Genomic DNA, 576,716 nt, shown 5'->3' on the forward strand with positions numbered 1-576,716 from the left:
AAATATTCTGTCTAGTCTTTGCGCGCAGTGATAAGATAGGTAGTGCTGACTATTATCCCATTGTGATCCGTCATGCCTGTCTTCTCCCCACTGGTCAGTAGCCTGTTTAGCCCGGACCGCTTATTAGAGATGAACCATCCGGCTCCGCTGGAAGGCACCCCTAATAAGGACATGTTCATGAAGCATGGATTAATTACTATAGCCTATAGTGAGCTGTGGCATAAATATACGAAAAGGGATCGAGAAAGACAGTGGCCACTGAGAGGATCCTTTGATCTCGACAAAATAGAAACAGTAGAAATAGCCCTTCGTAGGAATGAAACAACACCTATTATGCTCGATAGTCTCGGCATGTGGCGCAAAGAAGCCGCACGACGAAGGGAAGGCGACGAATTCGGAGAAGGTGAAGGGACACGACGGACAACCCCCCAAACGTCTAGTAGGCAAAGGGAAGGGCCAGCGATGGCACAGTCTCGAGAAGTAGACATGAAAAGCGAACGGTGTAAAGGGATGTGCCGACAAGCCAACCCCGGAACACAACGACCCGAAGGTAATCCCCCGACATTACGCACAGGACGGACAGATTTAAAACAAAACCAATGTGCTTTCTGTAAATGTCTCGGGCACTGGAAAGCCCAATGTCCGACTTTGCAGAGCATAGGTAGGAATGGAGGGTCGACAGAAAGGACAGGCCGACAGAAAGGGAAAAGGCACGAAATAAAAACCAATCAGACTAGTACGGACAGGACAGATAGAACCACCCCGTTCGATTATGCTCGGTGGCACAGATTTCGTCAGACCAATTTTAACGACATGTTAGAGTTCTGGGACTGACTGCTCTCTGTTGCTCCCCCACTCTGAAAAACAAACACAACTGCAGGTCAGTGTAAACAACCCCCCGTTAGAGAAAAGACTCAAGAAAGCCAAGCGTCTATTATATAACTTAGGATTTAATTACGGTAAAACACATAACCAACAGTAAATAGAATAACTAGTAGAACTCTCTAAAAAGCAAACTTGACTAATAGGAAAAATACAAAACATATTATGCTCACTCCGGAAGTCCTCCAATGTAACAGTTCGATGGTCCCGCCCATCCGAAACACATAGCACGTGTGGGGCGGGGCCTGCCAGCAGCCATGAGCCAAAAGAGATCGCTGGCGAGAAGGTCCTGGAGGCTCCACCAAGCAGGCAATGAAATGGTCTTTCCATACTACCCTTCCAGGGATGGCGTCCCCCGGGCCGCGAGTAGGGAGGGGGCGGCTGCAAATGACCCCCTCCCTCGTATCTCCTGGTCCGGCCATCACGAATTCCTCCATCGAACGGATGCAGGGTGGGCAGGGAGGAAGAGGCGACGCGGACGAGCCTCTTCCACCTCCACAGGTAGGAGGCTTCCCTGCCCTGGTCCGGCGCCGATGTCCTCCAGCCGGGCGACGGCCATATACCTACGCTGCACAGGACACATAATGCCCGACTGGTATATTTTCTCAGCACAGGACATACAAGACCCGGCTGGTATACTTTCTCAGTACAGGACATACAATGTCCGACGGGCATATTTACGGAGCACCGGATGTACAGTGGTCCCCCAAGAGTCGGAATCAGGGGTGTAGGGTGGTCATCATGTGCGCCCCTGATTCCAAGAGACGGCGTAGGATGCGCCGGGAGAGGAAGGCGGCACGGACGAGCCTTTCTCACCTCCCCAGACGAAGGCTCCACTGCTGCACCCTGGCGCCCCGAACCAGAATGTCCTGCTCCAGCAGCATGATGCTCTGTCTTTCGCCATCACAAGAAGTTTCGTCCACTCCTGATGGATACGGCAAAGGTGACTGCCACAGGGTCTCAAAATGGCGTCTGGGCCCTCGAAAGGCGGGTCTAGGCCGCTGGAGTAACTTTGTCCGAAATTGCAACTCGGGCGCTTGCCCACCTGGGCGCAAGCCCCCACCATCGACAAACATCCCCTCGACTTTGAAGATTCTACCAAAGTCCCAAGAGCCCTCGGCCCCTTCAGGCTTCCGGTGAGGAACAGTTGCATTGATCTCAAATGAAATAACCACGGCACAGCAACAAGATGGCGGTGCTCTCGTGTCTGCATCAGCTTCCGTCTGAACCACCCAGGAACATTATGGGCTAACGAACTCGAGCAAGTTCCGGCTGAACATCAGCATGACCCGGTAAGAGAGACTCTACCCCCTCCCTCTCTTGATTGATGGTCCACACCACCAGCCCCTCTGTTAGCACAGTTTTCTTTTGAACTGCCGAAAGGGACTCTGGTCCAACCGCCAATTGTCGGGGTTATTTTGCCCCTGATGCTACTTCCGGACTAAACCGGCCTCGCCCAAAATGGCGCTGGTATCAATGGAAACTAACGGATGCCTCGTGGTGTTCCTTAGCTAATGAAACTTGATGTACTAAGATATATATATATATATACGAACCATTGCGCACTCGATGTTAAAGGGAGGAGGGTTCACTTGGCGAACATTTAAGAAGGGTTCCGTAAAATGTTGATTTCAATGAACAATTTATTTTTGATATTTGTTGTAACTGATACATAACGTCGCTCATGATGCACACCCGCGGTTTACATCTAGGAAATGTGATTACGATGAGCTTGACTGTGTTTCCATTTATGAACTGAAATGCCCCTGATTCCTTCGTCACGCAATGAAATGTTTTTGGTTACTTGCAAATAATTAATTAGACCTTTTTTACATGTTCTTGTGCTACAAAATAACCCCCTACTGTATGTGCTTCCATCGACGACATGTCAGGCCAAAATATGAATTGCGCTCTCACATTTTACGTACTGAATAATTCTACAAATAAAGGTCTTAAAAAGCTATGGATAGGCATCGCATACTTTTGTAAATGCGGGTATCGGTGGGAGGGTTTTTCTGTGCGCAACTGTTCTGCTCTTTTTTAAGGTTATCCGAGAAATGGTTGTTCGGCCCTGGGTTGATGGTCGAATCAAGGGTATGATACGCTGCCTCCAAGATATGCGACTAAGCTCAGGAACTGACGTATGAAGAAGGACCTCGACTTCTGAGAATGGGTAAAGTAAAACGGTGTGATTGATAAAATGTTATAAAGATATGGTGGTCGAAGGTACTAAGGTACAGGGTTGAACGAAGAACTGATATGCCTTAGAACATCACAGCTTTGGGAATGATTTAGGGATCCCGATGGCCGGATACATCTACAAAACCGGGTACCTCACGCTAGGCACCTCTGATTCCTCTTTTTAGCGTTTTCACTACACACGATCCTTAATGCCATCCTCGAACCTCCCCATGAACAACCTATCACATTGCCTGCCCCCATGACTTTAGGAAACCAGAACCCTAAGGGATTATATCCCGAAGAGATAAGTACGAGTATGTGGTAAGTAAAGGACTTTCGTGCCCATACATTTGATGTGTTCGAATGTTGTCCCCCTACCCCCCCCTTTTTCCCCCCCTTTTTCCCTCTGCAGGTCACATTAGAATCCCGATTAGAGTACCATAAGGGATCTGGAACCACGTCACGCCCGATGCATGAAGACGGACTAGCGCTGCAAAACGGCACAACAAGGACGCTCTACCCAATGCACGACCTTTTTACCTGATCTAATGCTCTTCTGTCCCAAAACTGCATGCTTTCTACCTCCTAACACAGACCCGAAACGTCTAAACGTTAGGTAACGCACTGAATAGCCCAAACAATACACGGTCATTCCCCATGTCACACGTGTACTGTTTGGCCTATTGTCTGTCTCTCTCTCTCTTACTCTCTCTCTCTCTCTCTCTCTCTCTCTCTCTCTCTCTCTCTCTCTCTCTCACTCACTCTTCCACCCCTCCACACTTTCCCTCTTCCTAGCAACTGGCACCTAATTGGCGAACCTGGTGCACCTCCTGATTGGCCCCAAATACCACAAGTATTTGCACAAATTTGTCCTAAATAAAATTGTATCGGTACCACGTTACTACCTCTCCTTTTCTACTAAAATATGGATGAAATTTAAATTGACCGATAGGAAAGGGACAGGTAAGACGACTAAGGTTCCCTAAATTTGACCCACTCGCAGGGAACTATTTGTCAGTGGCTTCTATGATAAAATGTGTCTGTGGTAATGCGACCATCCCCATTGAAAATTGTCTCCGTACCCCAAGCTGTAAGAAATGATCGAGACACCCCCATCTACCCAAAATGCCCCCAGTTTGGTATCAGCTGCCCTGAACGAGAACTTGAAAAACGCCCCTTGCTCCGATTCGCTGTGTTCCTAATCGTTTTTCATAAGATCCCACCTTCCCCGAGGATAAGTTTAATAATTATCGCAAACCACCCCCCGAGTTTTTGTAGTAACCAGGTTGCGAGGATTTATATAGAAAGCTAGAAAGATGTATGCAAAGTAAAAAAAATTAGATCGAAAATCGAAAGACCTTGTTGCTGTAAGCCTTGCTGAAAATAAGATGTTTTGATGTAATGAAGACTTGTTTAGCCTATGTTCATCCCTCAGAAGGATGCCTATCAGACTATGGTGAATAGCACGTTGCACTTTTTGTAAAATACAAGGCCCTGAAGACCAGCCTAGCCTTGCAAGACTCGTACTAGGGAAATGGGTCTCTGCCAGAAGAACTGACATCTACTATAATAGACATATGACCAATGAACGTAATAATCATCAAAGCGTCAAAGAATTAGCCAACAAAAGGAAGTTGTAAGGAATCCAGCAAATCCATCATCAATTGTTTATACGTTAGCCGCAAAAATCTCAAATGTAGCGAGTGCTTACCCCAGTTGCTTGGTGTTGGGAGAGAAAATAGATTTATGTAATTACCTTTTTCTGCAAAATCTCTAAAGACTGTCTTTTCAAACTCATTTAAGGGTATCACTGTCGGAGGAGAAAGAGACCGGATGTGGGAGCACGCGGCCTGACTGCGGATTGTGGAACATCAGCGACGGAGGCCGAGGCGAGACCACAGCAGTAAGGAGTCGCAGGACGGGGCACTGTTTCAAACAAAGCTAAGGAAAGGGCTGACCTGAAGCCCCTGCTCTATGATCAACGTGTGCCAGAAAGTCCCCGCTCTCTGAACATGGTTACGGACCCGCCTGTCGCAAACCCTCCGTCCCCCTGATCTGTTCCCGACTTGGCCTTGCTCCATCCCCTCCTCCTCCGACCTACCATAAGGACTGTTCACACCCGCACCTTTCCACCCGAACTTCCAAGTTCCTCCAAATCCTACTGAGCTACCCAGAGAAGAGTACTCCCTGCGTCAGAAGGGAGGGAGCTCCGACTAAGTAGACCACGAACTATGTTAAATCCCAGAACGGTGACCTAGAACTCCACCAAGGGTCGCCCCCGAAGAAAAGATAAACAAAGTCTGTGGTTCTGCCCGCTACCAAGCACCTTGAAGATGATGGAAGCAACAGGAAATGCCCACCACAGAGACTCAAGAAACGAACAGATCTCACAATTCTGGAACAATTGCATTTTCCATTGCAAAATCTATGCTCTGCATTACGGAAGAAGATGCACCTGCTCCAAAACCGTAACGCATTTCTCCTACGAGGTCTGACGAAAACCAAACAGAATGCACCCCTACCCGCAGACCCCCAACAACTCAATCCACATGAACATTTCTGTTGATAGGTAATCCAGGTGCTCAACAGTGCTGACGGAAGACGACAAAGGACAACGAGAACTCTGATATTTTTTTTACTGTATCTCCTTTCTCTCCCAATCACCATTGGACTGACTATGCACCCGCCGTATACAAAAAGGACTTACTTATATGATAACTTACCAGTTCTTATTCTATGATCCGTACCCAACGCCCTCGCTACGTAATTCTAGTCTGATATTGCATTACGATGACTTTTTCTGCAACCAACTTAACGATGAACCCGCCTACTAAATGATGAGATTTTTCAATATGATGTTTATAATGTGATGTTTATGTACAGTTCTTTCGCCTAAGTCCCCTCTCCCTTACTTATGATCGCTGCATATAGGTGTAGATAGGAAATAGGCCAGCAAGATGTCTTGGAAATGTTAAAGGGAGGACTGTGAAAAATAAATACAAACTTGGTGAACATTATCGGCGCCATCTTGCCCCTTTCCAAGCCCATTCGTGCGCGTAAGCGGCAGCCATTTTTGAGCACCATGGCCTCCCTGCCCCTCGCTGATAGCCAGCGCGTCTCTCTCTCTCTCTCTTAACCTCGCAAGCATTCCCCCGCACGCTGACAACCCCCGCTCTCTCATGCCTTGGGTCATAAACCCCTCTTCAGCGCAGCTTCACCACGGAATCCCATCCTGTTCCCAGCGCGACACTTCCCCTCATCCCTTTCATGGCCTCAGATCCTTCTGATGCAAACCCCCTTTTTCCTGTGTCCCCGTTTGTCTTCCTTGTTCCCAGGCCGCCACCTGGCTCTGCGGATACTGTTTATTACCCCGTACAGTAGGAAGCTTCCCCTCTCCATCAAAAGACCCCCGAACCGATCAAAGCCCCCACCCCATGAGATCCGATCAAACCCCATGCATTCCGTGAATTGGCGGAATGCCCTGCTGTGCGACAACCATCACCTGTTGTGACCGGGGTGGGGAATCCAACTGTAAATGTGTGTGGGAACGGGCCTGCAGGGGAGATTCCGAGGATGTTCTTTCTAATACTAAAGTGTTGCAAGAATGTGTTATGTGCAATAAAGGTCATAAACCCTAGTATAAGAGGCCAGGCCTCAGAGATGTGGTTAGAGCACCTCGTGACGATACTTGCTGTCTGAATTGATGTGTTCTCCTCCGGAGAGAATAAAATCCTCGTTTCCTGCCTTCCAGTCTCCAGCGCCTGCTTCTTCATTGATTAATATTGGTGGGTCATAGAGGCGATACCGCCGGGCAACATAAAAGGGTCTTTGGTTACCGGTTGTCTTTGGAACCCTTTTTAACAATCGCATCGTGGAGGAGTGCACGAAGCTGGCAGCGGCGCAGGTGCCTCCGTCCCCCGGACTCCCGGGGACGTCCGGCGGGTTGCCACCCGCCCCGAAGAGGCCTTGTAAGGAGGGGCCGTCGTCGGAGGCCCAAGGTGTGGACAGGGGCGCTTTTGAGCGTCTTCGAGATGCCTTCCTGGCTAAGGCGACAGCGGTGCCCCCTGCGCCCTTGGTGGACCCTAGTGCGTCGGGGGACGTGTCTACGGCCCCCGCCTCCCCGATCTACGACTCTCAGGACTCGGATGACGACGGGGAGTGAACCCGGTCTTGGCTTCCGGCGCCCTCTGCCAAGGAGATGCCCCGGGATGAGTCAGGCATGCTGGACCCGGACGAGATAGTCCACCCCCGCTCCGCGGCCTGGGCGCCGGGGGAGACGGTGGCGAAGTTTGTCGCGGGCAGGCTGCGCAAGCCCCTGGAGAAGGAAGCGAGGGGCTGCCTACGTGGGGAGTGTCCTCGGCCAACTTTGGAAGGGAAAGTGGCCATGACCCCGGAATTGGATCCCAAGATGGCCACCTTCTTAGCGAAATTTATGAAGGACCCCAGGAAAGGGATTGACCGGTCCTGGCGGGCCTGCCAGGACACATTGCTGGATGCGGTCGGGCCCGCCACGAAGATCCTCGACATGGCGGAGGAGGCTAGGGCGAATGGCACCGCCATTTCACCGGAGGTGCTCTCGAATTGGGCCCAGAGGGTGATTGTGTTCTTGGGCAACGCCAACTGTGCCCTGTCCACGGAGAGGCGGCGTTCGCTCCTAATCAAGCTGGACCCGAAGTTGGGGGACCTGGCCTCGTCGGAGGCGGGTGCTGTGGCCCAGGGAGGCCTCTTCGGCGAGCCCTTCATCAGGGAGCTGGGCAAGTTTGTGAATACGTTCACGTCGCTGGATAAGGCCCAATCTAGCATCAAGAGAGTGTTCCACCAGCGTTTCTCTGGAGGGGCCGGTCGCGGTAGGGGCCGCGCGACCGGCCGTGGTCAGCAGACCAACAACAGAGGACAAGGCTCCGGAAGAGGTCAATACCAGACCTCTGCCAACTATACAAACTTCTACCCCACCAGGGGACAGCGCTTCGGTGGCAGAGGGTTCAAGAAGAACTCCGGACAAGGCAATGCCCCCGGTAAGTGTACTTTGTTTGGACCAGGTTCCAATTGGGGGGCGGCTGGCAAGCTTTTACGAGGAGTGGGAATTGCTCACTGCCGACGCTTGGGTTTTGCAAACTGTACGAGGTTTCCATATCGAGTTTTACGACCAACCCACTCAAGCGAGGCCCCCGCGCCCGATGTGTTTTTCAAAGTCAGACGCGCGATTGATATACGGGGAGATCTCGGACTTGCTGCGCAAGGGAGCCACCCGTCTATCAACGCGCCACCCGCATGGGTTCCTCAGCAACGTCTTTTTAGTGGACAAGACGGATGGGGGCAAAAGACCTGTGATCAAACTCAAAGAGTTCAATGGGTGGTTGGTTTACCGGCACTTCAAGATGGAGGGTATCCACCTCCTTCGAGACGTGCTCCTCCCTCGGGATTGGATGGTGAGACTAGATCTCAAGGACGCCTACCTGGTCGTCCCCATCCACCCCCCTCATCGTCGTTTCCTACAATTCCTGTGGGACGACAGGGTGTTCGAATTCACCGCTCTGCCGTTCGGTCTTTCTTCGGCCCCGTGGTGCTTCACGAAAGTCCTCCACCCGGTAGTGGAGTTTCTCAGAAGTCAAGGGGTCCGTATGCTAGTGTACTTGGACGATATCCTCCTCATGGGGCAGTGCCCAGAGGTGCTGGCGGGCCAGCTGCGTCAAGCTGTCAGCCTGCTCCAGAGACTGGGGTTCGTGATCAACGGCTCCAAGTCGGTTTTGGTTCCCACTCAGCAGATCACCTTTTTAGGTTTCGTGGTGGACTCGGTACAGGCGGTCTTGAGCCTGCCGGGTCGGAAGGTCGCAAAGATACGACACCTGCTTCGGCAGACGATCGCGAGAGATCGCACGTCCCTGCGACATATCGCCAAGGTGGTGGGTCTTCTCTCGTCCTCCATCCAGGCGATTTTCCCAGGCCCGCTGCACTACAGGGCTCTCCAGCGCCTGAAGGCGCAGCATCTGCGCCGTGGGATGAGTTACGACCAGTGGGTTCCCCTCACGGACGAAGTGAAGGAGGAAATGTCATGGTGGCTGTCGCACATGGAGGCGTGGAATGGTCGGGCGATCTTCGGTTCGGCTCCGGACCTGATCATAGAGTCCGACGCCAGCAGGTCCGGCTGGGGCGCCAGATGCGGGGATTTTTCCACCGGAGGCGCCTGGTCTTCGGAAGAACAACAATTGCATATCAATTGTTTGGAGCTCCTTGCGGGCTCCTTCGCGGTTCGTTGTTGGACCAAAGATTCGGTCAGAGCTTGTGTCCTGTTACGGATGGACAATGTTTCAGCGGTCCGTTATGTGAACCATCTAGGAGGTCCTCGGTCCCGCGCCTTGGCGGACTTGGCGAAGGACTTTTGGGATTATTGCCTGTCCCGTCACATTGCGGTGACGGCGGAGTATCTGCCGGGTCAGTGCAATCAGGTGGCGGATTGGCATTCCAGACATCTCTGGGACGCCAGCCAGTGGAAGCTGGATCCGGAGGTTTTCCGGTGGCTGCACACCCTCTGGGGTCCCTTCTCGGTGGACCTCTTTGCGTCCCGTCTCGACCACCAGCTGCCGCGTTTCTTCAGCTGGAGGCCGGACCCTCTAGTGGAGGCCACGGACGCGTTCTTGCAGGATTGGAGTCGGGAACAACCGTTCGCGTTTCCCCTGTTCTCCATGATAATGCGTACGGCGGCCCAAATACGCCGCCAGGGAGCGGAGCTGGTGTTGATTACACCGCTCTGGAGGTCTCAAGTGTGGTTTCCGGTTCTTCTGGAACTTTCTTGGGATTTTCCAATCCTACTCCCCCTGTTTCCTCTACTCCTGACAAATCCGGATCAGGAACCGCATCCCCACGTCATGCAGAACTCTCTCCGACTTGTGGCGTGGAGGCTCTCAGGAGACGCTGGTCGCTCCCGGGCCTTTCGGGGTTGGCTGAGCACTTGCTCTCCAAAGCATGGGCCGATAGTACGGCGAAGCGTTACAGATCCGCTTGGCTTAAGTGGATGCGTTGGTGTTTACGAAGGGATCTGGATCACTTGGTCGCAGGCCTCGTTCCCGTGCTGAATTTCCTGGCACATTTGGCCGACAAGGGCCTGGCGTATAGGACGATCAATGCTATTCGATCGGCGATTTCGGCTGGCCATGACAACATCGATGGCCATCCAGTAGGGGAACATCCTTTTGGGTGCCGGCTTCTGCGGGCTATCCGCATCGCGCTGCCTCCGGAACCCAGGTACTCCGTCCTTTGGGATGTCAATTTGGTTCTGAATTTGTTCCTGTCATGGCCGGCCAATTCCTATCTGTCTCTTAAAGAGCTGTCGGCGAAGTTAGCCATGTTGTTATGTCTGGTTTCTTGTAGACGCGTCTCTGACGTGCGCGCGCTGGATGTCTCAGCTCGCATCTTTTCCCTGGATGGGGTTACTTTAACAGTAGGCCGACGCACGAAAACGTCGTCGCGTTCTATTTCATATCCAGCTTTTCTTGACACTCCTAAGTTGTGTGTCATGCAATGCCTCAAAGCATATGAGGACCTGACATTGGATCTGCGCCCTCCGGGTGAACGTCAGTTGTTGATTGCCCTGCGGAAGCCACACAAAGCTGTCTCCTCCCCCACTATTGCTCGGTGGGTGCGGTGGGTCATGCAGGAAGCGGGCATCAATACTTCTCTCTTTGGAGCACACTCCGCCAGGGGGGCCATGGCCTCTAAGGCATTCTCGGTGGGGGCTCGTCTGGAGGACCTAATGCGAGCGGCGGATTGGTCCTCGGATTCCACCTTCAAGAGGTTTTATTTTAAGCCGGTGGTGGATTTGGCCCAGTTGGTGGTAAGTAAGCTTTAAACTAGCATAATCTGAAGCCTCCGGTCCTGACATAGAATCAAAATTTGCCTAACTTACGAAACGGTAAGTTTCAATTCTATTAAGGACACGGAGGCGAGGATTATCCCACCCAAGCTACAGTGGTGTCTCTACCCACCCGTATGGCAGTAAGTAAAGCGTTTTCCTTTACGTTGTCGGTACTGTATTAATCACTGAATGCTCCTCGCCTTGTTGTCGCATTCCTGACCACCTCGCTGATGCTGTTCCTTTTTCGACAGGCAACGACGGTGCTAAACAGGACCAATGAGGCTCAAGCGTGATCTGCGCGAAGAAAGAGGAGGAAGACGATGAGAAGTCCGGTTATATAGTGATGATGGACAGAGTAGAAGGACTATGGACTATTGTTATGCAAAGAGACTCCTGGGAGTTGTTGTTGATTTGTTGAACATTACGTCAAGGCTTTATGTTTAAAGCATTTTTTTGTTCTTATTATATCTTTTCCTAAGCTGCTGTAGAGTCTTTATGTTAATAAAGCGAAGGAAGATATAGCATAATCCTCGCCTCCGTGTCCTTAATAGAATTGAAACTTACCGTTACGTAAGTTAGGCAAATTTCGATTCTTTTAAAGCAGACTTCTATATCCATGCCGCATTTGACTAAGCCTTATGCTAATTCCCTATATTTCAATGAGATGAAATTTTATTAATAACACTGACTGATTAATCACATTTTGCCTTTTGCAATGATCTTAAACCTAATAAACTGTAGTAGCCACGCTACACAGTAAGTGGATTAACTTCTTTAATTAATACTTCAGGACCAGAACAGCCTCCTCACAGCCCTCCTTCTCAGCTCCACATCCCAACACCCTAACCGTCCATCCCCACACTCTAAATGCCGCAAACCCCATCCACATTCTACCTATTCTCTGCGTATCCCCTTTCGGCTAAAAACAATAATAAACAAAATAAACTACAGTAGCATATTGGATGAAAACAAAATTAAGCAATATATATCAATCCAATGACAACTTATGTCATATTCATAAGTAAACAACTGCAGTCACATTCAAGTGTATCTAAGTGTTTAGAATGTCTTGGTATCCTTTTTGAACAACAGACAGTACAGTCTGATTCTTTAAATTCTTGAGGAATGGAAACCGGATCTACCCCGGAAGAACTAGGCCCCTGTGAATTAACTGGAATCTCATTGTAAACAACAGACACGGGTGAATCAGCCAGAGTAATCCTTACTTCACTACAAATCTCATCAACAACATGGTCATTCTCAGCATCATTATCGCACGTTATATCATCCTCAAACACTTGCGCGTAGTCACCAGCACTTCTTATAATACCATTAATGCACGGTGCCAGTCTACTTAAATGTCAGCACCTAGCATCTTTGATCCTCACAGAATTTTGAAGTGCCCGAATAACTTTTTGAGGATCATAATATGCACTGACACCTATGGGAACTTTATCAGGTTTCTTAATTTGGACCTAGTGTCCTACTTTTGGTTTTAAAAGTTTATCACAGTGTTTTTTGTCACAGTAGGTCTTGTATTCAGTATGTTTTTCCGGAGATAGTTCTGAACCTCCTCCACTGGCCAGTGAACTATATTACCAATTACCCAACCCGGCTTTCATTTTGACAAGGGTTTCCTGTCTCTCATAATCTCAAATGGGGAATAACCTGTGACAGCAACTTCCGTTGTTCTGTAGGACCATGCTGCTTTAATAACTTGTTGATCCCAATTTAAACCATTCTTAAGGGTAATTTGAATGGCACCTTTCAGAACTATTAAAACCCTCCAGCATTCCATTGCCACTAGGATTATACAGAGATGTGGTCCTATGAGTTGTGCCATGCCTTTCCACATCAATCTTTGCTTTAGTGAAGGTCAACTGGCCATTGTCACTCACAATATATGTAAGCACACCCTCACTTTGGAACAAATTATCCAAGAAACTAAAACAGACTCAGTGTCTCTTTTGTCAACCACTTTAACACATAGCTACCTTGAAAATGCATACATAACCACAATGGTGTACTTGTTTTGAACCCCAATGGGTCACATAATGTCTATTGTTATACCTTTCCATGGTGCTTCTGGCATACATACTGTGCCATGGGTGGTCTCAGAGTCTTGCTTGAAAATCCAGCGCCTGGTGAGCGTTTCCAGTTTTGATCTGTCCAACACGTGTTGAGCACTGTAATGTGTTCCGTAACATGGGAGCGTTTGGAGGACTGCTCCCTGCTTTTCTCTTGGGGCTAGCTAGCGCAAGGTGAGCATGTTGTCTCCCTACAGAGCATGTTGATCGCATGCGGGTGCCATAACAGGTATATCGAGCAGAGTCCCCCTTCAGCGCTCACCCCCTCTTACCTGGGGAAAGGGAGTCACGAGCCATGCGAGGACAAGGGTTGGCCCCACAAGGACAGGCTGTGCCAAGACCGTGGTGCAGCCAAGCTGACCCAAGCCTGTGAAAGTGCAATCCTACACGCCTTTGTTGTGGCCATTCCAGGCTGGGACCAGCTCCAGATAGCCGGTGCCTGCAGCAGCTGTGCCGCGCGGTTGCGGGCTGCTGACTTTCACTGTTTGATGCGGGGTACCCAGCGAGATTGTCCTGCTGCACCGAAGTGAGTGTGGGCCACCTGAGTTGGCACATACCTGGGGGCCACTTATTCCATGCTGGTGGCATTACGGGGTAAGTCCTCAATGGAGCCCCGATTGGAAACTTGTGTATGCACAGAAACATGGGACGTTGGGAGGAAAAGTACCCATGGAGGGAGATGGAACGATGACACGGAGGAGAACAATCAGCTGCTCCAGATAAGGCACAAACTCACAACCATGACTTAAGGCAAGCACTGCGTATAAATCCCATGCACTTGACCTATTGTGCCACTGGAGGTTACCCGACGTGGGGGGGGGGGGACGAGATAGGAGGGGGCTACCTGCCAGAGCCGCACCAGTGACCCCGCATGCCCCCGGACAAAGAAAATAGCCAACAACGCCTCTCCGTGGGAACACGGCCCACCTAAATCATCCCCACTCACCCCAGGCAAAGCAAACAGTCGAACGCCGGAGAACTCATCGACTCGACGCAAGACCGGACCTCTGGACGGTGACCAGAGTTGAAGATATAGAGTGTCCTGAAGTACAGCGCGACGACGTCCGGAGCGGCAAAGAGGCCTCCCTACTGGAGCAAGGGAGTAATGTACCCCTGGAGGCACCTCCCAGCCGCCCCGGACGTGCGTCAATGACACGCCTACCTCCTACCGGGCGAAGCCTGCCCGGGTGAGGAGTGGCTTGCTACAAGATGGGCGGGGGCAGCCCTCCGTGACTAGGGGCCCGCCCTCTTGATGGCCACTGCCTGGCCTCGGGCAAGCACATTCCAGGCTGGGACCAGCTCCAGATGGCCGGTGCCTGCAGCAGCTGTGCCGCGCGGTTGCGGGCTGCTGACTTTCACTGTTTGATGCGGGGTACCCAGCGAGATTATCCTGCTGCACCGAAGTGAGTGTGGGCCACCTGTGTTGGCACATACCTGGGGGGCGACTTATTCCATGCTGGTGGCATTACGGGGTAAGTCCTCAATGGAGCCCTGATTGGAAACTTGTCACATGTTAAAAAAAAGTCCTGATATTACCATATTCACCAGAGTAGACGTGCAGCGCCTCCTGTGTTACATAGTGCCCAGGAAATTACCACATAACCTGAGATAGGAGCACAGGTATTAGGTGCTCTATGATTTCAAGGTGCATAGGAGCCTAGGAGCGCTGTGCCCAAGGTTAGAATAGTAATATGTGGTGATTCCTGTGTTTTCATTCATTGTCTGCTGTATTTTATACCCTGATGCAATGATGCATATTGTTGTGGTGTTTTGAATGCTCAGCCATGGACAGTAGTGATGATTCATGTTCCATTAAGTGCTGCATTTCATGATCACAGGGATATATCGTTTTATGCCTTGCATAGTCAGAATAATGAGTAATCTATAGGGTGATGGTAGACTATGCACAGTAATGTTAACTTTCATGGTGTTTTTATGATGTGTCCAACATATAAATCTTTACTTAATTGCACTAACTGTGATGTTATGACAATTGCCTAGTTGGCAAAGGGATTTATGGTTTATGTGAGTGTGGTCTATGTGTTATATGCAATATATGAGATATTTTTATATAATACTGGGTGGAGTCTCTTTTGTGGTGTATTTATTGTGTCACTGCTGTGTGTATGTGTTGCGCAAATGCTTTACACTTTGCCTCTGGGATAAGCCTGACTGCTGTGCCAAGCTACGAAAGGGGTGAGCAGGGGTTATCTTGGGTGTGTGAACTCCCTTACCCTGACAAGAGTGTTGGGTTCTGCCTTGCTTAGGTGCATGCCCTAGCCAACCAGAAACCACATTTCTAACAGTTCAATTATTCCCACTTCTACTAACTGTAAAATTCCTTGGGTACTTAATTTCTAAGTAACATGGGTATAGTCCTAACATTATGAATTTTAGGAACACCATTTTCCTTTACCACTATCTTATGCTTAAAATCATTGAGCAATCCGATCTCTCCATTAAAGACCTCACAAAATAAGTCTCGCAAATGTTTCTCTCACAACCTTTGTTAGAGCCAGATGGTTTATGCTATAATAGCGATAGTAATGCAAAGGATACTTATGTTTTTCCTTTGCATATTTTTCTGATTTCCCTCTGCTGTGAATATTTGCATAGCAAAAAGCAGCGTTTACTTTAGCCGCCACATCCTGTTAAATAAGTCCACTGCCTGTTTAACAGCCTTAGCACACCTTCCTGGTAACTTTGCTTTCTTACAATAACTCACATCCTTTAGATCTGCATCACCACTCACCCATAACTGTTCCTGAATTGCAGGATTATACGTGTGCATGATGACCTGATCATGGAGCAACTCTTCCTGCAGAGCACCAAACCTGCAATCTAACGCCAATTTCTTTAAAGCTGTAAAGTATTCATCCACTGTTTACATTTCTTTCTGGAATCCTATTAAGGAATTTATGACATCTGATGCCAATGCAGACTTTAGTGAGAAATAATTATCTAGTTGTGTCAAAGCTTCTGTAAAACATTTCCATCCCCACTACTCTTTCCTTGATTGGCTGATTATAAATCCTTAAACCTTCCCGACCCAGTGAGTGTAACAACCTTTTTTCCTTTCTGCTGTTAGGGTTCCACCCAAATCAATAGTTGAAATGTAATTTAAAAATACTCCTTCCACTATAACCAGGGTACAGGGGATCATCAGAAACACACATAAACTCTTTTGGGGAGATTAACTGTTATTGTTGTATTTGCCATGGTGACAGAGGACTAGTCCTAAGGTTGATGGGAGATCCTCAATCTGTTGTTCACCACTGTAAAGTTATCTACCAAGGTATCTATAATATACAATATATGTGAAAATATTTCTGTTAAATCCACAATCAACAAACATCTATGAGTTGTACCAAGTGCAGCACAAATGAAAAGTTAGCACAGCAGTAAGTATCGGGTAGAGAATAAAGTCTCACCTCAGATAGGATAGGCAGAAATATTGGTCAAATCCAGTATGTATTAAATCCAATATGAGTTAATTCTTTGAACTTAGAGCGATAAAGAATAATATCTTCATGCTCCTCTATCAAGCGCAGCATGCATTTGAAAAATCTGCAAACCAAAATGGTTGAGATTTTACATGACCTGAGCAATTGCATAGACACATCAGCAGGTCACGCTAGGTTGCACGTAGGGATGACGTTCCAAGTCACGCTCCGAAGTCGCATACTGTGAACGAGCATTGTAGAACTCCTCCCTGTGTGTAGCAAGTCTTCCTCTAAAATCTCACATAGTGGTCTCATACAAGAGCAAATAGCTTCTCCAAAATTAGAATTACCATAAGTACTATGACCCGACCCACACGAGATGCAGCATGTGTCTACTTGCCTGAGCGATGACAAACTGCACAGATGAACATTGTAGATCGTCATCCGGGCTGTGTACACTAGCAGCCCATCATCAGAACCATAAGTGCTTAATTCCCTTATACTGGTTGTCCGGTCTCCTTCTCATTGCTTAAAGAATGTAGTACCCACACTACAAGGTAAGTGGATTACCTTATTTAATTAATACAACTGGACGAAAACAGCCTCCTCACCACTCTTCTTCCCCACTCCTCATCCCAAAGCACTAAACATCCATCCCCACATTCTAAAGTCCACAAACCTCCATCCACATTCTACCTATACACTACAAAACAATCAACTTTTATCAGTCTCAAAAAGGTTTGTTTAACTGGTCATGTGATTTCATTTATTTAGAAAAGTAATCTATTTAGCGGTATATTTCCTCATATATTTTTGAGGACATCACCACCTCCAATCCTGTGTTGGCCATTTATCATAGATTAGCTGATAAGATAGCACCAACAACAACATGCATCAGCAAACTTTACCAGTATTTATGAGCTAAAGGTGAAGAGTCTATAAACCTGTTTGGGATATAGAAAATCCAAAGGAGTAGAAAAACACATTTCAGAGAAACAACTTGAGAGCTTTGAGCCAATGAAGAACAAGTTGAAACATTGGAATGTTGAGAACTCCACTGAAGACAAAATAGAGTGGTTCATGGCCAATAGTTGCTGGTACAGACATGCTGCTGCAACATTACAATGCTTGTTTTTTTGTTTCTCCCATTTTAATTTAGAACATGTTACTCAGAATAAAGGGAAAGGTCTCATATTCAGACAACCCTCATATAGCCTTTAAGACTGAAGGAAATATGTTAAGATTGTCATTAATATGTATGAAATATTACATGAAATTAAAGGAAGGATGAAGGAAAATATTGTCAAATTAAACCATGACAGAACTGAAATCTTAATTCCTTTTAGAGAAGCTCCTTTGAAAGACCAGCCTTTCTGGCCTCCAAGTCTTAGGAAGAAGCCACAATCAATGCAATCTGTTAAGCTCCAAGGGGTTAAAGGTGATATTCAACTGAGCATGAATGAACACGTGAAGTAGAGAAATCTTGTTTCTTGCAGATTAATCTACGTTAAAATATCTTTTATCTGTTCAACTACAAGCACAAACTCCAGATTAGAAACACATTTGTTTCATCTAGATTGGGCTACTGAAATTCTATTTTCCTGAATTGCCAAGCAAGGATATGAAAAAATTACAGCTTGTCCAAAATGCTGCAGTAAGATTGGTTTGAAGGTCTCATTGATTTGACGCCATCTCCCCGCTTTGTTGACCCTCCACTGGCTACCAGTAAAACAGAGGATAGAATTTAGATAACTTTGTTTAGGGTATAACACTTTAAACAGCAATGAGAAACATTCTCTAGACATGGAATTACAGTGTTATGTCTCTGCTCAGTACTTGTTATGAATGTGTAAATTATAGTGTTACATAAGAAAACTTTATTTGCGAGAGTAGTCGAGCACTGGAACTTACAAAGCTTAGATTGATTAGACGGTGAGACTCAGTTGCTACTCACAGCGACTAAGCTTTAGACAGTTGAAATAGCCGCTCGACTTTAGCTGTGAAACTTCTACTATTGGCTACTGAGACTTCGCTTCACCACTGTTCAGGAAAATATAAACCGTCCTGGCTGAGCCCTCTTTTAATTTTTGAGTGAGGACGGTTCGGTGTTGTCTCTTTTAATACACCTAGGGCGGTGGGTAGGTGCAGGACCAGTCTTTGGCGAGGAGGAGGTTCCCTCGCCCCCTCCTGGAGCCGGTCAGACTCAGCAGCAGCTTTCCCCATCAGCGTCCCTTTCATCTCGCTGCTGCTCGCGCCTGCAAACAGCCTCACTCCGTCTGCAGGCATCCACCAGAAGCCCCCTCCCGCCTGCCGACGCCCTCCTGCCCCCCTCCCTCCCTCCCTCCCTCCAGCTACAGAGACACATACCTCAAGCCGCAGAAAAACTGTGCTCAGAAACGCAAACTCTCAGGGGCTAGGTTCTGACAAGAGTGATTGTAGGAGGGACGGGACGTTATTATTTTTACTTTTAGCGCGAGGCGCACACGCTAATTGCAACGTGGACAAAATTGCCTGTTTTCTCCTTTTACAAATATTGAAGCTCCTTAAACAGGTCTGTCAGTAGTCTTGTTGCATAGGTAAAGCTATTTAGCATTTTTGAGGATATTTTGTACGCAGTTGGTCTACGTTTTCCATATTTCGCTTTTTGATTCTTTGGGGGATCGCGTTTCTTCCAGGCTGTAAAGCATGGGGTGATTTTTGGCTTGTGTCTTCCAGCACACAATAAATTGGTGTTGAGATCGCCTCTGCATGGGATGAAGTGCCATGTCTATTCCCAAAATGTTACTGAAGGCTGCCCCTACTCACTACTACTCTGTACTACTCTCTACTATCTACTACTATATACTCTCTCCTCATTCTCTACTACTCGCTCTCTACTACTCTACTCTCTACTACTCACTCTCTACTACTCTCTCTCTACTACTCTCTCTCTACTACTCTCTCTACTACTCTCTCTACTACTCACTCTCTACTACTCACTCTCTACTACTCACTCATAACTACTCTATTACTCTCTCTCTACTACTCACCCTCTACTACTCACCCTCTACTACTCTCTCTACTACTCTCTCTACTACTCACTATCTACTACTCATTCTCTACTACTCTCTCTACTACTCACTCTCTACTACTCACTCTCTACTACTCTACAACTCACTCTCTACTACTCTCTCTAATACTCTCTCTCTACTACTCACTCTCTACTACTCTCTCTACTACTCTACAACTCACTCTCTACTACTCTCAAGTACTCACTCTCTACTACTCTCTCTGTACTACTCACTCTCTACTACTCTCTCTCTACTACTCTCTCTCTACTACTCTCTCTACTACTCACTCTCTACTACTCTCTCTCTACTACTCACTCTCTACTACTCACTCTCTACTCACTTTCTACAACTCACTCTCTACTCTCCACTACTCACTCTCTACTCTCTACCTCTCTGTACCTCTCTCTCTACTACTCTGTACCTCTCTCTCTACTACTCTCTACCTCTCTCTACCCGCATAAACAGAATTGCTTTAACTTAAACGAGGGCAAGACCTATTGTCTTTTAAATGCTTGTTTGTCTTCTTATGTGTCCATATGGCCATCTCTTTAAATAGTATTACCGCTAGTGCTACGAGATATAAAAGAGGTAGAGAAAAAGAAAAGGAACAAATATTCCTGTGTGTGTAAATGTGGATATAGGCAGATATGGCCCACCTTCCTTAAGTTGTTGTGCAAAAGCTCTTTACGTTGCTCTGAACTTTTCCTATGCAATCTGCAAGTTCATCCTGACAGAGAGAGATTCTTTTAGCATTAAAGAGAGGCAATGGAAAGAAAAACTCAGTTAGCTGTCACCCATGAGATTTCCAGAATGTGTATACTGAAAAGGAAAACAAGTATTGGCATAGCCAATAGGTCTCGCCTTTGGGACCTTATAAGTGTTTAGCCATGCAACATTTGATGTTGTTGCACCAAGGATATTGTGCTGGATAACTAAACATGCATAAGGTCCCAAAGGTGAGACCTATTGGCTATGCCAAGGGAAGCTAAACCCCCACTGTACATTCATCACGCATATGGCTATTCATTCTATGCCGAAGCAGAACATAACTTCTGTAACCCAGTGAGAGTGTGGTTCGTATGGGGGCAACCGGGAGCAAGTTAGACAGCATAGAGTATTGCACCAAATTGCATGACTGATTCCGGTCCAAGAAAGTTTGTGTGGGAAGTATCCCAATAAATATTGAAATGAGAGAGACAGAAACACAGAAATTGGGAGTAAGAGAATTAGTGAGCGGGAGAGAAAGACAGAGGGAGCGATAGAGAATGAATGACAAAGAAACTGAAACAAAAATATAAAGATGGAATTTGGTAATTAGATGAGAATATGAGAGGAGGAGGGAGAGAAAGAAAAACGGTGGGGTAAAGAGAGGAAGATGGAGGGGAGGAACAGCGAGATGCAACAATGTAAGAGACAGAGGCGGAAAATATTGAAGAGATAATGCTATGAGAGAGAAAGAGACCAAGAGATTGCAAGAAAGTGAACCAAACCGATGGTGGAGAAGACACAGATGTAAATGGGGAGTTGGATAGAGAGGAAGGGATAGTGAGGTGAGAGCGGTAGAAGGGGGGAAGTAAGAGAGAAAAGTACTTGATAGGAATGTAGAGCTTGGAGAGAGGTGTCAGCTAGAGAGGAATAATGAGATATTGAAGTAGTAGGAGAAAAAGAGATCAGTGGGAAGGGATATAGAAATAGGAAACCTGGAGGTGGGTGGAAGAAAAAGACAGTGAAATAAAGAGAAGGGAAGGAGAAACAGGTAAAGAGTGGAGGAGGAGGGAGTAGACGAGGGAGTGGGGGCTTAGGGAGGAAGAAATGCATGGAGAAGGACTGATAGGACAAGATAATGAATAATATAGAGACAGGAGAGAGATAGTGGAGGCGAACAAATGAAAGAAGGATCTTTCTCAGGTGGAGTTAGGTTTGAAACAAAAACCAAAAGAAGGAAAAGGAGAATAAAATACAGAGGGAGGTGTGGGCTGAGTGAGAGAGAGGAACGCTTATAGAGATGTGCAGACAGTTGGCAGAGGGAAAGGGAGAAGGGGAGAGTATCGTGGAGAGGCCAATGGAACTAAAGAGAGAGAATTTTGAGCAAAGGAGTAAGGGCAAGGTCTAAAGAAAATAGCGAGAGTAATAAAAAAAGAGGAAGAGAAAAGGTTAAACAGGGAGAGACTAAAGAAGAGTGGAAGACTGAGAGGGAAGGGCAGAGAAGCTAATTGGAGTGGATAGGATGGGGTAGAGAGAGAAGAGGGGATAAATCAAGAGTGAGGTGGAGTGAAACAGAGAGAGATGGAGAAAGAGTAAGGGAGAATGTGTCAGCAAAAAAAGGGAAAGGCGTAAAAAGGGTGAGAGAGAAGGTGGAGGAATGAGAAACCAAAGAGAGATAGAATGGGGAGAAAGACATGTAGAGTGACGTAAAAGAGAAAGGAAAAATAACAGAGACAACATGCATAAGAAAAAGTGGAGAGGTTTCATTAAATTTCAACTAAGAATAAAAATAAACTGATAACAGAATGTGACTCCAAGTGCAGAAGAGTTCCTTGTACAGAGATGTAACATGAATAATTGTTTTACTCAGTTGCTGTAAAATTAGTGAGCACACACACAGGGCGAGCAGACAGACAAGGTGCCAGTGATAATGAACTAGAAACAAAGTGCTCTGCAAATAATTAGGAGGGGAGGAGCTAGGGGTTAGCAGGGAAAGGAGAGATGCAGGGAAGGGTGGGGTGAGCGAGCATGAGTGTGCGTGAGGACAGCAAAAAATAATGATATGATATGAGAGATGTGTTTTAGGAAAAGTGTGCATACGGAAAGCAGCCTGTCAGAATATGGGCTTGACCTCCCCCTCCCTAATCATAGGTTTACTCATAGACAAAACTCGCCCATTCACTCACTCACTTCAGGCCAAGTCGTCCCCTCGCTCTGCCCCTGTCTGCGAAGTCCCCAAGACAGAGTCCGATATTACTCCTCTGACAGCAATGTATCCGAAGAGCACTTATTCCTTTCTGAGAGGGAGAGAGCTTGCTTTGCAGAAACTTCACTGCTCCTGAGTCTTTTTCGATATGAAAAAATTCAGATAACACATGAAAGCACTTTTTGATGACTGATGTGCAGGGTGCTCAGGCTGTTATCAAATCAGACAAACAGTGATAGGAAGCAATAGTGCGATAATTGCATAAGGTTGATATTGTAAGTACGCCCTCTTGTGCAATTCAACAACAGCATTTTTTCCCAAAAGTTCCAATTTAAAACATAGGGCATTAAATTCAAAATGTGTTGTCAATGTTTCAAACCAGTAAAAACTGGGAGACAGGGCATTTCCAAGCTAACATGTTCCAGCCCCAGTGCCCACAGGCCAAGTGCATGGCGATCAATGCGCTATGCAAAAACAACTTAATAAAACGCCACTTATTGGGGCGAAGTCGCCCTCTGTTGTGGCAGTGGCAGTAGCAGCAGGGTGCCAGACAACAGATGCGGTGGCAGGCCACCTTGCCCCTTTCTTAACACCTTGCCACCAACGCAAACAAACTTAGAGCGATGCCAACTCTGCACTGGCCATGAAAAGAGAGACGACAAGGAAGTGAGGAGAAAGAGCAAGATAATAGGAGACAAACATAGCAGCTAACGGGGAGGAAGTGAGGAAAAACCGGGAAGTGAGGGAGTGCCTGGAGGAAGCTGAGAGGGGAGAAAAGGACCCAAAAAAGAGAGGATGAGTTAGCAAGAGTAAAAAAGAGACATTTCAAAATAACTGAAAACGAAAGCGATGTTTTTGGACGAACGAAAGGTAATAAACATGGAACTACAGCAAAAAAGAAAATGAAAGGCTATAGCCTGTAGAGAGAGAAGGAGAAACTTGTGGAACTGGGAATTGCTGAAACTCGGTAGGAAGAAAAACACAGAGAGCGATAATAATAACAAGACGGCAAAAGTGAAAGCAGGGAGCGTTAATAACAAGACGGCAAAAGTGAAAGCAGGGGTGCGCGCGCGCGTGCCAGCACACACACGAGTGGTGCGCACCCAGCAGTGCCAAAAGTGAAAGTAATCAGCTCCAGATGGTGCCTCGGGCACTGAAAGCTTGCAGCTGTGGTGAACGCAAGCTTTAGGCCAGCAAAAGCTGGAGGGTAGCACTTTGAAAATTCACTTACTAAATGTCTCGCCTGAGACAGTACATGCGCTGGCTCAGGCGAGACCTAAAAAACAAATTGGGGCCAAGCACCAGCCGGTGACCGGTACAAAATCACTCACCCGGTTTGCCGCAGCCTTCCTGGACTGCGGTGGGACAGACCGCGTCCGTTGGTGGTTTCCACCACTCCTCCGACCGGACGTCTTCCTTCTCATTGTCCCAATCTTTTGGTTGGTTCTCTGTTGCTGTTGCGCTGCACTTTCTTTCTTCAGGATGTTGTCTGCCTGCCCCTTTCGCTGTCTCATCAGTTTTTTTATTTTGCTTGAATCCAGGTTCCCATTGTCTCCGATCTCCTCCTTCTCCTCCTCTGTCACTTCCTCTGCTCCATTTCTGCTTGTAACTCCTTCTCTTTCCAGCCAAGAAGAGTCCTCCCCAGTTTGTTTAGCTTTCTCTCTTTTTTTCCACTTCCCTTCCTACAGCTCCGATCAATTTGTCCTTCTTTTATTTTCAGGTCACCTGAAGGTGGTATGAACGGCATTGAGGGGCTACGTCCCTTCCTGCCAGATGAGCTTCTTTTACTTTCCCTCTCTCGTTCCTCACAATATGAAGAATAAAAACACATCAATATCAATTCTTCACCTCCCATTGACAGTAGGCTCTTCGTTGTAAGAGGTGAGGGCACTTAGGTCATTGAAAGAAGGGTTTGTGGGTGACACCGGAGGTGAAGACTGGAGCCAAGGGCATGTCATGGGGTAATGAGGGATAAGAGGCAGTGAGCAGCACTGGGTCATAGAGATATATTTCAGTGGGTCACAGAAGATGGCTATGTGACTCTTGAATTACTGCAAACATCTGCTTTTCTCTGTAAGTCCCAAATTAAACAAGTAAAGAAACTGTGAGAGTAGCACTGTCTAGTAGATGGGCTTGGAAGCCACCACACACACACGCAGGGAGAGAGAGCATCTGCTATTACCAGCAGCTCTTTGCAGCCAGGAAGAACGGTGGCACTTTCTATCATCTATAATTTTTCAACCCCAAAAACGGCCTCAAGGAAATGCAGTTCAGTGCCTTCAAGGGAGACTTGCACCCATCACTCCTGCCTCCAAACCTGTACTGCTGCATTTCACCCTGCATTCCAGCTTCGAACCATGCGTGCTCCCATCCTACCTCTGGACGAAATCCCTTTCTGCACCATACACCCCTCTGTGTACCCTGCACTGCCCTTTGCACTGCACCCTGTGCTCCTCTTTTGCACCCTGCATTCTCTCCTTTTCACCCTTTGTCCTCTCAGCTCTCCTTCCCCACACACCGCTCTGTCCTTACTTTCATTCTGATCTCCTCGTCTTTGCATTGTGCGCTTCCCCTCACAGCACCTGATGTTCGCGAAGCACACTGCATTCCCTTTTGCACCCCTTGTTGCCCCTCTTTGCACTATTCATTTCCCTCCCCACATACTGTGACCCCTCTCTTTGTAGCATGATTACCTCTTTTCACACTGCCCTGCCATTGTTCACATACGCTCCTCCTGCGTTGGTACATGGCGCCCTCTTGGTACCCTGTGCTCCCACTCTGTAGCCTGTGCTCCCCTTGAACCCTTCAATCTCTCCCTTCTGATAGTGTGAACAGCCGTGCATGATTCCTTAACCTAAGGAACAGTTACTGGAAAAACATTGGACATTCACAGCATGTACAGAGGCAGTGCAAGATTCCTTGTGTGGGGGAAATATCAATCCACCCATGTTATACCTCTTCTGGGAACTACTCTTTCCAACTACTTTTTATTATGCAAAAGTCAAAATGCTTGGCATTGGCTTTGCCTCCTTTCTCTGCATTCTAGTCCTTGTAGTTTTGTTTCTTTCCCCTCGAAATACTTTAGCACACTCAGCCCTTTCCATGCTAGCCAGAGGCTGAGACCTGTTCCCTGCAGGGCAGACACTCTGGTCGCAGGGGACTGAGCTGTACGTGTGACAACAGAACAGAAAGGCAGTTCTTGAGCATGTCTGACATAAGTGAGTGATGTCAATGATCTATCTAGGGAATTTTAAAGTTGTCAGATCTATCTGGGTGGCTTTGGTGGTGGAGGCGTAAGGCCCTCTCCTCCTATCCCCTGGATAAGCCAGAGGCTGCATCAGAGTGGGAGTATTGCTACTGGGCCAAGATGAGCAGCAGTCTCATGAATGAGGCCAGTGGTAAGCCGCCAACCAGTCCTTTTGCCTTGTCTCTTCGGTGGGGGGTTTCAGGGCAATGCATGTCAAAAGATGCCCATTGCCACGGAGGAGGAAGGGTTGCTGGCAGTCCGAGGCTGGCTATTGCAGGGCAGAGATGGACTGCAGCTATTTTTACATGAGGTAGCTTGAGTGGAGTGAGACACCCTAAATGTAAGTGAATGCAGGGGCAACGCAAGGTATTATAGGACCAGCCAGCCTGGGTGAAAGGGTTCGGGGTCCATGAGTGGCCTTAAGAACGAAGCTCAACTCTCTCAACCAAGAAGAAATAAAGAGAGGACCAGGGAGGCCAGGGATGGGGCAGAATGCCAAGCCCATTGGTAATTACAGAGCTAGGAGGAGCCTCCGGGGACTTTCCAGGGATAAAGAAAGCTAGGTTATTATCTGAAGAATTCACTGCAGGGTTTTTTACTCAGCATAGTGGGCAGGAAGAGACCCCCAGATTGATATTTCTAAACTGCCTAGAGACATGCGCCAGAGGCCACTGAAGAAAGTGCAGAAGGGTTGTGAGGAGGGGACGGAAGCAGGGCTGTTCACCTTTCTTCATTTCAAGATTTTAAGGTCTCACCTTTGGGCCTGATGCCGAAGAGGAGAGAGGTGAATTCCACATGATACAACATTTGTCATTCTCAGGGAGGAACTTGGTGCACAACAACCTAGGTAGAGGTGTTTGTTTGTGTCCTGGGTGTCATTGAACAGCGCTGGGCTCTTGCAGTGGGGCCCTAGCAGACAAAGCCGGAACTACATCAGCCTTCAGACTGCTGCCACTTCCTCTAGAAAGCTTTACAGTGAAGGACAACCCTTCTTTGATATATGGTTGCCATTGCAGTCGCCATTGATGAGATGACTTGAAGTCTGGGAGTACCACTGGCAGCAGAAAAGGGCTTGGAGTTTGGGGCTTTGTTTCAGGACAAATGGGCCTGGCAGAGTAGAAGGCAGAAGGGAATGGAAAGTCATTAACTTTAGGAGTGATATCTGACACTGGGAGCAACATCTACTGCTTAAGACTGTTCCCCATTGTGGTATCGGTGGAAATTATGACAGAGAAGCTAGCAAACAGAGCATTGCCTTTTGGTCAGAAAGAATGTTGATAGTTCAGGTACAATAACACTAGTGATATATCCATGCATTCTCAGGTTGCTCAGAGAGCTGATCCTCAGGAGTCTGAAAAAGAATATGGCATTAATGGCACCATTTATGGGAGGATGCAAGCAGTAACAGCTCCTGGAGGGAGTGCTGTGGGTGGTGGGTCAGGGCGGGGGAGTGGCAGGGTTGGAGATAGTAAACTCCGTCATTCGGCCGAACGAAGGTAAGTACATAAATAAATTAATAAAACGAATTACATTGCGCATGCTGCAACGCCAAATGGCGAAGCAGCGTGCGCAATGTAATTTGTTTTATTTATTTGTTTATTTATGTACTTACCTCCGTTCGGCCTTATGATGGAGTTTACTAACTCCCACCCTGCCCCTCCCCTGCCCCGCCTCAACACCCGCAACACTCCCTCCAGGAGCCGCTACGGGATACAAGAATGACGGATCACTGATACAGTATCCACCCAAAAAATATTGAGATAAAGAAATATTGTGACAAAAAAATTGATTACAAAAATATTGTTCCATATATTTATAATGGTAAATACAAAACATTTTAAAAATGTTGTTTCAAACTAATATTTTTAGAAAACATATACAAATGTATATATATATATATATATATATATATATATATATATATATATATATATATATATATATATATACATATATATATATATATATATATACATATATATATATATATTCCCATACAATCCAAAATTAGACGCGCACTCAGAGGTAGAGTGAAACAGTGTCGCTTTATTTGCTGTTACGCGTTTCGGAAGCCAAAACTCCCTTGCTCACACAGCAAGTCGTAAGCTCTCCACCAGTTACATACACATGGCGAGATAGCCATAGAAACAGGACTGCACACATTTCATTTTGGCTGACATTTTGGAGTGTACTTTTTGAAACTACTATTGTGCATAGTGTCTCGTGTTTACACAACCATTTGTTAATGAACGTGATTGAATCAATACTTCTTTGTACACATTTCATTCGCCACAGTGGCTGCTTGTACAGTCATTATATCTAAACCCCTCTTCTTTCGCCTAGTGGCTTAATAAGGGTGCAATGTCTCTGGATAAAGCTTTATCTTTAAAAACAAATTAAAGTGCAAAAAAACGTGAACTATAAGTGAAGAATTTAAGGTGAAGAATTTTCTACTTAGTGAAGAAGTCTTCTACTCTATTTTCGTGAATCTTCAGGGTGACAGGCTCAATTCCTCGTGAGGTGCAAGTGATCCCTAATATTTCATCTCGATTTCGCCTGTTAAAGTAAAACAAAAATTAAAATTACATTCTTATTCTCATTAAAACATTTTTTCATTTTTACCAGCTTAGATGTTTAAACCAACATTCCTACATTGTGACCACCTTTGTACTTGTACATTTGCAGGATTCTTATTACATTTCATGAGTCATATAAATGAACTATCAGTTCCTCATGGTCATTATGCCCATTCGGCTGTCTTGTTTCTAGTTCTAGAATCCATTTGGACTCTTTTTTCCTCAGTTGTATCTCTCTGTTACCCCCTCTTTGGTTGTATCTCACCTGTTCAATAGCAAAGTATGTTAACAGATTGCAGTTTGATCTGTGATACTGCGCAAAATGTCTTGCGACTGGGTATTGGGGGTCTTGATTGGTGATCGCCCTAAGGTGTTGCATCACCCTATTTTTGGCCATTACTGTGGTGCTGCCCACATATCTTTTTCTGCATGGACATTCTGAAAAAGATATGTGTTAACATACTTTGCTATTGAACAGGTGAGATACAACCAAAGAGGGGGTAACAGAGAGATACAACTGAGGAAAAAAGAGTCCAAATGGATTCTAGAACTAGAAACAAGACAGCCGAATGGGCATAATGACCATGAGGAACTGATAGTTCATTTATATGACTCATGAAATGTAATAAGAATCCTGCAAATGTACAAGTACAAAGGTGGTCACAATGTAGGGAGGTTTCACCGAAAAGAGCCGTGAGAAGTAAACATATATATATATATATATACATACATATATATATATGTATATATATATATATATGTATATATACACATATATATATATATATATATATCGTTTAAATTAGCACATCTAAAATATTTTAATACATAGCATTAATATAATATAAAAAACATAAGTGTAAATAATATGTAATATTCTATATAAAGATATGTCATAGAAACACGCATATATATATATATGTGTGTGTGTGTTCATATACATATATGTAACCCGATTATTAAAAATATATATTTTACATTGTATTACATTTTTGGGGATACTTTTTTAAATTAACCCTATAAAATGCATATATGTGTCCGTGAATATGCATATATATCCCATCCCATATGCTGAGAAACTACGGATGCAGAACTTTCCAGGCTGCAGGAGTGCACACCACCTGAATCAAGTCCAAGATGAGTTAGCCAGGAGAATCCTGGAAAGGGGCTACAGCCCTGAAGTAATTCAAGGGAAAAGACAGAAAGCCAACCACAAAACCAGGGCACAACTACTATTCACATACAAAAAGAGACAAGCAGAAGGCGAACAAGCAATCAGCTTGACCACAAACATCAGCACACAACATCAAGGGGTGAGGCAAATACTAAAAACACATCGGCATCTAATTGAAAGTGAACCAGTCATAGGACCTTCAATGCAAGATAGACCTTTAATTGCATTTGGCAAAGTCAAATCGCTGAGGGAACATTTAATTGTCAGTAGCTCTGAAATGTAGTCTGTCCAACAGTAGGGGAAGTACTTCACTTGAAACACATAACATATTTAAATAACCTTATTAATTTACAACAAATATAAAACTTTTTAAATGAACATTATTATTTAACCAAAATGAATTGTATATACAAAAATAAAACACAATTAACATGATTATTAAACATTTTAATATTTAATTCTGAACTAAAAATGGTTCTTTATTTATTACTTTCCACCTTATGCCCTTACATACTTAGCAGCCTACCTAACAATATAACTTAAATAAATAAGTAAAACACAATTATCATATTTAATAATCAATGTAAACATATTAATACATTGATAACTAATTGTTAATCAACTATTACATAATTAACTTTCCAACCTATAACTCTGCAAATATAATGATCACACAATTTACATAATTAATGGTCAATAGAAAATGGATAATAAGTGAATAACTCACTGGTAATAATTATTTAATTAACTTTCACCCTGTACCTCTACAAACCCAGCAACCTGCACCTAACATATACCTAAAGCTATAATTATTACACAATTGACATCATTAATGATCAATGAAATAATTAATAACAAATTACCATTAATTGTTAATTCATTATTACTTAATTAACTTCCCACCGCATACCTCTACAAACCCGGTAACCCGCTATGACACTCTAAATTAATAGTAGCAATTAAATAACAAATTATAAATCATTCAAAATGATAAACTATATTTAAAAATTGTTATAAAAATTATGCAAACAATAATAGCACATGAAATTATTATATTAACTTAAAACATAAATATTTAAAAAAACAAAGAAAGCTAGATAGACAGACAGACAGACAGACAGACAGACAGATAGACAGACAGACAGATAGATAGATAGATAGATAGATAGATAGATAGATAGATAGATAGATAGATAGATAGATAGATAGATAGATAGATAGATAGATAGATAGATAGATAGATAGATAGATAGATAGATAGATAGATAGATAGATAGATAGATAGATAGATAGATAGATATGTTTTCTTGGCCCCCTCTTGAGGAATCACCCTAAAACGTTCCAGACAGCAGCTGAAGTGAGTAGTAAACTAGTTTTAAAAATGTCATGCAGATTCAGTTAATGGTGCCAAACTTATTAGCAGAACAAAAAATGATTTTCCTGTGGAAGCTAACTATAACTACCTACTGGCAACCACCAAATAGGTTTTATATATATATATATATATATATATATATATATATATATATATATATATATATATATAATATCTCTCTCTCTCTCTCTGTATATATGCATATATATACCAGTGCATATGTAATCAAGGAGAGGATTGGCAGAAACGCATCATGACAGAATTGTACAAACAACTGGAGGAAGTGAAGCAGTGTATGTGCCGAAATTTTTGAGAAATAATGGGGGTTATTGATATCTATAAATGTATGCAAAAAAAGAGAGAACTCTGGGTAGTTCTCAAGTTTTGGTGGAAAGCAGCTCCTGTATAGAGCACCCTCAACACCAGCTGCACTCTAAATTTGCTCACTTCAAATGAATGCTTGCCTTTATTCATTGTTCACCCATACAGCTACTCACACAGCCACTGACACACAGATTCAGACACTCACACAGCCACTCAGATGACATGTGTTAGAAATACTATCACTCATTTATAGTACAGAAAGAATAGTAATTTAACTTATGCAGTAGTTTAGTAGCTATCTTTAAGTCTCAGAAATGCGTCCGACAATTACATCAACATTGTCCCAACACAGAAATGTTATTTAGAAAATCATATTCAAATGTATTCTTTTTTTATCACAAAATTCATCAAAAGAAAAACATCATCATTATATACATTGCATTTTCAAAGGAAGAACATCATCATTATATACATTGCATTTCATTCTATACAACAATATTCACAAAAGCCCCACACACACACTAACATAAAAAAATCAATTATTCATTCAAACAATTTCATACCAGACAACCAACAAGTTCAATCAAACCTCTCAGGCAAAACTCAACTACCATACACAACAATAAACAGAGAACCTATCTCTCCTTCTCAATATATCCAATTTTCCACAATTATATTCAATGGCAACATTTAAGAGCAGTGGCCCTCATGAAAGCCAAGTGACGTTTAGCACACTAGGCAGAAACATGTCGGCCCTATTAGCGACAGTAATTTTTTCATACTGTCTTTTGCACTGTTCCTGTTCTTTTAATTAGGGGATGTGTTTTGTTCCTAATAAAGAGTAGTTTTACACATCACCCTATTTTAGACTCACCACTTTTTTGTTACGTTGCACTGTTTTTTCACCACTCTCAACCATCACTAACTGGCCAACAATTGATGGTTCACAACACACTGTGGACCCGATCCAGTACTAACAACTTACTGTGTGGCATGGGGTCTAGATTATCTAAAGACCGGCCTGGTCACAGTGTGGACGACCAAATGATATGACTGATCACTTGGTTCATTTGATGGTTATCCATAATAAGCTGTCCTGGATTTTGGTGACCAGTTTGTGATCGCACTCTGTTCTTCTCACACATATGACTTACTCTCTCTCACTGTATTAAGAGGTGATTATAGCACTTACTGACATAGCATACTTCATGTCAGTTTGGCCAAACTTATTTGGCTGGTAGACCTTACAAGTTCTGTAAATAAAGTATGGCTAAACGCCTCGAGGTATATGTCCAGCGAATACCAAAGTCGAAGTCCCTGAAAGTCCTCTCAGACGATTATAGTAACAGAGTAGAACGGCGGGGAAGGGAGGGAGGCACCAGTTTTAAACCACCCTCACAATATCAGCCCGTCCGGAGAGAGTAGAGACCATTTCTCTAGCGAGGCACGGAATCCACAGAATAAGTATGTGAGGTCATAAGCAGTGCATTGCTGGGGTGCAGGTTATAGTTAGCTCAGGTAACTATAACTGCTGAATTTCACTGGTTTTGTCCAAGAAAATCTGAGCCCAGCTATAAGGGGAAGGAAAAAAATCAGGACCAATCAAAGGAGAATGTTGGAGTATCTTTATTGTCCCCATTGTGTCTCCATGTCCCTATGTGCACATGATGAACAATAAAAATGTACTGACCTTGTGACTGCAATTTGGGGATTTTTTGCGGTGGGCAAAATATGTGCCTGCCACAAAAATACTGCATACTTGTGCTTCCAAATGATTACAGGGTACGTAAGGGGCACACAAAGGTGTGAGGTGGCCCGCAGGCTAATTGGTAAGTAGGGGCGAGGGGCAGTTCAAAGGCAGGCTATAGAGGAATTAATCACCTCTGCTGCCTGCCTGTTGCTCACCCTCCCTTAAATGGCTCAATGGCAGCATATAGCCATTAAAGAGAGGGTGAACGCCCGATTTTTTTTTACATATTTTGCAGGCACTTTTGTAAAAAATGAGGCGTTTTAATAAAAGTGCCGATTTAGTAATTTTTTGGCAAATCGTGATATCCTGGGGGGAGTCTGTCTTCTGCATTCTAGATTTGCACATACACTAACAGTGAAGACCAAGAAGCCACAGGTCCCTGCATGCATGCAAAAGCGACAAACCCAGGGAGGGTTGAAGGTCCTCCTGGTGGCACGTGCTCATTTAGCAGCCATGGAATATCACCCTCCCTGCGCCGTGCCCCCAGCGACCTCTCATTTCCCACCCTGTGAGTGAGGCCCGAACTATGGCTGCTTCAGTCCATCGCTTGACATTCAGCCATTCTGAAGGGACAGAACAAAGTGCATTCCCTTACAGGGACCCCCTAGGGTGCGATTTGGACGGGGCAGTTTTGTGCTCCTTGTTAGTGATTTACAAGCAGTTAGTGTATGCGGGCTTGTAAATAGGATTTTAAGGGTAGTAATTATATCTGCGAGAGGAAGTAAGAGGCAGACGGGGCGAGGCGAGGCGTCACACGCGGCTGCCTGAGAACACCTGTCCTGTCCTGTGAGGCGGCCCGGAGAAGGAGGCTCTGAATAATGTACGAGGCGCGCCCTGTCTCGCCTCAGCGCCCACGAGCTGCCTTGTAGAGCAGGACGCAGCGTTCATCTGTCACTGACGTCATCGATATCACCCACCGTGTACCACCTGCAGTCTACCTCGTTACCCACAATGCAATAGGTTCACCCATTAAAGTCACACCCTGTAGTCCACCTGCACCATAAATGTCCACCATTAATGATCACGTTTCCACACCCACTTTTGACTTATCCCATCTCACCTGACTTTTCTCCCCTATCCGAACTGCTGAGTCTATGGGTTTATTTTGTTGCTTATCTATTTTTTTCTTAATTGTTAGCTATATTCTTCTACTTGTTCTATTCGAAAGCGCTCTGATGCACTTGGGCCAAGTTCAGGATATATAAAAACGCAAAAGTTAATAAATACCAATAAATTCCATGCACCATGTATCACTTGCACGTTTCTTTCACCTGCAGACATCTGCGTCGCATCATTTCCCACCTGCACACATCAATGTCCCTCACCTTCACCACCTGTTCCCAGGAAGCATAGACAGCATTGGAGGGTATGTGTGCATGCGCGTGAAGAGCAGAACACATCCACGCGCGTGCTGTTATTGGTTTGTTCATCATTTATCTCTCTTCCGCCTTCTCTTCACCCCTCGCTGCCCCTTGTTTCTTTTTTTGTCCTGCCTCTTTCCACCCTGCTAACTGCCCCTTACGTGTGCGCTGCGACTGGGCGTGTGTGCCAGTCAAAGGTGCACTCTCTAGCGGCGGCACGCGCACGCCTCTCGTGAACAGTAAGGTGGGTGTGCTGAGCGCAGCAGGGTGAGCACACACTATGGCGTTGAGTGCCATAAGGAACCCAGAATAGACTGGAGCAGGGAGGGTGAGAATAGAAGCGACGGAAGGGAGAAGAAAATCTTTCATGAATGAATTACAAGGAGGGACACCCAGGAGGATAGAGGGAGGGGAGGAGTCTGTGAGAGGAGGAGACTCATTCTCTGTGGTGCCTCACATACCTCTCTAGGCCGAGGCTCCCACACCCGCTTGGGCCCCGGGGCAGCTCCCTGCTCTTCATTTGTGGGAGGGTGGACACTGCCACTGCTCCTCATTCAGGGAGAGCAGGGAATTCCTCTGCTCCTCGTCATTAGGAGACATCTCAGTACCTCCTCCTCCCTCTTCCCTGTCCCAGTTCTTACCACATAAAGCAGTGGTTCTTAACCTTTTGAGTTCCGTGGGCCCCACCCACTCATGACTGGGACCCTGGGACTTCCACTGAATCATTATGGGGATCTGGGGGCCCCCAATGGGTCATTACTGAAACCCTAGGACTCCCACTGAATCATTATGGGGATCTAGGGACCCCCAATGGGTCATTACTGGGACCCTAGGACTCCCACTGAATCATTATGGGGATCTGGGCCCCCCAATGGGTCATTACTGGAACCCTAGGACTCCCACTGAATCATTAAGGGGATCTGGGGCCCCCCAATGGGTCAATACTAGAACCCTAGGACTCCCACTGAATCATTATGGGGATCTGGGGACCCCCAATGGGTCATTACTGGGACCCTAGGACTCCCACTGAATCATTATGGGGCTCTGGGGCCCCCAATGGGCCATTACTGGAACCATAGGACTCCCACTGAATCATTATGTGGATCTGGGCCCCCCAATGGGTCAATACTGGAACCCTAGGACTCCCACTGAATCATTATGGGGATCTGGGGACCCCCAATGGGCCATTACTGGGACCCTAGGACTCCCACTGAATCATTATGGGGATCTGGGGGGCCCCACTGGGTCATTACTGGAACCCTGGGACTCCCACTGAATCATTATGGGTATCTGGGGATCCCCAATTGGTCATTACTGGGACCCTGGGACTCCCACTGAATCATTATGGGGATCTGAGGACCCCCACTGGGTCATTACTGGAACACTGGGACTCCCACTGAATCATTATGAGGATCTGGGGACCCCCAATGGGCCATTACTGGGACCCTAGGACTCCCACTGAATCATTATGGGGATCTGGGGGGCCCCAATGGGTCATTACTGGGACCCTAGGACTCCCACTGAATCATTATGGGGCTCTGGGGCCCCCAATGGGTCATTACTGGAACCATAGGACTCCCACTGAATCATTATGTGGATCTGGGCCCCCCAATGGGTCAATACTGGAACCCTAGGACTCCCACTGAATCATTATGGGGATCTGGGGACCCCCAATGGGCCATTACTGGGACCCTAGGACTCCCACTGAATCATTATGGGGATCTGGGGGGCCCCACTGGGTCATTACTGGAACCCTGGGACTCCCACTGAATCATTATGGGTATCTGGGGATCCCCAATTGGTCATTACTGGGACCCTGGGACTCCCACTGAATCATTATGGGGATCTGAGGACCCCCACTGGGTCATTACTGGAACACTGGGACTCCCACTGAATCATTATGAGGATCTGGGGACCACAACTGGGTCATTACTGGGACCCTGGGACTCCCACTGAATCATTATGGGGATCTGGGGACCCCCACTGGAAGCCGGGGACTTCAGCCTAGGTGGTGAATTGAACGGGAAAACAATACACAAAAAAACAGAAACAAGCATTCATAAAACAAATACATGTGATGAAATATTGTATTTAATTCACACACAAATATTTAAAAAACATTAAAATATTCATTTTGTGGCAAGGTTTGAGCTGTTCTCAATTCAACTTAAGCCACTCATTGTCCATACTATTAACAGATGAACTTGCACTGCTCCCATGAACCAGTCCGTGGATACAAACTTAATTTTTAGCCCCCAATTTCAAATTCTGTCATATTTGCAGTATGTTTAAAATTTTTCAATTTTTAATGTTTCTTCCTTATTTATATACACTTTATTAATCTGTTATTATTATTTAATTTTCTAAGCAGTTGCAGGCCCCCTATTCAGTCTTCGCAGACTGGCAGGCTTCTTTGGATCACAGGATAAGAACCATTGCTATAAGTGAAACCCCCTCCCCCCAATTATCACTAAGCTTAAATACATATGTTTCCAATTCCTCCAATATGGCCCAATTTCTCCTTCACGTCATATGACACAAAACTGGAAGTCTGACGAACTATTTGTTTTTTTCTGCTGCAGGTATGGTTACTAGGTATAAGTGGTTCCTTTTTGATTTGAAACATAACAATATTTAGAGGGTCTGCTAAGCGACTCCATAAAAAGATTGAAAGTCCACAATGTAACAGGTCCTCTCGAGTGATTCATTGTATGAAGTTAGATTCTTGTGCCATGTCTCCTACAACTAACCTCAGTGCCGCACCTGCAGTTGCTGGGCCTTTGGCGGTGACACACTGTCAATTATGGATGATTTCACGGAAGGTGAACACCTCACAAAGAGCCTATTAATGAAATTCCTGTTTTCTGGACCTAAGTTATTTGGTGATCAACATAATTCCATGATCAAGAAATCAGCAAAGGATAAAAAGGTTTCGGCTCCAGTGAGACAAGCCTCAAGATGAAGATATGTTGATACCAGTAGAGAATGTGGACCAGGTTTTGAGTCCAAAATGGGAAATCAACTCTTTTGAGGAACGGGGCGTGCCATGAGAGAGTCCTACCTCTGAAAAAGCCCAGTTGCATCAGGCCAGCGGTGCAAATCAGAGTCCATCAATTATTTCATTACACAGACTGTTCTCCTAGTAAATGGATGGTTTCATTGTTTTCCTGGATGTCTGCAAGAGTTCAATTCAGGACAATTGGGCACTACAGAGAATCCAGAAAGGATAGCAAATAGAGTTGCATTCTCTTCCTCCTGAGTTTTGTTGTGTAATGCTTCTGCCAAGCAACGCAGAAAAATGTATGTTTTTAAAGAATTAAGTTGAAAAGCTATTGGACAAAAAATCAATTGTATGAGATCCTTTCCATCAGAGGTTAAAGGGAACATGCCCAGTCCCGTTTTTAATGCAGAAACCAAAGGGTGGGTACAGACCTGTGTTGGATTTAAAGACAGTGAGCTGTTTCTTTCGCTTTCAAAATGATAAGGCTGCAGCTTATAATGAATTCATAAACAAAAGAGACTTTTTGGCATCTTTAGACCTCATAGAATCTGCATGTACATCCAGCCTTGTAAACAGTCTTTCGATTCTATGTGCAGGAAGACCCTTATAATTTTCAAGGACTTCCCTTCGGTCTTTCCTTCATCACCTGAGCTCTTCAGTAGAGTGCGGGTGGGATATATTCACTCTAAATGAATACAATTATTTCCATACCTAGATAACTGGCGTATCTGTTCATCTTCTTTTTCCAAGTCACAAGTACATCTTAACGAGGTGTGCAGATTGTTATAACATCACGGACTGCTTCTAAACCACAACAAATTTCATCGGGTTCTTACACAAGAGCTGCAGTTCATGGGGGCCTATTCAAACAGATATTGGAAAAGTGGTTCTTCCCCAATTGAGAATAGAATTTGGAGACTGAGATAGGACTTGACAATACTTTTTTAGTCTTCTTCAGCCAGAGACTGGCTAAGAGTGCAGTCATGATCTTTCCATGGGCCAAGTTGCATTTGCATCCTCTGGTCAGTCAACTTCTCACACACTGGATGTCCAGATCGAAGGATTAAAGATCAGGAGATCCCAATGGGTGCAGAAAGGTGTCAGGCAATGCAGTGGTGTTTGAGGGAAGAGAATCTAGTAAGAGAATGTTCATTCAGATCTCTCTCATCAAAGGTATTAACTACGGATTCAAATAGGTTACGTTGGGTGCAGTTGTGAAGCTGGAAGTGCTGGCTCAGGGGGTGGAAGCCTCATCCAAATGGAGCGAACTAGAAGTGGTTCAGTTATCCCTTCAGCCCGTTACCCCTCAGATCTGTCATCAGGAAATCCAAGTGGGGCCAGCCAAGAGGACTGTAATGAGTTACATCAACCACCAGGGAGCTACAGAGTACTGTCATTGAATTTTCTAGCTCAGAAGATATGCCAAATGGTAGAGTCCAATCTGCTGTCTTTGAAAGCCAAGGACAGAGAGTTATGCTCAGTAGAGATATTCGTCAAAATCTCTGCAAATGGAGAAAGCCTGTGGTTTCCATTACTTCTTCAGCTGGTGGTTCTTCATCATAGGAGGGGGGTCACTGGATACATATTCATTGGAGACTCCCCAGTTGCCTCTAGCACTTCTACATCAGCTACAGCTGAGGACATTGTAATTGAAAGGCTGAATTTGGATTCTTAGAGCTAATCTTGTTGATTCAATGGCCATCTACTTTGACATTGTAAATTCAACACTGACAAGTGGTGTAGCAAAAGAGAGTCATCTTGATTTTTTGTTAGGGCCAGTTAAGTACCCCACCTTCACAGGCTCTACCAAATACCACCTTGCGCGCATCAGAGGCACTCTCAGCGCAGCATCCAAAATGGTCACAGGAATCTAATAATTTGATCACATCTCCCCGGCCCTGAAAGATCTGAGATGGCTCCCAACTGAAGCTCGCTGCAACTTCAAAACAGCCTGTCTTACCCACAAAGCCCTACACACCGAAAAACCAACCTACCTAGCCTCTAAGCTCAAAAGGGCAGGACAGACAAGAAACCCCAGAAGCTCAAATACCATGCTTCTCATTCCGCCCAAAACCCACAAACAAAAAACTCAGGCTCACTCCATTTCAAGCAATGCCCCTAAATCTGGAACTCCACACCAATACATATCAAGCCCAATTCCTCCTTCCCATGATTCAAGAGAGAGGTAAATTAATTAAGTAATTAATTAATTGTGGGTTTGTAATGCACTAGAATCGACTCCCGAAGGAGTATCTCCGCGCAGTAGACCGCTGGGAAACCCGTCCTGGCTTTCCTTGTGAGATGGTCCCTACTGGGTATCTCCAAGGTGAAACCAGGCATCCCCGGCGTATGTGGGGGGCCGTTGTGGAGATGAGGCAAGCTAATGCCCAGAGTTGCCAGGTGTGATCCCTGGTTAGAGTAGGCACCGAGGTGAGAATTATCGAGTCTGCTGACCCTGGTCCACGACCCTGCCGCGTCGGGAATTGAACCCTGGTCCCGGGCCGTCCTCTGCTCTCGGGTCTGCCGCCTCTAACCAGTGAACCACACCACTCCACACCAGTGACCCACACCACTCCAATGATCTTCTAATCAACCGGCATCTCAAATAAGGCATCATTAACTGCCCAGCGAGTCAAATTCTCCACCTTTAGCTGTCCCTAGACCTCCCCTGCAGCTTCTCCTCTCCTGTACTCAACCAAAGACTCGACTTGATCTGACCACCTGAGTTGATTTACCTCATCACCTCAATGTAAACATTTACTGAGTTGATTTATCCTGTTACCTTGATGTAAGTATTTGCTGATGTAAAGCGCTCTGATACTCTTAATAAATATATGAATAAATAATTCCTACACTTCCTTAAAGAGTGTTTTGATATAGGTCTGGTCATATCGACCTTGTGCACTCAATGGGTGGCTACAGGAGCGTTCAGAAATCCTGAATTTAAAACCGTGGCCCCTTTGGTTTTAAGATTGTTTCAGAGTTTTCTTCTTGAGATGCTGCTCTTTCGTAATCTAGCTCCAGCTTGGGATTTGCCTTTGGTATTGCGGACATTACAGGGACTACTGCCTTTTGCGCCATTAAACCAGGCGGGGTAGGAGTTTCTCTCTTCTTAATTGGCCCTTTTGGTTGCCATTTCCTCAGCCAGGAGAGTGGGCGAATTAGGGGCTAGCTATTTTGTCTTCAAAACCATCTTAAAGGCTTTTATCTTACAAACTGGTTCTTTACCCGGGTCCTCAATTTGTTCTTAAAGGTTCATCAGCCTTTTTTGTTCTGAACATTTGTTTTTGTATATACGTTGTCCCTCTCCAGACACTGTGAAGGTTAATGCGCTATACACTTTGGATGTGAGGAGAGCATAGAAAATTTATTTGGCTAGAACGGCTTCACTTGGAAAAAAACGGGTGCTTTGTCACTTTTCATTCTGCAGGTCAAGGGTTGAAATCCTCCATTGCTACCATAAGTAGATGGTCAAAGCTGGCTATCATTTCAACTTACGGAGCTCAGGGGGAAGCACCATCAAATGCGATCCAGGGAACGTCAACCAGCGGCATGTGGGCTTCCTGGGCTTCATTGAAAGGTGCTTCGCTGCAAGAAATGTATAGTGCAGCAACCTGACCTTACACTCATACTTTCATGAATTAGTACAGATTGGTAGTAAGATGAAGTGTATCAGCTGCTTTTAGTTCTTCGGTGTTAAGTTCTGTGGAATATCATTACTGAATGTAATCATGATTTTGTTTGACTAACATTTAATAAATTAATGTATCAGATTTCTTTCTTTTTCTTCATGAAGTTGAATGCACACTTTTGTATTAGCTTATAAGGTCAGGACTGTGACAAGGAATAGGTATAAGAAGGTAATGGCCTGTTCCTTACAGATAATCTTAATTATCAGAGTCCTGCTATTCCTAGGCATGGGCGGAAAATCCGTTCCGCTCGCGGATTTTGCGGATTTTCGGGAAATCCGCAATCCGCGAGATTCGCGAATCTCCCGCAAAATCCGCAAATCCGCGAGCAGCGGATTTTGCTCGCACTGCTCGCACTGTTCGCGTGAGTTCGCGCCCCGCGAATAAGTGCAAAATTGCAGAAATACGATCTTAGCAAAACTGAAAGTAACTACTTACCAGGTTCAAAAGTTCAGGCTCATCATTAGTAGCCATTTCCTGTAGTGCTTCCTGAGGGGCCCCTCCAGAGTTCAGTTGCCAGTTGAAACTATTATGTGACCCTGCTCTGAACATCAGAATAGTTACACATATGCCACAAAGGTCCTGAATTACAGCTAAGGGAGACAAGCAGGAGCCAGGCTGGAAGTTAAAATCCATTAATCAGCCCCTAATTCATTATTGTCAGTTGGGGCAGGGCAGGTGTTGTAACTAATTTTGCAACAATGAAAGCACTTAGCAAGTGCAAAAGATCACTAATCAGGGCGCACTAAGGAAGCAGGTGCCAGCTAAAAAAATATTCTGTGACACATTAATCAGCCCCAAATTAATTCAGGTCACTTGAGGCAGGGAAGGTGTGCTTTGCCGAAAATAATGTACACTGGACAACCAGAGGGTGTGGTGATGAAACAGAGGGTGGCATGGGTGGGCCAGAGGGGGGCATGAGTAGTCAGAGAGTGGCAGTGGTGACAGAGAGTGGCAGTGATGAAGAAGAGTGTCCCAAACAGGCTGGACACGTAGAAACAACAAGTTCGCAAAACTTGCGACTCGACAGGTAAGTTCGCAAATTGCGAAATTGTAAAAACCCTCGCGAACTGGCAGAAACACGGGCGAACACAAAAAAAAAAAATCCGCAAATTCGCGGGAATTCGCGGATTTTGCGGATTGCGAATCCGCAAATCCGCAAAATTCGCGAACGCGAGATCCGCAAAATTCGCTCATGCTTAGCTATTCCCCGTCACAGTCGTTGTTTTCCATCCCCCCCATCCGAAGTAGATAATCAGCTTCGGATGGCTTGGAAATAAAGGATATGAGGTCAGAAGACTTCCTGTTTTACGGGGAAAGGTGAACATATTGGGTGGATGAGAAACATATTTTTTTAAGCTTGGTAACTATTATGGTGGGAGGAAATTTCGCTCACAGGGTAAGGACTGAGATGGGGAGGAGTAGGACTTGGTTTCATGAACATTGGCGGTAAGTAACTGGTCAATCATGAAAAAAAGTTCTTCTCGTTCCTTTATTCTGCGAGGAAAGGAAGTGCTGGCTTTCTCATGCCACCTAATGCGGTCCCCGCCACTCTCCCCGTTGGTTAACATGTGATGGAGCTTAGAAGCGGTAGCTTCACTGCGCTTCAATCCTCCAGCTCATTCATGGAAGTGGACAAATCTCTTATGCTGCTCATTCTTCATTGGATAGGAGGCAGCACTCCTCTGTCTCCCTCCCAGGAGAGAAGGGGCAGCTCTTCTGATCCAAACCCCTGTGAGAGAGGAGGAAGACACATGCCTCGCCTTCTGATCAGGGCCGGACTGGCCATAGCGGGCCATGGGCAATCCCCCATTGCGCCGCACGGGTGGGGGCCGGTTTTGGGCCCCTGGGGGCTGTTTTTGTTACAGGGCCGTTTTTGCAGTATAGCTACAAAATCGGCCCTGTACCAAAATCGGCACCTCCAACCCCCCCCCCGAGTGGGGAGGGCGGGCGGCAGAGCACTTTATCAATGCGGGTTGTGGTTCCCAGTCCGGCCCTGCTTCTGATAAAAGAAGACCCCTCAAATTTAGTAAGGATGCAGCAGAGCATTGGCTCCTCGTTTCTGGGAGAGAAGGGGAAGCTTCTCAGCTCCTCACTCCTGGAAGCCAGGAAGCAGCTTTCCTGCTCCTCATTCTTGGTAGAAATGAGCAGTGTCATCTTAAGGATTTCTGAGCAGTGGTGTAGGAAGGGCGTTGCAGTGGGTGCGGGCTGCCCCGGGTGTCATTACTGAGGGGGGTGACAAAATGGCACTGAGGGGAGTGACAAAATGGCAAAAATATGTGTAACTATCTTTTTTTCCCTTATTTTAATAATTTCAATGTGGGCGGGAGGGGTTGACAAGAAATTTTCAGCACCGGGTACCACTTGACCTTGCTACCCCACTGTTTCTGAGGCCCCAGGCAATGCATGTTTTGGGGGCTTCGGATTGGAACAAGTTTGAATTTTAATACCTTTTATATGATAAAAACAAAAGGGCATGATGCCAAATTATATTACCCTTAAACTTTCCCACAAAAACAGCTGAAATATATCTTGCCCACGTCATACTAATCCTTACATTGCCTTGAATAGACAGAGAGAGACAGAGGGAAAGGCAGGAAGTAAAAGGTTCTGATCATAAATAAATAAAATTGAGACGAGTGATATCAACAGAGAATGATCACTTTACAAAAGGGGGGCTTTAGAAAGTGGGAGCCAAGTTCAATTGCCCACTTTGCCCATGTCTCAAAAGGCCTGTGGAAACGAGCCATAAACTCTATTTCTCATTCTCTCGGAGAGGAATGTGCCCCCTGCAACTCACACCCGGGAGAGGAGGCCTTTCCTTAGTCCTCCTTCTTGGGCTGCAGCGACCTTGCAGGTGTGTCCTGGAGGGATGCAGTGTGCAGCTCCCTCTCCTCAGGGTGGAATCCTTCCTCGCAGAGGGGTGGTGCTCCCGGGGATTCCTCCTCTGGTGGGAGGAGCCTGCCTTGGCAGTCATGTTTTCACCTCCTGCTCCCTCACAATCATTAGGCAGAGCCCGGGACCTGATTCGCTGGCTAAAAATGCTTCTCTAATCTGCGAGCTGATCTTTACCCCCTCCTCCTCCGCCGCCTCCTTCTCCTCCCCATCTGCTGTGACCTTCTCCGGCTCAGAGAGGAGGCAGGCTTCGGTGCCCGGGCAGCAGCTGGGTACGGCGGCGGCTGCAGGTGGCTCTGCTGGGCACACGGTGCTTCCACCTGGGAGCTTGGACCGTCGGTGTCCGCACCTGCGCCCCTGGGGACCCCGCATGGTGACGCCAGCAGGTGCCTCCGCGTCTCCAAGGTATGTTGTCTTGATGCTGGGCACCAGCCGGGCCCGGGGGTGTCCAGGGCACCCGGCTTCCATCCCAGGTACGCGCCGCGCCCCTCCACCCTGGGGCTCGGCAGCGCCCCCTGCCGGATCGGCTCAGGGGTGCTGGCTCCCTCTCACATTGGTGCATCCTCCCCAGTGACAGCCCTGCTCATTAGTAGTCAGGGCTCCTGGCAATCACCCAGGGTGTGTTGCCATCAGCTGGGCGTGCGATGCCAGCCTGGTGCATCTCGTGCGCCTGCCCCCTCCCAAGTCCCTTTGACGTCATTTGTAGTCAATGCTAACCACGCGGAGACCGACCGCATCCACCATTATTTCTCGCTCAGTATATGCATGTATGTTATGGCATGCCGTTTCAAGTTTTTCTTATGTGATGTTTCGCTGTAAGAGCATGCACTCGAATTAAGAGGTATTTGCAAGAGTTTCACCTCAAGCTCCAAAGATTCAAATTCTCACTTGTGAATGATATATTGTGCTCCCCGGAAGAGCTGTACTGGCGTCTGTACTAGAATACTGGTCTTGAAGTCCTGGTGCTCAGCCGCAGCCATTCTAAGAGCAGTGTGATGCCTCACCGTGGACACCAGAGCTGTGGTAAAAATGCCTCCCTGGAAAAACAGTACTGGGTCCTCAGTGCAACCTATAGAATGATGTTTACTGTGCCCACTGGTAGAACAGCACTGGCACATCACTGGAAGCACCAGAGTAGTGGCACTGGCATCACTGGGGAGACAGTGCGGTTCGCTCATTGAGCGTTCTGTAAGAACAGGAGAGTACAGTAGTAGCGTCTCGGTGTGACGACCAGGGGCGGCTGGTGACATTTGACAGTGGTGGGGCGTAAGCTAATTTGCATATTGCTGCCTAACTGGCGATTGCTACTGCGGTCACAACATTTGTTGACGTTTGTAATGAGCCACTGAGTCATAATGGAGTACAGAACTGCATTATTTACAAATAAAGTATTGCATTATGTAATTTGTAATAAGCTAAAGAACTGTAGTGTTTGTAATGAGGCACAGGGATGTGACATTTTAATGAGGTACAAAGCGTCATATTTGTAATGAGGAATTTTTATTGTGAGGCACAGTATATGTAATGCGGCACAGAGCCACTATATTTGAAACAAAAGAAGATACATCACTAGTCTAAATGCGGGCAGAAGGGCAGTAAAACGAGTCCCAGAAGGGCACCAAAACTAGTGTAAATGATGGCAGAAGGGCAGCAAAACGAGTCTCAGAAGGGCAGAAGGACAGCAAAACGAGTCTCAGAAGGGCTGCAAAACGAGTGTAAATGATCCAGAAAAACACATAAAAAGGGGGTTATGTACCAGGGCTATGTATTGACCAGCCAATCCTGGCGCTGTATGCAGCGCCAGGATTGGCTGGGGGGGCACCATGACTCCTCGCCCAGTCGCCCTGTGCAACCCTGGGGGCTGCGGCCCGCCCCCTGGTCCTCTCTCTAAGGGGGAATTCACAGGAAAACGATCTGCGCATGCGCGGGCATGTTTGTGCCCAAAAATACACTTGCGCAGCTGCAGCAGGCCCATCCCCCCCCCCTCCCACCTCCCCCTGCGCACTCCGGGAAAGTCGGGTGTCTCCCGGTTTCCCGGCCGGCAGGTAGCGCGTTTTTTTTAAATATCTGTATTTGGCTTTTAGTGACGACGCGGTGGGTCCATGGGGCTTAGTGGGGCTACACCCCTACGCCCCAATGGACCCACCGTGCCTGGTATTCGAGGCTAACTGGTGGAACAGCAGCGCTGCCTCGATGAGAGCGCAGGGAGAGCCAGGACTTTAACTAGGAAGGAAAAAACTGTGTGTGTGGGGGGGAGGGGTTCCTCAAAGGTGTGTGGTCGATGTAATTCAGGGCGTGGCTTATAAAAACATCTAAACGCAAACCCTTAGAATAGTGCACCCCTGACTGGTATTTTGCTGTTTCTATCATTGCATTCAGATATATAATATCGCAAGTAACATTACACCTTCAAGCCAGGACTGTTGGCGTTGTCAATGGTTGTTAGTTGTATAAGATAAATAAACTATGGCGTTGTTGTATAGAATATTGAAAATGCCTCAGTTTTGAAATGATGTGACATCAAAGGCAGTGAAGGGTAGTGTTGATGCAGAGTTACCGTTTTTTTCACCCTGAGGGTGAGGGCAAACATGAACAGCTCGATAGGCAGCCGTCTCAGCACCTGCTTCTTAGAACGGCCGATGCTGAGCACCAGCAGGACCCGGCCCGCTTAAAGCCCAGGGTACAGTGGTGCTGCTGCCTCGTTGAGAGTACCGACAGACCATTTCTAATCCTCATTGAAACGCATCTCACTGGAACGCCACTGGTGGGAACACTTGGAAGGAGTACTGTTGAGTGGATGAGAGAAGTGAGCGCGAGCAGTGCAGCGCCTACTCCGCACCGTGGCAGGAGTGCGCCAGGGCACTACAAAGGTGGGAAAAGAGAAACTATTCTGTGTAATAAAATGCTGGGCGTTCGAACTCAAAGGTTGTTTTCACGACAAGCGAGTGTATCTGTGGTCTGCAGCCGTGCACCGCCTGACGTAGGCTGTTGACTCCCTGACGTTGCACTTTGCAGCCTTGTGATTCGACTGTGCCGGGGGGGGGGGGGGGGGGGGGGGGACTGGACCCCAAAGCAATGTGCACACCCAAGGGCCACATAAATGCACAACTAGCAATCCTTGCAAGTGCAACTCGATTTTGTGATTCACTAAATGTATATGTTCTCTTGCAAAATTAATCACCCTGTAAAATTACACCAGGCTCATGTCAGTTCACGCAGAAGTAAATCAGCTGACAGGGGCCAGTTGTTCACTAGGTTATGGACAGGGCCACTCGAACTGACCGGCTGGGGAGGACCAAATAATGCGTCTGGCTTGACTAAATTATACGGCAACAAAAAGCAAATTATGCAGCAAAAGTGCCATATTTTGTGATGGTATCACGTCACTAATATGTCCTTCTTTTTTTACTCATGATAACACTGCCAGGGCACAGATTGCAACTCATTGGTACCTGTTAAGCACACCAAATAAACATCTTTTATTTAGCGCCAAGACACCCTTCTGGGTGAACGTGCGCTTTACAAATACACATGTTAAATGCTGCAATAAGCAACTGAAAGACTTATTGACTAGTCAATTTCTGTGAAGGTTTTTCATTACCCTGGATCACATGACACCGAATTTTAAGTCACTTTTTATCCGTTTGAGCTAGAAACACAATTTTTGGTAAAATCTACAGATTATGTAGCAGATGAATTGTGTGGCAAATGCGGCAAATCCATCATTATGCAAAAAAGGCAGCTGCTGCAAAATTGCAAAATTCCAGTGGCTCTTGTTATGGGGTTGAATCCATGAACATGGTTGGGGAATTATTCAAAGGGTACAAGTAAATAAGTTTTCATGATGGGAAAGAGAAGAATACCCCTAAAATGGGAAGGGGTGTAGGCGTAGAAGGTTTTCCTTGATGAAACATGTTTATACCGTGGAGGAAATAAACTTAGCAAGTGAAAAAGCAGGTACGTACTGTATTTACCCAATTTAAATATATAAACCTGCTACATTTCTGAAGGCACACATGTTCACCCAAGGTATTACTCCTGGAAAGCAAGCACTGGGATTCTGGGCCTATCATAAGAACGGTGGCTTGCACTGAATGTACAGGTAACCACGTGGGAGCACGTCTTACTTTCTTTGTGAATTGGGCCTCGGAGCTGAGGCCTGAAGAGGTGGGGCAGGCAGTCTAGAGTAACTTATGTCATTTCTTCAGAGAAAGAGTGACACCGCTGGAACCCGCTGTCCTGATAGATGTGCGGGGGAGGGCCCATGCCTGAGCTCCTGACATACATGCCAACATTTCAGAACAGGAAAGTGGGAGATAAAACGAAAATATTCAGGAGAATGTATTTCTCCTATTGACTTATATCGAAGGATAGACGAATTCAGGTGGGAGCCCACCAAAATCTAGGGGAACATGCATCATTTCGAATCTGCCTCTTTGCAACCGCAATTTCTGCATTTGGGATGCATCAGCCCAAATGCAAAAATCGCTATTTAGATAATCACAAAATTTGCAATTACTTACATTGTGATTGTACTTAGGGAATCACAAATTGCAATTCCCTAAATGCAGAGCAGCAAAAAAAATTTAAATTGTGATTTCGCTTTTAAGAAATGCAAATTACCATCAACTTAAAGTTGATGGTAATTTGCGAAAACTTTGAAAAATGCACAAAAGTGAATTTTTTAAAGTTCTATGTTGCACACAAACATGCCCTTGGGACATGTGTGTGTTTAATATGCTTTTTAATTGCACTCTCAGTTGTGCTTCAGGGTGTCCTTTTGGCACCCTTGCGTCCCTGAAATTGCATGCGCAATTTGCGAGTACCTATTTGGTACTGTAAGAAGGATGTGTCAGTACTTTACCACACAGGTACTGAATGATGTTTTAGAACCAAACAGATACCATATGAAGATTTAGACAGTATTGCACAGGGACTGAATGAAGTATGTGAGCTCTGCACAAGTACTGAGTAAAGGATGTGTCAGTACTGCCCAGGCACTGTATGAAGAATGTTTAAGTATCGAACAGTTAATAAATGAACAATGTGTCAGTACCGCACAGGTACTAAATGAAGGCTGTGTCAGTACTGCACACGTACCACATTAAGAATGTCTCACTATTGCACAGGTACCGTATGAAAAATGTGCCAGTACTGCACAGGTACCATATGAACAATGTGTCAGTATTGCAAGGGTAGCAAATGAAGGATGTGTCAGTATTGCACGGGCACATAATGACGTGTCAGTACTGCACAGGTACCACATGAAGAATCTGTCAGTATTGCACCGGTACCGAATGAAGGAACTGTCAGTACTGCACAGGTACCATATGAACAATATGTCAGTATTGCACGGGTAGCAAATGAAGGCAGTGTCAGTATCGCACAGGTACCGAATGAAGGAAGTGTCAGAACTGCACAGGTACCCAATGAAGGAAGTGTCAGTACTGCACAGGTACAGAATGACGTGTCAGTATTGCACAGGCACTGAATGAAGGATGTATCAGTACTGCACATGTACAGAATGATGTGTCAGTACTGCACAGGTACCACAAGAAGAATCTGTCAGTATCGCACAGGTACCGAATGAAAGAAGTGTCAGTCCTGCACAGGTACCATATGAAAAATGTGTCAGTATTGCACGGGTAGCGAATGAAGGATGTGTAAGCATCGTACAAGTCCCGAATGAAGGAAGTGTCAGTACTGCACAGGTACAGAATGAAGGACGCATCAGCACTGCACAGGTACCATATGAACAATGTGTCAGTATTGCACGGGCAGCGAATGTAGGATGTGTCAGAATAGCACGGGTACAAAATGAAGGATGTTTCAGTACTGCACAGTTACCATGTGATCCATGTGTCAGTATTTCATGGGTAGTGAATTAAGGTAGTGTCAGTACTACACAGGTACAGAATGAAGGATGTATCAGTACTGCACAGGTACCATATGAACAATGTGTCAGTATTGCACGGGTAGCGAATGAAGGATGTGTCAGTATCGCAAAGGTACTAAATGAAGGAAGTGTCAGTACTGCACAGGTACCGAATGAAGGAAGTATCAGTACTGTGCAGGTATCGTATGAACAATGTGTCAGTATTGTACGGATAGCGAATGAAGGACGTGTCAGTATTGCATGGGTACCAAATGAAGGATGTGTCAGTACTGCACAGTTACCATATGAACAACGTGTCAGTACTGCACATGTACTGTTTGAAAAATGTCTCAGTATCACACAGATACCGAATGAAGGTAGTCTCAGTACTGCACAGGTACCATATGAACAATATGTCAGTATTGCATGGGTATTGAATTAAGGACGTGTCAATATTGTACGGATACCAAATGAAGCATGTGTCAGTACTGCACTTGTACCGTATGAACAATGTGTCAGTATTGCCCGGGTAGCGAATGAAGGATGTGTCAGTACTGCACAGGTACTGAATAAAGGTTGTGTGAGTACTGCACATACCTTATATATTTATGTCCATGAACACTTGTTTGATCTGGGGGTCCTCCTCTGCTTTCATTTTCATAAGCTTATAAGTCGCTATTTAATTCTGCATATATTATAGAAGCAAGTGTATTTATCAGCAAGAGATGATCAAATATTGTTATTGCAAGAATTAACTGGAGTGCACCCGCATGGCACAAAAGCACGATTGTTTATAATATTTTGGGCAAGTATATATATTGCAGTCTTTCATAGTACAAGTGTGCACTAAGCAGAGAATAATGAAGTGTATGACGAATGTGTGTCACAGGAAACAACTGAATCGAGTCAGTAGGAGTCCACGTTGTGACCAAAAGCTGCTACTCTATGCAGTAGCGACTCGCATAGGTAAGAGTGCTGGGCATGGCGGGGTGGGAGTGATGGAGTAAAATTAAATAAATAAATAAAACCACTTACCTGGCGATGCGGCGAGCTCAAGGTAAGTGGTTTTATTCATTCATTTATTTATTTCATTTTATTTATCCCGTCGTCTGTCGACTTCCACCACCCCCACGTTGTCCCCGCCCCGCTTCCCCCCCCCGCTCTTACATGTGCAGGCGCTATTGACTCTATGGTTTCATTAATGCCACAGCAGCAGGTCTGTAGTGTCGTCGGTATCCTTTTCTAATCCTTCTGTCTTAGTAGTTTTGCCTACTTTGGGACCCAGCCGTATCACCTCAAGTACTGACCAAAGCATTTCATTTTTTACATGTCCAGGTTAATCTGTAAGTGTGCTATTTTCAATCTCGTACCATATCCTAGAGAGCAACTGAATATTTGTGTTCTTATTCCTTGCTTCGTTATACCAAAATACAGATGTATACATGGGGATTTGATTAGCAATGTGGTTACTAAACAGAATTGTTTTACATTTGCATATTTGGTTGTGGTGAACTGGCAGGCAAAGGGCACTTTTTAGGTTTCGCCTGGCGAACAGCTGCGCAAGCAGCGTTTCGCGCAGGCGAAAACTTTTGTTTACCAGTATGGACAAAAGTCCTGCCTCTCTGTTCCATTGGCTAGCTCCATAAATGGAGGCTAGCCATTGGAAGAGAGAGGCGTCCGTCATTCTGCGAGGCGACTCGTGGGCGTTCCTGAGATTTTTTCTCATCCAGCCCCTTTATTGCCGTCATTGCGGCGGTGGGCGGTTCCTATTTTTTTGGGGGGGGAAGGTTTGTTTTGGTCATTGCAAGCTGACTGCCGCCGGAAGAAGTCCATGTGAGTGCTTTTTCTTGCCTTTCTTGCCGTTCCCGCCCCCCCTCCCGCTGTCCGTGCCTTTCCCGCCCCCCCTCCCACTGTCCGTGCCTTACCTGCCCCCCTCCCGCTGTCTGTTCCGCCCCTCCTCCCGCTGTCCGTGCCTTTCCCGCCCCCCTCCCGCTGTCCGTGTGCCCATTAACCCACCTGCCTCCCGCTGTCTGTGTTTCTCCCGCCCCCCTTCCGCTGTCCGTGTTTCTTGACCCTGCCTCGCGACGAAAGGGCTGGCGGCTTTAAGGCGCCAACCGCTGAGTGGCTCTCCTAACTCACCACCCACCCAAGACCTGCTTGCACCTACTCGCCAACATATGAAAGTTACAGGTCTGTGTATCCTCATAGCTCCTCCTGGTGTAGCGCCTCGGCGCTAGAGCCTCGCCCTGGGCGCTCAGAAAAGCCGCCGCTCTGACACCGACCCTGCTTCCTACCCCAAAGAGCCTGCTCTGTCATTCACTTACCTCTGCCAGTCCTGCCAGGCCCTGGGGGGTCCTATTCACGTTCTGCGCTGTGAAGAGGCCGCCAAGAAGTTTAAGCGCTATATGAAAGCACCCTCCACCCCTGAAACACACCTGCTGCCCCGTGAGAGCCTTGCCCAGTTGTACGATTCTGCCAGGACGCCCAGTGCCAGTCTCTCCCCTCTGCGCCTTTCTTCCTCCTCTCTGCCTCCTCTTCCTCCACCCACTGTCTGTGTACTCCCTCTCCCCACCCCTCCCCCCACACCACACTGCCTCCCCTTCTCCCCCAGCAGGGGGCCTGGGGCTGGGTGGGGTGCAGTTGTAAGGTGCTTCTTACATTATCTAACATTTTGCTGCGTCTAGTTATTGTCAGAAGTCTCCAAACTCAAGGTTACAAAGAGGACTCCTGTCACCAAGGCCGACATCAGGGGGTTTGGTTTAACCACCCAGTGCATGCTGGGATCTGTAGTCCTGGTGCACTGGGGTTGATCCATTTCTGCTGTCACCCCTGAAAGCTCTGGTTTGTGAGAGTGAAGCCCAGGGGGCAGCATTGCTACCGTGGGTCCAGGGGGCCCCTGGAGTCCTTGCAGACTGGAGGAGGCCCCTGCCTCTCTGGGCCCTGAGAGGAAGGCCTGTTTGATTCGTGGCCCCCTTCCTCTCGTGTAGCTCCCCCTCCCCCATACCCTCACTCTTTTCTCCTTTCCTCCTTTTGCTTTGCGACCCCTCTCCCTTCTCCCTCTCCCATCCCTCCCTCCACTCCATCTTCTGCTCTCTCCCTCCCTCCCCCCCTCCCCTCCCCTCACACCTTCCTCCCCAGTGAAGGTCACTCGGCCGGGCCTCGAGCAGGTGACGTCACTCCTACCCTGCTTGAGGAGCATCTTAAATGTGCGCCCCCCGCTCCTTATGGGGGGGGGGGGTGTAAAATGTGCATTTCCCGCATTTAGCCAGCAGACAGCCGAGCGGGCGGAGCGCCTCATCCGGGCGTCGAGGCGCCTTCTAGGAAAGTCTGACCGTGCTATCCAAGAGCCAGCCAGAAAGCGCCCACTCCGACTGTACATGGGCCTCGCAGCGCTTTCTGCGGTCCGAGTGAGCATCCAACGTGGGCACAAGAGATCCCAACGGGCCGGAGCCTGATGCAACCGGGGAGGTCTGCTACAGGTAGGGTGATGCTGTGTTACAGGGAGTGATGCTGTGTTACAGGGAGTGATGCTGTGCTACCTGTATTGTGATGCTGTGTTACAGGTAGCGTGATGCTTTGTTACGTTGAGTGTGATGCTGTGTTACGTGGAGTGTGATGCTGTGTTACAGGGAGTGTGACGCTGTGTTACAGGGAGTGTGATGCTGTGTTACAGGGAGTGTGATGCTGTATTACAGGGAGTGTGATGCCGAGGAGGTTGCGCCTCTGTGCGTGCAATCCGATGTAGTGGGCAAGCCGACTGGGACCACAGTAATAGGACACTCCAGGCCAGGTGCACTGGAGAGAGGCACAGCCCCTAGCTTGCAGAGAGATGACACACTGCCGAGGGTGTACGCAGGAAGAGAGGCATTTTGGGGTGGGCTATCCATCAAGGACACGCTATTTCGAGCATGGTCACATTGATCCGTTTGAGTTCCCATTAGGGCTTGTTGCTGGGCACCACTTCTAGTAAAATACTTTTCCAGCTATCTTCAATGAGCTTTGATCTAGGCAGATGACTTGTAGTTTGAATTATCTCGGTGGTTTACAATGTTTAGTAAAACCGTGGCTGTGTGTATGTGGCTGGCTCTGTGTGTGTGTGTGCGGCTGGCTCTGGGTGTGTGTGTGGCTGGCTCTGTGTGTATGTGGCTGGCTCTGTGTGTGTGTGTGGCTGGCTCTGTGTGTGTGTGCGGCTGGCTCTGTGTGTGTGTGAGCGGCTGGCTCTGTGTGTGTGTTTGCGGCTGGCTGTGTGTGTGTGTGTGCTGCTGGCTCTGTGTGTGTGTGTGCGGCTGGCTCTGTGTGTGTGTGTGCGCGGCTGGCTCTGTGTGTGTGTGTGTGCGCGGCTGGCTGTGTGTGTGTGCGCGGCTGGCTGTGTGTGTGTGCGTGGCTGGCTGTGTGTGTGTGCGTGGCTGGCTGTGTGTGTGTGTGCGGCTGGCTGTGTGTGCGGCTGGCTCTGTGTGTGCGGCTGGCTCTGTGTGTGTGTGTGCGCGGCTGGCTCTGTGTGTGTGTGTGCGCGGCTGGCTCTTTGTGAGTGTGTGCGCGGCTGGCTCTGTGTGTGTGTGTGTGCGCGGCTGGCTGTGTGTGTGCGGGTGGCTGTGTGTGTGTGCGCGGCTGGTTGTGTGTGTGCGCGGCTGGCTGTGTGTGCGTGTGCGGCTGGCTGTGTGTGTGTGCGCGGCTGGCTGTGTGTGTGTGTGTGTGCGGCTGGCTGTGTGTGCGGCTGACTCTGTGTGTGCGGCTGGCTCTGTGTATGTGTGTGTGTGTGGCTCTGTGTGTATGTGTGGGTGCAAATGCAATAGGTCTCACATTTGCGAGAGATTAAGCTAATGGCAATGTAAATGACAATGCCATTTATTTATCTGTTTTCAAAACCAACACATAAATACAAATGTTGTCATTTACAATGCCAATAGCTCTAACTTTTCCAAAGGCGAAACCATTGCATTGTAAATGCTTGTCTTAGGGAGAGATGTTCATGTAATAGCTATGTTGGCTGCAAATGATTTTGAGTCTGTGTTTTTGCAGACCGCTTTTTCCATCTATGTTTTCACACTCAACTGTATCCCAGGCTTGTGTAACTGATACATTTTTTTTTTACTCTCTGTATATCCCTCTATGATCCTAATAGCCCAACTCAGATATTCATATCACATTCGAATGCAATTATAAATAAATCTACTTACTGACTCGGCTATGCAGCGAGTGCAAAGTAAGTGGTTTTTTTTTTTAATTTTGCTTTTCCTATCCCGTTGACTGCCCATTTCCCCCCACCCACCCTGCCCACCCCCGCCCCTCTCCGCCCCACAGATGTTACCTGCGCCGGCCACACCTGCAAAGTTCTCTGAATTATGCACATGGGATGCAGGAGTGAGGACCCAAGATGTTTGTCGAAGCTGCCCACGCTTGGTGCCATTGAGAATGTTAGGTGAAATGATGACTTGACAATCTGTCCAACAGCATTGACTCTATCCTGGCTTGTACCCCTGAGGCAGAGAGCTACACCATTAGTCAGTGACGGCTGCCTCTATATGGGGATGGGGGCAAGAAGGGGAGGCATGATATAAAAAAAAAAAAAAAAACGTATCTTCTTCGCCTATGCTGCTGCTGTACGTCTTCCCCGTAGTCCTCGCAGAGCACCGGAAGCATCCAGTCTCCTGGACTCTACCAGCCAATCACGATGCTGCAAGAGTAACGTCGTGATTGGTCTGAGCAGCCGAAAACGGCCGCTGAGGCAGTCACTGGTATGCTGGGCATGTTCTCCTCTGGGCTGTGCAACACAGCCCAGTGGTGAACATGCCATGTGCGCATGACTGTTTGGACGGCCCAAGAGGGTAAACCACTCCTGCTCCATCTGACGTGGGGGAGCCCAGCTGGAGTCGGAGTTCCGCTTAGAAAAATAAAGTGATATTACCGTTTTGTTATTCTCATTTTATTTCTATATTGCACTGCTCAACAAGCAGTGGGGCGACACTCCTCTGCCTTATCTGAGGAGCTGCCACTGCCATAGCCCACGTTGCGCTACTTCTTTAATGTCTCATCTCTGGGAGGCCTTCAGTCTTCTGGAACATGGCAGAAGTACAGCACCTTCCTTTGACCAGTTGGCTAGTTATTGTGCTTTACAAATGGTGTCTGTGGTTGGACTAAACTGCACTTCAAAAAAGAAGTGTAAGGCACTGTTAAATGGAGCAGAAGAGTGTATAAGTGAGGTTGACAGTAAACGTGTGCTACACAGGCCGCACTCTCGCTACAAGTTTGGTGCAAACACTGTGAGCCCAAAGGCCACACTCAGTAGAACTGGCAGATGGTCTGGAGCTCCCCACAGTTTGATCCAGAGAATACTGTATAGGAATGATGTACACACTAAGTAAAAATACATACATTTCTATTCATGAGGAGTGTCCATCACCACAGGGGATTGGAGAACAGAGGCAGCGAGTTGGCAAGTTCTTCTCCACGTTTCCTATTTCTGTGCTCTTTGTTTATAATCCATTCCACCAGCCCGGTGAGACCACTGGGCTTCCATGCAAGTAATTTAAAAAGGAAACAAGAGAGTGCGGTGAGCGCCCGCTGCAGGGATGGGTGCATAACATGTCAGCAGAAACCATGGGCAGGTTCATTTAGTCTTTGGAGGTAGGTGCAATGAGGAGTACTGCACTTAATTAGTACATTACAGTAAATCCTTGGTCTTCCCTGGTGTTAAATGTAGCCCCTGGTAGGCAGGGTCGACTGGCCTACCTCGAGCAGCCTGGGGCCGGATGCCCTTCGACCAGCCCTGTACATAGTGAACATGAGCTGTGCAGAGGCTCCTGTAGGGGGCAGCATTTGTTCACAAGGTGGCTGGTGGAAGGGGTTCTGCAAAACAAAAGGCCGTTTTAGTAACACGTTTATAGCTTAAGACTCAGAGATGCTATTGAGGAGGATTGTGCCAGGGCCCGGCGGTGGCATGTCAGCCCTGAGCCTGCAGAGGGCCAGCCCAAAGGCGGTAATGGGAGCACCAGGTTGAGTAGGCAGTGATCTTTCCTCTTCCCCTCCCCCCATTAGACCCACAGACTGAACGATGCGCGTGAGATGTCAAGAGTGGTGCTGATGAAAGTGCAGAACGGGAAACGGTGTCTACGGCAGCCGCGGCCGCAGCCCTCAGAGGATGTAGAAGCGAGGGCTTCTGGGACATTAGTGGAGGACCCACATATTGAATGAACCGGAGGGTATTTGTGTCAGGCCACGTGCACAGCAGGTGGAGGGGCCTCTTGCTGCAGCCACAGTAGGAGCACACGACTGGGAAACGAGGAGGCGAGTTACAGTGAAATAAATGCAGCGAGTTGTGACCAGAAAAACGTGTTTACCTAAAGCGACTCTCGACAGCAGAACCATAATAAATACACGCATTTGACTGATGAAAACCCGAAATTGATGAACTGGAGTTATCTGGTCGCGCTATGTGAGGCGCTACATACATTGTAAATTGGGGCGTGATCGTTGTGACACATAGCGCTGAACTAAATCGTCCAGCTGTAACTTTGATTTCTCCGAGGTTGTTGTAATTGTAATTGCATTTATATAGGGCTTACTACCACTGACGAGGTGTCAAATCTCTTTTCGGCGAGTAGCACGCTACTCCGGAACCCAAAAAGGATTAGTGGTATAGAGAAATATGAAAGTTATTTATTGAATTTCTTTTTTTAGAGTTTTATATAGCGCGAACTAGAGCTGAGACATCGGGCATCAGAGCGCTTCACATGAGCACCAGTTTAGTTGCAGAAGGACACATTCATTTTAGATGGGCATGGGGAGATTAAGTGATTTGCCCAGAATCACAGGATGTTGAGCGTTGTTGTGGAGACTCAACCCTGGTTCCCCAGCTTCGAGGTCGACCGCTCTAGCCGTAACGCTACATCCTCTTAAGCGGTGGATATGTGAATCTGTTATTTGGGTTATAAAGGATAGTGGAGGGATAGAAGATTATACGCATTTAACAGTATAGACAGGGTATAAAGCAAATTGTACCACGTTATGCAGTTTGTCCCAACATTTTAATTCAGGCCCCATGGCTGTCAAGTTTGATACCTATCAGCAAATCAAAACGGAGAGAGAGGACTAGATAAGCCAGTCCGAATCCCCAATTTAATATGTAAATATCAAAAAAGGACTAGCTTGGTTGTGTTTTACCAGTGGAGACTCAGTACGTATGACGGCAAACCATTTGGTTTGGTTGTTAAGCCCTCACCCACCGACCTAGTCGGTGGCATGCTTCATCATCGGGCCCACCACAGTAACGCCAAATGCGTCCCGGGTGTGCTTCGACTCCAGATTACTGAGGAGCTGGTATACTTCTCTGAGTGTGCTGTGAGGGGGTGTATAAGAAAGTGATTTAAAAGCTATGCTGTAGGTCCCAGTGCCCGAGGGTATACAGAACTTTAATAGCTGGGCCCACGCTAGCGTATAAAAAGGCAAGCGGACGCGATGGAGCGGGTTATGAACTCCCGCGTCCTATGTGGTCGACATGTTTCAGCCAGGCCTTTTCTTTATAAAACTGGCTTTCCTCAGGACCAATGAGAGTGTGGGTGAAAAAAATTAATATTAAGTGAAGTGTTTAAAAATGTGTCGCACACGCTAAGGTGCTATACGTGTGTGGAGGGGGGTTCCCTCCGCTTTACTGTACACAAAACATAAAGGACGAAGACAGACGTACATGGTAGAGTCAGGTAAGAATTAATTACCAAAAACACAACGTCCTGCCGGCAAGTTAAAGGTGAGTGAACGACCTCTATCGGCGGGAGTATAACGTGGCCATGAAAATGTATGGCGGCAGTGAAAATAAAGGGCGTTTTCTAAGCGAAGTGAAAAGTGGTGGACTAAACAGCGGAAGATAGTCAATGGGTGAGAATGGGTAACAATGTTTCCTCACACATGCTATTTGCTGTTAAAGCCTCAAAGGTCACCAGGCAGGGAAGAGCGGACCCTAAAAAGTTTATAGGGAGGCAGGAGTTAGAACCTGTTGGGAGAGAAGGTAGCTTACCTACTCCGACGTGAAGGATGGATCTCAGTACTTACGAGATTACCGGCCTCCGTGCTCCATGAACCTGTAGTCCTGCTGCGGTGTCCCGAGTGAGTTGAGATCAAGAGCACTCTGGTATTTATACTCGTTCAGAAAGGGCGGTACCTGCAGAGGGGTGGAGCAAGGGGTGTAGCTGCGCATATTGAGAGAACAGTGTCAAGTGCTCATGGGCTACGCATGCGCAGAAGTGTATGATTGTTTGTTAAGAAAGAGTAGCATAGTACAGAGGGACAGGGCCACGAGTCCAGACGGAAACAGGACTCAGCAATTCAGTGAATTCCATGGTATGGAATCGTTAAGTCCAAACAAGTGGGTGGAAAGGCGGTAAATCCACCGTTGTTCCTTGGTGTGAAGGGTTCTTTCATCGCAGTTGTCAAATTTCTCGATGACAGTCCACGTGAAGTCGTTAGGGGTATGGTTGTGTGACAGAAAATGTTCTGTCAGTTTACTGATATTTTTGCCGCACCTCATGGTGCTCCTGTGTTCGGTCATCCTTGTCCTTACTTTTCTGGTCGTCATCCCGACGTATCTTAGGCCACAATGACATGTTATTAAGTATACCAGGTTAGCAGAATTGCAATTGGTGAACTGCCGTTGCGTCCATATTTTGCCATCTTCGAGATTGAGGGTTTTCGATGAAGTGGTCAAATGGCGGACACTGCAGTTGTTGCAGGGTTGGTGTCCAGTCAATTTGGGCAGCCCCCATGCATTGAGGATAGTGTTGTCTGGGGGACGTTGGATTTTTCTTGGTCTTGTCGAGACCAACTGGTCCCTGAGGTTTTTAGCCCTTTTGAAGGCAAAGCGAGGGAGGTCCCACTTTCTGGTACCAGAGTTGATTATTTTCCAGTTCTTCCTGATGATACTGGACACCTGATTAGAGGCTGTGTTGTAAGTTGTAACGCAGGTCATCACAGGAGGTTCCATTGGTTTCGGTATGGTTTCCAGGAGTGCATCCCTGTTCAAATTGCGTGCTCGTTTACAGGTTTTAGAGATAATTCTAGTGGGATACCCACGGTCTTCCAGTTTGTGGACCAAGGCTCCCGACTGTAATTTGTAGTCCTGGATGTTACTGCAATTGCGCCTGATTCTTAAAAACTGGCCAAACGGGAGGTTTTCTCTGAGAGGCCTAGGGTGGAAGCTGTCAAAGCGTAGTAAGGAATTACGCGAGGTGGGTTTATAGTAGGTGGTGGTACTTAAACCATTGTTCTTTGCTGTGATATTGAGGTCCAGAAAAGCCAATTCAGTGTGACTGCTCGTGCATGTGAAGCGCAGGTAAGCATCCCGATCGTTAATCCACGTCAGGAACTGCTTCATATGGGAGGGCAACGAAGACACCCTGAAGCAGTTCCTGACGTGGATTAACGATCGGGATGCTTACCTGCGCTTCACATGCACGAGCAGTCACACTGAATTGGCTTTTCTGGACCTCAATATCACAGCAAAGAACAATGGTTTAAGTACCACCACCTACTATAAACCCACCTCGCGTAATTCCTTACTACGCTTTGACAGCTTCCACCCTAGGCCTCTCAGAGAAAACCTCCCGTTTGGCCAGTTTTTAAGAATCAGGCGCAATTGCAGTAACATCCAGGACTACAAATTACAGTCGGGAGCCTTGGTCCACAAACTGGAAGACCGTGGGTATCCCACTAGAATTATCTCTAAAACCTGTAAACGAGCACGCAATTTGAACAGGGATGCACTCCTGGAAACCATACCGAAACCAATGGAACCTCCTGTGATGACCTGCGTTACAACTTACAACACAGCCTCTAATCAGGTGTCCAGTATCATCAGGAAGAACTGGAAAATAATCAACTCTGGTACCAGAAAGTGGGACCTCCCTCGCTTTGCCTTCAAAAGGGCTAAAAACCTCAGGGACCAGTTGGTCTCGACAAGACCAAGAAAAATCCAACGTCCCCCAGACAACACTATCCTCAATGCATGGGGGCTGCCCAAATTGACTGGACACCAACCCTGCAACAACTGCAGTGTCTGCTATTTGACCACTTCATCGAAAACCCTCAATCTCGAAGATGGCAAAATATGGACGCAACGGCAGTTCACCAATTGCAATTCTGCTAACCTGGTATACTTAATAACATGTCATTGTGGCCTAAGATACGTCGGGATGACGACCAGAAAAGTAAGGACAAGGATGACCGAACACAGGAGCACCATGAGGTGCGGCAAAAATATCAGTAAACTGACAGAACATTTTCTGTCACACAACCATACCCCTAACGACTTCACGTGGACTGTCATCGAGAAATTTGACAACTGCGATGAAAGAACCCTTCACACCAAGGAACAACGGTGGATTTACCGCCTTTCCACCCACTTGTTTGGACTTAACGATTCCATACCATGGAATTCACTGAATTGCTGAGTCCTGTTTCCGTCTGGACTCGTGGCCCTGTCCCTCTGTACTATGCTACTCTTTCTTAACAAACAATCATACACTTCTGCGCATGCGTAGCCCATGAGCACTTGACACTGTTCTCTCAACATGCGCAGCTACACCCCTTGCTCCACCCCTTGCTCCACCCCTCTGCAGGTACCGCCCTTTCTGAACGAGTATAAATACCAGAGTGCTCTTGATCTCAACTCACTCGGGACACCGCAGCAGGACTACAGGTTCATGGAGCACGGAGGCCGGTAATCTCGTAAGTACTGAGATCCATCCTTCACGTCGGAGTAGGTAAGCTACCTTCTCTCCCAACAGGTTCTAACTCCTGCCTCCCTATAAACTTTTTAGGGTCCGCTCTTCCCTGCCTGGTGACCTTTGAGGCTTTAACAGCAAATAGCATGTGTGAGGAAACATTGTTACCCATTCTCACCCATTGACTATCTTCCGCTGTTTAGTCCACCACTTTTCACTTCGCTTAGAAAACGCCCTTTATTTTCACTGCCGCCATACATTTTCATGGCCACGTTATACTCCCGCCGATAGAGGTCGTTCACTCACCTTTAACTTGCCGGCAGGACGTTGTGTTTTTGGTAATTAATTCTTACCTGACTCTACCATGTACGTCTGTCTTCGTCCTTTATGTTTTGTGTACAGTAAAGCGGAGGGAACCCCCCTCCACACACGTATAGCACCTTAGCGTGTGCGACACATTTTTAAACACTTCACTTAATATTAATTTTTTTCACCCACACTCTCATTGGTCCTGAGGAAAGCCAGTTTTATAAAGAAAAGGCCTGGCTGAAACATGTCGACCACATAGGACGCGGGAGTTCATAACCCGCTCCATCGCGTCCGCTTGCCTTTTTATACGCTAGCGTGGGCCCAGCTATTAAAGTTCTGTATACCCTCGGGCACTGGGACCTACAGCATAGCTTTTAAATCACTTTCTTATACACCCCCTCACAGCACACTCAGAGAAGTATACCAGCTCCTCAGTAATCTGGAGTCGAAGCACACCCGGGACGCATTTGGCGTTACTGTGGTGGGCCCGATGATGAAGCATGCCACCGACTAGGTCGGTGGGTGAGGGCTTAACAACCAAACCAAATGGTTTGCCGTCATACGTACTGAGTCTCCACTGGTAAAACACAACCAAGCTAGTCCTTTTTTGATATTTACAAGTTTGATACCTAGCCACAAGCAGCGTTGAAGTTTTTAAAGAAAAGTTTGGCAACTGTGACCTTGAGTACTATTAGGGCGGGGTCAGCTTGTGTTGGGGCGCAGCCAGGTGTGGCAAAAAAACCGAAATATACTGTAACTGTTTTGCTGGCCTTTGATTCGTGAGTAAATATGTATAAAACGTAATGCATAAAGCTTCAATGAAAGCTAAATGCACCTTCCATTTTTCTGTGGGAAAAGCGTTTTTTTAGTAGGATAGTTCGATTGAGTAGTGTGATCAATTGAAATGTCTGTTAGTAGAACCGAATGGTCACTGATTTGAATCCTGGTCCGTGCACTGGAGAAATAATGACGTGTATTTATAGTGCTAAAAAGGTCCAAGTCTGTGATATTAAGCCCTGCAATTATGCAAATCATTACTTTGAAAAATGTATTACACACAGTATAAAGAAAGGTTATACACGGTATAAGTAGGCTGTTGCAAAAATATTGTGTTAAAATGTTTATAGTGTTTTCAAAACTTGTGTTTTTAATAAGTTGACTGTACCTAGCGAACGCCATTAAAAGGCCAAATTCCATATTCTATCAATTAAAGCATATGCTGACTGCCAAGCAGCCTTTAGATCTGCTGATTAACCAATTGCACATTTACATTTCTTGCAAGAGCAGGGACCCTGGAGAGAAGGCTTGCTTGTTCAGTTGCATTTCCCATCTGTCACTTCACAATAGAAGAGACCCTTCTTCCCTCCTTTCAATCTGTGGGAGCTCAACCATTCAGGGGAGGTTGTTTTTAATAAAAAAGTATGTGAATTGTTTTGATCAAATGAATACATCTTGGGTTTGTCGTTCTGCCATTCCCCTGTCCACTTCAACCTATCTTGATAAGACCTCATGGCACAACAAACCTGTTGAGTATATATATATAATCTTTATTGCTAGATTAATTAAAATCATTGCAAGCACATCTTGCAACTCCAAGAAAAACACATTTACATGACAAGCAAAACATCTTCTCATCACGTAATAATAAAAAAAACTGTCCCATAAATACAATTTAAAAACCTATCAATAAACCCAAATGTAACCACCATACATCCTTAATTACAGGATACTATTGCACATTTTACATTTTAAAGTGACGGCGTGCATTGCATACTATTTCCAAATACATGACGGAAAAATATTCTAACAAATAACCATTCATTTCCACTATGAAACACTACACATGTTATATTTAAAAGTACTAATAGTAATGTGCAGAAGTGACTAAAGCGGAGAAGTTTCTATTATACATTTCTTGCACAAATTACCTTTCAAAGTGCTAATGTGCAACAATTGCAACGACCATCATATCAAAACAATAAAAGTGCATTAATTGACTGTGATGGTAACCCAGCTATTCTTTAATTTCTAATTCACTCCCTCTCAACAAAAGTTATTAGGTGATAACATTTATGAGCCAATTAAAACTGTTAGTCACCAAAGCCATTCAAATAGTGGAGATCTGTCTTATTGTATTAAACATTTTTCAACTGCCATTATACATTTTACCAGTTGACATAATAATGGAACTGATTCACCAGACAATAACATGATTAAGGCCTGTCGAGCAGATCTCAGGCCACTCATCAAAAAGTACGGTCTCAAAACTAAATGTCTAAGATTTATCAGCTTGGGGCATACACATACTATATGTACTAGAGTTTCCTGTGGCCATCCACAAAATCTAAAGTTAGAATCTGGCCACTGCTTGATCCAAGATTTAGTGCCCTCCTTTGTTGGGTTTATTCCTATATGCAGCCTTAAAAATTTTATTTTAAACTTTGCAGATAAGAAAACATTCAGATACGCTGAACACACAGGTATTGGTATGAATTAATCACACACCATGCATAATTTTTCTCCATTAATGCATTTTTATACAATTTAAACGATTCAGCTTTGATATGCTTTTTAAAAATTAACTTATGATTGGGCATTTTCAAATTTTGCAGTGCACTTTGCAGGCTGATATCTTGTAGGGAAGTTAAAATATAAGATCTCCTTTTAGCCGCATAGACAGACTGGTCTATTTCTTGCCAACAAATATTCCCTAAAGATGACAGGGCTGAAGTTGACAATGCGACCATATATTTTATAAAAGCTCCCTTTGTTACCAGACTCTGTCTCTTGAGACTAAAGTCCAATCTTATTGCTGCTTGACACACTGACCTGGCAATCCAAAAAGTTGCTTTGAAGACATTGACAATCAATAGGCCCAGCACCTTCACATCTTTCCCTCTAGTAACGGGGGAACCCTAAATGAGGGTTGGTCGTAACTCGGCTTTGGTTACTTTAAGAATAAACTCATATGATTGACAGTTTAGTGTTTTTTTTAAACATTTAAAAGCATGAATCAAGGTCGCAGCCTTGGCCCTTAAATCCTTAAAATGAAATTTAAAAGACACACAATTGTCAACCATCACCCCTAAGTATCTATACGCTTTAACAATATCAATTGTACCTGCTCTGGCCTTCCAGGGATTAAACTTCTGTTTAACTACACCAATTTTCATCACTTTGTTAGGTCTCGCCTGAGCCACCGCATATGGTGCACTGTGAGACATTTAGTAACCAGCTTTTTAAAGTGCTACCAAAGACTTTTGCCAGCCTCCAGCGTACGGTTACGCGCGTGTGAATGTGCACAGGCCATCTGGCTTTTGTAATGGCTCATTAAGCCTTACAATGCTCCTCTACCCCCTCTGTCTCTCTGCTCTCACTACCCTCTCCCTTATCCCACTCACTCTTCATCGTCTTCATTTTCCTATCAGGCGCCATCTGTCTTAACTTTATGGCTTTCCTATGCCATGTGCACCACTCGCAGGCACCCTACACCCTACCCCCTCCCTCTTCGTCAGCTCCATTTTCCTATAAGGCACCATCTGTCTTTCCTTTATGGCTTTTCTATGCCGCGCGCACCACTCACAGGCACCCTTACAGTGCGCGATATTACTTTCACGCGCAGCCAATGCTTGTTCTATTTGCTAGCTTAATTCAGGTCTTTTGAGGGGTTCTTTGGCTTTCAATTTCACAAGGCAAGTCAACTAATATGATTCTGCAATAAACCTTTGCCAGAAATGTAGTGCATATGGTCGAGCAGGCTTTGCTGTCTCGAAAATAGTGGGAACCTTTCAACTCCTTTTTAAATGTGTTGTCCGTTTGTGACAGGAACTGGTTGCTTCATACCCCACTGGTTTACAAACATTCTTGGTAGTGTGGTCTTCTGTTTGTCCAAATTTAGCTTACTTAACGATGACCTCATTAAGAGGTAAACTCGTCTAATAAGCTTAGTGAAACTAAGGAGACTGGTGTTGGGTGATGTCATGGATCCTTTCGCTCCCTCGCTACGCTACGTGAAACTAGTGACATAGGATAAATAGGTTTCTCCATCACTTCTTACCTCCTGATGATGACCCTGTAAATCCCTTTAGGGACTCCTTTTGGAACCGTCAACACCTACTAGTGTGAAGTCTTTTTTTACAAAACAAACTTGTCTTCAAAGAACATATGGTCTACAAATTTGTTGAAATAACTACAGTATGCTCAACCAAAAATGTCAGATGAGTTGATATCTGTCTAGCATCTTTATTTTGTACTTGATCACGCAGTCGATCTTTTAGGCTTTTTTTCTCAGGAGCCCCTCATGATCACTCTTACCGTTAAGCACCCAAAAAAGTTTATATATATATATATATATTTTTTTTTACCAATGTCTCCCGTTGCAGTTAATATTTTTCTATTCATAATATATAGCAGTTATAATAGGGTCTCATCTTATAACACTGCTTTGTACATTAAGATGTTTTTTTTAGATTATTTTATTACTTAGTGGCTTCTCTCCTTTGGCAGAAATGTCAAACTTGTTATCTGAATTGGCAATGCATTGCTGGAATGACTCAAGAAACAAGCATCGGCATAGTCAATAAGTCTCGCTTTTGGGACCTTATTAGTATTTAGTTATGCAGCATAATATCCTTGGTGCAACAACACCAACTGTTGCATGGCTAAACACTTATAGGGTTCCAAATGTGAGACCTATTGGCTATGCCAATGCTTGTTTTATTAACATTCAGTTCAAGGCCATTCTGTTGTGTATAGTCATCAAAGTCAGTAATAAGTCTTTGTAGGCCGATAGGAGTATGACTCACAAGAATTGTGTCCTCGGCATACAGGACGTAACAAATTTGCACCCCCCCCCCCCCTCCCCATCCTAGGAACATGCCCATTAACAACATCCAAATGCTGAGAAAGATTTGATAAGAATAAATTAAATAATCAGGGGGCAAGCACACAACCCTGCTTTAGGCCATTTTATGTTCTAATCTTCCTTGATAAGGAATTGCCCTCTCCCCAGCTTAACTTGAATCCAAGTGTCAGTATACAGAAGAATAATAGCTTTCAACAATTTCTTTGATATGCCCCAATCTGACAGTTTTTTCCATAACAGGTTTCGTGGCACAGAGTCGAAGGCTGCCTTTAGGTCCATAGAAGCAATATATACATTTTGTTTATTCGTGATAAGACCTCATGGTACAGGAACAACACACCTGTTAATTGACCACACGCCATTATGGTGCCTTTCACCCATTTTTTCTGCCGCTGTCACAAAGCATTCTGGATCTCTTAGTTTCATTTTACCCACTATAATTATGGGCCTACAAGTTCAAAAATGCCAGTGCTGATGCCTGAAAGCCAGGACTGAATTACAACATTGCAGTGACATCTATGGAGCAATCAATAACACCATAAGAAGAGAACATGCATTAGAAAAGTCAATTGTTCTTCTTGCATTTTGCATCTTGGCTAACACCTTTCTAAAAATCCCACTGCAGTGAAAGAAAAGAAAACAAAAAAAGTTGCTACTAATAGGTCATACAGATAGGTCCGTTTTGAGAAGAGACCTTAAAACAGGTTGGAGTAATACCCAAGAAAATCTCATACCTTCTAAGTCTATCACAGTGCCACAATATGACATCCCACTGGTGGCAGTGCAGAGGAGTATGGTGGAGGAAGGCAGTGATGAGTGCAAACACAGAAGGGTTTTCCATCCATTTTTAGGTTTTTCTCGTACAGTACTTGAGCTGTGCTTGAGATATCTATTGTTTTTAATATACATTTAAAATGACCTCACATCTAGCCTCACCTCTCTTTCCTGGCTTTTAATTTGTTCCTGTGCGTGCCACTAACCTTTCCTCCATTTCTATTGACTGTAGCTTATTTTCATGCATTTACCAATGCTTTTTCTCATCTGCTTTTCTTTTCAGTTTACCACCTCCAAAATACTGTTAACATCCGCTTTGCTGGAACTATATTTTTATAAAGTTTTGCCTTTTACTCTTACAGCATATTTATATTACAATTTATCGTCCTGAGAGATTAAGTGATTTGCATAGAATCACAGGATATTGCGCAGTGCCGCCGAGACTCGGAGCGGAATCCCCAGCTCTCAAGTCAGCAGCTCTAGCTGCTGCGCCAGATTCTCTCCTCTGCCAAGCTATCTGTCAGGGAGCTCTTTCCTTCCATCGGAAGAGGATTCATGAAAGCAGCTCTTTATTCATTACATAGGCGAAACGGATGCATTACCAATGCTTGTTTTATCTGTATAAAGCCTGTCAGTGTTCACCACACAGTAAGAACTTACTGCATCCTCTGGTGCGGAGCCAGGGTCAATCAACCACTATGCATTCCAAAATAGACACAGAGGAGCACATTGTTAATACTCCAGCTTAGGGCTCTAGAGACAGCCCAAGATTTTGTTTTTCAAATTAAGTGTGATTCTCCTGCTAATTTTTGCTGACATAATAGCTTCAAATTTGGATTACAAGAGTAGGAGTGCAGCTCTGAAGTAACTAGGGTCAATAAAGTGAAAGCATAATGTCTGTGCAATGCCAGATGAACTCCTAAAGCACAAATGGCTGGTTTTACATTTCCATGTTTCCAAGGTTCATTAGTAACTAGCTGCTCCAGGAAACAAGACTACAAGTTCTAGAAAGTGGAGAGACCTGGTCTGGAGCAACAAGTTACACATGGACTTTGGAAACTTGGTAGGGCTGCTCAAGTATCACTAAGCCACTGGACCTCAACGTCCCTCTGCTCAAGAGCTGATGCACAACTCTCTGCTACCCCAAGCTCTCTAACAGGAAATGTTATGTTATGCTATATGTATTTATATCGCGCGCAGCTACTCAGGAATGTCTCAATGCGGTACCTTGCAAGAGAGTGGGAGTCAGACAGAGGAGTTTATACAAAGAGCAGTGCTTTCAGCCGTTTCCTGAACAGTTTAGCATCTTGGATACAGCGCAGTTCCAAAGTGAGTGCGTTCCAAGCCACAGCAGCCTTATAGGCCAAAGAGCTGCAGCCCATTCTCACCCGGCAGAAACATGGAATCACCGCGAGGAACTGTGCCATAGAATTCAGGTTTCTTGTGGGCACGTAGAATTTAAAACACTTCCTGAGATAGCCAGGGCCGGACTGATACAGGACTGTATGCACCATGGTATGGGCTTTAAATCTCACTCTTTCCGCAACCGGCAGCCAGTGGCGATCACGCTGATGTTGTCGTATGCTTGATCTTCGAGGGATATTCAGTAAAACCCTGGCTGCGGCATTCAGGATAGACTGAAGTTTTTTCAACTGGTACCCAGGAACGCCAACATAAAGAGCGTTCACGTAATCAATGCGCAACAGTATTATGGCGTGGGTCACCATCTCTTTGGCAGGCTGTGGTAGAAGTGGCAGAAACTTTCTAAGTGATCGTAGGGCACCAAAACATTGTCCTGCTATTTTTTCTTATCTGAGTGGTAAACCTGAGATCCTCATTAAACCAAATCCCCAGCTTTTTTACAGTTTGGCCCTCTGAATTGGGTAAAGGATATTCGGCCGGCCTGAGGGATTCTTTGAACTGAGAAGGAAAGGTACCGTACAAGAGGATTTCAGACTAATCCTCGTTGCACTTAAGCTCCGCAGCATGAAGCCATTTGAAAACGTCCGACAAGCAAGCTCTGGCCTGAACCGGAGAAGAGTCCTCTTTACTCCAAGTGAAGAGGATTGTAGGCGATGATCTTGGCCCCCATCTCCTCTGCCAGATAAATCAGAGGAGTCATATATTTAATAAAAAGGAGAGGGTTCAGAGTGGAGCCCTGAGGGACTCCGGTGGACAGAGCTTGTGGCGTAGAGGCGAACGGGGGCATCCAAACTTGCTGAGAGCGTTGGGCCAAAAATGAGCCAGGGCCTGTATGGGTAATGGAGACACACAGGCCCATAGAAAGCGATTTGAAGTCTTTTAGGAGCACTGGCTCAGCCAGTGAGTTCTGCATCCACACACTTCTGCCTTTGCTACAGTGGGGCGGGGTCTTGCCCCTGTTCTCAGAAGTAACTACTCTTCTGAAATTCCAGAAGAACCTACAAATTGCAGCCAATGAGTCCTTGTGAGTGCCCTTTAGCTTTGGTGTCAACTATAGATTCAGAGTGGATGGGTTGCCAGATTCTCTGAATAACCCCTGATATTTAATTTATGGTATGTGTATTTGTAAAGTGCACTGTCCCCAATGAGGATATCATAAGCAGGCGAGTGTGCCTAGCCTGGCTAGGGTAGGTTGGTTAATTGAAAAGCCACGTCTTCAGCTTCTTGGAGAATTCAAGGAAAGAAGAGGAGGCTCTGATGTGGAGTGAGAGGTCATTCCACGCTTTAGTAGGGATGGAATAGAATAATCACCCTCCTTATCTGGTTCTGTGCATGCATGGGATGTGTGTGAGCAGGAGTCCTGTGGAGCAAAGGTATCTGGGTGGTTGGTGGAAGGAGATGCAACTGTTCAGGTAGGTGAGGCCTAAGTTGTGTAGAACCTTGAATGAGTGTGTGAGGAGTTTGAATTGATCATATTTGTGTTTCGAGAGCCAGGCAGCCAGTGGAACTCCATGAGGTGTGGTGTGAAATGAGTGCTGTGTGGGAGGGTAAGGATGAGTCTGACTGCCAAGTTCTGGATGGTTTGCAGTCTTCTGAGGTTTGGTTTGCTGTATAGGGTGTTTTCGTATTTCAATTTGCTGGTGGCTAATTAGTTCCATTTAGAGTATATCTTAAGCAGACATTCTGAAAATCTGGCATGGATCTGATTCTAGGTGGGGCACCCTTGCCCTCAGATATGCACAACAGTGGCTTCCTTCCTATGTTTCATCTAAACATGGATGGGGTCCATTGCATGCCCTTGTGCTGCTTTGGCTTAGGACTCTGACCCTTATTTCAAGGTATCATCTCTGGCAGATTTACCTGAAAGGCTCGCCCTGTGATATCTCTCCCTGGATATCAGTGTACTTCTGAAATGAAACGGCAAAGAATGTGTACCTTCTGAGTGCGTGTGCTACAGGACGACCAGATGTCCTGAATTTAGCCGGACAGTCCTGTTCTTTCAAGAATTGTCCCGGCACATTTTTAAATATTAAATACATGTCCTAGTTTTTGAGAGAGGGTTGAATGAGCACGCACAGTTTCACAGTGCTGTGCAGGCTCATGTGTACACCGATCCTCTCATCGAGAGACACATAGTATTCTTTGTGAATGTCTCCTGCTGTCATTCACACAGCACAGCTGGAGTTAATGAGGGGGGAACCAGTGTCTACAAAACCAATCACCCAAGGCAGGGATCACACGCCTGCCCTTGAAGTAAAGCATGGGGGAGTGAGTCTTTCAATGACATGCAAGAAAGTGTAGTGTATGGTTGTCCCTTTTTTTGTTCTGGAAATCTTGCCACCCTATTGTGCTGTAGTCCTGTCTCAGTCACATGTTACACAGTAGCCTTGGAAATATCTTCTAAGACATGACATGATTCTATCACGCATGCATCCTCACAATCTCTGCGGGATCCTTCGGCTTTATTGCTGACTCGCTGTTAATCTCAAACACGATGTTAGCAACAAACGTGGGCATCTTTGGCACCTTTCCTTTGCATTTCTCTGGGTGCAAATGAAATCGTATGATGCACCTAATGACGCATGCGCAATTGTTAAACCCACACTTTACTGTTGGTTCATATTGTGGGATGCTCGTCTGCTCTTCAGTTTGGAACATGTAACTTTTCATATCTTTCTTTTGTTATGTGAGCTCTGTAGTGACCGGCTGGTCATGGTCAAGTGTTAAGAAGAGATGGGCTTCCACCATCCAATCCCTGAGGACTGGCTTCTACACTCACCCCACACTCATCCATCACACCCATCCATCACTGCTGTCACAGGACATGTGCCCCAGGCCAATTCCAGATACCCTAACTCTATGTCTCTGTCCTTTCTTCAGTGTATGGGGGACTGACATCTTATATTGGCAATGTGCGGGTGAGCCCCACGTGCGAGTGTGCAGCAGCCCTGTGGATGGGTGAGGGAGTGAAATGTAGCCAGTGTAGATGGCTCCCCTGCCAACAAGTTGCATGGGATGTAGCTGGAAGAGTGCCCGCTGACCCAAGGGGTATGAGGTGAGTACCTGGATGAGCAGCATGAGGTAGCTGCAGCGGTCCGCCGTTTAAGTGGCAAACCTGCCTAGAGAAGTACAGGTGCTGCAGTGGAGATCAGTGCAGCCCATGTGTAGAGAATGACTGCTGCAGCCCGGAAAGAGAAGTGGAGCCACTGCGTATCCCCTCCATCCCCTGAGATGAGGTGCATCACCCTGTCGTTACTCACCCGGTCCTGGTGAGTGAACAGCTGGCTTGAGGAGGTGTGGCTGCCATTGGCGAGGAGGTGGTATCGGTTGGCATCACTGTGGGTTCGAGAGCCAGAAGAAAGGTGGCCGCTCCTGACCCAAAGAGGGAATGCTCGTCTGCACCCCTAACCCATGTCCAGGCTGGTAGAGTACCAAGACCAAGCACCACAGGTTTCCCGACTGCAGCAGCCCATGAGGCGAGAGAGGCAGCCACAGAGGATTGGGAGGAATCGAGGTGCCAGAGGGTGACCGTCAGCTGGGCTGCGAGTGAGCCGTGCACAGTGCACCGAAGTAGTGAGAGGTGCACCAATACTAGGTGAGGCCCCTCCCCCACATCCATAGAGTCCTTGTGCGCAATAACCCTCCACTCACCGAGGGGCGGACAACTCTCCTGTGAGAATAGCTTCTGCCACTCTGGGAGTCACTGGAGCGCGAGCAGAGCTGCGGGCTGAAGGAGGACGTCCCGTGATGTGAGCCTGCTACGACTGCTGTGCTCCCAGCATCAAGAAAGGTGCCGGGTTGAAGGCGGGGCCATGCCAGCATGTTGGGAGGCTCCTGTGTGTGGAGTTTGTACTTTCGCCTTAAATGAAGACACTGGACTCTGGTTCTGTGTGCAGGGGTCATTTATTTAAACAACATATATCAGATCAGGAAGAGCGCCGGGCGTCTTTTCCAAACTGCGCTCCGGGCCGCTCTGATGCACGAACCGCTGTTCGCGCATGCGCACTATACTTCGTGCTCTAGTACGGGCGTGCTGCGTCACGCGCACCCCTGGGGAACTAGAGCGCTAACACTACATATCTCCCCTTTTTATACAACATTTTAATACAGTTCAAAGTTCAATCATCCTCTCATTCAAAGTCTCTGAGCTGTGCAGGTCTGACTACCACTCTTCCAGAACGTGTGCGTCTTACCGGTGTGGAGGCTTCTCGGACACCTTCCATTGCGGAACTCACCGCTTCTTCTCTCCGCTGACCCAGTTCACTTCTCTTGGGTGTCACACCTCTTCCTGCTGGTGTCTCCTCCACACTCGGCCTTTCCAGATCTTCTCTCTCCACGTGCACTCCTTCTCCCCCTTGGTCTTCACCATCTGATGTCCTTCCTTCTACATCACTCCTCTGTCTTTGATCTTGTGGGTCACTTCCTTCCTCCATGGGCCACTGCACAATTTTATTGATCTTTGCCATGCGATCCTGGGACCACACCTTTCCGTCACTGAGTAGCGCAGCTCTATCATACACTTCTTCCACTTGCAGGGGTGGGCTGTACTTGCTTTCTCCCTTCTTTCTCAGTACCGCCTGCTTGACTCTCACCCACTCCCCTCTCTCCAGAGCTGATTCTTTTACATTTCTTCTCCTGTTGTAATGCTCAGTGTACACTTTCTGGGCCTTCTCCAGATTGTGCTGGACTACAGCCGGTGACCATTTGCTGGTGATAGCTTTTTCTCTCCAAACTACATTGTCTTTCGTAAAAGGGTGCCTGCCTCTTAAGATTTGGAAGGGGCTATACCCTAAAAGTATTTTCTATTTCCATGTGTTGTGTATATCTGTCGTTTTCTACTGCTACCCATTACTCGTGTTTAATGGGGCACAGAGTAAACAATAGGCGCTCCTATGTAGTTGTGCAAGGTCAGGTTTTGGGTGGAACACAATTGAAAGCTGTGAAGTTCAGGCTGAATGCAGTGCCATTTTCTCACAGAACCTGTCTGTGGGTCATAAAGGGATTTATAAAACATGCTCATCTAATCCTTGGCCTCTCTTCAGAGTGTACAGAGCAATTGTCAGGTGTGCCAGTTGTAATTATGACAATACATGTGAAAATGTGTGATGGAGATAAACAGCTGTCATATTGAGAGGTTGAAAGTTAAACACAAATGCAGTGCATACACGTGTGTGGGTGCACTCAGGGCCGGCCTTATGCATGGGCGAGTTTGGCCCAGGCCAAATATTCTGAGGGGTGCGGCAGGGATCTGCCTGACTTACTGTCATGCAAACAGCAGCTCTTCCATCCCACTTGGTCTCACTCGGGTCCTGTTAAAGACTTTGTAATCAGCCCTTAATGTACCTCAGTGTAATTGTTAGCACCCCTTCAGCCCCCTGCCATCCTCCCATCTTCCTCACACCTGCTGCCATCACACCGCTATGACCCCCTCGACAAACACCAAATTTTATTTCCGTCTAGGGCGCTGTCCCAGCCAATCTGATTTAGGGCTGGACCTGAGGGTACTGTGTGTGGGAGAAATTGGTGAAGTGAAGGGGATGCGAGGAAGTGCATGCAGGAGAGATTGAAAAGCATGTGCTGCAAAGGAACGAGATGAGGTGTCTGAAATGCAGATGGAGTATTTCAGAAAGCTAGGAGGAGAAAAAGAGCATGCATTTCTAGAGTGGTGTGAAGAGGAGAACGGGAGTGACTGAGACACTCTGAATACATTTCAAATGATTGAGATAATGCAAAGACCTTACCCCTCGCCCAAACCATGGTATTGTTAATGCACAGTCTGCTTAAAAAGTTGAAATTACTTTGTGTGTGGGGATTGCAGGGGTTGGCTGGCACCGGCAGGGGGTTAGCCAGCTGTGGGAGTTGAATGCAGGGCCTGGCTGTAGGTGAGAGGTTAACATAGTTAAGTTTGGTAGTAACATTTTACGTTTTGTTTTTAAAAAAACCTAGACATTCATTGAAAAAAACAAAAGAGAGAATGACATTCGGTGAAAATGTCAGTTTGAATGTAACATTTTAAACTAAAAAGGTAATGAAATTCACCTGTCCTAGTTAACTCAAGAAACTATAACTCATTCACTCTCTATGCAATGCTTATGACCTCACATTTTACAACCCCCATAGCATATTCTATGACATTCTTCATAACATCACTGATGACAAAGGAAATTACATCATTGATGACAACACTGTACATGGTGGTGATGCCAGTTCTAGTTCCTTGAGTTAACTAAAATAGGTGAATATCAGTGTTTTTTCAGTTTAAAATGATACATTTAAACTGAAATTGTGACCTAACTATAACAGCACTTTAACCTTTCATTTTCAGTGAATATATATATATCCAGCCGCGGAGTATGCACCACCCCGTTATCCTTGGGGGTCATGAAAGTGAAACAGCAGCTGTACATGGGATCGAGGACGGGCCCACTTGCGGGGTCCATACAGGACTTCATTATGTGTTTTCCGCACCACACTTCCCATAATACACAGTCTCATTTGAGCCTCCCATCAGTGGATGTGTCATATGGAAAATGGAGAAGTGGGTTAGCGGTTGCGCACACTGCTTCCGTTAAAGCCCCTGAAGAAAAGCAGATGGAGCTTCGAAACGCATCGGGCAGATCCATTACGGAGCAGCATCTACAAGCGGATCCCCATCCTCACCTACACATAAATCAAGCTGCTGCTCGTGTGCTACTCAAAGGTGAAAAACCAGGAGCGACAATATATATATATATATTTTTTTTCACTATATATATATATATATATATATATATATATATATATATATATATATATATATATATTTTCACTATATATATATATATATATATATTCACTATATATATATGTGAACAAGGCTCTTTTCGAGCCGAAACGTTATGGCGACAAGCACGCATAAATAAATACATTTGCACCGGAGTCCAGGTCCGTGTCTGTGTTGATTGAAGCAGGCGATGCAAGCAGGCTACTGCAGTAATTTCACGGAGTTCGAGGATATATATATATATATATATATATATATATATATATATATATATATATATATATATATATATATATATATATATATATAAAATATATATTCACTAGGTATTATATATACATACGAGGTAGTCATAGTTAGGTCTGCTTTTCCATAGACAGAAAATTTTTTGGGTTGCTAATAACTTTGACCGTATTTGACAAATCGTCCACGTCAACTCCTTCTTGGAAGGTTTTGAGGTTATCCGTTAATCAGGGGCCGAGAATAAAGGGGTTCCAAAAACACAAAATTCCCATGCATTTTCCAAAGACTTCTTTAGGCAGGCCTACAGCAAAAACTGGTGAAAGGAATTACACCACATTCAGCGGAAAGTTGAATCTTTCTCCGCAAATTGTTCTTTTCTTGATTTGGTGTAATTCTAGTTTTTGAGTACTTAAGGGTTAAAAGGTTATTGTATATTTTGGCAGTTGCTCTTGCTAGAGGCTCTGATTTATAAATAAAGCATTCTGATTGGTCCAGGGAGCTTTAATTCCCTTGGGCCATCTTGCTTCTGTAGGAGTCAGACTTTTGCGAGAACGAGCACTCTGATTAGCTGCCAGGAGCATGAGAAAAATGTTGCTGGCAGCAATTACAGGACTCAGGGACTTAGTTGTTAGTTGTTAACCCCATGGCTGCTAAGGCAATTCCCCTCCTGTGCTGGGATTTGTTATATTTCATTGTTTTATGACGAGCTGGGCTCGTCATCAGTGTATGAGGAGGCTACACCATGACGAGCCCAGCTCGTCATCAGTGTGGAAGGGGTTAAAGAAAAGATATATGGGGGCAGGGAAAGGAACCATGACCTATAGGTTCCATGGGGGACCCAGTGTCGGAACTACGCAGAGCCCACTGTTTCTTGCGTGCACCTTTATGTATTTCAAACAGACGAATCACCACTTCAATCCAAAGTAGTTTACGGACACTGAACACGCATATCACCACATACGCGGGAGGTAAGAGACCGTCTTTTTTATTAACAATAAGATTAACCTCTATTATATACGTATCAGGTTTGATACACATTTGTTAAGATCGCCGCGTAAACCAGATCACTGCTTTAATAATATGCCGGCTTTTGAAACTCCTGTTTTTTTTTTTCAAAAACCTTTAACATCACGCCGATTTATATAACTCACTGTTACTGTTGGCAACACCGTCCTTTACTGCACGTTTTGCACACATTCTGATATTAATCACGGACTCGCTTTAATACTCCGGAACACGAGTTAGCTCGTTTTAAAGTTTACCATGACTTAATTTAAGTTCGCTCAAAAAGAGCACAGTAATGAGATAACATGGCTACTTAATACCCATTACAGCCCATTGAAAAACACTGGTGCACAGATGACGCTAACAGCTTGAAAAACACTGGTGCACAGATGATGCTAACAACTAACAATTCAGGAGGATATCCAGCCTCCTCAAACTTAATTTTGCTTACATTCGTTTATGTCTATATTTCCCCTGATGAAGGACTCATTCAGAGTCCGAAATGCATTGGGATGATGAAATATTCAATTGAAAACTACTTAGAACGTTCAAAAGATTTTGTACACATTTGGATAATCATGTGAAAATCGCGCTCAGCGACCAACCATAACTGCGCCCAGAGATACATTCTCTAAATTCAGAGAACGCTCAAACTCAAGCCCAAATAAACCCCATATGGGGCCAAAAAAGGAAATAATTGGCAATACAAGCAGGCTACTGCAGTAATCACACAAGACTCTCACAGGATCCAAAAAAATGTTGACTGTGCAGCATTTATTCATTATAAGCTCCAGGGAGCCTACCTTGGCCCCAGGGAGCCCACACCCACTGTCAATATGATTATTTATGAGTGGGGGGCTAAAGAACCTCCCTCCCTGTGCTCGTACAGGCCCCATGGATCCCAACTGCAGGTCAGACATTAACTTTTATGGGGTCGGTGGCCCCATGACCCCATCCCTGAGCCTCAAGAGACCCTGGGAAGCCCACCCCAAGGGCAATTTTGAATTTTACGGGCAAGGGACCCAGTTCCCAAGACTGAAAAGGACCCAGGAACCCCACCTCCGGGGCTGATTCCTTTAAGGGGGGGCTGTGCGCCCCCCTCCTGAGCCATTAATGGACCCAGGACCCCATGCCCCATGACCGTCTCACAGGATGTATCCCAGGGTGCCCACCCTGGGACATAGCTGATTCCGGGCCTGCAACTGTGCGAGCAAGGAAACCTGTGTTTGCCCTCAGTTGGATGGAGCATTTTTAAATCTCTAGCCAAGCAGGAGTAAACACCAAATCCAATCCCAGCTGGTGGGAGCTTCAAAAATGCTACTGCCCACTGGGAGCAGACTTTTCATCTGTTTCCCTGCCTGCACTGAAGTGGGCAGGGAAAAAGATAGAAATATTGCTCCCACCCGTAGGATGCAACATTATCAGCTGCTACTTGCGTATTGAGGCAATGCCGGCTTCCGCTCGATGCGAGGAGCCAGCTGGGGCTGCAGGGGTGGGCACCAAGGCATCCCCCTTTGGTATGGTGCTGGGGTATGGGGTCCCCGGGCTGAAAGTGGCCTAGGGCTGGGGACCTAGTGCTCCCCTCCTCCTTGAATACAGTGCTGGGCCCTGGGGGATAAGGTCCCCAGGGCCAAAATTATCCCAGGAAGGGCGCTGTTTGCCCCCCCACCCACTTGAATACAGTGCTGAGCCCCTTTAAAATGAGGCATGTCCTCCTGGATGGTGTCCCCGGGGCCGAAATCAGCCTGGGGAGGGGGACTGTGTTTCCCCCTCTCTCTTTACCCTACTTCCAGGCCCATGGTGTTGGGGTCTCCAGGGCTGAAATTGGAGATGTATGCCTGTCCCCCTCCCCCCTCAATATAGTGCCAGGCCCTGGGGGGTGTGGTCGCTAGGTCCAAGACCGACCTGGGGAGGGGGGCTGCATGCTCCCCTATCCATTGAATATAGGGCCAGGCCCGGGGGGATAGGGTCCCTAAAGCTGAAATTGGCCTGCAGGCTGCTGCAGTAATTTGACGGAGTTCGAGGATATATATATATATATATATATATATATATATATATATATATATATATATATATATATATATATATATATATATATATATATATATATATATATATATATATATATATATCCAAAACAGTCTCTCTCCTACCAGCAGGAAGAAAAAAGTGTGACACAGCTCCGGGGGAACAAAGGTTGCTTTTAATGATGTAAAAGCGCTGACAAATTAAAGGGTCCCTGAAACGCTAGGCAGACGCGTTTCATCCATAGTTGGAATCTTCAGTGCCCGTTTCAGGCTGTTACCAGACTGAAAAGGACCCAGGAACCCCACCTCCGGGGCTGATTCCTTTAAGAGAGGGGGCTGTGCGCACCTCTCCTGAGCCATTAATGGACCCAGGACCCCATGCCCCATGACCGTCTCACAGGATGTATCCCAGGGTGCCCACCCTGGGACATAGCTGATTCCGGGCCTGCAGCTGTGCGAGCAAGGAAACCTGTGTTTGCCCTCAGTTGGATGGAGCATTTTTAAATCTCTAGCCAAGCAGGAGTAAACACCAAATCCAATCCCAGCTGGTGGGAGCTTCAAAAATGCTACTGCCCACTGGGAGCAGACTTTTCATCTGTTTCCCTGCCTGCACTGAAGTGGGCAGGGAAAAAGATAGAAATATTGCTCCCACCCGCAGGAGGCAACATTATTAGCTGCTACTTGCGTATTGGAGCAATGCCGGCTTCCGCTCGATGCGAGGAGCCAGCTGGGGCTGCAGGGGTGGGCACCCAGGCATCCCCCTTTGTATGGTGCTGGGGTATGGGGTCCCCGGGCTGAAAGTGGCCTAGGGCTGGGGACCGAGTGCTCCCCTACTCCTTGAATACAGTGCTGGGCCCTGGGGGATAAGGTCCCCATGGCTAAAATTATCCCAGGAAGGGGGCTGTTTGCCCCCCACCCACTTGAATACAGTGCTGAGCCCCTTTAAAATGAGGCAGGTCCTCCTGGATGGTGTCCCCGGGGCCGAAATCAGCCTGGGGAGGGGGACTGTGTTTCCCCCTCTCTCTTTACCCTACTTCCAGGCCCAGGGTGTTGGGGTCTCCAGGGCTGAAATTGGCCCAGGGAGATGGATGCCTGTCCCCCTCCCCCCTCAATATAGTGCCAGGCCCTGGGGGGTGTGGTCGCTAGGTCCAAGGCCCACCTGGGGAGGGGGGCTGCATGCTCCCCTATCCATTGAATATAGGGCCAGGCCTGGGGGGATAGGGTCCCTGATGCTGAAATTGGCCTGGTGTGTGGGGTCTTGTGCCCCCCCTTCACCTTGAAAACGGCACCAGACCTTTGGGGATGTAATTTACGGGGCCAAAATCAGCCTGGGTGGGGGGACGGGCAGGGCTCCCAGGCCCTAGCAAGGCACAGGAAGGGGGCTTCATGGCCCCCTTCCCTTTTTACAAAAAATCCCCTGGGGGATGGGGTCCTCAGGATCTAATAACGCTCAGGATTTGGGACTTTCTTTAAAAGTAGCAAGTACTTTATTCAGCACACAGATAACTGCATCATACAAGGACAAATGTGTACATTGAGAAACAACAAGCAATGTAATACTGGCTTTGCACTATAAACAGGGCTCTAACTATTGGCGTTGACAAAAGCTGTTCATAATCAAGATGCCACGGCCTACAGACTTTGACAAAAGGTTTTTAATAATGATAGGCTGCTGCCTACTGGCTTTAGAAACAATTTTTCACAATACACCACACCCTGCCGCCAGACTCTGACAGGGTTTCTTCACAAACAATAAACCACTGCCTAATTATTGGCTTTATCAAAGGGCGTTTTACAATCAATCACCGCCGTATATTGGCTTTAACAACAGGGTGTATGTGGTTCACCAGACAAGAAAGAAGTTAGTGTTTTCTTTCCTAAAACTGCTCACAAGAGATCACAAGGGCTCCATCGAAGTGACCTTTAACACCTCTCTGTTGGACTGAGAAGGGCCCAGTATACCTCCGCAGGGTTTTAATTTTCAGGGGTGTGTGCACTGCAGAGCCACGCAGGGACATTTCCGTCTCAAGCATCACTCTTTGTGAAGGGGCTGGCTGGACAGAGATGCTGAGGTAGGAGGGGCTTGCATTGTCAAAGCTTTGACCTTGATCCGAGCCCCAGCAGTCAGCTCGTGAAGCCAGGGGAGTGGGCTCGGACATGTGATCCCATCTTCAAGGCTGTGAATCACGCGTGCTGCAGCCTTCTACATCTATTGCAGCTTTTGATTAGATTTGACAGGGAGGCTTGAAATTAGGGCATTAGCTAAATATGGAGTCTAAGGCTAGCACATTTAGAGGGCCATCATCACCCTTGAGACCAGTAGGCAGGATATGAAAAAGGCGAGTGTGCTGGTGGATGAAAACCCTACAAGCAGCGTGGGTAGCAGAGGCGAGAGATGATCCAGGAACAAGCATAGAACTGAGGTTCGAGGCCTCTTTATGCAGGGGTTGAGGTGTCAGGCTGAGACAGGTGTGTATGGTGGGAGTTTACCTGAGACACGCCTGCACCCAGGCCGGCATGCGCACCTTGGTCACTTGTAACCAACTGGAAGCCATCCAGACCCTAATAACATTCAGGCTGCCACTGTGCTTGATATATTGATTGCAGAGACCAGAGAGATGAAAGCTACAATTGAATGTCACCTGACATTATTAATAGAGAAGTGCTGGGCGATGGACCAGATAGACTGCGCAGGGAAACAAACTGAAAGGTTGAAGCGATAATCGAAGCCCTTCAGGAACACCATTATGGAGATTTTAGAGATTGAGCGTGAAAAGAACAATATTCATTTCCCTAACACTGGACAGCTTGCTGAATGCAGAGATTTCTAGTTTGTGACCCTTAGTTGTGCCCTCAGAGCTCCACTTTCTGCTATTCAAAAGAACTACTTTTCAATCATTCCGAAACATACTTGGGCAATTTATAACTTTCCCCTAATGTTCTAGGACTGGAGGTAGAATAGTAATGTTGACCCTGCAGTGTCTGCCCCGCCCATTGTTGCCCTGTGCGCAACACTGACCGGGGAGGGGAGAAGAATGGAAGAAGAGGCAAATATAATAGAACTGTTGAAATGGAAAAATGTCTTAAATTTGTCTTTAGTGAGTGCATTCGGCGAAACCACATTCCAAATATATTTTTGTGAGAGAGGAAAATATTGTCCTCTTTCTTTGCTCCATGACTGAAGGTGTGTAGGCAGAGGAACATGTGGCTTCTATTCATTGTTTCTGGAAGTATGCTGGTGCCTTCTCCATGACATGCCTGCTTTGGGAGCTCATGGAAGGATTACAAGCTGAGTATAGCTTTGTCAAGATCATTTGCCTTTGGAAATCCTTCCCTAAGGACTGGGCCTGGGTGACCTGCCTGGTTGTGAGCTGAGTTGTTGAGTTGAAGCATCTGTGGAGCTCTTCATGTCTGAAGCCAAGCAAGGATTGGCTGGTGATGCTCTGGACTTGTGTGAAGCACACTTTCCAATATGGTGTCAGTGAAATTTGAAGACAGTGCTAAAGGGGTAGGCTTGTGGCAGGAACAAGTCACCGAGTGGCGTAAATATTGAGGTTTTAATTTAGGGCCTGATTTAGAGTTTGGCGGGCTGGTTACTCCTGTCGCTAATGTGATGGATATCTCGTCCACCATATTACAAGTACCATAAGATATATTGGACGTGTAATAGGGTGGACAGCATATCCGTCACGTTTGTGATGGAGTAACCGGTCCTCCAAACTTTAAATCAGGCTCCTAGTCTCGTAATGTTTTAGTTCTCGGAATGGATGGCTCCCGAAGGGGCCCATGTCTCCTGTTTTCAAACTCTGTACTCAATTAGACTGGAGAAGAGAGCTTTCACTGCAGTGTTTGGACAAGATATTCTCTGTTTTTCTTTATAAAATCCATCTGTACTTTTTAGGACCCTCGTCTCCTATCAGTACCTTTTACTGTTTTTCCTTTTGTCCTAGAGCTTGGATTTCTTGAGAAGGCAGTCGTATCTATGATGCACGACTGCATTACTGAGATTATCCGACAGGTCCTCAGAGGTTCTATCCCTTTCAGGAAGAATCCTTAGACTCGCCCTGAAAATACCATCCTTTTTAGGTTACAGAACAACAAATGAGTGGTGAAAAGTATATGTAATAAGTGTCTGCAGCATTCAGAGGAGCACCCTTATGCAAAATGTGTGCACACATCAACTGTGGACTTGTGATTTCCTCAAACGGTGTCCGTTGATCCCTTTCTGCAATCGCTCCCTCCTGCAAGAATGATGGAAGCAGACTGAATGGGGTCTGACAAGAATCAGTTACCAAAATGGACCAATCCAGTCATTCCAACCCATTCTCTAGGTGTCCCACAGAATTGTATAATCCCCCGTATCATATCTAACAGGTCAAGAAGGTAGGGCTTAAAATGGAAGACACCACCCTAGCCAGCAAGTAAAGACATGCACTGGTGGCACAGGAAAGAAATAATTGACTAAATACTTCAGAGGATGTGGATATAGAACCTAGTGGGACATTCACAAACCTATTTAATTATGCTTAAATGGTGGGTCCTTTAATGACAGATGAGCTCTGAAACAATTTTGTGTTGCATCTCTAGATAATCAATAAACAAGAACAGGTTGAGGGTACATATGTGCCCAGCTGTTTGCAAAGGACCGGATATGGTTTGGTGAGGTCTCAGGGGTTATATAGCCCAATATATGTAATGAGGTTTCCTCAGGGCTCTGTAGGCCTGTACATAATGTGAGTCTTCTCCATGGTCCTATTCAACCATATATGTTTTGTGGTCTATTCAGGGTTGTATAGATGTATGTATGAAGTTAGGTCTCTGATGCATCTTCAGAGATAAACACAACGTGCGGCCTCCTCCTGCTCCTATGGACCAGTCCATGGTCTGACGTATCCTTCGTGCCAGAGTATGAGGTCACCTTAGCGTCCCCTTGGACATAAACATAGTAGAACATCTCCTTAATGTTCCTATGGTGCTGTACTTGCTGCAAGGATTCCTTTGGGTTTCCATACACCTGTGCATGACGTGAGGTCTCCTCAGCACCTCTATAGACCTGTACATAGCATGAGGGCACCTTTGCCTCTTTAATACCCATTACTGGTTTGAGGTCCCTGCAGCTGTGTATATAACACGTGGTCTATTAGTGCATTTATAGGCCTCTACATAGTGTGCTGTGTTTTTGGGGCTCCTGTATACCTTGTGAGGTGTGATGTTAATCCTATAGAAGTAAACACGTGCAATGAGCATGGAGGCAGTGGTAGACTTGCGGTGGTGGGTTTCCCCCCAAGGCTTCTGTTCTCCTTGCATGCTGCCTGCTTTTAATCACCTTACTTTGATTTTAGAGCTGTTTCTTCTACAACCCTTGGCTGGGCACTGTGTGCTCCTCCCACACACCTGTAGAAGCTGTGCTGGTTCTTGTGGTTCACTACAAAGGAAGTGGCTCCTTTCCCCTCTGAGGACCTCATCCCCTGGCACTCCATGGACAGGATCCTGCCTAGTGCCCCGGACATGGCTCCTGGCCCTGTTGACTCTGAGAACCATTGGTTCTGGATCCTGACTTCCTATCGAGAATGTCCTATATTCTGCATCCCCATAGAGGTGGCTTAGACTTCTCCGGCTCCCAAACCCTCTGCGCGCATGGCCCTTCTGAAGCTCCACAGGGGAGGTCTTCACTGGTTTCCTAAACATGGCTGAAGGTCTTCTCAATGGGGAGTCAGTGCGGGCATCATGCCCTCCTTATTGAGGCACTGAAGCCCCTGTACGGGGAATCAGGGGGGCCAGGACCCCCTCTACAGGACTGACTCTCCAAAGCAGGATCTTGAATCCCCACTGAGGTGGTCCTGGCCTCTGAAGAGGGGAAGAAGCTCCAAACTCTTGACTGAAAGGTCCTGCCTAAATGTAAGGGAGGGGAGCTCTGGCACGGTACTCGACACAGAGAGGTCCTGGCTCCGCGTACGAGTGGTCTTGCCCCTCCGGCTCTCCATAGAGAGGGTCCTGGCTCCTTCCCTCCTTATAAAAGGGTGTCTCCTCCTGTAGATGGGGTTCAAGCTCCTGGCCACCTGTAGAGATGCTCCATGCTCGTGATTCTGCATAAAGGGAGGGGTCCCAGGGTCCCTCCCGTAGCTCCTTGAGCTCCCCCGGACTCTCTTGACTCCTGAGCCAGGCCCAGCTTCTCTTACAGCTCATGATGTCTCCTCTAACTTCTCATAGAGGAGGAACATGACCCTATAGACGGGTCCTATCCAGTGTTTTAATTGGAAATATGGACGTGCAGGTAGGTACTCACTATTCACAGTACCTGTTTGCTCCTGAGAAGTAATGGTACTCTCCCATTAAATGTATTGTTGTAATGCTGACAGGAGCACATACTGTCCCTCTGAAATCGAAGAAATGCAGTAACTCAGCACTGGACAGGACCTGCCCATTTAAAGTACGGGTCCTATGACCTGAATCAACAGAGAAGGTACTGGCTCCTGCCTGCCCATATAGTGGGCACTTGACACCCCTTTTCCCTCACAGATGAGGGCCCTGGCTCCTGGCTTCCGATAGAGGGGCCCCTGCGTCCCTGACTCACCTCTTCCCTCACAGGTGAGGCCCCTGGCTCCTGACTTCCAATAGAGGGGCCCTTGCGTCCCTGACTCCCCTCTTCCCTCACAGGTGTCCCCCCCCCCCCCCCCCCCCCCCCCACAGGAGGGTCTGGCTTCCAGTATGCCAGGTCCAGAATATCCCCCTCTCAACGTTAAAAGAGCCGCAGAATCCTAATGCTCGGAGGGGGAGGGGCGAGTGTACCTGTCCGTGAAGCACAAGATGTTCTGGCAGCCACGGAACGCAGCCTCCCCCCGGCTCGCACCCCCTCTGCGGCACTCAACGCGTCGCCTCTTTCTTTAAGAGTGCAATCTTTCCCCAGATCATACTCCCTGGTTCACCCTTCTCTCTCCGTCTCCCTTTATCTCTCTCACACTCTGTCTTGTCCTTTCTCTCTCTTCTCTTCTCAACCCTGCTCCCTCGTATCACTTCCGCTCTCCTGTTGCCCACCTTTGCAGCTTACTTCTTTCTCTACTCCCTCTCCCCGTTACTTCTCCGAGATGTACCCTTCTGATGAATGTAGACGTTGTATAAACATAGGCAGCTTCTGACGCTCCTCCCAGTGCAGCTCGTCAGAGCCTCGCGCTCGGTTAGGACCCCCTGTCAGGTCCGCGCCTCTCTTGAGACGGAGGGCTCCCACCTCTCCTACGTTACCCCCTCCGTTGCCCTTGAGGAAGGATCTGCGCTCCATCAACGCCTTACCAAATATCACAGGCGAAAGCTGGGTGGGATCGGGTCGTCTTTGAGGTATGACATCGCTGGCGATGGAGTCGCCGGGAGGGACCAGCAGCTGGAAGGAAGCACGGGGGTCTTTCAGCACCGGCTCGCGCGGCGCTGTCCACGGTGCTGAACGACGGTCCTTGTAAGCTGTTAGCTCTGTGAGAGATCTTGGGCCATATGTATCAAGCCGTTTTTGAATCGCAAAGGCCGATTTTCGGCGTTTGCGACTCGCAAACGGCCGTTTTGTATGAAACATTCCCAAAATAAGGAGTTGCAAACTTGTGCGACTTCTTATTTTTCCATAGCATTTAGGGAATCGCAAATTTGCGATTCCTTAAATGCTATGTATGTAGTAATTTTAGCTTGCGAATTTTGTTTAAGAATTCGCAAATTACCACCAACTTTCAGTTGATGGTAACTTGCGAATTCTTCCAGAAATGCACAAATTGGCATTTTTAAAGGTGGCATATGATGCACACACATGCCCATAGGGCAAGTATGTGCGCCATATGCACACACATGTTATTTTCAGAGGTGCAGCAGGGTGTCTTTGAGACACCCCTGCACCCTTGCAATAATTCTCAAATTGCGATTAGCAAATTGCGAATTCGGAATTTGAGAATTATTTTGCATTCATTCCTATGAGCCCCCTGGCCCATAGGAATGCATAGGAAATTATTCCTTAATTGCGAATTCTCAAAATGCGAATTCGCAAATAAGGAAGCTTAAGGAATCGGAAATAAAAAGCGATTTTGTTCACACATACCATTTTGCATTTCCTAAATAGCGATTCCTTAAAATTCGCTATTTAGGAAATGCAAAATAGTTTGATGATACATATGGCCCCTAGGCCTCTATATAGCGCCTAGGGATTCCTGCATCCATTGGCGGAGACTGCGCCTCAGTAATCCAGCAGGAACTAAGTGTCGTGCCGCTGGGGGCAGTTATATAGCATTTTGTTTTGGGACCATGTGTGAAACTGGAAGGTAACCTCCTGGGTGTATTGGTAGTGGTCGTGCAGGCAGCGATGGTGTGGCGGGCCCGTGCTTTGGGGGTCTCTTGTTGACTTCTTGGCGCTCCCTCTGGTGAATAGTATACTCACAAAAGGAGGGAAACGCCTCACAGACCACCTGTGGCAGATTTTTAGGGTCTCTTAAGGAGCACCCGAAACCGAGGGAATGTGCAGACATCTCTGAGCAGCTGGAGGTTCTCGGGAAAAGGGGCGGAGTCGCGCAACAGCAAAGCAAGCAGACCCGGTCGGGCTTTAGGAGAACACTTGAGGCAAATAGTGGTTCCTCTCTGTTCTCTTCACGAAAATCTAGACAAGCAAGGAGGCAGGCTAGAAGCGAGAAAGAGTCCTTACACATGGACAAGCAACCCCTCTTGAGACAAATGTGGGGGAGTATCCAATGGCAGGGGTGGCGGGGGTAGGTATTCCCGGACACTGGCGCTGGAATGTCCTTGAATGTGGGTGGTGCTGGAACTGGGTACTCAGGTGTGTGTCGGAGACGCGGGCAATGGAGTGCACAAGCTTGATCGCCACAGCACTTTCTTTGTGAGGCCACACGGGGCCCAGTTCCTAGGAGGAGCTCGGTCCAGGCCGTCTGCTTCACAGCCAAAGGCAACTCGCTGGTTCACTCACCCTTACAGCTCTTTCCGTTCACTTGGCGAAGGAAGGCCCAGCTAGTTTCAGATTTCAGATAGGTAGGGCGGACGCGACGCAGCACGCAGAAGAGCAATGTTAGTGGGTTCTAGGGTCATTTTATTTATACCAATATAGGCCATACAAGCATATCAAACTAAATAAGAACAAGAAGGATTTCTTAAAATGTATAAGAAAACCTCACATTTTCGTCATATGACTTCGCAGAGTAGCAGAACATGGGCCAAGGATTAATCCGCAGGTTTAATCAATGTGCATTTTGCTCCAGGATTCAGCATTTTCTTTCAGACCCACTAACTTCCAATAGGAGTACACGAAAATACGTAGTCTGAACAAACTGTTGCATTACACCTGTCCTCAATGTTAAGAGATATACTAGAAACTGCAAAGTGGACTGCTACCCAACTCTAATTTTGAAGTTGTTATTCTTTCATTTTTATATAATGTAAATTCATTGGGCAACTTCAAAAATCGCAATGAACTAAAACAATTCTAATACCAGGAGAGACAAGAACAAATGTGAATGGAAAGGTAAAAAAATATTTATTGATAATGATATATTCAATATTCCAGTATTAAAATTAAAGCAGACCACATACACACCACATCATCTCATCATTCGTATTCAACAATCATAATATATACATATACAGGTGTGATCTACTCTTGAACAATTATCAGTCAAGACATTCTGTACATGTTCTGATATGTTATATCTTTTCAACACAATAATTGTTTCAATGTTTTCCATAGATGAGCCTTGTATGTAGGCTTTTAATAGAGAACTATGTCATGAAGCCACTGCGGTGGTTTCTACTCGCATTTCGGCATAAGAATGCCTTCGTCAGGAAAAGCCACCTCAGATACAGGTACTGTCTGTACATATAAACAGACCACAAATGTATACCATCTCTCCTGCCTGATCTTGATATTTTTAATATCTGAACATACTATAGATGAGATTTAAAAGTCCGTATTTGAATACCGTCACCTTTAAGGAAATTGTTCAAATTGATGAACAGAAAAAAGAAGAATAAAGAAAAAGAAGTGGAAAAACCCCATGATGCTAAGATCACCCAATCATGCAAGTGATAGTATAACCATCGCAGTAATATATTTGCATGCTGCTGTGGTTGAATTTTATTAAAAAATATATTAAAAGAATGTGAGAAAGTGCCCTGTGCGCAGACCCCTCTTCTGGCATTCCGAAAGGTTCTTATCAGATGTTCATTAAATAATTACCAATTGGTAAGGAAATTGTCTAGCCGGACCGGATTGCAGAAGAGAATGAAACGGGCGTCTTGTGTCCAAATGAAGCGTCACTGTGTTTTCTAAATACAATATGAGCAAAACATCAGATGTCCATTATGGTTTTAAGGCCAGGCCACGGATAGGTTAAAACATGCAAAGGCATATTTGCCATTTAGATAGTTAAAATCGTCTTAGAGGATGATTCCATAGGGATATATATATATTTTTTTCTCCCTTTGCTCTCCAGTTCAAAACCCATCCCATGATAGTTTTCTGCATGAGGGTAGAAAGACAGACAACCATTGTCTAAATGCTATTTCTACTGCTGACTGGTCCAAATTGATCCAGTTTATTACGTCAGCCATATTATACGGATAGGGCCCTTTCTCGATTGAATGCATAGGCATAGAACTACGAATAAGTTTAAAGTTCCTAAAGCGTAATAAGTAAATTTCACTTCACACCAGAGAGGACTGAAACGGATACTGAGCAACTGTTAAAAGTGTATAAAAGACCCAAATTGGTTGAAAGTGCAAAAGGTAATGACCCGTATTGACTGTTAAACATGGTGCTGCGGCAGCTGTTTTATTAATCTGTACCAATGTTAAGCAGCTGGTAAAAGTATATGAGAGACCAGAATTGGTAGAAGGTTCAAAAAAGCAATGACCAGTATTAACTATTAGGTGTGGTATATTGCAAATATGTACCACAGACCAAATATCGGCCTGGTTCTGAGACCTCAAAAAAAAGCAGAGCAACCCCAAAATCCACATTAGACACTATGTCTACACGATTCAAAACAGCAGGGAAATAGATTCCCCAACCTTTCCATGATAGGACTTCTGTAGGATTCAAATAGGAGTCCAAAGCAGTATGATACGAGCTGTGTACCTCGGGTGTTGAAAGATGCAACATGTGCGGAGTGGAGGGTCCGTATGATTCTGAACATAAGCCGCGTTCACTTTTGGTTTAAAATTCGGTCAGGAGGAAGTCATATCACTAGTCATGTACTTCTTCCGCCTGCCAAGGGGCATGTTGCAAACCTTTAGAACAGTGGTGGCCATGATTGAATGGTGAAGTTGGTCAAGAGTAGATCCAAAGTGTCATACGTTTTGATTCAAACGATTTTGAATTATTGGAGAGACCAGTAGTGATCCACATGGGAGAACGATGATGTAAAAAATGAGCTAACAATGAACATTTGACTTCGTCCATATTTCAATCTAGACCTATGGTAAAGAATGGTAATAACTAATACTGGATTGAACACCATGATAGACATGGAGAATAAATAACTGTATGTTTAGATGAAAGTTGATGTAAAAAACAATAAATGAATCATTGAAAAAAGTTGAAAAAATAGAGAGAGGGTGAAAGGTGAATGTGAAGACCTCGACATCACATTCTCCATGAGTGGAGCAAGAATCTCCATTTCAGATATATACATACCAATGGTGTATGCTTCACTATGTTATGTTATATTATTGACTCTTTTATCGCGCATGACTCACCCGGGGGCATCTCAGCGCTTACCAGAGAGGGGAAATAACCTGTGATTAGAGGTTCAGAACAACCAGGTTTTTAATTGTTTCCTAAAAGTCAGGTACGTTGGAGATTTTCGTAGCATTACTGGAAGGGAGTTCCAGTATTTTGGTGCTACAAATGAGAATGCTCTACCGCCTGTGCGGGTTAGCCGTATCCGGGGAATGTTTAGGAGGGCAAGAGCGTTTGATCTTAGGTTGCACTTACTAACGTGCTTGACCAGTTTGTCCCTAAAATATGCTGGACCTTCACCTCTTAAAGCTTTGAATGACAGACAGCATATTTTAAACATGGCGCGTTTTTGGATTGGCAGCTAGTGCAGTTGTCTGAGCAAGGGGAGGGATGGGGTTCCAGGGGGGCAATTCAGGACCATTCTGGCCGCAGTGTTCTGTATCACTTGTAGCTTTGTTAGGGAGGTGCTTCCTACCTCTGCTAATAGGGCATTCTCATAATCTAGCCTGCTGCCTATCATAGCCTGAACTACAGTTCTGCGGTGTTCCAGGGGTAGATAGGGAATAATTCTGCGTAGAAGGCGTAGATTGTAGTAACATGAGTCAGCAATATTTGTGACATTTTCCTTCATATCTAGTTTGACATCCAATTGGATTCCCAGGCTTTTTACTGAGATAAACATAAAAAGCACACAAAGGGACGTGCTAAATTTTTTTTCTCCCAAAAATCCTCGGACATATATCGGAGTTCAGAAAAATAAGAATTAACATGGGGGTGTATGCACCCTAGTTTCCAACAGGGCGCTAGAAGGATAGATGAACTGGTCTTAACTGTGCAAATTATCCATTATTGTACTGAATCGCTTGGTCCCATGGTATATCCAAATTTATTCCATGGGAGCAGGTGTCCGAAACAAAAATCCAGTACACTTCTCTGTGTTTCCATATTTCCACTGTGTCAGTACCTGTTCTGTTGTTAATCTTTTCTAAAATAATCCATCTAATGTCCTCAGGAGTGTGACCCATCTCGTGTTTAACCAGAGGTGCAACAGTTTTGTTAGTGCGGATGGCCGAACGATGCTCTGTCAAACGTGTGGAGAAGGGCCGCGAGGTCTCCCCTACGTAGCCCAACTCACATGGGCATAGAAGAAGGTATATCCAATTTTTGGTCTTGCAGTTGGTGAACATCTTCAGACTAATCTGTTGTGTTATATGTATACGTGTTGGTGACTATAGCCCCACTGCATTGTTGAGTATGAATGATGAGATGGATGTAGTGTGTATGTGATATGCTCTAATTTTAATGCTGGAACATAGAATATATCATTATCAATAAATCATTATTTCTGTACCTTTCCATTCACATTTGTTCTTATCTCTCCTAGTATGAGAGTTGTTTTGGTTCATTGCGATTTTTAAAGATGCCCTAGTAATTTACATTATGTATTATTTCCCTGCCTAGAGGAACTTCCTATTAGTAGCAGGGGGGCCTTTATCTTTACACGTATTCTTTCATTTTAATCAGTTATGAAAACTTAATGGCAGGATGTAATGTTCATCGCCCAAGGTAGTAAAAAAAAGGGATGTGTAACTTCTTTTAGCTACGTCTATGTTGCATGCTTCTTAGCATGCGGTGGGGAACAATGCTGTTGTAACAAGAGTACTACAAATGTATATTTAACTAAAACGAAAATGTATACTCTCACTGTAAAATACTGCCATTAAAATCCCGCAATAAAAATTTAATTACAAAAAAAAGTCCAATAAGAATACTTGGCAATGCCTTAAATTCAACACTCACCTCCTAATTTCTCTGCCCTGTATTTTTATCAGGTGTTGTAGCTGAAGTCCAGTCTGATCAGAGTTAATTATATTGTCATATCTACATACTCCCCTGCAGGCCTGAATGCCAGATTCATAACTTACACACTTTTCTGCATTCTTCATTCTTATCCAAATGTCATTACTCCTGATATGACATCTTCACTTAGAGTCAATCTCAACAGAATTATTTACAAATGAACATATCAGGAACAGCTTATTTGCATCGCTATATTATTTACAGTGTAGGAAATAGTATCCTCTCTTTAGAGGGACCAGATCTTTAAAGCCAAAAAAGGTACATTTCACAAAAATAGAAGCATGACCGCAATTTCACATCGCAGAGGGGCGCAGAATGACTTAACAGACACCAATCACCAACATAGCAAAAACAGGCACCAAGGCACTAATGAGCATAACTTAAATACAGCTTAGGCGCTAATTAAATTGATTTCTGAAAAGGCTGGTACCTATTCCTGCACTTGAACTCATAAAAGCTTGTTTAGCGGAGATTCTGAAAAACCCAGGAAAGTGCTTAATTTACTGAAATCTGCCGTGACAGAGAACCAAAAAATTGTCACTGTCCAGGCAAATCCGGGAAGCCTGGTCACCTTACCTCTCTTGCGATTATAATGCGATGTAGCTAGTCAGAATTCTCTTGTAATATGTAAAGATTATACTTGTCATAATAAGTTACACTCCAGTTTTAACCCCCATTTCATTCAGTGCTTCCAAATGATAACTTCAGTTCATTGCAGTGTTGGACGGGGCTCCCTCCTTCTCTTTGCTAAACCTTGATGAGTGTCTGTCAGGGTGAGCAAAGGTGTCCCTGACAAACACTCATCATGTCAGGATCAGACAGGTAACATCTTTACATGCTGAGGGCTGTCACATCATCAACCTGGCTGGAAAAGCCCTGTGAAATCTTCTCCCTGATGATACCGGAGAGCGTCACAGTTAGTCAGCCCTGAGTGCTTAAGGTTGTGGCCCCAAAATGGCAAGTGCTAACTTTTTGTCAGGGACGCCTCACACCCCTATTTCCTAACTCCTCACAGAGTGGGGTGGGATCAGCAAGTATTACTGACTCCCAGCTCTCTCTATGATGAGTTAGGGAAAGTCCTCCTCTCATTGGCTGACCCATGATAAGGTTAGCCAATGAGAGGAGGTAGAAGGATCTTCTGTTTTCCCTTCCCTCTCCACAGCCTCCAGCTACTTGCTACTTCCTGGACCTTAGTACATCTCCTTCCCACCAACTGCTGGTCCTGCTGTCACTGCCGCAACCTGGTTAAGTGCTTGGTTGAATGTTCGGATACGTATTTGTATGTTTTAATATATGTGTATTTGCGTGTGTGCTGTGAATGGGAGTATGCACATGTGTGTGTATCTTTCTGCTTATGAATAAGTAGGTTTGAGTATGTATGTATGCTTGTAAATGGATGGGTGTGAGTGTGTGAGTATGTGTGTGCACTTGTAAATCGATGGGTGTGAGTGTGTGCACTTGTGGATGCGTGGTTGTCAGTATGTGTATGGACTAGTGAAGGGATGGCTGTAAGTGTGTGTGCTTGTTGATGGGTGGGCATGAATGTGATTGGCTGTGCCTGCCTCGCTGCTCCTCCAACTTCTCCGCCATCCGTGGTTGACTGAATTTTCTTCAGATCTTTATGGTGCAGCACTTAACAACCATACCATAACAAACTCTTGACTTTAAATTCAATCTTTCCCTTAATGCTACAATTGAACTGTGGGCCATTTTAACATGTAATGTCCCTAGCACTCCAGCAACCATCCTTGCATGCTGTACAACAGAACAAACATTGTGGTAAAATGATAAGGTATTAGAAAAAACATCACCCTCAGGTAGCAATATTTTTATACCATTTCTAAAGGGTGATGATCAAGGCTTCAAGTGAAATTCAGCAGCTTAGTTTGGCTTTTTCTAAACACCATTGCTTTGGTTTTCCCTATGTTGGCATACATGTTGCAAACGGACAGTTGTTAGGTTGAAAAGGATCAAATCATCTGCATACTAGAACTTTGAATAGCCTTGTGGTGGAGTTTAGGTGGAAAATAGTATTCTTAATCCAGAGCTTTGGGTGTGCCTGCGAAATACGTCTGCCGGTGGTCCAACTAAAATGCTCCGTTCGTATCAGGAACACGACTATGCATTTCCTCCGGGCGATTAAATGCTCCTAAAATAAATTGAGTTTCCCCAGAGTTTATAGATTCTTCAGTACAGCGATTTATACCATATTCAGGTCTTGTAGGCAAACTTTGGGTGCCGCCAGTCATCCTCTCATGACCATAGTCAATTGTGTGCTTGACTAAACCCACATTGCACCCTCCACACAGGTCCATTGATATTTAACCAGTTTGGCTGTTTTTCCTGTCCTGAGGAAGACCCGTCATGACGCTTCACTAGACAAGTAATTCAGGGTCAAAACATCGTCAGGTCCAGTTATTCAGGTCTCTAGGTTGAAACTGTGAAAGACACTCCTACCCTAACAGAGACATTGTATTGACCAACTTACTGGCTGCATTAAGGAATTGCTTCTGTTGTAAATTTTGTACATAAAATGTTGTCTCGTCTTCACTCATGTATATATAATACTCAACACTTATGTCACTTGAGCGCGTTTTCCACCCTAACGTATCGCCACTTGATTTTTATTTGAATTTCATAGAGCCATATGAAATATTCAAAAATTCTTTTCAATAAGAGTAAAAGCTTTGCATATACTACTGTTTCTCTGTATGTTTCAGCTTATCTATCTTTGCAAATATTGCCATTTAAATTACTTGAATGATTTACTCTATAATATGTAAGCAATTATTCTTACCCAACAGAACCATTGTAGCTTTCTCGTATACTTACCCAGGTTCTGAGGGACACAGGGTTACCCCATTGTTGTTATAAATGCAAAATATGTAGCACGTAATAGGGCTGCTTATATGCAGCCTGTTCTGCTCTAGTTAAACTTCAGTCCATATATCACTATGGATTTCAACTATTAGTCATAAGTACTTCTGGTGCCTTCCATGCGTGCACTCGTCCTATAGATTTCAGGAAGAGACCGGCCTCCCTTTTTGTAGATGGGGATTCCATTGCTTCCTCTCAAAGGATCTATGATAGGATGACATTTCATAAGTGTATTTGCGAGTGTTTTTACCAGTGATGCCCATCTATTTGGTTGAAAGTCCAATATGTTAGCAGAATTCCCATCTAGGCCCAGGGCCGGGAGGAGTTGATGGATCTGATATATTCTTCTAATTAATTTGGAGCAGGATTACCACTAATACAGTTCCACCTTTAGATCCTTGCTCATTCATCCCAGTCTTTCCAGACACTTGCACATTTGTGAAATGTAATCTTGTATTTCATTGTTGAATTTATACATTGACTTTGTATCAGTAATTGGATTTGTTTCTTCAACCAGTTGTGCAGTGATCATTTTTTTTGTATAGGGGAATTCCCAATCGATTCACCAACATGTTTCGTGTTCCTATGCTTCAAAGCTGTTATCACCTCAGTCCATCATTTTTCCTTTTCCTCAAATTTGCTCTATCTCACTGCTCTCCAATATTGTTGTTTATGTTCCTTTAATAGAGTATCGCTCTCTCTCTTTCTCCCATTTCTCGAGTTTAAATGATTCTGCGTCTCGGTAATTTTCTAGCTTTGCTTTTACAAGGTATTCTCCCCCTTTGTTTCACATCCACATTTTTAATAACCGAGGTACCTTTTCCTAGAAGGGGATTTGTTAGGTGAGCATCAAAGATTTGATACAATTTTAACATGTTACCTGGGTTCATGCTCTTTATTTCCTCAATTACAATTACTCTCTTCCACATAAAGGTTTCACGAATGCAGATCAGTGTATCCTTTTCATGTTCTGTATCTTGAACAGGGGTTCTCCATTCCCAATATTCTGGGTCTTCTCTTCAATTGTCGCATGTGTATGCAATGGTCTAAGATCCCTTCTATCAAATGTACCTACTCTTAAATCAGCTATTAAAAATAAATATTGGTAAAGTTCACCACATAGTCTATCAAGAAAATGGATCAACCATTACTGAACATTATGTTGCCTGATTGATCATCTGGGCACCTTACCTTGACAGCTGTCAGATAACATCCATTGGGCTTCTCAATGCTTGGATCCATCATGCACACAGATATAGTATTGTGGTGTTTTCCCAATGATTCATGACTGAATTATGTCCCAGAGTCAAGTAATTTATAGTATTCTGGGAGAGAGGTTAAGAACTGTGACAGATGCCTTCGTAGAATGTGTTATGCTGAAAACATTCCATAACCTGAGCATTGCGTACCCTGCATCTGATAATGATGGCCTCACATCTGGAGAGATTGCCAAATATAGAACTCTGTGCAAATGTTCTGTTCCTTTTAGTGGAGAAGTGTGGCTCAATGGTTAGAGCGGCAGACCTTGATGCAGAGCGCTGGCCAGGGACCAGGGTTCGATTCCCGCCTCAGCGGGATCAGGCTTAAATTCCTCTGACTGGATATTCCCGCCTCGGCGGGATCGGGCTTAAATTCCTCTGACCGGATATTCTCGCCTCAGTGCCGAATCTAAGCATGGGCCCCACGCTGCAACTCTGGGCAATAGCTTGCTTAGTCTCCACAACGGCCCCCGATACACAAGGGATGCCTGGTTTCACCATGGGATGCCATGGAGTGGACACCTCACAAGGAAAAGCCAGGAGGGGTTCCCTTGTGGTAGGAGTACAAGCGCCGGGATGCTTACGGGTTACTGTTCGCGCTATACAAATACAACACATTTACTTTTGCTACTTTTGTCAGGGAGCAATATTTACAGACAAGGATTTGATTATGGGAGACTTCATTGGTACTCACCGGCCATTAGCATCTTTGGACCAGGCAAAGTTGCCCATTTGAGAGCCTGTATCAGTGCATTACAATGGTTGCCCTGTCAGGGTGCCCAGAAGCAGATGCTGCGCCACCACCAGAGGGAAGCAGGCCATGTTGATGGGAGACAAAGCAGTCATTTTCATGCCTGCTGAGCGCTCTCCACACTGTTGGACTGGAAAGCAGAAACTTTATGGAGCCACTTGGAATCCATTTGAAAAAAAAAAATGCCATCTAAGAATTTGCCTCTTTTATATGACTGTATGGTGGGGCCAAACCCACTCCATGTTTATGTTAAAGAATTGGTAACAACAGGCATTGTAGAGAGCGGTGCTGCCAAGGCAGACCAAAAAACAGGAAACACAACAGGTATCAAGGGGCAATGCAGCCCCACAACACTGTGTGCAGGAGGAAGGAAGGGAAGCGTGTGCCCCATGCTGTGGGTATACTGTGCCCCTTAGCGTGGAGCAGATGAGGATGTGGAAGTCCATCCCTGCAGTGCTGACACTGTAACCCCTAGAGTAGAGTTTATGGGAAAGGTCACTCCTTCTGTGCTGGCTGTGTGCTCCTGTGTATTTGGTGAGGAGAAGCTCCCTCTGTTGTGTGAACACTGTACCCCTTGGTGCTGATCAGAGGTTGGCGGTTGTAGACCCGCACAGTGATGAAAGGGGTTAGGACACATGAAAACCCACGGGCTATCCCTGGCCACTGAGTGTAGGATGGAAGGATCAGGGCCGGTCAGGAAACTAAAATCATTTCCTGAAAAAATGTTGAAATCATCCCCACACTACAGGAAGCTACTACAAAAATGGGGACACTGGGGCCTGGCTGGGTCACATGAGCCGAGCCTCCTCGCAAGCATCCCAGAAGCCTACCAGACGAGAGTCGGAGGGGTGCCATGGCCCGTCAAGCCCCGGGGAAGAGCAGAAGGAACCTCCTCATGCCGTGCTGGCATTGAGTCCATTATTATAGCGCAGAGGACCGACAGCACTACATACCTGGAGTGTCGACTCTGTGCTCTTGAGTAGAGGAGGGGAGGGTGAAGGAAACCCTGCTACCCTCATGACACTGTACCCCGTTAGGTAGCACATAGGTATGGGCGATATTCCCCTGAATTGCTGACACTGTGCCTGATAGTGTGAAACAGATAATGGGGTACAGGACACCCCTGCAGTGCTGACACTGTGCCTAATAGTGTGCAACAGAGACTGGCGTTCATAGTACCCCTGCAGTGTTGACACTGTGCCTGATAGTGTGTAAGAGAGATTGGGGTACAGGACACCCCTGCAGTTTTGACACTGTGCCTCATAGTTTGTAAGCGAGATTGGGGTACACAACACCCCTGCAACTCTGACACTGTGCCTCATAGTGTGTAAGAGATATTGGGGTACAGGACACCACTGCAGTGTTGACACTGTGCCTGACAGTGTGTAAGAGAGATGGGGGTACAGAACACTCCTACAGTGCTGACACTGTGCCTCATAGTGTGTAAGAGAGCCTGGGGTACAGATCACCCCTGCAGTGCTGACACTGTGCCTCAAAGTGTGTAAGAGAGATTGGGGTACAGGACACCCCTACAGTGCTGACACTGTGCCTAATAGTGTGTAAGAGAGACTGGGGTACAGGACACCCCTGCAGTGCTGACACTGTGTCTCATAGTGTGTAACAGAGATTGGGGTGCAGGACACCCCCGCAGTGCTGACACTGTACCTCACAGTGTGTAAAAGAAAATGGGGTTCGGGGCACCTCTACAGTGCTGACACTGTGCCTCATAGTCTGTAACAGAGTTTGGGGTGCAGGACACCCCTGCAGTGTTGACACTGTGCCTCACATTGCTTAACAGAGACTGGGGTTCAGTGCACCCCTCCAGTGCTGACACTGTGCCTCACAGTGTGTAAGAGAGACTGGGGTTCGGGGGACCCCTACAGTGCCTCATATTGTGTAACAGAGACTAGCATTCAGGACACCCCTGCATTGCTGACACTGTGCCCGTAAGTGTGTAAGAGAGATTGCGGTACAGAACACCCCTGCAGTGCTGACACTGTGCCTCATAGTGTGTAAGAGAGATTAGGGTACTGGACACCCCTGCAGTGCCGACACTGCCCTTCACAGTGTTTAGAGAGATTGGGGTACAGAACACCCCTGCAGTGCTGACACTGTGCCTCATAGTGTGTAAGAGAGATGGGGTACAGGACACCCCTGCAGTGCTGATACTGTCCCTCACAGTGTTTACAGAGATTGGGGTACAGGACACCCCTGCAGTGCTGACACTGTGCCTCAAAATGTGTAACAGAGATTGGGGTACGGGACACCCCTGCAGTGCTGACACTGTGCCTCATATTGTGTAAGAGAGATTGGGGTACAGGACACCCCTGCAGTGCTGACACTGTGCCTCATAGTGTGTAACAGAGATTGGGTTAGGGGACACCCCTGCAGTGCTGACACTGTGCCTCATAGTGTGTAACAGAGATTGGGGTACAGGACACCCCTGCTGTGCTGACACTGTGCCTCATAGTGTATAACAGAGATTGGGGTACAGGACACCTCTGCAGTGCTGACACTGTGCCTCACTGCGTGTAAGAGAGATTGGGGTACAGGACACCCCTGCAGTGCTGACACTGTGCCTCATAGTGTGTAAGAGAGATTGGGGTACGGGACACTCCTGCAGTGCTGACACTGTGCCTCATAGTGTGTAAGAGAGACTGGGGTACAGATCACCCCTTGCAGTGCTGACACTGTGCCTCATAGTGTGTAAAAGAGATTGGGGTTCGGGACACCCCTGCAGTGCTGACCCTGTGCCTCACAGCGTGTAAGAGAGATTGGGGTACAGGACACCCCTGCAGTGCTGACACTGTGCCTCATAGTGTGTAACAGAGGTTGGGGTACGGGACACCCCTGCAGTGCTGACACTGTGCCTCATAACGTGTAAGAGAGATTGGGGTACAGGACAGCCCTGCAGTGCTGACACTGTGCCTTATAGTGTGTAACAGAGATTGGGGTACGGGACACCCCTGCAGTGCTGACACTGTGCCTCATAGCGTGTAAGAGAGATTGGGGTACAGGACACCCCTGCAGTGCTGACACTGTGCCTCATAGTGTGTAACAGAGATTGGGGTACGGGACACCCCTGCAGTGCTGACCCTGTGCCTCATAGTGTGTAAGAGAGATTGGGGTTCAGTACACCCCTGGAGTGCTGACACTGTGCCTCATCGCGTGTAAGAGAGATTGGGGTTCAGGACACCCCTCCAGTGCTGACACTGTGCCTCATAGTGTGTAACAGAGATTGGGGTACAGGACAGCCCTGCAGTGCTGACACTGTGCCTCGTAGTGTGTAAGAGAGATTGGGGTACAGGACACCCCTGGAGTGCTGACCCTGTGCCTCATCCCGTGTAAGAGAGATTGGGGTTCAGGACACCCCTGCAGTGCTGACACTGTGCCTCATAGTGTGTAAGAGAGATTGGGGTAGAGGACACCCCTGCAGTGCTGACCCTGTGCCTCATAGTGTGTAAGAGAGATTGGGGTACAGGACACCCCTGCAGTGCTGACACGGTGCCTCATAGTGTGTAAGAGAGATTGGGGTTCCGGGCACCCCTGCAGTGCAGAGGGTAACATAGATTAGACAGCAGTGTTCCTCTGCAGTACTTAAGCTGCTGCATGCTGTCAGCTGTGCTCAGTTCATTTTTCTGACTGAACATCTCACGGTGCTGATGGTGTGAATGAGGAGAAGAATCTTGTGAGGGGCCTGCCCCCCAACCCCCACCCCTCCCCTTGTCCTCCACCCCCCGCCCTCGCCCACCGCATTGCATCCGCTCCTGGCCCTGGTGTCTCCAGCCAGGCGTGACTCTGTGGTCCAGTCCCTGATGGATTTCATCACAGATGAGTTGTCTGTGTTGGGGGGAGTGAAGTGCATGATGGGAAGCAGATTATTGATAATCTTGTGTTGAGAGAGGAGTGAAAATGTGTTCTGTGGTCTAATGTTGCAGAAACATTCCCTGCCCACGGAAATGACGGACACATTCCATGGCTTTGGGACTGGCAATGGGCATATTCATGCCTTTGGTACAGGTTGCACACACATCCATGCCTTTGGCACTCGCTATGGACGCATTCCACGCCTTTGATACTGGCTGCAGATACATTCATGCTTTAAATACCGGCTGCAGATACATCCATGCCTTTGATACCGGCTGCAGATGCATTCATGCTTTAAATACCGGCTGCAGATACATCCATGCCTTTGATACCGGCTGCAGATACATTCATGCTTTAAATACCGGCTGCAGATACATCCATGCCTTTGATACCGGCTGCAGATACATTCATGCTTTAAATACCGGCTGCAGATACATTCCTGCCTTTGATACCGGCTGCAGATACATTCATGCTTTAAATACCGGCTGCAGATACATCCATGCCTTTGATACTGGCTGCAGATACATTCATGCCTTTGATACTGGCTGCAGATACATTCATGCCTTTGATACCGGCTGCAGATACATTCCTGCCTCTGATACCGGCTGCAGATACATCCATGCCTTTGATACTGGCTGCAGATACATTCATGCCTTTGATACTGGCTGCACATACAGTCATGCCTTTGATACCGGCTGCAGATACATTCATGCCTTTGATACCGGCTGCAGATACAGTCATGCCTTTGATACCGGCTGCAGATACATTCCTGCCTTTGATACTGGCTGCAGATACATTCATGCCTTTGATACCGGCTGCAGATTCATTCATGCCTTTGATACCAGCTGCAGATACATTCATGCCTTTGATTCTGGCTGCAGATACATTCATGCCTTTGATACCGACTGCAGATACATTCATGCCTTTGACACTGGCTGCAGGCACATTTCATGCTTATGACACTGACTGCAGACAGATTCACACCTTTGATACTGGCTGGAGATACATTCATGCCTTTGATACCGGCTGCAGATACATTCATGCTTTAAATACCGGCTGCAGATACATCCATGCCTTTGATACCGGCTGCAGATACATTCATGCTTTAAATACCGGCTGCAGATACATCCATGCCTTTGATACCGGCTGCAGATACAGTCATGCCTTTGATACCGGCTGCAGATACATTCCTGCCTTTGATACTGGCTGCAGATACATTCATGCCTTTGATACCGGCTGCAGATTCATTCATGCCTTTGATACCAGCTGCAGATACATTCATGCCTTTGATTCTGGCTGCAGATACATTCATGCCTTTGATACCGACTGCAGATACATTCATGCCTTTGACACTGGCTGCAGGCACATTTCATGCTTATGACACTGACTGCAGACAGATTCACACCTTTGATACTGGCTGGAGATACATTCATGCCTTTGATACCGGCTGCAGATACATTCATGCTTTAAATACCGGCTGCAGATACATCCATGCCTTTGATACCGGCTGCAGATACATTCATGCTTTAAATACCGGCTGCAGATACATCCATGCCTTTGATACCGGCTGCAGATACATTCATGCTTTAAATACCGGCTGCAGATACATCCATGCCTTTGATACCGGCTGCAGATACATTCATGCCTTTGATACTGGCTGCAGATACAGTCATGCCTTTGATACCGGCTGCAGATACATTCATGCCTTTGATACCGGCTGCAGATACATTCATGCCTTTGATACCGGCTGCAGATACAATCATGCTTTAAATACCGGCTGCAGATACATCCATGCCTTTGATACCGGCTGCAGATACATTCATGCCTTTGATACTGGCTGCAGATACAGTCATGCCTTTGATACCGGCTGCAGATACATTCATGCCTTTGATACCGGCTGCAGATACAGTCATGCCTTTGATACCGGCTGCAGCTACATTCCTGCCTTTGATACTGGCTGCAGATACATTCGTGCCTTTGATACTGGCTGCAGATACATCCATGCCTTTGATTCTGGCTGCAGATATATTCATGCCTTTGATACTGGCTGCAGATACATTCATGCCTTTGATACCGGCTGCAGATACATTCATGCCTTTGACACTGGCTGCAGGCACATTTCTTGCTTATGATACTGGCTGCAGAAAGATTCAGGCCTTTGACACTGGCTGCAGACAGATTCATGCCTTTGGTACAGGCTGCAGAAAGATTCAGGCCTTTGATACTGACTGCAGACAGATTCAGGCCTTTGATACTGACTGCAGACAGATTCACACCTTTGATACTGGCTGGAGATACATTCATGCCTTTGACACTGGCTGCAGACAGATGCATGCCCTTGGCACTGGCTGCAGACACATTCCATGACATTTGATAGAGGCTGCAGGCACATTTCATGCCTTTGGTACATATTGTATACACATTATTCAAAGTTTGACTACTAGGTCCACCTGCTTCCTTAACCTGATGAAGCTCTGAATCGCACCCTACTAAAGGAATGCAAACATAGGGACCAAATGGGTTGGTATGTATGGCATGTACGAGTATGGTGAATGGAAATTTCATAATTGAATGCATGCAAATAGTATTCTTACAGGATCCTTGTGAGGTCCTGATGAAAGCCAGCTAGCCCGGAGAGGTATTTGTGTGATAGCTGAAACATGTTGAACCAGGGACACAGAGGATATTAATTTCCTCAGTGCATCCCCATCTGTTTTCAACACCTTCAGGTGCCCTTTGAAAATAAAATTAACCCTCAGAACTCTCTAGACTATTTTGAATCTGGGATCCCACACAATTACCAAAGAACTCCCTTGGTTACCAAGGTTGAGCCCGTCCAGATACTGATGGTGTCTGGACGGGTACTCTATGATGCAGTGGGTGAGAGTTCTTTTACCAAGGGCGAGGCTAGACGAGCCCGCCTTTAGGGGCCGCCCCCCCGGCCCACGCACCCCATTCGCAGAGTGTAGCCGGTCTTTCACCCTATGGGAGGCGACCGGGGAGAGGAAGTCCTTCCGGGGGGCGGTGACGCATTTCCGGCGCGGGCGGGGTCAGAGGCCGTGACCTATATAGGTCACATTCGCAATTCGGTCGGCCTCTTTCCTCGCCTGCGTACGGACCTGCTCGCACCTACTGCCCCCCCCCCTTCACCCCCAGGCTCGGTAGCCTGTTTTCTTTAAACTTTTTCTTTAAACTTTACGTATTGACCGGTCCCCGATCTGGTAGCATCCCCTGCCCCATAGTTGGCACGGTCCCCCCACTTCCCTCATGGTGTCGAAGGAGTTGCGGCAGCTGTTCGTGAAGGCGTGGAGGAGTGCGAGCAGGACCGGGCGGAATCGCGGTTGAGCAGAGTTGAGCGGCAGCGACCAGCGCGACAGGTAAGGGGTTGTAGCTCACGAGGCTGCGGGCTTGAGTGGGTTTCGGGGTTCGCCCTGCATTTTAGCCTTTCCGTTGGTGTCCCTGGAGTCTGTTCAGGCTGCGGCGTTTTTGTTTATAGGTACCCGCTGAGCTCTGACTCCCCTTACCTGCCGCCTGGGCGCGAGCTGCGAAGGCCGGAGGGGGTTGGCCGGAGCGGCGCTGCGGGGGTTATTCAGCGAGCGAGAGGTTCAATTGTTAGATTTTCCCGCGCGCGGACTCCGAGGGCACTATGCCACCCAAAGGCATGCACCAGAAGCAAAAGGGAAAAGACCCAGAGGTAGCACAGCTGCTCAAAGCGTTGCTCGCCAAATTCGATGGTGGCGAGGACAGTAGTGAGGAGGAGGGGGACGGGGAGCTTCCTGAGCCCGAGGCGGAGCCCGAGGCGGCCGTCGAGCGCCCGCGGAGGCCGGGTGTGCCCCCTAGGGCCGCTTTCCCCCCTCTAAATAAGAAACCTAGGGTTCAGAAGCAAGGCGGGCGGGGCAAGAGCAAGAAAGCGGGAGGTCGGTCTAAGACGTACCCTAAGGAGGTCCCACTCGAACCAGATGTGGTGATTGTACCACCCCCTAGGCACCCTGAATTACCGCCAGCTGCACCCGGAGCCCCCTGGGTAATCCGGGGACGCCCGCCCCTGTTGGCCCACCGGAGGACAGGACGGGGGCGATTTTGGAGGAGATTCGGGGAGCATTAGCGGCCCTTGCGCCGGTCCCGGTCACTGGGGGGGGGGTGTCCATCCACCTGACATAGTAGCACCAGTAGCGCCCATACCAGCGGTCCCATCGGCCCCCCAGCCTGCAGCACCAGTGACTCCTCTCCCTGGGGGTGCAGCTTCCGGCCCGCTCATCGAGATATTGGGGGCCCTTAAAGCATTGTCCTTAGTGCTTCCCCATCTGTTTTCAACACCTTCAGGTGCCCTTTGAAAATAAAATTAACCCTCAGAACTCTCTAGAATATTTTGAATCTGGGATCCCACACAATTACCAAAGAACTCCCTTGGTTACCAAGGTTGAGCCCGTCCAGATACTGATGGTGTCTGGACGGGTACTCTATGATGCAGTGGGTGAGAGTTCTTTTAACACCTTAGGGTGATCCCCTGAGACTGATATGGAGAGAAGGCTAAGCACGGTAGGAGTCCTCTCCTATTGTTTTTTGTACAGTAATGTAATGCTAATATTAATTTTCCTTTGCACCGCAGAAAATAATATTTTCCAAGGTGGTGCATTAAAACTGAAAAGGATTTCTAAATCTGTTATCAAATTCAGGGCCAGATGTAGGAAGGCAAATTGTGATTGCAAACACTGAAATTCTCAGAATTTCATCGTTTGCGATCGCAATTTGGCTGTGAGCAATGTAGGTAGGCAAATACCTGCACGCAAAATAAGGAATTGCAAAAATTGCGATTCCTTATTTTGTGCAAGCATTTAGAGAATTGCAATTTGCGATTCCCTAAATGCTATGCTGGTAGGCATAGCAAATTGCGATTTTGCCGTAAGAAATCGCAAAATACCACGACCTTCAAGTTGGTGGTATTTTGCAATTTCTTTTCAAATGAATTTTTGGAATTTTGCGATTTCATTTCAAATGAATTTTTGGCTTATTACAAAGTGACATGTGGCACACCTACATGCCCTTAGGGCATGTATGTGCGCCACATGTGCATACATGCACATTTCAGGGGTGCAACAGGGTGTCCTTTTGGAACCCTTGCATGCTTGAAATTGTGCCCGCAATTTGCAAGTAAATGTAAATGTAAATGTAGTTGAGCTTATATAGCGCACAGCTACCCGCAGTGGGTGTCCCGGCGCTTGCTTAGGGAACCCGTCCTGATATTCCCCTGTGTGATAGCCCCAGCGGGTATCCACAAGGTGAAAGTCAGGCATCCCGCCACGAGGGGCCGTTGTGGAGATTAAGCAAGCTATTGCCCAGAGTCGCAGAGTGTGAACCCGTGAGTCGAGAAGGCACCGGAGCGAGAATTATCAAATCCATGGAATTTTTAGCCCAAGACCCGCCGAGGCGGGGAATTGAACCCTGGTCCAGGACCGATCTCAGCTTCCGGGTCTGCCGCCTCTAACCCCTGAGCCACACTTCTCCACAAGTACCTATTGGTTACTCGCAAATTGCGGGCGCAAATCTTATTCATGAATGGGATGGGATTCCTTGATTGCCAATCTCAATTTGCGATTCGCAATTAAGGAATATTAAGGAATCGCAAATATTTTTGCGATTCCTACCTACATTCAATTTTGCGGGTCCTTAATAGCGATTCGGTAAAAATTGCTATTAAAGGTTCGCTAAATTAAATTTACCTACATTTGACCCTTAATGCTCTAATAAGGGTTAGACTAGAAATCAGGTAGTGTCCGAAGGTCTGGTTTGACAGGCCTGTGTGTCTGCTGTTTTTTTGGCTGTATGTGGGCCTGTTTTATGATTTGTTGGGCCCGTTTTTCTGTTGATTTCCCTGATATTACCACAAACACTGCCTGCAGCTAGCACAAATGAGTGCAGTAACCCATAGCTTGCAAAACACATATACAGCATATATCTTCACAAGTGTAAAACAACACCAGTTTGAAGACATGGACCACTTTTCTAGCTATCTAATTCACTAATGGAATCACTTTTATTTTGGTGCCTTTCACTATTTTCTGTCCCAGTACGACCATGGCAATGGTTCATTTATCTTTTTTATTTAAAATTGCAATATTAAGCATACAGTTGCTATTTTTAGACATAGATATGTTTTCATTTTGCATTTTTATTTTCGCTTACAAAAGTAACCATTATACTGCCTTGTCAAAGTCAGAGCTATTGACATTCCCAATGCTTGTTTTAGATAATCCACATGCCCTGTAAAACACACACAATTATCAAGGCCACTGAAGTTATACAATTGTGCTGTGATTTTCTCATATTTATAGATTTGCCATATTTGCCACATAATCTATCTTCTACACAGAATCTGCTGATTTTCACTAAATAAAATTGGTTGTAGCTAAAATGGTTCAAAAGTTACTAAAAATGTGACGACATGTTTTGCAGTCCAGTGGAAGGCACTTTCCAGAGATGGACTGGTCAACTTTATGTTGCCTAATTCTATATTTGGGCGTTAAACTGGTACCAATGAGGTGCAACCAATGCCCGACAGTTTTACCAAGTTTATAAATGAGAAAATAACAAAGTAATACTTTCACAAAATGTGGCACATTATGCCACATAGTTTGCCTTTTCTTGCTGCTTAATTTACTCAACCCTGCTGCATAGTGTGTCCCTCTCCTGCTGCCTAATTCTGGTGGCTATGGCTATTATGAATTGAAAGTTCTGCTGTATAACATTACTGTGCATTAATCTGGCAGTGAGTGGGTAAATCATACTTTGCTTCTTTAAAAATGCTGTTCATTAGTGTATTTATAGTGTTAGCTTTTCACATGTGCACTGAGTGGTTTTACTTAAAAGTGCCACCCCTTTATTGTACTGCCATCAGACCCATGCGGCAGGGCTGGCGCTAGGCCTGGGCAGCGTGGGCAGCTGCCCAGGGCCTCGCACCAGCATGGGGCCTCACACTGGTGATGTGTCCTTTTGGTTCCCTGGCGATCCATTTCAAAGAAAGGTGTCACCTTTCTTTGAAATGGAGGGGCCCCCCTCCCTTGGCCTCTCATGGATGGTATCTGGATACATAAGGGAGGGAGAGGCTCCCTTCAATTGAAAGGAGACCCGTTCACAGACACTGTGGGAGGCCCATTGTCCATCATTTTGGCGCCCCCATAGTTTTAACTTTTAGCCCACAAGCAATTCTTACACCTATCGGACTGAAGGTGTGAGAAATGCTTGTGGGCTCAAAGTTAAAACTGTGGGGGGCGACAAAATGATGGACAATGGGCCTCCCACAGTGTCTGTGAATTGTCTCCTTGCAAGGGGCCAATTATCTACATTAGAGGGACCTCACACATTTTCTTTTAGCCCAGGGCCTCGCAAATCCTAGAACCGGCCCTGCCATGCGGTACTCTCTGAAGACACAGTCCCTGTCCAGGGACCTGGAGGCACATTCCCAGAATGCTGTACTGTCTCCAGCTCTATGCCTGTTGAGCCTGGTTGAAGAGGCATTCCTTGCCTCCAATGGCTACCTACACATTGCATGCCCGTCCTCCTGTGGTCGGACCCAACCCCTGTCCATGGTACCGGGTGCAGACACATTCCTTGTGCCAGGGAGAAGCGTCCGTCTGTGAGGGCAGGCCATCAACTGCTGCAGACTTGTAGGAAGCATCTACCAGGCTGTCTAGTCGACTCCTTACTGACGCCACGGCCAGCATAGATGCAGGTACATCAGGGTGTTGCTGTGCTGTTTGCCCCACTGATGTCACTCGATGGCATACCACGCTTGCAGTGATATCACGAGCGAATGAGGGCCACACAGATGCATCTGCATAATGTATGCATCACAGTGTGCCTCCGCGAAAGACGCACTCACACCGGTTTTGCATTAAGATGTTTTCTTGGCCTTCTGCGTGAATGTGGTGGGTGGGCGGAGGGGGTGAGGTGTGCCGCGTCCAAAAGATCTGAGTCAGAACCTCCCGAAATAGCACCGCCAGGAGGGGCGTGCAGATGGTACACTCAGCAGAAAATGAGCACGCGCGCATCTGCGTCTATTCCAGGATTCCAGCTCCTGGAGGTTACACTGTGTCAATTCAAGGAGCTGTGGGAATAATGTATCAATTGCAAGGATCACGAGACCACTGTAGCCTTTTTTGGGGCTACTGTATCACCTGCAAGAGTCTGTGGAGTTATTGTAGCAATTTTGAGCAAGTGCTGGGTCATTGACAGGATGTAGAGATTTGCTGGTATTTATAGTATTATTGTACTGATGTAGGTCTGTGGTCTTTTCTTGGACATGAAGTTGTAGTGTATCCGCTCTACAGATGTAGAGGTCGCCTGAGTGACCAACCGCAACCACGTACCGCCACCAATCGCACCTCAACCACCTCTAGGTATTGGGCATCCGCGCTCACTCACCTTGACGCAGGGCTCTCCTGATGAAATTGGATTTTGTCTTGAGGTGCTTCTCGGAGTCTTGCAATCAAAGGCGTCTGGCTCCAGAGGATGAGTGCCTACATTCACTGATTGCTAATCCCTTGGGCCTGCGGTCCAGGAGGACTGCTGAGATTGTCAACCCCAATGTGTTTCTTCGATAAACAGAGACAGTAGAGATGAGGGGTTTGTGAGCGATGTTTCATCATCATGCCTTTTTCAATGTGATTTTACTCACGACCTGTGGAGGGTAAACCTCCCTGAGGCCTGTGCTCTGCAAACAATGATTGAGTCGGGCAGACCAGCCCAATTTTCCAAAGCAGTAATCCACATTGAATCGTTCCATCGCTGTGGCGCTAGATTCGTGTGTGAAAAAAGAACTAGCGTTCCCATGGTTTGCATTTGAAAGAAGGCTAACATTACTGTTGTTGAACGTGAAGCTGTAGTGTCAGTTCTTTGTCTGAAGTGAGACTTAAGTTTTCTTTCTTTCAGCTGATCTTTTTTTCTAAAAAGCAGATGCAAAGTATTGAACGTGAGATATTGTTCTGGGTGTGTCACAAACTGCACGTGATTCCCTCTGTTCCTCCTTCTTTTCAGCACTGGAGAGCCTAGGGCATGCATTAGCCTCGGATTCCATCAATCTCTAAGTATTTTCTGTTGTCCTCGGCATAGGGCCCGTCAACGGAAGCCAGGAGTTCCATTTATAGTGATTACAAGGCCCATAAAATGGTTACAGGTGGAGGATTGTGCAAACCCCTGAGAAGCTTGATGTTAGTGTTTGTGTGGGAGGTGTGTTCTGGCCTGTCGCCACTGCCTATGTCTGGTTGATGAGGAATAGCTGAAGACAGCAGACTGCCTGTGCAGACACCATGGTCAAAGCTTGACAAACAGTCAAACAAGATATCTAAAGCCACTGAGTGAAATGGTGCCCAATCCACTATCAATGGAAGGTAAAGATTCCACAGATCATCCCTGCTCAGCATCTTGTCCCCCACACACAGCAATGCCTGGTAATGGTATCTAGGTATTTGTGCTAGGCATAACAGTAATTGAGCTGGTTGGTATGAATAATTCCGATGGCAGGGCAGTAAACGATGGACCTGTAAAAAAGAGTAGGATTTAATAAGGAGTGCCCTTCACTCTCTGAAAGCAGGGATGTATTGTGAGATCCATAAAATGGGGGCAGATCTTCAGCCCACTCTGTAATCCATCAACCAGGTGCTCGACCCATTGGCATGCTGTAGGTTTTCCTCTCAGATGCTTCATGAGCAGTATGCTCTCATCAATGGATGAGGATTCACAGGGCTTTGCTGGACCTGTACTGAACATATATGCAGAAAAATGTGGCAATGCATTTACGGTGGAGCTCAGTTTAAAGTGACAGGAGATCACTGCTCATTAGAAACAATTTAAATTAGAAAAATAATCTTATTCATGTTTTAGTTATTGTTTTGCATACAACTGTTTATCATGAAGATTAATTTTGCAATTCTACCTCCTGCAATCTCAACTCAAGCAAACATTTGCCTGAACTAGTCTCTACATTCATTTCTATGTTGAATGAAATGAAATGAAATGATAATGAATTTTGTAAAGCGCAAAATAGCTGCCCGGGGGCGTCCTAGCGCTGAAAAACGAACAGGTGTTGCCTATAGGGCTGAGTCCAGGAAAGGTTACTTATTTATTGAACAGGAAGGTTTTTAAATTTTTCCTAAAGGAGGTGAGGTCAGAGTTGGACCTAAGGTGGAAGGGAAGACTGTTCCATAATTTGGCCGCATTCAGGGAAAAAGAGCGACCTCCTGATCTAGATCTTTTAACCTTTGGTACTACCGCTAGTAAGGCATTTGTGGATCGAAGTTGTATGCTGGGGAGGTAGGGGGTAATTAGGGGGCGACTAATCAGTGGCCCGGTTTCCCAGAAAGATTGATGGGCCACACAAAGGGATTTGAAGCTGATCCTGTCTTTCACCGGGAGCCAGTGTAATTTTTTCAGTCCGGCCTTCGCAGAGGTCCTGCGAGGGAGTTGGAACAGGGTTCGGGCCGCACAGTTCTGGATTACCTGCAACTTTTTAAGTGTGGAGTCAGGGGTCCCAAAGTAGAGCGCATTTCCAAAGTCCAGCCTGGCAAGTATCAGTCCCTGGACCACGATTTGTCTGGCCTCAAACTGTAATAATGGGAGAATTTTTTTCAGCACTCTAATGAGGCCAAAGCAGGTATCAGATAATACACAGGCCTGATGATTGAATGGTAGGGACTTGTCCAGCCAGATTCCCAGGCTCTTGATGGTATCTCTGGGGACTGGAGGGGTGCCCAGGCAGGTTGGCCAGATTTGATTAATCGTGGGTGGTGCTAGATGTCCCATCATCATGACCTCTGTCTTGTCTCCATTAAGTTTGAGACAAGACATGGTCATCCATCGATTAATCTCGCTCAGACATTTGGGCAGGTCCACTGTACCTCCAAGGTCTCCGGCCGGCGTGAGGGAGACCACCAGCTGGGTGTCGTCCGCGTAGGTAACGATCTTAATACCATACGGACGGACGACCCCAGCCAGTGGTCTCATGTAGACGTTAAACAACGTCGGACTCAATGAGGAGCCCTGCGGAACTCCACAGTTCAAGGGCTTGCTTGTGGAGATAGTTGCTCCCTCAAAGACCTGAAATTGCCTGCTGGAAAGAAAAGAGCGGATCCACTCCAATGCTCCTCCTTGTATCCCAATTTCCTTGAGGCGCTGCAACAAGATAGTGTGATTTACAGTGTCAACCCCATACAATGAGTATTTGATGAATCTCTTCACATTGATCAGAATTTTAGGAACTCTGTTCAAGAGAACATAGGAGCCTATACCCAAACGTCATGATTGCTGTTGCCAATGAAAGATTAGCTCTCACGGCTACTTGAATTCTGAGCTTGTTTCCTAAGCAAAAATACAAATGGAGAGATGTGACATGAAATAAAGTGACACGGGTTCCCTCTTTCACAGCAGTGAGCATCTAATGTTAACTATCCCTCCAATATAAGGAGGCCTTTTTATAGACATTTGCATACACGCACCAATGGAACACACATGATAGAAACCAAAACAGTAAAATCATTGCAGGTGGAAAGAGTCCTTATGAGACGGGCACAAGTGACCTTCTGAAAAAAGTATACGCAATGAAAACCTCCTTGTCGCTGATTTGACAATTTGGGAAACCTTGCTTACAGCTGGGAGCACAGGAGCGAGGATCAATAATCAGAAGTGGCACAGCCTGTATCACCATGATTCACATCGGAAAACGATACGGAGCTGGCTATCACTGTAATGTTAAGAGTACATTCAAGTGGTTTCTCACCGCATACAGATTGCCGTGGATTGGGATGCTTTGAAAGATAGCACTCAAGTCACTTGCACTAGTTCCTAAATTTCTTTACAAAAGCCAATAAAGAAAAAGATGGACATACACAGCTCTACCTGCTAGAATCAGGCTAGCATCCAGATATTTCTAAAACTCTGAGCTGAGAAAAGGTAGTGTGGACATCACGCATTCTGGCTGTATTACTGAAGGAAAGGGAAACTGAGCAACAAGACTGGCCAAATAATGGATAATGTGGGGGCAGCTTGTGAGAATACTTGTCAAACTTTATGAAGTGCTATATCAGGATGAATATGATTGCAGTCGTAAAGATCATAATAAATGTCTTCATGATGGTACCGCTCCCGTCTGCTACTGAAAAATAAGAGACCCAGAGTTACTAGGTACCTCCTCTGAAGTCATTGATGCTCTTTCTCAACTGCAGCAGAATATGAATTATACAAAACAGTGACAGTCCTCTTTTTACTAGTAATACTGAAAGCCAGTGAACTTGCTATCTAACAAAATCAGGTCACATTATGTTAGCTCAATGGAGCAGCATTTCCCCAAAAAATAGAATGGACTGCTGCTAAATTAATCTTTTTCCCAATGTTGCTTTTCCATCGGGGATAAAAAAAAGGCTGTACGAGCCATCATGGCCCTTGTAATTTAAGTTCACTTATCTCTCTATAAACGTCTACATATTTGGAAACAAAACTCTTGGGCTTCTAAGTAGGGAAAGCCCTCTACTCCATGTTGCCAAACGTCTGCAGACGCCCCTAGCAATGATCGTTCTTAATGCAGAGAAGGCATTTTACATGGTCATGCTAAGGTTTCTCTGGTATGATATGCAGACATATTACATGTGGTCAATTTAAGTATGATACACTTCATTTTCCAGAGAGCAAAGGGGGCCCTTTGCTGAGATTGCAGCAGGGTGCCCCCTCACCTCCTGCATTGTTTTATTACGTATGAAAGTAAAGTTTATTGAAATTAATATGCAAGAGCATTGTAAAAGATACAAACAATATTCATTGTGCATATAACCATAATAACAAATGCATAAATTGTAGAAAGTAGGACGTAAAAGAGGTACGTTTAATTGTATTTTTTATTTTGCCCCGCCACCCACCGCCTCCCCGCCATTCAAGATCCATGCCAGGCGCCACTGTTAAGTTGCCAGCGGTAGAATCTGTCCATTCTTGAGATCATTCTTGAGGTCACGTCTATCAAACCCTTCTTCGCTGATTCGTTAGGGTTAACAGATAATGATCTTCTGAGCTTTCAAGCTAAGTCCTCTAAATATCTCGCATTCAAAGTAAGCCGTGACGTAAACCATGATTCAGACACATGCCTCACACTTATTTTTTCAGGAAATCTTAAAAAGACACATTTGTTTTCATTTTTTGTTTGTGTGACTTCTCCTATAATTTATCAATTGGGTGTTTCATCTTCTTCTGTTAGTTATTAGTAGTCAAGCACAAGGTGCTGACATAGTTCAACATAGTGCCGCCTGCCCAGCTACAATAAGAGAATGGGGAGAGAACGTGGAATAATGACGAGGCCGGTCAACCTCGGAGCCAGGAACCGGGTTCGAGTTTCGGCAGGGACACCAAACATTCTGTGATTCTGGGCAAATCACGTCATCTCCCAGTGCCTGACAAAAATGAATGTGTCCGGCTGTAAGTAACTGGTGCTCATGTAAAGCGTTCTGATACCTTCAGGTCTAGATAGCGCTATATAAAATTCCACCCAAAAAATAAATAAATAAAATAAGGTACTTGCAGGACACCTTTCCAAAGATTGAGGAAAAGTGTAAATGTTCAGTCATTCCAACTCATGTATTCATAATCTTTAGCCATGAAACATAATATAGAAATAAAAATGATTATTGTTAATGTATTTATTTGCAGTGGTGTAAAAAAAGCCCCCACAGCACCTGTGGTGTGGGCCCCCGAGATCTGGATCCCCCTCCAGAACTGGCAGGCCTAGGGCTGAGAGCTTCAGACTTGGTCTGAGCATGGAAGGCCCCTTCACGTTTTGTAATGCCGCTGTTTATTTATTGTGTTGACCAGAGCCTAGACAGAAATCCTTTGACAGCTGATCATCACAATAGAGTTTCTTAAATGCTCTACAACGGAGGAGATGAGCTACCAATCTAAGCCTGAGTCTGAACAGATTTTGTCTATGAAATCAATTAATATTCGCCAGTTACTGTTTTGGGTCAAATCATAGAGGGCGCACTGCAACCTTAGGGGGCATGTATAACATCAGCTGTACTCTTGCCCAGCCATGGTGGGAATCAATTTATTTATTTTTACCTAAATTAGGCATCTGCCAGGTCTTCAGGAAATATTTTGTCCTTTGGGCAATCACATTTGCTTACAAATTGTAATTGTAATTGTATTTATATAGGGCATACTACCCCTGACGAGGTGCTGAAGCGCTTTTTAGCGAGTAGCATGCTACTCCGGAACCCAACATGGAGTAGTGGGTGATTAGTATATGGAAATATAAGTTGTTCATTTGGGCGGTAGACATGTGAGTCTTTTACTTGGATTGAATAGGATAAAGGAGAGATAGAGAAGGGAAGGGAATAGTCTAAAAAGTGTTACTTGGGAGATCATAGTAGTAAAATGAGGTTTGGGATGTGTCAAAGGAGGGAAGAGTCTACAAAGGGTTATTAGGGAGATCATAGTAGTACAATGAGGTTTGGGATGAGCCTGAGAGTGGAATAGGATTAGGTGTAAAGATAATACATATATAAATACATAACTACATGGAAAAGTATACATGTACATGGAAAATAATACAAAAAATATAAAGTTGTAATGTATAAAGTCACATATGTGGATGCATGAATAAATAGTTAGCAACTCAGGCTTTCAAGTGTTGCTGTACATAAACCTAATTTATTTATGTATTTCTATAATTTTATGTTTTCTTTTGGGAACTTATGTTTTTTTATTTGTTTTTTTTATTTTAGGAAATTGTGTTTTTTAAATTTATTTATTTTTCCTCAATTCTTTCATTAGTAAAGTGCTTACAGACACAAGTGTTATGATCATACTTACACATTGTGTTAGATAAAATAAAATAAAAGCAGAAACCCATAAGCATATGATTAATTAGCTTATATATCGTATTACACACTGTGATAGATCAAATAAAACAGTGACCCATAAGCATATAATTAAATAACATATGTAAACAATACATAAATGTAAATGTAGTTGAGCTTATATAGCGCACAGCTACCCGCAGTGGGTGTCCTGGCGCTTGCTTAGGGAACCCGTCCTGATATTCCCCTGTGTGATAGCCCCAGCGGGTATCCACAAGGTGAAAGTCAGGCATCCCGCCGCGAGGGGCCATTGTGGAGATTAAGCAAGCTATTGCCCAGAGTCGCAGAGTGTGAACCCGCGAGTCGAGAAGGCACCGGAGCGAGAATTATCAAGTCCGTGGAATTTTTAGCGCAAGACTCACCGAGGCGGGGAATTGAACCCTGGTCCAGGACCGATCTCAGCTTCCGGGTCTGCCGTCTCTAACCCCTGAGCCACACTTCTCCACATAAGCTATATACATGCTAAGCATTATTTATATATGTATATGTACTTATCTATAACCATAAGTAGTACATACATTTGTTAGGCAGACCTATAAGAATATGTTTTTAAATCCATAAGTAGTATGTACAAAGAAATGCACATATATCAATACATACATATAATCAATTTATACATGTTTGCATGCATATGCATACGTTGTACAGATGAGTATTCTGAATATAAGATCGTTATCCATGGATCTTATGTTTGGGGGCAATGAATTGCATAGTTTGGCTGCTTGAACAGAGAAATATGTACTGTCCTTAGTTTTATTTTCTTGTATGCTGGAGTTTGAGGTGAGGTGCCAATCTGGAGCCTAAATTCCTTTGTTGTATATATTTGGAGATTTTATTCCGGATTAAAAGTGGTCCTGTTCTATGTATTGCTTTGTGGGTAATATGAAGCAGCTTTAAGGTGGACCTTCTGGCTACTAGTAACCAATGTAGGGCCCCAAGGCTAGGGAGATGTGGGCTTGTGGGTTTACACGCAGGAGTAGTCTGGCAGCAGAGTTCTGAATTTGTTGCAGTTTTTTCATAGTTGATAAAGATGATCCATGATAGAGGCTGTTGGTTCTTTCTCCACAGCCTGTCTGCCTGAAGACTGGAAAAAAGCAATTGTACTGCCCATCAAGAAAAAACCCAATGTGAGCCAGGACACCCTAGAGAACCTCCGACCCATCTCTTTGCTACCCTACCTAGCTAAAGTTGCCGAAAAAATAGCCAACACTCAACTCATGGCCCACCTCGAATCTCACAATGCTCTACATAGCTCTCAGTCTGGTTTTAGGTCGGGCTACTCCACAGAGACAGCGCTCCTAAGAGCGACCGAAACTCTAAGGGAAGGAGCAGATGAGGGTAAGACCATGGCACTCATTATGCTGGACCTTAGTGCCGCATTTGACACTGTAGCACACTCCATCTTGCTGCAGTGTCTAAACAAAGCGGGGGTCACCAAGGAAGCATTGGGTTGGCTGAAAGCCTTTCTAACCAACCAGTGCTTTCAGGTTCAGAGAGGCAACTTTCTCTCGGACAGCATAGCCCTAGAACAGGGGGTACCTCAGGGCTCTGCCCTGAGTCCCACCCTGTTCAACCTCTATATGGCTCCGCTGGCAGAGGTGGTCCAATCGTACGGCGTAGAGCTAGTCTCCGACGCCGACGATACCCAACTGCTGATCTCCTTGTCCTAAGCTTCCTCCTTAGCTGCTGACAACTTCAAAACCTGTATGAGGGATCTTGCAGATTGGATGACCCAACACTGCCTCAAACTTAACGGCTCTAAAACTGAGGTGTTAATAATAGGAGGTAAGGACAATAGCTGGACCAAAGACTGGTGGCCACCCTGTCTGGGGCCTTTACCCACTCCTGGTAGGGAAGCGAAGAACTTAGGTGTCTGGGTGGATACCAAACTTTCGTTTGACAGCCATGTAAATAAAATTGTAGGAAAGTGTTTCAGGGTCATGAAAACCCTCAACCGCACCCTGGACCTCCTCCCCTTGGATGCCAGGCGTACCATGACCCAGGCACTAGTAACCTCTCGAATGGACTATGGCAACGTGCTTCTTCTAGGTACGTCGGAAAAGAACATCAGAAGACTGCAGGTATTACAAAACTCAGCAGCACGGCTAGTGCTGAGACTACCTAGAAGAGCTGCTCCTAAACCTATCCTGGCTACCCTTCGTTGGTTGCCTATTAGGAAGAGAATTCTATTCAAAGCACTTCTCATGTGCTACAGAATTATCTCTTATAAAGCACCGTCCTACCTGTCTGACCTAGCCGTTCCTTATGAGCCTAACAGAACCCTTCACTCCATGGGAATGGGCCTTCTCAAGATCCCTCGTATAAAAAAATCAAGAATGGGAGGTCGCTCTTTCCGTTCGTTGGCAGCAAACAAATGGAACTCCCTTCCCATCAATATTAGGTTAGCGAACAATGAAACCACTTTCAGAAAACTGTTAAAGACCTACCTATTTGCCCTTTAGCTCCTCGCCCTTTTCCTGTACTCTGACCCTTCTCCACAGTGCGGGGATACGCCGGGAGGCGTCACCAGGCGCTTTATAAGCCCCTTTATTATTATCAAGTACAGACCGTACACGAGAGATAGTAGCCTGGACCTTTTGTGGAAATCCTAAGTGGGGGAAGATGCATCGCTCAATTTTCATAGTAATGAAGCATGATCTTGCTAACTTATCCACTTGGGTGATCATGGATAGCTTGGAGTCTGTGGTGATTCCAAGAATTCTTACTTTCTTGGATACTTTAGTTGGAAATGGTTCCAGATCATTTGGCCAGGCACAGAGTGGGCCATGATGTTTCCAATCACTACATGTGAGTATTTCAGTTTTGGACGCATTCATTTTGAGATGGTTTCATGTCATCCATTGATCAACGTCTCTGAGGCAGCTGAAGATGTTTGAGTTTGCATCGTCGTTGTGACTTTCCAGTTTAAGAAGTATTTGCATGTCATCTGTGTAGTTATATCATCTGAGAGGAAGACTTCTTTATTATACTTGTTTCTCTTTTATCATGCTCTGGTTTTTGTCATTCTGCTGTGTTGCCACATATTTTACACAGAAAAAAGAAAACATTGCATTACTTCTTGCCAGTGCCCTAGAGATGGTAATGGGCTGTGCTATTAAGTGTGTGCAGTAGTTCATGTTTTACTTTATTTCTAGTTTTCTACATTTAACCTTAAGTTATCATCCACCTTCAGTAGTCCAAGGTGCTATTTGCTTCAGTAGTCAGTCTTATGGAATGAAGATTATTTCTGAGGGCAGAAACAATAAAAGCATCATTCGTCCTCCTACTGCCAGTTGTTTCAAAGACCTGAGCTTCCAGTCCTAATGTATCTAGGTCTTGTTTTGTTTTTTATTTTATTTTTTTTAATAAATTTGGCTGTCAGTTTCACCTGGGTGATTACATTTGTCATTGAAAGCGATTTTGGTTGTGGCCTGAGAAAGTCTTTCTAAAAAAGAAGGTGAAATTTAAATACAAAATTTTACTCAATAGGAAATCCAGGGTGTGAGTGAGTGTGAGTGAATGCTCAATGCTGGCTCTATGGCTGCGATTCAGGCGTAGTGTGATCATGACGGTGCTCTACTGCCCACTCATCAGGGAGAAGATGCGTGTGCCTTGCCTGCACTCGAGGAGGTTAAAGTTATCATCTTCAGATCAATCACATCGCTGGCAATTATTTCCGTTTCCTGGAGCTCTGTTGTCATTTATCAATATCAGGTGTGTTACTTTATGAGTTTCCGGGAGATGTGATGTTATTGTATCCATTTCAAGGACACGTGGGTTTGCATCTATGTCAGGGAGATAGATCCAAGGGTATGTTACTACTTGCAAGGAGATTGGGGATTATGGCTGCCCTAAACATGTGGCCTTATTATGGCTGCTCCCCCGAGTTGTGTGATTTTAGGAGTTTTCCGGAGAGATGAGGTTACTGCATCTGTTCACAGAGCTGCAGTGGCGTAGTAAGGTGGGTGGGGGCAGTCCGCACTGGGCTGCATGAGTTTTGGGGGCAGCGGCCCAGGATTTTCCCTGCGGTTGTCGTAGTGTGGCAAACAAATGCAGCAATTTTCAGCACCCTCCTTCACGCTCTTAACCCGCTGCCGGTGCCGGCAAAGCAGGGGCCGCCACAGGTGGCAAAAGGTCTAGCTACGCCACTGGAGAGCTGCTGGGAGTGTTGCCCATCAAGGGTGATGTGACAGCTATGAAAAGACAGCTGAAACCAGGAAGAAGTGAGAGAGAGGGGCGGTCAGTGCATGGACGAAGATATAGCCCGAGTCTGGTGGAACTTTATTGAGGCAGAAATGTTGTGGATTTTGTTGAATTGGATTTTAATCTCTGCAGCGTCGATATTAATTAAGAGGGATAAAAACGAGAGCTGCCATAATCCGAAGCGCTTCTCAGTCTATGGACCAGCACTTCAGATCCCACAAATGTAGTCTCTGCAGCTCTGGGGGAAGTGAAGGGATTAAGGGGCCTCTGAAGAGCTGTGAGAGGGACCCAGGATTGGAGTAGCAGGAGATGCTTCCAGTCAGGATCGATGTGCATTAAAAGAGACACGCGAAGACTCCGTTATTGGAGAAATGAGTTCTCCAGGTCCAGACCGGGGTGCCTTGAAAGAGTGGTGTGAGGTGCCAACTATTGAAGCAGCAGGGGCGTTTCTGACCAGGAATCCCGGTGCGCTGACAGAGTTGCGTGTCGACCAGTGATTGGAAAGTTCACAAGTTGACCTCGCACACCAAAAACAGTATAATAAACACGATATTAGTGCTTGATAAACATTTGTTTTGTGACAAAGATGGAATCCAACAGTTCTCCCAAGAAAATTTCAAGTCAGTTTTCTTCGTTTTATTCTTTCTTTTATTATTCAAAACTCGCAGATAAAAATAGCCTTTGAATAATAAAAGAAAGAATAAAACGAAGAAAACTGACTTGAAATTTTCTTGGGAGAACTGTTGGATTCCATCTTTGTCACAAAACAAATGTTTATCAAGCACTAATATTGTGTTTATTATACTGTTTTTGGTGTGCGAGGTCAACTTGTGAAGTTTGATGTACAGAACAAATTCTTATTTGTTCTATGTTGGGATCTAGGGGGTTGTATCCCAGACCATTTGCCCCCATATTATAGTAACAATAGGAACTTGACCCTCGGTGCGGCCCTCAAAGCCTCAATCCCCTTTTTTCTGTTTTGACGAGTGATTGGAAAGGCAGCAGGTTCTTCAGTTCAGGATTGAAGAGTGTGGACAGTTCTGTGAAAGGACCAAAGTAATAGAATTGCAGATGTGCTTCAGGCTGGGATTGAGGAACATTAAAAGTGCCTTGTGGTAGGTCTCAGTCCTGGACTACTTTAGCAGGATATGTGGCTGATTTGCTGATTTGTGCTTAGGCACCATTACTATATATAATAGCTGAGGATGCTGTAGGTCAGGACATAGGTGTATGGATATACCAAAAACAACAGGGTAAGTAGATATACTTTTAATAGGACCACATCCACCAACAATCAGGCAGTAACTGACAATCTTAAGGCGCTCAGTGTAGATATTCCATCCAGCTGGATTACCTCCCACAATAGATCAACACTGTGGTCGAATTACCCCACGTCTTCCTTTTGTACAAATAAAGCAAACAAATGCATAGCAGATAAACTGAGAGTAAATACAAAGCATAATAACAAGTCAAGTAAGAGTTATGGAAGAGAAACACAGACGAAAACCGCTAAAATCATCAACCCACCCACTGGTTAGAACAAAGAATGACTGTGTGCAAATAGAGAGGCCATATCAATTTGCGATAGACAATATTCATACAGGTATGCTGCTTTCTTACACGCCTTTTCATTTCCACCGAGTCCCTGAACCCTTGTCACACATCGGTTCAAGATCATTACCCCTCCTTAGGTCAAAAGGAGGAGCCTTGCAATGTGAAACTCTCTTTAAATTCCATATTTTACAATCTCCGGTTTTGACAGTATTATTAAAGAGTTTCACCACTTCTTGGGCTTGTTATGTTTAGACCCATTTGGCATTCCCACAGGAGCTTGGATTCTTACCCAATCTCCACCACAAACGTTCATAGTCTTCACATGTTTCTCGTCAAAATAATGTTCCCTCACTGCAGCCACCAACCTGGAAAGACATCCTCTAGCATAGTTCCTAAACCATGGTAAGTGCTCCACATTACAGGTATATTTCTGGAACTCAACAACCCACCTCCGAAATGCAGGCAGAATGCAAACATGTATTTTCAAGAATTTCCTTAAAAGGCTTATGATCTAAAGTATGATAAAGGCACGGCCCCAGAAGCCATTTTTAAACTTCCTGACTGCCCAACTAAATGCCAAAGTCTCTACCTCAATAACCAAGTAATTACATTTGGCTTCCTTCGGTACCTTCGAAGTACAAGCAATCACTCTTTCTAAATCATCTTTTTGGTCGCAGGACTGCAACAAGTCTCTTCCCACTTGCATTAGTGACCACAATGACATCCTTGCCTGGAACAAATGCCTTAAGATCAGGTGCTTTCACCAAACCCCCTTAGATCACATTGAATTCCTGATCCGCCTCCATGCTCTGTCTAAAAACGGAACCCTTCTCATACAGCTGAACCCTTCTGATACTATAATGAGTTTGGCTCTGAACTTAAACATAGCTAGGAATGACACCTCATCCTTACTCATAGGTGCCTTGAGATTGCAGATGGTGTCCACCAACTCTTACTTTGGTTTCACCCCATTGCCTGAAATAGTATGACCTGGATAAGAAATGTCCTCATGGCCAAACTCACATTTCTCAGCCCTCGGTGTTAAGCCAACTTTTCCCAGCCAATGCAAAACTTGATGCACACAATAGTTGTGCTCTTTCCAAGACTTGCTGATGATGACCATTCTGGAAGTGTGTTATTCCCACCATGTCACCCAACAAAACATTAACACACTTTGAAAAATGGATGCCACTTGCACCAACCCTATCAGCATCTTAAGAAACTTGTAAGAATCCGTAAGCGTAATAGACTCATCTTCAGTTAGCTTGAAGACACCAAAAACAGTAGGGTAAGTAGATAGGCTTTTAATAAGACTTCCCCCATCACAAAGGTGGCCTGTTATTATGGGTGTTGGGGCTCTGCTCCACCTCCCTTTACCAAAGCATGATGATGTCTGTCAGGGTCAGCAAAGGTCATTAAATCAGGGTCAGGCAGCTGGGTGCTCTACATGCTTTTGCTTGGCTGAAGAATTTACAGTCCTGCGGGCAGTGACCTCATCAGCACAGCGAAGTCCTGCGAGGACCTCCCCCTCATCATGAGGAAGAGTGTCACTGATATAGTCCTTCCCAGGAGCCTCTGGTTATGACCTAAAGTGCCCAGAGCTGACTATCAATGGTGCCTCATCACAAGTGGCCACACTCCACTCTGTAACAAGTAAGGAAATGACGCCTCTCATTGGCTGACCCATGTCAATGCCAGCCAATGAGAAGAGGTAGTGTGATCTTTTGCAAGTCCCTCCCTCCCAGAAACATTCAGGAACTTCTGAGGCCTTTGTGCTTCTTCTTCCTGCCAGAGTGTCACCTTCACGGCCGTGCTTGTTGAATGTTGGGTGCGTGTGTGTGCATGTATGAATGTATGTGTAGTTATGTGTGTACGCTAATAATGAGTCTGTGCGGGTGTAGATGCTTTTGAATGGTGGCTGTACACGCGCACGCTTGTGACTGGATGGGTGTGAGTGAGTCTGCATGTGGCATGACAGGTGTGAGTATGTGTGGGCGAAACTATGAAAGGGGAGAAAGACGCCGTCAACTGCCACCCCCCTGAGTCAAGATTGACATGCTGTGACAGGGCTCGGTCATGGTAAGGGTCTCAGTGCCGGGGTTGTATTGTATTGTATATTGGATTTGTATAGCGCCTGCAGGTGAGGAGTGGGGGGCAATAACAGAGCTGGGCTCAGTGGATGTCCGCAGTGCACCCCCTCTGCGACTGGTCTCGAAAGTCGGGGTGAGTAGCCCTGCCTCCCACTCCCCCCTCGCCCCCCCTTTTCCAGGCATTTTTCATTTATTGCAATTTTTGGCAAGAGCCCAGCAGGGTGTATTTTTGCATGTGTGCCTGTGACTCGGGATGGGGGGCTGTGCTGCTAGCTGGTTGCAGGCAGCGAGTATCCTCTTGTTGTCATGGAGACCAGCAGAAGGAGGTGGGCGGAAGGAGGGGGAAGGGTGGGGGTGACACGCGTGGAGGGGGCGGAGGGGGGTGTTTGCCTGCAGTCCGCGGTGCTGCTGCTGTATTCTGTGCTCAGACACGGAGCCAGTGAGAAGCCCCTGCTTTCTGCCCCTCAAGCCACCACACACCGCAGTAGGGGGGTTGTGCTCCAGGGATACCCCCGCCCGCGCCCCTCAGTGCATCACGGGAAGGGTCTGTGCCTGGGCTGGGCTGTCAAGGGCACCCGCAGGGCACCGAGAGGTAAGAGTGAGGGGTAACAGTGTGTCTGAGGCGATGGGTGAAGGGCGGCGAGGGCACCCTCTGTCTCTCGGATGACAGTCCGTGACTCTCCTTCCGTCCAAGTTATTGTTGCCAGCTGTCTCTCGGGAGTCGGCGGGTGTCTCTTTTAAGGCATCACTCGGTCTCTAGTGTGGTCCATTTTCTTACCAGCTGTCTCCCAGTTCGAGCCTCATGAGGTATTTATGTGAGCTGTCTCTGGGTGGCGTTGAGTGTCTCTCGCATCAGTGGGTCGCGGTTCCTTGGGGTGCAGCTGTCAACGGTCCCCAGACACCAGCTGGTGTGTGCCTCGGCAGGTCCCGATCTCAGATGTCTTCCATGGCCCTCGGTATGTCTCTCTGTATGCATCAGTTGCTCTCTCGCGATACACATTAAAACTAGCTGTCGTCCGGTTGGTGGCCCATATAAGACATTAATGTCGGCTGTCTCTCGCATCAATGGGTAGCCGTCCATAGACTGCCGACAATCTCTGCGACGACAGCTCGCGTTGCTGTGTACATCCGGGGGTCTCGGCTGTGAAGTATCGTTGCTCTTGCAGTACTCAATGTATGTCTCTGTGCATCAATGGGTCTCTCGCGATACATATTGATGGCAGCAGACCCTGTTACCAGCGGTATTTGAAGGCACCAGAATGTCTCTTCCTTCATCATCTGGTCTAATTTGGGAGATGCACCTACCAGCAGTCTTTAAATATGGCAGGATATCTCCCCCTCTCCACCTTTCTCTCCCCTTTAATCTCTCTCTCTCTCTCTCTCTCCGTCGCTCTGTCAGTCACTCTCTGAGAGTACAGTGGTCAGCTTTAGATGTGACGGGCTGCCTCTCTGTTTCCGGCGGTCTCTCAGAAGCATAGCTCTCAGCTGTCTTTGTAGGTATCTGTATGTCTCTGTCGGTTGTTCTCTGAGAGGGGCAGTCCCCTGCTGCCCCTCAAGTGGCACTGCGCCTGTCTCTTCGAGTCAGCTGCATTCTTTTGAGAGGCACAATTTTACCAGGTGTCTCTGTGAGTGTAATGGGCATGCTTCTATGTGAGCTGATAGCTTTATGTTATGTTTCTGTTGCGTTGTGTTGTTATTTTGGCTTGTAATGCATGTGGTGTCATGCTCTGCTATTTTAAGGTTAGTTTGGAGGCCCATATGTTACCACATGGTGTGCCTTACTGGATTCTCAAATACTACCCTCAGTTATGATATGGTGGGCGGTATTTTCTTATCTATATGTGACTTTGCGTTGTGATATGAGCTGCAGCAACAAATGATGGACGGAATGCTAAATAGATCAAACACTCACCCCTAGTCAAGAGATCTATGTTAAATCCATTGTTCTTTTGCTCACCATGCCACCCCAGTTCAGACCCAGCCATATGCAAGCCAGTCTTGACCCTGGTCCTCAGTCCAGCCCGAACTGCGGAGTGGTATGTGGCACAATTATGATAATCGTCAGAAGCTTCTGACAGCACAGTCCTTGCTGCAGCTCTTTGCATCTCCCTGGCTCCTCTGCCAGCAATGGCCGCCCCCATTTACTTGTCAACACATTAATGAAACGCGTCCTCGAGCTCCCATTAGGTTAGTTAATAATAACAATCATCGTTAAAGCGCAAGGAGCCAACCCAGTCAGTGCCTTCACGGTGTGCATGGGCATAGTGGATGTTATTAATAACACACTCATCCAGATCGCGTGTTCGCGGCCCACGCCAGGTCACCAGAAGCGAAACAATCTACTTATTTGCATGGTTACTCCAGGAGACTGCATTGAAAACACTCCCCAGTGACACTCGGCTCTTCATCACTCATACCTCAGTAACACTTGGATATATGTAAGGCGTCACTCCTCAGTGAGAGTGGGATCTGTATCACTGAGCGTAAAGGAACACTCCCCTGTAATTCCCGGCTATGTGTCACTGAGTGCGATGCATCACTCATGCTTGAGTGACACTTGGATATATGTAAGGCGTCACTCCTCAGTGAGAGAGGGTTCTGTATCACTGAGCGTAAAGGAACACTCCCCTGTAATTCCCGGCTATGTGTCACTGAGTGCGATGCATCACTCATGCTTGAGTGACACTTGGATATATGTAAGGCGTCACTCCTCAGTGAGAGTGGACTCTGTGTCACTGAGTGTAAGGGAATACTACCCTGTAATTCCCGGCTATGTGTCACTGAGTGCGATGCATCACTCACGCTTGAGTGACACTTGGATATATGTAAGGAATCACTCCTCAGTGAGAGTGGACTATGTATCACTGAGCGTAAGGGAACACTACCCTGTAATTCCCGGCTATGTGTCACTGAGTACGATGCATCACTCACGCCTCAGTGACACTTGGGTATATGTAAGGCGTCACTCCTCAGTGAGAGTGGGATCTGTGTCACTGAGCGTAAGGGAACACTCCCCTGTAATTCCCTGCTATGTGTCACTGAGTGCGATGCATCACTCATGCCTCAGTGACACTTGGATATATGTAAGGCGTCACTCCTCAGTGAGAGTGGGATCTGTATCACTGAGCGTAAGGGAACACTCCCCTGTAATTCCCGGCTATGTGTCACTGAGTGCGATGCATCACTCACGCTTGAGTGACACTTTTATGTATGTAAGACATCACTCCTCAGTGAGAGTGGACTCTGTGTCACTGAGTGCGATGCATCACTCACGCTTGAGTGACAGTGTGGCCTGTATCACTTAGTTTAAGACAACGCTCCTCGGCAACATTCGGTTCTGTATCACTGAAGTACGGTATCACTCCTGAGTGACACTGAGCGCTCTATCACTGAGTGTGTAGCATATTACTTCTCAGTGACACTGGGCTCTCTATCACTGAGTGTAAGGCAGCCCTCCTCAGTGACAGTGGGTTCTGTATAACTGAGTGTAAGGGAACACTCCTCGGTGACACCTGTCTTTGTACCACTGAACACGAGACATCCCTTGTAAAGATCCAAGGAAGCAGTTGTAGTTAAGATGATTTATTGAGCAGCACAGCATCCAGTCCTGACACAGCAGGACACAGGTTACAACTGACTAACAGTGGAGAATGCTGTATGAGCAAAGCTCTGTTAAGAATGCAGAGTTAAAAGGAAACACAGCATGGCTCATGCAGTTAAAGAGGTACAAGCATAAATAATATAGGCACTTAATAATAACAGGATATAACACACCTCCCTCATTAAATGAAAATAAAAGGAGTAAGGCTGGGAGGGCTACAGACCAAACAAAGGAAAGAGAAAAAACAGCTATACAAAATCTTGCAAAGAAACTGGTCTTCTTCTGATTCGCCTATCGTCTTTGATCCTTGAAGCTACAGAATCAGAAAATGAATCAGACCCACCATCAGAAATGTAACCTCTATCAGTAACAGCGTGAGGTTGGAATTTAGACACATCTTGAGTAGGACATTTAGCAACCCTGCTTGAGTTCCAAACCTTGCCATCCTGAGTAACAACTGAGTTACTGAAAACTCTTTTGATTTGAATAGGTCTGCCAAACTTACTCGTACCTTTGGTGACTAAGAAAGGTTTTAAGATTCTTACCCAATCCCCAACACACAATTCATGCTCTCTTGTTTTCCACTTCTTATTGTACCAAACTTCAGATTTACTTTGTTTCCCACTTACTCTCTTTGCAACTTCCTTGACATCTACATTATTTTGTACCAGAGCTTCACATTTTTCCTTGAACCACCAAGGGCACGTGTCTGACGCAGGATCCCTACCTTTGAGTAGTTTGAACGGACTAATCTCAGTAGTGCTATGGGGAGTTATACGATAAGTCCAAAGTTTCTGTCTGATACGGTTTAACCAATCCCCTTTCTCTTTGATGGCATCAGAGACAAAACCCTTTAAAACACGGTTGAAACGCTCAACCTGCCCGTTCTCATGTGGCTCGTAAAGAGATGTACACATGTGTTTGATGTTGCAGGATTGTAAGAACAATTTCATTTCAGCGGAGACTAACTGCACCCCATTATCAGAAACCAATACCGAAGGACAGCCTTCCCTAGCAAAAACTTCTTTAAAAAAAGAAATGACAACTTCAGAAGTGATTTTGGCTACAAATTTCACTTCTGGCCACTTAGAGTGGTAATCCACAATGACCAATGCAAAACGTGAACTTTCTGGCAACACTTGGAAGGGTCCTGAAATATCAAATGCTATCTTGCTCCACGGAAATTCTGGCCATTTCACTGTCTTAAGAGGTGGAACATGTAATTTTAACATCTTGTCGCTGTTACAGCACTCATTGCATTCTCTGACAGTACGGTCTATGAATCTATCCATTCCAGGCCACCAGAAATGTAACCTTATAATACGCTTCATGGCCGAGATTCCCGGATGGGTCTTGTGTGCTAATTTGAGAATAAGTTCTTGCACCCCACTTGGTGGAATACATTTTTCAGATTTGAAGAACAAATCCCCTTCACACCATAACTCTTCTGCTATGTTGTAAAATGGTAGCAGATCATATTCAACGTTATTCTTGCTGGGCCAACCTTCTAGAAGGTATTTCTTCAGCTTAACAAATTTCTCATCCTTATTCTGGCATTCTAACCAAAACTGTTCAGAAATATCTTGATACTGGGGAGATACTAAATCTGTCAATCCTAACACAAAATCAACTTCAGAAAGACTATTCACATTGTCTACTTTACTTTCACACGGAAGACGTGACAAACAGTCAGCAGTGACATTTTTCTTCCCTGGAATATATTCAACCTTAAAATTGTACTCCTGTAGCTTGGATGAAAGACGTGCAATCCTAGCTGTCGAATTCCAACCACCCCCGGCTGATAGGATATGCACCAAAGGTTTGTGGTCCGTTCTTAGAATAAACTCACTGCCCCAAATGTAAATCCTATAGTGTTCAATGGCCCACACACAAGCAAGCAACTCACGTTCAATAACCGCATATCTGCGTTCAGTTTCACTCAAAGTTCTGGAGGAGAAAGCTACGTTCCATTCTGCAACATCATCAGTTTGAGATAGCACACACCCAAGACCGTACAAACTTGCATCAGTGGTGATGATGCATTTTTTCCCAATTCTAAATGGTTTCAAAGTCGGGGAATTAACAATATCATGTTTGATATCTGTAAAAGCTTTTTCCTGTTCAGTTTCCCATACAAAATCGTTGCACTGTCTTAACAGTTTTCTTAAAGGTTCCATCTTGGTGGCAAAATTCACAACAAATTTACTATAGTATTCACACATCCCGGAGAAAGAGAGAAGTTGTTCCTTATTCTTTGGGGCTGGAGCACAGAGGATGGCCTCAACATTAGATTTTTTAGGAACAAGACCTTCCCCCGACAAGGTGTGACCTAAGTATTCCACCGACTTCCTAAAAAGTTTGCACTTGTGTGCTTTGAGGGTAAGGCCAGATTTTTCTAATCTTTTGCATACAATACTCAAATGTGAACTATGTTCGGCCTCATTTTTTGAGAAAATTAAGATGTCATCCTGAAAGCATTTTACGAATTTATCAAGGTCCCTAAAGATTTGAAACATAATACGTTGGAAAACGGAGGCAGCGGATGCTAATCCAAACGGCATCCTTCTATATTGAAATAGTCCCATAGGGGTAATGAAGGCTGTATATTTCTTGGAATCTTCAGTAAGCTCAATTTGATGATACGCAGATCTAAGGTCCAAGGTGGAAAAGATCTGCGCACCATCAAACAAGGAAACCAGCTCATTAATATTGGGGAGTGGATGACAGTCTATAACAATATTAGAGTTTAAAGCCCTCAAATCAATGCAGACCCTCAATTTCTGGTCAGGTTTGCGCACCAAAACGATGGGCGAAACCCACTCTGAAGATTCAATGGGCTCTATAATACTGTCCTTGAGTAGGTCATCCAACATTTCTTTTAGCTCATCCCTAACATTTAAAGGAACTCCCCTAAGCTTTTGTTTGACTGGGACAGCACCCTCCTTGAGAACAATTTTGTGTGCAAAATTTTCCAATCTTCCTAAACGGTCACAGAAAACTTTATTGAACTTTTCAGACCATGAAATAATTACATCATCCTTTCCATTAACATCAGAAACAGAGTTGATCATATCTTGTTCACTACAAAGAGAGATGGGATCCTTGGCACGTGGATTCAACGTGATGCCAAGTTCCCATTGATCATGCCAACCCAGAACATTGACTCCTTTGATAGCTATATAAAGCTTGATTTGAGCTGATCTACCTCTGAAACATAAAAGAACATCAAAGAAACCTTCAATATCGATAGTATTTCCATTGAAACTTTCAGCTAAAATGTCTGAAGGTTGTAAATCAGAAATATTGCAAACACTTGTTAACTTTTCGTTAAAATATTCTTTGGTAATAATTGTCCATGGAGATCCTGAATCTACCATAAGTTCAATAGCAATACCTGAGACATGAAAAGTACATTTGGGAGATTTCTTAGTGGTTGATCCAAGAATAGAAACAACATAGCCACGTTCAACTTCATGTTGTACTTCAACCACCCCAACAGAAGATACCTTTGAGGAAGAGGGAGTGACAGATCGTCCAGAACGAGGTTGAGAATTGTACCTCCTTTCTCTACATACGTTGCTGAAATGTCCTACCTTGTTACAAATATTACAAGTTCTGTTTATGGCAGGACAGCCCTGAAAAGAGGCTATATGTGATTTACTCCCACATCTGTAGCATAAAAGTGATGAACTATTAGAATCAAATCTTCTATTACCAATACCCACAGTATTTTTAAATTTAGATTGGAAAGGAACAACATTTTTTTCATCAACTTTGGATTTAACAATACACACTTCTTCTTCAGTGTTGGATTTAACAGAGTGAGAATTAGATGTTTGTTTCACAACAATATTCATCCATTTCTCTGACATTTCTGTAGACTTAGCAATAGCTATAGTTTCTTCCAGATTAGGATCACCTATACACCAAAGCTTATCTTGAATTTTTTTGTTTTTGACATGGACAATGATCTGATCGCGAATCATTTCATCTGCCATGGCACCAAAATTGCAATGTAAGGTTAATGCTCTTAGAGAAGTAAGAAAATCATCAAAGGATTCCTCTTGTTTTTGTGCTCTAGTATAAAATTTAAAACGATTCAACGCAATGTTAGCGGTAGGCTTAAAGCGTTTTTCCAACCTACCAAGAGCTTCAGTGTAAACATTCACAGAGTCACCACTACCACTAGGCGCAGCAAATGGAGGCAAGGTCCTAAAGATTTCCTGACCCTCAGAGCCTAAACAATGTAACAAAATACTTTTTTTTCTTTCTGAACCCATACGCTCTCCATCAATAGCTTTCATATAATTGAAAAACTCCTCTTTCCACCTTGACCAAGGCAACGGTGGATCGCCCTTGACTTGTAAAAATTTTGCAGGAGGATCAAACTGCATGTTGTTAATAGTAAAATAGAATAATAAATTGAACAAACGAATAAAATGATAAAATACAAAAAAAAAACACAAAATGTAAATATGCAGAAAAGGTAAAAGGTAAAATGTAACAGTACTTATGCCAATTGAAGTCAGCGTGGTCAGTAGCTTGTCAGTGGAGAAGAGGCGAAGCTGTGGTTTTAATAATGGTTGTGGAGCGCTTGGCGAGGTAAATAAACAGTGTGAACTGTAATTAAGAGAAACGCTAGTAAAAAGGGCTAAAAACTAGATAAAATCAAAAAGAAACGAAGCAAAACGATGACTGGAAAAGGTTCCTTCGTGAAAGTTGATCGCCGTGTGAAGTTGCTAGGCAACCAAGAAACAAAATGGAGGCACGTGATGTAGCGTGCGTGTAGACGTCCAAACAATGCGTGCGTGATGACGCGAAGACGTTGTTAGCAGATCCAGACCAATGATAGCGTGGCTGGTAACGCAGGGTGATGACGCGGAGGCGTTGCTGGAAGTTACGGCCCAATTGTAGCTGGTTGCTAAGGAGCGCGTAGAAAGCTGAAATGACTCCGACGATGTTCAAAGCGTCATCGCTAATTAACCAAGGCGATGACGTGTGCGCTGGCAACCAAAGCGTTGTCAAGGAATGAGGCAATGACGAGTGAATGTTGTCAAGGCAGCAGGAACACTCGTGAAGAAGTCGCGTTGTCAAGGCAGCAGAAACGCTCGTGAAGCGATCGCGCTATAAAGTACCAGCTTGAAAGATGCCAAAAGACATTTAAAGGTCAGAAAAGGAAAATAAATGCCACAAAAACATCCAAATTGCAGGGAAACGTTGGTAGAGACGTTGGTAGAAGCCAGTAGGTAGTGCAGGATGTCTTGGGTATTTTCAAAGCAGGCAGATCAGTAGAATTTTGTAAAAATAAGTAAATATATCCAAAAATGGGTTCAAACTCCGCTCCTGTGCTGTAGATGGCTGGAGTAAGGTTGTCCTCGTCGCCAATTTTGTAAAGATCCAAGGAAGCAGTTGTAGTTAAGATGATTTATTGAGCAGCACAGCATCCAGTCCTGACACAGCAGGACACAGGTTACAACTGACTAACAGTGGAGAATGCTGTATGAGCAAAGCTCTGTTAAGAATGCAGAGTTAAAAGGAAACACAGCATGGCTCATGCAGTTAAAGAGGTACAAGCATAAATAATATAGGCACTTAATAATAACAGGATATAACATCCCTCCTCAATGTTACTGGGTTTTAGATCATTGAGTGTAAGACATCGCTCTTCAGTGCACTCTCAGAAAGCACTTACTCAGTGACAGAGTAGGCATCACCCCTCAATGATAACGGGCTCAGAATTTTTGAGTGTAAGGATGAGTGATAGGATGTAGCCTAATGGCTAGGGCGTCAAGCTCAAATCTGGGGAACCGAGTTCGAGTCGCGGCAACGATGCTCCACATCCTGTGATTCTGGGCAAATCACTTCATCTCCCTCTGCCTAACAAAAAATGGATGTGTCTGTCTAGCGAAACTGGAGCTCATGTAAAGCGCTCTGATACCCGATACCTTCGGCTCAAGTTCCCACTATATAAAACTTTCTGAAAAAGAAAGAAAAAGAAAAGATCACTCCTCATGGAGACTGGGTTTTGGCATCACAGAGTGTAAGGTATCACTCCTTAGTGTCAATTTGTTATTTATCACAGAGTGTAAGCGCTCACTCCTCAGAGCCAGTGGGCTCTGTATCAAAGAGTGTAAGGTGTCACTCCTCAGTGTCACAGGCTCCTCATCCTGTGTCTGTGGGATCTGTATTACAGAGTGTAAGGCGTCGCTCCTCAGTGTTAATGGGCTCTGTATCACAAGGCGTTGCTCCTCCCTGTCAGTGGGCTCCGTATCACAGAGTGTAAGGCGTTGCTCCTCCCTGTCAGTGGGCTCTGTACCACAGAGTGTAAGGCGTTGCTCCTCCCTGTCAGTGGGCTCTGTACCACAGAGTGTAAGGCGTTGCTCCTCACTGTCAGTGGGCTCTGTATCACAGAGTGCAAGGCGTCTCTCCTCAGTGCCAATGGGCTCTGTACCACATAGTGTAAGGCGTCACTCCTCGTTGTCAATGGGCTCTGTATCACAGAGTGTAAGGCGTCACTCCTCAGTGTCAATGGGCTCTGTATCAAAGAGTGTAAGGTGTCACTCCTCAGTGTCACAGGCTCCTCATCCTGTGTCTGTGGGATCTGTATTACAGAGTGTAAGGCGTCGCTCCTCAGTGTTAATGGGCTCTGTATCACAAGGCGTTGCTCCTCCCTGTCAGTGGGCTCCGTATCACAGAGTGTAAGGCGTTGCTCCTCCCTGTCAGTGGGCTCTGTACCACAGAGTGTAAGGCGTTGCTCCTCACTGTCAGTGGGCTCTGTATCACAGAGTGCAAGGCGTCTCTCCTCAGTGCCAATGGGCTCTGTACCACATAGTGTAAGGCGTCACTCCTCGTTGTCAATGGGCTCTGTATCACAGAGTGTAAGGCGTTGCTCCTCACTGTCAGTGGGCTCTGTATCACAGAGTGTAAGGCGTTGCTCCTCCCTGTCAATGGGCTCTGTACCACATAGTGTAAGGCGTCACTCCTTGTTGTCAATGGGCTCTGTATCACAGAGTGTAAGGCGTTGCTCCTCCCTGTCAGTGGGCTCTGTACCACAGAGTGTAAGGCGTTGCTCCTCACTGTCAGTGGGCTCTGTATCACAGAGTGTAAGGCGTTGCTCCTCGTTGTCAATGGGCTCTGTATCACAGAGTGTAAGGCGTTGCTCCTCACTGTCAGTGGGCTCTGTATCACAGAGTGTAAGGCGTTGCTCCTCCCTGTCAATGGGCTCTGTACCACATAGTGTAAGGCGTCACTCCTCGTTGTCAATGGGCTCTGTATCACAGAGTGTAAGGCGTTGCTCCTCGTTGTCAGTGGCTTCTGTATCACAGTGTGTAAGGCGTCGCTCCTCAGTGTCAATGGGCTCTGTATCACACAGTGTAAGGAGTTGTGGGCTCCGTACCACAGAGTGTAAGGCGTTGCTCCTCACTGTCAGTGGGCTCCGTACCACAGAGTGTAAGGCATCACTCCTCAGTGTCAATGGGCTCTGTATCACAGAGTGTAAGGCGTTGCTCCTCTCTGTCAGTGGGCTCTGTGTCACAGAGTGTAAGGAGTTGTGGGCTCCGTACCACAGAGTGTAAGGCTTCGCTCCTCAGTGTTAATGGGCTCTGAATCACAAGGCGTTGCTCCTCCCTGTCAATGGGCTCTGTACCACAGAGTGTAAGGCGTTGCTCCTCAGTGTCAATGAGCTCTGTATCACACAGTGTAAGGAGTTGTGGGCTCCGTACCACAGAGTGTAAGGCGTTGCTCCTCACTGTCAGTGGGCTACGTACCACAGAGTGTAAGGCATCACTCCTCAGTGTCAATGGGCTCTGTATCACAGAGTGTAAGGCGTTGCTCCTCTCTGTCAATGGGCTCTGTATCACAGAGTGTAAGGCGTTGCTCCTCTCTGTCAGTGGGCTCTGTATCACAGAGTGTAAGGCGTTGCTCCTCACTGTCAGTGGGCTCTGTATCACAGAGTGTAAGGCGTTGCTCCTCACTGTCAGTGGGCTCTGTATCACAGAGTGTAAGGCGTTGCTCCTCCCTGTAGTGGGCTCTGTATCGCAGAGTGTAACACGTCACTCCTCGGTGTCAGTGGCTTCTGTATCATAGAGTGTAAGGCGTCACTCCTCAGTGTCAATGGGCTCTGTATCACAGATTGTAAGGCGTTGCTCCTCCCTGTAGTGGGCTCTGTATCACAGAGTGTAAGACGCCACTCCTCGGTGTCAGTGGCTTCTGTATCACAGAGTGTAAGGCGTTGCTCCTCACTGTCAGTGGGCTCTGTATCACAGAGTGTAAGGCGTTGCTCCTCCCTGTAGTGGGCTCTGTATCGCAGAGTGTAACACGTCACTCCTCGGTGTCAGTGGCTTCTGTATCATAGAGTGTAAGGCGTCACTCCTCAGTGTCAATGGGCTCTGTATCACAGAGTGTAAGGCGTTGCTCCTCCCTGTAGTGGGCTCTGTATCACAGAGTGTAAGACGTCACTCCTCGGTGTCAGTGGCTTCTGTATCATGGAGTGTAAAGCGTCACTACTCAGTGTCAAGGGGCTCTGTATCACAGAGTATAAGACGTCACTCATCGTTGTCAGTGGGCTCTGTATCACAGAGTGTAAGGCGTCACTCCTCAGTGTCAATGGGCTCTGTATCACAAAGTGTAAGGCGTCACTCCTCAGTGTCGATGGGCTCTGTATCACAGAGTATAAGGCGTTGCTCCTCACTGTCAGTGGGCTCTGTATCACAGAGTGTAAGGCGTCACTCCTCAGTGTCAATGGGCTCTGTATCACAGAGTGTAAGGCGTTGCTCCTCAGTGTCAATGGGCTCCGTACCACAGAGTGTAAGGCATTGCTCCTCAGTGTCAATGGGCTCTGTATCACAGAGTGTAAAGGCGTCGCTCCTCAGTGTCAATGGGCTCTGTATCACAGAGTGTAAGACGTCACTCCTCGGTGTCAGTGGCTTCTGTATCACAGAGTGTAAGGCGTCTCTCCTCAGTGCCAATGGGCTCTGTATCACAGAGTGTAAGGCGTCACTCCTCAGTGTCAATGGGCTCTGTATCACAGAGTGTAAGGCGTCACTCCTCAGTGTCAATGGGCTCTGTATCACAGAGTGTAAGGCGTCTCTCCTCAGTGCCAATGGGCTCTGTATCACAGAGTGTAAGGCGTCACTCCTCAGTGTCAATGGGCTCTGTATCACAGAGTATAAGACGTCACTCCTCGTTGTCAATGGGCTCTGTATCACAGAGTATAAGGCGTTGCTCCTCACTGTCAGTGGGCTCTGTATAACAGAGTGTAAGGCGTTGCTCCTCCCTGTAGTGGGCTCTGTATCACAGAGTGTAAGACGTCACTCCTCGGTGTCAGTGGCTTCTGTATCATAGAGTGTAAAGTGTGGCTCCTCAGTGCCAATGGGCTCTGTATCACACAGTGTAAGGAGTTGTGGGCTCCGTACCACAGAGTGTAAGGCATTGCTCCTCACTGTCAGTGGGCTCCGTACCACAGAGTGTAAGGCGTTGCTCCTCACTGTCAGTGGGCTCTGTATCACAGAGTGTAAGGCGTTGCTCCTCACTGTCAGTGGGCTCCGTACCACAGAATGTAAGGTGTTGCTCCTCAGTGTCAATGGGCTCTGTATCACAGAGTGTAAGGCGTTGCTCCTCACTGTCAGTGGGCTCTGTATCACAGAGTGTAAGGCGTTGCTCCTCAGTGTCAATGGGCTCCGTACCACAGAATGTAAGGTGTTGCTCCTCAGTGTCAATGGGCTCTGTATCACAGAGTGTAAGACGTCACTGCTCAGTGTCAGTGGCTTCTGTATCACAGAGTGTAAGACGTCTCTCCTCAGTGCCAATGAGCTCTGTATGACAGAGTGTAAGGCATCTCTCTTCAGTGTCAATGGGCTCTGCATGACAGAGTGTAAGGCCTCTCTCCTCAGTGTCAATGGGCTCCGTACCACAGAGTGTAAGGCGTTGCTCCTCACTGTCAGTGGGCTCTGTATCACAGAGTGTAAGGCGTCTCTCCTCAGTGTCAATGGGCTTCGTACCACAGAGTGTAAGGCGTTGCTCCTCACTGTCAGTGGGCTATGTACCACAGAGTGTAAGACGTCACTCCTCGGTGTCAGTGGCTTCTGTATCACAGAGTGTAAGGCGTCTCTCCTCAGTGCCAATGGGCTCTGTATCACAGAGTGTAAGGCGTTGCTCCTCAGTGTCAATGGGCTCCGTACCACAGAGTGTAAGGCGTTGCTCCTCACTGTCAGTGGGCTCTGTATCACAGAGTGTAAGACGTCACTCCTCGGTGTCAGTGGGCTCCGTACCACAGAGTGTAAGGCGTCTCTCCTCAGTGCCAATGGGCTCTGTATCACAGAGTGTAAAGGCGTCACTCATCAGTGTCAATGGGCTCTGTATCACAGAGTGTAAGACATTGCTCCTCACTGTCAGTGGGCTCTGTATCACAGAGTGTAAGGCGATGCTTCTCCCTGTAGTGGGCTCTGTATCAGAGAGTGTAAGACGTCACTCCTCGGTGTCAGTGGCTTCTGTATCATAGAGTGTAAAGCGTGGCTCCTCAGTGCCAATGGGCTCTGTATCACACAGTGTAAGGTGTTGCGGGCTCCGTATCACAGTGTGTAAGGCGTCGCTCCTCAGTGCCAATGGGCTCTGTATCACACAGTGTAAGGTAATGTGGGCTCTGTATCACAGTGTGTATGGCGTCGCTCCTCACTGTCAGTGGGCTCCGTACCACAGAGTGTAAGGCATCACTCCTCAGTGTCAATGGGCTCTGTATCACAGAGTGTAAGGCGTTGCTCCTCTCTGTCAGTGGGCTCTGTGTCACAGAGTGTAAGGAGTTGTGGGCTCCGTACCACAGAGTGTAAGGCTTCGCTCCTCAGTGTTAATGGGCTCTGAATCACAAGGCGTTGCTCCTCCCTGTCAATGGGCTCTGTACCACAGAGTGTAAGGCGTTGCTCCTCAGTGTCAATGAGCTCTGTATCACACAGTGTAAGGAGTTGTGGGCTCCGTACCACAGAGTGTAAGGCGTTGCTCCTCACTGTCAGTGGGCTACGTACCACAGAGTGTAAGGCATCACTCCTCAGTGTCAATGGGCTCTGTATCACAGAGTGTAAGGCGTTGCTCCTCTCTGTCAATGGGCTCTGTATCACAGAGTGTAAGGCGTTGCTCCTCTCTGTCAGTGGGCTCTGTATCACAGAGTGTAAGGCGTTGCTCCTCACTGTCAGTGGGCTCTGTATCACAGAGTGTAAGGCGTTGCTCCTCACTGTCAGTGGGCTCTGTATCACAGAGTGTAAGGCGTTGCTCCTCCCTGTAGTGGGCTCTGTATCGCAGAGTGTAACACGTCACTCCTCGGTGTCAGTGGCTTCTGTATCATAGAGTGTAAGGCGTCACTCCTCAGTGTCAATGGGCTCTGTATCACAGATTGTAAGGCGTTGCTCCTCCCTGTAGTGGGCTCTGTATCACAGAGTGTAAGACGCCACTCCTCGGTGTCAGTGGCTTCTGTATCACAGAGTGTAAGGCGTTGCTCCTCACTGTCAGTGGGCTCTGTATCACAGAGTGTAAGGCGTTGCTCCTCCCTGTAGTGGGCTCTGTATCGCAGAGTGTAACACGTCACTCCTCGGTGTCAGTGGCTTCTGTATCATAGAGTGTAAGGCGTCACTCCTCAGTGTCAATGGGCTCTGTATCACAGAGTGTAAGGCGTTGCTCCTCCCTGTAGTGGGCTCTGTATCACAGAGTGTAAGACGTCACTCCTCGGTGTCAGTGGCTTCTGTATCATGGAGTGTAAAGCGTCACTACTCAGTGTCAAGGGGCTCTGTATCACAGAGTATAAGACGTCACTCATCGTTGTCAGTGGGCTCTGTATCACAGAGTGTAAGGCGTCACTCCTCAGTGTCAATGGGCTCTGTATCACAAAGTGTAAGGCGTCACTCCTCAGTGTCGATGGGCTCTGTATCACAGAGTATAAGGCGTTGCTCCTCACTGTCAGTGGGCTCTGTATCACAGAGTGTAAGGCGTCACTCCTCAGTGTCAATGGGCTCTGTATCACAGAGTGTAAGGCGTTGCTCCTCAGTGTCAATGGGCTCCGTACCACAGAGTGTAAGGCATTGCTCCTCAGTGTCAATGGGCTCTGTATCACAGAGTGTAAAGGCGTCGCTCCTCAGTGTCAATGGGCTCTGTATCACAGAGTGTAAGACGTCACTCCTCGGTGTCAGTGGCTTCTGTATCACAGAGTGTAAGGCGTCTCTCCTCAGTGCCAATGGGCTCTGTATCACAGAGTGTAAGGCGTCACTCCTCAGTGTCAATGGGCTCTGTATCACAGAGTGTAAGGCGTCACTCCTCAGTGTCAATGGGCTCTGTATCACAGAGTGTAAGGCGTCTCTCCTCAGTGCCAATGGGCTCTGTATCACAGAGTGTAAGGCGTCACTCCTCAGTGTCAATGGGCTCTGTATCACAGAGTATAAGACGTCACTCCTCGTTGTCAATGGGCTCTGTATCACAGAGTATAAGGCGTTGCTCCTCACTGTCAGTGGGCTCTGTATAACAGAGTGTAAGGCGTTGCTCCTCCCTGTAGTGGGCTCTGTATCACAGAGTGTAAGACGTCACTCCTCGGTGTCAGTGGCTTCTGTATCATAGAGTGTAAAGTGTGGCTCCTCAGTGCCAATGGGCTCTGTATCACACAGTGTAAGGAGTTGTGGGCTCCGTACCACAGAGTGTAAGGCATTGCTCCTCACTGTCAGTGGGCTCCGTACCACAGAGTGTAAGGCGTTGCTCCTCACTGTCAGTGGGCTCTGTATCACAGAGTGTAAGGCGTTGCTCCTCACTGTCAGTGGGCTCCGTACCACAGAATGTAAGGTGTTGCTCCTCAGTGTCAATGGGCTCTGTATCACAGAGTGTAAGACGTCTCTCCTCAGTGCCAATGAGCTCTGTATGACAGAGTGTAAGGCATCTCTCTTCAGTGTCAATGGGCTCTGCATGACAGAGTGTAAGGCCTCTCTCCTCAGTGTCAATGGGCTCCGTACCACAGAGTGTAAGGCGTTGCTCCTCACTGTCAGTGGGCTCTGTATCACAGAGTGTAAGGCGTCTCTCCTCAGTGTCAATGGGCTTCGTACCACAGAGTGTAAGGCGTTGCTCCTCACTGTCAGTGGGCTATGTACCACAGAGTGTAAGACGTCACTCCTCGGTGTCAGTGGCTTCTGTATCACAGAGTGTAAGGCGTCTCTCCTCAGTGCCAATGGGCTCTGTATCACAGAGTGTAAGGCGTTGCTCCTCAGTGTCAATGGGCTCCGTACCACAGAGTGTAAGGCGTTGCTCCTCACTGTCAGTGGGCTCTGTATCACAGAGTGTAAGACGTCACTCCTCGGTGTCAGTGGGCTCCGTACCACAGAGTGTAAGGCGTCTCTCCTCAGTGCCAATGGGCTCTGTATCACAGAGTGTAAAGGCGTCACTCATCAGTGTCAATGGGCTCTGTATCACAGAGTGTAAGACATTGCTCCTCACTGTCAGTGGGCTCTGTATCACAGAGTGTAAGGCGATGCTTCTCCCTGTAGTGGGCTCTGTATCAGAGAGTGTAAGACGTCACTCCTCGGTGTCAGTGGCTTCTGTATCATAGAGTGTAAAGCGTGGCTCCTCAGTGCCAATGGGCTCTGTATCACACAGTGTAAGGTGTTGCGGGCTCCGTATCACAGTGTGTAAGGCGTCGCTCCTCAGTGCCAATGGGCTCTGTATCACACAGTGTAAGGTAATGTGGGCTCTGTATCACAGTGTGTATGGCGTCGCTCCTCAGTGTCAATGGGCTCCATACCACAGAGTGTAAGGCGTTGCTCCTCACTGTCAGTGGGCTTTGTATCACAGAGTGTAAGGCGTCACTCCTCAGTGTCAATGGGCTCTGTATCACAGAGTGTAAGACGTCACTCCTCGGTGTCAGTAGATTCTGTATCACAGAGTGTAAAGCGTCACTCCTCAGTGTCAATGGGGCTCTGTATCACAGAGTGTAAGGCGTTGCTCCTCACTGTCAGTGGGCTCTGTATCACAGAGTGTAAGACGTCACTCCTCAGTGTCAGTGGGCTCTGTATCACAGAGTGTAAGACGTCACTCCTCAGTGTCAATGGTCTCTGTATCACAGAGTGTAAGGCGTTGCTCCTCACTGTCAGTGGGCTCTGTATCACAGAGTGTAAGACGTCACTCCTCGGTGTCAGTTGCTTCTGTATCACAGAGTGTAAGGCGTCTCTCCTCAGTGCCAATGGGCTCTGTATCACAGAGTGTAAAGGCGTCGCTCCTCAGTGTCAATGGGCTCTGTATCACAGAGTGTAAGGCGTCACTCCTCGTTGTCAATGGGCTCTGTATCACAGAGTGTAAGGCATTGCTCCTCACTGTCAGTGGGCTCTGTATCACTGAGTGTAAGGCGTTGCTTCTCCCTGTAGTGGGCTCTGTATCACAGAGTGTAAGACGTCACTCCTCGGTGTCAGTGGCTTCTGTATCACAGAGTGTAAAGCGTCAGTCCTCAGTGTCAATGGGCTCTGTATCACAGAGTGTAAGGCGTTGCTCCTCACTGTCAGTGGGCTCTGTATCACAGAGTGTAAGGCGTTGCTCCTCAGTGTCAATGGGCTCCGTTCCACAGAGTGTAAGGCGTTGCTCCTCACTGTCAGTGGGCTCTGTATCACAGAGTGTAAGACGTCACTCCTCGGTGTCAGTGGGCTCCGTACCACAGAGTGTAAGGCGTCTCTCCTCAGTGCCAATGGGCTCTGTATCACAGAGTGTAAAGGCGTCACTCATCAGTGTCAATGGGCTCTGTATCACAGAGTGTAAGACATTGCTCCTCACTGTCAGTGGGCTCTGTATCACAGAGTGTAAGGCGTTGCTTCTCCCTGTAGTGGGCTCTGTATCAGAGAGTGTAAGACGTCACTCCTCGGTGTCAGTGGCTTCTGTATCATAGAGTGTAAAGCGTGGCTCCTCAGTGCCAATGGGCTCTGTATCACACAGTGTAAGGTGTTGCGGGCTCCGTATCACAGTGTGTAAGGCGTCGCTCCTCAGTGCCAATGGGCTCTGTATCACACAGTGTAAGGTAATGTGGGCTCTGTATCACAGTGTGTATGGCGTCGCTCCTCAGTGTCAATGGGCTCCATACCACAGAGTGTAAGGCGTTGCTCCTCACTGTCAGTGGGCTTTGTATCACAGAGTGTAAGGCGTCACTCCTCAGTGTCAATGGGCTCTGTATCACAGAGTGTAAGACGTCACTCCTCGGTGTCAGTAGATTCTGTATCACAGAGTGTAAAGCGTCACTCCTCAGTGTCAATGGGGCTCTGTATCACAGAGTGTAAGACGTCACTCCTCAGTGTCAATGGTCTCTGTATCACAGAGTGTAAGGCGTTGCTCCTCACTGTCAGTGGGCTCTGTATCACAGAGTGTAAGACGTCACTCCTCAGTGTCAGTGGGCTCTGTATCACAGAGTGTAAGACGTCACTCCTCAGTGTCAATGGTCTCTGTATCACAGAGTGTAAGGCGTTGCTCCTCACTGTCAGTGGGCTCTGTATCACAGAGTGTAAGACGTCACTCCTCGGTGTCAGTTGCTTCTGTATCACAGAGTGTAAGGCGTCTCTCCTCAGTGCCAATGGGCTCTGTATCACAGAGTGTAAAGGCGTCGCTCCTCAGTGTCAATGGGCTCTGTATCACAGAGTGTAAGGCGTCACTCCTCGTTGTCAATGGGCTCTGTATCACAGAGTGTAAGGCATTGCTCCTCACTGTCAGTGGGCTCTGTATCACTGAGTGTAAGGCGTTGCTTCTCCCTGTAGTGGGCTCTGTATCACAGAGTGTAAGACGTCACTCCTCGGTGTCAGTGGCTTCTGTATCACAGAGTGTAAAGCGTCAGTCCTCAGTGTCAATGGGCTCTGTATCACAGAGTGTAAGGCGTTGCTCCTCACTGTCAGTGGGCTCTGTATCACAGAGTGTAAGGCGTTGCTCCTCACTGTCAGTGGGCTCTGTATCACAGAGTGTAAGGCGTCTCTCCTCAGTGCCAATGGGCTCTGTATCACAGAGTGTAAGGCGTCTCTCCTCGGTGCCAATGGGCTCTGTATCACAGAGTGTAAAGGCGTCGCTCCTCAGTGTCAATGGGCTCTGTATCACAGAGTGTAGGACGTCACTCCTCGTTGTCAATGGGCTCTGTATCACAGAGTGTAAGGCGTTGCTCCTCACTGTCAGTGGGCTCTGTATCACAGAGTGTAAGGCGTTGCTTCTCCCTGTAGTGGGCTCTGTATCAGAGAGTGTAAGACGTCACTCCTCGGTGTCAGTGGCTTCTGTATCATAGAGTGTAAAGCGTGGCTCCTCAGTGCCAATGGGCTCTGTATCACACAGTGTAAGGTGTTGCGGGCTCCGTATCACAGTGTGTAAGGCGTCGCTCCTCAGTGCCAATGGGCTCTGTATCACACAGTGTAAGGTAATGTGGGCTCTGTATCACAGTGTGTATGGCGTCGCTCCTCAGTGTCAATGGGCTCCATACCACAGAGTGTAAGGCGTTGCTCCTCACTGTCAGTGGGCTTTGTATCACAGAGTGTAAGGCGTCACTCCTCAGTGTCAATGGGCTCTGTATCACAGAGTGTAAGACGTCACTCCTCGGTGTCAGTAGATTCTGTATCACAGAGTGTAAAGCGTCACTCCTCAGTGTCAATGGGGCTCTGTATCACAGAGTGTAAGGCGTTGCTCCTCACTGTCAGTGGGCTCTGTATCACAGAGTGTAAGACGTCACTCCTCAGTGTCAGTGGGCTCTGTATCACAGAGTGTAAGGCGTCACTCCTCAGTGTCAATGGTCTCTGTATCACAGAGTGTAAGGCGTTGCTCCTCACTGTCAGTGGGCTCTGTATCACAGAGTGTAAGACGTCACTCCTCGGTGTCAGTTGCTTCTGTATCACAGAGTGTAAGGCGTCTCTCCTCAGTGCCAATGGGCTCTGTATCACAGAGTGTAAAGGCGTCGCCCCTCAGTGTCAATGGGCTCTGTATCACAGAGTGTAAGGCGTCACTCCTCGTTGTCAATGGGCTCTGTATCACAGAGTGTAAGGCATTGCTCCTCACTGTCAGTGGGCTCTGTATCACTGAGTGTAAGGCGTTGCTTCTCCCTGTAGTGGGCTCTGTATCACAGAGTGTAAGACGTCACTCCTCGGTGTCAGTGGCTTCTGTATCACAGAGTGTAAAGCGTCAGTCCTCAGTGTCAATGGGCTCTGTATCACAGAGTGTAAGGCGTTGCTCCTCACTGTCAGTGGGCTCTGTATCACAGAGTGTAAGGCGTTGCTCGCTCCTCACTGTCAGTGGGCTCTGTATCACAGAGTGTAAGGCGTCTCTCCTCAGTGCCAATGGGCTCTGTATCACAGAGTGTAAGGCGTCTCTCCTCGGTGCCAATGGGCTCTGTATCACAGAGTGTAAAGGCGTCGCTCCTCAGTGTCAATGGGCTCTGTATCACAGAGTGTAAGACGGCACTCCTCGTTGTCAATGGGCTCTGTATCACAGAGTGTAAGGCGTTGCTCCTCACTGTCAGTGGGCTCTGTATCACAGAGTGTAAGGCGTTGCTCCTCAGTGCCAGTGGGCTCTGTATCACAGAGTGTAAGGCGTTGCTTCTCACTGTCAGTGGGCTCTGTATCACAGAGTGTAAGGCGTCCCTCCTCAGTGTCAGCGGGCTCTGTATCACAGAGTGTAAGGCGTTGTTCCTCAGTTCCCCTGGGTTCCAAATAACAGAATGTAAGGTGTTGATCCTCACTGTTTGTGGGCTCCAAATAACAGACTGTAAGGCGTCGCTCTTCAGTGTCATTGGGCTCTCAATAACTGACTTTAAGGCGTCGCTCCTCAGTGTCAGTGGGCTCCGAATAACTGACTGTAAGGCGTCGCTCCTCAGTGTCAATGGGCTCTGTATCACAGAGTGTAAGGTGTTGCTCCTCACTGTCAGTGGGCTCTGTATCACAGAGTGTAAGACGTCACTCCTCGGTGTCAGTGGCTTCTGTATCACAGAGTGTAAGGCCTTGCTCCTCACTGTCAGTTGGCTCTGTATCACAGAGTGTAAGGCGTTGCTTCTCACTGTCAGTGGGCTCTTTATCACAGAGTGTAAGGCGTCACTCCTCAGTGTCAGTGGGCTCTGTATCACAGAGTGTAAGGCATTGCTCCTCACTGTCAGTGGGCTCTGTATCACAGAGTGTAAGGCGTCACTCCTCAGTGTCAATGGGCTCTGTATCACAGAGTGTAAGGCGTTGCTCCTCACTGTCACTGGGCTCTGTATCACAGAGTGTAAGGCGTTGCTTCTCACTGTCAGTGGGCTCTGTATTACAGAGTGTAAGGCGTCACTCCTCAGTGTCAATGGTCTCTGTATCACAGAGTGTAAGGCGTTGCTCCTCACTGTCAGTGGGCTCTGTATCACAGAGTGTAAGGCGTTGCTTCTCACTGTCAGTGGCTTCTGTATCACAGAGTGTAAGGCGTCGCTTCTCAGTGTCAATGGGCTCTGTATCACAGAGTGTAAGGCGTTGCTTCTCACTGTCAGTGGGCTCTGTATCACAGAGTGTAAGGCGTCTCTCCTCACTGTCACTGGGCTCTGTATCACAGAGTGTAAGGCGTTGCTTCTCACTGTCAGTGGGCTCTGTATTACAGAGTGTAAGGCGTCACTCCTCAGTGTCAATGGTCTCTGTATCACAGAGTGTAAGGCGTTGCTCCTCACTGTCAGTGGGCTCTGTATCACAGAGTGTAAGGCGTTGCTTCTCACTGTCAGTGGGCTCTGTATCACAGAGTGTAAGGCGTCTCTCCTCACTGTCAGTGGGCTCTGTATCACAGAGTGTAAGGTGTTGTTCCTCAGTTCCCCTGGGTTCCAAATAACAGAATGTAAGGTGTTGCTCCTCACTGTTTGTGGGCTCCAAATAACAGACTGTAAGGCTTCGCTCCTCAGTGTCATTGGGCTCCGAATAACAGACTGTAAGGCGTCGCTCCTCAGTGTCAGTGGGCTCTGAATAACTGACTGTAAGGCGTCGCTCCTCAGTGTCAGTGGGCTCTGAATAACTGACTGTAAGGCGTCGCTCCTCAGTGTCATTGGGCTCTGAATAACAGACTGTAAGGCGTTGCTCCTCAGTGGACTCTGTATCACAGAGTGTAAGGCGTTGTTCCTCAGTGGACTCTGTATCACAGAGTGTAAGGTGTCGATCCTCAGTGTCTGTGCGCTCTGTATCACATAGTGTAAGGTGTCACTCTTCAGTGTCAGTGGGCTTCGAATACCAGACTGTAAGTCATCGCTCCTCAGTGTCAGTGGGCTCCGAATACCAGACTGTAAGTCATCGCTCCTCAGTGTCAGTGGGCTTCGAATACCAGACTATAAGTCATCGCTCCTCAGTGTCAGTGGGCTCCGAAAAGCATACTGTAAGGTGTCGCTCCTCAGTGTCAGTGGGCTCCGAATAACAGACTGTAAGGCATCGCTCCTCAGTGTCAGTGGACTCTGTATCACAGAGTGTAAGGTGTCCCTCCTCAGTGTCAGAAGGCTCTGTATCATAGAGTGGGAAGTGCCGCTCCTCAGTGTCAATGGGCTCTGTACCACAGAGTGTAAGGCGTCGCTCCTCAGTGTCTGTGGGCTCTGTATCACAGAGTGTAAGGTGTCGTTCCTCAGTGGGCTCCGTATCACAGAGTGTAAGGTGTCGTTCCTCAGTGGGCTCAGTATCACAGAGTGTAAGGCGTCGCTCCTCAGTGCCTGTGGGCTCCGAATAACAGACTGTAAGGCATAGCTCCTCAGTGTCAGTGGACTCTGTATCACAGAGTGTAAGGCGTCGATCCTCAATGTCTGTGGGCTCCAAATAACAGACTGTAAGGCATAGCTCCTCAGTGTCAGTGGACTCTGTATCACAGAGTGTAAGGTGTCGCTCCTCAGTGACAATGGGCTCTTTATCACGAGTGTAAGGCGTCACTCCTCAGTGTCAGTGGGCTCTCTGTCCTCAGTGTCAGTGGGCTCTGTATCACAGAGTGTAAGTGACCCTGAAGGGAGTACATTTCCATGACACTAGGGCCCGCACATTAGCAAATTATCGATATTTTTTCTGATTCTGTTCCCTGTTACTTGGACAGATATGTATTATTTCATTTATTAATCTGTGCCTTTTCTGGTAGGCAATATTGATTTTACATCTCACCGTTGACTTCAGAGAAAGCGTAGTTTACATTTTTATGAAGGTTGTGTTTCAATCTACAAGGGTGTCGTGTCATATGGGGGCAGGGCGAGCTGTGGTTGGTACACTTCTGGAATGAAAGCAGAGCCGGCTTCTAGTAGTGGGGTGTGAGGCATTGTCACGCCAATGGCGCTAGGCGGAAGAGTGTGCAGCGACCTAGCTTTAATGTCGGGTGTGCTACCATATTGGGCAGTTTCAGCGCTGAATGGGCCATAGAAGCATTCTCCAGTGGGCTGCGGCTTTTGGAAGCACATCCCGCCGCCATCAATTGGAGTGGGGGGGTGACTTATGTTGGGAGAGTAACATTTATCACGGCTGTTTCTCATGTTTCTGCACCCAGTTTGTTTATTATTCTTATTATTATATTTGTGCGGGTGACTCAAATAGTCCATCTTCAGGGGGTTGACTCAGGATGCTCTTTTTGTCAATGAGATACATGTGTTGCTATGGCAGTGCTTTGATTGTAAGGCTTAGGTGTTTGAAGGTTGGCCGTAACATCACAGGGAGCGAAATATGCCATCGGGGCTTGTGTCCAAACTTCTTGGCTCAAGGGGCTTGGGGAATAATGGTGGTACCCAGGGGTTTAAGTGGGAACAACTGGTGGTGCTCTAAAAGGGGCAGGACAAATTTCTTAAAGGGGTGTAGCCTATCTAATTAGGGGCCTGGTCTAAATCAAGATAACTAGCATTGTGTGCTTAAGAAAATCATGAAGTCGCATGCAGCAAAGGATAATAAAATAGGCAAAAAGGAATATTTATTAAGTATAAGCCATAAAATACCAAACACTTTAAAACATGTAAAACTTATTTACATTACTTAGAAATCTATTGTTGGATTTCCCAAAACCCTTGAAGATATTCACTGGGTCTATTTTGCTGGGGTTTCTCACAACAATTTTCTTCAGGAGACCTTCTACCTTTTGCCAGTCAACTCACAGCACACCAGAGTGGTGGGAGGAGTAGCACCTGGGTTTCAATAGGGCTGTGCCTGCCTGCCACAATGCTGGCTCCACCTCCTGCGGTGCGTCTGACGGCCCTGGCCCACACTCATAAAGGAAGAAGAGGTGCACTGGCAGAGTGCACCCATCTGCGTGTAGAGTACATACGGATGGGTCTATTCAGCCTTGTGCTGACTAAGCCAGCCTCCTGGAACCGCCCCCAGCCCCTGTCACTCACAAACCAGACAGTCAATACACAACCAGGAAAAAGAACACAGAAAGGCTGAACAGTTAAATAGCCACTTTCTAAAAGTGCTATTTCCAAACATAGAATTTAAAAACCGTCTTCACTAAAGGATGTGTTATTAAATTCTGAGTTCAGGGATACCAGAATCCATATCTCTATCTTGCCGTTATGGGAAGATACACAGGTAAACATGTTACACAGCATTCCCCATGTTATCCTATGGGCAAGATAGCCTTTCAATAGTGAAAAACGAAATTGGCAGTATTTCACTATCAAGACAAGTTACCCACACTAGTAACACCAAACAAAAAAATCCAGGACGTCTGGACACCCTACCGTTGAACTTTGAGGCCTGAAAATAGAGCCCCCTAGAGCCCCATTTCGAGGCCCCCCCAAAACAACTGGGGGGGGCTCAGACCTCCCACTTAAAACCCTGTTGGTACCCTGTGCCCCATCCCTCCCCCTTCCTTCTGATAGGCCTTTCTGGCTCCAGTGACCAGCCGTGTTGCTGCACTGTGAATAATGTGAAACCGTCACTGTCTGAATGTAAATGTGATACCACAAGGGCCACCCTGGATAGGTGTAAAGTCAGGGTAATAATGGAAACACACAGAGCGCGCGCACTCTTTCTCTCTTAGGAAAAACAGGAAAGACTAAGGGTCTGATTGCACAATTAGTTCAGGTTTATATTGGGGCATGTTCTAGACATTAAACGGTTTTGATGTCCACGGATTACAGAGATTTCTAGTAGCGCACATAATATTTAATGCAGTGGTGTAAGGCAAAATGATGGACCCCCTGCAAAATGTGATGAGAAGCCATGAGTTTCCCATGCCTCACAAATATTCATCGGCCTTGGGATGAATGTGGCCCCTAGAAGGGTTGGGGACCCCATGCCCCGCAGGGGCTGCGGGGCCTGTTTTACGCCCCTGATTTAATGATGAAGGTAACACAGTCCACAGTGCAATAAATTAATTTCCAGGTCCGTGTTCAACCCGTAGGACTGCTGGACTCCATGTAAGTCCAACCTGATCTGTTTATTTTTACAGACAGTGCTGTGCGCTCCTGCATCTGGCGCAGACAGACTTGACATTCCAGCAATATATCCATTTGTATATTAGATCATTATTAAATTCTTTAGGCATTCAGATTATTCATGGTATTTTATTTGAATAAATTCCTTCTTAAATCAAAGTGATAATACAGTTAATTCCTTAAGATTACAAGGGCATAAATATTAGAGGAGTTTAAGAACAGGGCCATAAATCCATGATATACTGCTCTGTGCATTTCACACTTGTGTTAGCAGCTAAACGGGAGTTGCTGTACAAGGAAGATCTGTGAGTAAAAAAGACAACATTTACCTTTCAAAGCCTCTGCTTGTTACCAATTCTAGAAAACAATTCAGTCTTTAGCCCAACCGACATGCATATTCTAGTAAGTTGTACGTTACATAGCCTACCTTCTCATGTTTAAATAAAATAGCGTCACTCTCTTATTGAGCAACGTTATTCAGCATTGTGCATTCATATTATTATGTATGCAGAATTTTGACACAAGATATCCAACGTAAACTGAAGTCAATGTTAACAGATCACTTTCAATGTCAGCATTCTACGATGGTCGACCTAATTATCTGAGCACATAATCGATTTTCGATTTATTAGCTCTTTATCAACGACGTTGCTTGTCCCTTATTGACTGATATTAATGTCCTGTATTATCCACAAGTGATGTCTCCCTTTGATAATTATCAAACATATGTCTAACATTCTATCACAGGTTTGAACAATTCACATACATGTAGTGGGAACCATCTGTTTGTGCACTCCAGCACATGCTATGGCGGAGAACCGTCCACGAGCTTCCATAGGGTCTGCAACAGCAAGTTCTGTCCCTTGTGCTGTCGATGCGCACATGCACATGGGGGTACACACAGTCCTGCCTCTTTCAGGGGGCAGTTTTTTCTCCTCTCGCACAGAGACTGCGCCCAGGAAAATAATGTCCCCTAGTCCAGACATCTACAGATTCTCTATTAGAACTGAAATACATTACCAATGCACATGAGTTCTTGGATTCTATCTATCCTGTCTTCTCTCCCTTTGGTAATGTTGTGAGCTTCAGCCTATAAATCCTTGAGCCAGTCCTGATGTGGCCCTCAAATGACAAAATAGGGGTGAAACCTGTCAAGAGTTTCATAAATCCCACTTACCACAGAGTCATAAACTGAGAAATCTGCTGTGATTGGATTTTGTTGATGAACTAATTCAACATGTTCAGCAAGAACACAGTGTTTGGATACCCTTGTTGATGGCAGGCTGCGCCCTACAAATTGGAGTTAATTCATTGATTTATATAGACCAGCTGTCTCCAACCAGTCCATTGTGTGCTAGCAGTATTTCTCAGACACCTTCAGAGTACTTCACAGCCTTGATTTGATTTTTAAATAAGCAAAGGGTCACATTTTTAGGTCTCGCCTGTCGATGCGCATGCGCATCGAGCAAGGCGAGAGTATTGGCACTTATCCGCTCTTTATCCACACTGCAAGGAATCGTGGCGATTCCTTGCAGTGCACGAGAAATTTAAGCTCAATGCGCATGCGCATTGAGCTTAAATGCGCGTGCACATGCCCCCAGCCGCCTGCCTTGCCTACTCTCTCTCACAGCCTCCCCCAGCTCCGCCCCCTCACTACTTGATTGCACGGCCGCTAGGCCGTGCCTCCCCTACTCTCCTCCCCCCTCCTCCTCTCCTCCCCTGCCTGCCTGCCGCTAGGCCGTGCCTCCCCTACTCTCCTCCCCCCTCCTCCTCCTACTCTCCTCCCCTGCCTGCCTGCCGTGTCGCACCTCTCCCCTCTCCGCCCCCTCCCCTGCCCGCCGTGTTACGGTGAAAGGCTTGTTTTGTTTGGCAGCATTTCTAACACGTTGGTCTGAGAGTCGCCAAAACCTACAGACACAGTCTTTTCCCAAAAATATGTATATCCTTATTATGACGAATTCCACTCTTAACCTGTGCTACCATGAAATACTGGTTATGCAAAACTTTGCCACTGGCGGGAGAAACTGAGCTATTTTCAGCTCTGAAAACGTTCCCTTTAATTTGCTTGGCTCCTTAAAGAAACTTTTTCATTGAAGCAGCAGAGCTCTGCAAAGCATGTGTGCCAGCTCTGCCCCTCACCCTCCCCGTTGTACTGAAGAGAACTTGAAGGCAGAGGTGAGTAAAGCCTGCTGGCTCAAATTAAGTTTATGACGTCCTAATTTGCTCGAGGCTCTGTGGCTTCCAGCCAAAGAGCCTTCACTTGGACACCGGCAGCAACTGCGGGTGACACACCACTTGCTGCTGTCCTCTTTTTCCTTTCAAGTCCGATCCACACCTGGGACAGAACCCCTGGTGATAATATATCTTCCCTCCCATCCTTGCAAATAGTACGCAAGGCTTCCCTCACAGCAGCTGTCGCTTCTGCCATTGTGCTGCAAATGACGCAATTAACATCTATAAGTGCAATAAATTTCCCTTTCACCAAAAAATGATCGCCTACTTCTTCCCTCACTGACGACTGCTGTGCGTTCTAAAGCCAGCGCCCAGACCGGCTCGCACTAAACAACGCCAGCCAATCGGCACCTACCTGTCCATAGAATGTGCTAATTTCCTGAAGCTGCCAGGGGTTGGACATTCACGAATGCCACACCCGGGAACCCTCAATATGGGAATTCTGTAACCTTTAGCTCTGCCTGCATCACCACCTCTTCTGTGGAACAGCCAATGGGGCGGGCCTGCAGAGCGGATATAAAGCCGCGAGTACATCGGTTTCCTTCCACCACATTTGCGTCCATTCAGGAACTAATACCCAGGGCTGCAAGCTCGGCACCAGTCGTGAGAACATTCCTCATCAGAGCCGGAGAGAGCAAATCTCTTCCTGGGAGCAACAGTCGCGACTTTTCACAAACGCAGCTTTGTTTCTGCCGATCTGCATTATTTTTGTGCCTCGGAGTGAGTAAGTGAACGTGATTAAATCAGGCGCTGTAATCACGCCCTATACGATGTTTGGTAGGATAGTGCCCTCAACCCCTCAGCCTCACCCTCACCCTCACCCTCACTCACCCTCACTCACCCTCACTCACCCTCAACCCCTCACCCACCCTCACCCTCAACCCCTCACCCTCAACCTCAACCCCTCACCCTCACTCACCCTCACCCTCACTCACCCTCAACCCCTCAACCTCAACCCCTCACCCTCACTCACCCTCACTCACCCTCACTCACCCTCACTCACCCTCACCCTCACTCATCCTCACCCTCACTCATCCTCACTCACCCTCACCCACCCTCAACCCCTCACCCTCACTCACCCTCACCCACCCTGAACCCCTCACCCCCTCACCCTCAACCCCTCACCCTCAACCCCTCACCCTCACTCACCCTCACTCACCCTCAACCACCCTCACCCTCACTCACCCTCAACCCCTCACCCTCACCCACCCTCACCCTCACTCACCCTCAACCCTCACTCACCCTCAACCCCTCACCCTCACTCACCCTCAACCCCTCACCCTCACCCACCCTCACCCTCACTCATCCTCACCCACCCTCAACCCCTCACCCTCACTCACCCTCACTCTCACTCACTCTCTCACCCTCACTCACCCTCAACGCCTCACCCTCACCCTCACTCACCCTCAACACCTCACCTTCACTAACCCTCACTCACCCTCAACCCCTCACCCTCAACCCCTCACCCCCTCACCCTCAATCCCTCACCCACACTCACCCACACTCACCCACACTCACCCTCACTCACACTCACACTCACCCACCCTCACTCACCCTCACCCTCACTCACCCTCACTCACCCTCACCCTCACTCACCCTCACTCACCCTCACCCTCACTCACCCTCAACCCCTCACCCTCACTCACCCTCAACCCCTCACCCACCCTCAACCCCTCACCCTCACTCACCCTCAACCCCTCACCCTCAACCCCTCACTCACCCTCACCCTCAACCCCTCAGCCTCACCCTCACCCTCACTCACCCTCACCCTCAACCCCTCAGCCTCACCCTCACTCACCCTCAACCCCTCACCCTCACTCACCCTCACTCACCCTCAACCTCATGCTAAAGATTTACAAAAAAAACCATAAACAATTCTAAAAGCACTAACTCTAATGCTGCGAGACCTATTGCATTTCTAATGCTTGTTCTTTTAAAGTTAAAGGAAGGCTGTGTTTACTTTCGATTATTATCACTAGGCTGCAAAATAGCGCGCCCTATGATGAAGCATGGCACCATCTAGTGTGTGAGGGCAGTATTGAAACACAAGGGGATCCCCCATTGTAGAATATTGAGCAACTCTCAATTAGACAATAGATCGTTTTTGAATACTCCTTTCTTTCTTTGGTGTGAATTAATGTTACAGTAGGGAGGACGAAGGGAACGGCGGTACCTCTCTCCCCCCTATGTTACTATGTTGCATGTGTGTTGATGTAAATAGCAGAGCCTGATAAGCAGCAGTGCTCAGTCAGATTTATAAGCCAGGCTGGGGCACAGAGGTGAAGAACTGAAGTATTTAACTCTTAACCACATGCGCGCTAGCGGTTTTCCCACTGTGCGCGGGGTTTTTGAAAAAAGCTCAGCTCGTCATGAGTGTACGAGAGGCGTAACTCATGACGAGCTGAGCTCATCATGAGCGTAGAAGGGGTTAAAGTCCTTGTAGACTCAATATTAGAGTGTGAGAACAAAAGTGTTTCTGAATACTTTTAAATTGGAGAAAATTAAAATGAAAAGTTACCTTAATGATTGACTCTTAATTTTAATTTTCTCCATTTCAAAGAGTCACATTTACAAGCAGAAGGCCTTTTGCTCCCAGTGGACAGTAGACACTGTGTCATATTTATAACGGAAAATGAGTAATTATTTTCAAATGGGAAAAAGTGTAAGTGATTTTTTTTTCTATAAAGCCTTAATGTCTTTCTTAACTGTCAGTTAAGCCAACTACATCCTAATGTTTTATGAAGCATGTTTCTTAACTTAAAATTTCTCCCATTTAAATAAATGCATTTTTGTGTAATAAATATGGCACCATGTCTACAGGCCACAGGGGGCGAGATGCTTGGTGTTTGTAAATGGGAGAACATTTAAATGATAAGTTTTATGGAATTCATATAAACAAATTAACTCTTCATTTTAATTTTCTCGACACAGTGCCATGTTTATAAGTAAAAAATACATCCATTATTTTTAGTGGGGAAAATTAAAAGAGCAGACATTTTTTCCAAATTCTGAACATTTTTGCAGAATATTTTTCTGTACTTTATATTTTGCCCATTTGTGTTATACATATAACGGTGCAAAACAAAAGGGGATGATGGACGGAGCGTTTGAGCAATTCAAACACTCACCCCCAGTCAACTGATCTGGGTTTAATCCATCACCATTCTTTAGCTCACTCAGCCACCCCAGTTCAGACATGGCCATATGCAAATCAGTCTGACCCTGTGCCTCATGGGAACAGTCCAGCCCGAACTGCCAAGCCATGACTTCCCGGGACCGGAAACAAGCATCCTGGGACCGGTTTCGGATTCATAATCCTCATCAGCCAGGCTATCTTGAATCCAGTGGCCAAGTGAGCAAGGGACTCGCGTCTGAGCATACCCTGCCAACTTAGGGTGAACAAAGCGAAACAAAGGGGGATGATGGATGGAGCGTTTGAGCAAATCAAACACTCACCCCGAGTCAACTGATCTGGGATTAATCCATCACCATTCTTTAGCTCACTCAGCCACCCCAGTTCAGACATGGCCATATGCAAATCAGTCTGACCCTGTGCCTCATGGGAACAGTCCAGCCCGAACTGTCAAGCCGTGTCTTCCCTGGACCGGAAACAAGCATCCTGGGACCGGTTTCGGATTCATAATCCTCATCAGCCAGGCTATCTTGAATCCAGTCTGAACCTGTGCCTCAATGGACTCACGTCTGAGCATACCCTGCCAAACGCTCCGTCCATCATCCCCTTTTGTTTCGCTTTGTTTGCATATGGCCATGTCTGAACTGGGGTGGCTAAGTGAGCTAAAGAATGGTGATGGATTAAACCCAGATCAGTTGACTGGGGGTGAGTGTTTGATTTGCTCAAACGCTCCGTCCATCATCCACTTTTGTTTCGCTTTATACATACATAACGGTGCCACATGATGTGAAAGGTTATTTTGTTCAAAACATAGTATCTAACTATGGATATTAGGCTTAAAGTCAATTAAGCTGGGTGACGGGGTGTCTGGTGACAATGCACGAGATGCTTGGCCTTCAGTAGCACATAATGATTTTCAGTGATGAGAAGTAGCTCTCACTACAGAAAAGGTTGGATACCCCTGATATAGACATCCAAAAGGCTCTTTCACTACAAACAGAGTACCTTTTTTTTAATATGTGAAATTTGTACAGCCAAGGATTTCATTTGAGAAGAAATGTACTGTTAATTTGAATGTGATAGAATTTTGAATTTGATAAAAGAGGCTTTGGAGAGAATAATAAAATAGATTTGGAGGATGATGTAATGAAGATTAGGAATTTGAGTTTAAAAAAAGTGCAGAAATATTCAGAGGAAGGGTTAACTCCTTTAAACAGTGGCTTGGCAATTCATTTAAAAAGCACTTTGCATCTCTGTACCCTTGGTCAGCGACGGCTCGTGGAGGGAGTTACGGTGGGGCAGGAGGGTGGGGAGGGGGAGGGGCAGGGTGGAGGTTGCTAAAAACCGGCATATGGATAATTGCAGGTAAGTAAACAATTTAATTAATAAAACGAATTTCGTAGTGCGCCTTGCATCGAATGCAGTGCGAGCTACGAAATTCGTTTTATTAATTAAATTGTTTACTTACCTGCAATTATCCATATGCCGGTTTTTAGCAACCTCCACCCTGCCCCTCCCCCTCCCCACCCTCCTGCCCCACCGTAACTCCCTCCACGAGCCGTCGCTGCCCTTGGTTCAATTTGTCTCAAAATAATTCCCCATGAAATTAGTATTGGTTTTTCTTTTGATTTATAAACATGACATATATCCAAAGCATACCAGTATTTGTGAATTATTTGCATACTATTTGGCTAACAATATATAGATTTACATAAATGTATTTTAGAGTGGATGGTACCATTCATGAAATGCCCTGGGGTTTAAATGCCTTTCACAATTTGGAGGCAGTTTAAGTTGCAGTCTATGACGCCAATGAAAATAATAGGAATTTGATGTTAAATAATCTAATTTATTGTTAGAGCCTATTACTGCTTGTCCAAAGGATTGTGGTAATTTTCTGTCTCTACTTGTGTTAATCAAAGTAAGGGATCACTGCTGAAAGCCATTATGCGCAAACACTTAAGTCATTCTTTTTGTCTTACTATCCATTTTACCATACTCATACATAACATAATATGAATGAAAGATGTATTTTTTCTGCAAGAGGCAAGGGGCAGTTGGGCTAAACTATAACACCAGCGTCTGCTGAATGGAGACGTCAAGAACCTGATTCCATGCTTTATTATTTTTCTGTCCTCAGAGTGCTTAGTGTAAATGCAATGAATAAAGACTAACTAGGCCTTTCTCATTCAAGTAGCATGCCATCTTCAAAAAAGCCAGTCACATAAAAAATTCAAATTCAGATGTCTTTCTACTAAAAGTGATGTATTAGTGATATCATTAATTTATCTCAATGTAAAGTAAATTAAGAGACCTAATAAAAGGCACTGCGATCTATGTATAGAAACAAACCTACCTAAGCCCTATAGAGGAATGCTTAATTATATTTTTCTTCTCTAGCATTTTACCTTAATTACATTATGCCACATTATAAAAAGATAAAGTCATCTTTCCTCTGGGTGTACCTTGAAATTTTTGGGAGGATAACCATGAGTTTATTTCTTGGGGAGCAACAAAGGGGTCCCAGTCTGGCCCTGGTTCAGAGCCATGGCCTGAAGGAAGGAGGTCACTAAATTAGTGTCTATAGTGGCATATTAATGGGGCATATGTGTTACGGTGAGAGGAGAAACAAGTTTATGTTTCAGAAATCGTCCTATGATATTTAAAAAACTGTGCTGACACCCAGCTGAAGTTTAAAGCAAATATATGAAATATGCTATCATTTCAGGTACTGGGTGTATTTAGAGGGTAAACTACATAGTTTAAGAGGTGCAGAAGGAGTTTGGGCTACCAGTGGGACATATTTAGACCTTAGGTTCTCTGACACACGTTGTTAGGGCCATATGGCCTAACAACAACCTTGTGCCGCCAACGGACAAAAGTCTGCAGATGTTCGTCACTTCTGGAACAACAGAAGGGGGCAGAATGCAGCAATATACAGAAAATGCTAATGGATATACATTACTATCCACATTGTGCAATCTTATTGTTATTTATCACAAAAGAGAAGGTGTTTGAAATATGCGAACTAGTGTAATATATTTGAAATTCAAGACAAATATGTAATTGTAAAGTGACTCTTGGGGGAAGAGCTTGTGTAGTAATGTTTGAGAGCCATAATAAAATATGTCAATTTTTTTTTTGTTCATTGCTTCTTCTTAATGTTTATTGTCCTCAGGGTACATGGCCCTGATGAAGACCTTTATTTAAGATGTGTCCCATCTGAGAAGGTCAAAGTGTGCTGCTTTGTACAACCATATATGGATGGTCCCCTAAATCAGAAGCAACACGAGAAATTTAGAAAGCAATCAGGGGTCCAGATAAAATGCACCCCTCTAGGGACTGCATGTATTGCAGATAAATTAGTCCATAATCTGAAATTAAATCATGTTTTCGGACAATTTTGCGTAGTTGCATCAGTTCCTGAACACATTTTGTGTATATTTATGTATTTTACAATTTTCTTTCACATTTTTTTAAAACAATATTTTCTGTTCCTAACATTAAGTATTTGTGTTTGATGGACTGTAGTCACTTAATGTGTTGCTGGTTAGAGCCTTTCTAATAGAGTAATGACACATTGACTAAATGGCCTGTGTATTCTATCATGAAAAGGGTATTGTTGATACTTATGGCATTGGGGGTACCTATTGATTTGAAAATATAATATGAAATGTATCATTTCTAAGAGAAACACAGGATTAGACTAAATACTCTGTACGCAAAAGGTGGTATTTTATCACCGCAAAGTACCTCTGTATGTGGGATTGACATGTAATAAAGTGACGTCTATGGTACACAGCCAAATTTGTTCTTTGTTGTCCAATTATATTTCTCAAGTTCATTGACAAAGCCTGTGGTATCCAGGACATATATTATAGCTTTTTTGCCTATTTTTTGTGTGGAGGTGTCCACATAGATACCTAGTGGTTCCTGTAAGGATGAGATTGCTGAAATGATGTGTCTCCAAGGACGTACTGAAGATTTTTTATGGATCTTGGAATTATTAATTGTGTAAGAAATGTGTTTAACTTTTTTTCTCCATAAATCAGTAGTTCTCTTTGTATGTTTGATAAATTTCTCATAAATTAATTTGTGAGATTACGGTCAAGCTCAATGTAAGTGTTGGTATCTTTCACATTTTCCTTGATATTGCTTTCCTAAAATGTTATGTCAATAATAACCAGCCCACCTCCTACAATTAATATTTCCGAAATGAATTAGGTTTCTTTATTTACCAATTCAATTCAATTTTTATTCATTATGATTTGGAATTCCGAAGAATTCCACATAAAAATACATCTTAAAAACACATTACATTCCATAAAAAATTGCAAAACTAAGTTTATCTTGTCATTTCATCTAAAACACAAATGAGCAAATCAGTAGCAGCCATTCTAGGGGTTTTCCAGTGCCAGAAAGATTGAACCATGAGTAGTCGGATTACCATACATGAATTCTTACAGACTTATACGGACTTATAATCTAATACTATCATAAAACATTCAGAATTCAAACTTATTGTAAAGTGCAAAGATTTAACATTTGCTATACAGTACTAGATAATGAACAAAATAAGCCTCTAATAAAAGATAATTTGTCTATTCACTAAACTGTACTGTAAAACCAGCAGCATTATGACAGTGCAAAGTAGTTCAATATTATAGACTCGCCTTTTTTAGCGTGAAGTACATGATAGATTAGCAGCAAAACAAGGAATTAGTAAGGTGTTTGACATCCTACAGAATGAGTGACTAGCAGCAAAAAATAGTTTGTAAGAGTGCACATGCTTGATTGTAAACATAGTCAATCGGCCTTAAAGACCGAGGGGTCAAGAAAGTGCAAATGCTCAGTGCAAATCCACATTTATTTACATAAATCTGAGTGACCTTTGTTAGGTCTCCTATTTAAGTATGTATGTAAATAAATTATAAGATATCACGGTTCCATTACTTTTAGAAGAAAGAAGTTCCAGTCTGAGTATGTAAATAGCCAGCTTTTTTGTATATGATGTGCTACTTGAATGAAAAAGACCTAGTACGTCTTTCACTCATGGCATTCCTGCTACGCAGTCTAAGGACAGAAAATGACTAGAAAATGGAAACTCATTTGTGGTGTCAGCATTCAATAGACCCCATTGTTAACATGTAGCCTGACCAGCCACTTCCCACTCCGAGAAGAAAGATGCTTGAAGTCTTCCTTTCATGTCACTTATCTTACAAATGCACATGGTAAAAAGGATAGTAGGATACACAGCATACAATGAACGACAGGTAATCATCACAAATCTTTGAAAAACAGAAATAGGTTTTAAAGATAATGAAGATTACCACCTAATCCCTTTTCTTTTCATTGTCATAATTGTTTGGAACTTAAATTGCCTTCAAATTGTGGCAGATATTTAAAACACAGGGCATTTCATGAATGATACCATTCACTATCAAGTAAATTGATGTAAACCCAGATATTGTTAGACAAATATTAAGCAAAATATTCACAAATACTCAAACGTGTATGCATCATGCTAACATGCTTATAAATCAAATCAGAGGGTATTTCTAAATTAGCATGAATTGAATTGAGACATTTTTGATAATCATCATGTGAGAAACATTAATTTGGCTAGAACAGGGCCTAAACATTAGTAAATAGGAACAAGCATAGCCTAGGATAAATATCTAATACCTCAAAAAAAATCAGTCGGCCATTGTTGAATTCTGTTATTGAAGGACATCTAATAACATTTACTTAACTTAACTGGCAATCAAATGTTTTCGGTGTACATAACAATATTAATGATGCCAAGCAATATTGCAAAGAAATATAGATGTGATGTTTTTCAATATGAACAAACGATTGAGAAGACAGCCTACAAAATATATAACTTGATGCACTTAGACTTGCTTGTGCATAAAACTGAATTGATTTCCAGAGCTGCTTAAGAACTTGTCATCTGCAAACATTTTGAAAGATACCAATCAATACTGCACAAAAATCAAGGTTTCATGTTTATTTCATTTAAACAGTTATTTGAGAAGCTAGCCAATGGGAAATACTATGTACTAGAATGTTCTTTGGGCAAGAGACTGAACTGATTTCTTAAACTAGTCCTAATCAAAGATTTTGAAGGAAATTATCTTTTTTTCCCAGCACATATATCCTTGATGAAGCACTATCAAATGTGTGAAATTCATAGAGAAACATATGATGTACCTATATGAATGTACTTAAACTCCTCTGAGAAACACCCTTTTTGCAGTAAATATTGAAAAACATTATCACGCTGATTAAAGAAGGAATATATTCAAATAAGATATCATAAGTTATCTCAGTGCTTAAAGACTTTCATTATGATCTAAGATACTTATGAAATATTAACATGAAACCCATATAAAATATATTGTAAGAATTCCAAGAAAATGCAGACTGGGGCAGATGCAAGTAAGTGTGCAGCATTATTCACTTTAAAAAAATCTATTTGTGTGTAAACTCCTTGTGCCCAAAGTGGAGGCATTGTTCTTGATGCACCCATACCAAGAATGTAACAACTTACGAGATCTACTGAATGTGATAAACACACAATAAAGTACAAGACAACAATGAATTAAGTATGAGAATTGCAGAATTGGATGCATTGTCAGTTGCAGTCTTGGAAGTGTAAGGGCCTTGATCATTCCAAGAGAATGATGTAGTCATTTTGACCCATTTAGAAAAAAATCAGTGTGTCGTCATCCATGAGTAGATGAAATCACTGTAAAGTATTCAATGTAGGTGTGACTAGGGGCTACCCAAACTGCAGAGAAAAACAGTGTTGAGAACTTCTTGTTTTGCCAGTAAATGTAAAAATATCTGGGTCACAAACTCCATGATAGTCTTGTGCTCGCATTGAGGCTGAATGAGGAATAACAGTAGGAGGGTTTATCCACTTCTCTTGTGCTGATGGAAACCCTGTCCATTCTAAATCATCTTCTAAAATGTTGAAACATGGATGCTATTTACAATTAAATGCTTAGATATTGCATCTTATGAAACCAGCAACATCGTACGATACTATGTGGATTGCTGAGAATTTCCATGTGTTGATGTGTTCTAACCAAGCACCTACCATTTGTCTTTATTTATGTCTACATCAATTTTTCACCTTTTGCAAGTACAGTGCTGCTGCACCATTGTACTGTACTTTGTGGAGCACCTGTGTTTGCTATTATTACATTTATTGTTAATACATTATATAGTACACTAACAGTGAACTATCTTGTATATGTCTATTGTTTACCCCCAGTGTCTTTATTGAATAATGAGACCTCTTCCTCCTATTCAAAATACTTGGGTTTAAACAGATCTCACAGATTCACAATTGCTTGTAACTATATTATATACCCAGATTCTGAGGAAGACAGGGATACACCATATTTGTAACATTCTACTCTTAGTGGTCATCTGACTTGCTAAATTGGTCCGATTCTGCATGATCGTCTTATCCTTGGTGACACATTTTTCTCCACTGGATGTCTTCAGGTATATGCCTACTACAGGAAACGCGGTCTGTTGCCAGTTCCTAGTCTTCCTAGTCTTTTTTACAGTAGACCTCTTGATAGAGTCCCCAGAGTGTGTATGATTTCCAGAATGGCTGTAGGGAAATGGTGGTGCCTGCCTGGTGGCTTGTTTTACGATTGGAGTGCTTGACAGGTCCATAGTAACCCAGGCCACTGGAATTATGTGGCAGCGGGGCCAAATTTATGCTGCAGGGTTGAGTAAATTATGCATCAAGAAAAGGCAAATTATGCGGCGAAATGTAGCAGGTTTTGTGATCGTATCACTTCAATTTTTTTGTTGTTTACTGCTAATCCTGGGGAATATTCCCTGTCCCCATCTTTTCTGCTAGTGGTTCTGCTGGAGGCTGATTTGTGAATATATCTCTGCAGGGGGTTGATTTACGAACAAGACATCAGATAAATAAGCGATTATGTTTCCACTGAAGAAGGGCCTCTTGATTTTAAACCTATCTTCTTAATGCCTGTTGCATGCACATAATACTGACAAACCAGGAGGGTGAAGTCTGACATTTTGTATTCTTTCATTTTCCTATTAACTTTCTCCTTAGAGACTGTATTTCATACCACCAATTGTTTTCGAGTGATCTATTCTTAGGGCTTCTATTGAGTCAATCTCGTTACAAGGAAGAGCACTAGAGAATTGGAACCAGTCCTCTAGATGAGGCCTCCCCAAAGATGAAAGCATTCATCGATGCATCCTTGCTCTTGTTGGTTCCACCTCTGTATACCATACCATCCCTGTTCTCTGTTGCTATCTCCTACTGATTGCAACAGAGACCTCTTCTTTTGGAGCTTCTCCACGGACCACCATGTTGTTAGTCTTGAGCAGAAAGGTGTGAACGCGTGGTTTGAAAACTATGGAGTAAATCTTTCATGAGACCTCATCAATCTCCATTGACACCTCATCTAAAAAACCAATTAGAGTTCTCCGATATGACCTTGCCTTGCTCAGTGATCCATGCTGCTTGGATGCTGCAACCAACATGTTTTAACATTCTCTGCAATCCTTTATCATCAATTTTCCACTCGCTGCAGGGTGACTGCACTGTAGTTGTAACATCCTTGTCTCACACCTTAGCTCTCTGTCTTGCTCCACCTGCCTTTGCAATGAATCTTTGACCAGGGTTTCCAGTGCTGGGGTTGGCACTTCTATGTTCTAATGATGTTTACAGTTCATTATCATGCACTCATTTGGTCTGCTCCACTTCGTTTTGCTAGCTCAGTTGACCTTGATTGATTGTGATCCTGTTCGGACACCCAGGCCTTTGTCACTTTTCTGTGGCACATTAGCATCCTTCTCTATATAAACTAAAAACATTGCTTTTTGCTCTTGCCATTCTGACTGCTTGCTGTTGTCCTCTCAGATTACCTCCTGTCATCACGTGTAGGTGTCTTCTTGTGTTTATCCGTTGTTTAAATTCTTCGACCTTACTTTGTTGGCCGCCTCCATTTGTTTAACTAGGGTTTCTCTATTGCACGCAGCTCCCCAGACAAGTCATAAGGTCCTGTGTACTGCAACAAGAGTGGAATGTCTTGAAGTGGAGGGGGGGGGGGGTTAATGCCTTGTCTGAAGATGCTGAGATTGTTCCGTTTCACAGTAATGGGGATTTTGAGCCCTGCTCTGGAACTCCTAAACAGGGAAGCTGTCCTACACTATTGTGAATGTGGAGCTTCGGAATGGATGTGAGGGTGGCTGCCAGGACACTACAAACTGTAACCATCCTCTTTGTAGAAAATCATACTTGCCTTTGGTGAATTTATCATTTGCATAAGGCAATTTATAAACTTCTCATATATACACTGAAAAGGCAAGACCATCACTCATTCTATTTAATCCAAGTAACAGCAGCTCAAAAACCAGGCAAAGAGCTGCACCTAGAAAAAGACAATAGAAGTCAGTGATCCATAAAGTGCAAAAAAGGTGGGGGGGAGTTACTACACACCACCCAACGTTTCACTGACATCTGTTAGCTTCTTCAAGGTTACATAACCAGAGACAATAGCTTGTTACCCATATGGCTAAACAACACTCAGAATTTTCCACTAAACAATATACAATCTATTTACATTGCCACATAGTGTAATATATATAAGGAAAAGTGTAATGGTAAAAAGAATATGTACAAATGGTTCTGTTTTATTATTATTATTGAATTATAAGCTGTTGTCGTAGGTTGAATGTATTTGTGAACATGATGGGTAGTCAGTGGTCTTCTATTTTGGTGTTCACTTATCATGCCCATGTAGCTGCAGTAAGTTGCACTTTCTGCAGGCTGCACAGTCTTTTTGTGAATATCTTTGCAACGATGTTGACATCAGTTGGTTTGGCCTTGCTAATGGGAAAGCCGGCAAATGTTATTCATCAAAAAATTCCTGGTTCTCCTTCAAGAGTTTAGCGTATGTGGCAGATTGTATGACCTTCTTGGCTTGATCTTCCATGGAGAGTGCAGGGATGTTTTATCTGTGCTTTGATGGGGATAGCTGTGTCCGCATGTGTATTTGTGTATTATAGTCAGAGTCAGTGCATGATTCTGTGTTTGGCATCCACCAGCATTGGATCTGTTTTTGCTTCATGTAGGCTAAGTCCGTTCTAATGCACCCTCATTGTAATCACATTGGAAGAATGGTGGGATCAATGACAGAATATTGGAAACAAAAATATAGTGTAGACAGATTATGGTGCCAAAAATATTTAGGGCCAACATATCAAGACGTTAAGTTCAAATAGGATTTACTCTTCTTAACTAAGTATATATATCATCAAGTTACATATTTGTGGAGTTATGTATAGTAAACCTTTGCTTACCTATAGAAACTTCCCTTCACAATGTTTTTGTCCTCGATATTCTTGACATGATATTTTGTCTCCACAAAAAGTTTCCTCTTATATTTTGTCTAAACACCGCAATGGTGTGTGTTCCATTAACTTTCAATGGTTGAACCTTGGCTGGGTGCTGCCCATATAATAATAATCATCATAATCTTCATCATCTCATAGTGATTGCTTAGGTCATTCTAATGCTGCTCTACAGCCGCTTCGGAGTGCTGCAATGGAACAGAAAATGTGAGGAGGAGACAGAGCAGAGGATTGCATCGAAGGGTAGGAAAGACAGGACAGCGAGCGAAAAAAAAGGGGCATTGCAGTGGTTGAAGGGGCAGGAAAGAGGGAAGGAGGCTATGAGAGAGAAGGCATAAACATAATGCTATATAATATTAAATAATAACAATAGAGGAAAAATGACAGTAATAACAATACTTTATGTAGCATATACCCCTCACTAAATTGCCTTCTACCAATAAATTATTATTATTATTATTTATTATTATTTGCTGTTTTATAACGCGCTCCATTACTCCAGAGTATCCTGGCGCGAAAAAGGAAAACAAGCAAGTGGCCATCTAAAGGAAAAATAACACTAATAAGCTGTTCTAAAAAGATGAGTTTTTAGTGCTTTCCTAAATGAAACAAAAATGACAGGTGTCACTGTGCATCTCACCAGCTCTCGGTGTATTGACCTTTGTTGACCATACGCTGAGGGCCCAACAGAACTGAAACTTGTGTGCAGCATGTTCTCCTCCGAACTCGGCTTCCCGAGGGCATAGGGATGGAATTGTAGAAAGCCCACCTTGGAAGGCCGAGGGCGAGAGAGCCCAGAGATTTTACAAACACTGGCAAAGATCCCACAAGATCCTTGTTATGTAGACCTCACAGAGGCAAACTAAAGAAGAGCCATTGAAAGTGTCCATGGAGCTCTCGGGGTGCAAGGATACAACTCATCAAAACAATAACCATAAAAGAATAAATAGTGTAAGATTCAAACCACGTTCATTAAAAGGAAATAATTATTACCCAAGTAGCACAAAGCATTACAACTAGATCATTGATAAAGTGATAACAGGCAAAAATAGCATTAACCATTTTCAATTAAATTAATCAGAAGCGAAGGTAAATGTGGAGGTTTTTGGAAACAATTGTTATCCTATGAGAAATTGTTAAAAATGACTTACCCAATGTTACAAAGAATTTTTAGATGGGACTAAGGCCGGAATGTACTGGTTTTATGACCTCCTTCATTCAGATGGACTCTGTAGTCTGCACCGTAAACAAAGTTACCTTATGACTTAGTCCTGTTTACAGAGTGTAAACATCACAAGAGGAAGGGTCTCGACGGTTTCAGCCTCTGAAAGCTCAGAGTTCTGAAAATCCCTAGGTCAAGCCACAACAGTGAAGAAAGGCCTTTGGAGGGAAAAGGTACCAGCCTGTGCATTTCCCGCGCACCATGTGATGGGTGGAAAAGTGAATGCGAAAGGGACACTGGGCCTGGTATACAGCAGCGATGACGTTTACAGATGGGAACACAGAAATAGAAGTATCTGAAACTGAGCAGGTCAGTCGCAGGAGCGGACACTGCAGTATGAGCTGCAGTGTCCTTTCCTGGGACTAGCCAGCGCAGCTGTGTCCTCCTTCACCAAGGTGAGAGCTGCTGTGTCCTCCTCTGAGACAAGTCCAGAGCTGCGGTGTATTGTGGGAAGAGCTCAGAACTGTTGTGCCCTTCCCTGGGAGGAGCTGAGAGTTGATGTACTCTAGCCTGAGAAGAGCTGAGAGCTTCTACTTGCTTCCCTGGGACAGGCTCACTGCTTGTGTACGCTTCCACTATAAGGGTTGTTGTGTCCCACCCATGGACATATCCGCAGCTGCGGTCTCTTTCCCCAGGACAAGCCAGAGCTGCACTGCCCTCCACAAGATATGCCCGGAGCTGCGCTGCCCTTCACGAGACATATCTAGAGCTGCGCTGCCCTTCCACGAGACATGCCTAGAGCTGCGCTGCCCTTCCACGAGACATGCCTAGAGCAGCCCTGCCCTTCCACGAGATATGCCTGAGCTGCGCTGCCCTTCCACGAGACATGTCTAGAGCTGCGCTGCCCTTCCACGAGACATGGCTAGAGCAGCCCTGCCCTTCCACGAGACATGCCTAGAGCTGCACTGCCCTTCCACGAGACATACCTAGAGCAGCCCTCCCCTTCCACGAGATATGCCCGGAGCTACGCTGCCCTTCAACGAGACATGCCTAGAGCAGCCCTGCCCTTCCGCGATATATGCCCGGAGCTGTGCTGCCGTTCCATGAGACATGCCTAGAACTGCGCTGCCCTTCCACGAGACATGCCTAGAGCTGCGCTGCCCTTCCACGAGACATACCTAGAGCAGCCCTGCCCTTCCACGAGATATGCCTAGAGCTGCGCTGCCCTTCCACGAGACATGCCTAAAGCTGCACTGCCCTTCCACGAGGCATGCCTAGAGCTGCGCTGCCCTTCCACGAGACATGCCTAGAGCTGCACTGCCCTTCCACGAGACATGCCCGGAGCTGCGCTGCACTTCACGAGACAAGCCTAGAGCTGCGCTGCCCTTCCACGAGACATGCCTAGAGCTGCGCTGCCCTTCCACGAGGCATGCCTAGAGCTGTGCTGCCCTTCCACGAGACATGCCTAGAGCTGCGCTGCCCTTCCACGAGACATGCCCGGAGCTGCGCTGCCCTTCCACGAGACATGCCTAGAGCTGTGCTGCCCTTCCACGAGACATGCCTAGAGCTGCGCTGCGCTTCCACGAGACAAGCCTAGTGCTGCGCTGCCCTTCCACGAGACATGCCTAGAGCTGCGCTGCCCTTCCACGAGACATGCCTAGAGCTGCGCTGCCCTTCCACGAGACATGCCCGGAGCTGCGCTGCCCTTCACGAGACATGCCTAGAGCTGCGCTGCCCTTCACGAGACATGCCTAGAGCTGCGCTGCCCTTCCACGAGACATGCCTAGAGCTACTGTGCTGTGCCTTAAGAAGAGCTGGCAGCAGCCGCCTCTTCCCTGGGATATAACCAGGGCTGCAGTGTCCTTATCTAGGGCAAGCCTCTGCTGTGGTGCCCTTCCCCTTGATATGACCGGTGCTGCAGTGTCCTTCTCTGAGAAGTCATGAGAGCTGCTGTGTCCTGTCCTGGAACATGCACAGAGCTGCAGTCTCCTCCCAGGACAACAGCTGTGAGCCCTGTTTCTGAACCCATGACATGCCCACTGTGGGGTCCTTTATGAGGGGAGAGGAGGCTGTTGCTCCGTCACTGAGAAGAGCTGAGCTCTACCACTCTGCCCTGGGCCCAGACTAGAGCCCCCCCCCGCTCATCCCTGAGAAGAGCTGAGCTCTACCACTCTGCCCTGGGTCCAGACTAGAGCCCCCCCGCTCATCCCTGAGAAGAGCTGAGCTCTACCACTCTGCCCTGGGTCCAGACTAGAGCCCCCCGCTCATCCCTCAGAAGAGCTGAGCTCTACCACTCTGCCCTGGGTCCAGACTAGAGCCCCCCGCTCATCCCTGAGAAGAGCTGAGCTCTACCACTCTGCCCTGGGTCCAGACTAGAGCCCCCGCTCATCCCTGAGAAGAGCTGAGCTCTACCACTCTGCCCTGGGTCCAGACTAGAGCCCCCCGCTCATCCCTCAGAAGAGCTGAGCTCTACCACTCTGCCCTGGGTCCAGACTAGAGCCCCCCGCTCATCCCTCAGAAGAGCTGAGCTCTACCACTCTGCCCTGGGTCCAGACTAGAGCCCCCGCTCATCCCTGAGAAGAGCTGAGCTCTACCACTCTGCCCTGGGTCCAGACTAGAGCCCCCGCTCATCCCTCAGAAGAGCTGAGCTCTACCACTCTGCCCTGGGTCCAGACTAGAGCCCCCCGCTCATCCCTGAGAAGAGCTGAGCTCTACCACTCTGCCCTGGGTCCAGACTAGAGCCCCCGCTCATCCCTGAGAAGAGCTGAGCTCTACCACTCTGCCCTGGGTCCAGACTAGAGCCCCCCGCTCATCCCTGAGAAGAGCTGAGCTCTACCACTCTGCCCTGGGTCCAGACTAGAGCCCCCCGCTCATCCCTGAGAAGAGCTGAGCTCTACCACTCTGCACTGGGTCCAGACTAGAGCTACTGACTCCTTCCTGAGAAGAGCTGAGACCTGCTGAGTCTTTCCGTGAAGGACGGATAGGGTTCGTTAAGGAATCATTGGCTGCAAGGTAAGATAAACCACATCAGAAGGGGTTGACTCTGTGGTTGAATCCATAGGCAGAAGAATGAATGTTTATCTCGCTTCTGGCATGAAGCGTGCCAGCAGAGCTCCTTCGAAGGACTGATCCTTCTGACGCAATGTGCTCTGGATCCGTCACGAACCCCTTCTTGGTCCCAAAAGCAAAAATACTCACGAAAGAGTCCTGTGTTGAGCATACTTGATTGTCTGTCTCACATGTATCTCTCATCTTTCACATGTATTTATTTTATGTTTGTATTTGAGTGGCTGTGCTTTGCTTTAGCAGACATGGGGTGTTGCTGTGTTTTAAATGTGGGTGCTGCCGGTCTCTTTGATAATATGAATTGGTCACATGCTTTCCTTTGGCGTTGGCATGTTCTAAGATGGCCGCTGAAGCGATTTGTGATAGAGGTGTCTTTCATTGCAGGGCAGCTGAGAAATGGCAGTCCACTGATGCACCACACTTCAAATTTTGATTTTCATATTACATTTTGATTTGCATACTCATATTTACTCTAGAGTGATTGGTCCATGTGACTTTCTTTTGCCAATAAACTTCTTGAAAATGGTATGTACAGTGAAGCAGTTGGACATTTTCTTGAAAGGAATTAGAAATTATAACAAATGATCTGTTTGATCTGTTTATACAAATGAATGTCATTTCTTATGTAATAGTGTTCCCATAGTTGATATCCAAAGATTCTGTGAATTGTATGTTACTTAATGATGTGATAATAGTGCCTTAAGGTATTTTTCAGTGCCCCGGAGCCTGATGAGGTCCACTCAAGACTTATAAAGGAGATAAGTGCAGGTATAGCCATGCGCATGTACTTAAAATGTAGGAATCCATCGGTGGCGGTTGCGCTCTTCAGGGACCTTTGAGCAATGCCCCACCATCTGAGAGCTGCAACATACACTATAATATATAGTATTAATTGCCCTATATTTACTTTAGGCCGAGTCTGTGCGACAACGTTGCAGTCATAGAGTACTGAAAGTACAGCCCGCCTCCTCGCACTTTTCAGGGGAGTGACGGGGGCTGCTGCAAGAACTCTAAGTGAGACCTAGACAGATACAGATTAGTCGTCAAACCTGTGTTTTGAGAACTATTTTGGAATTCATTATAAAGGAACAACTCCACTACAATCTGGAGAGCCAAGAGTTATTTAATGTGCATTAAGATGGTTTGGGGTTTAGAATATTCTGCCAAAATATGCTGCTGACCATAATAAGGAAAATAAAGGAAAATGCAGTTTTAAAGTTAAATACAATTTTACATACTTGGACTATTCAGCCACATTTTATACAGTGCCATATTAAAGATTACCATTTAAATTATACGAAATTGAATGTAGTGATGTGCTACATTGATCACTGGTTGAAAGGAAGGTCTTTGTGTGTAGTGTGGCTCACAGCTCACCCTCTGAGTGGGGGGTAGGATGCCTTGGTGGAAGTCACGCCCTTGAGTGCAGAGTAGTGAGCATTGGTTAAAGGCACATCCTCTGAGGGCGGAGTAGTTTGCAGTGGTTAAAAGCACGCCCCCTAAGTGCAGGGTAGCGTGTGAGGAAGGTGTGAGAAGGCGGCTAAGATATATAATGCCTTCCCAATAAAAACCTGCAAGTGAAAAGCTCAGAAATCAAGACGGAGAGAGCCTGTACAGGGGACAGGTTTAATTAATTTAAAATGCCTGAACTAGAGGAACTAAAAATAATTGCCAAAGGAATTCAATCTTTCTCCCCCCGAGATCCGACCCACCCAGAACAACTCTTGATGGGGGCAGATCACATTATGGCCTACATTCATGAGCTCATTAACATCTCCTACCAGAAGGGAGAAGTCCCCAGCAGCTGGAAACAAGCAATAGTACGCCCTCTGAAAAAGAAAACGTCAATAGATTCAGCAGTCTTCGAAAATTTGCGTCCAATCTCGCTGTTACCATTTGTCGCTAAGATTGCGGAAAAAATAGCTAATAAACAACTAACTAATCATATTCAGGTAAATGATCTATTACATCCCTCTCAGTCTGGCTTCAGAACAGCCCACTCGACAGAATCTGCTCAGCTCTGACACAATGAGATGCTGTGCGGGCGAGGGGCAGACGACAGCTATGATCCTACTGGATCTAAGTGCGGCGTTCAATACCGTCTCACATGGGCTGCTTCTGCAGAGACTAGAGGAATGCGGCATAGAAGGTACCGTACTACAATGGATGACATCCTTCCTATCGCTACAAAGTTTCCAAGTGTTACAGCAGTCACAACATTCTAAGAGTATCATGTTGCCTCAGGGAGCTCCTCAAGGGTCAATTTTGAGTCCCACACTATTCAACCTATATGTGGGACCACTGGTAGAATTAGTGGAAAAACATCAAGTCACCATCGTATCATACGCTGCTGATACTCAGTTAATTGTGACATTATCTGGAAACAATAAAATGAAAGCATCTAATCTCATCAGGTGCCTAGAAGAGGTAGCAGGTTGGATGTCCGATCATTGAGTAGGCAATGCACCAAGTATATGGCCTTCTGCATGGTGGCCAGAAGCTTTGGGACAAGTCCTAACGCCGAAATCGGAAGTAAAAAATGTGGGAGTCATGGTTCACCCTAAACTGTCTTTCGAGGCTCAGATTCAAAGGGTAGTGGGCAAATGCTTTGGAATCCTTAAAATCCTGAGGAACCTTTTGGACCTCCTACCACCAAATGCAAGGAAAACCATAGTGCATGCTTTGGTATTATCACAATTGGACTATGGTAATGTACTGTATTTGGGAGCTCCCAAAAGGGGGCTAGCCAAATTACAGGTGGTGCAGAATGCGGCTGCACAGCTTACATTGAATCTCCCTAGAAGAACATCCACAAGGAAAGCTCTGAAAGAACTGAACTAGCTGCTGGTGGAAGAAAGGGTCCTTTTTAAGTCTATGTGCTATTGCCACAAAAAACATGCAAAAAATGGACCCCGCTACCTACAACCCCTAATTTCTCAATATGTCCCAGGGCACAATTTATGATCAGAAGATAGGTCGCTAGTGAAAGTTCTGAGAATTCGGAGCCCGAGAATGGGGGCTCGGTCCTTCAGCTATCTGGCAGCAAAATACTGGAATGGGCTCCCAGAAATTGTAGTCCTCCGAGCACTCAATATTATCAAAAAAGAGAGTCTTTATGTAGTTGTCATTCTTTTAATGTCCACTCTTCATCCAAATCAAATCCAAATTTCCATCAAATGATTGCTTGCAGCCAACGCGCGTTTCGTCAAGTCCGTATAGGACAATTTGACTTCCTCAGGGCTAGCTAATGGTGATTATCTACCCTCGGACCATCCAAATGAAATTTTCTTAGAAATTTGGGTCAATTTCCTTCTCTACTCGTTCTTGATCATATAGTGGTAGGATTATTGTATGTATCTCCAGCGCGTCTATTTTTGTTCAACGTCCTCACTTGTAATCAGAATTTCAATGTATTATTCCAATCAATTCCTTATATTCCAGTATCTGTACATATGCGTTTATTTCACTTTATCTTCAAAATCCTCCGTGTTAGAAAGGATCAGTGACACGAGTCCGTGTCGTTAAGTCAGTATCGTACTTTTCTCAATCTGGCGTTCACGCGGAGGATTTTGAAGATAAAGTGAAATAAACGCATATGTACAGATACTGGAATATAATCCTCCGCGTGAACGCCAGATTGAGAAAAGTACGATACTGACTTAACGACACGGACTCGTGTCACTGATCCTTTCTAACACGGAGGATTTTGAAGATAAAGTTAAATAAACGCATATGTACAGATACTGGAATATAAGGAATTGATTGGAATAATACATTGAAATTCTGATTACAAGTGAGGACGTTGAACAAAAATAGACGCGCTGGAGATACATACAATAATCCTACCACTATATGATCAAGAACGAGTAGAGAAGGAAATTGACCCAAATTTCTAAGAAAATTTCATTTGGATGGTCCGAGGGTAGATAATCACCATTAGCTAGCCCTGAGGAAGTCAAATTGTCCTATACGGACTTGACGAAACGCGCGTTGGCTGCAAGCAATCATTTGATGGAAATTTGGATTTGATTTGGATGAAGAGTGGACATTAAAAGAATGACAACTACATAAAGACTCTCTTTTTTGATAATATTGAGTGCTCGGAGGACTACAATTACTGTTTGGACCTAGGTTTGCCTTGGGGACTGTGGTAACCAGCCCCCCATCTCTTCCTGAGCACCTACTTGATAATTTGTTCTGTTACATTAACCTTGACGTTGTGCTGTGCGCTCCTGATAGCCGTTACCAATGGGCTCCCAGAAACCATAAGAATGGAACTATGCGAAGGCCAATTTAGGAAGAAGCTAAAAACCTGGCTATTTTCCTCTGCATACTAAAGTACAGGAGAATCATAAGACTGCATCAGTTGGCACATTTTAGCTGAAGTGCCTAAAGTAGGTCCTATTTGTTAGTCTGCTTAGCGCGGGGACATGCCAGATGGCGTAACCATGCACTTTAGAAATGTTAAAATAAATAAATAAATAGTTAAAGGCACGCTCTCTGAGTGCCGAGTAGCGTGCAGTGGTAAAAGGCACGCCCTCTGAGTGTAAAGTAGCATGTATATGTTAAAGGCACGCCCTCTAAGTGTGGAGTAGCGTGCATTGCTAAAAGGTACCCCCTCTGAGTGTGGAATAATGTGCAGTAAGTAAAGGCACGCCCTCTAAGTGTGGAGTAGCGTGCATTGCTTAAAGGTACCCCCTCTGAGTGTGGAATAATGTGCGGTAAGTAAAGGCACGCCCTCTTAGTGTGGAGTAGCGTGCATTGCTTAAAGGAACGCCCTCTGAGTGTGGAGTAATGTGCAGTAATTACAGGTACACCCTCTGAGTGTGGAGTAGCGTGCATTTGTTAAAGGCACACAGTCTGAGTGCGGAGTAGCGTGCATTGCTTAAAGGAACGCCCTCTGAGTGTGGAGTAATGTGCAGTAATTACAGGTACACCCTCTGAGTGTGGAGTAGCGTGCATTTGTTAAAGGCACACAGTCTGAGTGCGGAGTAGTGTGTATTGGTTAAAGGCATGGCGTTTGAGTGCTGAGTAGCATGTATTGGTTAAAGGCACACCCTCTGCATGTGGAGTAGTGTGCATTGGTTAAAGGCATGATGTTTGAGTGCTGAATAGCATGCATTGGTTAAAGGCACACCCTCTGCATGTGGAGTAGCCTTCAGTGGTTAAAAGCATGTCCTCTGAGAGCGGAGTAGTGTGCGGTGGTTAAAAGCACACTCTGAGTACGGAGTAGCATGCGGTGAATAAAGGCACACCCTCTGAGTACGGAGTAGCGTGCAGTGATTAAAGGCACGCTTTCTGAGTGTGGAGTAGCGTCTAGTGATTAAAGGCACGCCCTCTGAGTGCGGAGTAGCGTGCGGTGATTAAAGGCACGCCCTCTTATCTTATCTTATCTTATCTTAGGGGATTCTTGTATAGCGCACTGACACCGAAAGGTTTCCTGGCGCTGGCTGAGTGCCAATGAGATGAAGAGACGGGGGTCTAGCCAGTCTGTGTGAAGAGGTGAGTTTTCAGGAGTTTTCTGAAAGCCAGAAGGGAATTGGCAGATTTAAGAGGGAGAGGCAACTGGTTCCAGAAGGCGGGGGCAAGGTAGGCAAATCTGCGACCGCCGTTTTTTTTTGTTTGGTAACAGGGACAGCTAGCAAAAGGCGATGGGAGGAACGAAGATTGCGTACCGGACGGTAAGGAATGACCAGTGATTTGAGAAAGGCAGGGGAGGTCCCGAACACAGCTTTGAAGGTCAGGCAGCCGATCTTAAATGCAGTCCTCTGCTCCACCGGCAACCAGTGGAGTCTGTGAAGCAGTGGTCTCGCGGATTGCCTCTTCGGGGTTTTATAGGCCAGCCTTGCTGCTTGATTCAGTACAATCTGGAGCCTATTAAGGAGGAATTTAGGTAGGCCGTAGTACAGGGAGTTTGAAAAATCCAGGCGGGAGAGCACCAGGGCAATCAGGACTTGTATCAGGGCCTCTGGTGTCAGGAGATGGGAAACTTTCCTGATTTTTCTGAGCTGGAACATACATGAGGACACAACCGCGCCAACCTGAGGCTTAAGAGAGAGCTCCGAGTCAATTATGACCCCGAGGCTCTTTGCTGACTTAGCCGGGACGGGCGGGGAGCCGAGCTCAGTTGGCCAGAACTGTGGGCCCCAGTGAGTGAGACTGTTTCCTGGAAGGATTAACTCAGTCTTCCCCGGGTTCAATTTAAGCTGGTGGGAGTTCATCCAATGTTGGATGTGTAGCATCACTGCTTGACAATCGAGGGCTGCATTCGGGGTGTTAAGCGGGAAAATGATTTGCAGATCGTCTGCATAGTTGAATACAGTGATATTCCACCTCTTCAAGGAAAAAATGAGCGGCTGAAGATAGAGATTAAAAAGCAGAGGGGACAGGGACGATCCCTGAGGCACTCCGCAGATGGATGGGACCTGTGCGGCTGTGAAGGGACCAAGCCGGACCGCCTGCATTCTGCCCGACAAGAAGGATTTGAGCCAAGCAGAGGCCAGGCCTCGGATGCCGGCTTGCTCGGCACGGTGGATAAGGATGTTGTGGTCCACCGTGTCGAACGCAGCCGACAGATCCAATAAAACGAGCGCCTGTGATGTTCCTTTATCGGCATTAGCTCTAAGCGTATCCATGACTGCCAAGATCACAGCCTCGGTGGAATGGGCTGGTCTGAACCCAGCCTGATTAGGTTCGAGAAAGTTGGAACGCTCGATGAATTCAGATAGGCAGCTAGTAACATGTGCCTCCAAGAGTTTGGATAGGTAGGGCAAGAGGGAGATAGGCCGATAGTTGGCGAGATCGTCCGGGTTAGCTCCAGGCTTCTTTAGTAAGGGCACAAGGACAGCCTCCTTGAAGGAATTAGGTACTACTCCTGCCTCCAATGAGGCGTTTAATAAAGGCAAGATGCAGTCCGGCATGGACAGGCAGATGTCGCGAAAGACAGAGGGGGGACAGCAATCATTAGGAGAGCCAGATTTGACTCGAGCAACAAGTTTTGCCAGAGTGCTGGGGTCGAGGGCAGGGAAAGAAAGCAAGGAGAGCGGGTTTTCAGGGGGGGAAGCTGGCATATCATCAGAAAGGACTGAAGGAATCGTATTCTTGATCTTGGCAATTTTTTCAATAAAGAAGTTATTTAATGCATTACAAGATTCTTGCGTCGGGGTCTGAGAAGGAAGGGTCCTTGCATCAGACGTAAGCTCCCTCATGATTGAAAAGATCTCCTGAGATTTGTTATGAGCAGTGAGAATCCTTTCCGAGATGTGAAGAGCTTTTGCTGCAATAATAGCATCTTTATATTTTTTTCTCGCAGCAATGTATAGCTCTCTGTCGATGGGCAGATAATTGCGTCTCCACCTACGCTCCGTTTAGCGCAGTTCGAGTTGCTGAGCTTTCAGGGTGGAGTTGAACCACTTGTGGGACTTACTGTGCCGGGAACGGGGGAAGCTGGAGGGAGGGGCAAAGCGATCACTGGCTTTGATGATCCAGCCAGTAAGATCTTCCTCCAGAGTGTGGACAGTCGCAGTTTTAGATAACGAAGGACGAGTCTCAGCCAAGAATGAGAGGAATGCCTGAGAGTCAAGAGTGCTCCATTTACGGGCAGTCCCACCGGCCATGGGAGGGACCTTAATGCAACCTCTGACTGTGATCACTGTGTCGATCAAGTAATGGTCAGACCAGATACAAGGGGTGATCACAGGATAGGAGAGAGTGAGATTATGAGTCCAGATGTGGTCTAAAATATGACCCCCAGTGTGAGTGGGGGAAGTGACGTGTTGGTTCATGTTGAAGCTGGTGAGGACTTCAAATAGCTCAGCCGCATGAGGGCCAGCTTCCCTGTCATTATACCAATAGTTGAAGTCGCCAAAGATGGCAACTCGAGCAGATGAAATAAGTAGATTGGCTAGCTGTTCACTGAGGGCAGCAGGGAACGAAGGCATAGGGTAGGGAGGGCAATAAAGAATGATGATGGTAAGAGCGCCCTCTCCGGTCTCTATCTTAATGATGAGATTGTCCACGTCAGTGAGAGTGAGAGAGGACGTGGAGGTAAATTTGAGCTCTTTACGGATGACAGCTGCCACCCCGCCACAGGCGCGGCCAGAAGGTCGGTTCGTATTGAGCAGGTAGTAGTCGGGGGCAGAGCAGCTAAGATGTCAGGGAGAGAGTCATCATTCAACCAGGTCTCGGTAAGTATGAGAATATCAGGTCTTTCATCGGTGAGGAGGAGGAAGAGATCAATCTGATGCTTGACCAGTGAGCGTGTATTTAAGTATAGGGCTCGGATACGTGTTTCAGTCACACTGGGATCGGATAACTGTTTAGTGCAAGGGGGGGGAAGAGGTACATACCGTGCAATACCGAGGGACGAGATAGTGTCTAATGTTCGCGGGGGTAGTGCGACAGATACACAATCCAGATCCCTAAGTACATGAGGGGAATAAACACAAGGGGGAGTGGCCTCCAGCGCCTCCTTAGCGCGGACGGGCGCAGACGGGCAGGACTCTGGCACGACTCCGGCACAGGTCCGGCGCGTCCGCTGCCCGCCTCCACTGCGCGGATGCATGACCGTCCCCTTATATGCGCGACTAGAGCGCGGGGGATTGGACACACACCCAATATGGCCGCCGCTTATCTGAACCTGGGACCAACTCCACAGCGTCTATACTCGGCTGGGAGTGGCCCAGGGCAATAAGGAAGAGGGGGAAGGAGTCAGCAGAGAGAGCTTATTAATTTAAGCTGATGGGGGGTTGTTGCAGCAAAGTTAAAAAAACGCTGATTTTTCTGTTTTAAAAATGCCTAATACAGTTAAAATGACACAGCAGCACAACCTCCCGGCTTCCGCCTCAGGAGGGACACAGATAGCACTCAATCAGTGTGAGTGCGGAGTAGCGTGCGGTGATTAAAGGCACGCCCTCTGAGTGCGGAGTAGCATGCGGTGATTAAAGGCACACCCTCTGAGTGCGGAGTAGCGTGCAGTGATTAAAGGCACGCCCTCTGAGTGCGGAGTAGCGTGCAGTGATTAAAGGCACGCCCTCTGAGTGCAGAGTGGCGTGCGGTGATTAAAGGCACGCCCCCTGAGTGCGGAGTAGCGTGCAGTGATTAAAGGCACGCCCTCTGAGTGCGGAGTAGCGTGCTGTGATTAAAGGCACGCCCTCTGAGTGCGGAGTGGCGTGCGCAACTGGTGCACAGGGATCTGTAAACGCTCAGAACATGACAAGGTCATTCGGTGATGGGTCTGGTTCAGTGGAAATGCGATGCCTGTATGGTGTAGAGACAGGCCAAGTGCAAATGAATGGGAATATATTTATTCATGAGAACACGCCATGGAAGATACCATTTGGAAAGGCGTGCACTGGGGCATGGTTATTTCTGCATTGAAAGCTAATGGGATGATGGTGTCACAGGGGTCATTTTGTTGCTGTGCGGAGCCTTATAAGGGACAACCTAAAAGCCTAGGGAAGTAATAGGGTTTGAATGTGCAGCATAATCTGAGCGCAGAGCTCATCAAGAAGCGGTGGGCTTCCTTTCCCCCACCCCCGTTCATTCCACTGTCAAAGGGCTAACGGCGTGCACGAGGCCCACCCATCATCCATCGCCTATTAACTATTGATCTGTGTGTCTGATAGAGAAGGGAGTCAGAGCCCCGCCTCACAACATTTCAGGTCACTCAGAGGTCAGGGACACCCTCTCTGTTGCAGAACAAGTGAGCTGTTAATTGGAAGCATTTAATTAAAATGCACCCTCTTAACTTGCCCACTACACCCCAGTTTGGACCCAGCCATATACAAATCAGTCTTGAGCCTGTGCCCCATGGGAACAGTCCAGACTGAACTGCCAGGCCAGGTCCTCCCTGGACCGAAAACAAGCATCCTGGGACCGGTTTCAGGGTATGTCAGCCTGTACTGGGGTGAATGTATGACATTGTTCTGCATTCTGTCCATCAATCGTTCTTTTTGCATTTGTCACCTCGAGTGGGACGTGTATGCCCAGACGTGGGTCCTGTGCTCTCCATGCCACTGGAGTCAAGCTATCCTGGCTGATGAGGGCTGAAAGCCAGAAACCGGTCCTAGGATGCTTGTTTCCAGTCCAGGGAGGACCTGGCCTGGCATTTGGGCTGGGCTTTTCCCATGGGCCCAGAGTCAAGACTGATTTGCAAATGGCTGGGTCCAAACTGGAATGGCATGGTGAGCAAACAAACGATGGATTTAGGCCCAGATCTCTGTACTGGGGTGAATGTATGACATTGTTCTGCATTCTGTCCATGAATCAGTTCTTTTTGCATGGGACTCCATTTGTGAACATGCGCATTTGAAAGCTGTTTTATGAACTCGGCCTTTGGCTACGTCATTTGTGTCACGACATTGAATTCTGAGTGATAAACACAACCATGGCTTTTGCAAGCTCACATTCGATGGGTAGGTTTCTTTTCTGTGGACTTACATTGTGATTGGCCAACTGCATGCCCTCGGGGGCGGGCGGGGGAAGGGTGTAAGTCAATTGTCCCCCGGATAGCTGTGATGTGCCCGGGAGCTGGTGCTTGAAATGAGCGGAGGTGTGCAGTGATCACTGCGCATTACCTGCACCCCAGTGTCACGCGTCACATCCGCTTCCACTTGTCAGCGCGCGCATTCCTTCCGATGAGAGAGAGCTTTGGTTTTGTGTCCTGGCCGTGAGAGTCGTTTATCATGTCTGTGGCGGCCCCGTGCTTTACAAATGATGGCTGTGCTCTGCTCCGCTGCTGAAGAGGCAGGCGACGACGACAGGAAGACGGTGCGGCGCAGGCCTTCCGAACCCATCACCGCAATAATGTATTTTACTTTAATTCCAGATCGATGAATGTGGAATTATTAGAATGACTTGTCACCGAGAGCGCTCGACAGGTTGACATGTCTCTTGGTGTCCTGGTGTGGTTGCCCACCATAATTGTACTCGTCTCGACTCGAGCTCGGTACCGCTGATGAGCAGGATACAAAGGACCTTGGCAGCAGACACCCATGCCACCTCGCCCCACCAGGTCAGGATAGCGCTTCATGCGTGTGGACGCTATGTGTCGCTTCCTCCCTAGATGTGGCAGGTGGTCCGTGGAACAACGACTAGATATCCCCAGTGTGGGGGGCCCTCTGGTCACATGTGAGGTCGGGTACCAAAGGAGAGAGGGGGGAGGCAGAAGCCGTATCGAGGGCAGTGTAAATAGCCAATATAGACAGGCCTAGCGGCTCTGTTCCTTTGCTTGTTCGACCTGTTCCTTCATCATCACACCGAGCTCCTAACCTCGTCTTTGCACAACTGGAACTGCCCTTGTGCAAATATGATGTGAGGCTTGGGAAACCTCCCGAGGCGACTTAAGGTGGATACTGAGCGTCTCCTGTTGCATGCACTCTCCACGGAGGTTGCTCCAGTGTAAATATGTGTGCCCACTCCCAGCACGCCCTTCGCCCCTGCCTGCGGGATTATTTCCAGCAAAAGGAATGCGTGCCTAATAAAACGATCTTCCTACAGTTCAGCCCGTCTCATTTGCGTACAAGTGTATTCCCTGCAGTTGTTGATTTTATTTGTTGTGGCTGTAAAGCACTGGAAGATGCCTCTGAGCGCTTTGGTTGGGATGCTACAAAGATCGCAGTCACGTGAGTAGTTCTGGAGGCCAGGACAGGAAGCCCTGTGCAGTGTGTGATTGTGAATCGCGCGACGACCACTGTGGCAGGTCTGCAACACCTTGACAATGGAACAAGGCCAAACAAGCATTGGCATAGCCAATAGGTCTCACCTTTGGGACCTTTTAAGTGTTTAGCCGTGCAACAGTTGATGTTGACCAAGGATATTGCGCTGGATAACTAAACACTTATAAGTTCCCAAAGGCGAGATTTATTGGCTATGCCAATGCTTGTTAGGTTACCCTGCAACAAGTGTCAAGTACACTACTACTAATAGACATACAGACACCATGCAAACAGAACACACACTTGCGGACACATATACAGTGTGTACAAGGGTTACTTGCTCACACAGGAAGGCAGGTCATGCATGAAGAGGTGAATGATCAATGAGTGCATATATGCAAGGATGGCTAGATGAATGTGACTGCAGGTGGATACATGGATGCTTAAATGAATGGTACAGTGGGACACATGGATGAATAGAAGAATGTATGGGTAGATGAAAGGATGAGTGTAAGTGGATGATTAGATAAACTGGGTGATGTATGCATAGGTGTGGGTATATGGTTAACGCAGTCCCCCAGCCCTCCTTGTACTCACTTGCTATTAAAGCATTCATGCACTATCCCATTCAGCCATCAACACATGGTCTACATGACTCATTCAACCATGCATACACTCACCTAACCACCCATGCACTCGCCCATCTATGCAATGACTCATACATCCATATGAACATGCAGTTATGCACCAATTCATCACTCATCAATCCTCTCACTCACACATCTGTTCATCCAAACACTGATTCATCTGCACATTCAACTACTCACAGACTTCACAACAACCAAACTCGCCAGTCTATAAAAAAATCACTTAACTTTTTTAAAGGTTTTCAAATCTACTGGCGTTGTCAGTACCTATTACTGGTTCCTACCATGGGAACGTTAAAATGCTTTGAGGCCCAAGTAATTATCTATAATTCTGGGCATTCCATTTTTTTAAAGATCACAAAAAAACTTGAAGTTAGTGAGGCAGGCTGTTCTTAATATTTGAAGCAGAGGAAAAAAGCCCGCAGAAAGACAGAATTTTCACTTCCCTTCGAGTGTCGCTGCGGCGTGTAGTGGATCTGCCACTGGTAGTGGCGTTTAGAGAAGTCTCTGACTTTCAACCACAAGGAAGGGACATGTTGATGGCACACCACGAGGCCAGCTGCACGCATGTAGCGGGGGTCGAGAAAATAATGGGGAAAACGAAAATCTGTTGTTAGACCCACAACTTCACCAGTAATCGGATCTACCAAAGCTGAGGATATCACAACTGCCTCTGTTATGTAAGTAAAATGAAGAAAAACAAATGTCTTGCTGCTAACCCGCTGAGAATTAAGGGCACGGAAATGACTTGGGTATATTGTACTGAATGTGATGGTGCCAGGGCAATGCTTTCCCTTTGGCTTGGGAGGGACAGCCTTTCAGGCTACTTGCATGTTATAGCAATGCATGAACACAGAAGACAAATGTTTGCATGTGTGACTTTATATCAATTATATTCACGGGGGAATGTCTGCGCCATCAATGCTTTAAAAAGTATAGAGGGTGGTGAAAATGGAAAAAGTGTTGGTTACTTTTAATAATGCACTTTTTGGTTAAGAAATGATGAGGGTGATATTCCAACTGTTTGGAACAAATGAAAACTCGCAAAACTGTATAGTGACATGAATTTTACATTTTATGTTATTATATTTTAGTACATATAGTGGGGCAGTAGTATTAAGATGTTTGAAATATACATTAATCAAATAGAAAAGCAAATTATTTTTTCTAAAGCAAGTAGCCTTTCGGTTTTTTATTCACCTTTAGATTAAACAACAATAACCAACCTGAGAAAACCTAAGAGCATAATGGGCCCGGAACGCTTTCCTCAGAAGGCAGGGCAGGGGAGTGGGCCCTTCGTGGTTTCTTAAGTTTGCACAATCTCCGTCTCTTCGCTTCAAAAGGATGTGGCCAAACCTTACACGAACATCTGGACTGATTAAGAGCTGAGGGAGAAAAACTGCACGAATTGACTGAAAACGTATATGTAAATTGATTTGAAACGACAGACGCTCATAACACATTTGCGGGCCTCATCCCAGCAGATGCACTGACTGCTGCAAAGTCTCTCTTGATGGCAAAGGTGATACCTGCACCGTAAGAAGTAGGGTCCCTCACAACAAACAGGCATTGCATGAGGGCACTGCCAACATGACACAGCAGAACAAAGACTAGATATCAGACAATATGAACCTCTTAAGCAGTTGGGAGACTGTAGATTGTAGCCAATTTAAACATATTTCGCTCATAAAGCAGCACTAATCGGTATTTTGAACATTACAAGGATTTTGAAAAGGACTAACTTGGTAACTATTCAGAAAAGGGGGTGGTGATGAACAGAGTGTCTGAATTAAGCAGACCACTCTTACCCAGTCCAAAGATTAGGGCTTGATCCATCACCGTTATTTATCTCACTGCACCATCCCAGCTCAGAACCTGGCTATATGCAAATCAGTCTGTCCCTGGCCCAGTGCATCATGGGAACAGGGCAGACTAAACTACCAAGCCAATTCTTCACCAGAAAGGAGACAAGCTACCGGGGACCTGTTTCTGGCATTTCAGCCTTCGTCGGCCCGGCTTGCTTGAATCCTGATGGTGCAGTGAGAAAGAGACTCATGTCTGAGTATACCCTGCCACACCTATAGTGGCCAAAAACGATTCAGAAAAGGGGGTGGTGATGAACAGAGTGTCTGAATTAAGCAGACCACTCTTACCCAGTCCAAAGATCAGGGCTTGATCCATCACCGTTATTTATCTCACTGCACCATCCCAGCTCAGAACCTGGCTATATGCAAATCAGTCTGTCCCTGGCCGAGTGCATCATGGGGACAGCGCAGACTAAACTACCAAGCCAATTCTTCACCAGAAAGGAGACAAGCTACCGGGGACCGGTTTCTGGCATTTCAGCCGTCGTCGGCCCGGCTTGCTTGAATCCTGATGGTGCAGTGAGAAAGGGACTCATGTCTGAGTATACCCTGCCACACCTATAGTGGCCAAAAACGATTCAGAAAAGGGGGTGGTGATGAACAGAGTGTATGAATTAAGCAGACCACTCTTACCCAGTCCAAAGATCAGGGCTTGATCCATCACCGTTATTTATCTCACTGCACCATCCCAGCTCAGAACCTGGCTATATGCAAATCAGTCTGTCCCTGGCCCAGTGCATCATGGGAAAAGGGCAGACTAAACTACCAAGCCAATTCTTCACCAGAAAGGAGACAAGCTACCGGGGACCGGTTTCTGGCATTTCAGCCGTCGTCGGCCCGGCTTGCTTGAATCCTGATGGTGCAGTGAGAAAGGGACTCATGTCTGAGTATACCCTACCACACCTATAGTGGCCAAAAACGATTCAGAAAAGGGGGTGGTGATGAACAGAGTGTCTGAATTAAGCAGACCACTCTTACCCAGTCCAAAGATCAGGGCTTGATCCATCACCGTTATTTATCTCACTGCACCATCCCAGCTCAGAACCTGGCTATATGCAAATAAGTCTGTCCCTGGCCCAGTGCATCATGGGAACAGGGCAGACTAAACTACCAAGCCAATTCTTCACCAGAAAGGAGGGAAGCTACCGGGGACCGGTTTCTGGCATTTCAGCCGTCTTCGGCCCGGCTTGCTTGAATCCTGATGGTGCAGTGAGAAAGGGACTCATGTCTGAGTATACCCTGCCACACCTGTAGTGGCCAAAAACGATTCAGAAAAGGGTGTGGTGATGAACAGAGTGTCTGAATTTAACAGACCACTCTTACCCAGTCCAAAGATCAGGGCTTGATTCATCACCGTTATTTATCTCACTGCACCATCCCAGCTCAGAACCTGGCTATATGCAATTGGCTTGGTAGTTTGGTTTGCCCTGTTCCCATGATGCACTGGGCCAGGGACAGACTAATTTGCATATAGCCAGGTTCTGAGCTGGGATGGTGCAGTGAGCTAAAAAACGGTGTTGGATTAAGCCCTGATCTCTTGACTGGGTGAAAGTATTCTGCTTAATTCAGAAACTCTGTCCTTCACCACCCCCTGTTGTTTAATTATTTTGTCCACCATAAGCGTGGAAGGGTATACTCAGACTTGAGTCCCTTGCTCATTGCACCATCAGGATTCAAGCAAGCCGGGCCGAAGACGGCTGAAATGCCAGAAACCGATCCCCGGTAGCTTGTTTCCTTCCCAGTGAAAGAATTGGCTTGGTAGTTTGGTTTGCCCTGTTCCCATGATGCACTGGGCCAGGGACAGACTAATTTGCATATAGCTAGGTTCTGAGCTGGGATGGTGCAGTGAGCTAAAAAACTGTATTGGATTAAGCCCTGATCTCTTGACTGGGTGAAAGTATTCTGCTTAATTCAGAAACTCTGTCCTTCACCACCCCCTGTTGTTTAATTATTTTGTCCACCATAAGCGTGGAAGGGTATACTCAGACGTGAGTCCCTTGCTCATTGCAACATCAGGATTCAAGCAAGTCGGGCCGAAGACGGCTGAAATGCCAGAAACCGGTCCCCGGTAGCTTGTTTCCTTCCCAGTGAAAGAATTGGCTTGGTAGTTTAGTTTGCCCTGTTCCCATGATGCACTGGGCCAGGGACAGACTAATTTGCATATAGCCAGGTTCTGAGCTGGGATGGTGCAGTGAGCTAAAAAACGGGATTGGATTAAGCCCTGATCTCTTGACTGGGTGAAAGTATTCTGCTTAATTCAGAAACTCTGTCCTTCACCACCCCCTGTTGTTTAATTATTTTGTCCACCATAAGCGTGGAAGGGTATACTCAGACGTGAGTCCCTTGCTCATTGCACCATCAGGATTCAAGCAAGCCGGGCCGAAGACGGCTGAAATGCCAGAAACCGGTCCCCGGTGGCTTGTTTCCTTCCCAGTGAAAAAATTGGCTAGGTAGTTTGGTTTGCCCTGTTCCCATGATGCACTGGGCCAGGGACAGACTAATTTCCATATAGCCAGGTTCTGAGCTGGGATGGTGCAGTGAGCTAAAAAAAACGGTGTTGGATTAAGCCCTGATCTCTTGACTGGGTGAAAGTATTCTGCCTAATTCAGAAACTCTGTCCTTCACCACCCCCTGTTGTTTAATTATTTTGTCCACCATAAGCATGGAAGGGTATACTCAGACGTGAGTCCCTTGCTCATTGCACCGTCAGTATTCAAGCAAGCCGGGCCGAAGACGGCTGAAATGTGAGAAACCGGTCCCTGGTAGCTTGTTTCTTTCCCAGTGAAAGAATTGGCTTGGTAGTTTGGTTTGCCCTGTTCCCATGATGCACTGGGCCAGGGACAGACTGATTTGCATATAGCCAGGTTCTGAGCTGGGATGGTGCAGTGAGCTAAAAAACGGTGTTGGATTAAGCCCTGATCTCTTCACTGGGTGAAAGTATTCTGCTTAATTCAGAAACTCTCTCCTTCACCACCCCCTGTTGTTTAAATATTTTGTCCACCATAAGCGTGGAAGGGTATACTCAGACGTGAGTCCCTTGCTCATTGCACCATCCGGATTCAAGCAAGCCGGGCCGAAGACGGCTGAAATGCCAGAAACCGGTCCCCGGTAGCTTGTTTCCTTCCCAGTGAAAGAATTGGCTTGATAGTTTGGTTTGCCCTGTTCCCATGATGTACTGGGCCAGGGACAGACTAATTTGCATATAGCCAGGTTCTGAGCTGGGATGGTGCAGTGAGCTAAAAAACGGTGTTGGATTAAGCCCTGATCTCTTGACTGGGTGAAAGTATTCTGCTTAATTCAGAAACTCTGTCCTTCACCACCCCCTGAGGTTTAATTATTTTGTCCACCATAAGCGTGGAAGGATATACTCAGACGTGAGTCCCTTGCTCATTGCACCATCAGGATTCAAGCAAGCCGGGCCGAAGACGGCTGAAATGCCAGAAACCAGTCCCCGGTAGCTTGTTTCCTTCCCAGTGAAAGAATTGGCTTGGTAGTTTGGTTTGCCCTGTTCCCATGATGCACTGGGCCAGGGACAGACTAATTTGCATATAGCTAGGTTCTGAGCTGGGATGGTGCAGTGAGCTAAAAAACTGTATTGGATTAAGCCCTGATCTCTTGACTGGGTGAAAGTATTCTGCTTAATTCAGAAACTCTGTCCTTCACCACCCCCTGTTGTTTAATTATTTTGTCCACCATAAGCGTGGAAGGGTATACTCAGACGTGAGTCCCTTGCTCATTGCACCATCAGGATTCAAGCAAGCCGGGCTGAAGACGGCTGAAATGCCAGAAACCGGTCCCCGGTGGCTTGTTTCCTTCCCAGTGAAAAAATTGGCTAGGTAGTTTGGTTTGCCCTGTTCCCATGATGCACTGGGCCAGGGACAGACTAATTTGCATATAGCCAGGTTCTGAGCTGGGATGGTGCAGTGAGCTAAAAAAACGGTGTTGGATTAAGCCCTGATCTCTTGACTGGGTGAAAGTATTCTGCCTAATTCAGAAACTCTGTCCTTCACCACCCCCTGTTGTTTAATTATTTTGTCCACCATAAGCGTGGAAGGGTATACTCAGACGTGAGTCCCTTGCTCATTGCACCGTCAGGATTCAAGCAAGCCGGGCCGAAGACGGCTGAAATGTGAGAAACCGGTCCCTGGTAGCTTGTTTCTTTCCCAGTGAAAGAATTGGCTTGGTAGTTTGGTTTGCCCTGTTCCCATGATGCACTGGGCCAGGGACAGACTAATTTGCATATAGCCAGGTTCTGAGCTGGGATTGTGCAGTGTGCTAAAAAACGGTGTTAGATTAAGCCCTGATCTCTTGACTGGGAGAAAGTATTCTGCTTAATTCAGAAACTCTGTCCTTCACCACCCCCTGTTGTTTAATTATTTTGTCCACCATAAGCTTGGAAGGGTATACTCAGACGTGAGTCCCTTGCTCATTGCACCATCAGGATTCAAGCAAGCCGGGCCGAAGACGGCTGAAATGCCAGAAACCGGTCCCCGGTAGCTTGTTTCCTTCCCAGTGAAAGAATTGGCTTGGTAGTTTGGTTTGCCCTGTTCCCATGATGCACTGGGCCACGGACAGGCTAATTTGCATATAGCCAGGTTCTGAGCTGGGATGGTGCAGTGAGCTAAAAAACGGTGTTGGATTAAGCCCTGATCTCTTGACTGGGTGAAAGTATTCTGCTTAATTCAGAAACTCTCTCCTTCACCACCCCCTGTTGTTTAAATATTTTGTCCACCATAAGCGTGGAAGGGTATACTCAGACGTGAGTCCCTTGCTCATTGCACCATCCGGATTCAAGCAAGCCGGGCCGAAGACGGCTGAAATGCCAGAAACCGGTCCCCAGTAGCTTGTTTCCTTCCCAGTGAAAGAATTGGCTTGATAGTTTGGTTTGCCCTGTTCCCATGATGTACTGGGCCAGGGACAGACTAATTTGCATATAGCCAGGTTCTGAGCTGGGATGGTGCAGTGAGCTAAAAAACGGTGTTGGATTAAGCCCTGATCTCTTGACTGGGTGAAAGTATTCTGCTTAATTCAGAAACTCTGTCCTTCACCCCCCCCCCTGTTGTTTTATTATTTTGTCCACCATAAGCGTGGAAGGGTATACTCAGACGTGAGTCCCTTGCTCATTGCACCATCAGGATTCAAGCAAGCCGGGCCGAAGATGGCTGAAATGCCAGAAACCGGTCCCCGGTAGCTTGTTTCCTTCCCAGTGAAAGAATTGGCTTGGTAGTTTGGTTTGCCCTGTTCCCATGATGCACTGGGCCAGGGACAGACTAATTTGCATATAGCCAGGTTCTGAGCTGGGATGGTGCAGTGAGCTAAAAAACTGTGTTGGATTAAGCCCTGATCTCTTGACTGGGTGTAAGTATTCTCCTTAATTCAGAAACTCTGTCCTTCACCACCCCCTGAGGTTTAATTATTTTGTCCACCATAAGCGTGGAAGGATATACTCAGACGTGAGTCCCTTGCTCATTGCACCATCAGGATTCAAGCAAGCCGGGCCGAAGACGGCTGAAATGCCAGAAACCAGTCCCCGGTAGCTTGTTTCCTTCCCAGTGAAAGAATTGGCTTGGTAGTTTGGTTTGCCCTGTTCCCATGATGCACTGGGCCAGGGACAGACTAATTTGCATATAGCCAGGTTCTGAGCTGGGATGGTGCAGTGAGCTAAAAAACGGTGTTGGATTAAGGCCTGATCTCTTGACTGGGTGAAAGTATTCTGCTTAATTCAGAAACTCTGTCCTTCACAACCCCCTGTTGTTTAATTATTTTGTCCACCATAAGCGTGGAAGGGTATACTCAGACGTGAGTCCCTTGCTCATTGCACCGTCAGGATTCAAGCAAGCCGGGCCGAAGACGGCTGAAATGTGAGAAACCGGTCCCTGGTAGCTTGTTTCTTTCCCAGTGAAAGAATTGGCTTGGTAGTTTGGTTTGCCCTGTTCCCATGATGCACTGGGCCAGGGACAGACTAATTTCCATATAGCCAGGTTCTGAGCTGGGATGGTGCAGTGAGCTAAAAAAAACGGTGTTGGATTAAGCCCTGATCTCTTGACTGGGTGAAAGTATTCTGCCTAATTCAGAAACTCTGTCCTTCACCACCCCCTGTTGTTTAATTATTTTGTCCACCATAAGCATGGAAGGGTATACTCAGACGTGAGTCCCTTGCTCATTGCACCGTCAGTATTCAAGCAAGCCGGGCCGAAGACGGCTGAAATGTGAGAAACCGGTCCCTGGTAGCTTGTTTCTTTCCCAGTGAAAGAATTGGCTTGGTAGTTTGGTTTGCCCTGTTCCCATGATGCACTGGGCCAGGGACAGACTGATTTGCATATAGCCAGGTTCTGAGCTGGGATGGTGCAGTGAGCTAAAAAACGGTGTTGGATTAAGCCCTGATCTCTTCACTGGGTGAAAGTATTCTGCTTAATTCAGAAACTCTCTCCTTCACCACCCCCTGTTGTTTAAATATTTTGTCCACCATAAGCGTGGAAGGGTATACTCAGACGTGAGTCCCTTGCTCATTGCACCATCCGGATTCAAGCAAGCCGGGCCGAAGACGGCTGAAATGCCAGAAACCGGTCCCCGGTAGCTTGTTTCCTTCCCAGTGAAAGAATTGGCTTGATAGTTTGGTTTGCCCTGTTCCCATGATGTACTGGGCCAGGGACAGACTAATTTGCATATAGCCAGGTTCTGAGCTGGGATGGTGCAGTGAGCTAAAAAACGGTGTTGGATTAAGCCCTGATCTCTTGACTGGGTGAAAGTATTCTGCTTAATTCAGAAACTCTGTCCTTCACCACCCCCTGAGGTTTAATTATTTTGTCCACCATAAGCGTGGAAGGATATACTCAGACGTGAGTCCCTTGCTCATTGCACCATCAGGATTCAAGCAAGCCGGGCCGAAGACGGCTGAAATGCCAGAAACCAGTCCCCGGTAGCTTGTTTCCTTCCCAGTGAAAGAATTGGCTTGGTAGTTTGGTTTGCCCTGTTCCCATGATGCACTGGGCCAGGGACAGACTAATTTGCATATAGCTAGGTTCTGAGCTGGGATGGTGCAGTGAGCTAAAAAACTGTATTGGATTAAGCCCTGATCTCTTGACTGGGTGAAAGTATTCTGCTTAATTCAGAAACTCTGTCCTTCACCACCCCCTGTTGTTTAATTATTTTGTCCACCATAAGCGTGGAAGGGTATACTCAGACGTGAGTCCCTTGCTCATTGCACCATCAGGATTCAAGCAAGCCGGGCTGAAGACGGCTGAAATGCCAGAAACCGGTCCCCGGTGGCTTGTTTCCTTCCCAGTGAAAAAATTGGCTAGGTAGTTTGGTTTGCCCTGTTCCCATGATGCACTGGGCCAGGGACAGACTAATTTGCATATAGCCAGGTTCTGAGCTGGGATGGTGCAGTGAGCTAAAAAAACGGTGTTGGATTAAGCCCTGATCTCTTGACTGGGTGAAAGTATTCTGCCTAATTCAGAAACTCTGTCCTTCACCACCCCCTGTTGTTTAATTATTTTGTCCACCATAAGCGTGGAAGGGTATACTCAGACGTGAGTCCCTTGCTCATTGCACCGTCAGGATTCAAGCAAGCCGGGCCGAAGACGGCTGAAATGTGAGAAACCGGTCCCTGGTAGCTTGTTTCTTTCCCAGTGAAAGAATTGGCTTGGTAGTTTGGTTTGCCCTGTTCCCATGATGCACTGGGCCAGGGACAGACTAATTTGCATATAGCCAGGTTCTGAGCTGGGATTGTGCAGTGTGCTAAAAAACGGTGTTAGATTAAGCCCTGATCTCTTGACTGGGAGAAAGTATTCTGCTTAATTCAGAAACTCTGTCCTTCACCACCCCCTGTTGTTTAATTATTTTGTCCACCATAAGCGTGGAAGGGTATACTCAGACGTGAGTCCCTTGCTCATTGCACCATCAGGATTCAAGCAAGCCGGGCCGAAGACGGCTGAAATGCCAGAAACCGGTCCCCGGTAGCTTGTTTCCTTCCCAGTGAAAGAATTGGCTTGGTAGTTTGGTTTGCCCTGTTCCCATGATGCACTGGGCCACGGACAGGCTAATTTGCATATAGCCAGGTTCTGAGCTGGGATGGTGCAGTGAGCTAAAAAACGGTGTTGGATTAAGCCCTGATCTCTTGACTGGGTGAAAGTATTCTGCTTAATTCAGAAACTCTCTCCTTCACCACCCCCTGTTGTTTAAATATTTTGTCCACCATAAGCGTGGAAGGGTATACTCAGACGTGAGTCCCTTGCTCATTGCACCATCCGGATTCAAGCAAGCCGGGCCGAAGACGGCTGAAATGCCAGAAACCGGTCCCCAGTAGCTTGTTTCCTTCCCAGTGAAAGAATTGGCTTGATAGTTTGGTTTGCCCTGTTCCCATGATGTACTGGGCCAGGGACAGACTAATTTGCATATAGCCAGGTTCTGAGCTGGGATGGTGCAGTGAGCTAAAAAACGGTGTTGGATTAAGCCCTGATCTCTTGACTGGGTGAAAGTATTCTGCTTAATTCAGAAACTCTGTCCTTCACCCCCCCCCCTGTTGTTTTATTATTTTGTCCACCATAAGCGTGGAAGGGTATACTCAGACGTGAGTCCCTTGCTCATTGCACCATCAGGATTCAAGCAAGCCGGGCCGAAGATGGCTGAAATGCCAGAAACCGGTCCCCGGTAGCTTGTTTCCTTCCCAGTGAAAGAATTGGCTTGGTAGTTTGGTTTGCCCTGTTCCCATGATGCACTGGGCCAGGGACAGACTAATTTGCATATAGCCAGGTTCTGAGCTGGGATGGTGCAGTGAGCTAAAAAACTGTGTTGGATTAAGCCCTGATCTCTTGACTGGGTGTAAGTATTCTCCTTAATTCAGAAACTCTGTCCTTCACCACCCCCTGAGGTTTAATTATTTTGTCCACCATAAGCGTGGAAGGATATACTCAGACGTGAGTCCCTTGCTCATTGCACCATCAGGATTCAAGCAAGCCGGGCCGAAGACGGCTGAAATGCCAGAAACCAGTCCCCGGTAGCTTGTTTCCTTCCCAGTGAAAGAATTGGCTTGGTAGTTTGGTTTGCCCTGTTCCCATGATGCACTGGGCCAGGGACAGACTAATTTGCATATAGCCAGGTTCTGAGCTGGGATGGTGCAGTGAGCTAAAAAACGGTGTTGGATTAAGGCCTGATCTCTTGACTGGGTGAAAGTATTCTGCTTAATTCAGAAACTCTGTCCTTCACAACCCCCTGTTGTTTAATTATTTTGTCCACCATAAGCGTGGAAGGGTATACTCAGACGTGAGTCCCTTGCTCATTGCACCGTCAGGATTCAAGCAAGCCGGGCCGAAGACGGCTGAAATGTGAGAAACCGGTCCCTGGTAGCTTGTTTCTTTCCCAGTGAAAGAATTGGCTTGGTAGTTTGGTTTGCCCTGTTCCCATGATGCACTGGGCCAGGGACAGACTAATTTGCATATAGCCAGGTTCTGAGCTGGGATGGTGCAGTGAGCTAAAAAATGGTGTTGGATTAAGGCCTGATCTCTTGACTGGGTGAAAGTATTCTGCTTAATTCAGAAACTCTGTCCTTCACAACCCCCTGTTGTTTAATTATTTTGTCCACCAGAAGCGTGGAAGGGTATACTCAGACGTGAGTCCCTTGCTCATTGCACCGTCAGGATTCAAGCAAGCCGGGCCGAAGACGGCTGAAATGTGAGAAACCGGTCCCTGGTAGCTTGTTTCTTTCCCAGTGAAAGAATTGGCTTGGTAGTTTGGTTTGCCTTGTTCCCATGATGCACTGGGCCAGGGACAGCCTAATTTGCATATAGCCAGGTTCTGAGCTGGGATGGTGCAGTGAGCTAAAAAACGGTGTTGGATTAAGCCCTGATCTCTTGACTGGGTGAAAGTATTCTGCTTAATTCAGAAACTCTGTCCTTCACCACCCCCTGTTGTTTAAATATTTTGTCCACCATAAGCGTGGAAGGGTATACTCAGACGTGAGTCCCTTGCTCATTGCACCATCAGGATTCAAGCAAGCCGGGCCGAAGACGGCTGAAATGCCAGAAACCGGTCCCCAGTAGCTTGTTTCCTTCCCAGTGAAAGAATTGGCTTGATAGTTTGGTTTGCCCTGTTCCCATGATGCACTGGGCCAGGGACAGACTAATTTGCATATAGCCAGGTTCTGAGCTGGGATGGTGCAGTGAGCTAAAAAACGGTGTTGGATTAAGCCCTGATCTCTTGACTGGGTGAAAGTATTCTGCTTAATTCAGAAACTCTGTCCTTCACCCCCCCTGTTGTTTATTTATTTTGTCCACCATAAGCGTGGAAGGGTATACTCAGACGTGAGTCCCTTGCTCATTGCACCATCAGGATTCAAGCAAGCCGGGCCGAAGATGGCTGAAATGCCAGAAACCGGTCCCCGGTAGCTTGTTTCCTTCCCAGTGAAAGAATTGGCTTGGTAGTTTGGTTTGCCCTGTTCCCATGATGCACTGGGCCAGGGACAGACTAATTTGCATATAGCCAGGTTCTGAGCTGGGATGGTGCAGTGAGCTAAAAAACTGTGTTGGATTAAGGCCTGATCTCTTGACTGGGTGAAAGTATTCTGCTTAATTCAGAAACTCTGTCCTTCACAACCCCCTGTTGTTTAATTATTTTGTCCACCATAAGCGTGGAAGGGTATACTCAGACGTGAGTCCCTTGCTCATTGCACCATCAGGATTCAAGCAAGCCGGGCCGAAGACGGCTGAAATGCCAGAAACCGGTCCCCGGTAGCTTGTTTCCTTCCCAGTGAAAGAATTGGCTTGGTAGTTTGGTTTGCCCTGTTCCCATGATGCACTGGGCCAGGGACAGACTAATTTGCATATAGCCAGGTTCTGAGCTGGGATGGTGCAGTGAGCTAAAAAACGGTGTTGGATTAAGCCCTGATCTCTTGACTGGGTGAACGTATTCTGCTTAATTCAGAAACTCTGTCCTTCACCGCCCCCTGTTGTTTAATTAACTTGGTAACTAATCAGTTGTGGCTACTTTTGTCTGCCACCTTTCACTGTGTTAAAGGCAGACTTCCTGCGCACCTGGTGTGAACATTCTTTTTTAAATCCAAGTTGTAGCAGTGTCTGCTGCTGCGGGTTTGTTTAAACCTGCCTCGAACGGCACAGTGTAACTTGGCGGTTTGACCGCTCCTTCCTTCCACGTGTCTGAAGCAGACAAGCCCAGGTACGCTTAAGAGGCAGCAAACCGGCGAGCGTCTGAGGCACTGCTCAGAAAATGGCGCCGTCCAGCTCAAAGCAACCATGTGTTTGAAGACACAAAGGGGGATCTAAGTCACAGAAGAGGTAAAACAAGCGTTGGCCGCGCGAAAGGTGTTGCTGGTTTAAGTGTATGGAGGGTCGCATCCGTAATTACGGATCTAAGCTTGTTCAGCATTGGGAAGACATCAAAGCAGACCCGCGCACGTACCATTAAAAACAAGCATTAGCGTGCACAGTTCTACATTGCTCTGTCAAATGAACGGTCACAAATAAACTTACATGAAACAATATGCGCAGCCAGGAGACACACTCTGCGGTGGGGAGGGGCAAGCAAGACAGAGAGGCACGCGATGATAGGGCGCTGAAAGTTGCTGGCTGGGTGCATGCTTGTGCGCGTGACCGCAACCGCTAGGCCAGCAAAAGTTGTGGTAGCACTTTTAAAAGCCCTGTTTACTAAATCTCTCGCAGAGCAGCACATGCGCTGGCTCAGCGAGACCTAAAAATTGCTTCACTGTGGGTCTGGTCTTGGGCATGTGACTAGAACATAAGTGATGTGTATAAAGTGGCAGCTGTGCCCGCCTTATACTTAATGTCAACTAGAATAATAGAGGTGTGATTTTTTTTTTCATATAGCAAAAACTGTTTATCCACTTTTGTCCTTTTCACCCATTGTGTGGATAAAGTCCGGTTTTAAGGAAAGGGTGACTTTTTGGAAAGGTCCACGTACCTGCACCTTTTCACAGATTGTACCCAATTCAAGTATGTGTATCTTCAGAGTATGTGCACGCACAAGGCTTAGGGGAGTATGAAATGGGCATCATTTTGTAAGTACTTGAAAAAGATCACCCCAAATTGCAACCTAATCAAGATGCCACCAGACATTCCACACATTGTGCAGAAAACGTGCTCTTTTTGGTCCAGTTTCCCCAGTCCTATCATGAACTCCATAAGAACATTTTGCACCGTGGAAGAAGCTCCCATGAATATCACCATTTTTCTGGCTGGTTTAGTTTCATATAAAATATTAAAAATTTGAGTGGAAAGACTCCTCCTTTCCAGGAACTGACTCCGTAACACCATGCTGAGATTGTTACTGACATTTCTGATGTTGTTCAAGAAGAACTATGAACAGAGCAGTACTGTGACTTGCCTTAAGTTAAGTCTGGCTATCACTGTTCTTTCTTAATCATTCAAGAACCTTTGCATTTTTCCCAGGATTCTCAGGCCGCAGTGGAAACTCTTGGTTGCTAAGTCCGCTTAACGTGAGCAGTGGTCAAGCGTCGAAAGGATGTCTACTTCACTATCCTATTCACCATCTTACTTTACATATTGTTTTGGTGTGCTTTGGAGGGCCTGGCCTTTCTTCTCACCCAGTTCATAGCGCTTCAAGAGCGGCTGGCTGGTGGACTAGGACAGTAGGGATGGTGCAAGTGAAGATGGCAGCTTAGAAGATAAGTAGAAGGGGCGTTTAAAGCTTCAAAATAGGGCTGTGCTTAATGGTAAATTGAAAAGGCAGAGGTGTTGGCATTAACAATGAGATGAGTAGGGGCATGGATCCACAGGAAACAATGGAAGGTGTTGTATGGTACGGCTGGGAATGAGCCACCACAAGCACTTGTTTCTTGTCACTGCCCGGAGGAGGAGGAGTCTTGATCCTAAACTTGTTTTCATTTCTGAGATCTGGCTCCTCTATCTTATCTAGGTTGGGCATTGCTCTACCCTTCTCCAGCCCTGCTGCACCTTCCCTCACACCCTCTGTCAGGGCATCAGTGGCTGCAGAGGAGGATGAGATATGGGTCACAGAGTGTTTATTAATGCCACCAGTAGAAGTGGTTATATGGGATCCAAGAGAGCAAGGGGCGGCTCGGATAGTGTCAAGTCCATGCCCCAGCACTTCTCATGATTGTACATCAGAAAACCATTAGCAATAATGTCGCCTGCAAGAAATGTTGTGGCCTAAATACAATTTACAAAAATGTCATCATATTGTGTGTAGACATTTTTTTATTAAATCTAATGTGACAATATTTTTGTAATTGATATTTAAGATTCAATATTTAATTCAGATGATATTTTAGTTGCGATATTCTGCTTCTCTCCATTCCTCTTCAGAAACAAGTTGAGGATGAAAGCATGAGGGCTATGGGTGTTCAGACCGTCACCACTCCAATTTGATTACTCATAATGAAAAGAGGGCTAACATTCTCAGATGAGAAGCAATAACTACAGCACGAGTGCAGCGCTATGAAGGCCACACACTTCTCTGCAGTCAGTCTTTTTTGTTTTTAAAATTCTCTCTTCTATTCAACACTATGAGAAGACTAGGCGGTACAGAGTGCACCTCTAAGACTGCAGGGGTCACAATTTTTCACAGCATATGGTTCAATCGTTCAGTCACTAAAGCTAAGGGAACAGGAAAAACACCCCATAAACAGAGGGGCAACAATGCAAAGGTGCATCATAGAGAAACAGGCTCCATCAGTAATAGCTCAACTCAGACCTAAGGAAAATGCCCTAATCCAAGCGAGGGATGAGGGGACGATAGGAACACTTGCAGTGAAGTCCACTCAAATGTGTGATGTCAGTCAGAGGCGAGACACCTTGTCAAGTAGCCCCCCTTAGACCCAATGGCTCATGATATCTAAACATAAAAGTGCGCATGTATTTGTCGGTGCAGTGTCAATATCGAGAAGTGATCTTCTCCAAGGCAGCAATATTCAAAACTTTAAATCACAGTAGGTCAACCAACCGAACTCGGGTGTTTTTCTGTTATGTTCCAAAGTAAGTTGGGCCGCTAGTAAGAGTTGGGTCTTCAGGAAGCTCATGGTATTTGCACTGTATATCATTGTTAGCAACAGCCTGGAAAAAAAACTAGTGGCATATGTATACTAAGTTGGGCATTTTACTTGTGTAGTGGAAATGTGTCACTATAAAGAAATACACGGATTCTAGTTATGAAAAACTATTAAAAAGGAAAATTACAAAATGTATTTTAGGTCACACTAACAGCAATCAATAAATAAAATAATGTTTTTGCTATCATTAGGAGAGAGATGTTGAAAAATGAAGATATAAGGTTTTTTAAAATTGTTAAGGGGTGCTAATAAGGATAGGACTAGGTGTGAGTAGGCCCAGTGTTAGAATTCGGCTACGTCTTCCCAATTATGGTTCAAATTAGGTTAGGAGTTAAAGATAGGATTATAATTATGTTAGGGGTAGAATGTAGTTCAGGGTAAGGATTAATGTAATACAGTTTGGAATAGGTTTAGGGTATGCTTAAATTTAATAGTGCAAAGTTAATTCCAAATGCATTTTCTTCAGAACATAATTTGTTATAAAAGTTTAATTATGGTAGTTGTATAATTTTAATTAAAACACCAGTTTTGATGAGGGTTCCTAAAGTCTTCTTTATAATAGTATTATCCTTTCCAACTCAGAACTATACTGTCTGCCAGGGTAGTTCCTCTGGGAAGCTGTTGTTTCTCAAACACTAAGCAGTGTTCAATGCTTGCCTCAACAATCCAATTGAGTACAGCAGCAATTGGTAGTATTTCAGAGCAGGATAGTAAAACTTCTAAAGAAATTAAAAGAGACAATGGTATTTGTGAATTCTTTAAATAATGTATTTACAACAGTTCAGTGACAATGTCATGCTAGTTTCATTCAATCCATTGCCCAGCCTGCCTTACCGCTTTGTTGTTTTTAGGGATTGAAATTGCACTTGTGCCAGATTTCACTTTTCAATTCAATTTTCCATCTTTCTAGTTATTTAGTAATAGTAAAGTTTGTTCACGTGATTTGTTATTTTTTGTACTTTTTTGTGGATTTTGGCTTATGTAATTGTCATTTGAGTTCTATTTTTCAGCTTACCTCCCTGTTTTTGTGATAATACATAAGAATGCCCGTTTTACATCTCAATCCGTGCTTCTTAAGGTTAAATATTATTTATGAATGGTATTTCTGATAAATCCATTTGACACATTCTCTGACAAATTTATATACGGTCCCCTTTATAATGTGTACCTTTTCTCCTGTGTTACATTGCATTATGCTCTTTCCTCTTTTATGCAGTTACAAACTGCATATTACCATTTTTTCTTTAAGAAATTATCGTATCATGTTCAATTAAATTGTTAAGTTTTCTTTTCCAATAATTAATAATATTTCAGGTTTCCTATATTCTTTGGCCTGCTTAAGGACAGGGTTCAGTTCTCTGCTTTCTCTGTGTGATGGTTTGGAGCTAATTTGCCTTTAGTTCTTTAAATTAGTTTGAGACTAACGGCCAGATTCATCAAGGTAAGGAATTGCGAGTCCTTCATAGGGAATTTTAAGGATTCGCTATTAAGGACTCGCAAAACGGGATTCATGTAGGAATCGCAATTGAATTTGCGATTCCCACTGATTCCTCATTTGCGAGTAGCTAATTGCTAATCGCAAATAAGGAATAACTCCCGATTCATTCCTATGGGCCTAAAGGCCCATAGGAATGAATCAGAAGTTATTCCTTATTTGCGATTAGCAATTAGCTAATCGCAAATAAGGAAGCGATTTCAAGGGTGCCAGGGGTGTCCAAAGGACACCCTGTAGCACCCCTGAAATGTAATCTACATTGGTGTTGCACACACACATGTCCAAAAGACATGTGTGTGTGTAACATGCAACTTAGAAAAATGCATTTAAATGCATTTTTCTAAGTTTTCGCTATTTACCACGAGGTTTGACCTCGCGGTAAATAGCGGCCCAAAATTGTGATTTGGCAATTTTAAAATGGTTCATGAATTGCATTCGCAAATGTGCGAATTCTTTAATAGCAAATTTTGCATTTGGGATGATGAATCCCAAATGCAAAAATTGCACTCGCAAAGGGCCAGATTCTCAGAATCTGGCCCTTTTCGAGCGCAATTAAGCTTGATGAATCTGGCCGTAAGAGTACATGTCATAGTCCGGCTTCCATCACAGAGTAGAATTGACTTCACTAATGTGAGGATTATTTTCTGATACTAGTAGGTCCCTCAAAATGTGAATGTTTTTATTTTTATTTTTTTGCCTGTTATTATGATCTTTCCTTATAGAATGAGGAATATGATTTGTACTGGGCGATACTTCATTTACCCATCAGGTTCTATTGCACTGATTTCACTATGAGTTTTCTCTGCCGCTAGACTTTAGTCTGTTTTTGTTCTATCAATGACATTCTCTTGCTCCTTCTCTTCTTTGTTGGAAATAGCTGGTTTGAGGGTGCCTTCATCTTGGTCGTCTCTGATTTCAATACCTTCCTTTACACATTTCTTGTTTCTGCTTGAGAGGATGACTTTCTTAAACATTACTGGTATACTTAGTATGTTTTTTTAATACATAGTTGTTGGTCTACTTGTCTAGAAGTTATTAATTCATCATTTATTTTTCATGGCGAGTTTGTAAGTAGTATTAAGATACCTGGTACTTTATCAGGAGCACTGTAGAAACCGATATTCTTTTGAAAAAACAGGTCATTCATGACCTGTGTCATTGTCCTTTTTAAGAGTTCTCATAAGAATGGTCCATTTTACCTCATTTTATCTCGGCATCTTTCAAACCCTGTAACTTTTTAATCCCATGAACTTGGCAAAGAACAGATTTTGAGACACTTAATGTGTAAATTCAAAAGAAACTTTATATCTTTCTTTTTGATTTTAGTTAAATGTTCAACTTTTCCTTCTTTCTGTGTTCGCTTTGTGCTGCTAATATACATCTTTACACATAAATGCTACTTCAACCCTTGTTGGCTCAAAGTCGCACTTTCAGCAAGGAATATTGTAATGGTCTCTAGAAGGTCTTGAGGCGCTTTCCTTTCACCGTCGCATCCACCCAATCTGTGAGCAGAGCCTGAGCGTTTCTGAAGTCCTGTGTGCAATTCTCAAAGAAGCCGATAAATATTTCATTCTTATCTTCTGTGCATTATATGGGCCTCATTTTACATCGCCCGAACGAATGGCTCAACTCAGCATCAGGAATTGAGTACGTTTGTGGTCTTGGTGTTTTCTGTCATGTCAAGTGCAAGCTGTACACCTCCCCTTTTCACTCTTCTTTTAAAGTCCTCACCTACGGAGTGCTACTGAGAGCACCTCTCCAGCTTGATTGGTTTAAACTTTACTTCACTCCTATGATGTCATTGGTCAAATCATTTGGTTTCTCTGTAGTGTCATACTCCACTGACACCCTGTTTGTTGTTTATTTTAATGATGACCTGAGAGACATTCTTGCTAATGTGACCTCTTCCATGTCAGTTGTTGCCATTTGGATGCAACATAGCTCTTTGAAAGTAGACCCAGACAAGACCGAGGTATGCATTTTTGGAGGACCTCCGTCAGTATAGTGATCTGCAATGTGGCATATGGAATTGGGCTCTCACCTGGTCAGATTTCCATCAGCCGGATTCTCAGAGTTGTCTTTGATAACTCTTTTCGGGTCAAATTGCCAGGGTCTAATTTGCCAGCTTTTTCACCTGTACATTCTTAGTAAAATGGTCATTCAAACTATTATTATATCTACAATATAAAGAATAGACTACTGTAAATGTCTTTACGTAGGGTTCACTGCCTTTCTAATTCTAACAGCTGATCCGGAATGTGGCTGCTCACATCATGCGTAGCATTTCTTTTTGTTCCTTAATTTTTGGGCAGTTAGCCTCTCTGCACTGCTTCCTGCTTAATCTTCTGGGCCCTTTCCCATGCTTATGGCTATTTATGACACTGGCCCTGTTTATATATAGATGCTCTTCTCAAGTTACATGCTAGAACCCTGCGTACGAGGTCTGCTAAACATCTTCAGGTGCCAAGGATTAAAAGGGCCCTGCCGTGTTGCATGGTCATTCTTTCTTGCTACGGCCAAGTACTGGAATGAACTTTTACCGAAATATCCTGACTACATCTGATGATCCTAAGTTTTGCCAAATGATTAGGACTTGGTTGTTTCCATATAATTAGTTTCACCCCTCTGTAGTGCCAGGATACTCGCTTGAGAATATCAGTGCATTTATTAAATGATTTTCATTCATTCTTGGAACTGGAGGATCTTAGGAACTTGAAGGAATTTAGAAAGAGGTGATTAAAGGTTTCTCCTGACCTGTACAGTGCTCTGTTGCCTTTTGGCTTGGTACAAGCTATACAAATACCACATAAATACATACATTACTCTTATTATGATACATGTACAGTTATATCTTCTGACTTTGATCAAGGGTGAGTTCCAATGGAGGGGAGAAGCTTCTTTAAAATCACCCCTACAAAACAGTCCAGAAAGTGGAAAATACAGCTGAGTGGAACTCTATGGGCTTCAATGTGTGTAAAATGTGCAGAAGGTGCACCTCAGTTCACAGCGTAGATCTTCACACTGTGAGCGCCCTGGCTGATTAGCTTATCAGTCTTGGAAGAAAGTTTTTTCAAGTCACAAATGAATGTACTTTATCACTTATATTGTTGTCAGTCCCCATTGTTTTTCAAGCTTATCCAAATCCTTTTCTTCGGGGGGACAATGCAATACACGTTCACAGTACTCAAATTGCATTTGAATTGATATGCATATGATTTATATACAGTTTCAAACAAATTAATGTAATAGTTAATTTAAATAATACTCTAACTCTACTGATTTTCCAAATCAACATACACGCATCTTTGTGCTTTGTAGAAAGCACTCTAAATCACAGCACCCAGTGGCGTTCCTTGGTGTATTCTGGACTAAAAAGACTTTTATAATTTTAAACTGATACCGTCCATCAAAGTCTTTTATCCATTTCAAATATTGAACAATGCAACTTTATTACACCATCAATGCCACCGTTTTGCTCTTTTTGATTTGTTTATATCTATTGTTTCATTTATGCAACCTTAACTATCTTCCAATAACTATCCGATTTGAAAAGGGTTAGTTTCTCTTTTATATTTATATTTACAGTATCATCAAACAGGTTGTTAATGTATAATTTAACACTGTTATTAATGGAAACAGTAAATCTAAAAACGGAATCGGGCGTCCCCACAACAAAGAAACACACAAGTTGAGTATTTTACTCAAGGACCAGCATGCCGTTATTCCGGCGGGAAAGGTAAAGTTACAAGATTTAAAATATGATCTCTAAAAGCGTACTTCAACTGGGGAGGCAAAATCTATGGATTAACATTCTTGTATATCTGCAGTTACCAAGTCTTTAGTGAGTGGCATATTTAGGAATATATATTTAATTCAAACAAAAGCATTAGATTCTACGAGAATGAATAACACAGATAAAACAATTTAGAGTAATTAAAAAGATATTTTCCACACCATGAATTCCGTAAACCTCTGTTATACATTTATTGCATTTCAAAACAAAGTTGATCATAATACAGTATACAAATTTTTAAAAAACATGATTATACATTTCATAAAAACAATTTAAAACAAGAATCACAAGTCGACGCGGCGTTTTGGTATTCTGTATGACTACCTTCTTCAGGACTGATTCTTAAATCAGGATATGTTGCTTTCAAGTCACTCCTTTATGGATAGGAAGTCCGTTCTTTAATATCGGATTCGGCCTCCCTGCTCCTGTTTCCTGGCAGTCTGTCCACACGTCCTTCAGCTGGTATGATCCGAGCCGTCAAGAGCACTTAAAGGAGTGACTTGAAAGCAACATATCCTGGAAATTGCGCCAGTCAGCTAATGTTGAATGGGTCATTGATGAAACCCATGACTAAGAATACGGTGGCTCCTCCTGGCAGTCCAAGACCAAGCTAATTTACCTTGAAAATCAGTAACATCACAACTGAGAATTAGAATCCAGAAAAAAAGCCAAGTAACTTGAAGGCAACAGGGTGCAGAACTGAAGCACACTGTGTCCAGTGGGATAACTTGCCCCACCTGATTTAAGAATCAGTCCTGAAGAAGGTAGTCATACAGAATACCGAAACGCCGCGTCGACTTGTGATTCTTTGTTTTAAATTGTTTTTATGAAATGTATAATCATGTTTTTTTAAAATTTGTATACTGTATTATGATCAACTTTGTTTTGAAATGCAATAAATGTATAACAGAGGTTTACGGAATTCATGGTGTGAAAAATATCTTTTTAATTACTCTAAATTGTTTTATCTGTGTTATTCATTCTCGTAGAATCTAATGCTTTTGTTTGAATTAAATATATATCCCTAAATATGCCACTCACTAAAGACTTGGTAACTGCAGATATACAGGAATGTTAATCCATAGATTTTGCCTCCCCAGTTGAAGTACGCTTTTAGAGATTATATTTTAAATCTTGTAACTTTACCTTTCCCGCCGGAATAACGGCATGCTGGTCCTTGAGTAAAATACTCAACTTGTGTGTTTCTTTGTTGTGGGGACGCCCGAGTCCGTTTTTAGATTTACTATCCCCCCAGTCCCCAATCAGCCTGTGCGGGGTCCTCCTTTAATTTCGTAATTAATGGAAACAGGCCTGTGACATGTTCAATATTTTCATATCTTCATGATATTTTCGAATTTATCTTTTTATGACAACCTAAGTCTTTAATTCAAAAAGCAGTAAGCAAGATCTGATCGTGATCTGATGTTCAGTAGAAATAAATTGTAAATATTTTTCAAACTTTTGATGACTACCATTCATCTTATATATTTTATAACAAAGGAGACCCCAAGAATGTTTGAGAACCTGAGGTAATAAACCTTATTGTAAAAAATGTGGTTCACTGTGGATAATAAATCATGTAGACAAAAGGTCTGGTCTATGTAAAGTTTTTTGCCAGACAATTGGTTAATCCACTAGGACAAATATAGAAGTAGGCACAAAACTAGTATTTAAATTGCAACTCCTTTATTCATTGGGTACTGTAGGTAGAAGAATATATGAAGCATATCAGTCACATAATGTAAAACGAGATCCAGTGCTCACATTTAGTTGAAAGAGCGTGCAATGATAAGTGTGTGATAAAAAACATGCATCAACTAACAAAAACAGAAAGTATGACTCCTTTGGTTATTTTTATATAGTCAAAAAGGAGTCCGCATGCTTATCGTCGACGACGTGTCAACCTCTATAGATATGAGGTCATCATCAGGACAAAGGGTGTGAGCACCAAGTATTTAAAGAAAAGAGAGAAACGTCAAAAACAAATGCTAGTTACAGAGGGCCTACATACTCCATATATAAAAGTTCATTTAAATCTTGCCTGGGGATGAGTAGGTTATTACTCCTATGACTGGGATAGTCCCAGTATGGAGGACACCCTGAGATGGGCCATCAGTTAGCCTGAAAAGAAAGAAATGCGATTAACCTATTTTATGAGTCCCTGTATGGATGCAGCAGAGGGAAGCAGAGGTATTGTGGGTGGGGGAATTGGAAGGGAAAAGAGGAAAAAGGAAAATGGGAAGATAGGAAGGGAGTGAAGGGATTAAGGAAGTATGTAGTGAGGGACGGTCAGTAGTGCCCTGTCACAAAAGAACATTAATTTTAATCTCCTGCAGATTGAAAACTGTGTGCTGCAGGGGATGTAGTGAACATATTCAACCCACAAGAATGATTTTAGGCTCATGGAGACGACTCAAAGGAAATATATACTCTTAAAATCAGATTAAACCTGGGTGCTGAAACAATGTAATGACAGCAAGATTAGTATTTCCTAAAAATGCCAGCGGTGCAATGAAAGTGTGTTAAAAACAATCTTCTACTCACTTGAGGCTGGTACGATGCTGCCTGCGTGAAATTTCTTATTAAGGATATATGCGAGGCAAGCGTATCAATCCTGTAGCTCTGTCTGCAGGGCTCGATAAAGAAAACTGGGGGGAAGTAAAAAGTGAGATGAGAATTACTAAGTCTCCACAAGCAGGTGGAAAGCATGAGAGCAGGGGCCGACGGTGTGGTTAGGTTGTGGGATTCTTAAATAGACTTACTTACCCCAGTGGCCTAAAGCCTACTGTAAGACACCCAATCGTGGTGTTGACCGAAGTCTTCTGGCTTGGTATTGGCTTGAATGGCAAGGGCGCCACGGTTGGTGAAGACTTCCAGATATAGATTCCACTGCGCATGCGCATATGTGGATCAGGGCAATTAAGCTAGAGCTTGAGCCTGCAAATCAATACAGCTGCACGAAGAAGGCAATAGTTTTGATGGGCTCAATTTTAGAAATAAAGATCTAATAGTCAGAAAAGATTATTTGGGCACCGCTTCTAGAGCGCAAGCCTGCTACTCAGTGCAGCTGTACGAAGAAGGCAACATTATCATTTAGGAGAGTAAATTACATACTCGTGGTGGGTATGGCACCCCAGTGAAGGTCTTACTCAGGGCAAGTTGCCAATGTCTATAGTTGAATGGGCCAATATTTAATTACTAAGCGTTATCCGAATACGAGGAAGAAAATGGAGTATACTAGTAGTGACGTGTGAAGAAAGGTGAGCATCTTCAGTGAATTGTGATCTGCCCCAAATATCAAAAAAGTTTCACCAATGTTAGGGAAAAGCCTAAGCACACACAGTTTAAACTGATATAATGAGCTGGAACTGATCTCCTGAAAGGGTTATTGCCCCAGTTGATGGACCCTTGAAAAAAATAATTCCATATTTAAATATAATTCAAACAATATGAAAATATTGATTCCTTCTTTATGTTGAAATATTTGTTCACATTATTCGTGCAAATTCTTGGGACCCCAGAGGCTCTGGGGGAGCCTTCTTTGTTTCAAGAGGCCACTTGGAGGGCTTCCAAAGCCCATGTGTAGATGCAGAATAAACTCAGCAACAAGCTTGCGCTTGGCAGAAAAGAAGCCAACGGTGCGGCTTCTTGTAAAATACATTTATATTCCCTTATAGTTAGAAGGGGCGCAGATAATAAAGTTGTATTCCTGAGCTTCTACGCAAGACTAAATCATTATCTGTGGAGAATAGCATTTTTAATAGGTTCTTGTGAATGTGTATACTTTTCATTCTTAAGAAACCCATGTACTCTGCAAAGCGTTTGGGATCCCTTTCATATCAATGCGCTTTAAAATAAAAAAAATGCAGCCACCGAGTGTGCTGCATAAGGCCACATCAGGTCCCCTTTATTGCTGCATAATTTAGTTAAGCCTGCCCCTTGATTGAATCCTTCACGACCAAATCATTCCAGTGGCCCTGATTGCATGGCATTGGCGCTGGGTTGGACCCTGTCAGGTGTTGAGAGGGTGAATTCGTTGTAAAGCAGCCAAAAGTTGAGTAGATTTGAGCCTGCCTGCATGCCCTCAGAGCTCTGTGTGCCAACTGTTCATCAGTAGGTGGTGCCTTCGTGGGTCGGAGGAGGCGGCAACTGCGAACAAGGAAACCCTGCTCCATTCCTTCACACTGAAGGGGACGACGCCTTTAACTTTATGCAGAACAAGTAAGTGTTCGAGGACCCTCACTCTTCACCCATTGCGAGCCCCACGCCGCGAGAAGCCCCTCTCTCGGGCCCATTGGATTGAAATAGCTTTAGCCCCTTGACTTGATGAAAATGATAGTTTTCCTATTAAAACATTAACTTTGCGGCCAGAATCTTTCTTCATACTGCCTGGGTGGACTATTGGCCCCTGATGTCGCTCGTTTATGAGGCCTGGGGCCGATACTCCGTGCAGAGTCCACACCGCTGGAGCAGCTCAGATAGCGGGAGGGAGGGCAGGGAGCGGAGGCAGGAGCCGGGAGCAGGATTCTAACTCATAGAACAACTGACTGTGACCAGACCTGAACAACATCAAAAACTAACGGTGTGACTCACTTGTATACGTACAGCTGCGGCAAGTTTACTCAGAGTATCCCTGAGTGACATTCCTCCAGATAGCATGGCTGCCCCGCCTGACATGGCAAACAGGTGATTCTCAGAGGGGGTGTAAGGCGAGGAAGTGGCGTGCTGTGTTGCCGGATATACGCGTATACCTCCCGGAAGTGACTCCACTCCTTGTGAATGATTATACACAGACTGCTCCCTGTGTTTTTGAGGACAGAGGGGCTCTGTTGCAAATAACAGATCTTGCTCTTTAAGGACTCCTTGCCCTGTGCTGCGACCCAGAGCTGGTCTGGGACGTGTTTTGAGAGCTCCGGGTCTTGCACTGAAAACTTCATTACTGTAAATTGCACAGCAGTGCAGACTTCAAGGCGCCCTGTAAAGAAAGCAGGCCCTGTAACGAGAGCAGCATTCTCCTATCCTGTGTCACAGAGCTAGATTGACTTCAGACATTGTGCCATGAGTGGTGTTGTTTTATTCCTGTCACAGAGCTGCTCTGATCTGTTTCTGTTTGGACTGCACCCTGTGCTGTAAGTGGGTTCTACTATCTTGTCACAGAGTTGATCAGGGATGGTATATTAAGGGGAGACTGCAGACCCTGCGGATAATCTCAGGATTTCTTGCCTGGCCCTTAAAGGCTTCTACATCCTACAATTGGCAGTTTGGCCATCTCTTTAGACAGTCCCTAGGAATCTGGTCTGAACGACCAGTGTAACCATACCATGGGGAAGAGATGCTTCTGCTTGGTTTGCCTTGTGCTTTTTCTGTTCATAAAGTGATATTTTCAAGTTATGGAAGAATTCTCCTAGTTGTATGCAGCGAGTAACTCACAGGAATAACTATAAACTCTATGTTGTACTTAATAGAGTCACTGAGTTTATCCCTCATCAACTTTCGGCAGACAAATTTCTCAGCTGCAAGAACAAACACAAAAAGATGCGGTGGTGGTGAGGATAGTGTCTCACTTGGACTTTTACTCAGACCCTAGGACCTACTAAATGTCACACCCACATTTATGATTTCAGCTGACCATTGTCTGTCATGGGAGATTTGGTTAAATTGTTGAAGGACTTGCAACGTTCATTAAGGTGAGGATCAGTATGAAATATCTGTCTTAAAGGTAACTACTATCTGAGAGCTTTGAACATTGGTTTCGAAAAGCTTCCTGCAATGCCCCAGATTTTACCAACTTGCTAAAAAACATTCCTTCGTTCTTCTATTTTTATTGAGAATTCATTGATACAAAACAGATGCAGCAGCAGAAAATGTTTTGTTTACAGTAAATACACATAGTACTGACGAGGGTGTATTACCTAGTAAAACATTCCAATGAGATGCCATTCACTATGATAGAGAAAATTTGTTTTTGCAAGTTTTGAATGATGGGTCTAAGAAGAGCGCTCCCATATGTACACATGAACGGTGTGTCGATTGAATTCAGGAACTGCAAGGAGTTTTTGAGTTCAGACATGATTGAACATTGCTTAGAGATCTGAAATATCTCCTTCACAAGTAGACAGTTGCAAGACGTCTGCCTTCATAGCCAGCGGTGGACTGCTACTGTATCCTTGTCACTTCCGAATTGTGCATGCTTCAGCACATAATGTTTGTTTACAGCCTCAGTGACGTTTGTTAGACCTTTTCCCAGATCCTTAAATTGCAGGAGCCACCTATTAATACCTAAGATCTGTAGATTTGTTTACAGCTTCAGTGACGTTTGTTAGCCCTTTTCTCAGCTCCTTAAGTTGCAGGAGCCACCTATTAATACCTAAGATCTGTAGATTTGTTTACAGCTTCAGTGGCGTTTGTTAGCCCTTTTCTCAGCTCCTTAAGTTGCAGGAGCCACCTATTAATACCTAAGATCTGTAAATTTGTTTACAGCTTCAGTGGCGTTTGTTAGCCCTTTTCTCAGCTCCTTAAGTTGCAGGAGCCACCTATTAATACCTAAGATCTGTAGATTTGTTTACAGCTTCAGTGGCGTTTGTTAGCCCTTTTCTCAGCTCCTTAAGTTGCAGGAGCCACCTATTAATGTCGAAGGCCAACTGTAGGTGTTTCCTATTGACCAGGATGCTGGGTGCTTTCTCTAAGAAATTTTGGCTTCCGAAGACTTCTTGTCCTTTTTATTGAATCTTGGGACTATGTATTATAATGCTTCTGTTGTCATGTCCTCTCTTGCTTTTAACTTTCATTTAATTTGCTCTTTGACATTCTGAAAAACCACGTGGTTTTATTTTTTTTCATAACTGAATAAACCAAAAAAGGGAATTGAATTAAAACATAAGAACTAACTAAAATTAGAGTAAAGGTGAAATGATGAAAAGGAACAATGGCGCGTTTCAAGCCTTTGTGCAACATTCCGTCCGTCATCTTGTGTGTTTTGCTGTTCGCCCTATGTGGGAAGACTATGCCCAGAAGTGGGTCCCGTGCTCACTACGCCACTGGAGTCAAGCTATCCTGGCTGATGAAGGCTGATAGCCAGAAACCAGTCCTAGGATGCTTGATTCCGGTCCAGGGAAGACATGGCTTGGCAGTTCGGTCTGGACTGTTCCCATGAGGCACAGGGTCAAGACTGATTTGCAATTGGCTGAACTGGGGTGGCTTGGTGAGCAAAATAACGATGGATTAAACCGAGATCTGTGACTGGGGTGAATGTTTTGCCATTGTGCAACATTCCGTCCATCATCTTGTGTGTTTTGGTTTCAAACCTTTAGCCATATCCATTCAGTAAATTAGCTTTAGGGTTAGGGCCCTGTTGTGATGGTTACAGACTGATCAGGTTGCTGTTGTGCAGTTGGTTTCAGAGGTAAACCTCTCCTAGGAAACAATGGCCAATGTTCTCATACCTCGGGGATTCGTTAGAGGACTCAAAGTCTTTGAAAGTGCCAGGAGGAGCATAGTGGATGGAAGTATGAAAGCCTCATGGTGACCCTTAAGGAGCACACACAGCGTCACCCCACTTCCACTTATTTACGAGAAACAAGATAAAGGCAAGTTAAAGGCATGTAACACTGAATACTAGTTAGTTCCAATTATCTAAATCCCTCCTGGGGGAATATTTTAGATAATCCAGGTCATTAGACCACCTTCCTGGTACTGGGACTGCAGTGGAGGTTCCTCCATAGAAGTGCCACTCCAGACAGGCACACACCCACACACATCCTACCTGCAGAAAGCATTCGAAATAAAAAGATTGTATTACTATTTTATTTTTCACTGTGCGGAACGGAAGGCGGGGGCGGGGAGGGCAGTGTGTCATTGCTGCTGATTGGCAGCAATGAGGAGTGGCCACTGCAATTTGAAGTGCGCGTGTCAGTTTGGCCAGCTATCTTGCTATAGCCAGCCCGACATGGGCAGTTCCAACTTCTCCAACGGTGGAGGGCAGGCACAGGCCTCCAGTGCCTATTATAAACAGCATGATAGAAGCTCCTGTATTAGTTATGTTGGGAATGGGGTTCTACTTTAGGACCCACGCTCAGATGTCCTCGTACATTTTTAATTGCTCGTTTCCCCACGGGGCTCTTCTCAGCACTATCCACAACCTAATTAGGCGCTTTACAGCCGAAGGACCCCTGGCAACAGGACGATATCTCTATCAACATCTGCACCAACTCACCTCTAGATAAACACAGGTAAATGCCCTTTTCCAAACCATGTGCATCACTCCTTCAGCATAATCAACTGGAGGGGATGCACTTTGCTTAGAGGCCCTACACACGTTTATTATTTCACATAGTCATTAATTCAGGTCTATGGGAAGAAGAAATGCTGTAGGTGAGTCATGAAGGCCTGTCTGCCTGCCTTTAGGGGTGTGTTCGAATGAGACCACATGCTCTCAGCATGCCAAACACGCCTGATGTAGCTGACATTAACATTTTATGACCATCGATGGTCAACCAGTCCCCTCTCACAAGCTCCTGAAGAACCTCGTTAAAACATGAACGCATGCAGTGCCTCCCTGTGCAAAGTGTGTGCTGTGAGGGACATGAATGGGGTCCCCGTGCTCGGAACAGCAGCGGATGGTCCTTCCGGCTTCAGAGTTCTGGGTCAGCAGTAGTGCCTGGCTCAGACTCCACTGGTCTGAAGCTTGTTTGTGCATGATCCTTGGCATTCCCCACCCCAGCACCCTGAGACCCTCACGGGTGAGTTGTGCGCTTTACAAATGATATGATTGATTGATTGATTGGCACAATCCTACTGAACAAGATGCATAAGCGATGAGTGGCACTTGGAAGCAAGGAAGCTCCTTTACATTGCCCTGGCCTGGAACCAGTGCTCTGAAGTCGGTATATTCAGCATTGCTGGAGAGGGGGGACTGCAGGTTTTGTTGCCAGCATTTATGAGCATCTGAGTAACACAGCCAGAAGAAATTTCACATCAGATCTCAGACAAACAGACTTCAGAGAGGACTAAATTATTCACACAATACCTGTGACCTTGCACCTCTTCCCGCAGATCAAAGCGCAATACAAAGTACTGTAGCCGATGAGTCACACAACATCATCGCATAATAGGATTTTAGCGCTGCCACTCTCACACTGTGTCAGCGCTTTGAAGTGGCCGATAGCGACATGTAGGGCTTTATAAAACTACCTCTGTATGAAATGACCCCCTCAAAAAGCAGGACAAAAGCCGAAGTGTGTTCTAGATGTAAGCACGGTCCTTTAAATGTAAACATGCATTTCAATATCAACTAATTTCCTTCTCCATGCAACATCATTAAATATATAGCATTATCATAAGGCTGTTTTCGGTAGCACCAAAAAGCCGAGACCTGAGACAATCAATCTGCTATTCTTGCTGCCGGAGAGCCCTGCTGTTCAGGTACCTCTCTCCTCCGACATATTACTGAGTGCTGCAGTCACCCACATTAATCAGTCCATGCCATCCACCCCACCAAGAGCACACCAGGGCAAAATGAGCAACCACCATGACGAAATATGGCAGTCACCCAACCTAGCCACCCTCACCAACTTGCCAGGGAACGTGACACCATGAAACCTTCTTAATCTGTTGGCGCCACTGGAAGCAACATCACATGATATTTTCTGCTGAGTTCTTCACAGGAAGTGATGTCAAATTACGCTTCGCTCTGATGACATCACCTGTGCTTAAAAAATCTATAATACCTGCCATATCAATCAAATATGTCAAAGTTACTAAAGATAAAAGGGGCCCTTATAGTGACTCAATGTAAGTTAAAAAGCACACCAACACATAGCAGAAAAGAGATGCTGGCTAGAGGGACCTTAAGCGACCTGTGCGGCGGCGCAGTCCACTCTGTGCTTTGCGCCACATGGATAGAGAGTGCAGTAGTACTGGAGCAAGGGCACTACATGAAGAGATGGCAAACCGAGGGTGCTCCACGTGCAGATGCATTGAGGGGAGAAAAATGTCAGCATTTTTAACATGTAATTGTAACTTGAAAACGTTCAGGTCAGTGATTTAGTTCCTGTTTACATTGTATGTGTTAATCTTGCATAATTGCATTCCCTAATAGTGTTAGCTATTTTAAGGATGCTGTTCCTGTATTTTTCTCATGTCTCACATTAGCTTGTTCATATCTTGAACTGAGTGGCACCAATGAAGTGCTCTAGAGTGGAGGGCACTGCGAGTTTCTCACAGTGCCTGTCAAATAGTGAAAAGGGTGTTCAGAAATATTGATGGCCGTCCAATCCTGGCCTCTCAGCAGAGTGCACAGGGCAGTGGTCACATGTTCCAGTCGTCATTTTGATTCTGTGCATATGGGTTTGATGGGGGTACGCTTTTTCAAAATAACGACACAGCAAAAGTAAAAGAACGTTTAGTGAATGCTTGCTACTCATAAATCATCCCTAATTTTTACGCCTCACCACTTTCAAATGTCACCAGCCACCACTGCCTTGCATTAAACTACTTGGACACACATCTCTTGACATTTCAGAAAGTTCCCAGTCCACTGGGATACAGGGATAGCATGTTGACCTATCGTTAGGTTTAGATGGCTGAAAAACGTTAAAAAGTGGATATCCCTAGAATCATTCGTCTCAATTGAAAAAGTTAAGTGGTTGCATTCTGGAAGGGGTGCCAGTGACATTACTGTCAGGGTTAAGGACCCTATAGACATTAGCATCCTGCAGCGGAGCACAGTAGGTGCCAGTCACATGAGGCCATTGTCCAGGGTTAACTCATTTGCCATTGGAAGAAGGTAGTCCTTGCTCTAATTGAATGATCTAATTCAATCTCTGATTGGCCAAAGTCACACAATGCAGTGACCAGCTGTGGATACGTGTGCCCAGAGGCTGAGTGGTTGCTGAAAGTCTGCACAGCAGCATCAGGGGGGGCACCTGATATTGCTCAAGGGCACTCACCCTGGACCCATGCTACTGGGAGGGAACATTCATACCCACCACCCTGGATGGTGTTCACCAGTGTCCGCAATAAGCCACCTGAGAGAAGCTGGTCGTTTTGGGGGCTGCCCTTGTTTCAAAGATATTTTTCTCACCTTGCAGACTGTGCATCAGCCTGAAAACTTGTCATCAAGCCTGCCTTTCTGGGCCTGTGTTGGACACCCCTGGCATAGGAAGCTTGTCTTTGTAGGGTGAGACTTCCCTTCAGTAAGCAGTGCGTGACAGAATGCAAGCAGTGACTGCTCCGCTGTACACATTCAATAGAGAGAGACAGGAGTCAGGCCCTGTGTGTTCAGATGACATAGTTAGAGTTGCTGAAGGGATGAAGCTGTTTATCGTCTTCGTTTTCTGTCACTTCAGTAAATAAACTGGAGAGGAGAAAGGACACGTCTGACCTATTTCCACGGCAGGAAGGCGTCCTTGTACCGAGGAGAGGACGAACATTGAACTTGTCCTTCGGCTCATCGGGAGTCCTAGTGGGCCGGGCTTGGCGGCTGGGGCAGTGGTCCTGCTTGAGCAAGAGTGGTGGTTATGTTGAAGGTGGTGTTGTGGTCGCTTTGGACTCACAAATATTCACAAACTGAACCAAGAAATATTTGACACTTTTTGCACGTCTAGTGGAGGGTGCATGTGTGTTCTCCAGGTGAAATGCTGAACACTCTCTCAATGGAAGCGGACGAGCCAAGGCGGTGACTTCTATCAGTTTCCAACCACTCTCTGCTGTTTGTCTGTCCGGTGGTTCATGGGTCGCCTTCATGATGTCATGTACTGGTGAACACTCGCTGGATCCTGTCCGCAGTCAGTCTCATGCTCAGGAATCAACCTGCTTCTAATGTGACATTTCTTAACACCCTTTAGTTTTGTGCCTGTAGTCTCACTTTGTCAAGTACTTGTTACAAAAGTGACCAATTGTATATACGTGGAGTTGATAAAACTTTGTGGCAAGGTTGAGCCTCGTGACGAGAGGGTGAGTCACTGATAGACTCGGACCTGGACACTTCGGTTGTAATCCCTAAAGTGCCTAGGGCCGACTGTCCATCAGTTATGCCGCCTCGTCACAGAGTGGGGTGGGTCAGCAAGTCGCAACCACATTCCACTCTGTGACAAGCAAGGGAAGGTTATCCTCCCATTGGCTGACCCATGATGAGGTGAATAGGCGGCCGGATCTTCCATTAGTCCCTTCCCCGAAGCCTCCAGGATCCAAGGAGGCTTCTCTCCTGCCACCCAATGTCATGGCCGTGGCCCAGGAAGCTTTTTTAAATGTTTGTTGCATGTGTCTATGTATGAATATATGTGTATAGATGCATACGTCCTGAGAATGGGTATGTGCATGTATGTGCTTGTGTATGGTGGGTTTATGTGTGCGCTTGTGAATGGATGTATGTGAGCATGCGCGCATGTGGATGGGTTAGTGTGAGTACAAGTGTGAGCGCATCTGTGGCCCATTGCACTGTTTAGGCACATTACCGCCTACCACTGAGGCTGTATCAAAAGGTTTTACCCATTCTGTGTCTATGAAGAAATGTGTTGATATATAGTGGCCCAGATTCTCCTGAGCAGGCAACAGTATGCTAATGAAATGTAGCTCTGTGGTCTCGGGGTAAATAATCTTTATTTTGTTAGTGGAATATAGGGAATGCGTGCTGCCGAGGACACATGACCACACATGAAGTGATTTGGAGCTCTATGACTTTCTCCTAGTTATTGCCTTTTTATGCACGGCCATTACTCGCGAGGAATTAATTAGATGTCTGTCTCCATTTGTTGTAAGATATCTAGAAGGACTGAAAGCAAACCAGTAGCCTCTGGGTGAAGTGTCGTAGCTGATGAATGACTGGGTGCATTTTGCGCCAGAAAAGTAGGGATAAAATACTATCTTTCTTTCTTTCTGTTTTTTGTAATACCTCTCTTCTTAGATTGTCTCTTTTCTGAATCCCAAAGACTCCACCCAGAGGAGGAGAGTAAGGTGTTTTTAAGTTCGATATTTTAATTCTCCCTTTTTTCACATCTTATTGAGATTAGTACAAATCGATAATGAAAATGTGTTCAATGTTATGGGGGTTTCACTTTGTGTTAAAAGATTCCTTGCTACAGTTTCTTCTGGTGAGTGAGTGAGTGAGTAAGTAAGTGAGTGAGTGAGTGAGTGACCAAAGGTCTGTGCAGAATCATACTGTTAATACAATCGAATCAGCCCCTACTTCCAGGCGTGTGTTTGTGGTGAGCGGCTCAGCTTACACTTGCTGCTGCTATTTATAGTTGTGTGAGGACGTTCTTGGGTGTGGTAGGTCTGGCTAGTGATTGCGCTCAAAATCAGTTAATGTAGTTAGAGGATGGGTTTGTACAGACATTCTGCAGATAACAATGTTGCCATCAATTGTAGTGTCACGTGTTTGCATATCATTAGGAGGTGCTTCTTCTGTCTTGTTCAGTGAATGTGTCAATTGAAGGGGTAGACTCCCATAGGTCCAACCCATTCAATAGATTGAGTTTGTGCACCGCAATATAGTTCGACTATAATCACTCATGTTTGGGCAACGAGGAGAGATATTGGGAAGTGTCTCATTAGAGTTCATGTATGATTTTTGTGATATTCATTTGTTTGCAGCTGTGCTTAATTTGTAAAATAATAAGTGCCAAGGCACTGACCAAGAGGACTGCAGCTGGCACCACCCATTGCCCCTGTCATCACTGCCAATCACGATACCAAAACAACAAGTAATCATCTCTGTTGCCTGCCAGTGCGACAGTTCAAATTATTGCAGGTCTCAAAGCTGAAGGAATGACTGGGGAGGCAGGTATTATTTATTCTTAATGTATTTTTTATTCATAAACAACCACTGTTCTGATGATGTCTAAATTAGATGAACAGTGCCACCATATGGTAGACTGTCATAACTGCGGTGTTGACAATTTAGTGCAGGTGCCGAGTACTGGAAACCTATTAAGTGCTGGGGCGAAGCACCAGAAACCAACAGCTCAAATGTGGTGTATTTGAGTAATCACAAGTGAAGACAGCTGACTAGGTGTGACAGGATTCATGCCTGATTTTTTGAACGTCTTCAAATCAAAAAAGCCAGTGATCAAACGTTGAAAATCCAAAAGTATACTTTAACAAACCTCAAGAGACTCTCGGCAGCGCACTAAAAACCTTTACTAATATGCAGAATCGCTCCTGAGGCGGAAGCCGGGAGCTAGGCCCCCGATCCTCCTATTGATTTGTTAATTATTCTGTACATTGTTTGTTTTTACGCCTCTACCAGAAAAACTACCAAATTTTAAATAATCAAATTTTTAAAACGTTACTGTGTTTACCCAACTTGCGCTGTGTATTTAATTGCACTGGCTCACTGCTGAGGGTGTAATACAGCTCGTGTCTAGTTCACCGAGGGCTGACACTGCCTACCTGGAGGGCGACGAGTGTGGACGCCATCTTTGGGGTAGGGGACGGTTGGCGCTCTAGCGGCCGGGCGAGTTAAGGCCCAATCACTATAAAGCTCGCCAGCGCCCAGAACCGGTAAAACCTTTACTAATATGCAGAATCGCTCCTGAGGCGGAAGCCTGGAGCTAGGCCCCCGATCCTCCTATTGATTTGTTAATTATTCTGTACATTGTTTGTTTTTACGCCTCTACCAGAAAAACTACCAAATTTTAAATAATCCAATTTTTAAAACGTTACTGTGTTTACCCAACTTGCGCTGTGTATTTAATTGCACTGGCTCACTGCTGAGGGTGTAATACAGCTCGTGTCTAGTTCACCGAGGGCTGACACTGCCTACCTGGAGGGCGACGAGTGTGGACGCCATCTTTGGGGTAGGGGACGGTTGGCGCTCTAGCGGTCGGGCGAGTTAAGGCCCGATCGCCATAAAATGAAGACCTCACTTCGCCCGCGCAGCGGGCGGGCGCAGCAGGTGCGCCGTTGGCGCGCCTGAGGCGCGCCAGAGGCAAGCCCGTCTGGGCCCGACCAGGCCCAGGGCCCGTTATTATGCCCGTGGTTCCTTCGGTACCCCCGGCCTACTCCAGTAAAGATCTCATAGCCCTACGATACACCATGTGTCAGTGCGATCACCAGTTGGTGAGGACTGACCCGTTATTCAGTCGCTGTCTCCTCTGCCCCGATTCTCCATCCGAAGATTCCACTGGCAATAAAGCTTGTAAAACCCTGAGGATGGCACTGCTAAATTGTAGATCCTTGCCTAAACATGCGGTTGAGATCAATCTGTTGATTGAAGAAAGCCGCCTGGATCTGCTCTTTCTTACAGAAACATGGTTATCCCCTCACTCAGAGTTCGATGTCATCTCCGCCCTTCCCACTGGCTTTCTAGTCCAAAACCTGAATAGAAGCGAAGGAATAGGAGGAGGTCTCGCCATAATCTACCGAGACTTCTTGACTTGTAGACTTGAGAACGGTGGCATCTCAGACGCAGAGAGCGCCTGTTTCAGCATTCAACTAACTCCTACACAATCTCTCTCTGGAATCCTGATCTACCGCCCTCCTGGCAGCATTAAGCACTTTGTCGATTCCTTATTAGAAGTCACCCTGGCAGCAGCCACCCGGGCCTCTAATTTCCTGGTACTCGGAGATCTTAATCTCCACATCGACGACCCTAACGACAAAGCTGCGGTTGAACTTCTGCTAAATTTTAAAACCTTCGAACTTCATCTTCTCAATAAGGAAGCTACCCATAACAAAGGGCATTTGTTAGATCCCGTCTTTTCTAACAACACCCAGTTTTTAGCCACTTCACCTCTGCCCCTTCCATGGTCCGATCATTTTTTAGTGCCCTTTTTCTGGGAAGTACGACTGGAAGTGTCCAACGCCCCCCCACTGCGTATTCTCCAAAGAGCCTGGCCGAAACTCTCAGTGGAAAAACTGAAAGCTGCCCTTGAACAATCTGTCCCCGAATCAGTACCCGAAGTTCTGCTTGCAGACCAGAACTTTCAGAATTGGCTCAACAACTCCCTGGACCTGGTTCTGCCCCGAAAAATGGTTACGAAAAAGAGCAGCACTTTTAAATCCCCTTGGTATACCACCGCATTGAGAGATCTTAAGAAATCCTGTAAAAAGGCAGAACGTATTTGGAGGAAGGACTGGGCCCATAGTAGTAAAACCTCCTACCAGGCGGCCTTGAGACTTTATAAAGACGCACGACAAACGACCAAGGCCTCCTTCTTCGAAGAAAAAATAAGACTTGCAGCCAACTCCTCCAGGGAAACTTTTAAAATACTCACTCAGCTGACCAAAATCCCAGCGCCAATCACTACACAAAACGACCTCACATCAAGATGTGACCAGTTAGCAGAGTTTTTTGACCAAAAAATACAGAAAATACTAGACAGCCTCCCTCAAACTGGTTCTCCCCTGATGTCCGATCCCTTTCCCCCTCCCACTTCAGGACCCTTACTCGAGTCGTTCTCGTGTATCACCAGGGAAGATTTTTGCTCGACACTAACCAACATTAAAAGTGGCTCACCTTCTGACCCAGCTCCCATGCATGTTCTCAAGCAAATCATGAACACCATCTCCCCTCTCGCCACTGATCTATTGAGCTCCTCACTCACCACTGGCATTGTCCCCCCGAGCTGGAAACAGGCAAAAATCAAAGCCCTCCTAAAAAAACCAGGACTAGATCCTGCTGACCTGGCGAATTTCCGCCCTATTTCATTGCTGCCTGGACTAGGAAAAATCGCCGAAAAGTTAGTGAATCGGCAGCTCTCTGGATTCCTCGAGAGCAACGACCTGCTGGGCCACTCCCAAACGGGATTTCGCCCCGGGCAGGGCACAGACACTGCCCTCATAGTGGTGGCAGAAGAGGCTAGGTGCATCTTAGATTCAGGGGGATCAGCAGCTCTGATCCTCCTGGATCTGAGCGCTGCATTCGATACCGTAGACCACACTACCCTGATACACCGCCTCTCCAAACTGGGCATTGTAGGGTCCGCCCTTAAGTGGCTGAAATCTTTTCTCGACAATCGGTCCTTTAGGATATGGGAGAATGGCACCATGTCAAAATCCACTCCTCTTCAATGTGGGGTTCCTCAGGGATCCTCCCTGAGCCCCACATTGTTCAATGTCTATATGGCTCCGCTGGAAGATGTAGTAGCCCCCTTTGGGATTAAATCTATTAGCTATGCCGACGACACACAACTCGTCGTCTCTGTCTCAACAAGGGGGATGCCCCCACAACCTCTCGAGCTGCCTTTCGGCAATCTTTTCCTGGATGACAGACTCCAAACTGAAACTTAACGGAGCCAAAACTGAGATAATGCTCCTAGGTCATCACCTCACATCTATGCCTTCCGAGCTCTGGCCCCCCTGTATGGGGGACTTGCCCCCAGCAAAGGAGAAAATCAAAAGCCTCGGGGTCTGGTTCGAACCCCAACTAACTTTCAGGACCCATGCTCAGAAAGTCGCAGGCAGCTGCTTCGGTCTGTTGCGTTCAGTGCGGAAAGTGCTCCCACTCCTGCCCTTCCATTCTAAGAAGCTCCTAATCCAAGGTCTAATACTATCAAGACTTGATTATGGTAATGCTCTCCTTCTAGCTGCACCGAAAGGAACAATTAACACCCTGCAGCGGGTACAGAATGCGGCAGCCAGAATGCTCCTGGGGGCTCCTAGAAGGGCCTCGGCCAAACCACTACTTAGATCCCTGCATTGGCTCCCCATCCAGGAGCGAATCGCATTCAAAACTCTGTGTATCGCTCACAGGACACTTCAAGGCAAAGGTCCTCCCGCCCTAAGAAAACTGATCTGTCCCTATAAATCTCCAAGGACCCTCCGCTCTGACGGAGAGAACCTGGTCTTCGTTCCTAGAGTGAGAAAAGCCCGGACCGGAGGACGCCGGTTTTCCCTGAATGCAGCAAAACACTGGAACGCCCTCCCTAGGGAAATCCGGATGGAAGTCTCCTATCTAAAGTTCAGAAAATTGCTTAAAACTTTTCTCTTTCCCAAAACTGAATAAACCCTGTTCCCTTCTTTTTGCCCTCAGGGCCTTTCTGTTTTTTTTCTGTTAAGGTAGCGCTGGGACGTTCAAGGGCAACCACGCGCTCTATAAATCTAATTTCATTTCATTTCATTTCACTACTAAGGATGGCTATACGCGTGATACTTGGTCATCTCTACTCTGCCTCCCCTCTGCCACCCATCCTAAAAGGGAGGTGAGCGGAACCCTTTGGCCGTCCGACTATCCTCCATTCAGTACCCAGTTTATGCCACATCTGCTCCTCTCCTGACGTCCACCTGTGTGCACGTATGTGTGGGTATTTGTAGAACCCGAGCCTGGCTGGAGAGCGGCTGAGCACTGAACAGAGGCAGGAGCCGGAGTTATGATTCAGGATCATTGCCCTGAATAGAGATGCCCATGCATGGTGAGGGCTCTTGGGTGGAGACAGGGTCTGAATTGCAGAGCCGTTTGGGGCAGGTCTGATGCTGATGCGGATTTTGTTGCAGATTCGGGAGCACAGATGGAGAAGCAATGTTTTACAGTTTTCACTTTTTTGCATTTTGTTGTTTCCAGCCTGAGCTACAGTCTTCCGTTCGTATGGCATTTTTCTGTCAACGGCATCGCTTCTTGGAATAACTCTTGAACTGACTTCTCTTTAAGGAGCTTGCTTTCACTCATCAACTAATTTTCAGCTGAGGGAGTTGCATCTTTGCTGTTATTACCTCCAAATGGACTTCTGCTTTTGGTTCCCTTTCTGCGTGGGTCCTAGTTTCCTTAAATGTGTCACTAAGCTCGTGCCATTGCCACACTAGCCCCACTCATGGCTGGAAAGACAGGCTCAACGTTTGTGATGACTTCTTCTCACAAACGTAGTAAAACCCGGCTATAAAGCATTGCTTCTGCTCACGGGCGCTGCCCACGATAGGAGGCTATGGACATCTGTGGGACGCAAGGACCTTTGCTCTGCTCGTGTAATGCACTCAGAGGTGTATACGGGCTGGCCCGGATCCGGCAGATTACAAGGCTTGCAAACAGAGGCCGCCACATCCCCCAAGCAGTAGAAATAATCCAACCAACGGCAAATCCGCTTCTACAAATAGACCGAGCCGCACAGAATTGCACTCTGATCTTTCAGCTGCACGGGCTGTGAATTCCCGCCCTCCGCACGTGTTCGATAATAATCAAAGGCGGTGGACCAGGGACCGCTGGGCAACATCTGCTGTCCGTGCGGCGTCTTGGAGCACTTGCCCGGCCGTGGACTGGTGGCCCAATAGTCTGATAGTTAACCACATAGTGCAGGAAGAGCTTGGACCGATTAACTTGTCTAGTACCATGCACCGGTACACATCAAGTCCTTCATTTAGACCTGCTTAATCTGCCCTCCGTGTATACTTTGATTTTTTTTATTTTATTTTTTATTTGAAAAGTTTTATATAGCGCTGGCTAGACCCGGAGGTATCAGAGCACTTTACATGAGGTAGGACATTGCATAGAACATTGTTACATCAGATTACAGTTACAGTTACCAGTGTGTGCTTGGTAGAGAAACGTGAGCATACATATTAATATAGGAAATTAGAGTGTAGCATATCCAAAACATACGTCATAGGGAAATGGGGAAAGGTAAAAATGGGGGAGGAAAGCAAACAGGGTCAGGTAGAGCTGAAGGGGGAAAGAACTCCAGGGGGAACAAAGAATGTCAAAGTAGTCGAAGAATGAGAGATATAGAACTGAGAAGAAACCGTGAAGAATGTCGTCTCATAGGTTAGTTTAGGTTGATACAATTGCTTCTCACAGTTAAGCAGAAGCACCACCAGAGAACTATTGAGAGAGAAAATTTTTGGTTATTGTTGATAGTTTATGCACCAAAAAAGTTAATGTGGATTTCGTAGCTAGACTGAGGAAGAGTTATTTTGAGAATTAGTTTTCTCTGGAACTGTGTGAGCTGTCACTTATCAGCTTTTTTGAGTGCTGACCTATTCACATTTACTGATATCCTTCGAAAACAAATGGGACACTTTACTCCCCACGTGTTTACAACTCGTTCCATTACCCCGCATTTCTTACTCCGCAAAATCTTTTACATCGCAGGGCTTTACAACGCAATCCATTACAACAAATTGTCCATTACAACACAATTTACTATTCTAACTCCACCGGGGCATTGTAATGGGGAATGCGCTGTAAAGGTTTGCAGTATAGAGTGCTGCGTTGTAAAAGATTTTGCGGAGTACAAAAGGCCGGGTAATGGATTGCGTTGTAACGTAGTCGTTGTAAATGATGTTTACCTTCGAACACTGTCTTCCTCTCTTCAGTGTCCTCCTCTAGCTCTATGAAAGGTTTTTTTCCAGGTGGTCCTTGGGATAACGCTCTCCTCTGCAGCAAGTCAGGCTTGCCCACTCTGCTTGTTGTGTTCGCGCAGTTTGGGTGGCTATTTACCAGCCACACTTTTTCAGATCGCCAGCTGCTCCTGAGCCCAATGCACCTGGCATTAATGTAAAGTTTTATCTTAGGAATTTGACCTCTAATTACCTTTTTCAAATGGTAGAGGCGCGAAACAAATGAAAGGACATCACCGTCAGAGACTAGACAATATGTGCATTGTTCACATGATCACCTAATAGCGTCGGACATCTTTTGCCCTTGTCAAAGCCCAGTTATACAACCAGGGCTGGACTGGGAATGCAAACTGGCCTGGCAATGGTATCAGAGCAGTCGCAGGGGGTTGAGGGAGGAGAAGCGGTGCGCGTGGAAAACACTGCAGCGGCTTTTGTTACATTGGGCCGATATTGCAGCTATGCTGCAAAACTGACCTCCGGTAACAAAAACGGCCCCCCTAGGAGTCCAAAACAGGCCCCCACCTTGGTGGCACACCGGGGAAACGGCTGTTGCCCTCTACGGCCAGTCCGGCCTGTATGCAACTGTGTTCCTACTTTTATCTGAAGCTCTACTAGGCTCAAGGTGCAAGGCTTCCTTTGTTGTTATCAGTGTTTCAGAAACGCACCTCGGTCGGTACAACGCGGGGATGACATGGCCAGCCTAGAAATAAAATCATTACGTAGTCGTTTTTGAACATCTGCAAAGGGTGAATTGGTTTGGTTAGCTAGAATAAAACCCATTCATTATCCCAGCAGACTTCCCACGCGTTATCCCCCTCCTGACTGGGCCTTCATGGATGCAGCGCGTCATACCCCGGCATCCGACCAGCTGCTCTCCTGCAAGGGTCCCTGGATGCACCCAGTTGCCCTGTGGCTGCTGCGGAAGCATGTCTCCAAGGGAAGTCAGCCTTTTTGCCGAATGACCATAATGAAGAGAGCTCGGAGGCCGAAACTAGGTGGACAAAACTCCATATTAGAGAAGTGTCCAAATGACGAAATATCTTTCCCACGAAAATGCTTATATTTTTGTGAAAAAGCTATGGACCTACAATAAGGTCGCAGCAGTCTTAGCAGCAGGAGGTCAACACTGCGTGGTTACAGGGAAGTGGGTAAAAGAAACGGTGGGCAAAAAAGGAAAGCGTAGAAGAGGTGGTGCATGGGGAACCATCCTTATTAAAAAACAGTGGATAAGGGGAGTGAAAAGAATGCATACTATTGCTTTATTTATTTGAAATTAAAATGAAAACAGGAAATGTATTAAAAGCAAAAGGGCCTACAATGTAGGCCTTATTTTTTTCTTGCCTGACTTCAATGTTCTTCTATTACATGCGTTAGCAAACAAAATCTAGTACTGTTGGCTTTGCCAGTGCTTGTTTCAGTATTCCGGATGAGCACTTTACGTAACTAAACCCTCTTTAGTACTACATTGGGTTTCCCTCTTGCTGAGTTTTTTAAACTGCATCCATGATATTTCCCTGATACTTGCCAGAGACTGGCTCTGTGGCTTGCTCGTCACCATCGGCCTATGGACAGCGCTCAGTCCGCCTTCCACATGGATGGCACTCTATGCTTTCATGTTGTCTGACATTTGATGGCTGGCCCTACCTGCTTTTAGGAATTCTGACATTGGGTGTATGTTTTCATGAAATCGGTCACCACCCTTTACCCCAAGCTAGTGCCAATGTGGGTCAGGAGTGCCGGCTCAGTCAGGCAATATTCTCAGTCCTCAGTGCACGAGTTCCTGATTTTGCATGTTGCAGCTTGTAAGGGGATCTAGAGGCATGCAGTCTCAGTCCCTGAAACCTAGAGCAAAGCATTGATTCAGCTTCTAGAGCTCCATATGCTGGTGCAGGAGAGGGGAAGTTGTGGTGCGTAAGGACTTGTTCTCCCTCCTCCGAGGCTCTTACCGAGAAGCACCTTAGCATTGTATATTGCCTGCTCCAGGGGCCATATCACACAACGTGCCCCGAAGTGGAATGGGCATCTGCATTCACTTTGCGAACTGCCCGGGGAACTTGGGTATTATAGAGGGGGCTGGAGATGATTGTTTGGCTGGTTCTGTAATACGGAAAGCGCTGGCACACATACAGAGCCAGCGCTTTCTCAAGAGGGCATTCCCTCATTTGCTTGGGGGTGTGGCCCAATGCAAATGAGGGAATCCCTTTGCCTCTGCACCCGTGCTGTATTATTAATGTGGACACAGAGTCAAAGAAACTGTAATGAGACACCACCTAAAAGGTGGCACACTGTCAGCGCTCTCCCTGACAGCAACTCTCATTAAGGGAGATTGGGGGTCCCATGGACCTCCTAGACATCCTCTTGCAGGCAGGTGCAGTAACTCTCTGCACCCACCTGCACGGGGATCTCTAATCCCTCTTAGAAGTGCAGGCACGTTGCCGCCTGCACAGTGAAACATGGAGCGGCTGCTTCAAAGCAGCTCATTTTTTCACCTGAATGTGCTGCTCCAACGGCAACGTGAGTTCTCAGCTGCCCTCGGGTCAGCGCTTTCTATGCAATAGGGCAAACCCTCCCTGTTTGCGCCCAGCGCACCTGTTTCAAGGTGCACCGGGCGCAAACAGGGAAAGTACGCCCTATACATAGTAAGGTCCCTGATGTAACAGGGTAAAAGGCCCAAAAACAGACCCTCACCTCGCCTGAGCATGAGATAATCCAGCCCAGACAAATCCCATCCTGGAAATACCACAAGCTGGCTAGAAACAGAAGCTGCTTGATCAGAGAGATTCCATGTAATAGACAGTGTATGTAATTCAAGCATATCTTGTGAGTCCAAGTGTCACTTGAGATATAACTAAAGAGCTTATACCTATTAATTCAAAGAAAGTTCACTAATATCCACATTATGAGTTGAATCGGCTATAGTGGACAGCCCAGTGTCTCTGGGCTTAGAATTACAGTGTCCACAATTGCTGGTTGTTAACTCTAGGCCCAGAGATGCACCTGCTGAAACCACAGCAGGGACAGGGCAGAGGGCAGAAGCACAACCCAGCCTCGCCCTACATCTTCAGCACCATGGGGGGAGGGGGGGTGCTTCTCCTTCTCCTACTCCCTACCCCCTAAACTGCAATGTCAGGTACCAATATGGTCCCGGAGGCCAGTAGGTGTGGCCTGGGCAGACAGGACCCCTCCACGCCAATACCTGCATGCTGGCACAAGCTACGCTGCCTTAAAAATCCTGAACCTCCGTTGTCAGCAGACTAATCTGCCTATGATTACCTACCAACCCGCGCACAGCTGGGATGGCGGGTGTGATTCCTCAGACAGCAAAACGAGGAAGCCCTTGGCTAAGGGCAGAAAAACATCAGAAAAGGGCCTAGCATTCCTAGCTCCTTTCTGAAACCATATATTTACCAGATTTTGGGGTGGTATGCTGTCCGGAATCACTAGAGCATAAGTGTGGACACCTGATCCTTTTCCCCACCACTACGTGAGAGATAATTTCAGGATCCTGAGATATCTGATGCTTCCTTCTGGCAGTGTACTTAGTGGGGCATCAGCACACTTGAACTCAACTGCAAAATCACCCGTGCCTTTCTCTGTCCCATTGTCTGTTGCTAATGCCATATTTTTAGGGTTGTGACAGCGCATGAATATGCGCTCTCGATAGCGAGACTCTATTTTATATAATTTAGGGTTTGCAACCCGCCCATTGCTTACCATTTGTTGGAGTCTATGCCACTCTGCTTTGCGGCATCCTAATGGCCAGCAAGGCAATGCATCACTTCCATTACTTTCTCTGCCGCATGGAACAAGTGCAGATTGATCCAATTTAATTGATGTCCATTCATTGATCGCGCCTTGATTGTAGTGCTACTTTTTACACATGCTGCTGCTTTCCCCTCCTACCCATCAAGTCTCCATGTTGCTATCCCCTTCGCCCCATCCCTCAGTGCTTTCTTGGTCATACACCGCCCCAACCCCTCCCCCTAGTCCTTGCTCTTACACCCGAAAATACAAAGCACTTTGACATGGCACCAGTGCTGGCCACGTCATAACGCTTTTCTGATAACTATAATTTTAGCCATGCTGCTGTACAACATGGCTAATAGGTATTGACCCAGACAATAGCTCTTATGTAGCCGAAACCTATTGGCTTTATCAATGCTTGTTTTGTTTTGGAAGGGGGGACTGAAGATCCTCGTCCATGCCCTTGAAGGAGAGGGCTTCATCACCTCAAGCCTTATTTTTTCTCGCTTCTACAGTTTTTGAAAGGGTGGCGGTTGGATCAAGGATGAATTAAAACCATCACGGTGTGAATAAAGCATGGTTTGGTGGTGGCAGATCACAGTTTTCGACTTCTGCTTATCTGCATTTGTGTAGCAGTCCATCACTACCCGCAGAGGACTCTATATCGGTCTTGTGTGCATTTATCGCACTCCAAGGCACTACTACAAACACCAGTGGAAAAAAAAGTGCCTTTTCATTTGCACATTTTTTTGTGCATATGTCATACCCAATGGCGTTAATAGCAGAAACGGCTGCTACTGAATTCAAGTGGTGGGGAGAAGGTTAACGGAGGAGACGGGGGGTGACGGCGACAAATAAAAAACAAAAATTACGCCTACTTGAAACGGCCGGCCGCCGCCTCTCCTCCGTTCTCCAGCCTCTTCCTTCTTCCTGCAGTCCCCGCCAGCAGCAGGAAGAATCCGGATCCCAGGTTCCCTTGAGCCAATCACAATGCTGCAATGCAGTGTTGTGATTAGTCTGAGCGCCGTGGATCAACGCTCTGATGGGGAATGGGAGGCTTTACTCGTTCCTCACGGTGGGGAAGATGCAAAGTGCGCATGACTATTTGGCTGGCCCGAGAGGGCTGGTCAAGTAGTCATGCCCACTGAAGGACTAATTGCAAAGGAAAACTAAACTGATAATAACGATAGTTATTATCAGTTTAATTTTCCTTGTGTCCAGTGGGGTGAGGCTCTTCCGTCATAGCGGAGAAGCAGCCACTGGTAAACAGTAATCATTCGAAATGTAAGTTTTACACCAGAAAAAATCACGAGTACATTGCATTTAATAATTTTTACTTTGTTTACACAATAAGAAATACTCCACACTGGCATCCACAATATCACATGTGAAAGCAGGCCGCTCAAAAAACTCCCTTCTGTTTATTTAGCTCATAAACCACAACAAAGGTCAACATCAGTATGTTTTGCTTTTGTAACAGGTTATTCCTCCAGCAGCATTTAATCGTTCCGCGCCTTTATTCCACATGTAAAATTGTTTCTTATTAGCAGCAAGCAGGTTAAATAAGTTTAACAACGCTCTCAGAATCCAGAATCGAGTTCTTCCATTGCTGCTGTGGTGCCAGATTATTTCAGCCGTAGGGGCTGAAGCAGAAGTAATATGTGCTTCCTTCATTCTTAGACTTTCACACAGCCATGCAATCGTGAGAAAAGGACTTCCAAGATTTGCTTACGAAAGAAAAGGTTTCCTTAGCGAAGCACCACCCACAATCAATGTTCAAAAGAGGAGGGCCAAAGGGTTTAACGTCAGAATGGGCAGTTAAAAATAGATTCTTGTGATGGCGACGGGTCATTGAAGCACTAGGTCTTACGCGGAGCAGGAAAGCTTGTATAAAACACACAGTCTGTATAGCAGTGCTTTAAATGGGCTGGTACTGTCCGGTACTGAGTACCGGCACTTTTTTTTTGAGTGGGAGAGTACCTGCACTTCTCAAGAGTCATACTTTTAATTGGAGAGTACCGGCACTTCTCAGAAACAAGCAGGTACTCTGTTAGAGAGTACCTGCACTTCTATTTTTCCATTTCAAGCACTGCTGTACAGTATTTACACTGCTGGTCAATGAAAGACCCAGTACAACCACAGATTGTAACCAGTGCCCATTTTGGCATTGCAAGTCACAGGAGCAGAGAATGCTCCTCCCAGCTCCCATATCTTTGCTGTCACTGACACAACTCACGACTTCCTCATGTCACTTTAGCAAGCCCCCCACTCCCACCCGAATATATGACTGAGCATTTCACCACATTGCAAACTGCGTCTTTGACCATGTTTATGTTCGCACTGAGAGGGTGGGCACTGACAAAGCCAATAGGTGTCTGTTCTGTTTTCATGATGATGATGATATGCATTGTCAGTTCAGTGTAGCCGCGGGGATAATTACTCCTACACAGTTGGTACTATGTTCTTACCGCAGACACAAAACACACCCTGGAAATAGTGTATTGTGAGGTCAGTGCAGCCAGACACAGACTGTAAACAATGCATAATTCACAAGGTGCTCTTACTACAGTCAGGCATAGGCCGCACCCATTGGAATAGTGCTCCCTAACACATACACTCTGTAAAAACTGCACTATTTGTATCATGTGCCTAACGCAACCCCACACACACAATACACACTGCAGTTTGTACATCGTATTGTCACATGCCCAATGCAGCCAGACATGTACACAAATATTGTAAATGCTGCACTACATGTATCATGTGCTATTAGCAGCTGGATACAGATTCAAACCAATGCAGGATGTGTATCGAGCGCATTGCACAACCGCACTCACACACAGATACAAACTATAAATACTGCATTGTTTGTGTCATATACTTTAAAGTTATACATAAAGTGTAAACTGAAGGAACACTATTTGAATTATGTGTTTAATTCAGCCAAGCGCACATAAATCCTGTAAAGAAAAGCAGTGCCATAGCCAAAAGGTCTCACCTCAGCGCTATTGGCTGAAACAAATTTTAAAAAGCGCTATGACACGGTCAGGGCTAATGTATTTTTTTTAGAAATTAAAAATGCATTAGCGCTGGATGCATCATGGTCCTTTTTCAGTTATTATTTTTAGCCATTCTGCATATCAACCACGCTGCTATAAAGCATGGCTACAAATCACTGCCAAACTCAGCAATGTCCATGTTGTACAGCAGGAGCAAAGGGCAATGGCATTGACAAGACCTAATGGCTATGCCAATGCTTGTTTTTTCAATATTCTGCTTCTTCGTTCCAGTGCCTCTCCTCATCTGTCCTCAACCACTCTACCCCCTCTTGATAGGCCTCCTATTCTCTTTCATGGTTACTGCGGTCACCATTTTGTGTTGACTGCCACAGCTTTGCTTCTTTTCCTTCTCTTTATCTGTCACATACATCTACTCTCTCCACAAAGGCTCTCCATTCCCCTTGACGTGTAACTTAGCCACTATGATGTGTCAGTGGAGCCCTGCCACTCCTCCGTGTGTTCCCCATTTCCTCTGTACATTCTTCGCTCTTCTATCTCGCTCTATTCAGGTGGTCTCAAGCCTGAAGAAGGGCACTGGCAGAAGGCATGGGTAGGCAGATGTTTTCAGCACCACCCCCACCCTTTTCAATTGCTTGAAGCAGACTTGTCTTTCAAAATTCTGCCCCTAACTCTTCAGCTGAGATTCTGTCACTCAGTGACAAAAACTGCATGTCTGCAATGTGTGGGACTCGTATTAAAATGGTGAGATTATTAGTTTAACACATTTACATTTTTATATGGAACGGTTCTACTCTTGTAATATGAATTAGTGCACTTTACAGTATAACAACCATATGATCCAAAGAGTAAAACGTCCAATTGCGTGAGTCTGTGCTCTAAAAAGTGAAACTCACTCTGAATGAGTGAGACTACAGACCCAGGATTAACGCATCCGCTGCAGGAGACGGTGCACCAATGTGTGGGGCTCACCCCAGTTGATTGAGACTATGTCCCTAGAAGCACTACGGGTGTACTCTGCTGTCCCTGTGTCTCTGGTGACACATCTTGTGATCTGTCACCTCTGGTGCTTGCTGTTTTCCTGTATGCTCCCTCGATACTGTTCTCTGTGCAGTTAATGCAGCTCTTTACTGTGGCAGGCTTCTGCTTCCCCAAGCAGCACCGGCACTAATCTAGCAGCACAGAAAGCTTGCTACATTTTTAATATATATATAGTGCTTCATAGTGTTCTTCTGCATTTTCTAAGTGCTTTACCTAACACCCAAAATAATGCTCCTTAAAATGAATCAGCCTTTCCAGGATTAGAGCAGGTAATGGTGGTCAGCGTTTAAGGCACTGTGCCATCTTTAACTATGCTATATTTATTAATTTAATATGTAACTGCTCGAATAGAGGTAGTGTGCAAAAGACAGTGTCAGCACATACACTATAGTACATCATACGTTTGGCATAGGAACTGTGTATCTTGAGCTCTCCATACAAAAAGTAAAGCGTGAGATCCGCACATGGACTGTAAAGCATCAGATAAGCAAAAAGACCGCAAACGATGAGTTCTGCATAGGGCCTGTAAACCTTGCGTTCTCCATAGATACTGTAAAGCATGAGAACAGCACAGGGACTGTAAAGTATGAGTACTGCATATGGACAGTGAAGCATAAGTTCTCCATAGGGATTGTAAACCATGTTTTTCCTAAAGGGACTGTAAGACATGAGCTCACCATAGCAGTTTCGTTGTTGTCGCCGTTGGTTGACATTGTTTAATGAAAGTTTGCAGAGCAAGTTTCAAGGAAACAAAGATTAGGTGCACAATATTTTGGAACACTGTATCCTTCAACATTGACTAAACCAAAAACTAATACATAGGAATCTGTTCCTACTAAGTTTTGGCGGATATTAACCTTTTTACCCACTCCAGACGTCTATCGGAGTTTTTACGGGAAAAGGGGTCTGTGTGAAAAGCACGACTGAGTTACTCTAGTATCTAGCGTTAAATTACCAAACGTTGGGCGCCATGTAGTGTAGTTCATATATTCCCAATAGGCTCTGCACATTGGAATAACATAAACAATAGTTTAGACGTAGGACTGAGGTCGACTAGGTCTCTATTGAATATGTTAGACTTAATTGTGTGTGCCAGCTAGCTCAGAGGTCAGTAAAAACTTTCTCGAGTAAACAAGAAGGTGTTTAGCTTTCCTGAATAGACAAGAAGGAATTAGTTTCTGACAACCGCATAAACATGACAACTTTGCTCCCTCAGAGATGCAGAGAAATAGAGAGACAGGCGTTTTCAATAAAAGGGTTATTTATTGAGCAGTCTTCTTTCTCATGCAAGAGAAATGAATTTCCACAATTGCAATACTTGTCATAAAGTAAAGTGCGTACAGTAAAAGGAGTATTATGAAATAATACTGTAAAAGCATTTATATGGTTTCTAAGCCATAAGATACTTAAAATTGATAAAATACGTCCAACAATAAAATTATGACTAAACGTACTCAACTGGTGTTTCTAAGATACGCCTACCGCAATGTACCTGACCTAAGCCTAGTACAGGGAAGGAGTAGATGAGTTACAGTTTTTGCCAAGAATCTGAATCAAGAATTCTCTGTGGGTCTAATCAGCTCCGTACCTTGGGTATAGAATGAAGGAGGTCTTGTATCTCTCTCTCAGGACTCGATCTCCCAGCAACCCGCGAGGGTGTCAGGGAAACACTGGAGCTGGATTTACTCGGCAGGAGAAAAGACAGCGTCTCTCTCGGTGCGTCAGCAGGGAGGGTCAGCTTCCTTCGGCACTCGCATCAGCAGGGCGTCGGGCAAGTAGATAGCCGATCTGCTCCAAACCACTGTATGTTGCTTAAGGCAGATGTTGGTATATTTATACCTGGAAGGTGCCGAGTTTGACGTAAGGTTGGACATAAGACGTCACTAAGAACTGGCAGTTCTTTCAGGACTCCAGGAGTTCTAGGACAAATCAAAACAGAAGCAGGGGGAATTCCCGGGCTGCTGGAGGGTTGGTTTGTTTAAAAACGCGTTGTGCTTTCTAGGAGTCTATGGGAGTAGCTTTGCCGTATTTGGACTGCATTGGCTATGACTTAATATGGATATGATTCTTATGCCTTTATAAGGATATGATTTGTTATAACCACATAAGGGCATAAATCGGGAATGTCTTAATTAGGGTCCTAGATACATTCACAACACTGTAAACCATGCATCCTCTGTTGAGCAGGAAAATCATGAGTTCTCCATAGATATCATAAGCCACGAGTTCCCAGTAAGGACCATAAACCATGAGTTTTCCATAAATATATAAAAAACATGACTTCTCTGTAGATGCTGTAGATCATGAGTTGTCCTCAGAACTTGTAAAGAATGAGTCTTTGATGGAGATCATAAACCTTGAGTTCTGTCTGGTACTCACAGTACATAACCTCCACATGCATAATATGCTTTAGGTAAAAACAATTTTCCAATGGGGTTTGTAAATTAGGATCTGTAAATCTCTGTATGATGCGTGAGTTCTTCACAATGATCGTTAGTTCAGAGTTTGTCACAGGGTTGTATACACATGCGTATAGATAAAAGGATGGACAGGACCTATCAAACCTGAGATTCACAAATCTGATATTTTCAGTGAGAAGTGATATTTACACTGGAAACATTTCTCCACCAGGAGCACAGTAGCCTGGCGGACACTTTGGACTGAAAAGGGTCTTCCCGCACAAAACTTCACCTCAAGTCAAGACGTTGCGACCAAGAACCCTTACCTTTGGCGCATGCATGGTCTGGGGTTTGCAAAACTCCCTCGCTTAGCTTTTACTGACTTGTATGAGAGGGGAGAAGGATTCCCATATTTTCCATTTCTTGGGATGTGGATCTTCTCAATTTGATTGCCACAAAACCAATGCACATTGGGACATGCTTCGCACTACAATCACACTGTGTTCTGCGCTTCCCAACATATCTTTCTGAATGTAGTATTCTTCTCACAGGAGATCAATAGGCAAGCTCAGTGGTTGTTAACCTTCTGACCTCTGTGGACCCCAGTTTATCAATACTGGAAGATCGGGTCCCCAGGCTAAGCAATGATGATTTGAAACACAAAACAATACACAAATGATAAAATATTATATTTAATTCACAAATATGAAAAAAATCATACTTTTACGAGGAAGGGTGGGGCTTTTCTAAATTCAATTAAGCCTATTCTGTTTGATGAATATGCCTGTCATATAATTCAATCTGAGGATAGCAACTTACTTTTTAGCCTCCTTTTTCAAATCCCTTCACATTTACAGAACGTTTTAAAATGTTCAATTTTCAATGCTGTTTGTTTATTTATATACACTTTAGTATCTGTTTATATTATTTTATTTTCGAAGCAGCAGTGGACCTCCTGGGTAGGCATGGCGGACCACCAATGGTCCCTGGACCACAGGTTGAGAATTGCTGTTGCATTGCAATTGACCGAACAACAGGCGTCGCTCTAACGGAGGTGTAAAGCTGCCCCTTTGCTTTTAAAGTGTGGGCCTACCGTAGGCTGTGCTGTAAAAATATTAGCCACGTGTCAGAGGGTCACTGCTATAAGCTGGTGACTTCTGTGAATTCGAACACAACCCCTGCTGCATAGTGTGCAGTTTATGTTTTGGGTTTAAAACTATGAGAGTTGTAGCCCTCTTGTACCTCGTTGCATTTGTTGCTCCCTTCCATGCAGCAGTGTGACCTGTAGTTGGCACATACTCTCACTCTTCCCTCCTCTCAGCTTTCTCATAACCTTCAAGCCGTGTTGCTTCCATGAGTCTCACATCTTTCTGCATACTCTTATTCTTGGCCAGACTCAATTGCCATAATGGCGTTATATACGACTCTCCGCCTGAGACTCATCATTTTACGATTGAACCAGTAACTTTTGTTCCAAACCCCTTGGATGATCTCACTCCCGTAGACCCCCGGACTTTTAGCCTTCACCTCTCTTCCTCCACCAGCACCCCTTCCTTCTTTAGTGCAGTCTTTTTTCTCTTTCCAGGCTTGGCGATAAGACTTGCATAACTGGAGCGGTGACACATTGCCATCATTAACCCGTGCTTAAAAGGAGCACGACATTTCCTCATATTTAATTACCTCTGACAATTCCCCGAGTTGGACTTAATAATTGTGTTTATTTACTATGCGGGGGCGGATCCCAGAAGGCTCTAAGCCATATTACACACAGATGCTGGGAACTGGCCAGGGCTGCGGATCCAGAGAGGCAGATGGAGGGAGGGAGGACCACGTGTAGGTGCGTAGCTGGGTGTGCACGTTTTCAGTGGATGTGCAGGTGCCTGGCGCAAAATCTCTTCTTAAGCCATCCTGCAATAGACCCTAATGCAAGCGACTCAATGGGATCTTACGTTCCACTATTGGGTAGTTACAGCCAGCCAAACATTGGGTGCAGTGGGCTCCTCACGCCCAATGGGCCACTCTGTGACTGCACCTGTTCTACAGAGGGCTACAGCCCCGTCCTTTATTCGTGTAGATTTACAGGGCTGTGGTAGGAGCTCTGTATTGTGCCGTATTGTTTTATAGTTGCATTTAGTCGTTCGTACACCTGGCAAGGCTGGTGAACTTTATGTGGTAAATCGGAGAGGGAGATTGGGTGCGGTGTGAATGTGATGTGTGGTTCTTGAAAAGGAATATGATAGATACAAGAGTGAAATGAATGCTTGGTTCAAGCAGAATAAGTATATACTATGTGTAATTGAAGAAAGGTAGATGAACGTAGTTGATTCCGGTTATAAGTGGAATATGGTGGATGCTCGGTAAAGTGGAGTGTAATAGATGCTGAATGTGGTGAATGAAGTGTGCACTTGAGGTGTGTTAGAAGCATGTTCTGAAAAGAATTTGTTAGATGTTAAGTGCGAGTGTAGTATGGTGGATGGAGTGTGGGACAATGTGGTTTGTGAAAGCAGGTCGGTAGACGATGAGTTTAGGTGGAGTGTGGTGGATGCTGGGTGTATATGGAGTGAGGTGGATGGTTGGTATCTGTGAAGTGGGCTGAGTGCTGAGCTGAGGCTTACGACGCGCTAGGTATGTATAGTACCCTACTGGACACTGACAGGCAGCTATCATCCCAGCTTTTAATTACCCGTGTGACAGTGGTGGAGACTCTGCATGCCCAGACAGAAACACTTTGCATGCTTCCGAGAATGTACGCTTATAGGGGTCCAGGGAGGCAAAGAAGCAGACACCTGAAGTTAGGGCTCTGCAATGTCCGAATGGGGTACCCCTACCTGTTTATACATGCACCTGCTAGGCCAGTCAAAGGTTGATATGAATATGAACCGGAGCATTTGGCCACTGTACCGACCTTTGGAATAATTCTTCTCCAAGGTTGATTGTACCATACATGTTGTGGGCACTATATTATGCAGAAAATACTAATAATGTATGTGGATTCATGTATGATAAAATGTTAATAAAAACATGTTTTTAAAAAAAGTGTGCGGTGAGTGTGAATTTAGTAGATGCCTGGAGTTTGCAGTGTGTAGATGTTTGGTGTGTATACTGTTTGGTAGATGGTTGGTGTAAGTGGAGTGCAGTTGATTTGGTACCTGGTGTGAGTAGAGTAAAATGAATGCTAGGTGTGATCAGTGTGTGCTAAGTGCTGAGCATGAGTGGAGTGTGGTAGATGCTCGATGTAAGGGGAGGATGGTAGCTGATGGATCTAAGTGGAGTTTGATAGATGAAGTTGTAAGTGGAGAATGATAGATATTAGGTAAAAGTCAATAGTACGTATGTGAAGTGGTAGGCTCTTTGTTTTTGGAGTATGCTAGTTTCTGGGTGTGAACAGAACAAGGGAAGTGTGTGGTAGTATTCACGATTCTTGTAACGTGACCTACATTATTCTAATCATGTTGACGGTGTGGCTTTAGTATCACAACGTAATTAAGTACATTTGTAATAACAAATGTGGGGTTTCTGTGGATGGTGAGAGAAGTGTGGGAAGTGTGTCAGCTGTGTGTGTTATAGCTGGTGCGGTAAGTGGGTGTTGTCTGGTGGAGTGTGGCAAATGTGTAATGTGGTACAACTGTCATGGTCGCAGTGTGATACTTGCAGGACGTGAGAAGAGTATGAGAGATGTGTGTGTGGTAAGTGTAGCATGTGGGTGAAGGATGGTAGGCCAAGAGTGGGTGGGCATGGTAAATATGGGCTTCGGCAGGAGTGTGCTGGGCCCAGGGGCTTTGCAGTACACAATGTGAATGTCCAAGATGTGAAGATCTAATTCTACCTTTTATATTTGGTTTGATCATACACATATATAATCTACAAACTGCAGGCAACGCTTGAAAGAGTTTCATTCAGTGAAATACTAGCCAAGTATTCTGCAAAACAAAGTTTGATCAGTAGATTTTGCATTAGTGCAATAGATCCCATGTTTGATACATGTGCGGTATGTAGATTGTCTGTTTTGAGTATAACAGTCATAGAGTAAGATTGCAACATTCCATAACCGCTGAGTAACCCTCTAGTTAGCATTCAATTCCATCCATTTTCAGCTTGTTTAAGTCATTACAGCAGCGATGGGCCGTCATCAGTGTTCACCGATCCTCCCAACATTACCTGTATTAATTATGGAAGGGATATGAGCATGATGGGTTGTAGGGGTAGCGGCTGTCTGTGAGGGAAAGGGAAATCTGGATAAAAACCCACAATAGCGAGAATGCGCCCTGCCCCAGACTGGGATTCTAGCAGTGCGCTGTGTAAGGTGAGCAGAGCAGTAACATGTGAGGGTATCATGCCACTTTTCCGGGTTTGCTGAGAGGTGGAATACAGCACAGTCTCGCGCACGAAACACTAGCCAGAACGACTTTGGGCTGTTTTGTTCCTTTGGGCCACTCAGATCAGACAAACATCTTGTGCCTATGCGAATATTATTAGCCCATCAGAACCGCACGAGATATGGGGCCTCTTCCACCTGCAGGCCGAAAGTGTTACCATTTTGGAATTTTGCAATTAGAACTGAGGAAGTGTAACGTTTATTCCTGGTCTAGTGCACCCTTATCCTCTCTAGGTTGCTGGAGTATTCATTGACCTTCACGTAGGACCTCGTGACTACAAGTATTTGGGTTGTTGCAATGCAGCCACTGTTGAAGAGTGGAACATCAAAGAGGTGATGGCAAATAAATAAAGTGAAAACTATGGCAAGCTTGCAAAGGCCAGACCTGATGGCCTTGCAAATGCTTGTTTTAAATTATTTTTGCAAGGGCCCAGCATCTGCAAAGACTAGCGTGCTGCTCGCTTCATTTAGTTTGCGCCACATACCATACCATCAACAACTACTTTCTCAACTTTCTCCTCACCTTGTTTCTTTATTTTCTTTCCTTTAAAAAAATAATACTTATTGGGAGGACCTGGCAGATTTACACTGGAACCACGTTTGTCGCTTTTAGTTTGTGTGGTTTCGTTCTTAATTAACATTTCCTAATAGGTCTTCCATCTCTCAGTCTTGAAACAGCAAATACAAAAGTCAAATCCAGGTGACGACGTGCATACACCTGCATGCTTATACACCGGTGGCCATCTTGGAATACGTTTTAAGTGATGTAAAACAGCATTAGCATAGCCATTAGTGCAATGCCTTAACTTTGTCAGTTCTTCTTCATGTATCTGTTCACTAATACCATTTCCTAATACAAGTATATCTCACCTTCGGAGCCCCTACACCTGTAACAATGTGTGTTCTACATCTCCTACTTCTGAATTTTTTGTTTAATTTTTGTGGGGTTTAATAATATGTTTTTAATTTGGGTTTGTGAAAAACATAAGCTATTTTTGTTATCTAGCTTTGTGATTGAAGGCCTCTTTTAATTCCCCGTAGACATTGTGTCTTCACACAGCTCTTTGCTGCCCCCACTCAGAAGCTGGTCCAAAAGAGAGATTGGGTCAGACTGTCAGTCCTGGCATATCCCAGGCATGTTTTAGGACTCATTCATGTTCTTCCTCACTTGCCTAGGGGACTCGAAGGGCTTGTTTTAGCCCGACAGCATTTGGTAAACCTGCTCCCAGGGTGGCCAGTGTAGTAGCGGAGCCCATTATTACACGTTTTTTCTTCACTGCTTCTACCAGTACATGCAAGTGAAGAAAAAACTGTGACCTTCAAGCGGGAGCCATTTTGTGAGTGATGTGGTGATCGATGGACCAAATGGCTTCGGTTACCCTTTTTCATGAACGTGGCCGCCATCTCCCAGGTCTGCTAGAGGGCTCTCTGGACTCTACAGGGCTCAAGGTTAATCAACTGATCCTTGTAAATCGCTGACTTGGTTCTTTGTGGTGTTGGCTTGCTGCAGTTAATATTTGTTGCTTGGTCATCATATTCTCTCTCTCTTTTATCCCCACCCTCTCACAAGCGAAGCACAGCAATAAATACCGCTGTACTAGCATCCCATCCACTGCAACATGGCGGCTGGTATGCACGTTTTTCATTTGAAAGCTGGAAGGCAGCTCCCACTATGACTAATGATACTGATGTAAGAGGATAGAGAGATGCGTTGATCACTTTGCTGGCTGAGTATTGTTTTGCTTATGAAAAATAAAGTGATTCACTGCTTAGGCCTTTTAGGATTTCACATAGATTTCGACTATTTAACTAGATGCAGAAATATAATAGTGGTTTAGCTAGGGATGTTGACTCTATCTCAGATAATCTGATAAAACAGAGATAAAGCACATAAACAGAATTGGGGACGGTATTAAACCTCATGTCTAGATGACGCAATGTGTCCCTAAATGTCACCCAAACGCAATATGAACAAGCATTGGCAATGCCAATAGGTCTCGCATTTGCGAGAGCTATTAGCACTGTAAATTACAATGTCTTTTGCCCATGTGTAACGCAGTGGAGTGGAATTATGTGGGGTTGATTAGAATTGTACGTTGTAGAATTCTGTAGCATAGAATTGTGTGGATCGATGTGTGTAGTGGAATTATGTGGTATGGTGTGAAGTGGAATTATGTGGATAGTAATGTGGTTTTGAGTGTGCTATAATTATGTTAAGTGGGATTGTGTGTCATGCAGGGGAATTATGTGTAATTACATTTTGTTTTGTGTAGTGGTATGTTGTGTAGTTTAAATATGTGGTATGCTGTTCAATTTGGCATGATGTGGTATTCTGTGGTGTGAATTGGATGTATGTGGCGTGTTGTGTAAATGTGTTGTTGAGATGAATTATGTGGTTTGTTGCCAAATTATGTGGTGCCAGTGCTTTAAATGGGCCGGTACTCACCGGTACTGAGTGCCAGCACTTCCTAATTTTCAGGCCCTCAGTACCGGCACTTTTCTTGGATCAGGGAGAGTACCGGTAACCTCATCGAGGGCACAGCAGGCTCCGGTTAGGTATGTCCTCCAGCTCAGGGCAGACACAGTTCAGTGCCCTTTTGTATAGTCGCTCCTGGAGATTCCAGCAGCGGCCACTTGAACGGCCCCAGACTGCAGGGGTCTGAGAGGGCTTGCTTGCGTCATGCTGTGATCAACAGGACAGGGTCTTGACAGACTCTGCACTGTTGATCAGGTGCACAAAGGTAATGCTGCAGGGCTCCAGGAATGAGCTCCAGAACAACTGGTAAATGGATTTGGTTGAGGGTAAGTTAAGATGAACATAGAAGGAAGGGGGAGGGATGAATGTATAGAAGTGAGGTGACAGGTGAAGTTAGGATTGACACTTTTTTCACATAAAAATACCAGATGTTGTGTTCTGAAATCATGAATAGGCGTTGAAATGGTATTTTAACACAAATTTGTGTAGAGTCAAAAATCCTGTGCATTTCTTGTTAACTTTAATAATCGTTTAAACATACATATTTATATGTCTATGTGCTTACTGACCTGTTTGTGCCTATTTTTGTGTGAGAGAAAAGAGAGAGAAAGAGGGAGAGAATCAGGACACTCTCAGGAGATATTTTAAAGGGATTGGGTGGAATGCGTTTGTGTTCATCTCAGCTTGTTTCGCTCTCTGTGTGTGTGCACACTTGAGAATATATAGTAGTGTGCCAAAGAACAATAAATAACATATGGCATTAAAAGCAGCAAATATAAAAAAAACAAGGAAATGTTAACATATCATCCTGTTTGGCTTTCATTTTGTGTAATGAGTTAACCTGATTTGTTTACATAAACACATTTCTCATGCGTTTTTGATATATGCTACAACTGGTACAGAAGTCATTATGTATCATCATATCTTGCCCTTAGCCCCGACCCTAGCCCCGCCCATTTGCCACACCTCTAACTCATTTTAATGAGTACTTGCACTTATTTTTCCCATTTAAAGCACTGTGTGGTGCGGAATGGAAATGTGTGGAGTAGAATTGTGTTGCATTGAACTGTGTTGCGTTGCGTGAAATTATGCTGATTGGAATTATGTGGCATGATGAGGAGTGTATTTATGTGCATTGTTGCTGTGGGGCAGGATCCAGTATCCTAGAGTGGAGTGGGAGGAGTAGATTATCACAGACTGTATTTGTTGGAATAGAGTATCATAGAGTGAAGTAGGGGAGTAAAGTTGAGTAGAGGGGAGCAGAATTCAGTTGCAGGGAGTGCCTTAGAGTGCAGTGTTGTAGAGTGGCGTGGAGTGGGATGGAATAGGGTGGAGTTGGTTGGAGTGGATTTAGGTAGTGGGGTGGATTTGATTGGGGTATAGTGGGTTGGAATGGAATGGGTGGACTGGATGGGGTAGATTGGATTGTAGTGGGGTGGATTGAAATCGGGTGAGGTGGACTGGATTGAGGTGGATTGGAGTGGGGTAGATTATATTGGTTTGGGGTGGGGTGTGTTGGATTGGGGTGGCGTGAATTAGAGTAGGACGGTTTGTTTTAGATTTTAGTGAGACATTTTGCAGTGGGGCGGATTGCAGTGGGGAAGATTGAAGTGGAGCAGATTGGAGTGCGTGTGGAGCAAAAGTGTATTTGGAAGCTTAGAAAGAACAAAGTTAAATATGAAGGATGATCAAATGAATATTATTCTTTGGTAAACCAAAGGGTTTCTTGAGACTTACTGTTGATAGGGTCTGTGATATAAACTGAAGGGTTATCAATCTATGTTAAAATGTTATGAGGGAGCTATCTGTCAGCTTCTGGACGCTTCTCTGCCTGTATGAGGTGTGGGAGTGTGCCCAATACATCCAGAGTAATTTGAAGAACCTCTTCTTTCTGTTACAATTGCTAGTTAATAGATTTTGATTGTGTAAATTGTGGTCTCTCTGTAGCGGATGGGACTTTTTATAAGCAACAGCCACATCATTGTATGGATATCTCCAGTGATGAGAAACTGACTTGGTCTTGGTCCTTGATATCACATATCAGTGCGTCTATCTAGCTATACTAATATAATAAAAAGAGAGCCCAAACGTTTGAGGCGGGTAATCTCAGGAAACACAGCACCAATCACAACACCCAATACAGCGTTGGAAAGGGCAGTTGCAGCAGAAGGACATAGGCTATGTAGACGCCCACCATATACATTTAAAAGGTAAAAGAACCGTGATAGCAAAGTAGTCCCTTGTGGGCGTGTCTGCGTTGTGCTGTGGGCGTGTGCTGGGGGGCGTGACAAAAGCTGGGGGCGTGTGGTACTTCCGCCCTTCATGCCATGTCTCATATCGTATTCTGTGGGCGTGTGCTGGGGGCGTAGGCGTGTGCAGGGCGCAGGATTATGGAAAAAAGCGAGCTTTGTGTCCAATATTTCATTGGTTTTTCTTCCCAGGTTCTGTACATTCCAGCTCCGGGTGTACACCCTGCTCCCTTTAAATACCCCTGCACCCCATAATCATAACCCACCCTTACTCCTTAAAATACCTCAACACCCTTAAACACTAAACCATCTTAACCCTATAAATATACCCTGTACCCCAAAACCCAAACCTATCCATAAACCCTAAAAATACCCCTGTACCCCAAAACCCAAACCTAGCCCTAAACCCTCTAAATACCCCTGTACCTCAAAACCCAAACCTACCCCTGAACCCTAAAATTACCCCTGTACCCTAAAACCCAAATCTAGCCCTGAACCCTAAAAATACCCCTGTACCCCAAAACCCAAACCTACCCCTGAACCCTAAAATACCCCTGTACCCCAAAACCCAAACCTAGCCATGAGCCCTTAAAAAACCCCTGTACCCCAAAACCCAAACCTACACCTGAACCTTAAAAATACCCCTGTACCCCAAAACCCAAACCTAGCCCTGAACCATAAAAATATCCCTGTACCCCAAAACCCAAACCTACCCCTGAACCCTAAAATACCCCTGTACCCCAAAACCCAAACCTATCCCTGAACCCTAAAAATACCCCTGTACCCCAAAACCCAAACCTAGCCCTGAACCCTTAAAATACCCCTGTACCCCAAAACCCAAACCTGCCCATGAACCCTAAAAATACCACTATACCCCAAAACCCAAACCTAGCCTTGAATCCTAAAAATACCCCTGTGCCTCAAAACCCACACCTATCCCTAAACCTTAAAACTACCCCTGTACCCCATAACCCAAAACGATATCTGAACCCTTAAAGTACCCAAACACCCCAAAACATATACCTTAGTATCCCAAAACATATACCCCCTATACCCATACTTACCTTATCCAAACATTTAAAAAAAGCATGCTTTTACCATTCATGCATTTACAACGAATTTAGTTGTAAATGTATGCGTGGTAAAAGTATATAAAATGTAATGCCATGCGCTATAATGGCATTGCGGAGTCATGGTACTTTCGTAATGAAAGTATGCGGAGTGATGGTATGCGGAAATAAAGTTGTGGAATAATGGGTGTTTACCCTCCCCGGGTAAGTACATTGGTGGCACGGCGGCCCACATCTCCAGCAACATACTCATATTTTTTCACCACCGATTTGAAAAATGCACAGGTTTCTCTCATTGATGGCCAGCACCGACATACACTTTTAGACACACCTCCTGCCACAAGTTCTAGAATTGCGAACGAGCATGGGAGCTACGTTCGAATCGCGGCATCAGCTCAACATCCTGTGATTCCAGGCAAACCGCTTTGTCTTCCCGTGCTTACCACAAATTAATGTGTTCTTCTGTAATGTAAATTGTGCTCATGCCATGTTGTCGAGTTCGCGCTATATAATATTGCAAGGAAAAATAAAGTAGGGAAACTCGAGTTCACACACTACTGAACGCGCACTCTTAAGTGCATCAGCAGTGCACTGTGAGTCGGAGCATTTCACAGGCCTGTCACAGATAAGAAATGCTATCAAGACGAAATCCTACAAAACAATATACTACTGGCAGCAATTCATGGAACAGGGAAGAAAACTATTGATGAATTGGAAAACTGATCAAACCATATCCAGTACGTGTGTATTTTGTGGATAACCTTCAAACAAACCAAATGATCAGTCCTATCACTTGGTCGTCCACACTGTGACCTGGCGGGTCCTTAGATCATCTAGACCATATGCCACACAGTCATCGTAAGTACTGGATGCGGTCCACAGTGTACTTCCAATTGTTAGTCTGATTATGAAGGTCAGTAAAGAGTGGTGAAAATGCAGTGCAACATACAAAAAAGTGAGTCTAAAATAGGGTGATATGTCTAAACAGATACTTTAATAGAAACCAGGCACATCTTCTAATTAAAAAATAGGAACAGCGCAAACGACAGTATGGGGCAACAAGTCCCATGGCTTTCGTCAGGGCCACTGCTCTAAGAAGTTGCTACTGTTTTATGTGTTGAGAACAATATTATATCTGACAAATCATTGAAAACAAATACAAGAGTAGGGACGATACAACCTGCCCCTACTCTTGTATTCGTTTTCACTGATTTGTCAGATATATTATTGTTCTCAACACATAAAACAGTAGCAACTTCTTAGAGCAGTGGCCCTGACGAAAGCCATGGGACGTGTTGCCCGGTAGGCAGAAACATGTTGGCCCCAATTGCGATAGTCATTTGTTCCATACCGTCGTTTGCGCTGTTCCTATTTTTTAATTAGGGGATGTGCCTGGTTTCTATTAAAGTATCTGTTTAGACATATCACCCTATTTTAGACTCACCACTTTTTTGTATGTTGCACTGTATTTTCACCACTCTTTACTGACCATCATAATCAGACTAACAATTGGAAGTACACTGTGGACCGCATCCAGTACTTACGATGACTGTGTGGCATATGGTCTAGAGGATCTAAGGACCCGCCAGGTCACAGTGTGGACGACCAAATGATAGGACTGATCATTTGGTTTGTTTGATGGTTATCCAAAAATACACACGTACTGGATCTGGTTTGATCAGTTTTCCAATTCATCACTAGTTTTCTTCCCTGTCTCTTTATACATTGTTACATGGTGACTGTAGCACCAACTTGGCATAGAGCTGGACCTGCGAGTTTTGCCAGCGATTTGCTTGGCTTATAGACCTCCTAGGTTCTTGTGTGTTATTCAATTGTTGTTACTGGGGAAGCGAACCAGTAGTAGGTCTTTAAACTTTTTTTCCCTTTGACCCTAACCTCCCTGTTTGTTTTTTCATACAGTAATAATTCATACCAGGACAACGTCGGGACGGGCTGCTAGTCACTTATAAAATCAAAGCATATGGAGCTGGGTGGATCAGGTGACAAATAGGAAAGAAGGTTGCAAATCCTTTGAGTAAGGAATAGCAGTGGGTTACTCAGTAGAAAAACACTGGAGCCTGCATTAGAAGCCTTTTGTTTGAGGGGGAGTGGGATATCTTCTTTGGCTTGGTATACAAATGGCACAATATTTCTAGATATTTTGTGATACTGCTCCATTAGCCAGACCCACATGAAATACAATACAAGCACACAGGGACACTCACTCAATTATGCAAGCACACACACAGACAAACAATCAATTAGTATTTGTAGAGCACACAATCACTCTGAAGTGTATCCAGGTGCTGCATGAGGTGGGGCTTCTTGAACAGCTAGGTCTTGAGGCCACTCCTGAATTTGGCGAGGAAGGTAGAGGTTTGAAGATAGATTGGGAGGTCGTTCCAGGCCTTGGCAGCGTAGTGGGAGAAGGACCGTCTTCCGTCTCAGGGACGGTGGCGAGGGCCAGTGAGGCAGACCGCAGGCGCCTGCAGGGCTGGTGGTAGGTCAGGTGGCTGTTCACGTATTTTGGTCCCGTTTTGTGGAGGGCTTTGTAGGCGTGCGCGAGCAGATTGAAGTGGCATCTCTTCTTGATGGGGAGCTAGTGCAGGCCACGGAGGTGGGAGGTGGTGTGGGATCATTTGGGCAGGTCCAGGATGATTCTTGTTGCTGTGTTCTGGATTGTTTGGAGGCGCTTGAGGAGGAAGGTGGTGGTGACAAGTCACACTACAGTTAGAATGCATTTAAAAGAGCACAATAATCCACACGCCTTTGATTGCTTTTGATTTGTTTGGTCATTCCAAACCCACGTAGTACCATTTGGAAACAATAGCCCTGCTGCTGCGCCCAGTGTTTCTTTGTCTGACTCTCATTTGCCGAACACGTGCAAGAGCTGGCTCCCTGCGCTGGTGGCGGCACACGGCATTTGTCCAATACAAAAGGCAACACCAGGGTTTCCAAACCGGTGACTCCTTCCTGCAGCCCGGTTAATTCTGTAATCACTGTTTTTGTTTGGTGCTCGCCTATAAATTGTGCTAATCAGCACACACACACATGCCCATGTACATACACATACTCTAAAGCACACACGCGCACACATACACAGATACACTTTAGCACAAAAGGACACGCACACAAAGACACAAACCCAAGCACACACAGACAAACACTTGCAGTGTGCAACTTTGCAAACCTCATTTTATGCACCTCAGAGGGAAGAAAAGCAGAGCTGGCCAAAAGTGCCTTCATTACTAGTATGAGCCCACTGAGATTATCACATCTATACCTGGCGGACAATAGTATCCACCGGTAAGGCATCTGGTTGGGTTACAGTGCTTGCTGTGGAGACACAACAGCTCTCAAATCCCAATGCATGTAAATGCACCAGATACTAAGGGCGCTCTCTGTAGAGCTGTGAGTAATCCTGCTCGGGGGTTTGAATGATGAAAAAGTTGATGGACCAGTTGCCTCCGAAGCAGCCGTTTAGACTCTTGTCCGAGTGCCGGCCTGGGCCCTGCTCTGAGTTTGCTTTGAGGAGGTCTTGGGCGGGGGATAAAGCAAAGTCACCAACAAGCCAGAGGCAGGCAGCAGCACAGAGCAGCCTGACTTTGCCCTGCTCGGTAACTCACAAATACTCAAGACTGAGCTGTGGTCAACGTGGGATAAGGGAAGAGATGAGCAGGTCTCTGCGCCGTGGGGAGGTGGGTCCATCACAGCGAAAGTGAAACCAATGGAACCCCCGGAAGTTACTGCAGTAACACTGGTTGCACTTACAACCCTCATGGTGGCAATTCTGGCCCAAGGTGGGATGTTGAAGTAGAAGATCAGCCGGCCTGGACACAGAAGTGGCACTCTGGGTCAACAGTGGTTTGCGAAACGTAGCCCGGAGCAGGGGTGCTCGGATCGAATATTCAACAAAAAGGATGGGGTAGGGGGTGGTGCGAAGGGGACAGCACACAAAGAAATGGTGGGTGAGAGGGGAAAGCAGTAACACTGGTGGCAAAAATTAGCTGCACATGTTCATCAGAACACAAGCCAAGGCAATTAAAAAAAGTAGTGTGCAAAGCGAACTGAAATTGCAGACTTGCTCCTCTGTTAAAACTAGAAGTAAAAAAACAAACTGAGTGCAAAGGAAATTTGTTTCTGTGTTTATTTTGTTTATGGAATTGCCCCTATATTCTTTAACATTTTATTTTCTTCAGTATAATAGATGATTGAGGTATGTGATATTTCCCATTTTCTGCATCTAAGTTGTTATAAATTCCTAGGGGTGCAGTTTCGGGGAGGTGTTTGGGGTGTTACACCCCCCCTAATACATGTATTTTTAGATATACAGTTGGCTGCAGGTGCTTTCGGTCGCGTATGGTGAAGTGTCTGCTGGATTTCACCTGGGATTTGTGCACACACACTGACAAAAACACACACACACTTGCTCTCATCTCTGTTTTGAAAGCCCTAAAAATGTTTCTTTAACAAAATATTGTTTCTCTCATTCTGTACTCCTATTAATCCGTCTTCCTCTCCCTTTCCACTGCCTCTTAAGCCTCTCTCATGTGCCCTGCTTGTCATATAATGTATAAGGTCAGTCAGAGCTGCAGCCCCGCCTTCCCCACAGGGCCGGACTGGGAACCAAAACCGGCCCCGGCAAAGTGCTCAGCCGCCGCCCCAGGGGAAGGTCGGAGCTCTTTGCAGGGCCCGGTTTTCGGCCGATTTTGTTGCAGGGCCGATTTTGCAGCTATGCTGCATAAACGGCCCTGTAACAAAAACGGCCCCCAGGGGCCCAAAACCGGCCCCCACCCTTGCGGCGCACCGGGGGATTGCCAGGTGCCCGCAACGGCCAGTCCGGCCCTGCTTCCCCATCACTAGCTGCCTTTCTCTGTGCTGAGCGGGGAAACTTCAGTAGAAACAGCGCTGGCGTGGAGTGCGCCGGCTGCGAACGCTCAGGGTAGTTTCGGCGTGCATTTTGTCTTGCGTCATTCTTGGCAGGAAACGGCACCTTCAAAACTTTAATACTGGCCACATATTTGCTGTTTTCGGTTTGGAGCAAACTTTTTTGCTGTATTTTAAGTTCCTCCTTAATACAAGTGTATATTTGGTCAGCTTTTCTATAGGTTGTCAGCAGACCTTGCCAGCCAGGCAGCCTCAGAGACACGATATTAAAGTTTCCAGGGATCGCCCTTAATGGCCACGTGGCTCTCAGCGATGGCTATTCATACAAATGCCAGCGATGATTTGGAATCCTGTTACAAAGTTGTGAAAGAATCTAACTACCAGCACCAAGACAATCTCTTCGCATCACAAAGCCTTGCCGCCTTGCGGCGGGCACAGGCCCGAGAGCTGTATCACTGTCCAGCTCTGCCCTGACCACCTCTAATTAAAATAATGGAGAAAAAAAAGCATAACTCCTTTCAAAAGAATCCTAAAAAGTCATGCTCTGGTAAAGGAAGTCCAACAACGAAAATGTGGGCTCGTCTTAAAAAATGCATTTTAAAGAAATAAATCTTCTGGAGTCAATATACAAATGATGAAGGTTTATTAAAATTATTCAAGAGTTTTACAGAAGGCAAAAATAATAGTCTATCAAATTGCATAAGGAATTAGCATAAGGCTCAAACAAATGCTGAAATTGTATGAGCCATAGTCAAGGCAAAAATATTCTAAGTACAAAGCTTCAGACAAGCCAACACGGGTTCATTCTCCAAAGTGAGGGAGTCTTAAGACTGTCTCACTTCCAAAATGCATCAATTTTATAGACAAGTCTACAATGGAAGTCACAGCATAGGATGAGCAAATGTAGCAATCAATTGACAAATCATAAAACAGAATTAAACAACACCACCTAGTACCACCCATAAAACACTAGCACCTACCTGAATATTAATGTCCTGTATTCTAGCCTAATGTCACCGGCGGTGGCAGTACACATCTAGTTACACAAACAATTAAAGTCTCAGAAATGAATAGCCTAATGTATCATAACCAGGAAGAGCCTTGAATGCAGTTAAAGGCTTTTCTCCGTAGATCTTCAGGAACAGCTTGTCAATACAGAGCATCAATGCACGTTTTGATTATGTGCGGTATCAGAAAGAGACAAATGAAAATACACATCCTGCCTGCATTAGAATCCAAGATGGAAGTTAGGTCTAGCAGCCCTGCCAAGAACCACGATTCAGAGGTTAGACTAACGCATTTCAGTGTAGGTGTCCGCAACACCACACTAAAATTAGTCACGCATTATAGTGCCCCTGTGACAACACTGCCATGAGGCGTGGTGCTAACGAGGCAGCACCAGCCAGCCTGTTAAAATTGTCTTGCAGATATGCGTATACCACTGCGCCTCTGTCTGTCGAATGTTAGCACTATGTCAGAGCTGAAATAATCATTAACCATACTGTGCACTCATTATAATTGAAAGGGTGGCCAGGGCTTTACAGATCAATCAGTCGTACCCCGCAAAGCCTGCCTCCGAGTCAACTTTGGGCGGGGTAATTCATAGAGCGGCGCCTTGCCTACAATTTCTTCACAGATAGGCCCCAGGTCGATAGAATGGTGGGCGCCAACTTTGCAGCACGTGCCATCAGTAGACAAGTAAGTGGTGCTTCTTGTGTTGTCTGACCCCTTACAGTGTTGTGGGGAGGGTCATTGAGCAGGGTGTTGTTTTGGAGGCTGCTGAGCCAATGCCGTCCTAAGCCCCCAACCAGTCTGGCCACATATTGCCACAGATTGTTGTAAAAAAAGTCAGCTTCATAGTGTTTGCCCTCCAATCACATGGGTTTGGGAACAGGTCACAGTGTTGGTCTATTCTCCTTATCCCGGGCCTTTTTTGGTCGGCCTAGCCCGCAAGTGTTAAATGCGACCTTGACCAGCCCTGTCAACAACTCAATTTTTGGCTTGTCATCCCCAACCCACAAAGAAGAATGGTGGCTGCACTGCAGAATCAGTCCAATGTGATGATGTGGCCAGCCAGCAGCAACATTTTGGCAGCAAGCGGTGATAAATGTGTACATTCTTCAGAGATCGGAAAACTGTGATCATTAAATTGAGTAATGCATATCAATTGCAACACTTTGAAATAACAACGTAGCGTAAAAATGTTTAACTACAAAATTAATTTCTAACTTACAGATCAAAGGGTAAATGCAGGCTGACACTGAGATAAGACAGTTGTTATTTGTTATAGATTACCAGCTGCATTTTTTTTAATGCTACTATAAAATATTATAGGAAGGTAAAGCACAGAAGTGAAGGGCGCAGGGCAACTTCACAAATCACAAAGGTACCCCATGTCAGGTGTGAGTGTTTTTTTAAATCTACATACTGCACCGCATTTACTAAAACAAGATTTTCATTTTGTACCATACATTTTCTTAATCCACTGCTCACTATAAAGTGTCGCTGAAGGTGTCACACATGAGATGTGAAACATCTTCAGATGTGAGACTCTCTTCAACATCTACATGGCCCTCCTTGCGGCCAATGTCAGAAGCCACAGACTCAAAATTGTCTCCTAAGCCTATGCCGATGACACCCAGCTGATTCTATCCCTCACAGACGAACCCATAATCGCCAAGACAGCTTCCTCAAGCTTAACTCAGAGAAGAGCTCTACCCCTCCACCTGGGATGACTGCTTGTGGTCCACAAGGCTAGGAACCCTCCGCCACCCCCACATCCACGTCCACATGCAAAATCTCAGCATTAACCTAGACTCCTCTCTCTCAATGAACTGCCAGATCAGCGCTGTTTCATCCTCCTGCTTCCACACACTCTGACTTAAGCATAAGATCTTCAAATGGATCCCGACCAGGTCTAGGTCCTTGTTCACAATCCGGCAAGGCACAGCGCGCAATTGGCGTCCAGTCATTATCTGACCGCAATCCGAAAGTGGCATCTCCGTACAAGCCGGGTTCATTGACACCGTGGCTAACCAGACGCAGAGACCACTTAACCCTCTGCCCCTTAACCAGCGCGATCCCAGGACTCCAAGTCTGTGAACCTGGACGCTCACCACACCCCTATTCAGGACCTTGATTTATTCTGTCCACTCAGGGATATCGAGAAACCAAGGTGGTGCACATCTTGCACACTAATCCGCGCCTATTGAAGCCCACAAGGAGCCTCAACGCTGGCCTTCTATCAAAGTTGACACTGCTGGGCCGTTCCAACAAACCATTACGCATCCTATAGCTTGGGCACCCTCCATTGAGGTATTGCAAATTCCTACAACCGGCTAAACAGCTGCCAACCCAAATCTAGTCCCACAAGCCGACACATGGGTGTATAAATTCTAATTCAGGCAATAATAATTCCCTAAGCCCTGAAGATGATCCCTATACATTGAGCACGGGTTCGAAACGTCGACTCCTTTGCGTAGACATACGTTTCACCCTATCATATTGTTGTATGTATGTTTTACTCCAGGACACACTGCCAATTTTGATCCAAAGTAGTGGCCTGATAGCTCACCTTGTTTGCCTGATATTTCCTTCACTTTACCACTTTCTCCTTCTTGTGTACGGCACAGAATTGTGCTCTACTGTAACTACAATGCTGTGTTGCTTATATGTATTCTTAAATTTGAATGATTTATCTGATTATTAAATTCCCTGTCCGGCTGGACTAGGGATTGAACTATATAGTAGCCTATTGTGGTCTATATAATATTTTCCTGTACCTATTCGTTTAAAGCTAAGGACCTTTTGTTCCTTTAAAACACTTGATACCCACGGTCCCTAGCCACCCATTGGGTTCCCCTTGTCTTTTCAAATGTCCTTCCTCAGTGTCATGTATTTTATTTTTTTGTGTGTGTTTTATATAGCACGAATAAGACCCATTCAGGGGAAGACCTGTGACCTCCATGTCCTCTGCAGGATCCGCTCTGCTGCTGGGCACAGGTACCCCAAAGGTGCCTACTGCTGAGTTGTCTTGGTGCTTCCCCATGGCTCTGCCCTCGCCCTCTCTGATGCCGGAGTCAGATGACAAGGCAAATACAAGTGGGCAAGGAATCCCCTCCCGTCCTGTCTGAGCCCCGCATGTGTCATTGAATTGCTTTTCCAACTCTGCACTGCACCGAGAACATATTTTCATAATACACTAATATGGCGAAACCGATTGCCATGGCCATTGCTTGCTAATCATTATTTTTGAAAACTCCAACTCAGTCCGAAGACTGTCAGTGAAAGTGGGTGAACTCTGGTTGCCATGGTAACCGGCAGTTTACAGTGAGCGGAGTGAGCCCCTCTTAAGGTATCTACGGCAGCTGTGGGCCTTCACGCCGCGATCCGCGCTCACTTACACTCCGCATATGTAAAACAATGTGCGGGAAGAAGGAATCACAGCGCGGATGTTTATGGGCAACTTTCACGCCGGCCCAATAATACTTGTCATTGTCACAACTGAGGTCATGGCAGCACCCAGGCACTGATCCGTGTTGTACAGGCGCTGCCTCTCCCAGAGTCTAACAATTCTTAAGACGTGGGAACGATGCCAGACCACCTAGTACAGAGGAGGAAACAAAGGTGTGATGTTTGCCAGTCCATTCATTGCCCTAAGCCTCGTGATCCCCGCTGGGCACCTCGACCCTGCTGCCCAAAAGTGTCCTCGCTCTGGTTAGCGCGGCTCCGCCTGCCAAGGCTCACAATGAGTGTGTGTATTTGTGTGTAAACCTGGTTATGTGAATGCCTGTATATGTACCTGCTTGAGTGAATGTGTGCATGTATGTGTGTGTGTGTGTGTGTGTGTTTGTCTGTCTTCGTGTGTAGACGTCTCCCTGTGTGCTTGCCTGTAAGCCTACATGCAAATCTCCACCCCATGTGCAAACGGGTGTGGCAATATTTGTAAACAAGGGCAACATGAAACTGACATAACAATTTGAAAAGGGGCACTGCCATGTGAAAACTACCATGAACATTTTCTGGGGCAATGTAGAAATTAATACATTGAAAGGAGTTTCTCTGGGGCAATGTACTGGTGTAATATGAAACTGGCTTGGCAGTTTTCAAAGTGTGGCATTATTTTTTAGTAGTGAGAAACTGCCACAACGTTGCAACACTGTAAGGCAATTTTCAGTGTAGGAACTGGTATCGCAGTGTTTCCTTAATTGGTACAATGTGACACATACATAAAAATGTCAAAGCTTGAACTGCAATGTAAAACGACAAGGCTATTTTATCTTGGAGTAAAAACCAGGCTCTGTAGTGTGGAAACTGGCAGACTGGCACCTGGAGCAGAATGTTGTGGTGCGCCAGGGGCATCCCAGCATGTTTTAGTTCCTCCCCTGGCAGACTGATACATTCTGTATCATACAGGGGATATGTCTGCAACATTGGGATATGGTGTGAGTACTATACATTAGCAGCACTTTTAATGTTGGCGGAAAACAGTGATGTGCAGTGCATTCCTCTGCACACTATTCAAACGGGTATGTTTTCTACTGGCGCATTTTCTATGAATGTCATTTTTCACCAGTAGATCAGTGGCAGACAGTGTCAGACCACACTTCGGTATGCAGCACAAATGTGTCTCCATTGTGTATCCAGCATTTTCACTGGTCAGTCACACATAGGATTGATGACGCATACAGTAGGCAACCATATAACACATACTTTTATAAGTTCATTTTCAGAACTGCAAACAAATCCTGTTGTTTTTAGAAGATTTTTTTAGAAATCATGCTGTAAAATACATCTTTTTGTCCAATTTTTCAAAACTTCTACCTCCCTACAAGCTTCTCTGGTGAAGTTCAGACGGGTCCCACCTCAGAACTACTTGTAACCAATATGACTTTGGAGATTGTTTAGTAAGTTGTGCCATTTTATTTTTTAAATGTTTCCAGGTAAAGGGTTAGACTTTTCCACTCTCATGTCAATAGGAGCCAATATTCATGCTCCAACTTTTAATTCTGGAGTGACAGCGCAGCTGTAGCTGCTTTTCTGCATATTCCTTTTAGGGGGAGTTTCAAGTTTGAAATTCCACTTGAAATCTTGTAAATTTATAATTTTGTGCATGTTTATTAGTTGTGTGTTCATTATAGGACTTTCCCTTTTTAGGTTGAGCCTAGAGCCAGCGCATAATGCGCTACTCTGCGAGACTTGTTGTGGTGGAGTAGCGGATAGAAGCCCCGCCCACTCTCCGCTCATTTGTGCCATTGGCTTGTGTCATTGTCTGTATTAAAAACTGGCTTCTGGTTCGTAAATAGACTTGTTAGTCCCTTCTAAGTACCGCCTCCTCTTCATTTGCTACCTCCCATGGTGACTGGCCTCTTTACTTTGGTTGTTACACAGTATGTGTTATTTGGACTTTGAGCACTATTTTCTTTAATGAGGTTCTTCTACTGCAGGTACGACATGCTTTTGGTGCCTTCTTTACCCCCACCCCTCCTGATGTTCATGCCTTCTTCCCCCGCCCGACCTCCGTCCTGTTGTCGGTGCCTTCTCCCCCCGCTGTCCGTGCCTTCTACCCCACTCCCCTGCACTCTTGTCCGTGCCTTCTCCTCAACCCCCCGCCCACCCTCCCATTATCCGTACCTTCTCCCCACCTCCCCTCCCTCCCGTTATCCGTACCTTCTCCCCACCTCCCCTCCCTCCCGTTATCCGTACCTTCTCCCCACCTCCCCTCCCTCCCGTTATCCGTACCTTCTCCCCACCTCCCCTCCCTCCCGTTATCCGTACCTTCTCCCCACCTCCTCTCCCTCCCGTTGTCGGTAATGCTAACCATTTGCAATGCAATAGGTCTTCCGTAAATGTGAGGCCTATCACATTGAAAATGCTTGTTTAAAGATGCACTGGCTGGACAATAATGCATTGTTATCTGTTGATGAGTTCGATTAGTAGCCTACATCACCTCCCTGAGTCAGCATCAGAATGCTTGGCTTATGAGATTCAGTGCTAAAAGAGGTACCTGGTTCTCGGCTATGTTCCCTGGAAGCTGCGAGGCACTGGTATGCTTCTAGGCAGCCCTTTAACTAAAACGTCTGCCACTGAACCCCTGAGGTAATACCATGAGCTCGTGCAATGCAAACAAATGATATACATCTAGCGCATTCGTTACGACCTCTCCCAAGTCCTACCTGCTGATAGGAGCTGTAACACTGTGCAATGCATTAGTAAACCTCCCCCCAGCTGTCTGAAGATATGAGCTCAGCAAAGCAAACCAATGGTATTTGTACTGTAGAAACAGACGTTCTTCCCCTCCAGCTCCCGAATCTCACAGATTATGATACAAGTTTCACAACCAATAGCAACATTACATTATTCCAGGCCATTAAAAAACAATGCGGTTGCCAAAGTAAAATATCATAATTTTCTTTATTTCAATGTAGCTTTGTGTAGCTTTATTCGTAAATCAGACTTAACATTAAAAAGGGGGGGTGTCTCGTCTTTGAAGTGAGGTATTTCCTCTGAACTTGAAATGGCTTCTGTTTAATATATGACTGAGACAAATTCACTGTCATTGACTTTCTGCAAATCTGTTTTCTTTCTTGGTTTGACAGACTGCAGTGAGTCACCTGTGCAGACACTGCCAGCATGGCTTCTCTCCCCTAAGGCAGCCTGGGGTCTCTACACAGATGCGTCCATAGTTGTATGAGTGATTGTGGATGTCCTGAAGTTTCCACTTACTGGGCTCACTATGATCTCCTTCAGGACTCGTGTACAGACACCCACTTAACACCCCGAGATCTCTTTACAGGCCCTTCTAATCAGAGCCCCACTCTGGTGGCCGGACACTTTCACCTCTTCTCAATCCGAAGATGCCATTTGTTAGTAAGGGAGAGCAGAGTGGGGTACTTCAGCTTCTTCTCTCTTTGATTAGCATTCTTCACAATCTAGTAAGAAAAACTGCGATTTTGAAGTGACTCAATGCACCATTTTGTAAACTATCTCCTTTAGTAGATTTTAAATGTTAGTTACTCATTAAAGGGCCTTTAGGTTTTTGGTGAATTCGATATAGACACGAGATGGGCTTTTTTAACCAGATATATAACAAGTGCACCAATATAATATCATATTATATGAACACATAAAGATCTTTTTTAACTTTGCTAAATGCTTTAATCATCATTTAATTTATGTGTCTGCCAAAGTTCAAGCATGTATGTGGAAGGTTGAGAATTAGATGAACCCGAGTTGATTGAAATAACAGTGACAAAACTGGAGCTTGGACGTTTTTGAGGTCTTCCATAGTTCCGCACCTCAGCCGAGGACATGTTATACTGAATTGCTCTGGTGTTGCCTGTATATTTAATTAACTGTTAGTGGATTAAACAGAGCATCCATTTAATAGCTGGTGAGCTATCTCAGCAAGGTAAGTGCTCACTGCTGAGTTTAATCCACAAGTTTGCATGGTGAAATGTTAGCACATTCCTTATTTTTCAACCATTGAAAAATGTTTGCTGTTGAGTTGGGTTATGCTAACATGTTAGTTACAGCTAGACCAAAGAGGAAAACGATGCTATCAAGAATAATATAAAAAAAAACGTACATTTAATCAGGGTGTGTAGAGTGCGGTAATCAATATTTGCAAAAACTTTCGGAGACATGTTACTGAATTCTGAATTAGCATTCAAATGGTACAATTAGTTCCAGTTTATAAGCAACATAGGATATAGCTATCAGCTTTTTGATGAGTTAAAAAAAATGTTTGATGGTCCCTCACCTCTGCCTACTACTCACTGTTGCTAACAGGCCTGGCCCGTGCAGGGCGTTATACTGGGGCGGTGACTTCAGGCGGGGGAGGGGCAGGGTGGGGGGTTTTAAAATGCAGAATATAGACCATTACAGGTAAGTAACGAAAAAAATTAATAAAACGAATTTCGTTGCCCGCGCTGCATCGCCAAATGTGATGCAGCGTAGGCAACGAAATTCGTTTTTTTTTTTTTTTCGTTACTTACCTGTAATGGTCCAAATTCCGCATTTTAAAACCCTCACCCTGCCCCTCACCCGCCAGACGTCACCGCCCCGGTATAACGCCCTGCACGGGCCGGGCCTGGTTGCTAACCTTCTGCACTCAGCTGAGAAAGTGTGCAAACAGACCGTCTGCTGCTACACACAGGCAAAACTAGATAGAGGGACCATTAGTCCCCAGTTTGAGAGGCCCAAGTACTGCATCTTCAGAACCAAAGGAGAAAGATCACCATTAACACAATTGAGGCCCAGCAACTACCAACTTCCCTGGACATCCTGACCTGGATTTCTCAAATCCATTAGGAAGGAGTTTTGTATTATGAATTCTGAGAAATACAAAAGGAAGGGTTAGTAGGAAGGAGCTTTTTATTGTGAACTCATGACAAATGTAATAGGAAGGGGACTTAGGGCCAGATGTATGACTTGATTTTGCAAGAGCAAACGGGTTTGAAAACCCGTTAGCGCATGCAAAATCACTGTTGGCCATGTACAATTCCTATTTGCATTCGCAATGTTTGTGTGAATGTTTTGTGACCGCAATTGCGGTCCCAAAACACTTGCAAATTACCACCCTCTTCAAGAGGGTGGTAATGCAGTCGCAATTTAGAAGCGGTCCCAATGGATATATTGGGTGTTTTATATAGCACGTACTGGACCCAAAGGTATCAGAGTGCTTTACATGAGCACCAGCTGCATTACAGACGGAGCAATGGTCCGAGTTCATATGCAACTCATGTACTGTATATAAACTGTGTCATATAAATCTGACACTCACCACATAATCATTTATCAATAATGCATTCACATTGAAACAATAAATCATTTTTAGAGAATTTTTGAAAAAAAATTTCTCTTACTATGCATTTATTGGTGCACAGTCAGTATTGACGCAATAATATTGTTTGCGAGATGTTGACTTATATCATATACTGTGAAACACACAGAGGTACTTTAAATGCAATTATATAAGCATTACATTTAGGAGTGCTCTCAATAGAAAGGGAAGGGAAAGTGTGAGGGTTGTGAGGGACCGGGTAAAGGTGGTGTGACTGGTTTAGAACATCACGTTAAAATCCAAAACGCCTTTACAATCAGCATATCCAAGGTTCCAACATTGCATCAAACATAGGTTAAAACAATCAATTTCTTTGTATCCTATGGTGTGCTGGAGTGGCGTTGTCTACGTTTCGACCCCCGAAGTACGCTAGAAGGGTGATTGCTGCCTCATGTTGGGGTCTTCATCAGGACAATGTGGAATGAGAGCATTAAAAGACGGTAGACATCTGCGCCGTCTATAGGTGGGCCGAGTCGGGCTCCAAGAGAGTTTCGAGACTGTTCCTTACACGTGTTGATACATTCCTTCAGGCATAAGTCCTGCTGTTAACAATCCTTGCACGCGCTTCCAGCGCCGGATGACGTCAGCGTTCTCTTCCGCCCACCAGCGGAGGCAGCCGTCTGCATTCTGCTGCTGCGTCATCCAAATTAGAGTCCAGTGACGTCACCGATAACGCCCGTGAATAGCCAAATCCTCGAATACTAAAACCAAACGCCTCCTTGTTTTGAATGCAGACTGTTTTTAACTTTTCAGGGTTCGGACTCGAGTTTCATTTTTGGCGCGTTACTCTTTTCGCAGTGCTCGTGCCGCGCATGAGCACTGCGAAAAGAGTAACGCGCCAAAAATGAAACTCGAGTCCGAACCCTGAAAAGTTAAAAACAGTCTGCATTCAAAACAAGGAGGCGTTTGGTTTTAGTATTCGAGGATTTGGCTATTCACGGGCGTTATCGGTGACGTCACTGGACTCTAATTTGGATGACGCAGCAGCAGAATGCAGACGGCTGCCTCCGCTGGTGGGCGGAAGAGAACGCTGACGTCATCCGGCGCTGGAAGCGCGTGCAAGGATTGTTAACAGCAGGACTTATGCCTGAAGGAATGTATCAACACGTGTAAGGAACAGTCTCGAAACTCTCTTGGAGCCCGACTCGGCCCACCTATAGACGGCGCAGATGTCTACCGTCTTTTAATGCTCTCATTCCACATTGTCCTGATGAAGACCCCAACATGAGGCAGCAATCACCCTTCTAGCGTACTTCGGGGGTCGAAACGTAGACAACGCCACTCCAGCACACCATAGGATACAAAGAAATTGATTGTTTTAACCTATGTTTGATGCAATGTTGGAACCTTGGATATGCTGATTGTAAAGGCGTTTTGGATTTTAACGTGATGTTCTAAACCAGTCACACCACCTTTACCCGGTCCCTCACAACCCTCACACTTTCCCTTCCCTTTCTATTGAGAGCACTCCTAAATGTAATGCTTATATAATTGCATTTAAAGTACCTCTGTGTGTTTCACAGTATATGATATAAGTCAACATCTCGCAAACAATATTATTGCGTCAATACTGACTGTGCACCAATAAATGCATAGTAAGAGAAATTTTTTTTCAAAAATTCTCTAAAAATGATTTATTGTTTCAATGTGAATGCATTATTGATAAATGATTATGTGGTGAGTGTCAGATTTATATGACACAGTTTATATACAGTACATGAGTTGCATATGAACTCGGACCATTGCTCTTTCGTATTGACATTTGGACCCCGGTCCTGGAGTTCTCAGGGTCTACCCCTTTACTACTCCTGCATTACAGACGGACACATTCATTTTTGTCAGGCACGGAGAGATTAAGTGAAAGTGATTTGCCCAGAATTGTAGGATGTTGAGCGTCCCTGATGAGACTGAAACCCGGTTTGGAGGCCGCTCCAGCCATTAGGCCACCTCCTCTCTTTCTATCATCTATCTTTGACAGGGTTAATTGCCCCTTGTGATATGTCTTTAGGGTATGAGATTTGCAACATGTTCAATCTCAAGGTTCCTAAAGGAGGGGTTCCAATTTGAAATTCCATATTAATTGTTGTAAATATTTGTCATTTTGAGTGTAATATTAAGTTATGTATACATTAAAGTAATTTTCCTTATTTAAAGAAAAAAATCATTAGTCAGACCTTGATTTTTTTCTGTTATTTTTGTGTGCCACTTAGTTTTCAATTTCTGAGACTGCTCTGTCTCTATGCTAATATATATTTTATAAATTAATTAATTGACTTGCTGACAGCGGATGCTATTCCAGCTGTGATTTTGCTGATGGATGCTGAGAAGGCTTTCAATCTTGTTAACTAGATACATTTCAGTTTTCAACCCAGTTTGCGAGATCTATCTAGCTAATATACCAAAGAGCCTTGGCGCAGATAGTAATTAATAACTTTCTGGCAGGCCAAATTTGCCTGAATTGTGACACTCGTCAAGGCTGTCTCATTTCTCCCTTATTAGTTGCCCTTGTTATTGAATACCTCGCACAATATATTTGCCTTAACCCTAAGATTGTATCACCTCTGCCTTCTGTTTCTAAAATAAAGCTCTGTGCGTGCGGATGATATGGCTCAGTTGTTAAACCTGACCATGGATAATATTAACAATGCTCTGGAAACTATAAAAGCTTTTACGAGTTTGATAGGGTTATAAAACGAGTAAGGAAAAAACAGAGTGCCTCTTGTTTAACACTACTGTGGAAGTCCTTCCCTCCGCTTTAAGGGAGAATTACAGAGCATGCCCGAAAAGCTATTTAGAATGTTATTATTCTGAGAAAATGACTGACGTATTTAATAAAGCCTTATAGCCAGCGTAGCCGGCCATACCTGCTATTAAAGGCCTGCTCCAGCATTGAAGGTATTTAGAATGTTATTATTCAGAGAAAATTACTGACGTATTTAATATAGCCTTATAGCCCACCGTAGCGGGCCATACCGGCTATTAAAGGCCCGCTCCAGCTCGGCTCGGGCCTTTAACAAGGGAGCAGGACTTTAATAACCGGTATAGCCCAGCTACAAAGGGCTATAAGGCTATTGGAACATTCTGCCACTAGAGGGCACAATGTTCTAACAAATAAACAAAGGTCTCTCGGAGCCCAAGGGGTTTTAAGTCCCTTCGGGCTCTGAGAGGCCTTTGTAAAACAACATTGGAATGTTGCTTTGCGGGTTTTTACTGGCCTGTAGAAGCTCAGAGCACTCCATTGTATTCAATAGAGTGCGCCACATTCCAATGTTCTAATAATAATTTGAAGTCATTGATGATCAGGGTTATTAAATATGGAAAGGACTGCCTTTATCAATTATAGGCCATAATGCATTATTTAAAATGTCAATTTTTTGTTTGTTTTTGTTTCTTTTTTGTTATCAAATCCCTATCAGCTGGACGCTTCTTTTTTTAGAAGATTGGGACAAGTACAGTCATCATTTGTATAGAATCAGAAAGGTCTGCATGTTAGACTTAGAATATTGCAAATGCCTAGGAATGAGGGAGGTCTCGGACTCCCGGATTTCCAAAAATATTACATGGACACTTTCATTTTACAGGTGCGTTGATCGTCCATGTTCAACAACTCGATCCTCCAACTGATGTTGAGGAGACTGGAGTTCACTGACATAGGATGGCCAATCTTAATCTCCAAATTACCTAAAAGAGTTAGATATCATTCTCTAAACCTTATTTGGTTTTTGAAGGATAAACTATTCCATTAATATGGAATTCCCAGAGTAAATTCTGAGATCCATTGAAATATTGTACGTTTCTCTCTCCTGCTTTGACCAATGCAACAATAGATAAATGGGTGGATTTATTAGTTTACAAGGTAGGGAATTTGTTTGATGGCGCTATAATGAAATCCCCCACAAAGCCCTGTACTGGTGAGCAAAACCTCATGAGCACTTGCACTTTCTTTTGTATTTCCAAATGAGGTCTATCTTCCACAATTTGCTGAGGGTGGATATCGATCCCTCCGGGGACCTAGTTAGACAGATGTTCAGAACTGATAAAGTAAATATAACTTTGAAATAGTGGTACAAAGGGCTGTAAAGTGGATCGGAAGACATTGTAGGAAAGATACACGAAAATGGGAAAGGTACACAGGATTAGGCTAAATGAAAAACAATGGGAAAAATACTTTGATTTCAGCTATTCTAGTCTTATTGTGTCAATTTTCATCCAATGATCTTTTTTAATGGCTGAATATTGTGCCTTAGACCCTGATTTTTTAATAAGGTATTACCAGCAGTGTCTAGAAATTGTACAAAGTGTGATCACGAAGGCGGGTGGTTACATATATTTTGTCTTGTTATCATTTAAAGACATTCTGGAAAGGGTATTTTCAGGTAGTAGGAAAAACAATTGGCATGAATGTTCCTCCTACTCCAAAGATGCCTCCAATGGGATTATTGGAGGATGAGAGACCAGAATATCATGGCACTGAGCACTTTATATGTATGGCAATGTTAGTACCAACTCTCTGATTATCTCTTATTGGAAGGCTTCAGCTGCCCCAAGGGTCAATGAGTGGAAAGAAAAAATGGAAGGTTAGCCAGAGCCATGAACGTCATTTGGGAGTATTACAATTTTAGACAGAGCACAGCACAAAATCTCTACTTCTCAGGATGTGAGCTGGAAGTTGCTTGACTTCGGATATCGTCTGAAGAAGGTTACTGAAGCTTCACCATATGGCTTCCACTCGTTTATCATAATGATCTTTCGGTTCACCGAGCGCAAGGCATATGACTTTTCTACTTTCTTTTGACTAATGAATCTTATCGGAATTACTTTGCGCCCTTGGTCATCTTCATACTAGAGAAGAAAAAAGTGTTTTTCGCTGTTTTACAATTATCACTACAAGCCTTGAGAAAGTCGTCTATCACCGAAACACATGTCAGCTGTTTGTTTGTTATACCGACGTGTCAACATTTTGGAGACCAAGATTACTGTATTCTCATTGTCATTTTCCATTGTTTTGTCTGGAATTAAATACATCACTGACTAATGATAGTCAACTAAGACTTTTTTGTGCTGTGCTCTGTCTAAAATTTTAATGGTCAATGTGTATAGAGGATTTTCCCCTATGTACTGAGTGGCACTGTGGATGGCAAAGTGCTTGACATTGAGCACACTAGAGGACATTTTGCGTTGTACAAATTGCAAACTAGACAGAGGTGCTGGCTTTTCTCTAAAACCTCTGCCATCACTCAACATATTACATCATTTGGGAGTAGTAAGGGGTCGCATTTGTGACCTCTACCTTGCTCCCTGCCACTCCTGCCACTTTCTTTGCAACGCCTGGCCTCATAGGAGATAACACCTTTGCCTCCTCTGGCCAGGGGTTGCAATGGAAGTGTCAGGAGTAGGAGGGAGCAAGCTAGAGGTCACAGCTGCGACCCCTGACTACCCCCAAATGACATCCATGGTCAGAGGGAAGCCTGGTAAAATGAAAGCCTATATTTCATGGCCAATATGGTAGGAAATGGAAATCTTGGGCTTGTGGTCTGCAGTGTCTACGATGCCTGGATTAACACGGCTAGTTCTTTAAATATGAAAGCACTTTAAAGAATTTTGAGCACTGTCACATTTTTGATGAAATGCACTTTACGTAAATAATAATTTTTGGGGGTAGATTTACAAGAAAGTAATGCATCTGTAGAGATGTGTAACTTTCCCTGCGCTACCCTGAGAAACCCTTGCGCCACCATGGATGCGCTGTATTTACAATACAGCGCACCATGGCGCAAGGATTGACAGATGCGTCAGGAATTCTGACGTATCTGTTGTCCCAAAAGTGACGCATTGCTGGAGTTGCTCATGAAATTGATGTAACTCCAGCAATGAGTCACTACAGAGAAGTGAGTCCCATTTAAAAAGCCTTGCTTCATTCCTTATGCCTGGCTCGTGCAGGCGTATGCATTTTGACCTAGCAAAGGCATAGAGTGACGCAGTGAAATGTTGTAAATTTCACTGCATCACTTCTACATGGCTTTTTGCGTGAGAATGCCCACCAGCATACATTATACCTAAGGCTTCCTGTTTTTCGTTTTTACTGATTTTTACAGATAAATACAGAAAGAAAACATTCATTTTCTTGTCAGTAATTATTTTTAAAGGAAGATAAAAACAGAAATTGGGTTGCTTTTTGAGTAATTGAGGGGAGAGGTGTGGTGCTGCTGCCAAGGCGACTGACGCTGGAATCTGGGGATCACGGTTCGATCCCCGGCGACGGCGACAGATTAGCCCAGCACCATGTGACTCCGGGCAATAGCTTGCTAAATCTTCCCGACGGCCCCCAGCGCCTGGAGAATCCTTACGGGTGATTGTTCATGCTTTACAAATGTGGATTATTATAATTCTAAATACTGTCTGCCAGGCCAATAGATGTGCGGATTGATTGATAAAGGGGTTAAAAAAGAAAGGAATTTTAGTAAAGAGGCTTTAACAGCAGTAGATTTGCACAAGGTTGATACTGAAATGTGCTTATTTTTTTCTAAGTGCACTGATTTATCTTCTGCAGGCGTTCACAGCACTGAAACCTGACAGACATTCAAGCATGAGTGCATATTTATCAGTTAAATATATATGTAATATAGTAATGTCAGCTTAATTTTTCCTCAAAACCCAAAATAAATATGGATAAAAACAGACGGAAATTGCAAAAAAATAAATACCATAAAACCGGGAGCCCTAATTATACCTAACGCAGGTATAATTTGACGCAGGGCTTTACAACGTGAAGCATCTCTCTAGATGCGTCACTTTGTAAATGGGCCGCAACCTTTAAGCCACCGCTGTGTCACAAAGTGACGCAAGGGGCTTGTAAATCTGCCCCTTTGTATTTATGAATGTTTGTTGCAAGGTCACTTTAATAGGGGGATGCTTACAGGAGTAACTTGGTGTTTAAGAGAGAAATTGTATAAAAAATGTATTTAGACTATATGAGGGATAAGAACGTATCCTATAAGCCAAATTGTGTACTGGGGTTTCGGTGTGGCTTTAGTTTATTTCTCAGGCTAGCCAGCAGATAATGCGTTTTGTGATGAATTCTCCTTTCCTGGAATGCTGTATAAAAATGAATAGAGATATTTTTACAAAATGGACCTTCTGACACAAATCTTTAGTTTGGGTGGTACTACAGACGTCACAATTTCATTGTGTACATTTTAAGATTATGTTTTGTATTTATTTGAAGGAAAAATTTACTCTTTCTTTTTAAAAGTAAAAACACTGGACATTGCGAAATTCTTTAACTTTTATTTAACCCCTTTAGTTCTTTAATTTATTTATTTGCTTTATTTTTCAACTACACTGTTGCTATTCAGTTTCTGATAAACAAAGTATTAGTGACATTGACTGTCCCCTTAAATATCAGGAATGCCTTATTTCGGTCACATGATTGATAACCAATAAACTTTTGAAGTTGACTGCAGATAAAACAGAGGTGTCAGCTTTAGGGAATCATCCGTAGACCTGGACATGTGTTTGGTAGCCAATGGCTCTCGACCCACTCCCAGCCCCTGATACTATGACCAAAAATGTTGGTGTTACAAGATTGCCTGTACATGCTTTTCCCTTTTGAAGAGTTCTATGAACATTCCTCTTTGCCTCCGTGTCGGGAGGAAAGGAGGAGGTTAGTGATCCTCATATCTATCCCATCCTGTTTGGATTATAGGAATGCAATTTTGCTTGGTTAACTTAAATATGTCATCTGTCGCTGTCAGATTGTGCAAAATGCAGCTGCGATGTATGTTACTTAATTTACTTCACCACTATCCTATTAAATCCCAGATGGACTTCCTTCTCAATTTGCCAGAGAATAAATGGCTCTGGTTTAGTGCATTTTGCATAGTACGCAAGGCACTTGCAGGCACTTGTTCTGAGCCTCTCACACTCTCGGATTCAGCTCTACGTGCCCTCTCCCATGCTTTGTTCCTCTTCTCATGCACTCTTGGTTGTGCCCATGTTCCATCACCTCAGAGAAGGTGGATGCTCCTTCCAACTCCGTTCTTTCTCCTGTTCCCTGAACACCTAAAATAAAAGTCTCTACTTAGGTGAGTCAAGGGGAGTGGTGTGCCTGTGAGAGTGCTCGGTACTCTGCTCTAAGGCCAAACCTGTAGGCATTACCAATGCTTGTTAAAAGTGTACTACAAACTGGCCCAAACACCCATTGCTAGACCTCTTAAAAGCTACAGGCTTGCTCACTTTCCATGAGTTTCTAAGAACTCAACAAGGATTGCAAGAAACCACACTGGGATAGTACCCCCTTAATGCGGTCCATGCATTTTCTAATACATTAACAGTTCAATTGCCTCGTTACAACCACTGCATGTCACAAAACTATCAGATGTGACTGCAAGTGACAACTTTGGAGCAATAAGAGCAAATAAAATAAAATAATATGTTCAACAATTGTTTGCCAGGTGTTTGGTTAGCACAAGCACAGTATAATTAACACTGAAGACTTCAGGAATCTCTTTTATGATGGAAATGTGAGAGCTAAGGGCTGGTGTGGCTGTGGCAACCCAAATATTATCACAGTGGTTGTATTTATTTATACCAGTTGAGGGATCATAATGTATCCTGCAACCAGCAGGCATGTAGATCACGCCCTGTCCAGTACAATGGCTCAGTGGGTTGAGTGCCATTGGATGAGGAAAGACCTCTGGGTAATCCGTTGGTGACAGCATGCCAACTCATCCTTTTGACATTGATTAATTTGTACCAATAATTTGGCCACATCTAAAATGTACCGTTTGTAAATGGTTATATTATAATAGTACACGTGTCTGCTGACTCTGGACTAACATTGTTAGAAATAAAAATCACAAGGTTGGCGTTGCACCAGTAATTAACTATTCCATTATTCATGTGAATTTCTTCATGCCCATGACTTATTGATGTCATCTAGTAGTAAGCCTAGGCATTTTTTACACGGAATATAACCATTTGGCAACGATCCAAATAGGCCATTTTAGTATTATGGCGCCATTTACAAATCAGCCATTCTTTTACCTCATTGTTTTTGTATCAGTTTGCCCGAACCCCCTTGGTGCTAAGATATATATATATATATATATAGTCCAAACTAATTCCAACTGTAAATTCATCGACGCTGGAGGTAAAAGGGTGCAGGGGTGCTGCAGCACCCCCAAAAATAATCAGCTTGGGCTTCTGAATGTGAATGAGAAATAAAGATTTCTTTAATTTTTTTGTTTTTCTTTCACATTTTCTATGTATTCAAAGGCAGAGGTCAACTGACAGACTCTGTCTTCTGACAAATTTCTGATGGAAACTGATGTCTACTTTTATTTCTCTGGCTGCAAAAGGAGAAGATTTTGTTAAAGTGACTTAATTGACAGTCTTGCTTGTGAACAGCAAGTGAAAGGAAAGGCCGCAGGCCCTCAGTTTTGTTTTTCTATTAACACGGAACAACATAGATACCTGTAAATGAACAATCCGCATATTTCAAAACATATCATCTTTTAGGAAAGAACAAATTAAGTACAGTTCTTTCAAATTCGGCAGTGAAGCAAAGATTTGAAAGGGATCGAAACAAATCCAGACACTTGACGTGGCAGTGCGCAATTAATAAAAATGAGCTGAAACCGGATTCCCACAAATTATCGTTGGTATGGTATGCAGCTATACCAGTAAACGACATGCCTACGCATATTTAGCTTCAAATCCCACAGAAACATGCTGTTTGTAATTGAGAGTGCGGTACCACACCAGTGTTTCAAAATGCACCACCAGTGCCATACCTCGCCCATACCACTCTCCTGCTGAATGGCTGTGGCAAACTTGCCTCACATGTTTTTTGTTTGACGCTTGGATTTCGCACAATTCCTCGGACTTCAGTGATATACCATTGATGGCAGCACCCCACTCTGAAAAGTGCTCCAGCACCACTGTGTAACCTGCACGGACCTTGTAAATTACCAAGATGATCAGTGCTCTGTAATGCAGAAGAGTGGTTTATGTGGGCACCGCACTCCAAGGTGACCAACGAGCCCCTGAAAAGGTACCTGGGGGAACTACCTTCTTCTAAATAATACCAAAAAGACCATTTTAATCTGTGCAGAGCATCTCATAGTTTGCTGAAGTGCATAAGAATTCATAAGCAAAGAAGACGCAAACTCAAGACGCATTTGGGTACCAAGATGCATTTAGAACGTAAACCCCAACCACGGACTAATTCAACAACCTTTAGCTCGCACAGGCTGTCATAGCTGCCTAGGACTTCGGATAAAAGATGAAGTGTAAACTGAAGTTGGTGCTTTACAGCAGGAGTAGAGTTCTTTCAGAAGGAAACAAATGTTCCTTAGTCTGACCTGCTCATATTACTATTGCTTTCGTACTCCCTCTCTCTGCGAATCTGATATCTACATTGCTCCCTGTCCCTCATCATAGCTCTTGTTGGCTCTCCGGGGGCACGTGAAGAGACCTGGTGCCCCCGGGGCATCAGTCTCACTCTTTGTTAGATTCCTTTGGGGGAATGACATGCACCTCTGAGGCCAGTAGCATAACACAAAATGATGTCCCCGAGGCTCGTCATTGACTCTACATCCTGTGATTCTGAGTAAATCACTTAAACACCCTGTACCTAAACAAACAAGCATCGGCAAAACCAATAGATCTCACCTTTGGGACCTATTGGCTTTGCCAATGGCTCTGTGCTGTACAGTACCCCTGTGTTGTGCAGCATGCCTTTTAAAACAGAAAAAGCCTGCTGTGTTGTTTTGCAGGCTTATACATCAAGCATAAGCGCCACTAGAATATGACGTTAATGTTGTTTTTCTGTTTGCAGATCTGAGTTGGATGGGTAAACCAAAAGCAAAGAGCTTGGCTGAGGGGTACATCATGGGGAAGGGGGGAGCTATGGGAGGGGCAACCCCATGGGTGAGGAGAAGCAGCAGTTGGGAGTGGGCGAAGAAATGAGGAGGAAACACAAAGTGCACCCAATGGAAAAAGAGGTGCTAGAAGTTATCTTAAAAGCCTCTACCCAATGGCGCAACAAGCGCTGCTCAGAAGCCGGCGGTTACTTGTTAAATTTTCTATCGAGTGCACCACAATAGTTTTCTAACTGGGTTGAATACCCAGAACACTAAATGGAAAATATAGCAAGTAATCTTAGATTTTCTACCTCAGATTTGATTTTAATTTAACTCATAATCATTTACAGGGCAAGTCGGAAATACTGCACACGTGTGAAGTATATGATAGGCACTAATTTAGAGCCCAGACTTGACTGCGCCCTGTCTATACACAGCATTAATTAATGGGAACATATTTAAATTTGGGAAAGTTAGCAAAAAGATTATATTTAACAGCTGTGGTACAGTATTTAGTAGAATGTCCCTTGTAGTAAATTGAATGGAAAAATGATGTTTCTTTTTTTGTGTGCACATTTTTTGTGAACATTTTTTGTAAAGCATTGTGCCTTGAATTCTGAATATAAAACATGTGAGCCTTGGGGCCTCATACATCGCAAATCGGGCTTAGCAATCTATATGCATTCATGTGGCTTCAACAAAAAATAATCGTTTTTAGTTCGAGCTTGGGCAGCACATGCGCTGCGAGCTATGCTGTATTGGAGTAAGGACTTGAAAGCCCCGCCCACTGTCCGCCCATATTTGTCATTGGCTTGTGTCATTGTCCTTCCTAAATTCTGGCTTCTGTTAGTCCCTCCTTAGTACCGCATTGTCTTCATTTGTAACCTCCCATGAGGACAGGCCCTTTTACTTTGGTTGATACACAGTACGTCTCATTTACTCTGCAAGCACTATTTTCTTTAATGGTATCTACTACTGGAGGCACTACATGCTTTCTTGCAACATGCAGCACACCAATGCTCGCTTTCACGGGGTGCTATTACAAAACAAGCATTTGGAATGCAATAGGTCTCGCATTTCCGAGAGTTCAAGCCATTAGCATTGTAAATGAAAATACCTTTTACTTATGTTACAATCCCAATAGCTCAAACATTGCAGATGCTTGTCTATATTGCATTTGTGAATGGACTTCTAGAGATGAAGACAACTATAAAAAAGAAAAGCGTTACTGTTAACACCCCCCCCCCCCCCCCCCCTCCCACTCGAACGTACATATTTATCGACATCACAAGCGTGATGACCTGGGTGGCCCTCCCAGGATTCAAACCTATGCCCTGCATGTAAAACTGATTTTGAACGCACGCACAGTGAGCACCTCAGGTGCTTCTATGTCAACATGTATATTTTATTCATGTTACTAAGTGAATGGCGGTATTTGCAAAGATGTGTTTTCATCTGTTAAGTAAAGGCTGCTTTGCCATTAGTAACTGGCGGCAGCGGGAGTGAGGAGATTTTCAGTGTGAGATAAAACTGTGCTTCTCTATGGAGAACTGGAGATGTTACATGACCGTTTCCAGGGTTATGCTTTCTTTTCATATGGACCCTGGGTAGAGACCAACTAAATGATCTTTAGCAGCTTCCTTATGGGATAAGCGGGTGCGGTAAAGAAACACGGGGGAGGGGTAAGTACCCAGAGTGAACAGGGAAGCAATACAGGGGGAAAAGGAGTAAGGATCAGGGGGCAACACCGAGGTTAGGGAGTGACAGGGGGTGAGTGGTTAGGAAAACGCAACATGGACAAAGGGGGCAAATGGTGAGAGAGACGAGAAAGATAGGGGAAGAAACCAACGAAAGAGCGCACAACCTGGGGGTGAAGCTCTCAGACGAAAAAGGAACAGGGGATAGCACGCAAACAGAAAGCACAGCAGGGGGAAACTAATACAAGGGAGACAGTAGTGAAGGAGGAGTATGGAGAGGGAGGGGTGAGGGAGAACAATATGGGTGCAGGTGAGGGGTACACAGAAGCACACTCCTGTGCTGGGAGGGAAAAAGAGCAACATAGACGGGAATATGGGAGATGGCCTGAAAACACAAACACTCATATGGAGTGCTAGAACACAAAGAAACAGTAGCTCCAAAAACAGGAGCAGTGGGTGGTCACAAGTACTTCGTCCAGGCTCCAGGGGAGGGTCAAACACAAGATGAGGACATGGCGCCTGATGCCGTGAAAAACGGGGATGAAGGAGAAGAGAGTGATGCTGAAGCTAACAAATGATAAGCTAAGGGCAGGATGTAATCCCACTAATTATAAACAAAATGTCTCTAAAAGACAGCGCATGCGTAGTCCATGCAAGAGCTAAAAACAAATGTGACCTTATGTGATGTAACTGGTGCTCATGTGAAGTGCTCCAATACCTTCTGGTTGAGTTGGCACTAGATAAAACTGCAAAAAAAAAATGATGATGATAATCATCTATGCTTCTAGAAGTGGAAACATGCTTCTTTCCTCCCCCTTCTTCTAGTGAAACCACATAGGTATGATCAAAGCAAGACGGAACCGCTTTGAGGTTTTCTGATAGGAAAGCTTCGAGATTTTCAAGAAGGAGTGAAGCTTGCACCCTTGATGTTTGTGCTGTTACTGTTTTGTGAATGTGCGGGGCACTTTCACTGCTACCATCAATGCTATACTTGTTCTGTGTGTTTGTGCAGGCAGTATACTCCACTGCTGCCTAGGTTGCAGTAATCCTATGCAGGTCTTAAAGTGGAAATATAGAAGCCCAGGTGCTCACTAGTTAGAGTGCCTGTTTGCCCCTTGGAAATGCTGGTACTCTCTTATTAAATATAGTACAGCACTGCTGAGAAGTGCAGGTACTCTCCTTTTCAAATTAAAGAAGTGCAGGTACTCAGTATCGGAGAGTACCTCCCCAATTTAAAGCACTGTTCTATTTTTGTGAGGGAAGCTTGTGCTGCAACAAATACCAGTGGAGGAAAGGGCATCATCTCAATGCACAGATGCACAAATATATAGGTGCTGTTGGCTTTTCTGCTGGAGTAGACCATTGAGCAGATGAGGCAACAGTCCTTTATTTCGGTATGCCAATGTCCATGTGGAACCTGTTCTGTGTGTGTGGTAGGAATGAGTGTATCTGCCTGTGGGCGAGGGAGGCTTGCAGTGACGCTAACCGAGGAAGGACTACACAGTGCTTGGAACACACACCAGTGACTGCAATGCGATATAAAGATTCTAAATAAAACATTTACAGCTGCTTATGCTGTATCTATGCTTTGCATGGTAGGGAAGCTTGGTAAAACATTTTCACTACAACATGCCAGAGCCAAACTATTGGCTTTGTCCATACTTAGTTCATCAGTAACGAGCTAATTAATATACCCTGGTTATATATCTTCACAGTGAAGGTGGCTCCGGCGGCCCAGAAGTAGGACAGAGCATCACCGGGGACTCCTATGAAGGGATGGCATTTATAAGGAGCATGGGCACGTGATGGGAGTTCTAATGTTTGCTGCAACTGTGAAATGATCTGTCGGGATCACAGTCCTCTTTGAAATGAAAAAGGCTCATGCTGTGTATTTTTGGTCCTTACTGTGGGGCTTTTAGGCGAAAAACGTCTGTATGAGCTGTGTGCATCTCATGTGACATCACAACTGTCTGATTTTATTATAATAGGGCAATTGTGAAGCAATGGTAAAACGTGTGATTAGGGTATTATACTAAATGGTTGACTTTTGTATAATTCATTAATTGGGATTGAAGGACGATGATCCAGTTACCCGTTACGTAGCCTCCCTGAAAATCCATCCATTCTAATGACCATATAATCACAGTGCAGCAAATTCTGGATTGTCGATAAGGCGTGGATTGACTTGAGTCCTCTTTGACTAGCATTAGCCAATTTGGCAATCTGATTTTACTCTTGTGTCATGACCTAATCCCGCTCTCTGGATTTTACATTTCCGCACTTCCTCCACTGATCTTCCCAAAGTCCTTGGCTTTTCATCCGTATAGTATTTTTCATCACTGCCGCCTCTTGCCTGCCATTTACTCACAATACCCGGAGGCTTCTGACTGCAGAGAACGTGATTCTAATATTAAGAAGGACAACTTGCGCAGTCTCGGTAGCGCTTTGCTTTAAGGCATTATTCCTTCCACCAATTGTACATTTGAGCTTACAATCCCAAGCATGTTAGATTTATTTTTTTCTTATTTTTATACAAATAAAAAAAGGTTTTCATCCTGCAAACTCGTAACTACTGTCATTTTAAATTTCTGAAATAGCTTGTCATCTTTTTGTGAGAGACTTGGACGTATTTCTTCAACCAAAGAGGGCCCTGAACGGGGCATGTATTTCATATTGAGATCTCACCAAATGAGGTGTACATAGCATTGCTTTGTGTAATGGCCTGTCTAAACCATGAATTTTTAAAAAATGCTAATGACCAATAATGCTTAAAATTAGATTGTCACATATGTTTGATTAAAGGAAGCTAGCCAAGCAAAATGCACATTTTCCTGAACAACAAAACAAACAAAAAATACACCATACAATGTCAGGAGTATACCTTTATGAAACAATGGGATGTTAAATTCAAGAATACATAGGTTCCTTCCATCGATGCCTCTAGTACAAATGAAGTAGAAAGAGGGGTTTGATTTCATTTTACACTAAAAATAGATACGGAAAAATGTGTTTATGTCTTTCAGTTGTCCTTCAGAACAACGACCTTCAAGAAATGGCCGGCACTATTTAGTGTGCGTGTGGGGGGGAGGTGCCAGTTCATTATAATTAATCTCCTTTTAGCAAGGAGGGGGAGATTACACTGCAAATTTCAGCTGGTAGAAACACAGGTTTCGCTTTTACCATGGGCACAAGAGCATGAGCGGGTCAATTTTTTTGCAGATTGTTTAATAATTCTGAATGTGTGGGAGTTGATGCCTCTCTTGTGTAGTATACTTTGCATACTCTGTTGTATAGTAAGACATACATGCTCTATGTCTGCTTCTTCAAGCGCCTTGAGACCCTCTGGGTATGTAGCGCGCTATATAAATCATTTGACTTGACTTGACTTGACTTGTATCATTTAGGATTGAGGTGTCTGGTGTTCCTCTGATTCAAAGTTTTCAGGGTGGTCACACTCAAGTCCTTTACCTTATATTTGGACCAGAAACGTGCTGGATGTCTCCCCAGCGGCACTCCTCGTGGCTCAATCAATCCTGTAGGTCCCTGTTGTAAATAGAATTAAGTAGGCAGCAGGACACGTCTTCTTGTAGTTAGATGTATTTATTAAGTTACAAGATAAGTTAATACACAGAGCAGAGAAACCCCACAGCTGACCAGACCAACTGCCAGGGCTGGAATCCTCAACACCGACAGAGAATGAGAGAACACTAAGAAAGGACTAAGACTACAGACAACCACATTACATGAAGAAACAATGTACAACACATCTCCCTCCTTTATAGAAAAGAAATAAAATAAAGCCAAAAACAGAGATTACAACACCAACCAAAAATGAGATACACAAAACTAATTAAGAACCACACGAGGTATCAGAAATAACACTAACACGAACGTAAAACAATAAGATAGAAGACATTTTATACAACACACTCCATCCCCCTTCCCTGGTGAAACCAAAACATGGTTTAGATGAGTGAAAAACAATGCAACAAGGAAAGGTGTTTACGCCCACAACCTCCCCAAACATGAGTACACCGGAGAGTAGGTACACTTTCCACACTGACCCCCAAAACTCACAATAAGTTAAACAAACCAGGTAGAATTGTAAGAGTTCACTTAGAGTACATCAGGGGTATTGACCCTTAAAACAAGAATGAGGCACTGAACGTCAGTACAACATAGAGTAAACCATGGGTACTGACTGGCCCCACACCCTCCTGAAAGAAGGGTACACCATTAGGTAAAAACAACGCCATTGGGTAAAAACACCGCCCTAGGAAAGCACAGCCACAACAGCTCTTCTTACACTTTTCAGAACGACCCCCAAAACACACAAACTACAACATTCCCTACATAGGGTATACCATAGGTATCAACATGCCCCACACCCTCCTCAAAGAAGGGTACACCATTGGGTAAAAACACCGCCCTAGGAAAGCACAGCCACAACAGCTCTTCTTACACTTTCCACAATGACACCCAAAACACACAGGTAGGTGTAGACATAAACCCTTGGGAGAAACACACCATACCCAAAGAAGGGTACACCATTGGGTAAAAGACACCGCCCTAGGAAAGTACAGCCACAACAGCTCTTCTTACACTTTCCACAATGACCCCCAAAACACACAAGTTCACACCCTGTGTAGGAAGGTGGCTACCTGACTATGGTTACCCCAGATTTTTTGCCCTGTGTTTAGCTGGTTTTCGACTTAGTTGGCCTGGTTCCCTGCTAATCAGGGCCCCAGGCTATCTGCTCTCTCTGTAAAATGGATTCCATGTACCCTAGGTGCATAACTAGATTGGCTTGGGTCACCTTATCAGCCCCTGTACAGAGCACTATAGGTGCCCAGGGCATAGGTGCATCCAAGGCCTACCAGGGGCTGCAGCATATCTTTTGCCACCCCTGGCTGGCTATCTAAATTGACACAACTGGCTGATCACTCAGCTGGGGCAAGTGGGTGTAATCACCCCTTGCTTAGATATAGTATACCTATATCTAAACCTATATCTGGACACATATATAGCCTGTAAGCCACTCCTATGGAAGGCCTCATCAATCCTGGAGGCAGAGTGCGTGGTTTTATGTGAGATGGTGCTCTGGCATGAGCTGAGCCTGTCTGCAGCTGTCGGGAACAACTCCCTAAGCTGATCCGGGATAATGCCATACCATATACTCTTAAGCGCATTATAATCCTCGCGGTTATATAGCAACTTTGGTTTGGCTTTATCAAAACATGTCGTGTAAGGTGTCATACGAATTGGAATACTATCCCCTCGCCAGTTCTGGCGACGGGGATAGCATTCCACCCTTCTAGAGGGAGAAGACATGTTACTTTACTGAAACGCGGTTGATTTAAAATGAGCCTCAGATCCACAAAATGGATGCCCCTGCCACAGACACGGGTCTGACCTCCTGCTGCTGACCGAAACCCGGCAGAGGAGGCCCGGACAAAGAGTTTCCTGTCACAGGGCGGTGTCAAACCACCCCAGACAGGAGATAGTGGATTGGAGTAGGGAGGTTTCAATGAAACCAGACACTGCCTGGGGAGCACAAGGCTGCCCCTTGCAGGATCCGGCCAAACCGGTTCTGGGGCCTCCCAGCCCCTGTCCCAGCGCGGCCAGGATCAAAGGAGAGGGGTGTAACCACCCCCTTCCTGGGTCCCACCCATAGGAGGGGACCTAGCAGGATGTCCAACCCCCTAGATTCGAATAAGAGGGGGAGCAGTCCCAACGGACCTCAGATCATCCTGAAGAAACATAAGAAACGAAATCTGGACCCTTCGACTTTCTACACGACGTGAGAAGACTGAAGAATCTCCCTTGTGGTCAAGGAGTGACCACCCTGTGCAAACAGGCACCATCCAGCCCTCGACCCTTGCTTTGTTGCAGTTCCCGCCGGAACTCGAGCGACAGAGATCGACGAGATCAAGCTTGCCTGCCTTCTACCTGCCCGATCCACAGTCCCTGCAGAGCTGAGACCCGTGGAGGCGACCGGAAGCGTGGGGCACGCCATCTTGAAAAGGCCACGAGACGCTGACCGTGCGGCCCACGAGTGACCCTCGAAGCTGTACACCGGGGTTTGAGAAGCCCCAGCCCCGAGCTCCACTTGCACCAAAGCTCACCCCTCCACACTCGCTGAGTGCTGCGTGGGGCCCTTCTGCTTGTGTGCGCTCGACGCGTTGGCCCGGTCACTTGCCAGCTGGCTTGTGGCCCCTGTGCCGACGAACTTTGAAATCCGACTTGCTTTTCTGGTTGCTCCAGATCTGCACCAGCTCCTGTGAAAAGGAGCCCCCACTCTGACCCTCCTGGTTCGAGTGATAAGCAATCTCCCGGTTCCGCGTGGATTGCTTTTGCCAAGTGCTGTTTGCTACAATCTTCAAGCCGACGGTGCTGACGGCGAGAGCCTACGTGGGACAGATCGTGACCTGCTCCTGGACGTCGCAGATGCCCCAGAGCCCACGTGACAGCGGAGAGAAGCCTATCGACAACCGCCTGATTGCGCCCGACATTGCCTGGTTCCGTCCTGGTTCCACCCTGGTCACTGCTGAGTGACCCAGACTCTGTCCCCTCTGCTTTCAGGTACTTTTCTACATCGATCCACCCTTGGATCGCACCGGACACTTCTGCTTCACAGCGCCTGCAGCTGCAACAGCTCCAAGCACCAAGAACCTGCGTGACAGAACCCGACGCCACTTCGACCCTGTGCACCCACGGCCTGTGGGTGAGGTAACTTTGCAACGCCGGTGTCTTTACACTGGTACACACCTCTAGGGTCTGTGTCTAAAGTTTTGTGTTCCTAGGTTCAGCGGAAGTATCTTTTTATTCACTTTTATTGACTTTTACGCACCATTGACAGTGCATTGGTGCGTGCCGCACTTTCCGTGCTGCACCCGTCTCCTGTGGGCTACTCCCGACTTCTTCATTGCTTGTCCTGACTGCTCCCAGCGAATCTCTAGGCCCTAGGCCTAACCATTGTTCGTAAAGTGTTACTTATACCACTTTTTTGATATATGGTCTGAGTGGCCACCCGCCCTCATCCATAAACGTGCAACTTTATATGTGTAACAGTGCTTTTGATTTAACGCTTGTGCCCCTTTCCTCATAAAGAGTACTGGGGAGTAATTTAGAAATAAATACATATATTTTTATAATATATACTTGTGTGGTGTCCTTTCATTTGATTACAGGATTGTATGTGGTAAAACAGCTCGCTTAACACGACCTCTTAAGTTAAGCCTTTAAGGCTGCTTAGTCCATGCTACCACTAGGATAGCTTGTCTACAAGGTTGACTTACAACCTGACATCTTTGGGGTTTGTTTGGACTGATAACCAGTGGTTCCAGAATTGGAAACACTACCTATCAGGCCAACTTCTCACATTGGTGTGCAGCGGTGCGGATTTGAGCTTGCTGTTTGTTTTACCATTGCAATCTTTATCAAATTGAAAGATCACATCAAGTACCTCTAGGTACATATAAATCAAAAGCTTAGCATATTAAGTTCTACTGAACTTAGTAGTTGTAGATTAAAGGGATTAGCACACCCTGACTACAACTCACTAGCAAGGTACAGTAGGAAACCACTTAGTGTAGGTAAGTGCACCACTTACACCTCACTAGCAGTCATGTCTGATACAGGTAGAGCCTCAGGCTCTGCTCCTGTAGAAGTTGATCCTATAGGGACAACATCCAGATATGACAACCTTAGCCACAAAGACCTGAGTGCCTTGTGCACAGCCAGGGGGCTAAAAAAGGGCAGAGGCCCTACCATTCCTTCCCTAATAGCTCTCCTAGAAAAGGATGATCTAGATAAGGTGAGTCAGGCTCCCTTAGATTCAGGTGAAGGGATAAACTCCCCTGAGAATGAGAATCTTCCAGAAGAAGAAGAGGAGGAGGAAGAGGAAGAGGAAGGCTCTGATGTAGAAGAGCCTGAAGATCAGGATCAGCAGGGAAACCAGGTACAGGTTGCCAGGCTTAACCAGGCCAACTTGGACCTACATGGGAATGGAGAGGGCCAGCACCACTCCAGATCTCATAACCAAATTCTCCCAGGTAATAGAAGGGAGAGATCTCTGTCAAGGGACTCTCACCTTTCTAGTGCCTCAAGAGAATCTCAAAGAGGAATGACTTCCTCCCAGAGAAAAGAGCATAGGGCCAGAATGAGGGCTGTCCAACTCCAGATAGAGAGGGAGGAGGTAGCTCTGGCTCAAGCTAAACTTACCTTGGCTCAAGCTAAACTTACCTTGGCTAGGGAACAGAAATTAAGTGGCTTAGATGCCACTGGTGGCAGCAAAATTCCTAAAGAGAAACCCAGGTCCTATGATAGTAGAAACCTGACAAAGATTGTGCCCCCCTATCAGGAAGGGGATGACATCCACAAATGGATGACTGCTCTGGAGAGAGCCTGCATGGTACAGCAGGTTCCTGAGGAACAGTGGGCAGCAATCTTATGGTACTCCTTTTCAGAGAAAGGGAGGGATAGGCTCCTCACTGTCAGACATGAGGATGCCAGCAATTACAAAGTCCTGAAGAGTGTTCTGATAGATGGGTTTGGCTTAACCACTGAACAGTACAGGTTAAAGTTCAGAGATACCCAGAAGACACAGACTCAGGACTGGACTGATTTTGTTGATTGTGCAACTAAGGCTCTGGAGGGTTGGCTGAATGGCAGCAAAGTACATGACTTTACAGGATTGTATAATTTGATTATGAGGGAGCAGATCCTTAGTAATTGTCAGAACCAGCTCTTACACCAGCACCTGGTGGACTCAGATTTGACCTCTCCCCAAGAATTGGGAAAGAGGGCAGATAAATGGGTCAGAACCAGGATTAGGCCTAAGAATCAGGACAATAACCAGAAGAAGGAGTCTACTAAGCCTCAAGATAAGGGTGGGGATAAAAGTAAAGAAAACACTTCCCCAGGGCCCCAAAACTCCAAGAAGGGGGGTGGGTCCCAAGACACTTCTTCAACAGAGAAAAAGCCTTATTGCCATGCCTGTAAACAGGTTGGGCATTACAAAACAGACAGCTGTTGTCCCAAGAATGGCAATAAAGAAAACATACCTCCAAAGCCAGCTCCAACACCTCCTGTTACTGTCAGCAGTAATCCCCCAGGAAGTGGGAGCACACCCAGGAATCTGGGTGGGTTTACTTTTGGAGCCCAAGGGGACCCTGGCCTATCCAGGTCTCCATCCCCAAATGATCTTGTCTATGAGACTGGCATGGGGTTTGCCAACTTCTCGGTTTGCCCAAATACCTTGAGCAAATATAGACAGGAACCCATCATCAATGGTTTGAAAGTTGAAGCTTTTAGAGACACAGGGGCTAGCATCACCATGGTGGCTGACTGTATAGTCCCCTCTAAGCAACTTTTACCAGGTGCCACATACCAGGTAACAAACATTGATGGTATCCAAACAAATCATCCCATGGCAGTAATAAGTCTCAGCTGGGGAGGTGTCATTGGCCCAAAGAGAGTGGCAGTGTCACCAAACTTGCCTGTAGACTGTCTACTGGGTAATGATTTGGAAATCTCAGCCTGGGCTGAGGTTGAACAGAAAATCCATTCTAGAATGGTAAATTCCAATGGAAAGGTTAGTGGGGCTGTACTGGCTATGGCCCCAATTCAAGATGTCCTTCCTGAAAAGGTTGGTAGGGCTGAGCAACTCTCTGCCCCATCTTTACCAGAAGCTCTTCCCAGACAGAATAGCAAAGCTGTTATGATAACAGCAGAAACCCAAACTGAGTCTCCTCCTGAAAAGGTTGGTGGGGCTGTGATGGCCACAGCCCAAACTCAAACAGATATGTGTGTTGTGAAGCCTGAAATGATGGATCACTCCACCCAAACTGAGAGCATGGAGGAGGAAGAGAAATCTCCCCCTCACCAGACAGTAGGACAGGATCAGCCTCCTCAGGGAACTGATCTTACCCCTGGTGAAGGAACTGCCCCAGAGGTTGTTAGGCCTGGCCTGACAGAGCCTCTGATGGCAGTGGACCCTTCTCAGGTGGGATCCAGTCTGGAGCAGGTAACCTGCCCCTCTCTACCTTGCCTCAGTCAGCCCAGGGCTGCAGAGGACAAGAAGGACAGTGAGACCCAGAGGGCCCCCTGTCAAATAAAGCACCCCCATCAACAGATTAGGGGCACCAAAACTAGTAGGCCTAGTAAGGTGAAAACTTTAAAAACTCCTGAGGGAGCCCCCTTAAAAACAGTTAGGGACCTCCCACAGATGGATTCTGTTGGGCACAGCCAAACCTGGGACCCAAAGGGCCCAAACCTGAACTGTCCCTCCAGCAAGCCGAACAGAGGGACCCAGCCTCCAGCTTTAGGTAGCCAGAGGTTGACCCTGAGAGCTCAGTGCAACTCAGTTGAAGAAAGAAAGGCACACATGGTGGAAGATAATTGGAGGAAGTTGAGCCCAAAAATAGTGGAGCCTCACTTCAATACTCCATATCCAAACCAGCCTTTAACTTTGCATAAACACACCCAAGGTAGTGATTCCCTATGGTGGAGACCCTCTAATACCCCTAGGGTGAGGGACTGCTTAGTGGACCATGAGACAGGGGGTACCCATGCTAGTGCAGGTACTTCCTTATATGGCCACTCAGGCAATAAAGGCTTACCTGGCCAAGGATAGCCTTATCTCCTTTCGTTTGGGGGGGGGTTATGTAGGAAGGTGGCTACCTGACTATGGTTACCCCAGATTTTTTGCCCTGTGTTTAGCTGGTTTTCGACTTAGTTGGCCTGGTTCCCTGCTAATCAGGGCCCCAGGCTATCTGCTCTCTCTGTAAAATGGATTCCATGTACCCTAGGTGCATAACTAGATTGGCTTGGGTCACCTTATCAGCCCCTGTACAGAGCACTATAGGTGCCCAGGGCATAGGTGCATCCAAGGCCTACCAGGGGCTGCAGCATATCTTTTGCCACCCCTGGCTGGCTATCTAAATTGACACAACTGGCTGATCACTCAGCTGGGGCAAGTGGGTGTAATCACCCCTTGCTTAGATATAGTATACCTATATCTAAACCTATATCTGGACACATATATAGCCTGTAAGCCACTCCTATGGAAGGCCTCATCAATCCTGGAGGCAGAGTGCGTGGTTTTATGTGAGATGGTGCTCTGGCATGAGCTGAGCCTGTCTGCAGCTGTCGGGAACAACTCCCTAAGCTGATCCGGGATAATGCCATACCATATACTCTTAAGCGCATTATAATCCTCGCGGTTATATAGCAACTTTGGTTTGGCTTTATCAAAACATGTCGTGTAAGGTGTCATACGAATTGGAATACTATCCCCTCGCCAGTTCTGGCGACGGGGATAGCATTCCACCCTTCTAGAGGGAGAAGACATGTTACTTTACTGAAACGCGGTTGATTTAAAATGAGCCTCAGATCCACAAAATGGATGCCCCTGCCACAGACACGGGTCTGACCTCCTGCTGCTGACCGAAACCCGGCAGAGGAGGCCCGGACAAAGAGTTTCCTGTCACAGGGCGGTGTCAAACCACCCCAGACAGGAGATAGTGGATTGGAGTAGGGAGGTTTCAATGAAACCAGACACTGCCTGGGGAGCACAAGGCTGCCCCTTGCAGGATCCGGCCAAACCGGTTCTGGGGCCTCCCAGCCCCTGTCCCAGCGCGGCCAGGATCAAAGGAGAGGGGTGTAACCACCCCCTTCCTGGGTCCCACCCATAGGAGGGGACCTAGCAGGATGTCCAACCCCCTAGATTCGAATAAGAGGGGGAGCAGTCCCAACGGACCTCAGATCATCCTGAAGAAACATAAGAAACGAAATCTGGACCCTTCGACTTTCTACACGACGTGAGAAGACTGAAGAATCTCCCTTGTGGTCAAGGAGTGACCACCCTGTGCAAACAGGCACCATCCAGCCCTCGACCCTTGCTTTGTTGCAGTTCCCGCCGGAACTCGAGCGACAGAGATCGACGAGATCAAGCTTGCCTGCCTTCTACCTGCCCGATCCACAGTCCCTGCAGAGCTGAGACCCGTGGAGGCGACCGGAAGCGTGGGGCACGCCATCTTGAAAAGGCCACGAGACGCTGACCGTGCGGCCCACGAGTGACCCTCGAAGCTGTACACCGGGGTTTGAGAAGCCCCAGCCCCGAGCTCCACTTGCACCAAAGCTCACCCCTCCACACTCGCTGAGTGCTGCGTGGGGCCCTTCTGCTTGTGTGCGCTCGACGCGTTGGCCCGGTCACTTGCCAGCTGGCTTGTGGCCCCTGTGCCGACGAACTTTGAAATCCGACTTGCTTTTCTGGTTGCTCCAGATCTGCACCAGCTCCTGTGAAAAGGAGCCCCCACTCTGACCCTCCTGGTTCGAGTGATAAGCAATCTCCCGGTTCCGCGTGGATTGCTTTTGCCAAGTGCTGTTTGCTACAATCTTCAAGCCGACGGTGCTGACGGCGAGAGCCTACGTGGGACAGATCGTGACCTGCTCCTGGACGTCGCAGATGCCCCAGAGCCCACGTGACAGCGGAGAGAAGCCTATCGACAACCGCCTGATTGCGCCCGACATTGCCTGGTTCCGTCCTGGTTCCACCCTGGTCACTGCTGAGTGACCCAGACTCTGTCCCCTCTGCTTTCAGGTACTTTTCTACATCGATCCACCCTTGGATCGCACCGGACACTTCTGCTTCACAGCGCCTGCAGCTGCAACAGCTCCAAGCACCAAGAACCTGCGTGACAGAACCCGACGCCACTTCGACCCTGTGCACCCACGGCCTGTGGGTGAGGTAACTTTGCAACGCCGGTGTCTTTACACTGGTACACACCTCTAGGGTCTGTGTCTAAAGTTTTGTGTTCCTAGGTTCAGCGGAAGTATCTTTTTATTCACTTTTATTGACTTTTACGCACCATTGACAGTGCATTGGTGCGCGCCGCACTTTCCGTGCTGCACCCGTCTCCTGTGGGCTACTCCCGACTTCTTCATTGCTTGTCCTGACTGCTCCCAGCGAATCTCTAGGCCCTAGGCCTAACCATTGTTCGTAAAGTGTTACTTATACCACTTTTTTGATATATGGTCTGAGTGGCCACCCGCCCTCATCCATAAACGTGCAACTTTATATGTGTAACAGTGCTTTTGATTTAACGCTTGTGCCCCTTTCCTCATAAAGAGTACTGGGGAGTAATTTAGAAATAAATACATATATTTTTATAATATATACTTGTGTGGTGTCCTTTCATTTGATTACAGGATTGTATGTGGTAAAACAGCTCGCTTAACACGACCTCTTAAGTTAAGCCTTTAAGGCTGCTTAGTCCATGCTACCACTAGGATAGCTTGTCTACAAGGTTGACTTACAACCTGACATCTTTGGGGTTTGTTTGGACTGATAACCAGTGGTTCCAGAATTGGAAACACTACCTATCAGGCCAACTTCTCACACCCTGGAACTAAAACTAACTAAAACTACAACATACCCTACATAGGTTAAACCATGGGTATTGACAGGCCCCACACCCTCCTCAAAGAAGGGTACACCATTGGGTAAGAACACTGCCCTAGGAAAGTACAGCCACAAAAACTCTTCTTACACTTTCCGCAACGACCCCCAAAACACACAAACTATAACATACCCTACATTGGGTATACCATGGGTATCAACAGGTCCCACACCCTCCTCAAAGAAGGGTACACCATTGGGTAAAAACACCGCCCTAGGAAAGCACAGCCACAACAGCTCTTCTTACCCTTTCCATAATGACACCCAAAACACACAATAGGTTAAACACCCCAGGTAAGATTATATAGGATCTCCTAGATAGAGTACATCAGGGGTATAACGATGCAGTGAAAAGTACCTTAAAATAATTGTCTCTGTTGCGAAGGCTCCTTAAGATATTTGTTTCTGTTGCTGATGGTTTAAGGGTGGTGAAATTCTCATTACTGGCAGCATTTTCCTTCAAACTGGGGCAAAGAGTAATTATCGATTCAAAACTCCGTGGCTGTAGCTTGCTCGGTGACGTGTAATTCTGTTAAAAGCATTAGATGACATGTCTCTTGCGGAGTTTCTAGTAGAGGGTTGGTCCGTTTTTCATGAGAGTTTGGCTGCACATTCTCACTGCGTTTCTTGCATTTTTGCTCATGAAAGCATTACACATTTCCTTTTTGAAGTTGCCAAAATAATTATTTCAATAATTGTAGCAGGGGCAGAGTCTTTTCGTATTATCCAATTACTCACAGTTGCTTATGCTTAAATACACACGTTCACCACTTGCGGCTTGTTATGTTGATTTTCTCATGAAAATTGCGAATTTTTTCAACCTTTCTTGCATACACCGGTTTCACACTTTTCCTCTTGTTACTTGCCACAGTTAGATGGGTTCTTTTTTTTGGTGAGGTACTACTCTGGTCTTCCTGGTCTTCTCCTTTGGTCTGCCTCTGGTCTGGTCAGCTCCAAACGTTGCCAAAATGTTGTAAATAGAATTAAGTAGGCAGCAGGACACGTCTTCTTGTAGTTAGATGTATTTATTAAGTTACAAGATAAGTTAAGACACAGAGCAGAGAAATCCCACAGCTGACCAGACCAACTGCCAGGGCTGGAATCCTCAACACCGACAGAGAATGAGAGAACACTAAGAAAGGACTAAGACTACAGACAACCACATTACATGAAGAAACAATGTACAACAGTCCCACACGCAATATCAAAAAAACGTATGTCAAAAATGGTCTAAATCATTGATGTAGACAGTGGTGGGGAGGCCGCCTCTTAACAGAAGGCCTGGAATGGTGTCCTGGCTCGAGGAAGCAAGTCTACCGGAAGTAGGCGTCTACTTCAGGAAGGAGAGACTTCTTGTTGGTTAGCACTGGGATGAGCCTAGGGCAAGCCCGTCTGTGGCCGATCCGAACCCCTGGTCCTCAGAGCATCGAGGTAGAAGCGAATGAGAACCTGCAGCACGTAGTTTAAAAAAAAAATGCCATGCCTTTAGGTGCATTAGGTTTAAAACCCCGCTATCAAGGAAATCTACAACAGAGTCAAATGTTTACAAGTGTGTATTGTGGATACATATTCTAACTGCTAAGTCCTGGATTGTGAGAGGCAGGAAGGCCCAGGGCTATTTGCACCACCTATGAAAATGCGATATCCCCGGGTCCGGAATTTAACAGGTGTAATAAATCGCACCTATCACGATTTACTCCCTCACCAATGAATGGGCCATAGATGCACACAGATGTTGGCGCTACCCGCACCAAAATCTATATCCTGAAATTTACTGGTTCAACCTGCCAAAGTTTATCTGGGGATAAATCCGAGTGGGCAGTTGCTATCAACCCCCTTAATTGGAAAGTTCGATAAACATTACACGCCTTGCGTTTCCAAACCCTCTGCAAAGCAAGTGTTGCATAATCGATGTGTAAGAATGATATATGACATGTGATAAACGTTTGATATGGCCTTAGCAATAAAAAAGGCCCGCTAGTGAAATGCAACCAATATCCTTGGGTTTCTAATAGTATAAACCCGGAAGGAGCGAAGGTCTGTATAAAAGAAGGTGTCGCCTGTAGGATATGTGTCAGGGAGAAACTTGCATTGGTGCCTCACGTATGCATCCTTTCGTGTTGAAAATTCTTGAGACAATATACGTTTGACTTTAGCAATGGTTATCTAGCATGCTTGGTCCCTTTTCTATTCAATATCTCATCGTTTCTATATGTTGCCGAAACTGTTTCTATTTTAATTAATGCTGTTGTTGTGTGTGACTGTTTCAGACAGCTCTCTCGTGCGTAATTTGCCCCATTCCAGTTCCCCCAGAAACCTTCGCGCGGCTGTATTCTATAAAGTGCGTTACCAACCCGAGGGGCATAAATGCCTGATGCGTCCCCCTGTCTGTGGCTGGGGAGGGGGCGGGGGCTTCCGCTGTCTGAATGTGTGACTTATTCTGATTGAAGTGAGATAATTTCAGACTCGCAACAAGGAATTGCTTCTAATAATACAAAAATAAAGCCAGAAGTTGTAGAGGGCATTAACTATCCTTTGCATCGTCTGCCATCCATCCTTTCATCCTGGGTTCCAGCAAATATTACTTCCCTTATTGTAGTCGTGATTTACTGTATTTTAGAGCTGGTTTAAACTAGGGCGTAGCTATCAATGGTACAGTAGGTGCAGTGGCACCCGGGTACAAAGGCCGAGGGCACCACTGAACCCAGAAAATGTATGCATCTAACTACACAGCCAACACCGCATCAAAGGGGCTCTTTGTGCTGGCGTGCACTGGGCTCGGGGAAGCCTTTGAACATTTTTGCCAGGACTGCTCGACCTCGGAAGTAACTTCCCTCTCTGGTGATTGCCACTGACATCCCCCACCACCGACCCTCCCCGGGTTCCTGGTCTGTGGACCCCATTGCCTCCTGGCTGCTCGACGCCCCCTCCTGCGCGGGCTGCCGCCGCCGAGCGTCCCTTGCCCGCCTTTGAGCTGCGCGTGCTCCACGCTCCGCTGGAGAGTTCCCGCGCGGTTACATAACCACGGCGTCGAGCTGTCAGGAGGGGCAAAGGTCACTGTGTCAGCGGCAGAGAGAGTAAGCTCAAAGGCACTGAACATGGAAGGGGAGCGTGTTCGGGGTGGGGGGGGGGGGGGGGGGGGGGGGGGGGGGGCTACAGAGTGTGACCGAACCACTGAGCGTGGCCGGTGCACGGGTGGCACGGGCGGGGTTACAAGGAGTGAAGGAAGGCCCTGAGAGGGGTGGGTCATAGAGGCTCACAGCACCTTTGTGCCTGGCAAGGACTCCAGAGCGACAACATGCGCTGAACTAGGGAGCGCAGAGGTTTAGGGGTGACAAAGCAACAGAGCAGGTATTGGGACCGGACAGGGACGCCTGGCGGAGGAGGGGATACCCAAGGCGGCCAGGCAAACTATCTGCCTTATGAAGGACAGTGGCGGAAAAGGACTGGGAAGCGAAACGGGGCCTCTGTGCTCAGTCAGAGGGCGCTACAGGGACTGGGCTATTGGGAAAGTAGTGCTAAAGAGGGACCCTAAGCTGGCTGCAGGCACGCAACGCCTATAGGGCCCAAAGGGCTCTGCTCCTTCCCCCCTCATGTGTGTCAGCCCGGGCTGAGACAACTTCCCAGGCACTCACAGATAGTTTTTGAGCTGCTGTAGGCTGGCTGGTCTGGCGTCCGTCTTATTGCTACCGCACGGTCCGCACCCGAGTACTTCACAGGTGTTTAAAAGGCCATTTACTTGTTAATGAGGCTTAGGGCCCCTGCATCTCCACTCTGACTATTGCTGGGAGAATTACCCTTGACCTTGATCTTCTGCTTGCCCATCATCTCTCCTCTCACCACCGAAGGACCCTTTCGCTGCTGTCACTGCCACTCCCCCCTCGGAACCCTCCTTACCCTCCAGGTATGCACTCATGGTCCAGAGTCCGCCACCTTATAGCCCCACTGCCTCCATGACCTCACAACTTTCCCTGAATTGCCTTCCCTTTATCAGTTGCCTCTCTGCTACTGCTACCGGAGCATCTTCATCTAACTTGTCCTAGTCAGTTTGGAGGTATTCAGCAAAACCATGTAATCCATCTAGCCAGAACCACCCACTACCCCCATCACATTTTCACAATGTGTCACACTGCTTTAGGACCAGCTATTACCAGCTTTTTACTAAATCACTGACATCTGTCCTTTTTTGGTCTCGCCTGGCGTTGCAGCGCAACGCCAGCGAGACTTATTGTCAGCGTGATGCCTCTCAAGAGAGACAGATCGGGGCACGCGCAGATTCTGGTCTGTGAACGCGCAGATTCTGGTCTGTGAATGCGCTTCCGCACACACGCGCACACACACACCGTCGCGCCCCCACCAGACACATATACACACACACATGCCGTCGTCCGCCCCCCCAAGACCCCCCCGTCGGCCCAACCGGAGAACAACAACGTGGGCAGCAGCCAGCTTGCTCTGCCCATTCAGCCAGCAATGGGCCGGCTCAGTCATCCGGGGACGAACAGTGACCAAGTCCACCCGTCGATAACTCTGACCACCCTGAGGAACCAGTACTCAGCGACCAGTACTCCTTACTCGCTCTTCCCCCTCAGAAGCGTGGGCAACGACAACTAGGCCTGCCTGGGTGGAGGTACGTTCCTCATACGCGACTCCCAGTTAATACACACACCACGGGCTCCAAAATGAGCAGTGTGCACCGAAGCATCTGCGGGCGTATTAGACAAAGGCGTGTGCGGAAAGCTTGTCTAATCAGTACTTCCGAATCATGTGCGGTGCGCCTGGATTGGCTAAAATGACTCCAATCCTAGATCACCTTACACAGTAGCAGAACCCCCCCCCCTCTAGTACTCCCAGACGACTCTCTCAGTATGTTTAGTTGTGGGATTGGTGGTATGCGACCCAGAGGTGCTGAAATTACGTTAAAAGATCAATAAGGGACATTAGGCTGAATTCACGGACCGACCGTGTAAGTACCGTACAGATGGACAGTTGACACGTGGTAGCAGTAAAGGCTGTGACTGGTGAGTAGAATTGACACTTGAGCATGGCTGACATCCCTCCCCAACCAACGTAACCCGCCAACAGCATGCATGTGTCCTTATGTTTTGGAGGCTTCTCTGGCATTCCTTCCTGTTAGCACCAAAATGTGCTTATAATGAAATTGACAGTAGCCTAATTTCCCTCGAATGTAACGGGCCCGGTTCTTAACATTTGCGCGTACTCTGTATTATGCACACCACAATCCTGCTTTCAGTACTTGGGGTTAAGGTACGGTTGATACGTTGTTCAGACTCGCCGAGGCACATATCCAGCCATGGGGTTTCATTTGACAAAGTAATGTGTTTTGGATGTTGTAATCGTGGATTGTTACTATTGAGCCAGATGCCATATGATCCTCATGATATATATCAGGACTGAAGCTCGGGTCTAGAAACAGCAGTGGCGCTGAAGGAGTCGGAAGCAGTAATGGCAGAGTATCCAGTGATACTGCAAACGTTTGAGGTGTATCTTGTCGGTGTTTTTATTGAGCCAAGAATATTCTGATGGCATGAACATGATTTGTTTTTTGCAGAATAGTGTTGGTGTATATCAATCAATCAATCAATCAAAAAATTTGTATTGCGCTCTACTCACCCGTGAGGGTCTCAAGGCGCTGGGGGGGGGGTCGCTACTGCTCGAACAGCCAGGTCTTGAGTTGTTTCCTGAAGGAGAGATGGTCCAGGGTCGTCCTTAGGTGAGTGGGGAGGGCGTTCCAAGTCTTGGCCGCCAGGTAGGAGAAGGATCTTCCTCCGATGGTGGATTTCCGGATTCAAGGGACGGAGGCAAGGGCAAGGCTGGCGGATCGGAGCTGGCGGGTGGGAGTGTAGAAAGTGAGGCGGCTGTTGAAGTACTTCGGGCCCGTGTCGTGGAGAGCCTTGTGTGCGTGGGTGAGGAGTCTGAACGTGATCCTCTTGTTGGCTGGGAGCCAGTGCAGGTCTTTCAGGTGGGTAGAGATGTGGTTGCGGCGAGGGATGTTCAGGATGCGTCAAGCTGAGTCGTTCTGGATGCGCTGGAGTCTCTTCTGGAGTTTGGTTGTAGTTCCCGCGTAGAGGGTGTTCCCGTAGTCCAGACGGCTGGTGATGAGGGCCTGGGTGACCTTCTTCCTGGTTTCGGTGGGGATCCACCGGAAGATCTTTCGGAGCATGCGCAGGGTGTTGAAGCAGGAAGATGAGGCGGCGCTTACTTGCTTGGTCATCATGAGGGAGGAGTCCAGGATGAAGCCTAGGTTGCGTGCGTGGTCTGTTGGTTTGGGTGCCGTGCCCAGGGCAGGGGGCCACCAGGAGTTGTCCCAGGCAGAGGGAGATGGTCCTAGGATGAGGACTTCCGTTTTGTCTGAGTTCAGTTTAAGGCGGCGGGTCTTCATCCATTCTGCGACGTCTTTCATTCCTTCCTGGAGGTTGGCTTTGGCAGTGGCAGGGTCGTTGGTGAGGGAGAGGATCAGTTGGGTGTCGTCGGCGTAGGAGATGATGTTGAGGTTGTGTTGGCGAGCGATGGCTGCGAGGGGGCTCATGTAGACGTTGAAGAGGGTGGGGCTGAGCGAGGATCCTTGCGGAACTCCGCAGATGACTTCGGAGGCCGCGGATCGGAACGGGGAAGGCGGATTCTCTGGGTTCTTCCGTTGAGGAACGAGATGATCCATTTCAGATCCGCTCCTTGGATTTTGGTGTTGCTGAGGTGCTGTATCAGGGTGTGGTGGCATACGGTGTCGAAGGCTGCTGAGAGGTCCAGGAGGATGAGGGCCGCAGTTTCCCCGTTGTCGAGCAGGGATCTGATGTCGTCGGTGGCTGCGATGAGGGCGGTCTCAGTGCTGTGGTTTACCCGGAAGCCGGACTGTGAGGGGTCGAGGGATCCATTGGTCTCGAGGAAGGCGGAGAGTTGTCTGTTGACGGTCTTTTCGATGACTTTGGCTGGGAAGGGGAGGAGCAAGATGGGGCGGAAGTTCTTGAGGTCCGTGGGGTCCGCAGTGGGTTTTTTCAGGAGGGCGCTCAGTTCGGCATGTTTCCAGCTTTCCTGGAAGGTGGCGGATGTGAAGGAGCTGTTGATGACGAGTCGGAGTTGGGATGCGATGATGGAGGCGGCTTTGTTGAAGACGTGGTGTGGACAGGGGTCGGTGGGGGAGCCGGAGTGGATGGTGTTCATCAGGCCGGCTGTGTCTTCGGTGCTGACAGGGGCCCAGGTGCAGAGGGTGGTGGTGGTGGGTGCCGGTTCGGAGGTGGGGTGCGTGGTCATCGCGGTTGAAGCGCCAAAGCTGTTGTGTATGTCGGCGATCTTGCGGTGGAAGAACGAGGCGAGAGAGTCGCAGCGGTCTTGCGAGGGTGTGATGTCGTTGTTGCAGGTGCTGGGGTTGGAGAGCTCTTTAACGATGCTGAAGAGTTCCTTGCTGTTGTGGGTGTTGTTGTCCAGTCGTTCTTTGAATGCTATCTTCTTGGTTGTGCGGATCAGCTGGTGGTGTTTGCGGGTGGCGTTCTTGAGGGCTGTCATGTTTTCTGTTGTCTGGTCGTGGCGCCGTGGTCTGTCCAGTGTAGTCCGGTTGAGTGGCTGAAGGTGATGTGCTTGCTGGAGGAGAAGATCGGGTCGAGCGTGTGGCCGGCGTAGTGGGTAGGGGTGTTCACCATTTGCTTGAGTCCGAGGTTGGCGAGGTTGTCCATCAGGGCGGCGGTGTTGCAATCCTTATTGTTCTCCAGGTGGAAGTTGAGGTCCCCTAGGAGGATGAAGTCTGTGGAAGTGAGGGCGTGCTGACTGACCAGATCTGCGATGGCTTCACTGAATTGTGTGCGTGGTCCCGGGGGCCTGTAGATGAGGGAGTCCCTGAGGGTGGTTTGGGGGTCGATGTGTATCTGGAAGTGGAGGTGCTCGGTGGCGGTCAGGGTGTCGTCTGAGTGGGTCGTGATGCTGATGGTGTTTTTGTGGACGATGGAGATGCCTCCTCCGGATCGGTTGATGCGGTCCTTCCGGGTGATCTTGTAACCCTCCGGGGTGGCTATGGCGATGTCGGGGGCTGAGGAGGCATTCATCCAGGTCTCTGTGAGGAAGGCGACGTCTGGTGATGTTGTGTCCAGGAGGTTCCAGAGTTCGACTGCATGTCTGTGGACGGAGCGGGTGTTGAGCAGGATGCACTTGAGGTGGTTGTTGCTGGTGCTCAGCTTGGCGGGTGCGGTGTTGGTTCGGAGGCAGGTGAATTTGCAGGCTTGGCAGGTGAAGGGTCTGTGGGTCCGTTTCAGGGCGGCCTGGTGGCAGGTGGGGTTTTGGCCGGTGCTAAGTCTGTGGAGGGTGGCCGCGTCGTAGGTCCGTCGGGTGGGCTGGCGTCGGAGGGGTCCAGGGGTCCTGGCTCTGGGCGCGGATGGGCGCAGATGGGCTTGCCTTTGGCGTGCCTTCGGCGCACAATCGGCGTGCCGGCTGCGTATGACCGCCCCACGTACGCGTGGAGTCCGCCATATGTGGTACAGAGGGAGGGAGGAGCAGCTGGGAGGCGGGAGCGGGGTGGCGCGGGGATCGGGATACAGAAGAAGAAGGGGGCGGGCTGCAGGGGAGCAGCGGAAGGGAGCGTGGAGGGGGTACTGGCGGGAAAGCGGTCACGAGAGGGAAAGGAGCGGAGAGCACAGATCAGGGGCACAAGGAAGCGTAAACCAAGCACAACAAGCACAGGGAACGACAAGTCAATGAAGAACACAGATCAGGGCACAAGGCAGAGGAAAAGCAGCACAAAGAATGACAGTCACAAGGAAAGAACAAACCTATGCCACAGGGGCAGCGGCGACCGAGCGGGGCAGGCAGGGGGACCGGGCGCCTTCAGGGGGAGCCGCGTGGTGGGTGGAGCGACCTTCACAGACCAGGGTCGGGTCAGGTCACGCTCACCGTCTCGCGGGCTTGCCCTAAATAACTGGTGGGAGGGAGGAGCAGCTGGGAGGCGGGAGCGGGGTGGCGCGGGGATCGGGATACAGAAGAAGAAGGGGGCGGGCCGCAGGGGAGCCGCGGCAGGGAGCGGGGAGGGGTTACTGGCGGGAAAGCGGTCACGAGAGGGAAAGGAGCGGAGAGCACAGATCAGGGGCACAAGGAAGCGTAAACCAAGCACAACAAGCACAGGGAACGACAAGTCAATGAAGAATACAGATCAGGGCACAAGGCATAGGAAATACAGCACAGGGAATGACAGTCACAAGGGAAGAACAAACCTATGCCACAGGGGCAACAGCGACCGAGTGGGGCAGGCAGGGGGACCGAGCGCACTCAGGGGGAGCCGCGCGGTGGGTGGAGCGACCTTCACAGACCAGGGTCAGGTCAGGTCACGCTCACAGTCGCGCGGGCTAGCCCTAAATAGCCGTTGGGAGGGAGGAGCAGCTGGGAAGCGGCAGCGGGGTGGCATGGGATCGGGATACAGAAGAAGAAGGGGGCGGGGCCGCAGGCGAGCAGCGGCAGGGAGCGGGGAGGGGGTACTGGCGGGAAAGCGGTCACGAGAGGGCAAAGAGCGGAGAGCACAGATCAGGAGCACAAGGAAGCGTAAACCAAGCACAACAAGTACAGGGAACGACAAGTTAACGAAGAACACAGATCAGGGCACAAGGCAGAGGAAAAACAGCACAGGGAATGACAGTCACAAGGAAAGAACAAACCTATGCCACAGGGGCAGCGGCGACCGAGCGGGGCAGGCAGGGGGACCGGGCACACTCAGGGGGAGCCGCGCGGCGGGTGGAGCGACCTTCACAGACCAGGGTCAGGTCAGGTCATGAGTTTACCTGTCACTGCCCCCCCCCCCTCAACCATCCACTCCGAACAGGTAAACTTACCAGAGAGTGCCCATTTGGAAATCTTGAAACTAGACTGTCATGGGTGGCCTGTGGTGGCGTCGGAGAAGGCACTTGCATAAAATCATTTTGCAGTAATAGTGATAGTCAGTCTGATGGCTACCTATGTTCTAGTATTTATTTTTTATTTATTTTAAGAGTTTTATATAGCGCTGGCGAGACCCGGAGGTATCAGAGCGCTTTACATGAGGATATGGTTACAACAGAGCAGTGTTACATAGTTACATTCGTTTCTAGAGCATATCATAGCATAGAGAAAGACAATGTTACATAAATACATCCGTTGCTAGAGCATAAGATAACATAAAAACAAGTCCTATGGAGCAAAGATGGTAGAGGGGGAAAAGTAAAGGGTAAGGAATACATATCTAGTCAGATAGACCGGTCATGGAGAAGAGTACTTCAGTGGTTACAGTCCCATGGATAGTTGTGTAACTGCTAGCCCTGACCTCTCACCTAATGTAGCCACAGGGGCAGTCTCAAGTCAAGGACTGCGATTTCCAACGATGCAAATACTTCTGTTATTAAATTATATTTCCATTGATGTTACCGTAAAGATGACCACCTAAGACAGTGTGCACAGGTGCTCCGCTGCCCTGTGAGGGCCAGTGTAATTCAAGAAGGAACGTCCCTTAGTGCACGTTCCTAAAGCTCCTGTGTGTGCCTATGTAAACACACCCAGCAGCGAGGGTAGATAGCAAGCAGTCTTATGGTGCCACTGATCTTCCCAAGGACTAGATGGTCTGATGAGTGCATGTAGTGGTCCAGCAGTGGCACCCAGTGGGCACTCAGCTGTTCCTTCATGATTTCTAATGGGTGTCTGTGTAAGATATGCCGTGCACCAGTGTACTCGGATGTCCGCTCCCTATTGACACAAGAGACCTTCGCAGCAAGGTATGAGGTTCCGTGAATTCTGAACCCGTTTCATAAAGGTCATGGTTTCGTTACGAATTTGATGGTAGCGAACCGTAACTAGTGAGTGCAGCAAATGTATTTATTTATTTTATTTGAAAGTTTTATATAGCGCGAACAAGATCCTTGCGGATATCAGAGCGCTTTACAGAGGAAGTACATGGGGGAGCATAGTCAGAACAGGTATTACAGTAGGACACATAGTATGAATGATACAAATTAGTGGCTACAAAGCCAACCTGTATATGAGATGAAATGAAATAGCTTAGGATGGGAAAAGGGATTGGGAGTGGCCACGTTGTGGGGGAGGGGAATTATACCAATGCATTACGAATATTCAGAGTAAAGCTAGGAGTGGATTGCAAAAGTAGGCAAACATTCTTTCACATATGAGGTAGTATTCCGTGCATCAAACATGTTCAGAATATAGGTAAAAGTAAAATGATACAAAATAGGCAGGCATTCTATCACAAGATGGTGTAGATAAGTAACTGAGCCAAGTGCTCAGCAGTTGTGATCAATCTAGAATGTGAAATTCTTAGCGAGTGTTCAGATAAGGCAGAGAGTGACTAATCCAGGAAGTACGTCCCTGAGAGAGACCAGTCAAACATGTCCGCCAAGTAGGTGGGGTAGAGACATCAGTCCTTTGTTTGTTGCAGTTTCCCTTTTCCTTCATACATGCAGGGGAGGTGGGGATATTAGTCCTCTGTCCGTTGTTATTGCTTTCAGCATAGGGGGAGGAGTTTCACTTTCCATCAGAGCCCGCAATGCTCCAGCTATCTGGGAGGAATGCTGTGTGGGGGAGCCAAAGCGAAGAGCCACGTGGACAGAGGTACGGGGAAGGGTGGGGGGATTTACTGCTACAGGTTTATGGCTCCAGCCATTTTGAACCAAGGGGGTAGATTAACAGTGAATAGGCGGGAAGGAGACAAACAAATACCTCAAGTCTCTGTGTGTCCCCTGAGTCCGTCCGTAGAGTCTTTCTGCAGCCCAACATTAATCCATAATGTGCCTCATTCCCTTACGCTTTGCTAATATTTGTGAATTGGCTCTCAGGGCTCTCCTCAGCCTCTCCCTGCTCGGCGGTGTCATATCCATCGGGCGCATCCCTATCCTGAGCCCGTGACTTGTCTCCGGTGTTGCGGTGCGTGGGGGGGGGGAGGACTGCTCCTTTTTAGCAGCCTCCATCGCGGAACGGATGGTGGGGGGCACTCTCAGTCCGTCGCTCGCTGTAGCTCGCAGAGACTGCGAATCCATGCGGTGCAGCGGGCGGGCGGGCGGTTCCAGCACAGCAGGCTCTCGGGGGGGGGGTGCCCTCCTGTGTTGCCGGGGGTGCCCTCCGATGCATGCCGTGTGGTCCTTTTGGCTTCCTATGCAGCCGCTCTCCAGTGCCTTCCTCCGCCGTGTAGCGGGGGACCTCTTCCAGCCCTCCGAAGTCGTTAGGCTGTCGGGAACAGGCTCTTGGCGTTTCAGCTGCAGTTTCCGCCGCAGTTTAGGGATGAGACAGCAGTCGATCTCCAGTGCCCTCCTCCGCTGTGTAGCGGGGGACCTCTTCCAGCCCTCCGAAGTCGTCGAGCTGTCGGGACTAGGCTCCTGGAATTTCAGCTACCCCTGTGATGTGAGGTTCTTATGCCGCCTTGAATCCGGTACCGGGCTGGTGGCAGGGTGGTCCGCAATGTCGTCAGGGTGTTCCGCCGTGTCCTCTCAGCAGGCTGATTTCGCCATGTTAGACCGATGGATTCACTACGTATTTAAGGATTTCGTTCTGAACCCTTGGGTTCCATTTTGTGTATGGCAGCCATTTTGTGGTTGCCCTCACATAGGCCAATGACTACGGCCGAACGAGTCTTTAGTACACGTACACTTTAGCTGACTTTTGAATGACCTGAGTGAACTGACCTTGTTGCCTGAAGCTGACCTTGCTAAACCAGTTCCTTGCCCGGTAGCTGATCAAGATTAAGGATCAGAGCACAGGACATTGTAAAGTTTGGTATGCACACACACACCCCTTATCCTACTTCTCATCTGTTTCTGTTCCTTATTTCATGGTCTATTTATGATATGGGTTGTGGTCCTTTATTATGGGTGTGTCTGGCCTGTTCTAGAAAGAATGTTGGGCTTTCCCGTGTAATTGATGGTGGGCTGGACAACTGAAAAGTGGGTTTGTCGTTATGCGATACCTTTTGCAAAGTTACCTATGATTGGACAAATTGTGTGTCCGGAATGTGATTTTTAGCATAAAAGACGATGTCTCGCCATACAAAAATTGAGCAGTCTCTGACGAACCTACTTGTGTCGTACTTCGTAGACTTCTGTTCCTGGTTGCAGCCAATAAATTTGATCTTTGACATCACCAAGAAGTATCCCGTGTCTCTGTATTCTAAAACAGGTGAACCCGAAGACTTTGGGCGTGCCCCTGGCGCCGCTGGGTTCTAAAACCCGGTTCTTCAGGTATGTCATGTAATACACAGATACTTCAGATTGTATACCTATATACTTCAATCCTTTTCTTTTGTCTTCAGTCTCACTAGCAGAGGAACGTCTTTACTAAAGACTGCCTCCAGCTCATCACGCTTGAGATGGCGCCTTGCCAATGCCACATCAGGATCTGGCAGGGAACTTGGACACCTGCTCTTCACTCCCGGCTACTTTACAAAACTGACATTTCATAGAGGAAGTGAATGCACGTATATTTAAACTCTGTTCTGTATTCCTTAAAAGTAATAGCCCCGAAGCCATTGTATAGGAGGCTTTAATATATATGTTGTGGCATTAAGCCCAATAACACTTTTTGCTAGTAATGCAGATTTTAGTGAGGCAGCAGTAACACGCTATTCTTTCGTTTTCCTTACAGACTTTTTTTAAAGATCGTTTTGATGCCTCCGTTTCTGTCACCTCGATATCACTCCCATTTTTGATGTTTACTTGTACATCCAACAGCATCTTTTCCTGTCCCCAAACCAGCCATCGTCTTTCTCGTTGTCCTGATGGGGCATGACTGACCTATATCTCTGTGCATAAAATTAGCTGTTTACTTAAAAAATTCTTTTGCATTGCACGTTGTTTGTTCAGTCATGAAGTTACATCTATTGATCCTGGATTCTCTTTTGTAAGCATTGTCTATTTGGAATACTTATTTTGATCTAAACGTGTGAATTTAGAGTTGGGCATAAGTAAAAAAGCACAGCATGCAAACGTGAACTGCAAAACAAGTAAGTTATTATCTTAATGCAATCTAATTTCTTAAGTGGCGTTTTACATGTTTGCTGTAGGTGTATAGTGTTTCATATGTGAGCTTAATCTGTATAATGTGTCAAACAACCTAAGTCTGCCAACCTCTTTTGTTCCATTTGTCCTTTTGGGTTCCATTTTCATTTATTTTCTCTCAGATTGTTTTTTTAATTTTTTTATTTCACCTGTGTGATTTGTATTTGGCCATGAGAACGTTGCTTTCGCCTGGAAAGTGTGGCTCATACTTTGGAGAGGTTGGCTGTTGTAAAATGTGAACAAGTAGGACGTGGAAAAAACAATTTCAGATTTCACTAGTAACGTTGCTGAATGGTAGTAGAAATGTTATTTTTGCCTCGTGGGAGAATCAAAGTTTTAAGGATGAGAGATGCAAGCGACATTGTCATCTCTTCTAACTCAGGTGCTTGGACGTGGCCATAAAGCTATAGATAGGCTTAGCATGTTGGTGGCTTTCCAAACCTACTATTGAGAACAAGGCAGGCCGAGGGCGTGGGGGGGGGGGGGGGGGGGGGAGTCACCTGTACTCTAATGCAGTGGAAAACATGTGTTTTATCTTTACATAAATCTGTCAAAAGAAGCTAGTGATTAAAATGCCTTCTTGAGATGTAAGCACAGTTTTGCTTTGCAATTTTTTTAAGTATTGTCGGATTTTTTTGGGGGGTGTGGGGGATAACTCGTGCTGCATCTCTTTGCCTCAAAAGCTTACAGACAGACACGCCTTCATATATGTGTTATTCATACACACTCTTCATCAGTTGATCAAAACAATCTAACGAGACACAAACCTTCTCAAACCAATATCCAAGCCTGAATCTTTCCAGTGAAAACTGAAACCTCTTTTGATGAACCACAACACAAACATCAAATGATGAATTGTTGGATAGAATAGCTGGAAATATTTAAGGACACTCCAGCCAACAATGCACTTGGCATCAGGGATGTAATCCAGGCCCCTGCAGCACCTGTGGAGCAGAGGGGCCCAACCCTTCAGTGGCCCCATCAGTCTAAGGCTACGAATATCTGCCAGACATGCGAGTCTAATGGGCCCCTTATCACCTTCTGCAGGCGAGTCCCACCATTTTACAATTTGCCATGCCACTGCTTGGCATTGTACATTATAAGTGTGTTACGCAAGAGAATCATTGTTTTTTTTCAATAGCATTTGTCAGTTAAAGTTTACTTATAAATATTTTAAAAGGACTTTGCTAGAAATATGTAAAAAATGTGTGGATGTAGTTGAGCTGATAAACACTTAAAACGTTAGCCGTTTTAGGAGCAACCATTAAAAGCTTGATGGTTATCTAAAGAGTGCTTCTTGTTTGTACTTTTGATGGCCCATCTCCCTGCTCCCATTCCCTGAAAAGGTCATCGAGAAAATCGTCAACATGCAATTGGCCTGCCACCTGGAAGACAACAGCATCTTGGACCCGTCCCAGATCTGATTCAGATGAAACCACAGCACGCAACAGCCCTCATCGCCTCCACAGACGACATCAGGCGCCAACTAGACAACGGCGAAACATCAGCCCTCATCCTCCTGGACCTGTCAGCCACCTTCGACACAGTCTGCCATCGTACTCTGAAGACACTCCTCCTAGAAGCCGGAATCCAAGAGAATTCAAGAGACGTCCCTTGACTGGACCACGTCCTTCCTCTCCGGCAGAACCCAGAGAGTCAGCCTCCCACCCTTCCAATCCAAAGCCACCGACATCATCATCATCTCATCCCTCAGCCCGATGTTGTTCAACGTCTACATGGCCCTCCTCGCACAAGTGGTCCACCATCACAACCTCAACATCATCTCCTATGCCGACGACACCCAGCTCATCCTCTTCCTCACCAAGGACCCACACACTGCCAAAACCAATCTCCACGAGGGATTGAATGCAGTCGCTGACTTGATGAGGAGCAGCCGTCTGAAGCTGAACTCGGACAAGACGAAGGCCCTCATCCTCGGACCCACCCCCTCAGCCTGGGACGACTCTTGGTGGCCGACCACACTGGGAACAGCACCAACACCCACTGACCATGCACACAACCTATGATTCATCCTCAACTCCTCCCTCTCCATGTCTAAGCAGGTCAACGCCGTCTCCTCCTCCTGCTACAACACCCTCCGCATGCTCCGCATGATCTACAAGTGGATCCTGACCGAAACAAGAAGAACGGTGACACAAGCCCTCGTCAGCACAAGACTGGACTACAGCAATGCACTCTACGCAGGAATCCCAGCCAAACACCTACGACGACTACAACGCATCCAAAACGCCTCCGCCCGACTGATAGTTAATGTCCCCTGCCGCAGCCACATCCCCCCCACCTGAGAGACCTACATTGGCTCCCCGTCGACAAGAGGATCACCTTCAAGCTCCTCACCCACGCACACAAAGCACTCCACAACGCCGGACCAGCCTACCTGAACAGCAAACTCAGCTTCTACACCCCCACCCGCTCGCTCCGCTCTGCCAGCCTCGCCCTAGCCGCTGTCCGGCCGCATACAACGAACGACCTCCGGAGGCAGATCATTCTCCTACCTCGCCACCCAGACCTGGAACACCCTCCCTACCCACATACAGCAGACCCAAGACCTACTCGCCTTCAGAAGACTCCTCAAGACCTGGTCTTCGAGCAGTAGCAGCACCCCCCCCTCCCCTTAGCGCCTTGAGACCCTCACGGGTAAGTAGCGCGATTTAAAAGTACTCTGATTGATTGATGGCTTGTGTAATTACAGGTTGGCAATAGTGACTTTAAATTGGCGAGGGAATCGGGCAGGACGTCGATGCTCAGTCACAATTTTATAGTCTACAGGATGGATACGTTCCATAGGACACTTGGAACTGAATTGTATCCAACGAGATGAAGATTAGCTAGATAATCAAATCAAATGTTCTCTCTAGATTCATAAGTTCTTTTCTAGGAGGAAACTGACCGCACATTTCTGTGGTGCAATGTAAACTTTTGCTTAACAGAAACTACCTTACCTCTATTCATTGTCTGCTTCGTACTAGGGTTTGAGTAAGTTTACTATTCGTTTTATTATCACGCTTTTCTTTGTTCCTTCATTAAAACAACTGTTTGGATTCTGATATTCACTTCCATGGCATCTTTCTGCAGCCTCCAAAGTTCACATCGAACAACATTTCCATGAATGTCTGTGACACAAACACATTCTATTGACCGCTGTCAGTGGGTTACATAACTTCTTAATGGCAGTTTTCTGATTGCTAGTGCTTTCAGAAACACATTATCATTAATTCAGCAGGTTCATAGTCTCTTAGGACACCTGCAGCATAATACACACCTGCTCATTCATAGACTGGTGCCGCTCGCTTAGAGGAGTCTGCCTGATTTGCCCTAATCCTGCCTGTGTTACTGGAGTAGCAGCTACCTGATTCATTGCCGGTGAAAGGAGTTTCCAGCGCGAGGCCGCAGAGGAGGTGAGAGGCGCGGCCCCGGGACTGCGAGGAGCAGCTTCTAACATCCTCAGCTGTGTCCTCTTCCCGGGCGAGCCGCGCCCCCTCCCAGTGCCCGCCCCCACCGAAGTGTTCATTACTCCTCGCGGCCCCCGCCTCGCGGGAGCCGCTCGCTTAGAGGAGTCTGCCTGATTTGCCCTAATCCTGCCTGTGCTACTGGAGTAGCAGCTACCTGATTCATTGCCGGTGAAAGGAGTTTCCAGCGCGAGGCCGCAGAGGAGGTGAGAGGCGCGGCCCCGGGACTGCGAGGAGCAGCTTCTAACATCCTCAGCTTTGTCCTCTTCCCGGGTGAGCCGCGCCCCCTCCCAGTGCCCGCCCCCACCGAAGTGTTCATTACTCCTCGCGGCCCCCGCTTCGCGGGAGCCGCTCGCTTAGAGGAGTCTGCCTGATTTGCCCTAATCCTGCCTGTGCTACTGGAGTAGCAGCTACCTGATTCATTGCCGGTGAAAGGAGTTTCTAGCGCGAGGCCGCAGAGGAGGTGAGAGGCGCGGCCCCGGGACTGCGAGGAGCAGCTTCTAACATCCTCAGCTGTGTCCTCTTCCCGGGCGAGCCGCGCCCCCTCCCAGTGCCATGCCCCCTCTCTACCCGTGAGTACTTTAGCAGCATTAGCGACGCGCAACGCGGGACGCGCGCGGGACCAAGCGCGGAGCTAAGCCCAGGCCAAGGGCGGGCCTGTTGTTGCCCGTTAGTGCCCGATAGAGACCGGACCGGGCCATCTCTCTTTCATCACTGATCCAGCAACAAACAATCATGCCACCAAAAACAAGGAGCACCTCTAAGTCAAAATCTAAACACGCGCAGGAGGTAGCACAAGTAACAGGCCCCATCGACCTATTCATCTCGCGGGTCCATGAGACAATAAACCAGAGCATAGCTCTGATGGAGAAGAGAGTTTCATTAGATCTCATGAGTGCAAACGCGAAGCGTTCTTCATTAGGCGCTATAGCAAACGCCACCTCTCCCATCAATCTCAATACACAAAACTGTTCTCTTCCAGTGACTTTGTCAGTTCCAGATTTAAACACAGTTCCGTCGGTAGTAGACCTGTCAGTTACACATTCTGAATCGGATCTCTCCATAACATTCGACGACCTAGAAGTAACCCCAGATCTAGCCGGTTGTCAAACTCAGGGGGATGCCCAACCCAGTGAAAACCTGCCCCAGAAAGGCGACAGGGAAGGAGCAATCCAAAAAACATATTCAACAAACAACGAAGAATTACCTAACGCACCGTGCTTGGAACCCACAACAACTCATTTAAACTCCACAACGTCCCATAGCACAATACTTCTCCCAGAAACCATCCTCCCACACAAGGCAATCTCAAATGACTATATTGAAAACCAATGTAAAACTTGTAGAATCACTTCACAAGTTCTTACTACAACAAAAGACTTGCTATATCAATATTTAAAGCCCATTCAACTCAGTATTAGAAATCTCGAAGCCCAACTAACCATAATTTCGGCCACTCTTCTAGACTCAAACACCCGTATAGAAATAAAGGGGCAGCGTACCACCTTGCAGCCACCTAAAAAACAGAATCATGCACAAACGCAGAAAACAGTCAACCACATAAACCCAACGTCCCTAGCACAGAAAAACCCCAAACAAAATACTACACTTCCCAAACCTGCAGCTAAAACGTCCCAACCTCAGAAAGAGAAACCTCCTGTTATTACTGTACAGCATACAGTGACCACAGGTTCAGATAAGATAGATACTCCAGGCCCAGCGACAAACATAGACACCAGCAGAGCGTGCTTAGAAAAAAGGCCCGAAACTCTTTCACTGAAAACACTGCCCCCTCAAAAGACCCCTAAAAACACACCCAAAAAACCTCCATCAACTAGACGTCCTGCCCATTTGCCCCCGGAAGCAACTCCCTACACAATAGTCCTCACAGGAGTACCAGAGCTAACCGATGATACACCAGAAACTGCATGGTCACTTAAAAATAAAGCCATGCAGTGGTTAAGCATCAATAGACCTCTCGAGTCCCACCTATCGGGAGGGATCACCACAGCCCGTAGGGTAGCCTGGATAGGCAAAACGGCAAAATCATTACGCGGAGACTGCATCATCGTAACATGCAGAGATCCCTCAACAGTAGACTACATTTGTTCTTGGCCTCAGCTTGACAAAAAAGGGGGGATCGATGCTCGACATCTTTCTTTCTTTTATCCCCCAGCGAAACAACAGCGTAATCCTCCACCCTGGGCATGGCACCAGCTCCCCAAAGAGCCATGGAACCAGGAGTCATGGTATCAAGCCCCATGGAAGCAGATGGAACACTCATATGGCTATATAGCTAGGAGTGGATTGAGAGAAAGGCCCAGAGAACGCCAGAGGCCATATTGGCAGGACAGACCCTATCAAACCTACGAAGGATGGCAGGGCTTTCCAACCCAAAACCGTTTCGATTGTCTCGAAATGATCGATTGACCATACCGAGACAAACCTATCCAACATATACCCGATATCACTCCGCAAATAGCAATCGCTAAGCAGTACACAACATCCCCAGAGTCTATACAGGCGAGGCACGAAATTACAATGCAGGAACCTTCTAACATCCCCTCCATTGCAACCGAAAATACTTCCCATTCTTCCGAGGCACTATTTGTACACCCAAATAAGTTTCCGCCTAGCAACCATCCAGCAGAAGTTGATACCAACTTGGGAATCTGCACCCAACAAGCCACAGCCAATAGTAACAACCCGACAATACCTGCAACCGCGAAGGAACCACCAACCCTGAGCTTGGCCATTGCCTACTGGAACGTTGCAGGCCTAACTACAAAAATAACTTGTCCTTCATGGCTCGACACAGCAAGGAGTCAACAAATTCTGTGCCTGCAAGAGACCTGGCGCACTACTCCACTTCATTTAGCGGGCTACAAAACATTCTTCACCAAAGCAGTACCTAGCACTATGGGAAGACCCAAAGGCGGTCTTATGATTTATTTTTCCAATACCGTTCCTCTCACTGTGAAACTATTAAAGGAAACATGCATCTTCCAAATCATTCAAGTCACACAGCCAACGGTATCAAAGAGAAACTTACATATATTCATAAACTACTATAATAACACCGGTACTCTGGAATGCTGCTCACACCTAGATGAAATAGCGGCATATTTATCCTCATTTCAAAAAACAAATCACAATTCCACACTTAATTACATCTGGGGAGGTGACTTCAATTTAACATTGTGCCCAAACTACAAAAATGGGAACTGTGGGCTCCAGAACGAACTTGGAAATCCCATCCCCCACTTTGTGCACACGTCGGGTGGTAACAAATTAAATGAAATCCTCTTCACCCTAGACCTTGACTTTGTCAATGAACTAGTTAACCCGGTGCAGGACTTTCTACCAACCTTTCACGGGCGAGGCTGTCTGTCAACCATCGACTATATTTTAGCCTCAAACTCCTATAAAGGGCAACTAAAAAACTACAATACAGGGTCTAATCCAATTAGCGACCATTATCCTCTTAGTGTGGAAATCCTTATGAAGAAAGTTGAAACACTCTCTCCAAAAGCTAGCTCCCTTGACCAACAATCGCTGGCCATGAAGAGGACGAATGGTTATGCAATCAAATGGTCAAAGATCGACCCGGAAGAGATAACACAAAGGGTCCTTGAAAAAACACATCTCTGGTTAACGAACTGTCTGTCCCCCGAGGCACCTCCAGAATTAATTATCACCTCTTTTTATAACATCCAGGAAGCAATAAGGGACGAGCTATTCATTAACACCAAAAACAAGCCAAGACTTCCTACCACGAGATGGTTCGACACTGATTGCCGGAAGGCCCTTACATCTCTCAAAGAAGCCCTAAGACAGAAACCGAGAGATCCCCAAATAATCTCACAACGGAGAAAAATTTACAACAACGCCCGGAAAAATCGAAAAACGCAGATAAAGCAAGATCTATGGCTTCAACTACACGACAGTGCATCAAGGAAAGATAGCACTGCTTTCTGGCAGACCATAAGATCACCCTTTCTGGCTAACATCACCGACACAAACCACCTCGATGTGGCAATAACCGAGGACGACTGGGTCTCCCACTTTTCAAAAATCTTCGGAATACCAACGGAAGCAGCTCAAATAATCCAAGCACAAGACCCTGATCCAGCCAATAGAAACATCTATCCCATCAAGCTACGCTTTACCCTCAATGAGGTCAGAAAGGCAATCAAGGCCTCAAAAACTGGCAAGGCCCCCGGCCCAGACGGGGTTCCCATGGACATGTTCCTACATAATGTTGATTATTGGTCAACAATAATCACACGGGTAATGGCAGCAGTCGCCGAAACTGGTCTCTTCCAATCATGGTCAACATCTACATTATTGCCAATTTTCAAGAAAGGGGACCGCAACGACCCAGCGTGCTACCGACCAATCTCCCTTCTGGACTCCACGGGCAAGATTGCAGGTCGATTACTCCTGGACCGACTACAATCTTGGGCCCGGGAGAACAACATCATTACTGACCTGCAATACGGTTTCCAGAAGGGGCTCGGAACGGTTGAACAGGCCCTAAACCTCGTCCTTTTGGCTGGAAAGTACGCGCGCGCTAAAGGAGGCAACATCTATCTGGTCTATGTAGACCTAAGCGCGGCATTCGATTGCGTACAGCATGCAAAGCTATGGCAGATCCTGGCAAACCTTGGAGTGGACCCTCCCATACTAGCCTTCCTGAGAGAGTTATATTCCAACGCAGAAGGTCGAGTTCGTTTTGGCATCGGCGGTGAACTATCACGTCCCTTCAAAATTTCAAGAGGAGTAAGGCAGGGATGCGTGCTGGCTCCCTTCCTGTTCAATCTATACACAAATGGGCTTGAACAGGCCATGCTGGAAGGGAGCCAGGACCTCCCGCAGATAGACCATCGCCCGATACCCATCCTCCTATATGCCGATGACTCTGTCATCCTGGCACGGACATCTAACCAACTCCAGCGGCAGTTAAACAAATACGTGACCTTTATGGACTCTCTGGGACTAAAAGTAAACATCAAAAAAACCTTCACAATGAACATCGGTCCAAGGTCAGGAGTCTCTAAGCCCATTTTTATTAACAACAGTAGATTAGAAAAAACATCGGTGTACCCATACCTGGGCATTTTAGTGGAAGACACAATGACCTGGCGTAAGGCAGTGGAAGCCAGAAATCTTAATTTTCGTCGTGCAGTATCAGCATTAAATGCTTTCTCAAGAAAATTAGGCAAACCAGCTCCAGCGGAACTGTTAACGATATACTACGCAAAATGCCACAGTGTGGCTACTTACGGAGCAGGCATCTGGGGCCATGGATGCATCGACCAACTCCAGGTTACAGAGAACGCTTTTATTAAATACATCTTAGCTCTCCCCCAAAGCTCCCCGACCTTAGCTTCACATCGGGAGCTGGGTATGGAATATATGACGGACACCATACGATGCCAGCCTATCCTACTGTGGCAGCGTATATGGTGTAACCCCGAAAGCCACATCACCCGCTCCCTTATCACTGAATGTCTAAGTCTAGGGAACTGGAGGAAAATACCTTGGCTCAATTATATTCACAAATTCTTTTTAGATCTTGACTGCGAGCACTACTTTCTCGAACCCCCTTCAATAGAAGATATCTCGAAGAAACAGTTGAAGGAACTATGTATGGACCATTTAAGAGAACTCCGCAACCAAGCTGAGATTACCAAAACACAAAATGAAAACATTCGCGCATTGCAGACAGGGAAACTCATACAGCCATACCTGACATACTTCCTCTCAAACTATGAAAAGTTTTTAATTACTAGATTCCGGTTCAATCTTTTTTTCCGTCTGGTCTCATTTCCAGAAATGAAGAACTGGTCCCGAAATCTGACGAGATGTCCCTGCGACGGAGTCTCTGAATAATCGACGTTACATGTTGCCCTTTTCTGCAAATACTACAGACTAGCTAGGAAAACATGGATTTTGCCCCTCCTTCGTTCAAGCGGTCTTAGACAATCATATTCAGCACTCTTCCACTTACAATCCCCGAAATCTCCGTATGAAGCAAAACTGATAGCGACTTTTCTTAAAATAGTAATATTAACTCGTCGCAAAATCAACTCCTAAACCTGTATCATTTCCATAACAGTAACCCACTTTGACATTCTTGGTTCGGTACAGTGATGCTAATTCTGCGACCAAATGTATATTGATTTTCTCTTTCTGATTATGTTTATTTCTCTGTTTTTAAAATGTACTTTTTATGATTATACAAGTCTATAATCGAATAAAAGTTGATGAAATGACTGATTACTGCGCTACATCCAGGCGATTGGTTTTCTTGCTCCTCCTTAAAGTTGAATGTGATGTTCAGATAATAAAAACATATAAGGGAACCTAGAGTGGAGAAACTTTCTCTACTAACCTGTTTCCACGAATTTTCCAAATGAATGGCATTTCATGGAATTTCAATCCATCATGGCAAATGTCCTTTATGTTGGTAAAGTACGGGTGTCCGTGTGGGGGTGGGTGTGTGTGTGTGTATATATATATATATATATATATATATATATATATATATATATATATATATATATTACCTACTGGCGGTCGCCAGTAGGTAGTTATAGTTAGGATAATTTTCAATGTTAAATCTCAACATTCTATTTTGAATAACTTTGGCGCCGGTTGACGAATCTGCCTGAAATTTTCAGGAAAATGGTCTCATGGCGGTCCGGTCCTTCCCTGAAAGTTTGGGGGGGATTCGTCAAGCGGGGGCCGAGATAAAAGGGGGGTCCCAAAACGCGTTTTCCCCATGTTAATTTCCATAGGGCGGTCGATTTCACTTTTAGCCCGAACGGCTGAATGGATTTCCACCAAACTTGGCAAAATTGTAGGGACTGGTAGCCCGATGTGCCTTTGCTATGTCTCAAGATATGTGCTCCAGTGGATTTTAAGTAATTAAGGTTCAAAAAAATATATATATCTATAGCCGCGCTCCCGTGCGCGCACGGGAGTGCGCTCCAGGCGCGACACGCGACTTGCGCGCAGGAAGCTGATTGGATCTCAGTTGTCTGTAAACATTCTAAACAGTGCGGAGCGGCCGCCATCTTGTGTCTCGGTAAAATCGAGACAGAAGGGGTTTGAAAAAAAAAGGGGCAAATGACCATAAGGGGGAAGAGTAGACCCCCTCTGACCCCCTAGGTTTGATGTAGGGACTAAAATAGGGTCCTGCAGGGCATTAAAATTTTTTTTTCGTTTTGCGCGGGCATATGCGCTCTCCCGTGCGCGCACGGGAGAGCGCTCCAGGCGCGACGAGCGACTTGCGCGCAGGAAGCTGATTGGATCATAAGGGGGAAGAGTAGACCCCCTCTGACCCCCTAAATCCAGGACTATATTTATGAAGGCCTTGCGCTGTTAGTTTTGCGCTTCCTGTGCGTCAATTTTTGTGACGCACCAGCGGTGTAAAAAAATGCGCATTGTTATGCAATATTCAAAAAGTGACGCATCTATCTAGATGCGTCACTTTTTAAATATAGTGCAACGAGGTACATTTTATTACACTGCTGGTGTTATGCGTCACTTTTCTGTGCGCACTCCTTATGACGTTCCAGATGTGTCATATTTAATGTATGACGAATCATGTTGCAGATACAATATGGCGCAGAGTTTTAAAAAGTGACCCATGTACCTAGATGCGTCACTTTTTAAAAATAGCGTCAGGTATAATGTATGCAGAGGGGGTGTTCCCCCACAAAAAGCTTTGTAATAGCGACGCAGTGAAATGTTTGAGATTTCACTGCGTCACTTTTAGGATGCTGTTGCATCCTTTAAATATAGTGCAACGAGGCACATTTTATTACACTGCTGGTGTGATGCGTCACTTTTCTGTACACAGTCCTTATGACATTCCAGATGTGTCATATTTAATGTATGACGAATCATGTTGCAAGGAGTTACAGATACGTCAGTATTTCTGACATATGTGTAAACATAAAAGTGATGCGAGGCCGGCGCAAAATTTTGACGCAATAGCATCCAAAAAATGACGCAGGGAAATCTCATAGATTTCAGTACGTTGTTATTACCAAGCTTTTTGCGAGGGATTGCCCCCTCTGCATACATTATACCTGATGCAGATACAATATGGCGCAGAGTTTTAAAAAGTGACCCATGTACCTAGATGCGTCACTTTTTAAAAAATAGTGTCAGGTATAATGCATGCAGAGGGGGTGTTCCTTGCAAAAAGCTTGCTAATAATGACGCAGTGCGTCACTTTTAGGATGCAGTTGCGCCAAAATCTTGCGCCTGCTTCTCAGCAAACCTTTCACATGGTGCTTTTTCCATGTGAAAGGACACATTACTGGAGTTGCGTCACTTTTGTGACGCACTCCTGCAATGCGTTACTTTTGTGTTTAGAGATATGTCAGAAATACTGACATATCTGTAACTCCTTGCGAATTGATTAGTCATATATTAAATATGACATATGTGGAATGTCATAAGGAGTGCGTCCAGATAAGTGACGCATCGCTATTTTCACGTAGCGATGCGTCACTTTTCAGAAATGAGGCCTCCAGTTTATTCACTGTGTCATAAATTTCTTTTCTAACACTCACCTTCTTTCAGTCCTCCTACTTCACTTCCTTTCACCTCTCATACCTTTCTGTTCTTTCTTACTCATTCTCCTTTCAATTATCAATGCACTATATTTCACTTACTCTTCATTTTTAAAGATTATAGCTCTTTGATGAGAATTGGAGGTAGTTCTGAAAAGAACTTTTGGTTTTCTTCTTTTAACTGAAGAGGAACAAAAACAGGGAATAGAAACTGCTCAACAGGAGCAAAAAGAAAAGAAAAAAATTAGGGGTGGGAAGGGCAGTGATGGTTCTCTAATGCCCGAACCATGAGCAGGACACTTTGCTCCCCATAGGTGAGGAGTTGATTGCAGTATCTGCATCTGACGACCCCATGGTTGAATGCAGGTTGGATGTTTGGCACCTGCCCCTGAGATTGGTCTCTTCCAGAAGAAGTTGTTCCTCCTGTTGATGTAGAGGCCCCACCTCTGGGAACCTCCTGTGCCAGAGCCCTGACACTTTCTCGGGCAAAATTCTGGGGGTGCCTGGTCTCCACATGGCGAATCATAGTGAAGTTGCCAAAAGAGTATTTCTTTAGGGGGTTACCCCGTGACAGGACCTTTTTGCAGATCCTGCACTCTACTTTTGGTGCATTCACCTTCTTCTGGCCTTCTGGAAACTTAAAAAATTTCCAAATGAAATGTCCCTTCACCTTTGGGGTAGGTGGCTCTTCATCAATGAAGTCATCTTCACTGCTGGATGATCTGGCAGCCATGATGAACCAAGAAAAAAGGAGCAGCAAAAAAGGTAGGTCTTTCAGTCACAAAAGTGAAAGAAGAAGTGAAGGAAATGGGTGGGGATTTCATTCATTGTAAAAAAAAACTGTTAGCAACCAATGAAAAGTGTTATTTTAGGGTCACATGACCCGACGCGCTTACGCTGCGCGCTCGGGTGCACTTCCGGGTGCGTTTACGCTGCGCGATTGTAGGCGCTTCCAGGGCGCACACGTGGCGCGATCGTAGGCGCTTCCGGGGCGCAAATGTGCCGCGATCGTAGGCGCTTCCGGGGCGCACACGTGGCGCGATCGTAGGCGCTTTTGCGTGCGTTTAGGAGCCGCGCACGTAGGCGCTTCCGAGGGCACGTACGTTGCGCGCCGAAGTGACGTCATCAATCTTTAATAGAAATGCATAATCATTTTCAATATTAAAAAAAACAAATTTTATTTGTATGGTACGAAATGTTTTGCATTATTATTAACTTTTCATTCATATTTTTTTTTCACGAACGACAGTTGCGCTCTGGGTGCGCTTTCAGATGAGCTCTCGGAGAAGCTTACAGGAGAGCTTAGCTGAAAGCTTCCAGGAGCGCGCACCCAGAGCGCAAAAGAAAAAAATATAAAAAAAAATGAATACTTAAAAAAAACAGCAAATTGTAAAAAAAAAAAGGTTAGAAACTCGATATACAAAGGAATTAGCATTAAAAAAACCTATGAAATTCACTGAAAAAACCATAGGTTTCACACCAGTTATAGTTAGGAATTAGCATTTAAAAAACCTATGAAATTCACTGAAAAAACCATAGGTTTCACACCAGTTATAGTTAGGAATTAGCATTTTAAAAACCTATGAAATTCACTGAAAAAACCATAGGTTTCACACCAGTTATAGTTAGCTGGAAATTTTACTGATATAAAACCATTGAAATTCCCACGTTATAGTTAGTCGGACTCACTATAACTTGCGCGTACAATGCACTGCTGATGACATCACTCATGACATCACTGATGACACCATCCTTGTGACAGAGTGACAGACCTAATTTCAGTGTAATGTAACGCTTGAAACACATATTCAAAAATAGAAACAAACATTTTCAAAAAAATGGAGATACCCAAACCAGTAACAACAACCAATTCAGTAATTCCACCATCTATATACACATCCACTCATTCACCAACAGTTCTATATAGTCACTCATATATACTCACTCATCATATGTAGTGATACACCTACACATCCTGTTACACATCAGCAATCATCCAAAAGTTACTCACACACATACTCACACATGCAAATAAACTATTAAACATCCATTTATTTGCATATACATTTATACACACACTGCCACCTTACTTCTAAGGAAACTTACCCATACTTACTCTCTTAAACAATCACTTATAGAAACACATACTTATTTACACAGGAACTCCTACAATCTCGCACTATATATACTATACTCACTTATATACATCAATACTCACATATACTAGATTAAAACATATGTCGTTACTAATGAAGACACTAGTGAGACAGTCATTCACTCACTAACACACACATATATACACTCATCCACCCATACAGTCCTGCACATATGCTGTCTTCAAAACACATACAAACAGTGAGTCAGTCACCAACCCCATGCAGCCACTTATACACAAAGAGAAACACTGATACAAACATTTAAATATTTAAACAATACTCGCTAATATATGTATTCACTAAGATACACATAATATGCCAGTTACCCAACCAATTTTTTTTAAAAAAACATCCATTTACACACTTATTTAAACATTTATTCTTCCATCGACCTTTACAAATACATATATAATACAAATTTATTTTTCAGAAAGACACACATTCACTGGATGGTCTCATCAGTGATGTCATGAGTGATGTCATCAGCAGTGCATTGTACGCGCAAGTTATAGTGAGTCCGACTAACTATAACGTGGGAATTTCAATGGTTTTATATCAGTAAAATTTCCAGCTAACTATAACTGGTGTGAAACCTATGGTTTTTTCAGTGAATTTCATAGGTTTTTAAAATGCTAATTCCTAACTATAACTGGTGTGAAACCTATGGTTTTTTCAGTGAATATATATATATATATATATATATATATATATATATATATATATATGTATGTATGTATATATGAACGTAAATTCGTCACACTGGCTGAAGCAACAGTCCCAGCACACAAATTCCAAATGACGAAGGAACAGACCCAGATTCAGGGTTCAATTCCCGCTTCGGCGGGTCTTGGGCTCTATTTTCTCGGACCTGATAATTCTCGCCTCAGTGCCTATTCTAATCATGGGTCCCACTCTGCAACTCTGTGCAATAGCTTGCTTAATCTCCACAACGGCCCCAACAGCGCTGGGGTACCTGGCTTCACCTTTGGGGTGCCAAGGAGTGGACATTTCACAGGGTAAAGTCAGGAAGGGTTCCACAGCGGTATGCCTACAGCGCCAGGAAACTCCGGTTGGGGTATAAGTATGCTTTACAAGTACAAATTCATTTCATTTCATAGTGCAAGAATAAAATATGGGGCTTTGGAAGTCCATATATAGTATGGTGGCTGCTTATGGCAGAAAGATGGTTATCACAGGCATAGTTATAGTTATCCCTAGCCTATGATTGATCCATCATATTGAGACCATTCCTGACATTTTGGTGACCATCCCCCACATAATGAATTCCATCCCAGGCACAGTACCCATTTTCCCTGGAATAATTGTGACTGTCCAAGCAAGATGGTGTCCCTAGAATTTTATGTGCATCTCTGGCACAAAGTATCCTTCCCAGATATTCTGGCCCCTGCTCCGGGAATATTGGGGGCATTGGTGACTTCAGTGATGACAAATATGGGCATACAAGGCAGATGAGGTCAACGCGGAACAGTAGTATATGCAAGTATTTGATGAAAATATCAAGCTGATACCTGGGGACCAAACTTACGTATTTTCCAAAAATCAAAGCTGATACTTGGAGAAAAAAAGAGTGATTTACAGACAGCATATCGTATTTTTAAGGGCTTGAGTTCTTTTTCCCAAAATGAAAATCTGGTGTTGAAGAGTAAAATATGTATGTTTTCAGAAAATGACAAGCTGGTGTTCAAGTTGAAGAAAAACATGTTTATTGGCCCAAAAATAATATTTGCATTCAGAAAATGTGTATTGTAAGACATGGCAAACTGACATATATGGGTGAAATGATTGCTTTTCCTTACTAGGTTTATAGCCGCTTGTTCGGTGATAATTCACATCAAGTTGGGGACCCCTATTGCTTATATTATTTCATTGATACCAGAGGGAATTTTCTGCTATGGCTTTTATTTTATGTTATCCCTTGGAAGCATGTCATGATTCGTAGAGATTTATTTGAAATGTCATTATCATCAGTAAACATTATCACCAGTACTGTTGCCTGAGTCTTGAATGCTGGAGTAACTTAAGATATATGCCTTCTGTCTGAACTTGTAACCAGACCAGAGGCTGTAGTGTCTGATCCATGGAGAACTACTGCTCTGACGCCTGTAGCCACCTGAGACTGTGGCATCTTTGAAACGTTTCATTTTCCCACCTGACCCCTTAAGTATATAGTTAGGAATTCACACAGGAAGAGGCAGGATGGAAAAAGAAGAGGTGGAAGGTAGAAGCGAAGAAGGATGCTACATAGAGATTGAAAACGGATAGGACATGTCACATTAAAAACCCAGATTATTTGAACTTCCTGTGTAAAGCCTACTCATTTTTAATAATTCTTAAGAAATTTGTGCTGAAATGTGCAATGTCATGGCGCCATGTTTTAAAACATTTGGCTGGTGGGGGTGAACCTGCACCATCATTCTTCCTTGGTGCACAATTATTTTATTAGGATGCTTCAAGAGTAGATATTTGAAACAGCCTGCTATACCTTTGACTTTTTTTTTTAGCACACGTCTTATAAAATAGTTTCTTAAAATTCACCATGGCAACAATACAGTCAAGATTTTCATGGAGGGAGAATCCCTATCTCAAAGTTATAAACCTCGGACTCACAGTCAACTCTTCCTTGTTACCCCAGTGAATGCTGTGGTCAAGAGCATCCGTTAATGGCTCTCTTTCTCTATAGAATCCTTCCACTTCTCTATATTAAGCCCTTAAGTGCTCATGACAAGGTCAACTCGTCATGGGTTTTACCTAATTCTTCCAGATAGTTTTCATGGTGTTTCTGGTAGTTGTAGTTGGATTTTGAAAAATCTGTCCTAATACTTCATTTTTTGTAGTTCAAAAACACATACAAAACACAGCCTGAGTTGAGATCAGACTATGTGAGATAGCACAGCTGTCACCTGACCTTATGTAACAGGGCTCCCGGTTTTATGATATTTATTTTTTTAACATTTCCCTCTGTATTTATCTATATTTATTTTTGGGCCATGTTATCTGTATTTATCCATATTTATTTTGTGTTTTGCGTATAAATGTAGTTGTAAAACTGTACATTTCCATATTTATTTAAATGATAGACGCGCAGTCATACTTTGATGTCTGTCGTGTTTTAGCTATTTAAGTTGCCAAATATTACATAACAGTCCATTCACCGGCAACTATTAGCATTATACCATAAATGTTAGTTGACAAATGCAGTTATTTAAAGAAATGTCATCCTGATTTTCAATTTCCCATGCTGTCCATATGCTCAGCTGTTGGGCTAAATTCAGGAAAGACAGCACGAACAGTTACTGAAAAGAAGCAGATTTTCTGCATTTATCCATTTTAAAAAATAAATGCAGACAGAAAACACATTGTTTTCTGTCTCTATTTATCTGTAAAAATCCGTAAAAACGAAAAACAGGGAGCCTTAGTAATAAATAAGCATTTGTATAGCCAATAGGTCTCGCCTTTGTGATCTTATATCTGTTTAGCCAGAGCTATCGGCTTTGCTAAAGTTTTTAAGCTATGTTGTAGAGCAGTGTGTCTGCTGTGTAGTATGTTGAAAAGTTACAATAAAATAGTTTCCTAAGCATTTTCTAAACTTATATATAACCAAGAAGACATTATGTACAACTGAACAACTGTATTAATAAATTAATTAACATAAAAAATATATTCTAGTTTGTTCTTGAAATGCTGACAATTTCTTTGTGTTTGTACGAATGCTTGTTTGTAATATACAGTGGGAAGGTGGATATTGGCAAATAGTACTTGAATTACAACAAAAGCAACGGGCGGATATTTGGGGCCAATCAACAGATTCCATACTCTGAGGGCATATTGAGGTGATGTTTATTTATGCTGAGGTGGTGGTGTGCTCGTGCGGTGGTGATACTGAATGATAGTTATGTGGTGCTGAGTGAGGCTGAGGTGGTGGTGTGCTGGTGCGGAGGTAATGCATAGTGATACTGAGGTGATGCATAGTGTTGCTGAGGTGGTGCTGAGTGATGTTTAGTTGGTGGTGCTGCACAGATGTTCAGGTGGTACTGAATGATGCTGAGTTGGTGCTGTGCCGAGGTGATGTTGCACTGATAAACAGGAAAAACGCTAACCACTGAGGCATAACTAAACATACCTCAGTGGAAAATGTCAGCTATGCGATAGGAACATTAACATAATGCCTCTGTTAATAACAATAACACTTTCAAATCCGCCACCAATTGTACAGCTGTTAGTGCAAAAAGCAGTTGTGCGCATTATAATTAAATTTTCCACGGATTAAAAAAAGAACACAAGCGCTTGTAACTGGTCAGGTAAAAGGGAAGACATTTAAAGTGTATTTACAATTTTTTTTACTTTGCATCAAATTAAAGACATAACATGAGCTGGGGAAAGGTCTGCTTGCAACAGCGCTGTAACCCTGATACAACACTATTGTGCATGCCTCTAGCGAGGGGGGGGAGAGGCGCAGTGAAGGAAGCTTGAACTCTTTTGCAGATTGCTGCATATTAAGATTTTGGATATGTTGAATTGGCTGGTGTGAGTTCACCTTGCCTTAGAAGTGTGTATTACTAAGGACACTTATGGTGTGCAATTTTTATGATCTGTAGGCGAAGGTGAGGGAAGGAAGCTTGCGATCCAGGGTTTAAACATGTTAGCTGAGTTGGGGAGAGGTCACCCTGCAATAGGTTTTTAGGCATCAATAAAAATGTAAAGGTACATTTGGTGATTAATGTTCCTGCAGGAGAATGATCAGAGTTTTTTCTAGTGGCTGTTTCTACTCATGTAGATGTAGTATACTTGTAAAGTAGATGTAGTATACTTGTAAAGCGCACAGCTGCCCCAGCAACGGGGCGTCTCGGCACTGTATAACACTGTGGAACCCTTCCTGGCTCTCCCTGTGAGATGCCCCTCCTGGGCACCCCCAAGGTGAAGCCAGCCATCCCAGTGTTGTTGGGGCCGTTGTGGAGATTAAGAAAGCTATTGCCCAGAGTTGCAGCGTGGGACCCATGATTAGAGTAGGCGCTGAGGCGAGAATTATCGAGTCCGCGGACATTGATCCCAAGACCCTGCCGCGTCAGGAATTGAACCCTGGTCCCGGGCCTGATCTCTGCTTCAGAGTCTGCCGCTTCTAACCAGTGAGCCACACTCCTCCACTCAAGCCAAAGTGGATTAGGATGCCTGCTGCAAAGAACATGTTCTTGTGTGTTTTCAGAGGTGTTCAGGCAACAATAAAAATGTAAAGATAACTTTGGTGATTAATGCTCCTGTTGGAGAGAGATCGGAGTTTTATCTTGTGGCTGTTTCCACTTTTTGCAAAGTTGCACAGAGGATTGAGATGCCTGCTGCAAAGAACATGTCTTTGTGTGCAAGGAAATCAAGCCATTTACTGGAACTGAATATGAAGGAATATCAGGATCACTTGCAGTCTGAGGATGAGATCAGGAATCATAGCAGGAATCCATTGAACCTACCATGCAGCAAGTTTACTTTGATACTGAGCACTGGCCTCATAGATGCACATTGCTCAGAGAAGGTACGAGAACTTGGCCAAGAGCCTTCCCTTTGACAGCAAGAACCAAATTTGGAGCTGCAATAAAAAGGGGCAGGCCTAATTGGATTGCACAACATGGAATCAGGTTTAGGCTTTCTATTAAAACTAGCTAGATACAAAAAACATATTTATCAGTTTGAGAGGTTCAGTAAAGGGTAGTATGCGAAAGTTCTCATTGATTATTCAGAGGCTAATATCTTGGCTGGTAACTCGCTGATCGTGGTGTTTGCTAGGGAAAGGAATATGGAATCTGAACTTGATATGGAAAGAAAAGTCGTGGGAGGGGAGACTTCTTTTTAATGAAAGTCAAACTAATGACATTTAAAAATGACAATCCACATGAATTTAGGTACACCAAATCAATGCATGCCCACAAGTTAACATAGAAAACCCTGCGCAGGCCATGATTCTGCATTCTGGGAGTAGGCAAAGGCAGTGCCTTTATAGAAATGATGTATGCTACCAGCCAAGTCTCACACAGCTTACAAACATTTCCAAGAACACTTGATGGCAAAATGTACATCAGGTACTCTTTGATATTAGTATAAAAAAATGATTCATTCTGTCACAAAAGCTGAACAATTGCATTCAAGAGTAACGTTTCACCCCAAAATGCTTAATGCAGGCGACATGTTGTATTGTAGAAAGGACAGCAAAGGGCATTTAGTAATAATAGCATTGTAACACTAAACTGTTGGCCTAATACTAAGTATGGTTGAGACGTTATGATCATACTGCATAGTCTAGTCTTTTTTTTGTTTAAACAAATACAGAAGACTAAATCCATAAGAGTTTTGCACCAGATCTAGACAGTGATTTAAGGTCATGGATGTTAAAGGTAACCAAATATTACTGCGATGAGTAGGTTGATGATTGGTGGTGCAAATCCTTGCAGCCAGGGCAGTCGACATAAGGTATTAATTTATTTAATGCAGTCTTAACCAAGAATATCAAAGACTTTGAACAGGATGGAATCTGTACTAGCCTCCGGACTAGTGAGCATTTTTAAAGGGGCTGGATGTTGGTCTGGAAGGACTGCCAAGGGATATTAGTGGTATTACATATGCAAAACAGCATACACCAAGAAGTTCATAATCTTCAGCGACAGTAAAGCATGCATTTTCAAGAAAATCTGTTAAAATCAAAAAACAGACAATCAACTTCAAATTATGGAAAAAGAAAAAACAAACTTAACCATTATATCAACAGCTTACAATCTAAGCCACAATATATGAGATTAAAATGAAATCAACGTGAGATCTACTGGAACACACTTGTGCTAACTTAGAGGCCCACCTCCTTCCAAAATCACAAGCATAAGGCAAGTGTGCTATGTTCTTTAAAGTGGCGCAAGCCCATTTTCTAACTTTAGGCATCTGTCCTACAGAGCTAGCATTAGCACTCAATTTAGAACCGAAAACAGACCACTTTCATCTTGTGTTACAGACACAACTTCACATCAGATCCTTCAGACATTTGCCACACGTTGTAGCAGAACACCTGGTTCTACTCACAGCTTCTTTAATGTAGTCAAGATCTCACACCCTAAAGGCGATTAGACTGTGGAACTGAAAACAAAACACCTTTTTGACTTGGAAAGAGATGGTATCTTGGCTTCTCAGGTGATCCTGATAATGGCAAATATTTCTTGTTTCAGTGTAGGTGATAGATACTTTGGATCTGCTAAAACAAGCTGCTGAAGCAGTGGCATTTAAATCAAGGTCATTGCCGGTGAGGTTTGATTGAGCCTACTGACGCTCACACAGGCCCAGTGCTACTGACCGATATAATTAGCACAAAGTGAAACACAAACACACATCTATCCTGCAAACCTCCGAGTACATGTATGCTTTTTATCAGAATAATTTTGTGCTATTTTCAGCTCCACAAAGTGTGCATCACATTAGGGGTATGATAGCCAGAAAATTCCAAATTTTTCTTCAGATCCCTTCAACCTCAGAGCCCCTAGGCCCCTAGTTCGCATACATGTGGGCTCACGTTCTGTGACAATGCAGAGCAATTTGTTTCTGATTATAATTTGGAACTCTCCACTCTCTCTCTCTCCACACTCTCTTTCTCTCCACTCTCTCTCTCTCCACTCTCTCTCTCTTCACTCTCTCTCTCTCTCCACTGTCTCTCTCTCTCCACTCTCTCTCTCCACTCTCTCTCTCTCCGCTCTCTCTCCGCTGTCTCTCTCCACTATTTCTCTCTCCACTGTCTCTCGGGGGAGCCATGGGTACATTATCAGCAAGGTCGGCTGGCTGCCAAAGAAGGCCTGCGGGCCGTACTATGAGTACCACGGGTCTAAACTCGGAATCTGCGGCAGTGTGAATACAGAAAACCTGCCTTGTACGCACAGCCCTGGCTCCCATTTGAAGCAAGAATAAGTTAAATGACTCATGCACAAGGCTTCCTGGGATAGAGGCCCAGGCTACCAGTTGCCACGTGCCCAACAGGAATCTACACCCAGGCAAGAGCGAGCATCATAGCCTGACAAACCTTCACATGGTATAAACTTGGAGCTAGATTTCTTAAGTCAATTGACCCAGACCATGGCTCTCTTTGAACCAAATGGTAACTCTTTCAGGATACAGAAGTAAAAAGAACTAGTCCAGCCTGCTTTCCGGTAGCGGCTGGCATCTATGGGGGAGGGAGGGTGGCTGGCGTGTGTGTGCTAATAATATATGTTTAGAAAACGCATGCGCAAATAATATGTACGAAAAAACTGCTTACCTTAAATGAACACAATGTCCTCCGGTCCAGGCCTCTTCTTTCACAGGAACTGGAACCGGATGCAGCAACTCCCTTGGTCAATCCTGACGCTGCTCTCATCAGCATGAGAGCTGCAAAAAGACTGCTGGGAGCGGCCTAATTCGGCACTCCACAGTGCTCTGGAGGCTTTGGATTGCGCTACGAAAAGTTTTTTGTTTTTTTGTGGTGTTTCATATAGTGCGAACTAGATCCGAAGGTATCAGAGCACTTTACATGAGCACCAGCTGCGTTACAGACGGACACATTAATTTTTTTGTTAGGTACAGGGAGATTAAGGGATTTGCCCAGAATCACAGGATGTTGAGCGTCCCTGCTGAGATTTGAACCAGGTTCCCCAGCTTCGAGGTCGACCACCCTAGCTGTTAGGCCTCATCCTCTCTCTGTGTTTAAAATGAGTATGTGTGGCTGACCATTGCTAGATGACAGACGGCCAAAAAGACATGCACAATAATCAGTGCACAGTCAGCCCACCCTCCTCTCTGCTACTGTCACTCAGCCGGCTCTGCCTCCGTCCTGATGCTCTATTTAGGACAGGGCATGAAAACTATGGCAATAAATTACCATTTTATTTTTCATCTCTGGGGCTTTTGGAGGGGGGTTTAAATGGGGCGACGCTCCTCCGCTCCAATGGAGGAGCCGACCCTGCTGCTTTCACCGAAACCCCATTGCTTTGGGGGTAGTGATTGATCGACAGGGACCCTCCCTGTTTTTCTTTGTTTTTCTGTCTTCTTACTAGTACAGTAAGGTAACCGGAAGGAGATAAACAATACTTTACAAAAGTTCTAAATAATTTAATAAGTTCAGCTAGGGGGTGAAGAAGGTCAAAAACAGTGAGATTCAAAAAGTGATCACCCATTGCGCCCACCAAACGATCTACACTCCTCTGGGCAACCAGTGGTGCTTGCCTGGCACCCTAGGTTCAACACTGTTCAGCCTGAGAGATGAGAGTGTCAGGTATAAATGATAATACCTCTTCCTGTGCCATGGCCGGTGGCCACAGGAACTCCAGGGTCACCTCCATAGCAGGTTCTGTGGGAAAGCTGTGAGCCTTGCCTCACTACTCAAGGCAGAAATAAAAGTAAATATGGCAGCATCATGATTTTGCATTTTGCCGTTGACATCCTTCAAACAGCAAATAATAGGGAACAAAACTGAGATATTCCAGCATTTTATATCAAATTAGAAAGACATCGGGCACAGATTGGCAGTAATCCTTCGAGTAAAAAATGTGTATCTTGTTTCAAGGATACTTACATCAGCAAGTCCCCATGCAGCCACCAAAAGAGGGTATGGTTTGCCGCATACTGCCACATGCTGTCATTGTGCGCCTCAGAACCAAACACAAAATATGAAGACATTGGGGTATGTTACAGGCCAGTGCCATAACATCTGTCAAGAGCCTAGCAACCCCGGAAGCAAAACATTGTTTGACTGAAACACCTGGTTTCTCGCAGAGGAGGGTAAGTGGGGTATACGTAAAGAATCAGTGAGAGAAGAGATACAATGACAAGAGGAAACACAGAGGGCAGGGTGGAAGAATGAAAGGGGGCATGCAGCAGGAGAGAGAGAGTAGCATGTTACAATTACAGAGTGCAGGTGCAAACAGATGATGAATCTACAAGTATGAGGTGGCCTTGCTGGGACCTGGACTTGTGAGTTACACACCGTGGCAGATGTTAGTGGGGAGTGCTGGAGATGAAGGAGAGGTAAATACCAAGGGAGGATGGAGACATGAGGATTAAGAGAGAAAGAGAGAGAGACAGAGAGAGAGGGGGGGGGCATTGTGTGGGTCCATATGTATAGAGAGAAGGAGAGTGTATATTTAAGAGCTAGGAGATGAACGAGGAAGAGACGGCAGACAAACAGCTATAACGGGGATGCTAGGCTCAGGCAGAGATCCCCTGAGAGTCGCCGCTGTACCCTCAGAGGTAGGATCTTGTACTATCTATCAAAGCCCAGGATAGCAGCTGGGATCAATGGAATGCTAATCTCAATGTCTCTCTACCTCGCTTCTCTCGCATGCGTGAGCGTGCTCGATCGTGTCTGTCAGCGTGGGCTTTAGAATGTCGGTAAAGCTTTGGCTCTGCTTGGGAAGCCGTGCGTTTTCCCAGAGGCCAAAAAGTATGGTCTGTCACATGATCACAGTGACAAGGAGAAGGGAAGCCTGGACATGTGGGGTGACCAATTGGCATGGTGCAAATTTAGGATTGCGATTGTGAACATTCAGGACAAAGGGTCAAATCTCAACAAAAATCCAGGACAGAAGGTCAAAATTCAGGAAAAAAATTCGGAACAAAAGGTAAGTTTAATAGACACATTAGAGGAGATCGCACAATAGTATATAAGTAAGTAAATAGACAGCCAAAATAAGAACAAGTCCAAATAGATTTGTATTAGGTTGAGACAATCAAGCACTTTGCAATTTGTTAGTATGCTCTTGGCTTTTAGCAACTGTGCAGGTCTTTTTGTGGTATTTCATATGATCATAATCTATTTATATGGTTACTGCACTGGGTTGTCCAGTCTGATATTATGTTTGCAGTTCATGGTCCTGAGCAGGCATGTTTGGAGAGAGAATTGGCTGGGAAGATCTGCTTGGATGGACTTTTGAACTTGCATCTCATATCTGCGTACCATTATGAGATGTAAAGCGCCACACATAGAATGTAGCTAATTGGCACCTGCATTACCGGACTAGAGTGAAGTCCTCTCCCCCGAGTGGCCAGATTTACTTGTCAGATCGCTTTAGGTATTACATGTTCGTTCAGTTGGTGATGACTGGTTTAGGGGCTGGTACAGTACTGAGTATGGATAAGACCCATAGTGAACAGGTTAAGTGTGAGGGTAAGTTCATTAAGCAGAAAAAGGGAGTTATTAACCAGCCTGCATGAGCTATAATTGGCTGCACATTGCTGAGTGTTACGGTTTTATTGTGGGTCAGAGCTGTTAGTGGTAGATATTTTACTGTATATCGGAAATAGTATACTGATTGAGCCGTTTTATTTCTGTGAGCTGTACACTGCAGATTCCGATGATGCACAGAAGTGTGCTACAGACAAGAAACTATATACTTTGTTTAGGCATTATTTAAGGGCGGAAGGAGGAACTGTCTTTTACATGTAGAACATTTTCTATTGAAATGGAAGCAAAATGCCAATATGCAGTGCACAACCAATAGTGTGTGAAAATGTGGTTTCAGCAAATATGTATCATTTAAACATCACCAAGTAAAGTGGCTTGATTGTTTTGATCCTATTAACCTCTTCCATGCTCATGACGGCTCCCATGAATCACGGTGGGCGTGTGCTGATGACGGGCGGGAGCCGTCATGACCACGCCCGCGATAGGAATGTTCAGCACTGCGGTGAAATTCGCGCCGCAGCGATGAGGTTAAAGCTCTGTTTCTAGCACACTTTTGAATTACAAACAAGTGGTCCATATGTTGTTTCCTAACTGCTGATATTGTTTGAAACATTGACACAGTTAATTTACAGATATTTACAAGTTGTTGTCTGTTACAAAAATACTGACAGCTTACAACCTCTGTTTTCATACGTCCTTTACCACCACAACAAGACTGTCAACAAGTCCACTTTACTATTCTGTCTTTGACTACAAAGTTAGAAAATTTTGTAAACACCAATCAATGTTAAAGGAATACACAGAAATGTGTTCAATTATATAGCCTGACATTTGCCCTTTATTCTTGAACCTATAGCACTTGTGACAAGTTCAAATCAAAATTTAAAGGCATTTTTATTGCCCATTCACCTTCTCAACTCAAATTCATGTTAAGGCTGGGACGTATGTGTGGTAGTTTGCTACATTTTGTGCACCTGGTCCTAGGCAGGTTGTGCAAGGGTTTGAAGTTGGAATATTTAGGATGTTCTTGTTGATGGTACTGTAGAAGAGGTGCATGGTTTTCTGTTACCAATTATCATATAACATAATGATCTCATTACTTCTGTTAAAGAGGAACATTATGCCATTATCAGTACCCAATTTGTTGACGTAGAAAGGGTGAAGGGTGAAGGATGAAGGCTAAAGGCGGCATTACCAGGATTGATACACATGTCCTACATTGCGAATAGTGAATAGTACATGGTGGCAGAGGTGGAGAGGGACTTACATGATGAAAGCATCTGACCAATTTTATATGCCTTTGTAAATAATTTAAATTATCTTGGCTTGTTTCGAGTGGGTCTACAGGTGAATCAGAACTTTAGTATCCTGCGCTAAGGATATCACTCACCACTGGGTAGACAGTGAGGGGTTAATATCTGATGTGCCTCATATGTCTGATTTAAACATTCAGACACCTTGTTTCCAAGTTGTATAACGTTCTTCCACCTATACAATGATGTTTAAATGGAAAGGTAGAGTGATTTAAACCTGGGGGGATTAGCATGGACACTGCAAGTTATTTTTATGAAAGGTGGTTAAGACATCTATGTATCAGGATATGTCTTCAGATCACAGTGAGTTTAGGAGGGCTTTCATCAATGACACTTGATGCATATTCATAAACCACTGAAGGTTGAAGGTCCTGAGATGGGGGAGGCAGTTAACTCCTTACACAACTTTAACTATTTGAAAAGTAATGACACATCCATGTGTATTCTCCCATTTTATTATGGCCCACCTCAAGCAATCCACAATGTATTGCAGTACTCAGATCTTATTTTATTCTTATAACGGCAGCCATAGTCTATGTATCCTATAAACTGTTAATTCACATGCTCCTTCAAGAGACTCTCCCATACACTGATGTACTTAAAGACCTCCCTCAGTATCTATTTTTTGCATGAATCCTATTACTGTACTCCAAGCTACCCAGAGGCTGTCCTAATACAATTCATTTTAGCCTCATCTGCCCATTTCCTAGCCAGTATATGCCAATTTCAATACAGCATCTGAAAGTGCACTCCATGTCTGCCATTCACAAACCGCTGAAGAGTCCGGTGTTTTTATCACAAATCAAAATGTTGGGCTCTCTGCGGGGCACGTTACACGGCAAGCGCCTCTTGTGTGGGGATCCAGGTTGCATCTAGTTTCTAAGTGCAGAAGTATAATAGACCATTGTGCAGGAGCTATGCAAGGTCCAACAAAGCGTGGAACTGAACATCTCCCTGGCAGGATGTGTGCATGGTACAGTATAGCAGCGACTGTACTCTCTCCCTGCAGGAATTGTGCATGGTATGGTAAAGCAAGAACATATAGCCTATTCCTAGAGGAGGAGTGCGTTGTCCGGTAAAGAAGGAACATATATCTATTCTTGCAGGAGGTATGTATGGTACGGTAAATCAGGAACATATATCATATCCCCACAGGAGGTGTGCATTGTATGGTAAAGAGGAACGTGTACCCTATCCCTGCAGAAGGTGTGCATGGTAGGGTAAAGCAGGAACATATACCCTTTCCCTGAAGACGGTGTGCATGGTACGGTGAAGGAGGAACATGTACCCTATCCTTGCCGGATGTGTGCATAGTATGGTAAAGCAAGAATATATATCCTATTGCTGCAGGAGGTGTGCATGGTACAGTATAGCAGCGACCAGCACTCTACCTGCAGGAGGTGGGCATAGTACGGTAAAAAAGGAACATATATCGTATGCCTGCAGGAGGTGTGCATGGTACTGTATAACAACGATTCCCCTCCCCCTGCATGGGGTGTGCATTTTAAGGAAAAGCAGGAACATATATCTTATTCCTGCAGGTGGTGTGCATGGAGCCATAAAACAAAACTTCGCACATGCTTCTTGCATATAGCAAGCACTATATAAATGACAAACTGTCCCCCTTCTATCCCTTCACTACCCTTTTCAATCCAAATAACAAACTCACATATCAACCGATCAAATTAAGTTCATATCTCCCTATACTAATTCACCACTAATCCTTTTTTGGTTCCGGAGTAGCATGCTACTCAACGAAAAAGCACTTTGACGCCTCGTCAGGGGTAGTAAGCGCTATATAAATACTATTACAATACAATGTGGTGCAAATATGCACCAAAGAGTCTCCTAAAGCTGCCAAGCACTCTCCAAGCTATACTAAAGTTCTGTTTAAAAGATATTATGTGCTGGACTAGCTGAAAACATATTGTGCCATAACTCGACCAAGACTTGGCACATATGTAACATCAAGCAGCAGCCTACTCATAAAAGTAGTCGAATGACAGCAACATTGGCACGAGATAGCAGCCACAGCACACTGCCAACCATCATAGAGTAGCCTGGTCACATGCCACTATCAGACAGCTCACTAAGACTAAGTAATCCTTTGGGCAGAAGCCAAGTCACACCAGGAAAAATCATAAAGTAGCCTGGACATACAGAGAATCATCATATGTCAGCCGTATCAAACCATGAATCATTATTTAGCAGCTTGAACACACAGTGTACCATTTCATAGCAGCCTCTACACACAGTGAACCATGAGACAGCATGCTAGACACCCTGGTGGCATTCTGCAGCAGACATGCACTGAGGAACTGGCCTCAAAGGAAAGATTTCTCTCCTTGCTCAGACAACTTACCTGATCACAATGTTTTGCCGCTAGGCAGCCACAAGTGCAACAGTACTAGGAGACAGAGGAACTGCACCAGATCTTTCAAAATAAAGTGCTGTTCTGCTCTTTCTATTTCACGCTGCGCAGTAACTACAATTGCTGTGCCCGGTTACTTGAAATGTTAGTAAATAAGCTACTCAAGATTTGGCGCAGGCGTCCGAACATACATTTTGTCTTGGACCTGGTGCAACATTCTGCTGCCTTTTGATTAGGGTCAAGCTATATAAATAACATATACATATAGACAGAAATTCACTATTTTTTATGAAAAGGCTATTTTTTAAATATTCAGGTAGAAATCCATTCATGTCTGCAGCAGGAAGCACTTCCCTGGCAGGTTACAGTGCGGCACTAGAAGATTTTGGGATTAGTACACACCGGTCATGTTATAATTGTACTCTTTGTTCTCCATTAACTAGAAATGTTAAAAACTGTACAGAAACAATGACTACAATAAAAAATAAATCCCTCCGTTCATAGACTATGCCTTCCTACCAGTCCATCCCACAATCAGCTCCTGAAGTGCTTTTGTTTTAGGGCTGAGGCACTTCATATGCTACAGGAATGATAGCTACGCCCCTGGCAGCGCCCGGCTTTAGTGCTGGTTGCACCCAGTGTGACAATCTTTGTTGGTGTCGCCCCCCCCAAGACCTCCTTCTCCAAGAATTCCCTCAGGACCACCATTCAACAGTGCCTCTCATCTCTCTGTATACCCACTCCCATGTGTATTTATTTCTTTTATGGTGGTACTCATCCCAAATGTAGGGTGTCAAGAGCACATCACATCATACACATATTATTCAGAGACACTGACTCAGTTGTGTGTAAGTCAATGCAGAGGAGCTGCTACTTAAAGACAATGAGGTCTGCAAGCTGTAGAAGTAACATGCTATTCATTCTGGTAGGCTTATATGCAGGGCCACTGGAATTATATAGCATAATGCGGCACATATTTTGCAGTATTCTTTATTTTTTAATTTTAACATATGATAATACTGTCTGGGCAAAGATTTCACCTCATCAGTGCCAGATTAACAACTAAATACATAAATAAGCAATGTAAAGATGAACAGTTAACCTTTGTGAAGGGCCTTCGACTGTGCGTGAACACAGCTCACTACTTTTTTTTGTAACTTTTGATCCATTGGAACTTGAAACAATTTGTTTTGCTAAAATCTGCCGATTATGCAACAGATAATGGGTTATATGGCAAATGTGGTAAATCATTAATTATGAGAAAAAAGCTGTGGCCACAGAAGTGCATAATTTCAGGTAGCCTGACTATATGTTATTAGAGCTCGGTCTGGAGAAATACAAACTCAGGGTTTAAAACATAGCATACTGGTTTGGGCTGTCCTTACTAATAAGTATTCATTATTATCCAAAGGAACGTGCTGAACTGTCTACATACAAACTATTCTTTGAGCTGCTCATTGCACTTTGTGCTTTGCAAAAGGCTCATTATCCCTTTGCTCTACTTTAGTCAAAACTGTGATTTGTCAAAACTCGACATTTTTATGATGACCTCATAATTGCAGGCTGGCACAGAACTCAGAAGTCTTTGCCATTAGCCCTGTCAGATATTTCAAAATGCTTACAAATGCAGCGCACCTGGAACCCCAAAACAATACTCCTGTTTCAGTGGCACTGGCCCCTCAACAAAAGCAGAATGCCTTCCCCTAGGCCGCTGCAGGAGCAGATGACCACATGCTGTAACTGCATCATGGCCCATTGTCATTCTGTATGAGAGAATCAGCCACACTCTTTGCGAGGTTCGGGAGATGCTATTGAAGCCACTTCAGTTCAAAGAAATGCGAGCTGGCCCCCAACAGTGAATGCTTTCAATCACTCGAGGATTCTCGCAGGGGGCATCACAGATTCTTGCAATCCCCAGAATTACAGACAAAAGGCATCCATAAAAAGAAATATAGCAGACAGCGGACGTGAATCCGAAACAAGGAACGGTCTGTGAAATGTAAGGACTACGGTCATCCTATGTACATGGTATGGAAAACAAAGCAAGCTTTCACGTTTCACCAAGCTTCTGTTTGCCAACTACGCCCTAACCTCATGCGCTAAGATTGAAAGACAAACATTAACTTTAGATGAAAAATGTGAAATACTCATCTAGGAGCTAAATTGCTCAATGTGAAACCAGAAATCCTGGTATCAATCCCGGCTTCGCCAGTTGGCCAAATTGTGTGATCTTAAGCAGTTGTTTTATTTGACTTTGCCTTCCTTTTCTTCCTTACCTCATATGATAGCATACTGAAATGCATGGGTTTAGGATGCATGCTGTATGAAACCTTCTCTTGTTCTTGATTTAATAAACTATAATGTTGTTCCATTTATATTACCAACCTAGGCCACACAGTGGGTGCCCCTGACAAATGACTTGCCTCTTGATTCCCTTATGGCATTGTTGTCAGGATGGGGGTGTAATGAATGTTACAGAGTTCATGTTTGAAATCAACACTTCTAATAAATGCCTCTCAATGCAGTGCTATAATCTAATGGACTACGGTGAAATGCTTCCGCATGTTTATGAAATTCACTTTTTAGAATTTTGTAGAGAGTTTCTCATATTTTTACATGATTGGCGCAAGATGTTTTTAAAAATGAAGGTGTTCCTAGAGATAAGTTGTGCAGGGTACCTTCTTTGCTTCTTTATTAATACTTTGGTTAAGGTTTAAATAAATGCTTGCCCACTTTCCAAAAGTTTGTGCTCTGTCAGGTAAACAACAGCCCAGTGCTACTGCTCACTAGGGGGTCGCATATAAACGTCAGAAGGGCCTCATGCAGAACCAGGGCCATACTTTGAGATTCACGGCCTTAAACATTGTCATTCATATCTTGGATCAACCACAGGAGTAATAAAGTCTCACCTTCCCACTATTGGCTTTTTGAATATATCCTTTCAACTGTACTGGATTGTGTGAGGAATTCTTTTAAATCTGAACAGTTCCCTCTATGATCACATATTTGATTCTTTATGTCAAACATGAATTGTATGCATAAAACAATCCTTTTTAGTTCGAGCCTGGGCAGTGCATGCATTGCTCTGTGAGGCATGCTGTATTCAGGTATGGACTTGAAGCTCCACCCAGTCTCTGCCCATATTTTTTTTCATTGGCTTGTGTCATTGTCCTATCTAAACTTTGGCTTTTCATTGGTCAATAGTCTAAGTAGACCCTCCTTAGTACCGCTACCGCCTTGTCTTATTTTGTAAACTTCCATGAGGATACCCCCTGTTACATATGTTGTTACTCTGTAGGCTTTATTTACAGCCTCAGAGCACTATTTTCTCAAATCGGTTTGTCCTGCCTGCTGTTACAGGCAGGACACGCGCTCTTCTATCTCTCCTAACGCTTTAAAAAATAATCTTTATAGCACTGGCGCTGAGCGCTTTTGCAATGCAATAGGTCTCGCATCTGTGAGAGTTTAAGCTATTGGCATTGTAAATGGCAATGCCTTTTATTCATCTGTTTTAAAAAGAACACATAAATAAAAGGCATTGTCATTTACAATGCCAAGAGCTCACACTCTTGTAAATGTGAGACCTATTGCATTGCAAATGCTTGTTTAATAATGTTTGCACAGGAGCAGACCTTTTTAGGCCTGGGTTTGGTAGTGCAGCTGTCAAATTGACTTACAGCTCACAATATATTTAGAGTGGGGTTTGGATCTATCTAATTCAACCCATTGGCTTTCATTGGTCAGCCTCTTAAAACAATTGTCTTGAACTTTGTCAATAACATCTTGGATCAGTCCAGTGGAGAATTCATCTCTCACCTAAAGCTGTTCGTATGTATCCCTTCATTTCCACTTGAGTGCTTGCAGTGAGCTTCATGAGGTCTTGCTTTATTTCACGTATATAAAAACGGCTGAATTTAACGCATGTGAGCCTTCAGTATAGTCCTCCTTTTGTTTGTTATTTGGCTTTAATATTATTATGCTGCTGCACATATCAGTACATTATACCCAGACGTATTCACTTTGCCTGTGCTAGTTTATATTGCTATTGCCAGTGCTGGAGTGAGTGTCAATTCTATTGAGTTTGCCAATGCTTGTTTTACATTCACACTGAATTCATCGGTCCCTCCCACGTCCTCTTGGAAATGCTTCTAGTGCCTAAATTATGGCCAGTCCGAAGGCGCGCTTAAGGCAAGCTCGTCTGCGCTCGTCCGCGATCCGGATGCGATAAGCGCGGCCCACTCTGATCAACTACTCATAATTCCTAAAGTCAATTGCCCGTTGTATACTCGCGAGACATTACTTGGTCTGAGAGAGTCTGCCACCTTACCTTTCTTGACAGTGCCTATCCTTTGCAGGATTTCACCATTGGGGGCCTGTTCCTTGGAGGTCTCATTAATGTTAGATCCTTGCCTAAGCATGCGAATGAAATACAGTTACTGGTTGACAACCATCACTTAGATGTTCTCTTTCTTACTGAGACATGGACCCATGCGGATTGTGACGTCGATTTAGATTGGGCCTGCCCTCAGGACTATAAAATCCTGCATCTTCCTAGACCCAAAGGCCGAGGTGGTGGAGTTGGCATTATTCATAGAGCATTTTGGCTGGTCAACATCCTAGAGTTAGACCCGGTCGCTGAGACCGAGCTCTTTGGCCTCTCCATTGACTGTCTCAATGGAGCTACGTTCACGACCATTGTCTGCTATCGCCCTCCGGGGTTCTTTAGCTCTCATCAACAGCAATTGCTACTCACCACCTTTACTAACATGGCGATCTCCCACAGTAAGTTAATCATCCTAGGGGATTTTAATCTCTGGCCAAATGGTAGTCTGGATAGCGGACTGCATAACCTCTTGCTTTCTTGCGAAAGCGTGGGGCTCTATCAACTTGTCAACGAACCCACCCATAAAGCAGGTCACATACTGGACCTCATTTTCTCTACCCCCCTATTAGTACATATGAACGAAATCCTGCCCATGACCTGGACAGACCACGCCCTCCTTAAATTCTTTATTACCACTAAAGGGTCTGATGTACCGGCACATAGCACCCTCTCTGATTTTTTGTACAGAGACTGGAAGGCTCTGGAACGGCTGAGTACCACCGATGCAATGTTCCAAGTACAAGACAGCTTCTCTTCTGCCAACTCAGTAGAGGGCAATTATGAGACCTTCTGTGGTAAAATCTCCTCTATAACGGACTCCTATGTTCCCTTAAAAAAATGCAAACCTAAGGGCAGACCATCTGCCCCTTGGTTTGACGATTCCTTGAAAACTCTCAAAGCCGCCTGTAAAAAGGCTGAGAGGAAATGGAGGCATGGCTACTCTGACGTAAATAAAGCACTTTGGAAAACGAAACTTCAGGAATACAAATCCCAAATTGTCAAAAGTAAATCTATTTATTTCTGCTCTACTATAACCAATGCTACTAATAGCTCCAAGAGTATCTTTCAGGTCCTGAATAATCTCCTCCACCCTGACTGCGTAAAAAAAAAACTACTCCCCCGACACAAGCACTCTGTAATGATCTTGCACAGTTCTTTCAGGAGAAAATTCAGACCATCATCCATAACCTCTATACCTGCCCCTCAATGGACAGTCTCAATGCCCCTGGGACTCTCCTCCCTGACTCCGAGTCAACAAACCTAGAAAACTTGGTTCATTTGCAGGATTTCCCCTCTATCCCAGAACCGGATTTTGTGAGACTGGCGTATGGGATCACCTCAGGCTCCCCTCTCTACCCTTTGCCCCCCAAAATATGGAAAATGTTTGGATCAGAACTCTTTGGGATTCTTCGGAAGATCTGCAATCAATCCTTGCGCTGTGGATTTGTTCCAACACCTTGGAAGCAGGCTCTCATCACTCCGCTGCTGAAGAAACCCTCCTTGAACCCCGAATGCCTATCCAACTACCGGCCTATCTCCCTCCTGCCATTCCCGGCAAAGATTGTCAAACGCTGGGTAAGCTCTTGTCTCTCCACATATCTGGAGCAGAATCACATGCTGGACGATATTCAATTCGGGTTTCGCCCAGCCATGGGACTGAAACAGCTGTCCTTATGGCCATGGAAGATCTCCGTATGCGTGCAGACAGGGGCCAAGCAGCAGCTCTGATCTTGCTGGACCTGTCTGCCGCATTCGATACGGTCAACCATGCGATTCTGTTAAATAGACTAAGGGAATCCGGGGTGGATGGAACGGCCCTGCTTTGGTTCCAGTCCTATCTTAGAGACAGGAAGCAGGCTGTGTCCCTTCCCCCTTTTCAATCTGCCTTTTCATCTGTGCCCCATGGGGTGCCCCAAGGCTCGTCCATCAGCCCCATTCTTTTTAATGTTTACCTAAAACCTCTGGTCACATTAATAAAAACCCATGGGCTGCAAACCATAAACTACGCAGATGATACACAGCTCATCCTATCCTGGGATGGGGCAGAATCAATTCCCCTAGAATCTTTTCATGATTGTCTTAGAGATACTGCTAGGTGGTTACAGAACAACTCCCTGCAGTTTAATTCCGCCAAAACCGAGGTGTTGTTTTGTGCAGGTAGTAAGATTCCCCGTTCGCTTCCAACTGATTTCTGGCCCCCAGAGGCTTCAGAAAAACCACAGCCAGTGACTACTGTCCGCAACCTGGGGGTTATGATTAACAGCAAGCTCAGTATGGAGACCCAGGTTGCGAGAACAGTGTCTACCTGCTCGGGCCTATTACGCTCACTTCGCAAGATTATGCCACTCCTCCCGGCACAAGCCCGAGCGCTGGTAGTCAGGTGCACTATTCTCAGTCGCCTGGACTACTGTAACGCTTTGCTACTTGAATCTCCATCTGTTCTGCTAGTCCGACTGCAAAGGGTTCAGACCGCCGCCGCAAAACTAGCTCTTGGCTGGACAAGGAGATCTTCGGCCTCTGCGGCCCTAGCAGAACTGCACTGGCTCCCCTGAAGCAACGAGTGGCTTTTAAGGCGCTCTGTCTTGTGTTCAAGGCTTTGCACGGAGTCGGACCCATACCCTTGCAAGCCATGTTCACCTGGTACACTCCCACTAGAGCCCTCCGTTCAGCCACAGCCTACCTTGTATCTGTCCCTAAATTTAACATGGTTAGGACTGGAGGAAGATCCTTCAGAGTTGCAGCAGCAAAACTATGGAATAGTCTGCCCCTGGATATCCGCCAAACACCGCAACTCCTTCCTTTCAGAAAACGCATCAAGACCTGGCTGTTCCCCTAAACTCGATCACTTGACTTCCCTCCCCAACTTCGCTTAAACCACTGTTTCCATCCCACTCATTCTTCCCTCTCTTCTTTCCCCCTGTGGAGCTACTCTCTGTTTCAGCGCCAGGATGCCTGCAAGGCGACAGCCGCGCTCTACAAATGTTTTAAATAAATAAATAAATAAGTCTAGTGTAACAAGGAGTTTGAGACGCATAGTGAGTAAGCCAGTGGCTTGCAAAAGGCAATCTGCTGGAGCTTGTCAGCGCCATGGTTACTTGGCTGTGGACCATATTGACTTTTTGTTCGCACTGCCTACGCAGACTTACACGCAGTTCTCCTATTCTACACACCACCTTCTTCTCTGGTCTTCTCTGGTCTTCTAACCCTAGCTTTGGGGCTATGCGTGTTAGCCCTAACTTGCGTAGCTCCACTATGTTCAACAGTTCGATTAGCTCAGTTAGCACTTCTTGCTGCTCAATCTTGCCCCCTTTCCTATGGATTGTGCTTCTGGCTACTATCTTCATGATATTATTAATGAGCATAAACTAGATTACATGGCTCTCATGAATTTTTTTTTGCCCTGGACATTTCTCTTGCCTTGACTCCAAGGCATAAAATGTTACATTTAGAATGTTTTATTGGCATAAGCGATGGAGCTGATTTAATTTTTTCCAATGCTTTGAAGTTTTTCACATTGCTCTACCATAGTTTAAATTAGCTGAATTTATTGCTTGCTCTGTCTCTATGTCTAAAATATTTGTGTATATTATACTCATCTATCATCCTCCTGTCTTCTCCCTTTTCTTTGGGGGAACTTCTTCCCAAATGTTATGCCCCACGAGCCTCTCATCATCTCCTAATTAGGAGTCGGTGGAATTCGTGGAGTTTTACTCTGCAGAATTCCACAGACTTACATAAAAACTACGCAAGATTCCGTGGAATTCCATAAATGGGTGGAAATATGCATGTCACGCTGCACTTTAGCACCAGTAGTACGAGCAGTGCTGAAAATCATCACAAACGGCATCATGCTGCACACAAGAGCGTGCAGCCATTCCAGTTGATTCTGCTACTGCTGGGATAGAAAATCTACTAGAGCAGCAGCAAATCTACCCGAGAAGCAGCCCTCTCACTGCGACTACTCGTGATCGCCTGGGACCGGCCACATTAGAAAATAGTGCTAGCAGATGCTAAATCCCACTCTCATTTCTGGAATCTGACAGGAAAAAATGCCTCGGCTGGCTGGTGAACTTAGAAAGCGGAAGCGCGTAATTACCTTCATCAATTTTCAAGAGTGCATTTCATTATGTATGGTATTTATTTATTTATTTATTTAAATTTATAATGCGCAACAGCTACCCACAGTGGGTTTCCCAGCGCAAGGGATAGACTAAAGAAGAGAAACAAACCTCTCAACAGCACCATGAATCAGCTAAAGCGGCATCCAGATCATTGGAACAATATGGTTTTCAATTTTTTTCTAAAGCAGAAAAGGTTGGTTTCTGATTTTAAAGTAATGGGTAGCGTGTTCCAGTATTTGGGGCCAAGATGGGAGAAGGCCCGGCCCCCCATCCTTACAAGCTTGAATCTTGGGACCACAAAATCGCAGTTGTGAGAGGATCTGAGTGTGCGACTAGGCTTGTAGGATTGGACCAGACTTTGTAAGTATTTTGGGGCCGAACTCTGCTTGATTTTAAAAAGATAACACAGGGCTTTAAATTTAATACGACTGGGGATCCTCAACCAGTGTAGATCACGGAGGGCCTGTGATGCAGATAGTCTCCTCGGGATGTTACAAAGAAGTCGGGCCGACGAATTTTGAACAACCTCAAGTTTGTTGATGGTAGCAGCGTCGGCACCGAGATAGAGGACATTACCGTAGTCCAAGCGAGATGTTACTAACGCCTGGACGACAGTTCTCCTGGTGGCATGAGGCAGCATCCATAGAATTTTCTGGAGCCATCGCAAGGTGGCAAAGCAGATGGCGGCCACTTTTGTGGCCTGCTGTCTCATGGAGAGTTTGTCGTCTAGGAGAAAACCAAGGCTTCGAACCACAGAAGTTGATAGGGGAAGAGGTCCCATGTCACTGGGCCAGTGTTGGGGGCCCCACAGGTCTTTATTCTTCCCTAAGATGAGAATCTGGGTTTTTTCACCGTTTAGTTTGAGGAGATGCCTCTGCATCCACTCAGCTATACGTGACAATCCAATTTTCAGAATTGATACACTGTTGCACTCACTGCTGGAAAGGGAGAAAACAATTTGGGTGTCATCGGCGTATGAAAAAATAGTCAGCCCAGCGTCCTCCGCGATGGTAGCCAGGGGTCTCACATAGATGTTGAACAACAAAGGGCTGAGTATGGACCCCTGCGGAACGCCGTACGCCGATGGACAAGTGGCAGATGTGGCTTTAGAAGAAAGACTTGGAAAGTGCGCTCACTTAAAAAGGAGGCAATCCAGGCCAGTGCCGGACCGTCCACTCCCAGGGACCGAAGAGAATTCAAGAGGATAGAATGGGACACGGTATCGAATGCCGCGCTCAAATCCAAAAGGATGAGTGCAGATGATTCACCGCGGTCGATACCGTGTCGCAAGCTCTTCGTCACCCCGAGTAGAGCGGTCTCTGTGGAATAATTCACACGAAAGCCAGACTGGGAAGAGTGTAGGAATCCCGAGCTTTCCACAAGATGGTTTAGATGAATGTTGACATGCCTTTCCAGCACTTTTGAGAGAACAGGCAACAGGGATATAGGTCTGAAATTGGCGAGATTAGACACATCGGCTCCAGCCTTTTTTAGGAGAGGAACTACCATTGCATGCTTCCAATCCTGTAGCACACAGAAATCTGTTAATGATGCGTTTAGGAGTTTCATGAGAACCCGCCGAGGTTCCAGATCCAGTTGTTTTAGAATTTTCGCAGGTACAGGATCACAAGGTGAGCCAGATCTTACGCTGCTTAGGCAGGAGAAAAATGAAATATCATCAAACAATTGCCAATTAGTGACCTTTCTGTACAACCAAAAAGTAAAGCAATGTATAAAAAGCTGTCTATAGCCAACACCTGAAATCATGATTTATCCCAATCATTCAAATCTCTTGAAGGCCCTCTTTATTGAGAGCAGTCATATAATGTACAGAAAAAAAGACTTCCTGTCAGGCTCTGAACAGCAGTCATCATCTATCCCAGATGATCTTCCACCTGAGCCCTGCTCAGTGATGTTACTGTAGTACCGAGGTAGGCTACAATGTTTTTATTAAAATACAGTAATATTTGACAGCATTAAGCAGTAATTTTCCAAAATAACAACTTTATCTATAATAAACCCAACTTATTCAAAAGGCCGATGTAACAGAAAAAGGGCCGTCTGGAATAAAGCAGAAACCTGGAAATGGTAATGCACTTTAGTTTATGCAGTTGTATTCACTGCCACTAGAGGAAGTAATAATACTGCATGCCACTTACAATTAGGTGAAAAACAATAGCTTATTCTTCCAAGCTGAGCTTTCCTGAAATGGAAAATAACTGAGGACATGTTATGTTATGCGGGGAATGAGATTTTGATATCAATTTATGATTATGATAAATTTAATAAAGAATCCCATTCATCTGTTTCGGACCGCTTGTATCTGTCATTGAGGAAAGGACCACCCCCGCATTGGTTAGACAAACCTCATTAACTGACGCCACTCTGAAGAACCACTTACAACTGATAAAGTTTTAAGAGTTTATATAAAGTTAATTTGGATGCGATACAATCCACTCAGGATATAATCTCAAAGTATACAAAATACAAAATCAATTACAATATCAACCGCTTAAGCTTCGGTGTGAAGTGGTTCCTTCTGCGTCATCTGCAGTAAGATAAAAAATATCATCAAGTTAATCTGTCCCTACTCTATGCTATGTGACAATCCTACTTCGCAAGTTTCTTCCCTAAAAAGGTGTCAGCAGTTTGACTTCCAAAGAAGTTCAAACTCTCTTTAGCCTCTAAAGGAAATCTTAAGTTCAGAAGCAGTACCCTATCTGCCTACCCATTCGCTCTCTCAGGGTCCTCGGCCTACTGCTCCCTTGCGCTCTGATGTCTCAGCGCATCTGCTCAAGGCATCTACCCTCGCCCTTCTCTCTCTGAGCTCCCTGCTGGGCTGTTCGCTATCTTATCCCCGGGGTGCTGTCCCTAAAATACACAATCACCGTGTGGTTGGAACGCCCCTTGACGCCCACCACGGACTTTCCCCGATGATGTCAACTTCCTGCTTCTTCCATTGGTCCACTCCTTGCGTCGTTCGTTAAGTTGACCCTTCTCTTCAGATGTCATCTTCATCATCTCATCGTCGACATTTATTGATTCTTTCAGATCGAGTAACATATGAATTTAGACAAGGCCTTAACTCTATGTCTCCTAACTTGACCCTGCTAGGTCCTGTGAATGGTCTTGTCAAAACATAGTCTACATTCAAAGTGTCGCTCCTCACGTTCGAGCAATAAGCTTCGTCCGGCATTGTCACCTTAAATCTAACAAGTGCTAGACTTCTCGGCTCTCACGTCCACATCAAGCTATTTACGACCTTCACAAGCCCTCTAAATTACATTCATGTGACTATGCTCCTTCGAACTCTTGACCAGTTAGGTTACAAACACAAATGACCTAAACTCTTCCAGCATTCCTACAGAAACCTTCTACACAGTATAACCTTTGGCATACATTTATATATTCGAACTTCAGCAAAAACCCTAGTTATACTTAAATACATTCTACATCAAATATATGAAATACATAGAAAACGACTGCATAGAATATAACTTATGCATTTTCCTCGGTTACATCTTTATGTGAGTTCTCTTATACATTTATCCACGTTCCTCCACGTTTACGTCTTTCCACATTACATTTCTCGCCGCTTCTCCAATTTAAAGTTACACATGTTTAAAGTTACACACGTACACGAATTCTACTGTGCACGTTCGACATTTCCTAAGCATCTCTATATTACCCATCATGTATACGGGCCTTCTAAACTAATGCATTTTAACGTGTGAATACATTTACATTTCCTATACCATGTTATCACATTCATTGGCTTTTATGCTATAGTCGCCAACTTTACATTACGATATGCGTTTCATTCCTACGTTTATAACATATACGTCTAGATATGGTTACTACATACTTTGTATTCAAATTGCGCTCTCTCAGTTCCCCCCTTTGATGACTTTTAGGAGTCATCACTAAAAGCAATTTGAATATATCTTTTATACCGAACTAGTTACATCAGTTCCTCTTTTTATCGACTCAAGTGTTCTCAGACTTTTATACTGTTGATCTTGTAGAACAGCTAGTCTCCTTTCTTGGTCTCTCATCGATCTTTGTAACTGGTTCGACCTATACCATTTATACAATTTTACTAATCCTAATAATGTAATTATACAGATTACTACTATTAATACAGGCTTTAAAATATACCAAACTATACTTTTGCCTAGATTAGCAAACCAACTTCCAACCTTTCCCACTCCATTTCCTACTTTTTCCCAAACATTTATTTTTGATAAATCTTCAATTTCTTGATGAATCTGTGTAATGTTCTGTATGACTTTCTCGAGTGGTTTTGAATTATCAGGAATATAAGTACAACATTCCTGAACTTTCAAAGCTTTACAAACTCCGCCTTCTTTTGCTAATATTACATCTAAAGCAAGTCTGTTCTGTAAAACCATTGCTCTAATCGACTGCATCTCACCCTCTACTAACATTAAATATCTTGCAGTGCTGGCAGACAATCTATCCACGACTGTCGCTAACCTTCTAATCTTAACATCGTTAAGAATCAAACCTAACAATGGAAACATCGCTCCAAATACATCTCCTACTACTTCTGCATCTCCTACTTCCCTTTTCGTTCTCCTCGAAGCCTTTCCTTCTATGATCGCTAAATCCTTTGCATGATATATTTTGGGGAAGACAATTGCCAAGTAACACGAACCATACCAATTGTCTGGAAGCTTTACATAGGCATTTCTCCCACATACAAAATACACATTCGGAATAGCTTGCATCCCTTTCATAAAATCCTTTGTGTAGTACTCTAGTCTAAAAGAGTGCTCACAACTAACTTCACCTACAAATTCACTCTCGTAATACGTTTTGCTTCGAGTTAAACATAACTTTCCTTTCTGCGTTCTATCCAATGCTATTGGACCATTACTACCTTTCTTTTTATGTGCCTTCTCTTCTTCTGTCCAATCTGTTTTCCATTGTCCTGACATTTTTAGAATCTTCTGCCGTCTGCATCGATCATCTACTTGTGCTATAAACCTCTTCTCTACTTCTGATACTTTGCAAGTCAGATTATTTCTTCGTGCATATGATGTATCTAATGTATCCCAAGGAAGAAAGAATGTAGCCAGTCTATCTTCCTTTTTGTAGTAGTCCCACTTATTCATTTGCTTATAATTCGGAACTTCAGGCAGTACCGAATCATAATTTGAAAAGTAGTACTCAAACCCTTCTCTACCATAGAATATACTAAGCAGTAAACTACATGTTATCCCATAAGTCAATGGGAGATGGTGATATCTGATGCCTTCGTCTACAGAAGCCGGCAATTGCATACAAACGTAGCAATCTTTGGCCTCCATGGCATCGATATATTCATACAATAATTTGGCATATGCATTTGACCTAAAGTTTCCCTGTGACTCGTCTATGTGTAATCTACGAGCTTCATCTGTAAGTAACGCCTTTTCACGTGTAACAGTGCTCTCTTCCTTCTTTCCTACAAGAGCAGGTTTCAAAGTCGTTACAATTTTTACATTTGCTATTCTTTTATCATTCTCATGTCCTGTCATGTAAGATATCGTTACTACTATGATTATGAGAAATATCACTATTGCTATAAGTGTACCTACTATACATCTAGCTTTTCGGTTTGGGTTGCCGTTCTCCATGTCATCAAAACAGCGTACCTCGTTCTCCAGCGAAAGTTCTCTTTCCAGTCTTTGGTTGCTTGTTTGCTTTCACAGTCTTTAAAGTGCTTTTTATCAACAGGTATCTTTTCACCACAATGTCTTTTTCTCTTCTTAGCAGCAGACAACCCTAGCCCTTCTCCGTCCTCTAAATGTAATCCCTAATTTTATTCTTCTTTCCACTCGGCGCTAGGTTATCTTCTTCTTTATAACATACGCACAAAGTCTTTATGCATCAACAATTATTTTCGGACCTGCAGCTTTCACAACAATGATCAATAGTTCAAAGCGAATAACTTTTTCTTCTTCTTCCGTCATTTGCTGACCAGCCGTTGGAAACTGTAATCTTTTTAGCACTAGATCTTGAATTTTACTCAAACGTGGGGGTATGGGAAGTGTGAAAGTCAGTAACCCCTCAGTCTCGAGTCCAGGCGCCAACATCCATATCTCCACTGCCACAAATGGATCGAGATTGATTACTTTCACACTCTTCACTCTCCCAGATTTCTGTCCCCAATACATCTGCTAGATAAGTCCACTCTGGGGTGGCGTACCTTCTGCAGGGCACACGTACCCTTCTCGATCTTCGTGGACTCTCAGTTCCTGAATCTGTCGTCTCTTCCTCCTGATCCGATTCTTCAGCGATCGGGGCAAGAGTTCTTTCCTTTCTCCTTTCCGAACTTGGCCTTTTCCTTCTCTCCGGCCAACTGGCTTCTTCACTCTTTGCCTTTCCGCTCCTTGTTCTAGGACCTGTCTCTTGGTCACTCTCTGTTTGCTCGATATCTGTGTCGGATTCCCAATTACTTTCTTCTCCTGAGGCGACTTCGGTCCCACTAGTGTCCTGACCTTCGTCGTCCTGTTCCAACACAGTTTCAGCTTCTTCGATCACCCCCACAGCTTGGCTTTCCCCCTCTATGGCTTCTCCGCTTCCCGCCGGATTCTCATCCGAGAGAGGAGCTGTGTCTTCTGGAGGTGTTGGCACTCTTCGGGTGTGTGAGGCATGTATCCAGTTTGGCAGACCTCCACACTTCACTGCGGTATTTGTTACAAGTATGACTTGAAACGGTCCTCTCCAACGCACGTCTAAGCAGTTCTTCCTGACATGTTTCTTCACCAGGACCCAGTCTCCTGGACTCAGGTCATGGCACAAGTCTTGTACTGATGGAACCTCTGCAGCCTGGACCTGGAGGGACACAGAATTAACGGCATCAGATAGTCCCTTGCAGTAGTCCAAGATCAAATCGTCTGTGATGTTCACTAGCGCTGCAGTCGGAACCGATGGCAATCTCATAGCTCTCCCCATTAGCACTTCATGTGGAGAGAGGCCTGTTCTTCTATCAGGTGTGCTACGCATGCTCATAAGAACTACTGGAAGTGCGTCTGGCCAACTCAGGGATGTCGATGAACAAACTTTAGCCAGTCTGGACTTGATAGTACTGTTAATTTGCTCTACGATCCCTGAAGCTTCTGGTCGATAGCTGCAGTGTAACTTCTGATCGATATTTAAAGCTGAACACAGCATCTTCACCACTTCGCTATTGAAATGAGTTCCTCTGTCCGATTCCAAAGAGGATGGCACCCCAAACCTCGGTATCAACTCTCTAAGTAACAATTTTGCTACTGTAAGTGTATCGCACCTACGTGTAGGGTAAGCCTCAACCCATCTAGAAAATATGCAAACAATCACTAGCACGTATCTGAGTCTGTTACATGGAGGCATTTCTATGAAGTCAATCTGCATCCTATTGAAAGGCCCCCCAGACCTTCCTATGTGACTCAAGGTAACTGGTGTTCTCTTTCCCACATTTAGTTGCTGACAGATCGTACATCGCTGACACACTGCCTCTGCCGCTACTCTAAATTTAGGGTTAAACCACGTTTGTCTGAATACTCTCACCATAGCATCTCTTCCTATGTGTGCTGATCCATGCAATTTCCTTGCCATTGGACTAACAAGCTCATTTGGTAATACTGCCCTTCCATCGGCAGAAACCCAGAAATTCATCTCACTTTGTTCACACCCCGCTGTTTCCCAGCTCTTTTTCTCATCACTTGGTGCATTTTCCTGTACAGCCCTCAATTCATCCCATGTATCCACAGTGTCTAACAACATGGTCAATTCAGTTCTTTCCTGGATTCCCCCCACTTTTGCATCAGTGTGAGAATATCCCTGCTCTGCGCAGTAACGCGCTACCTCATCTGCATATTTGTTTCCCAGTGATACAAAGTCCGTATTTTTTGTATGCGCTACACATTTGACCACAGCTATGGCCATAGGTTTTTGCAAAGCCTCTAACAATAGTTTCACGAATTCTCCATTCCTAATAGGAGAACCCGAGGAGGTCATATAACCTCTTTGAGACCACAACTGCCCGTAATCATGAACTACGCCGAAACCATACTGGCTATCGGTGTATATGGTGACTCGAAGTCTATCGCCTGCTAAGCAAGCACGAGTCAAAGCCACAATTTCAGCTACCTGTGCGGAGCGTACTCCTTCCAGGCAAGCGGCTTCTATAACTCTGGTAATCGTGCATACTGCATAAGCTGCTCTCAGCTGACCGACATCGTTTCTTACGCATGAACCATCAACGAAGAAAATTTCGTCTGGGTCTGTCAATGGCTCATCTACGATATCGGGTCTCGGTTTGGTACATAGTTCAGTCACATCGAGGCAGTCATGTTCTGTACAGTTTTCGTCCTCCACTTCATTCGGAAGTGGCATCAAGGTTGCAGGATTCAAGACAGAGCATCTCTTCAGGGTCACATTCTCGGCAGCCAGTATGACCTGCTCGTAGCGTGTGAGCCTGCTATTCGTCAGATGCTGAGTCTTAGTCCTGGTCATTAACAGTTCTACAGAATGTGGTACATACACTTCTAACTGATGACCCATAACTACGCTTTCAGATCGTTCAATGCTGACACCCGTTGCAGCTACGGATTTGAGACATCCGGGCAACGCTGCGGCTACTGGATCTAATGTAGCCGAAAAGTACGCCACTGGCCTGCGCGCATCTCCATGGACCTGTGCTAATACTGCTAAAGCGCATCCCTCTCTCTCGCAGCAGTAAAGCAAAAAAGGTTTAGTGTAATCTGGCATTCCTAAAGCCGGGGCACGACATAAGTCCTCCCTCAGCTGCAAAAACGCCATCAAACAATCCTTGTCCCATGGTACCGGATCACTTACTCCTTTGTGCGTCAGTTGTAATAACGGTTTTGCCTTCAGTGAGAAGTTGGCTATCCACTGTCGACAGTAACCGACCATGCCTAGAAACATCCTGACTTCTCTTTGTGTCGTAGGCGCGTTCATTTTCATAATCGCCTCTATTCTGTCTGGAGACACCTTCCGCTTTCCCTTTTCAATCCTATGGCCCAAGTATTGCACCTCAGTCTTACAATATTGCAATTTACTTGGAGACACCTTGTGTCCGTTCTCGGCCAAGTGATTTAACAAGGTGATGGTGTCTTCTTTGCAAGCTTCCTCAGTTTCTGACGCAACTAGGAGGTCGTCTATGTACTGGACCAGAACTGAACTCTTGGTCAGTACTAGACTCTCAAGATTTCGTTTCAATAACTGGTTAAAGATCGATGGGCTTTCTGTATACCCCTGAGGGATACGACACCATGTTAAGACGCGATCTTCCAGCTTGAAAGCGAAAAGATACTGGCTCTCTTCATCTAACGGTATCGAAAAGAAAGCCTGGCACAAATCTATCACGGTAAACCATTCAGCTTGGAACGGTATCTGAAACAATATCACTGATGGATTCGGTACCACTGGACAACATGAGACAACAATGTTATTAATCTTTCGAAGATCCTGCACTATTCTGTATTTTCCACTAGGTTTCTGCAAACCCATGATCGGGGAGTTACATGGACTGCCCACGATCTCCTTCAGTATTCCCTGCTTAATCATGGATTCGATCACAGGCTTGATCCCTGCAATCGTCTCTGGCGTTAGCTTATACTGTGGTGTTCTTGGATACTCAGCATGGGGTCTTACCAAGATTTTTACCGGTTCTACTCCTTTGATCAATCCTATTTCCTCCCCAGTAAAATCCCATACCTCAGCTGAGACTTTCTCTCTCAAGTCTTGCGGAAGCTCCTCCACTGTTAAGGTAGGATAAAGTTCCACACATTCCCTTGAGTTTACAACTTTAAAATCAGCGTCCTCATCATTGGTCTGCACTTCTACTCCTTCTGGTGTGCAATGTATCGTGCAATTCAGTTTGCACAGCAAATCTCTCCCTAATAAGCACACAGGACTAGAATCGCAGATCACAAACTGATGTTCGTCACTGTAATTCCCTATCCTTACTGACACTGGTTCGGTCAAGGGATTTGTCATCCTTTTGTTCGCGACTCCCACCACCTGAACCGTTTCTCCTGATATTGGCAGACCCGGGACTACCGCCGATCTCAACGTGGATCGAGTGGCCCCTGTATCCACCAAAAAGGTTGTAGGACATCCCGATATTTCAGCCTCTACGTATGGTCCTCTCTGATCTACTTCCAAGGCGGCTCCTAGAGTACAATCTTCCTCCCTATTCGCCCGCTGCCCTGTAAGAGGATCAACGTAGTAGCATTCCTCTCCTCCTACAAACAATGGCATCTGTCTGTAGGTTTTCCCTCCGTTTGAGATGCGAGGTGGTTGAGGAAACGGGGCTCGAGGAGTCTGAGTCCCCCCTTTGACAAACCTGCCCTTCGGGACTGTGGCTCCCTTAACCACGTTGTTCTGAACCTCTTCCTCCTCCTGCTCTAATTCCCCTGACTCAACATTGTAAGGACACTCGCGTCGCCAGTGTCCCACCTCATTACACTGATGGCATCTCGTTGTCTTTTTCAGTGTCGCGATATCCATTCTCGGTCTCGGTCTTTCTTCCTCGTCTCTGCTCTGATTATTCTGTTTCTTTGCCTGCGTTCCTGTTCCCTGCTGCCGCGGTTTATCCTTTCCAGCAGCTTGCATTTGCACTAGCATTAACTTTTCTTTAAGCTTCTTTGCCTTAGAGTCTATCTCGTCACTGCAGTACCTTGCATACCTCAGAATTTCATCTAAAGGTTTGTTCTGCCAACAGATCAGATGCTGTTGGATCATTAGGCATATTTCTGGTCTCAATCCTAAGACAAACTTTGAAACAAACTGTCCTATGTCCTTGGGATCCATCACATCTAACCCGCTGTATTGCTTGAATGCTTTCAGCAATCTCTCGTAAAACTCATGCACTGTCTCTTTCGGCTCTTGGGTAGTCCGATCTATCTTTACCCAGTCTATGTCTTGCACCGGCACTTTCTCCTTTAGCCACGTTATTACTCTCTCGTATTTTTCCATGACTCTATCAGATGGACCATTCGTCCTGGCGTCTCTTGATGGCTCACAAGTGGGCCATTCAACACTAAGCTTGCACGCCGTCCACAAGTCTCCGGGTACTACGATATCGAACAGTGTGTTCAAATCGATCCACAGTACCTTTGAGATCTTCACAAATCTTTCTACCTGCTTATACCACTCGACGGGATTATCCCTAAGCTTTGGGAAGGAATTGGTGAATGCCGCCAAATCCCCCCTACTCCAGGGCACATGAACGTAGCTTCCATTCGCGATTTCTCGCAAAGGGAAGGCTTCCATTCGCATCAAACCTGTGTCCTGGGAGCCCTCAAGTACACTCCGTCTTACAGAGCCCTTTCTGGACCATCTTTCCTCCCATCTATCTAGATCTCTCCATATTCTGATACTTACGATCAATTCCCTTATGTGTACTTTCAGCGCGATCGTTCTGCGATCATCCAAATCCTGATCCGTGCAAGTTAGCCTATGGTTACTCTGTAAAGCCTTAGTTCGTGACAGGTCTACCATGTACCTGTTTGCTAAATTAGATAAGTTCTCATGAACTGACCTCGCTCTTCGAGTAATATCTTTGGATAGGAACAGTATCTCATCTGGTGTATACAAGTCTAATCTCTCTAGTGCCACTGTGCCATCAATCAATTCATCCAGATCTGCCTTCAAACTCATCACGTCTAGCCGTTTTGCTTTTATTTCAGCTTTCAGCATTTCAGTTCTATGTTCCTCTCTCATATCCCTCTCACCTCCACTATGCGCCCTACGCCTGAGCACAGGTGAGTTATGAGGAGTCTTCCTTCCATCTCTTCGTTCCCACCCTTCTAGATCCCAAGCCTTTCCATCTCCACGTGGGGTATGGTGGAATAATGCTCCGTCCCCCAACCCTGTGTTCCGATTTTTAGGCTCGGTTTCTCCAGATGTGAGATAGGATCCACCGTTCGGTTCTAACCCATTACAACTTGCTTGTTGTCTGGTGTCACTTAATAAACGATAGGGTCCGTCACGACCCTCCATGTTCCCGTGATTTCTTTCGTGATCACCGGATGCATGGCGAGACGTTCCGCGACTTCCTATGTTCTCCTGATTCCTTCCGCTATCTCCGGATGCATGTCGAGACGCTTCGCGACTCTCCATGTTTCCGTGACTCCAATGTCTCACATTCTCACCTGGGGCATGGTGTGTGCACCTAAAGGTATTCTGGTACTCCTGTGTCCTACGTTCCCCTTCACTGAAGGTGACGCGAGGCACTTCGCCACACCCTGCACTTCTGTCTTCGCACATTAGCCTATTGCTGTTATCAGTAGGATAGGTATCTCTTCTGCTCTCTTGGCTTCCTCTCTCCCACTCGGGACTGCTTTCGCCAGCTCCACAATGAGAGAGAATCCTGTTATCCTGCTCTCTCCACTCGGATCCCGTTTCTAAACTTCTATTCCGTGCCTCTTCGGCAGCGTCCCATTCTCTCAGGTATTCCCTTAATTCCTTATGGGTTTTTGGTCTAGGACCCCTCAAATCCATCGGTCCTCTTCGACCTCCCTGTTCTACCCTGGGACCCGTTGCGGAATCTAATGGGGTACTCCGACTTATTGGTGCTCGTATTTGCCTGTGGGAATTCATTGTGGCATTCCTATTCTCCCCTTCTGCTCTTTCACTGTCCCATCGTGCCTGTTCATCCTGCTGGACCCCTTCTGGGTTATAGATTGACACAATAGGGCCTATGGTGACCGGGACCTGCAAGGCGTCCGGCATTTGGTATGACCTAGCGCATTGCGTCTCCGGCACCTTCTGGACCACAAATCTTCCCACTACTCTCTGTTCAGAACTAGTTTGGGGTATTTCCTCAGTCTTATTAGCGTCCCACTCTGTTACCGGGATCGACTTATACTCCCCCCACCTAGCTCCGTCCGTTTGCGGTAATATGGGACTCGCAAGTTCACCGCTGTATGGAGGTGGTCTATCTGTTAACAACCTTTCTATTAGATCCTCCTCCGACTCGCTTTCCTCATCATCTTGTTCTAGAGGTTTCCTTTCTCCCGTAGCCTCTATCATGGTGAACAGTTTGTCCGCTTCTATCTTTTGTACCCTCCATTTCTTAGCTTCATCGTCCCATTTAGCATCCTGCACTGCTTTTACCGATCTTCTCACTCTTTCTTGTCGCCTCTTTACGCCCCTTTCGTGTGCTGTTCTAAACCACACACCAAGAGCTTCAAATTGTGTTGGCCTCGGTAGAGGTCTCATTGAAAGCATCGTCGCCTTCAGTTGGTTCAATACTTCTAATTTAAACGTTCCAAATCTTGGAAACGCTAGTTCTTTTTGCCCTTCAGTTAGCCTGTGCCACTCGGAAATCCATAATATCGAGTGTAAGCCTACATTTACTGCCATATGATATGCTGGTGTGCCTTCTGGTGGAGCTTCTTCTCCGGCATATAAATTTCTCCTTTTCTTTTTAAAGATTTTTCCTAAACCCTTGAAACACTTCATTTTGATAACGTACGATATTTCTTTACTTATTTGCGTACTTGATAACAACCACCAATCCCTGTACGACTCTCGCTAATCAGCCTATCCCAGCACAGTTCTATGTTAACCGACCAATCTCAGCGCGGTTTTACGCTGACGTCACTTCTCCCTTCTTCAGCAGCTTCCCTCGTTCCTCAACTCGTCTCACGATCTCATATGCGTTTTCATTCATACACTGAAAAATGACTACTTCCGTCCAAGCGATCACTTTTCTCTGACTGTACGGCCACAGTCTAACTGTAATTTCTACCTCAACTGGCACAGCGTCTTTCCTCTTACGGTCGGACACTTGCCTTAACTGATAGGTTACTTACACACAGTAAACGTACGACCAGCGTCCGTTACTCATTCACTCACACATACGCTCCCCCTATCATCGGTCTGTCGGGAAATCAATGGTACCTCATGACCCCCTTTCAATGGTAGACAAATTACTCTGGGTGTTCGATACACCCGAACCACTTAAGTCCTCTGGACATAAGATTTCATCCGGTTGCGCGCGCTCACAACCTTCCCCCAATCACACTACAGGCATTCAACTCCGCTTGACATTACAACACAGGAACAACATAAAACACCGCAATCTTACAACGCATGACCCTTATACTCACTCTCGACCGACTCTGCTGCTTTTCTCTCAACGCACCGTCAGCACCGTCTTCGGCTGCAATTCTTCTTCTGGTCGACGATGACTAGGGACCTTGGGGTAAACTAACCTGGCCTAGGTCGTCTTCCTCAAGAAGATAACCATCATACTCTGCTACCAACTGCGGGGAATGAGATTTTGATATCAAATTATGATTATGATAAATTTAATAAAGAATCCCATTCATCTGTTTCGGACCGCTTGTATCTGTCATTGAGGAAAGGACCACCCCCGCATTGGTTAGACAAACCCCATTAACTGACGCCACTCTGAAGAACCACTTACAACTGATAAAGTTTTAAGAGTTTATATAAAGTTAATTTGGATGCGATACAATCCACTCAGGATATAATCTCAAAGTATACAAAATACAAAATCAATTACAATATCAACCGCTTAAGCTTCGGTGTGAAGTGGTTCCTTCTGCGTCATCTGCAGTAAGATAAAAAATATCATCAAGTTAATCTGTCCCTACTCTATGCTATGTGACAATCCTACTTCGCAAGTTTCTTCCCTAAAAAGGTGTCAGCAGTTTGACTTCCAAAGAAGTTCAAACTCTCTTTAGCCTCTAAAGGAAATCTTAAGTTCAGAAGCAGTACCCTATCTGCCTACCCATTCGCTCTCTCAGGGTCCTCGGCCTACTGCTCCCTTGCGCTCTGATGTCTCAGCGCATCTGCTCAAGGCATCTACCCTCGCCCTTCTCTCTCTGAGCTCCCTGCTGGGCTGTTCGCTATCTTATCCCCGGGGTGCTGTCCCTAAAATACACAATCACCGTGTGGTTGGAACGCCCCTTGACGCCCACCACGGACTTTCCCCGATGATGTCAACTTCCTGCTTCTTCCATTGGTCCACTCCTTGCGTCGTTCGTTAAGTTGACCCTTCTCTTCAGATGTCATCTTCATCATCTCATCGTCGACATTTATTGATTCTTTCAGATCGAGTAACATATGAATTTAGACAAGGCCTTAACTCTATGTCTCCTAACTTGACCCTGCTAGGTCCTGTGAATGGTCTTGTCAAAACATAGTCTACATTCAAAGTGTCGCTCCTCACGTTCGAGCAATAAGCTTCGTCCGGCATTGTCACCTTAAATCTAACAAGTGCTAGACTTCTCGGCTCTCACGTCCACATCAAGCTATTTACGACCTTCACAAGCCCTCTAAATTACATTCATGTGACTATGCTCCTTCGAACTCTTGACCAGTTAGGTTACAAACACAAATGACCTAAACTCTTCCAGCATTCCTACAGAAACCTTCTACACAGTATAACCTTTGGCATACATTTATATATTCGAACTTCAGCAAAAACCCTAGTTATACTTAAATACATTCTACATCAAATATATGAAATACATAGAAAACGACTGCATAGAATATAACTTATGCATTTTCCTCGGTTACATCTTTATGTGAGTTCTCTTATACATTTATCCACGTTCCTCCACGTTTACGTCTTTCCACATTACATTTCTCGCCGCTTCTCCAATTTAAAGTTACACATGTTTAAAGTTACACACGTACACGAATTCTACTGTGCACGTTCGACATTTCCTAAGCATCTCTATATTACCCATCATGTATACGGGCCTTCTAAACTAATGCATTTTAACGTGTGAATACATTTACATTTCCTATACCATGTTATCACATTCATTGGCTTTTATGCTATAGTCGCCAACTTTACATTACGATATGCGTTTCATTCCTACGTTTATAACATATACGTCTAGATATGGTTACTACATACTTTGTATTCAAATTGCGCTCTCTCAGTTACATTTCACAAGGACACATTCATTTTTGAGGCATGGGGAGATTAATTGATTCGCCCAGAATCACAGGATGTCGGGCCGATGCAAAGCTGAGAACGCAGTACCAGTGGTGTAGCTGGGCCCAGGGCAGCACTGTTTATGGGGGCAGGGAAGTGAGCAAGTTGTGTCTGGCGACTTCCACCATTCCCTTGCCCCCAAGACACAAGTCGTCTGTCAGACAACTTGCATGTGCAGGAAGGGGCGGGCCAGGGTATGAGAGGGTGGAGGTGGAATGCTATGTGCAATTTCTAAAGGCCCATGAGTGTTTGGCTGGCCGTCTCAGACTGGCCAAACACACAGACACACTTAGTTTTCTCTAACTCGGTCATATTGAACAGCTGGCCTGGAGAAACCCCACAGACCCCCTGAGCAGAGTGTATTTTCAGTCCACTCAGGCCAATCCTCGTGCTAATCTCTACAGCATGGGGATTGGACAGTGAGTCTGTGACGAAGTCCTAGTGCCTGCTGGGGCAAGGAAGAACCAACATGGAAGTGCAAAGCAGAAGGCGGCTGCTAACAGGTAAGTTTAACTTTTAATTGTAAATAATTATTATTATCTCTCTCCCGTGCGCTTCCCCTCCCGTGCTCCCCTACTCCGCCCCACCTCTTTTTCTTGTGACGAAGTCCTAGTGCCTGCTGGGGCAAGGAAGAACCAACATGGAAGTGCAAAGCAGAAGGCGGCTGCTAACAGGTAAGTTTAACTTTTAATTGTAAATAATTATTATTATCTCTCTCCCGTGCGCTTCCCCTCCCGTGCTCCCCTACTCCGCCCCACCTCTTTTTCTATGTGGCAATCACAGCATGGTTTCCTATTGCTCGTAGTTTTAGCTATCATGATGCCATTGCTCACAAACTTTAAGACCTAATTCCTCCTCTAAATAATAAACCTGATCTCTGTATTCCTCATACCAATAGGATGCTTGCTACGCCTGATGCGGCTCAATCACTTAAATCTTGCAAATATAAAAATTCTCATCCCTTGCCCTGTATTAACTCCAGATGCGCCGGTGCTAAGTCAGCCTGAAAGAAAAGAGAATCCAAAATGGAAGCTGGAGAGTTTAATTCCATATGTAGGGGTCCAGTCTTACACAACTGGATGGTCTGGATGTTGTGGGGTGTGCAGGGAGGAAGGGCAGGCTTAGTATATGACCTGAGGGCATTTCGAGAGGGTTCCATCTTACATTCAAGGGAAGAGGTGTTCACACAAAGTATGGTAGTGTGTACTGGAGGCAGTACAAGACAAGCTGAGTGGTGTTGTTGTCAGATAGCGTTCCCCTTGTTCTGTCTCAGCAGGCATCTATGTTTCTAGTCCTAGTACTATTTGACTACTTTGAGTCCTCAAGATTCCCAGTTCTGTGAGTGAGCAGGGTATATAGCCAAGATGTTCTCTGTATTCTTATAGTGATATAAATGCATTAAATATTCAGGATTGCAAGTACCCTGATGCAAAGGAAAGAACACGACTGTGTGACCTACTAATGCATGGAATCAGCAAACTTGCAATATCTAAGGGAATTGTGATAGAAAGTGCAACCATTCTGAGAAGAATGCAAAGCTGTAGTTCCAGATGGGTACAAGTGTTCTGCCCCTGGTAATGGGTAATGATGTGGCATATGACATTTCGTTCATGCACATGCTCGGAGGATGTGCAGAGGGATCTGGAGTATGGCGTCCTGTAGGGGTTTCAACTTTACAAATATGGGAAGAGGTGGCGACATTATGACTTCATAGAATATATGGATTTGCAGAGAGGAAGTGCAATGTAACCTGGGAAGGGTTATTCAGGCACGAGTTTTGTACCACTGAGAGAGTCTATTGAACTAGGGTAATTTTCAGACATGTCAGAACGAGACGAATTTAATGAGAACGGTGGACATGTAGTTCCAAAGGTGTCTTAAAGAGATGGCAACAGGCCAATATAATGAGACTCACTTTCAGCCAGTCCAGGGCATATGGATAACAGCACTTTGGATCGAGTACTTATAGTTAAATGTTTGCACTATATAGTTGTAAGTCTACAATTCCCAAAATGTAAAGTGTTGTTAACTAAAAAGACAGGAAGAGTGCACAGTGACCCTCTTGACTGAGATCAGATGGTAGCTACGGTCTAAGATTGTACAATAGCCAATGGAGATTCTGTGGACGAGGACAAACGTGCCCATGCCTCGCTCTCACTACAGCTTTAGACCCTTGGATGGGCAATGACAGGATGTACCTGACTCCCTTGGAGGCTGTGCTTAGGGGACAGTAGTTTTAAGAGTCCCACGTTTTGATACAGGCTAAAGATGTGGTGTATGACATGGAAGGTCTTGCTTTGAAGTGTGAATGTGCAGTGGGGAGTGTGACATTTAGTTCTAGAAGGGTCTCCGTTCAGCAGAGGGTGCTCTAAGTTAGGAGGTAGCCTAAACTCATTCAAAAAAGACTAAGCAACCAACAGGAGGATATTAATTTCCACAGAGAGAGAAGATTAACCAGCATTGAGAACACCAATTGGTTTGGCTTGAATTTTGAGTACTATCTAAAACGTTAAGAAGGCTGCATGTTGTGAAAAAAAGACAAAAAAAGTTTAAGTATGCAAGTAATCTACAAGACATACAGATTCAAAGTACTTTGCGATGTAAAATATTCTCTCATGCATTGCAATGGAAGCACTCTATAGCAAGCAGAATGATACAACAAACAGGCATGCTGGCGTAGTGTGAGAGGGAAACACTCCTCTTGTTGGAGCCAAAGTGCACTGTATGTATATTTCAAGGAATTGGAAACATGTCTTGGAGACAGCTTCTCAGTCAAGTCAGACCTTAAATGGAACAGGATTGAAGGGGAGATGTTGTAGGGAATGGGCAGAGATGAGTAGTCTTGCAAAGGAGTGAGCAAAGATATTGTTTATCAGGGAGAGGATATTTAAGAGAAGTGGATGAGGGTGAGGAAAGTGAGAAGATTGAAGAGTGAGAGACACGAGAGGGCGTTTAAAGTGTAGAGCATGGACAGTGGTGGATAGGGTGTGGAGAGTTGGTTAGAGAAAAACGTTGAGGCTAAATATAGTGAGAGCAAGAATTGGTGGGAAGTTAAGAATGGGAGATGAGGAGATTCAAGGGGGAGATGGGGAGAGGAAAGAGAGAGCGATGAGAGTGTACAAGAAGATATTGTGAAGATATGGGAAATGGAAAGGATGTATTAGAAGAGGTGAGATGGATAAGAAGGAAAGAGATTAAAAAGAAGCAAATGTTGGTTTATGGAGAGAGAAGAAGGTGTTGTGGAATGATATGAGGGCATTAAGAGGACGGATTCGTAAAGGAGAGAAGTACAATGAAGAGAAGGGCAGAAGCAGAATGAATGTGAGAGTCTGGTGATGGGGAGGAGACATAATGCAGCCCCTACGCTGTTCCCCTGAGAAGCGAGCAATGAAATCGAATCAGTCCACCTGTCTATCAAATGGGACAAAAAATTAGTAACACGCTGAGTCCCCTTTAAGGCACAGGTGACAAGCAGAACCCCCTCGATGGTACAGGAAGGAAGAGGCGGAGGTGGGAAACAGCGGCTCCTTTGTGGTGCATCAGCGATGCAGGTGGTAATAAATTACCTCTAGGCAGCCAGCAAGTGGCAAGCAGATCCCCTCCCCATGTGTGGCATAGGATAGAAGCAGAGCTTCCTTGGAGTCAGAGGTGGGCAGCTGCGGCCCCTCTGTGGTGCCATATGGGAAGTAGAGGACTCTCGCCGTGCAGTGGCCCTTCGAGGCAGGTGAGGGGAGTTGCACCTCTGCACAGCGAAGGGCTAGCAGAGACCCCTCGGTCCAGCAATTGCAAAACAGGGACCCTTATCTGGGAAAACTGCAAGAGGATGCCATTCAATGACATGGGTGACCCAAACCAGCTGTGCTGCAGGCTGCAGTGGGCAGTAAGTAGGTACTCTCCCTAGGATGAGAGACGCAGAGGTCCTTCGGCAGAGTGAGGATAGTTAACAAGGAACTCTCAGAGCAGCAGATGGCAGCAAGGTCCCTGCACAGCAGGTGGTAAGCAATGCTGGCTTGGAGGAGTGAGTATCACCGGAAGCACCTCCATTGCAGTCGATGGGAAATTGAACCCTCGGCTGAGGGAGAGGCTAACAGCTGGGAGTCTCCCTGTCCACAGTCCCATAATCTACCCCTGGAACCTGCTGTCTGCCGGGAGGGGGCCCTGATGCCTACATGCGTAGAAGCGCTGGCTCTATAGCCATTTTACACAGGGTACCTTTGAGGAACATCCCCACACATCCAGACTCTGCTGGGCCGTGGGGTTGAGTACATCCTTGTAAGATGTGTGGATTTCACCCACCTCCTGGACCCAGTGTGCGCATGTCAAGGAGGGATCGTGTCCATTTGGTGCCGGTGTTGTATTCTGTGAGAGCGGGAACTTGTGGATGGTGGATGCTTTGAAGGGCATTATCTGTTGAAGTTGTTCCGATGTTTACTAAAACAAACCGTACACCCTTCAGCTGGCATTGGATTGCACGTTTCAAGATGATCCCCTCTTCCCCCTCCCTGAGGTATACAGGAAAACGAAATGTTGCTAAGGTATTAAGAAGAAATTGACAAATTCCAATGACAGATGTTTTTTTGTGGGATCGAGATTATGTGGCTGCCTTGGACTGTAGCTGCTGCTTGGTTTGGGGTAAAGTATTCTAAGACAGAGTGAATTATGAATTCAGCATTGTGTACTATACTTTTAGCTTGCTCTGAGCAATGGATTGTGTTAAAAAAATATTTGTCAGTTACAGTATTTTGTATGTGTGTCAATATTACACCATGGAAAAGTATCTGCAAATTTGTTGTCGTAAAGTTTTCATAAATACCAGATTTGTCTGGTATGCTTTTTTTTTTTTTGCTTTTTTTTTCATAATCACAGAAGGTGTAAAAAAACCCAATAAAATAAGGTCTGGTATGCTTTTCGAGAGATTACTATATCTGCTTACAGACTTTGTGGTCACCTGGGAGAGCAAGAGGATTGGGAGGACAATGAATGAACAGACGCCCAAGCTAAGCAGAAGATGCTGTGATCTCTACCAATGGTGATACTTCAAAGGAGGAAAAGAATGCTCTGCAAACCATGTTCTTGAAGTGGGAGGCTGACACAAGCAGTTCTTCTTCTAAGTGTGAGCAAGTCCTATTGGAAGATGACTGATGCATTGTCATTAGGGATTGTTACAGCGAGGATAAATTGAATTCCGCATTGTGATGTACGTAGGAAGCTGATGGAGTGTGCTCACAAGGGATATCTCAGAATGATGATCATCACTAAACAGCAGCACAGAGAAGTGCATTTGTGGCTGTGTATAGTAGTATTAGAGTGGCTAATCGGGTGCAGTACCATCTGCCTGACAAAGAATAAGCCCACGCAGACCATGGCGACATCTTTGCATTCTGTTCAGTTGTCTTGTAGCCTGTGGCAGAAGTTGTTGATGAGACTCTCTTAATTTTCTTTTTTTGTTACCATCAGATCAGAGATTTTATTGGTTTCATTGATTATTTCAGTAAGTGTTAGAGGTAAAGTTTATAAAGTCACCCATTGCTACAATGATTATTTTTAGGCTAAGTTCTGAAAAAACGCAAAACGTGCTGAAGTTTGCTTTGTGTGGTAATTAATCCTTAAATCACAGATATGTTAGACTGCACACAGTGGTTTTACTATTACACCACTCACAAGTGAACATTCTGATCCAATGTAGGCATTGGGTGCTAGATGGAACACTTTTTGGGGAAACAAATAAGTCCATGCTGAGGGATTAGCTCACAGCACCACACATTACCATGGAGTTATAGTCTTCCAAATTGCTAAAAGAAAAATTCGATATTTCTCATGTGTTGACAAAAAATTGAATTAATGGACTTGATTTAATATTGAGAGGAAGAGCAGAGCTGGCGATGCTTAGACATTTTCAGTGCTACGTTGCTATGCTCAGCCCAAGATGGACAATGTGGTGTGCATCCATGTTGGTGACGGTGGCTCATTAAAATTCCATGTAGAACAGAAAGGATCGTCATGCCATCTATTAGCACTGTGTGTGAGCTTCAACCAGACAGAGCTCCAAAAAGCATTATCACTCCTATATTCTACAGCTCATTAACCGAAGCAGAGACAGAAAAAAGAATTTGCTCAGGATCACTTAGTGTGACAAGTGGTGATAATCTCACATTAGATCCTCTGAACACTGCTTGCTCGTGAATAGCCATCAATGCTCAATCAATCAATCAGTGACATTTATAAAGCGCACTACCTACCCGTAGGGTCTCAAGGCGCTGCTGGACGACTGGACCTCATGGTCAGTGCCCTGTTCTTTGAATGGTTCCCCTATAGACTTGAAAGCCAAGGTCGTCCCTTGAGACTGACATTTTGAGTGCACCTCTGTGTTACTGCAACTGCAATTAGTGCAACAGTAATCTTCAAACCACCTCCGCTAGTTACTCAATACCCCCAGCTATTGCATCTTCATCATTCTAGCGCATAAAAGATTATAAACATTGCCCCACTTTTGGGAACAAGGCTCCACCATGGTGCAAGAGTTCATCCCATGATGGAGAGTGGCCCCACCATGCAACACAGACCTCACTGTATGGAGAAAACTCTGCAACCGGTGGAAACAGCAATTCCACCCTTTTTGTGACGACAAGCTTCTCTCATTGGCGTAATTGGGGCCCCCAGTTTAATGGCATCACTCAGACACCAGCTGCAGTGCTCCCCCAACAGGCATGCTTAGACAAGGGGGGGCCAAACCATCTTTTAATTGCCCTTGAAAGAGGTCGTCTTTGGACTTTCAGACAAGGGGCTTCCAGTCCGTTACAGGAATTTCTTCACTTTTAGGATTACCACTGCTTGCTATGCCTTGGAGGAAGGTTTCCCCATTAAATATATAAAATATTCATGACTCTGCTATGGTGTGTTCCCAATGCAAGTGTGTATGGAAACTTTGCAGAAGGGAACGATTCTGCAGTGGTGGGCACGTACCGACAAGTGTGCATCTGGACGTGACTGACTCTGCAGCTCCTGTCTTGATGCATTCTCTGTTGGAAAGAAAGTACATAAATCCCTGCTTACTAAGGTCACTCCAAAAGTGTCAGAACAAGTTAATGAAGATTTCCTTCCAGAAGTAAGAAGGGATTTTGTATAAAGAATTGGTTTTCTAAAGCCGGAGCAAAATCGTTATTCCCTGTCAGCCTGCGGAGAAAGCTCACAAATCGACTCTCTCACCTGAGAGATGCTGGCACATAAAAAATTGAAAGCTGCCTCCTGCAGGCTTGGAGCTGAGCCGTGCACAGTTTCTTAAAACAAATTCAAACTTGCCAACAGCTATGATTGCCGAGAAAACAGTGTTTATTAATCGGGGGTGCCCCAAAAAAAGGAGTAAAATCTGGGGAAATTGGAATGAATTTAGGGGTGACATCTGTGATCCACCGCCCGAACAAGAAGATGAGGAGTCTGATTTGGAATAAAAGGGTGAAGGGACTGGGCCTCCGATGGGACTCCGATTGCAATGGTGTAAAACTACAGCGATATGTAATTGTGATTTTGAGTGTGCTTATCTGTGCCTGAAAAAGGAATGCTTTCAATATGATCTGTACCAAACCTGTTTGTTTATGGCTAATAACAATCGAAAGTAAATAAAAAACTCCATGAAGCACCACCTCCCTTGGAGGGAATCATAGAGGTAGAGAGTGAAATGTCGCCGCAGGCCGTCAGCGCAGCACTCACCACTGAACCCATCCAGCAACCATCTCACCTTTTCTGAGTGTAAAGTTATTCCTAGGTGCAGACGTACATGTCTCCATCTCTGATGGAGCCCCATTCACCAGGATTTATGAGTGTAAAGTTACTGCTCCTAACTTTTTTAACATAATTTGAGACCACCACCGCCTCATTGGCAGATATATATGACCATTAAACAAAAAATATTTTCCTTTTAAAATACTGATCTATTTTATTGATTTGACATTAGTTCATATGAGGTCTTTTTAATTCCCTTGTCTCCATTGTTTTCTATGGGAGTGTGAGGGGCCATGTCTGGTGCTGGACTCCAAGGCTGGGTAGGAGTACATTTACTACTGTTTGGCTGCAGTAACTTCAGATGTGTCGTTTGTGAATATCAATGGGCTTACTCTTTTTGGGTGGGTGTTTCTATTTGCCATGTGCCTTTCTGAACCCTCCTTAACTCTTTCTAATACCTTCCCATTTAGGTGTATTTCCCACTTCTTAGCTGTTTCCCCTGTACCTCCCACAGTTACTACTATAACATAGACCTACAAATGCCGAGATCTCCGCACACATGGCAGAGACCGCTGCACAAAAAAGATGAAAGTGATGGAGGTCTCTTCTCATGGATTAGTGAACAGCATTTTGTAGTACTAGAAAATGCAGCTTCCGAAGAACCCACTAAGTGATTTTCAAAAAATATCAATATGTTAAACCAATGCAGAGGATTGAACCTGGTTCCCTATTTTCAAGGCCCCCAGCTCTAGTCGCTAGGCCTCACGGAGGTCGTGTTGTGTATTATATTTCCAAGTGGAGTTTGTATGTTTCAACCTCCTGTGATTTTCTTTCAATAAAGAGGATGCAGGGTTAGAGGCATGCACATAGCAGCTTACTTCTCATGAACACTTGTAAACAAACTTGCTAGTGCACAGAAGCCCTGAGGGTCTGTACAGGATGGGATACAAATTTATAGATGGCAGCAAACTAGACACAGCGAAGCCAGCAGGTCTTCAAGTCACTAAACAGAGCTGTGTGGTCGTGGAAAGAGCGAGGGAAGCATTGCATTTCATGGGGGAAGGACTTTGATATAAACAGTAAAAAAAGAGGGCAGCTTGAGCCGCAGTCGACGATTAGTATGACTGTATCAGAGAGACTGAGCGCGGTTTACACCAGGGAGCAGCAAGTGGCGTATTTTAAGATTCGGCTGAATAGCAAATAGTTGATCAAGTGTTCGTCCAAAGAGTCGAAGAGTTGTTTTACAGTCAATCTTCATAGTGTTGCTTATTTAGGCAACATAGTGAATCATGTAAAAGCGTGTAGTGTAATCAGATAAACGCCATATGGATAAAGCACATTTCAAATACTTAGGCCCTGGTTTAGAGATGGGTGTTAATGGAAAATCTTACAATCTCTGGAGAAAATGCTAAGTTAAAGAATTTTGCACTGTTGTTATCCCCTCCACCTTAAGAATCTTTCAAAACCTACCAAACATTCATTTACTTTGAAACCACATTTGTTATCATAAGCGGATATCAACGTTTTCATAGCTTGTTCTTTATCTGTTGCTACATTAGAATCTTCAGTTGTGGGTGGCAGTGTCCTATCTTGCATTTTACAAAATGTAATAAACTGAGAAAGTACTCTCATCTGCACACCGGCCACACAGCCTCCCGGCGTCCTCCAAAGCCACCCATGCTTCCTGACTCACCTATGCATCCTTAATGTATCCAAATAAATTCTAACCAAAGCACAACCCTAAACTACAAGGCCATGTGCAAGTGAGGATTCGCCTTTATACATGTGCTACACGTGCAGTTGCCAAATGCCAACACCTTTGATAGTGAAGCAACTTGTTTGATTGATTATTTGTCCTTTCTCTTGGGTAGATAGGAAACACTAGCAATAGCTACAAAACCCCATAGAGTAAGCCAATCACCACCAGCTTCACGAAAGTCAACACAAAATGCATTCAACCTGTTGATCATAGCTCCCTCTACCAACTATAGAAGAGATCTTAGTTCTGAATAGATTATTTAAAAAATACTGCGTTCCCTTGCGACTCACATGATCGAGTTCATGATATATATCCTCTTCCTAAGTAGGATACCGTAAAAATAAACGTGTTTGCCAGGTGCTTCCCTTTTGGTTCTCCTATGAAAACCTAAAAACAGTTCCAGAGACAATAAGTGACATCATTGTCACCCTGCAAGCTATCTTCAGGGACTCAGCCAACCATGTGCCTTGCCTTCTAGTAACTATCCTAAAGTCATGCTTGTTGGCACTGGCCACAAATGTTTTAATCTTCAGCTGTGGTAGGCAGTTCTGTCAGCTGGGATCCTCTTATACCCTTCCACGGTTTCAACACTATTGCCAGCACCAAAGTCGTGAGTAGCTGGCTTTGGTGCAGTCGAAACACTGGGCCTGATTCGAAAAGGTAAACTTACACTTCTGTGTAAGTTTACGATTGTTTGGTATTCACAAAGGGATTTACTAGTAGTACCTTTACGAGTGCTGAGTTTCCACATATAAAACGATAGGACAGCCCTATGTGGAGACTCCACACGTGTACAGATACTTCTAGTAAATCCCTTTGTGAATACCAAACAATTATACACTTACACAGAAGTATAAATTCATCTTCGTGAATCAGGCCCTCAGTGTCTGTGATTTTTTCAGATTAATCCAAATGCCATTCTTCTCACGGTGCACACAAAGGGCACAAAGTTTCCTCTGTGACCAAATTGTATAGTTGTGTCCTCACTCCTCAGATTACTGCATTGAAGGCACGCGTTTATCCAAAATTTGACAAATTGGACCTGGCCCTCAAAAATGCCTTGTGTGGATTTGCAATGCTCAGATTAAAAAGAAATGGGGCAAGTATGCATTCCTCTTTAACCATTCTGCTACATCGAATCATTTCACGCCGCATCTTGTTTTTTATTCCATTAACTCTGATCCAGGTCTCTGAAAAAATGTTGAATCAATTTCAAGAAGGGTGTCAACATTCATCCAGTGTGCAGCTGTTCATTCCTTAGCAAGAATGCAAGAGTCATAAGCTAGACAGGACCTGAACTATACAACCGCTTTTAAAATGGTCCATTATTATTATTATTTTTTTAAGTTCCGAAGACTAGAACTGTGATGAGGAATAATTAATTAGACTACTGAAGATCACAGATATGCATTTCTCACCTGTCTTTCTTGCCATAGTCCTTGGCAATTCTGATATGCCAACGCAAGGAGTGATTATGGTCTAGGTGGTCGAAGGGAATTCCGTAGTAGGACCTGGCTATTGCCACCGCCATCTTACCACTGAAAGACATGGCTGGAAAGGCCCGCTCTCTCAACTCTGATCCATAGAAATGGACAGGGATGAGGAATCTGGACCAAAGCACCGGTAACTGGAGGCACCACTTTGAGTTCATTGTTGTGTTACGATGGGCCCCAAATATTACTTTCTCAATAGTTAGGACAACTATTCCAGCATCTTGTGAATTAATAGATCTTTAAATGGACAAATGGCAGCAGACCACAGAGGGGGCTGAATTCTCAATCATTTCATCGAGCATCATGCAGCTATGTAGCCACAAAGGCCATTTTGCTTTAAAAGATGAGACTGAATCCCAGTGGAATTCCAAGAACCTGGAATGATATTAAGGTTAGACTAAGACTGCAGAGCTTCCCAATTCCCATGTTTTACCTGGAGACATTACTCAATTTAAAGGCTTTGATCAGGTAAATAGAAGAGTAGCATGTATGCTATGTATGTACTATACCAGTGATACTCAAAGCATATCCCGGGGCTGCATATTGCCCTCCTGACATTTACATGCGGCCCTCTGGTCAAAAGTAGTGCCCAGCTGCTGTTTACTTGACTCAAAAAAACGGGCAAGCATTTATTTAAAGGTTAATTGACGTTAAAGAGAGGACGTAACAAGGGTGCCCTGCAAAGCTTAACTTTTTAAACACCTTCATTTTTAAAGAAGTCATGAAACAAATGTGTAAACGTATAATAAAGTCCCTACATAATTCAAAACATGTATTTCATTAGCATGCAGATACATTCCACGTTAGCACATCAGATTATGTCAGTGCATTGAGAAATATATTTTTGAAAGTGATAGTTCTCAAACGTGAATTTAGAAACATTCATGCTTCTTCCCACCCTGGCAACAATTCCACCAGTGAACTAAGAGGCATATCAGTTGTGATGTGCACCCTTTGGGTGTCCGGGTTGCTATTATCTATGAACAACATTATAGTTTAGTAACGTAAACACAGGAAAAGGTTTTGTACAGTGCATATCCTGAAGTCATGTATTTGGAGGTCCTCTTGTATGTGATAATGAAGAAGAAGGAGGGAAATTGAAATGCCTAGGATCACACAATTTGGTCAAATGGGGAAGCCAATCTTGATCCCAGGATTTCTAGTTTCACACTGTGCAGTTCAGCTAATGTATATGTGCATGTTTCGCTTCCCCTACAAGCCCATAACCCTCTCAGCCCATCCCTCCACAACAGCCACCATGCTTGCCTTGCCTGTTTAAATAATTGCAGTTCTCAGTCACCCCACAAATCAAACTTTTTGGCACCGGGGAAAATGTTTGTTAGTACCCAAGAACTATAGACTGAAGAAGCAAATAGTAACCGAATACTGACTGAGCTTCTTTGACTGCTCGGCAGCCGAGTCTTCCTCATAATGGGGAAACCCCCTCCCTCAACGAATGTCAAAAACACTGCCCTACCTCAAAACCTAATATTTCTGTTCAAGCAAACTAACATGCCCAACCAATATGAGGAACTGGGATAGCACATCCTTTCTGAATATTGTAGATTCACAGGACCTGGCACTACTGACGCTGTTAGATCTGTCCGCAGCCTTCAAACTCTGTGACAGCCACTCGCTACTCAATACATAGACTGTGCAAATGGTTAGCGCCTTTAAATTGACAGTGCTTTTTTTCTATTGAATAAAGGCCAAAGCGCTGGTGGGGCAGGAAAAGGCATAAAAATGTACCGTTCAGTGTGGGTTCCTGCAAGGATCTTGCTTACCGCTCTGTTGATCTACAACCCATGTGTGAATTGCTAGTGAGCCTGGGGTCTGCTTTCAAAATGTTGCTGCTGACATCCAGGTTATGTTTCAGCTGGCCCATGACTAAGATGGCATGAGAGTGAGTGGAATATTCTCTGATATTCAAAAATGGATGAATGTGAGTCAGCTAAGCCTTACTGTCGGCAAACGGAGTTTTTGCTGCAAAGCACCGACCATTGATTGAAAAATCATATCTCTCAATAAAGTGTCTTCGAGATACAACAATATTATTAGGTGAAAAGATGAACTTGAAACGCTGGGGGTCAAGTTTGATGAGACGTTCTCGTCAAATAACATCATCCAGTCATCTAATGCCCTTCTGTGGCCCCGCGACACAGCAAGATAGGGCCATCGTCACATGAGCTCAAATTGATTATTGTAATGCTTTGCTAGCCGGGACGTCTAAATCTCATGTGAACAAGTTTCAGGTACTGCTGAATGCAGCTTCCTGAGCAGCATTCAATCTCCCGGAAGCAGCTCAGATATCTTCTGCTTTGAGAACATTACTAGCTTCCAGTTAGCTTACGTGTGAAATTCAAGACAATGTCCTTGACACGCCAGGCACTGTACAGTAATGCTTTGATTTATCATTAGCAATGTTCAGTAATCTCTGTTCTTGATGTTAGCTTTGATTATCTGATAAGATAGTAGGTAAAGTACCTACACAGGAGCGGGCGGTGTTAGCCTCAAGAATGCATAAAGTAATGTGCCAGAAATAGGACCAAATAGTAAATAAAGCAAACATCAATCAATAAAATAAGCCTCAAGCCTTCTTGCGTCAAATAAAAGTTAGCAACCATGTAGATTTATTAAAATCTCAGAAATTACTACGGAATGCTAAATGTGGTTAATCATTACAGTAATGCTTTGATTTATCATTATCATTGGCAAATGGGGAATTAGCATAACATTCAATAAGATGCAGCAGGAAGTCTGACATAGAATCGTGCCTCACAGAAAAAAAACTAAATTATTCAGAGACAGACAAGCATAAGTCTGCTCTTCAAGAGTTATGGAAAAAACTTCTGTCCACCTCTAAATACGCCATTTTTATAGGAAAATATACAGCAGAAGTCTGAGTCAGCATAAGGTGGACAAACGTTTACATAAATCCCGATTCAAGAAACAATGGAACAACACATAACACCATCTCCTACATAAATATGAATTAGTCCCCTTTTGACCGAATGTCATCAGGTGTGACAGTACAAATCCAATTAAAACAAAACAATGACAGGCTCATGAAATGAAAAGGCCCACTGAAGCAGACAGAAAGGACTTTGCACAGTTACATTTCTGGAAAGAAAGCTTCCTCCGAGGCTCATTAAGAACGAAAGCATAACAAAGCAATTCATCAGTGCACATTGCATGTGGAGAGCGAATAAATAAATGCACAGCCATTTTTTTAAATTTAAAAATGGAGTGAGGCCTAGTTTGGGCCTAGTTTGGCCAAGCCTAGGAAAAACATCGTTCTGTAGGATGTAGGGAAATCGTTTTTGTTTCAAAATGTTTAGGACCTAAGCAACCATTATTTGTTAATTTGAAAACTTCGCTTACACTGTTACACTAGAATTGTGATATTGTCAGGGATACATCTTCTGGTTCACCCCAAAATTGTGAGGAGTAAAAAAGAATGCCAAATATACTCAGCTGAAAACATAGCTGGTAAAACATGCTCCTGCTGCAATTTCTCTCCTTCAACTCATCAGCCTCACCCCTCTACAACAAAAAGATATACCTCTCAAACTCTTAAAATAGCTCCCCACACTGAGAACTTTTTGTTTCTCAGTCTTAACTGTCGCTCTCTCCCTAAACACAAACTCAACATTTTTAACCCTCCCTGTGATGAACAGCCTGATGCAATATTCCTTACTGAAACTTGGCTTCACGAGAGCGCTGGACCTGATATAGCTGCAGCTCTGCCACCCACTTACACCATTGTTCGAAAGGATAGAGTACTTACATCTGGAGGGGGCATAGCCATTATTTTTAGAAATTGTCTGCAATGCAGATTTGATCCTTTAGACATCCCCAACAGCGGAGCCGCCGTTTTTAAATTAGCACTCAATCCCAACTTTACGCTCTCTGGATTGCTTGTCTACCGCCCACCTGGGCACCCAACACCATGGGCTACTTCTTTTCCCAGCTATGTAACCCCTTTACTTATGAGCTCCAAATTTTTTCCGCTCATAGGCGACCTAAATCTACACTTAGATGACCTATCCAACTCAACATGAAGCAATTTCATTGCTGGCTTAGCTGCTCTGAACATCAATTTACTTAACTCTGGCCCAACGCATATAGCAGGTCATCTGTGTGATCCGATTTTCTCCAGTCTTATCCATATTAAATGTACTACTGCAATACCCATTTGCTGGTCTGACCACTTTCTTTCTAAATTTAGCTTCACCCGCCTACCTCCTCTGCCCCTTCCTTCCGGTATGCACCTGTTACAACGCATTTTTTACTCCGCACTACCACTACAACGCAGGCATTACAACGCATACCGTTACAACGCATTGCGCTGGGGGGCGCTCTAGGATAAGAGGTAAGTTTAATTTACTATCCAACACCTTCCCTAGGGTCCACAGGGACTGGAGTTAGAATAGTAAATTATACTTACCACTATCCAGCACCCCAAAGCGCTATGCGTTGTAGCGGTATGCGTTGTAAATACCGCGTTGTAATGGTATGCGGAGTAAAAGTATGCGTTGTAACGACATACATCCCTTCCTTCCCTTCTCTGAAGACCCTGAAAAGGAACTGGAAAAAACTTGATTTATTTGCTTTAAATAACACTCTATGTTCAAACATTCCCTCTGCAGACCTGCAAGTTGACGCACTTGCTATAAATATACATAACTGGATTTCCAACGCCATAGACTCCTGTTTTCCTCTCTCTCACAAAAAACTAAATAACCATCGTCCTCCAGCACCATGGTTTAGCGATTCTCTAAAAAAGGAAAAATCCAAATGTAACGCATTAGAACGTAGATGGCGTAAAGACTGTGCACCTGAATCTAAACTCATCTACATCAAAGCAAGAAATAATTATCATAACTTGTGCAACACCGCTAAGGACACTTTTGTTTCTAAAACCATCTCTCAAGCTGCCAACTGCTCTAAAACTCTCTTCGGATTGGTGAGAGAATTGGCCGGCTCTAAAACAATCGCAAACCCTCTGCCTCTAAATGAATGTCAATGAGATAATCTTGCTAAATTTTTCACTCAAAAGATTGATAAAATTCATTTGGAAATTGCGAATTCTAAGTTACATAGACCTCCTCAATCTCAACCTGCAACACTGACCTGGGTTCCACCTCTCCCTGGCATCACTATTACCTCACAGCGTGAGCCCACCTCGGAGTCCTTCACCCCCATACCATATTTAGATTCCTGGCCACTTCTAAATATTGACTCACTCAAAACTATTCTAGATAAAGTCAAATCTGTCTCACCCAAGGACCCCCTCCCAATTTCCACCATGAAACAGTTGGATACCCCTCATTTTCAGGTGATTTTAACTGTTTTGAATTCTTCATTGCTTGAATCCACAGTTCCTGCACACTGGAAACATGCAATGGTGACCCCCTTCCTAAACAAAAACACTGCAGACCCTTATACTCTCTCTAATTACAGACCCATTTCTCTTTTGCCAGCCTTTTCTAAAATCCTCGAAAGACATATCCATTTCCATCTTTCACAGTTCGTCGAAACTAACAATATTCTAATCCTTCTCAATCCGGTTTTCGTACCGGATTTTCCACTGAGACAGCACTATTAGGAGTCACTGAGAGGCTGCGTCATTATCTCGATGCCGGACACACAGTTATACTCATACTGTTAGACCTCAGTGCAGCGTTTGATACTGTTTCCATCACCTACTAATCCACACATTGAAGTCCTTAGGCATTTGTGGTTCTGCTCTGGACTGGATTATTTCCTTCCTGGACAACTGCACCTTTTAAATATTCTCGACCAGAGCTAGCTCTAAAATTCACTCATCACCTCATGGGGTACCTCAGGGTTCAATTCTTAGCCCACTGCTTTTCAACTTGTACGTCAGACCTTTGGCAGACATTGGGGATCTAGCCTCTCTAATGCTCTTCACCTATGCTGATGATTCCCAGATTATTTTTTCCCTCTCTAACTCCGATCCCCTCGCACCCTCCTGTCTTAAACATGGCCTTAGTAGAATTTCAAATTGGATGACTCAAAATCACCTAAGCTGAATTGTGAGAAAACTGAGGTTTTATTCTGGGAAAAAAGAAAGATCTTTGGAGCCCCTCTAGCCATGTTCGGAACCTAGGTGTCATTATTGATGACTCATTGTCCATGCACCAACAAACAGTTCAGGTTACAGTGTTATGCTGTACCATCTTAAAATGGCACAGGAAAATCTTATGGATGCTGCCAGTCACCACCCAAAAAATCGTGGTCCATGCCCTTATCACCTCACGGCTCGATTACGGTAACATTCTTTATAAGCATGTGCGAATTTTGCAAATCTGGCGTTCGCCAATTTTGCGAATTTGCGTACTCGCAATCTGCAAAATCCGCGAATTCTCATGAATTTGCGGATTTTTTTTTTGTGTTCGCAAGGGTTTCTGCCAGTTTGCGAGGATTTTGTACCAGTTCGCGATTGTGAACTTACTTGTCGGCACGCAACGGTCGCGACTATGTTTTTTCTACGTCTTGTTCATCATCACAGGTTCACAGCACCCTCTGTTTCAACACTGCCACCCTCTGTTTCACCCATGCCACCCTCTGTACATCAATGCCACCCTCTGTTTCATCATCATCACTGTAGATTATGGGGGGGAAAAGCAAGCACACTGCCCTGCTTCAACTGACATGAATTAATTTGGGGTTGATTTATTAATGTGTCACTGTTTTAAAATTCCAGTCTGCACCTGCTTCCGTATCTGTAATTTGCTTTCTGTTGCAGTGCAATTTTTTTTTCCAGGACCTTTGTGGGCTACTTGTAGCTATTCTATGATCCGGCTGTGACGGTCAGAGCAGGGTCATACAATTGTTGCAACTAGCAACTGAACTCTGGAGGGGCCCCAGTCAGGAAGCACTACAGGGAATGGTTACTAATGATGAATTTGAACTTTTGCACCTGCTGCGTAGTGCTTTCAGTTTAGCAAAACTCGTTTTTCTGCAGAACAGCAAATGTAATGCCAACAAACTTACTTGTGAAAGTTTATTTCTAATACAAAAGTGATCCAAAGAAAGTCAAAAGGCCTCAAATCCAAAAAAGGGCAGGCAAATGTCAACCTGAGGAGTTATTGTGATAAAAATCATCATTTTCAGAAGGTCTATGCTGCGTGCTAGTGGATTTCTTGTGCAGAATTGCAAATGTTGTAATTTTGCGAGTGCGGGATTGTTGCTGCCCGCCGCACCTACATGTTCGCAATTGCAAACTTACACCGCACGCCGCAAAATTGTATCACCAAGAAAAAAAATCCGCTGCGTGCGAATTTGCGGATTTTCGGTAAATTTGCGAGCGTTCGCGGATTGCGAATTTACAGAAAATCCGCAAAATCCGCGAGTGGAACGGATTTTCCGCCCATGCTTAATTCTTTACCTTGGCTCAAACACGGCTGTAACCCGCAGACTTCACCTAGTCCAGAATTCTGCAGCTAGACTTCTCTGCAGAATTCCCAGGGCCTCCCCTATTTCTGGACATCTACGTGACCTACAATGGCTCAGGGTGGAGAACTGTATTAAGTTCAGAGCCCTGAGCTATATTTTCAAAATCAAGGCAGGTACCTTCAATCCCTTGTCCACCTCTATATTCCCTCCCGTCACCTGCGGTCTGAAACCATGGGCAACTTTGCTGTACCCAGGGTCAGACTTTCCAGGATAGGAGGTAGATCTTTTTCCTACCTCGGCCCATCCCTCTGGAACACTCTGCCCCTCATCATCCGCAAAGAAACTGTTTACACCCACTTTTGCAGAGCTCTTAAGACCTGGATATTTGATCAATAATTCCATCCGACTGCCTTGCGATTTCTGCTCTCTGTCTGCCATGGCGCCGGGAAACCCTTTTTGGGTAGCTGTAGCGCCCTACAAATAAAATAAATAAATAAATGAGCAGTACATGATAGAACATTCTTCTGGAGAAGCTAAGGCACAAGGTAGAGGTTTTGTGAAATTTAAATTGTTCTGATGCAAATTGCTTAATTTCAGGAATTTCGTGTTACACAAAATTCCTGATATTATGCTGTTATGCCACGTTGTATAATTGTATGCCTTTGAAGCTAAAGTTTAGCACAGATTTGCATGAATATCGCGAGTGGCCAGAACACGAGTGGCTGTTGTACATGACACTTATGTTCTTTGTGCTGTTTTTTTCACCACCTTCCATAAAAAATTGATGTACGGACACATTCCGTTCTAAATTGTAGCGCTAAATGACAGTTTTATATCTTGCATAATTACATGTAATTTTGACATAATTTTCCTAAAATGACACATATGTGCACAAAAGCTAATTGCATGAATTTTGCACATCCCTAATTTTAGCCGCTCCTAAAGGTACAATGGTTGGTTTGTAATTTCAGGTCCACGTGCACAGAGTTCCATATCCAAGCAGTTTGGAATCAAAAAGAACAGCTGCCAAAGTGGGTTTGCCGAGCTAGCGCTTGGAGCGATCATGTGCAGATGGCCATAGAACAAAGGATATAAGAAACGTTTGTCGCTGCCATTATCTAAATGCACTGTCACACTTAGAGACTAATTAGCTGGAAAGAAGGAAATCACTCTGGCTCTAAACCATCCACCAGATGAAATCTATATATCATGGGAATAATTTTAACATGTAAATTATGGAAAGTAATTCATAGGTAGGATATCATTCCTCTAAAACATGATCTTTGAAGCCAGTACGTTTTGTGCAATAAAATTAGGCATATGTGAATTATGTATTTAATTGTACAGGGAACTAATGCCTGCGGCTGGACTGTGCCGCCATTTTATTTACCACCGGGATTATGCTGGCAGAGTCTCAGCTGACCAATGGAAACCTTAGACCTGACAGCCCATCCTCCATTGGGCTCCAAGGTCACAGTGACTGTTGCCCTTCCACGTTTAGTCAATACATGTCTATACCAGGGACCTTGACGTGAGGCACGGCGGTCCTCGCGAGCAAATCAATCAATTTCCGGCGTGCAGAGTAAAAACAATATGGCACCCACTCGGCATTTTCCTCAGCCCATCGTGGAGCTGCAGCCCTAGCGGCTTCACTGCAGGGTTAAACATCCCTGCCAAGTAGGTGCGGGTCTCTACATTGGGCAGTCCGCCGCTGGGGGATGGAGGATGGAGCTTTCGGTGACTCGGGGTGCAAAGCGAGTCATCCACCCATTTTAAGACGTGTCCACAAATGTTAGGATTGGGGATGAATGTCTGTCCTCGAGGCGAAGCTTTCCTCACTGAATATGCACAGTGAGGAGAAGGCAGAAAGAGGAGGTAACGAAGCCACGTGGCGATTATTTGGAGGAACCAATCCACATTGATGACCCAAATGCGTCAAACCCGGAGTTGGATTTGCGTACATTTTCTTCCGGGCTTTCTTTCATTTCGCTTGTGTTAACCAGCACACCATCTGCAATAAACCCGTTAAAGGCAACGGGAAATTGCATATTTCTGAACCAAACTGACTATTTTTATTTGCTGCAACATTTGAATAGCAAAGGCTTTAACTAGTCAATTAATGGTAAATAAATGCCCTATTATGCGTCCAGAGCTGAAACCTTTTGGTCGGAAATATGTAGCATGCCTATTTGGGATTTTGTCCTTAGGAAAGCCGTACTCTAAAAATGAACTAATTAGCACGTCTAATAGAAGACATTACCAGTATACATCCTTGTGGTATTGCACCGCCGGGGTGCGTAGTTATAAACAGTAATTCATTTGCAAACTCGAGTCACATTAACCATTAATAATAATATAAATCATCCTTAATCTGCAAGGCGGGCGGGGATTGAATACTCTGGACGATGTGGTAAATTTGTTGCAGCATGCGCCTTTCTTAGATTCGCGTGCTTGCAGCGTCTGCCATCTAGTGGCAGCATCATGGGCGTGTTGAAAATTCAACAGTACTAAATATAGGTTCAAATACTTGAAGCCCCGGTGAATGCTGGAGGGAGATGCCATAGTGGCAGCGCAATGAAGCCATGGCCTCTCACCTTACAGTAACAGCGAGTGTGAGCAACCAGAGAACTCCAGACTTTCTGCTCTTCCAAGGGACAATGGGAGTGCTTGTGAGAAGTTTTATATGAATGACAACGATTTTGTTGTAAATATTTACAATTTTTAATTGCAAATGGTACATTTGTGACCATAACACTGTGCATTCTGGAAAGAGGCCACGTATTGGATGAGCATGTAATGTGAACACTGTCATGGCACACTGACTCACACTGCCTTCAGCCTAGACTCCAGAGCTCTCGGTCGTGCTGCCTTCTGAACTATAACCAGAACTCACCCAGCCACCTAAATTCAATATAGCTCATATGAGCCACATAAGCACTGGAAAACCACACAGCTCAGCCTTCTTGATCATCTGAGATCTCTTGGCTTAGCCAATACTTAGTAAAGATAATTCCAAATACAGTATAAAACATCACTAAAGCAGAAAATGTTTACAAATGTTAACAAATTCTAAGCCGTTACATAAAATATGCAATGTATATTTAGTAAAAGTGCTAAAACACTTGGCAAAGCCAATACGTTAAAAAGGCAAAACCTTTTGACTTTGCCAGTGCTTGTTTGTTTCTGTGTCTCTGTTGGTGATCTATGATGTGAATGTAATCAGCCTACTGCCCAGTGATGCTACAACAGGGTGTCTGTCAATAACAGGGCTTCCATTTTGTGTCTCCCTTCAGTGTATGAGGACTGAAGCATCCCTGAGCCTCGGAGAGCGCAAATCCACCGCACACCAGAGGAACCATGTCCGGGTCCTATGAAGAGTCCGCTGCCTCAGCTGAAGAGACAACAGACAGCTTCTGGGAGGTAAGATGGCACTTCAACGCTCGAAAGGGTCACTGTGAGGTGGTCTGAGTCTGTGAGAGCTATGCGTGGTACATGGGCTGCTTCGAATAATGTGCAGCAATGTCAGGGCCGAATTGGAGAACCAAAAACAGGCCTGGCACACATTCTCAAACTAGCCCGCTCCATTTGGCTCCTCTTGGCAACTCTCTCTTTCTATCCATCAATTCTGTCTCCCTCTTCTCCCTCTCTGATCGCTTTCTCTCGACCTCCCCCTCCATCCCTCTCTTTCTCTCTCCTTCTTGAAGCTCCCCGTGCCTGCTGCAAATAAGCACTGGAGTTGGGGAAAGTTACAGAGGTGCCAGGAGTTCCCCATGGCTTTTAAACCATCCTCCAATGTCTCCAGCCCACTGTGGAAATGCCTGGTGGATTAAAAGACCTGTCCGGCCCTGGGCAGTGTAGAACGGTAGCAGGAATAATGTGGAGGGGTTCAAGCATAAGAGAGGAGCTTTGAATGATGGGAAGGGTGATCCGAATCAGGAGAGTTACTTAAAATAAGCCTTTGCAATGTAATAGGTCTTGCATTTAGGAGAGTTAGAGCTATTGGCATTGTAAATGACAATGCTTTTTATTTATGTGTTGTTTTTAAAACTGATGAATAAAAGGCATTTTCATTTAAAATGCCAATAGCTTAAACTCTTGCAAATGCGAGATCTATTGCATTGCAAATGCGGTTGAGTAAAAAAAAAATTAATTAAAAAAATGTTGGGAGCGAGCATATCCTGTCTGCAACCGGAGACAGGATAAAGCTATTTGAGAAAATAGTGCTAGAAGGCTCTAATTAAAGCCTACCGAGTAACAATACACATACCAGGCGGTCGCCATGGGAGGTTACTAAATGAGACAAGGCGGTACTAAGTAGGAACTACTAAGGCTATTGACCAATGAACAGCCACAGTTTACAGTGAACAATGACATAAGCCAATGAAAAATATGGGCGGAGAGTGGGAGTAGCTTCAAGGACCTACCTGAATACAGCATGTCTCACAGAGAAGCACATGAGCTGCCCAGGCTCGACTTAAAAATAGGGAGCCAAGAGTAAGGATAACTTCTTAGAATAATAGGGAGTGAGAGAGAGGAGATCTATTTAAAATAACGGAGGAAGAATGAGAAGGTCTTATATCATTGTATGTTTATGTTTGTTTACGTAAATCCCTTTTAGGTGTCTTGCAACGGCATGAAAACACATCACGTGTATATGTGTAAGTGGAAAACAAATAAAAAGCAGAAGTATTCAAAAGAGTATACAATTTAAAGCATGAGTGATAAGAGCAACACTAACCACAGTAACAATGAGCCAAAACAAAACACAATTACAACCCCACCGTTAGCAATAATTAAATGACGAATTCAAGGATCATATTCATTTAAAAAGCAGCCTCGATTAGTCAACAATATCAGTACAGAAAGAGCAAACGTGCAGCATTTTTGTAAGCCCAGTAATGATTCAGCCTCACTTTCGTCGCATGAGAAGATGTTCCACACATTAGGGACACAGATAATCTCTCTCAGGGCTTGAGTCGGGGTACCACGTGGGTGGACGCCGTCCCCCCATTTATTTTAATTTATTTTACCGGGTGGACACCATCCCCCCTGCAAAGATGCCCTTGCTGAGGAATAAAGTGTATTCTCGCCATTAATTGCATGCAAATATATATCCAATATAAAGACGGAGAGGGAACGCCCAGTGGCCCCACCTATGACTGTTCCCGATAGAAGCTGTTGCTACGAGCGTTACAAAAGGGGGTGGTGATGGACGGAGCATCTGAATCAATCAAACACTCACACCCAGTCAAAAGATCTGGGTTTAATCCATCACCGTTCTTTAGCCCACTCTGCCACCCCAGTTCAGACATGGCTATATGCAAATCAGTCTGACCCTGTGCCTCATGGGAACAGTCCAGCCTGAACTGCCAAGCCATGTCTTCCCTGGACCGGAAACAAGCTTCTGAGCACCGGTTTCTGGCATTCCAGCCGTCTTCAGCCCGGCTTGCTTGAATCCAGTGGCAAAGTGAGCAAGGGACTCACGTTTGAGCATACCCTGCCACACTTATAGTGGCCAAAAGCGGTACAAAAGGGGGTGGTGATGGACGGAGCATCTGAATCAATCAAACACTCACACCCAGTCAAAAGATCTGGGTTTAATCCATCACCGTTCTGTAGCCCACTCTGCCACCCCAGTTCAGACATGGCTATATGCAAATCAGTCTGACCCTGTGCCTCATGGGAACAGTCCAGCCCAAACTGCCAAGCCATGTCTTCCCTGGACAGGAAACAAGCTTCTGTGGACCGGTTTCTGGCATTCCAGCCGTCTTCAGCCTGGCTTGCTTGAATCCAGTGGCAAAGTGCGCAAGGGCCTCACGTCTGAGCATGCCCTGCCACACTTATGGCGGCCAAAAGCGGTACAAAAGGGGGTGGTGATGGACGGAGCATCTGAATCAATCAAACACTCACACCCAGTCAAAAGATCTGGGTCTAATCCATCACCGTTCTTTAGCCCACTCTGCCACCCCAGTTCAGACATGGCTATATGCAAATCAGTCTGACCCTGTGCCTTATAGGAACAGTCCAGCCCGAACTGCCAAGCCATGTCTTCCCTGGACTGGAAACAAGCTTCCGAGGACCGGTTTCTGGCATTCCAGCCGTCTTCAGCCCGGCTTGCTTTAATCCAGTGACGTAGTGAGCAAGGGACTCACGTCTGAGCATACCCTGCCTCTCTTGAGTGTGAGGCCTACTGCATGAATCCTGTTTGCATAATCTAGGACCCATGGAGATTCTCTTATACAGATTAAATAATTCTTCTCCCCTGCATGGACGTCTCTAATTGCTACTACAGATTCTGGGGCTTAAAAGAGACCCTCAAAAAACAGGCTTGCATGTTCCAATCACAAACTAACGCCCTTGGGATCCTACAACACCACAGATGAGGAGACCCTTGGAATCAGTAATGTTCATTTGCAGACGCACAGGTTTAAAAAGACTTCCATTTAAACGGTATGATAGAGATTTTCAGCGCAGCTGCAACTGCACCTCCCCTTTCAGGACTCGTTTGCTCCATCTAAACTAATGATGCTTGAATATTGGGGTGACGAGGTGGGGACAGGGTGGGAGGTCTGCTTTGAGAAATAGGAGGGGCTCAAATTGAGGAGGGCTGCTTATAAGGAGGAGGGGCTCAGCATGAAGAGGGTTGCTTGGAATAATGGGGATGGCCACAGATTGAGGAGGGGTGCTTAGAATAATAGGTACACCCTCAGATTGAGGAGGACTCTCAGAATAATGGCAATCTTCTCAAATTGAGTATGGATGCTTACAATAACAGAGACATCTAGGATTGAGGAGGGATGTTTAGAATAATAAGGATTGCCCCGGATTGAGGAGGGATGCTTAAAATAACGGAGATGGCCCCGGATTGAGGAGGGATGTTTAGAATAATAAGGATGGCCCCGGATTGAGGAGGGATGTTTAGAATACTAAAGATTGCCCCGGATTGAGGAGGGATATTTAGAATATTAAAGATTGCCCCGGATTGAGGAATGATGTTTAGAATAATGAGGATTGCCCCAATAGAGGAGGGATGTTTAGAATAATAAGGATTGCCCTGGATTGAGGAGGGATGTTTAGAATAATGAGGATGGCCACGGATTGAGAAGGGATGTTTAGAATAATAAGGGTTGCCAGGATTGAGGTGGGATGTTTAGAGTAATAAGGATTGCCCCGGATTGAGGAGGGATGCTAAAAAATAACGGAGATGGCCCCGGATTGAGGAGGGATATTTAGAATAATAAAGATTGCCCCGGATTGAGGAGGGATATTTAGAATAATAAGTATGGCCCTGGATTGATGAGGGATGTTTAGAATATTGAGGATTGCCCCAATTAAGGAGGGATGTTTAGAATAATAAGTATGGCCCCGGATTGAGGAGAGGTGTTTGGAATAATAAGGATGGCCCCGGATTGAGGAGAGATGCTTAGAATAATGGGGATGGCCCCGGATTGAGGAGGGATGTTTATAATAATAAGGATGGCCTCGGATTGAGGAGGGATGCTTAGAATAACTGGTATGGCCCCGGAATGAGGAGGGATGCTTAGAATAATGGAGATGGCCCCGGATTGTGGAGGGATGCTTAGAATAATGGAGATGGCCCCGGATTGAGGAGGGATGTTTAGAGTAATAAAGATTGCCCCGGAATGAGGAGGGTTGCTTGGAATAATGGGTATGGCCACAGATTGAGGAGAGGTGCTTAGAATATTAGGTACACCCTCAGATTGAGGAGGACTCTCAGAATAATGGCAATTTTCTCAAATTGAGTATGGATGCTTACAATAACAGAGACATCTAGAATTGAGGAGGGATGTTTAGAATAATAAGGATTGCCCCGGATTGAGGAGGGATGCTTAAAATAACAGAGATGGCCCCGGATTGAGGAGGGATGTTCAGAATAATAAGGATGGCCCCGGATTGAGGAGGGATGTTTAGAATACTAAAGATTGCCCCGGATTGAGGAGGGATATTTAGAATATTATAGATTGCCCCGGATTGAGGAGGGATGTTTAGAATAATGAGGATTGCCCCAATTGAGGAGGGATGTTTAGAATAATAAGGATGGCCCCGGATTGAGGAGGGATTTTTAGAATAATGAGGATTGCCCCAATTGAGGAGGGATGTTTAGAATAATAAGGATTGCCCTGGATTGAGGAGGGATGTTTAGAATAATGAGGATGGCCACGGATTGAGGAGGGATGTTTAGAATAATAAGGGTTGCCAGGATTGAGGAGGGATGTTTAGAGTAATAAGGATTGCCCCAGATTGAGGAGGGATGCTAAAAAATAACGGAGATGGCCCCAGATTGAGGAGGGATATTTAGAATAATAAAGATTGCCCCGGATTGAGGAGGGATATTTACAATAATAAGTATGGCCCAGGATTGATGAGGGATGTTCAGAATAATGAGGATTGCCCCAATTGAGGAGGGATGTTTAGAATAATAAGTATGGCCCCGGATTGAGGAGAGGTGTTTGGAATAATAAGGATGGCCCCGGATTGAGGAGGGATGCTTAGAATAACGGGGATGGCCCCGGATTGAGGAGGGATGTTTATAATAATAAGGATGGCCTCGGATTGAGGAGGGATGCTTAGAATAACTGGTATGGCCCCGGATTGAGGAGTGATGCTTAGAATATTGGAAATGGCCCTGGATTGTGGAGGGATGCTTAGAATTATAGGTACGTCCTTGGATTGAGGGGGTACACTGAGAAAAATGGGAATGGCCCCGGATTAATGAGGAGGGATGTTTAGAATAATAAGGATGGCCCCGGATTGAGGGGGGATGCTTAGAATAATGGGATTGGCCCAGGATGGAGGAGGGGTGCTTAGAATAATAGGCAATCCTCAGATTGAGGAGGACTCTCAGAATAATGGAAATTTTCTAAAATTGAGTATGGATATTTACAATAACAGAGACATCTAGGATTGCAGAGGGATTTTTAGAATAATAAGGATTGCCCTGGATTGAAGAGGGATGTTTAGAATAATAAGAATTGCCCTGGATTGAGGAGGGATGTTTAGAATAATGAGGATGGCCACGGATTGAGGAGGGATGTTTAGAATAATAAGGGTTGCCAGGATTGAGGAGGGATGCTTAGAATAATAGAGATGGCCCCGGAATGAGGAGAGATGCTTAGAATAATGGAGATGGCCCCGGATTGAGGAGGGATGTTTAGAGTAATAAAGATTGCCCCGGAATGAGGAGGGATGCTTAGAATAATGGAGATGGCCCCGGATTGAGGAGGGATGTTAAGAGTAATGAAGATTGCCCCGGAATGAAGAGGGATGCTTAGAAGCTTAGAATAATGGAGATGGCCCCGGATTGAGGAGGGATGTTTAGAGTAATGAAGATTGCCCCGGAATGAGAAGGGATGTTTAGAATAATAAGGATGGCCCCGGATTGAGGAGGGATGCTTAGAATAATGGAGATGGCCCCGGATTGAGGAGGGATGCTTACAATAATTTTTCCTTTCATGCTTGTTTTTCATGTTATGTATGTACATATTGTATATTGAATTGTATGTATTTCCATGCACTAAAACATAGTGCTTCAAACATATGATAAAAGAAAAATTAAACTAATAGGTTGTGATAAGTTCTACTGGTTGTTTTTGATTGGTTCTAACCACCTTTTCACAATAATTGTACGTTGGTGCAAGGAAAGCTCTCAGTCGTGGCCCTTGTTTTGTTTTTGAACTATAGTTCGGCTCAGCCACCCTGAGTTAGGAGTCAAGACCCTTTCGTGTTTTTTTACAATAATTGAGATGGCCCCGGATTGAGGAGGGATGTTTAAAATAATAAGGGTTGCCCAGGATTGAGGGGGATATTTAGAATAATAAGGATGGCCCCGGGTTGTGGTGGGGTGTTTTGAATAATAAGGTTGGCCCCGGATTGAGGGGGGATGCTTAGAATAACGGGAATGGCCCCGGATTGAGAAGTGATGCTTAGAATAACGGGGATGGCCCGAGATTGAGGAGCAGTGGCAGTGCGTCCATTTGGGCGCTGGGGCATTGCCCTACAAGCCGCCCGCGCCTGCAGCTCCCTCGGCGTCTATGAACTTAAGCAAACTCCCAGTTTACTTGAGTCCGGAGACGCCAAGTGAGAATTAACTGACAGTCATGTCAGTCAGCATGTCAGACCGCCCACCCCCTTCAGAGACTGAAGGGGGTGGGCGGTCCGTCGTCTTGATGACTGACATGCATTGTCAGAGTGAAGACCAGGGGCAGGCGGCAGCACAGTGAGCATGACTGGTGAAGGTCGACAAATTTTTCTGACCAGCCCAGTCATGCGTTTTTTGAGCCATGGGTCATCTCGTTGGCTAATTTCTTTACAACAAAAATTAAACAGATCCAAGACTCCTTCCCCTCCTCTGGCCTTAGCGTAACTTACAACTTTAGTATCCCATCAACTCTATCAACCGAGTCCTGTCCTGTTCTCCCTGAGTTTCCAGCTATGTCTGTTTCCACCTCTCTAGACCTTCTTCTCAGGATCAAGTCAGGTTCCCCTTTGGACCCTTGTCCTGCTACCTTCTTGGCCAGTACCGCGAAGATTCTGAACCCTTTGATCAATCCTGTTCTCAATCTATCGCTGGCGAGTGGCATTGTCCCTCTGGCTTGGAAACAGGCAATGGTTGTCCCACTTCTGAAAAAAACCTGGCCTTGATCCTGAGAATCATGCAAACTATAGGCCAATCTCTCTTTTACCGGGTCTGGCAAAGATTGTGGAAAAGCATGTCCACTCTGTGCTTTCCACTTTTCTTGAAACTCATGGCCTGCTTCATCCCACCCAGTCAGGCTTCCGCTCCAATCTGAGTACTGAGACCGCTCTCTTGGAGGTAAATGAAGTCATCAAGGAAGTACTTGACTCAGGTGGAAGAGCTATGCTGGTGATGTTAGATCTGTCGAGGGCCTTCGACACCGTCCCTCATGAGGGTCTCCTCAGCAGACTTTATGAGATCGGTCTGAGAGGGACGGTGTTGAGCTGGCTTAGATCTTATCTAGCGGGTCGTCGACAGGTGGTCTGGGCCCCCGTACTCTGCCGAAGTACCGCCTTTGGAGGTCGGAGTTCCTCAAGGGTCGGTGCTTAGCCTGACCCTTTTTAACATCTTTATGACTCCCTTGGCGGTGCTGGCGGAGTCTTTTGGGGCACAAATCATATCATACGCTGATGACACCCAGCTTCTCTTCATCTGTAGAAAGGGTGCTGAGTTTGACGGAGAGGGCATCCGCGGCTGCCTTGGGGCTGTTTTCGACTGGTTTCAGCGAAACAGCCTCAAGTGCAACCCTGACAAATCGGAGGTGCTTTTCTTCAAATGTCAGACTGACCCGCCATGGCAGGATTGGTGGCCTGTGAATATGTTCCCCCCCTCATCTTCCTCCTTGGTTGCTAAGAACCTTGGGGTTAAAATTGATAATAGTTTATCACTGAAGTCCCAGATCATAGGCTTAACTGGTACCTGTTTTGGTCTTCTTAAAATGCTGCGCAAGTTTCTCCCTTTGCTTCCTCTGGTCCATAGGAAGACGACTGTTCAGGCCTTAATCTGCTCCAGGCTCGATTACTCAAATATTTTATATTTGGGTCTTCCGGACTACCTATTGCAAAAACTACAAGTGGTCCAAAATTCGGCGGCGAGGGACATTTTTAGCCTTCCCCGCCATGCTAGAGCCTCGGACTTGTTACTCTCCCTTCACTGGCTTCCTGTCAGAAAGGGGATTGTTTTTAAGGCACTGACATTGGCACATAAGGCACTCCATGCTGTTGGTGCGAAGTACATTCAGAAACGTCTGACCTTCTACAAGCCAACAAGATCCCTCAGATCAGAATCCCTAGGTCTGGCAAAGGTCCCTACTATTAAGAAAGCTAGGGTAGGGGGACGCTCGTTCAAACATCTTGCTCCCAAGTTGTGGAACACCCTCCCCCTGGCACTCCGTGGCACTTCGAACCTGCTGGCCTTTGGAAAAGGTTTGAAAACTTGGCTTTATAGTCAATGATAGGTCTGCTTCCTTTTCATTTTTTCCTTCTGTTTCAGCTATGGGTCAGAAAGCGCCGGGACACTCCTAGGAGTAGCCGAGCGCTATATAAGACACCCATAACATTAACATTAACATTAACATGCGCACTAGTGCCTCTCAGGGTGGCGGCTGCGCATTAGGAGACCGAGGATTGATCAAAGGCTCAAACCTTGTTCTCCTAATGGGCAGGCGGGCGCCAAGTATCCCCGCTAAGCCAACCTTGGCGCTGCTGTTGGCTGAGAAGGGTTGCCAGCAGTGACGAGGCTGTTCATGTAGGCGCCAACAGGACCCCGGAGCAGAGGTGGCGCGGACCCTGTACATTGTAATTTTATTTTAAAACTCTCTCCGCGCAACAATGCCCCCCCCTCAACCCCCCCCCCCCGCGAGTATTACCAGCCGGGACTGCTCACAAGGTTTGCATTTAAGAGATCCAAAGTCTCCTCTCCTCTTCACTATAAAAGACTCTTAGCTCTCAACAGTGTAAAAGACTGAGGTGCCCTTACACAATGATCCTGCGGTCTTCACATTGAAGGGGCCTGAGGCCTTGTTTATACATTTCAAGAGTCCACGGTCTCCATACGAACGAAATCTGAACTCTCGACTCAAGCACCTCTGCCAGCAAAGTTAAGATGATCGCTCCCTGCTTTGGCGCGCCGTCGTGAGGTGCCTTGCTCTTCCTCCTTTCACCTGGTATTTCGATCTCCTTTTGTATGGCACCCGCCACCCTCTGCACTTTCTATTCTGCCACATATTATATTTTCACAGCTTTTTAGGCGCTGGACATTTTCTGCCACATTGATATTTTCCTGTGGAAGCATGTTATTTTTATCGCATCTCTGAAGAGTGCATCCGGTTGTTTAGCTGCTGTATGTGTGTGAGAGAAAGATATTGTAGAAAGAGGGGAGGATGCAAGCGGAGAGAAAGAAGAAGCTAGAGACAAGCAGGAGTCAGAGAGAGAAAGAAACAGAGAGGGGCAAAAAGGGGGTATAATGTGGCAAAAAGTAGAGAAAATATGAGGCAACGAAAGGGCCCTGGAAAGAGACAGAGACTAAGAAAAGGGTCAGTGTGATTGGGAAGAGACGGCTGCAAAGAGAATACCAAAGATCAAGAGTGGATCAGGTAGCTTAGTGGATCAAGTGCTCCTTGAAGAGATGTGTCCGATTTGAAGGTCACTGGCTTCAATCCTGATGGGAAGAGTTGAGTATTTCATTCTGCCGCAGTCGATAAAATGAGTGCCATGAAAATGTGAGACAATACTTTTCATTTGTGGTGCTTCCAAGGTTAAAGCCTTTGACAAGACTGTTGGCGAGTCAATAGCTGTGGCTCCATAGTTAAGCTTACAGGTATCAACTCTGCAATTATGGTTGAGTTGATTAGTATAGGAGAAACATGCAAGTTTAATTACTGAACATTCATACGTATTTAACTATATATTATGCATTCACTTTACGAAATGCAAAGTCTGTCTTTTCTTGGTTAATTATTGGTACTTTCTGGCAGCAGGGGGTCGCCTACCTGAATGACAAAGCTATCAGTATTACATGGGTGCCATTTCAATATACAGAATAATGTACAATAATTTTAGCTACTTCCAGGATGTTTATGTTCATTTTCATGTGCCACATTACTCATGTACAGTGCATGGTTTGAACAGAGTGCCCCCACTTGTTTGCATGATTGAGAGCTCTGGAGCCGTGGTTGAAAGCACTGCGAGCTTCTTACAGGGTCAGTCAGTGGCTCAAAAAGGTGATCACGATAAATGGCCATCCAATCATTGGCCTCCCTGCAGAGCGCTCAGGGCAGTGGTCACATATACGAGTTGAAATTGTGCTTCTGTGCAAATTGATGCATGGGGTTCCCTTATAAGGGTACACAGTTTTCACAATTAAGACAAGGTGAAAGTAAAAGAAAATGCAGCGGTTGCTCGCTACTTAAAATTCACCCCTAAATTTTGCGCCTCACCACTTTCAAATGTCACCAGCCACCACTGTTGAGGAGGGATGCTTAGAATAATGGAGGTGGCCCTGAATTGAGGAGGGATGCTTAGAATAATGGAAATGGACCTGGATTGCGGAGGGATGCTTAGAATAACGGGGATGGTCGTGGATTGAGGAGGGATGCTTAGAATAATGGAAATGGACCTGGATTGCGGAGGGATGTTTAGAATAACGGGATGGTCGTGGATTGAGGAGGGATGCTTAGAATAATGGAAATGGCCCTGGATTGCGGAGGGATGCTTAGAATAATGGAAATGGCCCTGGATTGCGGAGGGATGCTTAGAATAACGGGGATGGTCGTGGATTGAGGAGGGATGCTCAGAATAATGAAATGGACCTGGATTGCGGTGGGATGCTTAGAATACCAGGGATTGCCCTGGATTGAGGAGGGACGCTTTGAATAATGGAGATGGCCTCAGTTCAGGTATCAGCTTGGTGTTGACTCACTGGTGACAAGCCAGTGATAAATCTACATTCATTTGTGGTTCACTGGGAAAAGTTTGTTTGCTTTCATAGGCTTGATATGTTTATTTGTCAACGTTATGACAAAGCTTGTATGCCTGATTTACTATTGTGAAAAGGGTGTTATAAAGGAAATAGGACTTTAAAGGTGGATTGTTATTACCCTATTCTAAGACCTATAGACAGGTATTTTTTATGTGTAATCTCACAGATAACAGGAGTAGGCAAGTTGTGGTTGGTGACCCAATCAAATGTACCACGGGATAGTAGATTTGCACGACAATAATTCTTATTTGACCCTAGTGGGAGGGATTGTATGATATTTTGACAACTGTAATTTAGACCACATTTCTAATTGTAGTACAACATTCCTAATGGTTGCCTTGTGGGATTTAGTACAGTTGGTAGTTTGTTCCTGTGACAAGAAAGTGATAAAAGCCAGAAGCCTAATTGTTTAATCGGGAACATTTCGGTTATTTCAGATGTGCTCATAATGAAAAGTAATGACACAAATCGAAGCCCCGATTTATTAATTTTTGCACACTAATGATAAAGCCTATAGGCCTTTCAGGGTGGATTGTTACTGCATCAGTTTAAACACTGCAGACTCACATATTGTTGCTTGAAATCTCACAGATTTCCTTTGCAAGGAAGGATTTTGTTGCAATTTAGTAAGTCTTAATAGAATCTCTTTGGGAGGCCTGTCAGGCTTAGGTATCTGTCACAATTTTGTAAGAAAAAAATCAATAAAATATACATACCTACATATATATACATATACATACACAGAATAACTCTGGATCAGCCCTCTTCTGCTGTTGGTCCGTGTGTCATTACATTCTCCTTCCATCCAGGGTAGCGTACAACATTGGGTAATTAGCTAGTCCACTTCAGCCATTGGCTCTCTTGCCCAGTGAGTGGTGACTTTTTCTGATCATATTTGCATATTCCCCGATAATAAGTATGCTTCGGTAGGGCTGGTGAGCCAATAGTATAGTTTTCCTCTTCCTCTTGTTAAAGATCTTCAATTATTCTGTTTTATTTTCAATTTTTAGAGCATTCTTCAGTTCCCCAGGCAGTGTTAGTTGGCAGCTTGCCTGAAGCGCATCTGTAATACACCGCTATCTGAGTGGCCATTGCCTCTAACCCAGGAGACGATAATGGAATGGTATTAGTCATAGTGTGTCTTAGATTTACCTTTCCCAGATGGCAAACACTTTGGTACTAAACATGGCTGCCAAGCTCAAACATTTGTAACAAATACACTATGTACAATACAATTGCCAGATTGCTTCATGCTGCAATGTTTCATTTTATTTTTGTCCTTAATTTAGCTTGCATATTCTTTTGAGTTTGAGCGTGTGTTTTATTGTGTTTATATAAAAGGATGTATTTAATAATACGTCTGTGAGTGGATGAATAGATGAATGAGAGCAATGATGAGCATCAGACTGCATGCATGATGATTTATTGAGTATCTAAACACATCAATGGCTGATTTATAAGCCAAAGCTGTTGGTGTTACTAATGCTAGTTTAGCTTCTCTAGAAGCACAGAGACTCATAAATAATACACTAACCTTTCCAAGATCAGGCCACAGTATAGTACAAACGATTTTTTTAAAGTTGATAATGATCATGGAAAACAACAAACCAAGTAAATACAGTTTGGTTGAAATATAGAACAGTTTTTTATTTGCTAAAAACTCTGAGTATAGTTACACATTTGAAGGGAGAATGCAAAGCATTTGAACACCAAGAAATAGTGATAAGAAAGGCTTTCAGGTTCATTTAAGAGGGCGTATTACAGTGTTTGGGTACATCGGGGGTCTATGGGTTGGGAGACTACAGAGGGCTGCTCTGGATCCAAGAGCTGCAATGTGGTGAAAAACAAGGAAACATTTAAATTCCTTGGAGTAGCCCTCCTTGTTGGGCGCAGAGGAAAACTACTCATCTTGCATTTGTTAACACGCTCACATGCTCTGTTTAGCTTTCATCAATTAAATCCGCAAATCGGGGCAAATCTAGTCAGGAACTACTCTCAGCAAAAGGACCTCATTGAATTTCTATAGGAGCCTTGTCTCCTTCGTCCTCAATTCACTCTCTAAGTCTCCTCCCATCTGCATCTCTCCTGATTCACTTCCACTGTCTGGGGAAACAACATCACCCCCATCTTGTGCTGAAGAATAGGACATGGGTTTAAAGAAGGAACTCACACGCCTCCATTACTCTGCTTCCTTAATACATACAATGGCCACCTTCACAAGCACGTAAAAATACACTTGAATGGGATTAGGTGAGAAAACATGGTATACATGTGACTGTGCATTGGTGAAACACACCCAGTAGTGCCAAATAACTATTTTTTTGTGAGTGAAAAAAACTTTTAATTACAGAATAGTGTGGGAGAAGATTTTTAAAGTAGGCCATTTTTTTCGGTGCCAATATACAGATCCTGGACCAAGCTTGGGTTACTCCAGACTGGAATGCATAGTTATTAAAGAGTTGCGTCACCCTTGTGCCATGCAAAGAGGTGCAAGAGTGACACAACTGCAACTGTTAAGTTAGATTTATCAAGCCATGCAAGGCCACATTGCTTGCCCCTGAGTGGCCTGATAAATCTAGAGTAACGCAACGCAGCGCAAATTGCTACGTTGCATTACTCAGCCCACGGGAGGCGTTCCCTGGGTGGAGCAAGGGTGTTCCAATGCATCCACCAACGGATTGTGGCAAACTCACAGATTTACCAATACTGGTAGACCTGGGAAAATCTGTCGTAATGCTACACATCGCCAGGCGAGGTGTAACAAGGAGAAATATGTTTATTTCTTCTCAGTGTGTGTTGTATTCTGCAGCACACATAGAAAGAGGAAAATGCCTCAGGGGTTTGTTTTTATGCAGGAAGGTGTCCCTTCCTGTATAAAAGTAATTCTGCTTACAACGCAGGTACACTTGCACCATGGTCCAAGAGTGCCTGCGTTGGCGCTGGGCAGCACATTATGTGCCAGCTCAGGGAAAAGACAGAAATACACCATATAATTTTAAACACATTGCATTCCTTCCCTTCCCCTGTCATGCACTGCATGAGTTTTTAATAAATATTCCACGATGTTTAAAAGCACTGTTCCACACTTGGTTCACAGCCAGGCTCAGACGCTTAATTTTTAAATGATGTGTGAATCACATGTTTAAGCTGTCTGCCCCAGATATGGAATATTATATATAATATTTCTTTCTACAGCTTACATCCCTGAATGTTTGCTATCTCAGAAAGCCTTCTTCCTCTATACTCCTAAAACCCTGCATGAAAAATGTATCTTGACTTACTGCCACTTGAATCCTCTCCTTTCATTTTTCAGAGTGACTCTCTTCTTACCTTTCATCCTCTGTATGTTCTGATAATAGCTTCCCCTCAGTCTCACACCTGTCTGCCTTAATCTTCTTATTGTAATTCTGCAATTGGATGGTGCCTCATTTTATAGATCACAACCTCTCCTCTTTAAAACCCTATTGCTGTAACCTATCATCACCTAATCTCTGCCAGCTTATCCATCTCAAACAATCATTCACCTGAAACCACACAGGCCACCTAACCATCACACATAACTGGTATTAATATAATCTTTCACAAAGTAACAGGGTAAATGCATGCAAATTTTCTTGAAAGCACATAACTAATCACAGTAACCACTGGATTAACCACTAAATTTGGGTTTCGGAGTAGCATGCTACTTGCCGTAAAGTGCTTCAATGCCTCATCTGGGATAGTGTGTGCTTTATAAACACATTTACAATTACAAAGATGCAGACATCTCTATTTCATTGCATCATTTGAGTCACTATATGCCCGTACCACGGACTCCCAAGAATATCTTTATACTAGTATTGGCTCATTCTGATCTTTGATTCCTGTTTTCTGAACACCCCACCAACCTTGGTGCAGTTGGGTGCACCACTCCCTTCAACTTTGCCCAGATAGCACTTATGGTCTTGAGCTGTGAACTTTCTAGTCAGAAGCTAACCCGTCCAACCCCAACTTTGCATGTCTGACACTGCCAGCTTCTTACTCGTCACCCCTATCTTGCAGGTTGGAAACTACAAAAGGACGGTGAAGAGGATCGATGATGGGCACCGGCTGTGCAATGACCTGATGAGCTGCCTCAACGAGCGCTCCAAGATAGAGAAGGCTTATGGGCAGCAATTGACCGACTGGTCCAAGCGGTGGCGGCAGCTAATCGAGAAAGGTACGACAGCACAGTGATCCCGCCTCAGCGACCCTGATCCCTTTCTAACAGAATTTTATTTATTCATCTGTTTTGTTTTATCACCATGAAATATTTAGGGATTTTAACCGCATGCGCGCTAGCGGGTTTTCCCGCTGTGTGCTGAAGACTCGAAATTCGCAGGTTACGTGACAAAGCCAGCTCGTCATGCGCGCAGCGCAGGTAACGCCCATGACGAGCTGGCTTTGTCATCCGCATCGAAGGGGTTAAATACAGAAGCAAAGTCCAAATCCTGAAGACAAAATAAATGTTCATTAAATGCACTGTACAATTGACTATTGCATCTATTTATCTGTTAATTTTAATTTCAAGAACTTATGAGGCAGGGGATCATTCTTCTTTTGTTTAAACGTTATGGAGCTAGCCCCTTCGGTCTAATTGGAACCAATCCTACGGCAACCCCCTAGTCAAAAAAGATTTTTAGATAGCTCTTATCAATAGCTGCCGCTACTAACATCAGATGGTGAGGTGGAGGGGGGGTTAGAGCGGAGGGCGGAATACAAAAATGAAAATTAAACTGACTTACCTGGGTGCCGCTGGGTGCTGCTGGCTCTGCTGCGTCTCCTCCGTGCCGCAACAGGAAGCTCCCAGCTTCCCAGAATCCCCTATCCAATCACAACGCTGCAGAGTTGTGAATGGTCTGAGTGCCATGGATCGTTGCTAATTTTTTTACTAAAGGACAAGGGAACCCACTAGGTAAGCAAGGACCTGGGGTATAAATTAAGCTAAAGACAAAGGTCCTTGACAGGTAAAATAACCACTTCAATAATTATAGGCCACAATATGCACTATAATGAAAAAAAGTCCAGCCGGACTTTGGAGTTTTATTCAATGCTTAAATATGTTAGATCAGACGAACCAACAATGAAACAGTGGGACACAATCCTGCATCCACAATGCTACACACACATTAGACAGTACATATAATTAGGGTATTTCAGGCATATAGAAAAAAAGGAGCAAAAAGGAAATTTACAGTGCATTTGCTTCACATATGTGGGAAACACATGTTTTTTTGGCACATAATTGTACACTAGTGTTTAAACCACATATTGTGTCGACGGCGTTTCGATCCAGTTAATAATAATGGATCATCATCAGGACATTCATTGCTTGCCTGAATTTAAAAGAATAGGCGCGGGGTATAACGGAGTAGAAGGTGAGCCGGCATCCAGTTCTGGAGCCTTGGGATGATGAGATAGAACTAGCTGAACAATCAATTCGTACGGTGCCTCGTGGTTTGTGGTTATCAATTGACCACGGAGAGGTGAGCTTACAACGCAATCGGTTAGTAGGGGGGCTGGCACGGGCGCATTATGCCTCACAGTGGAGTTAACCAGGATCCCAATGGGGCTGAAGGGAAGCGCGTTCCCGGTGATTATTCCGGTTGGTTTGTGGAACTGGTGTGGTACCTACAAACTGCAGATTAAGGCTCCTGTTGCGGAGCGCGGTAGCCTGTGATAGGGCTCCTCGGGTTCACAATGGAACTCGATTCAGTGTCCCGGTGCACAGTCGCGGTGTGGTACCTACGAAAAGCCAAGGGTCTGGCTTGGCCCTTAGAGCCGTGCACGAGCCGAGCCCTGATAATGTTTGCCATGTAAATCACACAACAAACATCACAAAATATGATGACCTTAAATCCCAATTCTATAAAGTGTTATTCTTTTACATGGGAAACTTTGACATTAATATGTCTGGTATGGTTTACTAATGGCAATGTTGGCAGGGTGGGGGTCAGGGCCGAAAGTTTCAATGTTCATCTTTGAAAACTATCACTTTTAATAAGTACTTCTCTGATATACCTTTGTGACTAGCCTGGTGGTGCAGTCATCTATGACCCGGCTGCTTCCAATCCCTTTTTTTCATGTCTGTTACAGCACTGCACTGAGAAGTACTTTTTAAAAGTAAACCATGAGGCAAGACAATTATTATGTGAACCCTGTAGGTGGCCCCGATTGTCATAGAGCAACATTATTGTCTATTAAATCAAACACAATAGGTTTTTGTTGAGCTGGATTTCGGAGCTTAAGTTTTAAAGGTATTTTCATTTCCGATAGTGAAGAAAAAGGAGTATTAGTCAAATAAAATCTTTGTTAAAGATCACAAAGTTCGGTTAAGCAGGGAAGCCGCTATTAATCGAGGTTTTCTGGTTTCACTTTGCACAAATTAACCACTAAATGTGTATCTATATTTCTCTCCTTTTTACTAAAAATATGATCATGCTTTATTTTTGCGTCTTTGTGCATTAAGGTTGAGCGAGGGTGGCAAGTAGGGCCGGACTGGCTACCGGGCGTTATGGAATGCTGCTGAGCTGGGGGCTGATTTCGTTGATGGGGACCTGCGTGTACTGAACGAAATTCGTTTTGCTTTAATTACTTCGAAGTACACGAAGGCCTCCATGAACGAAATCAGCCCCCAACGCAGTGAAATCAGCCCCCAGTTCGGCTGAATTCTAAAATGCCCGGTAGTCAGTCCCGCCCTGGTGGCAATCTGAAGCTACATGAAAGCTCGGCTTGTCATGTTCTTGAAGTTCCAACAGAACCTCGAGCTGAGCCAGAGCCAGGCTTTAGGCTCGAGCTTGCCTTAAACCTTCAGCAGCTCGCCCATCTCTAGTCCCAGGACTGAATAGAGGTGGGTGCATCTCTATTGTAGCAGGACTCTCACTAGCAAAATAGTCTGCAGAGTCTTTGACTAATTGTACATCTCTTTCTTCCTCCTGTTCTACATTTAGAAAAGTTGCTAGCCACGAATTAATAAGTGTTTCTATTTTAGAACTGGTCTTACCTTGACTAGTGAACATGGGCCTCATAATGTGGTGATAGTACCTCAGGCATTTAAAGGGGCCCAGCCCTTAATTTTAATGCCACAAAGCATCCCACAGTGCATCTCAAAACCCATACAGGTGTCCTCAAACAAAGCAGGAATCTAGAATGCTTCAATTATTTACCGGTAATTGCATTACTCAGAGTCCTCTTCCCTCACTTCTATTCATTACATCCCTCCCTCCAAGGTAGTCCAGGCCAACCATTCATTGGTGTTGTGTCGGGTTGCAGGGTATTTACAGGACGAAGGAGGGGGAGGGTGTTTTTTATTGGTGAAGAAAAGAATTGCGTGGTCTGGGTGTCTGGTGAGGCAGGAATGCCTTAGTGTTGTAATAAAAGGGAAGCGACAATGAGGTCACAACTATTGTTGGTGATTGCTAGCTATACAGAATGGGTAAAATCAGCTTTGTTTTTTTTCTCTGTGCTGGATGGCCCTTTCAAGGATTCACCGCATAATGGTGCACAATAATCTGCAAAACTCTGGGTTTGTTTTTTGTTCCTTTCTTTCGTGGGCTTTTAAAAAACATTGGAGTATGTGAACATTTTTGCTCTCTAACTTAGAAGGATGCCTCAGGGTGATGGTTGCTTTGTATCTGTCCCGCGTCTTTCACAAAGCCTCAGAACTGTCCCATTCTGGCCTCCATCTTAAACTGTATGAAATGATTGTGTCCCACCAGCAAGGGGTAAGCAGCAGCGGCATATCTCAAATTCAGCCAAATTAATGAAGTGACTCCTTCGGAAAGGAGTGATGTTGCCGGGCAGTGTTGAGAAGAAGGGACCAGAGGCAGAATGACGCGCTCCACCATTGCATCTGGGAGAACCAACTCATCCCTCCTGTGAGCTGAACCCATCTCCAGCTTGTGAAATCTGACCGTCTCCTAATTACAACTAATTGCAAGGAATTCAAAATCTCAGTGTGTTGCATGAAATAGTTTAAACAATAAAATAGGGAAAAAAGGAAGAGAGAAGGAGGGTTGAGTAGGTGAGTGGGAGAAACTCTGCTGCCGGAAAGAAACAGGGAGAGGTGGAGAGGGAAGTGCTCTGAAGAATAGGTTAGAAGAGAAAGAGAGTACCTGAGGCCGAGTCAAAGAGGACAGAAAAGCAAACTCTTGCTGAGCCACAGTCTTGGTTTTCGGGGATATTTGGCACAGTTTGGTAAAGTTAGGCCAAAATTCCGAAAGATATATTGAGTATAATCATATTAGTCAAAGCATTAATGTCATCTGTAGCTTACCTCTAGATTTTCAACATCTGCAACAAATGTCAGGCCCCAACGACATCCCCGTTCCTGCCTGCATCCAATGTAAAGCATTGCAATTGGTTTACTGAGTCTTCCACAAAAGTGCTGGTCCTCTCTTCTTACAAAATAAAGCATCTCCATCATCCGTACTGCGTCTTTCGCTCTTCTTCTTCCCGTCTTCTGAGCTGTTGTTTGGAGTTAATGAGAAGTATGCTTTACTACAGTATTTCTGAGATCTTTTGTTTCAGTATAGGTAGTCAGCTCTTTTCAATCTGGCGCCCAAAACCAGGAACTCTTTTCCGTTCTCATTACAGCTGACCATCATCCTGCTTTTCATAAAGCCCTAAACCCATCTTGTCACATCTCTCTGATCCTTTGCTTTTTCATTACCAGTTGTCGTCATAGTGTCAGATTTCCATGCTGGGTAATAGTACTCGCTATAAGTACTGATATCATCATCATCTTCTGTACATCTCTACATGGATTATGAATGATATGTGCTTTCGCTAGCTTACTGGTTTACAGAAAATTGGTAAATAATAAAAAAAAGACAGGACTGCTTAATGCTTAGTGCAGCGGTTCTTAACCTTTAGTCCGGGGACCGCAGATGTCTGCGTTGCATACTAGGTGCTCTTTAATATCAACAGATTATTAAATTGAATAAAAATAAAGAAACAAAATGGAAAAATTGGAATTTGTAAACTTTTTCTCAAGGTGAAAGAATTTGAAATTGGAGGCTTAAAATTAAGTTAATATCCTCAGATTGATTCATGGAAGAAGCACAAACACACCAAACAATGTAGTATGGACGATGAGTGACCTAAATTGAATTAAGGAAAGCTCCAACCGTCCCATTAAAAGGTTTATTTTTTTTATATTTGTGAATTAAATTTCCCCATTTAAGTATTTATTTGATGAATGCTTCTTTGCATATTTTTGTGTACTTTGTTTTGTGGTTCAAATTATCAAAGTTGCTTAGACCCTGGTCTCCGAATTCCAATAATTATTCAGTGGGGGTCCCCAGATTCCAGTAATGATTAATTGGGCGTCCTGTCCACATACGCCAAAAGTTTAAGAACCACTGTTGGTTCGTGACATGTTTGTCACTTTCTAACATACTTTTGTTCTACATGCCTTGTCCAAACACCCGTGAACGATCCAATTTTTGGGAATCCTACCTCTGGGAGCCGCAAAGGGATTGCGGTGAGTACTAGAGTTTGTTGTTGCTCTGATTGTCGCAGCATTCACTGTACGATTTATTTCCACGGAAGGTTTCTGTCATATGGGGGCTGATCACTGTTGGATGACTGACAACCTCCGTCATGCAATTCATCTGCAGATTATGCTGCACCATTATGCAGTAATTGCTTATTTGTGGCATCTTGGGCATTATAAATTTGACTTCATTGATTTCTAAGATCTCATTAGTAATACCCTCTCTGTATAATTAATATTTGGAAGAGGTCAAACACGGAATTTGTGCCTCTTGTCCACAACTTTGTTTTCAGGCACGCAGTGCATTAGTACACCAACACATGGATATTTATTTTTCCAGCATTCAAAATTATACTTACATTTAGAGGTAATTGCATTTGACTCAAAGTTTTAATGCTAACTGTAAATCTTGAAATTATTTCCTACGAAACAGAGACATTAAATTGATCCAGAACCAATGACTAGTCAGTGGAGGCTCATTTGGAGTTTAGGCGGTATTAAAGATGTTTTCATTTCTGCGGGAATCTCTAAATTTGGAATAGTATCCACAGGCTATATTTCCTCCATCATGCTATATCTATGTGGAGAAAATTCAGCCTGTAGACTATTCTGCATTTACAATTTCCTCCAGAAATTGTAGATTTTCCTGGTCCCTCCAAACTCTGAGTGATGTACCAGGTCTTTCATCCATGTTTAGCACTAGACACACAGAGTTAGAAAACAGTTTACCTCGACAGTCTGAAGGAACAAACGAGTTAGACACCTCAAAAAGGACTGTCAGTACAGTGCATCTACAGCACTAGTTACAGATGAAAGACTGCGTCTGCTCACCATCTCTTGCCTCGCTCTTTGGCAGGTGGTTGCAGAGGACTTTTTTATTGCAGTGTCTATCCCTTTGCACTGTAAAGGGACTCCATGTTCAGCAAGGAATAGACCCCAACATTTCAAGGTGCACAAAATGGGTAATGCATGGGAATGCCAGAAGAGTAATTTTACAGTGGAAATGCATCTGAGAGAGAGCATTTAATGCATATTCTGTAATAATATTGTAGACGTTTATTGCGCTTCATTATTATTATAACATTCCAATCTGAGCCATTTAGTCTCTAATATAAACCAGCAACCCTCACTTCTGATCCTCTTATTCAAATACAATACATTTTCTATTTTAGCCACCTGTCTATCAATGTAATTCAATTAGCTTTCCCATTCATCACTTATGCTCTAATCTAACCCAATAACCTCATCATCTAGCCCATTTATTCCTGAACCTAAAATAATAAACTTCCCATCTGGGCCACAGCTTACTCAGTCACATCCCATAAACTTTCAATCTAGGCCATTTATTATCTAATATAAACCAATAGCCTTTTAATCTGGTCCACTTGCCCTCTAAGACACACCAATCGCCTTCCCATCTAGGCCACCTGTCCTCAGATAATCTGCCAATTTAAGATACTTATCCCTCAATAAACTAACAATCAAAAGAATCTATCCTCTGGCCACTTTGTCATGAATCAGGGCATCTAACCTTTCTTTCTGGGTCTCACATCCTCCAGTATAAGCCGATGATCATCCAATCACGGCAAGCACTCAATGTAAACCAATGTCCTTCCCACGCTGGCAACAAGCAATGCGACACGACACCATGACACCTATCGTTGCCACCAATTTGCAAAGTAAGTACTTTCTACTCTTTCCCACAGTTTTCAGCGGCTGACCCACAAATGTGACACTTGTTTTCATTGAGATCTTTGGGTCAAAGCAAATATTGTTGTTCATTAATAATACTTCAGGAAATTGGTTTTTGCTCCTTTGCAGCCATTTAACCGAATTTCCTCACCTTTTTGTAATCCTAAAATGACAACTGAGCAGATTTGTGAATGTTGAAAAGTATTGTTTTGCAACATGAGGAACCCTCTGAAACATATGTTTGCGTGCTGGCAATTTCCATATGCCACATCCTTGCCCTCAGGTGATGAAGTCAGTGTTTGATGAGTTGAAGATCCATGCTTACAGACACCCATTCCTCTTCACCTCACTATCAGTTGTCCTGCTCCCCTTCTATCGCTTTTGAGTGCAGGTCCCCAGTATGGCACCCTCGAGAAGGCATGGGCCGCCATGATGACCGAGGCGGAGAAGGTGAGCGAGCTGCACCAGGATGTGAAGAACAGCCTTCTGAACGACGACATGGAGAAGGTGAAAAACTGGCAGAAAGACGCCTACCACAAGCAGATGATGGGTGGCTTCAAAGAGACACGGGAAGCAGAGGAAGGATTCCGGAAGGCGCAAAAACCATGGGCCAAAAAAATAAAAGAGGTAATGGAGTGGGAGGTACTCTGGAAAACTGCTCGAGTTCAGTGTAGAAGCACTGAGAAGGCCGTGTGTATGTATTGTGGGGTCCTTTGCTAAAACCCTTTTATGTGTACTGGAGCTGCTGAGACTGAGGAGACTAATCATAACAAGACAGCATCAGTGGCTCTAAAAATAGTAAGGAGAACTGATGAACAAGAATGGTGAGAGGGTCTTTGTTTACATAAGTATTCAGTAGCTTTTTACACATGGTTAAAAAGCATTGATGAGATGCTTTATGTGCGATCTGGATAGGAACTGGGAAAAGACTGTGAATGCAAGTGTCAGAACCCCTTTTGGAGTGCCATGGAGCAAGCAGGAACTACTGGGTACAAAAATGGTGTTGAGGGCTTTTACTCCTAATGTCCTAAATTTACTATGCGCCATGAGTAACTGGGCCAAGTACCTCTTAAGGTCAGCATGATAGCACTCTCCTGGATGGAATCCCCAAGTCCCTCAATCCTTCAAGTATGGGTAGATTCCGCATTATATACTGAAATCGACTCTCTGATGTGACCCATCCTAGTCCCACGCTACCCAAAAGTTTCATGCTTTGCCTTAAGAGTTCAGGTTTAGCAGCATCTGGAAGCTAAGTTTGTGCATGTCCCAAGCATGCCCCACAGACTAGAACAGTCTTACCCAACCCGATGGCATCTGGCAATCCGGAGAGGCTCCTGACGCTCCTCTGTAAGCCCCGCTGTCCCCCTACTGAAGGCCTATGGCCTCTTGTGTCCTTTCTCTGCACCCACAATGGCCTCCTCAGTCCTTGGGTGGCCTGTATTGATGTCAGGCATCCAGGCTCGGCTTCAACTGTGATTGGTTAGATTTTTGTCTTTTGTCCTTGGCATGACAAGCCAGTCCAACAGTTCTGATCTCAAGGGGACCCCCTTCCTTGTCACACATGGAACTCTGACCTCGGCCCACACAATGGATAAGGCCTGATCTTCAAGGCTGCAAATTTCCTGGCAACAAGTAGGGTCATCCGCTTCCATCACACGGGCAATGACCAACAATTCAGGGCCATGCTCTACCTGCTCAAACGGGGCTCACTGACTGCCACACACACAAGCAACACCTCAAAATGTATGACTGTCTCCATCTTGTCAAAATGGGAGACCATCGACTTTGCAGGGTCAGTGCGGATGGCTCACACTGCCGCCCTGGTCCCGCCCCAACTGACCAGTCTCATTCTTCACTCACCAAGATCCAATCACCATGAACCCCACTGAGACTCATTCTCCCTAGGTGCTCTTCTCCTTAGGGCTCTGCTGTTCTTGGCCGGCAGACATACGCTAGCCCCTCTCCTCCCTACAAGGTGCACTGGCCTTAGCAGGCTGGCGGCCTCAAGGCTGCTTTCCTCTCCCTCCTCCTCCCAGTGCTCCCAGGTCTTGGCAGGCAGTCAGAGAGTTGATGCTCCAGGCTCTGGGCAAGTGGTCTTGACTGCCTGGCTGATGTCCCCTCACCAGGCAGGGAGACTGAAAGACTTTAGTCCCTAGTCCTGGTTCTATCAGCAAAGAAGCCTTGATGATCTTATTTCTCCTAATGGGATGCTGCTGCTCAAGACAGTATGGGGCACGTAATCCCTAATTTAGAAGTCCAGAAGCATCTGTGATTTAGTGTCTGGCCTTTAAAATTCATTTGGGGCATTAGCTCCTTTGAAGTGATCTCTTCTCTGCACTGCTCTTTGTCAATGGAATAGTAGCCTGCCACGGCAGTACTCTTCCCAATTCTGAGTGAACCACAACACAGGCCAAGGGAGTAACCGGGGTTCACACCTGGCTCTCAGTCTCCTCTGAAATATGCCTGATAAAGATTCAGCGGACTAAGTCTTCCTCTCTATGATATTCCCTGGCCGTGCCAACCTGATCAATCTCACTAACTTTCTGACAATGGGCCCCGGCCCCACTGACCAGTAACTCTTCCTGGAGTCAAAGAGACCATTGATGTGCACAGAGGATGCTCTGCTTCTCCCCCTTCAATGTGTCTGACCCACCCCAGCCCTCAGGAATGCCAGCAATACACATATTCTACCTGCAGGGTTTTAGTCTACAACATCCGTATGCGCTGTGCTATACAATGGAACCACAGGTCTCCATGTTATGTACCAACCACAGGCACACAGATGTAGCCCAGCACACACACAAGTATCATGCACTGTCCTAGCACGCCCACCCATCTAACATGCGAAGTCTGGTCTCCACACAATGCATACAGGTCGAGGATGAATTACATATACAGCTACAGGAGAGTAAATTAATTGGTAAGAGGGCATGGTAAGATGCTATTGGCTAATGATCATCACCCTTTTCTATTCTTACCCCTACAGTTGGAGGCAGCAAAGAAAGCATATCATATGGCATGTAAAGAAGAGAAACTGGCTGTCACTCGAGAGACCAATGGCAAAGCAGATCAGTCAGTGACAGCAGACCAGCAAAAGAAACTCCAGGACAAGGTGGAAAAGTGCAAGCAAGATGTGCAAAAGGTAGAGTTTCCTCATTATGAAGATTATCTGTCAAGGCATAAACCAAAATAGAGTGCCGTTCCCACTCTGAGTTGTGATGAAACAGCGGTATCTGGTTTTGCAGATTCCACATTCATGTTTACTGTTTTGTACTACTATGAAGACGGAAAGGTCATTGTATGGCCTACATACATGTTTCTCAAAGATCAATAAAGAATGTAGATCTTAAAAAATGTGTATGTACATGTAAAATTCACAGGCAGCGATAGCACCAGTGCACTTATGGTTGCGCCAGTGTTTTCATAGGTAAAGATTTTTTGTTTTCTTAACTTTAGTGCCAATCCACCAATCTGCATGAAAGTTTCTGAAAATGAAGTACATCCCCTTTTGGTCCTTTAAAGCAAGTTTCATGCAGATCCACGAAGCGAGGGCCAAGTGCAATGGCATTTCCCATTTTAATTTTGCGTTAGAAATCCTTTATGTTCAATACAAAAAACACGCCTGCCAAGAATTTGGCATGAAAGTAGACCTTTTCTCAAGGATTGTACATTTCTTAGTTGGTGTAAATAAATTCATTCCTTTTTGAGAATTTAGTGTGTAAAAAGATGCTGAGGTCGGGCATAAAGATATTACATTTTTGCGTTATGTGAACCATTATTTAGCCGACTTTATGCAGGGCTGGTACCATGGGCCTCTGTGGCTCCAAAATTCGAGAAAATCCTTGAATCTGACTGACCAAGGGGGCTTTTTCTCCCATCAACCTTTTCAGGATTGCAGACCCAGTGTAGGATTCATGGACCTGAAAGAATCTGATTGGCTGGTTGCAACATAAGGAAAAAATCTTTTAGCCGCTATAACTGATGTAGTGATCAAGTTATGAAAATATTTGTAGTAGAGCAGGTAAGGGGCAGAGGGAGCACACCCTGACCACAGGCCTATGTGGGGCCACCAGAGAGAGACCTCTCATTGGCTTGAAATTAAATAAGGAAAATTGGAATTTGTGGATTTGTGGTTCCACTGGCTGGATCTGCGATTCCCACCAAGGTTCCAGGTTCCATGTATGCTGTCTGGGAGCTGCAAATACAAGACAAGGATTCCAGCCTTGTATTTTGAAACTGAGACAAGCTTCACATGGGACTGTTAGCCTGTTGTTAGCTTTATGGCTCCAATTCTGGAACTGTGGATCCAGCAAGGGTCCGTGAAACCTGCCTGAGGTCACAGCACCAGGCTGAAAAGCTTGCATTTGGTTTGCACATCCAACTTTGGATCTGCAAATCCAATCAACAATTTAAAGAAAAGATAGAAGGCCTTTTGTAGACCAAGCAATGCAGCCAATGGCTATGCACTCTGGGGGTTGGCTGTCCATGTATGGTTGGGGCAGGGTCTGGTTGGCAAAGGTCATTGCAGGGGGTAGTGCTGGCCATGAAGTGAAACCTGCAGCCTTAGCTGGAGGTAAGGCTTTGCCTCCAATTCCTGCTTCATAAATCCATAGCAGGGGTTGGCCAAGTGAAGAGGGTTGGGTGTAGGGGCTGCCCAGAGGGTTGACCGTCTGCAGAGGGATGTGTACAGGGATTTCTGCAGTGGACACTAGCCACCTGCACACGGAAGAACTCTGGCCAGGTCGGCTCATCAGCCCCCTTAACATGTGTGCGCAATGAGAGCTGGCTACCCACGGCGGGACACAATCCCACTTACACAGTGGGGTAGGCTTCCCCACGGAGGATTGGATGCAGGGCTTGACCAGAGAACAGGCCCTGCAGGCTCTGGATGCCTGTTTCGGGTCCAGGTAGGATCTGGCTTGGCAGTTCGGGCTCAACTGTTCCCACAAGGAACAGGGTCAAAACTGATTTTCATATGGCTGGGTCCAAACTGGGGTGGTGTGGTGAGCAAAAGAACGATGGGTTTAACCCAGATCCTTGTGACTGGGGTGAATGTTTGCATTGTCCAGCATTCCCTCCATCAATTGTTTTTTGGCTGCAGTCAACAGCAGCAGAATATGGCTAAAGACGTGCACAGTGGGGATTGGCTTCCCATTGAAGGATGGGCGCAGGGACAGGCCAGAGTCAACGGCCATGCACAGATGGGATGGCCACTCTCAGAGCATTGTGCTTAGAGAACTCTTGGATGTGGTATATGATTAAACAAATCCCTGAATAAAACGAAAGATTAAAGTGAAGTTATGGTTGGCTTTGTTAAACCACCTTAATGTATGTTTTTTTTAAAACACCTCCAGTTATTGCTACAAATTAAAGCTGAAAAACTACTGAGATTTGCATATTATGGTTAGGAGCACAATCCTTAACACGCACAATAGTTATGCGGTTAATCACAAGTATTTAAAAATGTACCAGTGAGTGATTGTGTACCACTCACTAGGGTAATTGTGTATACGAAGGTAGTTGTATTTACTATCACAGTTATATTTATGAGTAGTGGATTTACACAAATAATTGACAAATGTGATGTACGCTAGGAAAATTGTGTATACTAAGGTAGTTGTGTTTACTAGCACAGTTAAAGTTACATGAGTTGTGGATTTATACAGATATTGAACTTTACCGGTCAGGGATGTACACTTGGATAATTGTGGTTACCAGGATAGTTGTGTCTACTATAACAGCTGTGTATACATGAGTAGAGTTGTTTACTGATAAAGGAGTATTAACTAGGTAGGGGAGGGGTAAGAGTAACTGCAAAACACTTTATTCATGCTCCACTCCAGCTTCTGCCTCCTTAGCACTAGCCTGGCACACACATCATCTTTGCATCTCTCTCTCCCGCCCTCTTGTGACAGTACAAGTTATCGCAAAGCAAGAATCTCACCTGTGTTCTGCTCTCATTTCTAGACCCAAGAGAAGTATGAGAAGGTTCTGGAAGACCTGAACCGCTCCAACCCGCAGTACATCGAGAGCATGGAGCAGGTCTTCGAGCAGTGCCAGCAGTTTGAGGACAAGCGTCTCGCTTTCCTGAAGGAGGTGCTGCTGGACATCAAGCGCCACCTGAACCTGGCCGAGAGCAGCAGGTAGGTCTGGCAGTAGAAGCCGAAGCATGGGGCGGAAAGGTGGGAAACCAGTTAGGAGGGCACCGTAGATGGACCACAAAGTTCTGCTGAGGGAGAGGGGGGGGGGTTAGTACAGGCTCGATAGGAGCGCACGCAGTGGCGGTGCGTCCATTGGGGGCGTTGGGGCGTTGCCCCACTCGCCATGGACGACCGCATTGCCTGCCAACACTGTCACATGCATTAAATAAAAAACAAATCTGATGATTAAAAATCGGAGCGCACTGCGCGCTACCGGCCCCGGGAGAAGCCCGACAGTACCAGGCATCACATAGGAAGTGGGTCATGGGGGGCGGGGCTGCGGCAAAGAGTGGCAGCAGGCAGAGCAGAATAGCGGAGTACTGCACAATGCGCAGGTGGAATCCAGGAGTAGTCAACAATTTGACGGGCCCGCGCATGCGCACAGTGGGGTAGACCTCCCCCCCCTCCCTCCATAGCTCTCAGAGAACAGGCAGAGACCCCGGGCCCCGGCCTCATAAAGGGCAGAATAGTATCCGGCCTGTAGCCAATCCTGGCGCAGTGTTGCTGTTAACGCTGCGCCAGGATTGGCTGCTGCAGCAGGATGGTGCTGTGCGTTGGTGTTGGCTGGCTGCTGAGGGATGGCCAATCACCATATGGCTATATCCAGCCATGTCTCGGTGATTGGCCATTTCCTAGGCTGTCGGGACGTCACCACGCGTGGCGCACTGCTGACACTGTGCACAACAAGTAAAGTGAAAGTGGAATTAGTAGTGAGAGAGTCACGAAGAGTATACGTGTGAGCGTGACCAGTTCGTTGTGTGTGTCTTAAACCAAGATTCCGGAGTCAGTGATTCACGCAACTCATTCTAGCAGATGTACTCCTCACTCGGTGCCTCCCGGGTTCAGTCTACCTGTAAGTAACTTAACTTTTCTGTACAGTCTTTGAAGGTGGCAAGTTATCCTGACAACACGTGGCTAAGCTAACCTGCATCCTTGGAACAGTTAGCAATGACGACATCACTGAGCTACCGGCGGCTCCAATGAGCAAGCTGAATTGCAGGATTCATTTGTAGAAACTAAAAATGTGTCTTCTCCTTAGAGATTCATTAGATTTAAGTTCAAACAAGTTTTATGTCATATTTTGTTTCAATAATTCACAGTTGTCTACCTCATGTATGCCAGTTCAGTCAGTCTTTGCTTTTTTTAACCCACAGCACTTTGCATTCTGGAACTTGACATTTTCTGCGAAAAGAATGACCTAAAGTCGAAGCATGGAAAGCGTTATTGTTTTAAAAGCCAGCACTCTTTCGGGGTGACATTTGTTTACTCCATGATGCGCGTTTTTTTAGAAGTGTATTTATTATTGGTGGCAAGAATGCAATGCTAATTGTAAATAACACAGCACATCACAACCGCCGGCTCCGGAAATGGCTTTGTGCGCAGAGCGCTGTGTTTTCTGAATGTGTTGGCTTGGTCAGCGCCAGAGGTGGGCTGTGTGGGCACACATAATGTGTTGCCTCCGTCTCACATTGTGTGCCTCATCTGTAACGCGATCAGAGCTTTATGTCTGCGGCTATTATTACTTGCCGACTTTGGTACTGGGGAACCAGGTTGGATGGAGTTTTGGGCGTGGGCTCAACATTCTGTGATTCTGGGCAAATGACTTAATCTTCCCGTGCCTACCAAAAAATTACTTTATACCAATGTAACGTTACTAGTGCTTATTGAAAGCGCTTCAATGCCTTTGAGTCGAGCTTTTTGCTATATAAAACTGCAAAAAACAAATGGGACACTTTAAAGTAACACCTTCAGGAATTGCCCTTTTAGTGAAATGTAATTCGGAATCATCAATGTGCCCTTCCTTGCCAGTCTATCTCTGGTGGAGCAGTTCTAGTACAGGAACTGTATTTACAATGAGGACTTCCAGTGTTCGTCAGGAATATAGAAAAATTCACCTTCATGAATCTTCGGGTTTTTAGGGCGAGCGCTTTAAAATAATGATCTACTTGGAAACATTTGTACAGAAGAGCTTCTGCTGCCGCTATAATGAACTAGCCTCTAAGTTATAGACTCTGGTGGCAGGAAGGGGATATCCCGCCTCCATTTCCTTATTTGCCTAAATGTGTGATCCTGAGTAAATGGCTTTGAACATCTCGTGCTTTTAATTCACAAATCTACTGTGGGTAACCTAGTCCCCTACAGTCCCTGCGGCGGACCCCATCAACATAAGCCCATATCTGTGAGATATCGGGAGACTCCGTGGGAGGGGGGATCGTCGCATTCTGCAAGGACTCCCGCATCATTTTGTGTTACTCCACTGCATATCCACCAAAACTGTTAGCTAACTCAGAGTGGTTCTGGTCACAGTGTAATCTGTATAAAAATCGGCTGAGTTATTCAACAGGGGAATACAAATCGAGTTTCATATCAGCTAGGAGCAGCGCTGCGCACTCACACAAGGAAAGATGGTTTGCAGCTGAACCTGAAGGAAGGCCACTATCGTAACAAAAGCGAGGTAAGTGGGGTACTCCTGGCGACCGGTTATAGGACTCGCATTCTTTCTGCATTTAGTGGATTTCATTCCTCCATGGGTGTGAATCTTTATTTTAATCATTCCACACATCAGCGAACTCTGGCCTCAGAGAACAGCATGCTGCATTTTGGAGCAGGGGCTAATAATACAAAACCTTTTGATCGGACCGGGCGGGCATCATTGCAATATAAAATGCTCCTTGGGCCTGAAAGTCTACAAAGATTCATCGGTATACACAGAGTAAGAACCCGGCAAACAGCAACTGAATCGTCAAGAGCAGCATTTTACAGGGCCACTGCTATCATGTAATTATGCGGCCGCGTGTTTTTTTTCGCTTAAGTATGCATTTGCCGCATCTGCCACATAATCCATCGTCTTCTGCATAATCTTCAGATTGTAATAAAAAAAAGGTTCATTTCTATCTCAAAGGGTTCAAAAGTTACTAAAGACGCAGCAACACGTGCTGCCCCTCAGTGGAAGGCCCTCTGTAAAGCTTGATTGGTCACCATTCTGTTGCTTATTGCTATAGTTTTGTGTTAAACCGGTGCTAATGAGGGTCAAGCAATGCCCAGGAAGTGTTAACAAGTACAAAGATGACAAAAACATGCAGTAATACGATCGTAAAATGTGCCACATTAAACCACATCATTTGCGTTTTCTTGCCGCAAAATTTGGTCCTTCCCTGCCGCATAATTCCAGTGGCCCTTATTATACATTGCGTCACAGGCTTTTTAGGGGGGCCATGGGCATAGCTGCCTTTGGTGTAGTGACAGGGGTGCCCATGGGCTTGAGCGGCCTATGCCCTGATAGTTCTTCACTTTTACTGCCCACTTGCAGCCAAATGGGTAGTTTCCCTTGCTTGCACCAGGACCATTGGCACCATTACTGATGGCGTCATGCAGCTCGTCTCTATTTTTTAGACACCACATACATATTTGTTGCTGTCCTCTCCGCTGTCTTGACGGAGTAGGGTCCTCAGACATGCCCCCTCCTTGTGTGCTGCTTTTGCGTCCACGTAAGTTTTTCGCACTTAAGTTGCTTGCTTCTGGTTCCAAGCAGCTTCACCTAAAAGCGGCTTTGGAATTTGTAAGTGAACTTCCTGACTGTGAGTGCGTACAGAGGTGGATATTTAGGTTTAGCGTTGGGCCTGGGACCGGTTGGTTAACTGTTCTGCAATAAATGGTTCTAAAAATCGTAATGAGCTCTTGAAGGCAGTAAGGAATGGCATGGCCGAGGGGGCCGCCGTGTCTACAGTCTAGGCACTTAGGGACAGAGGTGGGCTGATCTATTTCCAAATGCATCGTGCGTCACGTACATCGACTGGGCTATAGGCGTTTTGGGGCTGGCCCGAGTCCGAGTCAAGCATATATGTCAGGCATGACTCCCTACTTTGGTTTCCTATGCGGTCTGAGACTGAGGTCTGGGGACAGACGTGAGTCCGAGGGTGGCACGGGGTCGGGGAGCACTAGAATGGATAGATTAGGTCCTGGGTGTGTCTGGCAGGTCGGTCGGCAGTCCGAGAATGGATTTGAGGCTGTGGTTACCATGGATGGACTGGAGGTCAGAGTTCAGATCCTCTCAGATCAGGGCAGGGGCAGGGCATATTTGAGAACATCACAGACATGCATTGCAGATTCTGGGAGCATCTCTCCCACACGGTGTTTTGGAAGACCTCGCCTGCAGGTAGTGGCCCGAATGTTCTCCTTTCGTATTCCACCAGTCCCACGTACATGGATGAGAACAGGTTATAATGTACGGCAGGTTCCTATGAAGCTCTGTTTGATAATGGCCTCCATTTATGTGCAACCCGGCTCTATTAAAGTTATTTTTAAACACACGTAAAGGGCGGAGCTCGGTGACCCACAGCATCAACAAACATACATCATTGTGACGTTGACAGTTTTCCTAAATACACAGGAGAAAATAAAGGGCATTGCAGTTGAATCAAAACAGAAAGACAATTATATACACCCCTACCCCCATTGTACAGTCTACCTACCATACAAGGGCTCTATTAAAGTTTGCCATGATGAATTCTGTGGTGAGATGGTGGTGCTCTCCTTATTGGTCTTTTTGAGGGTCTCTTCGTTCACGAAGACTCTCACATGCCTGTTTCTTCGCTTTCTCAAAGGACATTTCACTCACTGGTGATACGTGCGGCTTCCAGTATCTACAGCTCTTTCATCTTCAACTCAACATGCGAACGTGGAAGTGGAAGTGGATGTGTTTGTCTTGGTTTTGAAATAGGGTTAGGGAGACTAGATTTCTCTGGTTGTTTGTGGGGGTGAGGGTGCTGGTTATCATTGAGTTCAAAGGATTTTTCCAATCTTAAAAAGGCAACTTGTAGCACTTGTAGGTAGCACTGGGCAATGTTGAGGTCTGCACTAAAACTGGTTTCACTTCAGGAAGACTGATTTTTACACTTAGAAGGTTGCAGATTTATCTGCCCAGCTCCTCCTTTTCCCCTTGCCCATCCTGGCTAGATTTAAGTCTGGAAGGGACTGTTAACGTGTTAATATGCAGAGTTGGTATTAAGATTTGTTTCTTTGCTTATCCGAGTCTTTAGAAATGTTTTTTGAACGGTTTACAAGAGCTCGCCTTTAATCTCTGTATCTTGTCCATCTATACTAGATGGGACAGGAAATCTTGCAAACAGTTTCGTTCCTGCGCTTTAGGTTGGGAATTTTCTGAGTAGTGTGCCTACTTGAAAACACTACCTATGTAATAGGGCTCCCGGTTTTCCGTTTTTACGGATTTTTACATATAAATACAGACGGAAAACAAGTTTTCCTTTTATCTGTATTTATATGTAAAAAAACGGGAAAATACTAGTATATTTTGCTGTGCTGCCGTCTGGTGTCTCACCTTCCTTAGAGGCTTAAGAGGTGACAGCTTCCCCAGCTTCCCGTGTGCACACAGAGCTGCCAGCCGCACCCAAGTACTTCACAGGTCTTTGAAAGACCATTTATTTGTTAATGAGGCTGCTTTGTTATTTCACCCCTTTTAGAGCCCCTGCCAGAGTCAGATTAGGACGGACTTCATAGCTGCCAAGGTTTCAGATTGCTATGTAAATAAGAGTGACATTTCAACTACCATGAGTGATACTTTCAAAAGCAAAATAAAGCAACGCATAATAGGGAGACAGGATATAAGTATCAGAATTTACATCCATTTAAGCAACTAGAAAAAGAAGATTTTAAAATTGCAGCAGAGCACCAGAAATTGAAGGGCACTTCCCTTGTAACCTTACCGTACTGTTAAGGTCGGCGGGACGGCCCGGTTCCTCTAGAACACGGGTACTCATAGTACGGCCCGGCAAGCCTTCCCTGGCGGCCCGGGGACCTTCCAGTCATCGGACCAGTGTTTAAAAAAAAAAAAAATTAAAGACTGACATATGAATATGGAGTTAACTGCATTTGGGATTGGTTAAAAGGGAATTGTTCTATATACAGCCATGCGTTGATTTCTCGAACAGAAGTTTTCAAATACATTTTCCACATTGCTTTGCAGAGACCTCTAACCTGTCCCCATAGCCATTGATCAACATCGACATCGCAGTTTCATAACGAGCCCACAAGAACTGTCTAACTGTGAAAACAGTTTATGAATTGCAACGTTTAGTCAACCATACACTGTCAGCTAAAATAATTCACCATCATCCTGTGCATAAGGCAACTTTATGTCTATCTTACACCTTACAAATAAGATCGGGTGTCACACAGAACATTTTGCCCTGTCAAAGGTTATTAATGGATTCTAACAATGTCAGGATGGAGCTGAACATTTTTTTTTAAAGACTGTCTGCAACCAGAGCGGAGCGCGACTCTGGGAGACTCTGCTGCTCTGTGGGGGCCTAAGAAGAGGTGTAATACAAAAGCCCCATTAACATGCAAATGGTCTTTTAAAGACCTGTGAAGTGCTCGGGCGGCTGTGTGTGCATGCTGGGAAGCAGCCTGGGCTGACACACAGGCAGGGTGAGATAACAGAGGGAGGTAGAGGGAGGGAGACAGAGGGAAAGGGAGTGAGGGGAGGGGAGTGAGGGAAGGGGAGTGAGGGAAGGAGTGAGGCAAGGTGAGGGAGGGAGTGAGAGAAGGGGAGTGACGGAGGGAGTGCGGGAAGGGGAGGGGAGGGAGAGAAGGGGAGTGAGGGAGGGGAGTGAGTGAATGGGAGGAAGGGAAGCTTACAGAAGCTGGTACTTACTTGGGCCGGGGCCGGAAGCAGAGTCCCAACTTGTAGTGTGGCGAGGACGGCTCCATTAATTACTAAAGCAGCATCTCTCTGCAAGGCAGTGGCTGCAAGCTCATGAATTCAGCTGCGAGCCACCGCAGGCTACCATAATTCGGGGGTTTGTCAAGGCGTATCAGTGATAGGATCCCTCTAGGCTTGCGTCAGTCCAGTGAGTAGTCCCAGGCGCAGCACGGCCGTCCAGTGACACACAGACCCAGGGCTAATGAACGCGCGCTGGGTCTGCATCAATCTCAACGGACGCTGTGGTTATTCACTGAACTCAGCTCTGCACGTTTGTATCATGGGAATTCAAGCCAATAGGCTTAAATCTTTTAAACAGAAACAAAGAGTGGGGGTTAAGTTCTACCCAAAAGCAATCTTCCTTTCTCCCCAAGCAGGAATCTAATGACCCAACATGACCTGTGTTGTGCCTGCCTCCAGGCCTTCGACAGAGATCACAGATTGGGGTTTATTTACAAGCTCCTCGCGTTGCATTGTCAATTTAAATAAATGTGGAAAAATACTAGCTGTAGCGTCATCTTTTGCTTGTGGCAAAAATAAATGTGGATAAATACAGAAAAAATGGCCGAAAAATAAATATGGATAAATACAGACTGAAATGGCAAAAAAATAAATACCATAAAACCGGGAGCCCTACTATGTAACAACCTGCATGTCTGTTGCTTTTCGCTAGGCTACAAGTCTGCAGTACATTGAGTGTTGGCTAGATATTTATTTGTGCCTATGCCAGTGCTGCCAACTGGGGATTCTCCTGAACCTTGGATGAATAATTAATAGTTAAAATATTTTGTTACTTTTTACTGCACAGCCTTTTAACTGCAGGGTATCGACAGGAAGGAAGGTTACTGTTAAACCTGTAGAAAAGCAATCAGCCTCATTAAGAGACCTGCATTGAATTCTCAGTTTCCCACTAACTGTTCAGGCAGTTGGGGCAAATTAACATTCTGCCACGAACTAGGAATAGTTCTCAACATCTATTGGCCCTTAGTTGCATTGCCCTGATCCCTTCAGAACAGCGCTGGTCTTGGGGTGTAGGGCGGGTTCATGCTGTCTCATATACTGTATGGGTTCATGCTGTCTCATATATATAGTCCCGGGGCAGGAGACATGCTCTCACATATTTCACCCATGCATTCGCACCCTCTTCTTGCCTGATGGTCCTTCTTCCTGAAGGACTGCGAGTGCGCACCCCCCTTCTCACGAGTGTGTCTCAAGCCCCGGGCCCGCACCCTCCCTGATTCGGTCACAGACCAGCGCCCCGGGATGTTTTTCTCCTAAGCGCTGCAGGAGTCTGTTATGAAGCTCTGTGGTTATACTGAATAAGCAGCTACCTATGTTATATGACAGCTCTTTAATAAATACCTGCACTTTCACAATTGCTTTATTAACCTTCCTGCTTTCTCAAATTTGCTTGAAAATGCTCCATTTTTCACCTATTTTTTCAAAATTTTCTCGGGGGGAAATCCCCCCGAACCCTCCTTAAGGGGTTCGGGCTCGCTCGCTGCGCTCGCTCGCTACGGTGCAGTATGATTATCACTTTCCGCCCCACCACTTTCAAATGTCACCAGCCGCCACTGAGCGCACGTGACTAATGCTGAGAGCTCCTCTCAAGTGTGGGAGGATGGTGGAAGCTCACAGCCATTCAGAAGGAAGGTCAGTGGCAACAGTGAGCGTCCATACTTTCAGGGAGTGAAGTGGTAACACTAGCTCATGGGAACGGGCCCCAGGAATGGTACAATTCCATGGAAATCATGGACGTTATTTTGGGGTCGCCAAGTGTCAAAACTGTGACCCCATGCTTTCTCCTTGTGACCCCTGGCACTGCATTTGCGCCCTCTAGCCTCCAAGGCAGCAACATCAGACCAAGGAACACCGGGCTAGCTCTTCCTTATGAGCATCGTTTGGGGCTCCAAACTCCTTGTGTTTTGTAAAACAAAAATTATTACACTAGTAGTGAATAACAATATATCAATCACTATTAGTGTAATATAAACATAGAGTACAATTATCTACAATATGGCTGTGTCTGGCAGCAGAGGTAAGTAGAAATGCTTTAAAATGTATTAAAAGTGCAGGTGCGAGTATGCTGATGTGATAGGCAGTGTGTGTATGTGTGTGTGATTGTGTGTGTATGTGTAAGCATGTGTGTGTGTGAGTGAATGTTAAGGTCAAATGCCATGTGATGTCACATCCTCTACCCCATACCTTTTGGTGAATTGACATTCATGATGGAAATAGGGTAAAAAGATAAACTGCAGTGTGAGGAATAATGAACCCAGGGGCAGCCACAAATGGAATGCTTGGAGCACGGGGCTCACTAAGAGGAAATACATTGGCCATAGATGAAGCCATGAAGTGCCGGGAGTGTACAGGGGAAACGTTGAAAGACATGGTTCAGGAGTAAGGCACAGTGGAATGGCGGCTATCTATAGATTCAGTAGATGAGCACAGCAGACATCACAGCTGGTCTCCAGGTGTGGGAATGGTAAGAGAGTCAGTCTCCGGCAAGGCGAACCATGAGAATAGCGAACATCCTTGATTTCAGGACAGGGGGACCGCAGGAAAGATAGCAAGATTTTTTTTTTCACCAAATACGTTTATTGCCAATTTTTATGACTTCCAAACATTAGACACTGCATTCTTCGCATAAACTTTGTACGACATCTACACATCATGCTTGCAACCAGTGACATGGAAGTGGGGAAAATATTTTATATGGATCAGCTATACTTTTTTACTGACCATGCGAATATCACTGGATATTTTTCATATAACACAGTCAAATTATGGCTGTAGGTTGTATCTCTTATCGTCACATCTTGTTAAGTTGTGAGCCATACCCATGTATTCCTGCCAATCCACCCAGATCTTGGAGTGCTTGTAAGGGCATCAGCGAGCCTCAAAGCAACGCTGCAAATCTTTGGTATAGGGGCAGCAGGACTGGTGGTGGGTCATGACCTTGAAGCACAGAGGGGATGGTGGAGGCATGCTTTTCAGGGGAATGTTAGGATATTTCTTCAAGTGCTGAGACCAGTGGGCAGTGCTGAGTAGATATATATACACAATAAGGGGGGCCTGAGAAGATTTAGAAGACCAAGGAGGGCCAACTCCCCAATCAAATATTTTAGTACACACAGGGCCCTCAGGTCTAGTGAAGTGCGGAGCTGCAGCAAACGGGGATTGCCTCAAAGGGGAGGTTGGGGGGGGGGGGCAGGGGGATTTCCCTTTTAAGGAAGGTTGCCCTCACCCACCAATGGTGGCATGCTTCATCATCGGGCATCCTCCTCGCACCATGAAGCCTAGTCCAGGTGCGGCTACAACCTCCTCACTGCGAGGGAGGAGCTAAGGCATGTTTTAATGGAGGGGTTGTTACTAAAACCCAACACGAGCTACTGAGGTGTCCTGAGGTTGAAAATGCTAGTGTTTAAAATGCCATTGGTTGAATTAACCGAATATGTAACTAAAAGAAGACTTAAGTAATGGAACATAAAAAGACTTTGAATACTATTGTAAATGTGTTGCTGAAACTACGAATTCCACAGTGCTTCATTGTGGGCCAGTGTGGTGATATGTATAAAATGTTATGGAATAAAAGACTTCCCCAACCGTGAACAAGCCTTTGGGGTGAAACGCGATGCTGATAGTGTGGTGGTGAAATAAATAACCTTTACAGAGTATTTCTGGAGTGCAGCAATCTTTCTTGATTTTTGAGATTATTATCGGGCCGGATTCTGACATTCTATGTTTGCACCAGATGGCTGAGCATGCTGCCAAATATATATCTATATATGTTCCAACAATACAATGCAACATACTCAGCCATCTGGTGCAAACATAGAACGGTGGAAGACAGCCTGACAATATTATAAACAAATATATATATATATATATATATATATTCTCCCAACACAAAGTCCCTCGATCCTCTGGACTGATTTAAAAAAAGAGTACTCAGAGCCGCTCCAGCGTGGTTTGCCATAATTTATTCCAGCTTTTGCGGTTTAGCAAGGTTACAAACGCGTTTCGGCGTTGCCGCCTTCGTCAGTGTAAACCAGAGTACTTTTTTGTGGTGATTTAAATAAAATTCATTGTGACTTCCTGTCACGTGCTTTAAAAATAAACATAAAAAACGGCACAATTCATGTAATTCAAGCATTAATCATGGCGGCCATCTTATGGTGGTAGATGATGTGAGCAATCAATCACAGAATGTGACTTTAAAGCATTTCATTATGATTGTCAAACATTCATATGCTCCATTTTTATAAATGTGAAAATCAATTTATATACAGTTCCTTTCATATGCATGTGTAATATTATCAACCATATTACTGGTCGCTTATCATTGTTTACTGGTGCCGTTAATTCGCACAGCTCCCAACGGTCCCGTTGGGAACCCTGTCGAATGATTCACGGATTTGTTACACAGGAATTATTTTTAATTATAAACTGATTGTGTTTTTTTCGATCAAGCCCTGAAAAAAAATATATATATACATATATATATATATATATATATATATCCTTGCTCCGTAATCCTTTACTACGGTAAAAGAATGGACCGCATTCAGTGACTCAGGTTATTATGAATCCATTACGATTTTATTCATCGTATTAAACACAGGAAAACAGGACGCATTTCAGCATCTCGCCTTTGTCCACTGTTGTATATATATATATATATATATATATATGTGTGTGTGTGTTTATATATATATAATATATATATGTGTGTGTATATATACATATATATTTTTTTCCACCAAAACAAATGCACCACACTCCAGGGTAACTGGTAATTTTGTTGCTCTTATTAAAGCACAATTATCACCATCACCTACGTTTCAACCAAGAAATGGTCTTGTTCTCGGTTTCATGAGTTAAACATGAAGTCGATCAAAGACTTTAGAGGAAGAACATTCTCAATCAATGAGAGGATAACTTGTGATACAACGTATGTTGTTTACATGATTGAATGTACGTGTTGTCTACGTTATATAGGCAGCACAATCTGTCCTCTGTGGAAACGAAAACAGCAGCGGCCTTCAAAGCCTGTGGTTCTCCCTTACTCTATAAAGCTGTAAAGGGATGAGCTAGGGTGTGAGAGGCTATGTCGACGAGGGGTTCCTCAGCCACTGCATAAGTGCCCCTGGAAATCAATAGCGTTTTAATAATGTGCATGCCAAAATGTGCTTTTAAAATGAAAAACTGAACTTTGTTACAGTGTTTGAAATGTTTGAAATGTTAAATATGTTAGTATGAGAAACTAAAAGGCAACATTCAACATTTATTGTAAACCAAATGTATTGCAGGATAGTCCCACAGAAACTACCCACAAAGCACTTACTGCTTGTGTTTTTCAATTCCAAGGCCTGGATTCATTATGAGAAAAAGCACACTAACACAGAATGCACTCGTGATCTGTTCTTGTCTTTTAAGATGGTCTCTCCCAATTCCATTTGAAAATATGTTGCTTCCTTGCAATGTTTCGTAAGAAATGTTCCTAAGTCCAGCTACAGCCGTTTGGTTTGCTCACAAACAATTAACATTTCTAGTACTACTTGTGCCAGAGTATTTATCCATTTTGTCATTAGAGTTGACAGGTCAGGGCGTTTTTCTGAAAGAAGGAATTAGCATTAAAAAAAACCTCTCTATGAGACATTACTCAGCAGGACACTAGATGGCACCATTCCCTCGAGTAAATGAGAGAGAGAGAGAGAGAGAGAGCGAGAGAGAGAGAGAATGAGTAATGGTGAGGGCTAGAAGATTTGCGTGATTCTGTGGCTGCAGCATGAGCGTTTACCACATCATTATAGATTTACCACCTTTAACACATAATTTGCATACTTTTGGATGTTGTAAAAATGTCTTCTTTTTAATTCACAAACTAATGTGTTAAGACACACATTTTTTTTACATGCTACGCATGATTTCCTTTTACAAACACTCATGTTTTTGCAGTTATGGGAGCAATCACAAGGAGGATTTAGTGAAGCGCAGTCTGTCTCTTGTGGTCTGTGTCTCCAGTGGATAATATAGCCTTTATACTTCACCTTTTTAAAGCAATGATAAATGGTCTGTTGATGGTCAGTACCGATTGTTCTTTCAGTTATGCAAATGTCTACCGGGAGCTGGAGCAGACAATTCGTTCATCAGATGTCCAGGAGGATCTCAAGTGGTTCCGCAACACGCATGGACCAGGGATGCACATGAACTGGCCGCAGCTTGAGGTGGGCAGAGTGTCCTTCTGTGTTTTGTGTGTGCACCTGACAAGCTCCCCAGACCTACCTTCTCAGAAGTCTTTGGGTCGAAGGACCTACACTGCCCTTTTTAGGTCTACCCTGGGCAGCACATGTGCTGCTCTGTGAGGCATGCTGTATTCAGGCAGGGACTAGAAGCTCCGCCCATATTTTTCATTGTCCACTGTAAACTGTGCCTGTTCCTTGGTCAATAGGCTTAGTAGTCCCTCCTTAGTACCGCCTGTCTCATTTTGTAACCTCCCATGGCGACACCCCTTGTTATGTGTGTTGATACTCGGTAGGCTTTAATTACAGCATCCGAGCACTAATTTCTCAAATAGCTTTGTCCTGCCTGTTTTTGCAGGCAGGCAACACTCTCTTGTAACACTTAAAAAAAACAATTATAGCATGGACGCCGAACGCATTTGCAAAGTAATCGGTCTCACATTTATGAGAGTTTGAGAGCTATTGGTATTGTAAATGACAAGGCCTTTTATTTATCTGTTTTAAAAACAACACAAATAAAAGGAATTGTCATTTACAATGCCAATAGCTCTCAAACTCTCATAAATGTGAGACTGATTACATTGCAGATGTTTGTTCTGTGACTGTTCTTCTGACCGAGATGCAGTGTGATGTGAGTGCGGTTGAAAGATATTTATAGCTGGTTTCAGGGTAGGCAAATTGTTCCCCATTTGCTATAGATAGGAAAGCACTGCAGCCTCTAGCCTGCCAGCCCTCCAGGTTACCCATTTGTCTAAGCACCTTTCAAAAAAATTTCTAGACAGACCCCTGAGTTGTGGAGAAAGAGTGGAAAAGCTCAACAGTTGGTCTAAGGGTTGAAGATTTGATTTCAATGAAGAAAGGAATGCACTGTGTAAGATCATCAGACAGGAGAGAATTCTTTTTTGGGGGGACTCCTAATGGCTGACCCTCTGTGGCTGAAGAGTGTAAAAAGGATCTGCTGATAGATTTTTTGAACAATGAGAGGTATGACTAAAAGTGACGCAAACTGGCAAACAGTGTAGACTTGGGATTTACTTTCCATCGAACAACTTGTTTTGCTCTGGAAAGTAGCCATCAAGTAGTGCCACAAAGTACTATGCACAACTTTGCACTACTTTACATTAAGGAGGCATATTATGGGTGGTACACGGGTGTTCCTACGCAACCACCCTTAGGGTTCAACTTAAAGCCCTAGCTACTAACAATGGAAGACAAGACTTTGCATAAAAAGTAACGCCTCATCAATGCGCACCTTTTAATTTCTCCTAACCTTTCCAACATTGAATGTGTGCTGTACTGAACAGCACACATGCAATTTGGGAAAAATTTAGAATATGTCTAAGCATAGTATTTTATACTGGAAGGGGAACCTTCCAGTACAAAATCAATGCTCGACATCACACAGACCCCCTTGCACCATGGTGCTGTTGCACAGGGGAGCGGTAAACAACACCACTGCTGAGTAGATATGGAGCAGTTCTGTTCTCTCCAGTTCACTCTGCAGAGGAACTTTGGCTGCTGCACTGCATTGCGTGAAATGTTAGTAAATCGTCCCCTGGATGTGTTACTACTATTCTGACAGCTGCTAACTAATGAATTATCCATCAAACTGTGTCCAGTTCTACATATTCAGAAGGCTAAAGGCAGAGTTGGCACAGTTCATAGATAGCCTTATAAAATAATGTAAAGTTTCAAATACAAGCCCAACAATGAGAGGGTGAAGAATTTACATATATGTGAACTTCAGCAAAGGGATGAGGAATCTGTGACAGGGACATTCCACCGCCTAATGGAGAATTAGGGCAAAACACATCTGATGATAGAATTCATGACTGGAAAGGTTCAAAGATGGCTTTAGAAAAAATGCTTTGGTAGAATGAGTAGGCAATACACAGAGCAGCTTTCCATCCAAGAAGAGACCAGTGCAGTATATTGGTATGAAACGAGTAGGGCCACAGAAATGGGAGTAATAATACTGAATTTGCGTACAGCTAGAGATCAGAGGTTCTGGCCCCCTGTTCCTCATGAGCACACCTGATCTGGGTTCACCAGGTGGATCCTGGCACTGTGCACACCCACTGCGGAATAAAACGTGCAGAGTATTGCTCATGCAATAATGGTCCGGGTAACACATGCGTAGTAGATCGTGTAGCGCAGTCAAGAAGTGCATCTACCTGCCGCTCTGTTTTCAAGTGTAGGTGGCTTCTTGTCCATTCAAGGGTTCAGTAGGGAATAAATAGAAACAATGTAAAACTAATAGAATTAGAAAAATAACATAAACACACAGTATTAACTAATATACACATCTACACTCACCAAGTAAAATCTCTCTAACACACAATTGAACATATGCTTATGAAGATCGCTTTTCCTTAGTGGCTCATCTGTGCACTCTTCTTCCTATCTCCCAGACATGAGAGTCCTGTGGTGTGTCTCATGTAATCACATGTTCCCCTCTGCCTGTCAGTCCCTTGTGTATCCGCTTCTGGGCCACACTCCCAAATGGTCTGTCGCATTGCCTCCCTCTGCCTAGCAGTGTTAGGGTCTGCCTTCTGGATGAAATGTAAGCCTTTGCGGCACAAGAGCCTCTAAGTGCTCTTACTGTGCATGTATTGACTGTAGTGTACAATGTTGCATTAGTATGAAGCCTACAGGTATTATTGCTCAGATGATTTACACTCATCTTTCCTCATTTATGCAAATTATGTTGGCACTGTGCTTTGAAAAAGCTAATTGGATTAATTCATGTAGTGTCCACATGGCCTATCCCTTGCATTTCCCTGAGCTTGACCCTCGTATAGCCTGTGCCATGCACATCTGTGTATGTTATGTGTCACCTTTAAACTTCCTCGAGAATGTATCATAAACTCTTCAGATACCGGTTTCCTGTGGTGTGTTTCCAATAATCCTGCACAGTTGTATTGCCTGTTCTGTGTCTTCAAGTGAGACTCATCATTTATGGCCTGTGTCATGCACACATCTTCTCCTAAAAGGTTTTTGATGTCTGACAAGTGTTCGCTCCTCGGCCTTGAGGTCTTCTAGTCTGTCCCTTACCCTCTTCTCAGCTTCATAGCTCCATGGCTTTTCCCATGCCCACCTCTGAACCTGGCATCCAGTGACCTTTCTCACGTGCTCTCCTGAGACTGGTTCTTAGGCTTCCGTAAAATTGTCCATCTTGTTGTTGGGTCAGTGCGCAGCCATGGACCGTACAGAGTGGCGCAGCACTACACTCACTATGTGACTGTGAATCGTGACATAAAAATATCCCCTGGGATCTAATTAAAACAATCTGATTCAGTCTCATAAATGTCTTCTTCCACCAAACTCCATTGCATGCCACCACAGCACTATGGCTGTATTGCAATTTAGTTCTGTGAAGTAAAATCAGCGAAACAATGTTATGACACATTCAGCTTCGATTTAGAAGCTGCAACGCCACTTGTTACGCAGCTGGTGATGTGTCTGCTGTTTATGTAATGAAGAGACCTGACATTTTCTGCTTCCCTTTTCTTGTGAATTGCTTGTTGAGGGCAGCAAGTCTTATTATCTCAAAGGAGCTTCCCAAATCCTGCTTGACTCTCCTGTCATCTTGCAACACTTAGCATCCTGGGTCCCCACTGCTCATAGTACTCGCTGTATCCTCCCGGGTGTTCTGCCGCTCCAATTTCTCTAATCACTGGATCCCATTTTTCCAGGTTCATCATTTCCATCCAGGTTCACTTTCCCACCAATCCCTATTCCTTTTTGGTCTCTCTTCCCTCCTACACCCTCTTCCTAGCTGGGCCAATTATGCATTTTATTATTTCCTGCCTCGCTTCTTTCTATGTACCTTTCGCTCCTGAGATGTCTTCTCTTCTCGACCGATTCCCCTTTACCATCCACGACTGCTTTCCATCCTGGACCCCTTCCTCCACCTAGGATGCTTTCCATACTGTCCCTTTCTCTCCTGGTCAATTTTCCTGTCACTGCCTGTGTGTTTCATGCCATCCCAGGGACACTTTCTCTCTAGGGCACTTTTCCCTCTCTGGTTTCAGTCCTTCCTAGGTGGGTCTCCTTCTCTCCACGACCGGTATAAATCTGAGGTATTTCCAACCTAGACCTCCTTTCTTTCCGGATACTCTTTCCTTCGTTATAGGATTTCCTCTTATCGCCCCTACCTACCTGGGCGTCCTCTGCATGTAGAGCCTCTTTCCTTCTGGGTTCCACTTATTACCTCATGAGTCTCCTTAGCCTGTGAGTTCCTTTTATACCCAACTGCCTCCTCTCTTGCACCAGATCCACTCCTCTGCAGTTCCTTTTATTCCAGGCGCTGACGCAGGGGCCTGCCCTTGTGTCCTATGTTCACCTTGTCACTTCATAGGACCCTGCATCTCCTTTTTCTATCTCTTCTTGTCAAAATGGCTGCCCAGTGTGTGATGTCATCAAACATTGTCAGAAATGCCTTTCTCTGTGCCTGCATCATGATGTGCCCGCCAAGTGCCATCAGATTTTGATGACTGGTCATATTATGCAGGCTAGCCCTGAGCAATTCTCCCTTGTTTTTCCATCATCTCTGCTGGTGTCATCTCATCCCACCCCCTCTCTTTAGAACTGACAGGAATTCCTGAGAAGACAAGACGTGGGAGTCACAGAGAGATAAGAGGCAGGACATTCTAACCGTGGCCTGACAGTTGATCCGATGGCGCCTTTGAATCTGGATCCTTGAGCCCTGACGCACGAGCACAGCCCAAGACTGCAAGTGGCAGATGTGTCCACTCACTAGATGCCATCTTCTTCTTGTCCATAGGAACCGGGATAGTTTTCTGTATTGATTTCTATGCAGTATCATGCAGTATGGAGCGTGTCTCTCTACCTTAGACATCCTTAAATGGCAATCGGTGTGTGTGTATGTGTGTGTGTGTATATGTGTTTGTGTGCTTGTTGATGTTCACACCACTTTGACTCCATTTAAAGGACACGTATGTTGAGATGTGCTGTGGGGAGGTGATTGTCTGGCATCCCAATATTTGTAGTTGTCACTGAATAACTTGATTAATGATGCTGTTCCTATTTGACAATGTTAGTCCTCATGTGACAGTCTGTGTGGCCGATCAATAGTGTACAGACCACAGCTAAGCAGGTAGTGAATAGCTAGGGTCTAGACGTTGACACAGAGTTGAGGGACAGAGGAGAAACAGGCACACCTTTTGAACAATAAAAATTGGCACTGAACATAGTACTCAACGCTAGCTTTCTGTACATAAGCCTCAACCATGCATTGACCCATCTATAAGGCTCCATCCTTCCATTACATTTAGCACCTGAACACAGCAAGGCAGTAACAAACTCAAGAGCAGGTTCATGGCAAGAGCCTGTCCACCTGCTGCCAGGTGCCTCGTGCACACCCTTCATCCTCAACTTTTATCCCATTCTTTTGGGGGAATCTATTAATCTTCCCCTCAACTCCCTGGGGCTCCCAAAGAAAACGAGAAAACCACCCCTTGTTGGCCAGAGGTTCCAAACTGTGGTGGCCATCTCATCTTCAGCTCAGCTCCCTCTGACCAGATCACTGGAACCATGAAATAGCTCCGCTGATCCCAGTCGAAGGGCGTCTACAGATTTCTTTGCCCGTGACCTTGTTCTCAATGCTGTGCACGTGCACACACTTACCTCCTTCAAGGCAAACTTCTGTCTTCATTGGGTAGCTGAGAGCGGCCTCCCTGGATCTGCGGCCCCTCAGAGTATGGGACAGAAGATGCTATGGAGAGGGAAAGGTGTACACTCAGGGCTCGGTACTGCATGAGTCTCTCTCACTGCACACCTGCTCTGAATCGAACAAAGCACTGACGTCACACCTGTTAAGTTTACATTACTGATATTAGGCTGAATGGCTGAAGTGCTTGTCCATTTCCTGCCAGGACATTGTTACACCCTTGTTTCATTCATGACAACCCCACACTTCCTGATTCTATGAGAATCCACTGCTGCCATCTAAGGCCTTTCCAGTGATACATGTGGTGCAGTGTTGCTAGATTACAGACCTAGGTGTGTGTCATGGGTGATAACTTTGCACTTGAGCCCTCCTCCCAGTGTGTGTGCTTTTGGGGAGCACTGTACCCTGGAGCTGACTCTCCAGGGCCTCACATGCAGGGAGCCCGGAAGCAGTCACACTCCTCCCCGCTGCAGCCAGGTCCCCCAGGCACGAAGGCTAATGGTGGCGAGCACCGGCTGCCAGCGCCTCCTTTAGGATGCTGCATCTCTCCAGTAGTCACGATCGCCGACCCATTGAGGTTGCATTTGGCATTTGCCGTTACTATTGGACCAACCCTATCCTGGTTGGACCAGGTCTTCAGTTCTACAATACCTCAATTCATATATGCGCTGGCAACCAAGTACATATTTTTTCCGCTCACCCGATAGAAAAGGGAAGTGGACGTGGTTTACAATTTTACCATTTGCACTGATATGATGTGGACAGATTGACGTCCTCCCGCATATGGTATCTAGTTATGCCCTGAAGAAGTCTGTGTTGATGGACGAAACACGTCGGCTGCTTAATGCATCTTGATGGTTTTTAACCTGAAATGAATAAAAGAAGAACTTAAAATAACTTGTCATTGAACATGGATATGATTTTTTCCTTGTTGATGTTATAGTGGTGCACCTTTGCTTTTGTTTAAAGCCGGAGCAAAATATGTGGGCGATCCCCCGCATTGGGGTGATGTTTGTATGGCTCTGATGAAATGGCCTGCTTCACCCCCTTCCCCCCTCCCCCAAAGCTGCACTGAATCTATCATGGATCCAAGCTTGCTCGAACCTGCTGCTGCGGCCTCTGGGAACAAACGCGTAAGAGTGTGTGGGGAGCGGGGGTGGTCTTACACCAGAGGAGCGCGTGTCAGAAGCTGAAAAGAAGCAGTGGTGCGCGGTGTGTAAGTATTATCACATGCTCATGCATGGAAAACCTGTTACCATTGGGACCAATCAAAATGAATGTTACTGGCAATCTGCGGCTTCCTGTCACTCCCTCCAAAACATAACACCTCCCCTCTTGCGCCTCCCACGTGCCTAATGGCTGGTGAGACTAAGGCATACATTGTAGAAACCTGTATGAAATCTGATCCCGACAGCTCCACTTATCCTTTCACTTGTAAGTGCCTAGATACTAGACAATGGTAGAGGGCGCTATGTATCTGTAGTTATTATTCTGGTCCCGGGGCCTGCCGCAGCGAAGACTAGACGCTTGAACTAGTAGCCAGAGTAGAAACTGGTCACTAGTGGCAGGGAGAGCGAGGAACCCTGGGTAACAGCAGAAGCAGCAGAAAGCATCAGAACCACCACCTGGCTTAAACCTCTCTCCTCCCCCTCACACACACACCTTGGTGTTACGGACTAAGCTCCTTTCGGCCCGATCTTGCGGGTTTCTTTTGAGTGTTTTACATTTGTGTTAGTTAGCTATCAGGGAGAGCCTCCTGCAAACACATTTCACCAAAGAATGGACGAAAAATATTACCAGAAACGGAAGTTGCTGAATTATGAGTGAGGCATACATAAAATATTAAAATCCAATGTGGACTCAGAGCACAACAAGAACATTTGAGACATTAACAATACGAATTGTGATGCATAATCTCAATGAACAGATACTATATTTATGTATTTATATATTTTTATTGCAAGTGAATGTAAAAAGCAATGAAGTTTGAAATGAAGACCAGTTGTAAATTCATCAGTAATGACCGGTAAAGACTTGTAATTATCAAAGCAGTGTGAACATTAAAAGATGAATACCTCACATTCAGCATAATTGTACTTATTTGTGTTGTTTTGCTAGTTTGTACGTGTTACACAAATGGGGAATCTTGTTAAGCAGTTTGTACCGATATTCAGAGTTAATAGTACATTTTCAACTATTTGTTCAGAACGACAATCCATACATTTATTTTATAAAAATAAGATTGACATGTATGTATGTACGGATGTATGTATGTATCTGGTGTTTGTATATCACAAACTTGGCCAAACCGGCAGTGAAGCACTGTACAGGGTCAAGGACAACATTAGGACAATAAGTGACAGAAGAGGCATCAGGTCTGTGGAATGTTAATCAGGGCTTTAAGTGGGCCGGGTCTCACTGGTGCTGAGCACCGGCAGTTTATTAAAGGAGGCCTCGAAACGGGTCTCTATCGGGCTCTGTTTTGTGCCCTGGCACGGACAGTCTGTTTTCTTCCCGAACTGCAGTGACAGCAGGCCTATCGATGTGCGCGTGCTGCTCTGCTCACTTCTCACTAGTGGAGAAGTTACGGCATGACGTCATACCAGTGAGCTTTGTAGGGGAAAGGAAATCCTTTAAAGAGAGACATTTTCTCTCTGGATTTCCCTTCGCTTTTTGAAACTCAGGAGCAGCAGCATTGTGATGGTGTCACCAAGGCTTTAAGTGGAAGCTTTTATCAATATTATATACAGGCCATAGTTGCTGCCTATTTATCTTATGCAACTAACAACCATTGACAAAGAAATTAAGTCCTGACTTGTTGCAACTATGGTCCGTGCAGGTAACGGCAGTGGGGCCGGTTGGGGGGGATTCCAACGAACAATGCTGAGGGAAAATTAATTATATATTTAATTTTCCCTCTACATCGTCCCTCAAAATCCCCCCACCCGGCCCACAGCTGTTACCTGCACAGACCGCGGCTGACTTGTTATAGGTATGATGTACCATATATCTGGATGCAATGACCGAAACAGCAAAATACAAGTCAGGCGGCACACTGTGCTAAGCACTGGTTTTTAGCTTACATGTTTTTAAGCCACACCCTCAATTACATTGGCCACGCCCCTTTTAGAGCCCCCCCCCCCCCCGTTTATTCATCCAACTTAAAGCCCTGCTGTTAATGCACTGTGATGTTGTGTTATTTGAGGAGGTGAGTCTTCAACTCTTTAGTAAATTGGAGCAGTGCTGGGCGGACCCGATGGCCACGGAGATGTTCCATATTCTGGGTGGTGCATGGATGGAAAAGGCCAGCTACCTTGTTTTATTCTTTTTTCTTTACATTCCTTAGTCTCCAGTCAGCTGTAGGTTTGCCAAGAGCCACCTGAGATGGTGAGCTCGTCTGCAAGATGAGCGGGGTGGTGGTCGTGATGGCTTTGTCAGTGATGCGGCTGGCTCATGTCCCTGAGCCAGGTTTGTGTTGTTTCTTGCCTGCTTGCTTGTCATACTCTGGGAAGACGAACAGAAAAACGACCAACAAGACACAACGAGTCTTACACCCGGTGTGATCAAGTACACATTCACACAAACGTTAAACACTGTAATGTCTCCTAAAGTACCAACGTGGACATTTCCCGCTCTTGGGGTTGCCTTCTTAGCGATGCCCAATGCTTCCTGGGCACTCTCCTCCCTGGGCCTCTTCCTCAGTTCTTTAAACAATGCTAAACGTTCGCCATTAAAGCGTGTGTGTAAACGTTGGTAAATATTGCACAATACTTCTCCTTTAAATTGTACTTGTTCTCAATAAGTTGTGAGTTCAGCTTGGCCATGTTCCTAAGGTAACTGGAGCATGCTCTGGTTTTCGAGACAATTCAGTCAGGACAGCTCGATGAGCTGGTGTGATAGCGCAGTGGGATAGTGCACAGTGAGCAGAGTTGGCCAGTTCAACTCTCAAGGGGTTAGTTGTTGTAGGTGTATATCAACGAAAGCCACAAATCTGAACCCTTCAGGCATTCCACTTCATAAACTTTATCTTAACATGTTACTCCACCGTGTATTCGCCGCTGAATGTGCCCTGCCCCTCCCCGCGCCCCAGGCAGCTCTGGCTCTTAGAGCCGACATTTCAGCTTCACAGAATTATTTGCACAGCTTGATAACTTTGTATTCTAGCATGCATTAATTGCGGTCCAAGACCAACACAAAAGCATTCCTTTGGTAGCATTCGTCACCTAAACTCGTTGAGAGCACTCAGACCGTACCCTGCTCCTGCCCTAAGAGGGAAGTCTTCCCTGCCCGAGATCAGTTTTCTCACCCCAAATCAGTTGCGGCTAGCAGAGTGACCATAAGAGTGACAAGGCCCAACACTGGCATACACTTGTCAGACTGGCCCACTCTTCCAGTCACAGCCTCACCTACTGTCAGAGTAGGCAGTTCTCACACTGACACTGTCCCGACAGTGAAGGCTTCTCTTCCACATCTAACATCACACACTCTCAAACCCTAACGTTTCCCTATTTAGCCTGAAAGTATTGCCTCCCTCGTTCCCTGCTTCTTCTACCAGGGCTGTGCTTACAACCCTTTCTGGATGTACACCACTCTGTCCCTACCTCTGCTGTCTCTTCTGACCAAACCCCTTCCCACTGACTACCCTCAGAAGAAGAACTGCCACATCCTGTGCTCAGATAAAGTAGCCACATTGTGTCAAACACATCCTTGGATCACACAACCCAATGAGCACATTTCAGAAGCTTCAACATCAATATATATATATATATATATATAAATAGCAAAAAGGAAAGTGCAGGACTTGGAAGACGTTTGCCTCTGATCTTTGTGCGCTGAAAAATGTTGTAGGTTCATCTTTTCAAGCATTCACCCAGGGTTCCATCCATGGTGAACAGTGGGTTCAAACACATCTCTGAGTTCACCCCTTGCATTAGAGTTTCTGAGGTGCAAGGCTTTACAGTATATCACACAGTGCATGCCTAATAAGATGTGGAATTTAGAGGTTGGTTTTTGGCACCTAACGCAGCAGCTTGACCACTCTGCTAATGACTCTTGATCCTTCCCACCTGCATTTTCCTCAGATCTCAACTTCATCACCTTATCCATCTCTTGTCTTTTAAGCTTTTCCTCACATTTTCATCCATATTTTGTCTCCCCCCGATTTCATCCTCCGCCACCTACTATCTACTGCATCTTCTATTCATCACCTTATTAGTTCCTTGATCTTCTCTACCACCTTCTCTTCCAAAATGTCTATCTCCCTTTCTCTCATTTTAATTTTGCACCTTGTCTTCTGTGCATATTATAGATTATTTCCAACAGTACTATTCATTCTGTGCTTTGTTCAGATGTCCGCATGTTAGTGCCCGTTATCCAGTTCCGTACTGGGAAGGCTTTACCTCAGTTTATCTCTGCAGGAGTTGGATGTAATCCTCTGTAGGTTACAACATATTAAGATCTCCCTCAACATTTCTGTTGGATACATACTACCCCCCACCTGGCATCAATGTGCTTCTCGTCACAGGAACTAAGAGGGCTGGCTGGAAAGTTGGCCGTCCCTGAGGGAGCGGATCCCATGGCTCAGGGCACGCACTTCCAATCAGGAGTTTATGTTACACAGTACCTACCCTCTGACTGCTGCCAAGGGACACACTTTACGGAAAGGGTTGGTGCATGCATCTTTGTTAGGGTTGTCAACGGATCTGAACTTAACTCGAAAGTCCTGTTTTTTTCTATTTTTCAAAGGTTATGTGTATAATGTCACCTAAGAGGACCTATGTTTAGTCAGAGTTGGAGAAAGTGGTGCTGTGAGGTGCATGACCTGAAGATGGGATGTGCCCTGTAGTTCAGCCTAAATATGAGCTGACATCCCGATGCTTGTTCCATCATGTGGTTTCTCTTTTCGGTCCCACAGGAGTATAACCCTGATCTCACACACACAATAACCAAGCGTGAGAAGCCCAAGAAAGCAGCAGAAGGGGTGGTCTTGACCAATGCTGGGGCTACCAGTGATCCAGGGACACCAGCCGGAGATCGGGGCAGGTGAGTGCACCCATCTCTATGCACTGTACTTTTTCTGTTTCTCTCTTCCCTAATCTATTCCTCATCATTAACCTCACTCCTAATCTTCCTTTCTCACTAATTATTGATCACTTACCCTTCCTTCCCTCTGTATGCCTTCTCACTCTTGCGGTATCCCTCTTTTGCCAGTACAGTCTCCCTTTCTATGTTCCCTTTCTCCTCTTGTATCTGTTTACAGTATCATGCCATATTCTCCCTCCCTCCCTGCAGTATCTCACATAGCGGGGGAATCTATTTGCGTGCATTACATGGTACCTAACATGCAGAAGAAGCGTGGATACAAGTATGGAACTAGTGCCTAGACACTGGTCTTTAAATTCTGGAAAGCATATATATTAACCAGTGGCAGTCGCCATGGAGTAGTTATAGATTGGTTGGAGTTTCCAAAGGAAACACATTTTTTCATTTGCTTATATCTTTGGTGTTGTTTGTCGAATGTCCGCAAAACCTTCTAACAAAAAATATATGTATTCACCCCTGCTCCTTCAGGAAACTTGCGGGGCGATCCGTCAATCCGTCAGCTGTGTGGGACTTACTGGAGGTAGTAAAAGGAGAGCTAGTTGGTCCCCAGGGACCATCAAGAGGCAAGGGGTCTTCATCCCACAAATAGTAGTGCACCAGAAGGTGCATTTGCAGAGTGGTGGAGAAAGGGGGAGTGGCCTCTGACAACCTGTCATCAATCCTACTGTGTGGGGCTTCTTGGAGATAGCAGGTGGGCTAGTTGGATCCTAAGGACCCTCACCAGTGAAGGGTACTTTCATTCCCCAACCAAGAGCACGCCAGGAGGCATGTTTGCAGAGTGGTGGTGAAAAGGGGCGTGGCCTGTTATCAGAACTCAGTAATCCTGCTGGATGGGACTTACTGCAGGTTAGTGGAGGATTAGCTAGCCCCAGGACATTCTTGGGGGCCAAGGCTAACTACCCCTCCTGTTATCTCCAGTAGGTCCTACACAGCAGGATTGCTGAGAAGTTGTCAGACGCCACGCCCCCTTTCTCTACCACTCTACAAATGTGCCTCCCGGCTCACTACTAGTTGGGATACAAAGTCCTCTTGGCTCCAGAGGGATCTTTGGGGCCAAGAAGCCATCCTGGTACATCCTGTAAGCGCTATGCAGCGAACTTCCTGAGTGCTGGTCGGAGGCCAAGCCCCCTTTCTTCCACCACTCTGCAAATGCGGCTGCTAGTTAAAAAACTTAAGAAATTCACTGAAAAACCCAAAGATTACAGGGATGTTATAGTTTGGAATTAGCATTTTAAAAAACTTAGAAATTCACAGAAAAAAACAAAGGTTTCAGGGACGTTTTAGTTAGGAATTAACATTTAAAAAAACCTTAGAAATTCACTGAAAAAACCATAGCTTTCAGGAACGTTATAGTTAGGCTGACATTTCACTCCTACAAAACCAGAGAAATTCAGCCGTTATAGTTACCTGAGTTTACTATAACTCGCTCTCCTGCAATGCACTGCTTTTGACCTCGCATATTACTTCACTCATGACATGGTCAGTGACATCACTGATTACAACTCAAATGACATCACTTATGACATCATCCACAGAATCTCTGACGCATCCACTTACACCCCATAAAACCTTTCATACATCCACTCTAACTTTCACACTAACATTCTAGAAACCATTGGTACACTTGTACCAGTACTTACATACCTACTCACTGATTCACAGGTCTACACACACATCCATTCACTCTCCCATACAGCTACTCATACACCCACTAACTCACTAATATAGCCACTGATATATCCACTCATAGAGCCACTAACATAGTCAGTCACTCATAGATCTACTCACACACCTACTAAGACACCTATAGAGTCAATCACACCGCCATTTACTCACCTATACATTTATACACACACATTTAGTCATACAGATACTAACACATACTCACCTACCTGTAGTCACTGACACAAGCAAACACTCACCCATACGGTCACTCTTGCAATCACTCAGTCACAATACAGTCACTTATACCCCAACACTCACCTATACTGCCTTTCACATATGCAGTTACTCACCCATATACCACTGACACATCCATCCACTCACTGACGCAGCCATACACACACTCACTCACCCATACAACCCCTACACACACGCACTCATTAGCCCATACAGCCACTGGCTCACCTACTCATTCATCACAGAGGTACTTAGACAACCAATCACTCACTCATACAGAAACTCACATACCCACACACACACCCATGCAGCCACTTAGACACCAACTGACAGATACAGACATTTACACAACAAGTTTTGCAGCGTGAATCTTTCTGGATTCAATATGCTGTGCGTTATTCCGCCATCTAGTGGTTGGGTTCAGAATTGTAGTATTTCTTCTCTTTTTTTTCTTCGTGGCCCAGGTGGGCATCAACATACCACCATTTGGTGTCCTTAGTGACGTTGACGCACTTTCTCCGGAAGCTCCCACCTTTGGTCGCCATCCTCAGATTCTTTTTGCCTCCATTGGGTCTGGTTCAACTGTGAAGGAGCTTCAAAACTTTGTAGAGAAAAATTGTCGAAAAATCAAAAAAACATCGAAAATATTACCTGAGAAGACACCGGAGGACAAGTAAAGACAGAGTTCGACGAAAGAAAAGAGAGAACATCGAAGAATTTAACTTCGACGAAAAGATGAAATTCTACAGCATTCCATCAAAAGCCACGGCTGAAGTCGAAAGGTGCGTCGACGATTTTCAACTGCTGACCACACCTGAACCTGGAGAGGAACAGGAATAGGAAGAGCTGTACTACAGGGACGCCAAGAGGGAGGAAGACGAGCAAACTTACAGGGCTCGTCGTCCTCAGAAGCTCAGGGCTTGCAGTGGCAAGATCTCGACGCCGAATCCCCAGAAGAAGGTGTAGAGTCCTATCCGTCGAGGCCTTCGCCGCTGGACGACATAGGGATCTACAATCAAGACATCAAAAGAGCTGCAGACACATATGAAGTGCAGATAGAGGAAGAACAACCCCAGTCTTGATTCCTCTTGGAGACCTTCTTGCCATCCCACACTAGAAGCCAGTTCCCATGCTCCCAAGTGTACTGGACCAGGGGAAGGAGGCCTTCAAGGAACCTGCTATGTGTAGAGAAGTAACTCCACGAGCAGAAAAGAAATACAAACATTCTTCAAATGACCCCATGTACATTAGGGGATCAGTCTTAGCCGACTCGATCTTCGCATCCACGGCTAGGAAGAGAGCAAATATACCCACGAACTCTGGCCCACCACCAGACAAAGAGAGCAAGAGGATGGACCTAATGGGTAGGAAGATGGAAAGAAGTGTGGCGATACAATGGCACATCGCCAATTCCAATGCGCTCATAAAGAGGCACGCATACCAGCACTGGGAAGAAGTGGGCGAACTCCTAAAGCACATACCAGAGCAATACCAGAGAAGAGCGAGCCACCTTGTAGAAGAAGGGGAAAACATGGCAAATGCATATCTGAAGTCGGCCCTGGATGCAGCGGAGACATCAAGCAGGCAGATGATGTTGGGGATCACAGGAAGGAGGCATGCCTGGCTAAGGATATCAGGCTTCAAAAATGAAGTTCAGAACAACATCCTCAACACACCAATCAATGGGGAACAACTGTTCGGCACACCAGTTGATGACAAACTGAACCAACTGAAAAAGGACAATGAAACAGCTAGGTCCATGGGAGCGCTGAAGTTAAGAGGTATGAAAAGAGGGACACAATCAAGTAGGCCAACAGGTCAGGGAAACCACCAACCTATGGCACCACACCAAACCTTCCAATAAGGTTATCGCAGGGAAAGCAGCAACAAGACTGGCAGTACCAGCCCCGAGGACAATCCTTTAGAGGGCGCGGCTGAGGAAGGGGTAACGGGCAGAGGGGGAGTCAGCCACCCTCATCCAAGTGACTCATCAGAAGAACCAACGCACACCTGGCCAAGATCTCAGGGGGTGCGGCAAGAGTCAACACAAAGACTAGGAACAAATCAAAATCTACAACAGCTCCTCCAACATACAACACCAGTAGGAGGCAGAATAAAACACTTCCTCCAGGAGTGGAGGGGAATATCATCAGACAAATAGATACTAAACCTCATACAATACGGGTACTGTATAGACCTAGAAAAGCCATCTCGAAACAAAAAGCCAAGATGCAGAGTACTCTCAGCAAAGGAGCGTACACATTTGCTGCAGGAAGCAAAAGAACTGCTAAGGAAATTACCCATAGAAATAGTACCACATAAATAACGGAACAAGGGGGTCTATTCCACCTACTTCCTCGTACCAAAGGTAGACGGAACCTTACGTCCAATTCTAGACCTAAGATTCTTAAACAGGTTCATAAAAACTCAAAGGTTTAAGATGACATCACTCCAAGAGGTCATACCACAGCTACAAGAAGGAGATCACATGGCAACCATCGACTTAAAGGACGCTTACTTGCACATCCCCATCAGCAGCAAACACAAACACCTCCTCGGGTTTAAGATCAACAAAACTCACTACCTGTTCATAGTGCTGGCATTCGGACTCAAATCTGCACCAAGGGTATTCACAAAATGCCTGGCAGCAGTAGCAGCACACTTAAGGAGGCTGGGAATACATGTATACCCGTACCTCGACGACTGGCTGGTAAAAGCAAACTCATTCAACAAGTGCAAGGGGCACATGGAAGTAGTGATACAGACACTAGCCCAACTGGGGGGGTTTTAAATCTATTGATAGAAATCATCAATAGAACCAGGGCAGGTGAAAATATTCTTAGGGGCGGAAATCAACACCATACAGAGCAAGGTGAGCCCAAGTGCAAAGAGGACTTTGGCAATATGCAAGAAAACACGTCTTTACTGCAAGGGGCAAACTCTGACAGTGAGGACAGCGAGCAAACTGATGGGAATGATGGCTTCATGCATACATTTGGTCCCAAATATCCGCCTACAAATGAGACCATTCCAAGAATGGATCCAGCAGCACTGATCACAAGGAGAACATAGCTCAAGGGTGACCATTAACGCAACCAACTCCAACAGTAACCATTACAACAGACCCCTCCGAGATGTTGTGGGGCGTACACACAAACAACCTCAAAGTAAGGGGATTGTGATCACAGCAGGATGTAATAAAGCACATCAACTACCTAGAACTAAAAACAGTGATCCTAGCCTTAAAAGCCTTTCAGAAACAGCTATACGAACACAGGGTACTTATACAAACAGGCAATACAACTACCATGTTCTACATCAACAATCAAGGAGAGACACAGTCAGCGACACTATCTCTGGTAGCACAGGAAATATGGAGATGTGCAATCCCAAGACAAATAGACCTGTTAGGGATACATCTACCAGGGAAGGAGAATGTGAAAGCAGACAGGCTCAGCAGACAGACGTCCGCATCCCACGAATGGGAAATCAACCAACAACAAATCCAGAAGATATTCCATAAATGGGAGACTCCGCAAATAGACCTCTTTGCAACACACCAAAATGCAAAGTGCCAAAACTTCGCATCCAGGGTACGTTGCAAACAGTCCCTAGGGAATGCCCATGCGTTTCCACCAATACCACTGCTACACAGGGTACTAAACAAATGCAGATTCAGCAACATGACACTAATACTGATAGCACCTCAGTGGGCCAGGCAAACCTGGTTCTCACAGCTCATGGAGATGACACAAACGCCCGCACACAGGATCCCAGCCAGAAAGGACCTGTTAACAATGCAAAATGGAAGAGTACTACAGCCAGAGCCAGAGAGCTTCAGCCTAGCAGCATGGCTCCTGAGGACCTAGAGTTTGCACACCTCAAGCTACCGGCAACCACAATGGTGGTACTCAGACAGGCAAGGAGACCTACCACAAGAAAGTGCTACTTAGCAAAATGGAAAAGATTCTCCGAATGGTGCATTAGGGAGAAACTACAAAGAAATATTGCAAGAGAATCAACAGTACTAAAATACTTAACGCATCTACTACAGAATAAACTAAGCTACACATCCCTAAGGGTTCCCTTAGCGGCTATAGTGGCTTACACAAGAAGAGAAACGGGGAAAGGTTTCTTCACCTCCCAAGCGGTAAAAAGATTCCTAGAAGGAGCAAAAAGAATCGCACCTCCAAACTTAGTGCCAGCACCAGCATGGAACCTCAACGTAGTGCTAACGCAATTAATGAACGCACCACTTGATCCTTCTTAGTAGCTATCACATCGCTACGAAGAGTCAGTGAATTACAAAAGATAACACTTCAAGAATATACCTACAAATATACAGTGATTGGATTGTCATGAGAACGGACCCAGATTTCATGCCAAAGGTGGTGTCACGGTTCCACATCAGCCAGAGAGTTCAAATACCAGGATTTTCCCAAAAACCTTCCACAAGCACAGACAGGGCGTTACACACACTGGACGCCAGGAGGGCAGTAATGCACTATATAGAAAGGACAAAAGAGTGCAGAAAAACAAAGCAATTCTTTGTATCTTTTGCCAGCAGTTTCTTGGGACGACCAGTTACCAAAAATAACATTGCACGGTTAATTGCACAAACCATACAACTTTGCCACAAACAAGCGGGTCAACCGTTACAAGGAGCAGCACATGCTCACTCAACAAGGAAGAAAGGAGCTACAATTGCGTTTCTAGCTAACACACCAATTCAAGACATTTGCCAAGCTGCAACATGGTCTTCAGTGCACATTTTCACTAAGCACTACTGTGTGGATATCCAAATGAACAAGGAAGGGCAAGTGGGGCAGAAGGTCCTACAACCCATATTCAGTAACCAGAGCTCCTCTTCCACCCAACCACCACAATAAGAACAAACCGCTACAAAGTCTACGCACAGCATAGTGAATCCAGAAAGATTCATGCTGCAAAACGTATAGTTTCTTACCTGTCGGTGTAGTTTTGCAGCTTGAAGACTTTCTGGATTAAACCCACCCTCCTCCGCCATAAAGATGAGACAGGAGGAAAGGGATTAATACTGAAGAAAAAACTTTACAAGATAAAGGAGAAACAAAAGTAATACAAGACAGGAAAAAAGAATCTGAAGATGGCGACCAAAGGTGGGAGCTTCTGCAGGATGCGCGTCGATGTCACTAAGGACACCAAATGGTGGTATGTTGATGCCCACCTGGGCCACGAAAAAAAAAGAGAGAAAAAATACTACAATTCCGGACCGACCACTAGATGGCGGAATAATGCACAGCATAGTGAATCCAGAAAGTCTTTAAACTGCAAAACTACACTGACAGGTAAGAAACTATACATTACTCACCCATAAATTCACTGAGACGCTTAATTATTCACTTATACAGTTACTCACGCACCAACTGAATCATCCAATCAGGCCCTCATATACCAACTGATTCATCAGTACACCTTGGTATGCATATTTAACACTCATAAAGGTTTTAGAAACTCTCATAGTCACCGTATGATATCATCAGTGATGTCATTTGAGATGTCATTAGTAATGTCACTGACCATGATGTAATATCTAAGGTCATAAGCCATAAGCAGTGCATTGCGGGGGTGCGAGTTATAGGTAAGTTAGGTAACTATAACGGCTGAATTTCTCTGGATTTGTACAAGTGAAGTGTCAGCCTAACTATAACGTTCCTGAAAAGCTTTGGGTTTTTTCAGTGAAAAAAACTATATATATATATATATATATATATATATATATATATATATATATATATATATATATATATATATATATATATTCTATCAAAACAACTTTGCCACCAAAGAAGTTACTCGAGCCCAGGTCCTTTCAGCGTGCAATTTATTTAATACACAGAGTGTCAAACAACACAAATTGCACGCTGAAAGGACCTGGGCTCGAGTAACTTCTTTGGTGGCAAAGTTGTTTTGATAGAATTTGCGAGGGTCGCTTCCTCACTCGAGCCCGCCGCCGTGTGAGGCTGGGAGATTGGCGAACATTTGCTGACGTATATATATATATATATATATATATATATATTACCTACTGGCGGTCGCCAGTAGGTAGTTATAGTTAGGATAATTTTCAATGTTAAATCTCAACATTCTATTTTGAATAACTTTGGCGCCGGTTGACGAATCTGCCTGAAATTTTCAGGAAAATGGTCTCATGGCGGTCCGGTCCTTCCCTGAAAGTTTGGGGGGGATTCGTCAAGCGGGGGCCGAGATAAAAGGGGGGTCCCAAAACGCGTTTTCCCCATGTTAATTTCCATAGGGCGGTCGATTTCACTTTTAGCCCGAACGGCTGAATGGATTTCCACCAAACTTGGCAAAATTGTAGGGACTGGTAGCCCGATGTGCCTTTGCTATGTCTCAAGATATGTGCTCCAGTGGATTTTGAGTAATTTAGGTTCAAAAAAATATATATATCTATAGGCGCTCTCCCGTGCGCGCACCCGAGTGCGCTCCAGGCGCGGCACGCGACTTGCGCGCAGGAAGCTGATTGGCTCTCAGTTGTCTGTAAACATTCTAAACAGTCCGGAGCGGCCGCCATCTTGTGTCTCGGTAAAATCGAGACACAAGGGGTTTGAAAAAAAAAGGGGCAAATGACCATAAGGGGGAAGAGTAGACCCCCTCTGACCCCCTAGGTTTGATGTAGGGACTAAAATAGGGTCCTGCAGGGCATTAAAATTTTTTTTTCGTTTTGCGCGGGGGAAGCGCATGGTACGCGCACCGGCGAAGCACGGGGAAAATCCAGGATTATATTTATGAAGGCCTTGCGCTGTTAGTTTTGCGCTTCCTGTGCGTCAATTTTTGTGACGCACCAGCGGTGTAAAAAAATGCGCATTGTTATGCAATATTTAAAAAGTGACGCATCTATCTAGATGCGTCACTTTTTAAATATAGTGCAACGAGGTACATTTTATTACACTGCTGGTGTTATGCGTCACTTTTCTGTGCGCACTCCTTATGACATTCCAGATGTGTCATATTTAATGTATGACGAATCATGTTGCAGATACAATATGGCGCAGAGTTTTAAAAAGTGACCCATGTACCTAGATGCGTCACTTTTTAAAAATAGCGTCAGGTATAATGCATGCAGAGGGGGTGTTCTCCCGCAAAAAGCTTTGTAATAGCGACGCAGTGAAATCTTTCAGATTTCACTGCGTCAGTTTTAGGATGCTGTTGCGTCAAAATCTTGTGCCTGCTTTACAGCAGGTGTTAGACTGAGGCAAGACCTTTCATATGCTGCTTTCCCCATTTGAAAGGACACATTACTGGAGTTGCGTCACTTTTGTGACGCACTCCAGCAATGCGTTACTTGGAATGTCATAAGGAGTGCGCACAGAAAAGTGACGCATTGCACCAGTAGTGTAAAAAAATGTGCCGCGTTGCGTTATATTTAAAAAGTGAGGTATCTAGGTAGATGGGTCACTTTTTAAAATCAAGCGCCACATTATATCTGCGTGAGGTATAATGCATGCAGAGGGGGTGTTCTCCCACTAAAAGCTTTGTAATAGCGACGCAGTGAAATGTTTGAGATTTCACTGCGTCACTTTTAGGATGCTGTTGCATCCTTTAAATATAGTGCAACGAGGCACATTTTATTACACTGCTGGTGTGATGCGTCACTTTTCTGTCCACAGTCCTTATGACATTCCAGATGTGTCATATTTAATGTATGACGAATCATGTTGCAAGGAGCTACAGATACGTCAGTATTTCTGACATATGTGTAAACATAAAAGTGATGCGAGGCCGGCGCAAAATTTTGACGCAATAGCATCCTAAAAGTGACGCAGGGAAATCTCATAGATTTCAGTACGTTGTTATTACCAAGCTTTTTGCGCGGGATTGCCCCTCTGCATACAATATACCTGATGCAGATACAATATGGCGCAGAGTTTTAAAAAGTGACCCATGTACCTAGATGCGTCACTTTTTAAAAAATAGTGTCAGGTATAATGCATGCAGAGGGGGTGTTCCTTGCAAAAAGCTTGGTAATAATGACGCAGTGCGTCACTTTTAGGATGCAGTTGCGCCAAAATCTTGCGCCTGCTTCACAGCAAACCTTTCACATGGTGCTTTTTCCATGTGAAAGGACACATTACTGGAGTTGCGTCACTTTTGTGACGCACTCCTGCAATGCGTTACTTTTGTGTTTACAGATATGTCAGAAATACTCCAGTTTATTCACTGTGTCATAACTTTCTTTTCTAACACTCACCTTCTTTCATTCCTCCTACTTCACTTCCTTTCACCTCTCATACCTTTCTGTTCTTTCTTACTCATTCTCCTTTCAATTATCAATGCACTATATTTCACTTACTCTTCATTTTTTAAGATTATAGCTCTTTGATGAGAATTGGAGGTAGTTCTGAAAAGAACTTTTGGTTTTCTTCTTTTAACTGAAGAGGAACAAAAACAGGGAATAGAAACTGCTCAACAGGAGCAAAAAGAAAAGAAAAAAATTAGGGGTGGGAAGGGCAGTGATGGTTCTCCAATGCCCGAACCATGAGCAGGACACTTTGCTCCCCATAGGTGAGGAGTTGATTGCAGTATCTGCATTTGACGACCCCATGGTTGAATGCAGGTTGAATGTTTGCTACCTGCCCCTGAGATTGTTCTCTTCCAGAAGAAGTTGCTCCTCCTGTTGATGTAGAGGCCCCATCTCTGGGAACCTCCTGTGCCAGAGCCCTGACACTTTCCCGGGCAAAATTCTGGGGGTGCCTCCTCTCCACATGTCGGATCATCGTAAAGTTCCCAAAAGAGTATTTTTTTTGGGGGTTACCCCGTGACAGGACCTGTTTGCAGATCCTGCACTCTACTTTTGGTGCATTCACCTTCTTCTGGCCTTCTGGAAACTTAAAAAATTTCCAAATGAAATGTTCCTTCACCTTTGGGGTAGGAGGCTCTTCATCAATGAAGTCATCTTCACTGCTGGATGGTCTGGCAGCCATGATGAATCCAGGAATATGGAGCAGCAAAAAAGGCAGGTCTTTCAGTCACAAAAGTGAAAGAAGAAGTGAAGGAAATGGGTGGGGATTTCATTCATTGTAAAAAAAAACTGTTAGCAACCAATGAAAAGTGTTATTTGAGGGTCACATGACCCGATGCGTTTACGCTGCGCGCTCCGGAGCACTTCCGGGTGCGTTTACGCAGCGCGATCGTAGGCGCTTCCGGGGCGCAAACGTGGCGCGATCGTAGGCGCTTTTCCGTGCGTTTATGCGCCGCGCACGTATGCGCTTCCGAGGGCACTTACGTTGCGCGCCGAAGTGACGTCATCAATCTTTTATAGAAATGCATAATCATTTTCCATATTAAAAAAAACTAATTTTATTTGTATGGTACGAAATGTTTTGCATTATTATTAACTTTTCATTCATATTTTTTTTTCACGAACGACAGTTGCGCTCTGGGTGCGCTTTCAGATGAGCTCTCGGAGAAGCTTACAGGAGAGCTTAGCTGAAAGCTTCCCGGAGCGCGCACCCAGAGCGCAAAAGAAAAAAATTATAAGAAAAAATGAATACTTAAAAAAAAACAGCAAATTGTAAAAAAAAAAAAGGTTAGAAACTCGATATACAAAGGAATTAGCATTTAAAAAACCTATGAAATTCACTGAAAAAACCATAGGTTTCACACCAGTTATAGTTAGGAATTAGCATTTAAAAAACCTATGAAATTCACTGAAAAAACCATAGGTTTCACACCAGTTATAGTTAGGAATTAGCATTTAAAAAACCTATTAAATTCACTGAAAAAACCATAGGTTTCACACCAGTTATAGTTAGCTGGAAATTTTACTGATATAAAACCATTGAAATTCCCACGTTATAGTTAGTCGGACTCACTATAACTTGCGCGTGCAATGCACTGCTGATGACATCACATATTACATCACTCATGACATGGTCAGTGACATCACTCATGACATCACTGATGACACCATCCTTGTGACACAGTGACAGACCTCCTTTCAGTGTAATGTAACCCATGAAACACATATTCAAAAATAGAAACTAATATTTTCAAAAAAGTGGATATACCCATACCAGTTACAACAACCAATTCAGTAATATCACCATCTAATACACATCCACTCATGTGTATGTATATGGGTTATTAGATATTTTTATTAGTATCAGTATGAGTGTCTATATGGTTTGGTGGGGGTATTACTTAGCACATAGATGCATGAGTGACTGACTCTTTGTTTGTATGTGTTTTGAAGACAACATATGTACAGGACTGTATGGGTGGATGAGTGTCTATATGTGTTTGTTAGTGAGTGAATGACTGTCTCACTAGTGTCTTTATCAGTAACTACATATGTTTTAATCTAGTATATATGAATATTGATGTATATAAGTGAGTATATGTGAGAGTAAGAGATTGTAAGAGTTCCTGTTTAAATAAGTATGTGTTTCTATAAGTGATTGTTTAAGAGAATAAATATGTGTAATTTTAAATAGAAGTAAGGTGGAAGTGTGTGTATAACTCTATATTCAAATAAATGGATGTCCAATAGTTTATTTGCACGTGTGAATATGTGTGTGAGTAACTTTTGGATGAATGTCGGTGTGTAACAGGATGTATAGGTGTATCACTTCATATGATGAGTGAGTATATGTATGAGTGACTATATAGAACTATTGGTGAATGAGTGGATGTGTATATAGATAGTGGAATTACTGAATTGCTTGTTGTAACTGATATAGGTATCTCCATTTTTTAAAAAATTTCAGTTTCTATTTTTGAATATGTGTCTCAAGGGTTACATTATAGTGAAAGGAGGTCTGTCACTATGTCACAAGGATGGTGTCATGAGTGATGTCACTGACCATGTCATGAGTGATGTAATATGTGATGTCATCAGCAGTGCATTGCACGCGCAAGTTATAGTGAGTCCGACTAACTATAACGTGGGAATTTCAATGGTTTTATATCAGTAAAATTTCCAGCTAACTATAACTGGTGTGAAACCTATGGTTTTTTCAGTGAATTTAATAGGTTTTTTAAATGCTAATTCCTAACTATAACTGGTGTGAAACCTATGGTTTTTTCAGTGAATATATATATATATATATATATATATGGACTCAGTATTATGACACGCTGTCATGTGAGCCGAAACGTTATGGCGACAGCACTGAAAATAAAATAATTTTGCATCCAATTCCTTGGTTCGTGCCTGTTCCTGTTCGCAGCTGAGGAGAAAGGCTACAGCGCGAGGGAGACTGAGGTTTTGGCATATATTTAGCCAGTTGATTCCGCTCGGCTAAGACATGGGACCCTCTCCAAAAGCAACAAGAAAACGTCAGGTCAACGCTTAGGGCGGGAATGTATCCAAGCTTGCTTGGCTGTAAAGATTTCCGGAAGGAAAACAAGCGTTTGACCCCCCCTGACCCTGGATGAGCATACCGGAAGAGAAGGAAACCTCCGTGAAGACCGCGTCGGAGGACGCGGGGTACCGGGGACGAGTTCTAGGCTCCCAGCAAGGCTGTACCAGGTATTTGGGGGAGGAGAGAACAACGGATGCGTAGGCGGAACATTGTTTGTGAAATTAACGCAACAAAGTTCAAGTCGCCTGCATCTATTCAAAAGTGCATAAATCATGTCTGCAGACAGCGTAAGAGAAAGGGAGGCTCGGGCAAGCACCATGTTTTCCGATAGTATCCCATTACCTGCTACAATCCATGACAGAGTAGACACTGCCAGTGGCCCCAAAAATGTCACATTACATGACAAATTCAAGGTGTTGGAAAAGAAATCCAAATCGGAACAGAGTAAATGGTGGGAATCTAAGTCCCTCCAGTGCTATATTGATGTCAACAGAATACTTCGGGGATTACGTATCCTTACTGCACCAAGCTATGAGAGCCCAATTCCGGACCTAATGAAAGAATGGGCTGAAAGCAACTTAGAAGCATCAAGGCGGTTAGTATTGATTCTTATCAAATACGCTGATATATACCGCGCCAAGCTTCTGAGTGAAATAGCAACTCTGTACGAGGAACTTGAATCAATGGGCCCTGAAGAGGAAAAATTGAAATTAATGAATGAAATGAATGCCAGACTTAAAAAGGAGGAGGAAAAAATTATTGAGCGCAAGACCTTTAAGTTCCAACGAGACAGAACCGATTACGAACTTGGCCACATTTTTACATTCTCAGATATATGAGGGTCTACGCATGGCGTCAGGGGGGGCGCAACCAAGTGAACGAAGCACATGGAGCCATAAAAACAAAAATAAATATCAAACAGATTCGACTGTGTCAGACCTCATCTCCGGTGCAGGAAGTGAATCGGAGTCGGAGCTGCGCGGTGCGGCGTCTACCAACATTAAAAAGAAACCGTCACCGGGCGATGAAATACTTTTTTTATGTCAGGATCGCATGCAGTCCCTACGGCCTCGGACTCAAAAAAATTACAACGAAGAAACAAAAACTACTCAAGGAGGAAGAGGCAGAGGGCAAGGAAACGGTGGGCAGTACAAAAAGAGAGGCACTGGCCAATGGGCCAAGAAACAGGCAAATTAAGGACTCTCAGTTGACCATTGTCAATCTTACATCTATGGTCCTCACGACAAAGGAGGAGGATATTCTCAAACTTGGTCTCTCCTATGCCCCCAAGACTAACATGCACTATGCAGCAGCCTGAAATGATGTATACAAAGCCACGAGAAAATTAAAATTGAAAAAATTCCATTTGCTGAAAACTGGCAATGCAAAGCCCAATACCATTGAACCGAATCTCAGCAACATGGCGGCAACTCTCTCACAAGAGATTTTTGAACTGTGGGCAACTGAAGGGGCAGATTCAGTATCCACAGATAAAACTATGATTGAAGCTACTGGAAGGGGAGCTCCAACTGAGGGCATTGAAGTCCCTTTAACATCATTCAAGCCACCATCCACATTTTGCCCTATCATGCCACGTGATGCCATAGATGTATTCAACGAGAATGTGATCAGCCAACTTAAAGAACTACACAGTAGGACATGTAAGGGCCGACACAAATATGATCGGTTGACTATGGAATATGAAGCTCTGGTATCCAAATTAAGCAAAGATAAAAGCATGATTGTGCGCCCCAGTGACAAAGGGGGAAATGTTGTACTGCAGACCAGGGTCAACTATGACAAGGAAGCATACAACCAATTGAACAATCGTGACCACTATGAGAGGGTGAATGTCAGCATGGTTACATCTATGCAGATTGAATATCACCAACATTTATCAAAATGGAGGAACAAGAAACTAATATCTGAGGCAGAATACAGATATCTGAGAACTGAGTACCCAGTAATTCCATCAATATACTACATACCGAAAATACACAAGTCAATCCCCCAGGCAGGCCAATTATCATAGCCCGTGGGGGCTTACTTGAAAGGACATCAGTGTATATTGATTACTTCTTGCAAAGTTATGTGAAATCTCTTGAATCATACATACAAGACACAGGTGATTTCTTGTTCATATTGAAAGATGTTAAGTGGCACGGCGGGGATTGGTTGATGGCACTAGATGTCACCGCCCTGTATACAAGCATCCGACATTCTGACGGTATAGCTGCAGGTAAATTGTATTTGTCACGAAGAAATGCAATGTTTGACAAACATAACAACATGTTGATTCAGATGCTTGAATTTTGTTTGGAGCACATTATATTCATGTTCAACAATATATTGTACAGGCAACTGCAAGGGGTGGCTATGGGGGCCAGTTTTTCCCCAAGCTTCGCATGTTTGCACATCGGGCGCTTGGGAGGAACTGGTCCTCAAGGTGAACTACCAACGGGAGTTGGCCAACAATGTAATAGCATGGTACCGATTTATTGATGATCTTTTTGTTGTATGGAGGGATAGCCGGGAAGAGGCTATTGACTTTGTAGAGAAAATTAACGTGAATCAATACAATTTAAACTTCACAGTTACCATGAGTCAAGAAAAAGAGCCCTTCCTGGACACTGAGGTATATGCCAGTGGGAATAAACTCGAGACTAGATTGTATCGAAGAAGCTCAGCTGGAAATACAACCCTACATGCTGGCAGCACACACCCAGCTCATTTAATTATGCGCATTCCATACGGTGAAATGATTTGCCTTAGGAGACTGTGCAGCAATGATACTGAGTTACATCAGGCACAGTACTATTAATCAACAAGGTCCACCTCACGTAGGGTCAGTGTGTATCCTGTTGTTAATGGAATACACAAAATGTGTTAAAATACCCCTCACACACCAAAAGGGCCCTTGGTGTCATGCTTCATCATCAGGGTCTTCCCGCCCGGCTGCCGGACGGGGCAGTGCTGCGACGAGCGACTACACTGGAGCTCCTTTTGAGATGAAAGTGCTATGTGAGTGAAATGGAGTGAGTGTCAGTGGGGTCAGGGGTGAGATAAATACGTGATGTTAAAAAATACCTGGCCTGGTGATAGAAAAAACTATTTAATAAACACTGGCTGGTATTGTTAAAAAAATGTGATTCGGAAAGAACAAGCGGGTTAATTTGCTTCCTTTCCTGTGTGGGTCAACATGTTTCGGGGCACCATGCCCCTTCGTCAGGACCGGGTTCAGATCCCCCTGTCACTCACTGATGTCTTTGCACAATAAAAATAAAAATATATAAAGGTGTATGTACAGACTAGTGTAATGGTACTATTACTATCAATGTGTATATGTATATATTTTATGAATATACACAGCCCTAACTAAAACAGAAATACTGATGTAGTATGCTTAGGGAGGTAGGGAGCAATGCCCCATGGCGGACGAAGGAGGAAGCACAATCGTGCTGGGGGTTGATTGGACCCTCAAATACCCTTTGTCCAGAGCTGGCTCATGGGGCATTGCTCCCTACCTCCCTAAGCATACTGATTGGTCCCTGGGGGTCAATAATTGTATTGGACTTAGGGTTCTGATTGGTGGATAGGTCTAGAGTTTTGATTGGTTCTTGCAGGTAGAGTTTCTTTTGGGCCTAGGGCTTAGAGTTTGGTCTCTGCCTGACTGCTAGGACTATTAGGACTAGGGCTGTGATTGGCTGCAAGGGCATGGTCTCGTATTGGCCCTAAGGTTTAGTGATAGTGTTCTGATTGGTAAGGGCTAGGGTTCCATTTGGCCAAAGGTCACCTGACTTAGGGCTATTTAAGCTTAGGGCCGAGGACATGTTGGCCCTGGCATTGAGGTTAACGGCAGAGAGGACAAGGGCATTTCCCGGTTTGGACCTGTTTGGTGCTGGTAGGGCCTAGGGCCAGAGATGCTGCCCATTTTTACATTCACCAGCACCCACCTTAACCCATCCACATCCACAAACATACTAAAACTCTCACATCAAATGCACTCTACTCTTTTACTTCAGCCTAACCCTAACCAGTTCTCATTGTCACAACAAATAGCAAAAAATACCACCAACCACATGTATTCACCCTATTGCCCCAACTACCACACAATGGCACCTTCACTCACATACAAAATACCACTCTATTATATACCTCTAACAAATCCACACATCACCAATACAACGCAAATCAGTACTATATGTAACTATATCCCATCTAGACACACGCTCCCTCCTCATACAAAGCACCAGCTATACCCTCTACTTACTCCTGACAGACCCCTTTACGAAGCCACCAAACATATACTCAACCATCCATCATTCCATCAACTAACACCCTCCTCCTATTTTTACCAACAAAACCACAACCACACAACCCTTACATTCCTCTCTATGAAACATATTATCTCTTCCAGCAATCAAATCTAACACAAAAAACTCTTAACTCTTCTCATCTCCTCTCAATATTCCTCAAAATCAAAACATAACACACGCACCAGCAATACAAAATCTCTCTCACACACACACGACCTCATAATACTTTCTGTCACAAACTAGAAACATACATCCTCTCCCACCCTCCTGGCTACACAAATATTACACACCCTAAACCAACTCTATTGAAGTGACTAACTTTCTCTCTTCCCCCCCACCTAACAAATATACAGCAACACAGCCACTTTCTTTCAACCACCTCTCAACCATTTGACAATTTCGAACCTTGCAACATGACACACATGCTGCACCACCACCCCTAACTCATACACCTTCCACCCCAATCAGACAGAAACAAAATAAACAAAATTTCACTCTTCACAACTGTACATCACCATATCTACTGCACAACAACATAGCTCACCAACTTACTCTCAAACAACATCTCCAATACCTACACACGGAGACTCAACAAAATGCCTTCTTAGCCTCCTGGACGAGGAATACAATACAGAAAAGCTACACTGTTGCTATCCTCATACAGCTAATACCAGCACTAAGGACACATCTGCAACAAGTCCAAAATATACTGCTCACTCTTCTACAAAACAAACTCACACCATTACCAAAACATATTCTCTAAACTGCCTACTAATAAATGTTCAACCACTCTCTGAAAATTAGCATCACATCTACGACCTTCTTACTGACACACAACCTGACTTACTCTACGTAACTGAATTATGATTGGGAGATGACATGGATCCAGTGTTGTATGAAGCCGTTCCTCTAGGCTGTCCAACGATCACACAAAATCATATAGGCAAAAGAGGAGGTGTCCTAGATGTTGTATTCAAGCAAACATTAAATATCACTAAAGCTGACAATGTCTCCATACAAAGTCGTGAGACCCTCTTCACCAGATGCAACCCTACATCAGCTTCCTCCTGTAGCTTCCCACTCCTTTACAGATCACTGCCTAGCAATGCAAAATTTCCAGACAAACTTCTAGACACAATTTCAAACCTTATAATACTGCCCTCCTACATATGCATTCTTGGTGACCTAAACATTTGGTTTGTCAAACTCAGTATGCCCCATCCGAAACCAATCATCACTGGCCTAGACGCACTGAACCTATATCAGATCATCCACAAGCCCACACACATCGCTGGATACACCCAGGATGTCATTTTTGCAAATACAGAACTAGTTACCTTTGAAACGATGACTCCAGCCACATGGTCAGACCACCATTTGCTTGCTTTCCAGTATAAAACAACACAAAGCAACACACCTAAAACCACTTTACATGCATTTACCTATCCATCATTGAATAAACTTAATTTTGCACACTTAGAAACACAACTAACATTCAATACAGACCAAGGAACAATAAATTATGTTAAAAAACTTTAAGTGGCTACAGGAAGCTTTTTATATCCTCACACCATTAAGGACAACAAAATAGGACAAAAGAAAACAGACACATTGGAGAAATGCAGAGCTAAAAGAGATAAAACAGCAAATTAGAAAGCTGCAACGCACCTGGCTCAAAACCAACTCCAATCAAGAGAAACTTAACAGATTAAACAAGCCAGCAATCAAAAAAGTTAAAAAAGATACTTTTCAGATAGAATTCAAAATGCTAAATGTGCAAATAAGAATTCAGAAAAATTGTCACGGAATTTCGTAAACAAAAATACCTAGAAGGAACTCATCCCATTACCGAAGAATTCACAGACAAACTGGCAAATCATTACACAATAAAAGCAGACATGATGGACTCCTGCTTAAAACAAAGGAAAACCACAAGCACCAACTCTTTTGCCCCAAAAAACTCCAGAAATAGGCTAACCCAGCCGCTGAATTACTTCCCACAATTATCACACAATGAATTCATGGATCCGGTCACAAAAAGCAAGCCTGCCGGCAGCCCTTTTGTTCCGTATCCACCACAAACCTTTAAAAAAATTATGCTAGCTACCTCTGCTGCCACACCAGTAAGAAGAAGCATCAACAATTCCTAAACTAAGGGAATATTTACAGAAGAATCAAAAAAAGGCATACATCTGCCCAATAAAATAAAAAAACAAAGGTGGACCCGCTTGAACCCGACAACTACAGACTGATTACAAATGAACCTTTCCTGGGAAAACTGATAGAAAGAGAAGCCTTCAACCATATGTCACAATTCATTGAAGATAATTGCATACTTTCGGACTTCCAAACAAGATTCCGTCCAGGAAGAGGTACAGAATCTCTTGTCATTGCCATCTGGGATGACCTTAAGAACACAGTTGACTGGAACTGGGTTGCTTCATTACTCCTCTTGGACCTATCAGCTGCCTTTGACACAGTAGACCATGACACTCTAATACAAAGACTCTACGAAGCCAGCATAGATGGGACTGTTCTTGATTGGATCACATCCTACCTTCAAAACCAAACAAATGTCATCCATACCCCCCTTTGTCAACCAAGCCGTACTTCACAAAAGCAGGGGTCCCTCAAGGCTCTATCGTGTCACCCATGCTTTTCAACATCTACATGAAGTCATTACCAGCTCTGATCGATGATTTTCACCTCACATGCTATAACTATACAGATGACACACATATACTCCTTAAACTGGAAAGCCACAAGGACATTGGAAACTCACACATTTTCAGTTGCCTCTGAGCCTTGGACCATTGATTGATGACATGATGCCATCTCAAATTGAATGCTTCCAAAACAGAAATACTCACATGTGGCAATTGGAAAAATGATGGCCCACTCCCTGCCTGGCCTGACGATATGGAAACACTGCCTAAAGTATCTAAGGAAGTAAGAACCTTGGAATTACCATGGATTCCAAGCTATCAATGTATGCCCAAGTGGACAAACTAGCAAGGGCAAACTTCATTTCGATTAGGAACTCTGTGACGCATATTCCCCCACCTGGAATTTCCGCACAAGGTCCAGGCTACCATCTCTTTTGTACTGTCTGAACTCGACTATGCCAATAGCCTCTAGCATAGAGCATCCATAACAACTATGAAAAGACTTGTACAGATTCAGAACTCTGCTGACAGACTACTGCTACATGTAAAGCCATAAGCCCACATCTCCCCTGCCTTGAAGGCCCTGCATTAGTTACTGGTTGCCAGAAGATCCACATTCAAGCTGCTTTGTATCACCCACAAAGCAATACATAGAACAGGGCCTCTCTTCATCAGGAATAAAATCACCAAATAAATTCAAGGAAGGAACGTCCACTCTAGATTAGCACCTCGCCTCAGAATCCCACCATACAAGAAAAAACCCACAGGTGGCACATCCTTTTCTGTTCAAGCATCCAAACTATGGAACTCTTTACCCCCAAACATACGATCCATGGATAGCTATCTTTTCTTCAGAAGAACAAGAGTTGGCTTTTTCCCACATAACCACCATACTCAAACATAAATGTACAGAAAATCCCTGTGTATATAAGCATTTATGTGGATTATACGTATATATCTATATATGTCTATTGCTTTGTATAAATGTGTATAGTAATTATATTTATAAATATAAAGATATTCATTAGGGCTGCTTAACAATTGTTCATATTACTTATGGTTATATTATTCTACGTATAAATAAGTACATTTTTATCATAACTAGTTATCCACAATTGCTTCACTGTTGAATTATGGAAACAAAAAAATGTATGTTTTTGTAAACAAATAAATTAGATTAAAGTACAGTAACACATGAATTTCTGAGTTTATTAAATACAACTCAAATATAAATATATTACCTTCCTTATACATATATACCGTCCGTGTTCTTATGTATCTTTATATTTATTACTTTACTCCTAATTCAGCATCTCCAATGCATTTCCTTATATCCCACCCTATACCTCTCTCAATATATCCTCTACCTCCACTCTCTGATTCATCTCAAAACTCATTCCAATACTCTCTCCAATGCAATACCCTATATCCCACCCTATACCTCTCTCAATATATCCTCTACGTCCACTCTCAGACTCATTTCAAACTTCATCCCAATACTCTCACCAGCTCACTACCCTATTTATTTTCTAATACCTCTCTCAATATATACTCTACCTCCCCTCTCACTCATCCCAAATCCCCTTCTACTACTGTGATCTCCAAAATAACCCTTTCTAGACTCCTCCCTCCTCTACCCGTCCTTGCATCATCTCAAACCTTTTTTTACTATTCAGACCGCCTAATCAAGCCTTTCTAATGCCTTCCCCCATGTATCCCTGCTATACTCCTCATCTCTCTTCCTAATCCACTTCTAGAGACTCGTCCCACCTCAATATCTCCTTTACTCATCCCAAACCTTTTCCTACTGCTATGATATCCAAATAAACACTTTCTAGACCCTTCCCTCTTCGATCCCTCCGCCATCCTTTTAATCCAAGTAACAGACTCACATGTCCACTGCTCAAATTAATTTCAGATTTCCCTTTACTAATTCACCACTAATAGTTCTTGGGTTCAGGAGTAGGGTGCCACTCACTAAAAGGCACCATTGATGCCTCGTCAGGGGTAGTAAGCGCTATATAAATGCAATTGCAATATATATGTATGAGACACAAGCTAATGTTAAATTTACCGAAGACGACTTAACCTATTCGATGCTCATGACGAGCTCAGCTCGTCATGAGGCACGGTTGAGCTGTGCTGATGATGAGCTGAGCTCGTCATGAACAATGGAAAATCTGGGAATGCAGCACCGGGGGAGAATACCTCTAGCAGCCAAGGTGTTAAGCTGTTTATAGTTTTGCCACCTAGCTATAACTTGCTACCCCATCTTGCACTGCTTCTGACCTCACATAATACATCCCTCATGACATGTTAAATGACATAATTGATGACACACTGATCACATTATGGATGCCTGTCCAATCTCATAGAAGCTCCTGCTCTTCCCTCTGATCCCCCTCATTTAGAGTTAATTAAATACCAAAGGAGTAGGCTGGTGGTAAAAGAAGATGCAGGAATGCACTGAATACTAAACTGAGCTGGTCAGCTGGTATATTAGAGTGTGTCAAATAGTCATGAATAATTAAAACATCCTCCAGCATCCCTAGTTTTTCATTATGCATTCATCTTATTCGGCTGATTAGCTCTAGCAAGATTTAATTTCCCAACCCTTCCAGAGGGTTATCCTATTTTTCTAGTGTGCCAGTTCAGTTTAGCTTCCCATCTTGATCTTCTTTTCCTTCCTTTGCTCCCATTCAGTGTCTTTCCTTTGACAGTGTCTTTGTAACTGTTGCCTTCATAGTGTGAGCAGTTATGACCGCAGTCAAGCGTATGCCCAGGAGTGGTCCGATGATGAAGGCAGCAACTCACTCACTACCAGCGAGGCCAACGGCAGTGCCAACCCATTTGAAGATGATTCAGTGGCAGCTGTGAAGGGGTCCCGCGTTCGGGCTCTGTATGACTACGATGGGCAGGAGCAGGATGAGCTGACCTTCAAAGCAGGTACAGTGAAGAGTGTTTGATTCTAGGTAGCCAGATTTAAAAATAGTTTGAGACAAGGCTATGTCAGCAACGCTCATCTCTGTCGTGGGAGTGAATGATTTTACCCTTCAGTGGATCTTCACTTATAGATGAGGTGACTGTAAGATGGGTAGAAAATCATTTGGGAAGTTGAAGCAGAAAGCATGGCCAAACCCAATGAGGTTTTAACCTCAAATAGGTCGCACCATGGAAAAGAGTCTCATGGTGCCCGCCTCAGTGATCTGGGGTAGTTTTCGTCCCATTAACCAACCCATCGTCACATTGTTCAACAAACCCCTATCAGTCTAATCATGCTAGTTGCCAACATCTTGGTTGTCTTTACTCCCACATCATATTTTATATAAATGTTTTCTTGCAGTTTTAACCACCTCCATTGTCTTGTTATGAATCACCTCAGGGGTGTAGATTTCACCTCCTTCTTCTTAACACTCTCCCTCACCTGAACCAATACAGTCCCTGCCACCATAATGATTACTGATTTTGTAACCCTAATTTTACTAACAACAATCAACTGGCTCATTTTAATTTCAAACATTTCGGTTATTAGAATGCCCCTCACCTATATCTTTATAATCTCCATCCACTAATCAGACTCTTGTAGTCTTCATCAACTCTACTATCATAATCTCTTCACCATTAAAATCACAATCTTGGTATATTCAGTCATTATAGTCTCCATCACATTGATTAGGATAACCTAAATCATTGTGATCATTCTTAATATTTATTACCTCAATTGTTATAATCTACAATACATCACTTTGTTCATTATAATTGTCATGACCTCAGTTCATTATTATCTCTTATAAAGACAGAGATTATAAAGATTGAAATCACGAAAATTATAATTAACAACCATCTATTCCTTATTATCTTCATTATTATATCTAACACTTCACTCTCTATCACCTTCATTGTAATGGATAATCTAAATGTGCTGAAAGCTGAAACTTGGAAAAGGTGACTAAACATCTTGAAACTAGCAAGCAAGAAAACGGCTGACTTCCTACCAGTGTCGAAATGCACCGGAAGCCCTCAAGTATAAGAGCGGTCCAGCTGGACTCATGATCAAGGCAATTGGTCTATTAGATAGAGATGGGCAAACCTCTGAAAATGTGATTGGAGGAAAATAATAGAAGGAAAATAATAATAAAGCATACTGTCATTGATTTCTGCTATGAAAACCTGTTTTTCTAAAGCACTATGATCAACATGTAGTTGACAACTCAGATAACATTGTTGCTCATTCAGTAGACTTCATATGTGGTTATTGAATGCTAGTGAAAACTTATACCATGGAATGATGCTTTTGGTGTGAGATTTACCATGGTTCTGCAGATATACTTTCTTTATACTTTCTGCCTTATGGTGAGGCTGGTGAGGATTGTGGAGCCCAATTGATTGAGCTTTTCCATCCATGTGTGAGTACCAAAGTTTTTGATAGACAAATGTTGTGAGTGTGCATTCCTCATTATTGTTTGTGCTTTGAAAGATGTATTTATTGTTCCGACAAGCCGTGTTTGCATTCAAAGAGAGTTGGTTGCAAAATTCCAGTTTCTGAGTGCAGAGGTTGCCCTGATAGAGATTAGTATGGGTTGTTGGTTTGAGTTGTAATAGCACAAGACACCTTATGGAAGGAATAAGTGTGGGTAAAGGAGACCCATTTCTCTTTGTTTCAGATGCCCCAGACAGGAATGAATGTGATATACATTCTATACTTTGTTTAGACGGCTGTGGGCTGTGTGTGAGAAAAGTGTTTTGATCGTAATTTATTTTTGTTATATTGTACTCTGTGTTTTTGATGGTCCTGGATGTGTAGTGCACACACAGTGGTCCAGTCTTTGGTACACATCATCCATACATTGATCATTTACTTTGTCAAATGTTGTGTTTCCTGTTGTAAGGTACAGGGACATGTGAAGTCTTGTATCATGCACTGCTTTATACCCACACACCTGTGTATTAAGAGTCCTGATTGTTACATCCACTGAGTTTCAGCTATGGATGCCTCAAAATGCAGTTCTTAAAATTAACATATCCCTCTCCAAAGCTTCAAGTTATTTTCCAACATCTCATTGTCATCCTTCAAGCTCACCTTGCAGACCCGTGATATTTATTTCAGTCACAGATATAGGAGGTCATTTATACTTTGACATGCCGTACACTGGGGTGACAGAAGCATTGGATCCCCCACCCCAGCCTGCCTTTTAAACTTAGGCATGGTAGACCAATTGGTGGTCTTTCCTCCCCAGAGTGGCATTCTTCTCCATGGCAGTAGCCGTTTTGTGTGGGAAAAACATTGACGGTTGGTCCTGTATGCCATAGCAGACCTTTCATCCCTTATAGTTGTTCTGAAGACACCACCCCTAAAACATGGGTCTTTCTTCAGAAAAGGAATAACTAATGTCCTCCACATACATTTTGAACTTTAGTGGACTTTTTAATTCTGAACTGACTTCATTGAATGGATGCAGGCAAGAATGGCATTCAAGGGGTTGTCCTAATAGGACAGCCCCTCTGCTGCCATTTCCACTGGCATTGGGCTTGAGCAATGGTTTTGCCTGTATTGGAACCAGTGGTATCTCTGCTGATCGCAAATTTACAATTATAGGGTAACTGAGGGTTGGGACGATAGGACATCTGACAAATTGACGCACTTAGTCTCTAATTCTTCCATCCCATTCACCCAAAGCATCGTCTCAGTTTCATCTTGGTGCCCCTCACCAGCTTGTCAGTTGCCTTTACTAACATCTCAAAATTCACTCCTTCAATCTCAGTCTTGGCCACTTATTCGTAATCTTCATTGTGTCCATTTAGGTCACTATCAACATCTTCTCTGTTCTCACCATCTCATCCCAGTCTTCAGTGCCTGCATATAGATTTTCATCACCTCAATCACAGCCTTCAACACTGCATCTTAATATTTCTCACAATCACATTGATTTTCGTCAAACAGGTTTCTAAGTTTTTCAAAGCCATCTCAGGCCCTGCCAAATCTACTGCAATCGTTTTCGCATCATCTGCTTCTTCACTTACTCTATCTCAATATTCACCAAGTCATATCCTTACCGCAACTGCAACAATTCCCAATTCAACTCCTATTACCTCTTTAATAATCTAAATTGCCCCATCACATCTTTGACCTACATTAGCTCCATTTTAATCTTCTTCAGGTACAGCTAAGTTTCCATTGTCTCTATCTTGATCATGTTCATGGTAATTCCATCAACTCTAACAAAATATTTTGAGCCAGATGTACGATCGTTTTTTGCGGTTACAAGCGGAAGATCGGCCCATTTGCGACCGCAAAAAAGGGTCCTGGCATGTACAAATACTATTTTGCGTGTCATTGACTCGCAAAATAGCGTTTGCGACTCTCGCTATTAGGAAGGGGCATCCCTTTCTAATGGCGAGTCTCCATACAATGTACTATTGTTTTGGAACAGCGTTTGCGGCTGCAAAATGCTCACAGTATACCACCTACTTCAAGTAGGTGGTAAACCACTCACAAACGGGAAGGGGTCCCCACGGGCGGTGTGCGAAAATATTGTTTAAGAGAAGGCAGTGGTCCCATGGACCACTGATGGCTCTTAAAAAATTAAACTGAAAAGTTTCATTTTTATTTTTTATATGCATCCCGTTTTCCTTTAAGGAAAGTGGGCTGCATTTAAAAAAGAAAACTGCTTTATTAAAAAAGAAGTCACAGACCACCATCCCTATGAGTGCTGGCCATTCCTGATGGGGGCGCAAATTGCACATGCCTCATGTATATTATTGAGGCATGCAATTTGCGACCCAATTTGTCATTCCATTCCATTTTGCAAGTTGCAAATTGCGAGCCGCGATTCGACGCAATTTGCGACTCGCAGAATGGAATGGTCGTACAACTGGACCTTTGCTCCTCTTAAGTGATACCTCTTTCCTGGGCTTTATCACTACATTCTTCTCTTCACTCGATTTCATCATTAAGCTTTTTCAATGAATTTCTTCACCCAGTCTCTTTCTTCAACAAATTCACCTCCACTTCTACCATGAAATTACATTCTTCAAAACTCATACCATAATCTCCAAAATCAGTTACCACAATCCCAATCTTCACCAACCCTATTACAACCATCATCACCTAATAAGGATTCCCCACAATTCACAGAAAGCTGCCACTTTCCCCACTGAAATCTTCCTCAGGCTACCTCCATTTAACACACTAAAATCTTCATTACAGAGACAACGTCTGTCATTTTAGCTCCTACCCCCTCCTACTCAATTGCCAAGACATATGCTACAATATCCATTCTCTATTCTTTACATTCTTCAATGCCAATATGTCGTTTTCCATTGATGCCACTCTAAGCTCCTCTCAGTTTGCATCAGGTTACTCTCATTCTCCATTACCATAATCTTAATCTTCAGCTTTTAATTCTCCACCACACCACTCTGTAATTCTATTACAATCTCAGCACATCATTCTCAATCTCTGCTTGCTCCCATTCCATTTCAGTCTATTGTTACCTCTTTTTTGATTTCTTACAACAGAATTTAGAGATGGCAATCACATGTTGTGGCATTGTGGGCTTGCAGCCAATGTCAGCAGAAGTATCCACAATTTATTGACATCCATCATACATTTAGCTAGATTATTTTCTAAACCCAACCACTAAATGGAAAAATAATGCAAGGTTTGTCCATCTAAATTAGCTGATGCTACAAAACTATTGTGACAGATAAGTTACTGTTTTCCTTTCTATCACTTTCGTGTCCTCCACATTAAGCTCAGGGCCCAAATCGTCTAATTTATGGTCAATTTCACAGCGGGATCAGCACTGACTCACTCTCTACACTGGTATCTGTCCCGCTTTTTTTTATGGGGGTGCCTCCCGTACCGCCTTCCCACCCTGGTGATGGACATTTCTCCACCTACAACTGCAGTGCTGTTTAATAGGGTGCTGTAGTGCAAGCAGCAAAATGTCTGTCTGCAAAAATGACGTGGCGCAAAGTCTACATATCAAAACTTACATATCCATCTCCGCCAGTTCTCTCTTATTCTTCAAGCTACCCTCCAAAGTCTGCATCCCAGTTTTCAAAGCCTTTATCTAGGTCTCAAGTGCCCATGTCTGGCTCTTCAAGATCTCAATATAGGTCTCCAAAACCTCCATCCTGGTCGCTAGCTAAATGTCTACAATATGTTTCTCAGTCTCTGCTACCTCATCTGAAGACACAAAACCTAGATCTTTGATCCTAAAACCTATTGCATCCACACCACTTCTATCACCAACCTCTTTCTTTAGGAGATTTTGTATCACGTCTATAGAAAACCCGCCAACAGTACAAACTAATTTACACAAAAATGCAATAGCTATGTCCAGAGTCTCTCTCACCTCTGTCACACAAGTATGTATGTGTGTGTGATGTCAGTCTCCTTCACCACACCCACATCTAGAGCGTTGTGCATGCATTGTAGATCACAGAAAGGTTGATTGAAATGGTTTCTTTTTATTTTTGCAGGTGAGGAGCTCACCAAGCTAGGAGAGGAGGATGAACAGGGATGGTGCAAAGGACGTCTAGACAATGGGCAGCTTGGCCTCTATCCAGCCAATTACGTTGAGTCTATCTAACAACGTGGTCTCCTCCATCCACTTTTACTTCCTTCATTAGACAACCTGCTGGTTCCAGTGATTCCTTCATGGACAGAAACCGAAAAATATATCTTCTTTTCTGAGCAACTTTATATTTTCTTAAATCTCCGTAAAGGCAAATGTGTCTTTTTCAGATTTCACTTTCCCTCTTGAAGTAGCTTGGAACAGTGGTATGATGTCTTTCTGTCATGGTTATATGGATTCGGCAGGTCTCCAAACCCAGTGAAAGAGGAGATGTTCTCAGTCGAAGGCTAGATGTTACTGTCTCCAGCTGTGCTGGGGTCTCATTAGGATGATTTGCTCGGATGGTCCCTCGGCTCCACAATGCCCGCAGGATTTGCTCTTATTTTTCGTGCAAGGATGGGACAAATGAAGGAGCAGACCCTCCAGGATGCTGAAAACTAGATTCTGTACTGAAGGTAGCCAGGGATAGTTCTAGAATGTGACCCAAATATAGGTGCAGATTTAAAATGCGTTCTCATGCAAGTTCAATCTGTGCTGTTCCTCATAGTCTTGGAAGACCCCCCCTTAAATGTTCTTGGCGTTCATGATCTTTACTCTCCCATCTGCATGGGGTCCCCTGATTAATGTTTTATGGTCACCCTTGGAACCTCATTATGTCCTACAAGTCAGACGCCACTTAATAACATGATCTCTTGTCTTCCTGGTGTGGCCTGAGCCTGCCTTCAAAACTATTTATTCTTACATTTATTCTCCCCCAGAGGTCCTCTTTGTTTGCTTAAATCGAGCTGGTGCTTTCGGTTCTGTTGTCTCATGTAATTCTTCTATTGCTTTTTTTTCAGTCCTATGTGTCCTTTTTTTCCTTTTCTCTTTTTCACACGATCTCGACTCTCTGCCCCGTGGCACTCCAATTTCTTCTCTTCTCACTCGAGGTTTCTCAATCTTCTTGTTCCACATCTGTTTGAATTCGTGCCCTATTCGCTTATTCCATGTTGCAATTTATTTCACGGTTTTAATCTCTGCTCCCATGCTACCACGAGGTTCTCTAATATCTGTAATTTGGCACTTCTAAATCCTTAATAACCTTTGTACAAACCCTAACCTCTAACCACCAAGGCGCCTACATTCCAGATGAAAAGGTAAAATGGCACTTTTGAGGAATATGTTGCCAAGTAATCAAACACATGAGTAGCCTGGTCTTATTTATCTCTGTAGGATAGTAGCCTTACTGTAGGTGCCGTGGGGAATGCCACCTCCCACTTTTGTAGGGGCTTATAGGTTTTAGGCTCAGCTGGTATGGTTCGGAATAGTTTGGTTTCAGTTTGTTAGTCTTGAAGGAGGAGTCAAAACTTGGCTTAGTTGGCCTTGGGATACTCTTGGCTCCCCACATGATTCCATGGTGATTTGGGCCAGTGTACAGGCCGTTTCAGACTTTGGGATGGGCTCCGCGCTCAGCTGAACCACATTGCACAGATCCTGTTCTACATGTGCTTCCCCAGGTCTCTTTGATCTCACTGAGGTTTTTTCCTGAGAAGCTCAGAAGGAAACAAATTACCAGATAACCCTCGCCCTCTAAAGCCACGACGGTTTATCAGTGGCCCTGATATTTGTGTGCAGAGCCTGATAGAGCTGGAAAAGTCAACAAGGAGTGTTAATAGATTACATTAAAAGCATTTCAGCTTCCATTAACAAAGCACATCAAAAGATGTGTTTTCTGGTGCGAGTTAAGGGGTAACAAGGAGGCTGAGAGAGAGTATTGAAACAGGGCGGCGAAGGAGGTGATGTGGAAGAGCAGTGTTAGCATAATTCTTTAGGATGAAATAGAGGGATTATATGTTCAGATTGTAAACTGTTCTGATATCTAACAGTTGGTGGCGAACTCCGCTCCGACAGTATAGTTTGCAGAGTTTTGCCAATTCCGCGCTGGGAGCGTGAAGTTCGGCAACAAAACACTGGGTCCACCACGTGGCGGAGTTTGCCCCTGACACCCACCCCTAACCAAGCAACCAAGTCCTGCCCCGGTCCGAGATCTCCTTACCTGGATCTCAGCATGGAGTAATTTGTGCCCGGGCTACCTCCCAGGTGCAGGATTATTCTTCTCCTCCAGTCCTGGGCTGTGAAACCCCTTTGCTGCAGGACTCGCAAGGACTGCACATGCGCGTGCATGGAGAGTGGAGACTGGGTTAAGTTCTCCACTCTTCATGTGCTCTCTTGCGCAGTACTCGTGAGTCCTGCAGTTAAGGAAGGAGTGGAGAGGAAACACCAGGATCACTGCGATGGGTGACAGCAGAGATAAGCTGAGGTCTGCGTGCATAGGGTGGAGCGGAGCGGGATTTTACTGAGTTTTTAGGCAACTTCATGAAATTCCGCATAGTGCCACTCCATCAACTCCGCCCACCCTTACTGATATCTGAACATTGATAAGATAAGGACATTTTCAACTAACTACATTTGGAGATTTGCCTTTATGATAAAGAGTTACCCCAACCAACCACAGCTGAAGTCCACCATTACACTAGTGATATTCCTAAACTACAGAAGCTGGAGATTGACCAGTCTGATCAAGCATTCCTCCAAACAAGCACAGCTGGAGGTTGGACATTTCTATAATGGTGCCACCCTCACAAAATGGCTGACTGGCTGCATTTTCACAAGAGCACAAGATTGAAGTTACAGTCAACTACTGCTGGAGATTTACCATTTACTCCAACTAAACAACTCAAAAATGACTAGTTCAGACAATGAGATCCCAATGAACAACACATGCATATTATTTGTTCCAATGACAATATCTCTAACGCACCAGCATGCTTGAGCCCAATACGGAGTTACAACATCAACTGCATCTAGAGATTCGCTAGTCAGGGAACAAATCTCCAAGCCTACCACAGCTGGAAAGCTATCATTCCACTAATCATGGCTGGAGAATCTCAATCTGGATAAAGAAACACACCAGTTCTCCCTAACAAAAGAAACATCTCTTCAAAGTGCATCACCCACCTACTTGATAGGAAGTAAATGGTATTTTATAAACTCTCTTGAATCCTATCCTAGGCATCTCTTCTGTTGTACAGTGCTCCAGTGATGACCAGCTAGGTTCACGCCACCCACTAGTATACCGCTACCTAATTGCATCCACAATTTATCCTTCAGGTTACCTTTTCCTCTGACCAACAACATCAGGAAATTTGCCAGCCTGATAAAGAGTTACACAAGCAAAACGATCAAAAGATTCATCTGTCCATTAATGAATTACTCACATTGAATACAACAGGAAATTCTCTATTCCGATTATGAGATTCCATGACCAACCACTGCTGAAGATTCATTAGTCTGATATGGTGAAACCCAATAGAGCATGATTATCAATATACCAGTCTTAACAAGACCATGGCAGTAAGTGGAAATTTCCATTTTGATGGTGAAGTACCCCAGCAGTTCTAAATTGTGCAACCATCATTCCAAGAATGAGATACCCCAACCAACTACAGCTCCAGATGAGCAAACCTAATTACAAGATTTTCCACCAGCTCCAGCTTCACCTAGTTTCTACCAATGCCTGCTAACCGACCGTGGATGGACCTTCTACTGTACAATAAACTGACATTTTTTGATGGCCAGTAACATCTGGAGATTGTTCCATTCTTTTTAGAAAAATCACCCTGTCACTGTGGATGATGTATCCACATACTGCTGTTAGCATGAACCCCATCTGTCCATTTTGGCTGTGAGATCACCTCATAAGCAAATAAGAAACAAGAATAGTCCTTTGGAGGGAATCGGACAATCTCTGCAATAGAGTCACAGAGTTAACAAAACCCAAGCTTCAGACCCCTTTTAAAGTCCTGTAGTGCCCATCTACTCCAGGTCTTTTATTCTGAGATACTGTGGAGGCCCCTACCAATGTGCCTCAATGCAAGCTGCAGGAGGCCTCAGAACTCCTGATCCGACTCCCTATGTGTGATGGCCCAATGTAGGGCTTCTTTTCTGCACGCCTCATGGTACTCTGTGGTGATCCATCTGATTGCTCATCACACTGTGACCTTTCCGGTTGGGCTGCATTGGCCTCCACAATTCATTCTTGCCATAGGGACCCTGGAAATACCGAAGGTGTCTCCTTGAATCCTTTCCATTTAAATGCCTGGCACAACTGAGGCAGGAGCCGCTGGCAATCACTACCCAGTGGATCGTCCTTGTGGATGTTGCAGATACATTGTGGTCAGTTGTGGCTTACTCTGCTGGGGCCCCTGGCTCTCAGACTGCCTTCTTCTTCTTCATGAGGCGCTTTAGAGCCAGCCAGCAAACATGTTCTCCCAGATGCTCATAAATATATTCTGCTTGGGCCATTGAGAATCTGTTCATTGCCTCCTGAGTCCCCTATACAATGTGCTGCAGGGGCCACTGGTCAATCCTGGAACTCCCAAAGGTACTGGGCATGTGGTAGGCACAGGCCATTACCCCCTGGCTACTGTGTACATCCCATTGGGCCTCGTAACCCTTCTCGCCCTCCTCAAGATTCACAGAAAGGGTCCATGGGAGTCCTTCCTCTTCTGGATAAACTCAAGATGTGCTGGAAGGGCCCCTTGATATAGCCCCTCCCCCATCCATTGTACCTTACTATCTAACTGCAAGATGTTACTCCATAACCTCTCTGAGATCAGTCAAGATATATGCTGGAATGAGCTTGGTGACCTTTCCGCTGTTGTTGGGCTTAACGAGCTGCGGGCTTCTCAAGAGATCCTTAGCGTCCCGTTAGCCCTTAGTCTTGTTGCAAGGCACTCTGGGAAACTTTGCTGTATTAAGACTGCTGTAGTCGCACTGATATAGCTTCTGGACATCCAGTGTCCGCTGGACATACTTTCACTTTAAGATATGCTGCAGGGACTGATGGCGCTCCTTCCAACACTGAAACCACTCAGGATATACCGTATGATCTTTAAGGACTCTGATGTTCATGGCACACTCACACAGTAGATTGGTTCACCCTCTTAATCTTCTGTGATCACATGCAAGCCCAGGCGCCTTCACGTAATCTCTTATTTATGTAGTGTAGAACTCTCCTGCAGGTCCTCACTTCATTGACATTACCCATTGCATCTCTGAGCCAAGTGCTGCTCCTGCATGGGGAGCGTCCCCGCTTGTCACTCAGCAGATTATGTGGCTAGCCTGTCTCAGACCCCGTTTGCCCACCCCCTTCCCCCCGCAAAACTCGAACAAACCCCCCGGATGCTGCTGTCGTCTACATTGCACCCACTTTGTACATGACTTGTGTATTGTAAAGATCTATATAAAATATAAATATATATAAATATATCTATTGTGATTGTGTAATGGTGCAATAAACACTGAAGTCCTGATATGTCAACAGTGCTGGTGTTGGGATGTCTTTCAGTCTCAGCTGGAGTGTCAGTCCTCGAAATGGTGGTGTGTGTATTTGTTTCACACTCTGGTCAAGGGGCAAGGTGCTGTTCGCTTGGTGTAGAATACAACTAGAATGCATGTCTCTGTGTCACTCTTGGGTGATCATACAGGTTACGGATCCTTAAATCTCCTTCCTAGAGGGGCGCACAACCTGGCAACCCGGAATCTTCCGCGTGAACCACTCTTCTGTAGATAGGAAAGCTGCTCACCCTAAATATCTCTCGTGTGAAAGCACAAGCAAACTTGCATGATGTCGGTTTCTGTTCTGCAGGCATAGGTTTCAATGCCATTGGAGGTTCCTGGTCTGAAAGCACAGGTTTGTTCAAATGGAAACCATGCCTCAGAGGTGGCTCCAAGGTCATCCTGTGAGACACAACATGCACCCACATGTAGTGTTCAGATGGTGTTCTTTAAAAGTGACATTTTCTCATGTTGTAAAGCTTGCCTTCCTTATGACCATCTTGCAATGTGGACGCGTCGAGTAAATGTGTTTTGCTCTTTGAAATCAATGCCTTTGTGTAATGGTTTTGTAGCTCATGCTCAATTTTGCCCTCTGCCCATGTCACAGAGTGCAGTGTTGAAAGTCACAGTCTCTTAGCCTGGAGGAGACAGACAGTCCCTTCTATTTTACTCTTGGATGACAGTTCTCAGGTGACATTAGGGGATCCCGAAGAGAGGTAAAGTCGCCCACATCATCCATAGGACAGCTCTTCACCAGTTCCTATCCAAATTTTGAAAACAGTTCTTAAGTAAAATGACAGTTCTTTACTACACATCTGCTCGACCTATTGTTACTAATTCTTCAAAATGTACATTGAATTTGCTTTGGCTTTGCTCAGGGGGTTATTACTCTTTTGCCTCATGCTAATGGCTATTTGGTGCTTCATTCCGCCTCCTGGAGTGCTTGCATTGCATCTCAAACGTCATCAGATTCATAACAAATTAAATTACTTATCTCATAGATGCATGATCTACAGAAAACAATCATTTTACCCTGCATCAGGCTATTTTTTCACGTTTTAGTTGGGACTCTAAAAGAAGTCAGATGTGTTGGCTTAGTCAAGTGCTGCCAAACTGTGTGCAAGAATGGTTATCCACTTTCAGGACCCGGCCCTCGAGAGTCGAAACATGATGTCAGATTATTTTATGTTTGTTATTGGCATTTGTAAAATATCCAGTCTGCCATCTGGCATCGCAGGGTTGTTGGCTGCATGGAATTCCGAGATCTCTATCGCAGACCAGGTGATCGTTTGTCAAGTAGTTGGCATTATGTTATGGTCTGCCCTGGTTGGGCAGAGGTGTGATGATGTTCAATGAGCTCTGGGTGTGTGGTTTGTTTGTTGGAGATTCCCGCCGGAGGGCATTTACCCATTCTCTTGGGTGGGTTATGTCTCCTTTTCCTGCTGCTAATAGGTCGATATAGCCCATGCCGGTGGTTACTGGCTGTGTGGCATCTAGGAATAGTTGTTTGTGGCTGCAAGATGTGCTGTGTGGCAGTGTGTGTGTCTGTGTGTGTGCGCGCGCAGGCACATGCTGAAGTGCACTGGTGTATTTCAGTGGCATGTTCTAATGGGGGCGATGGGATGGGCCCCAGTGGACATCATTGATTCATCCTTTAGAACATCACCTGCTTGTCATTGTATTCTCTAAGGTAATTTACAGATTTCTTTGCGTTGCAGTTGTAGAACAAGCAGAACACTCACATACAGGAAGCTCATTTCTTGGCCTTATCTGCTGTCCGTTGGGTGACTCCCTCATTACGTCAGCACAGACGTGCCCAATCCTATCTACAAAACATTGCTATCAGGCCTGTCAGTCTAATTAGCTCAACGGAAGCAGCCCAAAACGACAACACCCAGAATGCCTTAGGCTGACACACAAAAGCCCGGGACTAGAAACTGTGTCCATAATGACATGGAGTGCGGTGGTTACCCGAACTGCCAGCTTTGCTTTAAAGGAGAGCTGCCCCTATGTGTGCCGTACCATTTTCTTAAACTGCAGAGCACTTATTTTAGGAGAACCACTGTCCTCCTACTACTGTCCTCCTTGGTTGTGAACTTTGCTAGTGAGGACACAAGGTGCCATGGACGGATCCCTGGGAGATAAGTGACATTATGGATTGATGCAGAGTGGCGGGTGCACTAAACATGAATGCAACAGATAATTCATAACAGCCTTTCTGCTACAATATTGGTTCTAACTTTGCTATTGTTTGTGATGTTGATTCAAACCCAAAGTATGTCTAAAGCATCAAGATGGGCCTAGTGGTAGCACTCTGCTGTGTAGCCACTCACTCCCTCATATTCACTTATGCTCCCTCACTCGCACACATTATCGCTCTCACTCATTCTCAATCACTCTTACTCTTTTTTTATCCATTTACCCTCACCTGCTTGCACTCACTTACACTCACACTTCCTTATTCTCACTCACTCATTCTCAGTATCACTCATTCACATTCACTCTCACTCATTCTCACTCATGTTCATTCTCCATCACATTCCCTCACACGCCTTCTCACTCGTTCATTTTAACATGCTCACTTTTTCGCTTGTGCTTCCTGTTGTCATCCGTACCCACTCTGACTCACTCTTGCTCACTCATTCTCACTCCTGCGTGGGCTCATTCTGGCTCTCAATCACTCATTTGTTCCCATCAGCCTCACTCATCGCACTCACTTTTACTCTCACTCCCTTACAAACAGTTGCTCCATCCATACAGGAGTTGAAGACTGAATCATAATGTTTTTTCAGCAGGAGCCAAGTGCTTTCAAAGGAGGCCAGCCACCACTGGCTTTGGCCAGCTGTTTAGCAGCTGGCCTGAGCCTCACTTCCTCACTATGATTCCAAGGCAGCCTTCAATCAGGGGAACTTTTGTCTCTGTTCGTCAGTTCAGGGCAGAGCTTTCCCCCGCCCCGATTAGGACAGACTCCTCTTCCTCCAGCACATGCGCTAACAGTCGAGTGTCCTCCAGAGACATGGGGAAGACTGTAACTTCCAGACTCATGTCCAAGTTCACAGGTCTCTCTGTGCTGTGCCGCAGTCTTTCTGCAGAAGTCCAGATCAATATGATCTCTTGGCTGAACAAGGACAACCGATAGCTGAACCCTGGAAAGAAGCCAGGACTGATCAAGATGGGGTGCGAAGTTCATAATTCAGTACAAACAAAGCAGAGAGCGGTTTCACGGTCTGTGTTTTTCCAGGGCCTTGACAAAGATGGGCAAAGGCGGGCAGCAATAGAACTAGAAACTACGGTTACCCGGAAAAAACCCCGGCTACGCACAGGGTGTGGATGAGCCTTTAACAAATAAAACACACTGGGTTACTTTATTCGCAGGCCCAGCTACGGGAAGAGCTGCGAGCAACAAACCATACTTTTGACCATTTTTAGTCTTCAGGAAGGGGTAGTCCTGAATTAAATTGCATCCAAAATCGTACAGGAGTGAATTTGATATATGGGGCTATATGTACATAGTAGTTTGGATTTGCGATTAGCAAATAGCAAATTGTTTGTGATTTGTGATTAGGAAATCTCGAACGGCTATGTACAACAGTGTGTTTTATATTGTTAGCAATTCCCAGTGGGTCGCAATTGACCTACCTCATTAATATTCATGAGGTAAGTCGCAATGTGCGACCCATTGGGATTCACTAAAAAACACCAGGATGGTGGCCTGCTGGGTGCATTAGACCCCCATGTCTGTGTTTCTTTTTAGGTCTCGCCTGTCGATGCGCATGCGCATTGAGCAAGCGAGACTATGGGGGCTTATCCACTCTTTATCCACTGCAAGGAATCGTGGCGATTCCTTGCAGTGCCCGTGACTTTTAAGCTCAATGCGCATGCGCATTGAGCTTAAAAGCGCGTGCACGTCCGTCTTGTTTTACCCGCTCCGCCCCCTCCCCTTCCCGCCGTGTCGCATTTCTCCTCCCCCCTCCCCTCTCTTCCCTCCGTCTTGTTTGTTTATTTTACCCGCTCCGCCCCCTCCCCTTCCCGCCGTGTCGCATTTCTCCTCCCCCCTCCCCTCTCTTCCCTCCGTCTTGTTTAGGGCTGTTTACTTTTCCGTTCTGCTTTTTCCATCCGTTTCCTGATCAAAAACTGATTGCAGTGCCTCATTACGTATTGCCTCTCTCTGCTCCATGGTCAGCTTTTCATTCAAGTTTTTAGTTCCTTTTTTTCTTCTCAGCAGGTTTGCCCAGCTTTTTGGTTCTCGCAACACCCCTCTGGCTGCGCTATCAACTTTGTGTCCTGAACACTGTTCCACACGTTTTATATTAAAACTTTCATTTGTGGCAGCTGCAGGCAAAATTCATTGATAGATTCTGGCACGAGTAACCAGCTTGGATTAGTGGTGTTTTAAAGTTATTTCAAGTGAGACACTCGCCTGCATTAATGCTTTGTATTTTCAGCTTGCGTTTACCTTGCCCCTTCGGTTACCGGCTCCGCGCTGCTGATCGGCCGGTGTCTTTCGCCTCCTTGATTTTCTGGCGGTCACCGGTTCCAGCTGTAGTTAATCCTTTCAACTTGGTTCACGGTCGCGGACTCCACGAGGCGCTTCTCCCTCGGTGCCTGGCCCTCGGCTGAACCACGCCCATTTTACAGATCCCTCGAAACGAAGGCAGAAGGGTCGCACTTCCAGATTAGATGTTTGCAATACTCCTTTATTTACGTTCCAACAAATGTTCAGAAAAGCTGCACCAACGCGTTTCGTTCTCCTCCGAGACCTTGACCACGGTTACCAGACAAAAGGTCACATGGGCCAATAAAAACCTTTCAACAATCACATGATGCATTATCTATTGTTCCCGTTCGCCCTGCATTCTGGGAGCTGTAGTGTGAAGGTTACTTTCATTAGGTTGGTGATGAGATTAAACAGTTACATAGGCAGTAATAATGCCCCAAATTGATGAAATGTGGACTGGCTTTTTGTCTGTGCTTGAAAAAAACCTTATCATCACCGGAATGCACATAATAAAAGAGGGGCACCTTTTATTATAAGTGTGCACATAGACTTTTTTGTGCTAAGTGCAAATTGCAACTTTTCAATAAATATTTTACTCTGAGTGATAGAAGGGGCTCTGTTAGTAAAAAGCTGTTACGTACTTTAGGATGCAATTTAATCACTTGTTGAGTAACATTTTAAACCCCTCACCCTCCCTCACCCTCACCCACACTCACCCTCACTCACCTTCAACACCTCACCCTCACTCACCCTCACCCACACTCACCCTCACTCACCCTCAACGCCTCACCCTCACTCACCCTCAACACCTCACACTCACTCACCCTCACCCTCTCTCACCCTCTACCCTCACTCACCCTCAATACCTCACCCTCACTCACCCTCACCCTCACTCACCCTCACCCTCACTCACCCTCACCCTCACTCACCCTCACCCTCACTCACCCTCACTCTCACCCTCACTCTCACTCACCCTCAACCCCTCACCCTCGCTCACCCTCAACCCCTCACTCACCCTCACTCACCCTCACCCACCCTCACCCTCACTCACCCTCACTCACCCTCAACCCCTCACCCTCACACAGTGCAATAGGTCTCGGAGCATTTGAGTTAGAGCTTTTAGAAATGTTTATGGCTTTTTTTTTTAATTCTTTAGCATTGGCTACAGGAAACAAAAATGCTAAAGATTTACAAAAAAACTCATAAACAATTCTAAAAGCACTAACTCTAATGCTGCGAGACCTATTGCATTTCCAATGCTTGTTAAATAAAGCAACTTTTTATTTTGAAATGCAACAAGATGCATTTCAAAATGAAAAAACATTTTTTTTTAATTTTTAAAGAGTAGGCAATGGTCCGTGGGACCGCTGCTTGCTCTTAAAAAAACGTTTTCGTGTGCATTCACAAATGGAAAGGGGTCCCTTGGGGACTTCTTCTCATTTACAAATCCGTTAGCACCAAATTCGTACATAGTACTGCGGGTCGCTATTAGGAAGGGACGCCCTTAACACGCCCCTTCCTGAAACTGAATCGCTAACCCATTTTGCAATTCACAAAATAGGGTTTTGTTCACAGGAAAATACTTTTTTTGGTCGCAAACAGCCGATTCTATAAATTGGGAAGCTTGTGACCAAAACAAAAGCTATGCACATGTGGTCTTTGGTCTCTCAGGCGCAGCATCAATGGCTGCTCCAAGGACAAACAAGAAGGAATGGTCTCTGCAGAGACCCCATCTTTTGAGCTGTATTCCGCCTGTTCTCACTGAGGATTCCATTCATACTGCACACAGAGGGCATGGACTTCACATGCTATCATGAACGCCCACTTGCAGGGATGAGAACATCCTAGTTATGAGGGACTGTTCCGATTTTGCAAGGGAGGGTTGGTGGACTTCTCTATAATATATATATGCAAAAAGAGTAAAAGACCTGTGCCGAGTGAGGCGCCAACATGATACGTTTTCTAAAAGTAAAAACAAAAGGTCAGGAATAAATGCGCAGGTAGGCTTTATCACAGACGGGAATGGAGGGTTTGAACTCCTAAACTGTGTCCAATAAATAATTAGCTTAAATTAACTCAGTGTCCAATTTCAAGATGTATAGCTCTTCATTTACATTTAGCAAAATGTGGGACTGAAGAATCTTAACAATCTAGCATTGTCTGGGACAGAAATATGAGCTATTACACTGCCTACACTACACACTATTTCCCTGATAACATTGGCCTTTTGGCAAATCTGAGGCTATGGGTAAGACTTTGAGGAAGACTTAGAGGCCTAAATTTACTAAGGCACCGCACCAGCACAAAACAACTCAAAGTGGTGCATGGAATCTACTGGTGAGAGGAAACACCATTTTGCTCTGGAAAGGTGTAATTTTCTCAGTGCAAAAAGCATCCTTTGCATTAAGGGGGTACTACTGGGGTATCACTTGGAGGATCAGCGCAAGTACCTATACGTTTTGATGCAAAGCCTAATTCATCTACTACGATAGCTAGACCAGGCCATGAATAAAAAAATAAATAACACCTCCTTGAAGTAGGCTCTAAAAAAGAGAAATGTTTTCATTTCTAAAAAAAAAACCACACATTGCATGCAAAGCGGATGTGCCCAACGGGCATGCAGCTGGCACCCTGAAGTTGTGCCATATGCAAGCCCGTCCGTGCCTGGACTGCGCACATTGCCACAAAGGCTGGCCCTCCTGCCACCCAAGATACACCATCGCCAAGCTCTACATCCTCGACCCCAGATGCCGCAACAAACACTGCCACCACACCAACCCACGCTCCACGGTAGTACCTTTCACCTGCACCTACTGCCACTTCACCTGCCACTGCACACACATCAGCCCAACAACCAGCCCCACCCTGAATACATCACAGACAGTACCTGAACAAAAAAAACAACTTGCATGTGTCCTTCTCAACACATGCTCACTATGCAAGCATTCCACTGAATTATGGGACCTCATTGCCAACCTCGCCCCGACAAAGTCTTCCTCGCTGAGAATTGGCTCAAACCCACATCTGTGGGTTTGAGCAGAATTGGCTCAAACCGACATCTGCCCAAGACATTGCATTAGCAATCCCTGACTTATATAAAGTCACTCACCAAGACCGCACCAACAAGTCCTTGGAGTAGCCGAGCGCTATAAAAACACAGATAACATAACATAACATAACATAACAGGAACAGCCATCATCCACAAAGAGACCATACAGTGTACCACCACCTACAATACCACCACTCCCATGGAACATCATGACTTCAAGCACCACACAGATAACACGACTTCCGTCAGAGTCACCCTAGCATGCCAACGCCCAGGCCAATGCTCCAGCTTGTGCAACACCATCGCAGACTTCATTGCACCCCTAGCCTTGACCTAAATTTCCACATCAACGACCCTAAAAATAAAAACACCGCACACCTCCTCGACAGTATGAACAGCCTCAGACTGACCCAGATTGTCCACGACCCTCCACGCGCTGCAGGACGCCGGCTGGACACAATTTTCACCTCCAGCAACTGTGTCAAATACCGCCACGTCACAGAACTCACATGGACCGATCACTCCATCGTTCACTTCAGCATCTCCAGTCCCCCACCACCACCCCCAAGATGACCAGCGCTCCCCACCTGAGGTAGAACAAAATCTCAGTGTTCAGATGGGTGAATGCCCTCAAAAGCTCGTGGACGCTCTGAGTGTCAGGTACTCAGGACTGAATGATTTTTAAAGCTTTTGGTTAATTATTACATTATTTGAATCCATTTTAGAAGTACTCCGTGCAGTTTTACTTGCACTCTTATTTTATCCTAACGCTACCTAGAAGCTCTTTGTGAAGATTACTTGCACTCATTCCTCCATCACTTATTTAATTATTTCTCTAAGACACTTACCCCACGCCGCCTTCCAAGATCTCCTCTTCGTTCCACCGCGGGCTTGCTCGTTGCGTGGAGAGAGTCAGATCTGACGGATTGCGATCCAGGGGCAGCAACTGCCAGGAAACACACTTCCGGTTTCACCGGAAACTAGGTGGGCGCTCAAGTTGGCCGAGCAGACGGGGCTTCTTAAACTGGAGTTTGGCAGGGGCGCGGTGGACGCTCTGAGTGTCAGGTACTCAGGACTGAATGATTTTTAAAGCTTTTGATTAATTATTACATTATTTGAATCCATTTTAGCAGCACTCCGTGCAGTTTAACTTGCACTCTTATTTTATCCTAACGCTACCTAGAAGCTCTTTGTGCAGATTACTTGCACTCATTCCTCCATCACTTATCTAATTATTTCTCTAAGACACTTACCCCACGCCACCTTCCAAGATCTCCTCTTCATTCCACCGCGGGCTTGCTCGTTGCGTGGAGAGAGTCAGATCGGACGGATTGCGATCAGGGGCAGCTCCTGGCAGGAAACACACTTCCGGTTTCACCGGAAACTAGGTTGGCGCTCTAGTTGGCCGAGCAGACGGGGCTACATAAAATTGAGCTTGCCACGAGGCCCAGCGGACGGGCGCAGCGGGGGCGCCGACGGTGCGCTGAAGGTGCGCCAAAGGTAAGCTCGTCTGCGCCCGTCTGTGCCAGTCCATCGCCTCTCGCCAGGGACGCTGCTCCTACCAACCTATATGGACATATCTATACTAGAGATGCCCTACTGAATGTGCGCCAGCAAGTCCATCAGTGTAACTGCCCCCCCTCCATCCGCTGTGCGGCCGGTCCAAATGCCCATGTAGGGACTTTTCACTTGGCCAACCCTCCCCTATCAATGCTCTTCTCGAGCCTTCAGCTGTACAACATCTTAAGATCTTACAACTTAACGTCAGATCGCTCGTCAAACTTCATGCCGAGGTCCATGACCTCATTTCAGAGGAAAAACCTGACATCTTCCTCATGACAGAAACCTGGCTTCATGATGAGGCGACGGCTGAGCTCAACTTAGCTCTCCCACCAGAATACTCCATCTGCACGAGTAATCGTAACACCAGGGGTGGCAGGATTGCGGCAGTTGTTAAATCCTGCTATCCGTGTACGTGGAAGAATATAGTGATAGAAGGCTGTGAAAGCGCGCACTTTCGCATCTCGATCAATCATCATTCACCCTCTCAGGCCTCCTGATTTACAGGCCCCCTGGGAATGATGCATCATTTCGGAAGGCCCTTCCAGAGACCATTAGCTTTCTCGCTTTGGGAGTGGCTAATTTTTATATTTTTGGTGACCTTAATTTGCATTTTGATTTAGTCCGGACTCCCACCATTGGCAGCCTGCTCGCCGACCTTGCAGCATTCCATCTCCATCAGTTGGTTTCTAATCCTACTCATGTGGGTGGGCATATTTTAGATCCTATATTCACTAACTTAACAACGGCAAGCGTCCAGCTGCCTACCCCGGTGGCATGGTCTGATCATTTTCTTGTGGAGCTATCCCTTTCTGTCTCGGACCCTCCATTCTCTAATACTGACAGAATCATCTTTAAACGCCCCTGGAGTAAGCTGAAACTGGCAGACTTCCATCGTCTCCTCACGGAATACCCTCTCAGCCCATTCCGCGAAGTAGAGTCTGGCGATGACCTCTTCTGTGACTGGATCACTAGGGCCCTTGACGCCTTGATTCCAGTCACTCAAAGCAAATGCCGCACCCTAGAACATAGTCCTTGGTATGACGACGCCTTGTTGTTTCTCAAAAAATCCAGTAAAAAGGCAGAAAGAGACTGGCGAAAAAATTATGACCATGAGAAGAAATCATTATACCTAGCTACAGTAAAAACTTACCACAGAGCCATCTGCAAGGCCCGTGCGGCTTATTACTCCAGTGAGATCAAAAGCAGTTCCAATCCGACCAAGCTGGTTTTTAAAATTCTTAAAGATCTAACTGCCAAAAGAGTCCCAGTGTCTGAGGTCTCGTCAGAGTCACATTGCGAAGACCTCGCCACCTTCTTCTTAGAAAAGGTCTGTAACATCTACCGTTCATTCCCGAACACTGGTCCCTCAAATGTATGGCCGATGCCCAGCCCCCTTACCAACCCCGACCTTACCATTCTCCCCGATGTGTCAGAAACCGAATTTAATAAACTAGCGGCTCAGGTAAAATCCGGCTCCCCTGCTGATCTGCTTAGGCCGGCACAGTTTAGAGACTCTGCCGTGCTGTGCTTGCCTCCTCTGCGGCAGCTTATCAATGCCTCATTTGCCTCAGGTATTGTGCCCATTAGATAGAAGCAAGCCTCTATCACCCCGATTCTTAAGAAACCCACGCTAGATCCAAGTAAGCCTGAGAACTACCGCCCAATCTCCCTTCTCTCCTGGGCGGCTAAGGTGGCCGAAGCCCATGCTAATAATATACTTACCAAATATCTCCAGACTAATAACATCCTGGATATTTCCCAGAATGGGTTTCGGGCAGGCCATAGTTATGTTATGTTATGTTATGTTAAGGGTTTTGTAAAGCGCAACAGCTGCCCTGGCAACGGGGCGTCCCGGCGCTAGAACCAACATAACAAACTGGGAAAGAAGCAGGTGGACATCTACAGGGGGAGAAAGAGGTGAGTTTTAATCGCTTTGCGGAAAGCCAATAGGTTGTTCATGCTACGAATATGGAGGGGGAGGGAGTTCCATAACTTAGCCCCTAACAGTCTGAACGAGCGCCCTCCTACACGGCAGTATTTCGTGTAGGGGACCAGGACTAAGTGTTGCCCTTTGGAGCGAAGGTTTCGTTGGGGGTTATAGGGCGTTAGCAGTGAGCGAAGGAGCTCAGGTCCCTCAGTTCGCAGAATCCTAAAGGCAAAGATGAGGTCCTTGAATTGGATACGGGCTTCCACAGGCAGCCAGTACATTCTATGAATAGCAGCTCTCGCGGAGCACCTTCTAGGCAAGCCTACTATAACCCTGGCTGCGGAATTCGGAATCCGTTGGAATCTCTTAATTTCCGCTTTATTGGCTCCTAACAGCAGAACACTGGCGTAGTCCAACCTGGCCAGGATGGTCGATTGAACAATCAGTTGTCTCGTTTTGGAATCAAAGAAGCCTAAAATGGGATTAAGGCTTCTCAGTAATCCAATACAAGTCGCAGCCACTTTTTTAGTGTGAGCCTGAAAATTAAGTGCAGAGTCCAGCCAGACTCCCAAGTTTTTTGCCAGATTTTTTGGAGGAGGGGCTGGGCCCAGTGAGCAAGGCCACCAAAGATTGCTCCAGCTGTTGGAGTTTTTGCCCATGATCAGCACCTCCGTTTTACCACCATTGAGTTGGAGGCAGTTCGCTGTCATCCAATTGGCGACAGCGGTCAGTCCATCCCTGAATCTAGTGGCATCAGGGGAGGGAGCCTCCTTGAGGCTGATGACCAACTGGGTGTCGTCGGCGTACGACACCATTGTAAGATCCCATTTTTTGGCGACTTCCGCCAGGGGTTGCATGTATAGATTAAAGAGGGATGGACTGAGGGCAGAGCCCTGTGGCACTCCTTGTCCTATTTCTTGGGGTTTAGAGATGAAGGGGGGTGCCGATACCTGGAAGGATCTGTTCGTGAGAAATGAACGGAACCACTCTAGTGCTGAGTCTATGATCCCTATGTTTTCCAGTCGTTTAAGTAAAATAGCATGTGAGACCGTATCGAAGGCCGCGCTGAGATCGAGCAAAATCAGCGCGGCACTTTTACCGGTGTCCATGATTTCTCGCAGGCGTTCTGTGGAGTTAAGGAGAGCGGACTCCGTGCTGTGGCCCGGCCTGAACCCGTGTTGGTACAGAGACTGCCCTCCTTGCGATGACAGAACAACTGCGTGCCGTGCTCGACTCCGGTCAAACGGCGGCACTGGTTCTCCTTGATCTCAGTGCCGCATTTGACACGGTTTCGCACACGGTTCTGCTTCGTCGCTTGGAAGAGGCAGGGATCACCGGCCTGGCCCTAGAGTGGTTTAGATAATTTCTTACTGGTCGATCATTTCGGGTAGCCACCCCTCCGTTTCAATCCCAAGTCCATCCTATTGAGCAGGGAGTGTCTCAGGGGTCTTCACTGAGCGCCACGCTATTCAATCTGTACATGCAGCCGCTAGCTGCCGTCGCTAAGCAGTGGGGCATGGTTATGGTATCCTATGCCGACGACACAAAAGGCGGTGGCACTCTCCTGGGACTCAGTCTCTGAGGCCTCCAGGTTCAGGGAGGGGCTGGCCGCAGTGGCTGGCTGGATGACAGCTAACTGCCTCCAGTTGAATGCCAGTAAAACGGAGGTCCTGATCGTCGGTAAGAATGACGAGCTGTGGGGCGATCAATGGTGGCCTACGGTTCTGGGTAAGACTCCCATCCCGGTGACTAAGGTAAAAAATCTAGGAGTCTTGCTAGATCCCACCCTCAGCTTCTCCAGCCACACCAAAAAAGTGGCAGCCACGTGCTTTAGCATTTTACGTGCAATCAGACCTATTCTGAAATTCTTCGATGCACCTACCAGGAAACTCATGATCCAGGTTTCCATTGGGTCTCGGCTGGATTACGCCAGCTCCCTCTTATTGGGGGCAAATCAGGCGGAAATCACCCGGATGCAGCACATACAGAATGCTGCTGCCAGAGCCTTGGTTGGCCTACCTAAGTGTTGTTCAGTGAAGGAAACCATACGGAAGCTCCACTGGCTCCTATTGGCCCAAAGGATACAGTTCAAGACATTATGTCTATCCTTTAAAATTCTTAAACAGTCCACTCCCAAAATTCTGGAGAATCTGCTGACCCCCTATGTCCCTCTACGTTTCTTGAGGTCCAAAGGTCAAGGTCTGGTCATGGTCCCACGCTTTAAACGCTGCAGAGCCGGAGGGCGCTCCTTCCGCTACTTAGCAGCGAAGCTCTGGAACTCTTTACCAGTCCACATCCGGGCTATTGACGACCTCCTTTTGTTCAGAAGGGTGCTTAAGACGCACCTTTTTCCACCTAGGATCTAATATCTGCCCTAATCTTTGCTCTGTACCTGCCACTGCTACCCTCCACTCCACCTGGTAGCCGACTTATTGGCTGTCTTTGCGCCGGGACGCCCCTTTGCTGGGGCAGCTGCACGCTGTATAAATTATATTAACATAACATAACATAACATAACATAACCCTGCTACCACCACCAACGTCGAACGTGTAGTGAAAAACATCAATGCCTAGATCACTAATTGCGCAGCCAAGAGCAACATGCTTCTAAAAAGGCCAGTTGGAACACGCAAGAACCAAGAACAGCGAAAAAAAACAGCAAACAGTTGGAGAGGATATGGCGTACCGGCAAGGACACCTCCGACAGGGCAGCCTTCAAGACCTTCCTCAACCTCGACCAGCACCTACTGAGGGCAAAAAAGAAGACAGCCCTTGCTGCACACATCAAAACCAACAACACCAAGCAACTTTCCAACATTGTTAAGGAATCCTCCAACCCGGCTGCCGGTGAAAACAACATCACACCCTCACAGGAGCTGTGCGACAGTTTCGCCCACTTCCTCCAGGACAAGATCACAACCATATACAGAAACTTCAAAGCCCAACCCATACCTATACACTTCCTCGACAGATACATCACCACCATAACTGACACAAACCACACACTGACCACCTGAATATCCTCTCAACCCAGGATACCACCTCCATCATGAAATCCATCCATTTGGGAGCTCCCACAGACCTATGTCCGCACCACATCCTCAACCTCAGAAACCAAAGGATTGGTCAGGAACTCACCACACTACTCAACACCGCAACATTTCCTGATACCTAGAAACATGCCAAAGTCAGACCACTTCTCAAAAAAATCCTCTGCTGACCGCAGCAAACTCAAAAACTACTTACCATTCTCCCTGCTCCCTTTCCCAGGGAAGGTACTGGAAAATATCAACAACAATCAACTCATGATACACCTGGAGCAGAACCAGCTACTCAACGCCTTCCAATATGGCTTTAGCAGCGATCACAGTAACTAAACCACCCTGATTGCAGCCACCGACAACATCGAAACCCTCCTTGACCAAGGAGAAACAGCAGCTTTGATCCTACTCAACCTCTCAGCAACCTTCGACACTGTATCCCACCACACACTGATCAAAATACTCCACCACATCAGCATCCAAATGGATGCACTCATGTGGATCACCTCCTTCCTCACCGGAAGAACCCAGAGGATTTTCCTCCTACCTTTCACCTCTGAACCCATGGAGATCACCTGTGGTGTCCCCCATCCCCATGCTCTTCAACGCATGTATGACCCCCGCTGGCCAACATCGCCATGTCCCACGGCCTCAGCATAATTTCCTATGCAGATGACACCCAACTCAACTCATGCACTGACGACTTCAGCACCACCTTCCACAGATGCCTGAAAAACATCACTGACTGGATAGAGAACATATGCCTGCAGCTGAACACAGACAAGATGAAAGTACTGATCTTTGGCAACAGCAGCAACATATGGAGTGACTCCTGGTGGCCATCAGACCTAGGGCCTGCACCTACACCCTCCAACCACGCCAGAAACCTCAGAATCATCACTTACAATAAGCTCACCATGAATTCACTGTTCAACGGTTTCTCCTCTGCCTGTTTCCTCACTCTGCACATATACGTAAGATCTTCAAGGGCCTACCCTTCCACATGAGACGCACCGTGACGCAAGCCCTCATCACCAGTCGACTGGACTAAGGCAGTGCCCACTATGTAGGAATCATCGCACATCTTCTACAGAGACTTCTGACCATACAGAATGCTGCAGCCTGACTCATCCTTGGCCTTCCCTGACAAATCCACATCACACCCCAACTCCACTTGGTCCCAGTACAGAAGAGATGTCAATTCAAGCTACGCGCACTAGGTTCTACACAACAAAGGACCTACCATCTTCCCCTTCCCCAACCATGGGGAAGAATACGCCTCCCTTTCACTTACCCATACTCCCCGCATCTACCAAAGCAGAAATGGAGGACGCATCTTCTCATACATTGCAGCAAAGACCTGTAACAGCCTCCCCACTCACCCCCAGACCAATGAGACCATCACCTCACGTCTGGAATTCCGAATGGCCCTCAAGATCTAGCTGTTCGAATAAGCCATGGGGCCTTTAAGCGCCTGGATACCTTGTTGGGTGATTAGCTGCGCTTTATAAATCCTGGTTGATTGATTGATAGTGGAGTGCACACCATACACCCCAAAGGAATTATGCCAACTTTAGATGCATTGTAGTGGAGCAACCAAAGTTGTTGTGCTATTTTTCGTCAAAGGTAGCGAGATAAAGAATGCCATACCTACTAAGATATGATTTTGTTTTTCTGTCCCTCAGAGCTGGTAGACCTTAGGCTGCCATGTGCCAAGGCACACACTCTTGTACCACAGTGCACGTGTGTGTGTGTTCTGTCAAGCAAAAGTGTGTGCTGGACAGTGCAGCCCACCTGCAAAATATAAACCCCATGTTATATGGCGCACATTGATTTATGCAAATGTTTGTGTAACACAAATTTGCCTTTTAGAGCACTAGTGCAAGAAATGACAGCAGCAGCAGCCAAATCTCAATCCATATGGTTCTGCTCTGTGTTTTCCCTCTTGCACAACGCTGGTTGCTACTTTGTGTTAAAAATGAGTAAATCTGCCCTGGGTTTTCTCAGTAGTCGTTGTGAGATCTCAGGTTTCATAATGTTTATTTATTCTAAGCAAACATGCTAGACGAAATAATTCAATATATCAAGCCTGCCCTGTGTGCTTGTTTCTTTGTGGTTCTGTGCACACAGTTGGTTAAAATAGTGGGTTTTAACCAGTGTGCATGGATTTCCAGCAAACCAAGACAGAACCTATCCAATAAACCCCAATTCCACCAACCAATCCCAGCTGGGAGTAAATGTTTAAGGTATCAAAAGCCAGTTCAGTTATTGTCTTAGTTTCCAGGTAACAGGTTCAGGGGACAGCATGTTCAAGGGAAAGAATGGAATGCAGCTCAAACATCTGAGGTACAAGAGGGGATACCTAGTCTCCAACAAAGTCAAATGGATCATGTTGCCCTGTTCAATGCCATTTTCTCATTCCACCACTAGGCCAGGGGCCAGATGTGTACTATTGCACGAGGGGGCAACTACACTGGGAGGTAGATCAACAGACCAGTGCTAATACACTAGCAGTCCCAGCCCGCTGGTGTATTCAAGCACCTCCTTGTATGTCATGTCTTCGAATGTCAGGCGATGCAGATGATGCTGGTATGTTTCGGGTTAGTGTCTGGCCACCGGGTCATCAGGACCTCACTGGCTCAAGGGCAAGCTGCCAACATGTCACTGTCAGCTAGACCCTAGGTTTTCTTCTCAGTAGACAATTTACTCCAAGTGAGACAAGTCTTTTGCTGGACAGCTCCGCACATTCGGACAGCTCAATTTAGGTCAAGTGGTGAAGCTGAGCTCAATGTGTATTGCAGACTAGAAACCAGATATGACTGAACTGGCATGGGACCTCCAAGAAGCAGGATACAGAGGCACACAGGGGAGCCTGAATGATCTGTACCCTGGTTCAGGGATCACTACATGTCAATGTTACACAAATTGTTCATTGTGTTACACACGCCGTTGCATCATTCACACAGCACAAAATCACCATCTATACAGCAATAAACACACACTTCACTAAGGAGGAAGTAAAAACACACACTGGCAAAGCTAATAGGTCTTGCCTAAGTGAGATTTATTGGCTTTGCGAATGTTTTTTGCCATTTTACAAATGGCTGAAATTAAAGATAAAAAAGCTTTAAGACAGCCAGCTTTGACTGCGATATCACAATTGTGTTTTTTACTTGCAGCTACACTGCACTGAAGCCAGCGCTGCTGTATAATCAATCAATCAATCAATCACAGCATTTATATAGCGCACTACTCACCCGGAGGGTCTCAAGGCGCTGGGGAAGGGGGGGTCCGCTACTGCTCGAACAGCCAGGTCTTGAGCTGCTTTCTGAAGGCGAGGTGGTCTTGGGTCAGGCGCAGGTCGGTCGGGAGGGAGTTCCAAGTCTTGGCGGCCAGGTAGGAGAAGGACCTTCCTCCTGTGGTGGCTCTTCGGATCCAGGGGACGGCGGCGAGGGCGTGGCTGGTCGATCGGAGAAGGCGTGTGGGAGCGTAGAAGTTGAGGAGGCTGTTGAGGTATGCTGGTCCTTGGTTGTGCAGGGCTTTATGTGCGTGGGTGAAGAGATGGAAGGTGATTCTCTTGTTTACCGGGAGCCAGTGCAGATCTCTCAGGTGTCCAGGGACGTGGCTATGACGGGGGATGTCCAGGATGAGTCGTGCTGAGGTGTTCTGGATCTGCTGGAGTCTCTTCTGGAGTTTGGCGGTGGTTCCGGCATAGAGGGAGTTGCCGTAGTCCAGACGGCTGGTGACGAGGGCCTGGGTGACCGTCTTCCTGGTCTCGGTGGGGATCCACCGGAAGATCTTACGTAGCATGCGCAGAATGTTGAAGCACGACGAGGAGACGGCGTTGACTTGTCTGGTCATGGAGAGTGAGGAGTCCAGGATGAAGCCTAGGTTGCGTGCGTGGTCTGTTGGTTTGGGTGCGCAGCCCAGGGCGGGGGGTCACCAGGAGTCGTCCCAGGCGGAGGGTGAAGATCCCAGGATGAGGACTTCCGTCTTGTCTGAGTTCAGTTTCAGGCGGCTGTTCATCATCCACTCGGCTACTTCTTTCGTTCCTTCGTGTAAGTTGGTTCTGGCGGTGGCGGGGTCGTTGGTCAGGGAGAGGATCAGCTGGGTGTCGTTGGCGTAGGAGATGATGTTGAGGTTGTGTTGGCGTGCGAAGTCTCCGAGGGGGCTCATGTAGACGTTGAAGAGGGTTGGGCTGAGTGAGGAGCCTTGAGGAACGCCGCAGATGACTTCGGTGGCTTCTGATCTGAACGGGGGGAGGCGGACTCTCTGTGTCCTTCCGGCGAGGAACGAGGTGATCCATTCCAGTGCCTTCTGCTGGATTCCGGCGTTGCTGAGGCGCTGTACTAGGGTACGGTGGCAGACAGTGTCGAAGGCCGCGGAGAGGTCTAGAAGGATGAGGGCCGCTGTTTCTCCATTGTCGAGCAGGGCTCGAATGTCATCGGTAGCTGCGATCAGGGCGGTCTCGGTGCTATGGCCCGAAAGCCAGACTGCAAGAGGTCGAGGGATCCGTTCGTCTCGAGGAAGGCGGCCAGCTGCTTGTTGACGGTCTTCTCGATGACTTTAGCAGGAAACGGGAGCAGCGAGATGGGGCGGTAGTTCTTGAGGTCGGTGGGGTCGGCTGATGGCTTCTTTAGTAGAGCGCTGAGTTCGGCGTGCTTCCAGCTCTCCGGGAAGGTGGCGGTGTCGAAGGAGGTGTTGATGATGTCCCGCAGGTGGGGGGCGATGACAGCGTCAGCCTTGTTGAAGACGTGGTGGGGGCAGGGGTTGGTCGGAGTTCCGGAGTGGATGGAGTTCATCGTGTGGATGGTGTCTTCGGTGCTGATCGGGGTCCAGGCCCGGAGGGTGGTGGTGGGGGCGGTGGTTCAGTCGTGGCGTGCGTCGGTTGAGAGCTGAAGCTGTTGTGTATGTCCGTGATCTTGTTGTGGAAGCAGGAGGCGAGGGAGTTGCAGAGGTCCTGCGAAGGGGTGATGTTGTTGTTTCCGGCGTTGGGGTTGGAGAGCTCCTTAATGATGTTGAAGAGTTCCTTGCTGTTGTGTGCGTTGTTGTCCAGTCGTTCCTTGAATGCAGTTTTCTTGGTGGCGCGGATCAGTTGGTGGTGTTTTCGGGTGGTGAGCTTGAGGGCAGTCATGTTGTTCGGTGTTGGGTCTTTGCGCCAGGCTTTCTCGAGGGCTCTGCAGTTCTTCTTGGAGCTCTTGAGTTCGTCGGTGAACCATGGGGCTTTCTTGCTGCCGGGTCTGCTAGGCGGGGTCTTCAGATGGGCGAGGTCGTCTGCGCAGTTGCTGATCCACTTCGTGAGGTTGGTGGCCGCCTGGCTTGGGTTCGTTGCTCTGGTGGGAGGGTTCATGCTCAGGGAGTTTGCGAGCTGGTCGGCTGTTATCTTGTTTCAACTTCTGCGTGAAGCCTGTTGCTGGTGGTGGTGGATCGTGGTCCTGCTGAAGCTGAAGTTGACGCAGCTGCGGTCCGTCCAGTGGAGTCCGGTGGCGTGGCTGAAGGCGATGTCCTTGCTGGATGAGAAGACTGGGTCGAGTGTGTGTCTGGCGTAGTGGGTGGGGGTGGTCACCAGTTGCTTGAGACCGAGGTTGGCGAGGTTGTCCAGCAGGGTGGTGGTGTTGCGGTCGTTGTTGTTCTCTAGGTGGAAGTTGAGGTCCCCGAGGAGGATGTAGTCAGCGGAGGGGAGGGCGCGCGGGCTGATGAAGTCGGCGATGTCTTCGCTGAATTGTGTGCGTGGTCCCGGGGGTCTGTAGATGAGGGTGCGGCGGAGGGTGGTCTTGGGGTTGATGTGGATCTGGAAGTGCAGGTGTTCGGCGGGTGCGAGGGTGTCGTCGGTGTTGGTCGTGATGCGGATGGTGTTCCTATGGACGATGGCGATGCCTCCTCCTGTCTGGTTGATGTGGTCCCTCCAGATGATCTTGTAGCCGTCCGGGATGGCGATGTCGGGCTGTCACACTTCAGTACAGATTGACCCACCTGTAGTTCCAGACACGGCGGGAGCGAGGCAGATGCTGAATTCACTCCTCCCTAGGGACGGTACTCCAAGTGCGTGATTCAAACAACACACCACCCGGATTACCCCACCCAGGGAAGGGGAAAAATGGAGAAATAAAATATAAAGGACTGGCAGCCAGAAATCATCTACAGCACAGAAGGACAATGAAACCCTCTCTTCAAGGCTAGGATCTGTGTACTGATAGAAGCTGCCACAAACACCCAATCATACCAGGTGTAGCAAAAATAAAGTAATAAAAATAGAACAAAAAATGTACCAGCAGTACTTCATAGTTTGTAGATTGATTGTCTTAACAGAAAGCCAAAAATAAACGCAGAGGGCTTTAAACCTCTCAGCTGCTGGTGCTTCTAGTGAAGAGAAAATACCTTGATAGGTTCAGTGTCAGTCCTTACAGCAAGCACTTGCCTCCGTAATGTTCATTAAAGATTGATTCCGGAACTGCCTTACAGCCTGTAGGGCCACCCTTACTACAAGGTTGAGGCTTCATGAAAATAAACACAATCCAGGAACCGTTGATCCAGGGAAAAGTCACGGTTTCACGATAAACAAAAAGAAATCCGAAAGCGTGAGGATTCGCTCTCAGCGCGACTCGTACAGCGCGAGTCTTCCAACTTCAGGACTGCACAACAGGTCAAAGGTGAGGAACGCCGCGTACCTCTGCAGGCGTCTCCTCTGACTCTCAGCGCGGCACTTGCCAACGCGGAGAAAGCAGAAAACAAAGTCAGGGACACCGCCCTCGTAATGTTCATGAACGATCCAAGTTTGATTCAAATACACAAGAATTCTCCCACTGAGCTCGAAGAAGGCTAACACTCCAGGTGACAAGCCCCGAGTGTACAGGAAGTGAGGCAGTTATAGGTAAGGAAGGGGGAAACACAGGACAGACACAAAAAATGGACACACCCACAGGCATTCTGGGACATGAAGTCCAGGTCAACCATACCTAAACCGTGACACGGGCGCTGAGGAGGCGTTCATCCAGGTTTCCGTGAGGAAGGCGACGTCTGGGGCTGTGGTGTCGAGCAGGTTCCAGAGCTCGACGGAGTGTCTGTGGATGGAGCGGGTGTTGAGCAGGATGCACTTGAGGTGGTTGCTGCTGGAGTTCGGCTTGGTCGGTGCTGGTGTGGTGCAGGTCTGAATGCAGGTGAACTTGCAGGAGTGGCAGCAGAAGGGTCCGTGGGTGCGTCTCGGGGTGGCTCGATAGCAGCCTGGGATTCTACCGGCGTTGAGTGCGTAGAGTTCGGTGGCGTCGTAGGTCAGTCGGCTCGTCTTGTGTCGGTGGGGGTCAGGGGTCCTGCGCGCGGTCCAGGCGCGGACGGGCGCAGACGGGCTTACCTTTGGCGCGCCTTCGGCACACAATCGGCGCGCCCGCTGCGCGTGCACGCTGCACGTACGCCCGGTCACCATTTATGGCGAAGTGGGAGGGAGGGAGGAGCTGGGAGGCGGGAGCGGGGAGGGTACAGAAAGAAAAGGGGGCGTGGCCACGAGTACGGCGGCGGGAAGCGGGGAGCGGGGCGGGGGGCACAGGGGCGCAGGGAGAACAACAACAAGGGGAAAAAGGTACAAATTACAACAGGGAACACTGGAGAAATACAATACAATGAGCACGATAAATCACAGATGGCACTGGGGTTAATCTGTACTATAACGTCCCCTTGGATCTATAGTCTGAGGGCTGCAAGTGCACTCCAAGCTTTTCATGCGCCCCCCAGTTCAAAACAGCAATTATTCATTTACAATGTAATGAATGTGAAAGATGTCCTGCTCATGTAACTTGTGGCCACCTTCATGTTTCAATGCATTCTGCAGCAAACATATAAAATATGAAAAAGTTTCTTCAAAAATTTAATTAAAAAAATTAATTTTATTCACATCCATAACTTTTTCATCTTTGTAGTAGTAGTACATCGGACTAAATCAGTGCAAGTATTTTTTTTAAGGAATAGTTTTCAAACGTGAATTTTAAAAGGTTCATGCTTCACCCACCCTGACAATGCCTATACATGGGGAACTAAGTGGCAAGCCGGTGTGCAACCTTTGGATGGCCTGGAATGCTATTCTACATGGACAACATTGTAGTAAAATCACATCACATCCTGGAGAAGTTTGTGTGCAGTGCAAATCCTGAAGGTATGTATTTTAAGATTGCATTCTACGTAATAATAAAGAACAAGTATTGGCAAATCAAATAGGTTTCGGCTGTGCAAAATCTATTGTCTTTTGTCAATATTTTTTGTACATGTTACAGATGACTATAATAAAGATGTGAAGTAACAGAAAGAGCTGCCAACTTGGGGAACTGGGTTTGTGTCTCTGCGTCAGCTGACCATCCTGTGATCCTGGCCAAATCATGTAATCTCGCCAGTGCCATAAAACAGAGTCTTGGCGCAATATAACTGGTGCTCTTATAAAGCGCTGAAGTACTTTATAGAACCTTTTAGTGCTTTTTATAAAAGCCGCACATACTGTGGACAAAAGTTGATCCACATTCTTTTATGGTGTGACAGTGTCCTAGGTGAGGAGAAGCATAAGCCTGTGAGGGAGAAAGTCTGTGAGGGGGGAGAGGGAGGGTCAGGAAGTTCTGTGGCGGCACGAGAGAAGGCGACGCTCATACTGCACCACAGGGAGCACTGGGACACCTGACGGTCGCTAGGGAGTGGGGAGATCTCTGCTACAGCTGGTTCTGAGTTGGGGATATTAGAAAAATATAGCAATAATCAGGGTTCAGTGGGTTTCCTAGACTTTTTGGACCCTGTGCCAGTGCACCGGCTGCACCCTTCAAATCATGACCCTAGTGCTTGCAAGTTAATTGCACTTCTGACTGCTTGTTTAGTAGTAAAATATAGCAATAATCGATATTCATTGGGTTTCCTAGATATTTTGGCCCCTGTGCCACTGCACCTGCTGCACCATTCAAATCGTGACCCTAGTTCCCGCACGATAACTGCACTCAAGACTGCTTGTTTAGTTCTAAAATACAGTCAGTGGGCTTCCTAGAGCTTTTGGTCCCTGTGCTACTGCATGTGCTGCACAATTCAAATCATGACCCTAGTGCCTGCAAGAACAAATGAGGAAATCATTTATATCCTGTAATAAATGTGTCCCAAAAAAGGCACAGGTGCAGATGGAATACATCATTATTGTGTAGCTAAACATAAACACAAAAACTTTCATAAAAAGTGACTTTAATCTTATCCAACTCTCCAAACCGAGTTGCCACAGATGTCATAAACACATTAAGCACATGCTTTACACATCAAAGTGAAAACCCAAGCTGTGTTACAATGTGGCTGGCTTTTTCCTTTAAAAATATTGTATCCTGTGCTTTACAGTTAATGGGCTTTAAACAGTGTGAATTGCCCAAGATCACCATATGTTAGGCTGAGACTGAAATGTGGTTTTGTACTTTTTTCCTGAAACTGCAGTTTCACAAATTAAATGGGCTTACCAAAGAAGAGGAATTCAACAAAAAAAGTGTTAAATATGAAAAAGTATCTGCAAAAATTCCAAAAATGTATTTTATTCACATGCAGAACGGTTTCATCTTAGCAGTACTAGTACGTCAGACTAAATCAGTGCAGTCTGCAAGCTCCCTCCTGAACTTTGCATGCAGTCCCCCCATTGAAACTGGACATGCATTTATTTACAAGTTAATTAACGTGAAAGAAAGCAATTAAGAAGGGTGTCCTACACACTTAACTATCCAACAACCTTTATTTGTAAAGCCATTTTGCAAAAAACTTGTTAAATATGAAAAAGTCTCATTCACATGCAGAATTGTTTCAGTAGTGGATGAAAGGTGCAGAAAGAATCAAGAGAAATGCTGAAAGTTTTTGGGGAGAGTTGAGGAGAACATGGCGGCCGGCTGAGAAGCCCGGTTGGGAGCGCCGACTCTCTCAGGGCATAACTATGAAAAAATCCTACAAATTTCCCCCCAATGCGGCCGCCACCAAAACTGGCAAAAAAATGTAGAAGCTTACTCCAACGAGGATTACAATTGCAGGAAAGTCCTACAAGACATGAGCTCTGGGTTTTGCATGCGGGGGTGGCTTGCAGCGAGTTTGGGATGCCGTGAGAGTCGAGGGAAGAAAGCACCAGAGGTAGACGGCGTCTGCGTGTGGGAGGAGGCAGCCGAAGAGCTGCAGTGGAGCTGGAGGGTTGCCGCCCAAATAGTTTACCCGGGGTCTACAAGATGTCAAGAAAACAGTGTGCCAGACCACGGAAGCCGCAGCATTGAGTAGAACAAAGAAAAGAAGTGCATGATTTCGGTAAGCGGTAGGGGGAGGGAAAAGAGAAGCGATCTCGCCCCTAGAGCCCCCACAGACTACACTAGTCAGGCATTCCCACAACAACCAAAACTGCCACTAAAAGCAGTAAAAGGCCAAAAAAATACTGTTTTAGAAGAGTTAAACAAGGGATGAGCACGAGGCCAAGGAATTAGCTACTGCCTGAGAAATAGGCAGTTTGATATAGAAAACAAAGAATTTGGCACAACACTAAAAAGCCCAATCATAGGCCCGATAACCACTAAGGCAGGAGAAAACCAGAGTGTAAAATAGAACTGGGGGCGAATACCACCATCTTCTCATCCTCTAAATCGGCACAGGGCAAACAAGAATCAAACATTAAAGTCACCCCCTCCCTACGCTCCTTCTTCAAAATCCAAGATGAACAACCACCCAATAGTCAATAGCCAAGGGGTTAGAAGATGATTGTGGGAATAAGGTTTGCACAGACACGACAATGTAAGTAGGCACCCAAGGCTCTAGAAGTGAAGAGATAGACACAAATAATAGATTTCAAGTACTGTCCGTGGAAGGGCCAGAGGTAGACATTTTACCTTATCCGGTGGTCCCTCTGGGAGAACTAAGTTAAGGGTCTGAAGTAGAATACCAAGTAGATCAGAATATCCTTCAAAATGAGAACACTGAGCACAAAACCCCACTCCAAGGGCCTATGTTGGATCAACCTGCGCAACCAGAGATGGAGAAATTAATGGAAACCTTGATTATAGAAATGAGGGCAAATTTGACCAAATCAGAAAAAAACAAGACAAAATACAGGCTACATGCGAAGCCCTTTAATTAAAAGTTAACACACTAATGGATCGAGTACTAGTGGTAGAAACAACCGTAGAGAAGCTGGGGAAGAAGTAATAGACAACCAAGGAGAAATTCTGACTCTGAAAGCAAATGAAAAGGACTTAAGAGACAAGATTGAGTCGCTAGAAAACAATATAAGAGGAAATAACCTCCGAATTTTTAATATTTCAGAGAGGATGGAAGGCAAATATAAATAATTTTTGGTAAATCTACTGAAATACTTCCTCCATGGGACAGAAGAAAGGGTATTAGAGAATGAAATTCAAAGAGTTCATAGAGACCCCTTCAAAAAAGGAAAGCTAAGAAAAAATACACTGAGAATTCTAGTTAATTTTAAAACCTATGCTCTGATTTAAACATCCTGAACGAATCCCTGAAGGCTGGTACTTTCACCAAGCGAGTCTGTAATTTCAGAATTCAATCTAATATATCAAGTGCCAATCAGTATAGGCAGTGGGAATTGGGCCAACACATGCAGGAACTCAGGTCCTTGGGCACTACAGTTCATATGAGATTCCCAGCCTCCCTGAGAATCATGTGGCGAAACCAGATGTACAACTTTAGGGAGCCTAAACACGTAGTAAATCTCATAGACCAATTCAAGTCCCAACAGAAGTAGATGAGATATTTGGGGGAGCGGGGAAGCAAGATGGCGGGTTGAAGACGCCATGGAGGTGCAGCTCTGACGGAGGCTCCCTGCTCCTATGAAGAAACTACATGAAGAAACTACGAGGAAATTAAAGGATTACCCCATCCTACAAGCACAGCCATAGTTTAAAAAGATTGCAGATCAAAGGAAGAGGGGAAAAAAAAAACGAGAACGAAAACAAAAACGAGTCCCAAAGAACCACCTACCTCATATTGCTGGACCCTGCTGGATGCTGCGCTTTTCCCGAGGACGGCGCGGGTGGCTGTTGCTGGCCGCTCGATTCCTGATTCCACGGCTGCTCGGCGGATTGGCGCTCGGTTGGTCTGGCCTTGCGCTTCTGGCGGCTCCGACTGCTCCTGTGAAGGCGTTGATGAGGGTTGGCTCGGCAATTGCGGGGTCGGCGATTCAAGCTAGAATGGCACCAAAGAATGTCCCCAAGGCGACGCGTGCTGGAAGGGATGCTACCTCTGAGACTTCAGCTGTCATCGATGGAACGGACACCATGGCATGAATGGCGGTGGTGACCACATCTCTACCGGTAGCAGTATCCGAGAAAGCCGAGCAACAATCGGGTAAGCAATTAATACGCGCCCCGCAATTTGTTGTCTCGGATAATACCTCGAATGCCAATGTCAGTGTTGGGAAGAAGTCAAACGCTGGAAACAATGTTGCTCTTAGTAAGAATCCTTGCAACAGTGTGGCAGTACGCTCTGACTCGGCCGTAATCTGCAATATTGTCAACATTGTTAAACTGGCTCAGTCTAGTGAAGCTTGCTGCGATTCTGACTCTACACCAATTAGGCTGCCCAGTGACAAGATGATTACGTGCACGCTTCCCGGCGGTGGTGACTATAAACCACCCTTAACCGCCTTTGTCGGTAATCACGGCTTCGTAGATGCACGTTGACTTTGAGAGACCGCTCTGCGGCTGATTTGGAAGGTATGTGAGAATAGGCTTACGTGTCGAAAGGGGCTATGAACCCTTGTCTGAATAGTGTGTTATGTTCTATGGCCGAGTGGTGGCTGCGGCTCTTTCAATTTTTTCTTTCAGTTGCTGCCGACTTTTGGAGCAGCATGTGTGTACATTTCCTGACGTCACATTCAACAATGTAAGTATCAGGAGGTTTTCTGACTGTTTATACACGAGTCACAGCCCCTGTACTAGTATCACATGTAGAGTACATGGTTCTATTTTATTTCTCAGTTTCTTATAGAATCTTCATCGATATCACGATCGCACTTCAGTAATTAATTCACGTTGGCGACATAGTTGGATACTTTGAAGTAAGTATAAGCTTCAGGGACTTTGTTTACTTTGGCATTTGTGCACCCCAATGATACTTTGAGATACCAGTAGTATCTTTGTCTTTTTAGATTGACGTGTGCCTCCTGGCCCAAAACCTCCAGATGTCCTCCCCATGGTAAATGCCCTCGGGCACCCCGTTTTTTAATTATTTTACGATTTAGGCAGTTTTGTTTCAGTAGTAGATTCATTATCCTTCATCTTTTTTTTTTAGATCTGCTTGCCCCGCCACATCCCTTCACGTCCTGATGAAGACCCGTTTTAAGGCAGAAGTGTTGCCTACTCTTGTTTTGGGGTCGAAACGTCGACTTTGTTTCCTCCTACCTAACAGGTAGCGCTAAAAACGATTTGGATATACATACTAAGCACATCTAGCATGTTACAACACTAAATATGCTATGAACATTCTATGTCCTCCTTTGTAGCTGGCTCCCAGATGAAGCCAGGGAGAATAATGTATTTCTACATGAACTGTTGAAATTACCACTGTACTAAGGAGTGTATTAATGTCTTGTCACTATTTGTTCTCACATCACACCACATTTCCCCACCTCCCACACCCTGGGGCACACTTTTTTATGATGATGACTAAAAATGTTTTTGTTATTTTGCATCTCTTTCCTCGTATACACACTGTGAGTAAAACAAGTGTGTAAAACTGAAAAATAATTTTGTGTGTTGAGTTATTTGCATGTTGATTTATAATTCACAGTTTCCTGTACTGGGACCCCCTTCTAAATGTATCAGTAACAAGATGCATCCTATAGCAGATAAAACAAATGCGGACTATGATGCTAGTTTGAGGGGGGAGAAGGATCCAGAGAACCCTGGGGAAGGGACTGCCAGTGGATCTGGAACAGCTGAGAGCGCAGAAATACCAGGTGACACTGTCAAATTAGCATCTGAACTCTCTCAGGGGACAGATCGAGCAGAGACCCCTAAAAGGTCAGATCTAGGGACCCACAGTGTAACTTCTTTTGCCAGCCCGAAGTGGACAAGCTGGCAGTAGGGGCAGTGGCTGAAAAGGTACCGGATGATACAGTGGACACGGTTGCTGTTATCGCTGAAGGGGCTGAGGAGTGTACAAACGATGATTATGAGATATTTGGGGGAAAATAAAACATAATTATATAGATGCCGAGAGAGGGTGTCTCTCGATTTTGGCAAACTAGGTTTGTCCACTGGAAACAGGGAGGGTTCTCCAGGGGAGGGCACGAGGAAGGGGTCCACTAAACTTTAGCGTCATTTTTTCACTAGGTGTGGGAGCATATGGGGAGGAAAAAACAATCTTCGTCCATTGCGCATAATTTCAGGAAAGACGAGGTCTTAGCACGCAATTTAGAGAAAGCAGGATTCATTCTACACTGTTTGTAAAGAAAACACATGACAAATACCATGATAAATATTATGTCTTGGAATGTGAATGGCCGTAGAGTAAAAAAGAGGAGAAATAAAAAAATGTAATATTTAAAATTAGTGAATAGTGAAGTTATAATCCTCCAAGAAACCCACCTTCTGAAAACAGAATGGGATAAAATTATGAAGTATCAAAAGTGGGTTGACAGCTATGCCTGAACCAATCAATCCTGTTGTAACAAAGGTATGGCAATTTTATTTAAAAAATCTGCAAAAGCAACAATCATAGAGGTCTCTACAGATCCAAAAAGAAGACGGGTAATAGTCAAAGTAAAAATAGATGGGCAATTGTATATTGTAGCAGGAAATAACGGCCCAAATACAGACAATCCTGCTCCACTCCAGGCCCTATATTCTCAATTAATAGAAGTGTCAGCCCCAATAACAATAATTATGGGGGGAGATTTTAACCTACTACTAGACCTTAAGGAGGATAGATCTTTCCCGGGTAAAGGTTCGAATCCCACAAAAATAAGGATGTGGCTCAAAAGTTATGTAGAAGATTTGGGTTTGGTAGATGTGTGGGAGATTAAAGGAAATTTAGAAAACAGGTTCACTTACAAAAACAAAAAATACGGCCATGCATCTAAATTCGATTTTTTCTGATAGATAAACTTTTAGGCTACGACGTTGACAAAGTGGAACACATACCCGCCCATCTCTCTGACCACTCTCCAGTTTCCATGACAATAAAAATAAGGAAATTCCAGGCAATGCCTAGATGAACCTTAGATCGCACCCTCCTTCTAGACCAGCAGGCCATTGACAAGTTGATATCAATAACTGAGGAATACTTTGAAATTAATAATAACAAAAAAACCTATACAGACAGACAGTCTGGGATACATATAAAGCAGTAATTAGGGGCACCCTTATTTGCTTGGCCACGTCTAGAAATAAGAGCATTAGATATAAGATCTGCCAATTAGAGGTTGAAATCTCAGAGCAATACAGAAAATTGGAGGGCGCCGAGTCCGTACAAGTACAAGGGACAATAGAAGAAGAAATAAATGAGATAAAAAATGAATTGATCAACATACTCTATACCAGTATTAGGAAAAAAATGGCAAGCCAGTGTGTTAATGAACTGCAAATATGGGGAAGGTAGTGGAAAATGACTTGCTTGTAAACTGAAAACTCAACATCATAGAAACAAAATTGTAGCTACACAGAGAGACGAGCCGGGTAGGCAGGAGGCAGATGACTTAAAGATTGAGAAAGCCTTTGTCGACTTCTTCCAGTCTTTATATACTGAAGACTTGGAGGTTTCAGAGGATCAAATAGATTCTTATTTGAACAAGCTAGTTATCCCAAAATTAAAGGAAGAACATAGGGAAGCACTTAATTCAGAAATAACGCTAGAGGAAGTGATGGCTGCTTCGAAGAAACTAAAGAGAGGGAAGGCAGCTGCCACGGATGTGTTACCAAATGAATTATATATGACCTTGAAGGAAGTATTTTCCCCTATATTGGTGAATCTGTTAAATGCGGTCTTTTTTAAAGGATAAATTCTGCCAAAATCTTGGAAAGATGCCACCATCACCATAATCTTGAAACCAGGAAAAGACCCCTTGAAATGTGAATCATATAGGTCTATATCTCTCTTAAATAATGACTATAAAATGTACACACAGATCCTAGCAACAAGTCTGGGATAAAAACAATTAGCCACCTGGTCCAAGGAGACCAAAATGATGTATTAAGGGAAGGCAGCTGCTTGATCTAACCCATGAATGATTGAAACAATAGATAGAGCCACTCAAGAAAACGTTCCCCTCTCAATCCTTACTTTTGATGCTGCAAAGGCCTTTGACTGAGTAAATTGGTTTTGCTTGCGCAAAGTAATAAATCAATATGGATTAGGGGAGACATTCTTACAGGCAGTAACAAATATATATGAAACTCCAATAGCAAAAATACTGGTAAATGGCAATCTTACCAAAGAAATAGAAATTAAAAGAGGCACTCACCAAGGATGCCCACTTTCACCATCTTTGTTTAACTTATGTATGGAGCCTTTAGCTAATGCAATAAGAGTAGCACAAGGGGTTATTCCCTTTAAGTATAAATGGTTGGAGAAAAGTGGCACTATATGCAGACGATGTGTTTATAAGCAATCTAAATCTGAACTCTATCCAACATTGCTAAGTTATTAGGCGAATTTGGAGGGGTTTCGGGTATCAAATTATTCCCCTAAAAACAGAAATCATGTAATAGAACCCCCAACTCCCTATCCCTCAGCAAAGACTCGAATAAGATATCTAGGAATAGAGATACTAAAAAACACCAACAAAATAGCCCAAGTAAACTTTGAAATGAGATTGAAAGAGACAAGGAAACTCCTGAAAGTTTGGAATGGGTTACCACTGTCTTTTGTGGAGAGATACAATGCAATAAAGATGACTTTTCTACCCAAATTCACTTTTATCTTTAACGCCATCCTGCTCGAATTTAAAATACAATGGATTAAGAAGAGACAAGGTGAATTAAATAGTTTTATTTGGGCCTCGAAGGGAGTAAGAATAGCATGGAAAAAATTGCGCAGAAAAGAAGAACAAGGCCGTATTGCTGGTCCGGACCTCCTATATTATTATAGGGCTTCCCAATTTAAGAATACAAGGTCACTACTTAGGAATCACTCTTCTTACACCCCTCATTACAAAACAATACTAGAAGGGTGTTTCTTCCTATACAAGTTTGGCCATCCAAATTTCTTTAAAAGAATTTGGCTGAAGGTCCTACTTGCCACCTGTAAACTCTGTACCAGATCAGAAAAGCACTAAAAATCCCATACTACAGTACTTTTGTCCTTATTTGAGAACCCCTAGGTACCCTAGGTGTCTTAAAGGACAAACTGGCTACCCCTATAAAAGACGCAGGCATAACGAAGTGGAGCAGCTGATAAAAGCAGGATCCCGGATAAATTGGGATTCCCTGCTATAAAGTAGTGGTGGAAATCTGTCCACATTTAAATTCTATCAACTGACAAGTTGGGTAAAAGGAATGGAGAAAGACAGGGCGGAGCTTGCCTGGCTTCAAGATGGCCTCAGAGTAATGAAGCTATGATAAGCCAGCCACATTGTCCTGCAAAATCCTGCTGATAGACACTGCGATACCCAAAGCATACTCCTGGACACCTATACTGGGGAAAGCATGCCCAAAACCTACCCAGAGACTAAGAAGGAAGGTGAGGTGAGACATGCCTCGTTGGAAGCAGGGTGCGGCCTGCTGGGTGGAGGCAGCAACTTGGATCCGCTTCCCCTGAGGAGAGGAACCTGTCCCACGAGGGCGATTAGATTGCTGTGTGTGTCAGAAGGCTGCCCCACTCACCTTGAAACGTGCAGACAGGGAGACGCGGTGCAAAGCAGGTGACCCGCAGGGATATTGTTTCTGCAGACTGAGCGGTTGCTGCGGCAGAATCTGAGGTCTGACTGCAGCAGGAGTGCTGGTAGGCAAAGAGCTGCTGTGTGGGCCAGAGGAGGCCGCTGAGAACGGATCAGAACTACTACAGGGGCACATAACCTCCCGGTCCCACCAGTGGAGTGCGCTCTGCCTGCTGGGCGCTGAGGTCACCCTGTACCGCAACGGAGTGCAAGACGCCAGTGGTGCAGGGCTGGTAGCTTTGCATGGTGCCGCATCAGGGACCAACGGGTGGAGCCTCATACAAGGTGGGAGTTGGCCTGAGGGCCTACCAGAGAGGCATGCAATGTGGAGACTGCGCAGCAGAAGCGGAAGCGGAAGCTCAAGCAGCTGATCTGAGTGAAGCGCCGGTCTGGAGGATATTGCAGACCATGGGCGGTGAAGCGGGCATCGGGAAGTAGCACCTGGGAGTCATTATTGCGGGGCGGAGAGCCACCTAGGGTGATCCTGCAGGCTTTTGTGAGCCCTGTGAGTGGGACACACAGTTTAAAAGATAGGAAGGAGTTGGGAAAGTTCATATAGTAACACCTGTGATTAACTCTGGAATATATCTAGCACAAGTACAAGACATAGACGGAGTGAAGGACTGGGTTCTTTAAGACCCAGCGGTGCCAGGGCACAACACCTGAAACCTTCGTGGGTAACCTGCTCCGGCGTACGAATCACAGAGACACGGGACACTTCCTTCGACGTCAAAGATTCAAGGTTTATTTGCTGCAGGGAACACAGAAATCACAGGAAGTACATCGAGTGTAGTTCGGGGAGACTGCTTCAAATTGGTTCTGTGGATCGCTCCTTTTATACAGTTTTTACCCATAAGACAACATGATACACAAAGGTTTACAACCCGGTTCCCACCATTATCCCCCAGAGGGGTCGCTTTGGTCACTTTGAAACACATGAGGTCCGGAACATAAGTGCGGAAACATTTGGCGGTTCCCAATTGTAAAAAAAACCATCTTCCCAACATTAGTGCATTCCAATCGGCAGTAAAACAGATCGAAATAGGAACGAAGACAGGTGCAGAGGAAGACGGAGACAGTGGGGAGATCGGAAAGGGTGTAAAAGGGGAGGTATCGGGAAACACGAGATACAGGCATCAAAGGGACGTGCCTAATGAGATGCACGGCTGAGACAATAAGTCCGTGCGGCAAGATGAGCCTCGAGCGGCGCCATCTGCTTTACAGCAGCATCCCCCTCGTCATAAAGACACTTACAAAGAACATGTGTCTTCCGCAAATATCTTGGGAGTCCCAGGGTCGCGAAGCGGACAGCGTCCGTTCGCTGGCTACTTGAGGGCAAGAGACAAAATGGATGCCGTATCTAAGATGGAACCCGCGGGTACAGATGAGAAACCCACATAACAAACGAACGGTTTAAGTTAGCACAGCGAAACTGCGCACACTTACTAAACTCGTCATTTGCGGTTCATAGATACCAGACTCGACCATATTCGTGCGAGTCGAAAACACCACTTACAATTGTCACGGAACCTCAGACGCTCCTTTTGCCCTCATGTAGGCAAGCACTAGTCGGAATCATATTCGATATTCATCAGACCATCGAGATGTTGCTGTAGCATAGCTCTGTCCAACCGAGTCCCCTTGGTAACAGGTGGCTGTCTCATACACGTTGTAGCACAGAGGCCACATAAGGCAGGACCGCACTGCACACAAAGGCAACACGTGAACAGGAACACCACAACAACTCCGATGATCATCAGAATCTTCCAACCCCAAGTCGACATCAGGCCCCAAAACCATCCAAGTAGCGTCCAATCCCCTACATCCACGTGTATGGATTCGGAGATCTTATGCAACCTCGAGATGGCTTGATAGACAGTCGGAGCGTTATCTGGAATGAAAATGCAGCAGCTCGAATGGATCACCTTACATACCCCACCTCGATCTGCTAAGATGACATCTAAAACCATACGGTTTTGTAACGTCATAAGTCTATCCGCCTGAAGTTCAGTGGTGATATTACCAAGGGCACTGGCAGTAATATTAGCTGTCGATTCTACCACTCGGGTCAACTGTCTCAGGTTCCTACTATTAACCATAGGTCCCCAAAACGGGAGGAAACCCTTGAAAAAGTCTCCTGCCTCTTGACCGGCAGTATCTTCTTCGCTAATTACGCCTCGCACAACTCTAGTCTTATGATAATCGGCATCTACAGTGAACGTCGGAGGCAACAGATTTGCAATGAAGCATGAGCCCATGAAGTCAGCGGGCAACCATGCGTATGCACGATCATGGCAGATAAAGTATGTACCCTTGGCAGCCAGAAACACAGGGGACGAAAACATCGGCAGAATGTAATTTTCAGTGCAAGCACTCGCTCCAAGTCGGGCTTGTGATCTTCGGCCACGACCCATGAGACAAAAATTACCAGTGTGGGGTACGACCCATATCGGAGGCGAGCTTTTAAGCTGCTTTTCGCTGGTGAGCGCACTATATTCACCTCTATTTAGGACCCTATAGGCTTGTACCTCTTCTTCGGGAATAAGCGAGGGATCATAGATATCACTATCTAAATCCTCTATTGCTATCGACAAAGGTTTTTGATACGAGGTAGGACCAGAGTAGGGGGAACGTGGTTCTCGAATGGGGTGGAAACCCAGTGCGCTTCGAAACATTGTCTGAAATGCTCGAGCAGACCCTTGGGAACTATACGGTAACACCAGATATGGAATTCCCTTATCCGTAGTATGTGGCATCAACCCACACACCCAACAATTAGTAGTGTTAACCACTAACTGATGCTGATGAAGGAGCTGAATAAAGGAATTGTTGCGGAATTCTACAAGTCTAGCCTGTTCGTGTTCGGGTAGCATATGAAAGGAATGAGGAGAAACAGTGGAGATAAGTTTCGGATCAGAAGTAGAAGTAGGTGTAGCAGAAGGTAAGAAGTAAGACATCGTGTAATACACCCCACCCGCCAATAATGCAGAAACAGTCAAAAACAATACGAATAGTTGGAATATAAAACATTTGGTACGACTGAGTTGCTGCAGCTTGAATCTGTGAGCCTGAGCTCCTTCCAAATCATTCAGCTTCGAGAATGCCATTCCCTACGACCGTCCGCAACGTTTCTTGACGCACTTCGTTCTGTGTAGCAATAGTCAATCCCTAGGAGTTCCCAGGAACCGACGGCCTTTAACCTAGCGTCAAGACCTACTATCCAGAAGGAAGTACGCGCGCGGCCCTACGGCCTTTAATACACAGTATATATGTATGCAAAACAATGTCTCTCAGCTGAGGAAGCAAAAAGTGTAAGGAATAAAGCTCAATGTATATATACAAAATAATTACAATGGTACGAATGTTCAAAACTGATCACGGAAAACGGGATAATGCAGTTGTCAATACAGCAAAGCAGGATCTTTTATTAGTCTTTAGTGCTAGATCGCAAAAAGTATCGAGTTTTCCCAGGACGTGTCCGTTCGTCAAACAAAGGATCCGTTGAGGGACAGCGTCCTGCTGATCAGTTGAATGTTTTGGTCTTGAGTCTTTTGCTGACAATTGCTCAACAGTGTCTTTCTGCTGCACTGAGGATTCTCCGACAGGCTGTGCGTCGCTGAAAGGTACAAACGCCGGCAATCCTTCGGTTTCAGTTGATGCAATGCCTTTTCTCACCCACGGGTCTGCTGGCAACGGGATGGGGACTCTTTTGGTATGGGTGGCATGCACCCAATTCTTGCGTCCCTCGAGACGAACAGCAGTCCTCGTGGCCAGGAGCACCTGGTAGGGTCCAGTAAACCTCGGGTCCAGGTTATTCTTGCGTGAAAAATTTCTCGTCACCACCCAATCTCCGGGCTGGAGCTGGTGGCCTGGACCCTCCGTCTGCGTCGGCAATGCGTCGTAAACCTGTTGGTGAATTAACCTCAGTTTAGCAGTCAAGTCATGTAGATAATCGACCAACATTGGGTACTCAAGATCACAGAATATTCCTGGCCTAGGAACCCCCCACACATTCGCAGGACGGCCGAACACTATTTCATAGGGACTAAGCCCTACTCGGGAGTGTACAGTCGCCCTAGTTGACAGTAATGCTAAAGGTAAAGCGTCAGGCCACGAAAGACCAGTCGTAGCCTGAATCTTCGCTAGCTTTAGTTTAAGGGTGCCGTTATACCCCTCAACCAAACCAGCTGACTGGGGATGATTGGCGCTGTGGAATTTTTGATTAATTCCAAGGCCCTTACACACACTCTTCATCACACTACCCACAAACTCACTTCCGTTATCTGACCACACGACTCTAGGCATTCCATACCGAGGAAAATATTCCTTCAGCAGGATTTTCGCAGTAGACAAAGCAGTATTGTCTTTGAGAGGATAGGCCTCGATCCATCGGGAGAATGCGCAAACCACAACTAAAACGTATTTCAGGTTATTGCATCGCTCCATATGGATGAAGTCCAATTGAATCACCTCGAAGGGACATGAAGGGGGAGCAAAACTGCCAGGAGGAGTTGGGGTTCCTTTGCCAGGATTGTACATCATGCACACCATACAATTCTTCACCAGACGTTCAGCACATTTCGTAATACCATCATTCTTCCATACAGGAGATAGCAACTTGCAAATACCTTTCGCGCTAATATGTGCTAACCCATGTGCCATTGTCACAACAGCCAGCACATACGCATCCGGTAACATCCATCTTTTCTGATCTGACAAATCAATCCAACAACCATTCGCATCCAACTTTCCCGTACTTTCTTTCCATTTCGTCTTTTCAATGTCGGTGGCTTCATCCTGAATTGCTTTCACACTCTCGATAGTGTCCTCACACATACTCGATTCTGTAGGCCACCTAACTGAACTCGTCACATACATTCGAGTGCTAAGGTTCCGGGCAGTCTCCTTAGCAATCTCATCCGCAAACGCATTACCACGACCAACATCATCCGTCACCTTACGATGCGCACTACATTTAACAATCGCAACTTGCTTAGGCAACGTCAGTGCATCCAAGAGATCATTCACAAGTTGTCCATGCTGAATCTTCGTGCCATGCGACGTCAAGAAACCTCTCTCTCTCCACAATCGTCCAAAACTATGTGCAACACCAAACGCATATTGGCTATCGGTAAACACATTCACACGTTTCCCTTTCGCTAACACACACGCTCTAGTAAGAGCAATCAGCTCTGCAGCTTGGGCAGAATTCTGATTCAATCTTGCAGTCTCAACAACCGTATTCAACGTTACAACAGCATAAGCAGTAGTCACATCGCCATTCGGCAACTTAAAACATGACCCATCCACATACAGTGTACCGTCCGGATCTTCCAATGGGGTGTTTTTAAGGTCCACTCGACCTTTCGTTTCTTCCGCTGTCCTCAAGTAGCAATCATGTTCTGCTACTTCATCTGACTCTGCGCTAATTGGTAACAAAGTTGCCGGGTTCAGAACATTACAACGTTTTATTTGAATGTGGCTTGCCAACAGCGTCAACTCGTACCCAGACAACCTCGCACTCGTCAAGTGCTGAGTTTTCGTACGATTCAAAAGAGTATCGACTGCATGCGGAACCATCACCGTAAGCATATTATCCATGACCAGTCCTGCTGATTGTCGGATGGAGACCGCAGCTGCCGCAGTTGCTCTCAAACAACTCGGCAATGCTCTAGCTACTGGGTCCAAGGTCGAGGAAAAATATGCACATGGACGCTGTTTACCACCAAAAGGTTGCGTTAAGACGCTCAAAGCACAACCTTCCCTCTCGTGAACATATAATGTAAACGGCTTGCTATAGTCGGGAGTACCTACCACAGGAGCCGAACACAATGAATCACGCAGCTCAGAAAAACTTTTCTGACATTCTTCCGTCCATGGTAAAGGAGTTGAAACCTCCTTGCACGTAAGAGCCACTAATGGTTTCGCTAGCAATGAAAAATTAGGAATCCATTGCCTGCAGTACGACGTGATACCTAGAAAGGCACGCACATCTCTTTGGGTTGTTGGCACAGCCATTCGCGCAATCGCTGCAATTCTCTCTGGGGTCAATCTCCTTCCCTCCTTTGACAATAAGTGACCTAGATAGGTTACTTCTTGACAACAATATTGGAGTTTAGAAGGGGACACCTTATGATTCAACTCACAGAGATGTTGCAGCAACGACACCGTAGCAATTTTGCAAATGTCCTGAGTATCAGCAGCCACCAATAAGTCGTCGACGTATTGGATTAAGGCCGCACCGACCGGCAACCGAAACGCATCCAGTTGACCCTTCAAGGCTTGACTGTAAATCGATGGACTTTCACAGTAGCCCTGAGGAGCGCGTTTGAACCGGAAGCTACGGCCACCGAGAGAGAAACCGAAAAGGTCTCTACTCTCCTCGGCAATCGGGATGCTGAAAAACGCATTTTTCAAGTCAATCACCGAAAACCATGATGCAGAAGCTGGAATCAGAGTCAGTAGCGCCGTGATGTCAGGCACAACAGGGAATTGAGGAACCACAATTTTATTCACCTCCCGTAAATCGATAACAAAGCGATAAACAGGCGGTTTTGAAGGATCAGTACGTTTAAGAATGGGCAGTACAGGGCTGTTGCACACGTTTCCCCGAGTCTCTTCAATAACATCCTTCTCGATCAAATCATAAATGATCGCTAACAGTGCTCGTTCACCATCAAGGGAGATACGATACTGGGGAATACGTGGCAATCGCACATTAGATTTCAACTGAACAACATATGGTGAGATATCAAGCAGGCCCACGTCATTTGGACCTGTTGCCCACAAAGACGTAGGAAGAGAACTCAATTCCGGTGGAAGCTTATCGAGAGACAAATACATAGGAGAGACAACCCTCTCTCCTAACGTAAGCTTTACACCCGCAGGAGAACAATACAAAGTTGCATACAAACGTTTAAGCAAATCCAGGCCCAAAAGATTTTCACCACAACCAGTAGTCAAAATTAACGGAGCTTGAAGCTCATGTGGCCCTATTGTAAGGGGCAAAGGGCGTGAAACTGGATTGCTAACGGGGGCGCCAGAGAATCCAACGGAAACATTTGTTAAGCCAGACAAAGGTGCGCCAGGGAGTTTCGAATGCATGATAGAACTTTTCGCTGCACCAGTGTCCAACAGAAAAGGCTCAACGACGCCCGATGTAGCAACTGCGACGTAAGGCCCTCTCTGATCAACCGGAACTGATACCACTCCCTCTCCTTGTCTATGGCTGTCCTAGTAATTACTTTCGTCAGTTCCCTGATCGGCGTAATAATCGTCTACATTGTACTGCGCAGATCGTCCTTGCGACGATCCACGTTGATCGAAACAATTATTAGAATTGGATGAGTTATCTGAGCGATCGTTCTGAGCACCACGACCTCTACCACGTGATGTCTGCTGCGAACCACCACGACCTCCTCTAGACGAGTTACCACTATTACGTTCATTTAGAACAGGACAATTGAATTTGATGTGACCCTCTTGTCTACAATAAGCACATTGATTGTACCCTAACGATGATCTTTGGGAGGAGGAATCATTACGTGGCTGCGATCGGTTTGATTGCGGCTGTGATCTATTTTGTTGCGAATTATTCTGATTCGAACGTGGAGGATACGCTTGTTGCAACAGCACTTTAGTTTTTAGTTCTTTCGTCTTTTTATCAGCGCGGTCGTTCTCTTCTTTCTCTCTGTTCTCATAATATTGTGCCGTAGCCAATATCTGAGCCGAGGTAGAAACGGCCCATGCACTTTCCGAATTCTTTAATTTATTGCTCAAATCGGGCAGTAAGTTCGAAACAAATTTATCCACGAACAACCTTTGACCACCCTCAGTGCTCATATCCTGACCACTATGGTCGATAAATGCCTCCTCGAACCTCGTAAAGAAGTCGGAAACACTCTCATCCTTCTTTTGCTTACAAGCTGACAATTTGTCCCAATTTACCCTCATAGCTGGCATAAGAGTTTTCATTAATGTTATTATTCTTTGGGGAAGAGCAGTAATCATCTGCTCAGGTTTAGCTCCACCAGTTTGTAAACCATCCGCCGCCACAATGGCAGCCCAATCACCACCTAATTCATTCGGATGATTTTCCTGCCGAATCTTAGCCCATACAGGTTGCGGTACGACATTGCCGAACAACATATCGATATCGGCAAGATTCATGATTGTAGCCTCTACAAGCTGCGATAATTCTTTGTAATACCCTGCAGGATTTTTGCGCGGGTCAGGCAAAGATTGCTTCACCTGCAACACTTCCGATCGCTTCCACGGGAGATGTATCCATACTCTCTGGAAATGCGGCGGAACAATAGGAATAGCAGTAGCATCGCCTGGCATCCACACTGGTGGAACTTCCCGCATGGGATATTGGCCAGATTCGTCTGGCTGTTTTTCAATATCCTCAACAAACAATGCATGAGGTATCGGAGTGGGACGAAAAGATAACAATCGTTCAACAGCACGTCGAACGTTGGTATCCACTATCAGTCCATTCGCGAACTGAAGCTGAAGATCAGACAGGGCGGTCAGCACCTCGTCAGGCGCATCGGCCGATATCTGACCATGAAGGAACTTACACATTTCATCAAACACGTATCTCTGGGTTGGTATATTGAACTGACAAAATGTTTCGAGGACAACACGGGGTGGACTTCTAAGAGGATTTACCATCCAACCCATCGCCATATTATATAGCGCAACGCGTTCTCTGTTTCCAGGAAGCTGACTACGTCTCTGAGGACCATCGGAACCAGCGGACCCATGAACAGGTCCGAGCGAATGAAAGAAGCTAGCCGCCAGAGGAGAATTGCGACTACGAGTAGAGGGAGAAGTATAGGACACAGGACTAACAAGAGAAGGGGTAGAAACAGTAGCAACAGCAGGAGTTAACAAAACAGGAGCAGTAGCGGGAGCAGGAGTATGTGGAAGCGGAGGAGCAGTAGGAATAGAAACAGACGAAGGAGCAGGAACAGTCGGAAGAACGGGTGCAGGTTGAGGAACAGGCAAAGGAAGGATAGGTGCAGGAACAGGTACAGGGGGAATCACAGGGGCAGCAGTACCCTGTACGTACGGTGGTGGCGACTTCATAAGATAAGACATTAAAGGATCCTCAACTGGCTCTTCCTTCTTTTCCGACTCCGTAGGCAAAGCGGGATAACATTTATCTACGGTCATACGCTGTAGTCTGTCAAACACTTCCTTATCCTTAACCTCCTTGTCACGCTGAAATTGCTCTGCTTTCTTCACTATGGTAGCAACATTATCTCGCTGATTACGTTTAGTCTGCCTGATTTCTTTCTGTCGGGCTTCTTTACGCCACAACCGAAAGGCATCAAACATGGCCGGCCTTGACTTTCTTTCGAACAATTTAATCTCTAGATTATCTAAGATCGGGGCCTCGAAGCTACCATGAGGTGGCCAACGAAGGTCGCCGTCCTTCTTCGTATATTTGATCCAGTAATCATTAAAAGTAATCGGGCCTAGCCCATGTTTACTATAGAGCTCATAAGTGGGAGTTCCAACCGGAGGTATCGGACACGAGTCCTCCAGTCGGGAATCCGTACCACACGGCCTGAAACAACTGAACAAAGTACTGCGACCAGGCATCTTGCACACTAGCCGAGTTTCACAAACTTCAAGGGTTACGGGATTTACCAAGTCCCAGCAAAGAACGAAACCCTCGGTTTTTGGCTGCTGCAGTCGTCAAACAACACAACAAAGTACGCTAGCAAAGTGTCACCGACAAAAACACTCACACAGCGTTAACAACAAAAACACTCGCTAAAGTGTCAACAACCAAGAACTCTGGGAGCGACCCACAAATACTTAACTCAAAGATCGATGGCGTCTCCAGGAAGGCCCGTCAATCGTCTCGCTCTACCAAGGTCTACGCCAGGCGCCAAAACAGGTCTACAGTCAGGGCAGCAGTCTGTCGCAGCCGTCAGGAGGCGGGAATCTTCGCGGGAAAAGTCTTCGGGCCACTTATTTCGACAACAGGATCGATGAAGCGGAGTGCACCTTCCCTCGGAGATTTCACACAAAGTTCCTCACGATCGTCGGGCTTGGACCGGTACCACTGATGCAGCCCCACGTTGGGCGCCAACTGAAGGACTGGGTTCTTTAAGACCCAGCGGTGCCAGGGCACAACACCTGAAACCTTCGTGGGTAACCTGCTCCGGCGTACGAATCACAGAGACACGGGACACTTCCTTCGACGTCAAAGATTCAAGGTTTATTTGCTGCAGGGAACACAGAAATCACAGGAAGTACATCGAGTGTAGTTCGGGGAGACTGCTTCAAATTGGTTCTGTGGATCGCTCCTTTTATACAGTTTTTACCCATAAGACAACATGATACACAAAGGTTTACAACCCGGTTCCCACCATTATCCCCCAGAGGGGTCGCTTTGGTCACTTTGAAACACATGAGGTCCGGAACATAAGTGCGGAAACATTTGGCGGTTCCCAATTGTAAAAAACCCATCTTCCCAACATTAGTGCATTCCAATCGGCAGTAAAACAGATCGAAATAGGAACGAAGACAGGTGCAGAGGAAGACGGAGACAGTGGGGAGATCGGAAAGGGTGTAAAAGGGGAGGTATCGGGAAACACGAGATACAGGCATCATGGGACGTGCCTAATGAGATGCACGGCTGAGACAATAAGTCCGTGCGGCAAGATGAGCCTCGAGCGGCGCCATCTGCTTTACAGCAGCATCCCCCTCGTCATAAAGACACTTACAAAGAACATGTGTCTTCCGCAAATATCTTGGGAGTCCCAGGGTCGCGAAGCGGACAGCGTCCGTTCGCTGGCTACTTGAGGGCAAGAGACAAAATGGATGCCGTATCTAAGATGGAACCCGTGGGTACAGATGAGAAACCCACATAACAAACGAACGGTTTAAGTTAGCACAGCGAAACTGCGCACACTTACTAAACTCGTCATTTGCGGTTCATAGATACCAGACTCGACCATATTCGTGCGAGTCGAAAACACCACTTACAATTTTCACGGAACCTCAGGAGTGGAGCCCACATTTGAGTACACTCTGGGTGCGTGTTGTAGGCATGGACACATAAGTCAGGCATATATGGAGTTATGCGGGCTGTCACCCCATTGCATGTGCTGCAGCCCAGGGGCTAACAGGTACAGGGCGAAAGCATAACTGAAGACTGCGGCACACCTACATGGACAACTGTGTGGCCACAGGTACACAGGGATGCCTGCACTGCGGACAGGAATTTCTGCCCTGTAGATTGAATTTAGGCCATAGAGAAGCTGCTGTTGAGTGGGATCCACAGAGAGGCAAGGGGCTTCTGCAACTGCATCACAAGGGTGTAAGCCCAACAAAAGAGGAGCGACATGGGGAAGGCAGACAAAACACAAGCCAAGATACAATTTGAGCCACAAAGGTCTGCCAAACCCAGATACACAGACACTGGATTTGCTGATTCTGGATCTGAAATGAATGACCCTCCTGTGGATGCAGATCTTAAACAAATATTGGCAGCCATGCAGCACAGTTTATCAAAAATAGATGCGCTCACTTACCGCATGGACAGAATGATGGAGCGAATAGACAAGCATGCAGAGAGAATGGATATTGCGAAGAATCTCTGACACGGAAGACACCATCAATGAAGGAGCTGCCAGAAACAAGGTAATGGATGGAATACTCTGCACACTGCAAGCAAAGCCAGAGGGCCTAGAAGCGAACTCTAGGCGGAGCAACATACGCATAGTTGGAGTTGTGGAAACAACCAATATACCGAACATGGAGCAGTGCGTGGGACTTACTTTGGTGAGCATAATGGGCAGAGCCACTTTCTCAGAGATCTTTGTGGTGAAGCTGACTCACCATGCCTTGGCTCCGAAACCAGCCCTGGGTGCTGCACCTCACCCAATAATTGCCAAACGTTTAAACTATAGAGATCGGGATGCCACACTGCAGAAGGCTAAAGAGATGTGAACGCTTCGCCATTAGGGTATGGAGTTATCCATTTATTCTGACTTCACTCAGCAGATGCAGGACGCTAGCGGCCAATTTTTGCCAGTTAAAACAAAGCTGCAAGAGGTAAAGCTGGAGTATAGCATGATGTACCCTGCCAAGCTAAGAGTTGTTACTGATGGTAAGGCTCTCTTTATTATGGATCCCAAGATGGCACTCCAGTTTGTTAAGCGAAAAGGAAAAGACAAAACAGCCCGTCCTAAAAATGACTCGAACGAGGACACACCGAACCTTGAGGAGTAATGAGATGGCTACTACTTCGGAGCTGCCCTGAACTCTACAGCTAGGCTGGGGCCAAGGGATGAATGTTGGAAGCTGCACTAAGCACAATATGAACAGTTGTGTATCACCATGGTCTTATTGTTGTTGAGGGCCAGATGCGAAAATGACCACTCTAGTGGGAGGACAAGTTTGTACTTCTTTATGCAGATGCGTGCATGGAGAACTGGTAAGATGGTATAGAACCAAAGGGATGCTGTGCATGGACACATTTGCATACAGCAGGGATGTTGAGGCGGGGACAGAACCCCTATTGATGAGAGAGGATTGAATTAATATAAACTGGCCTTTAATGCTTGGCTACACGTAGAAATTGAGTAATGTTCATCTTGTACGCAACATTTAGAGTACCTTAGTGATAGCGTCTATGCGAAGGCTGGGATTGGGGAGGAGCTGAGACCATGCAGCATCCACCCCCATGTGTGCACCACCTTGTGTAGTTTACGGTCTTCTAAGTTAATGGGAGGGCAGTACAGGAGGGGGGGGGGAAGTAAAGCTGCTATACAAAGTTTGAGAACGTATAGCGTGGGTGGGATTCATGATTGGGTGGACATAGTTGGTTCTGTTTTGTTAGGTAGACATTTTTATGGTAATAATCTGAGTGTCTCTAGCCGCACAGCACACAATAAGCCGAGACGGTGGAAGATACAGTGAAAGAGATGGCTGGTCAACACACAAACCCACAGATTAGATTCCTTACGTGCAATGTTAGAGGGCAAAATTATTGCAGGGAAATACAAAAGGTAATAACATATCTCAAACGTCACAATGTAAATGTAGCAATATTGCAAGAGACACACCTAGCAGCCAATAGTGATGCACTGACAAAGCGTAGGATTCACATCGCATGCTAGGGGGGGTCTTCATCTGGGTTGACAACAAGGTAGATGTAAAGATACAAAATGTGCGCATTGACCCAGGTGGTAGATTTGTGGTGGCCCGATGCTATAAGGAGGACTTAGACTTCCTGTTGGTGGGACTCTACAGCACTAATTATGATGACCCACAGTTCTATCACACAATCAGTGCCTGCTTGCATCAGGATGATGGTTTGCCTCAGATCTGGGGAAGCGACTTTAATTGTGTGCTGGACCGGGCTAAGGATAGATCGAGGGGCCCAGCCTGCAGACAGCTTGGGACTGGTGGATATTTGGAAACATCGCTCTAACACGGGAGGTGGGTACACGCACTATTCCACTGTGTATAACATACATACACGGATAGAGTATTGGTTAATTTCTAGGAGCCTGGTGTCCAGGGTCACCCGATGTGAACCTCTCCATCATACATATTCTGATCACTCACCAGTGCTACTAACCTTGGAGCTTCGACAACACCATACCTTGGCCTTTTCTTGGCTATTCCCACCATATTCCCTCCAAGACTCCGCCTTTAAAGCTGAACTGAGGCAGCTGATAAGTGAATATTTCTCAGACAATGTAGGCTCAGTTGATACATTCGTTAGAGTCTGGGAAGCATTCAAAGTTTATGTCATAGGGATGGTCAAATCAAAACTCTCAGGGGTATTGAGAACCCTCAGGAGTATTAATGCTTCTAGAAAAAGAAATATCAGAGTTAAAAATGGCACACAAAATGTTAAGAGATAAGCAAACATTAAGGGATATACAGGTGAGATTAGAAGAGTGCAATTAACTATCAGCCCAGGAGGTTAAGCATATTGGAAAGTATACGGTAGCCAGAGTATATGGAGAAGGGGAACGCCCAGGAACTAAACTGCCAACGTTGGTGCATCCTATGAGGGAAGCAGAGGTTCTGCTGGAGGTATTAGATGAAGAGGATAAACCCCTGCATGAGCCGCACCATATAGCAGAGAGATTTCGCAAATACTAGGCTGAGCTTTAAGGGTCCCGAATGACACTTGATGACACAGCAATGACTGCCTATCTGACCACATCAAAATGCAGTGGCTCGCCCAAAAGCACAGGGAGCATTTGAAGGCTCCACTGGACCAGGTGGAAATCTGTGCAGCACTGGCAGTTATGCAGCCTGGAAAAGTGCCAGACACCGACGGCCTAACAGCGGCTTTTTTTAAAGCATACCCGGAGCTGCTGATACCGCACTTAATCACGCTGTATGAGGAGATGGTACAGATGGAATAATGCCCCCATCATTGCACGAGGCCCTCATAGTTGCAATTCAGAAACCTGGCAAACTTCACAATATGTGTTGCTCCTATAGGCTTTGATCGTTGCTAAATGTTGACGCAAAAATATATGCTAAAGTGTTGGTCAACAAATTAGCCCTGATACAGCCAGGAGTGGTGGGGCCTGAGCAATCGGGATTTGTCTCTGGCCGAAGTCTGCATATCAATCTCTGGGTGCTGCTGGGTACAGTACAGCTACTGGATCTCTAAACAGAAGCGGTAGCAGTCTTTTTAGACGCCGAAAAGGCTTTAACTTAAGATACAAGAGTTGGGGACCTGGCCTCACCACAGAAGATGATGGATGCTCTTTGAGGAGCTCCCACACTGTCCCCAACATCTGCCCTTATCCTGCTTCTGGCTGCTTCGCCTGAGGTGGAGTGCCCCCCACCCTAGACTCCATGGGGTCCTACTGCGGAATTTCAGCCACCTGCGAGATCCCCTTATCCCTGCAGGGATAAGGCTTGGCCCTGGGCCTCAAGAGGGTGGCCGCAGCTCTGGTCAGCTGCCGGACAGCCCTTCGACATGCTCTGCAAGCCATGGGAAGCAGCATTTACATTGCATGCAGTACAACGCATGCGATTACTATGCAGTAGTTACAACGACCGTGTTCTTACAATGCTACCCATTACAACACAAGTTGTTTCTACGACTTGCTGTAGGGGGTGCTCTAAACTAAGGAATAGTATAACGTACTATTCCAACACCTTCCCTACTGTTGCGCTCGTTGGAGTTGGAATAGTAAATTATACTATTCCTAAGTCCAGCGTGCCCCCTACAGCAATTCGTAGAAAAGACTTGCAATGTAATGGTATGCGTTGTAACAACATGGTCGTTGTAATGACCACGTTGTAATCACACGCGTTGTACCGCTTGCGATGTTCACGTCACATTTCCGCAAGCCGCAGAGTGAATGGTACGATGCACCTGATTCCCCCCTGTAGTGCCTGACCTGGTGCGGCAGAGAGGGTGATCCCCAACAGGCTCAGCTGGCCTGTGCAGGACCTGCAGGAGCCATTGGTACCACGGCTGTTGTGGGGTCGCGTTGGGGATTGCCCTGCAGCACCCCCGTTCTTGTCTATTTCCGAAAGAGGGGCTGGAGGTTGCCCACTGTGCTCTGGGTGTGCCCCTTACTCTGCCTCCTGTGTTTGGACCTGGGTTTGTGCCGCAGGAGGGGGGCTGCGGCTGGTGATTGGTTTGGCTGATTTCTACCCCGGGCCTTGGTCTTTGGATGGTGGTGGCTGTGCGACAGCTCCGGGCCACCCTTTAGGACCCCTACTGGACTGCCTACTGGGTTAATCTAGATCCTTGATGCATTTTCTGGAGCTTGGGGTCGGGCCACTCCACTTGTGCTTTATGACTGCCATCTTCTCCTTCTTCCCTGGGGCCTTGTAATGTACTGCTGTGGGGGTAATTATCTGCTCGTGCAGCCTACAATGACCTGTGGTGCAAGCGAGTGAGAGCACGTACTAAGGGTTCCCCCTCAGTGGCTCGGCTTCTGTGTCTGCCCCCTCACCATGGGTAAAGATCGCCCGCCCTACGCACAGGCCCAGACGAAGATTGACAGATACACCACTTCTGCGTCTGTGGCCTCTGGTTCTGTTGACCCTCCACCTGTCTCAACATCCTTGAATGCTGCAGGTGTCACATCGATCCTCCAAGCCACACAGACTACCCGCAAAGCCCTTGAGATGAGGGTTGGTGAGGTAGGTGTAGTAGACAGGGTCTCAGGAGCTGAGGTTCGTGGCTGGCACCTTGAGGATACACTTGAGGACAGATCCACTGTCCACCACCTTTCTGCATCAATCAAACTCTTGGAGGAGCACGTGGAGGACACTGAAAACCATGCACGCAGGAACAACCTCCACTTTGTTGGTTACATAGAGGGTGTTGAGAGTCCTTCACCTGCAACATTTTTGGAAGATTGTATAAGATCCTAGCTCCCACAAGACGCTCTGTCTTTTCGCTTTGTTTGAGAGAGGGTCCACAGATCCCTGGTTTAGGGACCCCACCAGCCCCACATAGCCAGAATCCTTAATTAAAAGGGGCACAATCGCATGGCCCATACCCTTCCAGGCCGGACGCATCCTCATTTTTCCAGACTACACCCGTATTTTACAGAAACAGTGCAATGCCTTCACAGTTAAGCAATAAACTTGAGCACTGGCATTTTCATACATGCTTATTTTTCCTACCAAACTGAAGGCCCTTCATGACTCCTGCTCCTTTTTCAGCAAGACATAGGTGTCCAGAGGTGGTCTAGGACTGGGCAGCCAAATGCAAGGTGCTTCAGCCCCATATGCTGCCCCCTGCCTCCAGGGATCTGAGGCGCCTCACGCACATGTGCTGCATGGACTGTTTCCAGTAGTCAGGCCTTAGCGGCCTAAACCTCATAACTTTGCAGCATTTGATGACTAGCATAACAGTCTCATGCCTTCTTGTTGCTTAGCCAGCAGCACACACACCTCATGGTTTGGAGCAGGAGGCACCTGTGACCACTTCACGCCCTCTCTTTTTACTGTTTACTGTTAAGTGGAAATTCAGGTGACAGATGTTTCTGGGGCTGAAGTATGAGGTAGGGTGTATTTCGGGGTGGTATGGGGTCTTCTTGCGTTGTTTGTCTTTTTTTGTTCTTATTTTCTGCACAGTACACACACCTACCTTCACCATTGTGATGCAGGTTTGGCAGTATTGATTGCCTTTGCAACCTCTCCTTGATTCACTGTGGCCTCCTAGTCACCTTACTCTAAGTTCACTACAACCCATGTAGCCCCATGGAGTCATTTACGATTATGGCTTGGAACCTTAACAGTCTCAACAACTGTATTAAGCGGAACGTGGTCCTCCGTTTTGCTAAACACCATTCGCCAGCTGTGATGTTCCTACAGGAGACCCATCTACTTGGAACCCTCTGTCGGCCCTCTCCTGGTTTGGCTACGACATAGTATACAATGCTGGTCACATGCGGGGATCCTGGGGTGTCACCCCACTTTTACATAAGTCCTTCCCTCTTTCAGTTACTTGCTCATTTCAGATGTAGAGGGGATGTATGTGCACATGTTCTGTTGGTAGGTAGACATTACAATTTCTTGTGCGTTTATGTCCCACTCTATCGCCTCCGGGTGTCCTTAATCCACATCAGAGATGTTGTGCTAGACCTTATCCCAGGGTCCACTGTCGTTGGTGATGATTTTAACAATATGATAAATCCGAACCTTGATGCATTCAGGAGCAAGGTTGACAGATCCCCCACAGGCTGACTGGGTGATGCCCCAGGGCCTCTGTGGTGCCTGGAGGTCATGACACCTGAGACTAACTGAATACACATACCTATCTGTGTCTCACGGCAACGTATCCAGAATTGACTATTTCTTTGTCACGGAGCGCCCCAATGTTGACCCTGCATACATCCTGCCTCGGGGCATCTCTGACCATGCCCTGGTTGTTAGGGCTCTTCGTTTTATGGTATTTTTTTTATTTACCATTTCCATCTGTATGTATCCATATTTCTTTTTTGCTCATCTTATTGGTATTTATCCGTGTTTATTTTGTGTTTTGAGGATAAATGAAGGCATTAAATTGTATATTTCCACATTTATTTAACTGAAAAACATGCAACCATACTTTGCTGCCGGTCACATTTTAGCAAATTAAGCAGCCAAATATAGCGAAACATTACACCCACTGGTAAATATCACCTTTATAATACAAATATATGTTGACATATGGATGTATTTAGTAAATCTCAACCTGTTTTTTTAACTTCTGATGCTGTCTATCTGCTCAGCTGCTGTCCTGGAAATCAAGAATGAAATCATGGAGACTCACCCGCAAGACGTACAATTTTTCATATTTATACGTTCTTAAAAATAAATACAGATTTTTTTCTCTCTGTATTTATCTGTCAAAATCAGTGAAAACTGAAAACTGGGAGCCATGGTTGTGATGCAATATGGCAGGCCCGTGGGAACTCTGCAGACTATCTGGCATCTCAATGCCTGGTACATGGTTGATGATCAGTGTACCAATCACCTCTCCCACGAACCTAACACCTATTTAGATCTTAACAGGACACAGTGCCCTCTTGGGGCACTGTGGGGATGGCCGGCAAGGTGGTAATATGGGTCGGGTCAGGTCCAGGGCATACTTACGGGGCAAAACTCTTACATCTGGAGGGTCAGTATCAGTGCGCCAGGGACACCCACACTTAGCGATAGTTGGAGAACTACAGAACCAACCTCTGTCAATAATGTATGGAGGAGGACAAGAAGTGCTATATGGCCTTTACCAAATGGGTCAACAAATGGGGAGACAAGTCTGAAAAGCTCCTCTATTGGCTGGCTACCCATGATGCCACCCCCAGACTGATCCTGGTGATCCGTACCACTTTGGGCACATGGCTGACCTCTTCAGTCAGCACTGCTTCAGAGTTCACCACTTATTTTAGCTCCTTATATGACTGTCACCCCCACCATAGCCAGGAGGGTCATAGCCTACTAATAGCAGATCTGCTTATGGCCACCCTGACAAAATGAGACAGACTGAGGAGGAGTTAGCTGCCCCAATCAGCGGTCTCCAATCAGGCAAAAAAATTGAGTACTATAATGAATGTCTTCCACTACTGTCCCTTCAGCTTCTCAACTTCTACTTGGAGATTGTGGAAAAGAGCCACTTATTCATGGAGCTACACCTTGCCGCAATTATCGTCCTCCAGAAACTGGGCAAACCCCCCAGATGAATGTTTCTCATACTGCCCCAGCTCTCTCATCAATGCAAAAATTAAAATCTTTGCCAAAATCCTTGCCAATCTACTCCTGCCATTTCTACCTTTCCTTATTCACACAGACAGCATCATGCCTTACCGAAGCACTAGACATTGCATCCGTAGCGCACACATCGTTTTGGAGCACCGACGATGTTTAGGCGATCAAGCCACACTTATGCCTCTGGATTTTGAGAAAGCACCCGATTCCCTGTATTGGGGCTTTGTGGACCAGGGGGCATAATATCAAGGCTGGCGATATGAGATTATCGCCGCTTTTGCGGCTGTTTTCGGCCGCAAAGCGGCGATAATTTTATCGCCCTATTAGCTAGCTGTCGCTAACAGCAGTTAGCGACAGCTTGTAGGCGATAGCGAGCGGTTTTGGGCCCGCTTTGCATGTCAGCGATGTTTATCGCTAATGACATGCAAAGTGGGCGTACCCAACTTGTTAGCGACTGAAAGCCGTCGCTAACATCGCTATAGCCTATTATCAACGCAGGCGTAGCGACAAGAAAATTCACGCTAAACGCGAATATCGCTGAAAACTAACGCCTGCTCAGACCAGTTCTTAGCCTGTATATCCAATGGGAGGTGGATATTCAGGCTAAGTCCCTATTAGCGATAATGCCTGAATATCGCTGGATTTCCAGCGATATTCACGCATTTCTCCGCTATCGCCGGATATTTTATCGCTTTGGAAATAAACGTTGCTTATAGCACGTTATCTCTGCGATAAATTCCGGCGATGCGCGGCAATAAAAAAAATATCGCTAGTTGTTGGTAATATGCCCCCAGGTTCTCTCCTATATTGGATTTAGACCATATTTCCAATCCTTCATTAGGGTGCTCTATGCTCATCCCTGGGCACAAGTCAAGGTTAACAGCATAATATCTTCTCCTTTTGAGATCCGTAGGGGGTACCATGCAGGGCTGCCCACCCTCCCCATTATTGTTTACTCTGGATAATGCGACGCTGGTGGTCTGGGTTTGCTGTGATGATCAAATCTGGGGCTTCCAATAACTGTAGTGTTCAGAAGACTGCATTGCATTGTATGCTCAATGATGTTCTGCTCTTCCTATGCCAGACTCACATTACTGGACCCCGGCTCTTCCAGATACTACGCTTCTATGGTGATGCCTCGAGGCTAGTAGTCAATTGAGATAAATCAATCCTGTCCCTGTGCGGGGGGTCAAGAGGTAGTTGATTGGCAACACTACATTCCCGTTCGTAGATTACGCTTTCCCTATTTAGGGGTGACCATTGCTTTGGAGCCTGACCTCACTCGGAGCTTGAACTTGTCACCTATATTGCGTCAGAACGTTTGGGACTTGGGTAAATAGGCTGCCCTCCCCCTTAATGTCCTGGGAAGAGTGGTGCTTTTCAAAATGATTGCACTCCCCAGGGTACTTTACACCCTGCAAACTTTTCCCCTCTTTGTCCCTCAATCCTGGTTCAATGATCTATCTGGGTGATACACTCCTTTCTGCGGAAGAATATGACTCCATGAATAGCACTCTTGCATTGTGTCCATTAACCTTATGACATTGGCAGGGAGATGTCCGACGTATACTATACTATTGAGACGCACAGCTTCGCAGGGTCAATGACTGCCTGTTTGGAGATCCCGATGACACTAAATTCCAACTGGAAATCTCTCTTCTGGACTCACAGAGTATCCTGCAATTTTATATGGCACCCCACCTTCTTGGTCTTTTCCCGAGACCAGGGGACCACACTCCTGTGCTGCTAACGGGCCCTCAGCCAAATTGTGTGGGACTGACGTTTTACACATGCAACCCCCTTGTAGCTGGGCCATTGGATGCCCCAGGTCTCCACCTTGCAGGGATTCACTCGCCGGAACCTCATTGTTATCTCCCATCCTGCATGATGTCCTTCTGGGGTCTCCAGGACGAATTCAGCCTCCATGAAACCCAATTCTACAGATATATGCAGCTCTGCCACACACTGGAAAAATATCACTCGCTGCTGAGAGACCTGCCGGAGTGTGGTCCCCTGGAGGCCCAAATCCTCTCATCACCACTGGCCCAAAGCTGCACCTCGCAAATATACTGCACCCTGATTGTGAACTCCCCAAAACTTCTGTGCGCCCTACGGGCCAAGTGGCAACACTGGATCGGTGACCTCGAAGATGGTGTCTGGTGGGATGCCAGGATGGCTCGCAGAAATAGGTCATCCATCTTGTTTACGCCTCATCCAACTCAAATTCCTCCACACTGCATACTGTACTATATAAGACAGCTTTGGAGGAGGGACGCTCTCTCTACACCAGCCTGCCCTCGGTGTGCAGCCGAGGAGGGTGACTTCTTCCATGTGTGAGGTCCTGTCCAATCATTGCTAAATACTGGTCCTCCACCTTTATGACACTATCTGAGATTCCGGCGAGACCTGTTGACTGTTTGCCTTGTGTGGTCTTGTTGGGTATTCTGGAGGATGCCGGGGGATGCACAGGCGAACGCACGCTGGTGGGCATTGGCGTTGTCGTGGCTAAGCGTGACATCGCTCACTGCTGAATATACCCCACACCTCCAATTATCAAGTAGTAGTGTAACAACAATAGTAAAAAAATATTTTAAAGAGCATTATCTTACCTGCGATATTCTGAAGCACAATATTTTTATATCACAATATTTAACCATAATCAAAAGGAGTAAGACGTTTTTAGTGGGTTCACTCCACTTCCCAGCTGATAAATTCATGTAATCAACAGAAGAGAGAACTCACTTGAATCAATGTTCATAGTCTCTCTGCCTGACCTAAAGGGACATTCCTATCTGTTTTAAAATGACTCTCATTCAATAGGGTTTCTAGTGGCATACTTCACCAACGAGTACTTGTCCAGATCCTTTTTGTATCTTGGCTGGCTCAACCCTGATAGTCAAGGGACTACTTGTCTTGTTCTTTCAGGGGTCATCTACAAATACACTTGCCTAAAGGTTTCCCTTTATCTGTCTCTAGATTTTTTTCGAAGGCCCTTTGGTAAGCTTAAAAATGAAAGGTAATATATACAAGAATTAAAAAAATTCTGTGGGTCTACACGTTTTAATCACACAACTCTGCCTCAGTGATCAAATCGCTTTCTTTGGGACCAAACGTGAATCACAATGTTTAAGACACAATGGGGCATATTATCAAGGGGGTTTATCTCCGCTTTTTTGGCTTTAAAAGCCAAGAAAGCGGAGATAAAATTATCTCCCTATTACCAAGCTGTCGCTAACACCAGTTAGCGACAGCTAGTAGGAGATAGCGACTATCTTGGGCCCCACTTTGCATGTCAGTGATATTTATCACTAATGAGATGCAAAGTGGGCGTGCCAAGATGTTAGAGACTGAAAACAGTCGCTAACATCGCTATCTCCTATTACCAACTTTTGGAGATATTCGCGCTAAGCGGGAATATCTCCAAAAGCTAACACCTGCCCTGAGCAGTTCTTAGCCATGTTATCCAATGGGAGGTGGATAACATGGCTAAGAGCATTTGCTCGATAATGCATGAATATCGCTGACTTTTCAGCGAAATTCATGCATTTCGGCCGTTTTTTATCGCATTTGCGATAAACCTTGTTAATAGCAAGGTTTATCTGCGATAAAAATCGCCGATGTGCGGCGATAGTTTTTGTCTCTAAACAAGTTAGAGACAAAAATTATCGCTAGTTGTTGGTAATATGCCCCAATATTCGTGCCTCACAATATTTTTTCAACAATATTTAGTTAGAATGCCTCCAAAAGATGCTGCTGAATTTTTGTCCATGATTAGGTGTTGGAATGTTTTGGATTTAAAAGGATGTCAAGCCATTGCAGAAAGCTTCCCAAGAAGCAGCACGACCTAATGAACATTCTGATAAAATCTAGGACCTGAAAACTGAGAAAAGAGGATGAGCTTTTTTCATACAGGATCACAGATAGTCAGCTTTTGCAGTGAACAGAGCCTTTTTTCAATTGAACTTTGTAATTCTTATGATGCCTGTCAGAGTAGGAAGTTTGCCATCTGCTTTCAAGTTGGCCAATAAGGAATTTCTCATTAAAGTTCTCCAATAAATTGTAATCAGGACGGCTATTTCTTTCTAAACAGAAATGTATTTCTTCTATAATGGCTGCAAAATTCATCTTGCACAGAAGTCTTGTACATATCATCTCAGGCTTCAGGCTGTGATTTCTATGTGACCAGCCTGATATGAAGGCCTGGCCACCAAATGGACGAGGGGAAAGGTTTCACTTTGTTTTATGTCATCAGCAGTGGAAGAATCCTCCTGCTAGTGCACATGGAAGTTAAAACTGAAAACAATGATAGTCTTGGCTGATCGTAAAACCACTTTCTGATTACATCCTTTAGATTGTTTAAGTAATCACTGGCAGAGCCCAGGGTGGGATCAATCATAGAAAAGTTCTGCAACTTGAAAGAGATTTGACAGCAACAAACAGAGAGTGATGTCACTACTTGGTTGTGGGGCGCATTCACTATGATAGCTCCTTTTTAGCAGGAAAACGAATAATTCCTAGCATAGAACTGAATTCACAGCAATGAATACCCAACTCTGTACTATTGAGTGTATGTGTCCCAAGCAATACAATCCACAACGTCAATTTCAAAAGCAGCCACAGAGCTCCACAAATAACACATTGGATGTATTTGCCAAGTCTATTTACTACATACAGAAATGATTCAACACACTGATTAACCCTGGTATGACTTGTTCTGTTCAGAAGAGCTAAACACAATAAACAAACCCACAACAGGGTAGGTATTAGTTACAATTGTGAAGGTTCACAGAGTGCTTTCCATTACAAAAGTTAGACTATGAAACCTGCTATAACATAGCAAGTCTATTTTCAGAAGTGAACACCCTCACGACTTTTCAGGTGTTCACATCGACTCTAGAATAAGGGATCTTCCAGAGCAAATCACTTTCCTCACTTTAATTTCTTTTTAACTTTTATAGCCCTGGCACATCTTAGTCAGTCGTTCTGGTATACTTCATGCTCACTGATCATACTCAGCCAGATTGGCTTTTTATTAACACTGATGTCCAGTGTGGCCTATCACCCATTGGCATGTTGACGTGCCTTATTTGGATACAACTGCAGACAGAAAAAGATGAAATATTGCTCCCCTTATTAAACACCGATCTTTGAAGACATCTTTTTTGGCTTCACTGCCTCGGCGACCCTCCTGCCCCCTGCTACTTCTGACAAATCTCTCTGTCAAAAGTAACTGACCTCTCAAATCAGTTCAGTCATCAACTCACTGTGCTTGCATTTGTCATTTGATTCCAAAGCTGCTGTCAAAAAATGTCAAATGCAAATGGCGCTCCACTTTCCATTCTAAGGGGGTCATCAGATAACCGATGTCACAGTTGTTAGAGACACAGGACTGGCTCAAGAGAACTTTGGGACTTTTGAACTATTCTTTGATTTCCAAATTGTAATTTGCAGGTCATAAGAAATCACATATTGGGATTTGGTAAATGTGCCTACCCTTATATGTCCTAAATAGTGATTTCTTAGGAATGGCTTTCCTAAGATGTGAACAGCAAGCAGACACTCTCACTGGGTGCCTTCACAATCAGGAAATTCATTGTAGCACTGCCATTAAGAAGCACTGCAGCTTGCACTGAGGACCTGTGCTGTGCGGACTCAAACTACAGCTATATATATATATATATATATTCACTGGAAAAAACCATAGGTTTGACACCAGTTATATTTAGCTGGAAATTTTACTGACATAAAACCATTGAAATTCCCACGTTATAGTTAGTTGGACTCACTATAACTTGCGCGCCTGCAATGCACTGCTGATGACGTCACATATTACATCACTCATGACATGGTCAGCGACATCACTCATGACATCACTGATGACACCATCCAGTGAATGTGTGTCTTTCTGAAAAATAAATATGTTTTCTATATGTATATGAAAAAGGTCGATGGAAGAATAAATGTTTAAGTTAGTGTCTAAATGGATGTTTTAAAAAAAATGGATTGGTTAACTGGCTTATTAAGTGTATCTTAGTGAATACATATATTAGCGAGTAATGTTTAAACATTTAAATATATGTATCAGTGTTTCACTTTGTGTATAAGTGGCTGCATAGGTTGGTGAGTAGCTACATGTGTGTGTATATGGCTTATTAGATGTTTATTTAGTATCAGTATGAGTGTCTGTATGGTTTGGTGGGGGTATTACTTAGCACATAGATGCATCAATGACTGACTCACTGTATGTGTTTTGAAGACAGCATATGTGCAGGACTGTATGGGTGGATGAGTGTGTATATGTGTGTGTTAGTGAGTGAATGACTGTCTCACTAGTGTCTTTATCAGTAACTACATTTGTTTTAATCTAGTATATGTGAGTATTGATGTATATAAGTGAGTATATGTGAGAGTGAGAGATTGTAAGAGTTCCTGTTTAAATAAGTATGTCTTTCTATAAGTGATTGTTTTAGAGAGTAAGTATGTGCAAGTTTCCTTAGAAGTAAGGTGGTAGTGGGTGTATAGCTGTATATGCAAATAAATGGATGTTCAATAGTTTATTTGCATGTGTGAGTATGTGTGTGAGTAACTTTTGGATGACTGTTGGTGTGTAACAGGATGTATAGGTGTATCACTACATGAGTGAGTATATGTATGAGTGACTATATAGAACTGTTGGTGAATGAGTGGATGTGTATATAGTTGGTTGAATTACTGAATTGGTTGTTGTAACTGGTATGGGTATCTCCATTTTTTTGAAAATTTTAGTTTCTATTTTTGAATATGTGTTTCAAGGATTACATTACACTGAAATGAGGTCTGTCACTCTGTCACAAGGATGGTGTCATCAGTGATGTCATGAGTGATGTCACTGACCATGTCATGAGTGATGTAATATGTGACGTCATCAGCAGTGCATTGCAGGCGCGCAAGTTATAGTGAGTCCAACTAACTGTAACGTGGGAATTTCAATGGTTTTATGTCAGTAAAATTTCCAGCTAACTATAACTGGTGTCAAACCTATGGTTTTTTCAGTGAATTTAATAGGTTTTTTAAATGCTAATTCCTAACTATAACTGGTGTGAAACCTATGGTTTTTTCATTGAATTTCAAAGGTTTTTTAAATGCTAATTCCTTACTATAACGATTGTGAAACCTCTGGTTTTTTCACTGAATTTCAAAGGTTTTTTAAAAGCTAATTCCTTTCTATATCGAGTTTGTAACTTACGATTTTTTTTTTAATTTGCTATTTTGTGTAAGTATAATTTTTTTTTTATAATAATATTTTTTAAATGTTTTTTTTTTAATCATTTTTTCCTGGGGCGCTCTGGGTGCGGGCACCGGTAAGCTCTCCGGAAAGCGAACCCAGAGAGTTAGTTGCGTTCTTGTAAAAAAATATGAATGAAAAGTAAATAAAAACATAAGACATTTAGTACCATACATATAAAAGAAGTATTTTTGAATAAGGAAATGAAAATGATTTTGCATTTCCGTGAAACTATCAAAACATCACTTAGGTGCACCGCGTAAGCGCCCCCGGAAGTGCCTTTGTTCGCGCCGCGTATGCGCCCCCGGAAGCGCCTACGTTCGCTCCGTGTAAGCGCCCCCGGAAGCGCTTCGGTGCGGGCAGCGTAAGCGCGTCAAGTCATGTGACCTTAACACTTTTCATTGGTTGCTAACAGTTTTTTTTACAAAGAATGAAATCCCCACCCATTTCCTTCACTTCTTCTTTCACTTTTGTGACTGAAAGACCTGCCTTTTTGCTCTCGGTTCTTTGTTGGATATCTTGGATTATCATGGCTGCCAGACCATCCAGCAGTGAAGATGACTCCAATGAATTCATCGATGAAGTGCCTCCTCAGCCAAAAGTCAAAAAACGTTTCATCTGGAAAAAAAATTCCATACCTGATGACCAGAAGAAGGTAAATGCTCCAAAAGTGGAGTGCAGGATCTGTCACACAGTCCTGTCACGGGGTGACCCCACTAAAAAATATTCTTTTGGGAACTCCACAATGATTCGCCATGTGGAGAGGAGGCAGCCCCAGAATTTTGTCCGGGAAAGTGTCAGGGCTCTGGCACAAGAGGTTCCCAGTGATGGGGCCTTTACATCAACCGGAGGACCAACAACATTGGTGAGGGGGAGATCACAAGAGCTGGTTCCGAACATTCAGCCTGCATTTAACAAAGGCTTCCTTAAAGGCAGAGACTGTGATCAGCTACTTTGCTATGGGAAGCAAAGTGTTCTGCTCATGGTTCGAGCATTGGAGAACCATCGCTGCCGTTCCTAGCCCTAATTTTTATTTATTTTTTTGCTCCTGTTGAGCAGTTTCCATTCCCTGTTTTTGTTTTTGTTCTAAAAAAAGAAAAAAGAAGAAAAAAAAAGTTATTTTCAGAACTACCTACAATTCTCATCAAAGAGCTATATTCTTAAAAAACATGAAAAAGAGTAAGTGAAGTGGAGTGCATTGAGAAAGGAAAGGAAAATGAGTAAGAAAGAACAGAAAGGTATGAGAGGAGAAAGGAAGTGAAGTCGGGGGACTGAAAGAAGGTGAGTGTTGGGAAGGAGAGTAAGGAGAAGGAGAGTGAACATGGGGAATGTGGATATTCAAAGAAATTGTAGAAAAGGAACGGGGGTATGGAAGGGTAAGAAAAGATGCATTGCTGGAGTTGCATCATTTTTGTGACACACTCCAGCAATGCATCACTTTTGCGCTTACAGATACGTCTGAAATAATGACGTATCTGTACGTACTTGCGACATAATACGTCATATATTTAATATGACGCATGACTAGAAGACTGAAGGCCTCATTTATGAGGCAATGCGTCACTTTTACGCCACCGGTGCGTCACTTTTTGTGACGCACCAGTGCTGTAAAAAATGCACCTAATTCAGTCATATTTACAAAGTGACGCATCTAGGTAGATGCGTCACTTTGTAAACCCCTGCGCCACATTATACCCACGTCAGGTGTAATGTATGCAAAAGGGACGTATTGACGCAAGAAAGGGTCGTAGAGGTGACGCAGTGAAATCTATGAGATATCACTGCGTCACTTTTATGACGCTGTTGCGTCCAAATCCTGCGCCTGTTTCACAGCAGGCGTAAGACTGATGCAGGCCCTTTCACATGGGCCTGGCACCATGTGAAAGGATGCATTGCTGGAGTTACATCATTTTTGTGACACTCTCCAGCAATGCATCACTTTTGCGTTTACAGATACGTCTGAAATACTGACGTGTCTGTAAGTACTTGCAACATAATTCATCATATATTTAATATGACGCATGAGTAGAAGACTGAAGGCCTCATTTATGAGGCCATGCGTCACATTTACGCCACCGGTACATCACTTTTTATGATGCACCAGTGCTGTTAAACTTACACCTTATTGAGTCATATTTACAAAGTGACGCATCTAGGTAGATGCGTCACTTTGTAAACCCCTGCTCCACATTATACCTACGTCAGGATTAATGTATGCAAAAGGGACGTATTGACGCAAGAAAGGGTCGTAGAGGTGACGCCGTGAAATCTATGAGATATCACTGCGTCACTTTTATGACGCTGTTGCGTCCAAATCTTGCGCCTGTTTCACAGCAGGCGTAAGACTGATGCAGGCCCTTTCACATGGGCCTGGCCCCATGTGAAAGGATGCATTGCTGGAGTTGCATCATTTTTGTGACACACTCCAGCAATGCATCACTTTTGCGCTTACACATACGTCTGAAATACTGACGTATCTGTAAGTACTTGCGACATAATGCGTCATATATTAAATATGACGCATGAGTAGAAGACTGAAGGCCTCATTTATGAGGCCATGCATCACTTTTACGCCTCCGGTACGTCACTTTTTGTGACGCACCAGTGCTGTTAAAAATGCACCTTATTGAGTCATATTTACAAAGTGACGCATCTAGGTAGATGTGTCACTTTGTAAACCCCTGCGCCACATTATACCTACGTTAGGTGTAATGTATGCAAAAGGGACGTATTGACGCAAGAAAGGGTCGTAGAGGTGACGCAGTGAATGAACTGGGTTTTCCCCATGCTACTTTCCCCCATACGCTCTCTGGTGCGCGTACCGGGTGCTACCCCTGCGAAAATCAAAAATATATATATATATATTTTTGCCCCGCGGGGCCCTTTTATGGCCCCCACATCAAACCTAGGGGGTCAGGGGGGGTCTACCCTGCCCCCTTTTGCTCATTTCCCCCTTTGTTTTTGCCACCTCTTGTGTCTCGATCCTACCGAGACACAAGATGGCGGCCGCTCCGGACTGTTTGGAATGTTGACAGACACCCGAGAGCCAATCAGCTCTCCGCTCGCGAACTCGCGTAGCGCGCCCGGTGCGCGTACCGAGGCGCGCCTATAGATATATATATTTTTTTGAACCTAAATTACTCAAAATCCACTGGAGCACCTATCTTGAGACATAGCAAAGGCACATCGGGCTACCAGTCCCTACAATTTTGCCAAGTTTGGTGGAAATCCATTCAGCCGTTCGGGCTAAAAGTGAGTCCAACCGCCCTATGGAAATTAACATGGGGAAAACACGTTTTGGGACCCCACTTTTATCTCAGCCCCTGCTTCACGAATCCCCCCCAAACTTTCAGGGAAGGAGCGGAGCACCGCGAGGCAAATTTGAGGTAAATTTCAGGCAGATTCCTCAACCGGGGCCAAAGTTATTCCCAATAGAATGTTGCGAAATCCCTATACAAAATAATCCTAACTATAACTACCTACTGGCGACCGCCAGTAGGTAATATATATAGTGTGTGATATAAGCTGTGATTAAACACAACGGGCACACCCCCGTTTGGCGTGCACCCGCTCACGTGTGCAATCGGCTGGTATTTGGAGCTCAGGATATATATATATATATATATATATATATATATATATATATATATTACCTACTGGCGGTCGTGTGATCAAGGCTTGGAGAAGCCGAAACGCGTCATGTCGGACTGGTGTTGGGTCGCACAATAAATTGAAAATCTGCACTATCTATGGGTCCTGCCTCGTCATTCAAGATTTTAATTTGTTTCTGACGTCTGTTCTTACCGAATATATATATCTATATATATATATATATATATATATATATATATATATATATATAGCTATATATATATTTTTAACGGTCAAATGTACCAACAAGTCCCAGGTGTAGCAATGGGGGCCAGTTTCTCCCCTAGTTATGCGTGCCTCTTTATGGGGTGGTGGGAGGAACTGGTCCTCTTGCACAAATTTGAAGAATATTGGACTACTAATGTTACTTGTTGGCTCAGATTTATTGATGACCTATTTATTGTATGGCGTGGTTCCGAGGAAAGTGTTTTAAATTTCATACATGACATCAATGACAATGATCTTAATCTGCATTTTACCTCTGATGTAAGCAGGGAATCGGTGACATTTTTAGATGTACAGGTTTTTATATGTAATAATGTGATTACCAGTACTCTTTTACATGCTACGAGTGCTCATCCCCAACATCTAATCAAATCAATACCCTATGGCGAGATGCTACGCATCCGCCGTATTTGTAGCAATCAGGAAGACATGATTATCAAACAACAGGAAAGTTTTCAAAGATTTATAGATAGGGGTTACACTGCCAAGATAGTGAACACTGCTATAAAGAAATCTAGGGTCAAAGAAAGAGGTGATTTGCTGACTAAGAGAGTGAAACAAAGTGACAATATCAATGAAGTTAGACTCATTCTGACCTACTCCAAACAGGAGAAAGAACTTAGGAGTATCGTCAGGAGAAACTGGCACTTTGTAAAAGATGATCCCACGATTGGCGATGTGATGCCCCCTAATCCATCTATTACTTTTCGAAAAAGTCTCAGTATGGGCTCCATCTTCTCTAAAAATAGTCAAGATGTTGTATATTTATCCTTCCTCTATTTCCATGCTCTACCATAGTTCTTACCTGTGTCACTCATTCCAGAATGTACATGGCTCTGTCTCCTTCTAGTGTTCTAGTGTTCTAGCTGGTGACAGTTTGTGCCTGGCCAGCTTGTGTTGAGGTTGCTTTACTCTGCTTTCCTGCAATAAACCTCTTATGGTACACCTGTGGTCTCCAGCTATTTACTACACAAGACTACATAGGCAAGGAGCCTTGGAGACCGACCAGCAGGGGCTTCTCCAAATGCCTGGCATGTAAAGCCTGCCAACATGGTGTCAACACCAAAAAACATACAACAGTAATCCCCAGAACTACTAGGGAAATAAAACAACACCTAACCTGTAGAACGGAATACTGTGTGTACATTCTAGAGTGCGACTGCGAACTCAAATATATTGGTAGCAGCAAGCTGCAAATACATAAGCGTATTTTACAACATCTGCGCGCCATTGTAAATAAGGACCAGAGCTATCCAGTGGCCAGACACTTCGAGGCGTGTCACAATAGCAAGCCTCAGTGTCTCAAATATTTTGCCATTGAGTCCGTAGCGCTTACCAGAAGAGGAGGCGACAGGGAGGCGTGTATGCGCAGGCTCGAAACCAAATATATTTTGGAGTTTAACTCAAAGTGGCCGGGAGGTCTAAACACCACAGAGGACCTCCACACATACCTATGACCACTTCATGATAATGTCACCTATAGCCTATAGCCATATAGTTAACACCATGACACAACCATAATCTAAACTATAAGAGGAGTTGGTCCGCACCGTGCACTTTTTTACATATTTATGTTTATATTGCAATATACTATGTATAATTTATATATTGAGTGTACTAAATTTCGGTGTGTGTAAATATATGAATTGATTGATTTTAGCCGTCGTTTTAAATATTATTAATATATAATATTAGGGTAATGTGTTTTTATCCTGATTTTTGATGTGATAGCTGATTTTAGTCATGTTACCGATTCCCTCTTTTTTAGACTGTTTTTATGGGGTGATTTTTTCTATATGTGCAACATTGATGATGTATGTAAGTATCTTGTCTTGAAAATGGAAGCAAAGCTCTGTTTCAATAGGGTTTAGACTTCCCTTCCCCCTTACCTCAGTACTGTATAACCTCCAGCACCAGCCACTTTAACTGTATTTGCACTTTGACTGCACGATGTCACTTTAGAGGAAGAAATTATATTTATTTTTTTCCAATTGACACGAGGTCACTTTAAATATAAGTGCAATAACATGGCAAAGGATTAGAATGATACAATGGAACCAGAAGTAAGTTAAGGCTCCATATTCCCTTCCCCCGAGCCTTATCTGGCTGGTACAATTTCCGTCATGAATTCATTTCTTCTTGTTTCTTTTTTTAAAAAAAGATCCACATAGATAAAATTAATTTTTCCTTTTTTTTGGATCTTTTTCTTCACTACTATCATTAAATAGCAGTGATCAACAGTATAATTTTGTATTATAATCTAATACACAAGGGTGAGCACTATTTTTCGCACTATAATTGCTTATAGATTTGGTGGACTACATGGTATATTCTTTCTCATCGCCATTTTGAAGAGTTATATGCATTTATGCAGTTATACTCAATTCTTATCAAACTGGTAGTACTCTTCGCACAACGAATTGGAGTAGTATATGTATATTTTTAATCTTTTGATACATTGTGCAAAATGTGACTTATTTATGTATTTATACAGTTATTTCACTTTTGTATTGGCACCAAGAGAAAGTATAGGCAAAATGTATTTAAACATATAGTATTTTTTCTATGTCCACCATTTTTTGACATGTGACTGCACGTTATCACTTTAAATGGGCAAAAAGCAATCTGTATCGCCATGTGACCAAGGCCGCTGGGACGGCCGAAACGCGTCATGACACACTACCTAATGGCTGAATAAAGAATGCTGAGAGAAAGCTGGTCCATGCCTCGAGTCTCTTTGTAAGGAGCGCTGCTGCGAGGTATTTGCAGATATATATATATATATATACACGGTTATACACAAAGATGCCAAGTGGGCTGAATACTGGGAAGGACCTTTACTACTTTCTTTAATATGTTGACTTTGTTTCTAAAATGAATTGTATTTTTACAATATTGTGAATTCTAAATGTGATGTTATTAACATGGGGTTTGTTTGTTCATATCTGAAATTCTAAGCACTTTTTGCACTTTCTAGTCCTTGCTGCTATTATTAGGAGTATGAATTTAATTTAATGATCTATCCAAAAAATTCGGGGTCATTTTGAATTCCTTTTTTTTCCTATATACAAATGAAATTTTTGTAAATCTGGTGTACATATACATATTTTTTTATATAGTGGTTGTTAGTGTGTCAGCAGACGTAATGTTTATGAAATTTTATCTGCACTTTTATTGTGATTTTTATTGGTTTAATTAGGTTCCTGGTTTTACTGGTTTCTATCTGGTATTGGTGTAGTATTAGAATCATGAAATAGCTCATGCATTTTTTTGCACACTATTTATGACTATATGAATTTATGAACTTCCACATTATTGTTATTGACTTGTTTTCAACATCTATGTATTGTTGAATGTATTTTGGCATCTTTCTGTTATGTAAAGATTGTTTTGCATCCGTCAAACCCTGACAATCAATCTTTTCGTATTTACTGGGCTCGCCTAGTAGCACGATACACTTTTTGCACTTTGGTGAAATGCTCTAGTCTCCAATGCGCTCATAGAAATAGATGATTTTATGACTGATCTTGTGGGTTTGAATTCGGGCACTTGCCCTTGATTGTACATGTATTTGTACAATTTGCGCCTTGATTTTTAAATATAAACACTGATGTTTACAATTTTATGGCGAATATTTGTACCCTGATAGTCTGTCTTTGAACTCTATGATTTTATCGGGCATGACTGTACTGGAGAAATGGAGTATTTAAATCACGCGGGAGTCCGTGCATGTCATGTGATCAAGGCTGGCGTGACCCGGTTGAAACGCGTCATGTTGGATGAAATGGAGAAATAAATTGCACACTTTTTTCAACGGAACCTGGTCCGTTAGTGTCTGTAAGCGTCGCTGGTACTGTGCTGCAGCATATTTTTTTTCGACAGGACTCTGGTGATTTATATATATATATATTCACAGAAAAAACCATAGGTTATAGTGGATATATAGTTAGGAATTTGCATTTACAAAACCTTGAAAATTCAATGAAAAAACCATAGGTTATAGGCCATATATAGTTAGGAATTAGCATTTACAAAACCTTATTTTACTCGCATAAAACCATTGAAATTCCATATATAGTTAGAAGCGCTAACTATATATCGCGCACCCGCAATCCACTGCTGATGATGTCACATATTACATCATTCATGACATGGTCAGTGACATCACTGATGACATCACTGATGACATCTCAAATGACATCACTGATGACATCACTGATCACAACATCCAGTGATTGTATGTGTCTGTAAAGTTTAAATATGTTTCACATATTGAAGAATGAGTGGATGTATAAGTGTCTGGATGAAGAATTTAGTAGGTGCATGACTGACTGTATGAGTGAGTGATTAAATGTGTCTCACTGAGTACATGGGTTAGTGACTAAACTGTCTTAATTCGTGCATCAGTATGTTTGTTGTTGTGTAAGCTGCTGCATGTGTTGATCAGTAGCTATAAGAGTGGCCATATGGGTTATTGATTGGTTGCCCAAGTATTTGAATGGGAGGCTGAGTGTGTGTGTGGGTGGCTGGGAGGTGCGTGACTCTGTGCATAGATGTGTAAGCAGTTGATTCACTAGGAGTATGAGTTCAAGAGTGCATGTGGAAACAGCTATATGGGCGGTTGACTGTGCATGGGTGTGTTGGTGAGTGAATGGATTTCTCATTGCTACATGTGCAAGTAAGTACGTATGTAAAACACAATACATGTGAGAGTTGAGATATATAAATAACTGAACATAAGAGCCAGTGAATGTGTGAGTGGCTGTATCGATCACTGTGAGCTTGTATCAGGGATTATATAAGAGAGTAAATATGTGTTATTATATGTTTGAATAAGTAAGATGTGTATAACTGTATAGTTGAGGAAATGGAGGTGTGATTGATTCTTTGCATGACTGACTAGGTGTGTGAGTAACTCCATGGATGAGTGACAGTCTGCGAGTGTCTGTTTATACTGAGTGTATGTAAGGTTATATTAGAGTCTGAAGAGGTTCATTGTATTATCACATGAGTGATGTGATCAGTGATGACAAATGAGATGTCATCAGTGATGTCATTTGAGTTGTCATCAGTGATGTCATCAGTGATGTCATTTGAGATGTCATCATTGATATCATTTGAGTTGTCATCAGTGATGTCATTTGAGATGTCATCAGTGATGTCATCAGTGATGTCACTGACCATGTCATGAATGATGTAATATGTGACATCATCAGCAGTGGATTGCGGGTGCGCGATATATAGTTAGCGCTTCTAACTATATATGGAATTTCAATGGTTTTATGCGAGTAAAATAAGGTTTTGTAAATGCTAATTCCTAACTATATATGGCCTATAACCTATGGTTTTTTCATTGAATTTTCAAGGTTTTGTAAATGCAAATTCCTAACTATATATCCACTATAACCTATGGTTTTTTCTGTGAATTTCATTGGTTTTTTAATAGCAAATATGAAAAGCTTTAAAATGTCAAGTACGTGATAGATAAAAACATTTTCGTATTTATGCACGCTGATGTGCTTTGAACGCTGCACCCCCCCCCCTCCCCTCTTTTGCCTTAGTAGTACTCTCTCTTTGCAGATACTGAAGGGTAGTTAACGCAGGCCTTTACCCCCGTTGTAATCCGTCGTGCCTCCTTGTCTCTCCATTTGATTGATTGTTGTCCAAGCATTTACTGTTTTAGAATTGGTTCTCTTTGGATCATTCTCTATTTACAAACAAGCACAAAGTCGCAATACTCTGTTTAGTCTTTGCAGATAGTGAAAAATCGTGTAAAAAAATAAAAGTAATCGAGCAAAATCAGTAGGCCACTAATTGGATCTCTTTTTGACCTCGCTAAAATAGAAATATTAGGAACAACCCTTCTTGAGAAATACGAAAATAGTGAGATGAACTGAGCTCCACACCATGAGGGCTGCAAGACAGCTCGGCTCCATCACCCATCCCGCACAAAATAACGACAAACCCTATGCAAATATTAAAAATATAGACAACACACCAGCAAAGAAACAGGGTAAAACATTTTATTAAAAAACTATTTACATAACGTTGGTTTATAAGATGATGTCAGTAGTGGACCGATGTGTGAATAGATCGAAAACAGCACAAGGCTCCAAGATCCGGATAGCAAGCTCCTGGATGTTGGGTGCCATAGTTTAGAGTTCTGAATTTCAGCCTTTTTCAATGCCTGTGCTTTGTTGAATCAAAATGGCGGCTTGACACAAAGCTGACTCAAGCGTTGTTACTGATGCTATGCAGACCAAAACTGGTTTTCAGTTTGTACATTTTTCTAGATTTTTCAATCCAAGTTTGGTTGACTTTGTAGAACGATGGCTTCAGATTTTCAACATACGGTGTGGTGGCGCTGACTGGGAGTGGGCGCTTCGCTCCTGCCCCCTCCCCAAGTAAGATTTTCATACGTGAAAGTATGTTAATGGTTTTGGTCCCTGAGATGCTTCGATGTCACTACCATTCTCAAATAGCATAAGTTCTGGATGTTGGGTGCCATAGTTAAGAGTTCTGAGCAGTGCTTGTAACACTGTCTGAAGCTTATTTCCACCTACTGCAGCTTCACTATTCTCAAAGTAAGTGAGTGTCGTTTGTGGACCTGACTGCATTAGAAAACAATGTGATATGTTACCTTCCTAAACAGCTTGACGGAGGCCCCTGAGGGGCGGTGTGATGGCCATGGACTCGGAGAAGACGCTTGGCTCCGACACCCTCCCCAAGTCTTATAGCACTGGTGTAGCCTGAGATCGCCCCCGACATAGGCGGCCGGCTCCTGGGGTCCGGCGGAACTTTTTGCCTTTTGATGACTCTTCAATTCTGGACCTTGTCCCACAATCCGTTTGACCTGAAGACAAGCTGTAGTGGGGCGCCCCTTTATCGTTTTAGTTGCCATTCCGCCCGCTTTTGCTACACTGTGCCTCTTCCGCCATTCAGCTGTTTTCCGCCCGCTCTTGCGACTACAGCGTCTCGCTCACCATGTAGTTGAGATGCGCCCGCTCTTGCGGTGCAGCGATAGGCGGCTGCCACAGGACTCTCAAAATGGCGGCCGGCTCTTCGGTTTTGGGCCTGGTCCACTAAAATGGCCCTGGGACACCTTGGAACTCGGACGCTTGTCTGCTAGGGCTTGGGTCCCATTCTCGAAAAGCGTCCCCTCAGCCGTGAAGATTCTACAAAAGTCTTGGGGGCCTCCGACTCCCGCAGGCTTCTGGTGGGGAGCGGCTGCCATGATTGCTCGTGGAATGGCCACGACGGAGCTACGAGATGGTAGTGGTCTCATGCTGACGCCAGCTTTAGTCTGAAACATCCAGAAACACTGTAGACTACCAATTCGATCAGTTCCGGTAGCGCCCCAACATGACCCGGAAGAGAAGAACTTGCCCTCCCCTCTTTGACTGATGGTTCTTGTTGCCTGTCCCCTCTGTTGTCATTTAACAGAACTTTTTGGACTGCTGAAAGGGGTTGTGTTCTGAACGCTGGTTGGTGGAGACATTTAGACTATATTCTTGACCTACGTTGTCGCGTAATGCGTTTTATGACACGCCGCGTTAGCGCACCCGGAAGTGATCCGAGGCGCGGCGCGCAGCGCGTAACGTAAGCATAACAGGTCATGTGACTTGTTAATAAAACTTTTCATTGGTTCATTTTACTTTTGTTAATTTAATGATGAAAAGCTTGGTCATATGACCTAAAAATTACGCTTTTTATTATTTTCGAACAATATTTTTTTTTCAAACATATGTTATAATATTCCAGGCTAATGTACTTTCCCGGAAAATTTACAACTGTCTTGCAAGTAAAATATATTCCTTTTTCGAGAAAAAGGGCGTTTCTTCCTTCCATGACGGAGCCGTTGAGTAAAAGAGATTCGGCCTGCTGTCTTAGTCGCCGATACGCCTGATTATCAGATTCTTATCGATCACTTTATGTTGCAGACATGAAAAACACAACTGCCCTTGACCATTTATCTTTACTGTGTTCCTACATATTATACCTTTTATCCGTCATGTAATTGGACTGCTTTATTTCACTTGCCTTTTACTGATTCGAAAACAGTCACTAAAAGTAAAAACTTTACAAATGAAAATACTACTACCGTGTTTTGTTTTAAAAACCTTTATTGTGAAAATGTCAGTATACAAATACGGGCCTATAACCACGTGGGCCGGCCACGGAGCAAACTGAAATCGTATATGATGAGGAGACATTTACACTGTAGAAGAACGTAACGAGCGGGCCATTAGGTGACAAGAACAAAGGTGTCTAACAGTTGCGGAATCGGTGGACGTACATTTTGTAATTAAAATACGACAGGGCCACTTACAATAACATTTTCTAGATATACATTTGCGGGCAAAGAGTTACGAGTCCCATTTATACCGGCGCCATTTTGGGCGAGGCCGGGCAGGTCCAAGATATAGTCAAAATGTCTCCACCAACCATCGGCCAGACCAGAACCCCTTTCGGCCCTTTATGCTACAAGATGGTGTCTTCCATTCAGAAAATATTGGTGGCAGCATTTTGAAAGGAAACAGAAACAGCCGTTCTCCTAGTGAGTTTCACATTGTTACATTTAGGAAGAATGTTGAAGAGTAGTATGTGGAAAATCTGAAGCCATTTTTCTACAAACTCTCAATCAGACTTGGATGGAAAAAAAAAACCTGAAGAATGTACAAACTGAAAACCAATTTTTGTCTGTATAGCACCAACAGTAACGCTTGAGTCAGCTTTGTGTCAAGCCGCCATTTTCATTCAATCAATAGCGTCCCCCTGCACACATTCAGGGACCTGGTCGTGTCTTCAGATGAAACGCATTGTAGGAAAAGAAGCAGAAAGGAAAAGGAAAAAAGTTCCGCCGGACCTAGTGAAGCTGCAGCAGGTGCAAATAAGCTTCAGACAGTCTTACAAGCACTGCTCAGAACTCTCAACTGAGGCACTCAACATCCAGGACTTGCCATTCGGATCTTGGCGCCTTGTATTTTTGTTTTGTTTTTGATGGAGGGGAAACAACAAAAAACAGGCATTGAAAAAGGCTCAACAGTGCAGGGCGCCTTGTGCTGGTTCCGACCTATTCACACATCGGTCCACTACTGACATCACCTCATAAACCAACGGGGCACCCCACGCCGACTTTCGGCGCAGCATTGTAGGATGGCCACACCAGTGCGGCAATTTGCTGGACACCACCTCGGTGCCATCCAGATCTCGGCGCGTTCATTCAATCAATAGCGTCCCCCTGCACACATTCAGGGACCTGGTCGTGTCTTCTGATGAAACGCATTGTAGTAAAAGAAGCAGAAAGGAAAAGGCAAAAAGTTCCGCCGGACCTAGTGAAGCTGCAGCAGGTGCAAATAAGCTTCAGACAGTCTTACAAGCACTGCTCAGAAATCTCAACTGAGGCACTCAACATCCAGGACTTGCCATTCGGATCTTGGTGCCTTGTGCTGGTTCCGACCTATTCACACATCGGTCCACTACTGACATCACCTCATAAGCCAACGGGGCACCCCACGCCGACTTTCGGCGCAGCATTGTAGGATGGCCACACCAGTGCGGCAACTTGCTGGACACAACATCGGGGCCATCCAGATCTCGGCGCGTTCGACTCACTGTACCGCAACAGTGACCGCAACTCAGCTGGACACGCCGTCTTTCGGCGCAGCATTGTAGGATGCCACACCAGTGCGGCAATTTGCTGGACACCACCTCGGTGCCATCCGGATCTCGGCGCGTTCGAGTCACTGTACCGCAACAGTGACCGCAATTCAGCTGGACACGCCGTCTTTCGGCGCAGCATTGTAGGATGGCCACACCAGTGCGGCAATTTGCTGGACACCACCTCGGTGCCATCCGGATCTCGGCGCGTTCGAGTCACTGTACCGCAACAGTGACCGCAATTCAGCTGGACACGCCGTCTTTCGGCGCAGCATTGTAGGATGGCCACACCAGTGCGGCAATTAGCTGGACACCACCTCGGTACCATCCGGATCTCGGCCCGTTGTGCTGCCTTCGGCCTATTCGCACATCGGTCCGCTACTGACGCCGCCTCACGTGCCAACGGATTTTCTACGCTTTTTGTAGCCCTATGCCGCATAACAGGTCATGTGACTTGTTTATAAAACTTTTCATTGGTTCATTTTACTTTTGGTTTCCTAAAGATGGAAGGCTTGGTCATATGACCTAAAAATAACACTTTTCATTGGTTTAGAACATTTTTTTTTCCCAAACGATGAAAGCCCCACCTTGTTTCTGGATCATTCAGACTGAAGCGACTGGAAACAGTCCCTAACATCGCTACCTTCTATTACCAACTTTTGGAGATATTCGCGCTAAGCGCGAATATGTCCAAAATCTAACACCTGCCTTGAGCAGTTCTTAGCCATGTTATCCAATGGGAGGTGGATAACATGGCTAAGAGCATTAGGTCGATAATACATGAATATCGCTGACTTTTCTGCGATAATAGCAAGGTTTATCTGCGATAAAAATCGCCGATGTGCGGCGATAATTTTTGTCTCTAAACAAGTTAGAGACAAAAATTATCGCTACTTGTTCGTAATATGCCCCCGGGTTTTTGCTTGCAGAAATCGGGAGGCGGGAGACTAGCACTGAAATCAGTACTCACACGCCTGAATCGGGAGGATTGGCATGTCTGAATTCTCTACAGCTGGGGCCATAAACTACATCCGCAGGGTTAGGTGATAGCCTGGAACCAGCCTGGCATCTAAAATGGCTGTCGTGCACGACAAAATTGTGGCATTCGAAAAAAGGCAAGATGGCGCAGCCGCTGGAAGAGATGTATCAACATATATCAGCCTCCTCAGCCACCCTCAGGAAACATAGGGGATTAGGATATGTCTCCCGCACCCCCTTATACCTAGTACTTTAATTAACGAAGCACAAAATGGCGAATTCCCGTTTCGCTACCAGTTTGCGGCCCAGTTCGCGGCCCGTGAAGCGCTTCTACCGTGAAAAATCATTTTTTTTTTATTTTCCCCACGGGACCCTTTAATAACCCCAACAACATTCCTAGGGGGTCAAGAGGGGGATACCTTGCCCCCTTTCATTAAATTCCCCCTTAGTTTTTCACCTTTTCTTCTCTCTCGATCCTACCGAGAGACAAGATGGCGGCCGCTCCGGACTGTCACGCAGCAAAAAAAAAAAAAAAGCTCACGCACAGCCGCTGGAAGAGATGTATCAACATATATCAGCCTCCTCACCCACCCTCAGGAAACATAGGGGATTAGGATACGTCTCCCGCACCCACTTATAACTAGTAATTTAATTTACGAAGCACAAAATGGCGAATTCCCGTTTCGCTACCAGTTCGCGGCCGCGCTTCTACCGTGAAAAATCATTTTTTTTTTATTTTCCCCACGGGACCCTTTAATAACCCCAACAACATTCCTAGGGGGTCAAGAGGGGGATACCTTGCCCCCTTTCATTAAATTCCCCCTTCGTTTTCCACCTCTTCTTCTCTCTCGATCCTACCGAGAGACAAGATGGCGTCCGCTCCGGACTGTTTAGAATGTTGACAGACACCGGAGAGCCAATCAGCTTTCTGCGCGCAAAGTTCCGATAAGCGAAAAGTAAGCGGACCGGATCGCTGCCCAGAGCGCTGTTACAGATATATATCTTGGTTTGAACGTTAATTTCTCAAAAACTACTGGAGCACATATATTGAGACCTAGCAAAGGCACATCGGGCTAACAGTCCCTACAATTTTGCCAAGTTTCGTGCAAATCCATTCAGCCGTTCGAGCTAAAAGTGAGTCCAACCGCCCTATGGAAAAATGAATGGGAAAAACGCGTTTTGGGACCCCCCTTTTTTCTCAGCCCCCCCTTGACGAAACCCCACCAAATTTTCAGGGGCTGCTCAGAAACAAAATGTGCCATTTTCCTGAAAATTTCAGCCGATTCCGTCCACAAACGCCAAAGTTATTAGACATAGAATTTTCAAAAGTCCCATAGGGAAAAAATCCTAACTATATATACCTACTGGCGATAGCCAGTAGGTAATATATATATATATATATATATATATATATATATATATATATATATATATATATATATACAGCTTTGTTTCTTCTTCCCACGATTTACCACAGATGAAGTCACGGATCAGCAACAGGTCAGTTCACAGATTTTATTTACACACCATGTGCAAAATAACGTGCATCAATTAACGGACGGCCTACGCGTTTCGGCTCCTAGCCTTCAACTGAACCATAGAGTCCTTGAGTCTAGACCTCATTTTTAAAACAGTGCTTAGTGTAAGTACCCTCTTCCCTTTCTTTGGTCATCTAGACCAACAACCCTGCACAATTGTTTCAGGCCGGCACATTCAGGTGGCCATTTTACATTTCTATATTTACGTGAAGTACTCGTATTAAATCAAAACCTTACAAACCACATTATAATATGTACATATTTACATTTTTACAATTGCACAAATCCCCTTTCTTATGTACAGTTCCGATTTTTTAATAATTATCTGATTACATGATGTTCCTCTATTCTGTACGGTACTCTAATATTTTTGTTTTACGATAATTTTTCTGATTTTCATGATGTTCTGTCGTAATCATTATTTCACAAGTATGTACATATTCAGTTGATCCTAAATTTTATGGCAAGTCTATATTTGGGCAAGGGAATTGAACATTCAAGATAACTGTGAAGTACATTTTATCAACTAAGTCCATATCCCAATCATCCCTTTGTTCTATATTTATCCTTGTATGCCCATTCTAACAATAACTCATGTTCATCCTGTACAAAAAGACGGGGGAACTTTAGATGTTATTATGGTTTGGGTTCTGACTGATATGTTGTGTCCTGTTTTTCCTCACATCTATTTACATAATTTTCCATACTCATTATGTACACTAATTACACTCCTATGATATGTGAAATAAGTCTCTAATTTATATCACCTCATCTTTTGTCTATAGGTGTACATACAGTTCGGCATCCAGATTATGTCCAAACGGTACCTCAGTTCCCATGCCTGATATCATTCTGGATTCAAGTCTTCTAAGTTGTAGAGTTTGATCTCCACCCCTTTCTGAGATTTTACAAAGTTTGATTCCTGAATATTTTAATAGGGTGGGATTGCTCTGATGGTGTTTGGCAAAATGTGTGGCCATCGGGTAGCTTGGGTCCTTGTTCTTAATCGCCCTTAAGTGTTGAAGTATTCTTAATTTACATTTTTTTATTGCGCTCCCGATGTAGAATTTGTCACATGGACATTGTAGTCTGTAAACCACACATTTGGATTCACATGTGATGTGGTCCTTTATTTTCTCTATTTTTTGCCGCTTTGCATTTTATATTCCTTGATGTTCACGCCATGCTCGCAGGCCTTGCACTTGTAGCACTTCCAGAACCCCGGAGCTGTTAACCAGGTTCGTTTGTTCCCTTCTCTTAATTCAAGATGGTTTGTGTCAAGATATCTCTTAAAGATGACGTTTTTTGATATGCAATGCTTGGATGCGTTGTTAAGTTCATTTTCAAGGTTTCATCCAGGAGCAAAACTTGCCAATGTTTTTGTAGCGCCCTTTTCATTTCGGTACTTTGGTTGTCAAAATCCATGATTAATCAAGTTACTTCATTCTCATGATTAGTTTCCAGGTCTATGATGTTTTTCGGCCTCTTGTTTTTTGGTACCAGTAGATCCGTTCTGTTTTTCATGGTCATTCTGGATTTTGCGGAGGATATTACTTCCTCAGGATATCCCCTCTCAAGGAACCGAAGGCTCATTTTGTTTATTTCCTCCTCCAAGTCATTTTCTTCAGAGCAGTTTCTTTTTGCTCGCAACATTTGGCCATATGGAATGCTCCATTTCAATCTTACAGGATGTCCACTATTCGCGTGGAGGATGCTATTTCATGATGTTGGTTTCCTGTGGATCTTGGAACACAGTTTGTTGTTCCTTACGAATATTTCCACATCTAAAAAGATCAGATTAATAGAGCTGATTATCGAGGTGAAGTGTAGATTATAATCATTTACCTCCAGGGATTCAATGAATGATTTTAGTGAGTGGTCATCTCCTTCCCATATGATGAACAAGTCATCTATAAAACAACACCAAAGTTTTATTCTGGATCCATCCTTGTTTTCATCCTCTTTCTTCACTACCTCACTTTCCCATGCCCCCATCAGGAGGTTCGCATAAGTGGCCGCAAATGATGTCCCCATTGCGGTCCCTTGCTTTTGGAGATACATTTCCCCCAGGAACAGGAAAACATTGTGTGTTAGACAGTAGTGAAGCATATCTAATAGCATTGCTGTGTGTTCCAACAAATTAACTGAACGTGCTTCTAATGCATTCCTCATGGTTTTTATACCATCTTCGTGGCGAATTGAGGTATAAAGAGAGGCAACATCTATGGTTGCCATTAAGTAAGTTGGTTTCCATTCACTTTCAGAGATCTTTTTTAAGAAATCCATTGTATCCCTCAGAAAAGATGGTAGGGCTGTCACATAGTTCATTAGAAATATATATATATATGAATATCGATGTAGATTCCAATAATGACCCTATGGAACTCACAATTGGTCTTCCTGGAGGACGTATGAGGGATTTGTGCACTTTTGGTAAAAAGTATATCGTTGCAAAAAATTGGATTTTCAGTTTTCAGATAGCAATACTCATCAAAATCAAGTAGGCCTCTATCTTTCCAGCCCAATAACATGGAATGATATTCACTAGTCTATTCTTCCATTGGGCTTTTCATTAGTTTCTCATAATGTTCTTGATTCTCGAGTTGCCTATTCGCTTTCTCGATGTAACTGGATACGTCCTGTACAACGAGATTGCCACCTTTATCAGATGATTTGATAATTATTGTAGCATCGTCTTTTAATTCGGACATGGCTTTATATTCTTGTGGTGAAAGATTTTGTTTTTTCCTCACAGCCTTGGCCGATTTATCTGCGATCCTCGTGATTTCTTCTACCATTAGTTCGCGGAACAAATCCACCTTGTTGCCCGGTGGAAGTTGTGGACAGAATCTGGAATTTCTTTTCAAACCACTGTTGCCTCCTAAGTTTGTAGGTATCCCCAGTGTGTCACAGAACTCAATTTCCATTTGTGGTGATATTGTATTATCCTCCTGATTTGCTAAAGGGCTCTCCTTTATTGATACGAGAGTTATCATGGCCAGTAAATCCTTTTGTTTGACAGAGGATAATGTTTCTTTTATTTTGGGGGCATGTGTTCTCCTAGGATCCTTTTCAGCAAAGTATTTTTTCAGTTTTACTTTGCGGCAAAATTTGTATAAGTCAATGCGTGCATTAGGTACATTTATATCCTTCGTAGGGCAATAAGAGAGACCTCTGTTCAAAAGTTTTAACTGTATATCTGTCAATTCTTTGCTTGATAGGTTTATAACTATGTTGTCAGACATCGTCATTTTTTTCATTGCTACTTTTGCTTTCCTTTGCCTCTTCTTGGTTTGGTTTCTTTTTCCGCCCCTTCTGGTTTTTGGTTTGTCGGGGGTTTCTTTGGTGGTCGTTGCTCCCTTCCCCACGCATTAAGTCTGCTTCTCCCTCTCTGTCGCGTCACCATGTGTGCCAACTGTATTTCCCCCCCGAAAATCCAGTAGTGTACTGTTGGATTCTCCTTCAACGGAGCTCACTTCCGAGCTATCAACTTCTTCCGTTGGTTCAGTGACTGTATCAGTGTTCTTATCCATCCACACGGCTACTCAAGGAATCATATTTACGTGCGAATGTGTGTATTCGCCCATTAGAGTAATCCAACCTGTCTCTAGTAAATTTGTTGGCCGTACGTTTTTCCACCTCCATTTCGTGCTTAGCTACCCTCTTTTCCATATTTTCAATGATTTCTTTATTTTCTTCCGATGTGGGGATATCTGCGAGTTCAGTTTCTACACACACTCAACCATAAGCACTCACACAGCATACATTTAAAACCGTTTTGTACGTACCCCAGCTGCCAAGCAATAATTCATTCCAGCTAAATGTACTCCTTTTTTATTACACTAATAGTGAATAATATATTATAATATATATATATGTGAGTAAGTATGTGTATGTTTCCATATGTGTATGTGTAAGCATGTGTGTATTAGTTAAAGGGAGTGACTGTCAGTCACAGGTAGTGAGTAATAGTGTGTGAGATTGAATGTCTGTGAGTGTGAGTTAGAGTGAGCGAGACTTAGTGTTAGCAAGAGTGACTGCAAGTATGTGAGTGAGTTAATTAATGTGAAGAAGTGTCAGAGAGTATGAGAATCACTGAGTGGAAATGAGTGAGAGTGCCAGTGAGTGCATAAGAAGAGAGAGATGACAGAAGAATGAGTGAAAACGAGTGTGAGTGACAAAGTATGATTGAGTCAGAGTGAGAGTAAATTTGTGTGAGTATGTGTGAGCCAGAGTGAGTAATAATAACTAAGAGTAAGTGAGAATTATGGAATGAGTGTAAAACTAAGTAACAATAAATGAGTGCAAGTTAGTGAAAATGTTTAAAGTGAGAGTGAGTGAATGTAAGTGAGTTCGAGTCAGAATGTAGTATTATGCTTGTGAGCCTGACTCTTGCCCTGGCATAGTGAAGGTAATTCTTGTCTTATAGAAGGCCCCCAGGCAGAATACTGATGGTGGAATAATGGAGGAAATCCTTAACCTGTCAAGTACATGTGACAAAAGGCTGGCTGAATGAAGGTAATTCTTTCATCTTGGTAAAATACAGGTACTGGCACACCAGAGGTAAATAGTACTGGAGGCAGTTCGTAGGATAATGGTCAAATATTGGTACTGGCACACTAGAGTAATTCTTGGCATGTAGGGGACTCAAGGAAAAAACCTGGAGCTGGCACACTTAAGGAATATCTTGGCATGCAGCATCCATGTCCAAATGCCAACACTTTCATATTGTTGATACTTATTATCATGACAGAAGTCGACTGTGGTATATTAGATGTGACAACCATGACAAAATGCTGGCCCTGACACATTGAGGACATTTTTTGCATATGGGATCAACTCTAGGTCTGGGCGGAATTTCAATTACGCGTGAAGCCATTGGAATAAGTTTGGCAATTCCACATTGCTTTTTGATGAGGAATTACCAATATTAGCCTGGTTATGCCTGCTCGCGTAAATTCAGAGTAATATGGGAGGGAAATTCCTACAGCAGGAGCTCATTTAGCAAGCATGTGCAGCTACTTCTGAGCGCAAAATGCACCCTCATGTCCCTATTGGATGTGAGGGTGCATTTTGCGCTAAGAAAGTAGCTCTAAATGCTGCAATTACATTGGAGGAAAATCCTACCCCAAGTGCACATTTAGCGAGTCCTAGCCTCTGCTATTGCTCTCTATTTATGTTCTGTTACATTTAGCGCTATTTCTTAGCACAGAATGTATCCTCACATCCATTTTTGACCAGACCTGGCATTTCTGCAATAAGAAAAGAGCCTAAATGCAGAATTACTCTTTTTGCATAATTCTGTATAATCTTGCTGATTTTTTGGGTACACAAGTTACGGCCAACTCTAGTCAACTCCTGAGGAGTGTTAGTTTTCATTAGCTTGACACATCATTAAAGGACTTGAATAGTTAAAGAGTGTCTTTTCAGATCGTATAGCTTTAAAAAAAAAAAAATTATGTGAACCTTGTGCTTTAAAATGCACTATTCGACCCCACAGTAATTTTTAGGTCTCGCCTATTACATCCCGAAGGGATGATAGGCGAGATTTATAGTAAGCAGAAGTAAAAAGTCTACCCACTGCGGATTGCGTACAGTTCATGTGAGCCAGGCGCGTGCACAGCAATTCACTCCCCCTACCCCTCCCACAAGGCAAGACAAGACAAGAACATCAAAGCGCACACCATCTGTCTGCCTGCAGGCCGTGGGAGCATTTTTGCGGCCGCTTTGATGTTCTCAGTGAGCCGCGCGGCCACTGAGAACATCAAAGCAGCCGCGAAATTGCTCACCATTTGCCACCCACTTCCTTCATTGGCACTTGCGGGATAGTCACGGTTAATTAACTTGTTCAACTTTTAATGGATCCAACCTATAGTTTTGTCCCCAAAACAATTTTGTTACTTGAAGAGTGGGGGTACAAATTGATCTTGTGTTAGTCACTAATGGTCGGCCTATTCCTTTTGTTTCTTGCTGGCATCTTTTGCTTTCACGTTCTTTGCATATCACAAAGGACGGAGAACTGAATTGACGTGCTCACTGCACCAGCGTACACTGCCGGCCTGCAGACCCTCGGCCAGGGATGTCTCTGAAGCATCGCTCCACATGTAGTTAGCCAATTAGGCAATGCATGTGTAGCTTTAAGTGATTGCTTGTCAGGGGTTGCTTATCTTCATTCCACGGGTGGCTGCTCACTGAGAACTGAAGTGCTATTAGCTGACTGGACCCAAAACATACCGAGAAATACCCCTGACTCTAATCGGATTACACTTACAGATGCTACAGACAGGACCTCATCGTTATCCACAATGTTTACGCCGCCGAAGAACTGGTAGCGGGGAACATATTTCACATATGGTTTCAATACTTTGTGATCAATAAAACGTATTGAAGAACATGACCGAAGGAGCAGCTGCAAAAGGGGAGAACCCCTAAGCACCTTTAACGATCTCAGAATAAATAAATTAGAGGCTTTGGTTATTAGAGATTGAATACAAAATAAATGGTGCAGAAAATGCTATTTATTTTTGCGATTGTATATAGTGCGAACTTGGTCCAAGGACTTCAGAGCCCATAACTAAAAGAATAATATGGCTAGCAATTAAAATAACAAGCATTTGCAATGTAATAGGTCTTGTTTCCTTTCTTTTTTCCTCTCCAAGTTCCCTTCCTTTCTTACATGTTCTTTGTTTCCACTCCCTTTCGTTTCTCCTCAATCTGCTCTCTTACCTGTTTTCCTTACCTTCTGACAGTCTTCTCATCTTTCTCGCATCACCTCCACTCCTCCCTTTCCTCCATTTCTCTCTCCCTTTTTCTTTCTTCGTGAATCCCATCTACTGATCTTTTTTCTTACTTTTTTTCTCTCTCGTTTCCTCTTCTTCACAGTTCCCCCTCCTTTTCACACCTTTTCTTTCCCCCATCTCGCACTGCCTTGTTTATTACTTTTCAAACCTGGAAATCCCATACCTCGAAGCATATTTTCTAGACGGTACTCCTCTGTACAGAGCGGAGTAAACACGTTACGTATTGTTCTGAGCTGGATTCGGCATCCAGAATACCACATTTTAACCTTGAACCCTCCCAGCCTCCATAATCCGCTTCTTTTCCATCAGCCAAAGTGGGCCGAAGATGTATGGCTGACAAGGCCTGGCGAGGAGAGTAATTTAGTGCCTCTTGTCCCTGGATGTAATCTGAGGGCACCGCACCCTTGGACGATGGATTTCACGTGGCGCTGGCAGGAGATTTCATACCACGGGACATGATCCAGGTACTTCAGCCCAGGAAATTCCCGCCCAAACAATAGAGTCCCAAATACATTTCCTGAAAAGATTTGCAGCTCTGGTATTTTTTCACTCTAAGACATGGTAAGCTTGGCGTTAGGCCACGGCCACTGATCAACGGAACAGCAAAGCAACCAAGCAAGGGATGTCACAGGAAGCCTGAAATAGGAGTGTGCGAAACCGCAGTTTTTTCTCTTATGAACTTTGTGTTGTTCAGTTTCAAAGTTCCATTGAGCTTTAATGTTCAAAATAATTTGATAGTGAATATTTACAAAAATACTCGTGAGTTGTCATTACAACATGGTTTCTGGGTGCTCTGGAGAAAAGGCTAATGAGGGCAGGACTTTAAGTGGGTTCCATGTTCAAATATCGACAACAAAAATATAGTTGTAAAAATATCGACTACATAAATATCGAATCCCTATACTTAAACAGGTAAGTACAACAAAAAAAATAATATAACTTAAATTAAATAATTAAATATTATTAATATTATTAACAAAATTAATTAATTTACATTTATATTTTTAATAATTATAACAAATAAATTTAATTTAATGAATATAAACACAATAAATGTGTACATATACATATATTTTCTTATTTACATTATCTTATTATCTTTATTTAATTATAAACTTTAATAATTATATAAAAGTGAAATAAACACATATATAAAACATTTTGAATACAAACTAATATTCTATATTTAATTAACACATTAAAATATTAAAAAATTAATAATACATACTTTTTATTACAAAATACAAACATTAGTAGTGAACACATTTGATAGCGAAGGGGTAAAAATTACTATTCCCACTCCAAAGAGTGCAACAGTAGGGAAAGCGTTGGATAGCGTAGGGGTAAAAATTACTATTCCCACTCCAGAGGGTGCAAGAGTAGGGAAAGCGTTGGATAGCGTAGGGGTAAAAATTACTATTCCCACTCTAGAGGGTGCAACAGTAGGGAAAGCGTTGGATAGCTTAGGGGTAAAAATTACTATTCCCACTCCAGAGAGTGCAACAGTAGGGAAAGCGTTGGATAGTGTAGGGGTAAAAATTACTATTCCTACTCCAGTGAGTGCAACAGTAGGGAAAGCGTTGGATAGCGTAGGGGTAAAAATTACTATTCCCACTCCAGAGAGTGCAACAGGTGGGAAAGCGTTGGATAGCGTAGGAGTAAAAATTACTATTCCCACTCCAGAGAGTGCAACAGTAGGGAAAACGTTGGATAGCGTAGGGGTAAATATTACTATTCCCACTCCAAAGGGTGCAACAGTAGGGAAAGCGTTGGATAGCGTATGGGTAAAAATGACTATTCCCACTCCAGTGAGTGCACCAGTAGGGAAAGCGTTGGATAGCGTATGGGTAAAAATTACTATTCCCACTCCAGTGAGTGCACCAGTAGGGAAAGCGTTGGATAGCGTAGGAGTAAAAATTACTATTCCCACTCCAGAGAGTGCAACAGTAGGGAAAACGTTGGATAGCGTAGGGGTAAAAATTACAATTCCCTCTCCAAAGGGTGCAACAGTAGGGAAAGCGTTGGATAGGGCTGGGGGTAAAAATTACTATTCCCACTCCAAAGGGTGCAACAGTAGGAAAAGCGTTGGATAGCGTAGGAGTAAAAATTACTATTCCCACTCCAGAGAGTGCAACAGGTGGGAAAGCGTTGGATAGCGTAGGGGTAAAAATTACTATTCCCATTCCAGAGAGTGCAACAGTAGGGAAAACGTTGGATAACGTAGGAGTAAAAATTACTATTCCCACTCCAGAGAGTGCAACAGTAGGGAAAACGTTGGATAGCGTAGGGGTAAATATTACTATTCCCACTCCAAAAGGTGCAACAGTAGGGAAAGCGTTGGATAGCGTATGGGTGAAAATTACTATTCCCACTCCAGTGAGTGCACCAGTAGGGAAAGCGTTGGATAGCGTAGGAGTAAAAATTACTATTCCCACTCCAGAGAGTGCAACAGTAGGGAAAACGTTGGATAGCTTAGGGGTAAAAATTACTATTCCCACTCCAAAGGGTGCAACAGTGGGGAAAGCGTTGGATAGGGCTGGGGGTAAAAATTACTATTCCCACTCCAAAGGGTGCAACAGTAGGGAAAGCGTTGGATAGCGTAGGGGTAAAAATTACTATTCCCACTCCAAAGGGTCCAACAGCAGGGAAAGCATTGGATAGCGTAGGAGTAAAAATTACTATTCCCACTCCAGAGAGTGCAACAGTAGGGAAAGCGTTGGATAGCGTAGGGGTAAAAATTACTATTCCCACTCCAGTGAATGCACCAGTAGGGAAAGCGTTGGGTAGCGAAGGAGTAAACATTACTATTCCCACTCCAGAGAGTGCAACAGTAGGGAAAACGTTGGATAGCGTAGGGGTAAAAATTACTATTCCCACTCCAAAGGGTGCAACAGTAGGGAAAGCGATGGATAACGTGGGGTAAAAATTACTATTCCCACTCCAGTGAGTGCACCAGTAGGGAAAGCGTTGGATAGCGTAGGAGTAAAAATTACTATTCCCACTCCAAAGAGTGCAACAGTAGTGAAAACGTTGGATAGCGTAGGGGTAAAAATTACTATTCCCACTCCAAAGTGTGCAACAGTAGGGAAAGCGTTGGATAGCGTAGGGGTAAAAATTACTATTCCCACTCCAAAGGGTGCAACAGTAGGGAAAGCGCTGGATAGCGTAGGGGTAAAAATTACTATTTCCACTCCAGTGAGTACAATAGTAAGGAAAGCGCTGGAACACAAAACAATAAAAAAACTAACTACCATAATTTTTTGTAAATTGTATTTCCAATATAAACATAAATAATATATACATCTAAATATATTATTATTACCAAAGATAATACAAATTAATCAATTACACATTATTTAATACCATTTCATCCACCACACACACCTAAAATTAATTACATTTAATATTTACTAATTAATTAAATAATTTTTAAAAATATATATTAATTAATTAATTAATTACCAGCTTTCAACCATATACACTTAAAAACACCACAACATACACCTACATTTAATAACACATTTACAATTAATAATTACTAATTAAGTAATGGTAAATAATACAAAAATATTTATTGATTAATCAATAATAAATTAGTTAATTACCACCCTTCACACCATTTACACATATCAACTCCCCAACACACCCTAAAATTAATTAAACAATTAACATTATTAATTATTAATTGACTAATTGAAATTAATTAACAACTAATTATTACACTATTATTAATTAATTAACACATTAATTATTGAATTAATTTTATATAATTAAATTACTTCCCACCCTATTCCCCTATAAACCCACAACACTCTACGGAAGTAATAACACAAAATTAATCATAATAAACATTAATAACTAATACAATTCCAAAATATATAATAAAATACCTTACAATTCTCATTTAAAACACTAAAATACATAACATTATTAATAAATCGATATTTTTGTAAACAATATTTTTGTAAACGATATTTATTACAACTATATTATTGTTATCGATATTACTTACCTGTCTGTCGATATTCTGGTCAAACTATATTTTTGTTGTCGATATTTGTTGCACTCGATATTTCTGCGGAGATAATAATGTCAGACGATATTACTACTCTGCACCCTTTAAGTGGGCTGGGTCTCACCGGTGCTGAGCACCGGCAGTTTGGTAAAGGGGGCCTCGAAACGGGTCTCTATCGTGATCTGTTTTGTGCCCTGGCACAGGCAGTCAGTTTTTTTTCCGAACTGCAGTGACACAGGCACATCAATGTTCGCCTACTCACACTGCTCACTTCTCACTAGTGAATAAGTTACGCACAACGTCATGCCAGGTGAGCTTTGTAGGGGAAGGGAAATCCTTTAAAGAGTCATTTTCTCTCTGGATTTCCCTTCTCTTTTTGAGACTCAGGAGCAGCAACGTTGTGGCTTCACCAGGGCTTAAGTAGAATCTTTTTCAATAATATATACAAGCCATAGTTGCTACGGTACTTATTTATCTTATGCAACTAACAACCATTGACAAAGCCAATACTCCTGACTTGTATGTATGATGTTACTCTACCACTCCACCGCCCTCACTCTACACACTCTACCACCCTCACTCTACTGCCCTCAAGCCCTCACTCTACGGCGCTCACTCTACCACTCTACTGCCCTCACACCCTCACTCTACTGCACTCACTCTACCACTCTACCACCCTCATGCCCTCACTCTACCACTCTACTGCCCTCACGCCCTCACTCTACCGCCCTCACTCTATGGCTCTACCGCCCTCACTCTACCACTCTACCACTCTCACTCTACCGCCCTCACTCTACCACTCTATTGCCCTCACTCTACCACTCCTCCCCGCCCTCACTCTACCACTCTACCGCCCTTACATCCTCACTCTACTGCCCTCACTCTACCACTCTACCACCCTCACTCTACCACATTCACTCTACCACTCTACCGCCCTCACTCTACCACTCTATCACCCTCACTCCAACACTATACCACCCTCACTCTACCATTCTCCCGCCCTCACCCTACCGCCCTCACCCTACCACTCTACCACTCTACCGCCCTCACTCTACCACTCTACCGCCCTCACTCCACCGCCCTCACTCTACTGCCCTCACTCTACCACCCTCACTCTACCACTCTACCGCCCTCAAGCCCTCACTCTACCGCACTCACTCTACCACTCTACTGCCCTCACGCCCTCACTCTACCATTCTAACACTCTACCGCCCTCATGCCCTCACTCTACCACTCTACTGCCCTCACGCCCTCACTCTACCACCCTCACTCTATCACTCTACCGCCCTCACTCTACCACTCCACCGCCCTCACTCTACCACTCTACTGCCCTCACTCTACCGCCCTCTCTCTACCGCCCTCACTCTACCGCTCTCACTCTACGGCTCTACCGCCCTCACTCTAACACCCTCACTCTACTGCTCTACCGCCTTCACTCTACCGCCCTCACTCTTCCACTCTACCGCCCTCACTCTACCGCCCTCACTCTACCACTCTACCGCCCTTACTCTACCACTCTACCGCCCTCACTCTACCACTCTACCGCCCTCACTCTACCACTCTACTGCCCTCACTCTACTGCCCTCACTCTACCACTCTACTGCCCTCACTCTACCGCCCTCACTCTACCGCTCAACTGCCCTCATTCTACCACTCCTCCCCACCCACACTCTACCACTCTACTGCCCTTACGGCTTCACTCTACCGCCCTCACTCTACCACTCTACCACCCTCACTCTACCACTCTACCGCCCCCACTCTATCACTCTACCACCCTCACTCTACCACTCTACCGCCCTCACTCTACCACTCAACCGGCCTCACTCTACCACTCTACCGCCATCAATCTACCACTCTACCGCCCTCAGGCCCTCACTATACCACCCTCACTCTACCACTCTACCGCCCTCACTCTACCACCCTCACTCTACCACTCTACCGCCCTCACTCTACCACTCTATCGCCCTCACTCCAACACTCTACCGCCCTCACTCTACCATTCTACTGCCCTCATCTACCTCCCTCACTCTACCACTCTACCGCCCTCACTCTACCACTCTACCACCCTCACTCTACTGCCCTCACTCTACTGCCCTCACTCTACCACCCTCACTGCCCCGTTCACCGCTCCTGTCCTTTCACTGCTCCCACCCGGTTACCGCTTTTGCTCATGCCTAATAACCACTCCTGCCCTGTCACTTCTCCTGCCGCATCACCTCTCCTGCCCCATCACCTCTCCTGCCCGGTCACTTCTCCTGCCCGGTCACCACTCCTACCTGGTCACCACTCCTACCCGGTCACCACTCCTACCCGGTCACCACTCCTACCCGGTCACCACTCCTGCCCGGTCACCTCTACTTTCCTGTTGCCTCTCCTGCTCCGTCACCGCTCCTGCCCCGTCACCGCTCCTTCCCATTCATTGCTCCTGCAAGGTCATCACTCCTGGCCGGTCACCACTCCTGCCCGGTCACCACTCCTGCCCGGTCACCTCTCCTGCCCAGTCACCTATCCTGCCAGTCACCTCTCCTTTCCTGTTGCCTCTCCTGCCTGGTCACCTCTCTTGCCCAGTCACCTTTCCTGCCCAGTCACATCTCCTTGCCTGTTGCCGCTCCTGCCCCGTCACTGCTCCGGTCCTGTCACCGCTCTTGCCCCATCACCGCTGCTGCCCATTCATTGCTCCTGCCCAGTCACCACTCCTGCCTGGTCACCACTCCTGCCCGGTAACCTCTCCTGCCCGGTCACCTATCCTGCTCAGTCACTTCTCCTTTCCTGTTGCCTCTCCTGCCCGGTCACCTCTCCTGCCCCGTCACTGCTCCTGTCCCGTCACCACTCTTGCCCATTAACTGCTCCTGCCCCATCACTGCTCCTGTCCGGTCACTGCTCCTGTCCGGTCAGCACTTCTGCCCGATCACCACTCCTGCCCGATCACCACTCCTGGTTAAATACAAAGGTGGTTCTGTTGGGTAAGGCAAATTACTTTGACAACGCTAATAAATGCAAATAAAACATTTAAAAACCTCTCTGATATACATATGCAATGAGAAAATAAATACTCAAGCAATCTAATGATAAACTTCATATAGCCAAAGGGTGATTTGGAACGAATTTATATTAGAATTCAATAATGTCACATCATATTACATCTGAATTAATTAATTAATTCGTTCAATGATGACATTGGATTCTCAAGAAAGACCGTCAAACACAAGTGAAAATTATGTGACATTGGTGACAAGGTGCATGAAGTAATGTACAGTGAAATCGAAAATTACATATATACAATTATATACAAGGGTTAAATTGGCCATAATCTATTTCACATCCAAGGACTCCTAGTATTCATTTAAAGGATCCTGGAGTTTCTGGACCATAGGTGAGCGTCGACGTTTCGACCCTTATGCGCCCCAGTAGGTGGTCGCGTCGGGTCTTTTTCACGACAGGTGGGTGGGGGTGGGCAGTATGGTAATCAGGAGGACAGTTTTCTGCCTGATCAGGTGCCACAAGGTCAGATCCGATCATGGTTGAGTTGGATATGCGGTCAAGCTCAAGAGAGTTTTTGCGTCCTCTCGCTCTGCTTACGGGATCACCACTCCTGCCCCATTCACTGCTCCTGCCCGTTCACTGCTCCTGCCCGTTCACCGCTCCTGTCCGTTCACCGCTCCTACCCATTCACTTCTCCTGCCCAGTCACTGCTCCTGCCCCATCACCGCTCCTGCCCCGTCACCGCTCCTGCTTCAAGCAGGCGCAGGGTTTCGACGCAGCATGGCCGTAAAAGTGACTCAGTGAAATCTTGTAGATTTCACTTTGTCACTTTTACGAGGCGTATCTGCTAGGGAACGCCCACCCTGCGCCGGAACGCCCACATGAAACCTGACGCAGGTTTCATGTGGCGCAGGGCTTTACAACGTGACGCTTCTCCCTAGATGCGTCACGTTGTAAATACGGCGCATTATGGCACATTGTTTACGCCGCAGCTGCGTCACAGAAGTGACGAAACGGCAGCGTAAACGTGTCACAGGGGGCTTGTAAATCTGCCCCCTAGTATACATTGTAAGGGGTTGGGGGTAGTAGCGTCCTCCCCATGATCTATGTCAGCAGCGAGAGCGCTGTTATCCAAAACTGCGTCATAGCTGGGCAGTCCCACACCAGATGGTTCAAGTCTGCAGTAAGGCATGGGCAGCGTGGACCTTTGGGAGCAGCTCCAGGGAAAATGTGGTGTACACGCACAGGTGTAAGATACATCTGGTGGGGATAGTTAAACTGAGCATATATGAGAGGGTGGGTTCCTGGAAACCCGACAGACATAACTCAGTCCCTTGGACCATTGTTTTACAGAAATATTGGGGTTCACAGTGCTGGCCCATTTCTCTCTCAGGGTGGAAAGGTTTGCAGCATTACAGTCTAAGAGGGTGGAGTAGAGTGGTGTGGTCGCTCGCCTGTCATTCCCATGTGTTAACAGAGCCTTTAAAGGAGGGTGGATCTCTGGTTCCATGTGGTCCAATACCCACACCGTACCTGTCACTTGAACTAGTGTGCTGTGGGTCAGGAATTGGCCACCATCTATACTATGCTGTTCGATGAGTTCCTAACGTCAGTAAGGTCTTTTGAGTGTAGATGTTTCTTAGGATTTTTAGACCTGCATCAGCCCACAGGTCCACCTTATGGAGGTGATCCGAGTATGGAGAGCTGGGAGTGCCCACTGTGGGAAAACTGGGGGTTATGGCATCCTGCCACATTTAGGTTAGATGTTTGTCCACCTAGGAGTGTTTGGCTGTTCTGGCCTTGCAACCCATGGCAGGGTCAACCCGACAAGGGTCCAAGAACCAATACACCACTTGGCTGCCTCCTAGGTTACATAGCAATACTAACTGCTCTGGGTTAAGAGGCCCAGTGAGCAATCGTGTCAGCTACTGCATTTGGGCCACAGCGCGGTAGAGTTCAAAGTTAGGGGCCCCAGCCCCCTTCACTCAATCGGAGAATTTAAATTATGCAGCGCTGCTATCTTCCGTCCTGATCCCCATATCAAGTTGGCGAGGACAGAGCTCAGGTCGCAAAAGAAGCGTTTAGGCAGCTAGACAGGCAGTGCTGAAAAATGATAACAGTATCCTGGGCACTACTAGCATTTGGGAAATCACTATTCTACCCATGGATGAGAGGGGCAATGGTCCACAGGATATCAGAGAGTTGCGTGTGCTGGTCAGCACCTTCCCCAGGTTCCCTTGTACTAGGTTGTTCTTGGAGTGGTATATATTAATCCCCAGGTACTGAAATACATCACACTGCCAATCCAGCAACAAGGGAGATAGTGCCTCCCATTCTGGTGGTGTGAGGTGGCGCAAGGGGAACAGACAAAGCTTGGTCCAGTTCAGTTTTAATCCAGAAACACTTCAGAAATCTTCAAGTGTGTCCATCACCGGCAGAAGGCTTCTGTGGGGGTCACAGAGATGCACTAGTGTGTCATCCATACACAGAGAAATAGCCTCCAAGGCACCACAGCTCTGTATCCTTCATCGTGCTCCCCTAACGCACCAAGCTTGCGAGAGCCTCCATTGATATGGTGAATATGATTGGTGACATTGGGCAGCCCTGCCTGGTGTCCCTATGGATGCCGAAAGTGTTGGATATTTCATCACCCGTGCACACCTAGGGCACTGGATTGGTATATAGTAGGCTTACCCACCATAAAATGCCAGGACCAAAGCCCATTTTCTCTAGCACTGTAGTTAGGTAAGGCTATCCTAAGGTGTCAAAAGCCTTCTCTATATCAATGGACAAGGCTGTGGGGAACAGGTCTGGGTGTTTCCTTTCTTCTACAATTCAGAAAAGAATCCTTAGGTTCAGGAAACTGCTCCTATTTGGTATGAAACCATTCTTGTCTTGAAGGAGCAATGGTAGTATCCTGTTGGCTACAACCTTTCCTAATTTACAATCTGTGAGACAGCGCTATATAAGAATAAACTTCCAATGGGTGTCTTCCAGGTTTGGGGAGGACAGCAATCAACACTTCATGCATAGTCACCAGTAGGGTGTTAGGATCCTTTGCCTGCTTGTACAACTGCAGGAGATTTGGGGTAAGGTTAGATCCATAGGTTGAGTAAAACTCCACCAGGAGAGCATCTAACCTCAGTGCCTTATTGCGCGCCATTTGATCTATGGTAAGTCTGAGTTCCTCAGTCGCCACAGGTTTGTCTAGAGTGTGGCAATGAAGTCCGTCTAGCCGCATGGCAAGGGGATGGCATCAAGATCACCAAGTAAATGGGGGGCCATCTCTAGAATTGCCTCATCATGAAATGCGCTAAAGTAGTCAGCAAAGGCTTTATTATTGCTGACCCGTGAAATGCATGATGTCGCCGTTGTTGCCTGCAGTTACCACTATGCACACCTCAGCCTTTCGAATGGAGTGCTCCAATTCCAGAATTTGTGTGTGAGTTGCTAACTTTCCTCTATATGATGTTTGTTACAGAGGATCCACATGACTATTTGAAGGCATTCCATTCCACCCCTCTGTCAGTTCCTTCATTCTCCACAAAATGCCCAACTATGTGAGATCCGATAGTTTCACGGAACACCCCGTCCTGTAGGGCTGGTGGCACCTACACCACAGTAATGTTAGTTTCAAAGGTCTGTGATGAGGCAGTATTCGTCCAAATTACTCTGCTCTGTAGGTATGAGGGAGCATATTGTTGTTACATAAAAACAGGTCTTTGTGGTATGAAGTTGATGTACAGGGGGGAAAAACTAATATTCTCTCATATCTAGGCTTAGAAAGCCCTGTGCTGTTCTTGTTGAGGCAGTGCTCTGCGCAATGGGGAGGATCTATTCAATGTTGTGTCAAATCTATCAAGTCTTGACCCCATAGTCTTGGAACTATCAGGTTCAGACTAAAGTGGGTGAGGATCTGTCTGGAAGTGTGATTTGCTACTATTGGGTGCATATATCACGACCAGGGTAATTGGTGCCCTGTCCAGCTGCCCCTCAAGCACTACATATCATCCCTCAGGTCAACCATATGAGCACCTGGTAGACATGGCACTTTTTAGAGTGTTTATCCTGTCTTTTTGCTTTCTGACCTCCTGGTTTTGACTCTGTTTTTGCTGATTTAGTGTCTCTGCGCATGTTCTTTCTCACAGCTGTTCAGTGTTAAAGTGCAAGTGCTCCTACTCTGAACTGTGTTATGGATTGGTGTTTCCATGATTGACATGTTTGATTTACTGGTCCCTAGTGAAGTGCACTGAGATTGCCAGGGCCTGTAGATCAAATGTTACTAGTGGGCCTGCAGCACTGATTGTGCCACCCACAAGAGTAGCCCTGTAAAAGTATCTCAGACCTACCTCTGCAGTGTGTGCGTGCAGTTTGAGCCACCATGTCGACCTGGCAAGTGCACCCACTTGCCAGGCCTTTACCTTCCGTTTTATTACATAAAGTACCCCTATGGGCAGGGTGCAGTGTATGTGGAAGGTAGGGCATGGGACATGTACTTGTGTGTGTAACATGTCCTGATAGTGAAAAATAGTGTAATTAGTTGTTCACTATTGAAAGGCTATATGTCCCATAGGTTAGATTGGGGAATACTTTGTAACACCCTACAAGTATAACTTCTCCTGGGGAAAAGAAATAAAAATGGACTTAGAGTATAAAAATGCATCTTTTTACTAAAGATGATTTTTATGTTGTGTTTGAAAATATCACTTTAGAAAGTGGGTACTTTCTAGCTTAGCCATCCTGTGTACCTCTGCTGGATTGTGAATTGACTGTCTGACTTTGAAGTGACAGGGCCTGGGGATGTGCATTCTCTTCAGACTGCCACTGGGGGGGTGGGTGGGGGTTGAGATGTGTTCTGCCTTTTCTGAATGAGTCAGGGCTGGTCTGAATAGACCTAGACTGCATTTAGAGTAGTGGGAGGAGACTTCCTTGCACCTGAATAGGCCTGGTCTGCCTTGGACAATGCTGTCTCCACCTCCTGCCAGGAAGCTGGACCAGAGAGGACAGAACTGGTCTGGACTGGGCACAGACACCCCCTGCCACAAGAGAACAAAGGGGAATGTGGTATAAATATTGGGGCTCATGGCCCAGGTTTTTCTAACTCTTTTGGACTCAGAAACCTGCCAAGAAGAAGAGATGGAGAAGCTGTGAGGAGGAACTCCCACTTTGCTGTGTGCTTTGCTGTGTTGGCCTGCAGTAGCTGCTTCTGTCTTGGGCAGAGAAAGGACTGGACTGAACTTTCTGCAGCTTCTTTGTTTGAGGATCTCCAAGAGCTTGAGGTACAGCTTACCGCCTGTTCAAGAAGACTCAGGAACAGCAAAGACTTCAAGTTTATCTGCTACCAGCACTGGGACTTGTGTGTTTTGTGCTGCAACAGAAGAAAAAAAGCAACCCAATGGCGACATGGACGCCGCTGCTGGCTCCGTGTCCTGAAGGCACCGCAGAGAGCACTGCCACCCTTCACACTGCAACCCTGGTCTGACCGATGACAATGCCACTGAGCTGCTGCTTGCGCATTGACCTGTGGGCACTGCACTTTGCATTGCTTTATGATGCTGGCCTGGTATCCCCGATGACGACGCTCCACTCAGATATTGACGCCGCTGCTTGCACGGTGGTTCGAGGACACCGCTCATAAGTTACATGACACACCGTCCTCATCCCTCATTGCAGCCTTGGCCTTCCGACACTGGTGCCATCGACACCCATTTATCAGCTGACAGCACTTCAGCAATGATGCTGCTGCTGCTTGCACTGTGGCCTGCCAGCACCGTGACAAGCACCACATTTCTTTGCAGAGCAGCCCTGGCCCCACCGACGCTGCTGGATGACCGTCACTGAGCCGCTGCCTGCACCGCGACCTGAGGGTACCGCACGCCACACAGCTGCAATTCGCACCGTTGCCCTGACTCCTGCCGACGGCGGCATTCCCAACTTCAACCGCAAGGAGTTCGATCTGCAATGTGTGTGACAACAAGGGAATGAAGACTCCTGCACCAACCCCCGGAACCGACGCCTGCCGATGCAGGCTCTTCGGAGCTCAACGAGAGGTTGCCGATGCCCTGCATTTCTAAAGGTACTGTTTTTCATGTCTTCCCAACACAGTAGCTGGCCCGTGACGCCGTGGTCAGCCAGAAGTGTTTGGATTTGTTGTTCATCACACCCCAGACGGAGCTATCGACTTCAAAAAACTGTAATTTAATTCAATGTTTGCTTATTGATATTTCTAAGAACTGTATGGTGGGTTTTTATCGTTTTTGGTCTTGTTTTACACAGATCGATATTGTTTTTTTTCTAAAACTGGTGTGGTGTCCTTTTGTAATGTTTTTCACTGTATTACTTTTAGTTATATGCAAATGCTTCACACACTGCCTCTGAGATAAGCCTGACTGCTCATGCCAAGCTACAAAGGGGGTGAACAGGGGTTATTTCAGAAGTGCATCCCCCTTATCATGACTGGGAAGAAGAGTCCCTACTTGCACAGGGTAACAACCTGCCAACTAGAGACCCCCATTTCTAACAGCACCACTCTGGCATAAGTCGAATAGGAGGTGGCCACGATCTGGCCCCTCCACAGTCTCTGTAGTCAGTAGTCGTTGGAATTCTATAGTCAAGTGTGTTTCTTCAAGAAACTTGATGTGCATCTGTCTGTGTTGAAGGAATAAATAAGGTGGGGGCATCTGGGAGTGGCCATCCCTCGGACATTCCCCCAAAATGTTAAACATGTTTGTGAATGCCTTGTGGTATTACACCATATCAGTAACTAAGTTGTACCCACAACCCCCACCAGGTTTGGATTTCTAGGATCCAAGCCCACAGCTGGTTCTCAAGGTGTGTGTACAGGGTAGAGCGGCATATCCACGAACATAAATACAAAAAAATCACCCCCACTCCCAGTCCCTGGTTATGTCTCAAACATAGGTATGACCAAATAAAAATTTGTAAGAAAGTTGAATAGAAAAGGAACATTGTTTAGATCTGTGGAGAGACAAGTTCCTGGGCTGTTGTAGAGAAATATGCACAAACCATGCCCCTATATTGGTGTCTGTTTTCTATCCCCATCTTCATACCCCAGTCACAACCAGGAGGAATGCAGCCCTCTTATCCTGTGCCCTGTGGGGGCCCACCCTCCAAGAGAGGGCACAGTACATGGAGTCATATCACCTGATCAGATGTTATTGGTGTGCGTTCCGGGCCTGTATGCAGCTCAGCGGGAGCAGCTCCAAGTGAAAGGTAGTCTCTTGGTCTGTAGTGGTGGAGAGAGACCCCAGGGAGGCTACCATCACACTATGGTGGGACTCAACCTCATCCACAACCATGGCACATTCACATGCTGCCTGCTCACTGGATGGCCTGCCCTTGGAGGTCCTGCACCCTCGCCTACGTGATCCAGGAATTTACCAGTTTCAGTTTTCCAGAGTATTGCTGGACAGTGGCCACACCCACTTAGTCTCTAGCCAGCCACAGATATCTGCCGGTGTTGCGGAGAAGAGCATGGTATCAGAATCTACCATACGCAGTTTAGCAGGGTACATAGGAGAATATTTCAAGCCTAGGTGCCGTAGCTTAAGCTTGATTGGCAGGAATGAACCTCTGGTTCTCCATTGTATAGTCTGAGTAAATGTTCACTGAGGTATTTGCAATACACCAGGGACCCCTGGACCTGGCGACTTAGAGGATCTGATCGCGATCCCGATAGTTGAAGAGTCATGCCACTACCCTTCGGGGTAAGGACCCTGAGGGAGAGGCCCCATTAGGCACCCTATGGGCCATCTCCTGCTCTCTGCAGTGGCCAGAACCCTTTTCCAGCAGTTAGTCCTTAAACCATGTATGGCTGTAGCTCCTGGTCAACAAGCAGGTGTGGGTAGGAGTGTAGAGATGACAGGTGACCCACCACCGCTTTACCCCAGCAGTGGGCCTCTGTGCCTGTGGCCTAATGATGGCAGTAGGGGGTGGGGGAATGGTCAGCTCATCTCCACGCTTGCAGTCACCTAACCCCAGTGCAGCAAAGGGGCCATTAACCTTATGACCAGGACTCTGCCCTGTTGGCCCTGTACCTGCCACCCACCTAAATCACAGACGTCTGCATGGCCGTCCAGCTGCGGCTCAGCCGTAGCACTGTTCTGTTACTCGCCGCGCTTACTCAAAAGTGAAAAAGGAGCATTGGGAGCTCCAAGCGCATCACTGGTAGTTCATCAGAAGCCCACAAGCAACAACCACCAAGTCTGCAGTTGAAGGCTGCAGCCCTCAGCACGGCTCAACTGGGGCTATTTCTTACCCGGGCATGCCCTGCAGGAGGCTTCCAGACCCCCAGAACTGGTCAAACTGGTGTACGATGGACATGGGTGTGGAAGTTGGTGGCAGGGAGCTGACAGGATGATGTCAGGCAAGGCAGAGCTGTGGCGCTCATTCACTCTTCGTCCATCCTGGGTGCCATCTTGGCCTCAAGGCCCCCCCTCCCCCTGGTAAGGTGACATTTTGAAGTTTCTCTCACTCTGTCTCAATCTTATTGACTTCTCTATCAGAACATCTCTCACTCTCTCTTACTGCCCCTGTCAATGACTATGCCTCTCTCTACCCAGTGTCAATCTAAGGATTTTGTGACCATGGAAAATACATATTTAAAATATTTTCATGTGAAAGTTTAAGTATAATATCGTTGAGCATCATGTAGGCTTGGTAGGATAGGTAATAGAATTCAAAGTTGGTTGTTGACATAGAATATCAGCTAGAGATCTCAGTCCATCTGCCCTCCCAATTTCCGGATAGAGGTTGCCACTGTTGGACCTATGCTATTCTCTGAGGGCCAAAAGCCATTGGACAGTGATTTCCTGGGTTTCCCTAGGTTGCTGGGCGACTAGCCTAGTTGATATATCCTTCATGTAGTTGTGAAAGTGAATTGTGGACATTGGTTTGGTTTGATTGATGGTGCTAATCTGTTGTGTATCGTCCACATACTTAAACCATGTGCTCTTTTGAGAAGGGCTAATGGGCAAATATAGATTTTAAAGATGGTGGGCTGAGGGCGGAGCCCTAGAGTACTCCCTGATTTACTGGCATAAACGTGGCACGATATTGAGGCATATATAGTGCCTTTGAACTCCCCTCAAGACATGATTTGCACCATATTAACAGCCGGCTTGTGACTCCCACCTCCTCAAGCTTGTGCAGTAGGCTATCACGATTAACCATGTCAAAAGCAGGGATCAGGTCCAGTAGCACAGCATAAGAACTACCTGATGCCCCCTGTCCACTGCCATATGGAGGTCATCTAACACTCTGCCCAGCTTCACCCCTGTCTCATGTAACAGCTGAAAGCCACATTCTGCCACTTCTGGAAATAAATTCTGATAGTTCCTTAATCACATATTTTTTCAAGATTTTACCTGGAAACGTCAGAAGGGAAATGGGTTTAAAGTTCTGCCACTGTCTTCAGTCCAAGATCTTCTTGACTGTTGACTGAGGAGTCTGTTTCAGATTTCAAGATCCGAATCTAGAGACATTAAGCATTACTTTGCCCTCAGTCTAAAACGTAATATTTGTCTTGCTTGGTCTCTTTCTCGATCTACTGCTTCCTCTTTATGCCTTTCTATATCTCACCATTCTCTCTTTTCCTTAAATCTCTCCCTAACTCATCTCTCTCTTTACCTCATCTCTACTTCTACTCCGCTGCTCTTGCTATGCTTTTCTCCTAATCTCTCTTATATCCAGGGCTTTAAGTGGGATGAGAAAACTAGGGTGTCTCTCAAAGGGGAGTGGCCAATGTAATTAAGAGTGTCGCTTCAATACACTTAAGCTAAAAATCTGTGCTTAACATAGTGTGCCGCCTGACTTGTATTTTGCTGTTTTTGTCATTGAATCCAGATATATGATACAACAATTAACATCATACTTACAACAAGTCAGGACTATTGGCTTTGTCAGTGGTTGTTGGTTGCATAAGATAAATAAGCAGCAACTATGGCTTGTATATAATATTGAAAACGCTTCCACTTAAAGCCCTGGTGACACCATGACAATGGTGCTGCTCCTGTGTTTCAAAAAGAGAAGGGAAATCCAGAGAGAAAATGACTCTCTTTAAAGGATTTCCCTTCCCCTACAACGCTCACAATAACATGATGTCATGCCGTAACTTCTCCACTAGTGAGAAGTGAGCAGTGTGACCCAAGCACAAAATAGAGACCAAAAGAGACCCGTTTCGAGGCCCCCTTTAAAAAAACTGCTGATGCTCAGCACCGGTGAGACACAGCCCAATTAAAGCCCTGCTTATGTCCCACATCCTCCAGTTTCTCATACTCAGCAGAGTCAGAAGTAAGAATATAGAAAGCATCATTAGTGGGGTGCTTTCATTTTCACTCTTAAATCACTAACACCAGTAGTGATGTGTGGCTATTTATGATTACGAGTATCCTGCAAACAAAGGTACAATTTAAAGTGCTTATTAAAGATCAAGTACAATCTCACTAACCCATGTGAGCACTGAGCATACCCCGCCCCTTCTCTTTCCCCTAACCCAGAAGGGTTTTTCTCATGCAGGAATTGTAGGTTTCAGAGCAGTGCCCTAGAAGACACTCTAATGCACGACACACTTCCCGACCTGATAAAGAGATCTAGGTCTTGTGTGAATACTCCACAAGATCATGCCCAGACCCAGACAACAAACTTAACTTGGAATTATCCCAAAGTCAGATCCCTCCCTAAACACTCCGTTAACATTTGAGATCTCTTGTCTGAAAATGACCCCCACATTGGGTTTCTGGCTTGGATCAAACCCTCTTCCAATCCTGCAATTACGGTGGAACTCCCGGATGGCTATCGAATCCAAAAGCTCGATAGGCCAGTACAGGCTGGGGGAGGTATAGCCATAATACATAAGGATTCTATCACTATCTCTATTCTAGATCAGTTGTATAGTTTTAGACTTGATTTGCACCCACAACATAGTTGGAAAGGTGCCCTCGTACACAGACACCACGGCCCCCTGCTAGATTTTACTAACTCACTAACGGTCTTTATCTCCCCATATGTCTTCTCAACCCAAAACGTTTTACTCTTGGGTGATTTTAACATCCACAGTGAAAACGCCGCCATTATCGACGCCTCAGTTTGTCCGGCAAATTTAGCCAACCTTGACCTCTTGAAGATTAACTACGCCCTTACGCAATTAGCAGGACATACTTTAGACTTCATTTCAATTAATTCGTCTAACATCAATCAATCAATCAATCAGGGAATTTGTAGAGCGCACTACTTACCCACTAGGGTCTCAAGGCGCTGGAGGGGCAGCTGCAGCTAGTGGTCAAAGAGCCAGGTCTTGAGCAGTCTTCTGAAGGCCGGGAGGTCTGTGGTCTGTCGTAGGTGGAGGGGGAGGGCATTCCAGGACTTGGCGGCGCGGTGGGAGAAGGATCTGCCCCCGGAAGTGGTTCTGTGAATGCGTGGGACGGCGGCCAGGGACAGGTCGGCGGAACGGAGTTTCCTGTTGGGTACGTGGAAGGCGAGTCTTTTGTTGAGATAGGCAGGGCCGGTCTTGTGGAGTGCTTTTTATGCGTGAATCATTAGTTTGAATGTGATTCTTTTGTCGACGGGGACCCAGTGCAGGTCTCCCAGGTGCAGTGTGATGTGGTCCCTGCGCGGGACGTCAAGGATCAGGCGTGCTGAGGGGTTCTGTATTCTTTGGAGTCTGTTGATGAGCTTGGACGGGGCTCCGGCGTAGAGGGCGTTTCCGTAGTCAAGTCGGCTGCTGACGAGAGCATGGGTGATGGTTTTCCGTGTGTCCATCGGGATCCATCTGTAGATCTTGCGGAGCATGCGGAGGGTGTGGAAGCAGGAGGAGGAGACTGCGTTGACTTGGTTGGTCATGAAGAGCTAGGAGTCGAGGTTAACTCCTAGGTTGCTTGCGCGGTTTGTTGGTGCCGGGGGGGGGGGGGTGTTCCCAGTGATGCTGGCCCCCAGGAGTCATCCCAGGCTGAGGGGTTGGGCCCGAGGATGAGGATCTCCGTCTTGTCCGTATTCAGCTTGAGCCTGCTTGCCTCCATACAATCAGTGATGGCCTTCATGCCCTGGTGTAGGTTGGCTTTGGCGGTGAGGGGGTCCATGGTGAGGGAGAGGATCAGCTGGGTGTCGTCGGCGTAGGAGATTATGTTGTGGTCGTGAAGTCTGACGATGCGCGCAAGGGGGGCCATGTAGACGTTGAACAGCGTCGGGCTGAGGGAGGATCCCTGGGGGACGTCGCAGATGGTTCTGGTGGTTCCAGAATGAAACGGGGGGAGGAGGACTCTCTGGGTCCTGTCGGTGAGGAAGGAGGTGGTCCAGTCCAGGGCCTTGTCTCTGATTCCTGCATTGTAGAGGCGTGTGCGTAGTGTGTGGTGGCAGACGGTGTCGAAGGTGGCAGTGAGGTCCAGGAGGATGAGGGCCGCTTTCTCGCCATTGTCGAGTAGGATTCTGATGTCGTATGTGGCGGCGATGAGGGCGTTCTCGGTACTGTGATTGCTGCGGAAGCCTGACTGGGAGGGGTCCAGGATGCTGTTGTCTTCTAGGTAGCGGGTGAGCTGGGTGTTTACCATCTTTTCCATGACTTTCGCTGGGAACGGAAGCAGGGAGATGGGCCGGAAGTTCTTGAGGTCGCTCGGGTCAGCTTTGGGTTTCTTCAGGAGGGCATTGATCTCGCCGTGCTTCCAGCTCTCCGGGAAGGCCACTGTTTCGAAGGAGAGGTTGATGATGTTATGCAGGTGGGGTGCGATGAGGCTGTCGGCTTTGTTGGCGATGTGGTGGGGGAGAAGGTCAGATGGGGAGCCTGAGTGGGTGGTGCTCATGGTCTTAGTTATGTCTTCGGTGCTCACGTTGATCCAAGTGGTCAGAGGGTCGTGGTCGGTGGGGCTTGGGGGGTTCATCGGGTGGGGTCTGTAGGGTGCGTCCGGGGGTTGAAGCTGTTGTGGATGTCGGTGATCTTGCGGTGGAAGAAGGCCGCGAGGGTGTCGCACAGGGCTTGCGATGTTGGGATGTCGTTGGTGCAGGAGCTAGGAGTGGAGAGTTCTTTCACAATATTGAATAGCTCTTTGCTGCTGTGGGCGTTGTTGTCGAGCTGGTCTTTGAATGAGGCTCTTTTGGTGGTCCTGATGAGGTGGTGGTGGTTGTGGATGGCGTCTTTGTGGGCTGTGCGGTTGGCGGGAGTTCTATTGTTGAGCCAGATGACCTTGAGTTTCCGGCAGGTTCGCTTGGAGGCTAGGAGCTCCGGGGTGAACCAGCTGGCTCTCTGGCTGGTGTCTCTGTCAGTGGGTTGTTTCATAGGTGCTGTGGTGTTGGCGCAGTCCTCCATCCAGAGCCTGAGGATGCGGGCCCCCTCCTCGGGTCGGTTGGGCTGGTTGGTGGGTTGAGTGAGAGGTGAGTTTCCAGTTGCTCCATGGTGACTTTGCCCCAGCGACGGCAGGGGATCTGTGGAGTGCAGTGGTGGGTGACGAGTTTCTGGATGGTGAAGTGGACGCAGTAGTGGTCGGTCCAGGTGAGCTCAGAGGCGTGTCTGAAGGTGACATGGGGGCTGGCGGTGAAGATGGCATCGAGTGTGTGGCCGGCGATGTGGGTCGGGGTTGTGACGATCTGTTTCAGTCCGAGGGTGGCGAGGTTGTCAACCAGGGTGGAGTATTTGCTGTCGTTGTTGTTTTCTAGGTGGTAGTTCAGGCCGCCGAGCAGGATGTAATTGGTGGAGGTTAGCGCGTGCACGCTGATGAAGTCGGCGATGGAGTTGCAGTACTGGGGACGTGGGCCGGGTCGTCTGTAGACGAGGGGGCCTCAGAGGGTGGGGTTGGGGTCTGTGTTGGTCTTGAAGTGCATGTGTTCGGCGGTGGTGAGGGTGTCATTGGTGTTTGTGGAGACCTTGATGGTGTTCTTGTGGATGATGGCGAGGCCTCTTCCCACTCCATTGGTGCGGTCTTTGCTTGAAATTTGTATCCGTCGGGGATGGCCACAGAGATGTCTTGTGCGGAGGCTTCGTTCATCCAGGTCTCGGTCAAGAAGGCGTCGTCTGGTGAAGTGGTGGTGAGCAGGTCCCAGAGCTCGACAGCGTGCTTGCGTGCGGAGCGGGTGTTGAGCAGGATGCATCGCAGTTGGTAGGGTTCCGTTGCTGTGGGTGTCTCAGCGTCGTTGTTGTAGGAGAAGTTGCAGTTCTGGCAGGTGAAGGGGTAATGGGTGCGCTTGGGGGTGGCCTTGTAGCAGTTTGTGGTGCGTCCGTGGTTGAAACCACCCACTCTCTAACTTGGTCAGACCATTCCTTGATAGATTTTCAAATTATGAGTCCTAGACATTTTTCAACCCCCATAACCCACGCTACGCTTTGGTATTGACAATGGCATAAGCTCAACCCTGACCAGTTCCAGAATCCTTTCAGCTCCTGAATCAGTGACACGGACACAGGAAGTGAAAAATTATCTGAATTTGTAGACACATATCTTCAACCATATGTAGCCAATCTGCCATCTACAATACATGATACTAAACATGTATTAAACATTATTGAAGATATATCTTGGGAGGAAACGATGATACTGGTAACAATAGATGTTGTAGCCTTATATACCAACATTCCCCATTAATTGGGATTAGAAGCCCTAAGATATTATCTTTATAAAAGACCGGTGGAGCTTCTGGATCACTCCAACATGCTGGTAGACATGGCCAGGATCATCTTAGAACAAAATGTATTCATTATCAAAACAGATTGGTACCAACAAACATGTGGTTCGGCAATGGGCTCCAGATTTGCACCGTCTTTCGCCTGTCTCATTATGGGACGGTTTGAGGCGGTGCATATCTGAGGTCGACCGGGGTCAGCATGGCAGGAATATATAATGTATTATGGAAGGTATATTGATGATTGTCTCTTGATATGGACAGGAGGAGTGGAAAAATTAAGAGAATTTTTTGACTTTTTAAACAACAATACCTATAATATCAAATTTACCATGAATTACAGTGCTAAAACTTTGGTTTTTCTAGATGTTGAATTATTTGTTGAGGGTGATAAATTGAAGAGTAGAATGCATAGAAAGGAAACCTCTTGTAACTCATTGTTACATGCTGAAAGTGCCCACCCTAAAACTCAAATAAATGCAATTCCCTATGGTGAATTCTATAGAGCAAGGATAAACTGTGCTAATGAAATTGACTTTATAGATGCCCTTAAAGACATGGAAAAGAGATTTCTATTCAGAGGTTATAATCCGCAAGTCCTTACTAAAGCTAAGAATCGAGTTAAGAAGTTGAAGAGGTTGGACACATTAAAATCGCGATTTAAGGATCCTAACAAAATAATACCTGCTAAACTTATCACGGGATACCACCCGTGGTCTCATAAAATATATGGCATTCTGAAACGACACTGGCATCTCTTAACATCTAATGTACTACTACAGAGATATATATCTAAATATCCAGGCATAACATACAGAAAAGGTAGAACATTGGGTAATATCACCAGCCCCAGCTATCTTAGGGATAACACAGTTAAACAGACCTGGTTACACACACATAACATTGCCTCATTTAAATGCAACAACTGTAGTTTGTGCAGAATGGCAATTAAGGATAAGAAAGAATTTGCATATAATGGATCTAAAAGATATTATATAAGACAACGTACAGACAGTACAACAAAATATGTAGTCTATATAATAGTGTGTAAATGTCAAAAGATCTATATAGGTAGCACTATAAGAAGCATGAAAGAACGAATAACAGAACACTATAGAGCTTTTAAAAATATGGATCAGAAGTATCCCATAGGACTACATGCATTTAACTGTCCTAATAAAAGTTTCTCATTTCATGGACTAGAGAGCATCACACCTAATGTGAGAGGAGGGAATAGAGAACTTAAAGTAAGACAAGCAGAAGTACGCTGGATTATTAGATTACGGGCAGTGGAACTCGGGATTAACATTGATGACGAAATGCAGTATTTCCTGGGTTAGAATGTTACAGTATGAAAAAGTTGGAATGGTATGATTCAGAGTCAGTGTTCAACCTACTTCCTCCCCTTCTTTGATCCCTTGCATTTTCAGTATATATACACACAATGTCATAATAGTGCTATGTTTAGATTGTAACTAGTCTAGACTAGAGGTAACAAATATATATGCTTCCTAAGTGTTGTAATAATCTATGTATTGGAATTAACTTAACCATTCTGGGACTGTAAAATATTAATAGGAAGAATAATAGACTTTAACTTTAGATTTCAGATGAATCTCCTTAACTGATTATATATTTTACAGCAATAATGAGATATAACTTCTTATGAGCAATAATGAGATTTAACTTCTTATGATCTTTATTACTTCTAGTACTATATATAACTATATACTTCAATATACTTCATTATTGAGCTGGATTAACAATAGGTTTAATAGGAGAATATGTCGTTTATAGTTGATGTATAATAACTAAACCCTATTCTTACATAAAAGACTTGATAAATAATGATAGGGTTAATAATTAACCTCAATTTTGTGATAAATATAAGAGAAAAGAGGTATGGCTATTTATGAACTCATCCTGATTAAAACGGAACGTTTTCGAGTTCAGTGGTTTAATTCTTACGTGTACCATCGTATTTGTGCTCATTTTAAGCATTAGATGTGCTGATAGGGAATAATACGGCACTTCAAATAATTAAAGATCGTATATATAGGCTTATGTTAACATTGATCATTTAAAGATTTATGAACTCATCCTGATTAAAACGGAACGTTTTTGAGTTCAGTGGTTTAATTATACGTGTACCATCGGATTTTTGCTAATTTTAAGCATAAGATGTACAGATAGGGAATAATACGGCACTTCAAATAACTAACGATCGTATATGCAGGTCTATGTTAATATTGATCATGTAAAGATGGCGTCCATGATTTATTTAACCGAACAAATCTTTAATAGATCTAAACAAGATTATTAGGGTTGGGAAATTTGCGAATTTCCTTTATAGATACGTAAGAATTCAATTTTCGTCGTGTTAAGAAAAAAGATCGAATACTTGTTAAAATATCGAAATATTTATCTATAGTGAATATAAGATGCGTATTAAACGTATATTACTGAGGGTTAGTATAATTAATGAATATAGGAGATTCACGTTGCAATGTGAGTTACTTTCGGTAAAGAATAAAGTTAATACAACTACAAAATTCAGTCCCATTTCTCTTCTTAATATAATTTAGTATAAATAACCCAAACAAAGATGGCGACGATGCTAGACGCCGTTCGTGCAAAGACTCCCTTGTGCCGAGATAACTTACTTCTTTACCGGTAAGAGCTAAGTAAGAAAGGTTAGACTAATTTTAAATTGTATTTCAGAGAATAATACTCTGATTTTAATTGGGAATTTTGTTTTATAGAAATAAGGATAGATTGCGACCCGATTTCACGAAATTTGGATATGAGAGCCCCGCTACTTTGAGGAATACATACAAAGTGGAGGTACAGTTTAATTTTAAGATTGTTGCTCAACCATTTGTCACTGCCTTTAAAAAGAGTTAGAGGGCTCTTAAACCATCACACCTAATGTGAGAGGAGGGAATAGAGAACTTAAAGTAAGACAAGCAGAAGTACGCTGGATTATTAGATTACGGGCAGTGGAACTCGGGATTAACATTGATGACGAAATGCAGTATTTCCTGGGTTAGAATGTTACAGTATGAAAAAGTTGGAATGGTATGATTCAGAGTCAGTGTTCAACCTACTTCCTCCCCTTCTTTGATCCCTTGCATTTTCAGTATATATACACACAATGTCATAATAGTGCTATGTTTAGATTGTAACTAGTCTAGACTAGAGGTAACAAATATATATGCTTCCTAAGTGTTGTAATAATCTATGTATTGGAATTAACTTAACCATTCTGGGACTGTAAAATATTAATAGGAAGAATAATAGACTTTAACTTTAGATTTCAGATGAATCTCCTTAACTGATTATATATTTTACAGCAATAATGAGATATAACTTCTTATGAGCAATAATGAGATTTAACTTCTTATGATCTTTATTACTTCTAGTACTATATATAACTATATACTTCAATATACTTCATTATTGAGCTGGATTAACAATAGGTTTAATAGGAGAATATGTCGTTTATAGTTGATGTATAATAACTAAACCCTATTCTTACATAAAAGACTTGATAAATAATGATAGGGTTAATAATTAACCTCAATTTTGTGATAAATATAAGAGAAAAGAGGTATGGCTATTTATGAACTCATCCTGATTAAAACGGAACGTTTTCGAGTTCAGTGGTTTAATTCTTACGTGTACCATCGTATTTGTGCTCATTTTAAGCATTAGATGTGCTGATAGGGAATAATACGGCACTTCAAATAATTAAAGATCGTATATATAGGCTTATGTTAACATTGATCATTTAAAGATTTATGAACTCATCCTGATTAAAACGGAACGTTTTTGAGTTCAGTGGTTTAATTATACGTGTACCATCGGATTTTTGCTAATTTTAAGCATAAGATGTACAGATAGGGAATAATACGGCACTTCAAATAACTAACGATCGTATATGCAGGTCTATGTTAATATTGATCATGTAAAGATGGCGTCCATGATTTATTTAACCGAACAAATCTTTAATAGATCTAAACAAGATTATTAGGGTTGGGAAATTTGCGAATTTCCTTTATAGATACGTAAGAATTCAATTTTCGTCGTGTTAAGAAAAAAGATCGAATACTTGTTAAAATATCGAAATATTTATCTATAGTGAATATAAGATGAGTATTAAACGTATATTACTGAGGGTTAGTATAATTAATGAATATAGGAGATTCACGTTGCAATGTGAGTTACTTTCGGTAAAGAATAAAGTTAATACAACTACAAAATTCAGTCCCATTTCTCTTCTTAATATAATTTAGTATAAATAACCCAAACAAAGATGGCGACGATGCTAGACGCCGTTCGTGCAAAGACTCCCTTGTGCCGAGATAACTTACTTCTTTACCGGTAAGAGCTAAGTAAGAAAGGTTAGACTAATTTTAAATTGTATTTCAGAGAATAATACTCTGATTTTAATTGGGAATTTTGTTTTATAGAAATAAGGATAGATTGCGACCCGATTTCACGAAATTTGGATATGAGAGCCCCGCTACTTTGAGGAATACATACAAAGTGGAGGTACAGTTTAATTTTAAGATTGTTGCTCAACCATTTGTCACTGCCTTTAAAAAGAGTTAGAGGGCTCTTAAAACATGACAAACTGAGTGGTACCGCTGCCTTTAATAAGAGTTAAAGGGTTCTTAAAATATGACAAACTGAGTAGTACCGCTTATACTTCTATGATGAGATGTAGCCTTTTTTGGATAAGTGTAATAATGTTTATTCAAAAGCATCCGATGAAAAAGATACTAAATGCTATAATTTTTTGCTCTGATTATATGAATTGTGACATCAAGAATTTGCAGAGTCAACTTATGGTAATGCAATTAAGAAACTGAAAATGCTGAATGTTTTATATAATGTGGTCCTCTAAACTGGGATGTTACTGGGCGGGGTTATTAACCAGATTGCTTTGGATATTAGGTATATGCACAGATTTACAATTAGGGATATACTTGTCATTATAATTATAGTTTCTTCCCTTGTTTTCTGACATATATTTTATCCATTTTTATAGGACACGTATATTGACAAGGCAACATTATACACATTAATATGTGTTTGACTTAGGTAAATAGACCTTATAGGTTTAAATACAGCCTTAAAAGAAACTAAACTAAATGAATGGATTTGTATTTTATTGAATGCAATTGTATATATATTTTTTAGGACAATTTGAGTTCTGATCACCTCTTGGTTTCGCCAATATATTGAAAATAGATAGATAATCGGTAAGTCTAGCATCTTTATGATTATGTAATATAGGGAATTCTAGAGATTGCGTGATATGTTCTCTGGCAATGTAAAGGATTGTTGTTTATTTGAAAAGTAAATGAATATATATACAGGTTTACCATTTTTTCCCTGATGTGGTTTAAGATCTTCCTTGTTCGCTACAAAGAATTCTTCTAGATTGAAGTGATAAAAGATGTATTAGTACTGTAAACTGTAAATAGGACCAATTTAAACTGATGAAAGATGTACTGGCCCTTAATTGAGCAAAATCAGAACTGACAGTACTATTAATGGTTCATACTTGCTTGAGAAATGAAGGTTTTTAAATCAGAATAACTACTCTTGCTTTATAATCATAAATAACTGATCTTATTGTTGAAGTTATGTATTTATGGTTTTATAATTACTAGAATTTTTGTAATTTCAAGTATGTTTAATTTGCTTCCAGCCCTGACGAAGTCCTTAAACTGTAAAGTAGGATGAAACACGTGTTGGCAAAGCAAAAGAGAATGGAAAAGTACTGAGTGACTGAAAAGAAGAAATAAAGAAGACGTTTTGGAAAATATTGGAACTACCTTCTATTTTCTCTATAATTTTTCTGTGTTGTTCTATGGATTGATTCTGAGACGAGTTTCTAGTATTGCTCAGGAGGAGAATTTGGTTGTGATTGTTTAATAGACAAACTTTGTTTGTCTGTACTTACAGCTGTAGGCAGGGGCTGTATCTCAGCCTTAGAGGAAATGCTGGTTTAATAAACTTCTTGATAATACAAACACTATAAGCGCAAAATCCCCTCTTGCCTTCTGTAAATTACAGGAAGTGTAGAAGAACAGCTAACTCACTTTAACTCCATCCTACAATCCACTTTTGATCACGTAGCGAAACAACAGACCCACCCTCCCAAACATTCTCAAACCAGTTGGTATTCCCCACTCCTGCAGAATGAAAAGAGCCAGTGTAAGAAACTAAAATGAATATGGCGGCACTCACATAGTGCACAGGATAAAGAAAGATTCAAAGTTGTACTGTCCTCGTGGCATAACATTTTTAAGTCTGCCCGCAAGCGGCATATCGCCCATCAACTAGAGCAGGCCGGCGATAACTCAAGGACTCTATACAAAATACTGAAGTCCTTTACACACCCTAAGGCATGCAACACTTTGGAGGTCCCTTCTCAATCTCTATGTGACAACAAAGCGTCCTATTTTGTCCAGCAAATCGACACTATTTACCACAAAATAACCGCAGCAGCCAATAGAACCTATAATAATTCCTCTACAGAACGCTCAAGAACCTCTGCCAATACTGCGCAACTGCATAACTTTCCATTACTCTTCCCTGAAGAGGTAGAATCTCTGTTAACTAAAGTCAAATTAGGGTCCCCCTTAGATGTAATTCCAGCAAAGATCCCCTTCCGGCCTGCTAAACAACTCGCCACTTCCATCTGCACCATCCTCAATAGTGCCTTGAGGGACGGCAAACTACCCCTCGAATGGAAAGCTGCACAAGTTGTTCCTATCCGGAAACCTCATAGTCCCCATAGGCGAACAATCCACTTATCGCCCCATTTCCCTGCTCCCCCTTCAGAGTAAGTTACTAGAAAAACACATTAACAAGTACTAATCTGAGTTTGTAGAATCCGCACATTGCCTGGATGTCTCCCTGTCAGGTTTCTGGGCCAAGCACAGTACCGAGTCCGCCTTGATAGAGGTAACTGATAACATCAGAATGGCACTGGACAAGGGTCAGGCGGCACTTTTAGTGCTGCATGACCTATCGGCAGCATTTAACACCCTCTCGCACCAAATCCTACTGAAGAGACTTCAGGACCTCGGGGTTCAAGGGGCTGCATTGAAATGGTTGGCAGACTTCCTGACAGACAGAACTCCGACATTTACTATGGGTACTTTCAGATCTAAGACCACCGAAGTAACCAAGGGAGTACAGCAGGGCTCATGTCTGAGCCCTACCCTTTTTAACATTGATGTTACTCCCTTGGCCAAACTAATGAAGACACTAGGGTTCAGCCCCATTTCCTATGCGGACGACACCCAGCTCTTACTATCTTTTGATAAAACCAGCCATAACATCCAACTCATCTTTTCAGAAGGCTTGAAGACCATTCCTACATGGATGAGGGCCAACTTCCTCCAACTGAATGCTGAGAAATCGGAAATTATGATGTTTGGAGGTGCAGCAGTAAGCTGGTCACCCAGTTGGTGGCCGGAGGAACTGGGCCTGGCCCCCAACACCGAAAACAGTGGTCAAGAATCTGGGAATCCACATCGACCAGAAACAAACTCTCAAAGCACATGCCACCACTACCACAGGAACATGTATTCACTTACTCAGCCTCCTTAGAAGAGCGTTCCCCCTATTGCCACCCTCCACACGAAAACCTCTGATGCAAGCTCTAGTGCTAAGCCGACTGGACTACTGTAATGTACTGTTGGCTTCGGCCAACGAGGCTTCCTTGGACAAACTGCAAGTAGTTCAGAACACCGCGGCCCGATTAGTAGCGAATGTCCTTACCAGAACGGTCCCTATACCACTCCTAAACAAACTTCACTGGCTCCCTGTGAGAAAACAAGTGAAATGTAATATCTGCTGCACCATTTTCAAAGCTCTCAATGGGCTGGGACCTCCTGACCTCTCCGACAAGGTCAAGGTATGTACCCACCAGGCCTCTTCAGTCAGGATCTAAGGTACTTCTCTGCACCCTAAGAATTAAAAAAGCTTGCATGGGTAGCAGGGCATTTTTTCACCTTGCCCTTACTCTCTGGACTGATCTTACCTGCCAACTACGCAAATGCCAGAATCTCCTACATTTCAGAAAGCTGCTAAAAACCTATCTCTTCTGAGGCTGTGCTTGTCTGGCTGAAGTATGCTGCCCCGTCGTGGAGATACCCCTGACGGGGTGATTTGGGCGCTTTACAAACTCATAAATATCAAATATCAAATATCATGTCTTATCTTACTATTACGCACAAGCCCACTAGACATAGTCTGAGTCACCATTACTGTGTTTTTTCTGCAAAAGGAGGAACAGACTGGTTAAGCAATAAATTCCACAGAAAATGTTGTTGCTGCAAGTCAAAACATGCAATGGCAAAATCAATAGGTCTGAAGTTGGTTGTCTGCTTTTTGGTTTTGTCAATGCTTGTTTTGTTTTGCCATGGCTTTTGCAAACGTTTTTGTCGTGGAGCAGCCGGGGCCTAATCAATCTAAAGGAAATAAAACTGTTGCTTAAAGTAAAAAACATTTTTTGGTCTCAGAAAGCACACGCTGTCAGAATAGCCCCTGGCTCTGAAGGGGAACAACAATGTTGTCACTCACAGTGAAACCAGCCAATGGCTGAAGTGGGTGGACCCTTTACCCCATGCTTTATGCTTTAGTGGGTGGAAGAAAAATGTGAATGGCATAACAATAAATGAAAAGGTCTGGTGTAAATCCCCCTTAAATACAGATATATTGCATATAACTTTAGTAAGATGAAAAGGTCGACTGATGCCAAGCCTACAAATTCTATATCTAATTGCAAAAATAAATGGCTTAATCTATGCACAGTCATGCTTTCTTTTGGTACTAGTTGGATGATGGACACCAGAGAGTTTGAACATTTGGTCCTCATGTTTTTTTTAAATACACGTTATTGCATTTTTCAACGATAAACAATGTTTTCCATTTAGCAGTGTATTCAAGGCTTATCTGTTAGGGACATTTATTTGTACAGTCTTTCTTATCATAAAATTATCTCAGTGCTCATTTCTGAAAGTTTAATATTTGATTCAACATGTTTTGGCATCACAAGAGCGTAACTAGGCAAATATTGATAATAAATTAAAATGTGTTCTGTTGGACCTGATATCCTTGGCGTAGTTTTCCCCAATGTTTTGTCTTCAATCCTCCTGTTTTTGCTAGCTTTTTTTTTGCTTGCCTTAGGACTCTGCACACTTTACCGCTGCTAAACCAGTGCTAAAGTGCTTGTACTCTCGCCTTTAAACATGGTAAAATTGGCTTGCACCTTATTGGCACAATTAATGTATTTGTTAAATACCTAGTAAAGTGGTGCAACTTATACCGGGGTCTGTAAAATAAATGCTACTAGTGGACCTGCAGCACTTATTGTGCCACCAGGTTAAGCTTGAAATGCATCTCTGGCCTGCCATTCCAGCTTCAGTGTGCAGTTTAAAACTTTCTGTTTTAATGTGAACCTTCCCTAAACAGCCCAGAGGATAGGGTACAGCGCATTAAAAAAGTTTGACATATACTTTTAACTTTAACGTGTCCTAGTAGTGAAAAATTCTTACATTAATTTTTCACTCCTGCAAGGCCTGCCTCTTGTATTCGGTATCATTGGGTTACATTATCAAATTTGATAAGTGATAACTTTCAATTGGGGTCCAGGTAGAAAAGTCGAGTTTGGTCTCTATTGAATTGTAATGAAAAATCCTCCTTAATGGTAAAGTTGGATTTTAAATTACAATCCCAAAATGGCACTTTTAGAATGTTTAGTAACACAGAAAGGACCCACTATCACATTTAAATTGCTGCTGTATTGATTTTAACAGACTAAGGACATTCGCTGATTCGAATGGTCTGAAGTATTTATTAACTTTTCTTTTGAGAATTATTTTCTGTAAATGCATTACATTTGTGAAGTATGTCAATCCATGAGACACACCACCTTCCTGATCTTTTACATTTATATACACAATATACAAAACTAACAGTTTACACAGACAATATATACAGGGTCCAACATAAATGAAATAGTATTCAGGTTAAATCAAGTCACTATTTGATGCAACAGCCATGTGGGTGATTATTCCTTACAACTATTCATTTCAACTGCAAGGGCTGTTGCCTACTGGGTACACATTTCAAACCTGCAGGGGTGAGGGATTTTTACAGCTCGTTCCCAACAGTGAGCACCTTTTCAATAAATATTTTATCCCACTAGAAATGGACGCTGACGTGTTTGGAGCCCCCCCTTAGTTTTTGCGTTCTTCTCCGGGCCTTGGGACTGGATAAAATCTGCAAGCTTCCTGATATTGGCAGCGCTTTGAGATTTTAGGGTCTTTGTTTAAAATCAAATTATCTGCCAGTTGTAATAACGATTTTTGACTAATTTGAAGACGTGATGTAACAACCAGAAATGTCCTGTCGTTATGGTGCGGCTTATTGGTGTACCCGGTATATTTAACCATGTTCAATTGCTTGGGTCGGTTTGTGTGAAAGGAACGTCCATGAATTCGACCTCATGTCAGTAGCCTGTATTGATACTTAAGACCATTCGAATCAGCGAATGTCCTTAGTCTGTTAAAATCAGTACAGCACTTTAAATGTGACGCTTCGGTCCTTTCTTTGTTTCTAAATTGTTCAGGCCCTACCCAGCCGCCCTAGGGCCAAACCCCCCTTTTGTTGCACACTTTTAGAAAGTTGGCATTTTCTTTTCCTAACTGTTTGGTGTCTGAAGCCTGTATCCTGGATCACATGACTAGGTGTAGCTGGCAGGTGGTCTTTGTGAATTACTTCTAGAAAGTGAGACAAAGAGTGAATAGGTGTGACAGAATGGGCCATCTCTGACTTGATAGGGGTGCAGAACTGTCACTTACCACACTTGCACATCACAAAGACTACCTCTGCACACTTACAAGGGGTTTCACACTAGTCTTTTGTGCTGCCAGACACGCTGGGGTCAGTGTAGGGGGGATTAAATTCAAGGCATCTCTGTAGGGGGAAGACTCTAGAAGCTTCTCCCAGTTCAATGTGGGCATCAAGTATGAAGGTTGACCATTCAGACCCAACTCTACAGATCACGTTTGGACCTGTGGACTCTGCCAGAAAGAAGGACTGCCAAGCTGTGAAATCTGCCCTGCTAACCTGCTTGCTGACTAAGGACTGCTTGCCTGCCAAGGCCTGCTGTTGCTGCACCAGGACTCTTCAGCTGCTGTTAGCTTCCCTGCTGAATCCAGCCTGCCAAGTGGACCCAGAACTCCAGGAAAACTCCAAGGGTCAGCTTCCTGGCTCCCTGGTCAAGACACAGGCACATTATAGGCTTCTTTGACATCGAAGCATCGCCATGCATCTCCATGCAGTATGAGGTAGCATCAGCAGCTTCTTCAATGCTGACACTTGCCCAGCACGAGGCAACTCCTTCCCTGCACTGATGCATCATAGTGCAAGTATTGAAGAGCTGCACGGCCTCCTCGACGGCGACACAGGAACTCGAACAAGCTCCTCATTGACGGTCATTGACTCCACCGTTACGCAATGCGTCTCGACGCTGGATCTCCCATTGCAGCTCCTCATCTCCATTTCTCGATACAAGGACTTTGCATCTTGACACCCAGGCAACAAGGTACTTTGTCAGCAGACTAAACTCACTCCTGTATCCACCCGTGCCCCATCACAGTCAGCCATAATTTGTGAATTGGACCGAGTCTACCATGACTAGATAACCGCAAATGGTGCTTTTTTCTTCTTAGTACTTGATTTTTACAAACCATTTGTGAAACTAGAAATCAGCTCTCCACCCATGACACCACCTCCATCATGAAATGAACCCACTCAGGAGCTCACACTGACTAAATCCAGCACTATATCTTCAACCTTGGAAGCCAAAAAATAGACCAGGAAGTTGAACTCACCACCTTCAATCACCACTGCAACATTTCTCTTTGCCTGAAAACACGCCAAAGTCAGACCACTAATCAAAAAACCCTTCACCAAATCTAGCAAACTCAAAACCTACAGGCCAATCTCCTTATTCCCATTCCCTGCCAGGGTACTGGAAAAGCCCATCAACAAGCAACTTATGATACACCTGGAGCAGAGTCAGCTACTTAACCCCTCCCATTCAGGCTTCCACAGCAATCACAGGACTAAGACCACTCTGATTGCAGCCACCGATGACATTTAAT

At 45.1% G+C, this 576,716-nt stretch overlaps 1 protein-coding gene across 5 annotated transcripts; it reads left to right on the forward strand.

The window, feature by feature from the left end:
* The first annotated feature begins 44,012 nt into the window (after positions 1–44,012).
* PACSIN1 (protein kinase C and casein kinase substrate in neurons 1) lies at positions 44,013–460,671 on the forward strand. Of its 5 annotated transcripts, XR_015296000.1 has the most exons (11): positions 207,456–207,554; positions 374,029–374,155; positions 389,292–389,448; positions 396,848–397,083; positions 399,443–399,598; positions 402,424–402,599; positions 415,487–415,607; positions 427,229–427,356; positions 450,410–450,609; positions 456,151–458,297; positions 458,331–459,725. XR_015296000.1 is itself a non-coding variant. In XM_086923202.1 (10 exons), the coding sequence occupies exons 2-10, from the start codon at positions 374,093–374,095 to the stop codon at positions 456,258–456,260; spliced, it is 1,347 nt and encodes a 448-aa protein (XP_086779328.1). In that variant the 5' UTR covers positions 44,013–44,203; positions 374,029–374,092; the 3' UTR covers positions 456,261–460,671. The 5 variants fall into 5 exon arrangements, 4 of the variants coding, with proteins under 4 accessions (XP_086779328.1, XP_086779329.1, XP_086779331.1 ...); XM_086923202.1 differs by lacking the exon at positions 207,456–207,554 and adding an exon at positions 44,013–44,203 and having other exon boundaries at positions 456,151–460,671; XM_086923203.1 differs by lacking the exon at positions 207,456–207,554 and adding an exon at positions 124,334–124,451 and having other exon boundaries at positions 456,151–458,954.
* The last annotated feature ends 116,045 nt before the right edge of the window (positions 460,672–576,716 follow it).

The sequence above is a fragment of the Lissotriton vulgaris genome, chromosome 5, assembly GCF_964263255.1.
Source record: "Lissotriton vulgaris chromosome 5, aLisVul1.2, whole genome shotgun sequence".
NCBI lineage: Eukaryota > Metazoa > Chordata > Amphibia > Caudata > Salamandridae > Lissotriton > Lissotriton vulgaris.

What these genes read in the sequence shown, in the direction of transcription:
- PACSIN1 (XM_086923202.1), top strand. Translation starts at nt 374,093, where the DNA reads ATGTCCGGGTCCTATGAAGAGTCCGCTGCCTCAGCTGAAGAGACAACA. An exon ending in AACCTGGCCGAGAGCAGCAG is followed by an intron (nt 402,600 to 415,486) that starts GTAGGTCTGGCA and finishes TTGTTCTTTCAG; the next exon opens with TTATGCAAATGTCTACCGGG. An exon ending in CCAGCCGGAGATCGGGGCAG is followed by an intron (nt 427,357 to 450,409) that starts GTGAGTGCACCC and finishes TTGCCTTCATAG; the next exon opens with TGTGAGCAGTTATGACCGCA.